At 47.8% G+C, this 547140-nt stretch overlaps 16 protein-coding genes, 1 long non-coding RNA gene and 1 other non-coding gene across 25 annotated transcripts; 11 read left to right on the forward strand and 7 right to left on the reverse strand.

Moving 5' to 3' along the window:
- Positions 1–42907: 42907 nt before the first annotated feature.
- CACNA1I (calcium voltage-gated channel subunit alpha1 I) lies at positions 42908–216203 on the reverse strand. Its single transcript, XM_050324168.1, is given in 38 exon segments — positions 42908–52813; positions 54616–54803; positions 55654–55822; positions 56205–56321; positions 60490–60636; positions 61263–61601; positions 62354–62475; positions 63024–63102; positions 66680–66750; positions 67494–67627; positions 68234–68343; positions 69968–70119; positions 71231–71423; positions 71869–71958; positions 72420–72545; positions 73651–73777; positions 74097–74281; positions 74954–75022; positions 75869–75992; positions 76996–77096; positions 78023–78439; positions 79668–79870; positions 81761–81851; positions 82290–82445; positions 82917–83034; positions 83731–83916; positions 84516–84667; positions 92036–92331; positions 92334–92435; positions 93823–94129; positions 99449–99541; positions 100226–100541; positions 102742–102901; positions 118442–118539; positions 135563–135696; positions 136675–136786; positions 202803–203104; positions 215523–216203. Coding segments are annotated over 37 exon segments (6567 nt in total). The 5' UTR covers positions 203084–203104; positions 215523–216203; the 3' UTR covers positions 42908–52111.
- Positions 116991–380869, forward strand: RPL3 (ribosomal protein L3). Its single transcript, XM_050324174.1, has 10 exons — positions 116991–116995; positions 374778–374970; positions 375553–375721; positions 376590–376725; positions 377942–378128; positions 378489–378649; positions 378827–378928; positions 379411–379506; positions 379965–380084; positions 380760–380869. The coding sequence occupies exons 1-10, from the start codon at positions 116993–116995 to the stop codon at positions 380802–380804; spliced, it is 1212 nt and encodes a 403-aa protein (XP_050180131.1). The 5' UTR covers positions 116991–116992; the 3' UTR covers positions 380805–380869.
- RPS19BP1 (ribosomal protein S19 binding protein 1) lies at positions 249144–251572 on the forward strand. The gene is made up of 4 exons (XM_050324182.1): positions 249144–249211; positions 249303–249443; positions 249708–249805; positions 250893–251572. The coding sequence occupies exons 1-4, from the start codon at positions 249163–249165 to the stop codon at positions 251025–251027; spliced, it is 423 nt and encodes a 140-aa protein (XP_050180139.1). The 5' UTR covers positions 249144–249162; the 3' UTR covers positions 251028–251572.
- On the reverse strand, positions 259588–262632 carry ATF4 (activating transcription factor 4). Its single transcript, XM_050324176.1, has 3 exons — positions 262229–262632; positions 261055–261369; positions 259588–260530 (listed from the first exon to the last, which is right to left on the reverse strand). Exons 2-3 carry the CDS (start codon positions 261269–261271, stop codon positions 259674–259676), a joined length of 1074 nt encoding a protein of 357 aa, XP_050180133.1. The 5' UTR covers positions 261272–261369; positions 262229–262632; the 3' UTR covers positions 259588–259673.
- On the forward strand, positions 264422–272374 carry LOC126644629 (uncharacterized). Of its 2 annotated transcripts, XR_007629973.1 has the most exons (4): positions 264425–265873; positions 267570–267645; positions 269252–269507; positions 270274–272374. It is a non-coding gene; the product is annotated as an uncharacterized LOC126644629 (long non-coding RNA). The 2 variants fall into 2 exon arrangements; XR_007629972.1 differs by lacking the exon at positions 270274–272374 and having other exon boundaries at positions 264422–265873; positions 269252–270266.
- On the reverse strand, positions 272456–282113 carry LOC126644621 (mitochondrial dynamics protein MID51). The gene is made up of 5 exons (XM_050324171.1): positions 281935–282113; positions 280421–280569; positions 280088–280268; positions 277820–278082; positions 272456–276730 (listed from the first exon to the last, which is right to left on the reverse strand). Exons 2-5 carry the CDS (start codon positions 280562–280564, stop codon positions 275924–275926), a joined length of 1395 nt encoding a protein of 464 aa, XP_050180128.1. The 5' UTR covers positions 280565–280569; positions 281935–282113; the 3' UTR covers positions 272456–275923.
- Positions 282129–282435, reverse strand: LOC126644628 (MIEF1 upstream open reading frame protein-like). Its single transcript, XM_050324183.1, has one exon. It carries the CDS (start codon positions 282339–282341, stop codon positions 282129–282131), a length of 213 nt encoding a protein of 70 aa, XP_050180140.1. The 5' UTR covers positions 282342–282435.
- Positions 289686–313198, reverse strand: MGAT3 (beta-1,4-mannosyl-glycoprotein 4-beta-N-acetylglucosaminyltransferase). Its single transcript, XM_050324169.1, has 2 exons — positions 313000–313198; positions 289686–296255 (listed from the first exon to the last, which is right to left on the reverse strand). Exon 2 carries the CDS (start codon positions 296252–296254, stop codon positions 294746–294748), a length of 1509 nt encoding a protein of 502 aa, XP_050180126.1. The 5' UTR covers position 296255; positions 313000–313198; the 3' UTR covers positions 289686–294745.
- Positions 334599–343681, reverse strand: TAB1 (TGF-beta activated kinase 1 (MAP3K7) binding protein 1). The gene is made up of 11 exons (XM_050324175.1): positions 343470–343681; positions 342530–342666; positions 342187–342340; positions 341483–341569; positions 340782–340920; positions 340199–340312; positions 337638–337749; positions 337383–337527; positions 336773–336995; positions 336315–336471; positions 334599–335298 (listed from the first exon to the last, which is right to left on the reverse strand). The coding sequence occupies exons 1-11, from the start codon at positions 343500–343502 to the stop codon at positions 335091–335093; spliced, it is 1509 nt and encodes a 502-aa protein (XP_050180132.1). The 5' UTR covers positions 343503–343681; the 3' UTR covers positions 334599–335090.
- Positions 348463–369374, reverse strand: SYNGR1 (synaptogyrin 1). 2 transcript variants are annotated; one of them, XM_050324179.1, is made up of 4 exons: positions 369164–369362; positions 357310–357547; positions 355762–355907; positions 348463–353248 (listed from the first exon to the last, which is right to left on the reverse strand). In XM_050324179.1, exons 1-4 carry the CDS (start codon positions 369260–369262, stop codon positions 353030–353032), a joined length of 702 nt encoding a protein of 233 aa, XP_050180136.1. In that variant the 5' UTR covers positions 369263–369362; the 3' UTR covers positions 348463–353029. The 2 variants fall into 2 exon arrangements, with proteins under 2 accessions (XP_050180136.1, XP_050180137.1); XM_050324180.1 differs by lacking the exon at positions 348463–353248 and adding an exon at positions 353255–354524 and having other exon boundaries at positions 369164–369374.
- On the forward strand, positions 378246–378338 carry LOC126645296 (small nucleolar RNA U83B). The gene has a single exon (XR_007630110.1). It is a non-coding gene; the product is annotated as a small nucleolar RNA U83B (small nucleolar RNA).
- Positions 380870–408518: 27649 nt separating the features above from the next.
- PDGFB (platelet derived growth factor subunit B) lies at positions 408519–428950 on the forward strand. Of its 2 annotated transcripts, XM_050324942.1 has the most exons (8): positions 408519–408547; positions 414133–414583; positions 421023–421119; positions 424348–424431; positions 424942–425147; positions 426837–426978; positions 427384–427553; positions 428765–428950. In XM_050324942.1, the coding sequence occupies exons 2-7, from the start codon at positions 414428–414430 to the stop codon at positions 427518–427520; spliced, it is 822 nt and encodes a 273-aa protein (XP_050180899.1). In that variant the 5' UTR covers positions 408519–408547; positions 414133–414427; the 3' UTR covers positions 427521–427553; positions 428765–428950. The 2 variants fall into 2 exon arrangements, with proteins under 2 accessions (XP_050180899.1, XP_050180898.1); XM_050324941.1 differs by lacking the exon at positions 408519–408547 and having other exon boundaries at positions 413223–414583; positions 427384–427549.
- A 23461-nt stretch (positions 428951–452411) lies between these two features.
- On the forward strand, positions 452412–468315 carry CBX7 (chromobox 7). 2 transcript variants are annotated; one of them, XM_050323521.1, is made up of 6 exons: positions 452412–452611; positions 453953–453996; positions 458001–458066; positions 458595–458661; positions 459248–459587; positions 461600–468315. In XM_050323521.1, the coding sequence occupies exons 1-6, from the start codon at positions 452543–452545 to the stop codon at positions 461743–461745; spliced, it is 732 nt and encodes a 243-aa protein (XP_050179478.1). In that variant the 5' UTR covers positions 452412–452542; the 3' UTR covers positions 461746–468315. The 2 variants fall into 2 exon arrangements, with proteins under 2 accessions (XP_050179478.1, XP_050179477.1); XM_050323520.1 differs by having other exon boundaries at positions 452413–452611; positions 461597–468315.
- Positions 468316–480800: 12485 nt separating this feature from the next.
- On the forward strand, positions 480801–498460 carry CBX6 (chromobox 6). Of its 2 annotated transcripts, none has more exons than XM_050323475.1 (5): positions 480801–480933; positions 481063–481106; positions 481265–481330; positions 481540–481606; positions 489690–498460. In XM_050323475.1, the coding sequence occupies exons 1-5, from the start codon at positions 480865–480867 to the stop codon at positions 490659–490661; spliced, it is 1218 nt and encodes a 405-aa protein (XP_050179432.1). In that variant the 5' UTR covers positions 480801–480864; the 3' UTR covers positions 490662–498460. The 2 variants fall into 2 exon arrangements, with proteins under 2 accessions (XP_050179432.1, XP_050179433.1); XM_050323476.1 differs by having other exon boundaries at positions 489744–498460.
- Positions 498461–502352: 3892 nt separating this feature from the next.
- NPTXR (neuronal pentraxin receptor) lies at positions 502353–512862 on the forward strand. Its single transcript, XM_050323477.1, has 5 exons — positions 502353–503123; positions 509687–509909; positions 510045–510289; positions 510581–510760; positions 511163–512862. The coding sequence occupies exons 1-5, from the start codon at positions 502545–502547 to the stop codon at positions 511385–511387; spliced, it is 1452 nt and encodes a 483-aa protein (XP_050179434.1). The 5' UTR covers positions 502353–502544; the 3' UTR covers positions 511388–512862.
- Positions 512863–519164: 6302 nt separating this feature from the next.
- Positions 519165–523430, forward strand: DNAL4 (dynein axonemal light chain 4). 2 transcript variants are annotated; one of them, XM_050324786.1, is made up of 4 exons: positions 519165–519216; positions 520249–520464; positions 521182–521265; positions 522250–523430. In XM_050324786.1, the coding sequence occupies exons 2-4, from the start codon at positions 520393–520395 to the stop codon at positions 522412–522414; spliced, it is 321 nt and encodes a 106-aa protein (XP_050180743.1). In that variant the 5' UTR covers positions 519165–519216; positions 520249–520392; the 3' UTR covers positions 522415–523430. The 2 variants fall into 2 exon arrangements, with proteins under 2 accessions (XP_050180743.1, XP_050180744.1); XM_050324787.1 differs by having other exon boundaries at positions 519181–519216; positions 520246–520464.
- A 125-nt stretch (positions 523431–523555) lies between these two features.
- On the forward strand, positions 523556–533937 carry LOC126644922 (extracellular serine/threonine protein kinase FAM20C-like). The gene is made up of 11 exons (XM_050324788.1): positions 523556–526067; positions 526799–528916; positions 530116–530291; positions 530379–530457; positions 530925–531017; positions 531195–531310; positions 531606–531786; positions 531904–532013; positions 532681–532762; positions 532874–532933; positions 533022–533937. Exons 2-11 carry the CDS (start codon positions 528438–528440, stop codon positions 533254–533256), a joined length of 1611 nt encoding a protein of 536 aa, XP_050180745.1. The 5' UTR covers positions 523556–526067; positions 526799–528437; the 3' UTR covers positions 533257–533937.
- A 1498-nt stretch (positions 533938–535435) lies between these two features.
- Positions 535436–543987, forward strand: SUN2 (Sad1 and UNC84 domain containing 2). Of its 2 annotated transcripts, none has more exons than XM_050324779.1 (18): positions 535436–535571; positions 535949–536107; positions 536684–536856; positions 536987–537121; positions 537309–537404; positions 537597–537690; positions 537883–537953; positions 538212–538336; positions 538708–538929; positions 539012–539089; positions 539172–539215; positions 540254–540419; positions 540505–540723; positions 541760–541844; positions 541937–542052; positions 542235–542402; positions 542825–542917; positions 543033–543987. In XM_050324779.1, exons 2-18 carry the CDS (start codon positions 535980–535982, stop codon positions 543144–543146), a joined length of 2127 nt encoding a protein of 708 aa, XP_050180736.1. In that variant the 5' UTR covers positions 535436–535571; positions 535949–535979; the 3' UTR covers positions 543147–543987. The 2 variants fall into 2 exon arrangements, with proteins under 2 accessions (XP_050180736.1, XP_050180737.1); XM_050324780.1 differs by having other exon boundaries at positions 535450–535571; positions 535975–536107.
- Positions 543988–547140: the final 3153 nt, after the last annotated feature.

A 547140-nucleotide genomic window follows, 5' to 3' on the forward strand; every position in this document is an offset into this window, starting at 1 on the left:
CCAGATATGTCTATCCCTTTCATAGCCTATTACACAATAGTGTCATACAGCTCATTTAATTTAATCCCTAAGTGCATTAACACAAAGGATATGATAAAATACAAAGCATTAATTAGAAACACTACCAACAGAAGTAAAACTGTCAACTGGATAAAAGACACCTTGTATTAAAACGTAGCTTTTCAATAACAGTTATTGAAATGCATTACAAATATTTAAGGATTTTTTTAGAATTAAGTTTTGTCCAAGCACGAAAGTTGTCCTTTAGTTGATTGACTCTACTAAATAGGTCCTCTACTTTGTTTTAAAAGTGATCAGAGTAACCTGTGAGTGCTCACTGAAGGGTAGTTTCTTCTTTTTCTAACAACACAAAGGAGGATCAGCTCTAGTTGCAATAGAAGCACTGGTGATATTACTGCCTGCTGCGGCAGAAATATTCTAGTCCTCCTGAGCCCTTGTTGCAGAGGAGAGAAAAAAAGTCAGGGTTCTTTTGTGTTAAATATCTGCTTCTAATCATCTGAATTTCTCCTGGTTACACGTGCAATCATCTACTATCTTGAGCATTTTAAAATCATTGGCACTTGGGCCAACTGGTTCATTACACACCAACACTAGTAAAACACATTGCAATTTGGAACCACCTTGCCCTTCTTCCTCCTCTTACAACTTAAAAGTAATGAAAAAAATATCCTCATAAGGATCAGAGTGACTTGTATATGAACATTCACTCTTTCATTTATCATTTCTGTATTTCTTTTCTTCATGACTTGATAAATGTTCAGTGAAGATGAACAGAAAGGCTCCACTACCACTACATCATCAAACTGTTTTGCCAGAAGCTTTGCAGATGAATGACCACTAGTGGCTAACAGTGCTGTCAATGATGCCTAGAGCAAATATGTGCTGTTGAAAATGTGCACAGCTTGAACAGGACGTATATCCTGGTTAACACAGGATCTTCAGCTTCCTGAAGTTTATCAAAATAAGTCTGTTTTGAAGCTTACTGATTAGTAAAGTATTAGTATAGATAGCAAAACAGGTCCTACCCCATATATTATGATAGTTATTTAAAATAATTAAAAAAGTGCCTCGTCTACATCAGCATTACATTACTGCATAAAGACCGCTTTGCTTGTTCATAGGCATCCAATTATCTTTACACTTTCCAGCCTCTCAGGTTCAAAAGCCTGTTGCTACATTACATAATACAAAATAGAGAACAATACACTGGAGTACCAAACTCAGCCTCTAGAGACATTCAGTACAGCAAGGGGGGAATTTTGCACAGATACTGAAGAGTGGTTTGGGCAGGATATGTAGCAGGGTAACTTTTTGAAGCAGACAGTTGTAGGGAGAGAAGAACACAGAACAGAAAAACAGAATCAAGGATCAGAGCCAGCGGACATGAAAGGGGATTTCAGGCCATGAAGCCTGAAAGGGAAATTCTTAAGTTTATTGAGGAAAAAAATATTGTTAATATTTTTAAGATCTATTCTGCATAATACTGGCGTAATGGAAGCACTCCCTGAAACTGAGTTTTCTGTATATGGGTTTCTAAACAGCTGACATGAGCTTAAAATATCTTTTTATGTAGGAGCAGTTCAACTTCCCCCCCCCACCCCAATATGTTCTATGCTTTTCTTCCTTCTATTTCACTGGGAAATCACTGGCTTCTTTGAGGACAGTCCACCTCTGCCTCCTGCTACCGTGTCTCCTGCACCTCCAAAGAGAGTCGTCTGTAACGTCATCATTGATGTCACTAGCAGACGGCTAAGATGATAAATAGAAGGCATGGGGTGAAAGAAGTATTTGTAGTGGGAACAAGTCAACTATCAAGAAACCAAGAGACTATTTTCATGGCAAAACGAATGCTTGTTTCCTTAGAGATGAAAAATGAGGAGGAGTCAAATGAAGGAAATCTCAGTGATTAGAAAGTAAATTGAGTTTAGATTTTTTTAATGTATTCAGGGAGATTTTAGTAACTCTTTGCATTCATGATGAAGACATGAAATTGAAGACTTAGCTTAGCTGTAAAATTGGTTTTAGGTATGCATATAGGAAATGTATACAGAAGAAAAATCCTATTGAATTTTATTCCTTTCCTTTAACTATAAAAACATAGGAGAATGTGTTACTATTAATTGTGCATATAAAGCAGGCTGTAAATTTCTTTCTAAAAAGCCTGTGAAAAACCTGTGGGTGGAGGTGGTGGTGCTGCAATGACAAGAAGGTTCATTTTTACTCCTGGTAATGCAATAGGTCACCACAAAAGCTGCTGCAGTAAGAACCAATTACAGGACTGAAAGAATGGAAAAAGCTAAACTATACATAGCACTGCAGTCCCCTTGCACTTATCCTGAAGAGAGAAATAATCTTTCTGTTGTATTAGAAAGCCTCAAATAAATTTGGGAGACTTGTACTCCTACGAGTATGGTATCCGTCCGACAAACCTTGGGATAATGGATACAAACATTTTAACATGGCCTTAACAAACCTTTTTGCTGAAATACAGTGAATTTCATGCAGGAAATTTCCACTCTGTTTTATAGATTGCTGCTTATGTCTGTTATTGTCAATTTGACTATCACATGCAGATTCTTGCTCTCACCACAGGTGAGAAAAGCATAGAATGGAATCTAACAGAGGAAAGAATTCAACATAAATAAATCTAACAAAATAATAAAAAAGCAAAGCAGTAACAGCTCCTCTGCATTAATTATACTCTCCTCATGCACCTCCTATACACCAAATTTTATATGTTGCCATCACTTGGTATTAATTGAAAACTGTATCATCAGTCTCGTATGCTACTGGTTATACTGTCAGCATTGGGAAAGCAAACAGCTCTGTATTCAACTGCTAGACACATATTCACTTGGCAATAATATCAATTAAATTAAGACATTATTCTCTCTAAACTGTTTGTTACTTTCTTTTTGGTGTAGATTATGACCTGTACATTTCCACCTTGCAAAACAAAACAAATTAGTACTTTTCACATGCGTCAGTGTGAAACCAGCTCATTAGCTTAAGTAGATGAGAGTGTTTTGAGACAATTTAGCTGACTTATGAATATCCACACTTGAAATGTGAAAAGGTGTTTTTGCGTTCCTGGGAATAGGGAGATTTAAAAATATTTAAAAATTATGATTATTCCTTTAAAGCTAAAACTTGTATTTTAGCAGGTTGTTATAAATTAGGCTATTGGTCTTGATTTTCTATCCTGAACTTCAGTAAACCTTTTTTCTGTACATTTTGCTCCTGATTACCACTACAGTAGGAGAGCAAGAACTCTAGCGAAAAAGCCAGTGATGAGGAAACACATTTATTTAAATAATTACTTGTGCTGTGGTAGCACCTAGAGACTCCTATGAGGTCTTATTTTGCTATGAGCCATGATTTAAAAATCAGTCTCTGAAGACGGTAATTTTGTTTTTTGAGAAGGCAACAGGCAAATCATGAGGGGAGGAAGGGAACAAGTGACACAATTTTGATTAGATTCATGAACAGCAGAATTGTCTGTGGCTGCCTGAACAGTTCCTGCCTGAGTTGCAGCTTACCGGCAAGTACCTAATTTCATTTCTAGGAATAAGAACACTACAAACAATAATACTTCTTTTTCAGTCGGGTTTTTACTGCTGGTAAAATGGTGGAAAACTAGCGGTGCCCCCAGTTAAAGTCATTCTAGCTTTGCACAAGCAGCCCCCAATACCACTCTTACTTGTGCAATCCAGTAAGTGCCACGTGTATTTCCTACCTACAAATTCAATTTCAGAGCTGCTCAGAACCTCAGCTATATCCCTTAAGAACAGAGAAAAGGTATAGTTCAATTTTTAATAAGCAGCAGCAACCTGAAATTGGTGCAAGCTGCTTAGCTCCAGATAAAGCTGCAACAGTTAAACCACAGTTAAAACCCTGAAGAGAGAATGGCTGAGAATCAGGAGTGCATCCAAAAAACCTGCAGATTTAATTGACTCTCCTGACACACTGTAAGCAAGGTATGACTACAGTCATATGAAACCTAAGTAACCTTTATTTTGTTTTCCAGACCGTCCTGTTCTTTGAAAACACAATTACTTTCGTTGTTCACGTTTCCCATGCTGGAGGCTGGGCTACCTGCAGTGCATTGCAGTAAAATTCGAGTCTGGCCTCTTTAACGAAACAGAAAACGGGTTATAAATGAAACTGTCTTATTTCCCAGTGGTAACTTCTGCAACGGATCTAGCAGTTTACTTTTGCCTTTCTCTGGCACCAGCTGCTGCCAAAAAGTCTCCAGAACACAGTTCCCCTGCCTTAAAATAGCCGTAGCAGAGCACTTGAGTTTTACTTTTTAACTGTCCTGCCCTTCAAAAAACCCCACCATGAGCACTGGAGACAGCCCTCAGACATGCTATAGATATAGCATTTTTTGATTGGTTATGTCTAAATAGGAGACTTTTCTGCCTCTAATTTTTTTTTTTCCTAGCATTTTCAGAGATTGCTCTGTAAAAATAGCCCTGAGTTTGCCAGTAGGCATCTCTTTGAAGAGAGGAATAGCCCTAAAGCATGGGCCTTGGAATAGAGCTGCAGTCATTCCCTCAGCTGCACTTGGAGGTGCAATATTTTTTTCACATACCAGTACACTAAAGAACTAATTCTGTGTTTGAATATCAGATTTCTACCCACTGCAAGTCAGAGCAAGTCAGATCTGGAGCCTTTCCTGTAATATTCTGCTCAGACTCCGCACAGATGAATTATGGTAGTCAGACCACTGGCCAGGTCTTCCAAGCTTTCTCCAAAACCAGCTAAGTTTGATGCTAAAGTGCTGCTTTTTTCAAGGTAGGCAGTGACAGTAATACTTTTTTCATCTTGGAGATGTCTAGAGCAACTTGACTTTTCTTTGGCTTAAACCAGATTAAGATACTCAAACTTGTAGTCTAAATAAACCCACTGTCCTAACATACCCCTTGGCCTGTTTCTACTATGGGTTTTTTGTTCCTTTAAAAGTTGTCATGGATTCTTTAAAAATTTTAAAAAATTTATTGGGACATGGGAAAGATTTTGAGCATACAATTCTTTCTTAATGCATTTTCCCAGCTCATGAGACATTAAGGGTGCTTGAAGATGGCAAGTATCAAGTTCATTGACCAATGTACCGAAACTGCTCACAGCTTTAGGAGAAAGAAAAAGACCTGTGAGACACTCAGGCTCTAACTAACAGGCTGTACTGCAGTAATGCAGCAATAAGAGAACTGCATAAAGCAAAATTATATTGCTTTTAGCTTCCCTATGTTTCCTTGCTGGCACCCAGCCCATTTCTAAGCTGTGTCAGAACAATTTCTATGACTTAGTTTTCCTTGATGTCAGAGTAGCAGCTGAGCAATTAATTCTTTTTTATTTCATTTTGGAAATAAAAAAAGGTGAGTAGCAAACCTTTCAACTACATTACAGGCAGTTTTTGCAAGCAAAGTAGTCAGATCTATTCCTGTTTAGATAAAAGAGAATATATTTCTTTTGAGGGAGAGCAATAAAAGCAGAAAATAAGTGATTTTTAAACATTAACTGCCTGACAGTGTAAATGTAATGAGCTGATCTGCAACTTGTACTAGGAAGCATTTAGAATAATTACCAGGTACCTTTGAAAGACAGAACTGAGAAGGACTTGTCTAAACTCCCAAATGCTTCCATCCTCAGTGTTGGGGCAAAAGATGCATTTTCAGATCACATCCACAGCACTGTGCTTCTCTGAGAAAGAGTCTCCTCAGATAAACCTTTTGGTAATCTCTCTTATTAAAAGAAAAAAAGTCTAGTATTACCACTGAGCAATATTTCACAGCCAGAGAGAGAGCCAAGCTTTCCTCTAGTGCTAACAGTTCTGTGAAATGCAGAAATCTGGTCTGCAGAGAGCATTCATTGGGCCTGCTGACTTCCTGTGAGTGTTTGGGGATTGCATCAGTGTGCAGTGCAGGGTGCCCTGAACTGCTGCCAGGGCAGGGTGAGTTCACCAGCCCAACATTGCACTGTGCAGATGAGCTAGTAAGAATCCAAAAACAGTAGTGTCACATCCACAAACAGCTGTCTCAGGGCTAAAGAGCCCAGCTCTTTCAGTGCAACCCTCCCATGCATAGCTCTGTCACTTCTGGGTATGAGCTGGACATGAGGAATCAATTAGAACAGTGCATAAAATCCAAATGTGAGATTTGTCTCTATAATCTCCATCCCTGAGTAGTGAATTCTTGCTCCACAAATGGCAGGCCACTGGAACAGGTCTGGCTCCTAAAATATATTCAAAGTCATGGATCATGCCAAGTCACCACTAGCTAAGGGTCTTACAGCCACGGAAGGTTTAGATCATGAATAAATCCTCTTCTCCTCTCCTTTCTTTCTCCCCAGTGGGTTGTTATTAGGGTTATGGGAACAATTTCCGCCAGCTGTTTCAGCATGCAAAACAAAAGAACTTTCCTTTTTCTGATCCAAGATAAGTTTTTTCAATTAAAAAAAATATTAAAGAAATTCAATTCAAACCAAAGTATTTTGTCCTTGTTTTAGGCATCTTTAACCAAAAATAAAACAAAGGAAGTGAACAACTGTGAAGCTTACCATACACATGTTTACTTAAGTGTTCTCGACTACACCACAGTTATTGCACTTCCAGATGAGTGCCAGGCAATTCATGCCCAGTTTTTGGCTCAGTGAATATTTCAATTGTCCCATGCAAGTAAGAAAAGTCAAAAGAAGAAATTTCTGAAGCATATGCTGATCTCATAGAGCCTCTTCCTCACATCTAGGATTTCCTCGTGAATCTGATACAGAGAAAGAGTTGATTTAGGTCTTCTTGGGTAACAAAAGGATTTTTCTTTTTGTGGATGATCTTAGGCAAAAATGGAAAAAAACTAATTCCTTCGAATTCTCTCCCCAGCAAATTCAATGTTAATTCTTGAGTCATTTGGAAAAGACAAAAAACGAATTACTGAACAAAAAGTGAGCAAACCTTTATCTCTTGTACTTACTAGACAACAAAAAAGTCACCAAATCGCAAAAGTATCTGGGAACTAACATTTGTAGTGTATGTTGTCAGTAAGATTAATTTCATTACCTGTAGGAAAAACAGTAATTTATGCCAGCAGACATCCAGCTTTGTGTTCAAATAGTAAGACTATTGTAAGGAGTAATTTTTATTCCTGATCACAGATAGGTAAATTGTGGCAGGCTCCTCTTGTCAGTCACACCTTGTTGTTAGTTTTAGCTATTGCTCCTCTGTCTTGCTCTTGTGGATCATGGTCACTGACTTCTACTTTATTTGAACACATGGACATTAATTTTTTTTTGCACCTGTGACATGCACACCACCAGTCTTGAATGTTAACCACGCTGTTACGAAAACTGTGCTTCTGTTCGGCTCAAAGAGGTGTGAACAACTAATTTATCACTTATTACCTCAGAACTGCAGCCTCTTTATTATAGTTTCTAACTCTCTGACCATTAGACAGCTTTTCACAGTCAGGTGGCTCTTTTGGATGGGTAATTGGGGTAGAGAGCTACTTAGTTCAGCAGTCTAGAGAGTCTTGCCTTCCCCCCTTATTTGTGAGTAAAGACAAATTGACAATGACTATGACCTTTTTGTTAACACTAAACATATCACCAAAGAACTTCACTACATTTCAGTGTGGAAGGTTTACGTTTTTGTTTGTTCAGTCCCAGGCAGCTGACTCTGAACACTTCAGAGGCTGCCAGGAGTCTCTGCTGAAGCCTCAGTAGTACCTGCAACAACTCCAAGGCTGCTCGAACACGGGGCCTGCCTTCGAGGCCCACGCGGGAGCAACACTAAAGCAGGAGGTGATGGCAACATAGCAGTTCAAGGGAAGGAGGCAACACTGGTGAGGTCTCTGCCCAGAGAAGGGAGTGCCCTGCGTGGGCAAGATGGCAGAGTGCTATTTACAAGCACTTTCACACTTCCAGCCTAAGATAAACAAACGAACCTGTGTTTCTTGCAAGCTGGGAGCATGTGAACGTACTTGAAAATAGCATCTGAGGCTTCACGTGCAGCAGGAGGCTGACAGCAACTATCCCAAAGCCTGCCAAAAGCCCTTGATAAGGCTCTGTACCCCTTCTGTTCACACTCCCATGAGCTGCACAACTCACAGAGCAGCAGGTCTACCCAGCTCCTCCTGAAGCCTCTGGCTTAAGAGAACACCTTTTCTACTGAGAGACAAAAAATGCTTCTTCAGTGAGAGCTCTTGCATCCCTTTGAAATAACTTCATATTCTCCTTGTTATTTGCTTGTTGTTCTCAAAAGAGGATATTGCTTGAATACCTCCAGGTGATTTAGATATTTTTCCCCAATACTACAAAATACACCATTCTTTTGCTTTGTTACATATCCCACATTTTGTTAAAATGGGTATACTCACTACTAGAAACAAATTGGTTTTTGTTTTCACTGCCTACAGTTGTTTTCCAACACCCCACTTTGTTGGCTTGTGCTCCTGCCTTTAACTGAAATGGAACACACTTCCTTTTGATAGCCCACTAATCTTCCACTGCAGCACTGTTTACCGAGTCCCAACGAGATAATAGCACTTCTTGTGTTTTTTGTTTATGCTGAGTACACTTTGCCAAAATTAAATTCCTGCCAAACCACGGAATTTTTAAGAACCACCATTATTCTTCTAAAGGCAAGGGATCCTTTTGGTTTTTTTTTTTTGGTGTTTGTTTTTCACAATGTAAATAGTTTTATATATTGAGGGTTTTTCTGTGTGGGCTCTGCCTTTTCCATTCTCTCCAACACCTTTTCTTACAGCACTTTGAACTTTCTTGAGAAGGAATGCACAACCTTTTCTTAGCAATTAGACATTAAGACTAAATGTGGTGCACACATAAAAAGTGTAACAGACCAGGCTTTGCTCCACAGATGTACGTTTGAGATTGTCTGGGTCCCTCTCTCAGACCACATAAAATCAACAACTCAAGTACATGGTCTGTTATACGGACTACCAAACTTCTGTTTGGCAAATTCTCCTCTTTCTAACTGTTAGTTTTGGTTGTCTGATGGCTGTCTTTTCCTTGGCTTTGAAACTTTATTACTGCCTGATTTTTCAATAAGAACATCAAGAGACAGTAAAAAGTATGTGAAAACATGGATTGCCTCAAACCATTTGCAACTCGCCCTCGGATCTCCAAAACTTTCCATCTTTGTACAAATGTAATACCTTTCAAATTTCTGGTACATGGTTTCATAACTGAGCTTTACTGTTTGAGTAGAAACTATCTAATATATCCAGTGCTTCAAACCCATCTATTGTTAGAAAATAAAGATCTGTTCTGATTGCCTTCCATTTCTGGCACCCATTCCTTGCAGCAACAAAGTTCTGTTTAAATCCTTTCCAGCTGTCTTCCATGATTCCAGAAAAAAAGAATAATCATCTCAGATGAGGCTTTTAATGGTGCCATTTTTCCATTTGGTATATTTTTAAATTTCACTTAACTCCTAGTACTATTGTCACTCAGCTGTCATTTAATGTCTAATACCAGATCTGCTTCACTGCGTCTCTGATTAGAATTCCATACCCCCGGCTGCTGCAGAAGAAAAGTGACCTAATTGTTTCAGGTAGCTGGGCCAGAACTTCTTAACCCACTACAAAATCAGGGTTAGAGGGCAGCAGAAAGAATGGCAGAACACTCTGCCATTCCACCCACTACTGTCCACATTTTGAATCACCCAAATCAAATGCACCAAGCCCTAATACTTCCGGCTTTGTACACTGATCAAAACATTTTGTTCCTTTGAGAAGATTTGCAGAAAAACAAAATGATTAGTGGTTAAACTCCTCCAAGCACCCCTCCCCCCTACAAACCCATGCCATGGAAGCCTAAAACTAGATGCCCAAGTGTTTACACAAAACCAGGAATAAATGGACCATGACTTTTCAAGAGAGGTTGGCAGCCATTGGCTCACCCAGGCGCAGTGTGCGTGCCAGGGTCACCTCTGCAGTGCAGGTCTCAGGCTGCGTCCCAGCGGTGAGGATGGTACCACCTGTAGTGTCCTGCACAACCTAATCCCTCAGATGTCTAGACAGGCTCCTTCCCTGCCTGGGCATACAAAAGGGTTCTAGTTCTCATCTAAACATGCAACAGGAGTCTGAGTACACAAGCTACACTGTGGAGCCCACCTGCCTCAGCTTCGACAAAAAGCACTGCCAGCACTCTTGAAAGACCCACAGTCTCCTGAAAATCCACAGAAGAATTTAGCATCCCAACTTTCAAGCATTTAGTCTTTAATAACCTTGATATTTGCATGGTAGGTCTGTTCCTCTGCTTGTAGGTGACAACTGGCACCTCTTTTTGAAGGCAAAGTTCGGGAGGGTCCCACACAGAAGCCATAACCAGAATTTCACACACAATCTGTTTTTTATTTCAGGAGGTTTATAGAGCTTCATGGAATGGCAGAAGCTTGGCTGATGGCACATTTGTCTGTGTAACTGTCTCTGTCATTTTCTAGTATCAAAGGAAATGAGTTTTGGGGGAGGGATGAGGAAGAAGATGGAGGAGGAGAAAGGAAGGAGACAAGTTAAATGAAGGTGAATAATAAAAGCAGAAGTTTCTGGTATTAGATGTTCTGTAGGAAAGTTTTGGGTGGGTAGGTCAGCATGCACATTACAAAGTACTACCATGAGAACTAGAGTCCAGTGAAGAATGAGAGCCACCCAAATGACAGGACGTGAAAAGGATTGGCACCTATGACATTTCTTGGACAAAACTCTGCTTTACATAGGTTATACTCATCCACTTCACAGCAGATTCCAATGTGAGAAAACCAGAAGGAATCAGCTAGTGTATATGTATTGTTATCTAAGTGGAAGACTTTTGGATGGGTTTTTTGCTGAGACTGGAACATGAGGGTCCTGAGTGCAAACATCTACCCAAATTTAGGTGCTTAAAACTTTTTCAGAATGTGTAGATTCATACAGTCATTTCATGTCTTTCCATTAGTGGAGAGATATTATTGCTTCTTCTTTGTACAAGTGACAGAAGACAGAGAAAAAGGGAATTAAAAGCCTGTCTCAGATAGGGTGTCTGGTGGAACATTTGCAGTCATTGTTAAAGGACACAACATATCTACCTTTAAATCAGTTCATTAAGCAATTCAAATTTCCCACTGTATCAACTGTTTAGTACTACAAGCAATTACTACACTGGCCTTTCTATTATCTCTGAGCTCTGTTTCTTTCAGCAACGTAATTATTGAAGGCAAGATTTTCTTCACTTGCACATTCTCAAATCAAGATATAAACTTAACCTTTTTTTTTTTTTTTTCTTTTTAAATCCCTAGTCATACTTGCTGGCTCTGTTTTGTAATCTTTAATGGGATATGGCATATCAGGCTACTGGAGAAATTGCTTGCAGAGACAATCTCTGAAAAAAAATCTAGCGTTCTGAAAGAAAGCTCTGGTTAGCAGTGCATGAAGACCAAGACAGTATATTCCTACAATGAGAAGCTAAAGTAAATCAGCAATCAAGAGGAAACAGTAGTACAGGTCTGTCTAAACCGCAGGTGCAGGGACTCACATGGCATCAGCTCGTGCAGCCCAGAATTACACTGCAGCTACCAGAAGAAACTCCACAGGATCACTTGTCATCTCTTGTGTAACAAATTAAGCTATCTCCCCATACAGAACTTTCTCATAATGCTAAAGTGACCTTAATTTGACTGTAGCTCTGAGTTACGTACAAATCTACGCTTTGTACTTCTGCAGCCAGAGTGCCCCATGGACACAACCAAACTGTACCACAGAAGATGCAGTTCTGCTATTGCGGTGGTGCATAATCTAACAGAGGATATTCCATGTTTGGAGCTGTCATTGGAAGGTCTGAGAAACTCCTTGCATTGAGGCCTTCTGCACATCAGTCATGACGAGGTTGTACCTACAGCCTGTACCTCTTAGGATAGCTGTGTTTCAGAACTGACATGAAAAAGTGACTGAGAGAAACCAGTAAGGGAGAGGAGCCACACTAACAGACTTCCTACCATTTAAAGAAAAGAAGGAAAAAATACTACCATATGCTACGTGGCTCTTGGATTTCTGCAGATGGTACCTTCTGTTGCACAGTTGAGAAAAAAATGGATTTTACTCAGTTTTTACACGGGTCCTACAAAATTCGCGCACATCTTTTGTATGCCAAGTCAGTGTGTTTGCTCCTATTTTTAACTTACTGTGCTTTCTCTGCATGCCTACCAGCTGCACATTGTGTTTTATATTCTATGACAGTGAGACAGCACAATGCTGTGGGGCAGCCTCTGGATTTATATATGGCTCTTTAGTATTTTTATGCAAGCAGCTTCCAATGATTTTTGCTTTGGGAGAGTTTTCTGTGCAGGCTGGAAATCTCTCTCTACCTTTCCTTCTCCACATGGCTCTGAGTTTGCTAATGATCGTATTTAAGACCATTTGCTGCCAGCAGCTAACTCTTAGGGCTGCTCAGTGAGTATGCTGTATCAATGTGGGATGAGTGGGTGGAATGTTTTCTACTGTTTTACTTTTTAGGGGAAAATAGAACTAATCTGGTGGTTTTAACAGTTGTGCTGTCACTGGTACGGACACAGTGATGATGAATAAATTGTTCAGCCTTGACAAGATCTTCATCAGCAAGATTGCTCATTAGATTTCACAGCATACACACTTCAGCTACTTCTGTGCATCTGTGGTACTGCCAACTGATTAGGATATTTTTTATATATATGTATATACACACACACATCTTCTTTGACTTCAAGCTTTGATGTTTGTGGCTTAGTTTATAAACAAGCAGGAACCTGAATCTCAACATTTCACTTCATTGCTAAGGCATAATATTCTGTACTCTGACTGGGACTTAGTGTGTTGATAAGAGTTGCTCCATTAAGAACCACAATAGCACCATCAGAATAACTTCTTTGCAAGAGGCTGTGTAAAATCAATTTTACTGGTTGATTTTAGTTCATTGTTTTCAAACTAAGATGGGTATTTGTTTTCGTGCCAAATATTTTTGTAAATCACCCATATTTATGATGTATGAAAGCATTTACAGTTTGATAGTCGAAATTAAAAGGAGCCAGATAACTAACAAACAGATTCCATGTCACTCAACAGTGCATTACATTAATTAGTGAAAAAACATATTGTGCCTTTTCAGTAATAACAGGTCTGTTAAGACTATGAGAAACTTTTCTTATTAATTCTAGGTGTTCTTCCTCCAAAATTCACTTATCACAAACAATGATAGCCAGCGTTCAGTGCTTACTGTGGATGGACAAAGAAACATGCCATTTTACAAATGCTTTCAGTGAGGGCCTTTGAAATGCCTTCTCAAAGGATAGAACAAACATGTGAGACATACCATCTTCCTCTCATGTCATGAATCAGAACTTAACATTAAATATTTTCTCAAAAAAGTTCCGAAGCTATTGTCTAGAGGAACAGCAGAAAATATTTTCTCCAGGAAATAATATAAAGCATATTCTGTAATCCCATGGGTGCATACAAATATTAGAATGAATGTTTTCAGGAGAAAGAACCCAGCTCTGAATGACTTTCACGTCCTGGGATTCAACTGACCTGATGTCTTCAAGCCACTTACCAACACACGGTATAAATGCCACTAAACTTTACAAGAGAGTTATTTTTCCTGAAGTTTCTGGACAGGTTCATTGCTCTCTTTCTGATATAAAAAAGAATGGAATCAGCTCTCATCCCTGTTGTCTGACCAAGACTAACACACTTGTTTGTTTCATAAGATCACAGGATGATGAATCATTAAGAGATGAGAGGCCTGTGTTTAGAAGCTGCAGATTAATTTGCAATAATTTGATCATTTCAGCTCACTTCCTAGAGCACTGACCATAAAATCCCGAAGTACTGACATCATGCAAATACTTATTTTTCTCACACTGAAATACATGAGCAAAACCTTTTTCAGCAATTCAGGTGCTATATTTGAACACCATAATGGCAACCCTGGTTCAACTGCTAATGAAAAATAAGGCAACATGATTCATAAGGGGGTTTTGTTCTACAGATACTAGGTTGCAGCCCTGTGGAAAGTATCTATTCTGTTGCCAAATTGGGTTAGGGTTTTACATTTTTTTGCCAGATGCTATTGCAAAAAAACTTTTTCATAGTTTTGGTGGGTAGAAACTTTAAGCATCAAACCATCTTCCAATCCTATAAAAAAAGATTGTCTGAGAACATCTTAATCCATTGTGAATGGATAAAGAGTTTTCCTTATCTTGACAGTGGCATACTGATGCTGGATAATAAAAATCAACTGTTATGAAGTGTTTTTAAAAAGTGTCCTAATTATAAAACAATGCAGTTTTCAGAAGCATTCTACCACTCTTGTTTTGTAGTTGTGTTTGATTGATTTCCTACTGTTCTCACCGAGCTACTTAGAGTTAAATAAAATTGCTAAGAGATTCCTATCTTCTAAACTGTATTTACGATTTTCCCATGACAAAGAGACCTTTGTTGCCCTCCTGCACATAAACTTTGCACAGTTCTGTCCTAGCTCAAATGTAATGAAGCCATCAGGGTCTTCCTGACTGTAACTAAGTTACAAGAAGAGAAGTCTCCATTCTCTATAAACACAGTCAATTTAGCAGGAGAATAAGACATTCTAATCCATGACAATTTAGTTATCTTAAATACAGCTGTTTTATCATGTTTTTTAAATTCAGTAATAAAAGAAAATCTCAGGGAGTGCTAAGCTATTCTCAACTTCATCAGAATTCACTAAAAAGAGCCTTTTTTCCTTGTTTCAGAAGGAACCAAGAGTGCTGGCTTGATAAACTGCTCCTATTGCCTCCATGTCACTTGCACTTAATTTTTCCAAATTTATTTGTCTTGAGAAACTGTAACAATTACCTGAACACAATGTTTCCCATATTGTTATGGATCACCAAGGCAGGTTGGAAAGTGATGTGTCCCACAGCTGCACTATTTTAATTTTTTTTTCCTTTTATTTGCCTCTTCCATCAACATTACTATTTGTAGCTAACTTTTTGGCAGCAGGGCTCTTTAGACCGTACAGCAGCCTGAATACATTTCAAGCCTTTCTAACTTTGTTGAACAGTACCAAAACTGACAAGACTTACATAATTTCATTTATTAGGAAAGGAGATGGGTTTCAAGTAATTTATCTAGCCAAGCCAGAAGACACAGTGTCCTAAATTTCTGAACGTGTGGAAGGTTATTGCAATATTCCTTTCATATGTCAGTCAATAGCACCCATTCACCTTACTATTTTTAACAAAATTGCACAAAATTCTCTATTGATAGCACTGAAGTAAGAGCAAGTCATTAATATATATGGAATAATTGTTCATTTTCATCTCATTTAATATATTTTATTTTTTCCCTGTGGTGTCAGTGTCTCTCTGGCTGTCAGTCTGTCTTGCAGTTTTATTCCAGTCACACATTTCACACCACGTAAATATCTAAGTGATCTTAATATGCATCACTGGAGAAGACCAAGAAGGAGAGTTGGGTCATTCACAATGCCACCTGGGTTCACTTAGTATTAAGAAATGAGTCCTTAATAGTCACTGTGTGTGTAGAAGGAAGGGAGTGACATCATTAAAATGTCACTTAACATTTGTTAATGTTAATTAACAAATTAATTATATAATTAATTTGTTATTATACAATACCATATGGTTTATCAGCAGATCAAGCTTTATCCACTGGTCCTGCTGTTCATGATTCAACAACACATTTCTTTTTATTTCAGAATGATCAGCAAGGAAATGAGACTCTTCCAAGTTTAATTTCTTAGAATACAGAGCCCATTCTGAATGCATAGAATAAGCATAAAATTAGGATTATAGCCATGTAAACTCCATATTCCTGACCAGTTAAGATAGTTTAGCAGTTAATATTTATAGATGACCCACCTTCACTCCCCATGTAAGTACATCAGAAGGACTGTCCTATGAACTGCAATATCAAATCTCATTTTTGTTGGCTAATCCAGCACCAGACTAACAAACCAGAAACTTTCTTTTTGATTCTTGATGTTCTATTAATAGCAAATAAACCCAGATATAGCAACTTATGTGCAATTTGCTATAGTGATTGCAAATTGCTATTCATCACAGTTTCCCTTAAATTATTCTGAAGTTCTTCCCCAGTTGTGGCGTGGCACAGCTGCAGCACTCTCTGTGGGAATCTCAAGTTTTCCTTCTCTATAAATACAAAGGAATTCAACAAGATCTTCAACTAAGGTTGTTGAAGAAAGTAACCTGCCATGGCATAACAGTCCTCAAATGATATCATGTAACAGGTAGAAGAAAAAGGGGTTTTGGAGTAGAAGGTGGTCACCAAAAATGTCCCTTTGGAACCTGCACTGGGATATGTCCTGTTCAATGTATACCGAAATGATCTAGAAAAGAACCTATCACATCACAACAGACTTTGCTGAGAAGCTTAAATTAGTCAGGTTATTAAAGGCTGACCACGAAGAGTTGCCAAAATACTGAACAGAAGTGTTAGAAAAAGGCAGAAGGGGTACAGTGTAAGTAAAGAACTACCCATGGGGAAACCCAGCAAATTACACAGACTGTGGGTGTTTTTAAGATGACAATCAACCCTTTGAAGCAAGGGCTTAGCATCATAAGAGAACTGTGAAAATGTCAGTTCATTGCCCATCAGTGGTCAGAAAGCAAATGTAATGGCATGACCAATTAGGAAAGGAATAGAGGCCAAAGGGAATCATAATTATGCAACTTTAGATACATTTGTGGTGTGCCCACATTTACAAGACTGCGTTGTCTTCTGATGTGTCATTCCCCCAACCCCAAACTATCCCCAGAATTATGTAACAGGATTGTGAAAGCTAGAGATAGACATCAGACCCCTGAAAATCACAAGTAAAATTATAAGAGAGTGGATAGGGGATGACTTGAATACAGAAGCAAACAAAGAAAGTTGACAGATTGAAAAAAGTCCCAAATGGTAGTCCTTTCATTAAGGCAAGATGAACTGTGGAACTCCTTGCCAAACTATGTTACGAAGACAAGAAATTTACCTACATGCAAGAAGTGACTGAACACATTCACGAGAAATAGTTTGTTCAGTATCACTGTATCTAAAAGCAACACCTCTATCTGAGAAAGTCTCTGAGCAATAATGAGACTGGTCTTTGGTTTGTCAGTTCAGATGCTGTCCTGGCACAACCCCATTTGCAGACTACATCGAAATGCACGATCATTCTTATGCTGAGCCATTTACACTCTGACCCACATAATTAAAACACCCTTCACCCCCCATCTGCGATACATACCCTTTCTGTGACATTATTTTCATTTGTTGCCTTGCAGGTGTTGCTTCCTGCCTTTCAGAGACAAACCAAACTACTTCTCAAGCAGGGGGCTTAAGCAGGAAAGGAGATAATATTACCTCAAACCCAACTTCCTGAAATCTCCTTCCAAGAAACAGTTAGCAAGCAAAAGAAAGACACAAACCCCATCTTCCTTGATCCCTGATTGTCAATGCCAAAAGATGTCACAAATTTCCATCAAAACCCAGAATCATCTTTTTCCACACAGCAGAAAAGCTTCTGTGAAGACCATCCACCTTACTTCATTCAATGCCTCTCAATCTCTGGGAAACACTATAGTGTGCAATGCAATTGTAAAGCCAATACCTTGTTCTTGGGACAGCGTGCAGGCATCTGGCAAGTCTCCCTATCCATCTCCAGGGCAAGAGAAGTTTACACAGTAAACGTTATGTGGATTTCTTAATTCTCTCCACTCCCAGTCTGCTTCCTGGTGCTTGTGGGATGAACGTGCTCTGATAGCTCAGCTAAGCACATTAGCCCTTCACAGTTTAGTGTCTGTTATCAGCTTTTGTACTGCAATTCTTATTGTCACACCAGGTGAGCATAATATTGAATATGCCACATTGCTTCAATGGAGTTCAGGCTGTCCAGGGTTTAAGTAATCATTATAATTTAAATCATCATTATTCAACAGTAGGTCTTCTTAGTAAAGGCTAAAACCTAATAATGAAAATGAGTAACAATCATCTTTAACAGAGCATTTCAAAATCAGGCAACACTTTTGTGTGCATTCACTTAGATGGTTTTAACTCCAGGCAGATGCTCTGGCTTACCAATCACAAACTCAAACCTGTTCAGTTATTGATGCTAAATGAGCAGCTTCATCAGGGACACGACAAGCCTTTCCTCGTACCAGTCCCCTCTGTCCTTGAGGGAATTCAAACCTTACAGTTATTTCTAGACATTAAACAAGTGCCAAATTAAGAACTATCATTTTAAACATTTTCATAGTCAGTGAGATGTCCTTAGATCCACATGAAAACAAAAATACCTTTGTTAGCTGAGCTAAAGGAGTGACTCTTGCTTTTGCCTTCCACACCATAGCATCATCCACCACTGGGGAACAGCAGTGGCATTCAGAGCACTTGTGCTGCTGAAGGAGATGGCACTCTGCCAGGTAAGTTTTTGCGTCCTCCAAATAGCTGTTCTGAAGGATGTAAAAAATCATTTCAGAGCATCCTAGGGTGAGTGGCCACTCTGAAGATGCTGAAAGATGCACTTTATTCCAATAGAGAGACGTTACTGCCAACAAGAAAATATTGAACATACCCAGAATAAAATAGAAGCTGCTACCATAGAAGTAAAGAGCAGAGAAGCTTTTCTCTCAAATAGACTGTTTAAAAAAAAAAAAGCATCCTGCATCATTACTGGCACTTGGAAGTACACAGTCAGAAAGCCATTATTGCTTGTTGCAAAAAGCTCATGTGCAACTGTTTAAATTCACATATCCCTAAAATATTTTTGATATCGATTCCTATTTATTTAAAGTATGGATGCTATTTTCATAGGCATGGTATAACTTAAAAATGCTAAATGTAATCTCAAAAAATTATTCCATCTTATCTGCTTTCTCCTGCTAGTCAGACTGCTGCCTAGTTATGCACTGGTATCTCGCATCAGCATGTTACAGGTGACAGTGTGACAGGTAAAGGGCAGATCGTTGCCCACAAGGACTTTTTGTCATGTCTCCTAGTGAAAAGGAGCCATAAAACTTTTCTGAAAGAGACATCATTGCATTCCTCTGAAGACAGGGATTTACACTGGTTCCAGATGCACTCCTGCATGCCAAAGAAGAAATACACTGAACGGTAATAAATGACTGAAGGGTTATTTCGAAAGAGCATAATTAATTAGCTCAGAGGCTGAACACATCCCCAGCTGGCCCTAGGAAGCAGAGGAAGGATATAAAGGTGGTGTTCCCACTTGCACAGTTAGTCCTCAGTGTAATCTTGTCACTGGGTTGCAAGGCAGTGCTCACAGGAATGGTGTAGAAGGTAAAACTCCCAGGTGGAGAGGGAGAGGAAAGCACATGTGACTCTTAAAACCTGCAGCTGCTCTGCCTGTAAATCTGCAGCTAGATATGCTACTGTTTAGTATGCTGTGGGCTGGGTAAGGGCTTTCTGTTACATGGATGAGGCCAACATCAAGCTTGGGACTGTGCCAAGGACAGCATGGCACACTGAGACACATAAGACTGTTGTGCTTGGACTTTTTGAGGATTTTTTTTTTTTTTTTTGGTTGTTGTTCCTGTAGGTGAATGGTTGTTCTGGGAAACAGAAACAAAATCCTCCTTAAATCTGTAGCAGTTTTACTGACATCATCCCCCATTTAACTCTCAAACCTCTTTCCCTATTCAGATACCCTCAGGCGTCCCTTAAGAGATGGATGTTTCATTGCTCTCCAGTGACAGGCCCTCAATCCCACAGCTGTCACCAGTTGGTGGAGCAGCTCCACCTCTGTCAAATTGCATACTCCACCCTGGAGGTTACAAAAATCCATCTGAAGGAGCCTGTGAATTGCAGAGCTCCCTCCTTCCACCCAGAGGAACACAGAGAAGGTTTTTGCTGTGGCTGCTTCTGGAGAGTTGTCTGAAGTTTTTTGCATTTATAAGATATGACCCCAATGGAAGGTTTGCCTGATGAGAATTTGGTCTCAGCCCCTCCCTAACCATAAAGGTTCCTGAAATAATTCAAAGTAACCCTCATCAAAAGGGCAGGACATGGCGATTGGATGATGTATAAATGATGAAGAGCAAACATGCACAAAGAAAATTACCCCCATAATAAGCCAGACATGGTTGTGCAAAAAAACCCCACAGCTAGCAGCCTGTTCCTCTGCAGCATATACAGTTTTCCCCTTCTCATGTAAAACTATTGGCAAATATTTTTGTTCAACATTAATCTTTCTCCATGACCCAATTTCTACCTCCTCCACAATTTAGGATATTTTGGCAGATGCCTGTAATTTTTATGAATTAAAGTAAATGTCAGAAGGAAAGCTGCTCCTCCCATTCCTCTCAAAGAGCTGGAAATAAAACCCCATGTCTAAGGTTATAAAACTCAATGTTCTGTTTTTGAAAATTGCTAGAACAAGTCCACTTAGCAGCTCCACATTAAAAAATGTTTCCCAAAGAGTTTTTCAATTCCCTCAAACCAAATCAAAGAACAACACAAGCTATATCCCAATATCATTTTTACAAATGCATTTCCCACAACAGCTTCAGTCTGCACACTCATTTTAACACCAGTACCTTAATATTTTATACATTTTCAGATAGATTTGTAACTGTAGAAGTCTTGAAACAGAATTTTAAAAGTCAAACTGGTTGCAAGCTGAACAAACTGTACTGCATCGATCCTAAACCTCAAGACTGGATAAGAAAAGAAAACTATTTCATAGTTGGAGGTGCAAAGCTACACAAACAGGTGCAATTTCGTACCCATCCTTAGGAGTCTCGTGGGGTAGAGATGGACTCCCTCTCATCAACCCCACTTTTTTTCTTTTTTGAGTTTCTCTTCCAAGCCAGTTACTGCTCCACAAAATGCAACAATGGCTTTCCCCAACTGGACAAGAGCCTTGTACACCTTAACCGTTTGCACCTGTTACAGGCATCAGTTTTCTCACTTATGTACTTTCTGAGATCCATAGCAATCCACTTCTGATGCCTGCAAATGGTTCAGATGGTCTGACTTCGGCTCCTTTTTATTGTGAGAGATTAAAGACTTAACAATGGCGAAAAGAGGAAAAAGTTAAAAGACCGAAATGTTTCCCCAGACAGTGTGATGGGACAGGAGGGCACACACCCAACCAAGGATTACAGCTCTGCAACCTGTCTGGGGGCGTTTCTTCCTTTCTGTCCCTTAACATAGTAAACCTTATATGCAGCCCTTGATATAAAGCTCCCAGACGAGATAACCACTTTGGGATCCCTCAAGACGTTATAGTGGGACAAATTACTAGAGCAATGACATATTACCATTTTTTCTACATAACTGTGGCTTCTAAATGCTTTCAAAGAACAGGGATAACATTTTAAAATAAAGCATGTATTTTGAAATTCTCATTTAATAGTCTTGGGCTACAACTTCTGAAAAACCCACTGAGTCTGCAATACCAGATGAGTATTTCTAGTCTCAAGATTAATTATGTTAATGGTCTAAGCAAAACTAATCTCTCCTAACCCAGACAAATTAGTGTTTCTGTGCGGCTCATTAATCCCCGCTTTTTATCTGAAGAGGCCGTGTTGCATAGTACCACTATGTGCAAAAGAAAAGCATGCCAGGAAAAGCTCAGGTTGGAAGTGCTGAAAACAGTAGAAGCATTACCTGATTTGATCTAGACATCTCTAGATGTCCTCTTTCCTCTCTCTGCCTTTCATTTATCTGCCCGCCCCTGCTTTAAGGAAGCCTGGATTATACCACCAAATGCTGTCATCTGCAGTTCCACTGAGACTAGAAACTGAAATTTAAGAAGCAGCCCTGTACTGCACATTTCATCAGACAAACCTTCTGCCACCATGACAAGGGAGGAAGGAACCAGCATCTGTAAATATAATGAACTTGCCACCAACATTCGTTAATAATAGTTAAGGATCATCTTGCTGATGGACCTGCACATATTGTTTCAGTAAAGGAGACAACAGAAGAAACTTCTTCCCAACCCTTTCAGTCCTTCTTCATAGGCTAGATTGTCCTGTCCCTGCCAGCTCATCCAGGTACCACCCTTTGAGTGAGGAGCAGCCCGGCATCAAGCTCAGGCTCACCTCCAACCAACTTCTGCCTATGTTGTACCTCTGTACACTGAGAACGTGCCAAAGTTATAATCCTCAGCTGTCAGTACCAATGCAAGCAGTAAGCATGGGACCACTCCAGGTGCTGCCTGGGATGGTGCCAAATTTACAGTATAATTAAGTTACACTTGTGATAATTCCTGATTTGAAATGACTTTACTGTTCTCTCAAGGTATTTGATCCCTGAGGCCTGAAATCCCCAGTGTGGGTGCCACTGCTTGCAAATCACTTGTTCCTGTCACATATGATATTGATTCCTGTGGCGCAGTGTCCACAAGCAGCAGATGCAAAAATGCCAGTTTCAATTACTAAGCAAACCAGAAGATTTATTTGTGATTAGATGATAAAGGGGAAGAAAAGAAAAGAAAAATCCGGCGCCCTTACTTTGCAAATGATGCAGAAATTGACACAGATACTAGATATGTCCAGCTACATTGTTTCTTTTCCCACATTGTTGAAGTAATTGACAAATATATGTATAAATACATAAAAAATATAATATATTTACAAAGTTAAGCCATAACATAACCCTCTGAATGTAGTTCAGACTAAAGAGAAAAGTGTAACAAGGTGATTTTCAAGTGCATTCCCTGGAACTCTCCTGTACTACACAAATTTTGATGAATTTTAATCATGTTCTTTTAATGCCCTTCATAATCTCTGTGCCATCACTGGCATCATTGAATTTAACCTGACAAAACACTTCCACATGGGAAGTGTACCTCACTGTAAACCTGGGGAGATGAGTTTACCTGAAATAACAGGTTCAAGAACAAGATGGTCGGGTGTCCCTTTGGCAAGGAGAAGAACCATGTCTAAATTGTCAGTCCCCTGATGTCACCCTCTCTCAAAGAGCAACCCACTCTAGAAGAACCACATCATCTCTTGGCAAAGAAATGAAGAACAATTTCTTTTCTTTTCCATGTTTTGACCACTTCTCCCACTGATATTTTTTTCAGCCCTAGCTGTGCCAACAATGATGACCTTCCCTTCGGAGCCCTGTTTCCCAGAGTCTGGGCTCGAAGGACTGTGTTCCACCATGCAACACTCCAAGTGCTGCAATGAGATAGCAGCAGTCAGCCAACCCTGTGGTGACAGTGCCATCCCCAGAAAAGGGGACAGCAGCAGTACAGACGAGAATGAAACCTCTCTGCCTTTGGCCCAGCCAACACTCTTTTCACTGACATCTGCAGATGTTGTGCAGAGTTGTTCGCCTCCCTATTCCTCTGTGTCTGCCTGACCTGCAGCTGGAGGTGTGACTACAGCCCACGTGGGCTGGCTCCCAGAGGTAACTGTTGTGGGCAGGAAGGCACCCAGACACTGTCAAGTGCGGCCAGCTGACGGTACGAGACGTGGAGATGACGGTGCCTCCGTGTTCTCATCGCAGACGCTTCCTATCTGTGGTTTGATCTAGATAGCATACGTTTGTACAGGGTGCAGCTTGACTTCCTCACACTGCACAGAGAAATCTCAGCTAAGTTACAGTGAGCAAATTGACGTGCTGAGAGGCGAGTGACTTGCTGACCACAGGGCACCAACCACTTTCACCAGCAGCAACGTGTTGGGCAAGAAGCGTTAAGCGCAAATACTGTCAGTGGGGATGTCCTCTTGGTTCTTGAACTGGTGACATCTGCAGTCCCTGTCTTTGGCTCACATGTCATACCACAAGCTTTTTCTATCATCCCCTATTTCTTGGGGGAGACTGTTGCTGCATCTAAACGCTAGAACTGGGATGTGAGTGGGCAAAACAGCAAGATCCAAGGAAGGCTGCAGGGCATTATTCAGGGAAGCAGACCCACTCAATTTCATATTTTCTCTTCTGTTGGAAGGGGGGGAGGTAGGGAAAGCAAGAGAAAAGCAGGTTACATATGCTTCAGCTCTTATTAAGAGAAACAGTACTCCAGGCTGCTTTCATACAGCTTCTGATTCAGCTCAGAGCACAGCTGTAGGGGATGCAATGCAGCACTGTGAAGGGCAACATCTGAGGCACAAGAGATAGAGAATACAATCTGTACACTCTCATACTTTCCCTTCCTCTACACTCCCCTAACCCTCTTTCCCCAGTTTAGTCAATATATTCCTGGCTAGAAGCTGGTACATGGGAAGAAAAGGAGATTTTTTTTTTTTTCCTCTGCAATATGGTTGTTTTTAAAAATAACATTGCTTTTTTGGTTTAGCAACATCAACAAGGTACACTGTCAATAACACATAGGAAAAGACACAATTTTCATGCCATTGCAGACCCTTATGCTGGTCCTTGCACTGCAACATGAGTTGAAGTTATTTCTGAAACTGGTAAAGCACAAGGAGTATTTCCCTGAATCCACTTTGCAGAAAAATTATGTGCAGAACACTAGTTTAGAGATCTAGAGAGATCAGCACTTAGACATTCATTTTTCCTTTGAAGACATCATTGCTATTAATTAAGACAATCTTTTGTGCAGAAGAGATGTCATTTGCAATTGGAACAGGCCAGATGCTGTTTCCAGTGACATCATCAAAAACAGTCCAGCTCGAGCTTTGGCACAATGGACATTTTTTGAGTCACTCCCACAGGTCCACCTCTACAAGGGATTAACTGATCTTGCTTTTAGAAGCGTAATTCCCACTTTTCCATAGCTTGAAGTGACTTCAGTGGGGATGGGGGAATGGGGGGGAGGAAAGAGTTAAGTTGCATTTGCTTGTTTTATTTTACTGTATAAGAGTGTCACATTCCCAGATTAGCTGTCAACATTGCAAAGATGCACAGAGCAGGTTAAGAAGGGGTGCAATCTCTTCTCAGAGGGTCCAGATCCATGGTTCATGGAGTGTGACAGACAAGTCCCCATGGACTTCAAGTGGCTTTTACTCAGGCCCAAGGGTCAAGCCCTGGGTCAGATTTCAGCTAAGTAACATCCTGGTGGGACCCCATGTCATCATCAATGCTCTTCTTCTGCATCCCTGTGAAAACTGAAGCTTGTAACTAATTTTACTGAGAAGAAAGGGGAAGTTGAGTTTGCCTTTCTGGAATTACTTGTACCTCAGACCTCAAAGAACACTTAATGCCTTCAGATCAGAATATCCAAGCCAAGCAGTCTAACAGAGAAGAAAGTAGGCTCCTTGATTTTGCAGAAATCAGTAAAAGAAGCCCCAGCTGTTGCCCGAGTGAGTAGTTCTAACTTCTGTAAGCCAATAAGTGAGTTCTATGAAGTGCCTAAAATAGGCACCAGAAGTTAAAGAAATTCCATAGCAAAAGCTATGAGTCTGAAATATAACTGTCAAGATATATAATGAATGTAAAACTTGACTAAGGTTGTTTGCCAACTCCACTTGCTTCTTGGGCACAGTGCAGAAGTCCCCTGTCAAGGTGGAAGGGCTCAGCCTGAGCTCACCAAATTTACAGGCAGTCCTAAGAGAACATATAACCAGTTTGACACGAGTGGTTCAGCTAGTGGAGTTTAACAATAATTATCCGGAATAGTGAAAATTGAACAACTACCAGCTCTCTTAACCAAGAGGCAGGGCTTATGCAGTCTGGGAACCTCAGTCCCTCTTCCACAGCCCAGCACCACCAGCCTAGTGTACACTTTTGGATAGGGTTCAAGGAGGCCTTGCTGTTTTCCAGCCTTTGCCCTGTGGAGATCCAAGCCAGGTATGGATCAGAAAAGTTAAATAAGTGCTGGATGTTCTAGAAAACTCTATCTTTACAGGCTGCAGCCAGTGAGTACTGTATTTCCTAAGTTGATCTGAAGTTATGCTTTATGTCAGCATATTGTCAAGGATTCTTGCAAAACAGAGCTTCTAGGCCAAGTCACTTTTAAGATACAGCCTGAGAAAGAAGCATTTGCAAAAAGCAAACAGCACAGTTAATATTAGGATTTCCTTTCATCAAAACAGCTTTTGATTGCCAGAAATATGGTTTATTGGCCACATATCACACAAATAAACAATCAAGAGAATGGACTTTGTTACTGAAGGGATTTAGAAGGCTTCAAAATTGGATGCAAAGCTAGTTAAAATCATTACCACATAGGCATTGCCAATTCTCCATGCTGTATGCACATGCACACCAGTTTTGTAGTCATAAGGGCTAACTGGCTGAAAGAAGGTATAAGACAGTGTTCCACTTCCGCAGAATTGTTTACTTCAGAGGCACAATATGTTCTCCTGACATGGAGGGATTATACTACAAATGATTAGGAGTCTCTCATTACACCAAAATTTGGATATTGCAGCTCTTATAAAAATTGGTCTCTGACAACACCCAAGTTGTTTAATACCACTTGGCATATTAGTAGCACACACAGTATTAGCAGGAGTGTAACAGTCATTGCTAAATAATCTGTGTAGCTTTATCAGTGAACAAACACTGCAGATGCACAGCAGCAAAATCTTTATCCAATGTGCTTCACATGTGTGAGTGTGAATAATATTTTCAAATCCTCTTTCTCTTAGCTGTGACAACTCCTTGGAAGATGGACGTGCCTAATATTGGTGGAAAATGCTTTTGCTAAGGGAAAAGGCTCCTTTACTGATAAGCTTGACTTTTAACAGAGTGAGCAGTCCTCTTTCAAAGCATGGTCTGCATTTGTCTCCGTCTATATGAGTTTAACAATTAGACATTAAGCAGTATGTTTTAAGGGGCTCCTACTTTCAAGGTCATGGCTTCAAGCAAAGTCCATTAGGGAGCCGTTTGCAAGGCTGAGTGAATCAGGATTCTTGCCTAAAGAACTGCTCAATATCTGTTTGACATACATGCTTTGGTAGGTTCAAGAAATACAAGATATAAAGGCAATGTAGTCCACTTTTCGCTTTCCGAATATCACCAGGAAACGCTCCATTTAGCAAGACTTGAACCTATTTCCTTTAGCCTAAGGACAGCCTGAAGCCTGCATTTACCCTAAAAGATGAGGATTTATTTTTTTGGACCACATAGCAAGTATCCCCAGTTCACAGAGTCTTCCTTGTGATGACCAGACTTGCTGTAGACTGTAGCACTTAATATTGAAAAAATTGATGTCTGCATTAGGAACCTTCAAGAAATGCTAACAAGCAAGTCTACCCACCTGACCTACAGCCAGCCAAAAATTAAAATACAGTGAAAGGATGTGAACACAATACCATTCAGTGAAAGATGCAGCTTTTCAACAGAAAGGCTCACTCAGTAATAACACTTCTTGGGTGAATATCACAGATTGGAGTTCAAACTGGATAAAGAAGATATATTTGATTTTTTTTTTATTTATCTTTTTTAAACTTAAAACATTACAGAGATGACTCAGAGCATTCTGGAATGGGTTAAGAGATGCCCTAGTCTGAGCTTTGCAACCTGCCAATTGACTAAACTGCATCAAAACAGAGTCGTAGTATTTTCGAACTGAAGCTCTCAGTGGTTGTTTCACAGCACCAGCTATCTGATGGTGAGCTGCCCTTGGATCATCACAGCAGATGTACTGGCACATCACTGGCCTAGACAAGGGTACCTTAAGGTACACCAAAGGTTTATACCTGATCTCCCTGGGCAAGTCAGCCTTATATAGAAGATAATAGCCCTTGGACACGTGACTTTGCACACTGGAAGACAAACTGATATTATTGTGTGCAGTCAAATGAGTTCGTTAAGGGCTGAAGGAAAAACTTTCACCCTGATGGTTGGGTGTGTGCCTGAGCCCACTCCTACCAAGCCGGGCTGGGAGCCCCAGCACTGTTCTCCCTGGTGCTACCAGCGAACTCCTATTCTACTTCAGACCCCCAGACTGTAAGGAAAGATGGTGCCTGTTCAAGTCCAGACAGTGAAACACTTCTGTACTTGCGGGAATAATTATCCACATGAAAAACAACCTGCCTACCAGGTGACAGAGCACTGCCTGTGCAGTGTCACAGGAGCAAGGGCAACAGTGTGTTCCTCTCCACATCCACCAGCTGAGCAGCACTATGGCCCTTGCATTCAGAAGCTCCAGTCCCAGGGGCATATTGAATGCTATCCTACCAGTAAGAGTCCTCTAAGTGAAATGAAAAATCCAGTGTCTCCTTTACCTTGCCCTGCTGGCCTTCTCCCTCCCTCCCTCAGTAATGTGACAGGACACTGTTTGAAGGCCAGGTGCTCCTTGACAGCCAGTGACACGATTTACATTTCCATGGCACATTTCACACTAATGGATACCAAAGGACACTTCAAACGGTCTTTCATAGAGAAAGTCTTATACCTGAATTATGATAAAACACTGCAGCACTAAGTATCACAAAGTAGCCTTATGACAAGCAACAGAGATGAGTATTAAGGGTAGCTCCAAAGGGAATTTTTTTCAGTGAATGCAGTTTCTCACAATGGTTCTGGCCAGAACATTAGAACCAATGTTATCCCCATCCTTACGAAGGGTGGCACAGAAGTCTCCATAGCTACAAGATTTTCTGTCTCACAAGATAATATGTCCTGAGACAAAAATCATACAGAGAAACTGGAATTAGTAATAAATCAAAAATGAATGAGTTCCATTTACTGGGTCAGTCTTCACCACAACCTATCATAACCCTATGTCTTCCCTTCAGTACTCTCTCATCAGGTTCGTAATGACTTGTGATGAGATCCCAGCCCAGCTCAAGGCAACATGTCTGGATGCAGAGGGCTAATCCTCTGCCGATGTACACTGACTAGATGTCACTGAAGCTGATGAAGTGGTAGCAATTTGCAGCAGCTGAGAATATGTCACATAAGGTAATCAGACCTAAAAGAAATGTGATGGCAAGGGTCCTAAACATTTTCAAAACACTGCTGTCAGAACAAATCTCAGCATACAAAACCCTTCTTTGAGAAGTTGTTAGAGACCCAGATGGGCTACTAGCTTATTTTATCCTCCCTGAAAGGAAGTCAATGCCCTGTGCTCCTTTCCAGTCATTATTATTCCTGTACCCTACACCCCGAGGAGTCTCTGGTATCACGTCAGCCCCAAAACTGAGCTTAAAATCAGCCAGATATTTTGCTGATCCTTTTTTCCCTCCCTGCCTTGGTGGTTAGAACTGTAGCTTAAAGCACTTATTTTTCATTAAGTCTGTGAAACAACGAGTTTCTAAACACATCAAAAAGCAACCCATAAAAGGCAATTAATAAAATATGCCAGTGGTCCCCAAAATGTTCAGAACACTTAATTCAACAATGCATTAAGAAAGAACAGCAGCAAAGCTACTAAATAGCATGTGGCAAAGCAAAACCCAGGAAAAAGCAAAATAATAACTTGGATTTCTTACCATCTTTTATCCAAAGTGCTTTGCAGACACATATGCATATTATGTAGGATCATTCATCTAACTAAGATATAGCTGGCTTCACACTGGAACTAAGTTGTATAACAGCACATAATAAAACTATATAACAGAGTCAGAGAGAGGAAAATTAAGAGTAACTGTTCTAGTTGAATTATAGAACAAACGCCAAGTCAGCAGAATACTACTTTCTCTAGGTGAAATTTAGAGGAACATTGAGGATTGCACTCAAATTTCTGTGGGAGACATTGCAGCATCTCTAACAACACAGCATTTGGGTTTGCCTCTAAATGAAAATATAGTACCTCTGGCAGCAAAATGTGTCTACTAGTGTTAGAGAGGGCCCAAGTGATACCCAGTGAGTGATCAACATTCTTTTCTGAATCACCTGCATTTCCTCAAAGGTCTCCCAGCTGAGCATCAATCACTGAAGCCTGGTGAAGATTAATATTTCTCAAGAGCCAGTAGAAACATAACCCTAGCACAAAACTGCTTCCAACACTTATCTTCGGCCAGGAGCACTCAGTGGGGTTTCAGAGAGACCAGTCAGGCTACAGGAGATGGTTGCTTTTACTCTAAATACCGTGGTTACCAGGATGATGAGAATGAAGTCCCTCATGTACCAGTGAGATTGCATGGGAAGTTAGGACTATATTTTGAGCGGTGGATCACATTAGCTAGTTAAGGTGCGTTATCCCCCCTAGCTACTGGAGCTTGGAGATCTGCACAAAGGTTGCTGACAGGCCACTGCACTCATGTAAAATTACAACGTTAATTGTTGTTATTCATATAGAAACTTGTTGTTGTATTCTTCATTACAAAATGCATGTCACAGGCAGGAGCCTTGCTCTTAGGTGGCTCTTCATTTTCCTCATGGCCTGCAAGTGCCCAGCTCTTACATGTCTGCATCATAACAAATTTCACATATTCAAGTAATCAGAATTTTATTCCAGAATCACTAATGATGGATATCTGTGTGAATCAGCTCTGCTCAAAAGCCTTAATTCTGGTAATTTGCCCTATCAAGCCTCAAAGTGCATTGAGTTGTAACTGATTCCCCCTTAGAGGTTTTCCTTTGCAAATAAAGGCAGAACCTAATACTGCAGAACCTAAAGATACTTCACAGATTAAGAGTAGTAGCCCTGCATTGGGGATTTCCTTTCTTTGCTTTACAATTCACAGCAGTTCTCAGTGGCCTGTGACAGCACTGGACCCAGAACTCCTCTTATAGGTAGACCCATGCCTCTTTACACTTCCAACAGGCTCAAAAGATTGCAGAAGCGTAGGACAGTAGAAACACAAACTATAATCCATCCTTCCTGCCAACCAGAGGAAGGCAGGCAAAGCAGTCTGCACATCTTTTTCCCAGAGAAAGTTGCATATTTGGTGGTGGGAAGTGAATGGGATATCTGGACTGGTGTTTCATCACCACACTCCTGCCTCTGGAGTCACTTCTTCTGACTCACAGTGAGGTGCATCCCCCGCTGAAGCAATATCACTTTTTGCCACCTTCATCCCTGTCCTTGCCTCCTCCAAATTCACAGCACAATTACAAGATGGTAGTAGGTATACTTGCCCTCTTTTCTTTACAGTCTGTTTCTCTTCCTCATTTGCAGATATATCAATAAAGTGACTGTTTTCTGTGGTTAAAATTATATCCCCAGACATTTTAGACCTGTAGTCAAAGTAGATTTGACTAGTCTAAATTCACCTTTGAAGAATAAATAGGAACATGGAAGAGTGCTGGAATCAAAGCTATAGCAATCAAAGACTGGAGATCTCCAGCTATGTCTTGAGAGACTTGCTCTGGATAGAAAATAGCCCTTCCAATTTAAGAAAGAGCAACTACTGTGTGACTCTTTTACCTCCAAGTCCTCATATAATTTCTCATCTCCATGTAGCTTTTTTTGTTCCTAAGAGCTATCCCTTTCCAAGCTATGGCATACCAACCTGAACACAGAAAATGCTTCCCCAAACCAGGGAGCTCACTGGGACAGACAAGTCAGTCAGCATCAACTGATAAGAAATAATTCAATACAGTCTATTCTGCAGTCTCTGGCCCTGGGACACTAATCCAGAGGCTAATAAAGCAGTAATCCCTTGTTGATCCGCAGGCTGTTTTCCACGTTTAGCCCCACATCATTACTCCAGGTTATATCTGCTCTCACCACCCTCAATCTCCTTCCCTCCCTTCTCCCCCCACATTTTACATCCTCACTGGTGTCAGATCATTACAGACACCTTTCAGGACCCCCCCTAATGAGCCATTGATATTTAGCTATTTCAGCCTTCCGTCCTGAATTGTTACTATCCCAAAGGACAGGCTATTTTGTTTACTTTTTGAGCTGGAGGGGCAAGATAGCCTAAGAAATGTCCCTGGTGCCCTAGCATGGAAGCTGTTTTCTGGTTTCCAGGGAGCTGCTGAGAGTCAGTATGGAGAACACCACCACCTCTGAAAAGGGTTCCACAGTTCCCCAGGCTCTCTGACCTGCCCCAGAGGGGGAGATGTACAAACTTGCCATCAGGAGGTCCGAGGTTACAACTTCCCAATCTCTGTTTACTCTGTCAGCTGCTCACTCATCTGTAACGTGAAGCTCTGAGTCATGTAGTGGATCAGCCAACCCTCCAGTTCACTTAATCTGCCTGTAAACATCACTAGCAGGCACAAGTAAGGAGGGAGGAAGGAAAAGAGTCGTGCAACTCCCTGGCAAAGTGTGGGGCTACAGTCCCAGGTCAAGCCCTTTATACAGTTTGGTCTCCCTGATGCCACTTGCAGATGGTACAGAAAAGGTAAGTGATGCAGAAGCATCGATCTTCTGTGTTAGCCTCATCATACTTCTAATAAGTAGAATTGCCCAAGGAACTGAGGCACAGGCTTTAGTGTAAATCAGTAAATATTATTTATTCTGAGACCTCTGCATTTTCTCAGTCAGCTCTCACATGTCCAGCACAAATGGATCTTTCAGAGATCTTGCTTTCAGTGGTGCGCTGGGACAGGGAGTTAGCTTTACAGCATGCTTTTACTTAGCAGTGATCTGGAGCTTAGTTCCAAGCTTGCAATCTTTTAATTTAATCAGATGTCCTTTGAATAAGATGCTGTATTTTATGCATGCCAAAGAGGCTGATACAGGGAGAGCTGAAGTGCTGTTCCTTACTCACCTTCAGGAAACCTCACCACTAGAGTTTATCCTGAGACAAAAGAACCAAAGAGCAAAGAAAAAAGGACCTTTAAAAGGATACAGGAAACCAGATTCCAAATGCTCCCAACACCCAATAACAAATAAGCTTAACAAATAAGCACAAATTATTTGCAGCAAATAATTTCAGTCTCAGAATGTCAAACACTTTTACTAGCAGCAAGTATAAGGGTTGGAGGGTACATTACTGAGTAGGCTGTTGTGAGCTCTCTCCCTTGATTTTGGAGATAAGAAAGGCTCCCCATCTTTCATGTAGCTTTAACTTTACTCCACTGTTTAAAAACACAGCAGCATTTAAAGTGATCTGCGTGCTTCCAATCACAAACAAATTCATGAAACACAATAGAGCCACAGCAGTTGCTGGTTGGTAAAGTATTATTTAAAGAGAATTGAAGCTAACTACATTTTCCATCTATCTCTCCTGCATCCCTATCTTCTTCCACACTCTCCAGATGACAAGGAAAATGGATACACTATAAAAATCAACAAGTTGAGGTGTTGCAGCTGCTTGTTTCCTGCCAAGTAAGAAGGAATAGAAATTCAAAAGCAAGTACACAAGTCATCAGCAACAGGACTGTCTTAAAGATGTGCAAGATGTCTCTTATACCACATCCACAATAGCTATGTATAAAAATGACCTATGTAACAATAAGATCTCATGTCTGAAGGGCCTCCATCCCTTGGTGAAGCTTTTCAGAGCTACCCATTAGAAGTCACCATCACCCAGCCACAGCAGGAGCCCCTGCAGATGAAATCCCTAGCAACAGACCTGCAGCCAAAAAGCTTTACCTGCAATCAAAAAGGAGAACTACACAGAAAACACAAAGTCTTCTTCACCCTATTGTATGTGAAAAGAAAACCTTAGTGGGAAAAACTGAGGTTAGGAAAATAGGTGCATATGACTTTGCCATGGGTTTGAGGGAGGGTGCCTCTGGACCCCACCAGCTACAGAGATGAGCAAACTTTCCCTTGTGGTGTTCAGAGCAACCTCATCCAGCACTCTTGGCAGCAAGTTCAGAGAAGTCATGACTTCTTGGACAAAGGCAAAGATTTAGACAGGCAAGCTATGCCCTAGGTATTAAAACTGCCAGGCCATTCTGGGTTTGATTTCAGCTGCCAAGAGTCAAACTGCAGAAGACCAGCAGACTGCCAGCCAGGACATGGGAACTCGGTACTGCCTCTTCCCCAGTGGAGAGCCATGTCCCTGCTGTGTCCCCCTGCCCTCCATCCCTCCCATGCACAAGGGAGCACAGCCTGTCAGGAGAGACTACCCATGCTGTGACAGTGAGATACAATGCAGCAGCATCTCTGTCCTTCCTGAGAACACACTGCATCTCTCAACCTACACCAATCCCCCACCATCCCATGGGGATGTAAGGACACAACATATCCCAGATAGCCCAGAGCTGAGTTTAAGAGAAAGCTTGGTGACCTGGGACAACCTGGGAGCACAGGCAAAGGGAGATCACATCATCTCATGGCTCCTGAGATAAACAGAATAAAAATGTCAAAATGTCCCCACACCCCAAGTTGTGACCTATTTGATAGGCTCTGTGGCTAACAACCTGCCTATAAACACTGCAGTTACGTTGGACCCCAAAGCAGGTGGGCAGTTCATCAGCCAGCTGCATCCCTCCCACAGGCCACTGTTTTCTGTCCTGCAATGAGGAGAATTTTCCACTTTTCTCATTTCTCTGCCAAGCACACAGGACCCTCATGGCTCCATCCACAGAGCTCCTGGCTACCTGTTGGCCCTCAATGTGACATGCCTGTAGTTAATGGCACTCTTAGGACTGAACACAAGGACTGTGATGCTGCTGCATCAATGTCTGAAGATGTAAAAGTCAGGCTGAAACCTCTTCTGATCCCACTGCGCACTCCTCCCTCTTAGAGACCAAATCTGATGGCAATCCTTCCCCACGAACAGCTTACATCAGTCCAACTGCTCCTACCCTGGTAGTAGCTCGTCCTTAAGCACCTGACTAGCTCATTTGAGATTACAGGCACAGCATATGTTTGCAGTGTCCCTGACTATAAGCTCTTTATGAACTCCCAGCAGCATGGAGGTAGAAGGGGGCCAGAGAGAGGGGAAAGATATTTGAGTGCTGACTAGGCTGTCCTCCTGACAAAGGACAGTGACAACTCAGGATTCATCCTCTGCAGCTGCTTCCTTCTAACTGCTTATGATGAATATTTACAGAAGGGGAGGAGGGGTGAAGGGTGGAATATGAAAGATCTGTTGGGATTTTTTTTTTTTCCAGCAGGTTTTCTTCCAGAGAAGAGGCCAGCCTGACAGCACTCAGGCTGCCTCCAGCCAGCTGGCAGAGGCACTGAAAATTCGTGTGTACACACACATCTAACCACCTCAGTACTGACCTGCTGAAGGCTAAGGGAGGAGGTCAGAAAAGTCAGGGGCTGATGAAGACACCTCTTAATACTGTATTGATTTTTCTTGCCTGGCACTGGCAGATCTAACCTGAAGCCCAAAGCTTTTAGACCACTCCCAAATCTCATCCTGGTATTTGTGACTTGTTATACTGCTGACCTGGACTGGACCCAGAGCATAAGGAAGCCTGAGAGGCTTAATGCCTCCCCTCTAAGGATTGCTATCATCTGACATGCCGCTCCTAGAAGGCAACCTGATTCATTAACCAGAATCCCCAGGGGTCATAAAATAAATTTGCCTTTACTGGGCATTCACCTTCACCTCAGGCACTGGCTGCCAGAGGACCATGGCTTGGCAAGCTTCATATTATAGGTGAGATCACAGAATCAATTAGGTTGGAGAAGACTTCTAAGATCATCAAATCCAACCATTAACCCAGCACTACCAAGTCCATTACTAAGCTACATCCCCAAGTGCCACGTCAACATGTATTTTACAAACCTGCAGGGATGGTGATTCCACCACTTCTTTGGGCACGCCTGTTCCAATGATTGACAACCCTTTTGGTGAAGAAATTTTTCCTAAGAGCTGATCTACATGTCCCCTGGCACAACTTGAGACCATGTCCCTCTTGTCCTGTTGCTTGTTACATGGGAGAAGAGACTGCTTCCCACTTTGCTACAGCCTCCTTTCACATAGCTGTAGAGAGCTATTACTCTTCTCAGGACTCTCCTGAGCCTCCTTTTCTTCAGTTTGTCCAGATCCCTCTGTAGAGCCCTTCTTCCCTCAAGCAGATCAACACTCCTGTCCAACTTGGTGTTATCTGCAGACTTAATGAGGGAACACTCAATCTCCACATCCAGACTATTGAAGAAGGTTTTAAACAGGACTGGCCCCAGCTGAATTCACCACCACTCTTTGGGATTGGCCATCCAGCAAGTTTTTTTACCCAGCAAAACATACACTTATCCAAGCCATGAGCAGCCAGCTGATTGGCTTCTGGGCTTTCCACCCGATTCTACCCACAAACACCCAGCCCTATTGTTACCATCTTTAAGATGGTTTAAATCTCTTTCAGTGAGTCTAGTTAACTCCTGTACAAAGATCTTTTTTCCTCCCTTTAAGCCAGGTGTACCATGTCTGTGACCAGCAAGCCTGATGTCATGTAAACTGATCCATGATCAAACCCCCAAATTCTGCCAGCAACAGAAGGCTTGGAGACGAATATTGATCTGCTGGCTTTTCTTGTTTCTCCCCTCATCATTCCCTGCAACTAGAAGGATAGACAAGAACACTACTTGTGCTCCTGATCCCTTAACCAGTCATCCCAAGGCCCCAAAGTCTCTCTTGATTGCCCATGGACTTGTAACTTCAACACTGTCTACCTGAAAAATCAAGAGTGAATGATCATCTGACGACCATATTAAGGTAGGAAGCTTTCTCTTCACAGCTTTAACCTGGGCCCCACAAAGGCAGCAGACTTCCCTAAGAAGTGGGTCCAATATTCATGTGGGACCTTCTTTTCCCCCTAGAAAGGAGTCTTCTGTAACAGTAACCAAGGCTTTGTTTCCTATGGAAACACTTTTGATGCAGGGTATAGACTGACTAAACCTCACCAACACCTCCTAACTAGATGAACCATAATCCCTCACTATTGCTCGGTTCCACTTCCAGAGGCTCATCCCTATTGTGCAAGGGCATCTCGAGATATAGCACAGCTGAAGCAGGACTTAACCAGGAATTCCCAGGAGAAACAGCTGGGTCTTTTCCTACCTTTCTGCTTTCCCCACCTCAGGAAGGGAAGTCAAAAATGTGAGAGAGCTTGTTTTGCTCCTTCTTCTCTGTCTTAGCTGCACATCCCCTTGTACAGATCTTTATTCTTCCTTGCTGTTTCAGATTTTGCGCACATAAGCGTGTTCTTGATCTCCAGGCTACATTTAACAACACTTTGAAACAGTCCTCAAGGGGAAAGCTGGGCAGCCTGCTCTGCTGAGCCCTGTGGTTTGGAGAAGATGCGAGTTTATTTTGCTGAGCAGTCCCGCGGGAGCAGCGGGAAGCAGCCCACAGGTTTGTTCTGCCCTCAGCACCTGCCATGATATTTGGGGTTTGGAAGGAAGACAACACTCCTGCTGGAAGAGCACAATAAGCAGCTTCTCCCCGACGTCTGAGCTAGAAAAGCCTTAGCCCCGTGAGAGGGTGGCAACAATTCTCCAACAGGCTGAAATACAGCTCCTTCAAGCTCCTACTCTTGCCTTGAGACTGCCAAGCATTCCCCCTGCTCTCTAAGCACCACTGAACATTGCCCATCAGATTTTTCCACCTTCTCTCCCAACTGTGGAGTCCTCTGTGAGCATGAGCATTTTGTGCAGCCACTGATGGATGCTGATGGTTGTGGGTGGGTGACTGAGCACAAAGAGAACCCCTTCTCAGAGGTTCAGTGGCTTGGAAGAGTTTTCCTCAAGGGAAGAGAACAGTACAAGCAAAGGATTGTCTCTGTCAGATGGCTCGTTTTCCTTACTCCTGTCCAAGTGAGCAGGAGAGTGTTGTCTGCTTGCATTATAGTGGTTGCATTGTTGATAAGTTGCAAACAGGCAAAGAGTTCACTTGAGGGAAAATGCAAAGCATAGCAGGAAAGAAGAGACTTGTTTTAAAACACTGTTGTCTTTTTTTTAATCACAGTTATAAAACCTCTGGTGGAAAATCTATACCTAATTAAAAGCTTAGCAAGCCCAAAGAGATATTCAGGGCTACTGAAACCAATTGGTGGGAGCCTGAGACTTACTCACTAGCCCTTAATATGTTAATTCACAATGTACCTGAGAGAAGAACATGACCCACAGTTTCACTGAGTAACAAAAGCATTGCTGCTGGCACGATCAGATAAAAAGTTTTTAAGTTGTTGGTGGTAGCAGTCATTGTTCTCTCAGGAGGAAAGAGAGAAAAAAGCTATTTTAGAATAGAAAATTGCAAAAAAAAGTCTGCCTGAATCACTTGCAATCACCAAGGCTGGTCAGCCCGAGTTTCTGTGGTAAGCGTTTCCACCGGGAGCTTAAAGCAAATGTTGAGAGCAGTTTTGACAGAGGGGTGAAGAGAAAGATGGGGCAGCAGGTTGGGAGAGGCAGGTAGGAAGCCACCACACACAGGGCAAGATAAGGGAGAGCTATGGCTGCAGAATGCAGGCTAGAAGAGATACTTGGAGTTTTGGACAGCTGTGCTCAGGGCAATATGACTTTGTGTATGTCCCTTCTCAATAAAGAAAGCTGCACAGAGGAGAGATTACCCACTGTCAATTTCTTATTAAAACAACATTTGCACTCTTGAGCCTGTTGCTCAGGTCTGGAGGTGGCACTGGCTCCTGAAAGGGTTTCGAGGGATGCTGCCTCTTCTGCAGCAAGCACCATCAAGCAAACCCCAGCAGAAGGGCTGATAATGTAACTCAAGGTACAGGGGAGACAGAGGTGCCACTCAGAGCCATAGAATCACTTGGGTTGGAAACGACCTTTAAGAGCATTGAGTCCAACTATTAACCCAGCACTGCCAAGTCCACCACAGCTACACATCTTTTAAATATGTTCAGCATCTCCAGTTCCAAGCCCAGGGTACACAGGATCACAAATGCAGGTCAACAAATACATAAGAGTAGTCAGAAGGTTTAACTCTGGGCCCCACTAGCCCAGACATTCCCAGCTCTAAGCCTCTTTAGGGCCATTGGTAGAGGTGCACACAGGTGAGCGGCTCCTCCCACCCCACTAAAAAACCAGTCCCAGCACAGCAATCCCGTAGCCTGGTCATGCACATATACTGTTGGGGAAAGCACCCCAAACTCAGTACTGCTGCTTGAGCACCCATCCCTGAGTTACTGAGGAAATACCATAGCCTGTGCAGTAGTGCTTTTCAGTCCTAGCAATAGCAGGAGGCAGACAGAGCACGGGGGAAGGAGACTGCCGGCCCCCTCCCCTGCCACCCCCACAGCAGAAGCAGACATACAAACTTACCTTTCACTTCTTCCTTCACTAACTGTCTTATCACCATAGCAACTGTAATCCTAGGTCATGCAGCTAGGAAAAAAAGAATAAATATAGCACAAATGAAGATATACACTATCGCCAAACACAGCCTCAGTGGTAGAATCTAATTTTCATTAGAGGCATAACAGTGGTTTTGCATAATTATACATATATTAATGCCAAACATGCCCATCTTCAGTTAAAATTCATTAATTCAGTTCTAAATAAAAAGGATTGCTCATTGCAGGTTAATATCTTTTTTATTATTATTATTTTAAAGCAGAAAATATTTCTAAAAGCTCAAGTCATACTTCCACAGCTTTTTCTTAATCCTGAGATTAACAGGAAAAGGAAAATGCAAAGATTAAGACAGCTCTCAAGTAGAAATGTGGCATAAAATTTAATGGGAAACTTTGCTGCTTTTGCAATGTGAGGAGGGAGAACGAGCAATAAAAAATTTGGCCAGATGCTGCACTGTACCTGGAATTGAGTCCCAAAGGAAAAGCATCTCACAGCCTTTGGCGCTTGTGGTGAAAGCAATACAGCAGCATCATACTGAGAAGGAACATACTGCTGCAAGTGACTGAGCGCAGGTTTGGCTGGCACCAGAATTCACTACACAGCTTGAGGTCAGACTTTACAAGAGGAGGCTTGTTTACTCTGACGGCACAGATGCAAGACACCAGCACCAAGGGACAGCCCCAGCCAAGAACATATCCTGTAGAGTAAAGAAACCTTTCCTCTGCATCCTTCCTTCTTTTAAGTTGCTCCTACTACCTTCAGGTTCCTTCATTACCCACTAAATACAAACACCCTGAGAATGGCACCCTACACCCCTCTTTATTACTGTTTTCAGGTGGGCCTCATCCGAGTGATGGGGAGCCCTTGGTGCTGATCAGACCCCGCCTTCCTTTGTTCAGTGCATTGGGCAGCGCCTGGAGACTGCTTATTGTGGTTATTCAGGTGGCAGGTACCTGGGTGTGCAGGTGCTCTTTGCAGTATAATGAGTTCTTGCATTTCAAGCATTCATGTGGCCCTAAGGAAGCTTCCAAACCCCGACCTGCTGTACGCTGGACTTGATATAAAAGTAAATGCAGCAACTTTAGGAGGTGTCTCTTCTTTAACTGCATCGATATCCTATTCAGGAAATCAAGGGAGAAGCTTCTACCTGGGTTTGTCTCCACAGAGGCTTATTTAATTCCTCACTTACTGAAAAGGCAAGGAGAATGAGGACAAAAGGGAGAGGAGGATTGGGCTTGAGGAAAGGATTTGCAGGTGGATGAAGGGCAAAGAGAGAGATGGCAAAACAAATGGAAAGACAAAAGAAGTGATGGAGAGAGGTCCGTCCTAAACAGCGACAGAAATCTCCCATGGCTGTCAATCTCTAGTGCCTCTCCTCCTTGTGTTGTCTTTATTGCACAGTGGGAGGAATAGAGGCTGAGCTCCAAGCTCTGCCAGTGAGAAGGAGAAATCTCCCTTCTCACCCATGCCTCTGAAGGAGGGAGATGGATCTCACTGCTTATCTGTCCAAACCTGTGTCTGCCCCAGCCAGGGTCTTGCTCCCCCTCTGCAGCAGGGAGCCCTTGCTGACACGGACTTATTGAGATGTGCAATGGATCCAAATGTGGCCCCTTCACCCTGTGAGCATCTCCTGCCCCTGCCCACATATCTGAACCCTGGAAGCACACCTGTCCATAATGAAAAGAGAATTAACAGCTTGCTTCAGATGCTGCTTGTCACAAACATAATTGTGGGGTTTTTTTTAATAAATAAAGAACATACACCTCTGGCACAGTTATGCTTACTCTGTCTGTCCTCCTTTCTTGAGTGCCATCCCAGACAGAAGAGGTGTTTTTTAGGGAGGTCAGATAGGGCCTGACAGAGGGTTCTGCTGGGCACGAGCTGTGAGCTCAATGGAGTGAAGAACTCACCTCCTTTCTAATTATTTTATCCTCCACATTGTCCTTCAGGCTGGCCCATATCTGGGAAGTAGAAGGTCATAAAGGTGTGTATGTGTATCTTGTAGCCCACTGCTGGGCAAAGCCTGCTCTTCTGTAACCATGCTGTACAGGTGTCCTGCACACACAAGGCAACTCTGAGCTGCCCAGACTACGTGTGCCGTGCTGGAGGTGTGTGTGGGCTGTTTGCTCTGGTCTGCCCATGCCTACCAAGGTTACCCAGCCTCCTGCCTGACCAGAGAGCAGTGGCACTGCTAAAGCCTCCAGAAAAAACAGGATAAGTGTTCAAATGCCTGAGACATAATTCACTGGTAGGAACAGGACAGGCATTGAGATATGGTGGCTAATCTAGCTACAAGATTCAAAATCTTCTCTAATCTGGTGAAGCGAACCAAACCAGCTGCTCCTGATTTTTGTGTTGTCTGTAATTACCTCTGACTGCCACGAAAAGTGGGTGGGCCATGAAACAGGAAAACGAGATAGACAGGGACTTGCCCAATCCCTGGAAGTGTTCAAGGCCATGTTGGATGTGGCTTTCAGCAACCTGGTCTAAGTGGAATGTTCCATGGCGGGGGGGCTGGAACTAGGTGATCTTAAGGGTCCCTTCCAAACCAGGCCATTCTATGATTCTATTAAATGATCAGATGGAGAAATGGGGAGTCAAGGAGTAAGACAGATATGAGGCATGTCTCTGTGGTCTCCAGCATAGAACTGCAGCAAGTGAAGTCATCCCAGGCTAGTTTTTTTCATACCAGCCTGGGAAAATGGAGCAGGGAAACCACACTGGCACAGACCTATGTGGTCCCATGTCCCACATGCAGATGGTGAGCTCATGCTCAAGCCTTCTCCTTCCACTCTTTCACAATTAAGTGCCCAGACCACCTGTGTCAAAGCAACCTTAGGTTTGTCTTCACAATCCCCTGTGGCCCACAGTCCTGTGGGCTGAGTGCATCCCTTCCTGACAGCTGGCACTACATCCTCACCCTGTATCCCTGACCCTGGACACTGGTGTGCCCTGAGTTTGGCATGCCCTGTGTCTGGTTCCTGGGTGTGCACCACACATCCAGCATAGGTTAGCTAACTTCTCCCTTCCCAGCTCTCAGAGGCAGCATGGACAGGTTTCCCTCTAGGGACAGTTGCAAGGAATGCTCAGAACTACTGGGAGTAGTTGGTGTGTTTTTTCACACACCCCTTCCTGCCTTTTAGCACTTGCTGCGTGAGATGGGCTATGAGGGGACATAGGATCCTTCCTATGGGTGGGACAGCATTGGGACCCTGAAAATGACTGAAGGGCACATGCATCAGTCCCTTTGACAGAGGATGTAGCAGAAGTGATGCTGAAAGCTGGGGGAGGGAATGGAGGAATTGGCTCAGCATAGACATTCATCTCGAGCATGGAGCATTAACACAGTGGTGACTCCTAAACTTGAAAGGGGCCTAAAAAGCATGATTGCCCATGCTGCACAAGCAGCCCCCACATCAGATGACTGGAACCGAATACCTGAACCTAGGAGAGAAAGGGATGAAAAGAGGAGAAGGGAGAATAGGAAGGATTTGGGGTACATTCAAGGAGGAGCTGAAATGATGACCTAGGAAGCTTGTCATCTGCCCCAGAAATATTGTTACCTCCTGCTTCCCTGGCAGGAGGCTCCTGCAGTTTTGACACGAGTTTGATCTCTCTCTAGATGTTCCTTTCCTGAAGATGCCCCTGCCCATAGAAATCCCTTGACATGGGGCACAACATGACAGGGAAACCTAGCTGTCAGTGGGCTTTTGCCCATGTCAGCTGCTGTGACTCCTCTAGTGCTGTGGCAGCAGCAGGGAGATGTATAGCTCTGCTGGGGAATCCAGCAGAGTGATCCCCTCCCCACCAAACATGCTCACTGAGCCACACGGAGGGAAAGCAAAGCAGCAAGGATTCAAGTGTCACAGCCTGTGCTTCCATTTGGAGGGATGTTTAAGCCACCTGGACAGGCAGAGAGGATCTGTGAGCACATCCAGCAGCGCAAGCTTTATGATTTAGGCAAACAGTGTAAATGCTTAAGTACTTACACGGTAATATCTTTCCTGGCACTTTTACAAATAGACTCTCCTGCCCACCTGTGCAGAGCAACCTCAGATGCTGTCTCACAGCAGGGACCTTCTGCCTATAGGCACACCTGGGAATCTTATTGGTGCAGTGTGGCCCTCTCCCTCTGCCCTGCCTCCCCACTGGAGGGAACAGGCAAGTGATGTTCAGCCTGTCTCGCAATCAGCTGGAGACCTCGATGGCGTGCACGGCACCTTTGAGAGTGGTATCGTGGGGTATAAACATGAGGCAGGGGAGCAGGTGATTTGTTCCAATGTTTTGCTGAAGTCGTACAGCAATTCCTGACCAAGTGGAAAAGTGGAAGATGTGGCAAACCTGCACTCTCCAGTCCAGTGCTGGAGCTGATGTAGCCGCGTACCAGGGAAGAGGCTCTCCTACCCGTCATGGTCTCTCACATGTTCCCACAGTAACAGCAAGGCAATCACATTCCTCCTCTCCCGTGCACACCGATTAAAATCATGCTCATCACAAGTGCATCAGCTCGAGCACCCAGCCCTTTAATTGCTGCAATGAAGGATACGAATGTAGGCGATTCTGAGGCCAGCAAAGCAGAAAATTAGCATTTAGTGTGAAAATGACACCACTGCATCATCACCAGTCCAGAGCAAACAACACAACCTGCCAGGCTGCCTCTTTTCCTCCCTACGTACATGCTTGGACTTGTCCAAGTGCTGCAACAGCCCCATAGCTTGCTGCACACATGGGGCCTGTCCCTCTGAGACTGCCACCAGGAGATCCCAGACAGGCAGGGTCTGCAAGCTGGCATCTGCTTTTTAGCTCTGGTCTTTTGATGAAGCAGATTTATACACTCACTTCTAAGATAATCCTCCCTCAAATGTCAAAAGTGCCACATTATCTACTGCATTGACTCCTGAGGTATTTACAGAGCAGAAGAATGCAGCAGCAAGCGAGGATGAGGCTGATGAGAAGAAATCTGCACCCTCAGGGTGTCCCTCAAGGTGAATCATCTGTCTCAAGTTTTGAGCCAGCAGTCAGTTCTCCTCCTCCAGGTACCCTTAACTATCTTTCTCCATCCTTAGGGCAAGTTCCTCTCAGGCCTTCTTACCTCTTTGTTACCTAGGCTGCTTGGACACAACTAAACATTAAAATGCTGTGTCTGTACAAGCCCAAAAGGAAAGGTTGTTGGTTTACCAGTCAGGTTGGGAAGGAGTCAGTGCCCACAGCCCCAGGGCTTAGCCTGCCACTGGTCCCATCAGATTAGGGTGTTTGAGTTAGCTGGGATGGAGGTGAATGGCTCTGCCTCTGTAGTGGTTACTGAGTAGAAGTATGGATGAGCCCCAGGGGGATCACTCTGGAGCAGCACTCTGCGTTTGACTCCAGTCACAGAACCAGCAGTTGCACAGGCACTCTTGCTTTGCTATGAGATTTTGGGCTGTTCAGACATGCCCACCTTGCAAAAATGGGATCAGTGCAGGTGTGACTGCCATGTTTGCCCACCCCAGCCAGGGCCCTGCATGCTGGTGGTTTCTACTGCAGAGAGAGCTGAGTGTTTCCCTGGCCTCCCTCACGTAGGTGCCAGAACATCCTTGCCCAAAAGGAAGAGTGTTTCAACGTGTTTTGATATGGACCTATGACCTCTTCGGGTTCCTGAGCAAATCTGTTGATGCTGAAGTGCCACAGTTCGAATTCTGAAATGCAGATGGAGTAGCAATTTACATGGTGTGAGGAGGGTCCCAGTGATCCCCAAGAATGCAAGTACATGCACATATGCACACTTGTGGTGGTTCCAACAGCCCCAGGTCCCTGCGTGCCCCACTGTGTGATCTGCTCCAGCTCCCCACCAGCCCCAACACCCTTATTTCCCCTGCCCACGGACACTGGTTCCCTGAGTGATGACTCACATGGGTTGCAGCTAAGCTGTACCCCTCAGGCTGCAGCACTTTGAGGTTGCCCCTTGCTCCAGGTCTGTGGTGCATGGCTGGATCGGGCTTACCACCCTGGGGCAAGAACAGACCTCTTCAGCTTGTTACAGACAGTGTTGCCCAGACATTGCCTGTATCGATGCTGTGGGGACGGCTGGTGAGCAGTGTCCCATGTCAGCAGTTTGGGCTGTTTACTGCTTTAATATATTCTTGAAAAAAGAGACCAGTGGGAGGTCTGATTATAAGCCACAGGCACCCTGAAACAGGTATACGCCTACGCCCACACACAGAGAGAAAGCATCAGTGACTATGGAAGCACAAGAATAAATATTGAGCAGACACTGAGGGATTTTCAGAATAGTCTTTTTTTTTTTTTTTTAATTTAATGCCATGTTGTTTGTTGTAAGTTTCCTTTTTTTTCCCTTCTTTTTTTTTCTTCCTGATTTATTTCCTATGCCTGGGTTTACAATAACAGCAGAAACTAATCAGTGGCCAATGATGATTAACAGTCTCTCATGTGTTATTAACTCTACATTCAATGGAAGATAATCTCAAAAATTTGTGCTAGGAAATATAAACATACGGGGGGAGGGGGCAGTTGCATGTATATAGAGGGACTATACACACAAAAGCAGATATTTTATCCACATCACCCCATTTACATTGCACTCAGCTTTTTTCTTAGAAATATCTAGTTTTATCTAGAATGTGTGTAGTATTTCTGTGCGTAGAACAAACCTTGAAACAAACCCTTAATACAGATCAGATAAGGAGGTTGGAGAAGTGTGTGAGAACATAAATTAACTGTGTTGGTGAAGTTGTAATTGAAAGGGGAAATGGGGTCATCTGCTTTCATCCTTATCAGCCCAGCAATTATTAGATGCAGCTAAGGGTGATGGTGCTAGTTTTAGAGGAAAGCTTACCTGCTACCCCATTTGTCCCTTTTTTTGGAGATAAGGAGCATTTAGGGGACTCCTCTGATACTTCATCTCCAAAGGTGTGATAGTTTGATAGCAAGGCTTATGTCAAGAACTTGCAGGGTAATAGAAATACCTGCCTGTGCATGGACCACATACCTTGGGTTCTTGAATGACACTTCTCATGCTTGTGTGTGGGTGATTCTCTCCCTAAGAAGGCACTTTTCAATGTAAGAACAAAAGCTTAGATTAAAGATGTTTCACTGAAAAATATTTTCTCTTCAGATTGCCATCCTCAACATCCCATGGTATCGCTGACATTTTGTTTTGAAGCAGCATCTTAGCCCATACGTGTGTTTCTGACTGAAGGAGGGAGGGCTGCCCTGCTTGCTTGTGCTGGGTGGTTGCTAGCCCTCTTTTTGGAGATACTCTGACAGTCTCTGACAGACTCCAGTGGAGGAACATTCAGTGCTATTCCCTTAGCAGCAGTCATAAGAAAGCAAAGAAGAGAAAGAAAGTGGTCGCAGCAGGGCAATGACAAATCCCACTGCACTGTGGTCAGCACAAGCAGGTAGCTTGCAGTGCAAAAATTTCATCCAGGATGAGTAAGCTGGAAGAAAGAGAGGGGAAGAGCTGCAGGAGGAGCTTATTTGTTTAGCATGGTGCAATGTGTGCACCAACATTGCTGCAGCAACCAGAAACAAAAAAAAACCTCAAAAAACCAAAATAAAGCTACAGCACCTTTCAAAGTTTTCCAAACTAATACAGATAATTAAAGCAGCATAAGACAGAGGGTTAAAGTGCTCTGATCTCCAGGAAAATGTCTTGGAAAAGCAGTGCCTCTCTCACTGCTATCATTCTGCTCTGTGGACCATGAGATGAAGGGAGAGCTGTATCTTCTGACTTTGGCGACTACAGACAACACTGCTAAGGAAAGATTTGTATTCCTCTGTGCCCACAGCGTTGAAAAGCAAAGAGGGAGTGTGAGCTGGAGCCTGCTGTGCTTTGCATGGCAACAGCCCAGCTGTTCACTGGAGCAACTTCAAGAGGTGCTGAGTCCCCCCTACTCTTATTAATGTCATGAGCCTGAGAGATGTTCAGCAGCTGTGCTGACATACAAAGAGAGAATGATCTCATCATAGGGTTCATCTGTGCAATCCCATCGCTGACATAAGGGGAAGGGCAGAGCCCTTATTGCCGCAGCTGATGTTGGAGCAAAAGCAGAGACATGCTGCTAAACAGGGTCTGGTATGCTGGTTCTGGTGGGGGTGAGTGCTCCCTACTTGCAAAATTGAGCACATCTGCTCTAAAAGTGGCCGGGAGGCATAAATATTGAATAGCAGATTGCCAGCTCCTGCTCAAAGTGTGGCAGGATCTTAGTGGATGCAAACAGGGGGCTTGGAAATACGCAGAAGAAGGAAAACGTGCTAGAGAAGAAATATATATGTTTAAATGAGAATAAATATATATGTTCAAAGATACGGAGGTAGTGAGTTCCTACTGGAAACCAGTCTCTAGCAAGGAACAAAAATAACAAGGAAAGCAAGGAAAAAAAATAAAAAAAGAGAGAAGTAAGGCAGATGATCAGGGAAGGGGATATTTGGAAGTCAGGTCAAATTGGGTGGCACACACCCAGGTGCCTGACTTTGCAAAGTACCAAGCTCTTCCTACAAGTGTTTTATGTCTTGGCTAGTTAAAAAATCAGTGGGGTTTAGTTTTTCTCTTCTCTGTGAAATTCTTATGATAAAAACAAGTGAACCAAAGCTGCTTACCTCCTTATCTTCCATAATAAATGCTGAGTTTTTATTTACATTGGCTAAAACTAAGTCTCTGCTCCTGAGCTGGCCTTACAAAGACTTTTGCCCTCATTGCATGGTGTACGTGCAGGGCACATCTCCTGCAGACACCTCACTGCCTGGGGAGCAATCTTCCATGCCCTGTGGGTGGATGGCTGGCCTGGTGTCTCAAGGATTCAGTCACCACACCCCGAACAGAACACAATACCTCTGTGATGCCCTGTGTGAGCATTACGGACATGAGAACCGTTTTGGTGGAAATCCTTTCATTCTCAGCAAAAAGGAAAAGTAAAAAATTCAATTCCTTGAACACTTCAAGGATTTCTGCTGTATGTTTCTTCTGTCTGAAAAATTATTTTCCCGGTCAGTAACATTTTCAAATTCTGCCCTCCCCCAGTCCTGCTCAATTCATTAATTTCAAGAGGGTTGGTGGTATTCAGTCCTTTACAGGACCTGGCCTCACAAAAATCCCCAAAATGAAACAAAAAAGCCCCAGAAACCCAAATGCACCACATTGCCAACTTTCCATGAAAGAAAACAGTGGTCACACTGGCAATTGATTCCTATATACCTAATTTCATAAGGAACTTCTGGTAGTAGTAAGGAAGACAGATGAAGATTGAGAAGCCATGAGAAGCACACCTAGTGGTATACTTCACTTGTTTGGCTGTGCTGAGTCAGAGTCTCTGGGAGCAGAAGAAATACTAGATACTGTTGTGTTTTCCATGGGCAGGTTGAAGCAGTTGTTGATTCCATGTGCAAGAGAAGGTGGGAAGCACTAGGGATGGGCTCTGCTCTGCAGCTGCAATAAACAGCCCTAACAGGCCCAGAGGTCATGGTGGGCGAGGAAAATTTACAGGAAGGGTTTAGAAAAAAAGACTCAGAAAAACACCTGGTGAGCCAAGATGAAAAGAGCAGCAGCAGTGGGAGCAGGACACGGCAGAGATGTGCGAGCTCAAGGAGGAGCTCAGCATCGAGCAGGGAGAGGGACTGCTTTCAGTGGCAGACGTGGGGGAGAGCTGGGCATAAGGGAAGTGTGGCAGCTGGACAAAACACAGTGATATCAGGCTGATGACAGCAAAGAGAGTCCTGGCACGAACTGCCTGCGATAGTCCCCAGTAGGAAGTGGGGAGTACAGGAGGCTGAAAAGATGCCGGGGCAAATCCTGGGCTACCCTCAGGTGTTGTCTGGGAGGTGGGTGGGTGATGACAGAGGTTTTTGTGTGTGCCAACAGCCAGGCATAGCTGGGAAAGGCAGCTCTTGCCAGGAGAAACTGTACAACCTGCCCCGCCACAGAAATCCCCAGCAAAAAACCAAACTGTTTGATGGGGTTCAGTATTCTTCTTCCTCTTCAGAAAGGATAGATGTTTCTTCCTTCTTCTTCAAACAGTTAGTAAATAATTAAAAGAGAGAGACAAAATATTCTCTAAAGATAACCTACTCTTCTGTTTCCATGGCAACCTCCTTTCCTAAGCCAGAAGCCTTTTGCTCAAGTTATACGGCAGAGGGTGAAAGCCCTTTTGCAGGGAGGTGGGAGAGCTGGCATGACCCTGATGGGAGGCAAAGGGGAGACAACCCTCAGAGCAAAATGACTGCCATGAACCCCAAACCACATTCAAAACATTTCCACGGACAACCAAGAATAAGCTGAGAGAGCATCCATCCTAGGGGTTGGAGTCACCCTGTGAGGCCACCACTACCATCTTCCCCACCGTCTTTCGATACTTCTTCCCTCCCAGCCATCCCAAGTGCAGGCCATGTTTGTCTCATGATCAAATATTGGGGTATTTTCTATCTCTCACCTTTCTCCCATTCCTCTGCTGAAACATTTCATGGCCCACACAACTGCCAGGACAGCTCGGAGTCTCAAGTCCATTTTCCTTATGGCCATCTTCCAGGAAACACTCTGCCTTGAATTGTACTCAGTTTGGATAGGTTTCTACTGTTCGGGGCTTTTTTTTAAGCCCTACCTCTGGCTTCAAAGCAGCTCTGGGTTTGGGTCTAAGCCTTGTGCAACCCAAGATCATTGCTCAGCCATTTGGGGAGTAACTTCCCTCCTTCCCTGAGGATGTGAAACCATGTCTCTCGTCCCTCCTCAGGACAGAAAGCATGGGCAACTCACCCAAAGAACCACCAGTGCAAAAAAAGCATTTAAAGACCCTTATTATTGCTTTAATAAAACTAGATTTGTATCCTTTCTGCAAGGACAAGGACCCAGGCTCTCCTGTTATCTCCTTACAGGTCTGACCTCCCTGCAGTCAGTATGCACACTTGCAACACAGCAAACACTCCTTCCAGCAAATAAATTAAGTTCACACAGTAATTATCCTTTTCCTGGCTGTTGGTCCCATTTGTTGTGCTCACTGTTCACAGCCCCAATTTGTAAGATGCAGCAGCTGCTTTAAAGTCAGACAGGTCACAATATTATCAGAACATCTGTTCTGTGCTGCCCACTTTACAATGCTTTCATATGCCAACTGGGAGACCTCTGTGAGGGCTGCAGGGGCCTTCTTGTTCCAGTGGAAAAAATGGGACAGGAGGCCCTGAGGGAGCCCCGCTCCTTCTCAGTGCACCAGCCTCCAAACTTCCACATCTCCATTGCACCGCTGTCTTCTCCCCGCTGCCCTTCCCACTCCATCTTCTCTGACACAGCTTAGTAGAACTTCCCTGGGGTGGCAGGGGATGTCTGAAATTCCTTGTCCCCCTCAAGTGGGTGGTTTTCCTACCCACCTGCAAATCTGCAAAGGGTACAACACCTTGACGTTGCTGCAGGAGGAGATCCAGGTTGGCCCTGCCAGGAAGGAGATTTGTGCAGTTATACCTCTGGAAAATGAAGGAGGGATGCACCCTCTGGAGGCCTTGCTCCAACCACGCTGGGAGAGGATTGTGTTCACTGGATTGCATCCTGGATCCCGAGGCAGGTCATGGTAAGAGGAGCTGATCTGCCCTCACCCTCCACATTGGAGGCCTCTCCACTCACACTGCTCTGCAAGGCAGAGACAAGGAGAGATGCAGTTCTCCTTGTCCCTCTCACCCGTCTCTCCAGCTCACTCAGTGAGCCAGTCAGCCTTGACACAACATATATAAACACCCTTACAATTTTATGCGCGCGCACACACACACACACACGTATTCCCTGCTCTCCATGTCCACAGTTGGCAGTAAACAGGACTCTGGTCCCCACTACACTGATGCAAATCAGGAAAACTCCAAAGGATGATGCTGGGGAGGAGGCAGAGTCACGACTGAGCTGAGACTGCCCTTGTTGGGTCTTCCCACTAGAACTTGGAATAGGGTTAGCTCTCAGCCAGGGAACTGACTGAGTTTTGTATTGTTGAAGCCCCCTTTGCTTTTATGTATTTTTTAATATTCTAGTTTGCTTTTAATATATATAGCTATAGATACAAAAATAACAGATAGGTTTTTCTAGGGTTGATTTTTGCACCTTTGGGCTTCTAAAAAAGAAAAATCACAATTACTGTAAATGAAAGGAGGAAAAGTTCAATTTGCTCTCCCCTTTTTACCTCCCGCCTTCCTTCTATCCTGCCTCTCCCACTTCAAATTTCTTCATGAGTCTTGTAATTTTTTCCCTTAGTAGTTTTCCTTCTTTGGAAAATGAAAAACACAAACCCAACAAAACAGCAACAAAAATATGCCATGCAGCCTCCATCCCCTCTTTCCATGATCACGCCTGATGTGTTCACACATTCCTTTCGAAGTGAGGCTTTTCACCTCAAAATGTTTCCTGTGCTCCATGGCTGTTTGCTTTTCCCTGCTGCTGGGGCCAGATTTTCACCTGCTGTAAATCAGCGTGAATCCACCTTGAGCCAGAGCTCTGCTGCTTTACACCAACAGCACACAATCGTGTTTTGCCAATTTACACTTGCCATGAAGATCTGGCCCACAATTTTTAATGTTTGAAATGGAAGCATGGACAATAAGGAAGTTCCCAGAAACAGGCAAGGCAAGCTCTTCCCTTGCTGCTCACGCTGCTTCCCTTCCCTTCGCCCCCACCCTGCCTGTTTGGTGTTGCAGCTCCTTCGGCCCCCCTTCGCTTGTTCCTCCTTAGTACTTTCTGAAATTCACAATCTCTTGGTAAAAAAAATAAATAAATCGATCTCTCTATATATGTATATGTATATAACTAAACAGCTGCCATGTGGCAGTCACCTGGCTGGAGGGGCCTGTCCCTACAAGCCCCATGGCCTCTTCTTGTCACTATAGTCTCTGTGGTGATGGTCCAGGTCTTGCCTTAGGCAGGACCATTCCCGTATTGCTTGCACTCTCCCATGCCTCTGAGGTACGGTACCAGAGTATTTATTTTATATATATATATATATATAAAATATATATATATATTTACGTATATATATATTTATAAATTTTTGTTTGCCTGTTTTGTTTTCTTGCAAATCCTTTGGAATTGCTGCTGGGGAGAAGCTAGTGAAACATGCTCCCCATGCCAGCGGCCGAATGCTCCCTCCCTGAACCTCAGGGACCCTCATCTGTTTCTCTTGCTGACACCGTCGCCCAGCTCCAGCTCAGAAGGGAGCGGGGAGCTGCGGCCCCCTGTCCCCAGTCTGCCGGGACCGTCTATCTCCTCTCCTTCCCTGGGCGAGGGGGTGTCCTTGCAGAAGTCCGTCACCCAGGACGGCATCGAGAGGAAGCCCCGGGGGTCAACGGTGTAGAAGGGCTTGGCGTGGTGGGTGGTGGGGCGGCGGGGCGAGGGGCTGGCGTGGAGGCTGCTGGTGCTGCTGCACTTCTTCACCACGGTCAGCCCTGGTGGTGGGGGCGAGAAGAGGGAGGTCAGCGAGAGGCTGCTGAGGGTCTCCGAGGGCTCGCTGTTGTTGCCACCCCCCCGCAGGCTGCTGCCCGCCCCCTCCTCATCAGAGGGGTCCATGGAGTCATGGTGAGTGCAGCCAGGACTGGTGCTCCCACCGCTGCTGTGGCTGCGCTGATGACGACACATACTTCGCAGGTTGAAGAGCCCCCGGCCCCGCAGGCTCCGGCGGCGGGAGGCAGGGGAGATGGGGCCTGCCAGGGGTCTTTGGCTGCCCGCAGCTGGCATGGGACACAGGGCCACCGGGAGGTCCAGGGTGCACTGGGGAGAGTCGCTGAGATTGAGGCTGTCCTCCAGCGTGGTCTGCAGGCTGCCTGCCGAGCTGCTGCTCCGGCTGTCCAGCGACGTATCACTGTCAGGCGGCTGGGGAGCAGGAATGTGAAAACACAGTTCTCAGGAAGTAGATGGGCAGTGGGCAAGAGACTTTGCCTTATTTGTTTTAGGAGTACTTTGGGGTGTGAAAATAAACCACAAGAAAAGGGAAAAACTCTGATTCCTCTCTCACTCTCCTCTGCCGGGAAGGGCAGCTATAAACCACATACGCAATGCTACAAAGCACCAGCTCTGCAGCTTGCCCAAGGGATTTCCTTCTGGGTAAGGAGGAGGAAAGGTTTCAATATTTTAAACTGATTTAATTCTACTCTAGGATGAGTCTAGGCCTCCCATGTGAAGTGCTCCACCAAAGGGAAGGGAAGCTGGGGAGTTGTGAGCTCTGCAGCCCCTGCCACTAGGCTCTCCCTGAGCACTGATGGTCCAGGGGAGCAGCGGAGCAGAGGTTCCCTGTGGGTCCTCACTCTTGGCTTTCCTATAAACCTGCCATATAGGCTATGAACACATCAAAACTATCAGCTGGACAGGAATTAGGGGACTTTTGTATATATACACCTCTGCTCATTAAAAAAAATCAGTCATATTTGGGGAGAGAAAAGAGTCCTCATGGTTCTTCTGACCAGCACTAATGGTAATGATGGTATTTAGGGCAGAAAGGTGGGGTCCCTTTCCAGCAGGAAGAGGAAACAGCTTTAATTTCCTTGTGTCAGGTCTCAGCTAGTTAAGCAGCATTTCAGTTGTTTCTAGGAAATTGGTCTGTGCTAAGAGATCATCATTGGGACACTGCACTGGAAATGATACATGTAGGATTGGAAGCAGTTTCCTGGACCAGTTATTCAACACAGTCTGCATCACATAATCAGAAGTTTACCAATTTCTCCTTTACAATAATTCAGTACTTTTGTCCCAGTGGTATGCCAGATCCAGAGCTCTTCCTCTTTGTATCTTAACTTATACCAAAAGTTTCAACACTGCAACAACTCAGTGGTCTCACATGAAGGCTTAATTTATCCTTGGTGAATTTACACATATTTGTATTGTACCAACAGTGTCTGTCACATGTAGCTGGATAACATCTGATTTTATTTTTTAGTTTGTCTGGAATAGAGTCTCCCTGTTCCTGGAGTATCTTCCAAGAACAGTAACAGGGATCTCTACTGGGCTTTCATCTCTGCCTCCTCTGCTCTTCAGAGACACTTGATCTTCCCCCAGTGCTTTTATTTTTCTCTTTCACTAGTGAGAAATGGCTGCTTTTTCAGAAAGAGATAGCACCTTCCTGGGATGTGAGAGCTAAGTGGGCAGGGGAAAACAGTGAGCTTAGGGACACAGCGTGTGGATGTGGCACTAAGGGCTGTGGAGGATGTAGGTGGGTCGAAGCCTGGTCCAACCAAGGTGTGTGATCTGGAGTCACGGTGCTAAGAGAACCCAAGGAGGCTGTAAAGCTGTCATCTCCCTGGCTCACACTGTGGCTGCTGTGCATGCAGGTGTCTGCAGCACACTCAGTGCCAGGGACCCAGGGGTGAGCTACAAAGTGATGTGATTTCATCTTCATGGGGGGCTCACTGCAGCTGTCAAACTATTTGTTGATCCAAAGGAGCAGAATATGTGACTTGATGGGGTGAAAGCTATACAGCACCCCTTTGCTGTGCCACCCTCTCTTCTCCCCAGCCCCCCTGCATTCTGCTCCTCCACTGTGCTCCTCCAACAGATCCAGGTTACCCAGCCCATGTTCACAGCTGCTTCTGTCTTTCCTTTGCCCTCGTCCTCGTTCAGCCCCCTCACCCATTTAGATGTGATGTGAGTTCTCCTAGCAGAGGGAAGAAGAGTTTCCTCACCTGTTGAAGAAGTGAACAGTTCACGCTTGGAGATCTCAGTGATGCCCATGAGCCTTGCAGAGAGATCTTAGGAAGGTTGTGTGGACTTGAGACCTTCTCAGGCCCTGTCTGGGTGGCTGGGTGGAAAAATTCTGCTGGTACAGGTAACAGAGGGCAAGATGCACCTGGAGAGAAGGGGCTGGGAGGGACTGACAGAGCACCAAAAAAGGGGAAGAGAATAGAAATAGAAGGAAAAGAAAGTTTAAGAGCCCTCTGATTTGATTTGGTGCCTTTGCTGCTGTTACACTGAGGGTCCTCAAGTCCAGTGTACAAAGGATATTCAGTGACATGCACTCCTGGCCAAGAAGCCTCAGTCTGGTGTTCAGACCAGTCTAGTGTAACATGCCCATGACCATTTGCACAAAAACCTGCACCAGACCCACAAGACCTAACACGACTCAGAGTCATAAAGTGACAGCCCAGCTTGCCCCTGCTGTTGCTCTCCAAAGTATGTACCACTGCCATAGGATTTTCATCCCAGATCCTGCAAGGCAAGGGTTGAAGGGAGATAAATAAAGTGGTGGTTTGGGAATGTGGGGACCACAGGAGACCAAGAGCATGCTCTAGAGTAGAACTGGAGCACTTCCACCAAGGACAGACATGTGTTACATGTTCTCTGAAACTGTACCTGGTGGCAGGGGGCAGCAGTGGTTTTTTTACCATGCTGAGTAAGCACAATTCATCCAGCTGGCATGTCAAGGGAATCTGTCCCTACTCGTCTCTGACCATGCATGGGCACACTACTGTGAATGGGGATCAGCTCTTTTACGATACTTCTCACAGTCATGTCTGAGGTAAGATACAATATCTAGCAGCTAAAGAAGGAACTGCTCCTCACACGATTCCTGAAGATCAGCAAACTGAAAGCTAATTCCTGGTTAGGAATTCCTCGCGTCACATTAACTCCATTCCTGGTAGAGGGGAAGCAGGGGAAAGACAGAAGAGCTGAACCAACCCACACTTTCAGCAGACTTGGAGAACGATGAGAACTGTGCTCACCTTTGGTAGTTTCATGCTTTAGCCAAGACTGGACTGAGTTTAAAGGAGTATTCTCCATTTCACATAGGTAACTGTCCGGGTTTGTAGAGCCATTCTCACTGGATGCTGGGAGCAGGCATTCCCCAAGATTTTCTGCCCCACTGAAGTCAGGGCTGTCCTGGCCATCCTGCTGGAAGAAAATTAGTGAGGGCAAAGCCTTGTGAAATTTAATGGCAGATGGTAGAGCAGACTTGTCAAAGCCTCAAAAAGAGGTGATTCTGATAATACCTTCAAACTAGTTAAGAGATGCTCAGTTTTCCCACCCAAGTCCCCTAAATTTAGACTCATTCAGAGGAAGTTATTAACAGTAGTGAAGAGAACTTTCAAAAATATATATCCTTTTGTTCTCCTCAAATCCTTCTCCATGGTATGTCTCTATGGAGAAGCTCTCGAAAAATGACCAGAATTATATTCCTCAGCAGGGACACCTGGATGAATACAGAGCACTTGAAATGAGCAGGGGCATAAATACAGTGCATGGTGTAACATGCCCATGACCACCTGGGGCTGACCTTGATCTGCTTAGGACTCAGCTGAGAAGTGTTTCGATTGTCTGACTCATCTCCTAGAAGGATGGAAGAGGACTTGTCTGAGTTGAGGGATAATGCTTCCATTTCAGCCAGCTGGACCTGCAGGAAGGGAAAGGAGCTATCACAGGTCATGCCTGGCATTCACATTTCAAGCAGCCACACTGTTTATGGTGGATAAGTGAGAGCCTGTGGACCCAAGATCAATTTTAGGTTATACTCCCTTGGATACATCAGGAACTGCCTAACCCAGACCTGGGCTGGGCAGGAGAAATCACTTTTTAAAGAAAGTTGAAAATATGATGATCTGCAAGCAGCCCACCACCAGTCCATGCTCCTCTAGTGCCAGAATTGGAAGAAAAGTCCTGAATCTGTCACAGCAATACAGTTGGCCCAGGGCCCTGCAAGTAAAGCCAGGCAGGCAGAGGGTTCCCTCAGGCCAGTGACAAGGCAGCCTGCTCTGCTGAGGGATGAGGAGTGAACCCCTCTCTCTGAAGGCACCGCAGACAGCCCTGCTTAAACATGAAAGTGCTTTCATTCCAGGGATAGTCATGCCTCTTGCAGTTCATGCCAGTATCATGCGTTTCATTTTCTCTTACCTTCATTACTGAAACCCTGTTTCCCTCCAGCTGTCCTAGGTCTTCCCTATCCCCTCCCCTCTAACCTACCCAAGACTTCACCTAACACTATCTCCCATCTTGCTCTTTATCCCTAAACTCACCCCTCCCGCCCACTCATACCTGCGCTCTCTTGCAAGTCTGACCACTGCATCTTTCTTATCCTTGTGCCTCTCCTCCAGTCCCATGCCTGACCTTGCTTAATCTTTTGGCCTGTTTCATACCATATGTGACCCTCTACTATCCTCTTTCCTCCAAGCTTTCAAATCCCCTCTGCCTGACAACTGTTTCTCACAATGCCTGAAAAGCAACTGCAGTTGCTTTGTCCCTCCTGTGCTTGGATTTCTGTCACTGATCTCTAGAGTCCCACCAGTTCACACCGACAGCAGCTAACTCTTGAGAGCTATATTCTGGGTTGTCTTGTCTCAATGAGGGCAGCTTGCTTCCTGGCCATGTATCTTTCTGGCCATGTGGTTGTGTTTGCAAGAGGCAGGTACAGCTTTTGTGCCATGACAGCAGGTGAAACATTTGGAGAGAAGATTCTTTTGAGCTGGAAGTTTAGTGGCTTGTGCCAATGCCAGAGAGTGGAAGAGGTCTCCATTTGAGGAATAATGCACTTTAAACAAATGGGATGGAAAACCAGAGATGGATTTAGACAAAGGGCACAAATGACATCCTTATTTGAGAGATCCTGACACAGGAACATGGTGCCATTCCACCATGAAGAGAGCACAAAACCAACAACTGCTCCTCAGAGCACCAACACACAGAGAGCCCACAGTGAATTTATATCAAGCATGCTACACAACCACCAGTCAGCAACTACTTGTGTGGAGAAACACAGTCTTCCTTCAGTCCCACTTAATGTGTGCACTTATCTATTACTCGCCTAAGAGGTTGTTACACCAAAACAGCCTTACAGCTGTGCTTGTAGAGACACGAGCGTGAAACGTGGTAACATCTGTGACTACCTTCTCCATCCGTAAAAAAAGGATTTCAACAAAAGCCAGAATAGTCTGTTTGTCACTGCTTGAAAATTCACCTGGGATCTACACAAAAAACATCATCAACAAAGTCATGAACAGATAAACTGCAGGTGGGGAAACACATTTCACTAGCGTTCACTGACAAACTCCTACCAGCAGTTAAACACACTTCAACCACCAATACACAAATGTCTGTCAACCATCCCAAGAATGGAAGGATAGCAATGACAAGAGAAGAGGTTAGCACCATGAAAAAAGGAGGTTTTGTTCTTATTGCTTCACTTACTGTAGAATATTTTAAAATTTGCTGACTAAAGATGAGGAACAAAAAAGTTTTAAAAATTGCAGTGGGAGGAGGAGGAGCTAGTCACTAGATCATAATCCATGAAAACTGCCAGGAACACCAACCTGAGACACTGAACCATGCACATATATCCCTCAGAAAATAACTATTTATAGGTATAAGTTTAAAAATAAACCTGTGATTACAAAAATTCTTAATCGAACAAATAATTGCTTTGAAAATGAAGTGTCAGAGCATAACTGGGAAAGGTGCTGGGCTCAATGCTACAAAAAAATTAGAATATATTAACAAGTTTGAGCATATGTTTAAATGTTGTGTCTATCCACTGTGCTCAGCATCTTGGTTAATTAATCTACCAGTGAAATCCGAGTGAACATTTTTGGCTAATAAGTGATTTTTGTCACAAGGGCAGAGTTAAGGGTGATATGGTGGACAGCAAGCATACTGGTTTTTTTGAATTCACATGTATTGAAGAAGACAAGATAAAAACTGTTTTGCCTATGTAACTTGCTGTCAATTGCTTCTGAGACCATACAGTTCTGTCTCTGTGTGTACAATACCTATTTGAATATGTTGATGTAGCAGAGTAAACTCTAATTCAATGACTGTCCATTTCTGATGTTAGCTACATATCCATAAAGTGATTTCCTGTTGAAAAAAATTTCCTCAATGTTTTTTTACTATGGAACATGAAGAGAAGGTCATGATCAGTTATGACTTAAAATCCTGAGCTGTAGTTTTGATCCATATCATCAGACATAAAATACTTACATTTTATTACTAAAGTTATTCTTGCATATATAGATAATTTCTTTTCAAATCCACATTTTAGATGTACTGAAATGTCAACTTTGAAAAATAATTTATGGGTCTATAACAACCATTAAAAAATACGATCTAAGAATAATTCTTCAGTTGTGACTATTATATCAAACTCTGCTGTGGCTGTGGGTTGCACTTGAAGATTTTGCTACCTAGTTTTCTTGATGGAAAGGTAAAATACCGTGTGGTTGTCTTCATTCCTAAGTGGACTACCGAAGACTGGAAGGTTTTAAAATGTAGCAAAGTAGCTGCAAATAACTTAATTTTGGGGTAATCATTCTGGAATGCCTTAGGAGATCTCATTTGCTGAGAAAGCTGAGCACCAATTGCTGAACATAAGGACTTAAGTAAAGCAGTGGAAATCGCAGTTAATTGAAAACTAGTTATTTGGTTGCGCTAATGAAGCATCCATTTGTGAAGTGTTGCAATAATAATAAACTACAGCGATGTTTGCATTTTGGTACTTTCAAAGGGAAGTTATGGGGATGGGCAGATAGCTGAAAAATTGAGAAAAAATTAGAACATCGGAACTAGGCATCTGAAGCCAAACAAAATAATGCTTTCTTCAAACATGGATAGAGTAATTTGCCAATAAGAGCTTATTTCCCAAGTTTCCTTGTTTCTTTAAAAGCGATAGCAACATATCAAGTTAGTTATGGGGAAGGAGACAATGCAGATTGCCACTGATGTACCAACTTACTGTTAGATAAGCCACACTACTGCCACAAGTCTGACCACACAAAATTGGAGCACTTAAATCCAATAAAATTATTTCAGAAATAAAATTAATTCTACTCCTCCCAGACTACTTTGTTCCTAAGTTTCACAACCTGAAAAGACGAATATCTTAGGAAGTAGTTCTCCAAAGCATGTACCAACTTTAGAAGCTCAAATCTAAGCCATTTGGTGTCCTGGTCTTAACAACAACCCATTAGTCAGCTAACAAACTTTCTCAGTGGGCCCATTTTTGTTTAGGTTTTGCTCAAACTAATTAACTGGTTTTCACCACAAACCAATCCTTGCTCACAGAGGGTGACTCTACTCAACAAGGCATTTAAACATGTGCTTAATTCATCGACCTCAACAGGGAATAAACAAGCACGTGTTTAAAACAAGGACAAAACACATGCTTAAATCTCCCACTGAACTGCTTCTGAGTGCTGTCACTGGGGTGAGATCCTTTGAGTCCTCCATACAACATGAGCTTGGACCTAGCCTTTTCTTGCAGAATTGAACACTACAAGAGCTGCCAGGATGCCTTCATAATCATTTCTCTATAGGTCATTCAGTCCCTCCTGACCTGTGTCCGATCACGTCTCACTTGTCCACCACCTCAAACATCCACCTGTGGCTGAACAGGGCAGGCCTGTACTAGAGGCAGTATTAGCACTTCACAACAAATAACAAACACAGGTCAACAAGGTCTACTGTCTACACAGTCTACAGTCAGGAGCACACATCGGACGGCCTGTAGGCATGTGGGTGTGGGTGTGCAGGCCCTGGGGGGAGGGTCCCCTCACACATCCTCGTACGCAGGTTACCTCTTGCTTGTCATGGTTACACTTCTCGCACATGGCCGGCGAGGAGTAATGGTGGAAGACGGAGCCCGATAGGTTATCGATGATCATTAACTCCCCGTCGAAGGAGTCCTTAATAATTAAAGAGACACTGTCCAGCCATAAGTTCTCCTAGGGGACAAGAAAGGGGGGAGGACGGGAGAGATCATTTTAAGAATGTCGAGTTTTTTGCTTTTAAGTTTCATGTGAATTTGGGTATGGGTTCTCCACCCTGACTCATCTGGAGCAGCATCTTGTTCTGCAGGTACTTGCACAGGGTCACTGGGGGAACACTTGCTCCATAGGTTGTGTAAAGGTGCCAGAGTTCAATGCAAAAAAAAGAAAATAAAAAATGAGGGACAGTCTTCACTCACTTTCAGTGCATCCCGGCACTGCTCACACCTCCCTTTCAGCATTTCTGGAGTTCCTCGCTCTGCATATGCCATTTCCCCTGCACTCATCTCCTGAGCTCCCATCTCAAATTTGCTCCTGTCACACCTTTAGCTGATCTGCTCCATCCCTCCTCTGCTGGCCCTTAGGTTCCTACACCATGATGACAATAAACAGGACACACTGCTGTCACAGCCTTGTCCCTGCGTGACACTACCAACTCAAAAGCCTACTGCTGAAAGCAAACCTCTCACCCTGAGGTGGAAGACTCTGTCTGCTACTGCTAAGCCCTCAGTCATCTAGGCTGCCCAGCTTCTACCCACAGCTACTTGCTGCAGCTTGGTTAGTAAGCTCAAAGGTGTACTCACCTGGGCTGGAGAGTAACATCTCATGCACAGATGTCCTTCAGGATCTGTTCGACCACCATCTCCTCCTGTTCCTGCTCCTTTTCCCTGTCCTGAATTTGGAGAGCCTGACTTGCGGGAGCACAGCCCATGAGAAATTTCCAGCTCAAGTTCAGCATCCATCTCTGCATCCTCCTGGGCCTCCTTGTTGCTGTCATCGAGATGTTTCATGAGCACGGCTACCACCACGTTGATGAGGACAAACTGGGCTGTGAGCACAAAGCTGACAAAGTACAGTGGGGAGATGAACTGCAGGTTGCTGAGGCAGCTCCGGTCATCGTGGCTGCAGTCACGTAAAGTATCCTTGAGGGGAAGTTGGGTTTGAGAGGGAACGATGGAAGGAAGAAAAAACTGAAGTAAGAATAAAATACTGGTTTCTCTTCCTGCCAAAAATCACTGATGCCAATGGAAATAACAAGGCAAACACTTCTATCATGCCATACCCATTGGGATAATGAGGTCCCCAAAGAATCTGGTACACTATCTCTGCATATGCTATCTGCTTCAGAGGAAAAACATCCAAAGGCATATGGAGAAAACTACTTTCAGACCATTACATGTTGCTGCCACTGTAGCCCCACTCATGTGAGCAAGACCAAAAATGAGCAGTCTGGTACTCTCTTCTCCCCTCCAGATTCAAAAGCACCAAATGTGATCGAAAAACTTTTCTTTCTCTGTGTCCTCTGCAGGAAGGAAGTATTTATTTTGGATTTTTCTGGTAGCTCTGCAGATGGATGCCATATCCAACACACATGTCCTATGCTCAGCTTTGATGACAGACCTTACTACAGTGAATATTTCCTCTTAGCCTGGACAGCCGTCTTGTTCCTCCCAAGGAAAATTGGCACTTTCTCAATCAGGTGCCTCTAGGACTAGATGAGCCCAAGGTTTGAGTTACCACAGTGGGGAGAGAGACTCTAGACCAAGCAGGGACCTTATCTATCAACCCAGCTTCTGTGCTCCTTTCCTTTGCAAGCCCAAGCAGTGCTGAACAGAGCATACATCAGAACTTCTCCTCCCCATAAGTAGGAGATTCTTGCCCCAAAGGTAGTTACCTTCATGATCCCATTCCAGTTGTCGCCTGTGGACACCTGGAAAAGCGTGAGGAAGGCCATCCCGAAGTTCTCGAAGGTGGCATGGCGGCTCATGCCCTCACAGGGGTTCTCATCATTGCATACTGAAAAAAAGGGGATTGCAGCACTCAGTGGAGGATACGTTACCAGCCCTGAGATCAACAACACAAACTCACAGCCTGAAGACTTCAGGTAATGGGTGTCAGCACCCTGCCCAACAGTTGGCTGTTGGCCATCAATACAGAAAAATCCCTGATGGCCTAGCCCTGGGATATCATGCGGTGTACTCGGTTGCTCAGAAGCATCCTCCGAATATGTCATTGTGCTGCCTTTCTTCTTGATCAATGCTCCATGGCAAGAGATGTAAACAAACTTTCCCTAACGTTTTCTTGTAATCTTAAAGGCAACATCAAGGAATACAGCGCAGGAAAGTAAATGTTTAAGAATATAAGAGAAATTAGAGGCTGCTTTTATTTTGTTAGACTGTCTGGACAACAAGAATTTAGAGGAAATTCCTCTTATATCAATTATGCATACAAGAGAATAAAGTCCATCAAATAATTCAGTCCCTTTATTAAAGAGTACTGATTTTGAGAAACCTCAACCAGCAGGTCTATAGCTCACACTGGAGCATGGTCTGCTTGAGACTTACCCAGTTTTCCAAAGAGCTCCACTCCCAGAGCAGCGTAGATGAAAAAGAGGAGCATGAAAAGAAGTCCAAGGTTTCCCACCTGAAAGCAAAGGGCATGGTCAGCCTATCCCAAAACTCATTTCAGCTGTACAGGCAAGTGTTTCTGCCTTTCAGAGCCTGAAGAGAACAGCAGTGAATTCACGGTGTACAAATGCAACCAAACAATTGCTCAACGCTAGGGAAATCATCGGTCGTGGCTCCAGTTGCAGCTGGACTCTTTATTCAGTTGCCTTCACTCCAGCACAAGATCTGGCCAGAGCTGACTGAAGTGTGCAGTTTCTGGGACAGTTGGAGACAAGCACATTGGAGCAGGAGCTCAGAAAGTGAAGCCAGTTTGGTTGGGTGAAGGACAAGCTGTGAGTCAGAGCATGGAGACATGCCCTGCAGTGCTACAGGCCCCACCAAACTGCCTAAATCCCTTGAAGTTATGATCATGTGAATAGTGCAAGAACAATGCTCCGAGGAGACAGGGACACAGGTACACCAGCACCAGCTACAAGTGCAGGTTACATCAAGGCTTGTGGGAGGAGTAGGCAGGTGGGAAGGAAGAAGAGTAAAGACGTACTTTTAAGATGTGTGTTGAGAAGGAGGAGAAGAGCGGGGACTATGAAGGAGCCAAGAGAGAAAGCAGAGCTACTTATGCATCTCATGAATAATAGGTCAAAGCCTGACTTCTGGACCTTCAGTGGCTGCTGTTGGGAAACCTGCCCTTGAGAGGATTGCTTCTTCATTGTGCAAAAATGCAGCAGCAATATGGGCACTGCCACCCAGCTCTCACTCTCCCAAATCACAGTTTGCCTCTGAATCTCCTCCCTCCCCGCATGTGGGGCAGTCAGATTACATGTCTGGAGTGGGTTTTGGAAGAAGTAGGTTGATCAGTAGCAGAAAATTATAGTAATAGTTAGCACAGTGTTGGTGGAACAAGAGAAGTCATGGAAAAATTAGGTACCTAACTGGCATACAGGTGTTTTTGAAGAACAGAAAAGTTTCTAGTCTGAATGAGTGTGGTCACTGGGCCTTTGTTAGGATCATGCACTTCAGAAGTCTAATTTAGTCATTGCAACTGCTGTGCCATCCAAATTAAGGAGAGAAATAAATGATTCAGCCCACCCCTCCCCCGGGCTGCCAGATCCTGGCTCCCTACATACTCAGTGGAAGAAATTATTTCTGATGACTAAATTGGACACCATAGTCAATGCTGTGAACACACACCACTAGGTCTGTGTCTACAGGGCATTAAGAAAAAGAAGTTCATAAAACTTAGCTAAGGACTACATTTCCAAAGGGCTCTTTAAAATTAAAGCTCTATTCACTATTAAGAATTGTTGCAGTATAACAAAGACAGGAAGGGAGTTGAAACGGGACAATTGGAGATGCCTTGTATGCCATTAGCAAGCCAAAATCCCTGATGTGAGTCTGTGCTCTAGGAACAAAAAGAGAAAGGTCAAGAAGAGGAAAAAGCGCAAGGGAAAGGACAGCTTATTTTAAACTGCTTCTTTTGGCAAAGTCAATAAATCTAGGAGAATAATATTACAGATAATGCAATTGTCCTCCGAAGACCCAGTGCATAAAATATGGAGACTAAATTTATTCTTTTAACAGTGAAACTGGTGGATTTTAGCCCTTAAAGTGTGGATTTTTACACAGCTATGGAGTTATTTTTTATTCCTGTTACACAACTTTATTAAACAAAGGCAACCTGCTACAGGAGGAAATAAAAGCCAGTCAATAGGAAGTGCATTGATCACAGGCTTTGATGTTGGAGAGATTAAGTGCTGCTTGTTACTACCACCCAGGAAATACCTAGAGGCCAAACCTTCTGACATCTGCTTGTTTTGTGGCAGATATTAATGACCTCCAAAAGATCTGACCTACCAACTTGGTTAGCAAAGGAGCTGTAGGTAAATTGGAGAGAGAAAAGTCAGAATTTACAAAGTATGGAAGAATATGTTTGTGGCTAGGACTAGAAGCAGGGACTCACAGGTCCCACCCGTGTTCTTTGCAAAACACTTTACTCTCTGATGACTCAGTTTCTCCATCTACGTGACAGGGATATGAATATTTCCTGCTCTCTTATTTATTCTCTATAGTTTGGGGATAGACATTGAGTCTCATTATTTAAGTGCAAATATATTGCAGAGTCCTCTTACCAAAGGTTTATGAATGCTATTTCATCCAGCTCTGTGTGCATCTGTGTGCATTTATCTGGGTTGAAGAATAAACATGCCACAGACATGTAGATGCTGGATCTGAAGACCTGCTCTGCTCCATTCCAGACCCTTGCCTGAGAAAAATCATCTCTTGTGGCTCCTGGAATGGAAAAGAGCAAGGTGCAAAGAAGCTTCAATGAGCCAGCCTGGAGCAGCAGAACCAGAACTACAAATGTTACTGGTCCAAATCTGCCTGCTATAAGAACATCCTTAATCTCCCGTTCCTTCCATTGTCCAGTGTATCTCAGCCCACAAGTATCCTAAATTATGATATTATATATCCTACATATGAATTATTATTATTGTGTTATTGTTACTACTATTATTAACCACAAATAATTGTTTAATAAAGAGCATGGGAGATCAGACAGAGCTCAAGATCCATAAAAGATCACAGAGTTCCCCCCTCACTTTTGTGCAATCAGATTTCTCTTTTTCAGATTGACATTTGTTGTCACCAACATCAGAAGTAAATTCCTTGGGTAACTACTCATGCTGTTTTCAGACTAAATCTCAGCTCATCATCACTCACCAGCACTGCCACATTAGCTGATAAATCAACTGACAAATGCCTGTGCATTTTGATATCATGCAATATAGTTGCCTTCTCAGGGCCTGCCAGGGGAATGGCGTGATGTATGATCAGCAGAGCCACTTGGTGCCATTACTTCTTACATAACAATTCTCTCTTAACAATCCAAAGGGAAGGGGCCCAGACTCCCTGGCTGCTCATCCATCATGGAGGATGCTCACAGTGGGTTTGAAGCCTGTGTAAAGCACTGTGTCAGCATCTCATTCGGGAACAGCTGCCGCTCACAGCTCATGAAATCCTTCTGTCTAGCTGTCTTGCAGTAGACACTTAACTGCCGGCTGCGTGAGCCACAACAGAGCATGTCACTGCTTCTCATATATGAGAGGCTCAGAAACACAATGGGATCCAGGAGGAGAAAAGAAGAAAAAGAAGGAAGGGGGAGGCAGTTGCTAAGAAAAGAAGTGACGAGAGTGCGAATGAAAGAGAAGGGAGAAAAGGGAGCACATGCAGGGAAGGGTGAGGGGGCAGTGACACAAAGACTTCCTTTCCTCCTGAAATGGCTGCCAGTTACTCTTCCCTGCTTATGGAGAGGAAAGAAAGGAGCTGAGGACTAACCGCAAGCAGTTAGACAGTAGCTAGACGTGATTGGAAGAAATCTGCCCTTATCCAGGAGTCGAGCCTTATTTCATTCACCCGCTGGAGAACAGAGATGTGAGGTGAGCTGTACCCCCTTGAATGACATGAAAATTTGGACATGGCCTTCAGCCAGTTGCCTGCACAACACAGTAGGCACTATCTTTGAGACTACACAAGAATCAGCCCTTTGGAAAAAAAGGGACAGCAGAGGAGTCTTTTGGGAAGCTGGTCTGTTTTACCTGTGGCAGGGCTTGAACAACGGTATCCAGCAGCGCTCGCATTCCTGTGGCCATCTTCAGTAGCTTCAGGACTGCCACAACAAGCACAAGAGAAGTGTGATTCAGACTGAGCTCAGAAGGTCTGTCCGTTGTGTGACTTACTAATGACAATAGCACAAGACAGATGTCCTGTCTCCCCTTACCCTAGAAAAACTGGATGTTTCCCCTCACCCTCCTTTTCCCTTTTGACTGTACAACCCTAGTTGTTCCTTTTACTGCAGTCCATATCCTTTTTACTAAATACTCTGCTTCTGCCACCCATGCCTGTTGGACTTCTGGTTCACCCAGGCACTACAACCAAGTCCTCCTTTTCTCAGTAATGTGTACCCCAGTTGTCCCTCTGCTTGGATTTTTTCCTTCCATCAGTTTCTCTTCCTCCAGCTACCACTGTTAATCCAGCTCAGCACACCTAGGCCACCAGTAGGAAGATTCAGGCCCCTGCCTGTTCAAACTTCAACCTGCTTTGTGGCCTCTTCTTTATATACCATTGCCATGCTTGCCCCATAAACAAGAAACAGAAAAAGTTCAGCTCTCACATTATCCGCCCACCCTCCTAGTCCTTCACCACTAAGTCACCAGAAAGCCTTATCCTCCAGGGCATTCTTCATCACATCCCAGAAGAATCCCTTCTGGGTTGTGACAAAGAACACCCCAGAGGCTCCTCCAGGGCAGGGGGCAGGGTTAGCCTATGACTCTACAGCCACTGCTCAGTGAGTCATGGCACCAAGTCCCAGTTCCGTGGCCACATGTACCCTGCCTTTGGTCAGTGTCTCACCCCGGGCAATACGCAGCACCCTCATGATCCGGATGATAGTGGGGTTAATTGGGAGAGCAGCATTGATTTCAATCTCTTCCAACGTGATGCCCATGACAGACAGTAGCACAATGGCCAGATCTAGTTGGTTCCACCTTAAGAAGAAAAATTGAAGACAATAAAGAAAGATAGAGTTTTTTCCATTTCCCAGAAAAACCAAGTGAATTGTTTCCACTTCAACCTAAACATTTCTTTATGTATGAGTTCAAAGCCCCACTCTGAGTCAGCCTCCATGGGCTTTTGCAGACAAACAGAGATTCACTTTGCACACACCCTGAGCAGCCAGAGGCAAGGCAGCCTGATTTGGAAGCATGGAGCTGTGTTACTGTGGCGCTATGCATTGACTAATGGGCTCAACTTTTTATGGCCTTAGTACCTCGAATCAACTTTGTTATATATGTTCTGCTTCAGCATGCTCACAGTTTGCCTCGAGGGCAGGAAAAAGAATGTCTCTCTCTAACCTCATCTCCTTTGCTTTCTAGCCTAACCAGCAGATGCCAACCAAGAAGCAGTTTTTGGACAACTCTCACTATTGTCTAGGCATTGTAGCTCATGCAGACTGAGGTGGGGTCCATGCTGTGCAGAACTGGGAGGCAGTCAGGGCACTCTGCCACCACCTCACACTAGATAGGGAACTGTCCTCAAAACCTCCACCCCAGACCCAGCTGTTCTACAGCCATGGTTGATAACCCCCTGCTCACCTGTCTTTGAAGAATCGTCGCAGACCAAATGCCACCAGCTTGAGGACTGCCTCAAACACAAAGACGGTGGTGAACAAGTAGTTGCAGTACTTGAGGGCGGTCTCCAGGGACTTCCAGCAGAAAAAGAGGATAAAGAATTTAGGCAAAAGCAACATCAAGCACAAACCTCTTCTGCACAGGGACTCTCCTAAGTGCCAGGTATTCACTGTGAGGTGGGGAAGCTATCCCATGCTTCCTACCTACTTGAATGTGGAGGCTGCCTACTAAGAGCAATCACCAGCTGGCCCCTCTTCCCCATGTTCTTATCAGGATCCTTTCTCCTGTACTGTTCAGCATAATGGGGAGGAGGGGGCTACTGCAAGAAGAATCCACAAAATACCATCAGCCTTCTCTTCTGCCAGTAGCCTGTGCCACCTGGATGACACCTTGTTAGTGGCACTGGCATAGCTGTCAACCAGGAGTGAAGAATAAAGGTTACTCCAGTTGTGGATACAGGTCATCTCTGACTGGAGGAAACCCTGCTGAGCCTTGTCTGGAGCCAGCATATGTCACACCTCTGAGCTGACTGGCTTTCGGTTCTTTTACATGCTGCCCCTTCTCCACCATCAGTGTGAGTGGTGGGCAACATTCAGTGGCATTTTGTACTGGAAGGGTTTGAAGAGCTTTAAGAACATTGTTTAACAGAGCCTGACAACAGGCTGGCGTGGCTAGACCTGTGTTCCAGGGAAAGAAGTTGAGGAGTAAGGAAGAGGAGTGACTTGTTCAGGAACAAAGGCCTAATGTGAGGATGCCAACAGATAAAAGTTGAGGGTTCCTGCAAGGTAAAACTGGGCACCATCAAGGGCAAGATAAAAGCTGGGCAGCTGGGCAAGATAGGTAAGAAACAGAGGAGCCTGGTGGTAGATTTGAATGAGGACAGACAGATTCAGCTCCTGCTCAAAGACTGAGCTACCTCGGACAACCTGTTCAGACACCAGAGCTGTCAGCCTAAACCAAACTGAAATACCACTGGGTTGATGTCATGATGAATGCTTTTTCTACATATGGAGGCAGAAGGCTCCTTTGATATGTGCAGCATACATTGTTTCCATCAAAGGTATCTAGAGCTTTGCCAGGAACACTGAGAGGTACATGGTCTTCCCCAGTCAAAGGGTAAAACTTATTTGGCCTCCAAGGTGCTGTATTGGAAATCATCCTCTGCAGCTGAGAGAGACTCTACTCAGCACTTTGGCCCTGCAGCTTCTCTTACTAAAAAAAGGTGGCTTGGTAAAGACATCCCATCCCATGACGCACAACCAGCCACTCTAGTTTTTTCAGCTCAGGCCATATGGCAGGGGAATTGGACTGATATTTGGAAATGTGATGCAAAGCCTGAAGCTCCGAGGACACTGCTGCTTCACTACTCCTATTAGGATCCAGGGGAACATAAAAAGCAGAGCAGGGAGCTAAATTTGGGTGACCCACATATCCACTTACTAATATAAAGCACAGAGACTTAATTGCACCATGCTTTCTAGGGGCCTGACTCCTGCTTAGATGCCTTCCCTCTATTGATTTTAATGGATAACAAGTGTCTGAGTAGGAACCCAACTTTGACTACTACAGTAAATCTTACAAAATTTTAACAGGAGCTTTTAGAGCCACTCAAGTGTTGTACTTATGCTGGTCATCAGAGAGTTGTAGCAAAGTAACATAATGTCTAGAGGCAGGGCTTATCTCCATGATCTCACTCACCACAGGTTGGTTGTAGTGCTCCAAGGACATGGTGACCACGTTGAGGCAGATGATGAAAGTGATGAAGATGTCCAGATAGTGGCTGGTGCAGACCGAATGAATAAGGAGGCGTATGGGGCAGTAGGTAGCATAGTACGGCAAACGCTGCGCCTCTTCAGTGGAAAGAGGGATATGGGCAGAGTTAGGAAGAAATTGGAAGAAAGAAAGAAATGGGTAAGAAACACTGAGAAGGGAGAAGGCATAAGACTAGTGACAGGTGTTGAAAGAAAAGGGAATGAAGGTGGGAGAGAAAAAAACCAGAAAAGGATAGGTAAAAGGGACATAGGAAGGAGTGGGGGGAGATGTGAAAAAAAAATAAAAAAAGAGGAAAGAAGAAGTGGGGAAAAAATAAGTAGAAAAACGATAAGGAAAGGAATGCTAGAAAGGAAATCTGTTAGTCTATGTTTGTGGGGATGGTGCTAAATCAGCATTTCATATCCTGACAAATTAAGATCACTTCTGATAAAAGGGAGCAGATGGTTCAAGAAGAGGCCCTGGGGTGTCACGGGAGAGAGGGGAAAAACTGGAGCAGAGGAAGGGAAAGCACGCCCACAGGCTGTGAATGTAAGAAAACCATCAGTCTGGGTAGTAGGGATGATTTCCAGGGGCAAGTACACTTTTGCAATTTTTGTCTAAAGGTAACACAGAAGAGGACAGAAACACCAGGAAAAGAAGGTTTCCTTCACCACAGAGGATTTGGGATCCCAAGGAGTGACACTGCAACACTGATGGTAAAAAAACAGGAACAAAACACAGTGGTCTTCCTCTTTTTTTTTTTCCCCCTCCTTCTTCTTTAAATTTGGGGTTAAACACAAAGGATAGTCTGTCCAGGTCTTCCTTCAATCACCAGCTGAGTTGCAGGAAGCCCAGGTAGGACTATCCCAAGCCCAGGAGGTGTATTGATGTGTGCATGCTCTGTATCAACAGTGCTCACCATCATGTGTACAGGGGTATTTTTGGTACATTATCTCCTGAGGAGCAGGGTGCTAAAGCCCCAGTGGCTTTCCTGGAGCCCTAGCAGATTTCATCAGCCACCCCTCTTCCACAGACTGCCCTAGTGAGGTGTGTAGTGGCATGGCAGTGGTGCAGGGAGGAAGGCTGAGAGCACGCCCATGAGCCCTGTATTTTGGAGACCAGTCCATCAGGAAAGAAAAAGAAGAGGAAAAGGTTTTTCTCAGAAAACCTTGGCCTACAAACCAACCAAACACTTAGGCTGTGCCTTACTCCTTCGCTTCTTCTCCAAGCGTCGCAGGCGCTTCTCCTCCCGCCGGCGCGCCTCCTCAGCCTCCTGGTGCTGCCGGCACTTGTGGAAGTTCTCCACCACCACCCCCACGAACATGTTGAGCACAAAGAAGCTGACAATGAGGAGGAAGGAGATGAAGTAGAGCAGCATCCAGGGGTTGTTGTTGGTCACCGGCTGGAGGAAGGGGGAACACAGAGCTGGTCATGGTCTTAGCAGTAAAGGAATAGGGATGCAGTGGGCAGCAGCCCAACAGCTCCTGCCTTATAAGGCATTAAAATAGCCATCTGTGGGCCAGGAGGGAGCCTGTGTGCTCAGAAAAGCACAGGGCATTGTCGCTCCATCATTACAAATAGATAAAGGACTGCTGTAAGATCTAAACTGAGTAGAAGGTAAGAATTACTACAGACGCCTACTAAACAGGCACAGCTGCACCTCCCTGCATGAACTAGGCAAGTTCATGGACCTGACCTCTTGTAGATAGGTGAGCAAAGGATTCAGAAGGGCCCTGGAAGGGACTCTTGCTTTGAGAGAGGTATCTGAAGCAGGATGTTAAAGTATACATCTGCCTTACTAGCCCAAGGAAAGTGAAAAAGGTCCTTTCACAAGGAAATCTTTGTACCTGCTGGTCAACAGCCACAGCATCTAGTCCATTGTACATAATATTGACCCAGCCATCCTTGGAAGCCAGAACAAAGAGGGACATCAGAGCCTGCAACATACAAAGCAAAGCAGATGTGGAGCAGGTGCATCTGGCAGGCAGGGAGAAAAAACCCATGCGTTTATGGTCTAACACACACAGCACTGAAATACTCTTCCTGCCTGTGTCTCTGCACACATCAAAACCTGCTCCTTCCCATGTGGAGAACAGGGAGGAGGTAACAGGAAGCCATGTGCAGCCAGACTCAGCAGAGGAGAGAGGTTGTTAAAACCATCTGCTTCGTGGCAGGAGAAAAGAGAAAATCAAGCTCTCTGCTGCTACAACTTTTCTTTCCCCTACAAACTTGCAAACATCATCTTGATACCAACCCACTAGTGACACAGCTTCTGCATGGATACCCATGCCAAATAATTGCTCCTTCTGGGATCAGGCTTTCCAGGCACTGTATCTGTGCCCTGGGGAGGAGTCTATGTATAGGAAGAGACAGAGGCAGGGGCTGTGGGCATACTCACCTGCCCCAGATTGTCGAAGTTATACTTGTGGTGTACCCACTTGTAGTTGGCAGCCATGCAGTCAGACCGGTTGGTGATGTTCCTGATGTCGACTCCCAGGCAGTGGTAGAACTTGCCCTTGAAGAGCTGCAGGAGGGGAATGACCTCATCAGCCCCTTTCCCCACAGGGTTCCCCATGCTCCCTGGGATGTGCAAAAGCTTCCCAAGATGCTGGGTGGTTGCAAGACCACAAGCCATGTGGAGCACAACAGGGACACCATCACCACAATGTAGAGCACAGGCTCAAACATTGCTAAGGAGCCAGGACCACCCTTGTAAACTCACATCTGGCTTTTCAGCCTCCTTGACTTCCCCAAGTCAGTGGTGATTTTAAGTCCTTACCATCCAACAGCCCTTAGGGAAGTCTTTCTGGGTACAAAGAGAAAAATATCTTCTAAACAGTCCCCTAGAGTAATCTTCCCTCCCTGCTTCCCAGTTACAGAGAGTGCTGATGGGAAAAGATCTCATCTGAGGGTAAAGAACCAGAAAAATCATCCTCTTCTTCTCATTTACCTCCTCCTTTTTTTTTTTTTTTTTTTTTTTGACAAGACTGCACTGCACTGCTGTGGCTCTCCTGCCCAGGGCTCCTTTCCCCATATGGAAGGTCCTGGATTGTGCATTTGTACAGATGCATCAGAGCAGACTAAGTATAGCACATTCCCTGAGATGGAAGTAACGCCCACACCCTTGCTCCTCTGCAATGCAACTGCCAAAAATAAAGAGGATTAAATAAAAAATTAAAAGAAGGTTGTGGGTGGATTTAGGGTTCAGAGTGAGGGGGAGAAACAGAGCTAACTGGAGGCAGGGTTCGTGCAAGCAGGCACTGAACTGCTTGGCTTTGTGGGCTGACACAGATGTGCCCAGTGAGACCTGTGCTGTGCCAGCCCTGGGCTCTCCCTATAATGCTGACCCAAACCCTGAGCCAGCTCCTGCCAGATATGAGTGTCTACTTCTTTCTCTCACATCCAACAATGTCTGCACTTGCTGAGCACCTGTCTGCCCTTGCCAAAGGCTATGGGTTCATTATGTGGGAGACAGCTTGTGGGGAAAAGCTGGTGCAGAAAATTTCCTGGCTTGCCCATCCCTCCTATTCTGCTTGGTTCCCATGTCTGTTGTAGGACCTGGGGGTACAGGTGCCCATGGTAGTAGGGGTGGGGATACAAGGGCTGTTTGATGGACAGTAACAACTTACCTGCACACCCAGGATGCCAAAGATGATGAAGAAAGCACAGCAGATGAGGACAATGTTTCCTATGGGTTTGAGGGAAGAAATGAGTGTCTCCACCACCAGCTTCAGGCCAGGGGCTCGACTGATGACTCTAGAAGGGAAGGAAGGGGAAGAGTGATAAAGGGGTAGGGCAGGGATATTTGGCCTAAGCTAAGCATTTTCAGCAGCAGCAGGCCCCTGTTCTCCTTATGCAGTGACACATCAGTAGAGATGATACTCTTGTAACCAAAAAGCCTTTTCTTTCCCATGGGTTTGTTGTCTGATGAGGTACCTCTAGCATCAGACCCATATGGCTAAGGGGGACCTCCTTGTGTCTACTTTGCCTGGCACAGATGGATCTGACTCTGGCACCCTTCCTGGGGAGAACCAGTGGGAAGAGGGGGCTGAGCAGGGCTCGGTGGGATTCTGACCGGAGGGGACGTAAGGTGCGCAGCAGCCGGAGAACTCGTAGCACCCCCAGGATTTTGGCACCACCAGCAGAGGCCACTGAGACCACAATGTCAATGAGAGAAACGAAGACCAAGAAGCCATCCAAGACGTTCCAACTGCTGCGGAGATAAGCCTGGTCCCCAAAATACAGGCCTAGAGAGACCACCTGCAAGAGAGGGGAAAGGGAAGGGCGTGAAAATCGTTCCTCCATGTTACCCAGTAGAGGGCAACTATGGAGCAAGTTGGAAGATGGGGAATAGTTATCAGCTTCTCATGTCACTGGAGTGTCATCTCATAATGTTTTCCTTTCACCTGGATGTCTATGAAGGAAAATGTCTTTGGGGAAAGTGGTGGCACATAACTCCAGAAATAACAGGGCCATGGTATCTTCTCACCATTTTTCTGTTTCCCTGAGTAACAGGGAACATGCAGGAAACCTTTCCCTGCCATACCACAGACCTGGCGCAAGTGTCCCTGTTCAAAGATCACCTGGGAGGTAAAGTTAGGCACCAAAATCCACACTTTGGCTCTAAGGAGTAGCTTTTTTTGTCAGTAGTTCCCAAAAACAGCAGGTTCTACTGAAATTTCTGGCCATGGAGAAAGCTTAACACCCTGAAAATAATGGCCAAAATTCAGGTATGAATTTTAGGGGTTTAACTTCAGGCACACACTTTTAGGGCTCTTTCCCATTCACAAGAAGGAAATAACAAGGTTTCCTGATTGTTGCAAAGTTCTTAGACACCTACAGAATAATTATCTCATTTAAAAAAATGTTATAAATATAAACCTTGTTTGACACTGAAAAAAGGCCCTGAGCTGCCCATCTCCAGTAACTTACCTTCAGTGTCATCTCAGCTACAAAAATTGCTGTGAAAATGTAGTTGGACACAGTGAGAAAGATCCTCTCCTAGAAAAAAAACAAAACAACAAAACAAAAAAACAGATAAAGACCTTAAATGTATCTTGACTTCTTCTTGTTACTCTGGTAGGCCCCTCTGATAATATCTTTTGCAATCCTGTGAAAGACCTGAAAGATGGGGAAATAAGGGAGGTGCTCTTGGCTGAGGTCAGTGCTAGGCAGCTTTCAGCTGATACACCTTGGCTCAGCCTTGTGCCACAGCTGGGACAGGATCCTGTGCATCTCTGCAAGAGCATAGTGGATGGGATTTGCAATGCATCTGCAAATCTGGTTTCAAGGCACTCTCTGCCCTGTTCTACCAGTGCTGCTCAGTCCTGACCTGCTGCACTGACCTAGGACTTCTTCCCAAAGGGCTGCTGAGCACTGACCACAGATTGTATCCAAGTGCAGTGGAATCTGGAAGTCAGCTAAGGCAGACAAGCAGAAAAAGTAATTTCACTTGCCAGCTTGAGCCATCTCCAAAATAGCTCAAGAGTACCATACATGAATGATGGCATGCCATTTGTACAGGATGGAAGCCACTTCTATCTTTCAGTTCCCAGTCCTTGTCCCTTTTGCCATTCAACTCTTCTATGCAGGTTCCTGAAGAACTCTTTTACTTTCCAACACAGAAGGAACTAGGATTTCTGTATTATAAAGTAGGTTGCCCCATTATAAGACCCTGCAGGGAAAGCACACGCTATATTAATTACTAATACTTGGGTATTTGAATAAATGAGTGGGAGCTGGTGTTTAATGATGAAGTTCCTCCAGAGGTCATACCAATGTCGGGAACGCTTAAGAACTACTCTTAGAGGTTATGCTAAAAAAGAGGTGGCAGGTAATTGTGCTTACCGTGCTTCTGTGCTCAATCTGCGGTCTCTCCAGGGCAATTGTGATGCAGTTCAGGAAGATGAAGGCCAGCACGACATGATCGAAGAGCTTGTGAGCAATGATGGTTTGGCAGAGGAGGCGAAACCTGTAAAAGAGTTCCAGTAGGCACCGGTGCCTTGGGCAGAGCAAGTTTAGGAGCTATGAGGACAGAGAATTAAGAGTTCTGGCCAAAACTGGACTCTGACACAGCAGCTTTTCTATCACTAATTCTGATGTCTGTTGACATGGCAATATCCCAGGATGGTCCATGGTCACACAGGGAGTCTGGAACAGTGCAAGGGCATCCTAACCATTATGACCGTGCTCCTATCTTGCCTTGTAAAGAAGAGGCTATGTTTCAGTTTTCCTCCCAAACTTACACTTTATACCTCCCCATGGCAAAGACGCCACATGTTGAAAGCCGAGGAGTGGCAGGTAGGTTGTCGGTCATGGGGACCACATTTCTGTCCACTCTGAAAGACACTGTGCACATTAACATAGGTGTCAGAGCAAAAATCTCTCCCTCATGACCTACAGTGAAAGCCCTTTCTTTTCAAGGGGCGATGCATATGGTGAGAATACTGTTCTCCAGGGTACATGGACATTTTCTCTTGGTGGGAAGACCTCTTTAGCAGGAAGAATTTAACCAAATTTTCATTTTTTAGGCAAGAAGAATACTATCTTTACCCTAAAAGGTGCGGTATGACTGCTGATAAATTGGTGCCGGGACTGTAAATGAAATGGAGAGACTGTTCTGGTACCAGGGGAGGAAATATCAGTATCATGGAGTCATTAATAATACATTCTTTATCCTTTTTGGGTTAACATTAATATTCCCCTCCTTGCTTTGCTATAAATATTTATTACACAAAATAAAATTAGGATGCTCCAAAGGGAGGGAAGATCATAATAGCTATTTAGAATGCTCAACCTTCGTTTCATCTCCAGAATCTAGGAAAAGTTGTTTGGCTGTAGAACCAACAGTGGCAGAGAAAACACTTCCCAGCTGGTAAGTTTGAAGTCACAACCTAACATCAGAGGATGTGGCCAGCACAGCAAGAGAATCTGCCCCATCTTTTCAACCTTCTCATGGCAAAAACTGCACAAACCTGTTTTGTGGAGAGAAGAGATATATGGACCAGTCTTCCCGTAACTCACACCAGTCTGGCTTATAGACTTCTATCATCTTCCGGATGCGAAAGCACAGGCTCTGTAGGGGTGCAAAAGAAGCAAGTGCCTCTGGTTACGTTCTCATTTACCTGAGAGAGACACTCTTCCTTTTGCATCTTACCCAGAAACATCACTACCTGCAGTCTGCCAGGTGTACTACCTGCCTTTAAGCCCCTGAATGAGGAAATCAACTCAAAGGCAACAAGTCATGGAAAAGAAGGTAGAAGCTGCTTTGCTAGGGCCTATTTACCCCTTGGTGTCTGGTTTCTCCCCTTTCTCCCCCAGATCATGACAAATAAAACTGCTGGCGTCCCTTCTAGATCAGGATGTTGTCCAAGACACCTTCTCAGAGTTCTTGGAGATTCTTTGTTACATGAGGACAATGTTACCTCCCTACCTCAGCTAAATGAGAAGCCAGGACAAAAAGGCCTTATTTTGGCACCTGGGCTTGGAATTTCATACAGCATATACATCTGTCCAAAATTTCTACTGACCCTGGCTCCACTTTTTCCACCCTTTGATCTGCTGACACATTGAGTGTTGCTGTCTCCCACACTGGCATTGCAAAAATCCCTTGCCTTGTCTCTGGTGCCTGTGCTTCCTGCTCTGGTCTGCTGATGCTCCCCATGCAAAGCTCCCCCTGCTCACACAACCTGATTTCTCCTATCCTGTAGAAATCACTGGCTGCAATCAAATAACAGTCCCGAAATGACCACGTGCATGTCTCACATCTGCCTTCCTCCCACCATCCACCTGTACAGTTGCCTTGCAGGCAGCCTGACAATGTGCTTTGAGCTCGTCTGTGACAAGAAGGTCCCATCTGCACTCAGCGCCATCCTCCAGCTCTCCTAAAGCATCTTGGCAAGCTCTCTCATCCACACATGAGGAGACTGAAACTTGAGGATGGATTTGGAGTTTCCCACAGTGCTGTGGTGTAACCCCATGTTCCCTCCATGAAATACTCACATAATCTATCTCTTCATCATCCTCTCCCCGCTCCTTGCGATTGTTCATATTTGGGAAGATCTCCTTGACAATACTGGGCATTTTGCCATTGCAGTCCTGATGCTCACTGGCCCCAGGCGGTGCTCCCAGCTTATGGGTCACTCTATGGCCAGATGGGACCGAGGCCAACTCCAGCAGGTCACAGGAGCCTTTATTATCCAGAGAGAGTGTCCGGCGGTGATGCAACACCCTTCCTGTCCCATCCGTCTCCCCATCTGCTGCCCTGTGAGTTTCCCCAGGCAGGAGGGACTCATGCTCGGCTGAGGGATGTTTGTGTTTCAGGCTGTGTCCCCGGGCCAGGCTGTTCCAGCTGGAGCGACGGCTCCCCCAGGCTCCGCTGCGGCTCCAGGCACCATAGTGGGAGCTGCGGGAACTGGACTGTAAGAGTGGGATGGAGACACAGTGACTGTGGGCACAAGGAGAGAGTATGTGATGCTGTTTCAGATCACAGACTTCTCCCTGGGCCCCTAAGCCAGAAGGTTGCCATTTATCAGATGTTGAGCAAGTTGCATGGTGGGAATTTAGCAGCAATCTCTGTAAATCTGACAATAAATTGATAATGAATTAGCAATGGTTTTGGCTGTGATTACTTTATAGCACCATCTGTGTGCAAAGCACTTTTGGGGAAGGTAAGTAATAAAGCCAAAGGCCAGGTGCCTGATGTTGTTGCTTACACCAGCACAGAGCAAGAATAAAGCTCTCAAAAAATCTGATTGGCAGCTTTTTACACTGCCCTGGGGTAAAGAATAACACAAGGTACTGGGTGATGGATAATCTGACACACTGTCTTTTGAGTACAGTCTTAGTAAAAGGAAGAAATGAGAGAAACAGGCTTGTTGGTTACAGTCTAGTCCAACCACATAAGTAACTTATCATGTAGTACGTGGCTGCTCGCTCTTCCTGTTTAGAAATAACAGGGGTATGAAGCACTGATGCACCCCCTAGAGCTGTTGTACATCAGCGGGTAGAGAGCCCAGAAGCTAATGTGACAAGGTGGACAGGTCTGAGATGCACTGGTTACAAAGCCTGCAGTGTTTGGGGAAGTGCCATGGGGCAGCAGGATCTGCTATGGGGAGCTCCAAATCAAGGTTTTTCTTTTCATTGTTAGAAGTTCACAGAAAACCCACCTGTAATGGGACTAGGTGTTACCTAGATAATTTCTATGCTCTTAACTCACTCAAGGCATCATTTTGTGTCCTGCACTAGAGGAAAACAAAGAAAGGGGAAGGGGACAGAAGGTGTTCCACTCTAAGAGGGAGATTGTCTTCTTGGTGTTTTCCCTTTCTCACACTCAGTGGAATATAGATATATATGTCTATAGATACTGAAAGAGAGAGAGCAAGAGAGAGGGGGAAAGATAGAGAGAATGGAATCCCACACTCAATGGAATACAAGTAAGTAACCTGGAAACAGACTTCAAAAATCTGGAAATTTAGATAAGTAATGTGAACTGATCTGGATTCTAAAGACAGGCAATTAACCTGTGTTAGAAGCCTGCAGTAGCAGTGACATCCTTCACAGCAATCTCCAGATGATGACAGAAAGATAACAAAGTGCTTGGCCTTCAAAAGAAGGGCACGACACACATTTATACTCACTCACTCACCAAGGACCGCTGGTCATAGGTCATTCTCCCCAGGGACATCACACTGCTCTTCCGGGATCCAACAGCAACGAGGATCTGGTCAAGTTGTAGGGAGTTGCGTGAAGAATTGGTGACCCCTCCAGCAGCCACTGGTGGGTTGGAAGAGGGCAAGGATGGGTCCAAGTGTCCATTAGGTGTTACAGGAATTGCACAGAGCTTGGGATCTGAGTGGAAAGATACAGAAAGAAGAATGAGAAAAGAAAAAGGTGGGTTCCTCACTATGCAATGACTGCTTTGATGTCTAAGCGGTTTACCATGTTAACAGCAGCTAACAGAATATTAGCTCTTTAGCATCAATCAGCAACAATTGCCCTGATTTAGGATGTTGTGACAAAAGCAGTGCAAGCTGGGAAGACTTTAAAGTAATCTCCTCGGTCTCCAAAACAGACTGCAAGCTCTCCCTGGGGACAGACAGACCAGCAGAGTGGTGGTCAGGCAGCCTCAGGCTAACAGACAGAGCAAGAAGTTGAATCCTGGCAACAAGAGGACAAGGGTGTCTTGCATGCCAAGATGAGGCAACAGCATCTTCACAGTGTGAACAAATACCACCAACTGTCAGGCTGGCTACTTAAAGCAGTTAGGCTGAAACACTGAGAACAAGACTAAGATGTAGGGATAGCCCCAGCCATCCATGTACTGGAGTCACCTTAAAATTCCTGCAATCATACTGCACACAAAAACTGCAACCCAGTCTATCCTACTACACTGTGCTTCTTCAAGTGACTGATTATTGACCTTGAAGATCCAAGACATTTTGAGGGATATGGTAGGTGCTGTAGATGACCATCAGCATTCGTTGTGCTGCATGGAGAGGACAGGGTTTGAATTTTAATGCCTGAAAGGACTGGAAAAATAATTTTTGCTTGACTATTGTATAATGAAGGTCACCTATCCATATCTGCATCACAGCCATGACTGCACCAACACCTCTGTAACCTCTTCTATCTCAGGGGTTTTTACTGCCTACATTCAACACAAGCTCTGATATGGTGCAGCCATGTAACTCAGGACTGGACTGCCTTGAAAAGAGCTAAGTTGCAGGAAAAAAAGCTGGGACAAGTCAATACTGCAGCCACTGGTCCCTGTTGTGGGAGCTGCATTTAAGCTCAGACATGAGCCTGTGGCACATGTCTGGGTTATGCTGTGAGTATGTTTGTGCCTGCTCTTTGCCTCTTTCTGATCCTGATCTTGCCTTACTGACTGGACTTCTTGGTTTGATCTCAGACCTGCCTCACCACTGTGGATTTGCCTGGTAATCACTGATCCATTGGTTGACCCTTGCTAGTGTCAGACCAGCTCTGCTCACCTTGTTGGTGGGGTCCCTGCCCTCCTGCCTGGCTCTCTATCCCCTTCAGCTCCTGGCTCACCACCCATTGCAGAGCAAGCTGTTCCCTGCCACCAAGTCCTGTCTGAAGTATAATACCTCTTGTGGAAAGACTTTGAGGGATGAAGACCTTACTAGGCAGTTTGTAGGCAGACTGTTCCAACTGTTAATTATCTTTCCTTGCAAATATGCAGGTTTTTTCAGCCTGAATTTGTCTAGCTTAAGCTTCCAACCTTTACAATCTCATTATGCTTTTTTCTGCTCAATTAAAGAGCTATCTACCATCAGAAATCTCTCCTTATGGTCTACAATTACAGAGCGAGTGATCAAGTCACTTCTCTGGTTTCTCTAAGCTTCATTACTCTCTTGCTGAGGCAAGACTTCCAGACTCACCTGAGTCCTTTTTAATGTCTAGGTATCCCCTCTGCAAATGTGGGTCCCATATTAGGACACTGTGTTCCTGAAATAATGACCTTGAAGCTAAGCAGAGACAGTCTCACTTCTGACTTCCACTTGCCATTCTGGAGGTCATTCAAGAACTACTCCACTTAGCTCCCACATTCCTCAGGATGCCAACATGTCTCTAGTTTTTCCACAGAGAGCAACACAATTTACCATAAAATTCAAAATGAAAACTGGCAAGTTCTTGGAGAGTGAATTTTCTGCAGAATCTGTTTTTTAGATTTCTCACCAAACAGCAAGATGATATAAGCAAGTAAGACTTTTGTACCTGGGCCTTCCTGGACCTCTTGAAACCGATCAAACTCGTCCATGTTTGATGAACTCTGGTCTTCATCTGAGTATGACCGGTTGGCATCACCCTGTAACACACAAATTTAGAATTTGGGAACTCAAACAGAAAAGACCATTTGTTTTTGTCTTTCATTGCTGGAACAACTGCAAAATTGTCCCTGGCAGTCAGGCATCCAGCGTGATCACTGGAAAGAATCTTGTGTGATTTGGGGTGGCTGATGTACTGCATTCTTGGTTATGGAGGGGTAAAAGACTTGCTATAGGGTAGGGGCTGTTGCAGTACACAGGATAGAAACTGTGAATTCCCTTTCAGAGAGTTTTTTTTCTTTTCTTTCTTTCTTTTCTTTTTTTTTTTTTTTCATTAAAGAGCACCCTAACTTCAGGAGTGAAATGACAGAGGTGTGATACTTTGGAAGTCATCCAGTCCAGTATCCTCAAAATGTCCCAAAGTTTACCTTTTTAGCACCTCTATTCCTCCTCCTGATGAGGCCTTGGTGGCAACTTACCTCAGCTTGGAACCCCTCCACAAGAATGGCCACCAGCAGATTGAAAAGTACATAATTGCCAAATGTCATGAGAGCCACAAAGTAGAGGGAAGCCCAGGGCGAGGTGGAGGCCATGCCGTTATAGAGTACAACATTCCAGTCCTCCTGGGTTAGGATCTGCAACCAGAAGAGAGGTTGGATAAACGTGAAGGAAGACCACGAAGGGGGTTCCCAGAAAAGGACAGTGAAGGCACATCAGGAACACATCAGGCCTCTTAACTTCCCCATAACCACACACCCACTCTCATCATCCAGCTGTGGTTCTGTGCCAAAAACATTAGCTGAGCAAGAGGAAATGAGAACCATTAGGGCAGTGCTGAGATGATAGCGTTAAACTCGGAAGTTGCCACAACAGGAGTGACCTTTGCAGACTGTCCCCTGCGAACGAAAGAGCTCCCCTGTAAGAGATATACACCAGTTGTTTGGCTTCAATATGCAATTGTTCTTGCTTCAAATATCACGACAGTCTCTTTTATGCAGCTTTTTGTGCTGTCAGGAGTGACTGCAGTGCTCTGCAATGAAGAAAAAGCATCTCCTGATCCTCTTCGCTTTGCCCTGGCCCACCCATAGAAAGCAAAGTGGGCTCACCTGGAAGACAGTGACGATGGCCCAAAGTAAGGAGTCAAAATTCTTTCTGTCAGGAACTGTATCTCCTGTGTCTGTCCTGAGGCTGAACTTGCAACCAAAGATGTGCATTCCCAGGATGCTTTCGGACAAGAAGTGGAGATGGTGTCAAATATAAATATCTCTGCTACTACAATGAGCTCATCAGAGTAATTCTCTTTTTTCTCATGAAAATCTAATGTAACATCACAGCAGCAAGGAGTACGACAACACAGTCAGACTACTAGGATCTACCTGTGAAGAAGGAACTGCATATTGCACCCTTGTAGCTCACCAAAAAATTTGATTTCCACCTGTGCTCGCTCAGAGTTCACATATTACCCCCAACCTGTCATTCAGATCTGTTCTCTCTATTGTTTTTGTTTGCCATCATATTTCTTCATCTTGTTATCAGTGCATCAATGGGATGCACAGACAAACTTTCTTGGTTGCTTCCTGCTGCCCTTCTGCTAAAGTCAGCCTCCAGACTGAACTGTTCTCTGTAGCCAGTGTTGGTTACCTAGAGACTTGACCTATCCTGCAAAGGGACATTATGGTCAACATCCACATTTGGTGACACTATTTTGACACCCTATCCAGGCCAAAATCTTCAGCTACTGAACCCAGTTTAGTGCAGGAGTAAGTTCAGCCCTTATGGACAAACAAATGGTTGTCAGTGCTGCCTTAGCCTACAGAGCAACAGGCCAGATGAGTTACACAGTCACGCTCTGAAGCTCCATCCCCATGAGCCATGCAGTGCCACCCTGAAACACTATGAACCAACTAATTGCCTCCTCACCTGAATATAAAGATGAAGAGCATGAGGAGCATGCAGAAGGTGGCTACGTTGTCCATAGTCTTCATCAGCACCACAAGCTGGCGGCGTAGAGCAGGCATGAAACGCACCAGCTTCAGGACCCGAAGGAGGCGGAAAGTCCTCAGCACAGAGAGGCCCCCATCTGACTGGCCAATGATCTCCCAAATGCTGTGGTCCGGAGAGGCACAGGGGGCATGAGGGACAAAATGAAAGACAAGTGAACAAACAGAAAAGAGTGAGGAGTAACAATGTTGTTTTCACATCTGCACTGGCAGTATAAAGAGGTGAGAGAGAAAATCTGTCTGAGCAAGACAGAAATATATGGTATAGGTTTTTACTTATGCATATAAAGCTGCATTTATGCCTTAAGAACATGAATGAGGCACTGCATCTTGCAGGAATGAGGAAGGGATTTCAGCTTTTAATTCCAGCAAGACAAGTTCTTCTATCGTACATTAAACCTTTGTAGCTTCCTCTGTTTGTGCATTTTAAAAATATTTCACAGCTCATATTTGTTGTGGACTTAACAAGGTAGCTGCAGTTGTCTCCATTCTAGAGAGGAGAGAACTGAGGGACAGAAATGCTCTGTAGCTTGTGTTGCACCAACATCGAGTGTTGGGAAAAGACAGCTTGGTCTCCCAGTCCTTGGTCTTGGGCTCAGCTCAGATCCTCCTAGAATAGCTGCTAAATCCTTTTTTGAAAAGTGTCCAAGCTCTGTGGTATGCTTTTCTATGTCTATTTCAGTTGATCCCCAAGGCCCTGGTCACCTGATGATGACGATGATACTGTCGAAGATGTTGTAGGGGTTGCGAAGGTAATCAAAGAGACCAAAAGCAGCGAGTTTCAGGATCATCTCCAGAGCAAACATGCTCGTAAAGACCACATTGCTGATCTCCAAGATGTTGGTCAGTTCCTCTGGCTGGAGAGAACACAAATTCAGAGAGTCAGAACTGAAAGAGTCCAAAATTATAGGAAACAAAATGCTCCCCTTTCCAGAATACAGGGTTTGTGGGAAGCTGCAAAGCTTCCATTGGTGAGATTGAAGTGGAGCTGAATAGAGCCACTTGCACTCCAGTTCCTTTGAACTTTTACTACCTTCAACATGGATTATGTCCCTAAAAAATTTCTTTACTAGAGGTGGTCAGGAGCCCCACAGCCATTCACACAGACAAGGCTGACCAAGCATCTCCCACATTCCCCTTCATATCCCATTAAACCAGTTAAAGTTGCTTTATTTTTTGCAAAGAACTTGAGTATTTTTGAAGCAGGGCAAAAGTGGCTGATTTGCCATCAACCTCTTCCTTCAAGAATTTTGTACTCTCAGGTTTCTGTAGGAAGTTGGCACATTTTTTTGCAGATTCTGAAAATGTTTGAATAACAGGAAAACAATTCCCCGTCTTCCTCCAAATCTCACTTATTTGGTCCTATCCCCTCTATTTTTTCACTTCCCCATTTTTCTCTCCCCACCAAATCCCTGGTACGCATTAGTTTCATGATCTTGTTCCATCAGTCTTTTCTGATGCCTCTATCCTCAGAGTGGCCTCAATAATTACCTAAGTGAATAGTGAACTAAATGAGTAACACAACAGCGAGGAGGGGCACACTGATAAAAACATACCTGCAAGGGACAGGAAGAGGAGGACAGGATGAAGAAAAGAGAAAAAATGGACAGCAAGAGGAGAAAGACACGTGCACAAGGTGAAAAATTCCAAGGATGACACAAGTTGACTGTTGAAAGAAAAAAAAAAGCAATCCGACCCTGAGTTGGGAATTTTTTTCTGTTAAATCTCTGATAAAACTTTCATTCTCTGTCTTCCCCAGCAGAGATAGGTGTGTTTTTGTGTATGAGAGAAAGTGTTTTAATGATTCCATCAGTGGAACAAGTCTGAACAAATTAAATTACTCCTCCTTTTGTTTTCCGAATTAATGGCCTTTTCTTCAGTGTGTGTGCAGCCTTGGAAACTTCTCTTACAAGGTCAGGAAAGGGTCTAGACCATTTCCTCAGGAATGATGAAACGTGGGAGGTAGAGGCTGTGCTAATATCATTGACAAGGGATGCCAGGGACCTGCCATCCCCTGTGAAATGGAGGCATCTCCTGCACTGATTTTGGGATGGACTTATTGGCTCAAAGCACCTCTCACCCAGGGACTAAGACTGCACCAGGCAAAACAGCAAGGGCTGAGGTCTCACACAAGACCAGATGCATGAGGGGTGAGACGTGCAAGTCTGCCCACGTGTGCACATACTCAGACACACACATACATAGCCCAGAAGACTACCACAACAACGGCAAGGTACAAAATATTGCCAGAGTAAGAAAGAAATTCCTCCCAGGGTAAAAGGTTGGATCTTGGGGCCAGGCTAGACAACCCATAGCCTTCAGACTGCATAAGACTGCTAGGGCGGTCAGTTCTGGTTCTGACCCTCTGCCTGAAGCTGGGGGCTGCTTTAAGTCCTGCTCTGAGGCTCCCATGGGCCCAGATCCTCCCAGGTGAGCAAATGAACTAGAATCTGCTCCTCACATTTATGGTTTCCCATGCCCTTTGCTAATTTCTTGCACTCCTCGTTGCAGCTTCTTAGTCCACCTCTTTAAAATGAAAAAAGGGGAGATGGCTCCATTTCCATCCATAATTACATCTGAATAACAAAATCATCCTAAAAATTACATGGAAAGGAGGGGAGACGAGTGAAGAGAGAAAGAATGAGCAAGTGCACGTGGGAAGGGAGAGATGAAGATTACTGCACGGAGACTCAGGCAGTAAATGACACTTGCCGAGAACATGAGGTGTATATGCTAAACAGAGATGCCAATTTCAGTCTGAATCAAATGATTATGTCAGTGAAAATGAGCAATGTAAAAAAGCAACGGGTTATGATGGTTGATTTACCCACCACACTTGGAGTGTCACTTGAATAAAACTGTGTGAGCTGAATATTGGGGTGAGGAGGGTGGCTTGAAGGGGAGAGAGACCCCAGAGGCAAAGCATGCCCAGAGCTCAGGTTATGATGGTGGATTTTCCTCCTCTCTGCTTTCCATACATTCTCTCCTGTGCTTTGTAGTGAGTAACTGATGTTTGAAAAGCCATGCTTGCATTTGCCTGTGGAAAAGGTCACCTGTTCCTCTGTCACTCCTTCCCTCCTTAACATCTGTTTCTTTAGTCAAGCCTCATCTGCAATCTGTTTCTAATGGGCCATCAATCAGCCTCAGAAAAGCATCCTTCCTAGAGAAAGGGACAGGAAAAACTGGGCAGAGAAGGAAAGAAGAGATAGGCAGAGAGAAAATCAGCAAAAGAGAAATCAGAAAACAAGGCTAAAAAAATAAACTCACTGGCACCCACAATAAGTAGAGAAGAAAAGATATGTTTTAAATGGAGTAGGAAAGAAATAAAGGCTGAGGAAGGAAGAGCAACACAAAAGAAATGAACTCAGGAAAAAAAGAGGAGATAAAGAGAGGAGCCAGCTGGAGAAGCACTGTCTAAGGGCAGATCCAGCACTGCAGTTGTTTCTGGAGATACAGTAATTTGACAGAGTGTAAAGAGCCATCAGCTGGGAGCCAGTGCTGCAGGGTGGGGGCCACCAGGGGTTGTGTCCTGTGTGGGGATGCCCTTGTTCCTGGGTCAGTGTGGCTGTGAGAGACAATGGATGAGGTGGGTGGCTGGAACACTGCTGGTCCAGAGGACTCTTCTCTGGCCAGAGAAGTGCAAACTTGATGAAGAGACAAATGAACAAGGAAAAAGTGCTTCTCTCCTTTTCTTCCTACTGACATACAGTATCTCCAACACAGTGGATGTGTCACCTCACAGTTGTGAGGGCTCCCCAAGCTCCCACACACAACACTGAGGCATTTGTCATCAAAACCCTTAGCAAGCCTTCCTCCTCCCAGGTTTACCTAGGAACTGTAAATTGAAGCGTCCACAAGGAGAGGCCTGAACTCAAGGCTATTTTAGTCCAAGAAAAAACAAAGAACACCAGAAATCTCCCCACAAGCAGTCTGTTCGTATTACCAAGACAGTATAGATTGATTAACTCATCATACTTAAAGTGTTGGGAACAAAGCAGTGGGAGCTGAGTATTGAGGTAAGGAGGGTGGCTTGAAGCAGAGAGAGATCCCAGAGACAAAGGATGCCCAGAGCCAGTGTTTGAACCAGAATGGTTCACTTACTCTGTGTACAGATCTCTTTCCCCATCCATGAAACTATCCAATTCACATCTTCAGGCCATGAATTCTTTCATCTCTAACAATGTAGATCAAATACTGAGAGTGAAATATTTGATTCAGATTTACTTCAGAATACTTGTCCAGTTATCAGAAACTAGAACTGGGGCAATAGAGGGCAGCAGCTCAGCTTTTTCCTCTTTTTCAGCTTCTTACTAACTTTGGAGTTCTTTTGTCAGATCAGGCTGAAAATGTAATGAGTCCATTATCTGACAACAGCCAGAAAGTCCTGCACCACAGGAAAGGTTAAGAAGATGTAGATCACCAGGAAGCCCCTGCAGGAAAAGTTTATCCTAACCAGGAGTACATTTGCATCTGTCTAGAAACTGAATAGTAATTGATGTGATCTATGCAGACCAACCCTACCAAACAGCACCTGCACACCACTGCCTCTGAGAACACCAGAAAAAGATATTCCATAAAGGGGTCTCTCCAGCCTATTTTTACTCACAATTTCTAAGTCACTAGACAATAATTAGAAGAGCCATAGAGATCAGCCATGGAACATACCAACCAGCTTTTACGTAGTTTGAACACCACCCCACAACCAATGCAGGATTTCATGATGGCCTGTTACGCCCTAGTTTTACAAGACTGAATTAATGTGGTTTCATCTACTACCCTGGGAGACTGTTCTATCATTTACTAAATGTCAGTATGATGAGCTGGCTTGGACATTTGCTGAATGTTTCTGACAAGCAGCAAATAGTAAAAAGAGAAGCAATAACTGTAAAATATGAACTAGTGAATGCAATAAATGCTGGTATAAAGGGAAATCACACAAGCTAAAGGATATGAAAATACTGATCCACAGTGCAGGTCTAGTTAGGAAACAAGGGATCATCATCTGATCCACACAGACGGACCTCATAAAGTATTGATCTGATGTATGAAGGAAAACTGTTAGTAGACACTGGAGAAGACAAACCAAGTTACTCAGCAATTGTCTAAAATGGCTGCTAATGGCAAAGAGGTTTGAGTCCAACAGGCCATTCAAGAAAGACATGATGTGGAAGGCAGCCTGGGACATTCAGCTGGGACCAGCCTTTCATCCTCATGGTGAATAAGGGAGAAAAGTGGGCAGCACCAGCTCCACTGTGAATATTTAAAAAAAGTAAGCCTCTTAAAAGGATCCTTCTGGACAGCCACAAGAACCTAATATTTTCTACACTGGATTTTAAAAATAGACCCTTCCAAATAGAAGCAGATCTGAAGAACTGCAAAAACTATTTCAAGCAGGATGAGGCTTGAAATGATGGGTTTAGGCAATGTCTCAGCAATATCTGAAGGCCTAATACTGTGAATATTACATGGTATATTGCACACTGATGGATTTGAATAAACTTACCTATTTACAAGTGATAACTTATGATAAGCTCATGGATTAAAAATGACTCATAGCAATGCAGTTTCTCTCAAAATTAGTTGATTTCCCTCACAAGAAATATATAAGGAGGTGGGAGGCTGCCTTGGCCACACAATCAGGACAGGAAAAATGATTAGATGAATAAGATAAACAAAGCCTAATTCCAAAGTGATCTGAATCTATGTAAAGTTGTTTGAGTTGTCAAGTCTCCTTGAAGAAAAACACTGTGAATATTAAGTCCCTGGACTGTAACAAACAAATAGTTTTAATTAATGTTTTTCTGTCTGGTGGTCAAGACTTGGGAATTGAAGGTGAGACTCACACATGGGCTCTGTCACTCGGGTTCCTGTGTTTCTGAGCCTGAACCTCGTGCCTCACTCCTGCAGTCCCTCTCACCCCTTGACCTGTGCTTTGGTCAGCTCACCTGTGAACAGGCCATGAAAAAGTGGAGCATCAAGGAGCTGATGCACATGCCATGAGCTGCTCCCATGTCTGCTCCAACCTGTGATACCTTCACACATCCTGCCCAGCCAGATATGACCCCAGAGGGTGGCTGGGGTTGTGATCTCCCAGCATCAGAAAATAAAAGCTCAAGAGGTCTCTATATGCCTTAGCTCTGGGCCAGAAGACATTCATATGAATGCTGAGGCAACGAAGTACCAGCCTGAGATGTACTCATAGCACGGTTTGAGAAAAACTGAAAGAGAGCAAAGAGAAGGAGAAACGTCTGTGTGCTTCTGAGCTAACTGCTGACTGAAAAGGACCTGAAATTCATGGTATGGTCTCAATATTCTTGTGCCAGGGAAACAGAATTCAGTACACACGTTTTAAATAAACAGACTGCACCATATTTTTCAGTTATGATCAGTTTGACTGACATCTCTTCTAGTAGAAACAGCATGCAGGGTCACAAGCTTTTCCTAGCTACTTATGGATAAAAAGTGATAGCATAATTTTAAGGACGTGTCATTAAAAACCTGCTACTAGAAACCCCAAGGCTGTAGAGGCAGATCCCACTCTGCTGCAGGCTGTACAAACACAGCAGAGGCATCCTAGAAGGGCTTAAATCTGCACATACAATAGCCAGAAGATGAGAGTGAATTCTCTACCTCCAGCTCTAATATTCTTCTGTTAAACTGTTAATTCACGCTGTCTCCAATAAATCAGAATGAACAATGCTTAGTGTTCACATCTTTAAAACACTAGTGGGCAGTTTTCAAGTTGTCCTGGGCTCCAGCCCTTAGTCATCTCTCTGCTACGTGATAAATACATTGCTCTTTTTTATCTATTTCCATGAGTCAACCCCTCCAGCCTCTTCTTCATTCTCCTTTCTTCTGAGCTCCTGCCAGTATTTTTCTGTTACTGAAGCATCCAGCACAATTTTGCGTTCTGGGATCAAATTAAGGTTTCCCATCCTTGTATCAGAAACTAGCTGGGCTTTGAAAAATGGTCTAAAGCTTGGTACGTGGGTGGGATCCAGACATCTGAGGCTTCAAATACTGGCTTACACACCGTGTTGCCTCAAACAGGGAATTTAAGAGACACCGAGTCTCAAGATATCTCCATCCTGATACAGCACAGGACAAATCTGGGTGCCTTGCTTGAACCAGGCACACTGTGTGTCTCTGCTGTGTAAGACTGTGTTTGGGACTAGACTTCACCCTGGCTGCAAAGTTTCAATACAGTCAGCATCTCAATAGTGCAGCGATCTCTTATTTTTGTGTTTTGGGCAAACACATGGAGCAAACCATGGTTGCATTCAGACTGGCAGCATAGATCTAAGACATGGATGTACAGCATGGACTCTTTTAATGCAAAATGCGGCAGAGTTACCCAATAGCAATGCAGATCCAAGGTCATGGACACATTTAACACCCTCTGAAGTTGGCTCTGCACACCACAAAGTAGACACACTTTCTGTTTCCCAGCTATAAAGTAAGGGCACACAATTTTTCTCCATCTCACAAACCTGTCATTAGGATAAAGTGCATGACTGATTCAGAGCTGCCTACAAACGACTGGCGTGAAAATCAAACCTGTGCCCACACCTGCTGTTTGTGCCTGACCTACCTATCGCTTCTTACTCACAGGGCAAAGGAAAGGCTCAAGCTGCCTGCACCCCCAACATAACTGAAGACGGGAGGTGGTGCCTTTCCTAGCTTTCTTGTACAGATAGAATATGCTCAGGCACCTCTTAATTAAGTTGGGAAGGCTAGCAAGCTGATGGATTTGAATTGAGATGCTGGTGAAGTGTCTGTGACATCCCTAGAGGGCACATTAAATTAACCAAATAGACTAAGGATTCAGTAAGCTCATGAAGAGAAAAATGAGTGAGAGAAATGGGGAAGATGGAAGAGATGAGGGTGAAGGAGAGAGATGCAGATGGAAAGAGAAGATAGAACAAAAAAAGAAAAACAGAGGGATGAGTGAGCAGAGAGAAGGAAAAGAGAGGGATCGAAAAGAGGTGAGAAGAAAATACACGGAGACAGTGAAAGTGATTAAGTGTAGGAATAAGGAAGTGAGAGACCCTGTAAGATCCTGAGGCTTTCTCCAAAGCCATGCTGGGACCATCTGTGCTGCAGTCTGGGGTCCAAATTGCTCAATCTCTGCCTCCACCGAGTTGCATCAGCTGCTTAGCAAGGCCATAACCCCCAGCAGGACTCACCAGTCCACATTTCCCACTTTGTGCCCTGAGGTGCCTTACCTGTTCATGGTGCTCGATGCCCATGCTGATAGTGTTCACTAGGATTGCAATCATGATCCCACGGTTGAAATACTTGCTGTCCACAATCACTCGGAGCTTGACCCTCACTTCTCGCCACATGTCACTGCAGAGCTTCAGCCGCCCTCCTTCTTCCACCTCGTCCTCTTTCTCCAGTGTCGAGGCACTCTGGTCCTCTCTGCTGCCCTCTCCTTCCCCTTCACTGGTTCCTCCATCCTCCTGGTCTGAATAAGTACTATCCAGGACAGAGGGCCTTCTGGATGCTTCATGTTCCCCCTATGGCATCGTGGGCAGTTGGTGGGATCTGAGGTTGCTGTCACAGCAATGGGCTGGACCAAGCCCGGAGGAGGACAGCCAAGAGAGTTGTGCTGCTGGCAAAGCCCTGGGAAGAGAAATGGTTATGCTTAAAGGAGAAGGTTTTGAAAAGACATTGAAAGTGGACATGTGTTTGGATTTTGGGTATTTAGACAGGATAGCTGGGCTTTTTAGCACTAAGAATGATTAAACACTGACAGATCATCTCAAGGGCAGTAATAAAAGCCATTGCTGTTGGAGGTTTTACACTGATGGGCTGTGTTTCCAAAAGGCATGGTACCGTTCAGCTTGCCAGTGATTAGGCTCAACAGGGGTTCATGTCCATCAGAGAAAGAATTGTCTAATGCAGAAATTGCAGCTTGAGACTCAGTAGCTTGTGTTAAGTGAGAGCTGTGGGGAAAAATGGTCACAAGAGCTGATTTTGTCCTGAACTGCTACAAGTGGGGCCCAAGAACACCCAGGCTGAGCTGAACTCTCTCAATTAGAGAAACTACATTAGCAAATCATCTCAAAAAGCCAGAAGAGGTAGTACACTTACTCCTGATAGTCTGCGTTCTGAATCAGAACAGATCTCTTGACTTCAGTGTTCAAGGAACACAAACTAAATTTGTGTTCCTTGATCCTCCATTTGGACCTAGAAGGTCAAATGGACACTGGGGGAATGAAGCAATTAATTCATTAACATCGTGCATAAAGCCTGTAGAAACTTTTCTCCCAGCAAGTAAAGAAAATTAAATTCTGAGTATGCAAGACCAGATGAAGGAAAATCTGCGTTCTGCTTGTTAATGGGAGCACAATTTAGGAAGGGAATCAGCAGCCACTTTCACAGTGACTTTTCTGGCAAGGAATCCAATTTAAATGATATCTCGTGATATTTTGCATAACAGCATGTGCTCCTGTCAAAAGAAATTATCTCCACTGCCCTTGCATATCAAACAGACTTCTTCAGCATTGTTCCCTAGGTTCAGGGGACACCCTACTGCAATTCTACTCTCTTTGCCTCTCTCCTGAGGTCCCACAGCAACTCAGTTTGGGAGGATAGCTCTGGGGGACCTGCTGTGTCACCAAGTCCAATTCTTTGTCCTACTTTGTCATATCCCCCTAAGTCTTCTCTCTCCCAAACTGCTATCATCACCTGGTTATACCAGACATGTAACCCTTTACAAGCCTCAGATGGTGCCTTTAACTTTATTTCTTTGTTGCCTCCGGATTTCAGACCTGGATCACCCACGTTCCCTGCTGGTTCCCCCTGTTTCATTCCCATTCTTGGCTGGTCATCTCCACCTTGCTGGTCTGGTGTGTTTGGCCATGGTGTCATGCTCAATAGCCAGTGCTAATTCTAATTCTGTGCTTTGTAGCCACAGGTCCTTTGGCAATCTGGCACATGAAGATGCTCCCAGTTACTCTCACATTTACACTATGGGGATTTCCAGCTTTACCCGTACAATCCTTACTGTAATGCCTCTGTCTTTTCCTGTTCACGCCAGGTTTGGCATCGCTCGTCTCCACGTTGCCCTGGCGCCAGCTCTGGATGCTGTTGTACAGCCCGAGGGTGCGGCGCTTGGCTTTGCGCACGATGTGGCAGACGTATTGGAAGATCTCCTCGTAGCAGTCTCCCGGCTCCATGTAGCTGGCGACAGTGCTGGAGGAGAGGTACCGGGCCCTCTGCTCCTGCATCAGCTGGTGCTCCCGCTGCTTGGTCTCCGAGAACTGTGTGGCGATGACCACCAGGCACAGGTTAATCATGAAGAAAGAGCCCACCTAATAGCAAAGGAGAAGAAGGGACGGTCAATGTCAGCATGAGGAAGAACATGTGGGAGGGGGAATGTAAGAGGAGAAATTCACTGGAGGCAGAGGAATGGGAACGAGTTTGCATATGGAGAAGGGGTTTCAGAGAAAGCCGGGAATGCGTGAGCTTGGTTTGGAGACCTCACTAGACATCATTTCCATGCAGAACTCAGAGCTATGAACTGAAATTCAAGAAATACAGGTTCAACTTCTGGTCCTTTTGGTATGCTTTGGGACCTTTTTTGAAGTTGCATACAAAGGGTTTAATGAAAACTGGACTTTTTCTTTTCCTCTCCTTTGTGTTAAACAGATGGTGGGAAATTGAGAACCAGCTTAGAAGTTTTATTGCTTTCTCCTCTGCTTATTCATTTACTATCAGAAAAAACATGCACTGCCATTTATGATCTTCAGCTCTTGGAGGACATGTTAGTATTCTCAGATCATTTTAAGGATCCATCAGTATACCTGGAGCATATTATTAACTTCTACATTTACACCTTATTTCACCGTACAGGGCAGTGGCATTCAGAAATGAATGACCTCTTGAAATCCAAGAGGAGTTTACAAAAACTAATGACTCTGAGGACACTGAGTGGTCTGGAAAAACCATGCTTCCTAGTTCATTTTCTAGTCTTCTGATACAAGACCTATTATACTAGCTCTTATTTCACTTGTCCATCAGCCTAGGTAGGCTTTCCATTTCAAACATGAAAAACCTACACAACTCACTCCCCCAGTTTCTTAGGAACAAAACCAAATAAAATGTCCAAGTTGTACTTATTCCATACAGAAGCCAAAATGTCTACCAAGCTTATTTTACAACTTTGCATGTTCCCTTTAAGTCTCAGTTTTTCTACCTATAAAACGGATTTCTTGATGCTGAGAAATCTGGGGGTAAAATTATCTCACTTTGTGTTATATATTATAAAATAAGAAATTAAACTCCACTAGTAGATTTATCCACAGGTAGAGAGATTTAGGATAAAACCTGGACTTCAATATGATGAGAATGTCACACATAAATGGGCTGTTAACACATGCAAAATCATTTTCAAGAGCTATAATGCCTTGATTGGTGCCTACTCCCCATAGAGCTGTAAGTGCCAATAGGGCATTGATAAAATGCAGAGTCTGAACTCTGAACTACTGCCTACTCTGAAATAGACTCTGTGGGACGGTCCCTAGGAGGAGACAAGGCACCAGGTCAAGATTTCTGCTTTCCCTGGACCAGTGAGTATCCCTGCTAAGGAACATCTTCGCACCATGTTTCTCATGTATGAACCCACACAGGACCCAGTCTCACCTCACTCTCTCCCCTTTACAAGCAAACAGCCCAGACAGAGAGCTGGATTCAGTCCTCCCCCCTATAACCTCTCCAGTAAATGGGAGAGAGCAAGCAAAGGTGGTGGTAACCTGATCCCAGCCCTTGTACATGGAAAAGATTTTTTTTTTTCAGCAATGACTCCAGCTTGTTTTACCTATCCAAACAGCCTTCCCCTCAGCTTATAGCCCTTGCCATCCCCTCACAAGCTTGCTCCCCTGGAAGCCCCTTTCTCTTGCACAGAGATGCCCAGCAGCTCTGTCCAGAGGCTCAACTGTGGCTGTTGGTATTTCAAAGGGAGGAGTCCCTGGTAGCATCTCAGTAACTCTTCGAAACATGAAGCTCTTTCTGATCAGATTCAACTTAAGGACAATAAACTATCTTAAAATAAAGGGTTTCCCCACCCCCCTCCCTGCCCCCTTCAAAGTTGTTCTAATTTGGTTTCCCTTCATCCCTGAACCCTTCTCTCTCCTTTCCCCCATATTTCAGCCTATTTTCCCTTCAGCTTCTAAATGTGGCCTTCAAAATTACGAAAAAACCCACAAAACTCATTCAGATTCCTTCACTTTCACCCAAGATTTTCCCCAGTCCATGATGTCATACATGTTCTAACTGATGAGAGTATGACTGGGAATCCAAATTCTCTGATGGACACTCCTCAGCAACACATGACACTCACATAGGCTTTCCCTTTCAATTATCTCCCTCTGCTTACACTGAGTGAGGCAGTACTGGGAGCTGGACACCACCTGCATGAGCATTGCTGGAACACTACTTGTTACACTTCCCTGTACTTTGCAACTTCCTACAGTTCCACAAACAACAATTCAGAGCCCCAACACAGGAGTCCCATTCAGTCCTGAGACTGAGCTCTGCTTTGGTTAAGCAGATCCTGGCCTCATTCAGCCCAAAGTTCAATCCCTATCTCTGTAGTATCTAATAAAATCTGACTAGTGCTGCAGATGCTGACTTGTCAATTATTTTTATTGCTTATGCCTGGATATCCAGCTTGTCTTCTTGTGTAAGCACAGAGCACTTCAAGGAGGCCTCTGAGTGCTGCACTGCACTGCACAATTCTCAGAGACAGTCTGAGAATTCAGAAGAGCTTGCTCTAGTCCAGGAGCCATAGTAGTGGCCAAGTAGCTGGAGAGGTGACAAAGAGATAGCTGGACCTCAAGCAGGAAGACTGAAATGAAACACTGACCTGAGAGCAGAAAGCAGTCCTTCATGTCACCTCCTTGATCTCTGGTCAAGGGGGCAGCTATTTAAAATCAGCTGAATACATAAAATTCTTTTACCAGGTTGTTCTACAAGACCACTCTGAGCGCCAGGGTCAGCCAGCGCTCTTCCCCTCAGAGAAGCACATCTGTGCAGGATTTCTAACTGTGCTGAGAACATATCCAGGTGGTGGAGCCTTCTTCCTGACATATGAGCAAGTAGTAGGTAATGCCCTTATGTAGGAGTTTGAAAATATCATTTTGAGGGAAGAAGTCATGGATGAAAGCACAGCTCTAAAGAGCAGCTGCAGAGATCCAGGTCCAGAAGTGAAAGTCTGAGCCAAGGCTAGAATGTATGTGGAAAAGCAAAGAGTCAGGGCTTAAAGTATGACTGTCAGAGCACTCCTGCTTAGAAACCTCAGCCTTTCAACCATGGAGAAGGAGGGAAGGATAAAGGCTGGAAGGACTGTACTTCATGAGACTTAAAGAGGGAGTGTCATTTCTATAAGAAGACTCAGACAGAAAATGCAACCAAGTGATAGCAACAGTGCAAACTGTGCTATGTGCTACAAAAGATGCATCACACATGCCAAGAAGGTAACAGAAAGGCTAAATACTTTCTTGGTGCAACTCCAAAAAAGGTAAAGGAACTATCCCACCTAGCATATGGCTCCTCTGTTCTGAGCAGTCCCCAAAGTAACTTGAGATTCCTATTCTCCTGTGTTTTATGGAAATAAACCTATACGGCTTCTGCAAATGAGGAGGGAGTGTCTAGAAATGTCAATGACACTCTGCAGTAAAATCTCAGGTGGAGTGTTTAATTGAGGGTTTTCAGTGCCTGGAAATTCAGAGAAAAAGTTTGAATCACTGTGAAACCACATGAGGTGAGCCAGTACTAGAAGGATGCTTAGAAACCAAAAATATGCTGACAGGATTTATGTAATTTGAAATAGCGGGTGAGGGGCAGTTTTTAGAGCTGGTCTGCAACAGACTGGGCATGCCTGCTCCAATGGTTAAATGCTGATTCTGCACAGTCCTTCCTGGCTCTGAGAGAAACTGTGGCTCTGGGACAAGGAATAACTTCTGTATGGAACTACATATTCTACAAATCTGGGTATCCTCATCATGCTGCTCAAGGTGAAAATGCAAGTGGGTACTAAGTATCTATTGCATTGTGGGATATAGGAACAAACTTCATGGGAAATAAGTATTTTCTGAACTCATAAAAAGCAGGGGATGTTCAGTTTGCCTTTGAGAACAGAGCACATGGGAACTCCACCCGCCGCCACCCCATCCTGTGCAATCACATCTCTGCACTGTCTCTCTGGGACTCTCCAGGCTCAAAGTAAAAGTAACATTCCTTAAGGTGTATTTCACCTCTGCTGTCCAGGCTCAGAAACACAGGGACACAGCCCACAAAGAGTAGATCATCCTTCTGTTTTTCTCTCCTTGTCTTTCCCTTGCAATGGTAAAAAGCCATAAGGCAGGGTGAAATCAAGGATATAATAAGTTTTTCTTAAGTTCTCTGAACTGAATGGGATTGTTTTTTGTGCCACTCTCCATATGCACATGTTGCAGAATTTCCCACAAAAACTGGATTAAAATTTGCTTTCTCTTAAGTCATTACATGTCAACTTGAATTTTTAAACTATATGCTGTACTAGGTAGGTCTGTTAATGTTACTGGGTGACTGTTTCTAGAGATCCTGTCTGTAGGAGAGCATAGCCCCCCAGGACAAGTACTAGGTGAAGATCAGAGTCTTAGGCAGATCCATTTGTCAGCCCATCCAAGTGCGTGTAGGCCTTGAAGATACACACTGACGGTCTTACTGACTAAGTAACCTAGAACTACATTGCATCTACCCTGAAAAGATTTTATACTTCCCATAATTCATCCTACATATCTCCCTTCTATTCTTCACTTTGATCCCCCTATGAGAAAAGTGTAAGAGTCTTCATAAAAACAAAATCCTTCCTTGTCAGAAACAGGATATTCACTTGAAGAAAATGCAATTAGTGAGGAGGTTTGAGGAATGGAGAGGTAACGGCACCATGTTTCTCATCTTTCTTCCCAGGTACAGACAGTGAACACCCTTACAGAAAACCAACCTTCAGCTTCATTTGTATAAATCCACAGGGCTTATAAACTGGTTATTAAGTTCTCATCATGGACACACTTCTCTTTTTCCATCTCCACCATCCACAAGGGATCTCACACAGCCAGTTTATTTTGGACTGCTGACACTTTTGGAGCAGTAGCTCGTTTTTGTTCATGGTGAGGAAGTAATTCAGCGTGACAGACTCTGAATCTAACAAAATGTGAATCTGAGACTCTGAACCTGAGAAATCCAGGTGCTGCCAGAAACTGCTGGCTCAACATGGCTCAGAAATTACTGAAGAGCTTAAAATGTACAAAGAGACCAAGTAGAAGGGCAGATAAAGAAATTGTTTTCTGTTCTTTTGAGCCAACTGGTTTGGGGAACTTTCTTTGCAAGAAGATCTGCAATGAGAACATTATCCTACCCTGGGTATGTAGAACTTCAGAAATCAATCCTAAGTATATTTTTGGAGTAAAAAATAATAATTTGGCTGACAACTATGTTTGTGATTCTGCCACAGACTCTTGGTGAAAATCAACTAGTTGGATTTCCGAGATTCCTAGAGGTTTGCTTCCCCAGTATGTATGTTGATCTACGACCTGTTATTTGTAGGCTCTTAGCTTGCATTGCTGACATTCATCAAGTCTTATACTTACGATTATCAACAAGATAAAGTAGATAAAATTGTAGAAGGAATGTGCATCCATCACATAGTACATGATCTCCACCCACCCTTCCAGTGTGATCACCTACAAAGACAAACAACAAGAGAAACAGGAGGGAAGTGGGCTTCCAGAGCTCATTTCTCATTGTATACAGACAGACACTGGCAGAGCTGTTGCAACCCAAGAAAGGTGAGAAACAACAATTCATTTCAACAAAGCCAAATTTCCATTTCATGAAATCAGCATGGTACTGCTTGGTGACACTGGCATACTGTCAAAGCCTGTGAGATCATTCTAGTCCACAGCAGGAATATTTCATTAAAATAGTTCATTTCCCTGGATCGCAGCAGGGGAAAACCCGCAGCAGGTTTCTGTGCCCCTTGGACTGGACACTGCGTACAGCCGGAGGAAAAGTAAAAAGGCATGGATTTTTAGCTCCCATCTGCAACGCGTGCTGGGAATTAAAAAAAAAAAAAAAAAAGGTCTCCTTTACTATAGCAGTCTGCATTGAAGGGGAAACTTGTACAAGTCAGCCTGAAGAGTGCACCTTTTTTCAGCAAGGGTCTGTAATTGCTCTATGTCCCTCCCCATCTTCAGGAACACCATTCATGGTGTGCAGGTTGTTTCCCTTGCTAGGGTTTTTACAGGGCCCTTTAATCTCTGCATCTGTGTCACAGGCTGCAGAAACTACCACTGGAGCCCAGAAAGATTGAATTTGAAAAAAAGAAAAATAGCCTGAGCCTTGTTAGAAGGCTAACTCGGACTTACCTGAAATATCACAATCCAGGCATACCCAATGTTGTCAAAGTTGATGGCGCCCTTGTGTGGGTTGGCGTTGCCGGTACGGCACACATTGTAGTACTGGTTCCAGTTGACACACATGCCACTGATATTGAACTCTTGCCGCACTGAATTGTAGTAATAATAATCATCCTTGTCCAAACAACACTCATGACCTCGCTCCTTCAGTGGGGGTATTTCATGACAGCCCATAATTCCATTGTCTCCTGACAGTGAGCAGATAAAGGGCATCTCATCATCTTCCTCTGGTTGGTAATAAGGGGGCAAGACAATGTCACCTTGTCTGCAAGAGTAAAAACACCCACTGTCATAAATCTCCTGTGACAGACAGTTTCCCATCAGCGACACTGGTGAAGCTCGGAGCTCCCATTCTGACACAGAGACTGCACTGGGTAAGGGATTTCCAGGTTTATTGCCTCAGGAGAAGGGAAAGGAAGACAAGGCTCCTGAAAAACATGAAATTTCCAGGGTGAGTCCCCAGTTTTCAGAGTTTTGTCTTCCACCAGATCATCCCAAGCCAAATTACACAAAGTGCTTCAATGGAGATGAAGAAAAGCTGGAATGCAGAAATTTGCAGTCTGATCACTCTCTCCATTAGCATCAAGCAAAATCAGATGCAATGATATTAAGGTAGTTCATCAGGCTTTATGGTGATGTGCTCATATATGTAACTGTTGATAGACACATTTTGTAACATTTGGCGATGTTCTGTACTTCTAGGAAACGAAAAAATCCAATTCGTGCATAATTGCACAGATAAGCCCTAAAATCTGGAAATGCAAAGTTAAAATTGACTTCACTTTGACTCCGCCTTGGCATTTGGCATTATGGGTGCAATGTTTCATGACAATGTTTCACGTGCTTTTTTCCAAATAATGCAAGCACCTTCCAAATGCATGAACAATTAAAATAATCTATGCTTGCCTAGCTACAGATGAGCTAATGATCAGGAAAATGAAAGGTGGAGATTAAAAATTTTTGACTAAACTTTATTTGGTATATTCCTTGCAGTGCTACAATATACAACTTTCACACTGTGAGAACATAGACTTTTGCACTAAATGTCACTGGAAGAGGACAGCTGCTGATGAAAAAGGAGAGACAGAAAGTCTTTGATTCTAAACTAAGCAGGACTAAACCACAAAGAATATGTCGTAACTCATCCTCATAATTGGTGAATTAGGTACCTTCAGAAGTGATTTCTCTAGTAATGGTCAGCCAAAGATTTTCTAATATCTGTCACTTTGAACACTGTGGCACCAATTCACTTCTCAGTTACATTAACTCTGCACGGATGTAATTACACTCATTAAAGTAGTACTACTCCTGATTTACATAAAGGACAATCATCCTAAACATTAGTTTTTCCCCAAGGAATAAATAAATACAGGAAATGCCTGCTTTAAGCAGCTCCTACTATCTAATTCCACTCTATTCAATGGATTGTATTTTCACACTTTTTTCCCCCCCAAGCTTCAGAACTGTTTAATCAGTCTAAACTGGTCTACAGCTTTAGCCTTTTTTAAAGTAGTCTAAACTACTTTAGTGATAGCACACCTGGGATTAGCATAGGGTTTTAAGAAAACATTTTAAAGCCTGAGATCTGCTATAGCCAGAAAGTCAACAGGAGGAGCTGTACCCTGAAACTTGGTAATTCGAAAATTCATGGCAGGCAGGAGCTTTACTACCCCACTGCCTGTGGGGAGGAGTAAAGTTGTGTGGTGCAGAACTTACCCTGAAAATCCCAGATACCTGTAACTGATCCCTGTGTGGCTTCAGGCTCTGCCCAAATTGTGCCCACATTTCCCCATGAGTATTTTGTCCCATTGAAACAGCCGTTCTTTGCATTCAGATGTTCTCACTTTTGCTAACCCAGCTGTGGGATACCTCTTCCCCCAGCCCTCCATCCCCTCCACATGGCACCACTCACATGCACTTCTACTCCTGAAGTTTTCCAATAATTTCCTAGTGTCCCTCCAAAGTCTCCAAAGGTAATGTACTACTGTTCAAACAGTGACCTCAGCTCCATCTTGGAGGTGCCAAAGATGACCCTGGAAGCATCAGGCAGCGCTATGGCTTTCTGTAAGATTCCTCTGGGTGTTGTTTTCTGAAGAGGGAGCAAATTCAGAAGAAAGACAGCATGGCTGGTGTTTCAGAATTTCAATTTTTTTCTGGGTGTAGGAGCAGCATGTTGTATCATTGGGTGTGGCTGGAAGAGGCAGCCATGCTAACCTGTGCCTTGATCCAATCCAAATGAGCCCAGCCTTGTTCTTCTGTGAACCGTGAAGACAGATGAAAACCAGCTGTCTTTGCCTGCCCTCCCTTACCACTGCAAGACATGACCAACACTCTGCACGCTATCACCCTACAGCTGTTTGGAGCAAGTGAAACACAGAGAGCCAGGCAGCAGAAGACGAGCAGGGAAGGGGAAAGAGAAACATTCCTGGAAGAAAGGAAGGAGATATGGTCTCCCAGTCACTCACATTGTGAAGTTCTCCTCCATGAAGCAGCGGTTGCGGAGCAGCCCAGCCCACAGCTGCACCCCGATGATGCCGAAGATGAAGAAGACAAAGAAGCAGAGGAGAAGGACGTTCCCCAGCATGGGCAAGGTGTCCAGGAGCAAGTTCACAAGGATGCGCATGCCTGCAAGGGGAGAAGAGAGCCAGAAGGAGCAAGTGTGGGACAGAGAAAGAGAAAGGGAGAGAGGAAGGGAAGAAGAAGAAAAGGAAAGAAGTTTACAGAAAAAAAAAAAAAAGCCACATGAAGATAAAAGCATAGTGTCAGAAATTAGCTACTGTCCAAACCAGGCTAGATTTATGGTTATTGCCCTTTCTTGTCCTAACCTTTACTGACAGGCAGCCAGCAGAGCTGCTGTGATGCTGTGATCTCTTAACCCTAGGCCTCCATCTGCAGCAGAGAAAGGAAAGGGGAATGAGACTTCTGGTGTCATCAGCTATCTGACTGACATCCCCTGCTTCTCCTTTCCCTGCAGAAAAGGAACAGTGATGACTGTCCCATCCTCAGTCTCGGACTGAAAGACATCCCAGTTCAACAACTGCATGTTGCAACCTGTGAGAATTGTAATGACAGACCAAGGCCAGCCTGCCAGTGGGAGGAACCTCTTCAGCACGTATAAACTAGCATATATTGGTTTTCTTAGTGACAGTATTATCAAGAGACAGTTCCCCTGCCTAGTCCTCCTGCCTCAACAGGACTGGATCACAAAAGTTGCAGGCACAGCCCAAAACGCTGCCAGCACAGAACCTCTGCCCAATGCAAATGTTTCCAAAAAGCAGGGGTTTTTAAATTTCTAATTACCTAATGAATTATTTCTGTGGTTTTATTTTCCCCTGTCTCATCAGCTCACACAGCTCCAAGTAGGGGTAAAGATAGGCTCATTTCTCCATGGAGCTAATGACTTTTCCTCTGCTCTCTGGGGATGGTGAAAGTCTGGAAATTCTTCTGAGCATCACCGTACTGCCTTTACCCTGCACACACCTCAGGAGGTCGTCTCGCCTCCATGGAGGTCCCTCCACCAGGTGCCCAGGGAGTTCCTTCACTGAAGATGTTCCATATAGGCCAGCAAATAATTAGCTAATTAGGTATTTATAACCAGTTCATTACTTCAGATGGCAGAAGAAGGGGAAAGATAAGATTAGGATTCTCTGACAGCCCTTTGAGGCACAAGATAATCCCCCTTGTGTGCCCAACATCAAGTAATTAGCCACATGATGCTACACATTATGTTCCATGTCTGTTCCCTGGACTGCTTATGCCACAGAGAAGGGAGGAAGTGGTGCCTAGAGTGGGGATGCACACACACCGAAGGGAGAGGGAGAAGCGTGCCAGATGTGGGATATCAGACTGGTTTACATTAGCAGAGAACAGATAGGGGACAGATAGGTGTGGAATAGACAGGAGCTGTAGGCGATGTGCAGGAAGAAGATTTTTAATGATGGCTACACAGGATAATGAAGGACAAGGAACAGTGGCATTGGTTCTAAGGTCAGGGAGTGGAGCAGTAGTTAAGCCCTGCTGCATGACTGCCCAGCTGCATCACTGGTCACCACATAAGGCAGCTTCCAGACAAGTACATCAGTAACTCGGCAGTGCAGGGGCACAGCTCAGTCACTCGCTGGGGATCATGGACATGCCATGAGTCACTGACAGCTGTCTGATCTCTCATCACACAAAGCCCAACAGCAGAGTCACAGCACTCTGCTGCCGGTCGCTGTGACCTGTCAGGTCCTGGAGAAACACTTTGGATAGCACTTTGACTTCAGGACCATGTACCCTCACTGCAGTGCAGCATGTTCCCAGCATTAACACTGCTTCACAGCATGAGCTCTGTAGTTCTCATAAACTGTCCTGGACAGAACATTAGGGAGAGCCAAGTGACACGGAAAGCTGTGCCAGCAGCACTGCAAGAGGGGGTGATGTTTTTCAGATCAATTGATACTAGCTCCATTTCAGAGCTAAATAATGACAAGAAGGAGACTGTCCTTATGCTGAAATGCAGAACAGATAAAATAGACACTGTCACCAGAATTTTACAGACAACACACTTGTTGGGTCATAATTTGCAAATATTGATTTTGTCTGTGTTCCAAGAGAAGACAAGTGACTCGAGAAACTTGTCTGCCTTTCTCTTGGAAACATCCCTGCCTACCCATACGTTCTCCATCCTGACCCTCAGAGAGATTACTGATGGTACAAGATTATGCTAACCACAGTGCCAAGACCATAGCTATTGCCCTCATGGTAGGCACTCTGGGTACCTGGGGCCATGACCCAAGAACTGGCAAGTGGACCCATCACTTGGCATCTTTTCTACATCACAAAGACTTTCAGCATTGAGAGGTTCCACTTCTAAGTCTAAATGAAACTAAATTTCTATTTATTTAAAATCTCCCTATTTAACAAATTCATCTTTCTCTTCCCATTTATGCTGACTGTGGATATGAGACTGGCTTCTCCAAAAGCAGGAACGCTGAAGCTACATCCAAACATCAACTGCAATTCTCCTATGGACCAAGTATCTCTAAAACAAATCCATCACTTCACTTCATGCAAAACCTCTTTTGCTTTCTGCCCTAAACTACAAAGCAACTGCTCTGACAATCCGTTTCTCACCAGATGCATCAGTTTGGTCCATCAAATGGACCTCCTTGGCTGAGTTCACCCAGTTACTGGCAGTACTTCAGCTATTACTTCTATATAGACGAAAGGCACAGTGTAAATACAAGCTCAGTACGTTTGTTTACTTCCTTGTTAGCCTCCCCTGCTGCTTGCAATACTCAGGCCAGAGTCCCTGAGCCCTGTCCTCTGCTATGGCATTCTGGTGGTGTGTCTGTATGCCACCATGGGAACTCTGAGTGGAAGGTTCCTCAGCCTCCCTATTCCCTCCTAAGCTAGAAGCCCAGTCTGTGGCTGGTTCTTTGCAGTCCTCCATCCCCCAGGAAGGAAAGGACTGGCCTAACAGAAAAGACAGGGCATCTGCTGCAGTTTTCCAAGGAAATGCCCTCACTGCCAGGTGTCTGAACACTTTCATGGGCAGGAGGGAATGCACCCCACTCAAGCAGGACTCACAGTGTTTCAGGGTCTACACAGCCTGACTGGAAGCAAACAGTTGCAAACAATGGAAAAGAGGGAGAAAGGCTGAACAGCCTAAGGGTAATAGGGGAGGATGTACTGTAGAGCTTGGTGGCCAAAATAACAAGCTCTATAAAGCAAGTACTGGGCTACAGAAATGGGCAGAAGGCATATTTGTCAGTGCAGCTGTGGGAGAATTCTGTTTTGGGGAACTGGGATGCCTCCCTTTTCCAAAGGTCCTTCGCCGGACAAACTGCCACCCACAGCAACGCCAGTGCATCATGCATAACAAATTCTGTAAGGTGCTGGAAAACCAGTTCTTCAGCAAAATCTTTCTGCTGCCTCTGCCACTTTACTTTTCTCTTGCTGTGCCTACTACTCCTCTCTGTCTCTGTGCTGCTCCTCAGCTCACCTAGTGCTGCCTTTCCCCACATCCCCATTTATCCTTTACCATTGGCAGAGCAGAAGCCATGCTGGCTCACAGCAAGGAGGGGATATGAAAGGGACAGTGACCTTTTCTGAAGCATGCTTTGAAATAAAGAAGACACTGCTCGAGGAAAGAAAGGAAGAAGGGCTGGGCAGTCTGGAGGAAAAGCAGGGAGAGAGAGCATTGATGAAGTAACATTCAGCAACCAAACAGCCTTCCAGGGCATCAAATATGAAAAGGTTTTGCTCTTCAAGAGAAAAAAAAAAAAAAGGCAAGAAACATGAAATATTCATGAGTGCCAGGTGTGGGCTCTGAAAGGTCTTTTCTCCACTCACCCTCACGAGGAGACCAAGGGAAAGGAAGAAACAAAATAGCCTCAGCTGTCGGCATCCAAGGAAGGACCTCCATGAAACAATGCCACATAATGCTTCCCTGCTGCTTACCCATGCCCTTGGGTGAGGGTTAGAGAAGGGTGCTCGACTGTACCGTGCTGGCAGGGCTAATCCTCCCAGGATATCCCGCAGGAACAAAGCCACCACTCAAACACAGCAGTAGCCGGGGCAAGGCATGTTACAGGGATAAGAAACGGTGGGAGGGTGAGAGGAGTGCCAGGAAGTGAGCTGAGCAGGAGGAAGCACAGGGCTAAGCTAAGCCTTTGAGCTCCCTCCTGGGTTCGTAAAAAAGGAATTCGACTGTTTCACCCCGGTAGCATGCAGGGGCCCTTCGTGACAAACGCTTTAGTGACCGTCGCTCCCTCCAGACATTTTCCATCAGCCCTGGTTAGCGCGGCCGTCACGGCCGAGCAGACTGGTCCGGCACGTGGCAGCCCCGGGGCAGCGCGCCCGGCGGGGTCGAGCGGAGCGGCCGGGGCAGGGATGGCGAGGAGGCTCCGGGCAGCCAGAGCCAGCCGTGCAGTGCAGGTGTGCCCCTGCCCCTGCTCAGCATCGCTCCGTCACTTCGCCTTCTTTCCGCCTGCCTCTTTCCCAGAGTGAGTGCCGATAGCTGAGCTGACTCACTCCCTAGCGCTAATCACCCTGTGATCTGAATGGGGGACTGGTTCAGGAGAGGGTGAGAAATCCTGTTTCTGGTTTCTTATATCTCACTCACCTCTGAGGCTTTCAAATCCTTCCCAGCTATAGAGTGAGGGACAAAGCTAGTGCATGTGAAGTCAAAAGGAAATAGCTGTTTGAGGCATCATTCCCGTGTTTACTCTAAACAAGATGGAAGAGAACATAATTCTCAGCACCCATCTCATCTGCATCGTGAACCAAGCCACCCATTATCATTTTAACTGGAGCAAAAGCAAATCTCCTTCTCCTCAGCACTTGTGAGCAGAGCTGGTAGGACATTTTGCAGAATGCAGAGAGTCAAGTGTCATTATGTTCCTCAGCCAGGCTGCTTGTCCAAGCGTGCCTTCTTTCCTTCCTCCCCTGCCCCAGGACACATGGCAGTCCATCCCGCTAGCATGTGGTTGGCAGGATTTTCCTGTGCATGCTCTGTTATGGAAATTTTCAGAATGAGGAACCATTCCAGCAGACTGATGGTGCAGAAAGTACACTGAAAGAGATACACTTTTTTTTTTTTAGCCAACCCCTGTAGTTAAAATAATTTCACTTTTTGTGCACAGTGCAAGCTAGTGCTTCAACTTGTGGCCCTTCTCATTGATCTCTTGCTGATCTGAGGTTTAGCTGTCATATCACACATTGCATTCCTGAACATCAGATAAAGTGTGGAGCCAAACTGCTGCAAAGAGACACCAGTCAGCTGTGTGTCCAACAGTAGGCACACTGCCAAGCTCACTGATACTGTAACTCACAGCTTTCCTCGCCACACACATCTTTTCCCTTTGCTGCATTCCTCCTAACTGAGGCCTCTCCTGCAAACAACAAGTGTAAGTGAAATGAGCTCAGCTGAAACAGCTGGTGTACAGCTCCAGATACCCTATCCTCAAGCTGCAAATCCAGCCTCATTCGCATTGCAGACCATCACCAATGCAAGAGAGAGCATGTCCAGATGGATGGCCAGACCCCAATTATATGAACTCTGTGGAAAGGCAGGTCCAGTTGATGGTATGAGGCAGGGAGAGACCTTAAGCCACTTCTGCTGCTATGGAAAAACTGCCCCAGACACACTGGCCTCATTCAGAGACAAGCAAAGTCTTCCCACTGATCTCTTTGTCAGGTTCCTGGTGTTTGCTGTCTCCCTTGCTATGTAACCTTATAGGATATATTTAGAGCTGGGGGTTTTGCACTTGCAGATGTTCAGCATGATCCGTAGTTCAGGAGCACTCCTTAAGTTCCTCAGCGATTCCTCACTTTTGCCTTACTGACAAGCAAAGCCTTCTAGCACCTCTGACTGGCTCAGACACCTCATCCTGTACAGTCTGTTCATGACATAACCTCAAATTATTTTAATCTTTGTCACTCCTTGGTGTGACCACAGAAAATATCAAAACATGACATTTCCAGCACTTATAAAGCCTCAGCCAGTACAAAGAGCTGTTGTTCATTTTCTGAGTAGCATGGGCACAACAAGCCTCATCTTGGTACAGTGACTACTTCCCTTGGAATACTGAATCAAGTTCAAGAATTAAGTGTCCTTAGTCCTTACCTTTAAAGTATTCCTCAACTTAAGCCTGAAGAAAAAGAGAGACTAAAACTCCACAAAAAAACTGTTGGCCAGAGCTTCCCCCTGCTGGGACTACAGAGCTTTCCAGAGTATATTTAGGGTGTACTCATAAAAGAGAAAGAACTCTCTTAAGCTTTCTCCAAGGCTGTAGAAACAATTCCCTTGTGATCCAGGGACTAACACAGACTTCACCTCTTTTCAGTTGGAGAGCAAGGCATAGATCAGATCAGATCAGGTCAACGTAAGCATCAAAAAGGAAAGTAAGAGGGGAGAAAAAATACACCACTTAGAACACCTCCCAACAAACATTCTGCTAAAACAATCGCCAAAAAGAGAGTGCATATTAAACCAGAGATAAGCAGTTGTCCTTGAGGCAGGGGGAAGATGAGCAAATAAACACATGGGCACTGCATAGCCACAGTGCTCAGCAGACTGCCAAAGGGGGCTCGGATGGAGTTGCCAGATGCTGTGAAGAAGCAAGCTCAGAAGTGAAGCCTCCTAATTGCAGACCTGACCCCAGGGTTACAGTGGCCTCAAGAAAGAGGGCAAAATCCAGTGAATTTGTCTTGACACCTAAATGCTGACATCTCTGGAAAAAGACTGGCCCCAGTCCAGGCTTTTCTGTCATCCACAAAGGAGACATCCAAGCTCTGCAGCAGGCTGCACCTTATTATGGGTGCTATGAGCCCAGCTGAGGTTTCATGGATAACGACAGAAAGCTCCTCCACCACAAGCATTCACACTCAGTATGTGCCACCATAGCATGGTTGGTAGCCACGTAATCCCTGACATGAGCAGAAACAAATGCAGGCAAAGGTCTCAGTCAGCAGCCCTTTCTTCACTGTCTCTCCATTATCACCTTGCAAGCTTTGGACTGTTAAGCAACCTTGTCTTGGAGAGTGATGACAGGTGTCAGATTAATTCTTAGAGAGGTGTCTCTCTGGGGGATTGCTGTCGTTCTGTTCTTTTTTGTAATACTGAACATCTAATAAGCAACACCTACTACCACCTGCTACAGTAGTTCATTCACTGATAATCTCATTTTTTCCCCATTTATCACTGCAATGATGACTGCATTCACTTTCAGTGAAGAGTCTATTAAAAACATACAGTGCCAGCTTTTCTTTCACAATTGCTGGGGTCACCCAACACCAGGCAAGGTGACTCCAGTGCTGTGGCTGTGAGCCACCTGCCTCCATTCTGTAAATATCCTCAAGTTCTTTACCCATCTCTAATGCTGTGTAAGTGGGACAGAATAATGCAAAATATTATGTAAAACAGTGTTAATGTAACTTCTGGTTCAGATTTAAGGGAGCTAATTTCCTCTTGCTGTCACTGGCATGAATCATGTTTCTTTCTACTGCAGGCAGTGACATGATGTTAGGTGAAATGAGTGTGAACAGGAGAATGAGGCCCAAAATACACAAAGATAGAGAAATCTAAGGTTATGGTTGTAAATTGCCCTGCCCACACACACAAAGTGTAATTTGCATTAGTGTAATATGACATTATCTTTCACCCCATAATACACTGTCATTATTGCTCACATTTCCATGGTATCCATTTCTTGATAGGTCCCATGGGACAGATTTTGCAAAACAGCTCAGCTCCCATTTAGGCAGCAAAATACACGGCTGGGCTTTCATGAGTGCTGTGTACACTGGAGGCTGAGCTTGTTTGAACAGGCAGCAGAATTGTCACAATGGGAGCGGTGAGGCAGTGAGCGTTTTTTAAAATTCTGACTGTGTGGGTTCTCCTACAGGAGAAGGAAGAAAGAAAAAAAGATTCCAACAAAGGTCTTTTTATGACTATTTTTTGTTTTGTTTTTTTTTCCAGGTTTGCTTTACACAAACTCCAAGATGCTGTTACTGACTATTGTGATTTTTTCTGTGAATCTTGGGATGCATGGCAGAAACCTTTAGGTGTGAAATATTGTCATGACTTGACAATCCCAGGTTACAGCAAAAAAAAGAAGCTTCTATTCCCCACTACTATGAGGGGAAAAAAAAGAGGACTAAAAGATCTGAGTCACAGGTTTAAGGGTCTGAAAGCCATGGGAAAGATAAATATAATCTGTGATTGGTTTTCCTTTTGCTTTTTCAAATCTTACAGCTTTAAACCCACCTTAAAACCTACAAGCACACAATTTGTGACTTTTGAATACTTGCTAATAATTGAGTGGACTACTTCAGAGCAGGAAAGATTACTTTCTCCCATGATTACCTGGTAATATATTGCACACTGGGAATCCACATGAAAAACAGCACTGAGATCAGACAACAAGTAAATAAAATTGCAACCTTTCTTTGGTGAGTGGAGGCTTAAATTAGATACAGGAAAAAAATCTTTACTGTGAGAGTTGTAAAGCACTGGAACATCCAGAGAAGTTCTGGATGCCCCATTCCTGGAAGTGTTCAAGGCCAGGCTGGACAGAGCTTTTAGCAACCTGGTCTACTTGAAGGTGTTCATGCCTGTGCAGGGGGGTTGGAACTAGATGGTCTTTAAGGTCCCTTCCAGCCTAAACCATCCTCTAATTCCATGAAGACTTCCTCCATTACTACTATATGTGGGCCTCTGATAGACCAATTTTAAAAAGCTCCAGAGAAGCATTGATTTGCAAACCCATCCAGCATATTTATCTGAAAGTCAATAGATTTTCTTTATACTAATCCGTGACTGTGTTTGGATTTTGGTTTCCTCCCCTTCCCTCCCTCCCCCACACACTGTCTGTGCATTATCCTACATACAGAGGTGCATCACACCTTCACATGCTGTGCCCAGCAAACCCCCCTATTTGCCTCCTGTGCATTTCTCTTTCCAGCCCAACTCCTTCTCTGCTCTCACCTCTATTGATCCTCATTCTGCTCTGCTCCCCTTTGCACTGCTCCCTGTATCCTGAGCATACCTAAGCATTTAGGGCCTGACTAACTTGATAGAGAGTTGCACATACAGGATACTGCAGCTCTGAATACGTTTCCATCTCTGATCTGTCCCCTTCTTGGATGAAAGGCATCCTTTAATGACCTGCTCCAGGCATAAATCACATTGCTCTATTCAGTGCTTTGCTCCATTTGGCTAGGAGATTGCACTGGGAAGGGAGGACACAGACGAACTTGACCCCATCGGTCAAGTCCATTCCCTGTCAGCTTTTCTCCATCCTTTCACTGCCCACCTGTCTGGGACAGAGCCTACAGAAAGCTGCCAGTGTCGCCTTTCAGTACGTTTGTGTCACACAGCCTGACCAGGGAATAGAAAATGCTTTGTGACATCTTTTGTGTATGGGTACAGTGAGAGAACATCACTCCTGTACCTGTACTGACCTGCCCAGGACTTTGGCTGCATGTGGATAAATCTGTGTGTATACACATATGCACAAAGTTGTAAGTGTCGTTTGTCACTGAGATGTGATAACAAATATTTACAGAACAGCTTCTACAAAGAAAGGAGTAAGTCTAAATATTTGGAGAATATAACAGTATCTGAGTTTCAGTTATTACTTCACAAATGAAGCTGAGAGGGGAAAAACGTACTTCCAAAAGAATGAAATAGAAGAGGACAGTTTTGAAAGGGAGTCAGCGTTGGAAGAGAACAAGGAAGTGACAGTCCACTTGCAAAAAGATGGGAGCATCTGAAGCAAAGACCCTGGGGGGGGAGGGATTTAGAAGAGGAATCTCATAATCCCTTTGCATTTCCAACTGCTAGGGCAGGACTGTGCCTGTCAAATGTGCTTGTTTTTTGTCTGATCTAGCTTTAAAAGAGATTGTTTTACAGCCTAATATATCTCAGTCAGAAGCTAATTTCACACACACTCATCAGTGAAATTAGTTCTTCAAAAACACATTTAGAGAAGTAAACCTCATCACTTTTCCCCCATGCCAAGTGCAGGGTTCATAGCCAGATTGCTCTATCTTAGGCACTGATACAGCACCAAGCACAGGTAGCTTGGTGTGGAATACAGATTGAAGGCAGGTATATAAATGGAAAATATCTGATTTTCCTTTTCAAGGGTTCATGTGCTTTAGACTATTTTAATATTAGCGCTTTGGCCTAGTGAGATGAATACAGAGTTAAGAGTTAGGAGATGTCAACTGTATTCCCAAGTCTGCTGATGACAATCACTGGGGTCTCATTCACCTGGTCTGAAACATGAGAAAGACTGAAATAAAAATTCTTGGTTTATGTCTTTGAGATCTGTAGAAGAAAAGTAGAAAAATCTAGTCTATTTGGACCCATGGAGCTACTATAATTACAATCATTAATAAAGAAAAATGGAACTAGACCAAGATATTCCTACACGTCACTTTTACCAGCAAAAAATACTATTTCACTGAAATAAAAATGATGCAATAGTTATTAAAAGATTTAGTAAAAAGGAGGACAAGAGGAGAGAAAATAATTTTTATACTAGAATGGCATGATTGAGGATTTTTGATTTTTAAACTTCTTTGTCATGACTAAGTATAGGAAAAAAAATCAAAAAACAAAACACACCACCTAAAATTAGGCACCATAAGGCCATGTTAAAACGGATGGGAAAAGATTATTTTTGTTGTGCTAAAAATAAATCACATTTAGGAAAAGCGGAACTTCCCACAAATCTGAAATTCTATTTCCTGCACAGCTAGTAATAAGGATATGACAATATATTTCTAATGCTTATAACTCCACATACATATTACTGCACTTACACACCGAGTATTAGCACATGTATACCCTTTCTACTCAATAAAGTTGCTATGCAACACTGCAACAGACTCGTTCACTTCCGTACAGTGTGCTCAGCTGAAATAATCTGCTTCCAAATGATGAATCAGTTACTAAATTATAAGTGGAAACTGGAAGACATCAAACATAAAGCAAGGGCTCTTCTTTGCATAAGGCCAATGCAACAAGGAAGAATAAACTGAAGAAACGTTTTCTGCTCCAATGTCAAAAAAACTTAATAAGAGAAGTGCAAGAAATTCAAATTATCAGAAATGACTACTGACTGACTCCCAGCTCAAAAGCAGGCAGAAATAAAACAAAACCAGCCTCCCCCTCCAGATCTTGTGCCTTGCCATGAGAAAAAACAATGAAAGAGCTAGTGCAAACAGCAATGCTTCACCTAGCAACCTGACACACAATCAGGAAATGACAATAACAACAAATAGATGTGGAATTTCACCCCAAGACTAGGACACAGACATTCCCAGAGCAGAAAGCAACTACCCCTGACAAGATCTGGAGGGTATTTTTTATCTCTTTACACTTCTTCTGTGACTTGCGGGGCTTGTCACACCAACTCACTGCCATGGAATCAAATCACATGGTAATAGGACCAGAACTATCTCTAATTACACACACACGCACATTTTCAAAAAAAAAACCAAACTCAAAATGCAGAGTTCCTGGGGTTGTAATCAAGAATACAAGAAATAAGAAGGAATATGAATGAAGGTGTGATACATATTACAAAACTAGGGCTCCTCAGGTTTTCTCTAGTACACTTTAAAGATGACATGAGAATGGAAATGACATGATCAAGTGGGGCAGAACCCCAGGCTTCTTCATTCAGAAGGGAAATCTGTCAATGGTCAGTAGCACATCCTGCTGGGGATTGCAAAAAAGGCAATCAGTTGCTTATAACCAGTAGCTAAAGGTCAGCTCTAACCCTGACATAAGGAGGTTTGAAATCTGGAAGAGTCTCCATGTGAGCTCTCATAGAATCATAGAATGGTTTGGGTTGGAAGGGACCTTGAAAATCATCTAGTTCCAGCCCCCCTGCCATGGACAAGAACAACTTCCACTAGTACCTCAAAGCCCCATCCAACCTGGCATTGAACACTTTCAGGGATGGGACTTCCCCCAGAAAATCCCATTTTGCTTCCTTTACTTACACAGTGCATCTGAGTTGATTTGAGACTGGAAGGACTCCCAAAGGCAGCAAGTTTTACAGCCTAATTATGAACTGGGTGGAGAACATCATTCTTAATGGACATTTACCACCTTTTGGTTACACTGGATGCCCTTTTCTTCTACTGTGATGATTCAGAGAGTCTATGCATCCTTTACAGCATAGGTAATGAGTATGGCACACACAAATAGCATTTGTCAGCTCCTTGTGCAATGTTGTTTCAAAGCCTCAGAAGTCTGACTGTAAGGAAGAACTTCCAGTAACATGTTAAGAAATGAGCATGGGTAAGCAGTATTTAGACATATCCAATTTGGACATTTAAATTTCAGCCTTGCCCACATGCCAGGAGTTTAGGATAAGTTTATTTAACTTATTTAATAGATTACACTTTTTCCTATACCATGTTTGCTACTGTTTCCTTAGAAATTCCTTCTGAATTTCCTCTCTTCTAATTTTCTGACATTGCTATTTTTTTTCTGTCATGTAGTATGAAATTTCTCTCAAATTTCTCCAGAAATTTCTCACTTGATTGAGAAAAGACTTTTCAAACACTGGCTGATTGGTAGAGTGCTACTATTCTTTGGGTGCTAAATAATCTACCCTTACAAACACTTGAGCATTCTTCCACTCATACTGTAATCAGTCAGGTTCCTAATAACTTTGTCCATTCTCCTAATAATAATCTGGCATAATTCAGTCCACACAGCCAGACTTCTCTGTGAAAATCGGTCCCTACTCGTGTGCCCACATGGAAGCCTTTGAAATGGCCACTGGTGAACACTGGGCCACACTGTCCTATCACAGCCTTTTGGACATGGCTGAATATCTGCCTTTGGGATTAACCCCTCTGGCCCTCTCTCCAGATATCTCACACTCACAACCATGACCTCAATCTCCCTCTACCTCCTCATGTCTGATTTCCTGCTTTCGTTGTTGGCACCTGCAACACTTCCAGCTAGGTATCATCAGTACATCTCACTAATAGACTTTCCTCTTCCTTCAGATCCATAAAGAAGAACTTTAAAAGGCATTAAAAAAAGATTTGTGGCCAAAGGTCCCATTAATTATGTTTGCTGTAGCCCACTAGGCACCTTCTTCTAACGCAGTTCCATTTATCACCAGCATTTGTTTACAGCCTCTTTGCCAGTTTTCAGCCCTCAAGTCAATGCTTCCTCTCCCAGGGAATCCAGTTTCTTTCTTTTTTTTTCTTTTTTAATTAATGACATGCTGTCTGTCTTCCGAAACATTCTCTGCATATAACCAGAGATTCATGTAGCAAGAAAAACACACAAATGTTTAACCACAAAGTGGAAATTAAAACAGCATCAATTTCATACAGGTAAAGTTTTATACTGATAAAAGGAGCAGACAGGTAGTGTCATGGCAGGGACAGCCAGGGGAAATTCAATGGCCTGTGCTCTGCAAAGGTCAGGAGAGATGATGGAAAGCATCTCTGGTGGGTCAGTTCTGACAGGGCTCACACTACTCCTCCCTGGGGCAGCTCCAGCTGTTCCAAGAGATAAACAGAAATAAAAGAAGACCTCAACTTTCTGTCAGTCAGGTTTTGCTCCTGACCACCAGTGTCCATCAATTTAAATGGCAGACACCTGTAGGAGTTAATTGGATGTCATTCAGGATGTTTCCACTCTCTACCAAGGTTAAGTTTATGCTGTAATTGGGATCAGTCTCAAAGTATTCTTTGAGCACAAACTCACGAGACTCCTCATGAAGCAGGAAGGAAAGGAGACTGCATAACATGAGGATGGTGTTGCTCTCACATAGCTGGCCATACACTTTCTGGAAGGGGCCAGCCTGCCATGCACAACCTCCAGCCCACCCCCTCACAGAAAGGGTGTCCCCTGACACTACAGTGCATACCCACTACCAGGACTGGCTCCCAGTCCTCTCCCCCCTCTGAAGAAGGGCCGGAGAGATGGAGACAGGCTGGGGGAATTGTTTTGCTGACAGTCAATAGCCAAAAGCTTGTCTTCACTCCCATCCCTATCACCCCATGATGGACTTGTTACATTCCTGGGTGCATTCTCAGTGCCCCAACTAGCTGCTCTTCTAACTGACATCCTTCTGCCACGTTGGGCACAGAGGACTGTGCCTCACTTTCTCCATCACATCTTTCAGCACCCTCTTTTCATAGTTGTTGCTCAGAGACAAAAGTATACCTAGGAAGAGGGACAAGATGGTTCTAGAAAGGCTTTGCATGGAATCAGAGACCATCAAATCCACCTACACAACACGGTCAGGAAAGAGGGGTCATCACGGAAGTGACTTCAGCACAAGGAAAAGCATATGATGCAGACTGGGTCAATTGTGCAAACTCCCTCAAAACTGGAAGAGAAAAAGGAACATCTGAGCTTGAGAGAAGGATTAGGAGAGCTTTGGCAAGGTCTTAGACACTGCATACAACCTGATCGGGAGATTGTGGGGAAGAGCAAAGACACTTCCTACCATTTTGTAAGACTGAAGAAATGCCTCAAGTCTCATGAGGCTGCATCTGGGAGCTGCTGCCTTTGCACAGGGAACAGCCAGAAACATCAATGACACAGCAGGCTGAGTTCAGTGCTCTTGCAACCCCCTGATCCCAGCGGCATGCAACCTGTCTACCAGTTCACTTCCATACACCTGGATACAACCACTGCAAAACCTGAGCCACCTGCATATTTCCTGCAGTTCAATAACAACAGCAATGCTTGCTTATTTGCTTCAGGGTTGCAAGGAGAGCAACATTGATGAGAAAAAGAAAAAAAAAGGAGAGGCAAAGGAAGGGAAGGTGAGGGAAGAAGTTCAACACCACCAAAAACTTCAAAGCATGGTGAAGAGGGTGGTCTTGTCCCCATCCCCTGGGAAGGGAAGATGCAAGGGTTATGGAGGTACCATCTCCACTGTGGGTGCAGTGCACATGCATGGCACATGCCCTGGGGCTGTAGCACCTCTCTGGTTTAGATGCAGACCTGAACTGAAGGCTGTGTGTCAGACCAGGATGGTGCTGGTGAGCATTAATTTGGCTGCTGACACATCCAGGCTCAGGCACAGCCCTGAGTGCTCCCCATTCCCAGTAGTGCTCAGCCTGGCTCATACACACACCAGCTCACAGCGGGGATAGTTGGCACAAAAGAGGGAGTGCAAAGCACAAGGTGAGGAGGAAAGAAAAAACAGTCAGTACTACACGACCCTAAGCTGTAATGGCATGAAAATTTTTCAGAGGAGAGGATCTGGAAAACCATGTGAAAGCTTGAGCAAACCAATTCTTCCTGCTTCGCCAAGCTCATCCCTCTTCAGACCTTTCACACAGCCCTTTTTGAGGCTGAAGACATTATCAAACCTGCAATGCCCTTCAGTAAAGGGAAGAAAAAACACCTTCCTTTACTGCACATCAGTTCCTGTGCCATCAAAACGGCTGTGCACAGAATACCCATGACCAGTTATGCTGGGAAACTCTTGTTTTCCTGCCCATCCAATGACACCTCTTGGCCCTGTGATGGGTATAAAAGCCTGCACACACCCTGCAGAAACCTCCACTCAGTTTGTACCTGAACCCTGCCTGGAGAACACCACCACAGGCAGCCTTATTGGTCATGTACTCCCTAAAAGCTGAGCTGAGCAGATGTGACAGGGAAGCACGACTTACTAGGCACACGGTTGATAGCTTTCAGGGGTCTCAGGACACGGACAGTGCGGATTGCAGACAAGTTAATGTTTTGGAGATCCAGGGAGTACTCCACCATCCTGCAGAAGAGGAAAGAAAGAGAAAGAGAGAGAAAGAGAAAGAGAGAAAAAGAAAGTTTAAAAGAATCCAGAACTTTGGCTTAAGCCACAAATTTATCATTTCTTCATTGAAGAGTTTCTGGAAGCCATGGGGATGAGGTCTTAGTTTTTGGAAGAAAAACTGGAGTGTCTGTGAGCCCTCTGGGAACAAGACCAGAGCCCACAGTTCCTCTGGCAGAAAACACAGTGAGCAGTGAGAGCGTGCATGATGTAGGCCAGGAGATGTGATAACGCGTACCTGCTGTGACCATCAGGAGGGGAAGGAGCTGCGTGAAGATGCACGGACAAGAAGAATGTGCTGCTGGTGAGGGCACGCACGTGGAGTGGCCATTTCACACAAGGCCAGGAGAAGAGGGCTGCGCAGCCAGTTTTGTTGAGTGTTACCTGCAGCACATTGGGGTGCTCCCCATGTTCTCCTTATCTCACACTGCAGGATACGGTCCCTGGAGGCAGCTTCAGATAACCTGTTTTATCTTGCCTATTGAATAACTCTCTTACTTACAGTGGTAACTGCTTTGACTAGGTGAAGAGGCTTCCCCCATAGCTGTGAATCACTCCTTTCTGACACCAACCAAAAGGGGAAAAGCCTAATTTTAGGATATATGCTAGACCTCAGCTTCCCTAATCCAACAACATGCTGTCCAAATAACCTCAAAGTGCTAATAGGTGTGACTAAAGCATTGGCTTTGCTGCAAGAGCTGCAGGTGCAGGTGGCAAGAAGTGACCTGGCCCAGCATCCCTTAGCCCAGCACTACCCTCCTTACCAGTAGGGCAAATATCCTGCCTCTTTGAAAGCACGGCGAGAAACCATTACACTAACCATTTACCCTGGCCAGCAGTTTCCACTTGGGGAATTTTAAATGTTTTTGTCAACATAGGTGCATGAGGCCTCCAAGATGACATGGGCTGTTGTCACCAGCTTCCCATGGGTGACTTTAATGTGCAGATGGGATCAAGCGGGTAACAGAGTTGGCAGGTGAAATAGCAGCAGAGTCAGGACAAGGACTGCTTCCACGGAATCTCTTCTCAGGCATGAATAATGAAGCTACAAAACCTCCCTTTTCCTTGGTCTTTTAACGAGGCTCAAGAGACAGAGAGGGACTGGGGACACAGCCTTTTGTTACTGCACCCCTTCTCAGAACAAACACGTTATAATTTATACCAAAAGACCCACAAGTCCACCTAACATTGACCCAGATCTGTCTGCCCAGGAACCACTTAAAAGTGAATGAGAGAGCCAAAGTGAGACATTAAGACGCAAATGGGGTACATCCAGTCTGTAAAAAATATCAGGGAGATGCATTTAGTGAAATAGACCAGTGCACTGATCATTCTATTGATTACCCTCCACTCAAGAGGACCTTGAAGAGCTAATGCCTGGTTATCTGTCTACACCTTGCACAAAGGGGACTTGTCAGAGTGATAGATTTTCAAACACGATAGGATAAACCTGTCGAAGTGTTGTGATTATTCTCTCTCATGCTCTCTTTCTTTCTCTCTCTCATTCCTTTCACTCTGTTCTCTCATGCACTTTTAGGGTAATTGCACGAAATAATTTTTCCTCTGAAATGCAGTGGCATTCATTTACCTCCCTGGAGCTGTCAGTTCCACATATGCCAAGGAGAGACATATGCAGAAGGAGAGACAAGGGATTTCATGCAGATAATCAAAATATTCACATCCCAAAAAAATGTAACCCAAAAAAACCCCACCTCAAATCAAGCAGCAACGTTCAACTAGCCTGCAGATAGCATTAGTGATAGACAGAGGCTTAGGATCCAGTCAGATCAAAGTGGGAATGAAAAGAGGAATTCACACAAATATAAATGCATAGACATGACTACAGGACATCATAAAAAGGGCATACCTGTGTGGTTCAAAGAACCAAGGGCCTTGAGTAAACACTGACCAACTTTACTCCAAAAGCAGAAAGCAAGATTGCCTCATCAACATATTGTTAATCCAGAATTAGACAGACCTGCTGAAACTTTGGAACTACAGTTATGGACAAAACACCCTATAGACATAGGTGTATTGCTCCTAGGACATGAGCTAGGAGCTCTTCACAGCACAGAGACGTGATATGTGGAGGTAGCTTCATGGCTGAAGGAGTCCCTACGCTGCAGTCTGTTACAGGAGGTTGGTGTATGCACAGAAACGTAAAGGTCTCCAAGCTTGGTGAAGTCCCACAGAACTTTCCTGAAAAAAAAGCATCCACTAGAGCACTGGTTTGAGATCCAGCCTCTGAAGGCAAAAAAAAATTCTTTTGAGAAGTAGCAGAACAACCTGAAACAGAGTCAAATGCCAAGTAAGCAAATAGCCCAAAATACATTTAACTCCAAAAAGTGGTCTTTTCTGAACTAGAAGGAACCAAATGAGAAGTCCTGAAGAACATGGTGACCCACACAGAAACTAAACGCAGGGGAAAAGCACAGGCTGACAGGAAATCAGTGGACAGAGGTGACATCTTTCCTTAGCCTTAACCATGCAAAATAATTTTAAAATAGAACCTCTGTTTACAAACCATTTGAGTCTTATCCTCTTGTGGCTACAGCCATGCTGCTAGCATTACAATGGGAGTAACCTTAACCAGGTGCACATCATTGCCCTCTCCTAGCTGGAATGAGTTTGCCATCTATGTGGTACAGTCCATGTGTTACTAGAAAATTAATAATCATCAGAGTAGTGACTGTGGGTCCTTTCAGTGCCAGACAAATGCTGCCTTAGCTGCAACTGTGTGGTTCAGACAGCAGCAAGCCAGCCTCCTGCAGCCCTCGGTGGCCACAGATTTGCTGTGATTACATTCCAGTGTAGCCAGACAAAAAAAGCTGCACAGACAATCACACTGCCAGTGAAAACACCAGGCTGTTCCCTCAGATGGGTTAGAAAAGGGCAACTGCTAAATTTTTCAGAGAGCTCTTCTAACAAAAATGAACTCAGCCCTAGGAGGCCCCAGGGCTTCAGCTCGATGAACAGACCCCTTCTGCCTACAGTTCTTCCTGAGACCTCCTGGTCTTGGCTGTAATAACAGAGAACATCCAGGATGCTTGAATCCCCACGGATGAGTTATGTCTGTTGTAGTCACGCAAATTGTAACCAAAACAACTCCAATGCAATTCCAATGTATTTTTGTGTTAGAGCGTCTTGTTCTTGCCTTTTCATTCCTAGTGACAGACTTAAAATCAGCTACCTTCACACTTCTCTTTGTGCAAGGATAGCATACCCATACTATGCAGATGACCAAGATGAAATGAAACTCCACTGATTAAGAAAAAAATCAAAACATTTTATGTAAAACTGATAAATTCAAATGTTGCCTCCTTCCTCTAATGAAATGGGATTTCTAAGCGACTCTACTGGAGTCTCCAGGCATCTGCAGCATTTCAGGGATTGTTAGCCCAGTTTTTTTTGTTATCATCATTCTCCAGCCAGCCCTGCTCCCCTCTGCCTGGACACCCTAGACACATAACCTCCTCTGGGTTTGGGCTGCACCCGATCTCCTGCTGCCATATATGGAGTCAGAAACTAGCAGCACATTTATGTCAGGAGGTTCACATTTGCTGTGTCTGTGTCTAAAGATCTTGCAATGGTGGGTCAGGTGTACTGTGCTTATTTGGAATCTCAGGCAGGCACTCAGCCCTCAGTGCTCGAAACCTTATCACATCAGCAACCCTGCAGAACCCTGTGTTTGCTCAGTGTTTGTAAACCAAGAGCAAGAGATCATTACAGTTAGTACAAAATGGTTGTCATTTATTGAACTCCAGGAGATTTCCAGGTTCCTTGTTCTTGCTTTGTAGCAGCCATGGGCAAGGGTAGCCCCCATGTCCTGACTATCCTTCATCTAGTTCTCCCTTCTTTCTTGGCTGCTTAAAGCATGTCTTGTTTGTAAACACCTTAGCTTCTTTAACATCCAGAGGCAGTCAGACAAAGTCTAGGATGTGGGGGAAAGAAAAAAAAAAACCCACTGGTGATGCTGGTTGTGAGTCCTTTCCCTTTATCAAGAGGGAGCAGAGTGGAATGCATCTCTTCTGAGGGAAATGACACCTCATTTCTGGCACCACTAAAGTATTTTGCAGTCTCTGGTGTGGGTGGGCGAGTGGAAGGACAGGTTCAGAAGCTTAAACTATGCTAAATCAGACAAACTCCTGATCTGTGATGGAATTTGAGCGGTGAGCTGTCAAGATAATTGAATATATACAATAATTTACTTCTTCCTTTGCTACAGATTTTCTTCTTTGAAACTCTCCATATGAAACCCTTCTGGAAGGAGAGGGGATTGACACGTGCACTGTCTCCACATCACACAGCTCAATACTGATGCATGTTGGGAATGCTGTCACGGTAAGAAATGGGATAGAGGCACCAGCTGCATGTGTGGGGTTCACCCTGCAGGGGGTGAAGCAGGGGGATGCCTGGCAGGGAACACCTCTCCACTCGAGCTCTGCCTCCCTCCCTACTCTCAAGGTATCCCACCTGTTTCCCTACCCCCTCTCTCTCTCTACATCACTCTGACTCATGCTTGCCTGCAACATTTCCACTTGGCAATTTAATCTTTCTTCTTAATTTACAGTTTTGCTGTTTGTCCCTTGACTTTCCTTCATATTTTCCTGCTTTTCCTCATATACTTCAATTCCCTTCCCGATCCCTTCTTTCCTTTTTCATCTTCATCTTTATTCCTTTTGTCCTTTTCCCTACCAAGCATCTTTCTGCTTTCTCCTCCAGCTTAGTCTCTACCTTGCTAATAAACATTAGCCTGTGTCCAGATACCTCTGCTCAGCTGAGCACACAAGAGACCTCAGGTTAAACAGAGATGAGACCAAGCTAGCACAGGGAACAAGTGAGCAATTTGTTAGCACATTGACCCTGTCCAGAAAGTGTCTGGTCTCCTGTACCTCTACCCCATGCCAAGCCACTGAAGCAGACAGGGATGAGGGGGCATGCAAACCCTTGGCACATAAACCTTCAATGCTCATGAGGCTTCCACAACAGCAGAATAGCTTCATTAGCTGCAGCTTGGAACTGACTTTGCTCCTCTGTACCTGTGAGCTCGAGAGTGGGCTTGGGTCTGTCTTGGCACTCAAGAAGAGTAGCGCTCAGTGTCCAATAGCAGAAATGCATGGCCAGAGTGGCTCTGTGCCAGACACAGGAGAGCAGACTGACCAGCAGCATGGAGGAATAAAAACTAAGGCTATTTAAAACAGAGATTCCGAGAAACATGTAAGGAGTCCAGAAAATTCAGACTTTATCTTGCTGCTCATAAAACTCAAGATAATGTACTTATGCAATGCCTGGCTACCTGCTACCTCACAATTACATTCAATGAAATCCATTATTAAAACAGTTCAAACATTACCATTTACCTCTTCATATTTACATCTCCTTACACCTTTATTAAACACTCATTAACTTTCCTAATCTTAGCTTCTGAACTTCTATTTGCTAAAAATTCAAAGCCAAGAAACAGTATTTAAAATGTATTCTGGAAGCATTCATGAAAAATACCAAGACAGTATTTTTCCTATGACACAAAGTCAATATGTTTTTGTCAAATTCAAAAGCTGCCTAATTCCCCTTCTCTGATAGAAGTTTTCAATTGAAATCTAATTAACTGCAGTCTAATCAATTCATATTTCTTTGTCAAATAAATTTGGGGTTGGCACTGAAGCCAAAAACTTCGTGGCTGTGACTTTCCTAGCTGTAATTTTGGACTTGCTATGAGTGTCTGTGGGAAGTGAAGCTTTTCTGCCTGGGAACTTTTATTTGGTCCTTGCATCTATGAATACCTGATATGAACAAGGCAGAAGACTTTAATTGCTCTCTGCTCTGAATTCCTTCAGCTATGTCAGGGGTTTAAGACTGACATGCACCTATGCCATGAGTAGATGGGATTTAATAGATGTCTTCTGTGTACAAGAATATGCCTTTCTATCCTTGGCTCCTTGATTCAGCCATCAAATTTTACAAACTGGAATTTCTACCACTTCAAAAAACACAGGGTGCATGGGAAAAACAGAAGACTAAGTCTGCCAGTTTTCCCTGTCTGAATTTTTTATTCAGATAACTCTGCCAAAAGTTGGAGCTGACATCTCTGCATTTACCAAAATGTACACCCCCTTGATATATGAGCCATCCCACAGCTTAAATCTCCCACATGGAGTTTGTGGGGTGGTGGGAAGACTGATTTTCCCCTAAATACTCCCACTTTTGTCATACACATCAGGATGAGAAGCAGGTCTCACTACCTTTGTTCTAGCTTCAAAGACTGTGGCTACAACAAAAAGAAGGAGCAATGCCTGTACTCCCAATGGTCCTGTATCTCCACTTATATTACTGAGCCATTCTGATGAAAGGAAATTAAAAAGCACATGCATTGCTAGATCCACACAGTCCTGGGTCCTCTGTGGCTGGAGGTGTAGCAATGTGCAGGGAACGTGGAGAACAAGGCTGGCTAGGCTCCCACAGAAACTCTATTAGCTGAATCTGTGGTGTTCCAAGGGATGGCAGGCAGCAAAATCTGCTTTCTGGTGTCCACAACTACCTGGATAGTGGGACTGTCTGCATTGGAGCAACAGCAAGGAGGCAGGAGGAAGAGCACACAGCTGAAGGGGTAGAGCATGAGGCACCTGTGGCATTCAAGACACTTCCTGTCATCTCTTGCTAAGGTTGGCTATGCCTGAGCTTGTACACAAGGAGAGCAGGGCATGAATCCAATCTCTTGTAAACCCAGTTGGACATATTAAAAGCAGAGCCAGGAGATTTTGATGAGGTCTGCCCAGATGCTGGGCAAGAGGAGGGCTACTGCTTCCACTCAGAGTCTGCAGGTATGGGATGCACATGTATTAGTGGATGCAAACAGGTTACTTGCCAGTCCAACAGGACCTATTTTTTTAAGATTGCTGCACCATGCCTGCCCTTATGCTGTCCAGTTGGAGCCACATCCTCACTTTCCTTAAAGGTCCTGGGGGCTATGGCAAAAGTTAGACTATTTCTAGGTGTCCCTTTTCCCCTGCTCAGAGTTTTGAGTTGTGGCCCATGCTCCCATTGCCTTTACTTACTCGCAGCTGCAAGAAGGCACAACATGAATTGATGCATTGGGAATGGGCAGGGGCAAGACTGCATGGACTGTGCTAAGCACATGAAACCCCCAAGCCACATCAGGGCTGCAGTCATTCCTGGATGAATCCTTAAAAGTGATGTCTTCGTGGATGCTCTGGCTCCCAACTAATGGGTTATTTGGACCCGATCTTTTGCTATATGGACATTGGTTGCTCCATGGTGCAAGGAGGCAGAGGGCTGCCAGGTAGTCCTCAGTACTGACCCTGCTATCAGCTCACCTGATATGAACTTAAAGAGCAAACTGTGCATTTGCACCCATTTTGCACAGCTTGGTGCCTCTGGGGCCAAGCTTCAAAATCCACCCTAAACAGCTGATTTGAACTCCTTTCAACACCTACTGTAGAAAGAACAGAATAACATCATATGGGGTGCGACCAGACATTACACAGTAGGCCTCCAAATTGCTCTGCAAACCACAGTGTACTAAGCTAAGTAGTCCAGCTTATCTCTTTTAAATTTAGAGCTCATTACGCTGCAAAATGACAACTCTGTGCTGACATAAAAGCTGAAAGATTAGTGAAAAAAAAAATCCCTTGCTAGTAAAACAAGGACTGCAAAAATTATATCCTTTTTTCCCCCTTTATAAAAAATAATAATAATAAAGAGAGTGTAATTCTGTTAGTAAAAAGACATTTCCTCGGGGAGTGTTAGATCAATTGCTAATTATACAGTCAGCTCCAGAGCTGTGATGCTTTGTGTTCTTAAAAAAATAATCTGCAATAGTGCCCCCTCCTCCAGTGCAAAACACATTTTTTTTTACCTTTTTTTTTTTATTGCTGTGCAAGCAAAAGCTGCTGAAAGCTTCCAGAGCCTGTGAGCCTGGTCCCTTGTTGCCTGGAATGTGATTATTTCACACCCTGGAACACTCAGATTTCTCTCCAAACTGTGTACTAAGAGAAAATGTCAGAGTTTCTTAATAGTTTCAGAGACATGATACGAAAAGACATAAGCAGGTTTTCACACTGTGATAAGAAAGCCAGAAGGAGTCGCCGAGCTCAGATGACTGAATACGAATGGTGGGGCCTCACTTTTAAAAACCAAGAGTCAGAACACAGGCTCTGAGGTCTGTATTTCATTGCTTAGGGAGGAGGGCGGGGGGAAGAAAAATGAAAAAGAAAAAAGAGTGTCTCCATTTGATCCTGTGAGCCTGCTGGTTTTGTTTTGTTTTTCTGGGTTTTAGGGGTTTGGGGTTTTTTGTGTGTGTTTTGTTTTTTTAAAATAAACCTAACATTCACGGAGCAGGGAATTAGCTTTTAGGAAGGCAAAAAAATCAGAGGCAATAATTGAGAACTACACATTACACAGAGAGGGTACCACTGCCTCCTTCTCTGGTGTGATTCATTTCATTTTGATGACTGCTTTCATTTCAATATGTTGCACATCTAGCAATAGTTTTACTAGGAGAAAGCAAATGAAATAATTAGTATCATTAGGAGGGAAAAATGAGTGCGTGTTGGAGGGGAGGGCTGTTCTGCTGGTATTTCTACCTTTGGTTAAGATGTTATTTAGCCTGCTGCTTGCTGATTTCATCTTTATCTCATCCCTACTTGAAACACCTAATTGCTATATTTATTACAGTTTTCTTTAACTTGCCATAATTTTATAGAAACTTTTATTTGGCAAAGAGCATTAGCTAACTAGGATTTTCTGAGCATTCTGCTGTTTACACTGCTGCTAATAAGTATTTAATGATCTGAGATTCTGAAGTCATAACTATGCAAATTCTGGCCAGGTCCCTGAAGAACCATAGTTAATTAAAAGCAAAGAAAAAGCAGAAGATTGGCAACACACTTCCCCATTTTGTGAGATTAAGGCCAATCAGTGTGTTTCAGGCTAAGCAGCACCTTCCCGGCATGGAAGGGCACCACGCAGAGACAATTTTGTTTCCTGGGAACAGGTGGGCATTGAAGGCTTGGGGGCTGGTACCTCACATCCTTCAGAGAGCTCCCTTTCCTGGACTGAAATGTGGAGGATGAACTTGGAGCCATAAGTGCTTTCCATGAAAGGGCAGAGTTAGCTTTCAGAGATACACACAGTGATGCTGCACAGGTTTGAAAAGAGCCTGGATGGGTGAATTTAGGAAGCATCATCACTGCAAGTTTATGGAAAGGATGCACTATCTAAGGAATTATGGGAAGCAGAAATCAAGGACAGTAGATAACTATCAGAAAGAGAAGGTAAAAATAATACCTCAGTTAATACCAATACTTTCCAGGCTAACAGTGTGGAAGCTGCATAAAGCACTCCTGAAGAAGCAACTAGCCAAAGGCACAGGGAGTGAGAAGAAATGTTCTGCTCAATCTAGGGGACTATCAGGTTTGCCCGAGATCTTCAGTTTTAAGGTGTCAGACAATCCTCTCCAAAGGCTGCATAACTACTCAGAAAGGATGCTTGGAAAAGATATCAGGAGAGCTGTGCTGACACGCTGTAAGTGATATGAAATTTAAAAAAACAAATTTAGGAAGGTTTTTCAGACCAGAAGGACAGTATTTACCCATAATGACGTGTTTTGAAACTAATTGTCTTTCTTATCATGACAGATATACCACATATTATAGACTTAGATTTATGTCCATTTCTGAAGAAGATGGAACAAGATATTCAGCTGAGCTCCTTAGTGGCACATTCTGGCCAACAGGTAAAAAAGGTGATGGAGGAATCTGGTAATAAACTGCTGGCTTGGCCAGCCACATAGAGCATGAGACTTGCAAAGCACTGGGCTAATCCTGTGCAGAAATATTAACCAGCATTTCATTAGAAGAATAATTAGGTTTTGGAGAACTGAGAGACACCAGTCAGGAGATTGTTAAATGAAAGAACAAAGGGGAAAGCGATGAAATTAGGAAAAAAGTTAATTCTGCAGAACCTTCATATCAAGAACAAAACTAATCAAGGCACTAAAAGATGTAAAGAGGGGAAAAATAATATCATCTATACACCAGTGCCAGGGGCCTGAGTAATAAAGAGAATAAGAATTGTCCATTTTATGAGCATAAACAGCCTAAATGGCATTAGAAAAGCCTGCTGGGAAAATCTACATGAAAGGAATATTAAAATCAAGGATTTTAACCTAGCTAGGGAGGCTCAAGTGGACAGAAAGGGAGGGGGAGCAACATACTCTGTCAAAAATGACATTTTCTAGTACAGAATCAGTGAAAATTTGGAAATGAGTACTTATGGATTAATTTTCTGCCAAATAAAGTACAGGATTCCTCCTGGCTGGAGAAATGGAGCTTCATAAAACTCAAGAGATGAAAGCAAGGTCCTGCATCTGTGCTGGACTGACCTGCTGGCCAAGGACTGATGGATAGTGGTGCTGCTGAAAAGGACCTGTTAGTCCTGGGGGACAGCAGGCAACACACAGTCCGTGCAAGGGATGCTGATGACACACTAAGCTGCACCAATTGGAGTGCAGCTGGTAGGTGAGGGAGGGACTATCCCCTTTACTTCATGCTTGGTAGACCACATCTAGAGTAGCACACTCACTTTTGGCCCTCCAGCAAAAGAAAGGTGTTGATAAACTGGAGCAAGTTCAGCCAAGGGTCACCAAGGTGCTCAAGGGTTGGAGCCTTTGCCCGGTGAGGAGAGGCTGAAGGATGGGGGCTTGTTCAACTTGGAGAGGAGATGATTTTGGTGGGACTTAGCAGCAGTTCCTTGATACTTGTTAGTCAGTCACTAAGGAGATTAAACCAGAATCTTCACAGTGTTACACGGCAGGAGAACAAGACACGATGGACATAAATCCAAAGAGGGAAAGAAGGTTCAGACTAGTTACAGAGATACATCAGCAGTGGGGCTGGGGTGAGGAAAGATGGGGCAATCACCACCTGTGGTGGTTGTCAAGACTTGACTGGACAACTCTGAGCAACAACTTGAGTTTGCTGTTGACCCTCCTTTGAACAAGAAGGTTGGACTCAAGACTCCACAAGGTCCTTTCCAACCCTGATTACCTATGATCCTCTGAATGTGATCAGGTACGTCCAGATCACACTGAAAAACAGGCTGACTAGCTTCCCATGATATTTGTCTATAAATCATAGAGGAAAAGCATTTTCTTCATCTATCTCCAAGAGCTGAATTCGGGCAATGCACTGGGGATATCTAAATCTCGTTGCAAGTTCCCAGCCTTACAACTCACAGAGAACTGCGTTTAAGGATGGAAGATGGAGAGGTTGTCTTTTAAGTGCTTTCTTTTAAAGAAAAAATTTATTGAAGAACTTAAACACTTGATTACATATGTTATGTACAAATCAAGTAAGATCATCAAAATACTGGATATATTTTGTGGATTAGAGATCATATTCATGAAATTGAAACAACACAGAATCATTTAGCTTGGTAAAGAACTTTAAGATCCTCGAGTCCAACCATTAATCCAACACTCCAAGTCCACCACTACATCATGAGCCTGTCACATCTACACATCTTTTAAACACCTCCAGGTATCAAACCGGACTTCAATTCAAGACATGCCCACGACTGTCAAGCAGTCTTTAGGAATATTTGTCAGGTATCCAAGAAGCTTCAATAGAGGCAAGAAAGGTGAACAGGCTAAAAAGACAGTGCAACATAAGGGAAAGCAAAAGCAGCAACATAATGGCAGGAGAAGGGAAGTTAATACCAATGAATATAAACTAGGAGATGGAAATTGTAGAAAAATTGTAATAGAACTGAATAAGCACATAAAACTGTACAAGTTAATCCCTGGAACAAGAAAACAGAATTGTCATGAACAAGTGCAAAAGCAGAAAATGTCAATTAAAAAAAGTTCTGTGAGGAAGGTCAGATGAAATATGTACACCAGAGATCATGATGAGCTAATTTCAGCTCCAGCTGTGATCAAGTATTTTAGGCTGTGCCTAAATAGAGAATATTGTAAGATAAGCAAGCCTGGACAATTTGTATGGGAAAGTTTTTTTAAAAAGGCCAGAAAAGATCTGGACCAGTACTGATGATTTTTGATTAGACTCAGAAAACTGGGAAAGCATCCAAGGGTCGAAGGAATTCTAATGTTGCACCAGTACACAGTGATCTCAATAGGCTGACTGGACTAATGCTCATCACAATACAGTAATAAAATTGCCAATATGCTGCTTTGATAGATTATGGATTCAAGGTGGATAATAAAATTAACCATAATCAACACAAGTTTAGGGAAAAATAGACATCATCAAACTAACATGCTATAATTTTTTACAAGATTAGAAGTCTGGTTCACACAAGTAATTATATTGATATGGTTGGAATGATACAAAATCATCATAACATACATTAGCTGGAGAAAAAAACCTGGCTATGTAATGAACCTTACATGCAACACTAAATGGGAACTCATTTGTGTGCAGATTCACTTCTGTAATGCACAATTCTTGCCACTTTGTTCTTTATTTATTTATCACAACCTGATAGAAAACTAAAAAAAGTCACTGATGGATTTTGCAGCTGAAGCATATTTTTGGGAGAAGAGAAAAGAAATTAAGAGGACAAGTCAGTGATAGAACAGCATGAACTGCTTTGGAAATGCAGATAATATGTATTCCAGTAATCCAGTGTGAACAAATGAAACTAACATATATCTGGGGACAAAGTTTCCTGTTCTTACTATTAGGAAGGTTTTTTCTCTCTTCTGAAGAGAAGACAGGGGAAAAAAAAAAGCCCAGCAAATAAAGCTTGTGCCAATGAAGAAAGCAGCTGAATTAATGGATAGGAATGACTGGGTGGGATACTACAATACTTGGCTGTAGGAACCAGGAATTTTCAGGCTGGATTAGAGAGACGATATTACCACCAAAGGCACTGGAGCAGCTACACAGAGCACTGTGCCTTGTTCTGGTGTCTACCACTTTTAAAAGCTGTTTAAGAACACTGAAATAATATCTCAAAATGCCAGGATATCCAACATACCATTCCTCTCATCAAAGGCAAGGTCAGGTTGGGATTTGACCACAGCAGGAGATGTACATGGCAAACACCGCAGCAAAATGGAAAGAGGTAAAGACAGGGCATTCTCTGAAAGGTAGACCAGCCTCTCCTCAGCCATTGGACTCTAAGCAACAAGTAGTTAAGGAAAGATTTTGGTCATCTTTTGGGGACACACTTGTAATCACAGTCATCCCCTCTAGCAATGTAGTGAAGTCTTCTCCCCCTTAACCTATGTACCTACCTACTTACTTACACAGGTAAATTGTATACCAGGACATCTCCCAGGAATGCCACAGAAGAGGGCAAAGATATACAAAATTCCCACCACAGACGGTTTAATTATAGCACTTGGCTCATGAGAGGCAGAACAATCACTCCATCTGTGGAATTCATGCCCTCAAGGCCAGGGGGACACTTGGGCCAGTGACATGAAGGGATGATGTCTCCCTTCCTAGAGGAACAGTGGCATCATCTCCAATCACACTGGAACACAACTGTCTCACAGAAGGGTGAGTAGGAGAAATTGCTCACTCTTTTATTGCTGGAGAACTGCCTGGTTTGAAAAGTTGATGAGTATGAGCCCAGGAATAAGTGACTCTTCCCCTAAATTCACACACATACAGACTCTGGCATTTCCAATGTGATTAGTGTTCACATTATCTCAACTTTCAACACATAGCAGGCTCTCAACTTTAGGAAACTGCCCTCTGAAGTTGCCTCAGGTCAAGCTCTTCAAATGCATCCATCGCTGTGGGAAACAAATGATGACAGACAAGACCTAATCACAAACACAGGGGAAGAGGGACTCCCACCAGGACAGCTGGTGACAAGCACAGTCTGCTTGAAACGTCTGGGAACTTGCAACCTCCTGTCACCAGCAAGCAGTTGGAACTGGAGTATTGACAAGCTGAATCTGCAGCCCTGGTTGTTTATGCATACAAGGGCATTGGCATTCTTCAAACCAAGTTGCCTTGCATGGTTTTAGGAACTGTGAGAGGAACAATGAGGTAGAGCATTGATTTACAACTGTTGTTTTGGGTTTTTTTCTAATCCTTTCATTAAAAAATGTGTTGAAGGTTTTTGGGGGAAGGAGTGTTTGAGAATGGAGAAAGTTCTGGTGATGTCAGCTCCTATTGCCATGGAAACTGAACAATTTTAGTGACAACAGAGTCTTCCTCCTTGAGCTGCTGGGTTGCGTGGGGAGCAGGGGCAAGCAGGGCAGGGGCACATGAGGGAATTCAGTTAACTAAAACTATAGCTTTTGGCTTCACAAGGAAGTGAGGAAAAAACTACAAATGATTGCCTGAATACATTGCTTATGTAACCAAAACACCATCTTGGGCAATAGCAGCAAATTGTTGTCATGCTCTTTGATAAAGCGTGCTGTTGTGCAGCAAGCCAGAGGGAGATACCTCAGCTGCCTGAGAATGGCCGGCAGAATGGTCCCTTGCCTGCGCTTCACTTTGCCATGCTACAGTTTATTCTTCCAACCTTTGCTGCCTTGGTGTTTATTTGGAAAGGGAGAAGGGAAAAGAAAGGTCTGGGAAGTACAGTCCTTGTTCTTGAAACTGAGAGAAGCCGTGTGTATTCTAGGGTGGGCATTACTTCCCAACACCATGGACATTTTCTTAAGAGAGAAGTTTATCACCTCCCTTGCAGAAAATGAGCATCTAGGACCATGAAAAGGAGAAGGCTCTTAGAGAAAACTGATTAGCCTCTGATCAAGATCTAACTCATTGTCATGGAGAAAACATGTAAGACCTAATGCAGGCTGTCCTCTCTGAGTCAAAAGGCTAAGGCAGTATCTGGACCAGAATAAGCTGAAGCCGTGGTCCAGGTGTGGAATCAATAAGGATAAAGCTTGGGGCTTACATTTCAGGTTAAATAAAAGCCTACAGTATGTAAGGGCAAGTTTAAGCCTCAGATTTGATTTAAACAGTGCAGACAATTTTAATGAATTTCAAAGAATAATGAATTAATAACCACAAGCTTTTATAACTCGAAATACATTATATAGTCATTAGTTCTATATAACTAAATGGAAAAATCTTTCTTTAGCAGAAGTCTTTTGAGATCAGATATTCTAATGAGATTACTATCATTTCAGCCTGACACCTCACGAGGACAATTGCATAGATATCAGGAAACAAATTTCTTTCAGTTTTGGACTTGAAATGAAAAATCCTCCCCACTGATTATTTTATATCTAAGGAGTTGATACTAAGTCTCCTTGGCACTGAAAGTTCAGATATTAGCTTTTTTTTCTAGTACTGCTATCAGGTGCACAAAAGAGTCTCTCCTCAAAATTCTGCCAGCAGTGGTGACAGAAGGAAATATGTAAATCAAGTATTCTCCTTTCTTGTCTAGGTATTGTGGATTTCACTTATTTTCTGCATGGAGTACTTGAGTTCACCCTCTTTCATTTAGCACTGCCCCACTGATTTCATCATCTCTTCAGATAGCATCACTCACATACCTTGCTTGCAGAGACACCAGACAGAGCAAGATCTTGAGCTCCCAAACCTTTTACCTCATATGCTGGTGCTCCTGTGTCCACTAGAGCAGAGTCTTTCTCCCAGCACACTGCAGCATATCACCCACACTGAGGAGCATCATGGGCTCCAATGTCCCATTTTCAAGCATAGCAGTTCTTCCCTTTCTTCCTCAAAGGCTGCTCTGCTAGGGTCGTGCTTTCACTGCATCCAGTTTCCAGCAGTTTTGCCACCAGAAGTTAAGACTAGGACATACTATGATCTGGCTTTTCTCATCACCTTGTGTCAGGGGCTTTAACTTTAGCTCAAACTCCTCATGTCAGGCCATTTAAAATCAGGTGTTCATCACAGCAGGCTCAGCTACAAGAAAGGTCTTCCTGTCTCACACATATTGTGTTAATTCAGAAAAGCCTACAGCTTTCATCTACCTGTCCTCCTTTCATGCACTACCTGGCCCTTCAAACTTTTACAACTGCACTGAGTTTGAAACTCTCTGCTCCTCCCAGAAGCAAACAATTATACACCCCTCCAGAGGGAATGACTTTCAAGCCTTGCTGTAGAAGAACTGTATCAAAAGCAAATATAAAGACAGTGCTGCTCCACACCACAGGGGAAAACTCTGCAAAGTGAGCTCAAAATCACTGCTGGCTCAGTCAGTAATACATGCACTTCCAGACAACAGTGGATGCTAGTAATTCCTTGCTGGGAGGAAGAGAAAAGTGAGGGTTTCTCTCTGAAAAGATATGCATTTTTTTTTACAGTGAGAACAGCAAGATTACATATTTATTTCTGACCTTTTTTATTATTATTATTATTATACCACAAGGCATTCTAATTGAAAATTAGAATTCCAAAAAAAGCACATCCCAGTGGTATCAGAAATGGACATTTTGCTGTGATTCAAAAGGCAAATCCTGTTAGACTTTCCACTTCATATGTGCAGAGGGGAAAATCAGAGCTTCACCATAGCAACTTTGTTGTAAAAAACACTCAAATGTCAGCTTGTCCTGATAGTACTGTGGATAACCCTGGTGCAATATTAAGGCAAAAAGCCCTGAGTAACAATAATTACATTCCTACCTTTGAAACACTGCTGCTGGAAACAGTGTTAGCTTTAGTTTGGTTCTGGTAGAGGTTGCACCTCTGCTACTCAGACATTTTGAAAACAAAACAAAAAACCCCAGAAAAGTTTCTGGGTTAGCTCTTCAGCTGGTACAAATTAACACCCTCTGCTGAAGTTGTGCTAGACAGATGGCTGCACATCAGCTGGGGAGATAAGCTACCTTGTCTACTGTTTCTTCCATAGGCTGCAAACCCCAGCACGTCTGATTCCAGTTTGGCAGATGTACTGGAGTAGCACCAGAGTAGAAACTTCCCCCTCGGTTACATCATTTCTGTTCTATGCAAGACTCTAGTAAACACAGAACAAATAAGCCCAGAAACTATCCACCTACCCAGCCATGACAATGAAGAAATCCAGGCGGTTCCAGGTATCTCCAAGGTAACACTTCTTGCCGAAGATCCCCAGGGCAACCATCTTTAAGACCATTTCCATGGCAAAGAAGATGAAGATGAAATCATCAAATACCTGCCAAACAGAAACCCAAGAGCACATCTGATAAGCGTTCCCAGCCTTTGACTTTAAAACCCAGAATGTGACATAAATACAAATTTAAGTACTTCTGAAAATGAGTTAGAAGGGCTGAAAAAGCTTCTTCCATGCAGCCCTGGCACCATAGCTTCCTGCTGCTCGATTTCACAGAAGGTTTCTGTAGCTTCTTTTTCCCCCTATAGGTGAAATAATTGATGCAGACTCAGAGACTCCTTAAACAGACTCGAAAGGAGGTGTTGGCTCAGCACCAGCAGGTCCAAACCCAGCCAGGAAAACACTGTTCTTCCAAGGTCCCCCAGGAGGGACTCCTCATCACCCTGCTGCAAATGGCTGAGCTGAGGATGATGTAGTGTAGCTTCATGCAGAGTTTGAGCAGCACATACCAGCCACAGATAAAAGCTTCAGATATCTGAAGGTCTAAGCCACAACAATACAACGGATGACACCCTTTGCTGTCACCTTCTCTTTGGGGAAGCAGCAAGCACAGCTAGCTGGATGTACTCATGGCCCGTCTGAGCGTTCCTTTTATTTCCTCTCCCTTTGGGCATCCTGAATGCCACAGTACCTGTTGAATCAGTAACACTCTTGGCTCCTCAGCTGAGCAGTGAGTGCACTGGGGGCTGCCGTTCTCTCCTGCCTGCCTCTCCCTGGCTGAACTCTGAGCTATATATTTAGCACTGTCTACATTAGGAAACTCCTGCTTACATGCAGGATCTGGAGGATTAGCAGCTGTTCTGTATTGCACGGTCACAAGTAGACTTCATTCATTCTCTTTCTCACCCCACTCCTCTCCTCAAAGCTAGCTTTTGTCATTTTACAACAGGATAGCTTACTGCCAGGGACAACCTTGCCAGCTTCTCTGGGAAGGTATTGCCCACACGCTGAAGGAAAGCATGCGTGAAAATTTGTGACTTGGACTGAAGCACCATCACAACAAGAAGGAAGACCGCTTACCTGCAAGATTTTACACCTGTCAGAAAGGCAGTCCATATCCTCACATGGCTGGTACATTCCCAGGGTAACACAGTTTAGCAAAATCACCATCATGCTGACACACTCGAACCAGGTGGAAAAGAGTCAAGGAAAGCTTCTGTGAAAGCATCATGACTGAGATAAACTTGCTTTAGGCTTGAAGTAACAAAATGGAAGATTAAGGGAAAGAAGTGCTGGAAGGCTGATTTGTTACATTCTTACATTCCCCCCCACCCCGGTTCATCCCTACTCCACACCTTGATTAAGCCAAAACTCCTTTAAAAAAGAGATAGTAGAGGTAGCACAAAAGGCCTAAGGCATTTATATGAGTCAAATTATTGCTATGGTTAAACAGGTGCTTGCTCCTCTCCAGTTGGTTTGCTGAGCCTCTCCTCTCATTGGTTTAGTGAATCTTCCAAATACATGGAAAAGACTTTCCATGCTGACCTGCACAAAAATGCATCAGAGACCTTTAAGATCTAGGGATCTAAATCAAAATGGATAAACTGATGTTTATTTAATCCCAGTGATTATTACCCTTCTGGGAAGGGGGTACAACACAAGACTAGAAGTCTCTCTCTTCCTTTCTAAGAAGAACTTGGGGGTAAGGAGTTTCCAATGCTCTATCTGGTTATTCTGCTTCCAGCAGTAATCCACCATGGATAAAACTCCACAATGTGCCTGAGTTACGTAGTAACTATGGGGAGAAATTGCTCTTCTGACCCCAGCTGATGATCTGTTTATGGCCTAAGGCATGAGGATTGATAGTCCTTATAATTGTTTTCTCAGCTACACTTGTGTCCCTGCAGATGCTTTGCTTATTCATTTGAATCTTTTGTTGATAATCGTGCTAAAATATCTGCTTTGATAATAGTTGGCAGCCCTGAGCTATACTGGCTAATTATACTTTACATTAAAAATTGTTCTCTCCTATTTATTTTTAATTTGTTGCCTTTTAATTTCATCAAGTGCCACTTCATTTATGTATTAGAGAAGAAGATAAAAATGGTGTATTTGTCTGACCTTTTCTGTGCTTTCCACACCCTCTACCTGCCCTCTCTTCACCATCCCTCCTCCTTAAGACTGAAGGGGTCTTAAGGCCTGATAGACACTTATCCAAGAACTCATTTACAGCATTTTAGCTCTGACAGTGGGCACGTTTCTGTGATACTTTCCCAGTGTTGCCATTGTAAAGTGGTGATGTAGAGCTAATGAGAGTAGACCTCCAGCCTCTGGCAGAACCATCATTCTTGGGTCTTTTATACACCTCACAGCAACATGCCTGCCCAGTTTCCACTGTCAGACAACTTTATTCTATCTTTTTTCAATAACAAAATCCTTGAAATTGTCCACTTAAAATACAATCGTCTGAGTGCCTCCTTTTTCAGTCCTTGCAGTACTGCATCTAAAAACAGTGGCCTGTATCTCTGATCACTGCTGAAAGACACTCAACAACTATGGTTTGTTCTGAGCAAGTCTTCCATGCTCATTCTCTGACAGTGATTTATGACTAACCTGCACAATCTGATCTAGAAGATTATTAATTCTTTCTCCTCTCCCCCAGCTGTTTTTCAGTGAGCTACATTCAGTTGCAAAATCAGACAAGAGCAGGGCACTAGTTCTACTGTGCCAATTATGCTATAAGGTGATTTCAAGAATGTGTTATCACTATACCTCCCAAAGTTTATCCCAAGTGCTGTACAAAATAATGCACAAGGAGGCCACCCTTGATGTAGGCTGGCTTCAAAACCAGAGACCTTTTCTGAGAGGACTGTGCCAAAAGGGGGGCAAAAATGAAGTCTTTGCCCTCAGGAGTCTGTACAACACAGCTTTAGCTTTCCACCTTCCTCTCTCTGATCCAAAGCCCAGGAAAGCAATTTGAGAGGTTTCCATTAGCTCACACAGGCTTTTCAGATAAGACTGCAATTCTCCTCTGCACTTTTCAAAATCTATTTGGCATCATCATTCACAGAATCACAGAACCACATAATGGTTGATGTTGGAAGGGCCTCTGGAGGTTATCTGGTCCAACTCCCCTGCTCAAAGTAGCATCAACTACGGCAGATTGCTCAAGGTCACATATAGTTGGCTTTTGAATATCTTCAAGTACGGAAGCACCGGAACCTCTCTGTGCAATCTGCTCCAGCATTTGACTATTTACACATAGAGAAAGTGTTTTCTTATGTTTAAATAGGACATCCCACTATTCAGGCTGTGCCCATTGCTTCTTACTGTGTCACTGGGCACAACTGAGCAGTCTGTGTCCTTTACTCCTTCTATCAGGTATTGATACACATGGATAAGGTCTCCCTGATCCTTCTATCCTCCAGGCTGAGCAGTTGCAGCTCTATCAGTCTCTCCCTTTTTCAGGAGGTGCTTTGACAGCTCTCAAAGTTTGCCAGCATTTTCTATGCTTCCCTAGGATGGTGCTGGATTGCTGGCCATTCCCAGGCTCTCAAAGTGATATTAGGAAAAGCCACAGCCTCACTGCTTTCCTTTCGGAGCAGTTGGGAACCCTGTAAAAGCACATCCAACCTGCAGCAGAAAGGAAGAAAGTACGAGGAGAAAACCAGAGCATCTCCAGCCCCAAGTCAAGGGGGGTTGCTGCCTGCTTGGGTTGGTTGAGGGGGTAATTAGAAGTACCTGGTGCCTTCAATCTATGACTGCTCTCAACCATAGCTACTGCCTCCTGTCACCACAGCAACAGCCTGCAGCCAGGTTTATCATGTTTCTCTTGGTGATGCCTCCCCTTTCCCACATCCCTCACCCCCCTCCTTTTCCCCGTGCCTGAGCCTGTAATTAATTGCAGCTGCTGACAAAGCCAGTCTTCATAATCTGCATCATTCAGTCAGAAGTTTCATTATTAATTAACTTCTTTCAAAGTTTAAATCTCCTAATTACAAGCGAACCCATGCACATGTTCTCCCACACCCCAGCCCTTCCTCACTGCTGTTCTCCCTTCCCACAGCCTCAGTCCCAGCACCTTTCCCTGTGAGATTTGAGGCCTCTGGCAGGTTTTAAAAATTAAAAGAAGACACACTAAATTTCTGCCCATTCTGGTCAGCATCTCTACTTAGCCACCAGAAGGTGTCTCAGAAGAAGGTACCAGAAAACCTGCAGCAATCTGCTATAATTTGCCCTTAAAGGGAGTGTTTTCCTCTAACAGTGACAGATTACAGTTGATTCAAACCCTTTCAGGCAAAAGGGTCATGGCCCTCATTTGAAAAGCAGAAAAACAATAAAAAGTATTTCCTTACTCCTTTAATCATGGACTATTCTCATTGTGCACATAAATATCTCTGCCTTGTAAAAGTCCTGTTAAGCTCTTGGTTTCAGTACTGTCTTGTGACATCAAGATCCATATCTAGGGTAACTATATTTTGACTAAAACAGTTGTACTGGTTCTGTAGCTGATGCCTGTCTGTGGCAACAACAACAACACGTTTCTTTGCTGCTGGGTGCCATCCGTGTCCTTCTGCAGCCTGAACAGGACCTTGCCTGAGCAGCTGCTGGCCAGACCATGATGCCTTCCAATGGACAGGGCAAATCTGGGATAGGGAGAGACTCAAGAGGGATATCTGTCACCAGCACACACCAGGAGAGACCCTTAGTCCACCCCCAACCATCTGGCACATGCCAAAAACCACAAGTTGCAAGACAGTTAAGGAGATATGCAGGTGTTTCTGGGAGCTGGACGTACTGTGGTAGTGCTTGATAACATGACTATACATAATGAAAGATGATGTTAGATGATGGGAGACAGGCAAAGCTTTTGGGCTCAATTCCTGAATGACAAATAGCAGAAGCAACGTCTGCTATGTTGGAGCTGTAAATAGGTTGCACCTAAAAAACTGAGTACAACAATGTTCTCGGGATTTGCCTTAATCTCTGTTTTCTATCATTGACAAAAATACAGCAGAGCAAAATAAAACAGTACTTTTGGATCACCTTTCCTCTTCCTCCATCATTACCTGAACAATAAGAGTACAACCAGGCACAAAGAGCTCCCTACTGGCTGGCAATCCTAAAACCACAGAAAATATATAAGCTTTACAAGAAAGACAATACCTCAGTCTTTGCTGTTGCTGTCCACAAACCATTCCTAGGCTGTGTCTTGTGCTAATTAAGGTCCTGAATATCTCAGACCTGTTTAACCTGCAGTAAAAATGCCTGAGTAGAACGTGTTTACAGCAGGGTGGAAAAGCCAGCCCTGTGGCATAACTAATCATGGTAGAACCCATTCCTGCCCCAAAATGGAAAGAGCAGTTCAGTGACTGCAGTGGAAACATGAAGCCCCATGCAATGCATCCCAAACACCAGCCACCCATGCATACAACTCCTTGTGGCCTCCCACCTCTGAGCTGGTGCCAGGCAGGCTCAGCTGAGGGCAATGGGCAGGTGAAATGTCACATCTCCAGCAGTTCTCTCCACCTACCACTCATCGTACCATCCTTTCCACCAGCTAAATGGCTTCACCCTGCCATTCCAGTCTGCAGTGATTACATTTTCTTTCCCTCCTTTTTGAAATGAGCTAAGGACACAGTTGTGTTCCTTCCCGACTTTCCTCATCTGTTTTGTGACTGTCCTGCAAGAAGCCAGGAGGATGCTGTACCTGCAGCAAGACAGTTGATGTTTCATTTAGAGTGGGAGGAGTGACTTGTTGTGAAGATCAGAGAAACAAGTAGCTCCAAGGAAGGAAGTGCTCATTTTCTCTACCTCATTGCTGTTGTTTTTTACAAATGCTCTCACAGGCAAGTTCCATTTTTTTGCCCCCTCCTACCTTTTCTTATCCCCACTTAGCTTTTGTGGAGTTTTTTTCTTTCTATGCTGATACATAGGAGTTTTATTGTCTTTTTCTACAAAATAAGCTGACAGAATCAACAGGGTTGTTTCTCTTCAGCCTCAATCTGCTAAGCTAACTCACTAGAAAAAGTTGAATGTAACACTTAATGTTCACTCAAAGAAAAATACCTCTCAAAATGTGTTTGTGTTCAAATAGATCAAAACAATCAAAACATTTCTCAGAACAAAAAGCTTTAAAAATCCTATTTTGGAAAGACTGAAGCACTTCTTCTTTGTCTTTTTTAGAGCAAAGCATTACAGAAAAAAAGGTTGTGGTTTTTTGACCTACATAGAAGACTGGTTTTGAGTTCTGAGTCCATAGGGAATGAAATGCCAACACCCAGCATTGCAGTGCTGGGGGATTTCTTTGTAGCCAAGCCACAAGGGGCAATTTATGAAGCCTTTTTGCAAGCACTTGAGGTAGACATGCTCTGGGTGTTCCCATGTCGTGTAATCTTGTACATGTTTGCTTTCATCACATCATCGTTTACACACTCTTCTCATGAAAGAGCACCTGAACTGTAGACACCTGACAGATGCATCACTAAGGTCTTCAAGTCTTCAATAATACTGATGCCAAAGAAAGGACTTTAATGCTGCCAACCACAGCAAGACTTATATGTTGATTTGAGAGGCACTAGGGAAGGCTTAAGTAACTTACTGGGAGGCAGTATGGAGATTTTAAGTTTTTGGCAATGCTTCTATGTTTCTGCCATTTGGAAGAGACTCTTTCAAGAAGAGATTCATTAGAAAAGACGAAGACTGTTGTATCCATGTTAAATCAGATAAACCCCAACAAAACAAAGCACCATAGATCAGCATCTCTGATCTAACTTCCAAGGACTGCTCAGAAAGTGAGGCTGTAGAGGTTTTTGGCTGCATAGCTCAGTTTTCATTAGGATCTAATTTTAATTTGAATTAAAGTCAGTTGTTTCTTATGCACCACATCATATTGCCCTGCAGAGTTAGGCAAGGATTGAAGATGGCCTTTAAAAGTTTTGTTAGAATTTTTTTTAATTATTATTAGAGAAACAAAATGAAGCAAATCTCTCCTCTCTTAAAACTCTTTACATAATGACTTACTCAGGTCTTCTAACTGCATCCATTAAACTCTCAAGTCCAGTAAAACCAAAACTAGAAAAAAAAATTCTGTCAGGAAAAGCATACAGTGAAGATTAAGAAGCTCAGAAAGAATCTGAAGAACAAATAAACGGATGTATTAACACAATGAGACAAGTCATCAGATATTCCAGAAACAGGAAGGCAATGGGAGATCTCTGACCTAGTGTAGGGCCACAACAGTGCACAGAAGGCCCCTAATCAAGTGGGAGGCTGTGGGGAGAAAGCAAGGCTTCTTTAAGATGCTCTCCACCACAGCGACCCCAGGACTCACTGGTGCTAAAACCAGCACAAGTTACACCAAGATTTCTGCCATGGCACCTGGATGGATATACCTTGGTCTTCTAAAGCAACCTGGTGTTTTCCTCAGAAGAATTATGCAGATTCACTGCTAATTATTCAAATATCTCACAAATACCATGCATCTTCATCAGTGCTGCTACACAGTCCTGCTATTAATGATTACCTCCTGCCTGTAGCAGCTGAGCCCCAGAGCTTCTTGACTGATAATGACCCACCTCCAAATTGCATTTAGCTTTCAGAGTGCAACAGAGCATCTGTTTAACAGTGTGTATCATTCCTTCAGAGCTGTTTACTATAGGAAGCATGGAAAAAATATAGTACCTAGAAATAAAAAACCACCCGAGAATCTTTTTTAGGTCAGAAGAAAGTAGTTACCCAAATTTAAACTTAAGCAGGGTATTAGAGGTAATGACTGTTCCTGGAGAAAGAGCTTTTTAATATCCTCAGATGGCTGGGATTGCGGGTGCCTGTCTTTCTTGCCAGGAAAGCAATACTCCACCATGCTGTGGAACCAGTTCAAGACTGACTTGAGGAATCACACCTCCCGCTGACTCCCAAATGGTGCCTCCTGCAGCATTCTGGCTCTGCCTTGGAGACTGCCATCCAAAACCTGACCCAGCTTCACATTAGGAGTTTCAACAAGGTCACAGTATGAGGCAATAGGACTGCAGCTTGGAACATTATTGTGCTATATGACAAATGAAAGAATTTTGCTCCACACTCTCCTGCTCTAAGTGGCAGTTTTAGCAGTTGCACCTTGCTGCAGATGGAGCTGTAGGGGTAATAGACACCAGAGAAGGACCAGCTGAGGAAACCCTCTGAACCACAAAACCAGGGTCCAAGCTTTAAAGTCCTTATGGCTTACTGATATTTCACTTATCAGAGGCAATTCCCTACTGGCATCAGTGGCAAAATAGAGACCTTCGAAGAGTTAGTCTTTGATTTTGGACTCAGCTGGACCTCTGCTCTAGAGAAGAGCTGGAGCTGGCAGGCCAAAACAGGAAGGAATTTGCAGTCCAGGAGTGATTTGAATTACTAGTGTGCTCCAGAGAGACAAAATCTGAATTTGAACAGTGCAGCTAAATGCTCCGCTACATATATATGCCCCATCCTATATGACCCTGGGAAGTGACATGATCAGAGAGACTGGTGGGATTACCTTTCTCAAACCAGAGCCTGAGCCATGGAAGTTGGGATGAGTGTTGGCTTTTTATCAGATTTAATGTGGATGTGGTCAAGCTTACTTGGTGGAAATTTCCTTCCAAAACGTAAAAACAGTGTTTTGAAAAAAAAAAAGGTCAAAATATCTCCCAATCCTCCCTCTGCTTCTGTGCTTCATTGCCCTGCCTCCCAGCAACCTCGTCCAAAGTTGTGTAAGTCTTCCTTAGCATTTGTCAAACTAAAGCAACAGTCCTGACATGTTTGGTAGTACTGAAGTCCCTTCTTGTGCCTTCGTGTCATGATAGGTTTGAAGGGGGTCCTTATCTTGGCTGGGCCCACTAATCATAACCACTAAGTAAATACAGCCCCATAATAGCAGTGTTTGTGTGACCCAAGTTCAAGAAAGGGAGAGGAAAGAACTAGTGATGATGGATTTGGGAGGGCAAGGAAGAGAGTGAAAAAGGAAAGCCTTGTTTTATCCCTCCCTACTGTTCCTAATATTTTCTGCTTTGTCTGGGTTTTTTTATTCTGCCTTGGCATCTCTCTTTTACTTTCCAAAACTCTTTCCCCACTCTACCAAAAAAAAAAACCAAAAAACATTTAAATATTTGCAGTGAAACAGCATAAAGAGGGGAATGAGTGTTTCTTCAGGAACGAGGACCAGAGGCCCAGGTTTTGGAAGACACGTAGGTCCTTAAGAATGCACAGGAACATTCTGGGAACATTTTACAACATACCGATCCCTGCCTCCCCACTGATACTGGCAAGACCACATTGTGCCCCTCAAACCTACAAGATGAGCTCTGTGGTAGCTCACAAACTCAAACAGGTGAAAAGAGGACACACATGAAACAAGGACAGTTGGCTGTAAAGCACTCTGCGGTCTAAAGCAAGATCAGTTCCTTCCATTTCCAGCACAACTCTCACCTTCCCAGTAAAAGGTAATCTTCTCGTCTTACTTTTTGATGCTTTATAGGTGCAGGATTTGGTCTCTTGTTGTGGGTTTAAGGCTTAGTTGGCCCTGAGAAATAGTCTGTGATGCATGAAGATATTCCAAAGAACCTCCTGAAACAGGTGCTGTTATGCAGCTGCCTCTCAACTGCCCAGGTTTAGAGGACTGATAGGCACCTCCTCAAGACTAGAGGGACAGACATGTGGAGGGCAGAGAGATGTGGGTCCTGGATACTGAACTTTATTGCAAATACAAAGGAATAATGGAAACATTTGTCTCAATAAGAAGCTGTTTCCATAGAAAGGGAATAGAGTAGCAGAAGCCTCAGCAGCACTGAGGTCTAAAGCCCACCTAACACTCCTTGTGTTCCTATTCCTTTTTCTTGCACTGGTCTCTCTGTTCATAATTGCTATCTTTCTAGTCCATACTAGTTTTCACATGTTAAAGATCGCTTTTTCCGCTCTTTGCAACTTCCCACCTATCCCTGTCAAATGTCACACGAGTTCAAGCTGAGCTTACAGGGACGTACAACTCAAATATGTCTGAAGGGAGTACAGAGCACCTTTAATAAAAGGCCATCTTGCCTTACAGGAATGTGAAGATGACAATGAAAGTACAAAGGACGGGTTATGGATCTTCTCACAGTTTTAAGAGGTGTGCATGCTCTTCTACACAAAGGCTCTGCTCTCTGCCAGTGTCAGGGCAGTACCCTGTACCCCAGCACATCACTCGGTGAAGGATGTGGAAATGAACACCTTGCTCCTCTAGACAGCCAATTTCCAAGGCTAAATTATCCTAGAAGGTACTCTGACTCCCTTAGCAGTACTGCATTAGAGGGACAGAAAGACAGGATAAAGCCACTTTGCCTTTCTCCCTTCTCCCGAGCTAGGTGACTCTTTCAGTGGTTACAGCATCACTAAATCCTATGCTTGGTGCTTAGCTTAGCAGGCTTTTCTGACGAGTGCTTCAGTACAGAAAAGAAAGTCATGTGATGACAAAGCTTTGCAGCAAAGTAAATAAAGATTAATTCAGTAGTGTAGGGAGTGCTCGGTAAGGTCACTCAGAAGAAATTGCATACAGTCTAAGCAAAACACAGGGCAATAACAGAAAGAGCTGGGTATGAGCTCCTGTTGGTTTTTTCATTATTGGCTGTAATTTAAACAATTTGCAGAGTTTAAGTTGCTACCACCCCATATTTTGAATGCACATTTTTCCCCTGACAGTTTTTAATTTTTGAAGGCTTGTAGCTGGCCCCTGTACCACGGTTCCCAGAATATGCTGCAAGCATTGGCACTGATGGCCTGTGGGACACGTGCCTGGAGAAAAGACTGATTGCAAATGACTGAGCCAATCTGTCTCAGCAGATAACTGGAAACTAGGAGCTTCAGCCAGCACACAGGATCATAGCAGCTGCTGGAACCTCCTTGAGGACACAAATGGGCTATGGATGGACTCCTGAAAAGGAAGGTCCTGTTGTATCTGTGTGACAGAGGTACCTGCAAACGGTAGGAATGATTTTCATTATTTTAGCTTCTCATCTGAGGAGGAAAAGGGAACCTGTGGTGGATGAGCAGATGTGTCAGCACCCCTTGTACATCTGGTCTCTTTCTCTTCCATCCCTCTTCTTTCATCCTGCAACAAAGAGCAGTCAGTGAAAATGAGATTATATGAATTGTATAGTGCTTTCCTTCCAAACACTGTAAACTTTCATTAAATTTGCTAAATTAGCACATCTACCCCTTGAGGTACATAAATACCTCTGTTACTGATAAGAAGGCAAGCAGGAGAGTAGCAGGTTTTTTAAAAGTGTCCCCTGGTTTGGGTTTTCCAGTGCACGAGCTTCATAGAGACTGGTTTTCAGCAGTGTACAATACTTGTAATTTCTAGTACAACCAACAGGATTTCTGAAGCTCCAGGTCCCTGGCTCTCAACATCTCGAGTCAGATGGCAAAAATCAGAGTTCACTTTAAAAAAAGCAAACAAAAAGCACTACCCAGCAATGGTAAGTCACTGCCTGGGACTGCATTAAGATTCAGGTGTTCCTGACACCCAGTACATGTTCAGTGAAGACCTCAGATTTCTGGCTAGTTGACAGATTGCACCGTGCCAGGGAAAGGAGCCAGTGTGACTCATGCTCAATCACTGTGATGTCGACAGTATTGAGTGCTGTTTTAGGGGGAGGTTAAATGCTGTGAATGTGCTAAGCATTATCAATATTAAAATATTATTAGTATTATTTATGAGGTATCTGCACATGTCCTAGATGATGGTAGCCAAGATCCAATTATGCAAAATGTTACATAAACATGCGGTAAAGCATGCTGCCTGCTCCAAAGACTTTTTAATCTAACTGAACAGGACAGGCTAACGATGCATTATGATCCCTGCTTTGCACACAAGAAGCAAGAGCACAGCGAAATGAGCGTGTTTACCCAAGGGCAGACAGGAGACTTGGGGCACAGCTGGGAACTGAGCAAGAGTCTCCAAAATTTTTCTCCAGCATCCTTGACCTAAGATCATTCTCTATCTCAACTGCAACTGCATTTGATGAGGACAGTGCTCACAGGGACAACGGCTCTCCCATACATCTTTCCTGAGAACATTGGGAAAAGTGTCCAAATTCCACTTTGTAGAGGCAAGTAATTACTGTATATAGATTACCATAAAGGTAGGATCCCCTAGCAACCAGAGAGGTCTCTGACTTTTCAGGTGTGCAGTGGATGGACAGGCAAGAGCCAGAAGACATAAGCTCTCTACCTCTATCTTCCATAGATACCTTCACTGGGACCTCAAGATAAAATTCAGCCCATAAATAGTTATGATAGTGTAACACTAAAGCCAGTCTAAAACTGACACATCTTTCTCTTTTCCCATCTGCCAAAGAATTTGCTACCTCCCAAGGGCACTCCAGGTTTCTTTAATAAAAGCATGCTGTATCATGCTGTATAAGCACAAGTTATCAACATGTTGACTGCAGAATGGCCATCTCTGAAAAAGGCAGCTCCTACACAGCATGTTGCTAATAGCACAGGCTGCCTAGAGTCTCCATCATCAGTATGGCAGAGTTCTGCTGCCTCTTTGATGTCTTTCTGCCTGTCGTATTCATCACCTCTCTTCAGATTTAGGACTGGTACCACATTTTGTATTCCTCCGACCTATTTGTTTTCATATAGATTCAACTTCACACTCTATTCTACAGTTTTTGACAGCCTCTGGAAAGACATGCTTCTTCCTCTTATTTACAGTCTAAATTATTTTTCTCTGCTGTTTCCAGTCACAAACTATGGATGTGCATTAAACCCATTTTATTTTGGACATACCAGTTGCAGCTTAGCCCGTTACCCCATCCTTTCCAGCCATGCCAAGTATTTCCCTTTCTCTCTTCAGAGTCTCTTATAAGCCTATTAGTTTTGTTTTAACAACCATCCCCAATTCTGTGTGATTCTACAGAATCTGCTCCCTTGCTGGATTACTCCTCACTTCTCACAGACACCAATCTTCTGTCATGTTAATTACTGAGCACCAAAGGATCATATGCATTTTCATTGTGCCCTGCAGGTTCCATTACCTTCCCTAGTCAGCTATCCTCAGATTCCTGCCTCCTCTCCATAGTACATAGTGATTCAATACTGCCCACTACAAGGTATCCCCTGCCCACAGCAGGCAGGTTGAAACCAAATGATCTTTAAGGCCCCTTCCAACCTGAACCATTCTATGATTCTATTAGGGGTGGTGAGGCACTGGAACTGGTTGTCCACAGAAGGACTCCCTTCCCTGGATGTCTTCAAGGTCAAGTTGGATGAAGCTCTGAGCAACCTCATCTAGAGAAAGGTGTCCCTGCCTATGGCAGAGGTGTTGGAACAAGATGAGCTGTGATGTCCCTTTCAACTCAAACTATTCTGTGATAATTAACTATGTCATTTCCAGCAGAACGCTTCCCTTTCACTTACAGCAATAAAGAGACTTTGCCATGAAGATGGAATAAAGATGATTGTTTTGCTAGGGCATAGCTAGGACAAAATGCTGGTGAGCAGAGCACAAAACCCAGTCATCTCAAGTAGGGTCTCAGCAGCCTGAAAAGGTCTACTGCAGGGAAGGCTGCATCATGATGCAGACATTTCAGCCCCTAGATCAGTAGATCACCAAGGTAGAGACAACAAATTGCTCATAACCTGCCCAGCTGAGCAAGATGAGACATTGTCAATGGGGAGAAGCAGGGACCAGATATACATGATAAATTCATTCTTTGTAGATTAGGATGGCTGATTCATGCCCAGTGCAGCCCTGTCAAAGGGCCCATCAGGAGCAATAGCTTCATGTGCTACTCTCCAAGACAACACACCAGCTACTACTAGACTCAGGATACCTGCATCTGGCAGACCCATCAACTTCTGCAAATTTATTCTCCAAACCCTTACACGCATATCCTTTTTCAAACAGATTTAGCAGTGACTTAATAAAGCTCATCTTCTCTACACAGTCTTTTTTTTCAGCTAATAATGGCTCTTCCTGTCCAGATACAATCAGACATGGAGCCAGAGGTGTACGTAGAAAAGACTATCATAGAAGATTTAGCTTTATGTTTTCTTGCTAATAATCTACCCTTATATTTCAAGACTTACTTCCTACAGATTCTTATATGCCTGACAATAAGCTATACCATAACCACAGCATCCTTCATAGCTGTCTCTAATGTACTCATATACCTTGTGTGATTTGACACCCTTGTATCCAGAAGGCAAATCCCTTTACACATCTTATGGACAGCACACATCCAGCTGTCTGCATGGAAGACAACAGAATTATCTCCTCCCCCCATAACCTGTTTGCACACCACACTTGCTCAGCTTACACAGCCAATATAGTGACTATCAAAGGCAAACCAGAGGCTGTCTGCACTCCTGAAAGCCAACATCTCTTAAACTCAGAATTTCACCTGACTGGGAAAGCAACACAAACAGAAACTGACAGTAGCAAGTTTATCCTCGTCATCACAATCTGCAAGGATGGGTGTTCTGGAGAGGAAAGTTGGGAGTTGGAGGGAAGAAGTCCCTTCCTCTAGTTGCATGTCTAATAACTCTGCTGACCACATGTGCTTCTCCAAGCAGAAGTAGACCTTGGCCTGTCTCACTTCAGCTTATCTGGAAATGACAACTCAGCAATGACAGGACTTGACAAGGAACGTGAAAAAAAAAAAAAAAGCAGAAGAGTTTTTTTGGGGAGTCAGGATGCAGATAGAGGCCTGAGGGGTGAGAAGTCATTTATGGGACCTGTGCCCCAAGCACCCACCAATTTTGCTGCCAGAACACACACTGCTTCCCGTGCCCATTCCCATGGGATGCTGTGCTGTGTAGGAATGATGTCTATTTTGGTCTGAGTCAGGGTCAAAAACATTTTCCCTCAGATAGCTGCAGTTACCATTTATCAGTAAGGAGAAAAAAGGATGGTCCCACCATAACACCTCTTTTAAAGGAGAAAACTCCTCTGCATCATCCTTTTTTTCTGGAAGAGAAGTTTCCATACCTGTTCCTACGGCAGGAGGCTGAAGCAGGAGGCATCTGCGCCTCCACAACATATAAAGCACAGCCTCCTCTCAGGCACGCTTCGAGCGCCCACTTAGCTTCACCACATTTAAAAAGCTCTCATATTTATGACAGTGAGTGGAAGGAAAAGAAAAACCAGAGCGTAGGTCAGGATAGTGAAAACAGACTTGGCATGCCTGGAGGAGACAGCCACTGTGGACCCACAGTAAATCTCAAAAAGAACTGCAGAAGAGGAAGAGCTCCCATCACTTTCCCAGAAAGAACAGCCTGTCCCTAAAGCCAGTTCTATGCCCAACCCCTCTGCCATCAGGGAGGATGACAAATCATCAGCCAATAGCAAAATAGCTGAGGTCTTGTGGTCCCATGGGGTGAGGACTCTTGCCAGGGAGTGATGGGGGCCAGGGCAGCCACAGCATGCCAGGTCAGGAGCCAGCCACGCACTCAAACCCCTGCATGCTGCACCAGGCTGATAAAGCAATTTTCCCCACAATACTCTCCCTCACTCTGCACCCTTCCCACCCACCTGCCACTAAAATTGGGGATGAGGGTACAAAGGAAAATCAAATTTGTGCTAATATTTTGTGCATGGTGACCCCTATTAGAGTTTTTTTTGTTTAAATCTAGCTTCATTTCTCCAGGATAATTAGTGCTAGCAACTCTTCAAAAAAATTTTTCAGCCTCACAGAGCCATAAATTTTCAAGTGACAATTGTCACGTCAGGCTGCACTGTCACATACAAAGCTTTTACTGGTCCTATCTATCTCACTGTGCTTTAAGACCATTTCCATGAAGACTCCACATACACACTTGATCCTTTCCTCCCCTGTTAGCAGTCGCACTTCTCTCACACTCCTCCTTTCAGGTTCCCAGATGCTGCCTGACAGGGTTTTGTTTTAAAGTGCGTTAGAAAAAAAGTCATGGACTGACAGCCCATTACAGGCTGCTGCATTACAGCTTTTCAAACGTAGCACGCCCAGGCATGTGCAACATATGCAAGGATAGAGACCACGTACATAGGACAGTCATAAGCTGATAGAGCTCTTTCACTGGGGAGTCACGTACATTCAGATGATTCAATGGTCTATCAAGCGTTCTGTTTCTTCACCTAGAAAGCCCAGGCGTTTTGATGGTACATTCGAATTGCCAAAATCCTCAGTTTTAAACCACTCATACCTATTTGGAAACAATCTCTTGAGAAGGCCTTTTCTTCCGACGTTTGAGAATTCCCCTATGTTTTCCAATTAACCCTAGTTCAAAAGAAACAGAGAAATAAGAAATCATTATTCCCTCTCCTCATTGCACTGAAACCCTGTGCTCTGCATCAGGAGCTGCTGTGATCCTTTAGCACCTTTTCCTGTAACTACCACCATCCAGGTCCAAAACAAAGCCACTGAAGCCAGCAAAACCCTCCACACTGCACAGGCAGGGTCCTGAGTAAAGCAACCATCTGTCAGCCCGCAGCACAGAGAATTTCTCCAAACGCAGATTAGACCTTGACATCTTGAATTAGGGTTAGACAGGCATTTCCAGCTCCCCTTCCCAGATTTCATCAAATCTTAGCTACCACACCTCTACTTTCAATAGCACGTAAATTTGGAGATTCATATTTCTTTTGTTAAGTAATACATAAAGAGGCACCAGCATAGACATGCATATTAATGTTTGTCTGCTTGTTTGGGGCAAGAGTAGAACATATTCCCTTTCCTCAAAACACTGTGACCACTCTGGGTCAGGTTTTTGCTTCTTGTTTCTCCTCCCAGAGCACTGTCCCCACTGACAGTTCTACCGGACAGGCTGATGAGATACAGTGCAAAACCTGGATAAAGTGATCAGGGCAGAGGAGAACAGGAATCCATGAAACACATAATTCCTATGGAAATGCAACCATTTTTGTTCCTGATCCAGGGGAATCACCTTTCCATAGAAAGGAGCCTCCCACATTCTAGCAATTCTCCTCCTTCCTTTCTAGTTTTGAAATGGCTCAAAAAAAAAGTAAAAAAAGGCAGTTTAGTATTCGAGAAAGTTATCATGGGCTATCTTTTAGGAACAGAGATGGTTCTTTCTGGCCCCAGCAGATGGAAGCTGACAGCATATTACACACCTGACCCTGGCAGGGACAGAAAAACAGCTGGTGGAGAACAGATCTGAATTCCCCAAGCCCTTCATAATGCAGGCGCTTTTTAATGTACTTTAGAGCATGTGGTGGTGTGATGGAGAGGTTTTATTAACACAGAACCTGCATAATTCAATTGTAAGTTTTAATCCATTCCAAATCACGTCAATAAAGCCTATCTGCCTAATCCCCATTCTACAGCTGGAATAGCAGAGGATGGTGGCTCAGCTGAAGGAAATAGAAACTGGGACAATCCCAATGTTTACCACTCAGTGGTTTTCCAGACAGGTCCTATCATTTGTACATGGGCAGGAATTGTCTGTGACTCCATCAGTGGAGCTCTACATCCATTTACCTATCAACATAGCATCATATCTTAGTTGACTGTTTGGGTTGGAAGTGACCTTAAAGATCATGTAAGTTCCAACCCTCCTGCCACGGGCAGGGATACCACCCACTTGATTGGTTTGCTCAGGGCCTCATCCAATCCAGCCTTAAACCAGGGGAACAGAAGATGAACTGAAAATGCTTCAGTCTTTCAAGTGTAATCCAATGCTACATGTGGGACAAGACCACACAATTACAGTCAAAAGCAGGGCTCAAATTTGTTATAGTTGATTTATTAGACCGCTTTCACATACATAATCACATTTTCTGCAATGCAGAGATAACGTTGGACAATCAACCTGGTTTTGAGACACACGCTAAAAACTGCACAGAAAACGACCTCATAGCAAGGCTGGGATAAAGATATCTCACCCGTGGGAGCTGGGCTCCTCAGGAAGGTTTAAATGGAAGTAGAGAAACACCCAGCACACATTGTCTAGTTAGGAAAGCCAGCTGGTAAGCCTGGAAGACCTGTCTCAAGTCCAACATGGAAGATAGTGAGACACAGGGGTTTTATCAGTTACTACAGTAAAAGATGGACGAATTTGGTGCTTGTGACAGAATGATGAAGAGAGGAGCTGAAATCCAGGGCAGGGCTTGCACGACCAAATTCCATCACTCAGCTCTGTCACTTCTGATTTCAGAGTAAAACTTCCACCTCTTGCTATAGCAGCACCTCCAGCTCGCCTAGACCTATGCGCAGGCTGGTGAAACATTTAGCTATGGTTATAGGAGCAAGCCTTGGAGAAAGCTCTCCATGCTGCCAGGCTTATTTTGCTGCTGTCCTGTGGACAGGGTCTCTGTTCAAGCATTTCTACTCTTTTTCTTTGCAATGAGGTTACTCTGTTTCTAGACTACACAATTATATCATCATTCTCAGCAGCAGAATCATTTATTATTAGATGATCAAATCTAGAGAAAAAAGAGAAATGCAGATCCCTGTCATGTTGCTGGATGTGTAGGAAGGGAAGAACTGTTTATTTTTCACTGACCCTTTAAAACAAATATTTTCCTGTCTGGATTAGAAAACATGCCATGTCTGAGTAAAATTTAGCTCAAATCTCCTTTCTGTTTTTCTGTTGCTCTTCAAACAGGGAATTTCAGAGACTGCTTCACTGATGAGAAAAAAATGGATTTGGTTTATTTCAGGAGTGGAGGTTGTGCCTTAGTTCTCTCAGATATATGAAACATCCCTTGATTGTGCAAATGCATCCTGATGGTGTCTTTGTGTTCTTGTCACTCTTGATTTATGGGGGCCTTTTCTCTACTCAGAAAAAGAATTTGCATTTCAATTTCCATTACTTGTACATCTCCCCGCAGCACTCCAGCTCTGGCAGGGAGCTTGTACTCTGTTTCCCCCCCACTGCCCCACATTGCTGTGGCATGGGGGAGGATATGGGAGTAGGGATGGTACAGGCTCTGTTCTGCAGGAACAAGCTCATGCTGCCATGATATCTGGTGAGATATACCTTTGCTTATGCCCAGCAAGGATAACTGACATGTTTGGTCCTATATCTCACCCCTTCCTCCATGCTGTGATGGAGAGGGAAGGCAGCAGTCCTGTCTCCTACCCAGTATCCAATACAGGCCCTTGCTTGCTCACCTGTCCTGAGAAACAACAGTCAACAAAAGAGCAAGGAGGACTAGGAATGCTCACCCCTCTGCCTTCTCCCTTCTTGCAGAGATGGCAGGAGGACAAGCAGGAAGCTCTCCCTTAGGCACTCATCCCTTCCTTGTTTCCTGCAGGGTTGTCCCAGTTCTAACATGAGTTTGCAAGCAGATTACTATCCAAAACCAACTGAAAATAGAGCAAATGTCTTGGACAGGTGGGTTGAACAGGAATCCAAAAGCCACTATCCCTCCTAGGTTTCATCCTTAACCCCTGTGCAAAGCCCAGTGCCCACAGTAAGTTTCTGTGCCAGCCTGAGCACTGCACTCTCAGCCCTGCACTGCCTCTTCTCATTTGTGCAGTCTGGATGGGCTGTCACAGGCATCCTGAGCACAGCACAAACCCTCCAAGCCTGCACAGGGGGTGGGCTCAGAGCCAGAGACATGTGGAAAACCACATGGGCTGCACTGCAGACCCCACTGTCCACCTCGCAGCTAAATGTGTACTTCGACAGATGTAGTGAAACAATACAAGCTTTGAAAGAAAAATTATAAAAGATAGCTTCAAGAAACAGAGGAGTTGCCAGGACACATCAAACTTTAAAGATAGGAGTTGCAGAAATGCATTAAGGCTCGTTCTTCAGAGCTGTCAGCCCCACAGCCACTATCAAAATATTAAAAATAAGAGAAACAAACTGAATGTTATAGAGGTTTTTTGGACGTTAAGGCTACAGATTCCTAATAGGCTGTTGGAAGCCAAATGTCATGCCATGTGCTGTAAGCCTGTGTCGTCTTAATTTGCAATGACCAAAACAAAATATGCAAAAATACATTTTGCTTTGACTTGTTTGAAGTACATTGTTTTGACCTAAGGGTTTTGACTATCACCATGTTGACTTTTACATTAGCATATAAAGCCAAAGGAAACACACTGAGCTGATTAAAACATGCACATAGTTTCCAGGGGGTAGAAGGGTCATAGTAAATTAATGCTGATTTCACTGAATCAGCAATTTCCAACTGAAACCAGTTCCAGGGCAAAGTTCTCCAGAGCATCAGTGGGAACTCATACGCTGTCCACCGTGTTCATCTGAGACACTACACACATCTGGACAGATTCAAACATTCAACTTTGGCCCCTTTTTCTCCGCTGAGTTTCTTTTTTTTTTGGCTTTCAGATGTTTGCACAGAGTGCTGAAAGTCATTATGTTCAGCAGTATCTGCTCTATTTATCCAGCTCCCAGCTGGCTGCAGAGTAACTTTCGTCAGTGGGTCTGCACTCACAAATGCTGACACAGATTATCTGCCCTGTGAAGAATGGTTTAACTGGATTAATCTGTGGGAGATCCCCTCAGTCCCTTCCCTGCAGAGCCCCATAGGGAAGGATCAGCATCATCTCACAGCCTATGCTGTGTGCCCCCCATCCAAGAGGAAGCTACCCCATTCCCCAGGATGCCCAATCCTGTTTTCCAAACCAGGCTTGGCCCCTTTGCAGTGCCTGCCTTCACCTTCAGGGAAGGGCCAAGCCAGAAGGATGTGGGGGACCTGCAATGGTATAGGGCAGGAGATTGCACTCATTCTTCACACCCTGCTCCCAGCACATTGTATCATGCTAGTGGGGACAGAGAACCAAGCCCCATAGCCCTCAGTCCCCTAAACCTATCAGGTTTATACAGCAGAGTGAAGTAAGGGAATTACTGACAGTCCTTTCTCACCTGCTGACTCGAATTTGCTTGCTTTCATTGCAGCAGATAAAAAAACCAAACCAGTTAATCAGTAAATGGAAGGCCAGAAATCACATTCCCTCAGCAACTCACACAGTTTCAGCAGAGACAAACAGGAAAGACAGATCAAGTAACATCTTACACAGGCCTAAATAAGGGAGGAAGGTTTAACATTAGCATTTCTACTACTGCCTCATTTTTGTTCTTTTACTCCCCTCTCTTCCCCTTCAACTTTAACTTTAAACATCTCAAAATGGGCTGATTTTAAGGAGAACAAGAAATCCTGGCAATGGATGATGACTAATACACTATCAATGACAGAAACTTGGTGGAACACTACAAGGCAAATGTGATATTATAATACCTGGCTGCAAGTTATATAGAAAAGTGCATTTAAGCCAAAGGGTTGGAGGAAAAATGCAGTCTTTTCAATACCTCCATGGAGTTAACTGAGAAACCTTAAAACTTGAGGAGGAAAACTACATGCAGAAGATCATACCATCAACTCTGCGTGAATTCACGACCCCAGGAGTTGCAATACATTTATAATTCCATGTTGCACATCTATCATTAAGGCTCTGGCTAAAGACAACTGGGTGTACAGTTTTGAAAGAAACATACAATTTGAATAAAATGAAGATGAGGAAATTCACCTGTAAACTGACACAAAGGACACAGCAGCTCCTCAGCGCTTTAAACAACTGCTGCTTGGAACAGCTAATTCGAGCACCCACAAGCAAAAGCAGCTATTCCTGACTTAATTTTCAGCAGCATGCAGGAGCTAATTCAAGTGACAATATCTGAGCCCTTAAGTAATAGGGTTCACAATGTAATTAAGTACAATATCCTAGGAGGAGGTAGTGAATGAAGAGATAAACGAATGACACTAAATTTTAGAAGACGGTTTGGAGCACAGAAGGAGTCATTCAGAAGGACATTAGTTCAGAGTAAAAGAAGCAAGTGCTGTGCAGATGGTTTGAATAATATATAAGCGATGTGGGAAGAGAGCTCTTGATTGGGTCACAGTCTGCAGAGGATACAGGTTATTTTGGGTAGTTCAAAATAGCCTCTCAAGACCAGAGAGGAGTCTGGGGTGTTGGACTGAGACTTAACCAAAGTGAGGCAGATGGCCAATACAATAGTAAGTGACTGTCAATAAAAACAAACCCACATTCTGGCTGCTAGAAGTCAACTCATGGGATTTTGAGCAGCAACAGCCTATGCACAGGAGTGGGGTCCCTGTAACCAACTCAGCACTCCTCAGCCAAGCACAGTGCCATCAGGCAAGGTCTCCAGCTACAGAAGGACAGAAAAGAGGAAAGCCACAGGTAGCAGTAGTCAGGACTGGTCATCTCAGGTTGCAAGCTTTTGCAGGACCTGGGGGGGGTGGGGGTGGTGTTCAGAGAAAAGCAACAGAAGCAACAGCCTAGGAACACTGTTGTCTCCAAGGAGGGGAAACTTTAGGTTGGTTTCCGGTCCCTTTTACCAAGTAAATCCTCTTTTCCACTACAAGCACCAATTACATTAGCAATACACCCTGGATTCCTGCCAGGCAGGGCTGCCACCACAGTATATTACTGTCTAAGATTTTTGATCTGCTAGTAGATTGGTCCTACATCTGCTGTAAAGTACACAAAAATATTTCATAGCCTCTGACATATGAGAGTATGTTTTTGGCAGCTCATCCTGGACTTAACAGCACAGTGGCTTATGATTGCAGTGTGCTTGGTAAGACAACTCCAGTCATCCTTTTTGGTCCTGAGCTCATTCTGTCTCCCCAGAGCAGGGCCAAGAGGATGCACAGTGTCACTAGAAGATAGCAAATCCAAAGCTGGCAGATAGAAATATTGCTCTGCTCCTCCCCCTATCCTTCCCCACCACCAATTTCAATATATGATTAAACAGCAGAACTCACTGCCACAGAATGTATCAAGACCAAGAACCCCACATGATTCAATACAAACCCAAGTAATCCACAGAAAGATAAAACCATATGCAGAATTATCATTCCTAGAGAGACTCAAAACCCCAGTACTTAAACCAATTTCTAACTCATACACATGGGATAAATCCACACTTGTCTGCATCAAGGTCTGGACACTTTCTTGTGAGGTGCTCCCTGCTGTGCTTAATCACCAGCAGTTATGTACTGGACCAGCCCCAGCTCAGCCATTCCTCTTTCATCTAAGCTGGAAGACATTTATAATCAAGGCAATCAAATTTACTACTTGATTTTTTGAAGTGCCTAAGCATATTGGAGTCGTAGGCAGACAAGCAACAGGTCTCCAGATTGGAGCAAGTGAGGGGCAGCTGTGAGTCGCACCAGATGAGTGGGCATCAGCATTAACTTCTGTGATGAGCAAGTGGGGTTTTTTCCCCTTCCAGGATCAGTTTGCTCTCATCATTTTGAGTCAATCATTCACAGATCAGACCAAGCAAACCCTCCTCAACACCCCATTTTCAATTTATAAAAACAACTGTTTGCATTAGTACAAGCTGCTATGATTCATGCTAGTTAACAGCCCAGAAGGTAGAGACACCTTTCAGGAAGCTGTCACCTTCCCCACTATTCATTGTCAGAGAAAAGCCAGACCAACATATCAGACTTCGCCCAGAACCAGAGATGCTCAACATCCTTATCCTCTTCACAGCTGCTTCTATAAGGTAAACAGGCAGAGGAAAGTCTGCTTAACTCAGTGTCCAGGGAAAATACATTTACAAGATGGTACTGCACTGACAAATGCTGAAGAGATACCAACCAGTTTCAGAATAAGTAGTTTGGTTTGCCAGCCAATTTTTTTTTTGCAATGCTTTATCTAGCTCAGTTAGCCTGACTGCCAAATGCCCAAGCCTTCTCTGTGCTCCAAGCTCCTTTTCAGCTGTGGCACTTGACAATCTTTTCTTTATGTATTGCCAGACAATCTGGACAGTGCTCCCAATTCCTAATTAATTTGCTACTCATTACCTTATCGCTGAAAAAGTGTATCTATGCAGGATTGCAGTTTACACACATGTATTAGGAGCAGCTAGAGCATGTAATTTCACTTCAATGTAAGGAATGGTCTAAGTCTCGATAATGTTGTTCCCTGCTGCTGCTGCTTTTTACTGCTCCCAGGATATTATTTATTCCTTCTCACATCACTCAGGGTATTCCTCATCTCTTGTTCCTTTTGCACCACTTCCTACTCCTTTCACCCCCTCCCACTTCCCTGACCCAATGTAACAATTCCAAGTTTCTTCTCCTCCATGACTCTCCTGCCACCTTGCTAGATGTCACTACATATATTCCCTCCACAATTCCACCTTTGCCCTGACATATTCTCACTTTGCAGCCTCCTTCTTCTCAGGGAAGCAGAGAGAGGGGGAAACGCCACTTTCATTTTTATACACAGCATCAATCCAGCCTGTTTTTAGATCAGGCTCTGACAGTCAGAGCACTGGAACTGCCTGGGATAGCTAATGATCTCATCTTTTGCAAACCATGAGATTTTCTTTGCTTCGTTCTCTTTGACCTTAGCACAGCCATAAATGTTGAGCTGCTCCATCCTTCTGGAATTCAGCATTGACATCTCTTGTTCCTCCCCAGCTTCTCCTCATACAGCTGCTCTCTCTCTTACTGTGGGTAACTCTTTTTCTGTAGAGCTATCTTCTTGCCTGCTGTGGCCTTCTGATCCCCTTTTTTAAAAGGAAACTATAAATGGTCCCTCCTGGACTGCAGCAATACCTAGGAACTACTGCCATTGTGGATAGGGGTGCTCCCAGCCTTTATCACTCCTGATAAAACAGTGAAACCTAGGACACTCTTAAGACCTCTAGGGTTTGGCTAGAGTAAGCAGAACAGTGATAGGGCTTCCAGTCTGATTGATTAATAATTGCCATGTTCCTTCTTAATTTTGTGCTTGAGCTGATGTTTCTCTCCATGGAAATATGCAAGTCAGCAGTGACAGTCACATGCAGCAGCCAGGCCTTTTCTCTGGGCTCTGACTTGAAAGATCCTAGCAAGACAACATTTGAGCTGGGTTGCAAGTGTCACAAGCCATGGGGCATTCATCAGCTTAACACCTTCACAGGCACAAAGCTCTTTTGAACATTCAAAATATTTTGTCTCTTTCCTCTACCGTAAGCCTGCAGCATTTGTACAGCCTTAAAGTAAATCCTCTCCATTCCATCCCTGGGACAGAAACTTTTCCCATTGTTCTAAGTTCCTTCCCAGTTTGCCTTTGACTTGTTGCTAAGTCGAACAACCAACAAGTGGAACTTTCAATCTATCCTGACTGGAAAAAAAACAAAAACAAAACCAAAACATAAACACCACACCAAACTAAAAAAACAAACAAAAACAAAAGAAAAAACAAACAAGCAAAAAAACCCACGAAAACCAAACAGCAATCCTTCCAGATCCTTTGGCATTTTCCTTGTTTTCCCTGTCACTGCTCTTCTCATTTTCCTTTTTTCAAAATCTCCCCAGAACCCAGAGTACTCAATGTGTAATGATCCCAGTCACACACGAGAAAGGAGGACTACATGCCAGGTCTACAGTATGATGTCTTACTGTACACATAAACAAACTCTTTAGAGCAGGGACCATTTTCTCTTCCAATGTTTATGCACGATTTACTACGACCAGTTCCTGATCCTACTAGGATCCTAGTGAGAGCAAGGTGCTCTGAGCTGCAGAATTTAAGCTTCTTTTGTGATTTATGTCTTATCCCTCCAAAAGTCCCCTCTTCTGGAACAAGTCTCTTCCCCAGTGCTTCAGGGGGTGACCTTTCTTACTGCAGGGAGAGTGGGTTTCAAGGTATGAGATACAAACATGAGGCATCATGAGTTCTCCTGCTCACAAAACTACTTCCTGCATCATCTTTGGATTTGCCCACCTTCCAACACATCTCAGGTCAACTTCTCATACAACTCTATGCACTCTGCATCACACCACAGTGTTTCACTTTCTCCCAGTGTTCCCAACATCTCCTCAACAGTTTGCCACCATGCCTAGGTGCATTCCTTGTTCCCACCAGTGCAACCTACTCAGCACAGCATGCCGTGCCAGCAGAGCAAGTGGCAGCAGCCATACAGTTTTCAAACCTCCTTTCACAGCAACCTTGATCCACACTTTCATTTCTTATCCCGACCCATTTCCCTATTTTGCCTCAAGTCCCACTTCACTTGACCGTGCCCCCAACATCACTCTCTTACTCTTCATGTTGTACAAGGAAAAACTATCATCTTTCCTGCACTTGAATAGCTTCATTAATCTCCATTTCATTTAGAAGAAACTAGTTTCCCATTACCCCATAAAAAAAATTCTGGGCTCTTTTCCGTCCTTTTCTGCACTAAAAGGGAAACAATACCTGTGAAGACTGAGGGGTCAGGAGGAGAAGCAACTCAGAAAGAAACCAATATGGTAAAATGCAAAAAGCTTCTACTCCCAAATATTACACTAATGATCTCTAAATGACTTGCAGCATGCAGGAACTCCATCACTTAAAAATTCAATAACAAACAAAAATTGTAGAATTAGCAGGTCACACTTCACAGTTGGAAAGCGTCTCACAAGTCAGTCCAGAAATTGTTATACAAGGAATTAGTCAAGTAAGGTCCAGCAATTGGAATAAAATAACCTTCAAAAGCATAATATCTAAACATCTGGAAGAATATACCATAACAAATTCTATGCTTTTTTTTTTATACACACACTAAAGAAAATTGTGTCTTGCCACCCCTTGAATATTTCAAACATGACAAGCTGGTGAATGAATAAAATCAGTCAATGTATATACCCCAGTGTTTAAATCCTTACTATGGCAGTGAATTTTGTGATGGATAAAGATTCATTTCTAGGTTGTGTCACATTTTACTTAAACACAGTTAGCTGGAAATGAGGGCACGCAGTGAGTGACAAAATTGCAGACAACACCGAATTATGTGAGGCAGCCAAGACCAGAAGGAAGAGGGAAGAACCTGAGTGAAACCTAAGCAAAGAGACAATGTGATAATAAGTTATATTCAATGTTGTTAAATGCAAATAATACCTCTGAAAAGGAGAAAACTGTACATTATTCACACATCTTTCAAATTTATGAAATAACTGTCTTACTAAAGGAAGGAACCGAGATGGCAGTAGGAACAGCTGAATGCTGAGCTCAGCTTACTGTGCAGCTGTGGCACAAAAAAAAAGCAAAAAAAAAAAAGCAATAACAAAACAAAACCAACAAATCCAAAAAAATCAACACAACTCATGTCAGAACACAAGTGGAACAGGATGAATCTATACAAAGACTGTGCTGAGCCCTCTATAATTCAGGGCTGAGATCACACTGGGATTATTATATGCAGTGTTGGTCAACCTTTAAAGGGAAAAAAAAGGTAAAACCCCCTAAAATGGGGAGGATGGGCAAAACAAAGCCGTGACCCTGATCACACTACAAATTTAGGAAGAGATACACTGACAGCTCTTGTAGATAGAGTACACATCTAGCTTAAGGCCATTCCACATGTCCCTACCTTCTGCACTGCATTTCAGGCAAAACAGTCACCTGGATTTCCCCCCATGTCACTCTCTACCAAAGTGTCTCCCTTTTTTCAGGACTGGTCCACAAAAATCTATCTTGCATTGAATTTAAGCCCTGTGAATATTAAAGCTCATAGCTGGAAACATCTCTCTCATTTTTTCAGTGGTTGATTTCTCCCTTCCCTCTGCTGTTGCTATTATTGAATTCCCTACTTCTGTTATGTAAAGTAATTTGTGCTATTGTGTTCGGAGAATACAGCTAGCACAGTAGATAGTTCACAAAATAAGATGATACTGTATCACTTATCTGAAAATCTGTGCTTACAGCAGAGGAGAAAGGAGAAGAGAGGGCACCTACAGGAACAGCAGGTGGGGGGTCTGTGAAGGTACTTGGACTAGAGCAACAAGGTGGGCACTGCACGTGCCGCTCAGCAGCAAGCAGCCCAAATGAGATGGCATACATGTATCACAGACCCTCAGTTCCCACCATCCGAGGCTATGCTCGCCATGGAACAGAGCAGCAAAAGTGATCATCCACCCCTCCCTTCCTGTGCCAAGGAAACAGCCTGCAGCAGCACAAGCTCCTGGCAGCTTTGGGGGTTGCCCAGCTACTGGGTCCTGTTTTGTGTCTGAAAGAGGAGCTGTGGCAGAAACGATAACACTCTCCCCCTTTTGGAGGAAGGAAAGGATTTTGTGGCATATGGGTTTGCTTTGGCTAATTAAAAGCATGAGGCCATGCAAAGAAAGCAGCACTTTAATAGCTGAAAATAGCTGGAATTAAAACTAATCACGAGCATTTAGCAAGCCACAGATAAAGATGTTCAAACGTGTTTCAGCCAGGGGCCTGTGGGCTGGCTTTGGATAGCTACAGGAAAAAAGGTACAGAGTCCCCTCTTGATGCAGCCTATCTGCTTCACCTACATCTTTCTCTATATATATTTTACCCCCTTCCTTGGGGATTTCAGGGCCCTACCAGGAGGGCACAGAGAATACCAGGGCTCTACTCCTTGAGCAGCAAAGTTCAGCTCCCATCATGACACAAACTGACCTCAATCCTGGATAAGGGAGTCTCTCCAGACTCTGTGTCAATAGGACATGGAGCAGGAGATGCCCAAAGGCAGAGTAAATCACAGCACCCATTTCCTGCTGCAGATCATTACTCCCTGAAGTCATGGCTCTGCCTCCAAGATCTTCCACTCTTTACACTCAGTGGTGGTGCACTGGGGCTCTCTGGTCTACAAGGTGCTACCAAAATGGCTCCAGTAACAAAAATCCATTAGTCAACCTTAAAACATTCTGTAAAGCAGAGTCCATCACAGTCCTGAACTATCTAGTGCATGTTTTCCTTTGCAGCATGGAGACGGACAACCTCTAAGCTCCTAAGTCAACCAACCTCATCAAACAACCAAGAGCCACCATGTACCTCTCTTTCTGATGGAGGGTGTCCAGAAGCTATCCCATCATCCAAACCCTGATGTAGACCCCAAGTGGGAAATCACTTGAAGCACGAGAACATTCATACAGTTCATGGGCCACCAGTTGGACTAATTGATTTATTACTGAGGCCTTTTCTGCTACAATACTAAATCCTTGGCTCCATTGGAGAGTCCTCCAAATGTGGACAGAGCACATGCTTGAAGCAAAGTTTTTATTAATTTCAGGTTACATCAGGACACTGCACTCTTCTTAGTTTCCCAGAAGTTTCCTACATCTCCATTTTCTAGCACCCTCCTACAGACCCTAATCATGAATGATTTATAACCAAATTCAAAAGAAAGGAGACTCAGCTTACAGTTTTGAATGGCTTCTTCTTAAAAATTATCTGTTACTCCTTTTGATGATTGTCTACTGTATTACTGAATATTCAAATTGCTTAGGAAATTCCCTGTAATTCATTAATATTATATTTCAGCTATTTAGATGCAAAGATGTACAAGTGAATAATTCTAACCCATAACCACATGGTCATATAAAACCAGCACTGGAAGCAAAACAGCTTTTGAACATCTACTGCAGGTTATATTTTCATGAACCAATAGTTCAGTGGTCACATCAAACCACGCAGGTGAGGACACTGCATTAACACATTAGACACTTTTCTTCATGCAAGCAGGTAACCAGTAGATTAAGGAAAGTGTTTATTTCCCTTCATTCTTGCTAGACCATACATGGATACTTGTCTCAGCTTTGGATCTCTTAGAAAGATGTTGATAAACTGGATCGGGTTCAGCATGGGGCCACCAAGATGCTCAAGGGTCTGAAGGACCTGCCCTGCAAGGAGAGGCCGAGAGACAAGGGCATGTTCAGCCTAGAGAGAAGGTCTGAGGGACCTAATAGCCCTATATCCAGTACACTAAAGGAGAGGCAGCCAGGCTCTTTACTGCAATACATAACAGGAGAAAAAGAAACAAGAGTCTTCAAATCAAACAGAAGCAAAGAGTTTTCCATATGTAGGTAGTGCAGCTATAGTAGTCATTGCCCAGAGGGGTGGTGCAGACTCTGTACTTTCAGGTTTTCAGAATCCAACTGGACAATGCCCTGAGCAGCCTGGCCCAAGTTCAATGCTGGCCTTGCTTTGAGCAGATTGGGCTCCTGAGGGACCTCCCAAGGACCCTTCCTGAAGGATGAAATAATTTTTTTTTTTTGCCCCTCAAAACTACAGCACCATTTTCCTCAACATTCCAATCCTATTCCTGACATTCAAGTACAAAGGACATCTCAACAGCTGAATAAAGTGGGACAGCTTTGAAAAATTAAACCTGTTCCTTAATCACACACACAAAATCAATAGAGATATCTGAGGGAATCTTCCCTACCTTCACCCTTCACACAGCAATGTCCCTCTGTCCTCCACACAGAGCATCCTTTCCTGAGGACAGATGTTCCATTTGATCTTTCACTCTTGTTTATTAGGTTACAGCTCTACCGCTCCCCTTACTCTAGGATTTGACAGCCTTGTTTTCTTGCCAGAGAAGGAAGAAATTTCTCTGCTATGACATGAAGAGATGTCACTTTTGTATTCCTGTAGTTTTCCCCAGATGCACGTCACTCTTCCAGTCTCCAAGGGAATGTGCATATTCATACAAAGTTGGAAACGAATATGCCTGGATCAGCCCCCAGACCAGGCATGCATACACAGCCTTGTGCTAACACACCCACCCACTCAAAGATTAACTAAATTTTGACCTGATTGCATCCAATTAACCTGAATTTCTCACTTTCTTGCAAAGCAGTTTCCTTAGCGAGCCCATTGGCCTTTACCTTGTGGCTATATTATAAGTGTGATGCCCTAGAAAAATGCAATGCAATGAGAGAAAAACAAAGCAACAGAGAGCATTAATGGGAAGAAAAAGAGACAGAAGAAGCAGGAAGATGTGCAAAAAGAACAAAGAGGGGGAAAAAGGGAAAAGAAAGTGAAGAGAAATTAAAGCTAAACAAGACACAGGAAAAAAAAAAAAGAGTACTTAGGGCTGGTGAAAAGTCATGGGGATGCAGTGGATGGAAGAAAAGTTATTGAGATATATTTGGACCAAGAAAAAAAGACTCCAGTCTGGGTTAATTAAAAGACAAATTAAAGAAAGCTACAAGCTTAGTCAACACAGATTGAGTTCCTGCAGCCCACACCCCACAGTGCTCCCCAGACAGAGTCACCGGTCTCCTTCACTGCACATGCATCTTTGGCACAGCAGATCCAGCCTCAGCTGGGGACATCATGTCCCAGTATGCTTCCCAAAAGTGGTTATGGTGATATAGCAGAGAGAATGCGAGCAGACGAAAATGAGAGTAAACCAGAAATGGGATTAAATGAGACCAAGCCCATTTATCAAATTAAGCAGGAAAGAAATGGAAACTTATTTTTAGATAGTGCTTCTGAAGTGAGTAACCCTGCCCCCTCTCTGCTTGGTCTTGTAGCCCACCTCCCTCCCTCAGTTCACTGCTCTATTTTGGGTTTAATTATACACTGTGCACAGGGACTGAACACACCAAGATCTTCCCTGGTGCAGAATTTAAACTCTTCTGTTTTACCTTTTCCTCTTTTCGTTTCACACAGACTTATTAAAAGAAGAAAAAAGAAATAATTTTGTTTTTCAGATGATCAGGAACAGCATTTGTTTTTCCCCCCTTCAGTCAGGCTCATCCTCTGTGCCTTTGTCAAAGCAGCTCTGTCAATTATGAGCAAAGGTTTTACAAGGTCAGGTTTTTTAACTCCTTTCAAAAAGAGGAGACAGTCTGAAAGGGGAAAAATGCAAACAACTGTGAAGCAAAAAAAAGCGGGGAGTAAAAAAAGAGAAGAAGGGAGAGGACATGTTTTCTGTAAGAAAGCAAATGGTCTCACCCGGATATTTTAAACCATTTTGGCTGCTCTGGGCAGGTCTCCGCAGTACCACTGGATGCCATCAGGTAGTCACATGGTGCAATGGCAATGTGTGCCAGGTCTGGTACATATCCTTACTCAGTGACATGGGAGGTGGAAGCAGGGAGAGACCTGCAGCCAGTGACAGGCCAGCAGTGAGGTCTAGGCAGAGGTGATGTGAGGCTAGAGGAGCCCATTCCATATGGAGACCATCTGGCATCAAGAGACCAGCACCCTCCCTACAGCCCTGGGCTTGCTCTGCAACAGCTGCAGACCTAATTTGGAGACACCTTGACACAAGGAAGGGAGAGCACCAGTTTTGGGGACAGCAAAGACTATGAGCAGGCTGAAACAAATTAGTTCCTCCTATGCCACAGGTCAGAAGTGCCAAGAGCCTGCACAAAGTTAAAAGAAAACTGATAGCATCACAAAATCTGTGCTGATGGTACTCGGGGTGGACTCGCAGTTTCTAGATACTTCTTGTCACAAAAAGCTTTCCTCTGCCCAGCCAGCTGGCTCCAACATGTTCCTCTGTTGGCTCAGGGCTTGCAATTGATGCTACTGATTGTTTGCACAACTGCAGTGGTTCCATGCCCCAGTCTAGTCAGGGCCTATATGCCAGGTGCTGCACAGACAAAGGAAAGAGACAGCAAGACAGTATCCTCGCTACACCACAAACCCCGAAGGGAATCACAGCAGACATGGCATTTCAGGGAGCAATATGAAATTGGGATGGAGGCAGTGGCTCTTTCTCTGCAGCCTTTAAGGGCAAGGAATGCAATTTCTCCTTGCATCAGGCTCCAAGCATAGCAGGCACACATCCCCTTTTGATGAAGGGGAGGATGGCAGAAAACAAAGCACAGGGCACAGACAGATGCCAAGGCAAGGAACCTCTTCTGTGCAAGAGAGTTACTGGTGTAGAACCTTCCTCCTTTAATCTTCGCCAATGGAAAGATGAATCAGTAGACGCATATGACAGACTTCAAGCTTAAATAGATCTGTTTGAGGAAATATGGTTCTTTAGTGAAAAGATTAGGCTCATACACAGAATACAAAAGGACTGAGCAAGCAGACTCATGTGAAAAGCTGATTTAACCTTAACCCAAGCCAGAGAGATTTTTCAGATTCTGTGAAATGCAAATTAATTTTACAATTAAATGCAAATTTAGACTTGAGACAGCAGAAGCAGCTATTCCAGGTGACATCACTGGAAAAAAAGACAGAAATCCCCAGGGCTGAGAGATGCAGAAAACTAAAGCAATAATCACAGATCCTCAGACCAGAAGTACAAAGAGCCAACTCCACACCTCATCACTGCCAAGAAAGATCCTCTGATGCCTCTGCTGCAGCTATAACAAGCCTTACATAAACAAGAAAATAAAAGCCAGAAAACACTTCACATTTAGTCAATTATGTCATCAGCACTTGCACACAAGAAATGCTTTTTCAAAGTTACATCACAGCTAAAGACAAAGCCTCCTGCGTGCTTCAGCAACACTGGGACAATGATCTACATCTTTTGTTAACTGCAGTGATCAGCACAAACTGTTTCAGGAGTTGGACTTGGATGATCCTTGTGGGTCCCTTCCAACTCATGATATTCTATGATTTTATGATTGCAGCTGTAGCTGAAAAGAGACAGAGCTCTATCTTGTTATGCCAGGTGCTGGTGTTCTGGGCAGGATTAATCCTAGAAAATAAATAGCATAGCTAAGGAAAATGCACAAAAATCTAAGGCAAGCTATGCTGATAATTCAGGACTTGAAATACAAGAGCAAATAACTATTTCCACCCTGCTCTAAAAGAAAAAAGAAATAAAAAACAACAGTGGCACTTAGTGACAGCTCTCCATACAGTGCACACAGATTAATATATTGTAGCTGAAGGCCTGCCTCACTGCAATGCCACACACAGGGAGATAGGCTGCAAGTGTCTTCTGGTATAGCATGGCTGTATTCAAGGCCCTACAGAGAAAAACAGAGCTCCTCTGTCAAGTTGCTCTCCCATCATGATCTGCATTAAGATGGAGAATAATCACTGGTGAGTCATTCAGATGGGACAGGAAAATAAACTCCAAGCAGGAGGAAGAGGAGGCAGAAGCAACCTTCAGGTTGGATGTCAGCTGTCAGAACCATTTCAGAGGCAGAGCACTCAGGAAAAATAGTTTTAAAAAATAAACTGGAAGAAAATCTCATCTCCACTGTGGCCAAATATTCATCTTCCAAGGTGCATGGGCAACTGAGGAGTGAGGATTTCTGTCTGTTGACAGGACTCAACATGAATCCAGACAAGTAGCAAATTCCCAATGCACAGGCAGGGGCCCTACGGGGAGCGGGGTCTCCCTTGAATGCACGTGTTAAGGCTGAACAGCCACGTGGAATCCCTGATATTTGATAAACAGTGAGTGCACACAGCAGGATTTCTGCTGCAGAGGCCTTTGTATGGTCTTTTAAGTCTACATGGCCTCCCTGTAATAGCTTTGCTTTGAGACCTCTGCTCCTCTGTCAAAAGGAGGTTCAAGAGTTCAAGAGACAGATGGTGCAAACACCCAGACACTTTCCTTAAGGAGAAGAGGTAAAATCTGGATTTAACCCAATATGCAAAAACCATAGTAGTCTGGAGATTTGTATAAAAAGTAAAGTTTCCTATAAAACCAGAGCCTATGGCTGTTACTGAAAGGCCACGTTAAGAATGGTTATCCAGTGATACATGGGATTTATATAAAGCCACAAACTATGAACATTGCCTGAGAAAACCCACTGCTGAAGAGAAAAGCCAGGTTTGTAAAAGACACAGGAGATTATATATGCAGGTACATACAAGCATTTTGGCAAAAAGGAAGGATTAAGCTTAAATTAACTACGGTGTGCGTGTTCAGATGTTGTGGAAGAGCTCTCTACCTGGTTTCAAATCTCCTCTTCAGGTCTTGCAAAGACTAACTACTTAGATCATTACAGAATTACAAATTAGTGCATTTTAATTATTAAGTAATGCATTTCTAATTAGGGTAATCCATTAAAGGAACAATTAGAGAACACGGTCTAATTCTCCCCATGTTATTCCATTTCTGCTAGATTCTGCCATGAGCAACGTGACATAACAAGTGGTGAAGAGCACTCTACAGACAAGCTTTGCTGCAAATACACATGCATTAACTAGTAAATGTATTAAAAGCACTATAATAATAGAAAAAAGCATCTGCACTTCAACGTTGAGAATCCTGGGATGAAGCAGCTTTCAGCAAGCCACCCCACAGCACAAGTCCAAACCATATCACAGGTTTCCAAAGACAGCTTTCCTGAGTGACCTTTCTAAGGTCTCTCAAACCCACCCTTTCAGATAAAGGTCACACACAAAGTATTCTGCTACAGTAACAAATCTCAGCGGCTTTAGCTTAGCATACTTCACTTATCACTTATCCATTTATCTTCAAACTACAGAGGGATGAACTTTTCTGGTCCCAAGAGGTCTTGAACCTTCACTTGTGGGGGAGAGGATTGTTGGGAAAAACAGGATAAAAACTCACGTGCGTCACTAAATGCAGAGAACCTCAGCATACCTGCATGTGCTTTTGTGCTGCAGTAGTCACATACAGGTTTTAAGTCTTGCCTTGTGTTCAACTCAAGTAACCCACATGTCAAATCTTAAGCTATGGGCTGATCACAGCTGTGCTAATGCATGCAAAAAAACTAAGTGAAGAAATGCATATTTCACATGATATATTTGTGTACAATGCGCATGTATAAATGAAAGCAGTCCTATTTCATGGTCACATGCACAGAAAAACTAATACGAATGGACAAATATTTGTATGTAAAGCTTTAAGCATACATTTCACATCTGCCAGAGATTACAGATACATCACTATCTTGGTTCAGAAAACAATATGGACATTTGTTAGTGTTGTTCTCTGCAGGGCAAACAGTTCATCTCTGCACATAAATGACAATTCATCTTCATTTCAAGAGCCCAGCTAAGGACAAACTTGCACGCGCATAAGCTCTTGATGAAATACAGGCAAATACTACAGAGGATTTTTTACCTATGTCTATCTAGAAGCCAAGCAACTGCCAAGCCCTGGATCATCCCCCTTTTGTAGAGAATTTGACTTGTAGTGGCATTAAAAAAAAAAAAAAAAAGAAACAACCAAAAAAACCAACAACCAATTAACAAATAAAAGCTACGGGGAAACAGCCATAATAATAACATAACAACCTAAATGTATCCACAAAGATTTGTAAGTGTGATACAGATTTAATGAAAAACAATGCAAATCTGCTATTAAGCAGTAAAACCACTTCAGGAAAGTGCCGGAACATTGCTTGCCTCCAGCAGCTGTTTTGGGGGGCGTAGAACAGTTAAACACACTGAACAACAGGCCAACTGTAAACTGTAATTTAAATAAGTCAGCTGCAATGCCAGCAATTCCCCTTCTGCCCCCCCCCCCCAAAAAAAAGGTTCAGAAGGCATTTTGCCCCCTCAAGAGCAGCCAGTTACACTTAGATTGCAATCTCTACACAGAGCCAACAGAAGCTACATCCAGGTGTTTTGTAATCTTGCTTTCAAACATGGTATTATATAGAAGAGAGAGAGAAAGCTTTAACTAGACGAAAACCTTTTGAAAGGCTGTATGCCCTTTAGCTTGGTTTATTTTATGCCTACCTTTTAATAAAGAATAATAAATTCCCTGATCTAAAATTACAAATCTCATAAATATCAAACAGATGGCTGTGAGCTCCTCTTAAGAGCATGCTTTGGAGCAGCACCTAGACTACAATATACAATGCCAAAGCTGAAAAGATGATGGAGTTTGTTTCACCATCAAATCCACTTTGCTTTTCTAAAAATGACTATGTAGTCATGCACGGGAGGTAGCAAAAAGTTTCCCCTTATTTCCAGGTAGAATACAAACTGGGAAAACTCAGGTTGAGGAAACAGATTTTCCTCCTCTACTCTGCTCTCATAAGACCCCACCTGGAGTTCTGTGTTCAGCTCTGGGGTCCCCAACATAAGAACATAGACCTGATGGAGTGAGTCCAGAGGAGGGGCACAAAGATGATCAGGGGGCTGGAGCACCTCTCCTGTGAAGACAGACTGGAAGATCTGGGGTTGTTCAGCCTAGAAAAGAGAAGGCTCTGAGGAGATCTTATTGTAGCCTTTCAGTATGCAAAAGGGGGTTTTGAAGAAAGCTGGGGAGGGACTTTTTACAACGGTATGTAGTGATCGAACAAGAGGGAGTGGCTTTACACTGGAAAAGGATAGATTTAGATTAGATATTAGGAAGAAAATCTGTACTATCAGGGTGTTGAGACACTGGAATAGGTTGTCCAGAGAAGTGGTGAATACCCCATCCCTAAAAGTGTTGAAGGTCAGGTTGGGCAGGACTCTGAGTAACCTGGCCTACTGCAAGGTGTTTCTGCACATGACAAGGGTGTTGGAACTAGATGAGCTTCAAGGAAGGTCCCTTCCAAGCCAAAGCATTCTGTGATTTTAGAAAGAACTGAGCACACCATGCCAGCATTGCTCCACAGTGACATCCTTCAATATGCAGGTCACAGCAGATCAACTTCTCCCACAGAAGGAGCGAGAACACTTTCACAGCAATGCTTGGACTTGCAGTTCTCATCCAAGTGTTACAACCGGCCATCTCTGCTTTTATTAGAAAACTTGCTATCTGAAAGGAAGTTTCTCCTCCAAGCAACTTCAGTGAAAAGTCTTGAAAACCAGCACCATTAAAACCAAGGAACAAAAGTTGCACCTGCCTTCTCCAAAGCATAAGGTGGATTTTAGGGTTTGTTACTTGTACACGTGTTACATTTCTCAGAACCAACAGCACTTGCAGAAGCCTGTTTTCACAGCTTTGTGAGGACCAAAACCTCTCCTAGTCTTGTTCTTGCTCAACTCTTGAGAAGTTTCATACAGATGTGATGCTCACACCATGCCTGGCAAGCAGTGCAGACCCCACACTTGTGGCCAGAACCAGCAGGAAGCTGTGACCACACCGGCATGGCACTGAACCCAGCATAGCGCTCAACATGCTTTATGGCTTTATTTCAGTGCCACATGTAAGGCCAGTTCAAAGTGCAGTCAAACAGAATTTGTGGCTACATCCAAAAGATGGCAAAGTCACAGCCTTAGGAAAATAGTTGTCTCTCCACATCCAGATGTGCAGCCTTTCAAGTTGAATGACAAAGAGAACCCTTGTTTCATATAAGCAGCAATTAGCAGTTTCCCAAAGATGGCTTGCAGCAGAAGCAAATTGGGATGGCATTTGCCACTGAGGGAAGAAATCAGTGAGGGGAATGTTCTCTTAACAAGACCAATTACTCCAGCAACACTAAGAAAGATGACACTTGCTCAAATTTGGTGTGGTCACTACTGCCTTGGGAAAAAAAAATGCAGGTAACAATGGTTTAATTTTGCAATGGGAAGAAAAGCACAAATAGCACAATAGATAGTTTTCTGCAAATGCAAACACAGGAGCGCAATTCTCGATTGTGAAGTTTTAGAATTACACTAAAACACTCATTTCACCCTTATACCTCTTCATCAAGATGCTCACAGAGAACCAGACATCCCACTGCACAGCAAATATACATGACTAAAAGAAGTTAAAATTGACAATAAAGACCTATGCCCATCTCTGCTGGATCCTAGAAAGACACCAATGGAAAGATTAGATTTCCTATCACAGATGCCAACAAGGAGAAAAACAAGTACATTTATCCCCCACAAGACATCAGTTATCCAAATCTAAGCAAAAACCAAATGTGCAAGTGCAGCTGGGAGAGAGGCAAAATAAACCAAAATTTTACTATAGTATATATAACCATCATTTAGACAATCAGCCAGTATGGCTAAGATGAAACAATTACAGTTGGAAGTCACAAAGTAAAGCTGCTAGCCCTGCAAGAGCTATGCAATTACATACTGCAGAGGACAGCAGGTCAGAAAAACATTTCCCCACCTCCTCACAGAAAAATCTGTACTTTTGGCATTAAATTAAAATACCGATTACAGAAAAAAAGATAATCTGTTTGAAGTTTGAAATGTTGCCCTGTGGGGCTCTTATCCACTTGCTTAGCATTCAAACTTTACTCTCTACATTGGACTCCCGGTTCATACCCCTTTTGTAAAGCAGGGCAGCTATTTTGGCAACCAGAAGCAGCAAATTTTGACAGCCAGGCATCATAAGAACAGGTGTCTGGCTGCTGTCATACTTTACAGTTGACCTACTCTGTTATAATAAGGCAGAACGTACTGCAGTAACTGGATACTCAGGGCTTAGAGCAAGCATCGCAGGCCTGGTGGTGTTAGGCTTGTTGCCCCAAGTAATCCTTCTATGTGAAAATGAGACACTTTCCACGGCAAAGCTTCCATGAAATTGAGAAAACAACTTTCTATTGAAGGACAGTTTTGATGAGAAGCTCTCTGAAAGATCAAAATACAAAGGTACAAAAGAGTAAATAACTAATATTTATCTGAAATACCCAAGACAAAGTAGTAAGAAAGTCAAACATGTAGCTAGACAAAAATGAGGTTCCCTCAGAGGAACCATTTCTCCCATGGGAAACTTACCATATCAGAACATTCTCATATTTCCCAAGTACTTCCCATAGGGGAAAATCAGGGTCCATATTTCCCTGCTTACAAAACTGGCAAGAGTTTAACACAGTTTAACAAGAGTTAAAACCACCTGAAAGGAGGGTCTGGCCAGGCAGGGGTCAGTCTCTTCTTTCAGGCAACCAGTGACAGGACAAAGGAAAATGGCCTCAAGGTGAACCAGAGGAGGTTCAAGTTGGACATCAGGAAGAATTTTTTTCACTGCAAGGGTGATTAAGCATTAGGATGGGCTGCCAAGAGAAGTGGTGGAGCCACCATCTCTGCAAGTGTTTGAGAAGTAACTGGACATAGCACTTAGTGCTATAGTGTAGATGACATGGTACTGTTCAGTCAGAAGTTGGACTTGATGACCTTGGAGGTCTCTTCCAACCTTAATGATTCTATGATTCTAAAATAAGTCACTTTAGCACGTGGCCACTACTTCTGTTATTTTCATTATGCACTGCAGACCAGAAATCCCAAGTCCAGCTTGTCAGACGGATGTCTGACAACCCATTTCTGCATCTGAAGACTCAACACCTTGAACACAGCAAGTGCTACACTCCACAGACTCTGAAAATACTTAGTCCCATGTATCTCTAATTAGGATTTCAAAATTACTGATTTCAGCTGTGACCATTGCCATCCCCTCTCTGTAAAAGCAGGGAGCCAAGAAAAGCTCTTTCTTCCCAGGAGTGTTGTAAAGATAAATTAACGTTTGTGAACCACTTGGGTTCTATAGTGATGAGCAGTCAGATACTACTGTGATTAAAAAAAAAAAAAAAAAAAAAAAAAGACTATGAGGAAATCAATAATCCCACCTTCAGAGCAGGACAAACAGTATGTTGTCAATAAGGACCAGAGCCACGCATTGAACAAACACAGGAAAACAAAGTGTTATCTGGCTGCTCATTAAGGGAACACCATCCTTTAAGCACCTGACAGAAGCAAGAGACTGATGGGAAAAAATACAGTTTGTGAACAGGTGAGAAAAGACACTGACCAACTTAATTCTACACTTGTGAACAGTGGAAGACTTGGTTCTGCAACTGTTTCTCATATTTCCATCCTCCCCTTTGTCTCAGCTTCTTCCCCAGGTGGTGACGCACAATCTTCCTTATTTTCAAATGAGCAAGAAGTACAGAGAAGACCAGAAGCAGGAGGTTTACCTCAGGGGAAAGTAAGGGAAGAATTTGGATGATTTTAGCCTTAAACTTTCACTGCAGGACAGCTGTCCTTTGTTTTGGCTGGAATAGAGTTAATTTTCTTCCTAGTAGATGGTACAGTGCTGTTTTGGATTTAGCATGAGAATCGCGTTGATAACACAGATGTTGAAGCTGTTGCTAGGTGGTGTCTTAGGGAAAAGTCCTTGACTTAGGGTTTCTCTTGCTCTGCCAGTGAGAAGCTTCACAAGACACCAGGAGGGAACATGGCCAGGATAACTGACCGACTGGCCAAAGGGACATTCCATACCACAGAAGATCATGCCCAACATATAAACTGCAGGGAGTTGGTCAGGAGCTGGTCAGGGACAGGCTGGGCATCCATCAGCAGGTGGTGAGCTGTAGTATTGTACATCGCTTGCTTCTTTCAGGTGTTAATCCTCTCTCTCCTTCTCATTACAATTATTGTTACTATGATAATTAATAATATTAGTATTATTATCATATTTTACTTTCTCAACCCGCAGATTCTACCTCTCTCCTCCCTGATTGTCCTCCCCATCACTCTGGGTTGGTGGGGGAGAGGGAGCAAGCAGCTGCCTGGTACTTAGTTGCCAGCTGGGGTTAAACCACAACAACAGCTCATGCACTAGTCGGATCCTTGACTGAAAGACCATGCTTGTGCATAGAAAAGCTGTAATGATGATGCTTTCTGCATCCTGATTTAGGCAAAAACAAAGAAATGTTGAAACATTAATACTGACATATTCTAGTAAGTCATAAGAGAATGAACAGCTGAGCACCAGTAGTTGTTTTCTTTCTCTGGAAAACCATCTTCATGGCATTTTAAAGTGGCATTTCCAGACAAAACCGAGTCCATAGGTCCAATATTCAAATCCAGTGGACCCAGAATTTAGCACTGCAACCCTTGCCTGAGTTGAATGGGCAAACCTTGAAAGTCTTGCTCCACAAAAAGTAAAAGCAGTACACAAAGAGTAGTCCAGGTTTTGCTGGGCTGCTATTGCTTCAGACAGAGTTATTTTTTATATCGTGAATAAAAGTAGGAGGATAAAACAAAGCAAAAAAGGAAAGGACATTTTCCTTGATCCTAGAGTTAAGGAGTAAATACTCTCAATAGGGATAAAGTAGAGTGAGTCTGTATGTGCCATGAGATAGCTATTCACCACGGAGAACAGCAAATTAGAAGGAAAGTGCCAACAGCCACCATGCCTTGGATTAATGACAAGAAACAACATCTTTATGTAATAAGATCCAGTGCGTCTAGCACTGTAAACTGCAAGGAAAAATTGAAACGTGTACAAAAAAGCTGAAACACTTCCAATTTTTCTTGCATTTTTTCAAGCCTTGAGCATACTGGGACACCTCTTCCTGCCAAGGCAAAGAATAGAGAGGATCTGGGGAGTGAAGGCAGAGAAAAGGCAGCAGCAGAAAGAGCTCAGGAGTCAGAGTTCCTCACATCCCTATGCCTGAGGAGCAGCCATGTGTTCACACATGCTACTCTGCTGACAGCCCCACCACCTAATAGAAACCAACACCAGGGAACAAAGCACCCAGATGCCAGTGCTCAAAATGCCAGTCTCATCCCTGATGAGAGCACCCCATGAGGACAGGATACCATTGCTGATGTGCACAGGGGGATGCAATATGACTGTTTGCAGTTCAGGAGAGCAGAGCTGCCTGCTGCAAAGCAGGATAACAGCCAAATGATACACGTTCAGCACAGATAATGGCAGATAGCTCCCACACACACACTGATTCAGATTCCCCTCATGTCCCTTCAGCCACTAGACAGGGAGGCCCACAAGAAGGTAGGGATGCAGTTTGAGTTGCTAAATCAGTCTCCCTTTCTAATCATTGATGCGGTACAGGCACCTCCATGGGCCATCCAACTCACATGCCTTGGATATCAGCAACTAGACAGCTCACGGAACAGATTTATTTCCTTAGCTTGACTCCACATCTCTCCCCCCATGACAGGCCTGTCTGAATTTGAGAAATCAACTTTCAGCCAAATAAACCTGTTCCCAGGGGATCAGGCTGTCTGAAGTGACTCGGGTCTACCAGCACAGTGCTCACCCGAGCTCACAAGCCATTGTAATGGCAGGGTGCTGAGGGCACACACAGTATCAAGTCTGTAGATGTTCCACAGTGAGGTTGGAGCCAACCACAAGCCCTTTTCTATACAAGCAGTTCTTGTTAGCAGTTCTCCTGATGGGTGCCCACGCAGAAGAAGTCTGTTGAGGCTGGAGACATCTAGGGCTCTCTGACTGCTCTCTGCCTCTGAGGTGAGGCTCTCTGCTCAGACAAGCCAACCCTGCTGAAGGTGGATAGCAAACCATTTTACAGAGCAACACCATCATCAGCTGCCCTCCTGCCAGCTTCATATTCCTCTGGTCAGTTCCTGGTCACTCCACTTAGGAAACATGGATCTGTCCCCAGGCTCAAGAAAGCTTTAACCTCTGCTGATTCCAGGTTGCCTTGACTTCTGCTCTCATCATCAAGCCCTCTCTCTGTTGGACTTATAGTGTTTCCTTGTCCCTTGGCTGCCACTCAAACTATTCTTGTGCACCAGCACCTGGAAGAGGAGATGCCTAGGGACAGCTAGTGCAGGAGCAAAAGGGTCACTACTGCAACACTTCTGGGCATCACCTGCCCCTTTGTGGGAAGCTTTTTACTCACATAAATTCCTTCCTTGCATGAACACAGACTGGAGGTTTTCATGTCTGTTTTGTCTATGCCACCAAAGGTCAGAGCTGACTTCAGTTACACTGGAAGCCTGGAGGGGTCAGTTCCCAACCCAGGACATACCAGATGTCCAGCTCCCCAGGGTACTACAGCTGCACACTGTATACTTTGAAGTATATTCCTTTCCAGTACCCAAACAGTCCTTCCTCACCACTGCTCCAAGGGAAAGCAGAAATGTCAACTGAGGTTGCAGTGCATCAGTGAGGGGTGGGAAAAAAATACCATCAGGTAAAGGATTCACTGAGAACAGTAAGAGACAAAGGAGAGAGCACCCTGGGGAGGTGATATGAAGAGATTAGAGAGATAGAAGCAGACATACTTAATAAGGTAAGAGCTATCAAGATGATAAAACATTAGATAAGAACCAAGGTGCCTAAAACATAGAACAGATGGAGAGAGTGATTTGGGAAGAAGGCAAATACATTTATATTCTACTATGAGAGACTTCAAGGTAATGTTGCACATACACCTGAGTGCTCTGCCTACAAACCTCCCTCCGAGGAACAGAGTATCCATCCTTCCTCCTCTTCTAATCAGGGCTCTCTCATACAGTCAACTTACCTTCTGCCCAGACAGGAATACCCACAAGGGAGAGCTCAGACAGATGCTAAATACATAAGTCAACAGTACCCCTACCCCACTGCCCATCAGGCTGCGCCACCCACTGGCAAGTGAACCACCTCCCGAACTCCCTCAGTGTTCTCAACATCTGCTGAACAGTCGTTTTAACCTTCTGAAATTTAGCCCAGCGCTAGAGAGAATTTTTACAAACTGTCATTTTCTTTAAATAACCTTTTAGGAAAATTAGGCATTTTTAACCAACTCTAATCAATCTCTCCCTTCAACATCTGTCCTGCCTCCACCCACCCTAAATTCCTCCAAAACTGCTAACATCAGCTGTTTCCAAACACTTTCTCATTTTCCCTTTCTACCTATTTAGATGCACAGGGTGCTTTTATTAAGAAGTTGGGGTGGGTCCACTGACGATCCACTCCTCCAAAGCCTTGATCATCTTTGTTTCCATTAGCATTAGGCTGTGTTACTATCATTATAACACCTGTGAACATGGACCATCCTCCAGAGGTTGAAAGCAGACTGTACCCAGGCAAATAATATTTTCTCACACTTTTCATTAAGAAGTTAAACTACCACTCTTGCATGATCCTCTGTCCTTTACAAGGTTGTTTCTTGGATGCCCACCGAAGCTTGTGTTCATTCATTCCTGTGCTTTCCTTCCAGACTACTTCATTCTTTCAGTAACTTACTTGGTGTAGTCTCAGAAATTAAGCATGGCTTTAGAAAAATTGCTTACTAGGTCTTAAAACCACATACTATACTGAGTCTAAAGAAACAGGCATGGGAACAGCCCCCTCAGCTAAGCCTTTATAAAAGAAACATAGGGCTGTCAGGGCAGGAGGAGTATTTAATATAAAATAACACTTAACTAAGTTTGAATTTATATATATTATAAGATTTTAAAAGAAGTGAGAAATAAAAAGTGTTTTTCTCACACCAATACCCAGTCAATAGCAGAAACAAAACCAGTTCCTTTTAAATCACCTGCACCTCTTGCTGACAAATACTAGTGTTATGACTAAATCTGAACTTCAACCTGTGGGAGCTTGAGCTGTTGTGAAAGTGCAGAAAACAGTGCAGATTTGGTTTGAAGCCACAAACGGGAAACACAAGAGTAATGCAATAGGTCTGAGCCTTTGTGCAGTGAAATGAAAACTTCTGCCCAGCCAGTGCATCCTTCTGCAGCCTCAGGCTGTTGAATTGCCTGTGTACTTGACTGCTGTACTACAGGTTTGTCCTCAAATGAACTTCAAGACATGTCTGAACCTCCAACTAGTCAGTAAGTTGGTCTAGATCTTTCTTTGTAACCAAGGACTGTCATTATCACGGCCTGGAAGGAAAAGGTCATTGTAATTAAATTTTTACACCAAAGGCTCATACACACAGAAGGAGGAGAGGGGGAAGATGAACATAAAGCAAACCATGAAGTAGAATCGAGCGTGTCCAGGTTAACCAGAGCCAGGCTAACCTGTCCAACCAAGGGAGGTAATCTCCCCCTAGGGATGCATCCCATCCTATCAAAGCAAACAGCTCATCTCTGTGTTGCATCTGTTTTCACAGAAGTGGAGAGTCAGAACCCGTATTCACCTCTCTCCTCTGGGGGAGCTGTTACTCCTGATCTGCTTTTAGCAGGAAAGAGAGAGAAAGGGACACTACAGGGTCTGGGCAGGGACATTTTGCGAGCCTGCTCCTTCAGTGCTCTAGTCAGCAGGTAAACCTGGAGACGGTGTTCACCAGCAGGCGCTGAGACAGTAGACTCCAACCCCACCCCAACAATTACGGATCGTCAGAAATCCCCACCAAAAGGTGTTGAGTAGAGTAGCTCCTGTTCCCTCCAGAGCTGGATATCCCATGCCCCCGCTAAAAGGGAACACCCATCAAAAGGGTAAGTACCTTGAAAGAAAGAGGAAGGCAATAAGGATTAAACAGAAAGGATATTTAAAAAAAAAAAAAAAAAAAAAGTCAGAGGAATAGAACAAATAGAAATGAGCATCTCAAGTTGGACCAAACATCTGTCCAGACTGGGCTACAACACAGCTGCCCAGTGAAGTGTGTAAAAATGGGATGAGCAGACACAATACTTCCCTTAAGCACTCTTCCAGCTGCCAATCGCTCTCAGCTTGAGGTCTTCCTGAGCCAAATCAGGTTTCTTTATTTTTCACTCCTCCTTCATGGATTCCTCCAAATGAGGGAGGAATGAGAACAGTCAGAGAACAACAACACTTGAGGAGAGCTAAGGTAATGCTTGATCTCAATCTTGATACAAGATTATAGAAAGACAGTATCAACATGCAGGCTTCCCATGCGTAATCTACTCAGATGTGAACTGCCATATTGTTCTTGTAAATGCAGATCCATGTTTCACATCATTGGAAGAAATTGGATGACATGCTGCTCTCTTGTACTGTGGATGTTTTATCAATAGCCTTAACCACACTTTTCAGTACCTGGCATCCATTATAAAAATGATGGGGAAAGAAACTCAAAAGGTTTTCTGAGCATTTTCTATCTGTGAATACCAAAGGGTGGAAAAGAACAGCTCAGGCTTACTGGATGCCATCAATCCTAGGGAGGGATGCTAGTTCATTATGAAAGCCTGTTATTTTGTCATCTGAGATAACATTTGCTTTTTGTTCATTCCTTCACTTTCATTAACTCACGCTGGTATAACCCTGTAGCACATTCTGCTTTTACATACAGTAATATTTGTCTGTGTCTTGTGATATTTTCTGATGCCAGACAGAGAGGAATCAAGAAAACCTGGACACCACTCCCAAGCTCACTTGCTTCGTGAACCATGTCAAACGTACTTCTTATCCTTCCTTCCATTCTTGCCCCCCTCAAAAAAACCCCCAACCTGCACTTGCTATCCTGGCAACTGCAGACCTCAGTTGGGTCAGCAGGAAGAACAGACAATACCTTAGAAACATTATCTTAGAAAATATCAAGCATGGTTCACCGGGAAGGGGAGGCAGCAAACAGTCAGCAGGGCACACACAGGAAGACCACAAAAGAATGTCACCTCTGAATGAGGTTTCCAGAGCTAAAAGATTCAGAATTAAGTCCTGATTTCTTTTCTACATTTAAAAACAGTAGTTGCTACAGGTGTTGAGAATTTTAATGTAAATTTACTTAGTAATTTAGATCAGGCTTTGGTTAACAGTGGATTGGGCAGTGGGAAAGAACTGGTGAGGGAGTATGGTTACCTATTGTATTTGTTAACTTAATAGGCATGGTTTTCTCTCCCTTCTAGAATTAGTTCCCAAACTAGGTCATGGTGATTACACATATCCAGTCTGAAGGCAATGCCTCTCTGCTGCTCGCGTGGAGGGAAGCAAGAGAAGCAAAGGGTTGTGGTATTGCACGTGAGAGTGGTATCCATATCTAGGCAGATATGGCATTCATATCTAGGTTAGTACACATTGGTCCAACACTCACTGAGCTGAGACAGTTGAACTTTCTGACTTCTCCTGGGCTCTGCTATTGCCTGGATCCTTAGACACTCAGTGACATCCATTACACTTCAAGAGCTTTGCCGCTGCCAGTCAACGTGGGACAAGGGCAGATCTTGTAGATCAATCCTTGTAGATTCTGCTCCTGCATCACCTCAACTGAGCTCAAAGTTTCACTGAACTGGACACAGGTCAAGTCATCCCACTCCTGAGAGCAGATGTCAAAGGGACCAGGCACTGACTGGGGGAAGAAAAGGGCCTGAGAGGTGACACCCCACCTGGTGTTCCCAGCTTCAGCAAAGCAATGTGGAGGAAGAAGACACATTTGTGCCTAAAGGGGACAGGGCTGCATCCTACCCCAGCAGTAGGAAGAGGGGAGCAAGACCCAACTAGTCTGAAACTGGTTACTGACTGACAGATGCTGTTAGTTTGGGGAATGGGGAAAAGAGGAAGAAAGTGAGGAAATAAAAAGCAAAAGCAAAATAAAGCTTTAGAGGTTGAAGAAAGCTGTCCTTATGTCCGGCATAACTATACAGTATCTCACCTCTGGAGAAACTAAGATCATAGAATGACTTGAGATGGAAAGGACCTTAAAGATCACCTAGTTCCAGCCCCCTTCCCTCCTCTGCCTGCATGATTGCTGCTCACTACATCACATTGCCTAGGGCCCCAGAAATAAGAGGAGAGATGTAAAGAAAACAGCTGCATGTTGTCAGAACATAGTTTTTTTATTTCTTATTAATCAGCCTAATTTTTCTTGTCCTCTCCCACCCAACATCTTACCACAACTGAGAAGTTGTTGATGGAGCATCTTAAATATTTCATGCAGCCTTCATACTGCAATCTCAGCAGGCCCACAGTAGAGTGCCTAGATGAGGGTTCCTTTGACCCTCCTTCCTCTCAACTCACCTCTGTCCTCTCTTACTTATTAAGCCTCTCATTTTCCCTTCTCTCTACTCTGCCTCCAGAGAAATCAAGCCCCAAAGTGCATTTCTTCCTCACAGTCCTGCTTCTTCCTCACAATTCCCTTTTCTTTGGTTTTAAGCCTCTTCATTTCCTCTTCTATAAATTTTCAGTTTTATTTTTCTTCTTAATGAGACATTGCCTGAGGTTAGGATTAATAACCCCCACTTCAGACACCCATTAATCCATCAGTAGTCAAGTGTGAGCACAAGAAGCCTGGTAGCCCTCTTGGAAGTAGGGTGACCCATTGGCAAAGCTGCATGGAGGCCTGAGGACACCACAGAGCTGAAAGGGGGACAGAGGTCAAAGACAGCCTGGGGCAAAATGGTAGCAGGGCTCACCAAAGAGGGCTCCACTGGAGGATGTCAATTTAACAAGACTCGAGTCCAGATTTTACCAAGCAAAAGTGTCACTGAGCCCTGACAGTACAAAGGTGAAAGGTCTCTTTTCACTGAAAGTGCCTTTGGCTAAAACAGAAGTATTTTTGGTTAACGTGAAAGGGGACCTGGCATGGACAGGGAACCTCTCCATGAAAAAGCAACAGCTTATTAAATCAATGAGAGACTCAACATGCTGTACTCTGAGAAACATGGTTGTTTCTTCACCAATTTGGAGCTGCTTCCTGCTAGAGCAGGGGTTGGGCTCATTCAGGTGCCCCTGAGGTAGCTCCATGCTACTGAAGGGAACCCACCTCACCTGAACTGCTCATGAACCACAGGATGGTCACTCCCATGCAGAGGAACAGCAGCAGCTTCTTCCTCTATCACCACTGTTTCTTCCTTAGAAATTACTGTCTCTCCCCCAGCTGATACTGAGAAAATAGTGACCCAATGGTCTCCCCATCAAAACAAGGGGAGTGAAAGAAGGAAGCGCTTTTGCACATGGAGGATGAGAGCAGGCACAGGCAAATAAGGGCCATTCTGGCACAGGGAGTCCTGCACCACAGCAACTCAGAGACAAAAAGACCATGGCACATAGTAGGGTGAGACACTGGGCCTCAATCAGAGGGACTAGAATGAACAAAATGTTGAAAGGCAAGGGGTGAAGGCAGTGAGATTTGATGGGGCTGGTTGCCAGCACTCTGCAATGGAAGACAACGTGACTTACCCAGCTGAGGGTCCGAGGCAGGGACAGCAAAGACACCAGCAGATAGGAGGTCACAAAGCAATGTGAGGTGGATGATGGTGAGAAAAGCTTATAGAGGAGAAACAGAGCTAAGCAAGATGGACAAGGTTAAGGTGGCATCCTGTGTCTTTTCCTTGCTACCAATCTCTCTATGCCATGTTACCTATAATATATTGTAGTCAAGGATCTTTTGACGTTTCCACTACAGGACCATTGACATAATCAGTAACAAATGAAGAGGGAACTAAGTAATACCAGACCTCCACCAACACAGTTCTGCTCCTGTTTACCTTAGCGGGAGTATTGGCATTAGTTCTGCTGCCTCCAGTGTTGCACCCACACTCCTGGCTTCCCAGAAAGGTCCCTTCTCACTCTGCTTTGTTGTTTATGGATAAGTTGTGGCAGATGTTCTCCCAGGTTCCCAAAGCATGGGAAAGCAATATATTTGCCTAGGGCAGCAGGTACCAGGGAAGTTGTTTGACCCAATCCATGTGGGATAGTGAGCTGTAGAGAACCCGAGGTGGTGGAGAGTGCAGAAGCCAAGGAGGACACACTGCAGTAGAAGATAGAGTGCCTTTGCTCTGCATTGTTTTTAATCTCCTCACCATTCTTCTTTGCCTGAATGGAATTAAAGAAGCAACAAGGGAGCTTCATTGCCAAGCACACCATGGCAACACATCAGCTTTGCAGACATACCAGCTCCTAGGAGCACTAACACACTTCTTCCTCCCATCCCCCAGGTCCTCTTTCCCACACTGTCTCCATGCTCCAGCCTGCCTGGCCATCCCAGGAGGTCTTCCCTAGCAGTTCTCCCTCAGATAGACAGATACACAGAGGACCAGTGAAGTACCCTAACTGAAAATCTTCACAACACTCGGACTTGCTATCTCCTCCTCTCATGCACCCTCCTCCTCTTTCCCTCCAGCAAGACCTGCTGCATGAGCATCCCCACAGAGCAACATCCCACCAATGCACAGGGAGCAGCGAGGCACAGGCTCCTCTGGGAGCTCATCTCCCCGCCTGCCAGAGGAGAAGGCAGATGATGTTCTGCTTTGTCTCCTCTTCCCACTGGGCCTTCATGAAAGAGAGAGAAACGACAACCCAACAGCTGCCTCCCTGTCTGGGGGATGGAGTGGGAGGTATGAGCGTTTGGGGGAAAGGAGAATTAATCTGAACAAAGCACAAGCCAAGTGAAGCCAAAATTCAAACTCAACTTTCCAGCTTACATTTCATCTTCTTTCAGTAAGCGTCTGGTTCAAACAGAAGCACAAAAACATTAAAAAGGTTGGTTTTTTATAGTATGTTCTGCCTGACCTAAACAAGGAAGGTGGCCAGAGTCTTGCAAGAGAGAGCTTGTTCTCTCTTCTAAAATTTACACTCTGCTTTGAGAAACCCAAGAGGCCCTGAACTTGGGTTAACAAACAGAACTCAGTGGAGTGGTGCCAGTTTATTAACCACAGCACATGAGTCAAACACTTGAGCATTTGCCTACAATGACACCAGCATCTTTGAAGACTTAATCCACCTTGCATGCAGCCAGCAGGTAGGGGCAGCCTCATGCCCACCTCTGTCAAAACGAGGCTCTCATTATCAGCCCCTTTCCTGGGTATGAACTTCAGTCCAGGTAATGCATCTAATTTTTCAACCAAATCATATCTCCCAACTCTCACTGGTTGCCTGGATATGTCAGCCCACAGGCAGGTGCCTAATAAAGAGCCAGGAGGTGATTTACACTGGAATTCCAACACACTTGAATGACATTTGGGAGCTCATTGATTTTAACTGTCTGATTCATTTCAGGCATTACTCTCCCCATGCCTCAAAATACAGCAGCCCTCTAGATTTCCTCCACCATGACCTCTTGTCTCATCCACTCTTCCCTCTACAACTTGAACAGTAACAACAAGTTTAAAACATCAGCTTCCTGTCAAAAGCTTTTCAGTCCCCTCAGCATTTTAAACACTAGTGAAAGGGGTCCCTCATTTCCCTATATCCCTCTGGCATGACCCAGACAGATGCACAGGGGAAGGTACAAGTCTCTCCCAGGAATAGTTGTAGTGGAACTCACCAGTAGGTCAAATATTTATTTAAGTCTCATCAATGCAAATGTCTTCTAATCCTCCTGTATCTTTCAGGGATGGCAAAGGAATGGTGAGTACACCTCTGATTTATACAGATGCATATAAATTAATTTGAGTAATAAAGAACTCAGATGATTTATTATGTAGTAACTGTATCACTATTAGTCAAATATCTTTATAGTGTATGTATATCAGTATAAGACTTAATAGTATAAAAGCAATACATACATTGCAGTAAGAATTCCTGTACTTTTCTCTGCCCAGTTCTCAGTGCACTTTGATGATCTTACTGCTGCTTGCACACAGTTCTGCTGAGAGCCACACGGTCTCCATGAGAGTTGGAGATGCATCTCAGCGTGCACAGGTTGTGGGTGAGGGGGAAAGACTAAGACCTAACAATCTTCTGACAGTGCATGAGGCATGCAAACAGTTTCCAAGCACAAGTATGTAGCTAAGTGCCCGAGGGCACCAAACATAAGCAGCATAGTTGGTAGGGAAGAGGTGCAGAGATAAGCCTATAAATACAAAGCTTCAGTGCTGTTAGGGGGAAGCAGCAGGGTCTCAGAAGAGGTCATTCAGTGAGGATGAAATAATCCCAGGTGTAGCTACTAAATCCATTAAGTAAAGACTTTGCATCAGATTGTCTATTGGGAATGTCTCCTTATGTTCCTAAAAAGCTACCCGAGACCCATGAAAATGTTAATCACCAGAAAAGAATAATCCTTCATCCAGTGGGGAGAGGTGTCACAGCAATGGATGAGGAAATCCTTCAAGCACACAAACAAGAATGGGAAATACCATAGGTACAAGACAAAGCCTCAAGTGCATGACATTAATCAACTTAATCGCACTCGAGTAGTACCCAGAGAAGTCAAGTGGCTGGCAAAGGAAACAATCACTTTTGTGCTCTCCTGCTAGAACTGTCTAACCTGTCACCTTTGCTTCCACTGATGGGATCACAGGCATCCTCAGTCCTGTGGAGGACATCCCAGGTCATTCAGCCACCAATCCCCTCACCTCCACGCAGAAGCTGACATCTTTATTTCAAGTGATGTCCAGCACCTTCCTGTTTTCCCCTCTCAAGGCCCTCAGTGACAGCTTCCCCCAGGGCTATGCTCCTCAGTCTCTAAGAGACTGCCCAGAAATGCCTTGACAGCAGCATGCCTGTGCCCACACATACCAGCAGTGAGGACACTCTGGCTGCTACCACAGCCAAATAAGCCTTGGGCACTTTTATTGCACAGAAAATGAGGAGTGTATCTCCCAGGTTGAGCGCAAGAGGGGTGGGCCAAGTGCCACAGGCAATCTTTTAAAATGTAAAGCTGGAAGAAACACTCTTCTGTCCCAACAGGACAAAATAGGGACTGCTGATGCATCTAACTACTCTTCAAGAGACACCTGGTATTTATCCCCACTACATCTGTCTCAGCAAAGGGGAGATGTTGGCAGAGGCATTAGTTGCAGGAGCTTGCAGCAGTTCCTCTGCTTGACTCCATCCCCTGCCTCTCTTCTGATGTTGCAGGGGAAATAACAGAGGGGCCTGCCTCAAGCACAGTGCTCCATCTGGAAACAGGAGAAAGAAAATACAGGGATATGATCCACCATTGCACAAAGAAAAGGGGACAAAAAGCTGCATTCCAACAGGGTAGAGTAGAAGAGGACTCAAAACAGAGATCAGGCCCCTGCAAACACATATTTTTTGGCCAATGCAGAGATGACATGTTCCCTTCTGTCTGTCCCTAAACCACAACCAAGCAATGGTAGCCTTACACATCTAAAATGACTGCAGCCCTGGCATTTATGACTCCTCCCTAGGAGTCACATCCAGCAACACACAACCCTGAAGTACTAGCTCAGGAACCTGGGTCACAAGTGTCAGGAGTTCCTTGAAGCTTTGAGTAACCTCAAAACTGCCACCTTCTTCCTCCTCACAGAGGAAGATCCAAGTACACACTTAATGCTATTTCTGTATCTCCAGAGCATGCTGCAAAGTCCCATGGATCAGGATATCCTAGAGCAGACCTCCCTGGCCTGGTTTCCCCCTTTGCAGTCCTCAGAGGATGTTCTTCCATGGGAAGTTCCCCTTTACCCAGGGAAGGCAGCACATCTTGCCTTGTGCAGTCTACGTATGATCTGGATTCATGTCTCACACCCAGACAGAGAATCCCTAATGTGACAGCTCAGGAAAATCAAATGAAGTGTCAACCCTCTTTCATTTTGCAGTAAAATAACCCCCATATGGGAGAAAACACAGTTTCCCCAGACATCTGCCACACATTCCAGAAAAATGCATTACAGACATGCCACTAAGTGTGAAATAGATTTTTAAAAGTTAAAAAGCTATTGGATATTTAAAGGATGTGTGACATATCACAATATGCTGTAAATGCATTTTAAAGAAATAACAGCACCTCAAAGATACTGTGGAGGGATACAATTAATTCTGTGACTTGAAAAAAATCCTGTGTTATGGTTCTCTGGGGAAGGAATGTTTTTTCAAAGTACCTACATTAAGAGTTAATTATTGCACTGTAGGGGAAACTTGAGGCTTCAGCTGAGAACTGACCTATATGGTGGAAAGCTGCATGCAGCTACACTGATAACACTAATTTTAATTAATCCTACCACAAACTCTACTTCCTTTCAACAACTAGTCTCATTTGCTTAGAGCTTCATCTGACTGGCAGTTTGAGCTGAACCTCACAGAGCAGGTATGACTGCTATGGTGAAAAACTAAGTTGAAGTTCAACAGTTGCAAAAACCAAACCAAAACAAAACAAAAAACAAACAAACCAAAACAAAACAACCTTCGTCTGTGCGTAAGTATTCAAGAGTTGGTTTTTTTGGGTAGCACTTATTGCTGGATGCTCTAAACACTGCTTTCACACTGGGCAGCAGGGTAACCCTAGGCCTCTTTCACTCATCCTCTAACAACCCATCCAAATGGAGATAAATTAGCAGCTGCTATGGGAGAAAGAAAACTGCTTTGAATATGCTCAGTAGGGACTTTGATACGACTCAATCCAAGAAATAAGGACAGAATTAAGGATGAATGTGGAATCTCAGTTTCTCCCTCCCAACACAACCTTGCATTGCATGCTCATGTGATCAGGTTTTGGGTGGTTTTTTCCACAGAATCCCTGCACCCACAGGGAAGGATGGTATTCAGCGAAGACAGTGATGTGACACCTATTTAGCCAGTGGGCCTTACAGGAGTTTGCTGACAGCAGGGAAACAGAAATAGGCAGCAATGCAAAGCATGCAGGCTCCAGGTGGGAACATGACTTCACCCCACTACATGAGATGCTTCCATCTCACTCCTCCTCACTGCAAACCGAGCCTTCCAGCCCTGCCAGCCTGCCTCCACTCAGGCTCACTACCCCAGCCTTTGCCTTCTTAGCTAGTTTCTTCCCATCCAAACTCTCACCTCCCATACCCTGATTACCTGCCCTTCCATTAGCCTCACCCAGCCTACTCTCCAGGTTGCTCTCTCATGCCATCCCTCCACTCTGAAGGTTCTTGAAAGCTGGCTTCAACTTTTCCCATTGTAATAATCTTCTTATCCCTCAATGAAACTCTAATTCGAGGTCTGGGGGACAGAGACAAGACAAAAATCTGGGGAAGGGTACTGGAATGAGAGACTGAATTGAGTCGTAACAAAGTCCCTACTGAGCATATTCAAAGCAGTTTTCTTTCTCCCATAGCAGCTGCTAATTTATCTCCATTTGGATGGGTATGTAACCATGCTACCACCGCATGTAGCAGTGGAAACCACGTCTTCCATTTCTTTGGTTCTGTTTGTTTGTGTGGCCCTCATATGAACTGTGCAACTTCAGAAATCCCAATGGGCAGGAAAGGAAGGAAAGACATTACCCAGTACCCAGCAAAGAAGAAAACATATATTATAAGGAGTCTGTCCATGTAGGGAAAGACAGCAGGGTCAACCTATGAAAAAAGTGGAAATGGAGAGGTTGTAGCATGGAATGAACAAAATGCTACAAGAAAACAGTGAGAAGACTGCTGTCTCCAAAAGCATTTCCTGCATAAATCAAGTGGGCTACTATCTAGGGCCTCCTCTACTCACTAAAATCCTACTTCCAGAGAGGGCTCTAGATGGGAAGATAAGATCAGTTGCTAGCACAGAGGCTGCTTAACAATGGGTCAACAAGTACAGATAAGAGAGGAGCAAACTCCAAAGCCAGGAAGGACTCCATGCCACCTAGGAAATTAATCAGAAAGGAGCCACAGGGAAATAAAAAAGCAAGTAAAAAATTGCCTTGAGGGGAAAAAACATTCCTCATTAAGAAATATCACACTTGGCCAGTGGCACTGAACATCAGGTGGTACCAAAGGCAATATATTATTACTGGTGCATTCCTATAAGCCTGTCTTTTTTAGCGTAATTCACTTACGACAAACACTTTCAAGGCCTGGCCTGAATCTCAAACATGGACAAAGCAGAGCCTGCCAGAATCACCCACAAAACCAGGAGACTTACTCAGAGCGAAAATTACATCACAAGCTCATAAACATGTGAACAAGAACAATTACATACAAACTGTAATACATCACAAAGCATACTTTTCTCAAATATGTTTTAGCTTGATTATTGTTAACAATTCCTGTGAACAACATCTTCTAGTTGGTTGGCAAATGATCTGTAGTGCATTTTGTAGAAAATAAGGACATTATATTCGCAGGGGGACTTACTGCCACACTAGAGTGCAGAGTTCTTGGCTGAGAAGCCAAATGCAGGATACAGGCAAAGCAGAAAGCATCTTTTTGAGGTGTGTGAACAATGGAGCAAGGCAGTTTTGCCAAGTACACCTTTCATGATGTTTCAGTATGCTTCCAAATAATAAGCAGGGCTTAGAAGACAAGCGGATATTTTTGATCTTTGTCTCGAGAGACTATCAACCTCTGTGTGGAAGAAAATATTTCTCCACCCTCAAATATTCAGCTCCTGCATCTTCCATGCCATGAGAAACAGAACAGCTGCTGTTTGTTATGAACTGCCTGTTTCAATAGGGAGGCTAATATTTTAACATGCGTTTTCTTTCCCTCCTTCCCCTCTTGCCTGTTGAGGCAAATCTCGTAGTTAGCGTTATAAGCACTGGATTCAGCATCTTTCTCCTGGGTGAATTTGTACCGATGTTAGCCCTTTCCATCCGTGACTCTTTAAGAGGAGAAATCCCCCAAGAGGTACATTTGGTTCACTCTGCCTCTCATGACATCCAGTTACTTCAAGCTACAAGCAACCTGAAAGCCCTTGTGGTATTTCAGCATTTTTTGCTACTCTGAGGAGGTAGCGACAAACAATACCAAGTTAAAGTAAAGATGAAACAGCTCTCACAAAAGGTTTGGGGTCGGGAACAAGGCTGAGCCAGCGGTGTTGGTTTAACTTTTGCAAGCAAACCCTTGAACACCTTGCCCAGCTTTCAAGCTGGGGCACAGGGCCAGATCATTGCAGACACACAGCTCCCAGCCAGCATGCTGGGCTCACATCTGTCTGCATCTGCTGGCAAGAGCCCTCTGTGGTGAGCGGGGATTAGCCGAGAGCCAGCTACACCAAAAGAGAAGGCCAGGGCCAGCTGATCCAGCAGCAAGTTTCACCCAAGCTGGCTCAGGGGATGCGCACCTACCAGCTCCCTGCTCCCAGGGTAGGTGCATCCCTCAGACTCTGCCACCCAGAGATAAGCACAGTGCTCCTGCACGCTGACAGCTCAGGATGGGGATGTCAGGAGTGCCACTTGCATGTTAGAGGGCACAGGACAATAGTGGCTGACCTGGTCTTGGAATAAAATGCTTTACACGGGGATAAAAGCAACTGTGACTACAAGGAAGCAGCAATCCCACCCTACCACGTAGCAATCCCATCCACAGATGGGGAAATCTGTGGTTTTCACAGATAAGCTCTGACATCTCTGCAGAGCCCTGGCCTTTTTCCTCATTCTAATTATGCCAGGGCATGATGTCTTCTATTGAAATTGTACCTCCAGATCTTCCCCATAACCCCTGACCTTTCAGGAAGCCTGACCCTAGGAAGCCTGTTGTCCACAATGCTGGCCAAGAGATGCACTTTGCAGAAAGAGCCAACTCAAGGGCAGAAGCAATCAAAGCAGACAGGCTGTTGGCAGCAAAACCCAGGAATGACTGCAAGGGAAATAAAAAAAAAAAAAAAAAAAAAAAAAAAAAAAAAAAAAAAAGAGAGGAAAAATGACAGACGGCCACAGACAGAGAGGAGAGGGGAGAGACAGGGTGGCTAGTCACAGTGGAGTCTGCTAGAGGAATTACAGGGACTCAGAAGCTCCAAATCGCACTTGAGGAGGAGGAGCAATGGCTTCTTTTATAGACTCAAGCACAGTAGGTGATGACAAGGAGAGAAAACTAAAGGAAGAAAGGATAAACAAAGAGTGTGGTGTTGTATCATTAGAGAGGATAGATTTATACTTCCTCTTGGATGAATTTGCAGTATGTAAGTGTAAATGGCACCATTGTCTCAGGGGACAGATGGTCCCTACATCACAACTCTGTGCATCCCCCGTCCCGCCTGAGGGAGTTACTCCCTTCCCTGATCTGCCCTGATGCAATGGACATGGAGAAAGCTCGAGAAGGGAAAGGCAGGGATGGACATCTTTCAGGCAGGAAGTCCAAGCTAAGCTTTCCATCTCCATCCCCACCAGCTGACTTTGTGGTCAGGTTTGGGCATGTGAAATCTTTTCCAGCCACAGCACTACACTCAAACTCCAGCCCCCAGACCAGTCAATCGATCCAAACACTTACTCAGGTCTTCTAGCAGAAGACTTACACTGCCATCACACCATCTTCTTATTTCACCAGCCCTTGATGGCAGTCAAAGATCAAGCACTCATGTTGATTGTCTCAGATATATTAGCTGCCTTTGATACCACTGATTGCAAGGATTTGTTGAGGTGCCTGCCAAACTCAGCAGGGCTTTGCATCATCTGTTCCCAACCTAAATATCCCCCACTAATAACCCCCATCAGTTTGTCTTACGTCTTCATCATCACACTTCATCTCTTCTTTTACAAGTCCAGCTGCACTCTCATCTGCCTTCCTTGCTCATCTCAGCCTCCTGCCCTGGCTGCTGGTCTCAATTCTGATGTCTTCTCCAGATGGAATAAATAAACCCATCCCCATTCACCAGCCTGTCCCCTCCAAAGCTTTTACAGAGATGATTTCTACTCATTTCCACAGCAGACCCCAGTGTACCCCTCCAGGGAGGGAAGGCAGATAGGGCAGCAAGGCCAGCAGCAGTCCCTTCCTGATGGAGGAGCACAGCTGACAGGAGGAAGCACAGCGCAAATTCATAGCCCAAGGAGCAACAACAACCAAGAGCAAGGCAAGCCTAATCAACCTTTGGATCTGTCCTTTAAAACAGCCAGCCTAGGCTGGTAGACCTTCCCACTGTTTAGCCCTCATCCCTTTGCCCCTGCAAGAGGTTGCAAACCCCATTTCAGAGAAGCACGTGTCAAACAGGACCTCCTTCAGCCCTGTCCCTCAGAGACAGTGAGGCACAGGAGAGGCAGCAGCAGAGATGTACGAGGCACTCCAGGAAGGGCTGACCAAGGTGTCCTGGGCCAAGCAGAATCAGCAAGCAAAGCAAGCACAGGACAGAGGTGGATACAAGCTTGAGCCTGATCCATCTTACACCAGACAAGAGCCTTCTCCCACTGTCATCCAAAGACACTGTCTCTCTAGGACTATAAAGAGCTTTCCAGTTTAGAGGCTGTAATGGGCCAAGTTTTTCATACTCTCTCCTCTTAACCATCCCAGGACCAGCTGCAGGCCATTTGCTGCAGAAAAGCTGCAGCTCTGTTAACTATTCCTCACCTGAAGCAGCTCCTGTCAACTATTATGCTCACAGACCAAAGCTCCAGGCCCCTTTCCCATGGTCTGGGGTGGGAAGAGTGTTAAGTCCTCAAATAGGCAGCTGGTTGATTTGTTAGTGGTTAATTGCATTAATTCACGTTATTATAACAGGACATGCAATTAGAGGTCTGGTCAGAGTATTTTATAGGTCTTGAACTCAAAACAAGTACTTTTATTGCCCTTTTTATTCCTACAAGAGCCCCTCTGGCTCTCTCAAACACTCTGCTGCAGTGTTCACAAAGGCTGAAAAAGGCAAACTGACCATTTTTCAAAGAATAAATGGGTCTCATCTCCAAGGCAAAATATATTCCAGTGAATAAACACAATATGCTCCAGAAAGGTTTTTCAGCATTTTCTTCACTTCAGCAGTGCACTTTGCAGAGGGATGGGGAGGTCCCCCAGAGCAGGCACTGCTACCATCCCTGCATTCGGCTGAGTACATCATCCTCCTCTTCTTGTCTAGCACTACCAGATACCCCCAGGCTGCCACAAACCACGCTGTCTGCGCTGGATAACATGTTGCTATATGACAAGACCAACCTCCCCAACCTTGCCTGAAGAGAGACTGAAGACACTGGTGCAAAGAGATGTTTTCACTAGGTATAGCAGAACAACACTGAGTTACACCAGAAAAAGCTATGACTTTCATCCTCTCCTCTCTCTCACCTGCTTCCCTGCACCTTTCACATTCATTGACCATAAATCCAGGAACTGTATTAAGACACCCCATCAAAAGCAAGTCCTAGTCCCACTTTCCTGAAGCATCAGGGCATGGAGGTCTAGAAGGTCTTTTATTGGTTTTGAAACATACTGGGGAAACAGGGCAGTAAAACAAACACACAGCAGAAATACTCGCCTCCTAAACCACAGGCTCCTCTCAGTATTTTGTGGTTAGCTCTTCCTCCAACAGCAGGAATCTATCCTTCAGTAACATGAAAAATGCTCAGAGCTTTGAATGAAGACAGTAAGGATGCATCACAAATTTTCAGCCTTATTTCCAATTTTGTTAGACCTCGTGGACGTTAAATCTTCAGAGAGTCAAAGCCCTGGTTTTGTTTGTGCTGTTGTCCTGCTTCATTTCCAAACCGTGGTCTTTGACTTCTCACTATAAAAAAAGCCTTCAGGGAATAAGCTAAAGGGATGGAAGGCAGGGATTTATCCTATTTCAGCATTTGTGCTTAGATGCACAGGGCCAGCTTGCAAGATAGCCAAATTTAGACCTCATCCCTCTATATCTGCCCACTTCCCTGGAACTGCATACATCTCACATACACACAACCCAGCCAGTTTCTTACAGATCTCAAGCATGCAAATCCCTTTCAAACGTATCCATCCCTTGTGTGCCACTAATGACAATTCATGAGTTTAAATTCCATTTACACCACATCTGATTGTGCAAATGATTCCTCTAAATTTCCCATTGTAAATTTGCACATCAAATTACCCACACCTATGGCACTTCCTTGTCACTAGCTTTGCAGAGACAACTTCCTTCCAAACTACTTATGTGGGTCCTGAGCACTATCCTGATCCTCCTGCCAACCAATTATAATCAGGAAACAGGGTTACTATCCTCCAAAAAGCTAGAATTTACAGAATTACTTTTTCCCAGTCCAGAGTCCAGGTGGATAGTGTGTCTTTCCTCCCGCAAAAATGCGATTGCCCAGTATTTCTTTACAAAAACACTAAAAGGTTCAGACTGCATGATTTCCAAAACTAAACCTGCTCCCTACTTTTCCATTTGCATTCATCCAGAGCATCTGGGAAACCAAACGGCATAACAACCCTAAATGCAGCCCAGGATGCTAGCCAGCAACCCCTCCAGCCTGCTATCCAGAAACTCCTTCTTTGCTAAGGAAGGAAGAATAGCCACTTTCTGAGAGCTCCTTTGCCCTCTGAACAGAGAAGTTAAATTAAACACGCTGAATTTCTTGCTACAATGGCAGTCGGTCAAGTGTATCTGGAGAAAGTCTGGATGGCTGATTTTCAGACAGGTAGAGTTAGAGGGGGTGAAGCCCAATCAGCTTTCCAAGAGGAGAATTTACAGGGAAATTAAGAGTCAGTTCACAAGCACAGGAAATGTCTCCTTTAAGGCACATTGTTAACATAAAATAGGAGGAGAGTAGCTGATGATAGATTGCTCCTGGGAAGATGACCACATTCGTCCACTGCATACAGTGCCTTCAAACATGAATCAAAATAATGGACAATTGACTTATTAGAAGTCACCTTTATTTGCTAATAGCAAACTTCATTCCATCAGCAGGGAGAGTGGTAGAAAACCCAGTAGGACCTAAATCAGTCTTGCTCCCTTCCACTGGAGAGCTCTGGACCAGCTCAGTTTCCCATGCAACAGGAACAACTTCAAAGTTGATTTAACATGTTGTGGAGTCCAGAGGGGTTAGATAATCTCTTACGGTGTGAGGGGGGCGGGGGGAAATCATCTCATGCTTGGTGGATCTTGGGTTTATCTCCCTTGGCTGGAAGGAGGTCTACAGAGTTGCATGATCAGCAGAAATCAGTAAGTTACTAAGGGCACAACAACAACATCTGCCTGATTACCTAGAATGACACAAAGCTGTCACAAGTCCTCAAATAAGTGCCAGACTCTTCATGTGTCTTCTGAGACAGATTTTCTAAGAGAGAGAGGAGAGCTCTGCCTTTAAAATAGAGACACAAGAATAACATATATTTTACTGTTTTTCAGGTATGCACATAAAAGCTGATACTGATGAACCCAAGAGCAGAAAGCCATGATCCCTAGGTTCTCAAGATTGATGAATGTTGCTTAGAATCCATAAGCCACTCAATTTTTGATGTATTATTATACCTTCTGATCCCATTTTCAAACTTATCTCTACCTACTAGATATGCAGGAACCATTATTTTTATTTATACACACACACAAATAAATATATACATGTGAAAAAGAAATTAAAGACTCAGAGGATTACAGGAGCTCAAATCTTAAGGCAGTTATCAACTACTACAAGACTTGCAATAAAGTTCCACATCATGTTTGCTTATTAAATAACTACGTCCAGTTGTTATGAAAACCATGTCCAGGATATAACAGTACACAAGGCAACAGCTTAAGGCAGAAATAAGTACAACATACTAGAGAATATGCACATAAAATTCCACTTGGACAAAAATAAATTACACAAACTGGTATTTCACCAGGGCATAGTACACAACACACTTATTCACCCCAAGCTTATTAATGAGCCAAAGATTTGTTGGCCCCTCAACCACATGACACTTGAAAAGCAGTGGTTTGGGCAGCCCACAGTCCCTATGCACCATGGCACCACCTGCCCAGTGTCACCAAGAGAAGTATCAATTACCAATCCACACACACATCATTTCTTTTACTCCTCCAACATTTGATTCTCCACTCAGCTCTCATAGGGGAGTGCCAGCATGAAACCACCACCATCAGCAGCCATCCTATCCTCCATTGACTCATACATAAATGATGCCTGTGGCACCAGGCAGGGGGGAGGTGGGGAATACATCTGGGGGCTTTCTCGGTTCTCCGTTAAAATGCCCTAGGCCAGTCCTGTTTCCTCATGCACCAAGCACATAATCCAAGCTGATAATGCCACCAGTAAAAGCTGTAGGGAAGGTATCTCCAGAGGCAGGTATGATGCCAAAGCCCCTATTTAGTGAATCTTTACAGCTAATGAGCTGCAGGGCAGCTCCTCAGTACACACCGTCATACCAATATTAAGAAGTCACCCTGCTCAAATATTCTATAAAACACAGCTCCCAGCACTAAAACTTAAGTGCATATATAAGCTTTTCCATGACTGGGACCTGACCTGCTGCTCCTACACCTCTGAAATCAACTGGAAATGCAACACTTCACTGCCTGAGAGCAAAACAGAAGCCCAAATGGCCAACACACTTCGCCAAGGGGTTGGTATATAACAAAAAGCAAGAAAATGACAGAGTGGTGAAGTGCAGAGCCTATCTCATTACTGCTACAGTTTTAGCATTGATTTTTTTTTTTAATGGCACACTTCACTCCAGCTCTCACTGTCACATCAATATTATAGATACAAGAGCAAAGGGAGGTCTGGGTCTCCTGAGAAGAGTTTCTTTTAAAGAAAGGCTCAAAGGACAACCCAAATCCATTGCATTTGACCCTGGGGATGGATGAAGTGTAAAGTCTTTATGGAACTCCAAGGAGTCAAACAGCATTGAACACATCCAGGCCTCTCTGTCAATCTCCTCATCATTTGCAAAGTGCATGAGGATCCATTTGTAAGGTGCCACATGGCATACGCATTATTTAATCCCAAATGCTTTATAAATTCATATATGAATGCTATGCAGTTGTTTTGGAACCATTTTTACACTTTTCACCCTGTTCCCCATCCTAGCTTGATTTCAAATCCTATTTGACAGATTTTAGGGTTTATATGAGGAAAAAAAGTAAATCTTACAGCCATCCTCCTAACCATATCTCAGATACTGACTGTATTAACATTGTAGCTGAAACAACCCCATGGTCTGCAACTCAGAGTGGTCCAGGCTTCAGTTCATCAAAACACAAGTCAACCTAAGCAAAGCAGTTGGCAGGTTGCTCACATGCTGCATCACACCAGCTCCTTTCCGACAGACACACTGCTCAGCAGACAAGCCAGACTCCAGGTGTGCATTGCACTGCATAACCAGCTGATTACACAGCACTTACCTGTATCTAACAAAAATCTGCTCCCCAATAAACTAAGGCGACTCAAGCATTCATTCCCACCGTATGTAAAGTCAACTCAGAAACTCACAGTCACCAAACTTCAAAGCATCAGGCTCCTTTTCACCACACACCACAATAGCAAAAGGCACAGTAAATACTCCTCGTGGGGACAACCCTCCCAAGTTTCACATGGAACATAGTCCCTGCCTTAAAAGGGAGTTAGGATCTACAATTTTTGCAGTGACAGTATTACACATTTATACGCTAATATGTTTCCAGAAACAATTTTAAAGCACAGAAGTGGTTCTTTCTCCTCTTACTGCACTGCAGCAAAGCAATATGGCAGCTGTTTAACAGCACATAACAAAATTGCAGGACTGTTCATGAAAGAAAAAATAATCTTCAGGGGAGGGAGATTTAAGTAGGTAGAATACAATTACCTAAATTGAAATTTGCTGGTTAATAACCTTGTGCTTGGAAAAATTGCTAAATAGCCCTTAACTATCAGAGCATCCATTTTAAGTCTCATTGACAGCACTTCCGTGACAGTGATCACGAAGCTCTAGCCTAGTAAAAAGTCAATGAGAAGATTAATAGGCATTTAATTAATGCCCTATCTTTTGCTGAATCTTCAGGAAATGGCAGGGGTTAACCTATGACAGTGACTCAGCCTGCCCCTGCTTAGCTTAAGCACATTGGAGACCCAATAGCTCAGTATAACAAGAATTAAAGACTTCAGACAAGGAAAAAGCAGGCAATCATATCAATCCTTAGAAGACACAATTTGACTTTCACAGAAGCATCTTTTATAAAGGGTCTCATTCCTAGCCAGGGATGAGGCCACAGCAAGAGATCTGCCACCAGGCCATGAAAAAGTATCCTTTCTCTGGTGCTGTTAAAAAAAAAAAAAATAAAAAAAAATAAAAAAAAAACACCAAAACAAACAAACAAAAAAAAACAAAAAAAAAAAACAAAGAAACACAAACAACCAAAAAAAAACCACAAACCAGAAAAAAAGTGTGATGCCAAGAACATATGATAACCTGCAAGAAGCCTTCAGGGTGCAGAAATAAACCCACATCTTAGAAAAAAGTAAATTTATGGGAACTACTTATTGCATGATTCATCTCCAAATGAGGACTACAAGGGGTTAAGGGGAAATCAAAGGAAGACCTGAATCCCCTCCTCTCAGTCTCCATTTGTCATACAATCTCCTAACTTCATGCAGCTGAGCTGAAATCTCAGGTCTAAAACTACCTTTTCAAATGGTTTCCAGCATCCCCACCACTGACCTTCACCTCCTGGTACCACAGGTAGCCAGGTGTAACATCATCAACAGGTGATCAAATGTGGCTTTTCCCTTCTTGCTATAGTTCATAATAGGAAAAACTCCTTTTCTGAGTTAAAGAGCACACATGTCTGAGGATTAGAACAGAAGCAACATTTAAACACTAAAATGGCTATATAATGTCCAACTCCTTGAATAACATCTCCAACAACTTAAAATCAAACTCCTTGCAAAATATAAAACTGGAGGGAATATTCTGACTGACTTTTTAGCTAGAAATAGGGACAGGCTCCTCTCATCTTCCCATATAACCTCCTTCCCCCACTCAAGGTTAAATCTTCATCCCAAACCCAAGTTACTACTTGTCTTTGATTTCCCAAACCTAATCTTTTTGTTCAGACACAAATGTCTTGTGCTTTACTCTGAGCCCATCGCATACTGAGACAAGATTCCCAGGACATAATAACTAGCACAGACACACAGTGAGACAGACAGTGATAGAAAAGCAATGCATAATTCAGTACAAAATTTTAAAGTTTTATGGAGCAGCCAGTAGAAAGGAAAGCAGAAAATTTAAATCTCCAATGTGTTCTCAGCCATAACCTGGTTTTGAGATTGAAACACCTCTTTAAGGACTTTTGAACTTTAAGACAACAGCTTTGAGCTCAAATACAAACCTTGACCTACACTTGAAATCAAAACAAATCTCCAGATTCATCAGCCATCTAAGGTCATCTGTTACTGCTGACACCTCAAGACTTCAGCCAAGGTTCAGCTCTTGAAGTTGAAAATACTCTTAGAATTTTACTAGTCTCTGCTTTGTGCCCAGACACTCAGATTTCATCTAGAAGCCAGTGCATCAAAACCAGAACAAGCAACCTTATCAATAACACCCACCTAACCAGGACCTAAGAAACTTCCAGGTAGAAAACACCATCGCTTGAGATTTCTGACCAGAAAAAAGGTCACGTAAAACTTCAGACCAACCTCTCTGACGACTCATCTTCTCCACTTTCTCCCCATCATGAATGGTTCCACAGTCCAAAGAATAGCAAATGCTCTCCACCTGGTCTTCATATGGCATCAGGCTGAGGAGCCACAGAGGCCATTGCCCTCTCAGCAGGCTCAGGGCTAATGAACCATGCAGGTGGCCAGCATTTGTAGTGATGAGTTGCAAGGGGCCTCCCTGCAATCAAGGCACTGAGTATGAATGGCGGCACATGTATGTGACTGCTGACCCACGGAAAGGGAGGATGTGCTTATGTCCTAGGGATCTCTCACAGGGTGTATGGAGCTCAGCATCAAATTCTGAATAGATTCTCCCGTTTGTTCCTGGCCAGACATTACAACAAGACGCTGGCAGGACAGTGATGTGCTAGATGGAAAGGCAAAGGGTTGCCTAGGTATCCCTCCAGTCGAGGTACAGGAGGAAGGGTGGTTCCCTCACCAAGGGCAAGATGATCTCTCACTAAAGCCTGTACACTCAGACACCTCTGCCATTCATGGCAGTCTTTGACAAGCTCCAGGGCTAGCAATTCCTGCTCTGTCCCTGGCAAAAAGGGAGCTGTAAAGGGAGAGAACAGGCCTTTCCAATATTCCTCTCTTCACGTCTCCATTCTCCTCTCACCCTGTCCCCTGTGCCTGGGACTGTCAGCAGCTCTCTTTAAAGTCCCTTCTTTCGTAATGAGTTTCTTTTGATCACACACTAAACCAGCAGACATTCTGCTTAAATGCAACTGATGAATGAACAAAAAAGGCCATTAAATATGTAGGAAATGTCATTCCTTACCTGCCAGGTGCCCTGGAAGGGCAGTGTGAAGATAGGATGGGGCAGGAGGGAGCCAGAGGTGGGGAGGGAGAAGGGACAGCTCAGAAAGGATATGGGTTGCACACCATTTTGATGCACCAGCTCCGTGGGCTGGTGGTCTGTTTCAAGCAGAAGAAAACAACTGGGGCCAAATCAGGGTAGGGGACATCAGGATCCGGCGGGGAGGTGACTTCTTCATCCTCACCCAGCTCTGGGGAGGATGGTGGTTGCTCCGGTGGTGTTTGTTGTTCCGAGATCCCCAGATCCACAGGCTCCAGTGGGCAGATGGCAGAAGTGTGAGGGGGCTGTGGGCCTGCAGGCCAGGTGGAAGGAGGCTGGGGAACGCACTCTGCCATGCCCGCCACAAGTGAGAACTCCTGGAAAGAAGGAGAGGAAGGGAAATTAAATCCCATGAGGAATCAACAGCAAAAGCACAGCACATCCATGCCCTGTTAGAGAGTCTAGAGCAGGGAAGAGCTGAAGGACTGACAGCTCTGACAAATGATAAAACACATTTGCACGTTGTGCTGAAGCAATTTTAAGTGAAACCCTTTTCTGCCAGTTGCTCTCTCCATCAAGATTCTTCTGGCTAGTGCTCTCCATCACTACCTATTTAAACCATCCCTGTAGTCCCTAAGACACCTTGTCATGCTGCTGCACCATCTCATAGGATGGTGCCAGCTCTTTTGGAGACAGCCTGAGCACCTTAATGGAGCACTGTGTTTTGAGTGGCATTGCCCCATCCTGACACAACAGAGCCACCCTGCCTTCACAGTCCCGCACGTGGTCCTACCAAGCCCGGGTTCAGCTTTGCTGCCCCAGCTCTCCCATCCAAGAGCACACTGGGTTGGCCCTGTGTCACACCATTGCACAGGCTCTTTCAGACTGACACTGACAAATGCATGCCAAACCCACACACAACAGTCACCCACTCAAACAGGGTAATGTAAGCCAGAAGTGGGACTACATTTAAGCACCCTTCTCCAGAGTTTGTTGAGCTCTCCAGCGCTGGGGCAGTGGAAACACCATGAACACACGAAACCATGGCAAAAGTTGTTCTACTAAATGGAATGGTCAGAGGTGCTCTGGGAGGCCACAGGAAGAGCAGGTCTCAGACTCAGTGGCACCCTGTGCTGGCTTTGGCTGGGGTAGAGTTAATTTTCTTCTTAGTAGCTAGTGTGGTGCTGTGTTTCAGATTTGTGCCAGAAACAGTGTTGATCAAGGCCTTTTCTTTTTCTCATATCACCGTGCCACCTGGTAGGCCAGCGGTGCACAAGAAGATAGGAAGGGATGTATCCAGGAGAGCTGGTCCTAAATGACCCAGGAGATATTCCATACAAAATGACATCATGATCAGCATATAAAGTTGGGGGAAGAAGAAGGAAAGGGAGGAGCATTCAGAGTGATAGGAGTTTGTATTCCCAAATCAGTGTTAAGCATGATGGAGCCCTGCTTTCCTGAAGATGACTGAACACCAGCCTGCCCAAGTGAAGTGATGAATGAATTCCTTGTTTTGCTTTAATTGAGTGCACGACTTTTGCTTTATCTCATTTTTCTGCCCTTTTCTCTTTTACTCTTTTGATTCTCCCCTATTCCATCCGGGGGTAGTGAGGAAGCAGTTGTGTGTGGCTTAGCTGTCAACTGGGGTTAAACCACAACACACCTGAGCACTGCAGAGCACCATGCTTTTGCTAAAGAACGTCTCTTTGCTGCCTGGGTGCACTTAACAGCAGCCTTGTTCTGGGAAAACACAAAGCCAAATGTTCCCAATTAAAGTACGGAGTGGAAGTTGCTTGTTGAAATGAGGGGAGTAAAATAAACTCCAAGGCCTGAATTTGGAAGGGTGTTACAGTGACAGTCTAAGGAAAGAGTGCTTGGCCAAGGACTGCCCACTTTCTTCCCTTCACCCTGTTGATTCAATCATCTGGAGTGCCCTTGCTACAAATACATGTTTAAAAGCAACACAACAGCCCTCAGACACACTGCAGTTCAGAAAGGGATGATCAGCAGCAGAAAAGAAAGTGTCTGTCCATGGCACAGACCTCATCTCCTTGCATACTGGCTGTACCAGAACCCAGACACTTGCCTCAGTTCTCTTCCCTTTAGGATCACAAAGCCTACACACACTGCTGTTGACATTGCTTTGCCTTGGAATGGCTGCACCCTTGACATTTCAGCTCGAGATGCTTTTGATGCCCACACTGCTGGATCCACGATCTCCACGGCTCTCTATAGCACACATTTGTCAGGCGCTCGCCAGCCTTCCCACTTTGGGTTGCAGTGCATTGTCATTCCCAGCTAAGACCCCGAAAACTCTACCTATCCATCCTGTTCTCTCAACCTCCTGCTTACAACATACACTTTGATCCAAAGCTTTGCTTGTTCTTCGAGGCTTGGTATTTGTCAGAAGAAAGAGCAGCAAGCACGGGGGGTTTAAAAAGCAGACATAGTGTCCCTTGGGGGATAGCGGAGAGACTCTTTGAATTCATTATCTCAAAGGCCAGAAGCTATTGGAAAGAAACAAGTAGTATGTCTCCTGACTGGCTTTTGGATGCTCTTCTTAATTTTTTAAGCCCTGTGAAAAAGTGGCCAGTGTATCCTTCTCACCACCCAGTGCCTCTGTTTTCTCTTTCACCAGGTTTTTGACTCTGGGCACCCAGAGAGCTACCTGTACCACCTTTTCCATTCCCTGTTCCCACCAGCTCCCCATTGCCTGCTCTGAGCTGCTCCCTTGCTGGCTCCCAGGCTATTAACATGCAGTGGCTGAGCCCAGCTTCCCTCCCATAACAGCACAGAGGAGAAAGATTAGCAGGACAGCCAGGAGGAATTACTTACTACAGTGCTCAGAGCATGCACACTGACTAAGGCATGGCAATTCCAAACTGCGACCGACAAAGATTCATAATTAACAGTACAACTGAGCAAAGGAATGGGAAAAACAACCTCGTCAGCATTTCCCTGCTTTCCCTTCAAGCAAGCATCCAGGGCCTCTTCTCCATCTTATCACTGCCAGATGCAGCTGGGACTTTGGGATGCTACTCTGCCCATGTCAAACACATATGCTCAAAGTGGGTAGTGGCTGCATCACCGACAGTTCATCACTCCAATTTGGGCAGCTCAAATTGACTCATTAGGAGTTGTAAGGACACAGAGCCAGGTGAATCCCTTTGGAAGTCCTGAAACTAAATACTGTCCTTGAATGACAGCTGCCCCACTGGAGATGTGAGTAATACCCCTTACATTCCTCAGATTAAATCCCCTTCTGCCTCCCAAAGCAGCCCCAAGGCTGTGATCACGATGTATTTCCTACATTAAGCAGGATTAATATTCTGTGTCAAAAGAGAGAGAGGGGAAAATCAAGCAGTGGGGTACTTCTGAGCTCTTTATGCAGTCAGCCCTCCTGTCTCAGTTTCAAAGAAGAATAGAGTGGTTTTACTGCCAGAGACAGGCGCAGGGTCCTCACCGCTACCATCTCAGATATGGAGGTTGGAATGAGCTATTTCCCCTATTTTGGTCAGGCAATGCTGCTATTTTCTCTGGAATTGCAATCACTGGCCTTCCCATGCTGTAGCATTGCTGTGTAACTTGATTAGAGTCAGCCTGCTACAATATTTCAACCTAGGGAAGCCCTGTTTAAACCAAAATCACCAAGAGGAAAGAGTTTGGCACACGCACACAGCTGCATACACAGAAAAACGTGCATCAGTGGAGAGGGTTCCTACTCAGGTAAAAGACAGTAATAGTGAGACCAGAGAAAATTAAAAATCTCCAGAACTTGCCTTTGGGATGCCTCTAACCTTCCCCTTGTGCAAGTGCACCTTACCGCGATGAGGGCAACACAAGAGGACAATTATATGTTTCTGGGGTGGCCAAAACCAGATTCGTCTCTCTCACTCTTTTGCTCAAACAAACCTAACTCCAGCTGGTTGGTGGCAGGCCAGACCCATCAGTGAAAATCAAATCCTCTCCACCTCAGATTTTCTGGCCAAATGCCCCCCAAATACACAAAAACATTCCCCTGCAAGTCACATACCACTGGAGGAGTGATGCTACACCAGCTGCAACTCCCTCCCAGGGGAAAGGAAGTTATTTGTGGGCTGGCAGCTCCTGCTTCTCTCTCTCTGCATAGCCTGTGCCAAAACCTTCTGTGGAGCCAGGTCTCAAGTCTGCACCCCCTCCTCCCACCTCAGTCCATCTCCAAGGACCATCTAAAACCATCACCGTTCCAGGCTGAGCACCCACTGGTCCTGCATACGGCACACACACCTGCCCTGGACACGTGTGCTGGCAGGGAGCTCAGTGACTTGGCAAGCACAGAAGAAGCTGACAGCCTCTGGCTCAGCCTTTCCCCAAAAGCACCTGGTCCTGCCAGACTCTGCTGAGGAGAAAGGGAAAAGGATGCTCTAAAATAACAAGGGAAATAATGGACTTAGCAAACAGTGGAAACTGGTTAGGAAAAAAAAGAGAAGATGTCACAATTCAAGAGAAGTGCTACAGATGAGGGGTGTCTGTCCCCAAAGGTCAATGTCACCTCCTGGTGTGCACTGCTCAGAGAGGTCCCTACCTAGACATGCTCTCCTCCAGAGCTGCAACTGGCATCCCAAGCCTGTTAATGCCATGACCTGCCATGAGCAAGCCAGCCCAAGGTGTCCTGCAGGCATTACATCCCAGCTAAAGCTTTCTGGCTCCTCGCTACTGCTTCTCAGCAGGGCTTTGGTCAGAGAGGGGACAACAAGGGCCATGGGTGAGGGAGGGCTGATGGGACCTTTACAGTGCTCATGCAGACCTTTCTGGACTATTGCTTCCTGACAGTGAAAGAGCCTTTTGCAGCCAGCCAGGAGAGGGAAATACCAGAGAGAGGTCCCCAGAGTACCATTCCAGTGCTGGAGGCAATCCACTCAGGGTCCACTGGGATGATGACTCCTGTCCCATGTGGGAGCATCCTCAGAGATCATCTTCCTCAGCACCATCCCTAACCCTGTATCCCTCGCCAGCCTACATTGCCCTGGAGCAGTCCCTTCCTCCCTGCACACTGTTCACAGAGGTAACACTGGAGTCCACATTGGAAATGAAAGTGCAGAGTGTAGTTCCTTTACGAGCAGACCTACGTACATATAGCACCTCCATCCTGAGGGCACACAAATTCTTTACAGACCATCCGTCACCATCAGTCACCCGCTACTCAGAAGCAGCAGGAAGCACAGCAGCCAGGCTGGACTGCTAACACCCTTGCAGAAGAGGGACAAAAATGACAAACTCCAGCTGGCATCACAGGGGAGGGCAAGACAGCCCCGTCAATCAGAGCAGCACCTGAGGCACACGTATTTATTTATCATCTCCAAACATCCATCCAAAAGCCCACAAGCATCTTGCGGCACGGCTCTTGCGGCCAACTTCGTACAGACCCAAACTTATTTAAGGAGGTCTCTGACTGCGTGGCATATTGATGAATGCATGTGGGTGACCCCGTTTGGTGGCTGGCTGTGCCCATGTGCCTCCCAGGGTGGTCTGCTGTACACGGCTGGGAGCCCCCACTTGTTTGTTGCTATAAATGGCAAGCGTTAGCTTTGATGCATGTGTCTGGCTGTGGGGATGTGTTAGTCATACAGGTTTCACATTCTGAGCGTTTGTCGTGGTACAGTATAATTAGTGGTACATGGCTCCCTCTGTGTTTGTGTTCATCTGGAATCGGCATGTTTCTCTGCCTGTTCATGTGAGGCAGCTCCTGTTCTCATCTTCTTGTGTGTGCGGAGTTGTACAAGTGCCAGTAAGGAACAGGGTCACTTTTAGTAGCAGATGATTTGCAAGACCATCTTTTACATCTCCGTCATCTCGGCACCTCCAAATGCAAAGGGACATGGCAGAAACAAAGCTGATGGTGTTTCAAATAGTGCCCAAATCCACTGCTCAAAGGTGCTGGTGTGCCACCATCCATGGCCTGCACCAGAACCAGGGTCTCCCAGCTGCCCTGCCCTGGTCAAATGCCCTGTTGCCTTTCAGCTGCATGCTGGTTGGTTGTTGTGCCTTGTCTCTACATATGCTTTAACCTCTGCCAGATTTGCTCAAAAGCTTCACAGCCTCACCTTTTTCACCCTGGTGATTTTGTATCCCTCCTCCTGCTCAGGTCAGTGAGCAGAAAAATTCCTGCATCCCACTGAGCAGGGGAAGGAGCAGTCCAGCCAGCATGGGACAAAATAAGCAAACTATCTGTCCTGAAGCTTTGGCAATACCCTGCCTTCAACCTGTACTGCAGACAGCACTCCGCAACTTCAGGAAGAGTAATCCCAGATCTCCTGAAGACTCCCATCCTCATCATCACAGCCAGTGTCCACTCTATCACTTCCCTTTCATGTGGCTGGGATACCCCCATCCTATCCATACCTCTGGTCCTTACCCCTGGCACAGCAAAGCAGGAATCTGCTTATGTTGCTGAGAAGCCTTTGGTCAAGCCTGAAGGAGATGTTGTGGGGACCAGTAAAGATGCTGCTGGAGAGATGGAGAAAAGGTAATGACAGAAGAAAAAGAATAGGAGAAATATGGTCACTTTGGGTGTAGGAGGTACACCCAAGAGGAGAAGGAATTTTCCCACCTGTCCTTAACTATGTGGGGCGCTTGAGATCCAGAGGTGAGTCCTACTGAAGACCTTAGCCTTATCCCATTGCTCCTCAGAGAATGTGCTTACTTGTTTTCAACAAAACATTTCTGGTGTCTCAAATAGACACAGACAAAAAACATCCTTTTGGGGGTGACTCCACACTCTAACAGACCCATCTATGTGGAGATTCTGCCCTAGAGTCAGTGTTTTCCCTTTCAAATCTGCCCCACTCACTCCCTGTGATCCTCTTCCATCTGCACTGCTCAGAGTGATGCTTCCTCCTCAGGCACACGGACACCTTTCACTTAAGTGGATTCCTGTCATGTCCTCTCACTTAAACCACCGCTTAGCTAAACTACACATCTTTAGCACTTAATCCTTGCTCATAAATTAATCTCCCCAGCCTCTTGGTCCCTTCGTGCAGATCCGCATTGAAAGCCGCCTCTCGCCTACCAGTGCTCCGCCGATAATGATGTGCCAAGTGCCGCCTTCCCCCAGGGCTGGCTCCTGGGCCGGCCGCAGAGGCGAGCTGCCATCGTGATGTCTCTGTTGCTGGCCCTGTCACGCTGCGACTCCAAGTCTGATATGCCATCTACCGTCACACCTCGGCTTTGTGGCCCGTGCTGCCCCTTCCTTACCCCTCAGCAGAGGAGCCCCTTCCTCACTCCTCAGACCCCGTGTTTCAGCCTACATTGCCTCTAGATACACTAGCTTGCATTCTTCCTAAGATTAATCTCATGAAGCTATTTTCTGCCTGTCTCTCTGACCTCACTAGTTCCCTTTGTGTTATTTGCTGCATCCCCACTGGTAGGCAAAAACCCAGTTTATCTTCATCCAGGAAAGTCATTAATGTGCTGTTTACCGCTCCCCCAGATCAGCAATGGAGATGACAACTAGGATGGGTCAGATGAGGATGATGAAGAGAAAGATAGTCGTGTTGTAGACTACTAGCAATGATGGCTTTGGGGCTGTCCTCACACCCTTAGACCTTGAGCCAGAATATGAAGTGCTTGCAGGAAAGGCAAAATATGCAAATACCTCAACTGTGCCTCCCAGAGAAGCCCACACTGGGGGAACAGAGCTTTTGGGAGCATCAAGAGTTATATCTAGCACCTCTCCTCTCCCTGTAATTTTCTGCTCTCCCCTCCATCCCTCCAAATGAGACAATCTGCATAAACCCAGCTACACATTTGGAGCAAACTAACTCTTAGCAAAAATGAAAACAGGAGAGGTGATGTGGAGTGTGATGATGCCCCAGGCTCTGCCTCTAGAAAGGAGAGGGAATATGGGAAAGAAGTGTAGCTATGAAGATGGGAATCATCTAGAAGCAGAGAGGAGATAATTTTCCTAGCTCTGCTGCAAAGGCCTACAGGCTCTTCAATCTCAGGTCAATAGATAGACCAGGACCTTGTAGTGGCTCCCTGCATCCCACCTGATTTGACTACTGACACTGCTACTCATTTATGTAAGTCCTCTTCTCTCCCTTCTGCCACCAGGAAAAGAAATCAAAGCCTGGACAGTTGTTTGAATAGAGATCATTGAAAAGCAGCAAAGACACCAATGCAAGTGTATCTGACCACAGACCTGAAATGAACTCCTATAGTTCAAGCCAAATCCTTGCAACCTGGCACAAAAGCTCAGTTTGAAGGAGTCCATAAACAGTTACCCTACCCCCCATTTCCCACCATCCCCACGGGCAAACTCATAGTAAGTTCTGAAGGCAAAATAGAGGGAAAAAATTCAAGGAAGACAAACAATTGAAAACATCACTGCTGCTGAAGTTACTGCTCTGGGACCAGGTGTAAGAAGATGCTGGGCACACATGCATACGCTTGCACACACACATACAGCAGCAGAAACCGGATTCCATCCATTTCTGACAGCTTGATCTGTAGAAAAATCCATTCCTAACCTCTGTCCTGGAAAGCAGCTTAATTGAGCCTGTCAGCCAGACACACTAACCCAACACCTGAGAAATGTTTAACACCACTAACCCCACCTGTGCTTTCCCTACAGCGCTGTTCTTCTAGCCACAGCCAAACTCTGACACTTCAGAGAAAGGAAATAAAAACCTTCTCCCCTCTGCCCCACCCCTCAATGATCATACCAGACAAATACTTCCAGCAGTCACATCACAGCAGAAAAATCCCTGCACTTGCCATTTCACCAGCTACCAGCAGCAAAGGTCAGCAGCTCCTCTCCATCATGTTCAACTCCACTGCCATAAGTCCCACTCCAGTGGATTCACATGGACATGCCCCTTGCTATCCCTCCCAGGATGTCCCTGTGGAGCTTTACATCAAGGCACAATGGAGCAGGATGTGTTGCCTGTGCTGCAGACAATGGTTATGTCAGAAGCAGAGACCAGCTGCTCTTGGTTTGGGTTTTTTTTTTAATACACACCCATACCAGCTAAGAGGGGAACAACCTTTCCTTTTGGAAGCACCCTTCTGATCTTGCCTTGGTCACACGGAAATAGAGCTTCTGTACTGCTCTGTGGGTGCTGGGAAGCATAAGCTACTGCAGAAAACACCAACAAGCAGCATTTCACACCAAGACCCTGCAGTGTGTCCAATTACCTACAGGCTGCAAGGACTGGTACTGACCTGAGAAGGCCCTGATGACTGAGCCTAGCTTAGCCAAGAAACCACTTCCCTCCTGCACCACCACAGCAGCACACACCTCCAGTTCAAGGCAAGTGATAAGGCATTTTCTGAGATCTCATTGCAATTACTCCCTGATACACCGGGCTGATTGCTCTTCAGGGCACACTGCGGTGCTTCAAACACAGGCGCCTGACAAGTACCGGGAGAGTGAGGAGTTTATTACCAAGTTAGTGGGTTGATTTATGCCGTCTCAGTTATGATTAGAGGGCTTAAATAAATTTTGTATCAGTATAAGACATTTTTCAAACCTCTGTGATTTCTCAGAGCTTCAAGGTATGCACTTCAGAGACAGACGAATAAACTAAATAAGCGGCCTATATTAGGTCATAATAAACAGTGATGTACCCCTGCATAACGGGGAAGAAACCTCTACTTTCCAGTAGAATTTAGGGGTTTGTAGATCCTGAACACTCTCAGAATCAGCCCTACGTTATCCCATCTAATTGATTTTTTGAAACAGCTAGGAAATGGTACTGCATGATCTTGCAGATCCACCTGTACCACTTGATTTCTGAACCTATCCATGGACACAGCAGTTTTAGTAAGGCTCTGGGCAACTGCAGACCTTCATCTGTTTGTTTGAATTGCAGGATTAGGACTTTGATTTTAAATCAGTACCCTGCTTTTTTAAAGATTCCTAACACTGTGTGTGCTTTTCATGAGTTTACAGCTGTAGATACTTGTTCTCTCTGAGAAAAAAAAAAAAAAAACAACCAAACTTGGTTTCAACGTTTTTCTTTTCCCTAGGAAAAAAGCTGACCAAGCATATGGCTTCTTTGCAGCACAGCCCAGAATTGCAGGCTTTTCCCAAAATCAAAGTGACCAGGGCTCAGCATAGGCCACCCTGGTCTGGAACACCCTCTTGGTGTGTCCTGCTTTGGGTGGGATAGGGCAGGGCTCTAACATTAAGTAGGGCTGTAGGTTGGGACCGTGTCACACTGGGCATGGACACATGTGTTCTCCAAAACCACATCAGGCAGCAGTAATGCAGCCAGGTGTGAAGTGGGTTGGTGGAAGGAATGAAGGAAGGAAGGACTCAAGAGATCCCAGGACCAGCAGAGATGCCAGAGCTGCAGCCTGGGATACAAGTGCGTTATTGGCACTTTGAGGATGCTCAGGATTGGACCAGCAAGGAAGGTGCCACTCTTGGTGGGAACAAGAGTGGGGACACAGGAAAGCTCACCCAGCATGGTAGGTGCACTCTGATAGATCCCAAGGAGCCCTTCAGGTCTCCTCATGTCACAACTAAGGCCACTGTACTTACCCAGAAACACCACAAGCAAGCAGTGAGCTCTTCTGAATCAGCATCCCCCTCCCATAATGCTTCCCCTTGCCCTCTTGACTGCTGTGGCCGCACTGGCCCTGCTTCGGCCAGGTCCACTGCCTGAAAACTCTCCTGAGGCAGCAACAAAAGGAGATTTTGAAATATAAAACAGGTTGGCATAACCCCCCTTTATAATAGGCACTGTCAGATTGATTCAGGCTTCACAAGGCAAACCCCTTAGATGTGGCAGATCAAAGCTCCTTCCTTGTCCCCCTGACTCTCATCTGAGATATTCACTACCAGATCTCCTGGCAAGGCAGTGTGCGTCTGCTGGTGCATCGAGGTGGCCAGTGCTTAGACACATGCTTTCCAGTAAGATCTGCAGAAAAACTGCTTTTCCCCACCTTCCTGCTGCAGCCAGGGCCAAGCTTTTGCCAAACAGGTACTGCACCCTCACCCACCCAGCCTGATGCATACACCCTGCCAGTCAACACGGAATCCAGTGTGATGCCCAGATTCCACCCCTGCCTCCATCCCAGCTCTCCTGGGAGAGGATCGTGGCACTAGACCTTCACTGACAAGCATGCACTGCTGCCCTTATGAGGAAGTTGACATCCAATGCCAACGCCATGAAACTATTATGTTATTTAACAGAGAGAGGAGTAAATGCTCTCAGTCCCTTGCAGGCAGCAGGGAGCTGCCTCCTGACTGAGGCTGTGCACCTGCCCAGACCTCAGGGATGGGGCAGTGCTGGCTGGGGGAGAGGTGCTCAGAAGATACCCTTAAAATATAAAGGGGGGTGGCAGAAATATGGCTCTTGGATTCCCTTCCCGGTGCTCTGAATTAAAAGTTTCTTTGCATATAGGGCATTCAGAAGATAATGTGCTTGCAGATTTTTTTCCACTGATAAAGAAGTTTATGTGTCAGAGTTAAACTGAGAGGTGAGGGGAGTGGAGAGACAGCAAACCCCTTCCTTCTTTGAGACAATAAATCCTTCAAATTTAAGCCCAAATTTAAGACCAAGAGCTCTGCAATAGCACAGAGAAACAACTGACAATTAACATAGCAGTCTTCTAAGCGACAGAGAACCACTAGCAACCCCCAGATGAATGAGAAAAATTCTTCCTGTTAGCGAGAGAAAATGCAGAACAAGTTCTGCTTTTTGATGTTTATCATTTTTCTCTGCAATAATTTACAGGGAATTGACACTTTTTTTTTCTTTCTGGCTTTTTATTTTTTAAAGGCCCTGTTACTTTTCACACAGCTGCTGTTACAGAAGCAAAATATATCCATCAAGAGTGTTACGAAAACCAATATTGGCAGAAAAAATGCCAGATAACTGCTGGTTAAAAATGTCTAATACTATTCCTGTTTCTCTCTCTTTTTTTTTTTTTTTTAAGTTCTTCTGTTTCTCCCCCCACCACCACCCCCTGACTCCAGCTAACAGCTTCCAGTGATGTACAGAAGATGATGCATTTGCTATATTAAAGTACCTCCTATTCCCTGTCCCTTTTCAGACACTTCGGATGTTGCATATGCAGTTGAAATGCAATAATAGCTATAAACAAAACGAGAAAAGACAATTTATGAAATCTGAATCCAAGACCCTAGTCTTGCTTTGCAAAGCAAAAAAATACCCCAAACCCAAGAAATCCTTAAACAGTGATAAGGTTTAAAGAAAAGTTACATATTTACAAGTCTCAGACAGTTACCTCTCCAGGAAGGAGATTCTGTAACCCTTCCTCTTTCCCACCACTCTTCCCCACCATAACAGAACAAACTAGCCAGGGCTAAATTTGAAATTCCTGGGATTATTCACACTCCCTGTATCATTTATAGTCGTGTATAAAGAGCTGCTCATTATCTGTGAGACACACATTCCCTGCTGCAATCGCTCATGGACATGAACTGCTGGACATACAGTTGTTCCCTCTCCACCACCACTGCTGCCCAAAACACGCACCAAAATCAATTATTGCTACTTGTTGGATAAACAGAAGCAGTCACATATATAGGCACTGCACATGGACATACAGGTACCTCTGAACATGCACAGAGAAATAACTTTCCTCTCTGGAAAGACAGAATTATTAACATTACAGACATGTCTACCCTCAGCTTTTACTTCTGCCAGAGAGGAAACAGGTATGAAACAAAACAGGAATGATGCAGGTACATGGGTGGGCGCAAGTTTTCTATTAAAAGGACAGCAAAACCAAGCAAAACGAGACAGACACAAGGTTAGCCAGGTGTGCGTACGTCTCACCTACCTTTGCATGGAAAAGCAGTCTCCAAGAGAGAAGTGTCCAAGTCAGAGAATCAAAATAAAATAATAATGAAGATGCTTTGAAAAAAATCGCCCCACCAAGAAAAAAAAAAAGCCCCCCCGCTCCCCCCTTGCACACAGGCACACTCACACACAGATACACACACCTCAGTGCCCGGGGAGGGGGGGATAGGAAAAAAAAGGATGAGGATCAGCTGAGTGATGGGGAGCAAAGAACCTGCCGGCGAGAAGCGGGGAGTTGTGTTAGATCCGTGCCTGCAAGGACTGAGCGTGTGCAGGAAGGAGATGGTTTAAAAGGGGAATACATGGTAAGAAATTGTGGCTGCTCAGGCTGGAGTCTGAAGCTCTGGGGTCAGAGCAAATGAAAAGAGGTTAAAAAAAGGACCTCTTCCTTTTCAGGAGGGTTGGGGGGGCTTTGTCTGTGTGTTTTTCCAGGCAGGTGGTGTTAAGAAGTGACTGAAGATTCCTGCCAAAAAGACTAGAGAGGGTCAAAATATTTGTGGGATGCTGAGAGGTGATGGAGGTGTGGGTGAGGGCAAGGTTAGCTATTCCATGATGGGAAAGTGAGGAGGACGGGCTGGTGTGTGGTTTCTGTCTGTCTCTCTCTCTCTCTCCCTGTGTCTCATGGTATGTTCACCAACGGCTTATGGAGAGAACTGCACAGTGAGAGAGAGAGAATAACGGCACAGGCAGAGGGAGAGTGAAACGCCGTCCTTACAGTGACACCAAATGTCTTTTGGGGAAACCTACAATTAGAGGCAGAGAAAGCAGGAATTCTAACAACACGGGGGGAAAGGAAGAAATCTCCTTGTACACCATCACGCACTCACATCCATGGTGGGGTCTCAGGACAGCTGATTTGTCCTTGCCTTCAGCCCACTCATCATTCCTTTTCTGATGGACACTGGTTTTCAGCATGCCTGCTTTTCCCTGAACTTGTAAACATATGTCCCTTCACAAGTCACAGATCAAGCAAGTTAGAGAATTATCCTTTGAGTTGAGTTAAAAAAATAAACTAACAATCCCCCCCTAAAAGTCCTTCGCTCAAAACCAGTCCCTTCTCTACCCCTATCCTACTACCAGATCTATTATGGGAACTCAGGGGGTGGGAACAACTCCCTGCAAATTAGTTTCCTGTGGCATTTTGTGAAGTCAGGGGGAAATGAGGGGGATGGACAACATGCAGGGATCCCACCCTCCAGTGCCTAAACAGAGTACTGCTGACCTGAGCCTCATCCAATGGGTAGTCAACCCAGCATTTCCTCCACTGGTCCCATTCCACGGCTGAGCAGCCCTGCTCTGTGTTAGCACAGGCCCCTAATTCTTGCAGCATTTTCCTGCTGGGGATCCCCAAGTCAGCTCTGGGAAAGAGATGAAGCCATCACAGTCCTCAAGGCTTTTCATGGGTTTTGCCTGTTCAGACAAAACCCCAGTTGTTATGAGAGAGAGACATTTTTGCTTCTGCTGTGGGCATATACTGTAAATAAGGAGCTAAACAATTGCCAAGTTACCAGTTAGGGTATGGTACAACATATACGACAGCCCCAAAACACCTTGACTTCCTTGCAGGAATACACAAAACCTCTCCAAACCTTCCTTGCCACGATGATATCTGCACCGATTGTCGCAGCTTTGCGTGCATGGCTAGAATAGCTGGGTCAGGGTAATTAACACATCTAAACTAAAAATGGCTGGGAAACTAAGTACTTTAATCATACTGTGAAACAGGCCCTCAGATGTTAATTCTCTGTGGGAAGTCAGTGAAGCAAGCCCATCTTCTGGTAAAGTCAGAACCACCCTCGTTTTAGCTCAAGGTAGCTCACATGCATTCACCACTGAGGGTGAAAAACACCCAGTAGATATCCTGTCCTCTGCCATTCAAGTCTGTGTGGCTTGGCTTTGACATGCCAGGGATGTGAAGCAGATGTCAAGGAGCCTCTAGCCATTTACATCACATCAGCCAAGCTCCTTGGAGCCTTGGAGCAAGGTGGTTGGCATGTCACTGTCTCTCATGAGGCCCTTAAAAGTCTTTTGAACAAAGACGATGGCTGCTGTCCGCTTTTAGCATGACACTTCTGTGCTTAATAAAGTGTCTAATCTTGTTACCTCTCCTGAAAGGAAAACTCAGCCCTCGGAGGATCCTCAGGCTACACCAGGAGTGATAAAAACAAAAAAAAAAAAAAATAGCAATGTTGTAAACAATGGGAATGTTGTGAGCATCAAAAGTTACCTGATTAAAGCTCTTATGAAAAACAGCTCTTCTTCACACAAGTACAGCCATTCTTTTTCCACATCTTCTGACCAGGGCTGCAGTTCCATGGTGAACTTATGCATCTTCCACAAGATGGAAAGAGATTTTTTTTCTAGGACAATAATTTTTTTGTGGTGGTCAGACATCTTCCCACAATGGGTCAGAGTCTGTTTGTATTGAAGCTGTGCAGGACCTACCTCTGATCACCTTTGGCCCCTGGGTTCAATGTCCTGCATGAGCTGGAAAGCTCCCATGTTGGAGCAGGGAGACAGCAAGGTCCCATTCACATCAGGAAGCCCCTCAAAGTGCAGGATGGGCGTGATTTTGTGACAACAACCTCAGCTTCTCAGTGCAGTGGAGAAGTGCTGCTGGGCACAGAGTAGAGTTTGGGGTGATAACAGAGCCATGTAAGTGTCCCAAGTGTCAGCTGAGGCGGATGCCAAGACAGATCTCTAGACAATGGCTCTAAATACCCTGGTGCAAGGCTGCTGACACCCCACTGAGACAGCTTCTGCCTCAACCAATTCTGGGCAGCCCCCTAAGAGATGTTACTCATCCCTAAGCGCACCACTAGCACCACATGTAGCAAACATGCCAGAAACCGTAGTCACTCACACTCCATATGCACGCACCTATGTGTGCCTCACACCAGAGGGGCTGGCTGACCTTCTAGTCCCCTCTGCTAGCAAGTTCACCCTGTGCTGCCGAAGTCAATTCCCTTGGCTTCTTCCTCACCAACCACAAGACACTCGCCACTCCCTCTCTTCATGAAAAGCATCTGTTATTCCTTCCTGAGAAATAGAAGGGCTTCAATTCTGTCCCCAAAATGATGAATCTGAGCGTTGTATGATTTCAGATGCCAGCAATTCACCAACATGCCCCTTCAGGGGGAACAGGGAAAAATGCAATTGAATTTATTCATGCATGAATATCAAATGAGAAAAAGAGAATGAGGAGGAGGGCAGGAGAGAGAGGGAGAGGGTGAGGCAGGATGGAGAAACATAGCAGCAAGGAGAGGCAAAAAAACTGAAATGGTAAAGGAAGATGAAGAGTACATGCAGAGGGCACAGGAGGACAGAGGCACACAAATACACATCCAGGATAATCTGTGGGTCATCACTCATGTCTACATCCCAGGATCATGTCTGTTTGCCTTCCAGCGTGCCCACACATGGGGATAACAAGACATTTGAACTCTCACTCAGACAAACCATCCAAATCAATAAAGACATGCAACAAGCCTGAAAGGAGGGGAGAGGGAAAGGGGGCATGTGGGGAAATGGAGCCATGCCACTCATCACTTCACAGATTTGAAGCTGGTGAGAAGAGCAAGCCCAGGGCAGCTCGTGCTCCAGAGCAGAGCCCCTGTCATCTCCACACCTTTCCCATATGTACATACTGGGAAGGATTTCCATGGGCTTGCTGGTACCTACACCACAGGCATCCCCCACAGAAGCCATTTCAAACCTTGGGCTGGGAAGCCCTTGCCCTCCCTGAACAAAACCCTCCTCTCCACCATCTACAAGGGAAGAGACTGAAGATGAAGGTCTTCTTGTCTTGCAGCTCACAGGAGTCACAGGGCTCCATCTTCAATCTCCAAGGCACTTTCAAAGAGCTTTGTCATCTGCACTGAGTGATGCAGGTGGGCTCTCTAAGGAGCGATCTGGGGGGTAGATCACACCAGAGGTTAGCATGGCACGAGCTGGTCCTACAGATGCATCCAGAGCACTTCCAAGGGTCCCTCACTGTCCTCTCTGTGGTTTTTGAGAGGAACAGGAAAGTCCATGTTGTCCCTGTCACCACCTGAGCCAGCAGCACTGGCTGATGGGTTAGTAGGGAAAGTGTGTGATTCACTGCAGCTGTTTCAGAGGGTAGACAGAGAAAGGGAACAAGCAGGAAAGGGGGAGCTGTATCAAAGCATAAAGGCTGTAGTAATAGCTTGGGGAGATGCAGCCCTCTCTTCTGCAGGTTTGCAGGTGGCTGTGGGCTGAGCTCACCAGGCAGCAACCTACACTGGATTTAAAGGCAGCCTCTAACCGAGTCTCACAAGCATCATCCTGCCTCCTGCCGGGTGACCAAGCCCAGTCCTTCTTGCCAGCCCTGATGGCAAACCCTGCTCTCCTGAATAGCATATGGGAGCCAAACACTGACCACTGCTGAGAATCATGGTGCTGTTGCCCCCAGGAATGACTGTGCAGCCCCTCCCACTCTCTGGCTCATCTACACAGTTCACAGACCCCTGAGAGCTCAGTCCACTGCATGCCCAGGTTAGTCATGGCTGCATGTTGGCTGAGCTCATCCCCAGGCATGCAGCAAGGAAGAGGAGCAGCCAGACAGAAATCAGCCTTTGTCACAGTGCTCCCAGGTAGGGCATCAGGTCTGGCATCTGTTGCTGATGTGGGTTTATATTTGCTCCTTCCAGGAGATGGTGCTCAGCTTTTCCCACACCCTTCAAAATAGAAAGAGAAAAATAAAACGAGAGAGTGCAAGCTCTGACGTGAACCTAAGTTTAGATCCAAGGGCTGATGACTCACTCCACTGGGGGAGAAGTGGCTGAGCTGGCTGTAGGTTTCTGTTTATATACCTCACTGAGCTAAATATATAGACTGAGAAGTTCTTCTGTTCTGGCCCAACAACTTCAATCTGCATTTTATCCCTCTAAATCTTAATGTTCCCTTCCCTTCTAAATCTTCCTCTCTTTTCCCCCAGCATTGCCTTCCTAATCCCCTTTATGCTTGCTTTGTTGTAGGAAATTGAAGAAACACATGTCCCCACCTTCCACTCTCCCCGGTGTTTATGGTTTAGACTGACAGGGGATTTCTGGGAAGTGATTCAGTGTTGTGGCTCTTAAGCACAGCTCCTCTCACAGATCTGCCAATGCATTTCAGACCTGGCCTAGTGCTCCCAACAACCATTCCATGCTGGCAACCAGATCCCATGCTGCCTCCTAATCCACTGATCCTGATGGTTACACGGCTCTCAAGATGGACATTTCCCCCACTCCTCCCCAGAGGTCCCTTGTCCCGTTGTTTCAGCATGAAGGTTCTCTCTGGAGCCCAGCCATGTGTCCCAGGGTTAGCAGAGTGCATCCCTGCCTTCTCCAAGCCACTGCGCCAGAGCACGACACCATTTTGCTGATGTGCCTCAGGACCTGCTTGTCACAGTTGGGCATCAGGTGCTCAACGAGGAAGAGCTGACAGCCACTGCCAGCTGTTCTCCTCTTTTGCGACCAGAAAAAGGACTTTGTCATCAGCAGAAGGCTTCAGGATGAGACCTTCACAATCCTTTTCACCTGTGATCTGCCAGAGCTAGGGACTCACACAGGGGACCCATGTGACTGGCACCCCACAGCAGCCTCCCTCAAACCCGCGCCTGGGGCTTGCACACTGATGGCACGATGGTGCCATGGTTGCTTTCCCATTTGTCAATCATCATGTTTCAAACATGGGCTGCGACCTGTCCATCAGCTGCACAGGAGGTCCAAGGGCCCACAGAGAGGGGTCCCACACATCCATTCCTCCTCACTGCCTGGCGCTACCTTCCTTCCATACCACCTGATAAACACAGCATCACCTCACACATAGGAAAAGAAGCCCCTCTAAAGGTTTAACACTGGAGATAGAGAGCACACATGTACATGAGGCTGCAGGACATGCACAAACCTGTCTGGGCTTCCCAAAATTACACGTCCAGGGTGGTGTAGCAGAGCTGAAATAGATGGTTGAGCACACAAGGACCATTTCTGGTTACACTGAATGCCACCTTGGATCTGTCATATCTGCAAGCTGTGAGATTCCCTTAGTTCCTCCCTGCTCATCCAAAACAGTGGAGAAGGAGATGGTAAAAAGAGCTCAGCAAGAGGCAAGAGGGAAAATATAAATTAATCCCTACAGCAGAGGAGAGAAACAAAGAGAGTGCAAGAGAAAAAGGAATCTCTGCCCCCAAAGGGCACCTCTGAGCTACGGTGGCAAACTTCCTAGACGGGAGACAAAGACCATTTACAAAAAGGTGGTTTGCTATGAAAAACAACAGTAGAAAAGAAAAGCATAATGAGAGGGTGTGCCTTTAAGGGAGAGGTCTCCAAGGGATGGAATTTAATTTAACCCAGCAGCTCAGTCTAGGAAAGGAAGATAACCTTTGCAGTTTGCTAAGCTGCTGCTGGGAAGGGGAACATTGTCTTCAAAAGTCCTGTGTGAATTTTCTCTAGATATAGGTCTGTGAGATCCAATGGTGAAACCTGAATCTGAGGTTTCCCAAGGCATCCCTTGGGTTTGGACCTAGACTGAGGTACACCCATTTCTAAGGGACTGTCTCATACACTACTTGTATGTTATCTCACTCAGAACCTTCTCATCTTCACTCAAAATATTAGTGAGCTGGTTTCCCAGTTGGTGGGCAAACAGCAAAGTTGAGCCATCCTGACTTGCTTCACCACCCCTGATCATCCAAAGGACAACATGGAGAGCCTGCATACAGCAGCCTGATCATCCCCTAAGCAAGAAGGACCAGCACTTCATTTGGAGAGCATAAGCAAGCTAACTTCAAGTGTGTAAGCGCTTGCAAAAATACCTGTTGCAGAAGGACAGGCTTTGTCTAGGCTGAGGTCAGCAGTCTCCAAGAGATCTATTACCCTCTTGGCACAGTTGTGCTCCCTGGCTCCTTCAGGCAGCCCCTGCCTACCCTCACACAGTTGGAGAGAGGCCAGAGCAGGCAAGAGGCATCCTCCAAGTAAGGGTTATAGAGCATCCCAGAGTAGACTGGTGTCTCCTGTCAGGCTTGTTCACCGCTCCTTAAGAAAAAGAGAGCACACCTGGACCTCAAATAACAGACAGTCCTTCTCATCACCCATCCATCACTTTGACCTTAACTCTATGAGGCTCTGTGCCATGTTCTGAACACCTGCTTTATCTCACCTGGCTTTGGATCCAGGGGAGCCTCCAGGAAGACCAGACAAATGTCTGCAGTCAGCTGCAAGGCATGGAGCAGCAACAGGTTGAAAAACAAGAGGACAACTGGGGCTAGTAAGAGAAGAGGAGGGAGACTGACAAAGATAAAATAATAAGAAAGGCGATCTTGTGGTGCCACCTCTTGATGGGTTTGCACAGCATAGCCTGGGCCAAGAAGTCCTGGGACCAGGGGCAGAAGTGGAAAAGTACCGAAATGAAAGTCTATATGCAGTAAGATCGACAAAAAGATGAGACACATTCGTGTTTGCTATGGCTCAGGAAAAAACATCACTTTGACTGAGACACTGCTTTTCCTGAGAGCATCACAAACCCAGGAAAGGCAGTAGATAACTCCCAACTCAAATGATAGAGGACACCTAAAATGTGGATGGATTCAACCTTTTCCCATCACAGTGTACCCTCTGGCAGGGAAGCTTGTGGGCTAAAGGCACAAAACAATATGGGAATGAAAAGGAAAATGTGTTTTTTATTGTAGGATTCACCACTGCAGTAGAGGGGTGGCTGCGATGCTGCCTTTTTCCGAATCAAAAGCATAAACTAGCACAACATGAAAGGTTTGAGATTCACCTGCCTTCTAACATAACTGAAAATTTATTTCATCCAACAATCCTTATTCTGGGCTCTGGAGCAAGATGAAACAAGATCAAATCCCCAGGATATAAGCTGAGAGGAATCTTTCCCATTGGGGTGATTATCTCCCCAACAGTATCTCTTCCCAGTTCTATCTGAAGCATGGTGCATACTGACTTACCCCTCATCAGGGGGAATATTCCCTTCCATGTACTTGATGCTACCAGTGAGGAATTTTCCAGGTCTAGGGACAGCTGAGGTACTTTCTCTTCTGTTGTACAAAACAAGGTATCTCCTTCAGCATTTTTCGGCTGGAGAGATGTTACATAAGCACTTGATGAAAAGGAACATCTTATTAGTTCTCATTCTAGAGACAAGAAAACTGAGGTCCAGAGAAAGAAAGTGATCCATCCAAGATCACCCTGCAGAGTGGATGCAAATTGAGATCTGCCCAGTCCCAGCTCAGCATGACCACACAGTGGGTCATCCTGTACCAGCATCCATCTGGGAGATCTCCTGGATACCAAATATCATCAAATGGAAAACCAGTCTGACACTTTCAGGTGTGCACTGCCTTGGGGAGAGTAAGGAAGGCGTTTTTCATCAAACCTCCCATTGCACAGCTGTATTTTTCACTGGGATAGGCAGTTTAATTTTTCCATGAAGGTGGAGTAAAGGCAGAAATTAAGGTCTTGGAACAGATCAACTGATCTAATGTGGCACACACTGTGCTCCTAACTCTTCCTAAGTCCCACAGTCCTCTGAGTATATTTTCCAAATAAGAAAGAAAATAGAAGAGACAGAAAGATATAAATATTGGAGGCTAAATTTGAGCTACAGCAGTGCCTGAGGGAGAATAAAAGAAAAAAGAAACACAAAAATAATAAAAAAAAAAGAAGAATCAGAGAACAGTTTATCAGATGCAAGGTTAGGAAGGGACGGGGGTTATGGTTAATAATAAGCCAATTTGTTGTTCTGCTCCCAGGCTGCAGCCCAGTCTCTCACTCCCCTCCCCCAGCTCCTTCATCACTCTCAATCCTGCCTCCCGCCCTCCCTGTCGCTCACTCTTTCTGCTCCATCACTTCGAGTCAGGCTGGGAATTTGATGCAGGGCGCCTGCCTCTTCCCATGGCTTCCCACCACTGACCCGGCCGTCAGCATGGGTGCACCTGCTCCCCAGGCTCCCCTGCCAGACCTCTGCCAGAGGGTGGGAAGGGAGTGCTTGGAGCACACCAAAATTGCAGGGGAAGAGTTCTCCATTTGCTGAGGATGGAGCAAGGAGAATGGTCTGTCTGAGCACTCAGGGCCGCACAGTACAGCCGGAGCTGAAGGAGATCCATGGAGCCACCACACTTGGCCAAACCAATCTGTCCTGCTGACACAGCCACTCCAGTGCTGGTAACCAGCTAGTATCTGCACGGCACTGCAGTGTGCCTTATGCATCCCCAAGGGCTGCTCGGGAGGCGTGGGCTAGAAGAGTAGGGTTTATCACAAGCTTGCAGCACAAGCAGGCTCCATGTCTCCTTATCCTACCCTCTCTGCTGCACAGGCTTTGAGGGGAAAAGCCTTCTCCTTCTCCTACTCTGCATGCAGCCCACTGGGACACACAGGGCAGGACCCAGTAATGTTCAGAGCAAGCAGGTGCTAGTGGGTTGGACAGGGAGGACAGGACTCCAGCATTAGCAAATGGGAGATGAAGAGGAGGAAGAGTCCTATGTGGAACAGCTCCTGACAACAGCACAGCAAGAAGAGACCCATAAAATACTCTGTGTATGTACAAGGGCGGAAAAGACATGTGGCTTCTTGTCGCCATCAGTACTCCAGAGCCACCAAATGGAGCTACCTTGATGTCAACCAGGAAGCAGGACTCAGGTGAAGGCCCCAAATGGGCCATGAGCATTTCAGAAAGGCTCCCTCTCTCTCATCTGCAATTCAGGCCAGCACAACACCAACCCTACCAAAAGGGCTGCCACACAAAACTCCTGGGGGAAGACTGTTTGTCTAAGACATGTGGCTGTTAAGTGGGCTGGCTGCCAAGCTAACCTGGGCACTCTGGGCCCAACAACTCTCAGGAACCAGCGCTGAGCTGGAATAGAGCCATCATTAGCCAGCAAGCTGCTGTGACATAGCAGTCACACGTCCTGCCTCCCAGTAACTCCCAGACTCTGAGCTGGATGAGCCCCTGGTGACCACCTGCATCCCCCTTCCCTGGCCACCACAGGAGTGTGAAAAGTAGTCAGACAGAAAGCCCAGCTGCTGGGGAAGGCACTAGGGCCAGGAGGCTGTCTGTGCCCAGAAAAGCCCTCCAGCACTCAAACATTTGCCTACATGTGTGCACAAGCCCTCACAGCCCAAACAAGGTCAGCCTGTGCCCACACATCTGCATCTTCACATGCATGTACATCACCTGTGGGGGGGCGTCTCTCAGGCAAACACATCCAGAGACAGGCAGGACTGCCTATCTAAGTAAGGAGAAGCATCAGGCAGGGATTAGGCTGCCTGCACTTTACCCCAGCTTGGGCAGAGGCAGGCTGGGCATCCCTGTGTGAGTCACCTTGCCCCTCTGCACAGGGAGGGTAGTATCTCCATTATTTTGCTGAAGTGTATTGAAGCCCAAGGCTGAAATGCAGCCTGTAGGAGCCAAGTGCTTATTATATGTCTTGAGCACACGCTCACTGCTTCTGCATGCGTCATTGCATGCGAGTTGAACTTTTGGTAGAGTGGGAAACGAGGGAGGGAGGGAGGGGGGGCATGGGAGGAAGGGAGGAATAGAGGACAGGTGACATTTCAGCTGCATTCAGCAGGAGTGGGAGTGCTGAAGAGGTAAAGGCAGGTGGCTCCCAAAACATGGGTGCCAGTTAGGGCTCTTTCAACCCCTGAAGTGAAATCGCAAGGAAGCAAAGCGGCAAAAGCAAAAGCAAGCAGGGAACATTTTTAAAGCTGAGAGAGTGAATAGGAACTACAGCAGCCAGGAGGAGATGAGGCCGAGGCTGGGGAGAAGACTTCAACCAAGGAAGATAGGCAGAGCCTGCAGCCATAAGTATCGGAATATTGTGTTCAGCCCTGAGGCCCCCAGCATAAAAAAGACAAAAACTCACTCAAGCAGGTCCAAAGGAAGGCCACAAAGATGATCCAAAGGCTGGAGCACTCCCTTATAGAGAAAGGCTGAGAGAGTTAGGGTTGTTCAGCCTAGAGAAGAGAAGGTTCTGGGGAGAACTTGCATCAGCCTTCCATGACTTAAAGGGGTCCTACAGAAAAGGTGGGGAGGGACTCTTTATCAGGGAATGTAGTTGTAGGACAAAGGGGATGGCTTCAAACAGAAAGAGGATAGATTTAGATGAGATATTAGGAAGAAATTCTTCACTGTGAAGGTGTGAGGCACTGGAACAGGGTTGTTAAGAGCAGTTGTGAATGCCCCATCCCTGTGAGTGTTCAAGGTCAAGCTGGGTGGGGCTCACAGCTGTGTAGTCTACTAGAAGGACACCCTGCCCATGGAACTAGACAATCTTTAAGGGTCCTTCCAATACAAACCATTCTATAATTTTATGATTCTATAGGTGGGTGGAAAAAAGATGAAGACAAGGTGACAGGTGCTGGAAGAAAATGAGAAATCAGAGGAGAAGGAGCTTCTGATAATCCATAGGCAAGACAGACCTCCTGATGCTGTAGGAGATAAAAAAAATGGGGAAAAGTGAGAAAGGTAGAATTTTGCTATAATAATTTTCATGAACTGTTTGCACCCTGGATGGAGGAAACAAAATCACAACCTCCCAGGTGTGTTGTCTGAGGGGACCTGAAGGTTGATTTCAAGGGCAGCCATCCAGGGAAAAAGCATCTGCTTACAGACTGCGAAACTCCCTAAGCAGTAAAGTGGTTTTCCACTGCTGAGATGGTTTTCCAAGAAGCATGGGAGCTACAAGGAATGAATTGAAAGGTTCTCCGCCCCTTAGATCAGCACTACAGAGACTTTTGAAAGGCGACACACTCACACATAAAATCAGTCTACCTTTAGACACTTTTTGGCTCACATCTAAGCACAGATTTAGCTAGAATTAATTGCCTTAGTGAACAACAATGCACTCTAATCCAAGCCTTGTGAGGAAAATCTGATGAATGACTTCAGTTGTCTTGGAAAATGACATGCACTCAAAGTCATACTTGAGGAGTGAAGGATAGTATGCCTCTCCATAAGGACTTACAGTTCCTCGAGTGATGGACAGTTTTTCTTCCATCAGCTTCAGAGTGATGGGGGAGGAGAGCACATCACTCCTCCAAATATCTAGGAGAATCATGCCAGCGTGATCAGAGATGCAGAAAGCATGACCCACCAGTACTGAGCAAAATGAAGCTGTTTAGACTACAGAAGATTGAGAAGGGGTACAATAACAGTCTTCAAATACTTACAAGTTTGCTATGAAAGGAGAATAGTTCTCAGTTCTTAGTGTCCACAGTGGACAGAAGCAATAAGAGGCTTACATTGCAGTACAGGGCACACAGTGATAAGGAAGACAAGGCGTACAATGCACAGACTGCTTGAAGATGGGGAGGGACGTCCTGCACTTCGGGGTTTGGAAACCAGGCCAGCCAAACCTCATGGGAATAATGCATACATTGATCATCCTGACATGCATATGAAATCAGTGACATCCTGAGGATACTGCCAGGCCTGTCTTCTGTGGCTGTCTAATCCCAAATGCCTGTGGCCACCGCCACAATCAAGCGTTGCTATTGTGGTGCTTTTCGGGGAGAAACAGCAGCTGTCTCTCCCCTGGCCATTTCTTCCTCAGCAATGCCCATTTATTTTGTCTTCCTGAGAGTCTCACAGAGCCCAGTATGTGTTTGCAACACTTTGTGAATAATAACACTCATATGTCTCCAGCAAACGAAAAAACTGGGTCAGCTAAGGCACATGCCTGTGTACATCAGGAGCAGCCAATGCATCTGGCAATGAACCCTACAGTGCTGCAAAATCCAACCCACCAGGCCCACAGGGGTTATAAGGCAGTGTAAGTCCATGGGGGAAAGAGGGGAGAGTTTACCTGTAACTGGGAAAACACAACCATTTTGGTGACATTTAGCAGGTGAAACCATGAATAAAACAGGACCTGAGAGAGAGTTCTAACAAACTGCTCACGCTACTCCCGGCCACTGGAAGAGAGGGAGTGAATGTGCAATTACCCCAGCTCCAGAAGCTGCCTCCAGTGCCCCTGATCTTTGTGCATACTTATTATAAAGGGATGGAGGCAAATAAAGCCAGAAACACATACTTAACTGTAGTATGGAGGAGGGTGGCTGAGGAAGGACATTCAGAAGGAAGAAGTGAGTCAGGAATGTTGGGGAAGAGCAGAGACAAGACAGAAGCACAGCACATAGCAAAACGTGTACTCTTTTAACTGGGGTGAGTTTAGAAAGAAACGTGTCCTGTCTCACAAGCTGGAACAGGCTCCACACAGCTGGTCAGAAGGTCTCAGGCCCCTGAACCCATAGACTCTCAACTGGCTGCAGCCTGTGTATATAGATGCCAAAGTAACCATACTGCATGTGGAGAAGCTAAGCTTGGGATCTTGTCCAAGAGACCAAGATGAGGGTTGTTTGATCTGTCCCTCACCAGTGAGCAGGACCTTGAGCCACCTGATGTATGCTCAAGTGCATGTGCACATCCGTCCCTGCAGGGCCAAAATCCAGAATGAAAATCAGACCCTCTGTCAGAGACAAAGCTCTTTGCTGCAGCAAGGCAGCCAAAAGGGAGAGAGAAAAAAACCTCAGCAGTGGGATGCACAGGTAGGAGCTGCTGAGCTGTTTCGTTCTGGTCATTTCTCTTCCCATATTTTACAAAGCCCTGGTGACCACCGGTGAGTTCCCTGAAAATGCTGTGCTATGTCATCTCAGCATGGCCTTGCATTCTGCCCATTAAGTTACAGCCCCCCAAAGACAGAAAGATGTCTGATGTAACCCATCACCCCTCAATCATCCCTGATCACCTTGGTGAAATGGGCTTAGGCCAGTCCCTCCGCCAAGAAGTGGATGGGAGAAGTGGATGGGAGACAGGAGAGAGCAATTACTAATTTTAATGCATCCAGTGATAATCAGGCTGGCAAGGATGTACAGAGCACAAAATCAGGCAGCAGGAGCACACAGGCAGGGAGCCGGAAATAATTACCATGATACTCTAACCAGAAAACACAAGGCCAAGCTATTTACCATACTAATTAGTGTTTATCCTTGTTTATGGCTCCACATGGCAGTGGGACTAGAGGCCTGATTGGAGGTGTAAATGCTTGAAGGAACAAGCTCGGGATATTAGAATTAAACACCAGGTCAATGGGAAGCTTCTGATTAGCTGAGAACAGGGAGAGCTAAGCCATGCATCCCTCTCTTCCTCTACCAGAGATTTGGAATTGCTGAAAGGAAGACCCAGATCATCCTTCCAAGGCACAGTTATGGGGGAGTGCCCAGAGCCTGCTACATGCTATTTATCAGCTAATACATCTCCATATCTTCATCTCCCTCAGGTCTTTTTCTCCTACACTGTTTCTCTTGGATGCTGCTACCAGATTAAAGATTTCCCTAAAGTCTTGCTTAATGTTCCTCCTCTAAACTGAGTCTGTTTCAACAAAATAAGTTACAATTTGTCCTATATTACACCAGAGTTATTTTTCCAAGGCAGTTTTCCCACATCTTCCCTCCTTTGACATCTTTTTCTTTTTTATTTCTGAACAGATTTAGAGTAGAGGCAAACTGCCTGGCTGCCACAGGCAAAGGTGAGCATTAAGGTGAAGATTCAGGAGCTCATAGCAGGAGCACCTGCTCCAAACCCTGGCCCACTACTCCTTTCTGCGTGATCTCCCGCTGGGAAGTTCTGCCCAGCAGCAGCCAGCCAGTCTCTGCTGCCCATCCTCACCACTGCCTGCTACAAAGCTTCCTTGACAACAGCAAGAGGTAGCTGAAATGCTTCCCTAATCATTTTTTAATTTATTTTAATACTGTAGGCTGTGTCACAGGGAAATAAGTCTCTGGAGGTGCTGCTCATCCTAAGGAAAATTCTGAGTGTCCAGGCACTGGGCACTGCTGATCTATCCAGACCTGAGTCTGTCACCCCTTCCTGCAGGGGCTGATTCATCCTTCCTTTGCATTGCTCATCGCTCACAGTCTCTCCCCTAGAAACCCTGCAGCTGGTCTTGTCTCTGCCCCTTGTGCTTTATTCTTCAGCTCAGGGATTAAAACAGTGCCTGCCTCTCATGAAGCTCTCTCCCAAAATAAAATCAAAAAGCGGTATTGGCCCCAATCTGTCCCTGTATTTTCACTCCATGCTACATTACCAGATGCTCTCAAGGAGCTGGGTATGTCCTATTTGCTTCCATCGAGGATGTGATATCTGAAAACCCCTGGGAGACAATGGCTTTTCAATCTGGAGAATTTGCCTCCCCCACTGCATCAGATGTGTCAGAGCAGCATTTCATTTACCTTTTCCAGTGATTTTTATCTGTCTGGTTATTAATGAGGAAGTTTAACCCACTCCTGGGCAAATGCCTGAAAGTCAAACAAGTTACAGTGAAGGAGAACCAGTCTGTGAGGAAAACTGTCATAAAGTGAGACAGATTCCAAGCAGGCACTGACCCTTCAGTGTATGAAGAATGATCCCCCTTCAGCTGATTCTGTCCCCTGCAAAGGCCTGCCTGCCAGCAGCATGGGATGCTGAGCATTAACCATGTCGCTCTCCCCTGCTCTCCCAGCATCAAGCATCCTTAGAAGGCATGCCAGCCACAACCACCTCAACACAGTTTCCAAACACAGCCATGACCATCAGCCTATCAGGAAAGGCATTTAATTTCCTTCAGACAAAAATTAACTCATAAAATCCATTTGAGTCTGTTCTTCTGATGACTTGCTTCTCTCTTCTATCCTGTTCCTCCGGGATAATGTCCATATTTGCCCAGCACCCTGACTTTCACCCCTCTAACTCATATTGCCCCCGCCACCACCACCACACAGAGGGATGCCACCATATGCCCTTCAGAATCCAGACACCTGAGAAATTGCCATCATGAAAGTAAAATAAACTTCTCAAGGGGAAAAAGAGGCTACACCAAAACCTCACTCTCATCCTTCTTTCCCTTCAAAGGGTGCTGCTCTAAGCTGTACAAATTCCAACATTTCTAAATCTCCCTTCCACCATGTGATAGACACAGCCATATCCATGGTGCTTCTTCTATCCCACTGTCCTTCCAAAACCACTGCTTCCATAATGCCAGAAGATACCACAAGTGCATCTGCATTTACATTTTGGCCACAGGTGAGGGGAACCCGGAGCTGCTCACACAGTGTTTATGCTGGAGATGGACTTACTTTGTTTCTTGTACAGTTGCATGAGGGGGCCAGGTATCTCCTCCATTCCCATCGGTCTGCACATAACACATACTGACACAAAGCAGCTGTTGGCCCCACGGGCCATATCAGAAATTTGCATGCTCATGTGTTGGCAGCTCAAGCAGTACAGACTCATACCTTGGCCTGCATGATGCAAAGGGCAGCTCATCAAAAAGTTAAGGGTGATCACACCTCTTGTCTATGTGCTCTCCCAGCACACACATGGTCTCTGGCAGATGCTGCTCCTGGAGATTCCTAATGTCTTACTGCTGCAAAAGGGGCAAGTGCTCAGTGTCATTTGTTCCTAGTGCCTGTGTGCATCTCGCAACCTTGGCACAGTTGGTTTAATAGCCAATCTCTTCTGGGAGGCAGCTTAGGGAGGAGAGGCAAAGAGAGAATCGAAGGGGAAAGCAAGCAAAAGAAAAAGAGAGTGAGGTGAGCAGGAGCCTGTAGAATAGAGAAAAACACTGCCAGGCAGAACAGCAGCTGAATTGGCTGTGACAGACAGACCCTCTCTGCACCTGGGATTCAAACATAAGCTTATTTTTCTGGTTTCTTCAAGGGACAGTGAGTCCTGACTACCTGTCAGCGTGCACCCAGGAGATATCACCAGCAGAAAAGAGGTCCCAGGTGCTCCTGACCCACGTGGCTGATGCAGTTATGATGGCTGAAGGAACAGGTTACATTTCCCAGAGATGACTGGTAAGGAGCATAGTGGAAAAAGAAGAAAAACTGACCAACAGTGGAAACCAGAGATCCAAAGCGATGCTCTTGCCAGGACTCCTGGTGTTCCCAGAGGATTCGGTCCAGCTTTGCCTCCTGCACACCTCCTGTTCTGCTCATCTGAGAGGCCAGGGAGCAGTCAAACAGTGTGTCTTCTTCCCCAGGTCCCAGCAGATGCACAAGGGAAGACATTCACTGTCTTTCCTCAGCTCGCCAGCTTGTTACAGGGCCATGAAGGACATAGTCCCAGAGAGGAAAGGTCAGACTGAGCCAGCTCTCCTAACAAGCAAGCTACACGCTCAGCAGCCCATCAGAACAAGGGTATCAAAACCCGGTATTCATGCTCAACCACAAGGGACTCAGAGTGGATCACTTGAAGACTTTCACCCTACAGCATGACCCCCTTCACCAGGACTGGTAGCTCATGGACAACCCCAAAAGAAGGGGCCACTAGTTTATATTTTTGGTCTCCCTTCTTGGGAAGTAGCAGAGCAGGTCACGTCACGTCTCCTGGTGAGACATCCAGCCAGGAACCCACTCCTGTGCCCTCCAACGTGTCCACACAAAGGTGCCACCTGTGACTCAGCACCTTCCCCTGCCTGCTCCACATCATCACCAAACCACCTGCACACTCTTCACTGCTGCAACAGGCCAAGTAGCTGCTTCCAATTAAAAGCTGCTGTTCTCACTGTTTTTTTAATAAGAAAATAGTAATTGAAATTTAATTTAGTCAATGACCGAGTGACAGGGTGTGAAAATGAGCCAGCATTGGCTTAGGTTCCATTAGGAAAGAGCCTGAATAAGAGCTGTGGGAGGGGACGGGGGCGTTGCCTGGGTTAGCTGAGGGGGATCTGTACAAGAGGTTTTGAATCAGGGTCTCTCAGATCACTACACCTCCCAGCCAGATTCCTCCTGTAGCCCATCTGCAGCACTACATGTAAAGCCCCCTGGCACTCTCTTTCAATAATGCACATACTCCAGTGAAAACCTCTCTTCCCATCCCATTCCTGAAGCCTGCAAGGAGAAGGATACCTCTTTCCTGCCCTTTTCCCCTCTGCTGCCAGCACTGCTGTGACCACAGCCCTGTCAGAGCTGGCAGCCACCGGCCCGTCAGCACAAACCACTGTCAGAGGGAAAGGGAGAGAAGCAGAGGAATCTTGAGGGCCCTAGAACAAGACAGGACTCATGAGTCATCCCCTCTGCAAGCGCATACCCACAGCCCCCGCTGGCTACTGCTGAGCTCCAGGAAGATGCTGAATATTCGATGAAGGGGTTTTTTTTAGATCTGCTGAAAATGGTAAGGGAAACTCCACTGTTGATTATAAAAAAAAAAAAAAGGAAAGAGAAAGATCACAATCTCATCGCCATAGCTGGTCTTACACCTTCCCCGAGGATATGTTAGAACAGCCAAGGGTGTGAGAGGAAAGCAGCCCATGGGGATCTGTTTCTGCCAGGCTGAGGGAAGGGAGGACGAGGGAATGACTGTGAGAGAGCGCATGTGTTGCCATCCCCAACAGTCTGCATGGGTGTGGCTGCACAGGCAGCCTGGGTTTGGAGGTGAAGGGTCAGAGCACATGCCACGCTGAAGGAAAGCATTACCTGGCTCTGACGCCTCTGCTAGAGGTCTCAGCATCTCTGCCATGGTTTCCACTAGAAGACCTCAGTAGGAAAAGGCAAGCTTAAATATGACATTTTGCAGTGCCAACCTGTCCAGCAAGGACAAGGCTCACTGGCTGTTTCCACGCAGTATCACGTGAAATCACTACAGAAGCGTGGGATGACAAGGGATTACATAGGGTCAGTGCATCTGTCTGCTCTTCCTCCAAGTCAGTGAGACAAAAATCATCTTTTGCTAATGTTAGCAAAGTAGGTATTTACCTCTGATTTGGAAAGCCCTTCATATCAGCTGACACAGGGTTAAATCTTCCCAGTCAGTAAAACCTCAGCCCAGTATGAGAGGAAGCCTCTGTTGCACCTGGGTATGCCTTTCAGGAGATGTGGCACGAGCTCTCTGTTCTACAGCAGAGTGCCTGGCTGGGGAGGTGGAGGGGAGAGTAGAAGTCTGGAATTGCAGGCAGGGATGTGGGGTAGAGATCAGGAATTGCAGAGGTTCTGGGCTGAAACCCCTCAGCTCATCCTCAGAGGAAACAAGAGTGCCACCAGGGTGGTGCAGGGGGAATTCAAGTATCTCAGCACAGCTGAGGAAAGGGAGGGTACTTGTGTGTGTGAAGGAACAGCGAGAAAGCAGGATGGAGAGATTTACAGAAATTTTAGACATTTTCTTTTCTCCCACTCTCCTCCACCCTCTCATTTTCTCTTCTCCACTTTCTCTTCTGGTCTCTGTCTCACCTTCTGTCTTTCCCTCTGTAAGCACTTATTGGCAAGCCCTCTCCAGAACAGTTATTTTAAATTTGTGTTCCTCTACATCCCCTACAATATTTGCTCTCTCATTCTCAGTATCTTCCTTGTTGGTGAAGCTGATCAGCTTAATGATGATAATATTGAACATGGTGAAATGGCTTCTTTCACACCAAAACCAGTTATTCATTGCTCTACTTTCAGGTACCAGCCACTTTCATGCCTTTCCATGTCACATCAGATGCAGAAACTCAAATATCATCTTTTTTTTTTCCCCTACCATCTCTTCCACTTGGAAGAGAAGGACATTCTCCATCATATATTTTTAATCTGCTCTTTGAGAAAGCCCGAGATGCAAAATGGACTATTTTAGTCCTATTCCTCGTTCCCAGTCAGATGTCACTCTTGGGGAAGCCAATCTCCTCAACTTAGTGACTTGTCTAGCGTGGAAGTAGCAAGTGTTATATTCCTTGTCCTGACGGCATCTAGATCTCTGCCCAGCCCCCATCCCCATCACTTCTGTGCTCAGTGCACAGACATAACTCCCCCAAAACAGAAGCTGAGGGTCTGCGGTAGGGTCATGTTTTTTACAGCAAAAGAAGCCAACAGATCACTTCTGCTGTGATTCATCCTAGAGCAGATAACTCCCCATTGGGCTCCCCATTTCACTGTGCATCACAGAGCCTGCCCCCAGTGGGAGCCCACAGAAGGACTGGTGTTGAAAGGTGTCTCTGGAGGCCTCCAGTCCAAATCTCTGTTCAAAGCAGGGTTAACTTCAAAGCCATAGCAGGGTGCTCAGTGCCTTGTCTGCTTGAGTTTTGAGTATCTCAAAGGAGGCAGACTCCAAAACGCCTTTGAGTCACCATCTCACATCTGATCCACCCTCATGATTATGTTTTTACTTTATACGGAATTGGAATTTCCCTAGCTGCAACCTGTCTCTACTGCCTATTGCCCTTGGTGCACACATCTGGGAAAAATCCAGTCTATTTTCTCTGTACACATCCCCCATTATCTTATCAGTCAGATCCCCCTTAAATTGCACTCCTTCAGGCTAAACAAAGTCAGCATCTTTATGACCCTCCACTAAACTCACTCTAGTTCCCCACTCTCTGTCTTGGGTAGGGAGGCAGCACAGGGCAGTGCCTGACTCTGCCTCTCCTTGCTTGGAATATCCCTAGGCTGAACTAAAGCCTGCTCTGAAGGTTTCCTCCCTATTTCACTGTTAAATGGATGGTAACCAGGCTCCAGGCAATTCAAGTCAATTATTCTCAACAGAAACTGCAGTTTGCATCACCAGGTTCATGAGACTGTATCTAGATTTTACTATCAGCAAATCAGATTCTCAGTACACAAGAAAAAATAGTCCCCTGACAAAACCAGGATGAGGTATCAGATGATTTTGTAAACCTCTTAACAGGGATGGGGAACCAGCAAACAGACTTAGTGTTGTCTTTCCTGCCCAGCTGTCACTGTGGTTTGGGAATTAAATCATCATGCTTTATTTATCATCAAAATTTTCAGTCAACAGCCAAAACAGAGAGGCACATTTTTCCCCTGTAAAATGTGCTCAACCATATCCCAATCTCCCTTAGCATTCACTTCAAACCAGCATCCTAAAACCCCTTCACTTGGTTCTTAAACAGGAAGTCAACAAGCTTCAGGTGTCCTAGCTGTGCTTGGTAAAGGGAGGAAGAAGATACAGTCACAACATCTTGCCATACAAAACAAGCAGAGAAAGGAGCTGGACCTCAAGACAGTGGCACAGAGAAAATCTACTCACCCTGACTGACCAGGGGAACTCACTGCTGAAGGATGTTACTAGCACAGACAGCTTGACTGGGTGTTTAAGTGAGGGTGAGTGGGTTTAAAAGCATAGACGGCACTTACATAGTCCAATAACTGCGGCACTACCTAAGGGCTTCCAGGTTAACATCACTGAAGTCATCAGGGATTTATTCTCCCTCCTCCTCCACCAGACACCTCAAAGGAAGCATTACAAGAGGAGTCAAACAGTAAGGATTCACTTCCTTCTGAAAGACCTGTGCAGTGGCTCTTCCACTTTGGTGGAAGTTAGCTGGTGACCTACACACGTGGTGGGTTGCCCTGTTATCACAACCCCAAGGAGAACTTCAGTGAGGCCCCAAATTAACTAGTGGGAAAGTACCACAGTTCCTGGGGAAGGGCACTGTGATTTCAATTACCTGGAGGTATTTGAGAGGGATTTCAAGAGATGCACAGTCCCACCTATTCCAATTCCCCTCCCTCAAGCTCCTGTTGCCATGGCAATGGTACTGACAATTTCAATGCATAAACCCAAATTTGCATTTTAATGGATCATAATTAGAATGCTGAGATAAACGATTCTTTCCCGCTAAAAGGTAACATAAACGCCACATCTCACAAATATGCTCTGCCAGCAAGTATTGTACATACACACACACACACACACAGAGTCTATACATTGCTGGGCTGTGGGAGCTGGGAAGTTGCTTTCAGTTCCTTTTTGCCTAGCTGGGAAGTTTTATATCTGCCACACAAATACACAATTTCCAGAATAAAACATTACATTTACCAGATGTCTGCTGCAAGCTGACCATATCATCTCCTGGCTGCTATCCTCCCGTGCCATGCTTCCCCTCCCAGGTCCAAGCAGGGTCAGGCCTGTTGTCCCAACACTGAACCCTGAATTGCTCTCTGCAGCACTGCTGACAGTTCTAAGGAGCTCACTAGGAGGGATGGTGTCTCAGAGACAATGAAAAACCTGTCCCTCTCCAACTGTCCTAATATTTATTTTCCTTTTGTTTTTAGCTAAATCTGTAGTGAGATGTGCTCTCACTTAGTTATCTGCAATATGCCCAAGAGTTTATTCTCCAGCTCTTGGATCAGGAAAGGAGTACTGTGTTAGCACCTGTCCCACGCTGTCAGCAGAGAGGCCAAGTAGCTACAAAAGGGCAGAAGGAGATTTTAAAAAGGAAATGTTTCCAAGACATCTCTCTGTACTTCAGCAAAAGTCAGGGAAGGGGAATAGGGGGTGGGGGAAGAAGCTATTCTGCACTGAATAGGAAAGCAGAAAATTAATTTCATCTGCCCTTGAAACAAACTAAACCCATAGCAGGCAGCTGGCAGCAGTGAATAGAGACAGAAGAGAGAAAGGAAAGAAATTTTAAAATAAAAAAAAGAAGAGAACAGGAGAAAAGCAAACAAGTGAATCATAAAAGCTGCAAACTGCCTGGAAATTTCATTTTGGCTTTTCAACTGGGAAGTGACATGATGCATACTTGGGAAGGGACAATCACATCTGGGAGAGGCTTAAAGTAGCTGCAGCCCAGACCAGCTTCTCCTGACCCCACTGAACCCCCCTGAGCCACCCAGCCCTCAGGAGACTTCAGGCAGCTCTGTGAAGAAGGGGAGGGCACAGAATTCACCTCTGCCATGAGGCAGAGTCCATCTGCCTCATCCCACCTGCCCGGGATGTGGAAGCAAAGGTGCATGTCCTGCAGAGCAGCACCGACAGAACAGCACCAATGGGCTGCTATCTTCCAATGCATCAAGTAAATGACACAGAAGTTGCTCCTCAGAACTCTCTGGCCAAGATCTGCTTATTTATTCCCTGTGGGGAGCTTTCCAAGGGATCTGTTTCAAGTCCTACACATTCTATCAGCACTAGCTGAACAGACATGTCCACTCCAGTGTGTGAAAAGGGCCCAGAGGGTTCAAGCAACTTCCTGCTCCTCCTCCATCATCCCACACAGTGGTCAGCCTGGTGGAATCTGGATTCCTCCTCCAAGAAGGTCTTTTAGTCCTGCTCCTCTGGGCTGCACTAAAAAGAGCATGCCTCTCCACTCCCACCATCACAGCTAACAACCCCATTTAATCTCTCTGCCCTCCTTCATTTGTCAGAATCAAATGTTAATTGTGCTGCACTGTGATAGAGTGAATGTTAATGTGCCTTAGCATGTGAACAAGTGGAGCTGGATTCAGCCTCCAGTGCAGCATGCAGCTGGAAGAGCGTGGCAAGGTGAAACTAGTGGAGGAGTCTTTGGGGCTCCCCACCACTTTGGCCAGCCCCAAAGACTGCAGGTCCTGATAGTTTGCATCCAGTTACTTTCAAATCTTCTTTAGCACTGATGCATGTGCATATGTAAATGCACTTAGCCAGGTTGCACACAAAACCACACATTTACCTGCAGCCATCCAAACCAGACACAGTGAACTGGCTGTATTAAATCAGCATGGATGCAAGCTGAGGAGTTCACATGCTGTGCAGGCCATGGCACTGTTTCCATTCACGTAAGTACACCCAGGTAGAAACTCACAATGGATGTTAAAATGTATACGGGGTGTGCTCTTACACCAATGTAAGTCATGGTGTACCCGGTAAGATAGGAGGCCATATACGTACACACAACCAGATCAAAACACTTTCCTGGAGTTGATGGCTTTCCACATAATACTTGTTCCCTTGTTTCTGGGTTGCAGCTGATTAACTTAAAGATAAAACAACCTAACTCTCCTTAGGAACATCTGTGCCACAGATCTGATGGTTCATGGGGCGTTTATTAGTCAGTTTCTCTCCCTTAGGATACAGTTTACAGGTTTTGCACAGTATGGACCCCTCAGAGGTTGGAGGAATGATCCAATTCCCAATACAAAGTTTTAGGAACAAAGAGCGGAGTAAGTAAGGAAAATAAGGAAGAAAAGAGCTGGTGGTGTAATTTAGAGGAATTCAAATACTGGGAGTCAAGATCAAGAGATAAAAGGTCAGGTAAAACTGTCATCCTCCCAGAAATTGCTGAGCCTAGTTGGAGAAGCAAGGGCAAGAAGGAGAAAGAGAGGACAAAGAGAGGAAAAGAGGCAATGCAAGTGAAAAGACAGCTATCAAAAGAGAAAGGGTGTGAAGAATGCAAAGAAAAATGTAAGAAGGAAAGAGCAAAAAAATTAAACAAGTAAAAGAAATTATAAAAGCATCTGCCACCATGCAGAATGTGCATGCCAACTGTGGGGCAGAAGGTCTCCTCGCTCACTGTACAGGGAGGTGTCACACAAGCCACTCGACAGTGACAGAGTCTGCCAGCTCCCACCCTGCACTCATGCCCCACATCTTCAGTAACAGGGACCACGTGGCTGGTTTGTCACTTGGCTTCCTTTGCAAGAGAAAAGGCCAGCCCCTGGAAAGCCTCCCTTCACCACTCACCCCCTCAGCTTTGGGGGCTACCACAATCTGTTCCCAAGGGCTCTCTCCAAACTATCCCTGTCAGAGAGACAATGCTATGGCCACTTAGGTGTGCTGCGGCCAGGGCCACGGATGGGTCATGGCACATGGGGACAGTGAGCAGTGATACAGGGCTGAACATTAATTAGCAAGAGACTTGCTGCCAAACTGACACCACAATAAGCAGATGGGCACGACTCAGACCAAAGCCACTGTGGCTGATTCCCCCTAAGGCCCTGATGACTATCAAATACAGGCTGGAGTGTTCAGAGGCAGTGGTATGGAGTTGCACCCCAAACCCTTCCTGCATCTTCCTGGTTCTGTTCCCAAAATGTGCCAGGAATGGGTAAAACCTACAGCAACTCTACGTTTATCCTGCAAACCTCTTCCATGCCCTCCTCTGCTTCTGGCAGTGCCTTCCTGGAACTCAACACCCATCTCAACAGCCGTCTCTCCTGGCTGCTGTGCTTGTGGCAGGTGAAACCCAGCCTCACAGTGACATCTAGTGAGAAGAGCCCTAGTGGCACTAGGCACCCGTGCTAGTAATGGCAGCCTGGCTTCCTCTCCTGCTAACATTTGTTTTCCAGACTTCAGGAGACAGGGCAAAGCAGGAGATGTGGCCCTGAAGGAGAAGGCAGCCTGGCCCGTGGTGGGTGTCATGTAATGAATGTATGGGTGCCTGGTACCCAGCACCTCCAGGGCTGTCCCTGCACCCCAAGAGGGTGGGGTCTCCCAAATACATGTCAGTGGATTTTCAGTGTTGTCTCAGAGTGTTTTCTACACTGTGCTGAGGAGAGATAGATGGAAAGGGAGAGAAAGGGAGAGAAAGGAAAGGCAGAGAAAGGGAAAGAAAGAGAAGGGAGAAAAAGAGAGCCAAACATATAATTCAGAGAGACTCAACTGCTCAGATTCAAGAAAAAATGGTAAAAGGTCAGGTTGAACCGTCACCCTCCCACAGCTTCAGAAATTACAGATCCTTGTTGGAGAAGGAAGTGCTGCAGAAAGAGACAGCAGTCAAGCAAACAGGGAATAAGACAAGGGAAGACAAAATACAGCTAGTAGGGAGAGAGGGAGCAAAGGAAGGAAAGGAAAATGAAGGGAGGGAGAAAAAATTACAAAAGCAGAGTGCAGAGAGGGAGGTCTGGCACTACACTAACAAATGCAACATGCCAGCCACAGGACAGAATATCTCTGTGATCTGGGAAGCCTCACATGTTATTCTTTGCAGTTCTGAGCAATTTTGAAAAAAAAATCCCACAAATTAAAAACCACAAAATGTGTGTTGTGGCAATAAGCATCCAGCCTGCCTGCTGCTTGCAGCATCCATGATGCCACCTTGCTCTCAATTCCCACATCAGAAACAAGTGGGGAGGGGATCAGCTAATGTGACTCACTCCTTTCTAATGCATACTGGCGACCTGACCGTCCCATCCCCTGCAACTCCTTCAGGATCCTGTCCCCCTTCTGCTCCCCCTGTTTTCCAACTGTCTCCAAATGGCTCCCCTCCAAGTCTGAAGGGACTAGGGAACTGGAGGGGACACGTTACACCTTTAGCAGCTGAAGCACAGGCATGACACACCTTTAGCCATGGGAAGATTGCATCGGTGCCAACACAGTTCAGAGCAGGCAGGAGCTGCAGCAGCAGCAGGAATGCTGCCCCCAGCTCCACCGGCTCTGCTCTGCACTGAGCAGCACAGACATCCACTAACAAGGCCTGCCTAAGGCAGGAAACCCATGACGGCCCCAGCCCAGCTCCTGTCTGTCTCCAAACCCTTAATGGCTGGTGACAAGCATAACTAGCTAAACTTTGCTGCACTCTGAGCCAGCTCTGGGGCTTATAAACATTTTAAGGGGCAGAGAGGCTGGGAACAAAACATAAAGCCTTCCACCTCATTGTTCCTGCTTTGAAAGCAGCCATGTTCAACAGCCACTGACATTCCCCAATTTCACATCTACACAGCATAGGGACACTTAAGCTCTCAGCTCTGATGCACCCTCTTCTCTGTGTATTTCCAAGCTCTTTACATGAGAAATCATTAATTGCATCGTAACCAGGATAAAATACATCTTTCCTGGAAGAAACAAGGCTTTATTTCATCAAAGGCCACAATACTTTCAGAATTGAGAAACACCACTGCCTTTTTATAAATCCCTCTAGTGAAAAAATATTATGCACCAAACCTTGTCTCAAAATCCTGGTTTCAAGTTTTGTTCGTTTCCTGTGTATTCAGCAGGCTAATATTTTTCAGGGTGAATTTCTCAGATTCTGACATGGAATATCTATATTTCTGACTTGAACTCAAAAGAAAGCAACAAAGAGCAAACCAAACAATGTAAGGAAGGAATAAAGAGTAACTTGAACGCCAAAAATGAAATACAAGAAGGTCAAATGTCAAGAGAGGGAGCTCAATGTGCAATTGAAAAAGGAAAGAGTAATTCTAGAAGCACAAAAGGACAAAAAAAAGATAGGCTGAAATACAGAGGCAAGAAAAGAAAAAAACTAAAGTCAACAGGTAACAGTCCACCTGCTTGAAGCTGATTTAAAAGGAAAACAAAAGTCCTGGTAAGGTTGGAGGCTCAGATGCTGGTAACTGAAGTGTAAGTCTCATCAAGCTCATCACTAGCTGTAAACTTCCAAAATAACACAAGAAGATGTCCTGGAAGAGTCTTCAAAGGCTTCTACCAACCAATTCATAACTTTTGGAAGTTGTGCTGATCTAGCACTGCCAGTGACCAAACCACCGAAAAAGCTCCACCCAAAAAAAAAAAAAAAAAACAAGCCACAAAACAAACAAAATCAAAACCCAAAACAAAAACAAAAATAATCCAACACCCACACACATCATACAAACAAACAAACAAAAAACCACCACAACAACAACAAAACCCCAAACAACAAAACAACAAACAACAAAATCCCCTAAAAAACAAGATAGGGGCCCAAAGCTCTCAAGTTATTCCATAACCCCCAGTATGCACATATGGCAGTAGGTGTTGTCCATGCTTTCCCCACCTTTCTATAATGCATAGCATTCAGCCTGGTAATCCCTAAGGCAAACTTCTATTCACTTCAAGCCCTTCCTGTGCCACTTGCCCTTGTCCACCATCTGTTACATCCATTTTCCAGCATTTAGCAGTTCCTGGTCCACAGCTCCCCTACCTTTTGTTCACTGAGTCCCACCCCTGCTCCACCAAAGGATCTTTATCCTCTTTTCTCAGTTTTTTAGGGAAAAGGAAAAGCAACTACAGAAGGATAGCTTTTGACCTTCTAGACCGAGGGAAACAGTGGCAGTAAGGACTGTCACTTTCTCCATGAGCCTGTCCTGTAGGAATGAAGTAGGTAGGGAGATCAGGAGGAAGACTCATGTCTATGGCCCACAGAAGGAACAGGGAAAAGTCAATCACTCTGAGCCCTGAGATCCTTCTAGTACTTATTCCTTTGGACATTTAAGGATAGTGGTGGGAAACAGAGAGGGAAATAGTTCCCCTCCAGCTGCAGACCCATTTTGCCTGCTCCACTTTAGGAGGTATACAAGACCAGTAGATGCCCTTCTTAAAATAATATTCCCTTCAGGGAACAATAGAAAGCATGAGGACACTGGATATTCAGGCATTTTTGTGAGTCTGGATGCCTGTTTTTCTGACCACAAAAACCTTGTGACACCAACTCCGTATTATATGCAAAAATACTACTAGCAAAGTGCTTTCTTCTGGTATTCCAAGCCCTAAAGAAGGACTTGTTTGTTGGTTTTTTTCCAAATAAAACATTTATGTTCTTAAAAACATTACCTCTGTCTATGAAGTGGGCTCCTAGAGCATCAGCAGAGCTATTGATGCTTGTTCTCTTCCCATTTGGAGCAAAAAAAAAACAGATGGAGAACAAGTATATGTTGAGAGTTGCTTAATCTTTGTGAGTCCTTATCTCATCTGTGTAGGAGGATACTAACTCTTGTCTCATTCAGGGACAGAGTTCATTTCTTACTGCAGCATTTAGTGTGGTGGGAAGCTGATTCAATCTTAACCTGCACCAACATTATCTGCAGAAGCTGTGTAAGGCCGAGCCAAACTCTTGGTGATCTGGAACAGGTCACTAAAAAGTGAATGAAAGAGGATTAAAAAAAAATCAGAGTAAAAGACTTTCTGTCCATCTAAAGTAACTAGACACTTATCCATGCAAGAGTATGAATCAAAGCACCGCCCAGCCCTTGTTCAAATTCAGTTGGATGGAAAGTCAAATTGCTTTTCAAAGGCATGTCACACAGTTAAAGGACAAAGGTTCCTATGCACTCGATGTACAGGGCAGGCAGTGATCCATGGCTCTTTGTAGGAATGGTGACCACAACACAAACTGCTTCAAGTCAGCAAACACAGCTAAATATTAATGGCAGCAGCTTTAGATATTGCTGTTCAAGAGAAAATACAGAATGTGGGAACTGGTAAAATTGGACAGCTGCTTAAAGCTTATAAATCATCTCGAAAATTGGTCTGATTCATTTTGGAAGAGAATATACAGATATATGTGTCAGTGTGGACAACACCAAGTGTTCAAACATCAGGATCCCATTTCCCCAAATCATAAGATTGCTTTTTTAAAAAGCCTTTAACTAAATAATTGCTTGTGATTGTTATATTTTACTTCTAATGCTGCCCTCAGTTTCTGTTTTCTCACATTCTTCACAGTGCTCCTTCAGACCGAGCCTCCTGTGTAACCTCCTGAATCCGGAAGCTGGAACATAAAGAGCAAACAAACAGCTGTTATGAACTGCCACTGACAGCAATATGATTAGACATGAACATCAGTTACATCTTTATTAGCGTACAGTACAGAATAAGAAGGTGGAACAAACCAATCAGACATCTCCCAAAGCCAAGAATAACAGGGAGGTCACTCCAAGATGAACCAGAAACTCTATCAACATATTCAAACAGGAAAAATTCCCATTTTCTGACAGTGTAAGAAAACAAGCAGAAAGTGAACTGATAATATTCACGTATGGAAGTTACTTAAAACTCCAGCTAATCTGTACGCTGGGTTATTTGTAATTGAAAAGCCAGCTACCCGCTGAGCTGTGAGATTTAAAGAAAGCTATAAAACATGGACATTAGTGTCAGAAAGCTTTCTAAGACAGCTTAACTCTCATAAGGAAAGACATTCTCAGTCTGAAATGCAGTACCTGTGGATTTTGCCATCCAAACTCAGATTATTCAGGCTCTAAGATGGTGATTTATTTGGATATTTTACATTGAAATGAATACCATTTGACATTCATTCTGTCCCCAAAGCACTTCAAAGAGCTAACTGAACTGATTTTTGAGGAATTACAAAGTGATGAAATTTTAATTTTATTCATCTTGAATGAAATTTTAATTTGAGTAGAGGTCTTAAAACAGTATCACTAAATCCTTTTTTTTTTTCTTTTTTTTTTTTTTTTTTACAGACATAGGCACAAAGTCTCCTAACATTAAATTTTTAATAGCACATACTAGCCTGGAAAAAGCTATTTGCAGGGTCTGCTCAACTGCTTTCAACAGTGACTCAGTAAAAGAAAGGGATAGTTAAAACATAAGGAACATATCATAACTGAGAGAGTGATAAAGCCATGGAAGGTCCTGCAAAGAGAAATACACCATTTACTATGCTGTTTTCAGCATAAAGCAGATTTATCAAATACAGGCAGTTGACTTATTCTAAGGTCAGCAGAGGATATTTTACAGTTTATGACATATAGAAGAGACTACGTGATCCAAATGCCTAAATTCTACATATATACAGACTTAAAGTAACATATAATGCACAGGTAAAGTCGGTTCATATCAAGAAACAATTATACATTCCTAATATAAATCGATAAAATTATCTTTTTAGCAGTGTAGGGAAAAGATGTGAGCATAATTCTGTATTGAAGTCGAAGAGCAAGGGAAGATTCTGTGCCTCTGCCTGAAGGAGCGTGACAGGTCTTGGCTGTACCAAAGTCACATGGACAGAGACATGACAGATGTTACAATCACCCTGTCTGGCAGGGCCAAGCACAGCTGCAGCCAGAACGCGGTTAGAAGAAACATCCAATGATCAGGCCCGGGGAAAAGCTGCCAGATCCTGTTAAAAGGAGCTGAAGAAATATAATGTATTAATAATAGCTACATGATTTCACAAAGTGTTAAAAAAACCCATAGCCTATGTTAGACCATGATCTTTGGTAACAGATTCAAACCTGGGGAATGCGTCACACCACAAAGCACGCACACATTTAACTGCTTGGTGAACTAACCAGCTCCAAGAACCTGACCAGATTCTGAGGCAGGAGTCTGTGAATATAGTTAAAGAAAGTGCCTTTCCCGCCCTCCTCAGCAAAGTGACCCCTGTGTGCTCATTAAACTTTATTCTGCAGGTAATTGCTGACTAAAATCACTGCAAGTCTGCTGGTCAAAGGAGGCATTGCCTGTATTACAATTCCTTCCTACTGACAGTATTTAATAAGAAGGGAGTCAGATTTTCTGAGAGACCTGTATAACCGAGAGCTTTATTAATTGGTACAACAGAAATGGAAATGAGGTTTGGTAATGGTTTACTTTTGAGGTAGAAAAGGGTATATATTTTCCATCAACAGAATAATAAATCAGTGCAGCTTCTACCACACTAATCTGTTAAACATGTTTTGCAGTGTTGGTAACAAAGATATTTTTGCATCAGGTGCCTGCATAAGGCATTTATGAGATTGCACCATTCTGGCACAAAGCATGTGTAAAAATGTATTAGGTAATCCTAATAAATGATACAAACTTAGTATTTAATCGATAGAATAAGCTATCTTGAATATCCTATGCAATACGTAACCATGAACAGCTACAAAGAACCTATAAATTGTATTTTAGGGCCTAAAAGAAAGCATTTAACTGAGGAGGTATTTTTGAAAATGATTTTTCCATGGTAAGATCATTGGCAGCTATCATTGATCTCACTCTGACCAAAATAAAGATAATCTGAGTATACAAGCAATAACAACTTTTCTGCTGACTAGAATACTCTCTATTGCTTTCTTCAATTTCACCAATAGGCTATTAACTCAAGGCTTGTTCAGCTTCTCCTTTGCAAAACTGCAATAACCTCTTTGTGAGCTTTCACAAAACTAGAAGGACAAACCTGTCAGGGAGTAAGAGCTGAGCAAGCTCTATGTTCCACTAGCTATAAAACAAACAAACAAACAAACAAACAAACAGGAAAATGGAGGAGTGCTCTGCTTTACATACCCGGTGACTGGCCCTCCAAATCAATTAAAAAAAGAAAAAGAAAAAGAAAAAGAAAAAGAAAAAGAAAAAGAAAAAGAAAAAGAAAAAGAAAAAGAAAAAGAAAAAGAAAAAGAAAAAGAAAAAGAAAAAGAAAGCTCAGCTTACTGTAAAAGGAAAATTAGGAGTGAAAAGCGACAAGCTGAACAAGCAGTTAATGTTCTCCAGTCTTGAAGCCAGGAATAAACACCAAGTCCTGCCTAGAAAAATGGATTAGCACCATCAGCAGAAACTGCCACAGGATGCCAGGACCCATCCAGGGAGGGATTCAGAAGAGAATGAACAACAAAAGACAGGCATCGAGGTGACATCTTCAGGGGCTGGAGACCAATTTCCAGAGAATGACTGTCTTTTAATAAACTGAGGTTTAACTGTTATCAGTGCCTGTTAGAAATCATTACTATGAGAAACAATGAGAGCCATTTGTATCACTTTCTCCCTGCAGGACATGTCTGAGGGAGAAGAAACCTCTCTCCTCCAGCGTCAGCTTGTTATTGCCAGCACTGGCTATAATTGAATAAGCTTTATTCAAATGATAGCTAAATTTAGCAGACATTAGCATCAAGTCTCTAGAGGGTTGAAAACTGGAGAAGGAAGCATTAAACAAATAGACTAAAGTAAGCCTGAATAGTAGATGCAATTTATGGCAGAGCATACGTCTCTGCCTGATGAGTCTAGAACAAAGTTAAATCTGGATTTTGGGACCTCACTGAGACAAAACATGACACCATTCCCTTTCCTTCTGGCCTTTTATTATTCCTGTGATGGCAGTTGCCCCTCGTGGTGTCCACAAAATAGGATTTGTTACCTGGTGTGCAACAAGCACATTTCAGAGTTACACAAGCCTGGGTGCTCAGTGCTTGATTCCGCAAATCAAGCACACCCACTGGACTATCCACACCACTTTTAATACACAGAAGTTCAGAGTTAGTAACTTTACATGTACAAACTCTCTGCTATGATGGGTCAGTAATTTCCATACAAGTTACATAAGCCCAGATAACTTCTACGCATGCTCAAGGGAAGGGCTTTCACTTGAGCAGAGGTTTTTTTGACCTGTAGGCGTGATTTTTAGTATCATAATGAACATACTTGAGTTGCACTTGAGCATTTTGCCGAGTTAGCAATGTGTACATAGACATACCTCAATATCTTGATTTACTACAGCCTTAAAGCTTGTTAATTACAGGATGTCCTTGAGTAAGGGATGCTAATTGTTATCTGTTCTACTGACATACAACAACATTGTAATTTACTGCTCCTTAAAGGTTTTCATTTCCAGGGCCTTCCTGACTAAAGGATGCTCACTGCCGCCTTTTCCACTGATTAGGTCTCCTTTCTTATTGATTAGGCTTGAAAGCACACAAAGATATTACATCGGAGAACACCCTGACTTGAGATAATCTTGATGTATTCACAGAATCACAGAATATCATTAGAGTTGGAAGGGACCTCTGGAGATCATGTAGCCCAACCGCCCTGCCAAGGCAGCGTCACCTCAAACAGGTGACACAGGAACACATCCAGGGGGTTTGGATTGTCTCCAGAGAGGGGCACTCCACGGCCTCCCCAGAAGCCTCTTCCACTACTCTGCCACCCTCAACGTAACGAAATTCTCCCTCATGTTGAGGTGAAAGTTCTCGTGCTTTAGTTTATGGCCATTGATCATCGTCGTGTCTCTGGGCACCACCGAAAGGAGCCTAACACCGTTCTGTGGGCACCTATTTTTGCCAAGTTAGCCACGTTGTACATGGACATCCGTGGACAGCGAGATTTACTGCATCGCTGGAGCTTGTTATGTCCCTCCGGGCGGGAGCGGGGCGCTGTGAGGTGCCGGGCGGGAGCGGGGCGCTGTGAGGGCCGGGCGGAAGCGCGGCCGAGGCGCGGCCATGTCGGCGGCGCTGCTGCGGCGGGGCCTGGAGCTGCTGGAGCCGCAGGGTGAGCCGCGGGGGCCGGGGGCTGTGCGGGCGGGCAGCGGGTGGTTCCTGGCTTACGGCGGGACTAACTCCGTCCCTATTCCCGCTTCAAGGGCAGGGAAAGGCGCCTCCGGAAGCCCAGCGGGCTCGGGATGGCCCCAGGGCGGTGGGCGCTGCGAGGCGGAGGAAGAGGGCCCCTGAGCCCGGCAGGAACAAGGCCACGGTCAAGGGGAGAGTCGTGAAGTCGGCGATAGGTGAGTCCCGGCCTCTCCACAGCCCTCGCACCGGGTGCCCTTGGGGCGTCCCGCAGCCACCCTGCCGGTCGCTGTATCCCATCCCTTCCCCTCCTCCCGGATGCCCTTTTGGTGTCACTTAAACACAGCCTGATTTGTGGGCGCACCCCTACCCCCGAGCTGTAGCCGTGGCTTTATCCCGGTGCCTCGCTGTGCCTGTGTGTCTCCTTGTGAGCTGCCTGGATGAGCAGCTGATGTGTTTTATCCCACTCTGCTTTGTCCCAGAGGAGTATCATAAGAAGAAGCCTGTGAATCACTTGAGAGAAAACCTGAAGTACATGTTGAAGGGACGACTTGTTGCAGACAAAGCCATCACAGAAAAAGTAAGACTAACTTCTGTTTGGGAATCTCTTTCCACTGAGGAACACACATGAATGGGACTCATCCCCGGATCTTACAGCTTTTATACTTTGTGCAAGGGAGTCAAGTTAAGTTTCTGTTTACAAGTTGCCTTGAGGAATTTCTGCGTGCACTGGCAAAATAACTTAGTAAGCTTTAAACTCTTGTTGATGTGTTGTCCCCTGTTTTGTTCTCTGATACTAGTTCAGATCATAGAATGATTTGGGTTGTAAGGGACCTTAAAGATCATCCAGTTCCAACTGCACCACCACGAACAGGGATGCCACCTGCTAGATCAGGTTCCTCAAATGTACTGACAACTGTTGGCTTTTCTTAATTAACAAAGATTTCGTAGCTTCATCTGGCAAAGAAGCCCTGGTTCAGACCTTCTCCTTACTGTCAATCAAACTGGCCTTCTCTGTAGCTGGAGGCTTTTTGATGAGGAACCAGGTATGCTGCTGGTTCATGTAATAGGAATTTTGTAGTGTCTTGAATGATGTTTTTCATAACTTGAGAATTTAGCCAGTGGTTTTTCCCAAAAGGTAGTCTCATGCCAGGAGTTGAAGAGGATACCTGACACTGCTAGAGTGTTGGGCTATTTTTATGAGATACAGGCTGTTAACTTACATAAACAAACCAAATGGTTTAGGCCAGTGTTTCTCAGGCTGGAGATTCTGAAAGAAGGTGACAATGTATTAGAAAATGCTGAGGGAATTCCACCACCTTGTTCAGTTTTCCAGTTGTCTCGTGGAGAGAGATGATAAAAGAAGGTCATAGTTTCAGAAAGATCTGAATTGAAATCAATATTTCTATCTCTGTGACTGTTACTACAGAGAGAAGTTTCCATCTTTGACTCCAAACACCAAATTGGTATGTACTGTTGTCCCAGTGACCTGCTCGGGGTAACATTGGTGGTGATTGCTTCTCACTTCTCCTTGGAGGCACTCCAGGATATAGCAGGGTACTTGTAGAATAGCAGGGATGCTGCAGGTGAGCTTGAAAATTGCTGTTTTGTAGTTTGGTCTGGATAATAACGACTGCTGGTTTTTTTCATTTTTGTATTGTCTGAAGGTTCTTGCTCAGAACAGAGGCAGGAAGTCCAAAGATCAGCCTCCAGAGAAGGTAGAAAAGAAGAAGCCTGAAGGCACTGTCTTCACTGAGGAAGATTTCCGTAAATTTGAGAGAGAATACTTTGGGATACCATGAACAACGTGACAGGGATTCTTGCAGCTCCAGTCTTTCTGCAGCTGAGCACTCAGCACACAGAACTGGACATTTCCTCAGCATGTTTGAGATGGGACATCAGAGATGCTCTTCTGCCAGCAAGGGCTTCAGTGTCAGACTTGCAGGGCAGCTCTGCATCTGTGCAGAGCTTGTTACTGGCCAGCTAAAGGCATGGAGGTTCTCTTGGCTCTGAGATGTGTTGTCCTTGTAATTTTCTTCCTGCAGCCAGCAAGTCTTGCATTCTTAAGGCTGAAGGGTGGACCAAGCCAAATACAAATCTTGTTCCCCTTCCTCAGGATGTAAGGTTTCTGCTATCTGTGTTATTTGGCAGGGAGTATATAAAGTACTGTATCTGAATGGAGAAGTGTTTGGACCAGCACTAATAAATCCCTGGAAGGGTAGGATGCTTTGAAAGACTGTTAAACCTGAGAAACCCTGCAGTTTCAGTTCTTATTGCAACCCCTGTCAGGTCTTTCAATCATTGTTAAAACTTTTTATATGTCATTTGATTAAATAATTGTTGCAGACACTGTCTCTCTTTGCCTTTGTAATAGTGATTATTATGACAGGCTACAATTGATGAAGACAAACTGTGTCACTGTTCTGATCCAAGCATTCCTTCCTTTAGGATGACTCAGTTGTGTGAATGGCCCTCTCTGATTCATGTTGACACATCTCTCTGACATGCTGAGGCCTTCAGAGAGCGCAGGTTGGAATGGAGGTGACTTATCCATTTTGCCTATTTACAGTCTCCCCTCTCTCCAAGGAAGAGCTCTCAGACAGAGAAAGTTGTCCTTTGGATTCTTACACCTCAGCATCCCACTGAGATTTAGCCATGCCAGGAGAGCTGCCCTGCTGAATGTTGCCAGAGCTTGTAGCCAGGAGGGCTTGTGACTGAAACGTTAGTCTCAGCATCAAGTTAAAATCTGAACCTGAGGCTGTGGTGCTGGGTTGAAGGGAAGTTGTATTCTCTCAAACTACTGCCAAATTCCCAGCTGTAACAAACAAGGCCCAGCAGGTGGGAGTGTTGTTCCAGAAACTTCCTCACTAAACCACTCTAAATGTGCTTTCTGGGGAGTTCTTGCCACTGCCCTTTGCTGCCCCTTACCTAAGAAGATGGGAAGTGTGTTTTCTTCAGAAAAAAACAGGTAAGGAGAAGGACCAATGCCAAGTTTTACAAGGGGCTTGGCTGACCTGAGCAGCAGCAGCTGCTTGATGTCAGCACTGTGAAGAATTCCCTTCCCTGCCCTCTGATTTCTGGTACTGTCTTCTTGTGTCTGTGCCTCCTCTGTTGAGTTCTTTCCCACATGTCTGCATGGGAGGGAAGGTCACTCAGATGTATGAGGTCCAGACAGGGGAAAGAGTGAATATACTGAAGTGGGTGTACTGGAAATTGTGTAATAGCACATGGGAGGGGATTTCTGGTAATAGGATCAAGTTCAACTATCTGCAGCCAAAAGTGGTAAATATAGAACAGTTCAAAGGCCAATTCCATTTTTTTCAGTTTGTTCTTCCTCCCAAAATTTAGAAAGTGTAAAAAAGAAAAGAAAAAAAAAGAACTACAGCTTCTTAAAAGAATGGAAATGCTATTACTTGAAAAAGTAGTTGAGCAAAATGTGAATTCAGCACACGTCTCTTTAAAACTTCTGCACTCTGTGTCTGCTACAGTGTATGTGAGCTGGCCTAACACAAGCAGCTCAGTGTGGAGCTGTCATGGAGATAATTCACTGTGTGAAAAAGCTGACTGTGCCACAACTTGATTGAAAGAGATAGATTTCTGGGGTATTGTTTTGTTTCAAGCCTTCATCTTCAGTATTTAACATTTCCTATGGCCTTACTGAAGTCCTTCATGTCACCTCCTGCACCTCCTCTACCAGTTCCTCCTACACACCCTTGTTTCTATGGTTGTTTGGCTCCTGGGCCCTTCTGCAGGCTGAGGAAAGCAAAACCATCCTTGCTCCAGAAAAGAGCAGGAGGCTAATGAAGTTCATTCTTTGTACAAAACCCAGCTTGTTTATTTGCAAACATAAACAAACAGGAAAGCTATCCTTTCAAAGTTAATGAGGAACTTTAAAGTGAGGCCCAGAGCAGTTCTCCATGAGGATAATAACACCCAGATCAGTGAAGTTTTAAAGTTGGATGGTAGCTATCATTACTGGCTGGAAAGACTATTAGGGCCAACACAAGTGATCAGCATACTTCTTGAGGCTTGTGCGTCAGGCATTATGTTGTCGAGGAGGGTGAAGCTACCTGACAGACTGAATTTTGCCATTTGAAACCAAACTTGGTTGTACAGCCAACAGTATCCTCCAGTAAATGAAACTTTATTTAGTAGGAGGAAGGAAGAGCAAGCAGAAGTGAATGGGTGGCTCTTGATCTGCAAGGGCAAATATCAAACATATTCCAGCCTTGACTTTCCTCCTGTCTGGCAGGGCATGAGCTCCTAGGAAAGAAGAGCAGTGCCATCTGCATACTGGGTAGATAAGGACAGGTGTTGGCCCCTGAGGGGAATGTCTTCAAGTGAGAGGGGAGAACATGCTTGGTGATGAGCTAAAGCTGAGCACCTTGTACTCCCAGCTGTCTGTGTGATGGTCTAGCCACGCCTAGTGCATGCCAACTAACTCCCTTGCTGTGCTGGAACCCCAGGAGGTGGCTACTTTGGAGCAACATACTCATCCCTGGCAGTGTTCAAGGCCAGGCTGGATGGGGCTCTGAGCAACCTGGTCTAGTAGAAGGTGTCCCTGTCCACGGCAGTGGGATTGGAAAGAGATGACCTTTAAGGTCCCTTCCAACGCAGACCATTCTACGATTCTGTGATCTATCAGTTCTTTGCAGCCAGACTTTTCTGCCGAATGGAAGAGAGAAGAGGAGGTTAGGGAAGGAGCAGCTTTTTCTGGTTGTCCTCCAGCCTCAGTTTCCCACACTGGAAGCTGACAGGCTGCAGCCCATAACCTTTGGACCTGCCGGACAGCGTTTCATTCCCACGCATCTGCAAACAGCAGCGCAGGGACGTATCCCACTGCTGCAGGGCGAGGGCCGCGTGCTGGCTGAGCTCATCAGGCTGCTGGCGCTCTTCCCAGCTCTGCGACATCAGCTGAGCATCCTGCAGTAGAAACAGAGGTAGCTGAGCTAGGGAAGAAGGAGGAGGGTGCCATCTTACAGTGCATCTCCACCCACACGCAGCAGGGAGTCAGAATGGGAGGCGGCAGCGGTAGCTTTAATATAAATGCAGATAAAAGCTCTCGAGTGTTATTAATGTGGTAGAACCTTTCCAGGGAAACTGTTCAGAGGAAGCAGAATAGTTCCCAGATGCTCAGTCTTGAGCTAGCTTAGTGTGAATAAGATTCATCGAGCCTGTTAATGGCCTATTGCTCCCTCGTTATGTGAATGGAAAGCAAAAAAGGAAATTTGTTCCAACGGGTACAAGCTAATGTAAGACTTCAGTTCCTTACCATAGAAAGCAACAACAGATACTACCAATGCTATATGTGTATTGGGAGGGGGAACGACAGCAAATGTAAACAAGAAAACATGTTTGCTCAGGGCACTAACCGATTTCTTGCCTCTGAAATGACAAAGCGGTAAGAAACCTGGCTGCCAATGAACAAAGACAGACAGTAAAACTTGCTCAGGCAAACGAGCTTTAAAACGCTGAAAAAGCTGTGGTGGAAAACCAAGGGGGGGGAAGGGTCCTAAAAACCTTTGGAAATCTCACCCTCTGGTTTCTTTTCTGTGACTACCTTCCATTTCAGTCTTGCTGAGGATCAACACAGCACCAGCCCCTGCAGCACAGACAGGCTCCTGAACACCTCAGGTAAGGGACTGGTTATTGCAGAAAGGGTTCACAGCAGCAGGATCCTAAATAACTCAGAAAATACAAGTTACAACACAGGAAGTTTCTTATTTTGAGACACAACGACCCATCGATTCAACTAAAAATGAAAGAAGGCAGGCTGCCTAATGTCTGCTTGCAGCTCAAAATGTGGAACTCCAGCCAAGGCAGGCTGAAGGGTTAGTAGGTTTGAGACAGCTTAAAGGTTTGCATGTCTATCCATAGTTACGTTAAGTAGGATTAACAGTGCCAGCCACTATCCGGTGGGGGCAGGGGACATAAAAAGCATGAAGGTTGCTCTGCAGCTGTCTACAGAGTTACATGCACCTTTTTCTGAAGGAATAAGCTGTTGGCAGGGCTAACCAGTGATCCAGCCAAGCTGGTCTGTCCTGAGCTGCACTGCTTGCGTGCCAGCAAGATCATTTATCTCCTTTAATGGGAGGCAATGACTAGGGCTCTTTCTCCGCCTGCCTGCACACTGCAATGGAGATGCAGAGGAGTTACAGAACTAGGAGACTCTCTGCCCTATATAAATTAGGCTGACGTGCCTGCTGTGCCTGGCAACTCGCTCCCTGCCATTTCTTAACAGGGTGTGTACGTGTAAAAGGGAGAAAAAGAGCAGCTGAAGGAGAAATGAGAGGCAGCTAGGCACTGCTTGGAGAACATGCACCTCTGTAATAGGGAAATTGGAGCCTGTGGGTAGAGCTAGCCTCATTCGGTGGCTTGTGACACTGCATGAGTGCACCAAAAATAATGCAAAGGCAGCATACCTGGGATACCTGAGGAGCCAAAATAGCGTTGCCTAGGTCAAGGGACCAAACTCCTCTGTTAATTCACAGGGCCTAAAGCATTTCAATGGGAGAGTCAGCAAAAGTGAGCATTTCTGGCCCAGAAAGGGACGGTCGTGGTAAGACCCCAAGACTGCCTTTGCACTAGAAATGAAGTGTAACAGGAGTTTATGTGCTGGATTGCACATCAAGGCTGTGAACATAGGAGGAGGACAGAGGAAGGTGGGGTATCCTCCAGACACTACTTGAACCATACTAAAAAAAATTAGTATGCACAAGATGGAATTTATGCCTATAGGAAGAACAATATAGATCCTCTTTTTTTCCTGAAGGCCTAAGTCTATAGAAAGATAAAGAAAACTGGTATTCTTCTGGCCAAAAATGTATAGATATCTCACCCCCACAAAAAGGCTATGAATGGACTACCACTGTGTGAAATTGTTTCAATCAGTATAACCCACATTTTCTTTCTATAGTCCAGCTTGGGAGCACTGGAGGAGCATTCATTTCCCAAAGGACAGGCTGTCCTTGCAGCTATTTCTGGGCCTTCTGCCAGAGCAAAAGCTATTTGGAAGATTTTATCATCATTCTTTCTTCATTTTCCAACACTGCAGCTGTGGATTTATTTCCATAAGCGTGCTGCAAAGGTGCATCTGACCCTCCACACAGGCATGTGAAGATGTTGTCAGCAGTGATGACTTCCTCTTTTCGTTCTGAAAGAGAAGTGCAAGCGCCTGGGTCTCTCTAAAGGTAGGGCAAAGAGGAAGGTGGTTATAAATATCGTGACAACAGCAGAAACCACCTCCTGAGAAGGGGCTGTAGGTTGTCTGAGCAGCTCTGTGAGCAGTGAATGGCCAGGGCTTGTTTGGTTATGTGGGGGAATACTGGACTCCTATTTACCATGAAGTACAAAATTTGCTAAGGGATCGGGAGCCTGAGGGTCACACATGCTGTGTGTGTGAAGTATACTTCACTGCCCTTAATTTAGAGGAAAAATAACTGAGACAGAAATCTCATCAGCTGTGCCAACTCCAGATTCAAATAGCTTTTATATAACGTAGATTGGGGGAATTCCGTTGTTTTCAAGGATGTAGAAGAACTGGCCTCCTCCGGGGATAGGTAAAGCCTGAATTTCATGCACTACAATCTATTTCTGGACATAGTATCATGCTGTATGCAAGCCACAAGGATTCAATTTAGGCACATTTGTTCTGTGAGGCTGTGAGAGGAAGGAGACGGCTCCCGGAGTTTGCAAAATGTAAAATCAGTCACCAGGCAGGAGGCTATCAGAATTTTTATCCTGAGGGCTGGAGTTTATGTGACAGTGTCCTCGGTGTTCCTTGGCTCCTGCTGCAGGCTGGATAAGCTGCTGGGCTGCAGAGCCCAGTGGCGTGATGCCGGCTGTGCCTAACGCAAGCCTGGAAGAAAAGTCTAGATAAAAAACACAGAGGAAGAGTCAGCTTTAATCTCTAGCCCATGCAAAATCTTAACTAAGTTTCTAAGTATGGAAACACGGCATCATTTCAGCAGGCATTGCATAAGGTTGCCATATTGGCTGCATCTGCAAAGCCACGAGCTCGGAGGCTTGGCAAGCAGGGATGATGCTGACTGCTCTTCAAGGGCAGGTTCCTGATTCTCCTACAAGGAGTTCTATAAAACACACACACGGCTACAGAGAGCAAAGCAGCGTGGATGTGTCACGCATTCCTACTTTTCTCTTCCAGCTCTGATCTTCCTTCCCTGGAGTGAATGTAATTTGGCAAATTGGAGCTACATACTCTCTGGTGGGCAGTAGAAAGCAGAATCGTGTATTTACTGGCCAGCACAGACACTCCCTCATCTGCCTGCAGAGCATGGACTCAAAGAAAAATTGATTTTAGCCGGGGGGGCTCACAGACAGCACTGCCTATCCCTACACCGTGTTGTAGGGATAAGTGAGCTATCTTTCTAGGCTTTGGAAGAACTGAGTAAGGGCTGCAGAACACACCCACTGCCCCTGCAGCCCTGGCTGTTGCCAAGTTTAAGCAGGTGTTGCTATGGCTCTAAGGGAAGTAAGTGGTCGCCCTGTGGTGGGAAAGGGGGATCGGTATAGAGAGGTTTTCCATGCACTCATACCAGTTACCATGTTTTCTGTGGCTCAGTTGAGACTAAGTACATTGTCACCTCAGTTGCAGATTTGACTCATCAAGGGAAAGCCTATCCTGCTTATTGGGCTTTTCTGCCTCTAATTATCCCCATTCCCAGGCTGGCAAGTCCAGCTGATCTGAAGGAAACCTATTACGTTTGTCTTCCTCCCAAAAGACAACAGTCCCTTGTCCCTGCACACAATCTCCAGTAAGCTCTGGAGAACAAAGCAGCACTTAAAGCAGGACCTTGGCATGCCTACCAGTTTGCAGTGCATCCCATACAGCACATGGCAGTTAGTGCCCTCACCCAGGTGGTGAGAGACTACTCAAACACGGGGAACTCGTCCCATTAAACCCAAGGGGAGGGTCTTCGTTACCCACACCACTTTCAGTGTGGCATGAGCCCTAACTCTTGACAGGGAACCTTCTCGCTTTAAATGGCATCCACGTCACCTGGGCACCTGCTATGAGTATGGACAGGTCAAGACACCACAGAGGGCCTGGCTCATTCAGCCCTCGTGCTGCCAGCAGTTACCTGCCTCACCTGCCTGCTGGAGGAGCCCTTGCACAGAAGGTCCCTGGGCACATGGCTGTTGTCCCACGATCAGCTAATGGCTTGGACAAGGAGGGCTGGAGGACTTGCAGCCCAACTCGAGGATAGAAGGAGCTCAAGTGTCAGAAACCATGACCCCCACCAAGCTGCACCTGGACAAAGCATTTTCTAACACCTTTTAAGGCCTTTTCCCTCCCCACTCCAGCATCGGCTGGAACCCTGTGTGCATGTGCCAGCCAGGCTGGGATGTCCAGGTGCCCAAGCTGGGTAGCTCACTGAGCCATGGCAGTGCAAGTGAGAAGGAATCAGCTCCTCAGGAACAGGCATACACGTCCACATGCCAATTAGGTGCTGTTAAATGGGGATATCAGTGGCCAAAAAAAGCCCTTAACACACAAAATAGTTGAAAACAGCACATCCCAAATCTGAAGCAACTCTGCCACCTCCACAGACAGATGCTGCTCCAGCACACCAGCACCTTCACCACAGCAGCTTAGTCAGGACTAGAGCTGCAATCAAGTTGCAGCCTTGGTAGGAATCAAATTTATGTTTACACCTTAAAATTTGACTTGTCAGTGGGTGGCTGAAGAAACATCCAGATCTTTACTTTGGTAGACAAGTGTCTTCCATCAGTAAGAGTGCTACAGTAACCCTGCCCATTTGGCCCACCTCACACACACAGTGTGAGGGCAGCCCCCACCCTAACTCCATCAGCTAGGGCAAGGAAACACCTCCTGCCATTTGAGGCAGAGACCCATAGAGACATGACAAATCAAAGTGCATTTGAACCCTGCCACTACTTGTCTCCCAGCAAGCTGCATGTTTCTTAGAAACGTCTGCAATTTTTTTTGGACACTGAACTATTCTTCTAAGACAACGTTCAAGTCCAAAAACAACGCCCTCCCCCATGCAACATCACTGACCTTGTGTCTTGTATTTTCCAGTGACTCTCCCAAATCAATTCTTTAAATGGGCTTATATATCTACTGCTGAAAAATCCAAGGTACCCCTGTATGACCCATTTTAGTATATATGGAAACTAGAGGGAGGCAGTTCAACTGAGACACTTTATTAAGCACTCAAACCACTTTGTGCACTTGCACTGCATCCACTGCCCAGCAGAACAAGCAGCAGGGGTGCCATTCCACCTTCACTGCTAGACACCCAAGAGATGACTGTGCTTGTACTTGCACCCAGGTGTGGCGCAAATCTTGTTTTACATGTACCCATTAATCTCACATAATTGCACATTTACTACAAAATTATTTATTAGACAGCAATACACAGCTTTAGCATTAAGCTTATATACATGCACATCAACACTGCTGACTACTCAGGGACCCTACCTCTTTTGCCCTTGGCCTTGCGGACCTCTTCTATCAGATCTTTCAAGTACTGAATTTCCTTACTAAGGGAATCTGCTTTCTCCTTCAGAGCCTGGTTCTTCTGCTCCAACTCTCTGCACTCCCCAGACAGTGCCTCCTGTTCTGCCCTCTTTTTCTGCCGGTAACGTGTGGCAGCAGTCTTATTCTGCTCCATCTTTTTCAGTTTCTTATCTATTTTCTTTTCTCCTTTCACCTTTGCTGACACTACCTTCTCTGAAGGATGATCGTAAGGTTTGGACCGCACAGAGCCACAGCTGGCATCTGTAGGCAACTGGTTGCCATTGGGGGATCTGACTGAATCGGTGGGGCTATGTTGGGGGGTTCCCAGGTAGGAGTCTGGGCTCATGCATATTCCACTATCATCAGAATGGTTCTCCTCCTCTTTCTCAGACTTGGTGATCACTACCACAACAGCAGGGCACTCCTGCTTTCTTTCTCCTTCCAGAACATCCACTTCACTCCCTAGTTCTAAACTAAATGAGTGGTCTGGAGTGGAAGTCAGAGACCCTGGGGAGAGGGGAAAAGACCAAAGGGAAGCAGAAGCCAATGGGGCCATTGGATCTGCTGCAATTGGAGATTCGGGGACATGGTTGATTAGGTCGTTTATCAGTGGAAGTTCTTTGTTGCGAAATTCCTGGATGGTAGCATTAAATAGGAGATCACACGTGTCTTCCAACGTGGCAATCAGCTCGTCTGGTGAGACGGTGGCTTCCAGATGTTCCATACCTAACAGGGCATCGAAATCAAATTCCTTCAGATCCATCTTCTCCACCATCCACTCCATGCCAGAGAAGGCATCCTCTGCACAACGGAACAATAACCACGTCAAGTAAACCATCAACCAACACAACTCAAGCTTTTGAAAATCATCTAGCAGCTCATAATTATTTAGCATCTTCTCTTATATTGGTATGAGAAGAATACACCATCAGAGAAAATACCCTGCCACTGAGCAGTCAAAGACTGCAGGGTACAATGTAAGAAGTCAGCTGTTGCGACATTCCAACCTTCTTACTCAAAGACCAGAAGAATTCAGGGACGTCTGAAACACACAACCATGCTTTTTTCTTGTGACCTCTGCCAGGAAACAGTACCATTAGCAACTGGTATGTTACTAAAAAGGCAACACAAGTGTCACTTCACCATAACCAGCAATTCTATATTGTGTAAGAAGCACAGTGCACACACTTTTCAAGCGGAGGTAATGCATGTGAGGTTGCCTTCACATTTATGAAAACCTAGCAACTTATTTTTAACGTGAACGTTATTAAACTATTATATACCACTATAACTGATGCACTTTGTGCAAGTAAATAATAACTTACCCTGGCTGCTATCTATGGTGTTGCCTAAACTGTCCACAGCAAGCCAATTGGAGGAGACTGCCTTAGCCTTGTCGCTGGAGAACCCATGCGAACCGAGGGGCTCGGCCACCTCCAGGTAGTCATCTAGGAGTCCCAGACTTTCCTCAGCCACCGAACACGGCTGGCTGAAGGGGGATATTGAATCCCCCAACAGCATCTCGTTGTTCAAGAAGCTCATCTTCGTCAGTTTTTAATGCTTTGACGTCAAAGGATGTGGTCAAGTAGAGGGTCTTTTCGTCGACTACAGCAATGCTGCTGTGCGATGCCGTGAAAAACCTGCCAACAGAACTTAAACTCATCAGTACCGGGTTTGACCAACATAGTAGCCCTTTAAATCTGTGACACTTGGGATACACGGTGGTACTTCCCGTGCCGCAGACCGAATAAAGCCGGGCAAGGGCTCCAGCTGCGCGTCCCCCGCCTCCCTCATGCCCGGACAGGGACGGGCCCCGCCCACCCGCCGCCATTTCGCGAGCTCGCCGCCATTTTGTGCCGTGCCACGTTTCCACCGCGGTTCCGGCACCGACCGCAGCCAGCCGCCCACCCTTCACAGGGCTCATTCGCGCCCAGGGCAGGCTCAAGGCTACAGTACTTCGTTATTTTATATTAGCACTGCTGCCAGCTTGGTAACAGCCCTCGTTTATCTACTCCTGACTATAAACCAGAGCGGTACTGGTATTCAAAACCCCAGTACCTCCAGTGGCCCATTTTCCACTACGTACAGCATTTCCCCTTGCAGGCGAGAAGAAAACTGCTTTTGTTTGGTTTTTTTCCACGAAGCGCCCATGAATAAAAATAAGTTAAGCATTTTGGAATCGAGGTTTCTTGAACGAAAGGAGATACGGACGTTCCTCGTAACTTATTCCGAAGTGGCATTTCCTGCCATTTCTGACACCCGCCGCCCTCGGGATGTTGAGCCCCACAAAGATCCCTTCTCCCCGTACCCATTTTGGTATACACAAGTGTTTTATATATTATTTTGGTATAACTAGGTTATCTCCCCCCGCCCCCCGTGAGATACCACCGATTACCACAGAGATAATAAACCCGCCCCAGAAGCCCACTTAAAGGGGGTAAGAAGGTGACTATGAACACAGAGGAGAGGGAGCAGCCATCCCTCACACACAATACTCACGCCATGGTTGCAGATGCCGGGGATGTGCTGGGGCCGCCGCCGCTGCTGCTGCGCCTGCTGCACTGGCCGATGCCGCCGCTGGCCCTGCCGCCTTAAAGAGCCATGGCGGCGAGGGGAGGGGGGCTGCTCGGGTCCGCGCCGCGCGGGGAGGCGTTCCGCACACGCACTGCGACACAACCTCAATTCTCGGCGTCAGGCACACAATGAGGTAGCACCACCTGCGCGCAGCCCTTATATACGAGCCGCCTTGAGGCAGACCAGATGCGTTAGCGAGGTGTCCTTCCGCCAAGCGTCACCTGCCTCTCTCCAGCGCCTATCGGCCTGTGACCTGTCTTTCTAGGCTTCTCTCCTGTCGTTCTGCTACGGGTTAAACGCAGGAGCCGCCGACATAAAACCACGGCTCCAGGACAGAGCAGCCACGGAGGGACTCTATGGTGCACAGCTACGGAGGGACTATATGGTGTACATCCGCCGCGGCCGCCCCTCCGGCGGGCGCGGCCACCCCACGTGACCGGAGCGGCTCAGGACGCTCCCCCCCCCCGCGGGGAGCGTTGCGGAAGGTTTCACCCGCCAACAAGGACGCGGCGCTCGCGAGGGCGGTGTCACGCGCCTGTCCACGTGGGAAGGGCGGCGCTCATTGGCTTCGGGCGACTCGTTCACCGGCACCGTGAGCTGTCATTGGCCAGGGCACGGAGGAGACCAACGCTGAGGGGAGGGGGGAGGAGAAGGGGCAGCTGGGCAGAGGAATGGCGGCGGGCCGGGCCGGGCGGGGAGGGGAGCGGGATTGAAATGGGGCGGGAAGGAGCAGTTGGGCAGGGAAGTGGTTTTGTCCTCACAGCCGTGCGTCTTCTCTGACATGCCCCTTTCGAAGCAGCGTGTGCTCCCCACCTGCATTTCCAACGGCTCCTTTTGTTCTCTCCACAGAGCCCCGCCGAGGTCAGGCGGGCGCTGGCGGCGGTGGCAATGGCGTGCAGAACGCGCTGAGGCGGCGGCAGTCCGCCGTGGCCTTCTGCTCCTTCAGATAACGCGTCAGCCCAGGGCCGCGCTGCCTTCTCTCCCTCCCTGCCTGCCTGCCTGCCTGCCTGCCCGCCCGCCCCACACATGCAGTGCCTAGATTACAGCTGCTCCAGCGCTGTGTGTGGGGGGGAGTCTGCTCGCGGCCTGCCGTCCTTACCGCGGCCATGGCGCCGCACCGACCCACAGAGGTTCTTGGCTGGAGAGCCGGGCAGCCGAGACCACCAGTCTAATTAGTGCCTTCAACCCATGCAAGGGCTGAAAATGGAGTTGTTATTCCCCAGCTGAGAAATGAGAACGTCCTCTCCCACCATGCAGTTTCATGCTGATGCAGTAGATTCTCTGTTCTCTGTGCAGATGTTACTCTGAGTGGTGTGAGCATTTAATGGATCACCCACAGAGCCTCGCAGCTGCAAAGGGCAGTGTCACCTTGGATAGTTTTTAAAGTGCAGTTTCATGTTATGTTTTATCTGATCCAAATCAACTTACTGCTAGGAAAGGAAGTCAGATCTCTTCCCACACCCTATTCCTGCTTAAGGGTTCCACCAGCTGGCTTGGCCCTCTCTGAGAAAGCTCACAGCCAGCAAGGAAACTCACAGGAGTCAATACTTTTCCACTGGTTTCAGTTCCTCCATCATCATTTCACTCTGGTCAGACAAGCATTGGCCAGCTCTGGTGAGCTGGGAGGTTCTTTGTCCTTCCTGTCACAGTTATCCGGCTTCAAAAGGTTGGTTTTCCACATTGCCAGCTTCACAGCACCATTAGCTCTGGTGGGTCCTCATTTGTTCAGACATCATTGTCCTGTGGGTCAGTTTGCTCTCAGCTACTTCTACAAAAGGCTCCACTATTTTCTAGTTACGGCCTCCATAGTATTTGTGTAAAGCCATAGCCCCATTTGCTCAGATCTAGCTGCCTGGAACCTCTTAAACAGCTTGACTGATAATTGGCGAGGATGTGATGTGACACAGTTTCTACTTTTAGCAGTCTGATGTTACCATCATTGCTACAAACAGAGTATGTCACTCCACATCTGTAAAGTGAACGCTAGCTGATGAACGAAAAAAAATCAGTTTTCCCTTCATGTTGGTTTGTTACTATTTTATTTGGGGGGGGTGGGGCGGGAGTTTTGGGGGGTTTGGTTTTTTTTCTTTCTATTTTTTCTGAGTTGTGTGTGTGTGTTAGTGTGTGTGTGTAGAAGCAAGCACGTATTTTGTAATGACTCATTAAAATGGAGGAGGCAAAGAAAAATTGTATTTTTCAAAAATATAATTTTCAAAAAACCACCACAGTAGCAATCGACTGATCTAAGATGACTGCTCTGATAAATACACTACAGAGGAGGCAGATCTTGCTTCAAAGCAAAATTGAGAGGATTCGTCAGCTTTTAAAGAAGCCAGGTGGGTGATTAGCTCGGTGGACAGCACCTCTGTGCCCTCACTGGCTAAGGGAGAACTCTCAGATCCCCTCCTGTGCCTGTTTTCCCCTCCTTTAAGCGAAAAGGGTGATTGTATGACCATAATCGTAGCTAAATAAACAGAACTGCTATACACACCCAATCCTTCATCATGAAAAGATAATTATAGATTTCTCTGAAAGGACTCTGGGTATGTGTGCGCAAGAATCACGTAAGCAAAAATAAAATATGCAATGAGGTACTTAGCCCAGATCTGCCTGTTGCCTAGCTCTATTTTGTGTGTGAAATAATGTTGAAATTTGACTGCATTACTGGTTCTAGACAGATCCTTTGTAACAATGCCCAATCCAGAAAGTGAAATCAAGTAATAAGAAGCCAGACATTTAGAGAAAAGCATATTTTTCCTGCAAGACTGCAGAATTACTGTTGTTACATAATTTCATGAGCTACATCCCCAATTCCTTTACAAATTATGTTTGTGCTTTTGCACATATTGTGCCAGAGATGTCTCCACTCTGGCTAGAGTTTTTGACCGAGGTAAATTGTGAATTTCTGCACAAAAAAAAATTACAAGTATTTTTGAAGCAGAGAACTACTAGCTCAAAAATATCTAACAAGAGTTCCATTCCAGTATGACAGAATATATTTGTGGCTCAGAGACAGAGGAGAGAAGTCTGGCAGCTCTGAAGAAAATTTAATTTACAGCACAAAAAGGTGGCGTCTGAAGGAAGATCAATTTGTGTGAGGGTGAGTGAACTCCTGCTGTCACGTTGACAGCTTCAGCACCATGGATGTTATTTTGCTGCCCTGGATACCGTACCACGGCAAGGAGAGCTCCTGTGATAAGCGAGATCCATCCTGACCCAGAAGCAGGGGGCCAGCTGCAGGGGAAAGGAGCTGCTCGTGCAGAGCTCACTGCAGGAGAGAGGCCAAAGACCTGGCTGGGAGGTGATGAACTGCCCTGATAAATACAGCACGGCAGAGAGCCACCTCCGGCCAAACAGCATCACCAGGAGGTGGAAAACTAATACTCCTCCATTCTTCCTCCTCCATTAAGATGGAAGGTCAATGTATGTTCTTAAATTATTTCTTTCCTTTTTTTTTTTTTTTTTAAGTAAACATTGCAAAGGAAAAGAGGCTTTCTTCCTCCACCAGCAAGTATACAGGAGACAAACATTCTGAATGCTGTTAGCAAGTACAGCAAAGACCGGGAGGACGTAAATGTTTCCATAGTAACATCCACTTGCACAGTCTGCATAGGATGCTCTCAGGGAGTGGCAGTGGCAGGGGAACAGGCCTCTGCAGCAGGGGTAGCAAGGAAGGTGGGGAGCAGTGGGTATTGCTGGGGCCAGGAGGGGAACCAGCAAAAGTAACTGAAACAGAGAAGTTTGCTGTTCCCTGGAATGCTGGGAAAGCTGCAGCCAGGGAGAAGGGCTGGCTGACACTGCATCAGGAGGGTGTGTGACCCCCATGGTGGCACTGGGCAGGCAGCTTTGGGCCCCCACTGAGCCTCAGTGCCCCAGAGAAGGGGCAGATGGGCTTCCTGCTGGCCCTGCGTGCTGCTGGGGTGGTTGGGGAGGAGAGTGAGTGGGAGTGCAAGTCCCCAAGGGGAATTCTTGTGAGTGGTAACTTGAATCCTTTGAACCTCTCATCAGAAGGGACAGGAAGCCTTTTCCCACACTTCAATGAACAAAGCATTTCCAGAGACCAGCAGGAATCCTTCCGGGAGGCAGGAGTGGTGAGCGAAACAAGGAAGGAATGAGGCAAAGCAGATAGGCATTTTGAGCCATTTTGAGGGAGAATTACCTACAACCTCTACAACCTCTATGGCACAGGCAAATTTGCAGTGCTCAGTTGCTTCTGTCCTCAAGTGGCACAAACAGATATCTGAAGGATCTTTCCTGCCAGATTCTCATTGTAAGCTCTTTAGGGATTCCTTTATAGACATTCCATTTTGAAACTAGATTGAAAAGCAAATATATGTGATTAAAGATCAGGCTGGGAGATATTAGCGTCCATCTTTTATTACATACAAACAGAAAACAAGTTATCCGTATACTCTGCCTCCTTTGTTTTGGACTAGTACAACAAATGGAATCCCTAATAAATCATCCATTACCTACCCACCCACCCCCTCACTTTCCATCCTGTAATGTAAATATCCCTGACATTAGAAATGAGACTAATAAAAAAGAGGATTAAATCTGCAATTTACATTTGCAACTTACAGTTCAATTATTTTAGACAGATACGGAAACAATCCTGGTTGTCCACCTACATTTTTCTTACTGAACAAACATGGGCATGCCAAACACATGCCAATAGCTCACAAAATATGTCTCTCCAGAGGTTTAGTTACTCAGAATCAGCCAGGCTGTGGCCAGCTGCCACAAGTAAAAACATTGTGTAAATCTGGTAAGAGTGAGGTGAGTTTTTTCTTGTAACTTGCCCAAGCATGAATTTCCTGAGCAAAGCCACAACTGGTTGAAAATTATGTTTAGCAAAAAATATGTGTGAAGGAGGGGGAGGAGGGGATGCTGGCTTTTGTTGAGACCATCAGGGGATATTTTTGGTTTTCTCATTGTCCAGCCTTGTGTTATTATGATGAATGGATTTGGGGGTCAAGAATAATCCCTTGTGTATTAGCACATGTGGGCTCAGTTTAGCACAGACACAAAAGCCTTCCAGTTATCCAAGCAATAAAAGAATAGAAACATATTTTATGGCAACTATTGTTCTTCATGGGTCTGTAGTTGATGTGAGATCCCTGCAAACTGTGTGCTCAGTGCATATCAGAATGTATGTATCTGTAAGTTACCAACACCTGCTGGAGTCACATGTGTCAGGTGTCTTGTGCCATTTTGTGCAAAAGGATGAAGAGGAGAGTGACAATGCACGATGATTCTTTTCTAGCAGTGTGAAGCTAGCAAGAGCTGAGGCCTGACAAGCAGGTTTGGACTGTGAGACTGCCAGCCACAGGCACCAGTGGGTGAGTTAACAGCCCATCATCACTTCAGTGGGTTTCTCTTTCACTGTGTCAATGCCCCTTAGACTTGACAGCATGAGGACTCCTTTTTGTATCAGCCCAATGGCAGTTGCACTCCTGAACCTGGCCTCTAAACTGGCAGCTTCATCTGTAAAAGTTATTTGAGCTATTTCATCCTCTATGTTCAGTGAGGGGGAGCCACACAATCAAAGGCTGATAATACCAGACTATGCTCTGTGTGGCCCATCTGGGCATTTGTTTTTAACTTCACGTCACTTCAGAGTGTTTTGATGAGGCCAGGAAGAGAGACTGTGAGTGGGTATACTCTATCAGTGAAGTAAGACAGAGTTCTGGGGATCTTTGGGGTGTGCATGAGGTCTCTTTTATTCTGATGCTGGCAGGCAGCTTCAGCAAGAAATTTGATAAACTAGATAGTTCAGATGAAGCTCTGAAACTCTTTTGGGGATAAATCACTGTTGAGGCTGTAGCTGCCAAAGTCCCTGGGGATGAACACTGCAACCATTATTCAGTAATAATTTTCCACTCTTCATAGGCAACAGCTGCTCAGTGATTTACCAGAAGACTTTGTTCTGGTTTAATATATACTTGTTTACAAAGGGGGAGAGACAAATTCATGGCGGATCTTGACACAGTTGTGACACCGTTGAGTTTATAGCTTTTTCCTGAAGGAATGTAATTTTTCCTCCTAAGCTCTCTGTGTTAGAGGATTTGGCAAACATTGGCAGAAGGAATATTCTTTCAGAAGACTCTGAGACTGTTCTCCTCCCTGCACTCATACGTGGGTTTGTGGGTGGCCTCAGTTGAGCATCCTCAGATGCAGTACATGGCAGCTGGCCATGGGCAAGCTGGATAATGGTCCCCAAAGGGACTTTGCAGCCAAAGTATCATATTGAGTAGGTGCTGTGGCTTCTTAACCCACTGGCCCTCTTACTGCTGTTACTGTGGTGCTTGGTGAGGGAGGTTTGCAGCTCCATGACAGGAGGAGGTTTCTGTGCTTGACTACTGAGAGAACTGGTTTGAGACTAACCCCAGATCTGTCTGATCTGTCTGAGGAACCATCCACAGTAAATGAGCTCTGCTGGATAAGGGCTGGTACTGCTGGCCTGCTCTTTCGGCACTCACAGGGTGGGACTTTGTTGAGGCCTTGTCCTGGCATTGCAGCGATGGGACACATCTCCTCTGGCTCTGAGGCAATGCAGGTGCTATTCAGGAAGGTAACGTTTGAGCCATTCACCTTAGTCACAGAGTTTTGGTGAGGCTGATTTGGATGCACTTATCAGAAACACAGGTCTCAGATAGGCTCTGTCTGACCACAAAAGGGTAGGTCTGTCCCAGGACACAAAGCTTGGAAGCCACCAGTCTGCTGGTGACACCAAGTACCCTCCTTTGCAGTGCAAAGTGATGGAGATCACACTTTATTAATTTTTTTTTAACATAAGAAAGAAACTACAAAATTAAATATATATTAAAAAATAATTAAAAAAAAAAAAAAGAGAGAGGAGAAATATTTCTAACCCAAAACACTAGCCCATTGTTCAAGAAAAGACACTGGACTAGATGCTTTCTACTGTCTCTCTCATGACCACAGGCAGAGATTTGGAAAAGAAGTCTGTGCCTTACTGGCACTCTTACTTCAGAAAAAACCACCCTCCCTGAGAATGCCAGAGAGCTGGGCCCCTGCCAGCCTGCTCTCTAACAAGCAACGTGGGAGAGGCAGCTCTGCAGCCTGTGGGACTACTGTGTCTTGTACTACCTTTGCTTCAGTGTATCTCAGACGCTCTGACAGTGTATCACTGCTGCTGTAAACAATCAGCAGCTGAACGTGACTCACATTATATTATCAGGTAAGTGGCAGTAGTTATTGTCTCCAAGGCCATACATAACAATACTCTGTGCTAAATAAATTCAAGACTTTGAAGGCAAAAATGTCTTTCTGCCATACTGCTTCCAGGAATGATTGCTTCTTGCCTTTCAAAGGGGGTAAGGAGCCCGCCAGGGCATTATGGGTTTTGAAGTAACGTCTGTCATGGGACAGGTAAAGAGCCTACACAGTCCATCATTTGCAATCTACGCCCTCATGTCTGTTGTGTGTTAGTCCTGTCCTTTGTAATGCTGAGTGGAGAGGAGAGTCTTACAGAACTGGGATCATTGTAGTGGGATGTCTTATGGGGCACTATATCACCCCATGCTTCTGTGGAACAGTGACAATTCTACCACAGTGAGAGGCAGGGGAAGGGGTGGACTTGCACTGAACTGAAGCAACTGTTACCTAAAAAAATAAAATCTGAAACAAAACCAAAAACACAAGCAAGCAACTTTTGCCCATTATTTGTATGGAGAAGGCTTTTCATGAAGAATGTGTATATATTTCCCCTGAGAAGCTTAGCACTGAGTGTTAATAGACAGATCAAAAGAGCTACTTAGCCACAGGAGCCAGGGAAATTGAACCGGGGAAGCAAAATAAAAATCAATCTGGCTTTTAGTGTGTTTAATGTGATTTTGTTTAGAACTGAATTCTGCGTAAGGACTTAGGAGAGCTTGAGATCATGAGAAGTTTGTCTCCCACTCTCCTGCTCTTTGTAAAATGACAAGAAGGCTTTCTATCTACAGAATGATTTCAGATATTCCCTGCCTTTGGTCTCATCGTCCTCTTTTGCCTTATCTATTTGCAAGATTATTCCATTGGATCACATACTGTAAAGGTATGAATAGCCTGCTCACCACCACATTTCTGCCTCTGTGACTTGTGAATAATGCTCTCCTTCTCAGAGTATGCTAGTAAAAATTTTAGACTGTGCTATCCCTGACTGTGTAGGGGACACACTTGTTAAATGACAGCTATTTTAAGAAGGTGTTGTATCTAAAAAAAAAGAAAAAACTGAGAGGGAGGACATTTCTTGAATCCCTTAGATCATAAATTCAGATCATAACTGAGCCTGACAAGGATAAAGAAGACAAAATCCAGATACCTCAAACAGCTCCCCAAGTGTCTAGACTTCAGCAGTTCTCCTAGGGCTGGAAGCCAATACTGGGTTTCACTGAAAGGAGGGAGAATTTCCCATTTCTTGCTTGCTTCATCTGTGGGCAAAGCCCAGCATTTCAAAATCCAGTCCCAGATTCAGTGAGCCACGCTGGAGCCACTGAATCATACCTAGTGCAGGTAGCGGGCAAACATATTTTATCTTATCTGAAAGAGAAACTCCTCATTTAGGAGAGGCTCTTCTTTTTTTCCATGAGACTAAATTTAAAAAACAGCAGCTGTCTGCAGCTTTTCTGGAGTTTAAAATCTTAAAATAAAGCTTAAAAAGACATGGATGCGATTAAGTATTTAGGAAAAAAAAAGAGAGACATTCATCATACAGTTCAACAGTTTAGCAGGATAATCTCAAATTTGAGGTTCAGTCATCCTTTCCTCCCCAGCTTACGATTAGCTACAAAATAGGCAGGCTGGAATTTATTTATTTATTTTTAAAATTAAGAGATGCAAAAATAAATACGTAAAATGTAAGCTCAGCTTCATTAATATCCAGGACAGGACTGTGTTTATATAACAAAGCAGGAAAAATATTTTGCTTTTTCCAAAATTCACTTTCCTCCTCAACCCTTTGTTCCTTAGGCTAAGAACAAAAGAGATTCCGAGTCTTTGCAGCCTGGAGTTCTGTTTATGCTCTTCTTCTTTGTGGCAACTTTTTCCATACTTGAAGTAATCATCATCACTCCCCTCAATTATTTCTCTTCTCCATCAATCAAACACTTATCTTTTGATCTTTCCTCCCTATTCATGCCAGGACAGCTTGTATGCAAAGATGCAAACTGCTGCATATATTAGGCATGTATTGTAGGCTCTAGGCATTCCAGGGGCTTTGACTTGAGGGGCTAATACCTATCACAGATTCCACAGGCAGCTGATTTTAGATGTTCCTGTAAGAGACTGTATGGCATGAAATGTGCTTGATCTCACCTGATCTGTTTCTACAACAGGACAGATTAAAGAAAAAAAAACAAAACAACACAAGCAAGGGGTATCAGGAAAAAAAAGAACTGTAGGTTCCCTTTGTATCATAAAATATCTTCCGGAGTAGTTAAATTTTAATTAGAGTCCTCATTAAAACAAGTCTCACAGGACAATGTTGTCACTGTAGCTTATCTGCCCAGAATTAAGGAGCCTGGGACCCATTAAAAGCAGCGTCACTTCATGCTTTATTTGATGTCCAACATTTCTGCCACACCTTCCCAAGCAGGCACTGAGTTTTACTGCAAAGAGCTTCAATACACCAGACACAGGCCCCTGGCAAAGAGGTTTCCTCACTGCCTCAAGGCTGATGCCTGGATAAAAGAGGAGTGCACTTGGCAGGACAGAGGACTGGCACATAAAAAACAAGGTGTGACTTCAACAAGGGCGGGGGAGTCTGCACAGGAAAGTTTAATATTACAGAGGCACGGAAGCCTCTGAAGTCTGGGCAGCCACATGAAAAGCAGGTGCCTGCCTGGGCACGCGGGCTATCAGGGAAAGGATGGGAGGCGCAGCGCCGTAATTGCACATCATCTTGTGACTGGTGCGAACGCTGCCAGGAGCCAGGATGCTGCAGTACCGAGCTGATTGCTCCCTCAGGACAAGCTGCAAAGCGCTGAATGCCCAGAGCTGCAAAGGGAAAGCAAGTGAATTGGCAAGGGGCATGTCAGTCCCCAAGCACCGGTGAGGTGCAGAATCATATCAGCATGAAGGTGATGCGCAGAGATGAAAGCAGAGAGAGATGCTCCTTTGTTTATAAACACACCAGAGACAATCAGGTTACTGTGGAAAGTCATTTTATTTCAGAATTCCACACACTCTGTCAGAGACCATGCACTTGAACTTTCCCCTTTGCAAATCCACAGCCTCCAGGCCTGGGAGAGATGGGGCATCATCTCTTCATTTCTCACTGCAAGTTGCCCACACACTAAGAGTGAGGGCCCTGATGGTACCTCTCCAGAAGGGCAGAAAGCAGCCTCCTGTTTCCATAATTGCTTTTAAACAGGGGAAAATAAATCCATTTGACTTGAAGGATTAGCAGTGGAGCTCAGCAACAGTGAAACCCCACAGCTGAGCAAGTTGGTCCTCATCCTGTGGTTACAGGGAATAAGACGACAATCTCACAGGAAGCTTGTGTGAGCTAAGCTATAGCAGAACACACCAAGACATTCTTGGAGCCCAGGCAGCAACCAGCCCAACACATGCCCTGAGTCTCTTACAATCAGTCTGTCTCTGAGCCACTCTGCCAGGAAGGTGGCCTGGAGCTGCCCTTTTTACATTCAGCTTTAGGTTCTCCTGCTCTGTGCTACAGATTTGACTAGGAAGGAGCCTACTTATAGATAAGACAGTCCCCCCAGGCTGTACATAAACACATGCACTGCATTAATACTGAAAGGTGCCAGTTAGACTCTGCAACATTCTGTTTGACCCACAGGCTGGGTACAGCATTACTGTAAATTTCCTGCATTCTTACCCTACATGTTCTGCCCCGCCCCTTACTGCCTGACCCTGCTTTTAAAAGATTCCTAGTTGCAGTGTCCCTGTGACCCATCACGTCTTTGGCCTTTGTTGAGACTGTCACTGCCAAGGCAGCTCTTGCCTGCTGTGGTGGCTGCGTGTGGGGAAGGGAGCGTTTGCCTCCTGAGAACAGGCTTGTGGATAGCTCAGAGGAGGGCAAAATGAAGGGAAGAATGATGGAAGTAATTGAATTCAAGTGAAGTTGAGTAGAGTCTACAGAAAAGGCAAAAAGGCAGCTTCAGTCTCGATTTGATACACAAATTGAGCTCAATAGCAGCAAAAAATGGCCATAAAATATTAATTCATTAGGTTGCCAGGAAGAAGTAATAGCTTTCATGTAAAAAGTTCTATGTACAGATATGTATGTGAGAACTGTTCTCAAGCCAGCTCAGACATGGTGTCCTCCTGTTTATATCTGACTTTTTTTTTTTTTATCTAGAGTTTTGATCATTTCCAACCACACTGCTGCTCAATTCTGTGTGAAGACTATGGTTATGGAATCAGCACCAAGTGAGCAGTGACATCATGCTGAAGAAATGAACTTTGGGGGAACTCCTGACAACCCAGATATTTTAATATTTTTGTCGACCTTCAAGTAATTAAAAAAGGGGAATTTCCCCCAATAGCCTATAAGCTCCAAGTCTCATCTGTCTGCTTTTAGGGTAGGAAGGCTGACATCAGAAAGGCAGTGGAGGGCAAGGAAAGGAAGAGGGAAAAAATCTGGGAACCAGAGTGAAGAGCAATCAACAGTTGACCAACACTGACTGCTGCAAAACTTACAAAACACATAGTCATACAAATGGAATTTCTGTTAACCTTTGATAGACTATAGACTTTATATACACACACAAACTTCAAAGTACACATCTGGCAGTCTAGAAAATACCAGTACCCTAAGGATTAAATAATTTAAAATGCAATGTTGTGTTATCACTGTTTACAGAATAGTATCTCACACATTGGCTAAAATGGACGGATTGTCCGAGAAAGATGCTCCCTCCCTCCTCTCACCAGCACTGCCTCTAAAAAAAAAAAAATAAAACAACAAGGGCAAAAGACTTCCCTCTGTGGTTCAGCTCCTGAAATTCACCTTGAAACTTCTCTGTCATAGAAGGGGGGAAGTCCTGAGAAGAAGGGAGGAGAAAAGGATAAAGGGATTCCTGCTCCCTCCAAGCCCTAATGTTGCAGTAGCCCTCTCCATTGGCTAAGGAGGCTGGACAGCAAGGGGGGAAAAAAGCTGATAAAGTTGGGAAAAGGCAAGTATGTTTCTGTAACAATAGCTATGCTGGTCTTTTGAGACACACACAGGGCCCCAGACTCGGGGGGACACCCTCTCTCCCCCTTTTTGCAGACAGCAGGCCGGATGGCTTAAAGCAGAGTATACAGAGTCTACGGCCTGACAGCAGCCATAAACAGGAGTGGGCAGAAGGTGTGCCCTCACCAGCTTTCTAAGAGTATTTGTGAATTGGGAGCACTGGTAAGTCAGCACATGGGAATGAGGAAGGGGATGGACAGCCACTGTTCTGGGGAGGAGTCTAAAACACACACAGAGCAGAGGGCAAAGCTAATACATCTCTAAGTGCCAGCTCTGTATATATACCCTAGTACCAGTGTAAGGGACAAAACCTTGCTGATGACATCAGTTCAGTTCTATCACCTTCACAGACTTACGGCTGGTGAGAATCTGGCTTGTGTGTGCTTATCACAAAGCCCTTTGAGGCATGCAGTCTTGTTTCCACCTCCTGTAAACCAGAACAGCCACAAGCTCCTGAGGAAAAGATGAAAAAACCCAATCCCCATTCCCATGTGTCTCTCCCACCTCTCTGCCAAAACCCACCCTCTCTTCCTCTACGTCAGAGACAACTAAGGAGCTGCCTTGTTCTCCACTCCCGAGGCCATTACCAGCAGATCAGGCTAGGCAGGAATGGCAAGTCCTGCTCCTTTGGCCTCATCACACAGCCAGACCACAAAGGTTTCTTCCTCCCCTATGACAGCTTTGATGAGAATTGCCCATACTGGAGGTTGTGTTGCAGCAGACTGGACAAGCCTTGGCCCTTAATCCTGAACCCACCTTGCAAAGGATGAGAAGGCTCGCTAGGAGCAGGAGCTGTGGGAATTCTGTTCCAAGCTCTACAGCCCTAAATACTGCCAGTTTAATTATTATCCACTCAGAAATACAAAACACAACCCTATCCAAACATCTCACTCAGTCTGCCCTGCATAACTGGGTCAAAGGGACAAAAAAGAAAGGAAAGTGAGGCAGTGTGGGATAGCAGAGAAAAAGAAAGATGGGGCAAAGTCACACTGGAGGAAATTGAATGACCTCAATGCAAGACTGCTAAAATTGTCATTGGATTTACCAGCCCAGTTCCACCTTCTTCAGACCAAAATGGACTCGCTGCAGTAAGTGTACTACAGAAGAAAGAAGTGCATAGTTTGGTTTATTTTTTGGTAGACACTTCAGCAGAATTTACGTGAGGATCTTATAGCTGCAGTTTTAGCCTTTTTCCTAGCCAATGGGTACCTGTTGGGGCAGAGATGGTGGAAATGGACCAGTAGCACCAAGAAATTCAGTGGGAGCACCAACTCCACAGCAGGAATTACTAATGAACCAAAAGGAGGGAGCGGTGGAGAGAAAGGAAGATAGGGAGAAGTGGAGGAGACATAATTTGCAGTAATCAAAGTCTGCATTGGCTAAACCCTATCAACACTTCCCTAGGTAAGGCCCCATTACGTCTGCAGCAAGACCTCTGGCTCTGACAGAGAGCTGTAGAGGGTGTAGCCCAACTCATCCACTTCTTCAGGGGTGAGCTCTGAAAACAAGTTCACCTTGGGGTTCAGAGCACTGGGGAGGACACCTGCCTCCAAGTAGCGGATCAACCCCTTCAGTGCCTGCAAGAAGCGATCAGCCAGCATGTCCTGGGACCAGTCAGACTCCTCCTGGGATAGGTGCAGGATGACATTGGTGAGCTGGCTGGCAGTGAGGTGACCCAGAGCTGGGTTTAACTTGCATACTGCTTTGAAGATCTTCAGGCACAAGCAACGGCAACCAGAATCCCCCTGGTCCAGGGCCCGGAGGCGAGCCGTTTCTGCTGGCCGCAGGCTCAGTCGCCACAAATTGTCATTCTGGGCCAATCGGTGAGGTTTGGCAACAAGGACGATGTCACCCAGCGTCAGGGATGGTAGAAAGTCAATGAAAAGATGACGATCTGGATCATATTGAACTTCCAGTGTCAAATCTGCTGGGGGAGCTGCTGGACGGATCACATAGTCCAAGAGACTCCCAATTGCTGGCCAGTTGATGGAGCCAGCTACAACTTTCTCAAAGGTGTCTGCTACAGTTTTGGGGGAAAGGTAACCTCCTACCACACAGCGGTCCCAGTAGCTGCTCCCACGGGGAAAGTACTCTGGGTTTTCTCGACGCACCAAGTAGAAGCCAGGAATGTTCATGATGGTGTCCTCCCCAGGGATACACGACCACAGGTTCTGCTCCAGCATCAGAGGCACAATGAGCTGGATGTGGTCAGCTGTCACTACCTTTCACAAGACAGAAAAGTCGGTAAGAACAAGCTTTCTCTCTCCACACTCATTTTATACACCGTGTTTTGGTAGCCTTCTGTCTGAAGGCTACCCAATAAGGATTCGGCTGTCTCATTCTCCTCTCTGTGTGGGATTCACATCCTCCCTTTGTTAAAAGGCATTCTGAAGGACTATTTTGGACTATCAGTGGGATAATATAATAATATAACCCAAGCTAGTGCTTACGTGGTATGTACTATTTAAAAACCTGACTTGGACTGCATTAAGATGAATCATTTTGCCTCATATGCTGCCTAAGTCAGCTCCTTGGATGTGAGATGCAGCTGGCCTAGGGCACAGCAACGCTACATGACAATTTAAAACAGAAGGCATTAAGTTTCTAGGCAAGCTTAGGTTGTCATGGTTTAATGATGCCATGCTACAACTAGGTACACTGCCCTCACCTGGTGTGCCACATTGTTTGGAAAAAGGTCATTAAAGATCCCTTTTCACCAGTGTGATTAAGATCCCAGATTTAAGTTTCACTGGCCACTTGACACTCCATTCCAGAGCTCTGACTCATACAAGGAAGTGTGCCTCTAAATCACTCACTATAGCTACAGGCATCTTGCCATCAGGGAGACATTGCAGGAGGGACTGCTGGCCAGTACAGTCTGTCATGCATTTAAAAAAAAAAAAAAAGATTAGGGAAGAACTACATGATAACAGAGGAGTTCTAAGGGAATATCATGTATTTGGGCAGATACAGAAGGGACAGAGAGAAAACAGAGATCTACCAGAGAAACAGGAAGAAAAACACAGCTAAAAGGATAGGTAGAAGACAAGGAAAGAAGTGGTGAGAAATAAAACAGCAAAACCAGCAAAGAGCAAAGGCTTTGCAGACAACACCAGAGCAGCCTGGTCATGCTGGTTCAAACAACACCGCAGAAATCAACGCCCGGCTCCACAGCGGGAAAGGCGACCTTATTCTGGGGCCTTATTACTGAGAAATGCTATGCTGAGCCAGCACTGCCAACTGGGAAGCCTGAAACGCTCCTGCTTAGTCAGCCTTCTGAATAAGGACCCAGCACAGGGCCCAGGAATTACCTGCAGGTCATCGTAGAGGCTGCCACTGAGGTACATGTCCCGCAGGGGCATGTCTGGCAGCTTGGCACGGAGGAAGCTGCGCAGCTCTGCACAGATATCCACGGCTGCCTGCTTGGCCCGGGCTTGCTCATCCGCTGGGATAGCCACCTTCCTCCGGTAATAGGCGAAGAGCTTTTCTTGCAGAGACAGACGAAGCCGGGCCTTTTTCAGCTCCACTTGACTCCTCCTGGCAGATGGCTTGGGCTTTGTAGGTTGAAAGAAGTCTGTAAGACAGAAGGAAAACTGTTGATCATCTGCAGTATTTCACCGTGAAGCGATCCGCAGAGGGAAATCTGCAGCGTGGAAGTGCAGCCTCCTAGGCCTCAAAAAGCTCTCAGAAGACATTTTGCATGCTTTACACAGGTACCAGTCAAAAGGGAGGTGCTGAGAAACATCAAAAGCTAGTACTACAAGCATCAAAACAGATAAAACAAATCACTAGATTTAGAATTTAACCAGAATAAGACTAATATTGTGTACAAGGAAGTAATTTTAATGGCCATGTGGGCAGTATCTCAGCTCAATTTCATAAAAAATTCAGTGCTGCTACCAGTTCAGAAGCTTTTAATATGATGCCAGACCAGTGGACAAAACACTCCTGAACAACCATCACGATCTCATTGAGTTTTTAACACTGTAAGAGACTATTACAAATTACCCGCAAAAGCCAGTCCTGATAAGGTATCAGATCAGAGAAGATCGTGCCACCTGGAAATTAAATATTTGTTGGGAGTCTGATCAGCAGTTATCAGGATGATGAGCTGACAGATCTCGGGGCCATCCTAGCTCAGGCAATCATAGCTCCAGTGAAAACCCCCCTCAAACCTTCACTGACTGAAGAACCAAGAGCCCACTCTGAGGCAGAGTACAGCTACACGAGGCTTTACGCTGCCGTCTGCGTTATTAAGCAACGTCCGACCCGCACAGAGGTTCTAAGACCCTTTTCTTCTGACTAGTTTCCCAGAGAAATAAGACAATGCTTCCCATCTGTCTTGTAGATTTCTATTAGTATGGACCAAGAGTTTCAGAAGTTAATCATGAGAGTTAAGGAGGAGTTGCAGATCTAAGAGGTTTTTGGAAGGGCTGTGGTACTTAAAGGGTGCAGAAGAAAACCCCCAAGTCAGTGGCCCCATTAAGACAACCAGCTGTTGCAGATTCGTTTGGCAGTGGGTGTTTGGCCACACATCACATGTGGAATGCTGACCAAGCTGAACACAGACCCATCTCGCCCAACCTCAGCAGCTGCTGCCTCTTGTCCCACTGGGTCCTGTTGGACAGATCTGAGCTTTCCTGTGAAAAGGAAACAGCCCACAAAACCATAGGGAAATGAATTTCATTGCCTGTTCATGAAAAAAATTATTTTTCCATGAGGAATTTTACTTTACTTTTAATTTAAGAATGCAAGACATCACCATCAATGTTTTTATTTTTCAATGCTTATCTTTGGGGACTCCAATGAAATTTTCTAGGCCTCATTTAACACTTATTTAATGTGTCCTCAGCAGAAAATCTGTTGCTATCCCGAAGCTGACTTGCTCACAGAGAATCTGAAAATTAAGCTAAAAGCTAGATTCTGATTTTTAGTTTAAATCTCCAAGTGTAAATCTCTTGAAGTGACCAGGGATAGAAAGTAAAACCAACCAAATATATAACAAACACTGCTGGACTCTAAATTTCTTATTATCCCACTCAGAAAGGAGACTGCAGGACACTTTCTATAGCCTGATGAAGACCAACTCAGTGATGAGCAGCAGTAAACAGGAAAATGCTATTACAAAAATTATTTGGAAAATGGTAGAAATAATATAGGAAATGCTCTTATAAATTGCTAGTACATTCACAGTGGGAGTATTTCCCCCTTAAAAAGAAACAAACAAACTGGAATAACCCAAAGAAAGGCAACAAAGAGCTTGAAAGGAATGGAATGGCTTTTTATCAGGAAAGGTTGCACAGAAAAGTATTCAGATTGAAAAATTAAAAACCAGAGAGAGAGCAAAGCTTAACAACACAAAGTCACGAGAGAAATGAAGAATGCAAATAGATGATTATTATTCACTAGTTCCTAGTGTGACTTCTCATTCTTGGAAGTTACCAGAGGAGCTGCTTAAAAGAAAAGTGTCAAAATCCTGGGACAGACAGAGTATTTTCTTTCCTGTATTCCTTTAAACAAATACAGGATTTACGGGCCTGGATGGTTCTGTACCACAGGAGTATGACTGTACTCCTTACCTGCTTCAGCAGCTGAAGGATCAGTGGGAAGAGTCTGCAGGGAGCGGCTGAGGCTGGTCTTCATGTCCTGGGTCAGCAAGCGCGAGGAGGAGCCCAGCCAGTTTGGCTCTTCCCAGCTTCTCTTTCCCGACTGGCTCAAGCGAGTGGGGCTGCTGGGAGCACTGATTGCCCGGTCGTACATCTAAACCAACATCACCAGGAATAGTTTTGAGTCTCTAAGGGCCCAACGCTTGCACTTTACCCAGTACCATGTCTTTGCATTCCCCACTCCTTCCTCGCAGTGCCCTGTGCTCCGTCCCCAGCGCGCTGCCCTGCCCTGCCCTGCCCGCTCACCCGCTTGACGGCCAGTGTGGCGATGCCCAGCATGGCTGCTCCGCCCACGCCCAGCACCAGCCGGGCGTTGGACAGCACGAAGTCGATGGCCGTGCCGATCCCGTTGTCATCCTTTTTCCCTTTGCGCTGCCCAGCGCCTGCCATCTTACCTGCAGGGAGCAGGAACATTAAACAGAGGGGTCAAAACATGCAACCCTGACAGTTCGCTCTTTTCTCCCCCACCTCACACCCACGGCTCTTGGGGTCTCCGCACAGAGCCACAGGAAGGGACCACCTAACCCCGCACCCTCTTTAATTATGTTCCCCCAAGGAGCTGCTTGTTCCCAGCCACGCCAGGACAGTAGTGACCAAGCTCGGCAATGACAGCATTTCTTTGCTTCCAGCAACATTCATCACCTGAAGGAAAACATCCAAATTTGATCTGGGGTTTCTAATCATTGAAGCGGGTTTAATAAAAGCAAGTAGGGCTCACTTTTGCAATATTCTGTAATATAATCCTGCATATTATGCAGAACTCTATGACCATTCAGATATTTTCCTTCTAGTTTGGGCTTCTCAAGCAAGGCATGGCCAATTTGTTTTCTAATTTTCTGAGTGAAATTTTGCCCACACACAGGGAGATACAGGGATGGTCACCTGCTTGTCTGCAACAAATCAGAATCTTCCTAAGAGCTGACAGGTGGTCTCAGATTGATTTCTGGGCAATGGCTGATCCCAGATACTTCGAAAACACCCAAGAAACAACAGCGGAGACCATAACGCACCATAAAGGGAACAACTCCCTTGCTTTCATGGGACATTTATTCCTGCCATTAAGGCTGGTGGGTTTGACTCTCAGACAAGTAATGTGTAACATTAACACTAATATTTTCTTACATGTGTACCTTTGTGTTCTTTGAATCCCCTTTCACCTAACCTTGAGATTGAAATTTAAGGAGTCTCTCTGGCCAACACAGCCTCAAGCTGCAGCAAGCAAGGTTCAGGCTGGACATCAGGATAAATTTCTGGGTGATCAGGAAGGGTGATCAGACATATGGAATGGGCTGCCCAGGGAGGCGGCAGGCTCACCATCCCTGGAGGTGTTTAAGGAAGGACTGGATGTGGCACTGAGTGCCATGGTCTAGTTGATGTAGTGGTGTGCAGTCACGGGTTGGACTTCATGGTCTCAGAGGTCTTTTCCAGCCTAACTGACTCTGTAAAACCCACCTTGGCACTACTGCACCTGTAGGTGGATTCCCAGTGAACCTACGTGAAAACACCAGGAAGCTCTTCCAACATGACTTGAGGTCTGAGTCAGTTCCAAAGGTTCTCAGCCTGCCTGCTTGCCTGACTTGGCTGGTTTAAAACTGCCCCTTTCATAACTCCAAGCTACAGTCTCAGGAGGAATGTTCCTGCCTGGATGAACCAGGAATACAGTCACTCGTGATCCCCAGGCAGAAAAGATAACGCACCTCCACAAAGCTCGCTGTAACAGCAGCATGAAGAACACAGTGACACCATTGCAAATGACCTACCTGTGACCTAATGCATTTGTGAAGAGGACAGGAGAGCCCTCCCGGTGCACCCGTGGAAGCACCTTCCAGACTTCTTCAGGACAGCAGCGTGCAGTGAACGCTAAGCATCTCTTCTGCTCGGCGAGGTTGTTTTGAAAGGAAGGGGGAAGCAAAAGGAAGCGGGGTCAGCAGTGGGAGCTGCTACAGGGGAGTCTCTAAACCAGGCCGCCGAGCCCGCTCCGCAGGAACGCCTGCCCTTTCTCCAGCTGCCTCTCCTTGTCCTCCGGGCGCCGCAGCCCCTGGTTTCGGCGGAACTCCCGGCGGACGGCCGCCAGGTAGAAGTCGCGGTCGGTGTAGCGCAGGGCGCGGCCGCGGCGCAGCAGGGCCCGGTACAGCGCCAGCACCGCCCCGCGGGACCACGCGGCCATCGGGGCAACCGTGCGGCGCGGGCGGGCGACCTGCGGCGGAGGGGGACGGTCCCAATCAGCTCTTCCCTTCCCGCCGGGGGACGCACCGACCGCCGCCCGCCGCCGTGCCGGGCCCCGGGAAGGGCCGGGACCGCCTCTCTAACGGAGGGCGCCGCGGCCAAGCCTTCCGCTTCCCGGGGCCGCGGCCCCCGCGCAGCGCCAATCGCAGCCCGAAGCCCCGCGGGGGCCGGGCCGCCCGTGCTGCGCGGCGCTGCCTCCCCCTGGCGGCGGGGAGGGAACCGAGGGCGGGCGGCACCGGCGCCCAGCCCTGCCCGGCGCCCAGCCCTGCCCAGCGCCCAGCCCTGCCCGATGGGCAGGGCTGGGCGCTGGGCAGGGCTTGGCGCCGGGCAGGGCTGGGCGAGGGCTGCCAGGTGAGGAGAGCGGAGCCTTTACCCCTCCTTTGTCTGGGTGCAAATACGCCAGATACGACAGTGACGGAACTGAGCGGGAAGATAAAACCAGAAGCTCTGCACTGGCTCCCTCTGTGCCAGTCTGCTCTTGTTCATTTCCTTCCCGAGGTGAACAACCCCAATCGTTTTGATCTCCCTTTGTGAGCGAAAATTGGCCGTGCCCTTAATCAGCCCTTTCTGAGAAAGGCTTACTTGAGCTGCAGACAGTATTCCCAGAGAGGCCGTGCTAGTGATTTGCATAATAGCATTATCATATTTTCCATATTATTCTCCCCTTCTTCCTTCTGCATGCTAATATTTTATGTGTGCTTTCTTTTTTTTTTTTTTTAACCTGCAGCTACTCACAGAATCAGGGTTTGTGTGGCATCCAGATTCTTTCTTGAGTTGCTGGAGAACATCTGGAGCTTTGTAATTCTTATACCCAGTTCGTTTTCTGACTTTGCACGTGCCCAGTTAAACCTTGGCAAATGTGTGGTGCTGCCCGTTTGCCACACTTGCATTTTACTCAGTCCCTTCTGATCTCCTCAAGGGTCAATAGCTTTGAGTCATTCTTCAAAAATGTTTGGTATAATGCTCATCTTTTTTTCCAGATCATCAGTTCATATACTGGGCATCCCAGGACCTCAGAGGCAGCATTCATATTCCCCACCCTTAACTTGCTGCCAGAATGAAAATCAATCTTTGAACCTTCCTCCCGGCTTCCTGCTTCCTCCTTGGGTCGTTAATCCACAGAAATACTTCACTCAGCACAACAGAGCTCTGTCACCTCTGGGCAGGTGTGCTGAGGAGCCTAGTCTCCAAAACTCTCAAGTATGGATCAAAATTGGAGCAGCTCCACGTGGCAACCCCCTAATGTATGACAAATGGGATCTCTTGGATCAGGCTGCTCAATGATAGACCTTCCTTGCTCCCCTCCTTGCTGCCCTGCAGCCAAGGGCCTCCATAAGTGCCCCCTCCACAGCCTGGCCCCCTTGGGTTGTGCTTATTTTGGTGCTTCTCTCCATTCTTTTCCCCCTCAGGCTGGCTGCCAGCTCCTGGGCCCCTTGCCAGCAGCTGTACGTGCGCGTTGTGAACTCCTCCACCCACACCAAACTGCCCCAGCCCCTCCACAGAGTCACTCTCTGTGCCCACTGCCCAATGTGGACTCCCCATGCCTACACTGAACGAGTGTTCAACCTTCTGCCTTGCATGGAGGAGGGTGAGAGCACCAGCAGAGCAGCACATGACCATCGCCATCCCAGCTGCCCTCAGAGCGCCAGTCCTCTGGTGACACCGTGGGTGTTGTAAGCTTGAACTATGCCTTGAGACAATGAAGCAACATCCCCACTCTCTTTAGTGTTTCCCAACCCAGTCAGCTCCTCTGCTGACACGCAGCTGCACCAGGCGGTGACACACCCAGCACCCCCAAAACTTGTGCTGCCCTGATGGGATACTGGCCCTAGCGCCCCATTGCCTTCAGAACCCTGTTGCCTGGTGGCTTCTTTGCCCATGGACCCACAGGGAATGGAGTTCCCTCTGTGATTCCAGGCTGTGTCCCTGTAAGAAAGGGAATTTACTTGCTCTGCGGGAGCAAGGTGCAGGCAGAGAGGGGGGAGCACACCTCAGCTGTGCTCCTGGAGAACAGTAACAACCTTTGTTTCTCCAAATGACTGAGCGAGTTTGTGAACTATCAAAGGCAGCATGTGTGACAGGGCACAATAACCCATGCTGGTACCCAGGATAAGGTTGAGACATTCCTCCAGACCTTGCCTCCTTGGGAGTCTCCAGAGTTACCATTCCTCTGACGGTCTTCTCGTGATTGCAGCCAGTCCTGCCACTCAAGCAGCCACTGCCACAGGCTTTAATGGCCACCAAAAGCAGCAAATGGCTGGCTCTGAGCCTGGCTTGCAGCCTCTGCTTCTGGGAGTCAAGTGCTATGCTCAGGGCTTCCCATCACTCATTTTGCAATGGCAGGACCATTACCAGTTAGGGAGACAGGAGGGAGGTGAATGTGACCCTCAGAGACGCAAATGGCATCTTGGAGGGGCTCTGTAGGGACGGAAAACAAATTGTGCTTGGAAATAGAAGGCTGGCCTCCTAGAGGAGACAGAAAACAGTTCTAAAATGCAAGAGGGAAGATGGGTAGTGACCCACCAATGCCATCTGAGCTTGGGCTTAATAACCTTAATATCTTTTAGTAAATGGACCTTGCAGGAGGCCTTTTGGCAGTCTCACCCTGTTCAACAGTTTTCTCTTTCATTGCAGCCCTATTTCTCCACTTTTCTCAAGAAATCGCAAGGATTAATGGCATTTGGGCTCCTGCTCTCCAGCTGCAACAAGCCAGGAGGGGCAGAGGGCCAAGGGTGGCCGCATGGCTTCATTCCCTGAACCCCCAGCAGCTTTGATGCTGAGTGCATGTGGAAAGGAAGATGGATGGTGAGGGAGGAGAGACCGCTGGTACGCAGCCACCTTTCAAGGAGCATTCCTGATTTACAGCCAAGACCCAGATTTTAGTACAGATGGTAACTATCCACCCTGGGGAGCCATGCTCAGGGTATGTTTTAGACAGAGTGAAGAAGGGAGAAGTCCCAGCCTTCTGCAGCTGAAGTGGGTCTTTTCAGTTCCCCAGATTCCAGCCCTGCAGCCCAAGGTGCTCAAACACTGCCAGCAGTGAGTGGTCTGTGCGATGCAGAGCTACTGCCCCTGCAAGGGGCTGCACAAAGTCACTGAGGAGGCTCAGTATTATTACCTAACAAATTGAAATTGCTGCTGTAGTATTTTTACTATTGGTCTGTGCCCACCTTCATTCTCAGCACAACTCAGTTTCTTGAGCCAAATTTTCCCGTGGCTGGGTTTGTTGGGGATTTTTCTTGTTACCCTGACTAATAAAATCCCAACCCTATTTTTCACTTTGCACCAGCTGCATGCTGCAGGAGATTTACAGAGCCGTTTAGAGACCCTACTTTTGTGAGTGCTATTATCCTTGCAATTCTGCATCACTCTGACAGCCTCATGGGCAGTGTGTTTGCAGATATCAGAGGGCTTGCAGCTGGTGGTACCACCTCAGGTTTTCTTGTGCTCCTTCACATGCTGCAGTGAGGTTCTCCCAGTAGGAACATGGGACTTTGGTTTGTGTAAGGGGTTATCTGGACTCCCAGTGTCATGTGGGGTTTGGTCCCGTTTCACAGATTAGTCTGAGTTGGAAGGGATCTGCATCCAACTCTTAAGGGAATGGCCTGTACAGGCATTGAACACATGACCTTGGTGTTATCGGCACCTCACTCTAACAAGCTGAGCTAATCTCAGCTAGCAAAGAAGGGGGCACCTGGCTTTGAGCAGGGGACCTCTTGATCTCCATCAAATGCTCTACCACTGAGCTACACCCTCCCCATGTACAGACCTGCAACCTGAGAAGGGCACAGCTACTATATCCTGCTGCTTCTCTTCTTTTTCCAGGTAAAGGCACCTATTGCACATCTTGTCTCATTAAGTCACGGGTCCTCTGATTTATTTCTGCCCCATTTTGGAAAATCTGCCTGGTTTTGCAGGAGTCTGACGTTTCACTTTTGGGTAACAGTTTGAGTCAAATGCTTTAAAAACACTGCGAAGCAAACAGAAGTGGGTAGATGTTTTCTACATTCTTTTACTTTTGTGTGTGTGCCTGGTTCTTAGTAAGTGTCTGAGGGGAAAAAAAAAGAAAGATATGACTGATGATTTGTTGCTCTCTCTTTGGAAAAGGTCCAGACTATGAAACAGGACTAAAATGCCACGAAAGAGTTTGCTGCATAGAGGCAGGCTTATATTATTTGATTTTATACATTCCCTGGGTAACGTATTTTCTTTAATTTGAGATCCTGGAGAAGTCATTTTAGATCTTTATTCAACACAGCTTATTTGCTCTTCTTCTCAGTTTTCCTTATTTTTAGAAAGGTGAAGCATGTTCCCAAATTAAATCATTTCTGGGATGGACCTCAGCCAAGAGGATCCATGGTTCAAGCCGTAAGGCACAGGAAACGTAAAACAATGGAGTTTTATATTGTGTTTCATTTGGCAGGGTGAGGAGAGATATGGCCTTGAAAGATTTGCATTCTTACATAGCTATACTATATTTCAAAAGACAGTAAGGACTATTTTCACTTCTCACTTTGCTTAAAAAAAATAAGCACACCCAGAAATGCTGGAAATGTGGGATTGCCAGATTCTCCTTAGTTCCAAGAAAAAGTTTGTGTTTGGGGATCTCGGAGATGCTTACAGTAACATCCCAAATATTAGCTGAAGTGGGCTGATCCTCTACCCTTTTGCTGATGTGCTTGTCCCTGCTGCAGCTACCAAGGCAGAGCTTGCAGCGGCCTGGCCCCAAGCCAGACTCCTCTCCCTAGCGTCCACGGATTATATTCCTTATGTCAGTCTCTCATTTCAGTGACCCAGAGATCCTTCTCCAGATGGGACAGTTTTGCACAGCTCCTCTGAGGTTGTTTTGCAGTGACAGAGCAAAGCCCTGCGAGGCTCACTCCCAGGTGAAAAGTTTGACACGGTGTCTGTGAGCCACAAGAAGAAGTGCCCCTGCCAGGGAGCAAGAACGTGCCTCCCTTCTACCATGGCTGTGGCCAAATCCCCTCTGTCAGAGTGGTCTGGAAAGCAGGGCAGCCAGTGCCTGCAGCTGCGGGCATGTGAGCATGAAGCCATTTGCTGGTGATGCTCTCTGGGGCTGGGACGACTCTCCCTGGCTGCTCCACGGGCTGCCTGCCAGCCAGCTGAGACCTCACTGCTCCCCCCAGCTGAGCCACTAAAGCAGCGAGATTTAAAAACATAATATAAAATTGGACTAATAATTAAAAATTAACTGTCCCTGCTAAACAGCATATTAAAATGTATCCTTACACAGGGAACAAATGTCTCCGAGCAACAAAAGCAAACAACCAGCAAGCCAGGGTCTGGTATCTCCTTTCCAGCTTTCTGAAAGGGTAAGTTTATATTAAAGTCCCTTTTTTTCCAAGCACCCTGGTGTTTGGAAACAGCGTGTCAATTCCCTTGCCAGCTAACCTGCTGAAGGCATCGATTCAGAATCAGCTGGTGCCAGACCCTCCAGGAGCCAGGGATGGAGAGTCCGCCACAGCCTCGGTCCCCATCACGCAGTGTCACACGATCCCCATGATGAGCACCACAAATCTCTGAACAACAAGCAAGAGCTTCAGGGAAACAACCTTTTTCCAAGGCAGGTCACGCCAGAGCTCCTCCATGATCCATCGCCCCATCTGACATCTGTTGGGGCACCAAAATTCTGCAAAACACACAGGATATACTTAGCGTTGGATGGTTTGCGTGCTCCTGGTTCAGTCTGGCACTTAAGGTTCCGTATCTGTATCTTGGATGCATCTAATCCTCTTTTGGTATGTTGAAGGACCCTCTGAGAATGGTATATAGGGCTTGTGGTGGAGCCATGTGCTCCCTGCACTTGGCTGACCGTCAGCACTGCTCCTGCAAATGAGGGTCTCCACAGCAGGCTGCTTGCCCAAGAGTCAACCCCTCCCTCAAAGACTGACTTCAAGCTCCTGCAGCAGAAGCTTGTGCTTTCTGGGGAAAAAGTCCTGGGTTCAGTCAATGCCTTCTTTTAAAACCTTGCAAGAAATTAAAGAAATGCCATTTAGGTTACTTCTTAAAATAATATAAATGTCAGTGAAAATTTTGTGTTGGAGGCAATAAAAATAACGTGGGAGAGCCTTTGACCTAGTCAAGTCTCATTTCTTAAACTGCCTCACTAAACTGATATTGGTCTAAGCTTATATACTTATGCTTTCCCTCTTGAAAAACTGAAATTTCAGGCACACTGGTCATTATCTATTTTTAGATTATCCCCTGTTCAGGCACAAAAATACAGTGATTGCTGCAACTGCTAAAAATTCTTAATAGAAAATTTTGTTAATTTTGGGTGGCATGTTTATTTTGGGCCCTTTCAGCAATGCTCAACACAAGCCTCTAGTTTGATAAGACATCCTTCCACAAGAGGAGAACTGAAAACAGTAGGCTGAAATGGAAGGCAGAACGAAGAGGGGAATGCACTGGAGCTGATGTTTATGAGGAAACTAACCTATGATGTTTACAGTCACTGTCTTAGAACCTGAAGTCTAAGACACTTAAAAAGGTAAGAAATGAAATAGCAGTAGATGGAACATGAGCTTACAAAAGGTCCTTGCCAAAGGCACTGTAGAAGCCAGATGTTTAGAAGGATTCAGAGCAGGACTAGGCTTTGATACCAAGTAATGGGAACAGCCAAAACTACGTTAGACAGGTTTAAAAATAAACTAAAACAAGGAGGTCATGTGCCAGAGAGGCATTTCTGCAATGGGGAGGTTTAATTTGGGGCTTCAGGATTTCCAGTGCTTTACTTGGAAAAATGGATGCATGCAAGGGAGCTAAGATGGTGTCAAAATTCCATTTCATGAGCAGGTGACATTGGTTCCCCCATCCACTAGCTCTTCTGAGAGCCACTTAGCAGCCATTCTTCCCCACTCTTGTGCCTTTACATGTTTACACTCACTTAACACGCAAAAGATTAGGTCTGAAGTGGTCCACAAAATCAGCAATCAGTCCCCAGACCAGCTGGGCTCCCCCTCAATCTCCCTTCTTGGGAACAGTGTCCTGACAAGACTGGGAAGCTCCCTCACTCCATTTTCCAGCAGCCCCTCCACGAGGCAATCAGAAATAAAAGGTGTCACACACATCCTTTCATACTTTGTAAATTTTTTTATTTTTATTATTATCTCCTCCTTTTAAGCATCCCTTTAAGGGTGAAATGAAATCCAACCATTTACAGAGAAAATGATTTCAGAATGTACATTTGATTTATCCTTACAAAAAGTTCATTATTACTTGCTGTTTATAAATTACAGAGTGGAAAGGAGATTTGCAGATGCTCTTATTTTTTCTTTTCTTTTTTTTTTTTCTTTTTTTTTTTTTTTTTGGCAAGTCCACGCATTCTTTTTCCAAAGCAGGGTGTTCTGGAGCCACTGCAGGGGCAACACCACCAGTAGGTCCAGGTGGACCCCAGGCTCAGAAGTGCTGCTGGACCACCTCCAGGATGATACTGCATCATCGTCCTCACAGGAAGGAAAAACCAGTGGTTCAAATTCTTAGTCTGAGAGTATTTCAGATCCCTTCTTAATCCAATATATGTAGTCCCCAAAGCTTTAAAATGACAGTGTATTGCATTAGAAACAGCTCTTCTTTCTTGGTGCTGGATCTGAGCTTCTCCTGTCACTCCCTTACCCTCCAGCTCCCCTTCTCTTTCCATAACATGAGTGAGTTTGTCCAATGTCTCAGAAATCAGAAAGGAGGGGCTTGGGGAGGGTAGGGAGAACACAATAACGGAGGGATACAGGATCCATTCTCCCACTCACTTCCCTCCTTTCTCACCAAGATTAGAGACCAGTGAAGCCAGAATGAGTCACCCCTTCCCTCTTCACCACCAGTGTTCACTAATCGAACCAGGAGTGACCCTGGACACGTGTCTTCACAGTGCAGAGGCATAGCAGCCATGGAGATTGCTGGCAGGAGCTGGGAGACAGGGAGAGAGCCTTGGGGATATTGAAGAGGGGAAGAGACACTACCAGCCCATAAGGACACACCAAGGTGGGTGAAGGGGAATGAATACCCTCCCTCCATCACAACTCGTGTTACCTGGAGGCCACAAAGTTTCCTTGTTCACCTGTCACAGAGACACAAAGAACAGGCTGGCCTGAGCAGCACAACAGTAAACACCTCAGCAGGACACAGGGATCAGAGAAAGCAACAGCAAGAGTGGGCTTGAGCGTGTCATCCTTCATACCAACCACACAGGCACAAAGTCACCCTTTCTTCTCTGTCTGTCACTTGGGCATGGCATTACACACAAAGGGGCAAAGATGTCTAACCTGCCCTACTCCCTCTGCTTTAGCAAGCTCAGCTGCTGCAGGTGCACCAAAGCCCACGTCCTTCCCTTCACTCAGGGCACAGGAGGAAGATGGGTTCTCCAGACTAAAGCCATGCATGGGTACACAATCCCTTTTTCAGGTGGGAAGCAGTAAGAAAGACAACAGAAGACAGGCAGACAGAAAGAATGCAAAGCCACCCACTACTTCACCTACTACCTGGCCTTCCTTTGCGCCAGTCTGAAGGTAGAAACATTTTGGGAAAGAAAAAGCACAAGGCTGAAGAGGGCTGCAGGGAAAGGCTGGCGATGCATTCCCTCCTTCCACCAGAGAGTTTGCTCCCAGAGAGACAGCAGGCTTCACTGCTCATGGCTGCAACAACCCACAGACGTCAGGCTCTGGTAATTTTACCCCAGCTCCAGCCCAGAGGTAGGACAGGGTTATTGGTCCTTCTCAAACCTCACTACCTGGTTCAGACAAGATGAAGGAGTCTCAATACTCACCTCAGAGTTCAGCACTGGGAAATGAGGATCTAATAGAAAAAAACCTGCCTCTTGCTTTGCCTTTCTCCCACCTCACACATCCACATGCTTTTGGGTTCCCTCTTGTGGTGGTTGTCTGGGGGGTGGCTGTGCCCTCCATGCACTGGTTGCAGAGGTCCCAGCACAGCAGTACAGGCAAGGCTGAACAGAGGGCAAGCCACTACCTTGGAAAATTACTGAGCAAAAGTCAGCTTGCTGGTGTCTGTTCCTCCAGGGACAAGAAGGAAGATTTTTAATGACAAGCATTCTAGCTCCCTAAGGATAATAAACACAGGGCTAGCCAGACAAATTAGACAGAAACATTGACTAGTTTGGCCTTAAATCAAAAAAATGTTTAAACAATTCTTGAGAAAGAGAAACAAAAAAGAATGCATTTCATCTGTAAAGCCCCTTCCTTCCACCACAACAGAAGTCTGGTTTAAATTTAATTTCCTAAGAGTAAGGAAGTAAGTCCAGAAGGCAGGCAGGGCCAGAGTCCTACAGAAGAACCTCAGCATTGCTATTCCAGTAGGACCTTCTCCTCCAGCCCAAGGGGGCAGAAGGGAGAGACAAATCAGAGGAATAAGAGGAGAATGACAGAGCAAATAATGAAGACAACGGGCTGTACTTCAGGAGTAGGAGTTGCAGATACTGCAGCTGTAGACTTATCTGAAACTCCCAAGAGATAAGGGCCATAACAGTGAAAACATGACTTGCAGTGCACCAAAAGTCCCCAAGGATGGCCATGCATGAGAAGGGCTGGTTTTAGAAGAGAAGCTGCTCCCACTGTGGAAGATAATGAGGCGCAGTCCCAGCATACAGGCACTTCAGCCCCTGTTTCACAGGGTTCCAGAGATGCCAAAGCACCCATGCAAAGACTGGCTTGTCTTTCTCTTCTATCTCCAGCAGAGCCTGGCACTGGCCTTGTGCTACCATCACTGAGACAAGGCAAAGCCAAAGGTCCAAGAGCAGATCTTAGGCTCCCTCCTGTGAGTAAAAATGAGAAATTACTTCTTCCTGCTATACTTTTCAGCTGCTAAATCCCACAAGCTAACACACCTGCTCTCCTCCTACTGTCCATGGGGAATGCACATTCCTCTTATGCTACAGCCTCAGTGGTACAGCTTTCATCTTGCTCAACACAGGCTCCTTCTTTCTCAGCTGGGTCCCCATTTCTCTATAATCTTTCTGTACTCAAGACCTCCACACAGTCACTTGGCACCAGGACTGTGACAAGAGTCCCTCCTGCTGCATCTACAAGTCTGGACTTAGAAAAGCCACAACTTCACTTTGGGGGAAGAGCATTCTGCCTAGCAAAGCTTCTTTCTCCACCCAGTTCCCAAATGGGCTTTCTGCCTGAGGGGAAGACACAACAAAAGTGAGAATAGTGATTTAAAAAGACAAAAAACCCCCAATAACAAGAAAAGAGGTTCCTTCAGTTCTTCTAAGCAGGCATTATGGGACACCAGATGCAGTAGGAGCTAAGATGAACTGCATCTCAATTTGATCAGAAAAAGACGTTCATCTTCATTCTGTTCCAGTCTCAGCCTTATTAGGCAACCAAATTACTTCTGTTGACATTTTCCCCTTCTCTGGAGAGGGATTAGGAGAGAAAAAGAGAGTCGTAGATAGGAATGAAGCACAAGGGTGGCACACGCTGGACAACACAAGAACACAGAGCCCTGGTGGAGTTAATGACAAAGGAAACACCCCTGCTTTAGAACAGCTGGCCAGAAGGGTCACACTTATTTATGCCAACATTTTCTTCTTCCTCCTCCTCCATATGATCTCTGCTTGGAACACGAGTCAGTCTTTCCACTGCAAGGCTAAGAGAGCAAGTTCATCATGTTTTTCACCCTCTACCCACTATGACCCAGGGTCCGGGCACCCTGTCAAGCCATCTGCTAAGGAAGGGTGGAAACATGAATCTTCCTCTTCAATGAACCGAATCAATCCAATACAACAACAGGTCAGATCCTCACTACCCATCCCAGGCAAACTGAGCAGACACCAGCCCAAAGAGCTGCAACTAGTGTCCTCCTAGATTCTCTCCCCTCTGCATGGTCTTGCCTGCATGGCCCAGGCTGCAGATGTGGGCTGCACATACTCTCTGGTCTGCATGGTGGTCCAAAAACAGTCTCTTGGCCCCAGGAGAATCTGCCCATGGCCTGTTTCTTCATGAGCTCACTCACACCCTGCAAGCAGACAGATGGATCCTGTGCCTTGACCAGCTTCATTTCCTGACAACAGACATTGGTGACTCAGAACTTTGCCCTTCATCTTCTCCCTTGTACTACCCCAAGGTAAGTAGGAATAGCCAGCATGTGTAAGCAGCAACTCTGCAGCAGGCACAGCCTGTGGGGTTGCAGAAGCAGCCAGAGAGGCATGCAACAGTCCCACACGATATAGCACTGCTATGCAAAGCCAATGCTATCCGTGGTCCTCTTGTATGACTTCCTCAAGAAGTCATCCATGCCAAGACTGAGATTGCAGCTTCTGGATCCCACCATTTCCCAAAAGCAAACGCAGCCAAACCCAGCTATGCCCCCTTCCCCCCCGACACTGGTAACGAACGCCCACGTGCACATCAAATCCATGCATGTTAGCACTCATGCACATAGGAAACCATGCACTTGCAAACACACACTCCCACCATCTGGTTGAGTGCCCTGCAGCTTATCCCAGCCCCAGAAGAAGCACATACTGCAGGGGAAAACACTTCAGCTTCTGTGGGACAAGCCAGTGCAGTGTCATGGGGGCAGGGTGGAAAATGAGTAAGGAAAAGAAAAAAAAAAAACAAACAAACCAACAAAAACTGGCTTTCTCCTCTACTTCCCATCTGCCTGCTCCAGGATTGGTGGAGCATTGGGACAACATACAGGCCAGGACAGATGCATTAAACCTGTGGAGGGGGCTGCATTTTGGGGAGGACACCTTAGAAGCAAAGGATTTCCCTTCCCCAAAATACAGAGGTATACAACAAAACAAAAAAGCATACTGAGATGCTTCTGCACATTCACTCATCCAAACAATGCTAGTGACACACATCAGACATGGCCACTCGCATCAGTTTGTGTCTGCTGACTCACACGCTCACTGAATAGCCCAGGCTTGCATCTGTGCTTGCTCCAATCCACAAAGGATGAGGGTGGATGGGAACAGCTGCCCACTCTCCCCATGGTACCCTCCCAGCCTCTCCCGGAGGAAAATCTGCCAGCTGGCTGCTGAGATTCTCTCCAGGTGGCAGGAGAGGTTCAGAAGATGCAGTAAGTCTTTAAGATACTATCAGAGCAGGTCCCCAACATCTCTCCTCCTCCTGCCCAAGCCTCCCTTCGTGTGACTGAGGAATTCAGGTTCCCAGGCATCACCCTGGGATGAAGGGAAAAAGAAGAGGGAGGGAGGGAGGCAGGGCAGAGACCCCAGAGAAATGGCACACCCTGCCCACAAACAAAAGAAACAAAAGAAAGAAAAGGAACAGACGAAAACACCTGACTCTTTCCCTTTGTAGTGAAGTTCTGCTTTCCCACATGAGCCTGAGCCTCGTGGCCTCACCGAGCACCCTCCGCTTTTTGGTAGGGGTTCTCCAACAGGTAGCGGAACCGCTGGTAGTTCTTGAGCAGGTACTTGGGAGCGTACATCTGCTCCTTGGGGTCAGCAGGGGGATACTCCTGCGTAGTACCATCAAACCAGCCACCAGTCCGGATCAACTCCCGGATATAATTGAGGTCTCGTTTATCCTCATAGTCACCCCAGCGGGGGAAGTCCCCATTCTGGGCTGACACCAGTTTGAAGTAGATACCCTCGGGGGTGAAACACCAGGAGCAGTGCCAGCCAGCAAAGTGGAGGGGGCTGCCGAGCGACCACTGCACCAGGATGTGTCCCGTGCTGTTCTCATACTGCCGAAAACCAGGCATGGTGTAGTACTCACGGCGTCGCAAACGTATCCCGTCAGTAGCATAGACAGCCTGGAGCATCCCCATGGTGCAGCCGGAGACCACCTCCAAGGTGCCCGGCTGCTTCCAGAAGAAGCCGTAGAGTGACTTGCGCATGTGGAAGGCGAAGGGCTCTGTCCAGCCATCGTAGAGCTTGAGGAAGAGCACGCCATCACGGGCCGGGATCTCATCAGCATCATCAATGATGAAGACGTCGTCCGGGCGCAGGTTGTGGAGGCGAGAGACGCCATCCCGGGTGAGAAAGGTACGTAGGTAGTCGTCAGCAATCCAGCCGTCCTGGCGGCCGCCGGGGGGAAAGTGGTCCAGAAAGACATAGAGCACCTTGTGGCGGATGTAGTCAAAGGAGCCGTTGAGGAGCATCTCGCGGAACTTGAGGGGCCGCGGCTCTCCATAGGCTGTGAAGTTTGACTCGCACACCACGAAAGCATCCACCACGTCCCCCAGCTCGTGGAAGCGGACGTCCAGCAGGTCAAACTCGTGGTTGACGTTGATAGCGTTGATGACCCGCCGGGGGATCTCCCGTGGCACGAGGCGGTCCTTGGTGGGCAGGTTGGAGTACTGGACCACAGTGGGGACGCCGCAGCTGGGGCCGTGCCAGCCCGGCAAGCACACGCACTCCACCCACTTGCGCCGCTTGGCCGCGCTGGCGCTCAGTGGCTTGCGAACCGGCCGCCCCGAGGCCGCGCCCTCCGCTCGCTCCTCCGGCCGACCTCCCACGGGTGGCTTCTCCAACACCTTGGTGCCCGGTTTAAAGCAAACACCACCAGCTTTGGTACGGACAAAGTATTCTGTTGTGTCTTCTGGCAGCACGAACTTGACTTTGTGCAGCTCTTCGCTGGCTCTGCTGGGAGACAGGGGCTGGAGCAAGGGGGAGTGAGAGTACAAGGGTGTGCGGAGGAACTCTGCACCCCCCGGCTCAGGGCTGACCTGAGGTGTGACGGGGGCATTGTTCCAGAAGAAGCTGGAGACGAGGTTGGGACTAAGTGAAGCCAGCTCCCTGGGGAAGGTGACATAGGAAAGGGCCTTGAGGAAGTGCAAGAAGGAGATGAGGCAGAGACCAGCCATGCAGAGAGTCAGAAAGAGCTTATGGCGTCTCATCTTCATCCTGTGGAAGAGCCATGAAAAGGAAAGTCACATTCAATAGTTACTGAAGTGCAAAAAGTTTACCATCGTTAGAAAAACAGGTTGGGGATGGCAGAAAGCTGGTCCAAACTCAGCATGCATCTTCAGATACTTGAATCCAGGAACTTGAATCCCCCCCACCCCCTGCCCTCTTCAGTGGGCCTTTTGCCTCAGCTGGATTACACTAAACTGAACCTCTGCTAGATCAGTCACAATCTCATAAATCCACTAAGACAAGAAAGGCACTGGCAACGGGGTAGAAAGACGGGAAATCCAGAATAACAGGAATTCACGATCCAGTGAACTCACCACACTTGACAGATTTGTCCCCTATTCAAAGATGGAAACAAAACGAACGTAGACCTCCTCAGACTGTGCATCACCAGAGGGTTGGGGGGAAATGGAGAGAGAGGAGGAAGGGTGAGGGGGGGCCATGTTTGAAACACAACCGGTATAAGAGAGGCAGTTCTAAAGGACCGAGACCATTAAGTCAGACTGCCAGAGGCAGCCTACGCTCCCCAGATCTTCTCAGTGTTTGCTCAACACGCCCTAAAAAAAAAACACGCTAGTTCCTAGGAAATGGTACTCAAGTTCACATGGGGAACTGGGAAACAAAAAATAAGTTTAAGATCCTGTCACATTAACTCTTCTACCATCCTTCTCAAGTCCACTGTACCTCCAAATGCCGCTCTTTGCTTTTCATTTTCTGTGGACCATATGCTGAGGGGTTTTTTGCATCTGGATTCAAGGTGACTAAAACAAACCCTTCACTGTCTTTGCTGGTAATACTATGCCATCATGATGGATCCGTGTCAGGCCAGGAAGAAGCCAGCAGTGCAGAGTCCTTCCCTCCAAACACCATAAAATATTGCCTTCAACCTTCCTTACACCACCTCCCCATCTCCAGCCCAGGCAAGAAACGCAGAGCTGCTGTCAGACAGAGAAGTGATTGAAGACTATAATCCAGAAAAAGGACAAAAATAATTTAAAAAAAAAAAAAAAAAAAAAAAAGGCACTAACCTCACACAATGTACCACCAAGGAAAAGGAGAAAAGAAGCTCACCATCTGCTGTTTAAGGAAAGGAAAGCTGGGGCAAAGCTAGGCATGGGAACAAGACCATCCAAGAGCCCTTCACAATCCACAGGCTGTCCTTTGCTCCCTGGTGCACGAAACCCTCCATGCAGTGACAGGCAGAAATCCCCGTGCACTCAACATGTACCACTTTGCTCCCTCCACAGCATGCTCCTCCCTATGGTGGCTCTTTGCCCCAGCACAGTCTCCCTTTCCGGGGCCAAAGTTCCTGAGAGGCACTACACCTGTAAAGCTTGGTACACATGGCACACAATGATGCCAGCAATGCCTTCACAGGAGGTAGTCCCTGCTTCTGGGGGCCACAGGGGAGCTGCCCCACATCCCCAGCCCCACAGAGTTGTCTTGCTCCCCTGCCCAAGGGCTCCTCAAGGCTGGCACATGGGCAGGTTGTGGGAGCAGAAGGAAGAAGCACCTACCCCGCTCCCACCGCTTCAGAGGGTATTAAATAAGACACAAAGCATGTTTACTGATTAACCTGAGGGGAATTTAATACTATCGTAAAAAGCATTTAGACAAACAGCAACCACCCAAATAAAGACATATCTGGCCCTCCACAGATGGCTCTAACAGAGACTTTGGTAGAGGGGTTGTCCACAGTTGTACCTCACAGCTCAGCAACAAGCATTTCTGGACACTTTGCAGTCATGTTTTTAGTGAGAGCCACCATCCACTGACATTGTCCCAGCGCTCGGGTGGCAGGGCAAGGAGTGCCACATCGAGCTCTGACAGAAGGACTGCAAACCTGAAGCTGGTGGTAAAGTTACAGCATGGTCATGGGAGGGGAAAAAATGAAAAGAAAAATAAACAAGAAAAAATGAGCTTAATTCTATTGTTTCATGTTTAGTACCGGGTTTGATAGACACAGCACAGGTCAGTGGCAGGGCAGGGTGATGGCTCAGTGCACCCCTGGGAGACCATCTTGTCAGACAGGTGGGTAGGGAGGAAATGGTGGCTCTCCTCAGGGGGCTGCACCAGGGCAGGACCCCACCTCTGGCACCCACCCACCACAGCTCCACAGCCTGACCTCACACACCTGGTCATGGCCCGGCTGGTGGGAGCTCAGCCATATGGTGACCCAGCCATGAAGGGGCTGGATATTCTCCAGTTAAAAGCCATAAAGAATCACCTTGGGGCTTGCTGTCAAACTTCATGGGAGAAAAATAAGGGGCTGCAGAAAACCCAAGAGCATCTCATCATATCCAGGATTGGTTTGGTTTTTTTTCCCCTAAGTCTCTTAATGTCTTGCAGAAGCAGCAAGATCACTTGCAAGGTAGAGGAGTATTCAGTGCCTTTTCCTTGCATGTCACCAGTTTTTGCTCTGTGTGTTGAAGTGTGGGGAAGAGAAGGGCACTAGAAGCTGAAAACACTAAATTAGCCGTGACTGGCTGTCAGGAGAAAGTGTCCACCACTGGTAAATGAGTACAGCTTTCTCCAGTCAGGTGTCCTGTGCCTTCTCCAAGGCATTACATCCAGACATCAGGTTGCTCTCTCAGACGCTGAAACCTAGGCGAGATAAATGGCTGACCTGCTCCAATATGGTAATCCCAACAGCTGCCAGGTAACGCTGGTTTCGCTCCAGTTCCTACAGGACACACAAATGCAGGGCAGCCAGCTTCCTCTGGGCCAGCCCAAGACTGAGGGCAGGTGCTGAAGGAATTGCACAAGGCACATCATTTTCTCAGATGGCTGTAATGCTCTGCATGCCACAATAAACTCCCAGACAAAAAGCCGTAACTCTTGACATCCAACAAACTGCTCCACTTTCTGAGATGTAGTGCACCGTGTCAACATAGCAGGACGCACGGTTTTAGGAAGCAAAGCATGTTTTCCTCACTTGACATTTGCATACATCAGTATCTGTCAGGCTCAGCACACGGCTCTGCAGCTCTTCATCCAGCAGCACAAGGAGCCCTGGGCACAGCTGTGCTCCCTCCCCCGGTATTGCCGCCTGTGCCTGCGAGAGCCAGGCTGGTGTGCACAGCCCCTGCAGCTCTGCCAAAGCAAGCTGACCCTGCAGTACCCTCTGCTGTTCCACTGCTGACACGTCCCAGGACGTAATTTCCACTGCTTTGTTAGGGAGTGGGAGCATGAATGTATTTCCTAAAAGGGGGGAAGCAAAGAAGCAAGGTGTGTCCTCTTCAAAATCTCTTCCCTGGGAACCACCTTCATTCTCACATGCCAGGGATTCCTCTGCCAGGGAGTGGAGAACACTCACGAACCCTTAAGTGAGTCAAGACACTAAATACCATCAGTCATGTATCCCTTCCCATATCCTCTGATCAGCCATGCAATGAAAGATGTGTCTGAGCAGTAGCTAGTTGGAGACAAAGGCCAGCAGAGAAGCTGTTATAACCTCCCCCCCCTACACACACCAAAACATTTATATGTGGTGGAAATGAGAAAGGAGGTACGAGTCAAGAGAGACATCTCAGTTTGTCATAAAAGAGCCCAGCTGCTCTAACACAAAGCAGCCATTAGTTACCAGGAACACAGAAAAACAGCAAGAAGAGACATTTCCCTTCAGACAGTTTTGAGTGAGGAGGGGTAAAAAAGTCAACTTGATCTCCAGGAGAGTGATCAAGTTGCTGTCAGGTTAAGAACAGTAGTATAAGAAAAGCTTTAATGTTCACATAGAAGAAAAAAGCCAGGAGTATGGACAGTCAGCTCTATTAAGACAAAGCTCTTTAGGAAACACCAACTGCTTCAGCAACACTCACTCCTTGCAAGACAAGCTGAAAGCTTCTTTTTGTAAGGGATCCCTTTGATATTTCTGTGCTTAAAGTTCTGTGTCTACCATGCAGGCGATGGGCTTTCACAGAAGGAGGAAAGCTAGAGGTGGTATGCACATGAGTTATCCCCAGGCACCTGTTAGCATTTTACTTTGCCATTATATCAAGCGATCAGTTGATTTATACCACCCTGAAATCATACACTTATTTTTCAGGAAGCCAGAGAGAAAGATATGCACCGGTAAGTACTGGCAGTTCACCAGTCCTAATGCTCTCTTCTGGAGAACACTGGCAAGAGGCCACTAACAAGCCGCTGGATGCATGCTATCCCACACTCCATCCCACTAGGGCATGGAACACAAGACTCCTTAGACTTCTCCCATGGTTACAGGAGAAGAGCTCCTGTGGAGAACAAGTCAGAGCAGAAGCTTCTGTTTTTCCCCCAATACCAAAATGCTCATCTCCTCAGCCTAAAGTTATCCCATAACACCCATGCAGTAACATATTTGCCCATCATTCAGACACTTCAAAACAAAGCAACAATTCAAATTAGAATTGCTTTCACGTGGCAGATTGAAACCCAGTATGACTTCCTTCCTCCACTCCACATCGAGGGCTCAACTCACTCTCTGCTCCAGCCAGAGACAAATGGGACAGGCTCCACATTTCTAAAGCACTAGATCTACCTGCCATCCCCAGGGAACATAAATCACAACAGGCATCAGAGCCACAGTACCTCTAAACACACTTAAAATATCAAGTTGCTTTTGTTCTGCAAATACTCACCGAAGGAGAAACTATAAAACTTGTATTTGTCTATAACCAAAACAAGCTCAGGGACAGCAGGACTGTGCTTTGCCTAATGGTAGGAAGAGAAGATTATCATACAATGCTGGACAGCAGAAAAAGTGCAGAGGAGCAGGATGTACCAGAAGGTAGCTAGGGCTCAGCATTTCTCCCTCGTGAAGGATGCCATGAAGTTTTCAGGGACAGCAAGCTATGAGGACGTCAGCAAGACGTTCTGGCAGAGTCACAGCACAAGGTGGTTTGAATGTAAGCAGGTCCATATCGGCTTCCCTTCACGTTTCAAGGACGGGATACAACATTCTCCCGCGACCTTCATCCAGAGCTGCTGCCCACAGCACTAATGCAAAACAGCGATACCTCACACTCTGTGTTTCCTTTGCAGCTCTGAGGCAACAGACCACAAGGTGCCACTGACTTGCTGGCAGCCCAAACAGCTGGAGCAAGCCATCCAACACAGCCTGACCTTACTTGGATATCAGCTAAGGGAGAGTGAGGCTCTGTCCCAAGCACCTTCCCTCCTTTTTCACAGGGAGGTGAGCAGAGATATAAGGTGACCACTCAACAGGGTGCCATCATAATTCCCAGAGCTGCCATCCACACACCATTAGCAGGTCTCATGAAACCAGAAAGAAAACTAGATTGAAGATGGGGAAAAAAAAAAAAAAAAAAAAAGACAGCTAAAGGGTGCATCTACATAAGACTAAGGTGAGGCTGGCCAGGGAAGGGTGATAACACAGCACAAACGAAGGCATTGCCTTCCCTTCCCAGGGAAGGCGGACACATTATATACAAGTCAACCACAAGCCTCCAGATTGTGTGCAAGACCTTGCTAGACCTCAACAGACCAGAAGCACCTAGGGTCAAAAAAACAAACAATTCAGATGTCTCTTCTACATGTTCTTCTAGGAAACTCAACTGCTCCACACCACTTGCTACCATCTGCTGCATACAGAAACTAAGATGGATGCAACACAAAGCCTCCAGCCTGTGGCTGCTCACTTCTTCAACTCTAGAAGCACAGAACCTTTGGACTCCACACTTTCCATGGGCTTTCATTGTTTCAACTGTTCTCTCAAGTGTCTTGTCCTGATATTTAGTGGACTAAGCCTTGGTTATTTTAGATGCCACATCTCCAGTCACAGCAAGACAGCTGCACACTGTGGGACAAAGCAGCTCTTAACCCTCCCCACAGAATACACAGGACCTGGAGATAATGTGGTCTTTATTTGCCAGGACTTTGGCTCAAGACTGATCTTCCAGAAGTCAGCAGAAGAGACCAGCATCTGAATATCTTCAGAGTCCATTATAAAACCCTCCACTCAGATTGTTCTTACTGTAGCCACCATAATACTAATAGCAGTATAATTATATAACTCTCCAACCCCCAGTCTAAAAGAAGATCTTTTCAGAGAAGACTAGAAAACACTAGTGAAATCCAGTAATGGCCTACAAGACACCAATTTAATTTTACCCAAGAAGTACTTGGACATCACAAGGGTGCAGTACTGCATACTAAGGAAAACTAAGCTGGATTTCCAACTCCACTGGAATCTATCAAATATTCTTCTCAATATCCTTCAGTTATACTGGGCTCCCTTGTAGCTAATCCCCTCTCTCCAACTAAATCCAGTCTCACCATAGGAATTTTCATGGCTTCAGAGATGCCTCTGCACACTCTAATCCTTCATATACTCTCAGAAGCCAGTTTTCATTTCTTAGCACCACTAGTCTAAGTGCTCTTTCTGCTAAAGGAGAAGCAGCACCTCTCTCCTTCACTTGGTGCTTGATATCCTGGAAGGACTCTTCCTCAACCCTGCTTATTGCCTCCTCAAAACATCTGGTTCCACAGAGTCTGCTGTGATGGCCCTGGAGATTGCATCACCACTTGGCTCCATGGTTGGGTCTCTCAGGACATCAGAGGGTGAGCTGAGGCTTTGCTCATTGCACTCAGCAGTGCACACACGCACCAAGGATGTGAGGCCCTTCTCCCGGCCAAACACGGTATTGCTGCTGCTCCCTGCTTACAGAGCACAGCGGTCACAGCAGTGCAAAACCCAATTGGCTAGATTTTTCTGCTTATTAATTGTGGTATCTTACAGGGAAGGAATACTCCATCATGAAGAAAATGAAAGAAAAAAGGGACAGAACCACACACAAAAGCAACTTATGTCCTCAGACAGGCCATGGGGTAACCAAAGAAGTACGTGAGACCTCCCAGCTAGTCTTGGTGCCTTGCAGAGATGGACAGGACAAAACCACGTAGTCCCAGAATAAAAGAAAATCATGCTTTCAGAGACCGCAAGTGAGGCATGTGGCAACACAGGATGTTTTTTCAGAGGCTCTCTCCCCTCACTCACCACCTTCACAGCTCACCCATCCCTCAGTTGTCAGTTGTATGAATCCAAGTCGTCAATCATATGGAAGTCTGCTTTTACAGACAAATCAGCAGCAGATCTAACTGGGTTAAAAATAAACTTCAAGAAAACGCCTAGGCATGGGAACAAGCAGTTGACCAGCATAAACTTTCTAAATTATTTCACCAGTTCACTTCTCATAAAAACCGTGGTGTCATGTAGATACATCCTCAGACAGTCAAAATTACAGAACTTTAGACGCTGTTCATCTAACCAGATCTCCAGCAAGGCCCCCATTCAAACACCATGAGCTCACTAACTCCTCGCAGCAGCATCAGGGAAGGAGCACATCTCAAGGAGGGAACTGGAGAAGAGCCAGCAGCAGGTAACTGCTTTCAATGCAGATCCTGGCAGGCACTCCATGCATGCCAAGCAAGTGGAGTACAAGTCACAAATCCCAAGAACAGCTCCAAGATGAACAGTCCAGATTGCCCTCAGAGCTGAGGGTTCATGGATGAAGAGCATGTGGCAGACACGCCAGGGAGTGTCAGATCAACCCCATGCAAAAGAAAGCAGGAGGGTCCCTGGGGACTGTGTAACAGCCCAAGCAACAGGGCTTGGGTTGAACAGACCAGCAGAAGGTGAGGTGGGTGCCCTGTGGGCCCAGAGCAAGGCAACTGAAGGAGGAAGGAGACAAGAAGCCCTTGATGCCAAGGTGATGGGTAAAGTGCACAGACCCACACAGGCAGGCAGAAACTACGTTGCCTCCAGCTATTTTTGAAGCGGGTGGCAGTTGTTTGTGCACTCCCGGATAAAAGCTCTCCAAGACAGATCAAAACCCCAGAAGACAATAAATAAAGAGAGGCCATGGAATAGTAGCAAGACCTTACTGGCCACAGAGAAGAGCTGGCCCTCCATCCCCACCCTCTTTCCTCCCCCATCCATCACCAACTACTTGGGGTTTGGCAGTGTGCTCACTTTCCCACAGTAGCCGATCTATTACTGTTTGGAAGAGCATTCTCAGCCTCTTCCTTCCCCTCCTCCCCTCCTTTCAGGCCACAGGGGTCCCACTTGGCAGCCCTCGGATCCCCCTCTTCTCTGAATGTCTGGTGACCAGCCAATCCCATGCAAAGAGCATTAACCCCTCTTCACCAGGAGCAGCCGGAGAAACCTGACGCCATGCTGAGAGGTTTCTCTAGGGTGTCTCTCCCTCCTTCTCCTTTTCCCCAACCCCCCTCCTCATTCTCTTGCCTTTTTTGCCCCCTTTCATTTCTAAAAAACTAACTCCAGCCCAGGGAGTGTCCCATCTTCCCGAGAATGTTACACAAGCCCATGGGAATTTTTCTTGGACCATGAACAGACCCTTATTTATTTGTCTCTTCTGCCTTTGTTCTTCATTTCCTCTTTCAAGACTTAGGCAAGACCTCGACACAGTGCTGCCTGGATCCCCTGCTGACACTTCACTTTGTTATTATTTTGGTAAAGAAAGTGTTGATAGGCAGAGAGCTCTTCAATGCCTGGCCCCAAGGCAGGAGTAAGTCAGCCCAGACTCCCACCTCTGGGGTGGACAAAGGGCATAAAGCTCAGGGGCTCTGCTGAGCACCTCAGGCTCTGGCTTGCAGAGGTAACCCCCTGCTTATGCTATCCTTCCGACTGCAGCATCACAGCCCCTCGGATTAAATCTGCACAAACAATTCTGCAGTAACAGCTCTGTGCCGGTAACAGGCATATGGCACTACGGAAAGGGGCAGTTTCCCAGAATGAAATCAAAAGCCTCCTAATGCACTTAACTCAGGGTCACATAAATCTCTCTTCTGCCTCCCACAGACGACTGGATCTTGTTTACAGGCAGTGCAGCAGGCCTGGGTCTCAACAATATGTTTACTACTTCTGCACAAACATTCCCTTTCACTAAGCAAAGCAGTGCCCTGATCTCCAGATTAAATCAAGCAGAAAGAACTGGGAGCAGGTCTACAGGGAAAGAGGGAGAAAGCTAGTCTTGATCATTGAAATCAAATGGCATCTGGGACACTACACAGATTCGGGGACCATTTGTCTTCACATTCTTCCCTTAGATTGCCTTATTTCTTGAGAAGGATTTTGCATTTAGCCAGTTGCCAATGTCCCTGACAAGAGGTAAAACATTCAATGAAAGAATGGGCTTTGTTTCATGCTGAAGAATCTGAGAACCAGGACAGGGCAGCTTGTCCAGGGAACATCTCGTGTTTGGCTGGCCAGCTCTTCCCCAAATGCAGAAGCCACAAACACACTGTGCAGTTAAAAACAGGGAAGCTGTACATTTCTGTTCAACTGTACAGCAGACAGAGCAGTTTACTGCCACAATCACTTGATTACAGGCCAAGTTTCTTTCCTTCTCCACCCTCAGCCATTTTCCTCCCCTTTCAGGTCTTTAGTAACACAAACATTTATATTGAACTGTGTTTCTGAGAAGTCAGCTGCCACAGACAGGTCAAAAAGGAAGGAGAGGAGAAAAACAAAAATAATGTGTAAGCACACCATGAAAATCAGTAACGAACAAGAAAGATGTCCGGTGCAGGTAGGGGAGCCGTGGTCATGTTGAAATCGACAGGACAAGCAGGGCAGGAGTGGGACAGCCCATCTGCATGGTACAGCAACCTGCCAGGGTGAGGCAGAGGGACAAAGAGCATTAAGCTCATACATAGCTGGGGTGGGTGCTCAGCCTACCCAGCTCATCTTCATGATGCTCTGCTGCTGCAAGAGCCTTAACAAACTGCCCCAGTCTCCCTCTGTCCTCAGTTGGTTTCTCTTCAGGGTTTAATCACTGAGAAGTGATGGGAACTGCAGCTGCACAGTTTGCTGCTCAACCACCTGATCTATCAAATGCTCAGGTCCTGATGATCTCCTGTAAAGTTCAACGGACCATGGCAAACCAAATCTAAAAAAACACTTTGGAAAGACAAGATAGGCCTTCAAAAGAAAAAAAAAAATGCTTTCAAGCATCTGAATATTTCAGAGAACAGTCCCGAAGATCCCTGCCCCAGATCCACAGCACAGTACAGTAATTGAGTCAGGGACTAAATCCAAGCACAAGATTCATTGTCTCCAGCTCGACACGGTCTCTTTGCTGCAAAGATGAGGCTCTGAACTCAGGAACCTCTCGCACAGTCCCAAGCCATGGAGATGCTCAGCAGTAACACACACCTGAGTGATGCAGAAACCAGAATGGCATTTTCAGGGCAGTTCAGCTGCGCAGAGGCATGTGTGAAAGAAACATGGCAGAAAGGAAACCCACAGCACTTCCTCATCACTAAGTGATAGACTCTGGATGCCTGACAAACTCCCCTTCCCTCCCCCCCAGGCACTCACGGGAAGCGAGAAGACTCTGTTCCAGAGCACAACTGCACTATAAATAATTCAAGAGACTGCTAAATTATGCAAAAGCAATCCCATCGTCCCCCTGGCCAAGCTGAATGCAGGTGTGGTCAGCCCTTTCCTCCAAAAGTTGCTGCTAGATGGGGATTCTGAGGCCACAGAGGCTCTGTGCCAATATCCGAGAGCACAACGGCCACTTGCTCACAGGCAGACCTGCACCGAACAACAGCACGACAGAAGGTATTTGGGGACACAGGGCTGACGGGGAAACGGCAATTCCTTTAATCCACCTCCTCTCCAGAGGCCTCACACGGCCCCAGAAGGAAACACAGAAAATGACATCCCTTTCAAGGAAGGCTCCTCGGTCAGTCTTGCCTCCATCCATTGGGTTAGCTGGCCAGCACTGGCAGAGCAAGGTGGGGAGGATAGGACTGGTGGGGCAGGTGAGAAGGGGAAAAGGGAATCAAGACCACTCTGGAGGCAGTAAAGAAGGAACTGTTTTGCCAGCACAATGTATGGCGAAGGCTGAGCTGAAAGCAGAGATAATCAAGGCTGTTTTTCTGCCCCACTCCTCTGCTTTCTGGAGATATTGCCTCCCTGAATATCAGGGCTACTGAGGTTTGCCTTGGAAATGGGGTCATTAAGCAACAGTGGGCAGCTCACGCTGATCACTCCAGGGCACCGCTCTCCTCGCTTACCCTGCCCTTTGCTCTGCCTCAGAGCCAGCCCTTACACTACAAGCTCCATAAAAACACGACTTCCTCACACAGCAAGCACAATCCACTCTCAGCCCCTACACAGGCTTTCTTCCAAAACCCTACCTTTCCTGGCTGCTGCAGCCTCCGTGATCTGTCCATGCCCAACATGCTCATTCTGCACAGGCCTCCATCCTCTTCTTTTTCCCTGCTGTCCAGTTAGAGGCATTTGGGCCAGAGAAAACAGGAACTGAAAGCACTACTGTAGCCCTCTTTTCAGCCTCAGCACAACCAGCTTAAAAATCTCAGGGCTCTAGCTTACCTTCCTCTTCTTTCTTAAAGGGCTCAGCATCTAGGAGAGAGACTCCCTTTCACGTCTCTTTGCCATGCTGTCTCTCTCGCTTTCCTCTCAGTTCCAGTATCTGTATGCCGAAACAGGGGATCCTAACACAGATAAAGTCAGCCCAGCAGATACCTGTGCTTAGATCACGGGTTTCACAGTTGCGAAGCCGCTATGCAGCAGGTCTGATCTGCATTAGTGTTTCGGGTGTGCTTGAAATCTGCTTGCTGCAGCTTTGCTATCGTGCAAGACACATGCAGCAACAACCTAAGATAAAAATTATCCCAAAGCTTAGAGAGATCATGGACTTTGATTCTGCTCACTAGCCCTAGCCTAACCTGTATGGATTTACACACAGAGGGGAAAACGACACTCCGAGGGAAAGGCAGCAGGTAACTGGGATTATAGATTAGGCAGCAGATCAAGGAGGAGGTGATATCTATGGTGAAAAGGGCTGCAGGATCCAAGCAGTGACTAGAAAGTTAATCGATAACCCCTAGCTCAGCACACACACCTGGCTGTTCTCCAGGGTTCCCAAGACAGGCAACAGCAAAGCAAGTTGGGGAAGCATTGCACTCCAGTTGCTGCTCTCCTGACGAGCCCTTGCATTTACCACTGGGCATGGCACAGCCTCGCTCCATGCCTCAGTTTCCCTGTATGGAAAATAGGAGACACTTTTCTACTCCAAGACCTTGCCTAATTAAAAGCAGCTTACTGGGTTTCCTCGAGGTTCTTGGAGAAAAACCCTGTCATAAAACATGAGATGCGGATGATTCTCCAAAAGAGGAAATGCCCCCGTTGCCTTTCTTCCTCTGGTCAGCCACATCCACCTCTCCTCACCTCTCCTGCTGCTTACAGCTTGTGCATTATGGGCTGAGAAAGACTGCTGGCAGAGCTCTGTTTGGTCATATCCCACAGCCATGGCCAATCTTTCAAAAAAGCCTGTTTAGGCACAGACCTGAGCACTCCCCTAGCTGGGGAAACAGAGAACCTTAACTGAGCTCATCAAGCTGCCTATTCAGCCATGGGGGGTTATCTCTGTATGAGAGACCAAGGCCCCCACAAACGGGGGAGCATCTCCCACAAACGTGAGCGAGCAGCTCACATAACTTTTGCTCTCCTACTGCAGGGAATAAACACTTTCTAAACCCCAGCTCTAGAACAAGCTCTTGCTGTTTGTAAGACAGCCAGTTCCCTTCATGCTGCTTCTTCCCTCCGCCTGCCTGATGAAAGCTTGAAGTGCAGTGCTGCACTCTCTTTCACCTATCACCTCTACCAGACAAGTTTCTGAGTACAAAAGTACACCCACCCTGCTACAGGTGTTCAAAGGTTTGAAGAGCAGGAAGTACCTGTTGTGATTCAGGAGGAGCTTGGGGGGAAGTAAAGGGTCTGCACTGCAAGGAACATGAAGAAGTCAGAAAAAGAAGGTAAAGAAATCATGTTTCTGCCTTTCCAAGAGCTTCAGAGTTCATTTCACACAGATGCAGGCACGGAATGCTCTTCTGCATCCTAATCTCTCTTCACGTCCCCCAGGAGAAGGGGGAACTCACTAGCAGTGTGACTGCAACTCTGCCTTGACCCCTGGGACAAGCAGCTGGTCCTGGCATCTCACACAGCACTGCTACAGTAGCACAGCCCTGACCTGCACAGCCCAGTCCTTGCAACCCACTCATCTGACTATCAAAGCCCCCCAAACCTGACCCAGAGCTGCCCACAATTCTGGGCTTGGTCCATCTATGCAGCTCTGTCACAGTTCCTCAAGGCCAGCCTGCATCACTGACCCGACAGCACAGTCCACACGTGCACTGCAGATATATCACCACCTTTCCAAGAACATCCAGGATGGGGAACAGCAAGCATTCCTCAGACACCCCTCCACGTCCCCTTGCATCGCACTGTTCCATGCACGACAATCCACCTTCCCCAAATTTCAGATTCCACTTTAATACTTCATTGTAGTGTCCTGATGACATGATGGCATTTTGTGCCAAGTGCAGTGCAGCCTGACCTTTTGTGCAGAACTGATGGGTGACAGTGACAATTGGGAAAAACAGGCGGGGACAACCACCCACACTCTTCTGCTTCTATACTCAGGGCTGATAACACGAACCAGCCCCTTGAGACACCTTTCACTGACCTAAAGACATGAAGACATCTCTTGTGCCAGTCAGTACACCCTCCGCCTTCCTCTCTGCCAGAGTTACTGTCAGCTGTACCAGTGTTTGTTAGCACCACCTCCTCCAGCTACATCCCACTGATTGGGTCACAGATTCCAACAATGTACAAAGGGCTCATTTTAGAGCAACTAACCCCACCTAAAACCTAATCAGCCTTTAGGAATGAATGTTGGACCAGCTTGCCCTATCATTCAATTACAAAATTCCCCCATTTCAGTCCTCCACTTTTATGATCTGATGCAGGGGCTGGGGTGTGTGGGGGTGTCAATTTACGACAGCAGGTGCACCTTAAAGATGCTATTCTCAAGCTCAGGCACACCAAGCTGAAAACTCAGCTATAAACCCTGCCATGAGACAGTTTCTCTCTCGTTGCTGACAGGTCAAAATAAGGGAGGGACAGCAAAGAGCAACTTGTCTGTTCTAAGGTGCCCTTCACATACTGAGTATGCACGACATCTACATGCACTGTCCTGAACAACTGCCATGCCCACAATTGCTTACGTGCTCCACACTTTCTGCGGCATAAACTCTACAAGAGTGCAGGTGTTCCATGGTAAATGCACCCGGCAGGACCTCTGTGCATTGCTATATGCACCCAGCAAACAGCCACCCACGTTTGTCACACGACCATCCCTTAAAATCATGCCATAAGCGTGTTACACCAAGCTGGCAGGCCACAGTGTCACACTGCACTTAACCAGTTGCGCGTGGGAGGAGGAGGAGAAAGGTAAACATAAGGCACATACACGAGCACACAAACCCCATAGGTATGCTCCTCAGGCAAGTAAACAGAGTGTACCTGTGCCTGCCATGCACCCAGCAAAAGTTAAACAGGCTCTGTGATCACATCACAGTCCCAGCAACCCTCCAGACCAGCTATCCCCATCTCATGTTAGGCACAAGTACTCCAGGTATGTTTACAGTTGTGAGCATCCACCGAAGCCAACATCCATGCAAATACCCACACTATTTTCCACACCTCTTCTTGACCTCCTTGCTAAGACAACCCCTGTGTGCCACACAGGCAACTCTCTTTTCGCAACCTTACCAGCACTTGCAGGGAGGGAGGGAGGGAGGGAGGGAGGTGGGTGGCAGCTCAGCCCCCGAACCCAGTTTGGAAACAGTCCCTCACTTTCTGGGCCCGTGTGATGGAGATGAGCCTCAGCAGCACATACAGCCAAAGGTATGCTAACCAAAAGACAGCAGCTGGGACATCAAATTAGAAACTGAGCAAGAAAACACAGTTGCAGCTAGCCAGAATCCTTCCCCTCTCCTAAGGATATAATTGCCATATCCAGGGCATTAATAAACAAGCTACACAGGTATAGCAGAGTCCTCACAGGGAGAGAATGTTATACCTTGCAGTGGATTTTTTACCACTACTGCAAAGTTACCTGAGGGCACAGAGAAGCTATAAATCTTCGAGGGACTTTTATGACATGCAGTAGAAGAGTCACAGCTTCACTTCTTTTCCACAGTATGCAACGCTTTCATTCAATGCTTGTTTTATAATGGTGCAGGGAGGCTAGAGGTTCCCCAGGAATAGCTCAAAGGACTGCTCTTCTCCCACTCCAGCTTGGAAGACACATTCCTAGCACTACCACCGAGGCTGAATCGCAAGCACAGGTGCTACAGCTCTGTTTAGGGGGCCTCTGGAAACTGGAAGTTAGCTGCAAGGTAGGGACACCCATAGTTCTCCCTCCCCTCTGAGATGGCTCTATGCTCTCTGAGGGTCCTGCTTGATTTCAGCTCTTCCCTTGAGCAGCTGACAGCAACCAGGCTGCAGCAACAGGGACTTGCAAGTGCTCCCAAAATCACAGGCTCCAGCTGGACTCAACACCACTTCTGCAGATGGGATCCACAGAGAGCAAGAGACACTGTCTGGGGAAGGGACCTGAAAAGTTCCTGCTGATTTGTACCTTGCTACGGTGAGGGATACATGAGCAGCAGCAGGCAGGAATTTGAAATTGTTTGCACAGGGACTGGGGGTTCCTAGTGACTCAAGTCATATTTGTTAGCAGTGGTGCCACCAAGTGTTTCCATGGGCTTGAACTTCCCACTCAAGGGGAGGGATTTGGAGTTAACTGGAGGGCCATTCTATGGGAGGGGAGGTACTCAGCATCCACACTGTGTGCTGGAGACAAGGCAGGCTAGCTCCTGACCCAAGCTCTGCCCTAGGGTGGAAGGGAGAGGTGCAAGACCACAGCTTCAGTTCTGGGAAACAGGCATGGTTCCCGCACGATCCAGGCATGGCTCACAGAAACGCAGTCTGTGGAAATCCCCACAGGAAAACCACGGGCTGAGGCACTCCATCCCGCACCACACTCCCTCCCTTGCTGAGCTCTCTGAGGAAGTCTAGAGCTGCAGCAGATGCCGTGCTCCCCATCAACCTTGTCACACTCACCCAGGGGGCACAAAACTCTCACAAGGACTGAGCTATGCCAGCTTGTGTCACTCCAGCAGGACATACAGCTCTTTCCAGCCCGCAGACAACCCGAGAGCCCCGCACCAGCGTGGAGAACTTGGGTGCCCGCGTCCCTTTGCAGCCAGTCCCTAACAGGGGGAAGGACTGTAGCCATCTGACATGGAGAGAGAGCAGGGCAGAGGGGACGTATGGTGATGATGATACACATAAATTCGTATGGATGTTTTCCCTCCCACGCACGCACTCCTGTTACTCCTTCTCGCTTGCTGCAGGCTTGGCACGCATCCCCAGCCCGTGCCCTCCTCGCAAGTCGAGCCCGGGCAGCAGATGGGCCTTCGCTGCAGTGCCCCGGCCGGAGGGAGGGTGCCTCCACCCTCGGCGAGCCCTCCGCGGCGGGCAGGGGGCTGGCAGCATCACCTCCCTCCTCCCCACAGCCGATGCTCCCTAGCAGGGGATGCCGGGATTATGGGGGGGCGTGGGGAGGGGGAAGAGAATAAAAACCCAGCACTAATATAAATAAATAAGGAGCGGGAAGGTGGGGGCTCAGCCGGGAAGCCTCTCCGGCAGCGCTCGCAAGGATGACGCCGCACCCCGGGCCGAGGCACAACTTGCAGGTGGCGGCAGCAGCGGCGAGGGGACGGACCGATGGGGGTCCCGCCGCCGCTGCCCTCAGCGCCCGCCGCCGCGGGGGGGGGTGCGCGCTGTCCCCGCCGCCGCCCCCGCTCCGCCGCCCCCGCTCGCTCACTCACTCACCCCCGGCCGGCGCAGTGTCGGTGCCCGCCGGGCCCCCGGCGGGGCGAGGCTGCCGCTCGCCCCCGGCCCACCCGCCGCCCCCCGGCATGGCTCGGCGCCGGCCGCGGCGAGGCGAGAGGCGAGCCCGGAGCCCGCAGCCCCCGCCGCCTTCCTCCGCCTTCTCCTTCTCCGCCGCGGAGCGGCCCGGCACCTCCTCCCGGCCGCGGGAAAGGATGCGCTGCGCTGCAGAGCCGCGGCGAGCAAAGCCCCGCCGGCAGCAGCGGGCAGGGCTGCAGCAGCCCCTTTGTGCCGCCCTCCCCGCCTGTCTCCTCCCCGGCGCGCCCGCCCGCCCCCGGGCCGCCGCCGCGGGCCGCCCGCCCCCGGGGCACGGCCCTGCCGCCCCCCGCCTCCCGCACAAAGGAGTTCCTTGGATGGCGGGGGGGATTTGGGCGTACGCGGCAAGGCCGAGGATGGTTTATTGAGCGGGCTGCGGTAGCGAGTGCCGGGCCAGTCGGTGCACCCCAAGGATGCTGCGGGGCCGAGGCAGAGCCGCCGTGCCGCCCGCAGCCCCACGGCAGAGCCGCCACGGCCGCATCCCTGTCCGCGTCCCGGTGGGCGAGCGAGGGCAGGAGCACTCGTTGTTTGGCGGGAGGGAGGCAAGGCAAGGTGGAGATGGGTGAGCTGCCTTGCCCAGCGACATCAGGAAGTTTTGCTGTGGTGCCAGAAATAGAACCTGCGTCTGCTGACTCCCGATCGTGCGCCCCAACCGCAAAAGCTGCCTTTTCTTAATTCAACTTTTCCCTGCCTTCTTCCACACTGGGCCCATGTTTGGAAAAGAAAACAAAGCCAAGCCAAACCAAAACATCACCACCACCACCCCTTCGCCACACCCCCTCCCACCCCCCACGCCCCCCGGCTGAACGGCACCGCTACAAACAAGCTGGAACACAAGCGTGGGATCTCACCCCTTGCGGCCAAGAGCGAGCGAAAGGTCAAAAGGAAGCAGAAACAGGGTACACCCTTCCTCGACATTTGATGGGAATTTAGAGAAACAGCACATTAAAAACAAAGCATTGGTGCCAACGCCTTTCCAACCTGCCATTTATCAGATGGGCGAGCTGGGCGGTTTGCTGGTGAGAAGGTGAGAAGCGGCTCTGCCGCTGCCTGTTCTCTTGAGCAGCACTTGCGGCAACCCAATGGGAATGCACAAGACTCTGCCCTACGGACTGATCTTCTGCCTGGCCAGCACCAGAGAGGGTTTCCTTGGAAAAAGGCTGTTCTAATTTGTAGTTTTAAGGCCAAGATGGAGATCGCACAGTCAGGGCTCGGGCAAAGAGATAGCGTAATTGAAGGGGAATTTTCCCCTCTGCAAACTCAGCTAGAAGGATGAGTGAAGACAGCCAGAGGTCAGCTGGATTCAGAAGTGCCTCAAGAGTATTGTAGAAATACTGAGGGAAAGGAATGAGGACGGAGGAGGAAGACAACTATACAGCGAGGGTAGTTCTCACAGTATGAGGGAGGTTGTTTTGTGGCAGACACAATACCACACCAGCTCAAGTCCTTGATGATGCTGAAAGGCTCCATCTCAATGACAACAATAGCATATTGGTGGGAACACGCTGGTAAGACAACAACATTCCCATCTCTATGGGTCCAGGATGAAGTTGCTCACCAAGACTATGCTCTTGAAGACAGTCGTGGGTCCCCAGGAGAAAACTGGGCTTGAAGGGAACCCTCAGCTCGTACATCCCCATGGAGAATTTGGCAGCTGTGATTCAACTTGCATTGAATCCATGACTGCTTTGTTTGTTTGTTGTTTGTTGTTTTTTGAGAGGGCTGGGAGGTGGTGGCATTAGCCTTGCATATCTGGGTGATTTCAGCTCTGAGAGTATAAATCCTATTAGGGATGGGCAGCAATCACCAATTCATTTCCCCAAGCCAGGCAAACACCCATCACAGAAGGGATGGTTTGTACTAACAGGAAGAAACCGTTGCTATTTCGGACCTCCTTTACTTATAAAACATTATCCCTTTGCTTCAAATACTATCCTTGGGGTGATTTGGAGACAGCCAACACTTTTCCATGTTAATGTGATAAAACTAAAGGCTTACGGGCTCGCCTAGCATGTGCAAATGTTCAAGAACATCAGACCACAAGTCTAGAGGCAGCATAACATCCTGCGCACGGAGAGGCAGCTGCAATACCACAGCTCCCCGGTCCTGTGACAAACAGTGTTTGCCACGCTGAGCACTCCTAACTAGAGAGACAGGCTCCTGCAGCCTCCCCAGAGGTGTTTACCCCTCTGTTACTGTGCAAGGATGTGGAGGAGGGGTGGGATTTTAGCTTTGCCTTCCAATCTTGGAGTGAGGAAAGACAAGACTTTGCTCTTCTTTCCCGAGCTAAACCCAGAGCAGAATGATGCAGAAGGCTGTTGTTTCAGCGTACGCTGGTACGTTGCTGAATGCAATATCATGCTGGTACCTCCTTCACCCCAGCGCAGCTGCATCTATACCTCCTCCCAAGTGGGACCTCGTTTCCAAAGACATGTAGTTCTGGGTTTGTGGGTCCAGACACAGAAATTGGGGGTTTAAAATTTTTTTATTAGTGGTGTTACATGCTTTGATGGCACCAGAGTGAGGCTGTAGTCTTGCATGTGGTATCCAAGCACCTCATGATTTCTAATTTACTCAGTCATCATCCTCTCTCCTAAAGGTAAAAGCCCCAAACCTTTTGCTCTGTTTTGTGTAAAAGAAACAGAGGATTAGAAAAGTTGTGTGATTTGCTGGAGGCCAAACAGAGAGGCTGTGGTAGGATAGAAACCTGACTGTGGATCTCAAATTAGCACCCTAACCATGGCTGTCTGTGTAGTGTTTTCTCCCTGCTTTGCATACTTCAGTTTGAGACATGCTGGACAAGCTCCCTTGGGATAAGGAGTCATTTTTAGCCCGATTCCTTACAGAAATGAAGCTCTCACAATCATGTTGTCTATCTGCCTGTCTATCAAGCCACCCACAGCACAGTTTGAATTCACCGGCCAATTTCAACCAAACCCAGCAGCAAGCAAGGGATTTTAGAGCAGAACAATCCAGATCAGCTCCATGATAAGCAGAAAGTGGGGAGGGAAGAGAGGGAGAAAGAGAGTGCCCATATGTGCCTGCAGGCTGCACAGTGTCCAAACACCACTTCTGGCATGGCATATGATGCTTCCAGCCCCTCTCCGGGGCAAGAGAGAGGGATTGAGCTCAGGTAGATGTGTGGGGCTGGTGAGGCCAGAAAGGTGCTGAGCACACTGCAGGGATGTCCTTGGTGGGCAGCAACCCCAGACTTGAATGTGGCAGCGATGTTCATCCTGCCGCTGGCAGAGCAACTTCTGCTCTTCATGCTCCCTAACCCCCGCTGGCTGCTCCTCCAGGAAAACAACCGATTAACATATTGCAGTGAGTTAACCTTAAATGGTCCAAAAATCCAAACCTCTGCATACAAATGAATTCTGATGGAAGAAGCAAGATAAAACACCACCCAGCCACAACCGAGCCTGTTTGCTAACCAAGACACTTCTGTGTTTGCAGCTGAAGCCATGGTGGTGCTCTCAGTCCTGTGATGATTTGCACCTCCCCACCCCATGCTACTGCCTTGCCAGGTGCAACATTTTGAAGCAAAATATTGTTCTGTGGGGGTTTTTTTGGTGGTTTTTTTTGGTGGCCAGGATCTGTAACATGACCTATTTTCTTCCTCTTGGCCAGTGCCAAAAGTGGGTAGTGTGGGCAAGAGCCTCCAAAGCAGGGTGTCAGGCATGTGCTGGGCATTACAAACCCTGGTGGAGCTGGTAGCTCCAACCTGCCAGCCAAAGGCAGGGGATGGAAAGGCCCTTCTCCATCACTTCTGGGTAAACCCAGCTCTCATCCAAGGGGCTGTGCTCAGTTGCTGTTAGGTAACTTTTTTTTCACCGTGTGGCCAATGCTGATAACTGATTCTTGGTCCCTCTGTGTGCATGTCACTGACATTTGGTTAACTCCTTCGCACTGAGCTGTAGAGCAGAGTTAATGGTGGCAGAGCCAAACTTTCACTGTCACTTTCTCTCCAGAAGATCACCAAAAGGTCACTGCTTCCCCCCACTTCGGGATTAGAGTCTTTTTAATGCCCTTTGGAGCTAGACTCTGCAAACAAAGTCCTCCTTTGAGCCAACCAGTCTTGAAATCCGATGCCCTTGTTCATTTTGCACTGCTGGTGGCAGGGAGGGAAACAACAAAGTGACATTTCTATCGGTCACAAGGCAAACGGCATAAGACAATGATATTTATCTCCTCCTTGAGTGTTCTGAGACCCTGTATCTGAAGAAAATTACAGTAACTGGCAATCACCTTTCCAGCAATCAGACTGTAGTTGAACAAGTGGGAAGATGAACAAGTGCTGGTACAAATGCTCAGAGACTAACCCTAATAGCAGGATCCACCCAGAAAGATGCCTTGTGTGCAACAGAAACAAACAAATGCCTTTAAACTTGTACTGGTATTAAGTAATGTAAAACTTTGCCAGATAAGGATTGTTTGCTCTCACTTACGGGTTTCTGGCAGCCTCGCTCCTTGTATTATTTGCTGAAATGCATTCGTCTTTTTTTTCAGTTTGTGATCTTAAAGGCAAAGAGATCGAGTTTCATCTTCATCTCCTACTACAGAATGATTCTGGGCAGCATGAAAAATCCAGTCTTTCTGCAGCTGGGAGGGCAAAGGAGGGCAGTGGACATGGAGGCAAGGGTGTCTGCTGCCAGCAGCATCCTGACTAGTCCAGTTCACACTGGTACCTGCTAACACTGTGCCTCTCCAAATTCTTTAGTGTGGAGCTATATTTTGTGGTACGGTTTTAGACCAACTGATATATCAGAGTCTCGAACACTGCCTCTAAGAACAACGGAAATACAAGTAATAGCAAGTCAGGGGTGGCTTCTCAGAAGGGTGAATGAAAAATTCAGCAAAAAATTGGCCTGGCAGCAACTGAGTATGTTTCAACATAAGTTTGATTAAAAACTCCACCGTACAGTCAACAAAAAACATAAGGAGAAGTGTCTTCAGAAGCTCTGCAGCTAGGCAGAGGAGGTTTTTAACAGCAGTCACCTATAAGCAGCACAGGGCACTGAGGATCCTGAAAGCACTGCGTGCGCCTGTTCTGAATCACCTGTTCTGAGTATGACAGCAAACCCTTCTTGCGGAAGAAATGCTACCTGGCTGGGTGTTGTCTGGTGTCTTCCCCTCAGGAACAACAGTAAACAGAAAAGGAGAATGTTGTCTGCCCTCATTTCTCTAGCTCTTGTCACTGCATGAGCTAAGGTCAGCCTGCACCCTCCAGAGTGCAGGGGGCCGGTACCTGCCAGCTGTCCCAGTGACGGATGCACGAACCAATAAGTAATCCCCATTTGGCCTTGGAAACCAAGTAAGCCAGAGGTTTGTTTGTTGTTGTTGGGTTTTTTGGTTTTTTTTTTCTCCAGTGTTCAGAATTGGACAAAACAAAGATAAAGGTGAAGTCAAAAGGAAGGCATGTGCATGAATGATGCAACAACAGGGGTGGAAGGACTCTGGGAATATGCTGGTAGCTCTATATACCCCCAAGGGATGCCCAGGTGCAGCAGCCTTCACTTGGGGATACACAGAGCTGTTGCTGTGGTCAAGGAGAAGCAGATGACCTCCTGGAGGGAGGCAGTTTGCTCCTTCCCCTGGCTAAGTTTTGCTCTTCACACTTAAGAGCGTTAATTCACTTCTGCAAACATAATTATCACAACATGAGGGGAGAAAAGCCTCGAGAGAAGTGAACCACACTTTCTCTCCTCTTCACACACAGCATCCCCAGCTATCACCTATCACCCCTCTCCAGTCCCCACTTCGCAATGTTGCAGACAGCTACACTGTGTGTATTTCTCCTCATTTAACCAGACTCAGGTTAAGCAGATCCACCTCCCTGCTTCTCTGAGCCTGCTGCCTGCCCATCTCGTGTGCTCCTATCTCTGCTTGTTGCAGTTCTGAGCTTGAGGGAGAACTGAGAAGCACCATGGGGAAAGCAGGGGTAGCACAGTGCAGCAAAGGGCTTTTCACATTTGCCACTTGAGCATAGTTTCCAAATCCCCTAAAATGGAGCTGTGTCATCAGAGAAGGAATGGGGATGCTGAGGGGGAAGACAAGACCATTGCAGGCCCTCCCCAGCCTTGTCACCCTTCCAGACCTGAATTCTATATGTCTGTATGTCAAGTTACTCACCAGTCACAGTGTCTCCATGAACACCGTTCCCTCCCAGCATTGTCCCAGGCAGTAACTACAGCCAAAACAAAGATATATTGAGAAACATCTTCTTCTTTCAAAGGCCCACTCAGCGCAGCAGCAGCCGTGTGCTTGGGCATACTGAGATGTGTCCTAGAGTCACTTTACCGGCACAGGAAGGAAGGAAAATGGTGTGTTTTGTGGTAACTGTAATCTGGAGGTGTTTTACTTTGCTGTTTGCATTCACTCCAGATGAATCTTGACCTCCATAAGCTTCTGTGGTGCCCCCCGATGTGTTTGATGCTGCCCACATCCATCCACAGAGAAGGAAAAGCCCTGGTGCCACAGCACTGTAGTTCCATGTGCCTCTGACCCAGAGCCTGGTGCTCTCAGCTTGTGGTGAAGGGAGGGACGGCACAGAGGAAGCTCTCTGTGGGTGCGGTGAAGCAGCAGTTAACTCCTTGGTGCACGCTGTGGGGGCCTAAAGTGTTCATCAGCAGCACAGGAGGCAGGAGAGATTTACCTTGGGGCATCCAGGAAGATATGCTGGGCACGTTCTGTGGGAGTTGGGGCTGTTAGCCTGGACCAGGTAGGCTCACCTCAACTGGTGGACTTTCTCTGGCTGCCTATTGCTTGGGGATGGCCCCAACGCCTCTGAATTGTGGCTTTTGCTCCCACAAGTCAAAGGTGGGAGAGACACATTAAACCACAGCCACCCCCCTCCACTTGCAGAATCGCTCCTGGGACGGTGTTTTCCAGAGTTTGCTTTGAAATGTTCCTCATGGTGTGGTTTCCACTGCAGCCTCCCTGAAAGCGTGTCCTTGCCTTGATTGTCTCAGGTGAGGCACCAGTCCAGTTATCCCTTTTACTTTCCTCTGCCCTCACCTCTTAGCTCTTGATGCTGATCTGAGACTTCTTTGATTTGGCATCTTTTTCAGCATCTTTTCTTGTCTTGGTGGGAATACATCTATCAAAGAGCCACAGTCTGGACTTTAACCCACCCGGCGATGCAGAGACACAGCAAGTAGATTTGAGGAGGGGATGAAGGTAAGGTCAGAAGCCCTGCGGCCCCCAAATAAACACAACCCCATGCAAGGTGAGGCTGGTTCACATTGTAGCTGACCTCCTCTGGGAGCACAGCAGGTGCTGTTCCCTCATCCATCCTCCAACACAGGCAAAGGCACAAGGGGATTTGCAGCCGAACGAGTTAAAAATGCTGCTGCGTGAATGCGCTTTGACTGGGGCCAGATCGATTTCCCTGGCCCCTGTGACTGATACAAGCATGTCCAGCCAAGGAATTGTAAAGAAAACAGGTCTGAAACCAATTTCATTGCAACCAGCACCAGCTGCATGTGTTGATAAGGCCTTTGATAACATTGTGGAGAGGTGTTATAGATGCTGGACAGGAAGGTACAGCTCCTTCACTGCTGGCAGACGGGAGCTTACAGCACCCAAAAAACATCCCTTGCAAGTAGTGAGCAGCCAGGGCAGCCCCATGCCCTATGGCTGGGGCAATGATCAGGACAAGGAGGGAGACCTCTGCCTGTCTCACACTGTGCTGGCAAGCTGCTTTCTCCTCCCTTGGGCATATTAACGCACATCTCTTCCACCCTTGGAGGAGATGGGGACTTGGAGCAGAGCAACATCCTGGAAGTACAATAGGTGCCTGTCCCTTCAAAGGGGCCCCCAAGGAGGGCCCTGTTGTCTACATGTGGAAACTGTCAACTACAACACATGGCCCATTTGCTCTCCCCTTCTGTGCCTGTCCTGTCAGCCTCTCATCTTATTTTATTGCTCTTTTCTGAAGTACTTGTGAGATACGGAGGCTTATCAAAGCATCCCAGAGAGAAACATTTAAACTGTCTTGGGATTGGTGACGGGTGCAGGCAGGAAAGCCAGCGGGGTCACCGTCAGCAGGACTGCCCTGGCCCTGCAGCCTTTTATTTGGCAAAATTTGGCTGCATTGGCTTAACTGTGGTGCTCACCTGGACTGCAGTGAATGAACCACGTCTGAGGCGTGAACCAGCTCGGCTCTTCCAGGCTCATTAATCTAGCTAAACTATTAAGCCCTTCTTGGGGTGATGGTTTATTGCAGGGCTAATGTGGTTATGCTGCAGCGAGCTGCTTGCTCTGCCCAGCCTGGCACGCTCCTGTGGAGACCCACAGTTCGTGCCTGCATGGGGGCTCACAGCCCACCCGAGCCCTCAATGGAGATTTACCCCTCTTTGAAGCCAGGACAGAATCCCAATAGCCCAGAAATACAAAATTACGAAAACATACTGAAAGCAAAACGAGACCTGGAAAGGTCTGATTGCATCTGAGCTACCTGCAGCTGAGCAGGGTTAAAAGGTAACTGAGCTTCACTAGCTGTCACCACAAGCTTCCTCGCTAGCAGGCTTGGCCTCCCAAGCGCTTTCAAAATTACTGGGTCAGCCTCTCCATAACCCTTTTTGCCAAAGTGGCTCAGGTTAACCACGACCACTTCATGGCCAGCCTTCGCTCACCCAGATCGTGTCGCCTGTGCCAGTGCAAGCAGGGCTTCACATGGGGTGGTTGGCCAAGGGCAGCGGAGAGGGAGGAAGCACTGGCTTTATGTCAGGGTGCAGCTGCCAACAGATGTACCCTGTGGGTCAGTTAGGGTTGCAGAGGAGGCTTCAGTAGGTATGCGTGCTCCAAAGTGCTATCCAGGTCTCGCTCCATCTCACCTTCTAGATGCAGTGCCAGAAATAAATGTTGTGCTTGGGGAACCTCTATGGGAAGAACACCAAAGAGGGTGCTGCATGTTACCCCTCAGAGGGTAGTTCCTGTGGGAGCTGCCAGGTCCCCAGCCAGTTCCCTGGTGGGGTTGAGCTGGGGATCAGGACAACAGAAAGCACTTCATCCAACTTGCCCTCCAGGTGCAACATGCACTGGCACTGCTAGGCTGCCACAGGGCCTGGAGTACATATGGAGGCACTTTCCAGGCTCTAGGTCTAGTCACCAAAAAAGCTCATGAGTTTGCAGAGGGCTGTGTGCTCCTGTTCGTGGTGTTCCTGCACTCCCTTAGGAGAGCTTTAAGGCTCGAGGAGAGCATGGTGACAGCACCACAGAGGCACATGCAGGGGGAGCGGGTTGGGTGCCCTGACCGGGTGTCAGAGCAGAAGAGAGGGCTGGTGTCATCTCCGGATGCAGAGTCGGGTAACTTTAGCTCCAGACCATTCCTATTTGTCTTTGCTTCTTGCATGTTGTGAATAGATATTAGCTTAAGCTCAATGGGCTTCACGCAGGTCTTGGAACCAGATGATTCAAGCTGGGATTTGTTCCATATCTCGGGTTTCACATGTTTTCTTTAGCTGCATTTTAATTGTGGGGTTTTCCTTTTTGTTTGGTGAGGTGTTCGAGCCAGGTACCGTCCTTTGCAGCTGTAAATATCCCAAATAAATCCCACTCCTGGATTATGTGAGGGTGAAGAGGAAGTGCCCTACAACATAATAGGTTAGGTTTTTATCACAGTTCTTCATCTGGAAAACCACTGGGAACGTGTCCACAGAAAATGTTTGGCGCTAGTCCGGAAAACAACGTACAATGTCATCAGAGCCCTAGAGAAAGGACTGTAACATGGTTAAACAAAGCCTGGATTGAGTTTAGCTCACCTTTATTTCCATCTTCAACCAACATACCTTTTCTGAATGCAGCTGAGCTCAGGTCCTGCTGGTGCTGGGAAACAAAATTCCTCTTGTTTTTGTAGCTGCCCCATTTTTTCGGATCACTCCTGCTGCATTAACCCATGGGCTATTTCATACATCCTGAGCCATGAGGGCCCAGAAAGAGGCTGGTGGACAAAAATGAGATGGTCTGGTCCTATGTGGACTTTGTCAAGCCTCATACAATGAATTCCCATGTCCTGCTGCTTCCTGCCCCAACAGACTATTTGTTCCCACCAGTTGCAGCAGTTCTGTTGGGGTCATGGAGCAGGAGAGGGGCTAAAAGGTACCTCCAAAGGGGGTCCTCTATTTGAAGGACCCACCCCTCAAAGGCAGCACCTTTTCTATCTGTGGCTTGGTGTTGGGAGCCCTCCTACTTTGCGAGGGGTCTTGCACCTGAGGGACAAGGATGCTCAGAAGAGCCACTGACTTATTCCATCAGCTGTTGTCCCATGCCAGGGCCAAAACTGCTCTGCCCCTGCTTACCACAGAGTGGAAAAAACAGTAATACAAGCTGTGTGTGCTCTCTCTAAGGAGACAGCAGCATGTTTGGACCATCAGCCTGAGCTTTGCATTGCTGCATGGGGTCTACATCCCATCCTGGAGCCTGCTGACGACTTGTCCAGGCACATACAGGTGTTTAAGAGGTACTGGTTTGACAGGCTGCTCCTGCCTTTTGCAAATTCCTGTTCCCAAACTACTTTGGGCAACTTGCCACGGGCTGCCCCATCTTGCTTGTACCCCAGTGCTGGGTTTCCCTGGTGTGCTTACACAGTGCCAGCCAAAGGCCAAACCGCTGGGCTGTTTTAACACCATCTGACGTGGTGTCAGAAGTGTCACAGCCTGGGGGAGTGACGGGTGGCCCCATCCCCACGAGTGTCCCCAGCACAGCCCGTGCAATGGCCTCTGACTTGGGAAATCAGGGATGGAGTAGAGGGCAGTGTATTTCTGGGGTGCTGGAGGGTAAACTGTGCCCTGCTTTATCTACCCTTGCTGCTGTGACCACCGCATACCAGAAATCCTTCCCGAAGAAGGCGGGGAGTGAGGAGGGCTCTGCATCCCCCCTGCAAGTCCCCTCCCCCCTCCCCTGTGCCTGAGGTTCCCTTGTCAGCCCACTGGGTCCTGGCTGATGGATAGCTGCAGGCAGCAAATTTGAGCAGCATCTCCATGCCAATTTAAATAAATAAATGAGTCTGAATGCTTCGCCTTGCAGAATGGCATCTCATTCAGCCTTTCAAGCATCAAATACCACCGGGATTCTTTGGGTCTCAATTTGCAGAACTATTTCCCTTTCAAGTGCTCTTTTATTTTTCTTTTTACTTATTTAAACCTGTTTTTCCTGTAGTGAACAATCCTTGCAGGTGAAAGCAGACAGCTTTTGGATATTGGTGGAGCTTTCTTTCAAGGTGAAGAGGGATCACTGGGCTCTATTTAAAAACGTCTTCCCCAGCCTCTGCTTCCCTGGCTGCAGCTGATGGGGATGCAGAGCGCTGTTCCATGGTTCACTTTTAGTTGGAATTCCCCACGGCTGCCACATCACTCACGTGAAGCCCGTTACTCACAGCAAAGGCTGAGCAGATGTGCTGGTGCCAAGGTGAAGCTCTTGCCCTGCCAGGGCCGAGTACCAGCTGTGGGAGCTACTGCCAGCCCCCTCCCAAGTGCCTTAGGTGGGTCACGGGAACTGGAGGGTGGGAGGAACATACATCTGTCCAAAAATACCACAGATGCCTTGAGGACAGAACAAGCTCAGGCCTGGTGAAGTTGCAGTTAGCGTCAGTGGGATGGGGAAAATTGATGAGCTGGGGAGAAAGGTGAGGAGGTGATGTCCCTTGGCTGCATCCCCCCTGCTGAGACCCTTTAGCTTTTCTGGGAGCTCTGGGCCATGGATGTTGCAAAGAACCAGCTGGAGAAGCTACCTGAAACACCTCAGAGGCTGAAAAAGCAGAACATAGATGGAAAGGAGCTGGTACTACTTTTTTCTTATTTTAAGCCAAACGCAAGAATTTAAGTGTTCTGATTCATGGTGTTTGAACACCTGGGCGTGATACACAGAAGAGCCTTCTCAGAAGCATGAGAATTTCCCTGTGTATGATCTAAAACAAACATCTTCCTAGCCAATCTCTAATCAAGGCCTTATGGATTAGTGAATAAATATAGGGGCTTAGTAAAGTTAGCAAGATTCATGTTACTGCTGGTGGTGGTGGTGATGTTTTTTGACTACTTCGTTCCATCCACATACCCCCTTACACTGATCATCCTCTCCTGCCTTCAGGTGATCTGCTCAGCGCATTGGCCAGGCCTGGCGCTTCACAGGTATTTGGGAATAAGCAGCGATGTTTTGGAGCAGGACACACGTACAGGCTCAAGCTCCTGCGAAATGGCTGAGAGTTTCCTTCTGCTGATGCTTACATCCTCGTGCCGCTGCGCCATGCTTTTGTGTGCAGCAGTGCTGCTCTTGTAGGGCTGTGGTGGCCTTTTGCAGCAGTGTAGGAGCGTTGTGGGAAGCAGAGGGTTTGCGCTGATGGCTTCTCTGAGGGTATCTGGTCTCTCTCTAGCAGCAGCCACTGTGATCAAAATGCTGCGCATCAGCCAGACCATAAATAAATGGCTTGGCCTCATGGTTTAGGCACGATTAGTAAATGCAGTGCAAATTCTGCTGCATCTCTTCAGCTCCATCTTCCTGCCAGCTCCCCGCAAGCCCCGGCTGCCTTCCCTGTGCTTTGGGTAATGGAGAATTGACTGTTGCTGATCCCCCCTGGGAGCTGTGGGAAGGATACACTCCCCACGGGGCCACTCTCCCCTGGTCTCTCTCCTTTCCAACCAGCCTGTGTGCTCAGTGTAGCTGGAACAAGGGGAGTGGAAGTGTCTCTCTGACATGCCTCGGTTAGCCAATGATGGTGCTTGCTCCCTTGTGGGAATGCCACTGCTGCTGGAGTAATAAACTGGAGGTATTTGGGGATTTGAGAGGAGAGCAAGGGAACCAGAGATGAGCTCGTTGTACATCTCTTGAAACAGACACCACCACTTCATGGAGCTAAGTTCAGGAGACTTGGGAGCCCTGTCCCTGGCTCTGCAGAAACAGGGGTTTCTGCCACTGATGGGGTGGTTTGCAAATCTTTCCTTGAATCTCAGCCAGTAGGAGGGGACTAAATCCATTTTATAGTCCTCAACCTTCCAAGCCTACGCTAGCATGCTACAGCCCTTCCTGGCTGATGGGCACGAGCCAGCTCTCAGAGCCATTTGATGGCAGGAAGCTCAGGGCACCCTGGCCTACACTACAAGTGTCCAGGACCAGGAAAAGAAGCACAGGCAGTCACTCTGTCCCTCATCTAATTTCTGCACCTGCCCTGTCCCTCTCTACCCTCCTTCCTTCAGCCCTTTCCTACTCTTAGGGTAGCAAAATCCAGTTTTGCCCACATCACCACCCTGCTACCACCTGCACTGGCTCCTCTCCAGTTTCTCCAGTTCTCAGGGAGGTGTATCTCGCTCTGCCCCTTCCTGTCAGTGGTCCCTGTGAGGTACCAGCTCAGTAAGGCTGAGCAGAGTTTTTTGCATCTTGTTCATGCTTCCCAGGCCTCCATGCACTTTTCCAGACTGCTGTCCACACTACAACCCCCACGGTGGGAATGACTCCAAAGCCGAGTGCCACAAGCAGCTTGGCTGCACGTGAGTCCATTTACCAAGCCTAGCTGGGGCAACTGCTCTGGTTGAAATAATCCTCTTTTTAATTTTTTTTCCCCTGGGTTATTTTTTAATCCAAATCAGTTCCTCTACCTGGTTTCCTCTGATTCCTCCAAAAGAGCCAAAGGGTAGCCTGGGGTTAAGCGGGAGGATGGAGACACTTCAGAGTTCAGTCCACCAGCAACAGAGCTGCAATGTCAGGAGTCCAAGGTGAGTTCAAACACTAAACTCTGGAGCTACTTCCTTATCCTCTTCCCCACAGATCAGGAGTGACATCTTCCCACAGAATATCCGGTGCCCATAGAGCATGGCCACTGCTCTCAGTTAGCAGGAGCTGGCTGTGAACAGAGATTCCTTCTCCTCTGTTGCTGAAGCCCTTTGAAATGTGTTTACATACCAAGCGGGAATAAAAAGTCAGAATTCATTCTGATTTGAAAACACTTGTGTCACTTGGTTTTTTTGATTGAGCTAGCAAAAATAAATGGAGGCGCTGAAACAAGCACGGAGAAATCAGCAGATCAGTATGCTTGGACATCCCAGCTCCATAGGGCTTTCTCACTGGAGGTTGTCCAACGTGGGGCATCACACCAAACCCTTTTGGTTTTAATGCCCATTATATTTTCCTAATGTCTCAGTGGTTTGTGCCCACCAAGTCTACGTGCCATAGCCCACTTTTGTGCTACCTCCTGGCCATGTGCCTACCCTAGATGGTCTGCTTAACATGGCTTAGTGAACATACCTTCTAATGAGGCCGTCACGACCCCAGCATTGCTGCCTGGGAGAATTTCTGCGGTGACACTGCTGCAGCTCATGTTTCTCAGAGCCACTTTCCAGCATGGGGACTTCATAAGTTGGGAGCCTAGAGCAGCTCCCTTTGCCATCCTCCTTTGAACTCATTAGTGAAGATGCCAAGGCTTGACTAGATATTTAGTTCGCTGGCACTTCCTTAGGCCTCTGTGCCCTAAATAGCACTCAGCAGTCATTTATCATCGCAGTTCAGGTTCTCCAGGCAGCATGCTTTCACATAGCTGTATTTATAGCCTTGTCAATTTTCATTCTCTTTCTTGGAGACAGAAATGCTTATATTCTCTGCTGAAATTTCCTGTCGAAGCTGCCACCCACCTGTGGTTCAATAAACATCAGCCACCTGGTGTTGGTTGTGACAACATAATCTTCTCTCGTCCCTTGAACTCCTCCAGCCATGGCTGCTTGTCCTCTGGAAACTGCCCTCATTTCTCTGCTGCTGGGCATGAAGTTGGCTTTCCCAGTGAATGCAGTACCTTGCCAACACTTGGACCTCACATCTCTCCCCTGTCATAGAGTGGTAGAATTGCTTAGGTTGCAAAATATCTCTAAGACCATAAAGTCCAACCATTAACCCAGCACTGCCCTGTTCACCACATTTTGGTTTGTGTCATGGGGCTTGGCTGCCCTGAGGACACCAAAACCAGCACGCACCCGTCTGGTTGTGAGGTGTGGGAGAGGCTGTGGCAAAAGGCTCGGTGCAGCAGCATGCTTCCCAGCTTCCCTGCATGGTGGGTCCTGCTAAGTCCAAGGCCATGGCGGGTTTGGTGAACAGCCTGCGGGGCCGTCCATTTCTCCAGGAATCGCAGCCCTGCTCCAGTGCCCCGGTTCAAGAAATTGGTCTAATTAGAGAAGAGTGAAATGCGTCTCCTGCTTGGAGAGCCTCGGGTCCCCAGCCTACTTAAAGCTCCACATAAGACCATTAGCACGACGCGTCTCCCCAGAACTACACATTTGCTCGCACGCTTGGCAGGCGGCCGACCAGATGTAGCCAGGCTGTCTGAAGGTGCCAAGCATAACAATTAACAGCGGCTTTGTGGTGGGATCGGCAATGGCAGCTGCAAATTGCAGGCACGTTCGGCCGCCCACCTTGCTGCCAGGCACAGCACAGTCCTCTTGCACCCCTCCAAGAGGCAATGCTGGGGTTCAAGGAGGTCACAGAGAGGGTCCCTTGGTGCCCAACGGCTTCAGGACCTCAGTGACTTAGCGAGAATGAAGTCCCGTGGTGAAGAGCACCAGCTAATATGCACCTCAGCTAAATCGTTGGGCATTGTATCTTATTTCTGTCAAAGTGCTGCATCTGTTTGGGTTTTTTCATGCTGACTCAAGCTGCAGTTCTGCAAACACAGAGTAACTTCATCCAGGTGAACAGCCCTGTGGAGTTTGGGAGGGATGCTGCCACGTTCCTTGCTTGCAGCAGCAGGCACAAGCTGCTTTATTAGACCTTAATTACATCCTTGCTATCCAAAATTCTTAAATTTGCCACTAAAGGCAGATAGAAATAAAAATGTTGCGCTTTTGCAGCTCAGATATTTGCAGCCATGAATAATACACTCACACACTCATTTACTAATGGATACACTTTTCCTCTAATTTCTTTCCCCCTCCAGACATTTGCAAAAGCTCTTTTCATTCCCATCACACCTTTAGTGAGTAGCAAGCCATTCTGTGTTTTGTTGCTCTTATCTCTTTTCTGAAAGCTTTTATTGACTGCATGTTGGTTCTGTTTCCTCACCTTTTCCATTTCCCATATAGCCTTTTTTTCCCCTCCCTTTTTAAATTTTTTTATTTTGCTGTTGTTATTTCAAGCCTTCAGATCACCAAGAAGTCCCTTGTGGAGCTGTTTTGGATATTTCACTGCAGCAGCTGAGAACTCCTGGAAGAGCTAATGACAGAAACAATAAGGAAAAGCAGAGTTGGCTCCAGAATACATTTGGATTAGGGGGTGGGGAGTTCAGTAAATTATTGAACTACCTAGATGAAGAATTCATATTAAAACCTATTTTACCTCAGTGCCTGACTCATTTGTATTTAAGAGCTGTGAGTGCTTTAGGGATGAGCTCTGAAGCTGCTCCTCTGTATGTTTCTTGCTTCAAACAGAGGAATGACCCTCCTCCCTCTTCATGCAGCAAGGGGGTGCAGGTAAAAATTGCTGTGGGTCACAGGAGGGTCGGCTGGGGCCAGTCTCCATGCTGAACCAATGAGCAGTGCCCAGCCAGCCCATTCAGAGATGAGTTTCTGTTTCTGCTCTCACACCCACCCTGCAGTGGCACCCACAGCAAACCTCTAGCCAAGGCTAAACTTCGTGACCCAGCCCGTTTGCTCTGCTTTGCCTAAAACTAGGCCCAGAAGCCTCCCTTTCCGGATGTGGGTGACTGGTGCCCCTCGCACAGGGATTGCATGGTGGGTCTCTGGTGGAGATCTGGTCGAGACAAGGCACTGGGGCTCTCCCCTCGTCCCATATGGTACCGTCCTCCTGGCTGAGCGGGACCCTGTCCACCTTCCTTGGAGGTGATGGGTGCACCAGGTTTTTGGCCATTTTGCTGAGTAGGTTTGCAGTCAAGACAGCGTTTGAGAGGCTCTGGCACTGACAAGGGCAGGAGGAGCCCAGAGCACACAGGCAAAGGAGAGGGGCTACCTGTTTTGCTTCAACTGCCAGTTGCTGTTGGCTGGAGCGAGGGACTTTCCAAACCGCTGAGGCATGAAACCACTAATAGCTCGGCTTTGATCCCCCTACTTTGAAAGGAGTCCTGAATTTTCCAAAGCAACCAACTCTCATCAGAGGTGGGAGGCAGCTGCTTTTGCCCATTTTCAGTTTGGCTGGGAGCTCTGCACCTTGTAGCTGGAAAAGCCCAACTAAATGTAGGAACTTCAATTTTGGATGACTTTGGGCTTTTGGCTGCTTTTGGCAACAAACCACAGTGGCTTCCCAATATATTTTGGTGGCTGCTGGCCACCTTAGTCCACAGTAACTGTAAGGGCTTTCTGCAGAAGAATTTCTGTAGCTTCTGCACTGGGAGGTGAAGTGTTGGCTGCCCTTCCAGAGCCTCTAGCTCTCCAAGCCTTGCCTTTTCTTGTTACCAGTTCTTTGGTAAAGGACTTTAAAGTAGCTGGTTTGCTGAGATCCTTGCCCCACAGAAAGGGGCTGCTGTTGCTCCCTGCCATCACTTGATGTTTTTAAGGCAGAGAAAAGCTCTTTGCCCAGCTCAGGCAAAACCACCAGAAGAAATGCAGAGTTTCTAGGTCACACTGTTCTTGAGAGATGAGGCAAAAAGCAAAGACAGGTTAGAAGACTCTTGAAACATGTAGCAGTGAGAGGACCAATGCCCAGGCATTGCACAGCCCAGAAGACTGAATCCTCTTTTACATGGCTTGGAAACATCTCATCCAACCTGCCTTCTGACATGGCAGATCCCTTCTCACAGGGCTCTTGCTGTTCGCAGCCAGTGAGCCCATGGCTAAGCTGATGCTTGTTTGGGGGAAGCGTAGAAGGAAAGATTCTCCTCCAAGCAAGAAGCCATAACGCTGAATCCATCCTATCTGCCCGGCCTCTCCTGAGCATTTCCAGGCTTTTTCTTTCCATGCTCCACTGGAGACTAATCCTGCATACAGAAAATTCCTCATGCATTTTGCTCTTATTCCTTCAGGGCATCTGTATTCTCTTTCATTCTGTCTGGCTGTTCAACAGCCTGAACTCAGTTACTCTAATCCCTCCATCTTCAGTGATGTTCTCAGCTCCACATAATAAATATTAACAGCTTACACGTATCTCGGGGTTCTTATGCAAGGACTCCAAATAGCTTTATGGTTCATACGCACATGGGGCTCACTTCATTTGCCAGCAAAATGCAGCCACCGATGAGACAGCAGTTGTTTAGCAACCTACAGCGACAACACACAATAGTTAAGACAGGAAGTGAAGATAAATATCGTATCCATTTGAAACTCCAGGAGGGGATTGGAGTTGGCAGAATACAAGTACTCATGCTGAATTTTAGCCAAAATGCTCTGAATAGCATTCCTGTGCTTGCAGAAAGAGCTATAGGATTTAAAACACCTAACCCATCCCTGCTGGTTTATTTACAATTCATGTTAGTGGCATGGATGTTTTAGGATGCCAACAATGCTCTTCACCCGAGAAAGGCGTCACCTGAATAATGAACTACACAGGATTACTCTAAAGCCCTTCCTTACACATTCTAAGGAAGGAAAAATCAGACTATTTTGTATAAACAGTTATCTATTAGCTATCAAATTAAATGATAAATCTTTTAGGCAGATTCACCCTTTAGCTATGGCTTTCTCCACCCTGCAACAACAGAAGGCCAACAGTGGCATTTTTTCAGTGGTGCCACAAACCCTTCTGCTATCTCCTACCACTGTCAGAACCTTAATGTGATGGAAAAAAACAAGGGGAACACATTCCTCCCTCTTCAGAGCATGGCAGCTGAGGGACCAGAGACTGTAGCTGAGGATGCTGCATTACCCTTGCGTGGTGCAGGGATCATTGGTGGCACTGACATGACCTCCTCTCTCAGACAGCTCTTTCTGAAGATCCTTACAGGCGCTGGGGAGTTTATAAAGCCCTTTCCAGTCTTTGCTGGGTTTTCTTCACACTCCTAGTGCGTAGCGAGGTGCATATAGCTTTGGTCCTCCCCAAGAGCATCTCAAGGCTTTGCATCATCTTCATCGCTGCCAAATCCTCCGCATGCCACTTCAGCCTGGCTGCCTGCTCACCTCACTGCCTGCCCACAAGCACTGGGACCAGGACCTTCTCCCAGCCTGTCCCACTGGCCTGAGTACCTTTAATGACCCTCAGCCAATGCCCATAGCTCAGGGACACGCAGAGCATTCCCGCTGCTCATGTTCCAGGGATAGGGTTTCTCTTTTCTACCCTTGTCTTTCAGGGGGATAGCTCTCCAAAAATAAGATTAGCTGCCTTTACAGTAGACTTATTGGGCATAGTCAGATTTTAATTTGCCAGCTCCTCTCCAGCAGTCCTGCAGAGCATAGCTGCACTGTTTTTCTCTCTCTCTGTCTAGGACTTTACATTTCTAGTGGTTTTGAATTTCACTACACTGCAAAAAGGCCCCTGCTCTTGTTTCCCCAGATCACTCTGTCCTATTCCATTCACTCCTTCATTTTAAAGGGGCAGGGGAAAGAAGGTTTTTCCACTGTTTTTACTGCCTGCATCTTCCCATCGCTCCCTGAGGACGATATTAAATACCGATATTCGCTCATGAGCCGCCTTCCCCTGTACAGAGTGTTCAGTTTGTTTCTTTGACCCAGACTCCTAAGCCATGGCTTACATAGCATGTACAGAAAAACCATTTTCCTCAACTTTTTCTCAGTGGTTGTACAGACACAGCTTAGTGTGATCCACCCGCTCCTACCCACTTTATTTTTTTGTACTTCCTAAATTGGTAATGATGCCAAAGGATCAGTTTGTTTTGCATGATCTGCTTTATATAAGCGCGTTTGGCAATTCTTAAACTTTTATCTGGAGCATCCACTTGCTGGAATATTTCCCATTGGAACTGTTCTCGGTATAAGTTCGCAAATACCATAGATAAATGGGATGGGGGAATAAGCAAGAGAAACTTGTTTGTACAACTATTGAAATCTGTGCCAGGCTAGGGAACACAGAATAGGATAAAACCTTTTCAACTCCATTTTAGTCCATACCAGGATCATGCTGTCCTATTAAACAGCCACACAACAATCTGGAGTATAGGATCCCCAGGTCGAAGGACATTTCGGAGTAGCTCTGCACAGCAAGGCCAGGCTGAGCTCAGATACCTGAACTCCCTGCTCCTCACAGGGCGGAAGGAAGGGCAGAGGACAGGTTTGAGGGACTGCCATTCCCTGCCTTGTTCAGCCTTGGGGACAAGGCACCAAACCTCACACAACTCTGCTGGCTTTGCCCCTATACCGCTGAACGCCACCTCCCTGGCAGGGCTGGAAGGGTCTCAACTGGAAGTGTCTGTGCTGGCACATCCAACACCCAGACTTCCTGGGAACTACGGAGGGGCAGGGAAGCACAAGCTTCTGCAGGCAGCCCAGCAGCATCCAAAACCCCACAGGGCAAACCGTGCCAGTGGTACGTGGAAGGGGCAGTGGCAGAGAGCCACCCACCTACATGCAAGGGATTCCTGTTGTGCCTTCCGAAGAAACAGGCATTTCTCACCGCTCTGATCCTGCCCACGTATTTCTCAGTGAACTCAGGTCTTGCCTCAGGGCGCTCAGTGCTATTTGATTTATCCAAAGGGATGAATCCTCTTCTTCTCCTTTCCAAGCTGGCATGCCACAAGTGCCTTGAACCTGCACACATCAGGGTTTGGCTACACAGTGGCCTTGACTGTACCATCCATCCCCTGCTACATCCTGTTCCCCTCCCATTCCCCTTCTTCCTAAGGTGACAAGCCTGAAATCAAAAATACATCCAGGAAGGAACCCAGGCCAGTTCTTTCACTTGCCCCTTCTCCTCCAATTCCCTCTAGCCCTCTCGTGTCTTTGCCCGGTGCCTCATCACAACTCCCCACAGAGGAACCAGGTGCTGCGGCACAGCGGTGACCCTCAAGGCCTCCCGTGTTTGCTGGGGAAAGGCAGGGAGGGAGGCGGGCTGAAGGGGACGGCTGGAGGGAGGGAAGAGCCTCGTTTGCCGCCTGCCGTCAGAAAGCTGAACTGAAGAGGAAGAGCGCGGTGATCCCGACACCTCCACCAGCTAGTCCAGGCCTCGGCTCACCTGCTGCGCAGCCAGGAGACCAGCAGCGCCCCTCCTCTCCTCCCTGCACACCTCCTCGCTCTGACACGAGGGTGCAGATCTGCATCTTCAAGGCATCACGACAGGGTTGCCTTCCAGCTGTGCACTACCAGGTGCCTGTACGGGAGAACTGCATTACAAACTCTACCTTCCCTGTACAACTTTCCAGATGGCCTGCATTAAGGGAAACAATGTGCATTTTACCTATAAAAAACAATAACCTGAATTTATAGTTTAACTCCAAGCCATAATCCAGTGCCAAAGCTCAGCAAAAAGTAAGCAAAGAGCTTACGCTTTTAAGTCACCAGCGAGGGCTCAGGCCACTTCACAGCAGAAGCTTGCCTGCTGCAAGGTGCAACCCTTCTTTCTGGAGGAATAAAGGGTTTCACCGGGAGGAGTTGTCACACCCACACACGACATTATAAGGAAGAGAGCAAGCCAGATAGGTGCCAATGACTGTAGCTATAAGTTATTTATTCTGCAAAATAGAGGTATCTTCTATGGAGTTGAACACTGGAATCACAGCATTATGAATTGAGTTGTGGAAACTTTATGACAGCACACACGCACACACGCAGGCACACGTGTACACCTACACACACACACATGCAGCCTTTGTACAGGCCTTGACTCTTGCAGTATCCAGAAGGAGCCCTCTCTGCACCTTTATTTGCAAAAACCTGCAGCGAGGGTTGCATTCAAGACCCCTTCCCCTGTTCACAGGGCTTCCAAGGGAATGAGGCTGCTCAGGATTGGGAGCATGGCACAGGCAACACGTGTGTAGTGCACAAGCTCCTCTGCCCAGTGTCCAGCACATCCTGGGTAGGAGTCAGCTCTGGGCATAACACAGCCCTCCGTGGAGCACTGTCACTCTTTGCCTCAGTCTTTGCTCTCACAGCCGAGCTTCGGGTGTCTGCAGGAGGCAGATCACCACGTTAGGACACAGTCAGTGCTCCCTGCTCGCCATGGTCCATGTTCCAAAGCCGGTAAAACTCTGCAAAATCCACATAGGGCTCCACACGCCCATCCTCATCTGGCTGGAGTGAGTGGGTGGGTCGGGAGCGGAAGAGACCTCCATCTGAACTTGAGCTGCTGCTCTGTGTGTGAGTATTAGTTGACTGGAGCGTCACAGTTGGGCTTTGGCTACGGAGAGAAACAGAGAGAGAACACAAGCACCTTTATATTTCCCCATCTGATGCATTAGACAAGGAAAGTACGAGAACAAGCACCAGGTTCTTCACAGAGCAAGCTATCTTAGAAAACAGGTAAGAAGTAAGAGAGTCACTTGCTCTACGAGAACACTAGTAAAGTTGAGAACTGATTGGAATTAACAAATATCAAAGATATCTGATACACATTAACTTGAAGGCCTTAAACACAATCACGCATTTGAAGAACAGAGGAGAGGCAGCAGAAAAAAAAATAATAAAAAAAAAAGGCATGCGCTCTGCTGGCCTCCCCATACCCATAACAGTGCAAGCTTTATGGGAAGAGTCAGGCAGCAAGGAAAGCTATTCTTGCATGACCTGTGCTGCAGGCAAAGCAGCTCTGGTGCGTCAGCCTCATTGTTTCTGGAGCTACAGAACACAGTACCCACAACACTTCTTCGCTTTGCAGTGCGTACATGTACCATCCTGTGACAGAGGCTCAACCTAAACCAAAGCCACTAACTAGTATGATCCTGCAAAGTGGATCCAAATAGGACCCAGTTCTAAGCTTTATACAAGTTTTTCCTGGCCCCTGAGGCAGTGCAGCCTCTCCAGGAGCCTTACAGGTGGCCTGCATAGTCTCTCTTCCTCACTAAAATGAAGGGCACCCACACTCCCTCTGTGCACAGTACCCAACACACTTGGCACACAAGACCCAAAGAGAAGGGCTGCTCACTGCCAGAGTGCCCTCCACAAACAGCAGCAGATGCTGCTCCCAAGGCACGTTGCCAGAGTTGGCTTCAGAGCTGCTCACTTCACTCATTCCCACTCCTCACACAATCGCTTTCCAGCTAACACATTTATGCTGGCTGTCAATACTGCAGTTGGGGAGGCCACGCTCCAGATAAGGGAATGACTGACAGGTAACTGACAAGTGTCTCTGCTTTTCAACCACTTTACACCGTGTGAGGTGCAGGAAAAACTGTGGGTAGCAAGAGAGCAGGACTTTACTTAGTGAGGGTAGGGGTGGCTTCATCCAGAGTTGAGCTGCTGTGGGCACCATTGACCATCTGGCCTTGGGAAGGCATTACAAGAGACAGCGTGACACTTGTCTTGCTTGTGCTTTGGGAGCTGGAATATGGCACAGAGACTGGGTAGACACGGCCTCCTGAGAAGGGAGAAAACAGAAGTTATAAAATGCAGTTGAGACATGAGCAACTGAGGGTGCAATACAGCAGCAAAGAGAGCCCAAAGAACCTAAGTATTTATATGAAAGTGCCTTTCTTAGATGCTGTACTGTATTCTGTAAAATTGTCACAGATTCCACATCTCAAAAGCCAATAATCCGTCTAATAAGAAAATTCCTTCTACCCCAAGTACCTCCTCTCTTGATGTGAGGCCGGTGCTGGATCAATCGAGATCTTATCTTCCCCCCCCCTCCATTTTGTCCCATTCTCCCCCCAACACACCTTGTGTTGGTGTCAGCGTGGGCTGGCTCATCTCGCCCAGGGGGTACCCAAAATTCCTCACAAGCAGTGTCATGTCTTCATGACGGGGACAGAACTTGGACCGCTCTCCACCACTGGCAAAAGTGTCACAGTGGATCCGCTTAACCCGGTCCACTACTGCCTGTGCCACAGCATCCAGAGATGTCTGCTTGGCAAACTCTGTGGCTATCATGGCTGCAATTTCCTGAGCAGAGAAGGAAAAAAAAACCATCAGAGAAAGGATGTTTAGGAGATTTTGAAGGAAACCTTTTCCTGCCACCCAATTTAAGAGTTTTTATGGCAACTCATCTGACTGTGAAGCTTGCCCATCTCACCTGCTGATATGTGCCCTTGTGGCTTGAATCATCCCACTCCCTTTTAATGGGCTACTCCTAAGGGATAGGCAGCTGCCTAGAAGAACTGGCTTGGCAAAGCAGCTCTCATACTATTACAGACTGGAACGTGGTGGCACAGGCATTCAACCTGGCCAGCACTGACAGGACAGATGAGGAGGACAGTCTATCCGGGAGCAGCTGACACGGCTGAAGTGAGTCAATAGCCCAGGGAACATTTCCTATGTGAGCCGGCTCACCTGGTTGGCCTGCCCAGGCCCATGAGCTGCCTCCAGTGCTTTGTAGAGCCCTTCAGACATGAGCACCAAGAAGCCAGTCACCCCATCCAGCGAGTGCCCTCCGTGGATTTCAGGCTCTGCTATGATGGGCTTAGATTTAGCAGCACTGGAAAGAGATGGTGTTATTTAGCATTTAATGGTGACATATGGAGTGATGGTGTGAATGGAGTGATCATGAAGAAAAGGAGGGCTTTGAAGCCCTTGTGTTTTTCTGACCTGAGCAGTTCAATGTCAGTATAGCCGTATTTGACTTTGTAATCTCCAATGCGTCGAGTGCTTTCCTGCCCACGAATAGTTCCCACTTGTTTTATTTTCCCTGCATCCAAGCCTGCCAGATTGAAAAACAAAAATGTTTAATTAACTTTGTGAAACTTGAAGAACTTCCTCTGAGAAAAGGAAGTATCTACAGCTAAATAGAACTGTAATACAAAACAAGATGCCAAAGATTCATCAGGAGCCATACAAGGAAAAAAGGAATAGCGGTTTGCTGTGTTCCAAGGGACACCTTTTCATTAGTTGTGATCTGGGAAGGAGAGAAAAGGAGGGAGACACGTGCAGCCCAACAGGCACACTGAATGCAACAGTTGGTCCCAAGACAAAGCCCACATCCTGGACCAAAGCCACCAGCAGCAGCTGGCCTGGGCGCACAGGCATTTGCCGAAAAGCCAGGGGAACATCTGTGCCTGTCAGCTCTGGGCTGTGTGATGGGAGGAGAAGGCAGGAAAGAGGGAAACATATGTGAAGGATTCTGCTTCTTCTTCCGTCTATTATTGATCCCTGTTCTTAAACTCCATATGACAATTTCCCTACTACACTAGACTGCAGAGAGAGGTTGCAGAGTCTCCCTCACTGGAGATATTTAAGAGCCATCTGGATGCACAACTGTGCAACATGCTCTGGGATGGCCCTGCTTGAGCAGGGAGGCTGGACCAGATGACCCACTGTGGTCCCTTCCAACCTTACCCAGGTTGTGATTCTGAGATTCTGAGAAAAGGAGAACCGTCTAGAAGAGACACTGAATTTGCTCAAGTGCTCAGATTGATGTGGGCTACTCCTAAGATAAGAACAATAACCAAACAAGTATTTATAACTTTAATGGGATATACCCCTGGCAGGGGCTAGGAAGTAATCCCAGCTTGAAAAAGGTTCTAACAGAGACCATCTGAGTGCAGCTACTATTTGAGGCAGGACTCAGACCAGATGAGCCACTTACCTGGCAACCCCCCTTTCCTGGTTATACCTAGAGCTAACAGCCAGAAAACACTGAGATTTTATCGAGGGACGACTGCCCTAAGCACAAGGTGAAGGCAGGGGTCCAACTGAAATGCTCCCTTTGAGTCAAACCGAGCCTCGCTGCACAGATGGCTCCGCACCTACCCCAGCAGTAGGACACAACTCCTCCATCTGCTGCAGACCACAGCTGACTCATCAACACGGCCTGGCTCATTTGCCAGCTCCTGGCAGGGGGGTACATGCCACTGACAGACACAAACACAGGGAGGCTCAGAGCACACTGGAGAGGTTGTGTCTAAATCACTCTCCCAGAGCACCAAACAAGTTGTGATGTGCTGGGTGAAGAGCCACAAAGGCACAAGACCTCTCCCTCCCTTCACCCAGGAGAGGGGTGACACAGGGACCATCGTGACAAATGCTATCCCCGCTACCTCTTACCACTGTGCTTCAACCTAGCCCTACAACAACCTCCTCTGGGCCCCCAAAACAGCCTGTGCACACTGTCCTGTTCCACAGGCTCTTCCTTCTCCTGGGACTGCAGGCAGGAGCACCACTGCTGTGCCAAATTGAGGCCAGTATATCTAACAGATCCCTGTTCTCCTATGGACTGCAGCTAAATTCTGCGTTTTTGGCAGTCAAAAGGTCTCTTTTCTGGGATTCTTGCATTCAGTCTTCTGTTTCACAGCACATATCCCTAGTGCAGGAGTAGGAGTAAAAGAGGAAATTACAGAGAAATAGAATAAAACAAGACCCAGCAGCAGAAATGATCACATCAACAGCCTCACCAGCTAAGAATGTATCTGCCAGGTGAACCCAATGAAGAATGCCACCTTAGATCTACCTAAATAAAAGCATAGAACCTAAGTATCTCAATAAGAAGAATTTGGTACTAGCAATCACACAAGTGGTCTGGGTTAGCCCTACACCAAGAAAGAAAACATGTCAAACACTGTAAAGGAAAAGGGAAATTGCCTAAAGCAAAATGTCAGCATCAAGAGTTCAATAGTTACTGATGTGAGAGCGGTAAATGCCGGTGCCTGGCCTGCCTCTCTCTGAAGTGAAGCTGCTTTTTTGCAGCAGCAGCTTGTACAAAGGCATATTGAAACGTATCATCCTGAGGGTGCAGCATCACACAGAACTTAACCCAGCTTAACTGCGGTTTGCCTCCACAGGAGCCCTCATATATTGTCCACCTCGCTTCTACCCTCTGGCTGTGTGCTTCCACTCCTGCCTTCCTATCGACTCCAGCAATCACACAGCTGGAGGGCAAATCAATGCCAGTTTGGCAGCGGGACACAAAACTACCACTCAAAACTTGAATCAAAAGGATAGTTTTCTACTAGGTCAGTGAGCTGAGCTTACTCACTCTGGAGCCTCAGAATGGATAGAAAGGCACAAAAAGAAGGCACTGAACTTGTCATCTGAAAACACAGTAAGCTTCTTTTTGTGGTCATTTATTATTTCCAGTGGCTTGAGTCATTCTTGGTGCCCCAGATAAACAGCCACATGATGTTCTCCCCTAAGAACATGAAACTCAAACTCACCCAGCTGAGAGAAGCGAAAAAGTTCATCCTCATTCTCTGTTGTATGGTCCACGTTGAGCTGAGTCACTTGCAGCCCATCCACCGTGGACTTGCATAGCAGTGCCCGATTGGTACCTGCAGTGGGAGCAGCGAGATGAGGCACCAGATAGCTCTGCCGTTAAGAGGGAGAACATATCCCAGTGGAAAAAGAACAGACAGGGGAATAAAGACAGAAAAGAAGAGAAAGGCTCATGTACTGTCTCATCATGATCTCCAAAAAGTAGCCTTGCTAGCAGCAGAGTAGGCCTGCTGGGCAGCTCTTCATCCAGACCTGAGCCAGTACCTCACAAAGAAGTCCTCTATTTCTCAGTGAACCTGCACTACTACTCTCAACCCACTTTCCCTCTGTTCTTTGGTCATATAGCCTACATCTGCAGGGATAAAGAGCCAGGATGATTTCAAGTGCTCCTATAAGTAACAAGAAGATCACTGCTTGGCCACAGACCAAAGAAACTGTCCCCCATCTTCAAATTTCTTTTGCTTCCTACAACAGCTGCCATCCTCAGGAATGCTGAGAGTGAGCCACTGACAAAAACCAACTCACCCACATTGGCGATGTAGAGCTTGTTGTTGAGAACGACAGCCACAATAGCCATGGCTCCTCCAGAGATCTCCTGCTCTACAGCCTTCAATCTCTCCACAATCTTCTGGTACTGAGAAGGGAGCTGGTGGTGAGGGACACCCTGGAACCCAAAATGAGGGAGAAGCTTGAACACACAGTCCACAACACAGAAATCACAGCCGAAATAAAAATTCTGTAGGGAGGGGACTCGACGTGTCTTAGCCTCGGGTCAAGCTTGCGCAAGACTTAAAATTTTTTGTTCAATCCTAGCAAATGACACAACTTCAATAAGGTTATGGAGCAGGCAGCCCAGTACACCCGAAGAACAGAACCCACATTTGCCCAGATGCCACGCAAATTTGAGGCCTTGCCTCTCATCTGCATTGTATGGTTTTGTCCTGGAAGAGCCACATGTACAGCCTGAACTCCTCTCCATGACACACTCAGTTCCTTACTCAGATTACCAATGACAGGTATAAGTAGTGCCAGTATGAACAGTGGGAACTCTGGGAAATGGACCAAAGTGCTCGCTTCACTTCATGCAAGCTCCCAGAAGGTAACTACAGAGAAGTAATTTTCACTTAAAACCTCCCTTGACCAAACTGACTAATATGCCCAAACCTTATCCAGCAATCTGGAGCATGTGACCTCTTTATCAATCTCCGCTCTTAAGGTTACATTACCTCTGGTAGCTGGGACTGCAGGCTGGCCTTCTCTGCCAAGGCATCATCAATGGACTCCAGGAAACTTCTTTCCACCACATCAAAAGCCTAAAAAAAGGCCATAAAGAAGAACTAAGCTCTTATCCAATGCCTACAGACCTTTGAGGCTACCCATCCTCATCTATCTCAGACTGGCTGGTAAGGGTGGATGATCACTGTACGTACAGACATTCAAGGATCACTACATCACATTGAAACACAATTGTTTCAGTGCAACTAGTTAACAGCTTGTAAGAACAGCCTGCAACAACTCAAAACCATAAAAATTACATTCACAGCAATGTCAGAGACCTATCTGATCTTGTGTGTTGATTTTAAGAACTTGCCTGTCACTCAAGAAAGCGCACTCACAAATCCATCTCCCTGCACATTAGCTTCTCCCTTTCACTCATTATCATCTCCCTCACAGGCTGACTTGTTCCTACATGTCCAAGGAAGAGTAGCTGCAGCATCCTGGAGAGCTCTCAGCACTGTGCTGACGGAGCCAGAGGGACAGATGGGTACGAGGCGGGAGTGAAACAAAGCACTACAGATGCTCGCCCTGAGTGCAATTGCAACCACCGGCAGATGTTTCCAACCCACACAGAAACCAGATGCTGCTCCCCTGACGGCAAAAAGAGGAGGTGGGTAGTGTGAAAAGCAGCAGCCACTCAAAGCTTCTTTACCTGCAGCAGAACTCGACGCACGTCAGCATCGCTGTGATCTGCGTGTAGCTGGCCCAGCAGCAGTTCTGCAGAGAGCCTCTGACCCACGAAGTTGGTGACTCGGTTGCCATCATAGCCATTGAAGACACCATAGAGGTAGCAGTTGTTCTCACTCCTGCCAAGAGGGCAGAAGCAAAGAAGTCACAGATGTCTGTAAGACACAGACACAAGCAACAAGTTCCTCCAGGCACCTCCTGCAAGCTCAGGCCCAACACTCTTCTTCCGAGCCCTGTGTGACAAACTAAATACCACTTTTACCTGCCCTTGTGCATGCAGGAGTCTTTCCCAAGGGCAACCCCCTTACCTGAATTTTAACCAGTTATCCTCCAAGGGGTGACCCTCTGTCCCCTTGCCATCTGCACTGTAGGAACGGTTCGGAGCAGAGCCCACCCCGGAGAGATGACAGGATGGCAAGTCATCTGTCCAGCTGGGCTGCTGTTCCTGGGAGACAGGAAGAAGAAAGAGACCATGTAAAACCCAAGCAGCTTGAAGCGAGGATCCTGGTCCAGTACAGGTTACAAGTCCATGCCTACCCTCTTCTCAACCCTTTTCCCTTTGCAAACAGGACAGCACACCATCCCCGCCAATAACTTCACACTCCTGTGCTGCAGAACAGGACCACTTATCACCTCCCTTCCCTCTGAGGCTGAACTCTGGCTGCACTTCGTCTCTTGCTAACAAGAAACCTTAAGTTAAATCTGCATGGGAGTTTTACGCTTGATAGAGCACTGCTCTAGCTTAGCTATTCCTGCGGTGAATCAGACCCTCACGCATCCCTGGCACGGGAGTACGGGGAAGGCTCTGGATCCCCGCTGGAGTGCTCACCTAGGACAAGGGGACAGGGGCCTGGTGCTGCAGCCAGCTCTTAGGGAGACAGCCCTGGGGCCGCCATCTCCCTCACGGCCTGCAGTGGCCAGCTGCCCCCTCACACAGCGGGGCACCCCGAAGCCCGCAGCACAGGCACGGCTCACCCCCCCCTCAGCGACCCGCGGCCCCCCCAGCGCTGCAGAGCGGCAGGTCAGCCCAAGGTGCGGATCGCTGACCCCGCAGGGCCCCCCGCCAGCCGGAACCCCCTGCCCGCAGGCGGCACAGGGGGCGGCAGGGCAGCAACCCACCACCCCGCTGAGGGCGCACCTCCCCCTTCCCACACGGCAGCGCGGGGGCGGGTGAGGAGGAGGCCCGGAGACACCCTCGCACCCACCTGGGGGGTGCGTGTGCGCGGAGGGGGGGAAGGTGCCACTCACACTCTGCAGCAGACTCCTCCTCTGCGCCGCCATCTTGCAGCAGGAGCGGCCGCCTCCCGCCCGCCCCGCGCCGCCCCAGCGCCCGCTCCGCTGGGCTCCGCCTGCCGCGCTGAGGCGGCGCCGGGCAGAGCCGGGGGGAGGTCCCGCAGAACCGGAGTGCCTCGAAATTTCACTGTCTTTACACCTTCCTTCTGGTGGAGGGGGAATGTAGACATCTTCGTTTGTTACCCATGGCCGCCAGTTGTGTGAGAAAGCTCGCGTGTGTTCGCTTGTGTGTGTGTGTGTGTGTGTGTGTGTGGAGGGGGAGGGTTGTGAGGATCATGGAATCAAGGTTGGAAGAGACCTTTAAGATGATCCAGTCCAACCATCAACCCAGCACTGCCACTGTAACTAACCCCTACACCACTAAACCATACAACCCATTGCCAGCTCCAGACACTTCCTAAACACCTCCAGGGATGGTGGCTCCACAGTCTCCCTGGGAAAAATATTCCAATGCCTGACCACCATAACAGTGAAAAAAAAAAAGTTCTAATATCTAATCTGAATCTCCCCTGTCTCAGCTCAAGGCTATTTCCTCTAGTCCTCTCACTGCAGACATGGTAGGAGAGATTGGCCAGCACCTCACTGCAGCCTCCTTTCAGGTAGTTGTAGAGAGGGATGAGGTTCCCCCTGAGCCTCCTCAAGACTAAATAAATCCAGCTCTCTCAGCCATTCCTTGTAAGACATGTTTTCTAGACCTTTCAGGAGCCTTGCTGCCCTTCACTAGACATCCTGCAGCACCTCAATGTCTTTTTTGAAGTGAGGGACCCAAAACTGAACTCAGTACTCAAGGTGCAATCTGTACTATGAATCCTGAATCCTGTGAAATGGGGTCACCTTGGGTGCCAGAGAGCCCTGAGGGAGCCTGGTGTTGAAATGGCTTTCTTAGCAGTGCATTATGTTCTGAGTAACCTCTAGGGAAGACCCAGCCCAGGTACAATTCTTAGCTGCATCCTGCTCCATAGATGCCACATGAGGCATCCACGTCTCAGCTTTGAGTCCATCTCCTGCCCTTTCTCACTCTCTTTTGCAGGCCATAACAAGGACATAGTTGGACCATGTCCTCAGGGCAACAATGGGAAGGTGTCTAGAACAGCTGACAGGTGGTTCTCAATATCCACCGCATTTTGGAGCAGTTCTTGGTGGTCTCAAGTCAGGCACAATAGTAAAATCACTTGCGTGCCTGCCTGAACAATACAGACAAAACCAGCCATCACTGATTTTGATCTTCTTTAAAATTCTTTCTAGGCAGACGCAGGCTTTTTCCATTGAATCAGTTCATCTGGAGCAGGAGGGAAGACATGAGATTCATTCTCAACACTTTCTTAACATTCTAAGTTAGCAGAAGAGCCCTCCAGGAGTGTGAGTAGCTTTGGCTGGCAGTCAGGCTGGGCAGAGGGGGGCTTGGGGAAGAACGTGTTTCCCTGTGGGAATCGTGGCTGAAGGGGCTCCAACATGAGAGACGTGCAGTTTCAGTCATGGGTAGCAGCAGTGCAGTTGTGGTGAGCGTGGGAGTGTTAAGTAGTCTTGACTTCCAGCAGTAGCTTGATACTCTTTTAATGACATCTTTGTGGCAGATATATTTGATTCAGATGCACTTCAGAAATAATTGCCAGTTAATTAACCTCATTCTATGGAACGATGGTTTTTGCTGCAGGGAATTCTGCCGGAGATTTCGAGCTTCCTTTCCTGTAAATCCTCTGTCTATTGTTTTGTTACATTTCTTTTTTCTGAATATACAAAGATTACAGATCCTTTGCCTTCACACAAGGCTTACAATTACACAACCAATCAAGCAGACTTAGGTATACAGGCAGAATTACTTTTTTTAAAGGTTATATTGGGCAAAGATAGATGAAAATGCTAAATTTAGAACCTCGGTCTACAAACAAGTTTCCTCGTAGTTAGGCTTCTGTATAAGCTTGGTCTCACTGATGTCATTCGGAGTATTCCTGTGGATAAAGCTGTGAATAGGTACAAATAATTAAAAGAACGGGTCTCAAATCTGTATTAAAAGTAGGATGGACAGATTTCGTACTGACAAAGATTTGTTTTCTTACCAGTATCAAGAATTCTCAGTGCTGCAGAAAAATGCAGAGCACAGCATTGTCCGTGTCATTAAAAATCTACAGGCAAATGTCTTTGCTTTCAAACGCGATGACACTTTTTCAGCATTGCAGCAGCAGCTTATGGTTATTTAATGCCATTGAAGGCTGCAGTCATGCACCTTGATGAGCACAGTCAGACCCTGTCCTTGCTCAGAGCGCCACTGAAATCAGCAAGGCTTTGGGTGTGCTCAGAACTGCCAGCATGTATTGCACTGCAGGACTGTGAATTTAGGAGTCAGTTCTGTCTTTTTCTATCCATAAGTGAGTGCTTTTGAGACCAAAAAAAGCAAGAGTCTGTGTGAGGGTGCGATAAGGCAGAATGTGAACTCAATGAGAGAGCAAAACAACTTCCCTAAAGATACAAGATAGAAAAGCTGCCGCTTTCCTTGTTTGTACAATGGCTTGTCACATCTTGCAGTTAAAAATGTGCCCTCTTCCTAATTTAAATATCTGGCTTCAGCTCGTAGTCACTAATCTTTGTCATTCTGGTTTATTTTTTTTCTGCCAGTTTGGGCTGGAACATAGACCTGGTGCAAAGCATTTTTTTCTTGGTGAAAATATTTGTGCCAGATTCTGCCTGGATATTTCTGTAGTTCTGTCACTGAGCTTCTGCCCTGACTTTGAGCGAGACAATTAGCTACTTGGCCTGGAAAAAAAGTGAATGGTAAGATTTAGCAAACAAGGCCATTTGCAGTGTTAAATGCACATTTGTCCAGCATTTCACAGTCCTCCAAAGGAGAGTGCTAACGAAGCTGGTGTGCTGTTCTGTGAATGTCTGCTCACACAGACCAAAAGCTTTGTGCAGCACTTGGAAGATGAAATACTGCACCAACTGAGTTTTTGTTGGCTGTACTGATCAAGTTTATTTTATCTTTCTCTTACGCTTCTTACTTTCTGTAAATCCTCTCAGAAATTATCATGCTTTATTTCCATGCAGCCAAAATCTCACCAGGAATGCAGGACACTGGTCACTGAACCTCACCATCCATGCACAAGTAAATAAATTATATGATTCAGTGACTACCAGATATACGGCTCTCTCTGTCATGTTAAACTCCCACATTTCTTGTTCCTCTCTCTCTCTCCCTCTCTCTCCTTTTGTAATTACTCTCATATTTTCTCTGTCCCCAGTGCTAGGGATTATACACATGATATTTCTGGTGCCAAGCTGTACCGCTGCCTTCCTGTTTTTACCAAGGTTTTCTCTGCAGGAAAGGAAGAAGCATGGTCACTGCTTGGCTGCTGGATGAAAGGTGAACAGCATGACTGAACAACATTCCATGGGGAGCAGGGAGCTTGAGGCAGCCTCGGTGCAGTGCTCCTGTAGACACTTGGAAACCGTACACAATGGGAAACATTTGTAAGATCACCAGCAGAAGCCATCACATCACATTTAGTTTCTCTCAACCGATCATGTGTGAGATACATTCAGGGAGATTTTTTCTGCCTTGTTTTAATGATAACGGAGGCTGGGGATGGAAAGGAAAGTCATGATTTTTGGCAAGGCTTGCAGGAGGTAATATGGAAAAAAAGAAGGGTCTCTCTGACCAGAGCCTGCTTGCTGCACTGGCTCTGCTCCTACGGCAGACAGAAGGGTGGTGGAGAGGGTGGTGGTGTGAGCCCTCACGCAGCTGCACCCGGAGGTCTCCCCATCTACCTCTACCACCTTCAGCCTGACGCTTCCCACAGGTACAGGTGCCCTAATGCTGCTCCTCACTTTTCTGCAGGCCACTGTTTCCAGGCATGCTGGAATGGCAAAGAAACAAGATGGGGCAAATAGCACCCCCCAGAGAGCTGGAGAGCCAGTGTGGAGAGCTACTGACAGAGGAAGGGCTAATGACGAGAGAGTGCTGATCCCTGCAAGACAGAGCCAAATATCACTGCAAAACAGTTTGTACAGAGCTTTAGGCCAGCTGGATCTTTGAGGGAGGGAAATGGAGTTGTTTCAGTTGTGCCAAAATGTATAATTTTATTGAATTCCTTGATACACTAAACAAAGTCTCATCTCTTTGAGTCCTGGGATTATGTGACCTTTTTTTAAAAAAACCCAGCTTTATAATAGAATTATGCTTCTGGATGTCATGGCTTCAGGGAGAAGCTTCAAAACATGACTCATAAGCACTTGAAATACCAGAAAACAAAATTAAAGAGATTTCAAAGTATTAGAAAACACAAACTAGTAATGTTAGAGTCTTATTCATCTGAAATGCTTGCTTTTGGCAACATCTTGTCTCACCAGTTTTTAATTCCACCTATTGCCAATACAGACATTTGCCTTTCTGTGGGCACAGTATCTCCACAACACATCCACCCCAAAAGCTTTGACTGTAGGAAGGGTCTTGTCCAAACAAAGATTAATCACGAAACGGATGGGTTGGTCCATCAACGCTTTTGCATATAATTTGATGTGCAGTTCCAATGTGTGCTCAGTTGTGTCCCTGAGAGGGGAGACAGTTTGGAGGACTAGATAGAGCCTGCTCACCATCATGTGCCTCTGCTTACTGCCCTCAAACCCCACAGGGGTTGGGAAATGTGATACTCAGGTATGTGGGTGACAGACTCATTACAAAAGGATGAGAAGGAAGCTTTACCTAAGCATTAGTGTGGGATGGGATTTGGAGTTTCATTTTTATTGCAGAGACCATTGAAACAAGATCCTTTTTAGTGGTGGGCTACCAATCACTGACACCCACTGTCAGCAGTGTCTTGACAGCTTGTTTCCCAGAATTTGATTATGTTTTGAAAACTTGACGCACTACACCAGACGCCCGAGCAATGGTCAACACATAGATGAACAGAGGTAAAGACACAACAAGGGATAAACAAATCTGCTTCCCCAGGTGTGGAAATACAGTTATGTGTTTTCATATAGGTTTGTATCCTATATTCCTCCACGTCCCCTTCCTCATACCTCCTATTGCCATATCCGTTTCACAGTGAGAGCCCACTTCTAACGTGGCATGTCAAGTTCCTCATCTTCTCCTACTGATTAGGTAGGAGACACTTGATGGTGTGTAATTTGAAACTCAGGCCAAGTAAAACAAGTAACCATTAGCTCCCTCTGAAACATCTCAGTCAGGGCAGTTCTTTAGGTCTCTTTCCTCTGTTCAAGCCACTGATTGTCAGTAAACTTGCCAGCTTGGCCATGGAGGAGCACGGGAGCCAATGCTCCCTAGCAAACCAAGCTGAAAAAAACCCCATCCCTCCCCAGAGAAGAAAATCCAGACCACTTTTTTTTTACATATAGTTTGGTTATTTTGAACATCATAACTTTATTGAGACACCAGTAGTTACCACCTTCACTTTGTTAACCACAAATATATAGGACATTGTAAACACAGGTGCCGAGGTGGCGGGGTTCGCTGTAGTTGGATTTCGGAACGGACAGGGGCAGGGGGACAGGGAGGAGGGGTGAAGGGACACTCGGGCTTAGACAAGACCACTCAAGAGGATCCTGTATGCAGCAGGCCATCCATGAGTCATCATATATACGTATATATGTATAGCTTTATATTATACATCTCTTTAAATATATATATATAATATATATACTATACACAGGCAGTAATGTGGCAGGGGAAGGGGCAGGGCAGCCCAGGTGGTGTTACAAATGCCACGCAGGCAGCAGGGAGTTGTCTGGATTGATGGTTTGAACTTGCTGCATGAGGTGGCCTCACTGGGCTCCTTGCCTTGTACCTGCTCTGGGGACCGGAGCTGAGACTCCTGTGGGAACCACCCTGCAATGCTGTCTTCCCAGGTCCTCCCAAGTGCTTGCGAGGGAGCAGGGACAAAGACACCTCCTCCCCTGAGGGAACTGCCAGGAATATGCAGAGAGGAAGGGTGTGTGTGATGAGGTGATGAATAGGGTGGTGGTGAGGATACGGGTGAGCCAGGGATGGGGACAGGTCAGGAGGCTGAAGTCACAGATAGAACTGGGGTAAAGTTTCCTCATCCCTTTGCCCTTCAGAACCTCTGCTTCCATGAGACACTCCCTTACAAGGGGACTTCCTAAGATAAGAAGACGTCAAGGGGACATTGTTCCCAATGGGGGATGGTAATCCTCTATAATCTGGACAAATGGCAGAGGGGGAAGAAAGCTGCCTTATGGTTTTGCTTATACAGCCTTCCCTCTGATCTCCTAATCTGTACAGTGGGGCTGATATCACCCACATTTAGAATATAATAGGGACATGTTCTAGCCAGCTGTTCAGGTCTTGCCTATGATAACCAGAAACAGGCAGCACCTTATCAGAAGCGCCTAAGATAAGATAACCAGCCCTTTGGGTAGGTCTGTATGTTTCATCAGCTGCAGAACAAGCCAAATGCCAATGGAAATTGCATTTTGCATTTTACAGAGCTACATGCAAACAAGGAGACTCCCACCCCCAGGTCTGTCACCACCAACCCTCCACTGCAAAGGCTGAAAGCACATCAACCCAAGGAGCTGTATGTCTTCTGCCATGAGCAAAAGCAAGAAGTTGTCTGAGTATCTACTGTTATAGTGTCCTCTGCCACACCAATGCCTTTCCTACAATGCAAAGCAAGGAGGAGAGGGACAGAGAGAGGGGCAATAACCCAGGATGAAGCCACCTGGCTCCTGTCTCACTGAAGTGCTGGCTCTGAGGGGGAAGCTCATACCTGCCTCAAGCCCATCTGAGACCATCAGCTGGTTACATGAGGGACATAAGCCAAAGAGGATAAAGAAAACCTTGCTCATTAGTCAGCCCCAAACGGTGTTTAGTCATCTACGTAACTGATGGGAAAAGGGTATGTAAGGTGCTCCTGCACTACACCCCAAAGCAGAGCCTCAGGAAGACCCCCACATATTTTCTATACCTCTCCCTATGCACCTGGTCCCTCACTGAGGAGAGGGACCGGTGCTGGGCAGTTCCATCCAAAAGGAAAACACATTTTTGTGCTGAGGGCTGGTTATTTATAGCATCCTCCTCCTCTCGGTTCCCTCCCCACACCCCATATGAAAGCATGAAGGATGACACAGATGAGTCTGGGTGAGTACAACTAATTTCTCTCCTCCTCCACCTCATCATTTGTTCATTCTTCTCCCCCAGGGGGAGACGGACTGCAGGGAGCTCCCCCCACAGCCACAGTCATAACAAACCCCTCTCAAAAAAGTAAACCCATCCCAAGCCTAAATATTAGGCTGAACCCACAGAAAATAAAGCTCAGGGGCCTTCCTTCCAAAAAACACCCCTCCTATTTACAGTATTGCGTTCACTCACAGCTCCAGAGCAAGGGATGTGTGCCCAGTCATTCCTGCTGTGTCTGAGGGGCTGGCTGGTTCCCCTCTCCTGTCTTCACCACTGGGTAACTACCAGCACAGTGGGGCAAGCCATGGGACGGACAAGCCATGGTGACAGCCACCAGCAGCACAAGTCTGCTGGTAGGAGCAGGCAGAAACCGTGTCTATATACAGCAGAGAACACCGCCCCACTTCCCTCTTTGGGAGCCTGCTGCTCTACAGTTCCTACCCCATTCCGATCACTGTGGGGGAGCTGGGAAGGAGTCATGCTGGGAGGAGGGAAGGACTGGTATCTCTTCCTCCAGAAGAGGTGTTCACACAGCCACAGGGCAGACCTGTGTCCCATCCTCCTGACTCCTAAGGATGCTACAAGGAACAGGCTGGATGCTCACTGGGGGCATCTACAGATTTTGGATTTGCTCCCCATCTCTGCTACGGGGACCAGTGTTGCGTCAAGCAGGGTGGCTGCCTGGGCAATGGAGCTCCTCACTGCTGCAAGGTCAACCCTGCATCTTGTGCTCTGAGAGATGTCTGTGCCAGGGACGATTGTCCAGGTAGCTACTGCTGAATTATTTCCCTTCAGGGGAAATCTGGGAACCTGTCTTCACACACAGACCTTGCTTCTATCCTAGAACAGAGAGTGGGCTTCCACAGCTGTGTCTTTACTTGAAGAAAATAATAAGGAGTAATAAGGAGTGTGGAATGATATCAAAATGAGCTCTATTGAAGAGTCACTGCTGCCACCTAGGTGAGGCTTTAAAGTCAGCCAGGATCTGAGATGCTGCAGAAGAGCACTAAGGTATGGTCTATGGCAAGTACAGAAAGACCAGTCCTCAGAGAGCTCAGTCTGGCCCCCAATTCTCTGCACACCAAGACCTCCTCCCCATCTGAGTGGGAGGCAAAGTGCGGCTGTGCAGGGCAGGATCCTTCCCCGCTTGGTTGCACCCCTGTGCAAGAGCCAGATGCATGCTGGCCATTCCAGCAGCATTTCTTTCCAATTAGAGTCCTGCTCCATTCCTGTGTGCTACAAGGATGGCATCAGCAAGAGGCTTTGCAATGTTATAGCAGAGGAACAGAGGAACAAAGGTAAGGACCTGAGGAGCAAAACTGTCTTTCTCCTCCTTCTCCTCCTTTCTCCTCCTTCTCTGCCCAGGATGAAAGGACAGCTCCCCTCTCCCCCTCAAACTGACCCAGCTGGGGTCGAGGACTCTCAGGGGCCCCAGAAGTCCACATCCTCCATCCTTCCTCCCAGGGGCACTGTATCTGGGCCCAGGGACTGGGCATGGCTCCCCTCCTGCCTCATCGAAAACTGGTGTTGAGAAGAGCAGTGAGCAGGATGTACAGCTGAGGGGAACCACCTCCACCTCAGTCCAAGGGGGCTGGATCTCATGGCACTGCCCCTCTGCTCTGCTCAGTCTCTTGCTATAACCTAGCCTGTGATTCCTGATTGTACCTGCAGATCTTCCTCTTTCCCTTCCCATTTTTTCCTCTTTGTGCTCCCACCACTCCAATACCACTTCTTCCCAAGCCCTCTAAAAATAAAGCACCTCTCCCTCACTAGCATGTGGTAGAGAAAAGCCCTCATCTTTACTGTTCCTGCTGCCCTCCAGGCCCCATCCTCACACTTGTGCACACTGACTCCAACACCACTCCCCTCCTCGAGCCACCAGGTACTCCAGACCAATTTGGATGCTCATACATCTACTCCAGCCTTTAGCAACACCATCTCCTCTAGGAAGATCCCCGGTTCCTCTGATTTCTTCCCTTCTGCCTTCAACACCCTCTCCTTTACCCTGTTGGTACCACAGCCCCTCTCCTGCCCACCAGACACACTCTGCCATCTGCAGCAAAGCAGGAGGGAGAGAAGGAAAGGGGGGACCTTCCTGTCACAATGCAGATTTGGAGAAAATTTGGTTCTGGCAGGTAGCTTGAGGGGAGAGGAGAAGGAAAAGGTGATGGGGAAACCTTTTTTTCTTTTTTTTTTCCTTTTTTAAAAACAATAAATAAAAACAGATGACCCAGAAGGCTGGAGCATAGCTGAGAGCCACCTCTAGTACCACTATGCACGTGTCTGGTTTGTGCCTCGGCTTTCTGCCGGCAGTGGGAAAGGGGGCAGAAGGGAAAGGGGAAGGGAAAGGGGCATCGGTGGCTCAGTAGTTCTGCGTTTGGTACCCCTGTGTCTCGGTGTCGAAAGCATCTGCTGGAGGGGGCTGCTGGTATGTCCCCACCGCATCTGTAGCATCCTCCTCGTTCGTGTAGGGAGCATAAGGCATGCCGGAGTCCTGGCTTGGGTCCATGTAGTCCTGGGAGAAGAGGGCCGAATCGGCACCCAGCTGGAAACGCTGATATGCCAGGAATGCCTGGCCCACCTTTAAGGGAGGAGGTGGAGGGAAGAAATGGGAAGCAGAGAGGGGAGGGAAGAGGAGAAAAAGAGGGGGAACGTACCGAAAAAGAGAAACAAACAAAAGTGGGGTTAGTAGTGGTTACGGATTAGTGCGTGAGGCCCGCCTGGCGGAGCACTGGTGAAAGACCCCAAGAGCATGGAAGTCCAGGCTGTCCCACAGAAAGCACGAGCTCAAGAGGAGAGAGGAGGGCTGGGCAGGGATGGCTGCAAGTGCAGCTGGCTGTGTGCAGCCTGCCAGGGCTCCCTGCTCTCTCTGGGATGTGATGGGCACCTCCTGCCTGGCAATGGGGTTTCACCAACATGGCACAGATCGCAGAGGCTCAGTTGGCACGTGTTTATTCCATTCTACCCCTCCTGCCTGTGGGAAGGCAATATCTGCCTCAGCAAAACCACAGCGGGTTCAGCTGCTAGGCTGGATTTACGCTGCCATTTGGCTTGGAGAGGCCAGGAAGGAGAGCAGGATTTGACACAAAGTAGTGAGGTAGAGGTCACCCCCTGTAACCCCTTCACCAGTCAACATCCACACGGTGCAGCACAGACCTTGGGAAGGAGCAGCAGCAGGCAAGGTGGCTGCTTCCCAGACCAGGGGTTGGTCAGCAAACAAACTGCTGCCTCCTGCCCCAGGCACTGCAGGCAGGACACCTTTTGGTGGATTGAGAGAGCCCTGGGCACAGGGTTCAGCACTGTGGACCCCAGCAGGCATGGTTTGTTGTCCCAGAGCATCCATGATCGAGGTGAGCAGTCTAGCAGGTGATGGGGGAAAAGGTTTTTGGAGAGTGAGGTCTGGAAAGAATTGGAAGAGATAAAGTGGTGGGGGCAGAGGGCATCTCCTGGCTGAAGTATTAGGTCTGAGCAGTCATCTAAAGGAAGGCACAGTGGTGTTACAGAGCATTAGTTAGGGTACGGGTGAGGGAGAGAAGGAAGCAGAGGAGGAGGAGAAATTGCCGGTTCCAACTCTCCAGAGGGAGATCCCCCATTCAGTGGATAACCCCACTCCAGTTCAATGGCCCATGTCTTCCCATCCCATGCCCTGTAGTGACCACACCCCCAAGGTCAGGGCACTGGAACCGGCTCTGCTCAGTGACCTCCTCCAGCTGCATCCCTTCACCCCTTCCCCCAAATTCTCCCATCAGCAAGGGGCACTAAGGCAGCAAGGATGGGGAGTTAGGGAACAGGGTATTGTATTCCTCCTGAAAATTAATGTCTCTGAGTCTCCGGAAAGCCAGAAATGCGAGGCTGCCCTGTGAGGAGAGAGAGTGGTGTAGGAAGGAAAATCAGTAAGGAACCAGGTGAAGAAGATGCCTGTTTAGTCACTCACAAGCCCGTGAACTGGGGAGGACCACTGCAGGTGATGGCACCTTGCAACAGCCTTGCTCCTTGTCAAACTTTCTGCTGGAGCTTGTAAGGGGATTTTGGCAGCACTCAGTGCAGGACACAGCTCATGAAGGGAACACACACACTGCTGTTCCTTGATCCTGCTTGGTGTGACCTTCCTCTCCAAGAGCTCTGTGGTCTTATAGCACCCTTCCTATTTGGACCCTGCCCCACGTTACGGCCTGTAGGAAGGGGAGAAGACAAAACCACAAGCACTTATGCATGGAGACAGGGCTAAAATGCTTTCATGCTTGGCACTATCCTGTCACTTCAGAAAAAATCACTTGTGCTTGGTGCTTTCAGAGGCAGGAGGAAATCATCAAGGATATTTATATTTGCACACGACAGTTTTTCGAGGGAACTAGCAATAAAGAACTGCTGGGGAAAGGGTAATCTTAAGACAGCACCATCACCTTCCTAAGAGACGACCCAGTGAGGCAGTGCTGCAGACAGGCAGCCCAGAGGGACGCTCATTGCAGCCTCTTGTGGCCAGTGGTAACAGCTCATATGACAGGAGCACAGCAGGAAGGGACATGGGTATAACCCCTGCCCTGGAGCTCCCTTCTCTATTTAGTGTCTGTGAGGTGAAAATGCTGCTGAAGTCCCCTGATGCACAGGGGAAACAGGTTAACAGGTTTAACAGAGAGGTGATGGATGCCCTATCCCTGGAAACCTTCAAGGTCAGGTTGAACTGGGCTCTGAGCAACCTGATCTAGTTGAAGGCATCCCTGCTTATTGCAGGGGAGTTGGACTAGATGGCTCTTAAAGGTCCCTTCTAACCCAAACTATTGTATAATTCTGTGATAATGGTGCCTGGGGAGCAGGCTTGTCCATGGTCATACTGGAAGTCTGTCAAGGACACTGCTTAATAGGATATGGGACTCTCTTTCCCATTGAGCTTGTAAATGCTCTAAAACCTTCTTTCACGTAAGTTTTTGAGTCCTTGTTTCCCAAGTTTATCTCCCAACCTGCTTTTCCTTCTCGGAGGCCATGTGAACTGAGATCCCAGAGGGAACCAACCACTCTTAGCCAGTCACCTTCCATTCCCCACAAGATAATACAGTACACAGGACATTTGATCCAACATCAGGACTCTGTACTCACCCAGGTGAAGATGGAGAAGAACGAGAATGTGATGGCTGCTCGGGCTGCATCCCCTCCCTCATTCAGTGGGTTGTCCTCTTCTTTTGAAGCTTGCCACTGGTTGGTTAGAAAGCAGAAGCCAACGAACCAGAGGAATGCCCAAAATGCTGGGATGGACCACCACGGACATGCCAGAGGGGAAGGACAGAAGATATGTGTGAGCAGAACATATACATATCAAATTTTTCTGGAGATTTCAGCCCTCTGAGACCCACTAGTATGTTGCAGACTGGGCCAAACTGACTGCAGAGCCAGTCTAAGCCCAAGTGAACTGGTAAAGCTCACTGATGGCTACACTGTCAAGGTGACAAAAGGTGTCTGCAGAAAGTACCCCTGGAGAGTTCATTTGCTTGTGTTTGGTTTGATCACAGGACTTGCATTTGGCCTTGGGAGGGAGCCTGAAGGGCTTCCAGTACCAGAGCAATCACCTGGGCTGTCTGAAACAGCCACTGCTTTACAATCTCGTCCTGCAAGGACAAGCAAAGAACAATTCCTTCCATGGGAGCTCCAGAGGAGTGGGAAGTAGCTGGCCTGCAGTTGCACAGAGACTGGCTTTTGTCAGGACAGCACAGCCCAAGGACTCGCATCAAGGAAAGGTGATGAAGGATCATTAACATGCTGAGCCCCCAGCACAGGGTGAAGGTAAAGGGTAGCCTCAAGGGGGAATTTAATCTCTTTGCCAGGTGCAGGCAGATACCCAGCAGTGGGGGAAATGGACATTCCTAAGCAGCACCAAAACAGGGCTCAGTTACTCCCCTTCTCTTGTCAGTTGTACAAGGGACTGCCGGGCAAAGGGATAACTGTGGACAAACCTGCAAGCCCAATGTCCTTAGCAAGTTCTGATGTTTCATCTGATCCGGCCCTCACTCCACTTATGGCCCCTCTGGCATACTCTGAGGAGGGCCTGATGTTGACCAGTTTGCCTGAATGGCTGGAACAAGCCAGGAGAGTGACTGAGGATGACAGCACGAGAGCAAAGCACCTCCTCGTGATCCTGCTGACTGGCCTTACACACACACTGTCACTCTGTCTGTCACTGTAACACACTGCTGGGGATGGAGAGATCTGATGATAAGTTAGAATAAGTGTCAGGGATGGATGAGGTCCTGAACAGTTATTCATACAGAGAATGCCAGGTAACTTAGGAGGACTAGTTAAGTCAGCCTGCATTAATCCCTCAACTTTTTTTCATCACCTGGAGCTGGAAAAGGAGGAAGTACCTTCTCCAGAGGCATACACACTTGGTCTTAAGCACAAGGATGCAGGGAGCCAAGACCTGCTGATCCTAAAGGGCTCCCTGAGCTACACCTACGGAGAAAAGCTGAGAGGCATGAGCCAGACTGTCTGAGAGGAAGAGAAAGGTAAAGAGAGACAGAAAACCTGAGAGAGCAAGGAACCTAAAGACCTCCTTGCAAGCAAGGACCTGACCTGAAGGGCAGCAGAAGCTCCCTGTCTCTCCCTTGCCAGCAGAGGGGAGAGGCACTACGGCCAACCAACCAGGAAGCTCACCCGAGACTCCGATATCCGAGAGCACTGCCTTCTTGCGGTCCTTGACGCTGCTGATCTGCGGGAAGTAGGCATCCAGAGCCAGGTAAAGAAGGCAGCTGAGGAAGGCGAGGACACCCACGGTAATGCCATAGTTGCATGCATTGTGATTGCGGTTGAAAATGCAGTGCTCTTCTGACTCGTCCAGGCGGTTCACGTACCCTTCATTGACAATGGAGCCAAACACCACGATGGAGAATATCTGGTGGGGAGGGAGGCAAGAGACATGTCAGGGCAAGCCCCATCTCTCCAGACCAGCACATAGGAGTAGGGGACAGACACTCTTTGCAAGCACATCTCTGCTCTGCTGAGCTCCCATCCCACTGTCTTGCCTGGGCTGTAGCCACAGGGAATTTACTGATAGTCTCATTTTATTTCTGAGGATTAACTTAAAATAGGACATTTTTAGATTGAACCTTTTTATCCATCTGACCTAAAGCGATGCAAAGCAGTTGCAATCTGGAGTAAGGGTGGCTTCCCATAGACACACAGGGAGGCAACACAGAGTGTAAATTGGGATATGGTTTTGGTGCGGGTTCCTGCATACAATGGCTTTCAAGTAGAGGAAATCCTCTTAGTCTGCACTTATTCTCCCACTCACTCCTTTCCCTTCAAGGCATTAATTGTTTCTACCATGCATTTGTTCACTGATTTTATCCATCAAGCTACTGTGCTCTTTTCCCCATCCACCCTCCCACAATCCACAGCCCTGCTTGCTCTGCAGCTCCATTCTGCTGGGCTCCCATTCTCCCCATCTCCCCACACATCGTAGACCTCTCTCCACCAGTCTTCCATCAGCTCAGTCTGTGACACCACCTATCCTTCTGCCCACTCACCTGTATGCCAACACCCTACAAGCTTCCCCACAGATTTTAAGGGCCAAACATCCTTCCTCCAGGTCTGCCTGTCAAGGCCACTGTGAGTCCTCCCTACCCATCGCCACCACTGCCACTGCATGTTATTTTAAATCAAGTAGAATTAAGGATGAGTCCAGGTAGAAATGCCCTAATCCGCAGTTGCTGGTCTAATCTTTGCTCACAGGCTTAGCCTTCGTCTCCTGCCACAAGGCTGTCCCTCTTTGACACAGCAGGTTCACCAAAGCAGAGAGCTATTTACAGCACCCCTGGACCTGCATCTCAAATAAACAGCTTCCCCTTGCAGCTACAGGAAGATCAAGGCAGCATGTACAGATTTTTCTTTGCAGGGCATCTGGAGACTTTCAGTAGGAACAGCCCATCTGCAGGCTGCCTGCGAGACCCTCAGGAGACAGGAAATGGGACCTCAGGCATGGGTTGAACTTACATCTAACTAGGACATCACCAGGGCACTATGCCAGCCCAGGAGATGTCTGCACAAGAAGATCTGGCACCCTTGGAACCGCCACCCAGTCCCCAAGGAGAAGCAGAACACAAGAACGTGAAGAGGCCAAGTCTCCTGCAGGGAGTGGAGCTAAGTCTGAGTGTTTGCTAGGTCAGAAGGACTCCAGTACCACTTAACCCAATCAAGCACCAGAAGACAACCCAGAAAGCAGAAAAGTAGCTTTGTGAGTTCAGGAAAAATTGTTGATTAATGACAACCCAACACACCACTTATCATTGGCGGGGTTGGATGCCTGAGATCCACGGCACAGATCTCTGCTGTTTGGCCTGAGGCTTCAAGAACGAGAGGAAAAACCTTACTCACAGTCCCCAACAGCCCTTGGGCAGATACTCAACACCAACAGTGTTTCACCTGCCAAACTCCAAAAAGTAGCCACTGACACAGATATTATTTTTTCACCCCAAGACTCACAATTGGGTCACACTTGGGTTGCTGAAATTGGGTGCATTGCACTAGAGCAAACTAAAAATAAGTCGGGAGCTGGTGTTCTGAAGTTCAGAGACTGTATGGGTTCTCTGAAAATTCATGAGAGCTTTTTAAGCGTAGAAGTAAAACAACTGATTTGTCTTCCTCCTTCCTGAAAATTGAGATTGATCATATTTTGCAGAAATTGCCTGTGAAAATTAAATAAGAATCTCTTCTGCCAGAAGCAAAGGGTTGGTCTTCAAAATTTCAGCCTGAATGGGATGTCTCACACACCTTCACAACAGGCTGGGCTGACAGGTCTGCCTGGAACCATTGACAGTAACATCCTGTTCCTCTGGCCTGAGGGAGAGCCAACAGACTCCTGAAGTGACATCCCAACATGGGGCTGTGACCACCACCGATGCTGACACCTGAAGTACCAACCTCCATATATTGTGATTGCAAAGTGGGTGTCCTGTTTTCTGCAGCACTAGACAGAAAGTTTATCTTCTGTTTCAAAGATAAGGAACAGCCTCAAAAGTAGCATAGTCTGGTGTTCAGTTTTGGTTTAGGGCTCAAAAGTGGTAAAATGTTGATTCCCTGAGTCAGATCAACCCTTGCAACAAGCTGTATTGTGAGTCTCTGCTTACTCATTCGAGATGAATGAACTTCTGTAATGGCCTCTCCCCAGAGACACCTCTGTTTACTCTGCTCATCTCCTGATACACATCTTCCCTCTGCTCTTATCTTTGGATTTACTGCTTGGCCTGGAAGAACTCTCATTTGTGAGTGAAAGAAGCAAAATAATTCCTTTTTGCATTTTCTATTTCATACCTTTTTATGCTGGCACGTCATAAAGGCCCAGCTCAGAGTCACAAGACCAAAGGAACATCTCTCTCTCCCTAATTTTCAAGCAGAGGTGGCATTCCTAACTTCCTTTCTCCATCTTCAGTCAGCCAAGACACTGCAGCTTCTCTCCTATGAAGAGAAACCTGTTTCATAGCCTGGAGGTGCCCAAGGTATGATTTACAGGCAAACATCAGATTTCAGATGATCTTTCTGAGTTTTCTGGGGAGATTCCACTAAGTGTGTTCTCACCTGTGAGCAGAACAAGACACTGCAGATGCTTATCTTCTGTGTCCTGAAACAGCTACCCCAAAGTACTCTCTGTCCTTAGGGAAGCTTTCAATGGACCAAAGCACAGTAGCTTAAGGGATATCTCCTTCTATCTGTGTTTTCCTCACCATTGGCATCAGCTCTGGTCCATGCTCCACTTCCCAGCACTGCAGAGAGGGGGCTTGCTTCCTTTGCCAGCCTGTCATCACCCTGACAGCGCAGCAAAATGCTGTGAGGACCCACTGAGCACAGAATCCTTGAGCTGGGCTGGATAACACCAACTGGGCAAGAATGGGCAGGCTCAACCAGAGGTTCCAGACTGACAGGCAGAGCTGGACAGCAGAAGAGGCAATTGCTGCTGCTGCTAACAGGTAACATTGACTGTTTTATTCCTGTGATGTCTACACCCAGAAACTATTCTGAGGAACAATTATCGTAATTATGAGAGCTCAGATCTTGCAGCCCTAAAGGAGAAATTGTTGCACACTTCATCCATGGCAGCTACTCCTTGTTGGTAAGGAAGCAGGTGGGTGGAAGCTCATTGACGTGGCAAGTCATCTTTGAAAGAGCAAATATTTTTTATTTCCTTGATTTCACAATCCATGCCCTGCAAAGATGATCCAAGCCACAAGTGCAGCATGAATGACTGCCTGGATTATAAACAAAGAACCAAGTTTTCAAGAATGAAGCATTTATGTTCCCATTCCCATCACATCTGTAGCACTTCTGAAGAAATGTCAGCAACCAGCAGCACTGGCACAAGACTCTTACCGCCCTGCATTATCACTGCTTGTTTCTTCTCCCCCCATTTGGCATAGCCAATCTTCGCTGCACAGAGTCTTGCCTACGGCCACTGATGAAATGGTCCAAAATACGCATCCAGCTGCAAAGATGAGGTGAGGAGAAGATGGCAGGAGTCTTCTTCTGATTGAGCATCGAGATGCAGGTAAGTGGCTTGTCCACAGGCTGACAGGAGGCATCCCGAGACTCCCATCATTTCACTCTGCTGAGGGAGGTATTAGCCACTTTCCTGTGCTTGGTGAGAAAAAACAGCCAGCCATCCCCAGCTTTGGGCACCTGAGCGGCCTCATTTCTTCAGCGAGGCTGCTTAAGTCAGCTAACAGGGCTTGAAGCAACTAGATTTTTTGGTTGAGATTTTTAGGTTTCTTTAAGCCTCCAAGAGCAATGTTATTTGGGCAGGTGTGCAGACTGTCTGGAGGTACACATTTAATGACAGTAATATATTACACTCAAAAAAGGGACAGAAAACAGCACTTGGAGAAGATCTGACCAACTCAGCCCTGCTCCTGAGACCCAGCTTTTCTCCGCTTCACCTCTCCTTAAACATTACACCCACACAGGTTGTTGCAATCATTTTCCTTGACTCCTGTTTTCATCCAAGAGCTCCAAAGACACCAAGTGAAGCCCAGAGCCAGGTGCACTGCAAAGCTGACAGAGATAGAGCAACTTGCCAAAAGACGCAGCAAAATGAACTTAATGCTTAGCGCTGCGGGGAGGAGATGGGGAGAAGCTGAGAGGTTTCCTCTCCTCGTTTCTCACGGGGCTCATGCTGGCCATTACAGGCATGTAAGGGCTTACTACAGTGAGAAAAGTGCAGAACAGGCAAAATTCTGCTCCTACCAAAAAATACCTTTTTTTTCCCTCTTGCTAAACTTGCTTATCTTGCCAAAGCCAAAGGTGAGAGGTGAGCCCTCAGAAGAGAGGTTTCCAGTCCCTCCCCACTGCAGGCTCAGCCCTGCAGGGAGCTGGGCAAAACCTCCTGAGCATCATGTGAGGCTTTCCACCACACTGCCCATCCCCAGCCGTGCATCAGATGCTCCTGAGCATCATGTGATGGATGCAAACCACAGCCAGCCTCCGGCAGTGCACTAGGATTTTCCTGCTCCTCATCCCAGGAGTTTGTCATGCTGCCTCCTGACTTCATCCCCAAGATCCCCAGGATGGCTGTGGTGCGGATGAGGCTGAAGAGGGTTTCTGCTGAGCTGCCTGTCTGGGCTCACTGCAATGCCCTCTGGCCACAGCCTCTGTCGCACTGCATGCTGCCTCTCCCTCTTCCCCACCCCCTTTTTATCTTGTTATAGAAAGGAAATAGTTTGGTGACATAATATTCCTTGTGGGACTTCAAATCAAATCCCCCTCGGGAAGAATGAAGCAATAACCTCTTCTGAGTCTGATCTGGTAATGACCAGGAATAAATCTGTTTAGAAAGAAAGCAAGAGCAGGGGAGACCGCAAAGGATAAACTGGCAGAGATGATCAGTCTTTCATTTTCATTCAGCCACTTGCAAATGGAGTCTCTGGAAAGCTTTGGAGTGCCCTGCACAGACATGGATTATTATTACTGTCATTAAATCTACTTGTATTTAGTTCATTTCGAAGAAAACATATGCAGGTTTTGAGACGCATGGGACTGGCAGCTTGGAAACAGGCGGCCTCTATTTATTCCCTCCAGCCGGCACCACACAGGCAGCAAAATCTCCTGCCCACGGTCTCGACAGCGTGTCTGAGCCCTGTGCGGGTGCTGGAGGGGGCCAGTCTCCCCATACACAATTCCCCTGAACATGGGACAGGGGAAGAGCATGGCTATGCCAGCACTTCCCTCCCAGCTCACCCTCTCTGGCCATCAGCCACATGGCACCAGCTCCCAGCTCACCAGCTGAGGCTGAGCTGGAGCAGGTGACTGAAGGGAGAAAGGCTCCGAATCCCTAATTCCTGCCACGGGATCTGGGACAGGCTTTCCTGGCCAGCCAGCTTTTTTTTTTTCACACATGGTTTGGCAGCTGACAGGCCAGCCATTAACCCTTCTGCCTCCCACCAGACCTGTGCCCAGGATGATCTTCCCCGACACAACATCCCAAGCCCCGGGTGATGATGGAGCAGCCATGTCTGCAACCCTGGGTAGGAAGGAAGAACTCTGCCATTGGAAGATGCCCATGGTGTAACAGGAGGCTGAGCCCAAGAGGGCAACTTCAGGAAACTCCGTCCAGTCCCATAGGTCTCATGTTCTTCCCCTGGTGAAAGACCATCTTCTGTCCCATCACGACTCCTGGCAACTCCCCATGACCACACCTCCATGGTGGTATCCATGTCTTGTGTAGTCCCAACATTGCTACGTTGCATCTTTTTCCATAAGGAAGAGTTCAGTTTTCTTCCTAGCAACACATCTCTCCCTCCTTGGCTTGGCTGTGCCAACCTAGGCAGAGAACTGCACCCACTGCCACCTGCACCTGCTCCTCTTGCAGCCTCATGAGTCCTCTCTGCTGCCTCGTCCTGCCACAGCTGTTTGCCTTGTCCCATCACCGTGCAGTTTCTCTGCTTCTCACCTGTGCGCCTCTCATGTTTTGAAACAGCAGATTACATATGATTCTCTTATCATTTGTTCATGTTTCTGACTGTCTTTGATTCCAATGTGCTGCTTCTCAGATCTTTATCTGCCGATGCCATTAATGAGAGATTTGTTCCTGCTCTAAGATTCTTCCTGGAAATGCCATGCGGGGAACAACACAACCTGCTGTATCCAACCTGAATCACCGCGCAATTGTGCACACTTATTATTCATCCTCTAACATGATCTCTCACCTAATCCCAATGACAACAAACTCCCAAAAACCCTTTTGAAGCAAACCTAGGGATGGGCACTCCCTTAAAGAACTGTACCTAAGGCTTGACTGAAAGAACATGCTTTGAACCTCTGTGTTTCTTTCATCATTCACCAATGTATCTCACAAACACACTGCAAAAATCAGGTGGAGGAGCAGAGGCAGAGAGCATGAGCTATGGTCCAGGAACATGGGAAATATCTCAGCTAAATTTACCTAGGACAGAAAGAAGGTGGGAGCCCAGTTGCAGCTGGTTTCAGACTAATGAGGCCCCCAAACTCTATAATATAATGGCCAGTCTTCGCAAGCGAAGATCCGGGGAAGGTCTTTACACCTTCCAGCCTGCGCATTGGATTTTTTAGGTGAGACACAGTGTGCGCGGAACTGAGCCCACCCTTTAATCCTAAGGTTCATCTGCCGGGGCCAAGCGAGCTTGGACGGTGGCAGCGAGGTCCTTAGGACGTAGGTGGGTTGCCTTTTAAGTGGCAGCGAGGTCCTTAGGACGTAGGTGGGTTGCCTTTAAGGGCTAACGAGCCCCACCTGCCCGGGAGTGGCCCTGACCGGGAATCGAACCCGGGTCTCCGCGGTGATAGCGCGGCGCCTTTACCCCTAGACCACCAGGGGCTCCTAACTCTAAGGCTCAGTTTAACTGCCATCACAAGCCCACATTGGGTGTCCTTGAGAAGAGGTAACTGGTGTCATAAGCCAGGCACAAGCATGGCAAGCCAGGCTGGCAAGGGAGGAGATGGGGCTCTCTGCCATGCTGTGACTTGTGCCCATCCTCCAGCTTGCCCATCCTCCAGCCTGTTGTGGAGCCATGGATGTGGTTCTTGTCCTTCACTGCCTTCACTGCCTTTTCTGCTCAGCCAGAGCTGTTTGGGATGTACCATGCCTGTAGACACAGAGGACAGCACTTCCTGTCCCAGTTCGAAAGTCTGCAAACTCCTACCAGCCAGGGGACACAGTGGCAACAGCAGCAGGTAATGGAGAAGATGGAGAGCAGGCAGCACCTCTCCTTACCAAACCTCCCTTTGGAGGGGCAGTGACCTTGGCATCAGAAGGGGCTCAGGACCTCATTTGTGTGACAAGTTTTAATGGGCTGCTTTGTCTGTGCAACTGTGGTTGGAAATACTCTTACTCAAGCCCACATCCAAGCAAGCTGGGCCTGCTTCCAAAAAGCGAGTTACTTTTGCCTTGTTAGGCTTTTACACCGAGCAGTGCATCAGTTTCTCCAGCAAGCAGGTTTCCAAGCAGACAGGAGCACCTGGAACAACCTGTTTCAATTAGCTTTTTACTTATTTATGGCACCAGCGCTACATCCAACGCCTGCGGGTTGCAAAGGAGCCATCCAGCTCCCATGCGCCAGCTGCGGAGAGCACTGCGGGTCCGGGCGCAACGGGACTCGGCAGGGGTGTGCTCACACTCACCTGCTTCATTTCAAGAACAATCCTGGAGCTGTGCAGCTCCAGCTTGGTGTAGGTCACCCAGCTCCACAAGCTCCAGCGGTAGCACCAGTAGCTCCAGCTGCTGGGTCACCTAAACAGGCTGAAGGCAAGTCAATATACCAAAGCGGTGCAAAACCAACCCATGCACCCACGTCTTGTCTGCTGTGGGGCACCAGAGCCACAGAGTATTTTGAGTAGGAAGGGACCCACAAGGATCACTGATTCCAGCTGGGGGATGGACCCCATGACTTTGGCATCGTTAGCACCATGCTCTTACCAGCTGAGCTAAACAGCTGTGAGATGCAGCTCAGCTCTGAGCACGTCTCTGTGCTGCAGCTGGCAGCAAGTGAAGTGGCATGGCGTGGAGCACTGCCTTGAAAGACCAGGACTGCGAGTAAACTGCAGTGGCAACATTGCAACAGAGTAAGTTGCTTGACTTCTCTTCACTGCCGCCACTGGGAATAGGGAGAAAGTTGTTCTGCTCTTCCCTACAGAGAGGTTAGGAAGCCTCTGGGATCTTCCAGCAACACACTGCTTTTGTCAGCAAGCCTCAGTTCAGCTAAATTGGACAAATCCCTTCCCTGCAAGATCCAGATGCTGTTGGAAGCACCTTTAGAAGAGATGCTCAGGAGGGATTGCTCCATAGGGCTGTTTCCTTGCTCTGCAAGGCACTATTTCATCCAGGCAAGCACATCTGGGAAAGGCAGCAGCAGAGAAACGGCTTGAGCTGAGGCTGAACATCCAAACCTGACACACGTGCCCTGCAGGTCCACCACTGCTCACCAGCACCCATAGCAGGCAACCTTTCTATAGGGAGATGCATACTTATTCCACCATGCCCAACCTTCAAAGCATCCACGAAACCTGAGCTGCCTCACAACACAGTCATGGTGAACTGATGCTCCAGAATTGCTAACCTCCTTCCATAGTTCAGCATTCTCCTTGTCAAATTTATCTTGTCTCCTCTTCAGCAAGGAGCAACATAAATAATCTTCGGTCATCTCATCTGCTCCTGATCCTACAATTCTCTCGAGAGATTTGCCACCACCTGAGTTGGGCTGCGAACTCCCTGGGCAGGAGCCAGTTTTGGTTTCTGCTGGTAAAAAGCCATATGCACCTTCGTGCCATCATGAAGTCTGCTAAAAGGCTGCATGACCTGAGCACAAGGTCACTGCCTGAGGAAGCGATCACGAGAATTTCTGCTCTCAGTGAAAGCTCATCACATGAAACAGGCCAAAATGAGCCTCCAGCTTGCCCTGGGGAGACAATGGACCAGTCACAACATGAGCAGGATAAAAGCAAATCAGATTTCAGGAGATGGCGGGCAAAGTACTTCCAGTGTGTGCAAGAGCAGGTGAAAGGAAGGACTCTCATAGAGACCACAGGGAGGGAGAGCCCTTTGCCACCAAAGAAGTTTGGCTCACAGAGCCTGGCAATAGAAAAGCTAAGTACAGATGCTATCACGATCTATAAATACACTCAGGGGAAAACACCATTTAAACTGAAGGACACAAGATCACAAAAGCAAATGGATAAAACCCCAGCCATGAATAGATTTATGGTGGAAGGCCCTGACCATTGGAGCCACTGAGCACTCTCCCAGACAGAGTGAGAAGGACAAAAAAAACAATGAACTAGTCTTTTTTTCAGCAAAGTTCAACCAAGTTATGGAAAGGGCCATAAAGGGTATGATGCTTGTGACAGCCTGAGAGAAGACTTCACTACCCACAAGGACCCGTCTCGGTCTCAAGTTAAAAAAAAGACCAAAACTACAACTAAATATTTGGGGTGAGCTTGTGGCTTCCCTGTTTTGTGAAAGGAGAGAGGCTTGGGAGGCCAAACAAGACCAAGCCAGTGGAAAAGCAGGAGGAGGAATGCATAGACTTGCACCATAATGGCCATGCCAGCCTCCCTCGTTGGACCACTGACCTGGAGCACCTCCAGCTCCTGCAAAAGGACTTCAATTTCCATGGCCAAGTGAAGTGCCTGGGGTAAATCCCATCCTGTCCTCTGTCAAGGTCAGATGAGCAGGGGGAAACAGCGCAGGGTCCCAAGGAGATGCCAGTCCCTGAGAAGTGCTTCTTGCCTGGGGAGACCTTGCAGGGCACAAACCTGAGCTCAGCAAGCAAGCTAAGAGTGTACTCTGAAGCAGACTAGGTGCCTAATTAAACAACAAACATATTTCTTGTTCTCTCTCCCTCACTGGCGCCTCTGGGAAGCCAAAATCCTGCAGTGTTTGGATGAAGGGGAAAAAAACCCACCAGACAGAGTGGCAGAGAGAAAAAGAGGAAATTCTGCCACAGAGATTAGCAGTGGGAGAGCCTTTGTAGGTCACATCACGTCCATCATCCCTGGGCATGCAGGCTGGCTCCACGCCAGCTACCCAGGAGCGGGGGCACGCATACCCCCTCGCCTGGCCCCCAGCCACAGCCAGCCCGCTCCCAGCGTGATGTGCTGTAGTGTAAACAAGCTCAGGCACATGGACAGACAGACAGAATGCCCGCATTAATCACGTCCTTAGCTGTCTTGGGGCTCTAGAGCCGCTCTCCAAGTCACGTCACCCGGAGGGGACATCACCCACCCACTCGGCTGGAAGGAAAAGGGCTGCCTCCCCACCACCAACAGGGAGCCAGGCCAGCCACCTTCCTTTTTCCTCCTCATTTCCCCCACCTGGCACTGCTTTTATTTTCCCAAAGCCAGCCTGCCACCTTTCCTCTCAGCTTCCATGCGCATGTGTCTCCTCCACTCTCTCTCCCTGCCCTCCCTTCGCCGCTACCGGCCGAGACCTCAATCTCTCCCCCGCCAGCTCAGTGCTGCAGTTCTCGCTGCCTTAATCCCAATGACCTTCTTGCACATATGCGCCGGCCCCACGGGCAGCCATGAGATCCATGAGATCGGCATCACGGGAAGAGGAAGAGACCTTCTTCTGACACCCCCATAAGACCCCCCTTTCCCTCTGCCCCCTTCTTCACAAATTATGGAGATGAAAACATTACAGGGAAGGGAGGTTTGGGGGGGTGAAAGGATTAGGGTAAAACACATAGGGACATTCAGCTCCCATAGCCACCCCAACTCACCTCAGCACAGCCTGAGCCCAGCACCCCCTGACCCACAGGGGAGCCATCCCAGGACTGCAGCATTCTCCCCTATCCCAGGTTCCCCCTGTCACCCCACATCCTCCCGGCATGTGCCAAAACCCCACAGGCATGGGAGGGTGAGAAGACACCCCGCCTCAAGCCCAGACCAGCACGGAGATGGGGTCATGGTCATTCATCCCTTCTCCCCTAGGGAAGAAATCCCCAACCAAACTGCTCTCGCCCCATAGGGCCCTATATCCACACATCTAGATACGTAGCTGTACATTTTTGTGCACACATATATGTAGCTATATATGGAGTTTTATACATACGTATATACAAACCCAGAGATAGATCCATATATCCAAACATACCTACACACAGATAGATATATATAGATATAGATATATAGATATATATACATATAACAGAGATAGAGCTAAAAACAGTTATGGAAGTATACCTCCACATCTGTGTGTGTGATGATCTAGGATGTGTGGACACATATTGACATACGGATACACATGCATATATAAAGCATATAATAGTAAATATATAATACATAACAGCATATTATTATAGTATATAATGGTATGTAACATACGGCATAACAATTTTATATATATATATATATGTGTGTGTGTGTATAGAGGCAGGTGTGTAGGAAGGTCGGGGTTGGGGTCGATGGGGGGAGCCCCGCGCCCCTGCAGCCCGGCGGGACGCCCCCCGCCCCGGTGCCGGTGCCAGTGCCCTCCCCGGGGGCGGCGGGGCCTTACCCAGGAGACGAACCGCAGGAGGGTCTGCGGCTGCCGGATGAAGGCCTGCGGGTCGAAGGCGCCGCCGGCTTTCCCCGCTCCGAAGGCGCCCCCGTCCATGGCGGCGCGGGGGTGGGCGGGAGGCAGGCGGGGGGCTCGGCGGGCGGTGCCGGGCTGCGCCGAGCCGAGCCGGGCTGCGCCGAGCCGCGCCGAGCCGAGCCGTGCCTGGCAGCCCGGCGGCGACGAGCCGCGCGCTCCCGCCCACGGGGACGCGCCGCGCCGGGAGCGCGCACCCACCTCTTCCACAGCAGCACCCCCCTTCGCCCCGTCAACGCTGCCGCCCGCGGCACATCGCGGCGGTCCGGGGCAGCTCTGGGGGCAAGGCGGCGGCGTCCGTGGGGCTGGAGTGTGCGGGGGGTGCTGGGGGCGCGGGCACTGCGGGTTGCAGCATGGGGGTCTGCGGAGGGAGGGGCGAACACCTCCCGCTACAAGGTCAGCCCACCCCAGCGCCCCTGGGAGAAGATGCAGGGGTGATACCACGCTTTGCTTTGGTAGGGCCTAGCAGAAGCGCGGGGCCAGCCCCCCAGCCGCTCACACTCTCAACTTGGCCCTAGTGGGGCCACATCTGGAGTGCTGTGTCCAGTTCTGGGCTCCTCAGTGTACTGACTGAGAGGGAGTCAAGAAGCTACTGGAGAGGGTCCAGTGGAGGGCAGTGAAGATGCTGAAGGGTCTGGAGCATCTCACGAGGAGACACTGCAGGAGCTGGGCCTGTTTGGTGTAGAGAAGACTGAGGGGGGGGGTCTCATGAGTGCATATAAATATCTCAAAGGCAGGTGCCAAAAGGATAATGCCGGACTCCTTTCCGTGATGCCCAGTGACTGGACAAGGAGCAATGGCTGCAGACTAAAACACAAGAAGTTCTACCTCAACATGAGGGAGAACCTTTTTACATTGAGGGTGGCAGACCAGTGGAACAGGCTGCCCAGGGAGGAGACATTCAAAACCCACCTGGCCACATTCCTGTGTCACCTGCTCAAGGTGATGCTGCCTTGGCAGGGGGCTTGGACTAAATGATCTCCAGAGGTCCCTTCCAACCCTAAATAATTCCGTGATTCTGTGATGCTACCCCATAGAGGCTCCCACAGAGGGGTAAGGTTGGGCCCTTGGATGTGGCCCGTTATCCCAGAGGTGTGGTCAGTGCTGCTGCCCCACTGGACACCTGCCCCCAGGCAGAGGTGCCTGATGGGCCTCAAAATCACACTGCAGTGAAGTCTGGGGCTGTCGTTTTCAACATCCCTCACCCTGCCCAGACACACCCCTGGGAGGGGCAGCAGGAAAAGGCCCTTTGTGAACATGGCAAATCCAGATTTTGGGGAGACCCCCCCAACTCTGGGAGGCAGAGACTGCAAGATACACACCTTGCACTCCTGAGGCTGCAGCCTTGGGAGTCACCTGGACTTCTCTGGCACCCACAATACCACCAAGGTCACTGGCACAGCCAGGAAGGGATGTGTGAGGACAAGCTATCCAGCCTTAGGGGCAGTTCAAGCAAATTGACCCATGCCTTTAGCACAGAATAGCTGCACCCCAGTGGTCTACTGACTGCTGCAGAGTCCCTGATGATCTGTATTAAATGGACTGAACTGGAAAGCAAGCCCTTGGATTGTAACATGGGTCCCTAAACTCAGCAGCGAAAGCCAAATCCATGCAAGAGCTAGAGGCAAATGTATGGGGGAGACAAAAGAGCATTTAAAGCTGGCCCATAGTCACCCATTTGGAGTTGCACCCCAAAAAGTGAGCAGCCATTCTGCATCTTTTGTGTGGCTCCTTTTGAGGGGCAGGCTGGAGGTAGAGGATGGACACTGCTCCATCACATCCAGCCATAGAATCCTAGAACAGCTTGGGTTGAAAGGGACCTTAAAGGCCATCTAGTCCAAACACCCTGCAAAGAGCAGGGGCACAATCCCCCTTTCTAGGGAACCAGTCTGCCAAGTTAGAGCAGGCAATGAAATGTCCTCCAAACACAGTACATCTTGGTCTGTATGGGCTTTTTCATGCAGGTTTGCACAGAGTCCCTCCAGCAAAGCCTCCAGCCTTGGATTTTACTTAACCTGCAGGGATGGGAATGGGAGGGTAGAAGGTCTCTGGGAGTTGAATAAGCATGTTTAACACCTGGATATGCCCTCCTTAATTATTTCACACTAGGCGGGTAACCAGCCTCTCCGCGCTGAATGGCCTGGCCGTGTTACACCTGTGCAGCTGGCAGTGGGATCTGGCTCTATAGGTTGGTGTTGTTTAATTGATGTTTGCAGTAACTTGATATAACCGTAACACGCAGCACTACATCGCATGTCACAGGTCAGCATCCCCACGGTGGGAATTCCGATGGCTGTGGTGCCGCGGTCCCTGCCAGGGAGGGAGGAGGCAGGACAGGAGTCATCCCTGGGAGAACCAGTCTCCCCATGGTGTTGTGTTTGTCAAACACATCCTCATCTGTAAACTCCAGGAGACAGTGGGGGCAAACTTTGGGTGCCCCATGTGTGGGCAGCTCCAAACCACCCAGCTCTGGGTTCCACCGCTGTGCGCACCCCCTTTCATAAAACAGGCTGTGGTGGATTAAGGCCCGTGTTTCTTATAATAACACAAATTTATCTATTGATCCCAATTTATTCAGCCTCTGGACATCATGGGGCAGGATCTTACTATTCAGCAGTTTGATTATTTTCCACAGATAGCCTCGTGGGTGCATCTAATACCATCTCAACCACCCAGCATCGGCTTCCTTGCTTTGCTCGTGTTCTGCATCCTCCCCCAGTGAGGGGCTGCAGGTAGCAGGATGTGGCCATCAGCTGAGCTGGCCAGGCTCTGAGGTTTACTAGCCACCTGGATGCCTGATGCCATGCCTGTTATCTGAAGCCTGGGTTCAGCCCACCTTACCTGAGCTGAGGCTCTCAGGCTGACCCAGAGGCAATGTGACACCCTGACAGAGTGAGCGGCCAGGAATTGTTCCTCCAAAGGCATGACTCCTCTTCTCTTTTCCCTTCTCTCCCAGCTGACAGGTGCATGTCCTGCATCTCCAGTGATGTGAAAAGTTGGATAAGCACATTGTATGGCCTATGCTAACCCGTGGTGGTCCTTGAAGGGACCACGTCTCATAGCATCATTTTCGTGATACCTCTTCACCTGGTCTTGAGCCAGCCCAGCCCAGCCCAGCTGGGCAGGCAGCTGGGCAAAGTGGGCAGCTCTGCTCAGCCTTGTTACCCTCTCCTGCCCCTCAGATATGGGTCCACTCCAGACCATTTAGGGTGGTCCTCCTTACTCTCCTCGGCTGAGAGATGCAAGATTTCTGGCTGAAGACCAGAGCTGCTTCAGGAGATGTTTCAGCCAGAGCTGTGCAGCACATCAGTTATCCCATAAGGGTGCTGTGCAGTTCCCAATCCAGAGAAGTCTGAGAGAGCTTCTTCAGCCAGGTCTTGTCTGATTTCCCAGTGTTGATGAAGGGAGAGTGAATAATTTATCTCCTGTCTCTCAGCTCCTTCCCTGTTCAGGTTTCACCTCAACTTTGCTTCACTCCTGCCCAGAAGGTATGCAGCACCAGTTCTCATGCTGGCAAGTTTCTGATGTGGCCCAAGCTATCCAAAATCTCCCAGAGACACAGCTGGTCCTCACGGTGCTCATCCATGTGCCAGAGCAGCAGTAAATGGAGCAAGAAAAATAACAGCATGAATAGCAACTGGTCCAGGCAGGTTCCACTGAGAGCCTTATTTTCAGTTCCTCTCTGACAGCACAACTTCAGCACGTACATTGGTTTTATTGTTTACTATTAATTCAGCTGCGGCACACAGAGGCCCTGATTGAGTTTGGAGCTGTGCTGTACCAAGCACCGTGGGACTACACAGCAGGACACGGCCCCTGAAGAACACACAATCATGTCCCTGCATGAAGGAAGAGAAGTTCTTTGATTCCTTTTTCTATTTTGAGATACATGCAAAAATTGTGGGACGGCGATGCTGGCAGTGAAGCCTATTTTATCTAATTCATTTTTTTTTCTCTCTTTTTACTGTGTTCCTTCCCATTACCTAACGTCGTCTTCAAGCTGCGGTGTAGATTTGCCAGGTGCCTTTTGCTCAGGGTTCCATTAGACCCTCACACGACTGTAGAGCTATTTGGTAAAACCAGTCAAACACTGCATTGGGACACCCCATCCAGGCAGGCACTCGCTCCCAGCTTGGAACCAGCCTATTGTTTTTGTGGAAAGGAAACCCTTGGCCTGTTCGGGGGGGAGCCTGCGGTGGGACACACTGTCTGGTATCACATACACCTGAAGGATGACACGAGGATGTCATGGGGCTGCATAACACCATAAAGAACCACAGCCAAACATTTACGTGAAGGGCTGCACGTGGTTCCTCCCTTGTCTTGCGCTCTTTTAAACCTCAGTGCCACGTTATCCGTCCCGACCCGTGAGCGTGGGCACTGAAGCTCTCGACAAGGCCCAACAGATGCGTCCATATTTGTCTTTCCGCGCACCGCCGCCCGCGATTCTTTCTGACTCCGCTCGCTGCCCGTAGCAGTGCGCGCGCACCAACCGGCCTCTCGCGAGGCCTGGCGCGGGGCGCTTATAAAGGCGGCGCGCGGGCTGCGCGGCCCTTCCGGCGGCGCGGGGACAAGATGGTGGGTGTGAGCGCACGGCCGCGCCATCCCGCGCCATCCCCCTCCATCCCCCTCCATCCCTCGGCATCGCGGCCATCCCGGCTCCGCCGCCGCACCTGGGCCCTGCGCGGCGCTCTCCGGGGCTCATTTCGGGGCGCGGGCGAGGTGTTGCCGCGAGGAGGGAGGCACGGGGGGCGCGGGCGGCCTAGGGGAGCGCTTGGTGCCTGTTTTCCTTGGAAGGGGGGGCTGGTGGTTCTCTGGAGAGCTCCCGCAGTAATGTTTTTGGGGCTGTAAGCTTCGCTGGGCGTAACGCGTGTCGAGCATTTTTTTTTTTTTTTAAATTAAGACATGCTTTGTGTTAACTCCGTGGTCAGTTGTGCAATATTTACCTTAAATTTGGATGTGGGACTGGATGCGTAGTTCTCTTTTTGGGCTGAGAGTTCTCCAGGTAAAACCCAGCCTCACACGGCGGTGAGGTTGCAGAGAGAGGCTGGGGGGTGGGACTCAAGGGGAAAGCCTTTGGAAAAAATACTGCACTTCCATCCAAAATTACTGACTCGAAGGAGGATGTTAAAATGCTGGTTTACTGAAGTTTTTCAAACTGGAATTGTTTCTGTAATGCTTACTTTGTTGTTGATTAGCTGAAAGATACTGTAAAGCGTTCTGTGCTCCATTTTCTAGACTTGTGGGGTGGACTGAAGTTATGGTGGCCTGCTGTGGCCAAACTGCAGCTTCTGTGGGGCTTAAAATAGGCTTGCAAGGAAAGCGATGTTAAATGTGGGAAGGACGTAGTTGAGACATGAGGATTACATTCTTATAACATAATGGAATTTAGGAACCACACAGCTGAAAGTGAGAAGAATTTCTATAATGCTAGTCTGGTGTGTACGTTATATCTGTGTTTTCAGGCACAGAGAGAATTGACCCTTGGGTGGGTGTAAGCAAATCCGTGTAACAAGCACTGTTTGTTTTCTCTCCACAGTCTCACCGCAAGTTCTCGGCTCCCAGGCACGGCTCCCTGGGGTTTCTGCCCCGCAAGCGCAGCAGCAGGCACAGGGGCAAGGTCAAGAGCTTCCCCAAGGATGACCCCAGCAAGCCTGTGCACCTCACTGCCTTCCTGGGGTACAAGGCTGGCATGACCCACATCGTCCGGGAGGTCGACAGGCCTGGGTCCAGTACGTATTAGTGCTCCTCCTAAGGGAGGAGGGACGCGTGTTAATGGAGGGTGACAGGTGGCCTGTTCAGGAGCAGCTCTGGGTTTTAGCCCTGGCTCCCATGCCCTTGAGTATGAAGCACCTAAACCCCTCCCACTTCCATGTGAGTGTTGTCCCAGCAGCAAGACTTCCATGTCTGGCAGGCTGTGGTTAATGGTTCCATTCCTGGTCTGAGCAGGGACCTGATTTGGTTTAGCTGTAGGATAACAGGCTGCTTAGGATGACTCTGCTTGATAGAGGGACATCAGTCAAATGCCTTGGGTGTTTTTTTTACTGATTGTCCAGTCCTGAATGTGGTTCTGTTACTCACTTCTATCTGTTTTGCCTGTTGGGATTTGTTGTCCCTTGTACTGAGCCAGCCGCTAATTTTTGCGAGGCGTTACATTACCATTTAGAGTTGGTCACTTTACCATGTATCATCTCAGTGAAGAGAACTTGAACCATTTTAACCTTTCACGTGAAGGGCTTGGGAGTGAGAAAAAACAGGTGATGTCTAGCAGCTGATGCTGGTGTTAATTGTGCTGAATGTCTGTCTTCCTTCAGAGGTGAACAAGAAGGAGGTGGTGGAGGCAGTCACTATAATAGAGACCCCTCCCATGGTCATTGTGGGCGTCGTGGGGTACGTGCAGACTCCCCGTGGTCTCCGCAGCTTCAAGACCATCTTCGCTGAGCACATCAGCGATGAGTGTAAGCGTCGCTTCTACAAGAACTGGTAAGAGAGCAAGGCCTTGGCTCGTTGCTGTCATTTCGTGCCATGGTTTATATTTTTTCTGCTGGCTTAACAGCTTTTTGAGGAGGCTTTTCAGCAATTAGTGTTTGGCCTTGATGAACTTGATGGGGTAGACTGCAGGGATTTCTCTGTGAGGGTGAGCATGATGTTAGTTCATGCCCTTCTTGGCATGGGGGTGACAGTTTTGGTTTTTGCCTGAGATGTCCTTAACAGGCTACATGTGATGATACTTCGACGGGCGGACATAAAGAAATCGCCTCTGGCGCTTGTTGTTGAGTGTCGAGTCCTGACTGTAGCCCTGTTTTCTCAGGAAAGGGGAAGACAAGTGTTACTTCTGATTGCTGTTCCAGGCACTGTTGTTGTGATTAGAAGTATGTGCATTTGCCTGAGTGCGGCTCCAGCGTGTCTAGAGCTCGCAGCCTGTTTACGAACTTGGCAGCCTGAAAAGACGTCAGAGTTGAGCAATAAAGATCTCAAGGGTGTTTCAGTAACGACCTTGCTGTCGGGCACGCAAGGGGGGGAAATTGTGGTATTTTGAAGCAGATGGCAGTCACCTCACAATTGCTTTAAAGGTCTGGTTTTTTTCTGTTATTGTTCGACATCTCTCTACAGTCTTTTGTCTTCTGTACTCTGAATGTTAATCTGCTTTGGAATTCATGGCAGCTCCGCTCAGCTTTGGCAATTTTGCCACTGTCTGATGAGCTCCAGGCTCCTCTTGCCAGTGGAAAAGTCATTAGAAGCTGGCAATGAGCCAAAACCAGCTAAGGTGGCAGCTCCTTCCGCTCGTCCCCACTTGCCTGGGGATTGATGAAGGGTTTAGCCAAACCTTGTCTCTGCTCTGCTCCTGAAGGCACAAGTCCAAGAAGAAGGCCTTCACCAAGTACTGCAAGAAATGGCAAGATGAGGAGGGCAAAAAGCAGTTGGAGAAAGATTTCAATAGCATGAAGAAGTACTGCCAGGTTATTAGAGTCATGGCTCACACTCAGGTAAGTGCCTACAGGACTCAGGTATGCTGGAAACAGCTGAGAGAGCAAGAATAAAACTTGATCCATCTCTAGGGAGATTTCTGTCCTTCCCTGCAGCTTGATGCTGACTGTTCAGCACAACACAAATTCATTCTGTTCAGAACTGTGCTCACAGGATGCTTGAACAGCCTTGAGGGCAACCTCTGGCAGTCTTCTGAAGGAGTGTCCAAAAGAAACTGAACTGCACTAGGAACTTCTTGGGCTCAGTCCTTCTCTGATGCCACATAGAGCCAGACTTCCTTAATTCCACCTACAAATAAAACCAGGCTGAACACTAAACAATGGGATTTGTGTGCTCAGCATTGTTTCAGGCTGCATTCTGTCTAAACTGCAAGCACTCAGAGACATCTGGTGGCTCCTCTTGCTCAGCTGGAGGAGGTTTACTGCTGAGTGGTGTGGTAGTGTCTCCCCACCTGTCAGTACTCTGCCAGGCTTTCTTGGGAGATGCAGTTAAATCTTTTGCTGTAAGTGCAATAAGATGTGTAGTTATGACATGGCTGATTGTACTAGAATTAGTTTTTTGTATTAAACAGCAAAGGTGGTATTGCAGCTGCTGTTGATACTCTCACCAGTTCTTCTGTACTAAATATGATAGAAGTAACTGTAAATGTGACCCTACCCAAAGTGGCCTTCAGTGTGGCAGACTTTATCACAGAATGGTTTGGGTTGGAAGAGACCTTAAAGATCATCTCCTTTCAGCCTTCCTGCCATGGGCAGGGACACCTTCCACTAGGAAGGGTTGCTCAGGGCACTGTCAAAAATGTCTGAACTCTTTAAGGGAAGGTGCATCCACAACTCTCTGGGCAATCTGTGCCACTGACTCACCACCCTCAAAATAATTCGCTCTTGGATCCAGTCTAAATCCATCCTGTTTCAGTTTAAAACTGTCCCTTGTTGTCTCCTTTGCTTCCTTGGTGGAGTTTGGTTGATGGCTGTGGGGTTAGAGAACTCTTTGGTCCTATGGGTGGCGTATAACTTCAAGATACAGTGAATTGCCATTTCAGTCACAGCCTTTGCCCTTAGTGTAGGGCCTTGTTGAAGTCTTCTGTATTGGAAAAGGATATATATATATAGTAAGAAAAACTAATTAGGCCAGGACTAGAAGGATACTTGACTTATTAATATAAGGTCCATCATGTAAGAGCAGGATCTGAATTACCTGCTTTCTGTTTTCTAGATGCGTTTGCTTCCCCTGAGACAGAAGAAGTCTCACCTGATGGAGATCCAGGTGAATGGTGGCACTGTTGCTGAGAAAGTGGATTGGGCCCGGGAGAAGCTGGAACAGCAGGTGCCTGTGTCAACAGTCTTCGGCCAGGATGAGATGATAGATGTCATTGGAGTCACCAAGGGCAAGGGATATAAAGGTAAACACGTAGAAGTTCTTCTCTTTGTGATAGGATACAGTTTTTAATGAAATCCTGGCCCTGAGTTTTCACAAGCACGTGTGCCAAGGGCTGGGGAGGGAAATCCATATTGCTGTCACAGTTCAATGATGAGACCATGGAATGAGCGCTGGGCACAGCGCCTGACATCTGTGAGGAGTCATTCCATGCTGCCTTCCTTCTGAGAACACAACCCAGGGACAGCTGGGGGAGCTTTACCAGGAAATTAATTCCTGGGAAGCTAGGTTGGGGCTTCCTTTTGGTTGTGGGGACTGCAGCTTGAAAGGTGGTTTAAACTCTGGTTTGGTGACAGCTCAACAACACAGCTCTGGTTCGTTGCAGGCGTGACCAGCCGCTGGCACACCAAGAAGCTGCCGCGCAAGACTCACAGGGGCCTGCGCAAAGTGGCCTGCATCGGCGCCTGGCACCCCGCACGGGTGGCCTTCTCCGTGGCCCGGGCTGGGCAGAAGGGCTACCACCATCGCACCGAAATCAACAAGAAGGTTTGTGTCTCTGAACTGCTGGGAGGAAAGAAGAGCTGGCTGATGGGACTCGCTCCGTGACAGTGAACAGAGTGGAGAGATTCGCTTCGGATGTTGTGCTCTGTTAGAATGTCATCCTGGGGACAGTAACCACAGTCTGTTGTGTTGACTAACCATAAAATTCTTGTACATTTTTAGATCTACAAGATTGGCCAAGGTTACCAAATCAAGGATGGAAAGCTGATCAAAAACAATGCATCAACTGATTATGACTTGTCTGACAAGAGCATTAACCCTCTGGTGAGTTGCTGCACCTCTGTGCTGAGAGTCTGCTTATGGCTGCAATTCTGAGGGGCAAATGGGCCTGGTATAAGTTGCAAAATGACTGAGTGAAGAGCTGTTGAGATAAAACTCTGCTATGGGAGGTGTTGTTCCTTAGTCTCAATATTGACTTGCATAACTTGCAAATTGAATTTGTGGCAATAGTACAGAGATGTTACAAACCTAGGAATTGTACTTGTAAATTTACAAGAAATTAACTCAGCAAGCAGAACAGCTTTTGCTGTTCTGTCAGCTTCTGCTATTCTTAACAAAAGTCTTACAGCAGCAAATAAATTGCTGTATCAAGAAATTTGACCAGCGAAAGGCAGTACTGGAAACAGCATTTCAGTAAACGTGGGAATGGCCAAGGTCCAGAAATGGGACAAGAACATCAAACTGTATGCAGATGTGATTGCTGGTCCTGTTTTGTACAAGGCACTAACCGTTCTCTCCTTGCTCAGGGAGGCTTTGTCCACTACGGTGAAGTGACCAACGATTTCATCATGGTGAAGGGCTGTGTTGTGGGGACCAAGAAGAGGGTCCTAACCCTGCGCAAGGTGAGTAGTGCAGCCTGCTGTCACATGGCCTGGAACAGCTTAAGTGAGCTGTGCTGCCTCTGATGCAGGTGTGTTTGCAGCTGTTGGGAGTCATACAGCCTGCTGGAAAGAAAAGCCCCATGTGCACAAACCCACCTCATAGTAATGACCTCAGGAGTGGCATGAAGTCCTTTCTTTCCCTGCGTAATTAAGTCCAGAGTTATTTAGTCTTGAGAATTTTTATGTACCATAAAGACACTGGCAGCCTGACTGGGGCTCACCTGCTGCAAGCTGACCAGCCTTGGAGGCCAAGGGTGCAGGATAGGATAGTTAATTGTCAAGTGCTCCTTGCACATTGTGACAGCTGAAGTCTGAGACTGACTGAGGAGGTGTTAGACATGGAGGTGACAAGAAGTAGCCAGCGTACTGGCAGTCTGAAAGGGTGCTGCTGCATACTCACCAGGCATCTCTCTTTGTAGTCCCTGCTTGTGCAGACCAAGCGCCGGGCCCTGGAGAAGATTGACTTGAAGTTCATTGACACAACCTCTAAATTCGGTCATGGCCGTTTCCAGACAGCTGAGGAGAAGAAGGCTTTCATGGTAAGGGCACTTTATTGTAACTCTGTGTTGTGTATCGCCATACTGTCTCTAATGGCAGCTGATAGCTTGACCTTTGGCCTGTTACATGGCCAAAATTTCTGTGAAACAAAGTGTGTGTAGCTTCAGTCGAGAGGCCTCCTGTCAACTTGGTCGTAACTGCAGCAGGCCTGGGGTCTCACCCTCCCCTGTGACAGTGCTTGGTGTCTGAGGGGTGTTGCCGTATTTGGGCACAAGCTGTTCCTTGGTGAAGCGTGGAACGAGCACTGCTCCAGTTCCTATAAGAACAGCTCAGGAGGATGGTGCTCGCAGTGGGTGGTGTTCCCAGTTTGTCACTTGCTGGAGGAAGCATCTGGGAGTAAGGCCCTTGTCAGGTTGGAGCAGTGCCGTGCTCGGGCCTGCGCAGGAGCTTCCCCACCAGGTGGCACCAGCGTTGCTGCTGTGGCGCATCCGAAGTCATCCCATCGGTGCGGCTCCGGTTCCAGCTCTCCCTGAAACCTGCCCATGGAGAGGGGGCTTAGGGTTCCCAATGGGTTGCAACATGGAGGGCTTTTTTTTTTTGTTTGCCTTTATTTCTTTGCAGCAAGAGGAAGAGAAATTATGTCATTGTAATTGGGATGTGATGTCTTCGGTGCAGACTGCTGTTTACATAGTTTGGGTTTTGTGTTCTTTTTTCAGGGACCACTCAAGAAGGATCGTATCGCAAAAGAGGAGGCAGCTTAATTGGGTGGAATGGTCCTGTGGCCTGTGTGCTCTCAGATCAAAAAATAAATATTTTAAACAAGCTACCTTTGGCTCTTGGTTTATACATTGCTATGTCAAGTCTGGTACTCACTGCAGGTTCTACCTGTGGGACCAACCAAACCAAAGAAGGGAGTAAAGCTCAAGTTCATGAATATCCACCTTGTAGCAGGGTTCCTCTAATAAGAATGAAGCTACTATTGATGGTTTTGGAGAGCAGATATTCTGGGGCAGAGCAAAGCTGCTCTGGTCATGTGAAATTGTAAAGCAGCAGGAGCCCTAAATCTGTTTGCACTTACTGAGGTGTTAATCTTCTGCTGGATGGCTGGAGAGCTTCATGTAAGATGAGTTCTTAAATAAACTACTCCAGACAGTTGAAACCACTAAATTTTAGTGAGGTGACTGGCCCTTGTTGCCATGGAAACCTTCCAGTTTCAATATGATGAGGGCTGTAACCTGCAGGTTTTGCAGATATAGTTAGTTGCTGTTCCCAAGAACAGCAAAAAGCAGCAGGTACTGTGACAAATTGGCAGCTTGGCTGTTCCTGAATCCATATCCTTTACCTGCTGAATGGTGACAGGAAGCAGACCAGCCTGGGTGGGGAGAAGGATGACTTTTGCATCCCACCCTCTGCGAAGGGGGGAGAGCAGTGAGTGCCACTAGTATTGTTACTGCCTGAGTCAAAATAATGAGATGGTTTGGTTTATCCTTCACTGCCCATAATTGGAGATGTGGCCGCAGTTGAGGCAGTGACTCCAGACCTTCCCACCGAAGTGTAGTGCGGTCCTGAAACAGACCTGGCTTTGTGCTATTTGCTCTTCACTGAAGTGGGGAAAGGTGGGATGTAGAGATTTATTTCCTGTGGAGATGCTTAAGAGCCTTCCAAGAGTTAAAAGGTGGCAAGAAGGAGGAAAAACATTTACCTTGTTTCCCTAGAAACCAGACTGGGTGACTGCGCAAGCTGGCTGTCTCTCTGTCAGCCTCATTTAACACATGAACCTGCTGGCTGATTTCAGCCATGTGAAATAAGAGGTCTCACCTGCTAATTTTTTTCCCTCTCACAAATCTCAAATCAGCAGGTACATAGAGAATAACCTTGAATTAGTATTGCCCTGATGCTGAAAAGTGGACTTCCCAGCCTCTCCTATCCTGAGGCTGCAGATTTATGGGCAGCTCAGGAATGAGGTCTCTTCCCCCACCTGTTAGTGAGCTTTAGGTGGGCTCTTTAGTTTTTAAAGCTGGTATGTGCTAGGAACAGCATGGCTCTAAGCCAACCCTGTCTGCCACTGCTCCTTCCATCACACCAGTCGGATGCATCCAAGGGAACTGGGATTATCAGAATAAATGGATGCGTTGGGGATGAGCATCCATGACACACTATGCACTCCTGTGATGAAAATCTGTAAAAGCACCTAATGTTACCGAACAACGCCTTGTGGCAGGAGCTCTGGGGAGGATGAGGAGGTGCTGATTATATTTTGAAGTTACAGAGGAGGGAATTTTTAGTCAAATTCGCATCTAAGTAGAGGGAAGCAGTTCTGAAGAAAAGTCCTTGTTGAAGGTGCTCGGCATGTCTGGCAGGAGGAGTTGGTTTGTCTTGGACCCCAGTGCCAGACTAGGGTTTGTTTATTCTTGAAGCGATTGTTGCTGACTGATAAAACACCGGATGGGGGGGGAAAAAACCCCACAAAAGTGGTTTCCTGGAATCCTGGGGACATCCAGCGTCAGGAGGTGGCGCTCCTCCCTCTGTAGATGGCATGCGAGACACTTGTCCCCGAGGGCTTGCTGGTGGGACTGGCCTGGGGAGAAACCCTGCTTAGCCGAGGCCGGGTCATCCGGGCTATGTGAGCCCTCTCGGGCCCTCTGAGGGCTCTCTGAAGCCCCACGATAACACCCGGGCACTTTGCTGGGGAGCTCCTGGGATCCTGGCTTGGGATCCTGCCAAGCCACGTGGGTGGGGAGCAAAGCCAAGGTGGCTTTGGCAAAGCCTTGTGCTCCTAAAACATCGGTCCACCCTGCAGCCCTTGTCCCCCAGCCTTCCTGCTCCTCTGTTTTGGGGACAGTCCCCAGTTCAATAGGCAGCAATTGTTGCAGGTCACACATTGGTGCAGAAGCTCCTGAGAGCTAAGAAATGGTTTTAGGATGACTAACGGGTTTTTTTTTTAAATGACCTTGAGCTCTTACTCTTCAGCACTGTCATCTCATTCCCCACAGCTCCACAAATGTCTCGGTGGTGCTGCTTGAGCACATCTTCCCTGCTTCAAAATGTCCAACAACATTGCAGCCTGGTCAGAAAAGAATCTTCACCCTGGTGAGACTCAGACCAACCGGAGAGCCGCAAGAGGACAGGGACAGCCCTGACCCTGCCAAAATAACACTGGGTGCCGTGGGAACGTGCCCTGTCCCAGCTGGTGGTGGGAGGGCTGCGGCTGGGAAGCGGGAGTGGGTTTCACCCCCAGCACCCGGTGCTCCCCAGCTGCCAGCAGCTCAGGGGCTGGGACCCAGGGCTCCTGGATGGGGGCTGCTTTTCCAGCAGCATCTGGCTCCAGCACTGCCTCTTTCCCTTGCTGGAGATGAAACAAGATGCAGCTGGGATGCTGGAGCGGAGACCTTAGAAGTGTGTTAGGATGCCTGGGGGGGGGGGGAAAAAACTGGGTTCAAGTTGGAGGTCTTGGCTCCCACAGTCAGCTTCACAAGTGGCCCAGCTGACACCCTGCCTCCCACCCCAGCCCCTGCCTTTGATCCCAGTGACAGGCAGGGAGCTTCAAGTATGCTTGATGGGGGAGAGTGGCTGACAAAGGTGCCCTGGGGGAGCCGTAGCCGGGTTCATGCACTGCAGCAGCTTTTCTGCCAGAGCAGCTCTGCTGGGCTTTTTGAGGGCGGTGTGCGTTTGATTTGCAACCCCCCCTGGCCTGAGGACTTCTTTTGTACCTGACAACTTGCTGGCTTCTCACCAACCCTTAGATGTGCCTGTGGGACATGGGGGAAGGGATGTGGTGGGGTGGTGGGTCCCCACAGAGGCACTCTCTGCATGAGGCAAGGGGGTGGCAGGCAGCCCTGCTCCAGGATCACAGCCCCGTGGGCACCCAACCTCCCTGTGCCGAGGCAAAGCCAGAGCTGAGGCTTCCCCATTCCCGTGGCCATCAGGACCTCCTCAACACGGGGATATCAGTGGTCCCGGTGCAGTGCTGCTCCGGGCTGGGTATGGGACTTATGGGAGCCCACGTGAGTTTTGGGAAGTCTTTTCACCCTCCTCCCCAGTGTGGTGCTGGGGAATCACGTGTTTCTGTGGTGACCGACGGGCGCAGTGGGGAAGACTAAATTTATCTGTTACAGTCTCCCAACTTCCCCAAGAAACAGTGCAGGGCTGTCTTCCCATCCCAGCAGGGACAGCCCCTGTGTCAGGGTCCCCTGGATGCCCACGTGCCACCCAGCCCCCCGCAAGCCCCGAAGCACTCCAGTGTCAAGTGGCACTCTTGGTAGCATGTGTGGTTCCGAATTCAAACCCAAGCATTGAATCAGGAAAAGGCACAGGCGCGGATCAGGCCTGATGACCTAAAGGATGCAGGAACACCTCTTCAAGGCTGTCCACCTCTTCAAGGCTCAGGCATTATGTCACACCCAACTGCCCCATCACAGGGCTTTTTAAGCATATATTTTTTAATTTCTTTATTCACACCAGTGGCAGCAGAGACTGAATTAAGCCAACAGGGGCTGTTTCTTCTGGGCACAGCCATGCAGCGAGAGGCTGTGCCCACATACATCATTCCACAGGGATAATTCCCTCCCCAGCTTTGTGGCTGGAGCTATCTGCTATGTGCTCTGCTCCTATCTGCCACCATGTTTGAGGGGTGGATGGAAACCAAAGTTCATTTTTCCCCTTGGGAATCAGCCAGCAACTGAGGCTCTGGCAGACCAGGTCGGAGAGGAGCTCTTGGTGGCGGGAGGTATTTATAATCTTTGTTTGGTTCCAGCAAGGCTGAACGCCCACTCCCGCTTCCCTCCATACAATAAGATCAAACAGCTCCGGGACATTTCCTTGCTCCTTGCAGATGAAATTCTTGCATCTGCCGACCTGCTCCGCCCTGCCTGGGGCTGCAGCCTCTTCCTTCGCTTGAAGACCTGGAGGGTTGCTGCTGCTGTTTCTTCTGCCGCTAAATAGGGAAATTTTCTCATTTTTCCCACCTCACCCCCCTCCATTTTCAGAGCTCTTGGGTGAGGGGTACAGGACTGGGACTGCGGCACCTTCTCCACCTCACCTTCATCCCCTTTCCCACTTCTGAGGGTCCTCAGCCATGTCTGATGGCTCATGTGCAGGCTCTGCACTCTGGATGTCAGTGCAGTCCAGTGGCGGGCAAGAAAGCAGGAGTGTGCTTGCTCATGGCAAGGGCAAGGTGCTCAGCAGGAATTTCTTTCAGTCCCACGCGTCCATCCTCTTCCTTGATGCCTGGCCCTGGTGACAAGCAGAGCTAAGGAGAGGGTGAGGCCCTAGGAGTGCAGTACAGCTGCACTGGACAGGTTGTCTGCATCCCTAGTGATGTGGAGGCAGGATGTACATCCTTGTTGTTGGAATCTGCTGCTGCTGGCCCCATCCCAGCCAAGGGCCCTCGCCATGCAGCCATGTTGGGGATCTCCCCAGACTCTTCCCCCAAAGGCCGTTTTGCTCTGGGAACCCCTCCCAGGAGACCAGCACCACCGCTGCCAGAGATGCAGAAGCGACAGCACTCTGCATTCCTGCGGAGGCACTGAGCACTGGCAAAGGCCATCTCTCCCCCAGACTCTGCTTGGGGCAGAGCGGAATCATCCCCTGGCACCCAGCCACTGGCAATCAAAGGGGATGGTGAGTGAATTCCAGCCCAGCTTCACTCTCCTCCCCTCCAAGAAGGGCTTTCCTGTGGCGCAGGAGCAGGCTCTAAAGATACCCGCTGTGCTCTCCTGTCCAACTCCCAAGTAGGGATCCACTGCCCTCTCCCAGCAGGAGCCTTCCCAGGTGTCCCCAGTGTCAAGGGGCTTCTGGTGTGGCAGGGGGGCCTGGCTGTGGGCAGGGCATGCAGCTGCTTTTCATGTCTCTCCTCATGGCGTGGCTCACACTATCTTTCAGCAGGTCCCTGTGGTCTAGAGGTAATTATGGGTGCCAGGTTTGGGGCATCCAAGAGGCAGTTTTAGCGGTGGGAAGGTGGCAGGGAACAGCATGGGGGCAGTGAGTGACTGCAGAAGGACAGAGCAGGGTGGTTGCTAGCCGGATTTTGGCACCTTCACAGCATCTCTTCCTGAAGCATGCTGGGGTTACAGGCTTGGAGGGACAAAATGTACACATCACCCCAACTTCCAGCCTTTGGCATCCCTTCTTCTTCAAACCAAGCCTTCATCCCGAAAGGAAACCCTAGGTAATATCCCACATGCCTTCCTGCTCCTCCACTTTGCCCCAGGTTACTGAGCCAGGTCTCTCTGCTGTGGAGGCATGGGATGTGTACCAGAGGAAACAGGGGAGACAGCGGCAGGGCAGGGACCCAGGTGCAAACCCACACAGGTAGCAGGGCTGTGACTCAGCCATCCGAGAGAAAGCGCCGTGGTGCCCCAGCCGTCAGCATGGCCATGGCCAGGAGGGCTCCGGCAGGGAAACCAGACAAGCCACCGGCCTCACTGCTCACAGGTGTTTTGCTCCAGCAGCCGTGCTTGCCTGCCCCCAGGGCTCTTGGGGTGCAGGAGCACTGAGCTTCTAAATTTAGCTCATTTCATCTCCATGGGAAAAAGCACCTCTTTCCTCTGGAGACCCAAGAGATGTGTACCCCAAAGCTTTTCCACCCCTCTGTCCAGCCTGATGTCAGAGTCTGATGGGGACCAAGCATGGAGACCCTTGTTGCTTGCAAGAAGCTTCCCTCTTCCTCCCCTTTCTCTGCAAAGAGTTAAATCTCTCTCCAGTTCAGCACTTTTCCCCTCCCTCCTGCCCCCGGGATAATATTTAACCGAGCTCATTGCTAATTAAATATCGATGACCTCAGGCAGGTTTTGTTATCGTCTGGAAACACCTGATGCATGTGTCACCAGAAAGAGTTTTTCTCATCTCAAGTACACCGGCAACCCTTGAACTCACGCTGGCTTTTCCCTTCCCACCCTGCTGCCGGCCGCCCCTGCTCGCGGGCACCGAGGCTTTGCTGGCTGCCGAGGGACTCGTGTGGGCTTGTTGTCGCCACTCCTAATTGCAGGGGACAAACACAATGGGAAGGAAAGGTTTATTCCTCCTTTTTTTCCCCTGAAACATGGCCATTGCTGCCTACCATCTGCAGCTGAGCAGGCTCGGCTTGAACTGGGTGGACTTTCTTCTTCTGGGTTGAACCTGTTCTTTCCCACCTCCTGTGAGCATGGGGATGGCCCAGCTGGGAGCCTGGCTCTCCAAAATACCTCCTGGGCTTTCCCAGGGAGGCAGCAAAGTCCCACAAGGAGAACTCCTCATCCCCTCTTCCCCTGTCCCCCAAGGCATACCTGAAGCAACACCATTAGGCCAAGCAGGCTGGAGCTGAAAGCCTTAAAGGCTGCAATGGTGAATGGGATAGAAAAAAAGGGCACAAAAGAGAAAGACAGTGAGAAAGGAGAGGTTGTGAAGGGGTTGGAGATGTTCTGGAAGGGGGTCACGAGTTCATTTTAGGCAAGATGGACTTTCACAGGGGCAGAGCCATATCCTAGATGGGTTTGGGACAACTGTTGCCCTGAGCTGTGTGCGTGAAACTAGAGGGGACTCCTCAGGAACTGCATGGCAGCTGGGGTTTCCTGACACCTCCACCAGCCTTGTGAACAGCCTCTGAGCCATGCTGCTCAAGGAGGTCTCTGCAAAAATTCTTGGGGCAGCTTTTCTTTGTGGTGAAGAGCAGAGGCTTTGCTGACATCATTTTCACACTCTGTGGTATAAATAGCCAACCTGAAAAACAAAGGAAAACTCCCCATGAAGACCATGTAAGGCAGAGCTACAGTTGCACCATTTATTTATTCGCTCACCGTAGCTATTTCCTGCCTCTGTTGGTCAGAGACCTCCTGTGTTGGCCAAAAGTCAGCTTTTCCTCCCTCAACGGGAATTTATGGATCAGCAGCACTGCTGTTAACCGGGGGATTACAACCTCCTGGCCCTGGCAGGACAAACTCGCACCTACATTTGGCCTCACTCCCACAGCTACTCCAAGGTCAGGTACATCTGCTGGGCATCTGTAGGGCAGTGGTCATCTCCCACTGGACCAACAAGGTCAGGGCTAAGGCTGGAGGAATCAGTAAGGCTGGAGTAATCAGTAAGGCTGGAGACAGCATCCTGCTCCAGCTTTGCTCTACAAGGCTGGTGTTCACTAGGTATTGCAGCAGGCAGGACTTCTTCCTCCATCTCTAGGACATCTCTTGTATTGTACCACCTCCAAGACACTGCCAGCCCCAGATGCCCTGTTAGAGTGGGGCACAGTGGCATGGTTTCCAGGCCGTAAAGCTGGGGGATGACACTCGAGCACACCCAGACCGAGTTTTTGCTGCCCCTCAATCTGCAGGTCCCTGCCATGCAAGGCAAAGGGAGCACAGTGTTAGGGATGAGCCCAGCACCTGCGAGGGGGAAGGTGGTGCAGCCACTCACACGTGCACAGGGCCAGCTTGTTCAGCAAGCTGGAGTGAGGCTACAGATGCATCTTCTTCAGGCTCCAGCTGCGCTCCTGCTCTGCAGCCCCTTCCCAGCACTTGTCGCCTCCAATTCTGCCAGCAGATCAGTCTGAGCCTGTGCTTCCTAGCTGGCTTCAGGAGGCCATCAGCCAGGCTCACTCAGGTCCCTTCTCCCTTGGCTCAGCTGTGCTGGCCAGCTTTCCATGGAATGAAGCGGGCGATGCTTCCCCCATGGCTCCACCAGCATGCTGGGAGGGCAGCAGCTCCTTAGCAGGAAGCGATGGCCAGCAGCTGGGGGTGGGACCTCCTTCAGAAGATCTAGACAAACATTTTGGGCCACAGGTGAGGGTTCTCTGAATTTCATATCTCCATCTGGGATGGTAAGCAATCCCAGCTTTCCCTCAGGCTTGCCTGAGGTGGAGGAATGGACACACAGGTCCAGGGCTACTGCTGCATGGGAGCATATCTCCAGGCATTAGATCCCTCAGTCCTGCCTGTAAGCCAGATCTGCCTTCAGTTCTGCTCACGGATGAAGCCATATTGCAACTACCCTTTCCTGCTCTCTGAAAAGCTGGGAAATGGAGCTGGGCTGCCAAGGGAGAGCATGGTGTGGTACCTGCTGCTCTGCCAACTGCTGATGGGGACAGGAGTAGCTGTGGGGACAGTGTCAGAGCTGCTTTGCCCTGCCACCATGGCCAAGGTGTGGGGATGGAAGAACCTGCTGGCAGGGAGCATTTTCTCTTTCTGAGTCATTCCCCTGCCTGAAATCCCCTCTGTGCACCAGCAGCCCTAGGGAACAGGGAAGAGGGGGTGACAAAGGTTGGTATAAGCTGTTCGGAGGCCCCACTCAGTCTCGCTCCAGGGAGGGTCCCGTCCAGCGGACTGTCTCCTTGGTCATTGTTATCAGGATAATTCTCCAGCAGCTTGAATCCTGTTTTTGTGTTGGTGTTGCCTGGCTCTACGGGAGTGAGGGGGGAGAGAGAAACACAGGAAACGGCAGCGACGGAAGCAGAATCATCTCCTGGAGGGAGCGAAGAGCTGCTGACGCCACTGAAGGAACAAAGACTAAGATTCAGAAGGACTTACACATGAGCTTGTGCTGGAGACAGCCCAGACAAGTAGTATCAGTCCCAGTCCCGCCCCTCCAGCACGCCGCACCTCCATCTCCCCCAGCCCAAGTCCCTCACACTGAGCTCTGGGGTGCAAGGAGACCTTGGAGGTCCCCGGCTGGGGAGAGGAGGCAGCTGTAAGCTAACACCAATGTTCTTGGCATGGAATCCCTGGGGAGGGTGACCTGGGGGATGTCTTCTGCTCTACCCCAGCGGCTGCAAAAGCGTTGGCTGGCATGGCAGAGCGAGGGCAGCCATGGGAACAGCACAACACACGGTGGCAGCGTGGGCGCCAGCCTCGCCGCTGTCTCAAAGCTGTCCCCTCCACCACTCCTGAATGCCGGGGGGGCTGTCCCTGCCCCTTGCATGCACAACAGGCCCTCTGTCCTGCATCACAAATGGAAACTTTGAGTAAAAAGGTCAGAGGGCCTGGCTATCTGTGTCACCCAGGGCCAGGAGGAGCGTGCAAGCCCCTGCCTGGCAGAGTCACAAACTGCCCCTCTCCTCATCCCCATCCATGGCACCTTTCAGGTCCTGAGGAAGCCCCCAGTTGCCAAGGGATTTTCTGCATGGCTCTGGGGCAGGAAATCCACTTACCCAGCATGTGGCAAAGCCCTTGAGTCTCCCAGCTCCTGGCCCTGTGTGATGCAGGTGTCCCAGCCAGGCTGGGCTGGGGAGCTCAGGAAGTCCTGGCCTTGTGCATGGCAGTGGAGAGCGATGACAGTGGACATAGCCTTCTCCACAACACACTTGTGCCAAGGAAATTCCCCCCATACAGTCCCCATATGCCTAATTCTAAGAAAAGGATGTGTACCACAGCTGCAAGTAATAAAGACCCTATTTTTCTGTTACAAGGGGCAGCATTCACATCTCAGACCCTTCTGTGGCTGACGAGTAAGAGCCTATCCCAGCCCCATCAGATACGGACCCCCTTGGTCCACAACCCTGTCCCCATGGCACCGTGCACTGCCTACTCCTGACCAAGGGAGGAGGATTTCCCCCATCAGCTATGCCACGAGGCTGAGTGATGCTGTGGGGCACTGCTGACACTTAGGAGAGCACTGGGACCATGGAGTAATTTTGGGTGGCACTGCTGTGGGGGAGCTTACAGCACCCCTTACCCTGCTGCCTGCAGGAAGGGCAGCACAGTCAGGATGCTGCTGCTGCCAGGAGTGCTGCTAATTCCCAGAACCTGCCTTCGTGGCTGTGTTTGTGGCTGGAACATAAGCACCAAAATGTCATCAGTCCCTTATCTGCAAAGTATCTGGGTCCTGTTGGTACCCACACAGGCTCCAAAAATAGCCCAGCAGAGGAAAAGAATACATCCCTAAAATAGCACAGCCACTTGGGCTCTCCAGCACTGGAGCTGACACCTGGTTAAATGCCCACTGCGGCTTTGCAGGGAGATTTCAGGTCTATTCTTCCGTGCTTTCCCAGCCTAAAATAGCAGCCACACCTCACCACACCGGGAGGCTGGCATGTGCTTTCCAACTTTTTCCCAAAGCAGTGCCAGCTGCTGCCCAGCTGCCCTGTGCCACCCTGGGGCACCACTGGCAGTTGCCCTGTGTGAGTCCCAGGCAGGACCCCTGTGCCCACTCTGCCCATGGTGCCTGTGATAGGGCAGGGAAGCGAAGCCCTGGAGCTCAGCAAGGGCCAGTGGAATCATCCCTAAGGATACAGTGAGAGATGCAGGAGGAGCGGGCCGGCTGGCTGCTTGTCCTGAAAAGGAGAGCTGCCGAGGAGGAGGAAGCTGGGAGGAAGGAAGGCCTTGTTTGTCTGTTCCCAGAGCGGTGCAGGAACTGCTATATGAGGAATTACCTGACCTCACATCTCCAGATGCTTTTCACCAGCTTCCTCATGTGAGCCTCCCCCAGCAATCTTGCCCTACATCATGTTGCTGCTGCTGCCTCTCCTGAGCTACCCAGCACTGGCAGCTGGCTTCCTCCAGGCTGCAATTCCTTTTCTGTCTCCTTATGCTCCAAATTTATCTACACCTGCTATTCCTCCTGTATGGTCCACATTCACTCTCCATATGTAGATCCAGGAGCCAGGCTCTGCTGCTCAGGCACGGCTTGGCCACAGGGCTCTGCACACCTGGGAAGGCAGGGAAAGCCATGGTGAGTGGGTGGTTCGCAAGCTTCCAGTCACAGAGAGGATGCTGCAGGTGGAGGGTGTCCTGTGGGATGCTCTGTGGGACCCAGATGGGAAAGTGGGGAACTCAGGAAGAAGGAAATTGAGGTTCTGCATCTATCACTGACACGTGTTGTCCTTTGGAGGCACATTCTGATTCTACGTATCTCATGTTGCTCCCTGTGCAGCCCCTGCCTCATGCAGTGTCGCACGGCTGGACTTCTCGGCATCCGTGAAGGATGAGGGCATAAGACCATGACGCAAAGGTTTCATGCTCTTTGTAGACTATTGCTTCCTCTCTTGCCCAGCCCTTTAGAAGGTCTGGGCAAAGATGTTTATGCAGAATACAAAAGGTTTAAGGATGTGTGCTGGATACTGGAGGATGTAGCCTGACATGAGATAAATGCCAATCTGGAAGCAGGATCCAGCACTGCTGCTCTTCATACTGAACAGCGTTTCCTGGGGCAAGTGATGGAGGAGGGGTGAGGCTGTCAAGTTCAGGAGGGCTGGGAATCATGAAGATAAGGTGCTCCCAAGGAGTTGGATATAGTCAGGGCCTGGTCTGTCTCAGAGCAGGGATGGAGGCATATTTTGCTGCCAAACAGACCTAGGACTGTCATGCGTGTCCAGGAGCAGGGCTGGAAAAGGAAGCATGGAAGAGTGTGCAGAGGAAGGGGAGATCCACAATGGTGTGTGCTGAATGGTGGCTAGAACAGGGATGGTTTTGGGTCAGGGAAGACTTCTCTTTCAGGGACTGTGCTGGGAAGGCAGTAGATGCTCAAAGTACCTCCAGAGACAGAGGTCCCCCCAAAAGCAAGCTTGAGGGATAGAGGCCAATGGAAATGGCTTGCTGAGGTACACAAGGGAGAGCTGGGAAGGCAGGGAGTGGCAAAACTTCCCCACCATGTGAAAAGCTTTGTTTTCCTCCAGGAAAGTTCTGTTCAACTGGAGACTCCCCAGCTTTTTGCAACCTCATAGCACCATCAGCCATCAACCGTCAACCCATGGTCAAATTAGGGGCTGAGACCTTTCAGGCTGGGGTCAAAAGGGGGGATATGAGTCAAAACAACAAAACCAGCACTCTTGAGGAGGCCAATCTAAAGATCGGGAAGGATCTTCTAAAATAACAGGTTATTTCTAGTCTTAGGAAATGAACCAAGTAACCCACTGGCCCAGAAGGGACCATTGGGAGGCCTCATATCTCTGAATTCAACAACCTGCTGTGCGAGCTGAGATCACTGGTCATTACAGAGGACAGGAACTCAGGGAGAGGAAGAGGAGACCGGATGCTTGGCCAAAATACCTTAAGAAGTAATGTTAAGGATATCCCCTCTCCTCCAGAGCCAAGATGTGACAGTACCTCCCCAGGGCTCAGTGGAGAGCAGTGGTGAGGGGGTTGCTTGCAACAGGTGTTCCCAGGAGTGGGTTGCCCCACATGTCTTCCCAGTTCCATCATTTTTCCCAGCCTTCCTCTGACTATAGTGCTTAGTTCTCCCTGCTCCCCTTTTTTTCATTTTGACATGAGAAGCAGCAAGCAAACTCTTCCAAGCCCAAGGATAAACATGAGTCAAGGACTGAGCAGGGAGTGGTGTAGTGGCAGAGGCACAAGACTGATCACCTGGGAGGTTTGGAAGAGACAACAGGCTTGTGCTGCCATGGCAGAAGAAACAAAAGGCCATCTTGAATGTCATGTTGAACATCATGAGAAGGGCAGACCCTTCTCATCTTTGAGGGCCTTACAAGCATATTAGCCTGTCCAATTCCATTCGAGTGGAAGTTTGTCATTGCTCAAGTCAACTGTGAACCCCAGCAGTGCTTTCCCAGGGAGGTGTGGGGAAGTCCTGCCAGCATGGGGACCATAAGACCCGAGGGGCCATGTCCATGCTTCTTGGCCTTCCTCTGTCTAGCAGAAAAGTCATGGCTGAAGGACTCATTTACCTCACGCAGGGAAGCCCCTTAGAGTCCCTCTGGTCCCATGATGAACAAAGGTGACTGTTTGAACCTTAAAATCCTCAGTGGACCCCTGTGAAATGCCGATGATTATCCAGAGACAGTGGGCTGTGTTCATGAGTGAGAATGTGTCAGAACATGAGAAGAGATGCACAGCTTTCCTGGTTCCTGGGAAAGGAAGCCACCATCTGTTAACAGAAAGAGGAATCCTGATGGAAGAGCAATTTAATTAGATAATCTCTCTAATTAAGACAGGTGACAGGCTGCAAATTTCCCTCCTGGAGAGACCTCTGGAGAGACCTCAAGCAAGGATGCTCCTGACCTTGTCCGTTCAGTCAAGGCCAAGTGCCAGAGTGAGAAGAGAAGCTGCAAGTCTGCAGCACCCTCCTTGCTGCTCCCCAGTACTTGAACCCCTCTGGGGCCAGGTGGGACTGCTCTGCAGGCCTGGCTGGTCATCAGCCCCTGGGGATGCCGGGAACCAGACCAAAACAAAGTACCCCGTATCTAGGACAGAGAGATTCTACAGTACCAGGCCAGGCTATGTGCAAACCTGCTTTGCCTTGCAAGTCAACATCTGCTGAAGGCCCTCACTCAGGCTGCACTTAATCCTGGCAGCTGCGTCATTCTTCCCTTCTCCCCAACCCCCTTTTTCCCCTGCAGAAATTTTTTTAATGGGCATTGTCTGTTTGATCCCTAGTTCCTATCCAGGCCAAACAAGGCATGCATCTTACTGGAGACAGGATAGAGGACTCTTGGAGTTAATAGTTTTCTCCATTGTCTTTCAAATGTGTGCTGAGATGTCCGTAGCTGGGGGACCTATTGTGCTGCCTTCCTGCTTGTTTTTCCAACAGTCTCCAGTGAATAAAAGCAATGCAGAGCTTGTAATACACTTTCCATGACCTCTAATCTTGCTGTGCAATCTATCTCAATTGCCAGGTCAAATACAGTATTCATTAGCAGCGGTTCCACCTCCATCTCATCTACTTCTCCAAAATTCAGCCCCAAGCTATCCCTGGCTCGCTCCAGCTTTCCTTTGCCTGCACCACCACCTCTACAGCCCTCATCCATACCTTCTTCTGCCTCCCTTCTTGCTGCTCTCCCAAGCCCTGTGTCTTAGCTCCTTCCCCATAGCATTGGTCTCTGGAGGTGTTGGCACAGGGGTGTGCTGTGGGAGGGAGGTGACTGATCCTGCTGAAGGTATGCCTGCACCTTCGAGAACACGCTTGCTGAGGACCATCCTACCTCCTTCTCCCACCACGAGTGGGTCAGGGCAATGCCACATAGGAGTTACCAGCGTTGGCAACACAACAGGAGCCAAAGCAATGGCTGGAGGGCACTTCAGGGTGGACAAAGCCTGTGAGTTTGCCTTCCTACCCTGGCTATGAGCTCACTCTGCTGCGTGGGCTTGATGAGATTCCCAGATGCTCAGGCACAATGCAGCAGGGAAACCCTGTTCTACTGCAGTTATTTTGCATGGCTTTTCTGGGAATGTTTGCCCTTCCTACAGCTTTCCTGTGATGCCGGAAGCCTTCAGGTGTCCCTCAGCTAGGACTGCCACCTGGGCTTTAAGGATGAGTCACCCCCTCTTCCCATGCTTTCCTCAATCTTCCCTTTGGCAAGGACTGGCAACAAACAGCAGGAATGAATCAGAGACCAGGACGGCTGAGGGACCAGAAGCCCATCACTGGGCATCCCAGGATATGTGTCGCAGCCACAGCACCATGGGGGACTGGGCATTGCCCCTCACTGAGTGACAAGAACTGGTGACCCCAGGGGACAGAGAAACCTCTGAGTCATCTCACTGGAAGCTCTGCTTAAAACATTCCTTCCCAAAAGGGCTGAATTCCAGCTGGGGTCTTTTCCAGCACCAAAGGGACATTCCTAAAGCTTCCTCTGGACAGAGCAAGAATCCCTTCCTGCACCAAGGACTTGTGCCCAGGCCAAGGATAAAACACCAGCTCCATGCTTTGGCCTTCTTGTTCCATCCACCATCCAGCCTTTTCTCCTTGTTTTTTTTTCTCTCATTTGCTTCTTCACACCAATGTGTAGATGGATGGATGTCTGTGCCTGGATGTCTGTGCCCACCTTGAAGAGTTGGCAGGTTATTCCTCTTGAACTGCCAGAGTAAATGGCCAATCTCCCTGCTGTTGTCAAGGGGGTGTAGGCAGAAAGGTGTGGAGCTGGGGCACCACCACAGCCCAAATCTCCAGCCAAACTCTTCATCAGTCACATCTGCTGAGGAGGCAAGTGCTGTCTTGCTCTGGGATTCCCAAGCGCTATGCAGCTGAGTCTCTTCAGAAAATTGGACTGGGCTGAGCCTTACTGGGTCCGACTGCTTGCAACTCTTCTGACTTCTTCCCACTTCCCAGAGAGCCCATAACATGCTTGTATCCCCCTGTACCACACTGCTAGGATTGGTCACTGGAGGCATCACAGCCAAAAAATGTGGGCTGGGGAAAAAGTTTACCTAGCAAGAGTTTTTTGAACTGTGTCATGCAGGGGACAAGAGGATTGGACTAAGCCATCCCAGTGGTTGTCTTTGCATTCAGAAAAGGCAGCTGGAAATCAGCCTCTCCTTCTGGAGATTGTTCAGATAGTTCCAGAAGGTACTTGTGGTTTGGTAGTGCTGTTCCTCTGTGCCTCTTTTCTCAGAGCTCTGCTCATTTCAAACCCATCATGTAGTAATGCTCATTTCAGACCCATCACATAGTAATATTCATCATCATCACATCTGTGGAGGCAGGAGATGGACTCAGGGCCTCTGAGAATTAAGAACATGGCCTGGCTTTGCAAAGCCTGCACAGCCCAGGCCGCAGACAGCATGGGCAGGAGTTCAGATGCTTCCTGCCCTCTCTCAGGAAGGTAGTGCTGCAGTGAAACACTACCCAAATATTCTGCCATCTTTATCAGCCTTGGCTTTACCACCCATAATCTCACTCCCCTTTTCCGAATTGCTCCTCAGGTTACAGCTACTGATGTTAATCGGTGGGTTGTCATGCAAGAGGACCCGAGGACACAGGTCAGGTGGTGGGGAAGGAGAGGGGGCCATGGCTGGGCTGCTCCTGTGGGAGCCCACCAGAGATGGTGGCAGGTGTGGGCACATGCCCAGGGGGATGGGCTCAGGCGTGGCTGTGGCTGACCCTTCTGCAGGCAGCTCAACATCCCGGTAAGGTGCCCAAGACTCACATTATCTCTGATGAAAGGCAAACAGAAAGGGGAAAGTGAGAAGGAATTCCTCACCTGAGAGGGTTCTTATCACCTTTCCGCTTCCCTTGCCCTGGAGAGATAGGGCAGCAGCTCAAAGCTCTGTTGTTCCTCAGCGGGGCCTCTCCTCCCCTACCCCCATCCACATGGGGATGTGATGGGGGCTCCTGCCCCCACAGCTCACCAGGCACCCCTAAGCACATACTCCTTGCTATGTCTGAACCTCTGCCCTTACCCACGTGTCCACCACAGCACCTTTGGGTTCTGCAACTCTCATCAAGCACACTGGCAATCCCCAAGGGAATTGACAGCCTTTTGCTTTGCTTTGGGAGTACCGCAGTTTTGTGCTGGTCCCAGCACACGTGCAGCTGGGTAGCCAGCACGGACAATGCATGCTGACCCCAGCCACATTACGGCGATACACCTCACCGCAACCTTGACCAGCAACACATAAATGAGGCTGAGAAATAAAACTCAGGCTCTTAGCAGTCCTGCAGTGAGTCGCAGTGTACTTGCACAGTGACCAAAAGCAGTTAAACCTTTGATAAAGGCAGGATGGGTCAAGCTTGCTGGCTGAGCATGGGAGGAGGCAGCCGCAGGTGGATCATTGCCCCTAAAGCAGTGAGGTCCTCAGGGCAGGCAAAAGAGCTGAAATAGTCTGTGACATAGTGTGAGGGAGAGGCAGAGATGAGGGAGACCCATGCTCCCTTCTGGCAGCAGCAGGAAAAAAATGGTGGTCAATATCATCGTGAAATCTCAGGGCTTCTTCCACCTATCCCTGTAAGAAGAGCACTTGGGAAAGATTTTTTGCAGCACGCCAGCTGCCAGAAATGGCGAAGCTATTGATCATCAGGTTACAGAGCTATGGCATAAAATCATGTGAATCCAAGGAGTGAACAGATGGCCAGCCTGAGCAGGGATGGAATTATTTTGTAGCAGATCTGACAAGCAGTTCGATTCAGTGTTAGTTTAAGAACCGGATTTGATTTGGCAGAGAAGACAGGGTGCTTGCAAGGCTTGGTAGTGCCACATTTATTCAGCTCTCAGATTTTTATTCATCCTGAGGTTCTTATACTCGAGTTGGGGTTGCACTCACAACTCGCTCAGCTGTGGTTCAGTGCAGTTCCCAAATATTAGTATCCAGTTTCATTTTAGATGCACTAGTGTATCCTGCCTGGCCTCCAGCTGCTACTCCAGACGGGTCTTGGTCTCCAATACTTTCTGTGGCAGATCTGCTAGCCCTCCTCATGTGTCTCAGATACCCTAAAACATCTCAAATGGCTCTAAACCACTTAATTTTGGCAACAGGATCCCAGGATTATGTATTCATTGAAGAAAGTACTTAATTTTGCTTAACTTTCGTCCTTTTCTGATACCATTTTAGGGATTTTAGGTAGCGCAAGAAAACCTCTGAAGAAGCGGTCATAAAGCAATCAAATAAAAGGGTCTGTTCAGCACGGGGATGGAGGACAAAACATGGATGGAGCCAAAGTCAAAGAAAGTGCAAATATTTCCACTCAGTTTTGTCACGTTGGAGGTTGCAAGGACCCTTTTCTTGGTCACTGAGGTCTTTCACAGAAACATGTCTCTGAAGGTCTTGAGAGTTCAGAAATGCCTGCGGTTGATGTGCTGATTTGGAACAAAACTGATCAGAAATCACAGCTGGAGCCTGAAGAGGAAATCAGCCAAAGAGAGGAACTCTGACCCAAAGAACAGCCACTGAGGCTCCTTGCAGAGTCAAGCCCTGTGAAGGTAGAGGGATATTTGCAGCTGAGAACAGCCTGTTTTCAGAGCTGTCTCATTCTGGTACCGCTAAAGGAGAATGCCTGGGAAAGTCCCCTTATTTTTTCGTTGCAGAGGAGACGGTGCCAATGCACAGAAGCCTGGCAAAGCACAAGGGCAGGTTCAAGCAGGTTCAGTCAGGGGAAGTTGGGCTCTGGAGGCTTTACCAGCTCTGTACAAGCAGAGAGCTCTGCTCTCCTGGGGTCTCCTGCTGGCAGTGTGCTTTGGTGGACCTCCTTCTGAAGGCAGAGTCTGGAAGAGTAGGTCTGCCTTACCCCCTCATTCCTTATTCCCCTGGCTCACAGAGGAAGGATATGGAGAATGTCGGGAGGCGATAGATTTTGTAGAAGGATCTCAAAACAGAGGAGCCTCCTGGAGATTTGCAGACATATCCAGGGGCACAGCAAGGTTCCACAGGGTCTGGGGCAAAACCCAGGTCTGTGATCTTTCCTAAATGAGGATGTCTCATAATTTAATGATCCAGGCCTCTCTCAGGAGGCACCCAGGGGCAAACTGCTCTCACTTTTCTTTCTCCCCTGCTGCCCTGCCCACCCTCCAGCTCATCCTGGGCATGTTAAATGAATTAAAATTAAATGAATCTCTAATTTATCTCTTTTCTATTCTCCCTGGAGAATGGTTGTCCCAGAGTGATCTCTCAGATAATGAGAACTGCTTTGGAAAATTAAAAAATACTTGTTACAGAAACCCCAAAACCAAATGCCCTGAGATTAACAAGGAGGCTAAAAAAACCCAGTGAATGCAAATATGTAGAGATTAGCAGCTGTTCAAATGCAAGATGATCACCCAATGGCATATGCTTCCAGAGCGTTGACTAAAGCCCTACAGAACCATGAACAGATTAGGAAAAAATGCTGGCAATTCCTTGACTTTGTGAGTGGTTTCATGGATATCCTTGCAGACACCCACCCTGGGCTGGTGAACCCTGTGCTACAGAAACCAGGGTGGGACTCGAGACCCAGACATCTGATCATGAAACTGGAGGAATATTTGTTACTGAAATTCCAGTGTGTTTTCCAGAGAGCAGGGATGAGGGGAACGGAAATGATTGCCAGAATGGCTCCAGCCCCACTTCTTTGTGAAGCTTCAATAAGAGGCACAAATGACCCAGTGTTAACAGGCCAGGGAGCGAAGGTCTTGATCAACAGGCGTAAAAATCCTTGGCACTGTGAAAGTAGCACCTCATTGGGATGATAAAGGCGATGGGATCTTGCGCAGAGGACATTCCTTCACCATGTGGCACAGCAGGAGGTCAGACATAGTAAATCACAGCACTTGTCTGGGGACTGGGACGTGTAAGAGGAGACTAGGTGATGTCTGCTGTAGGTGTGGTGCTAAAGTCATTAAAACTTGCAAGTGCTGCTGCATTCAAGATGGGAAGAAGAGAGAAGAGCAGCCAGTTATGGGAAAAGCAGATTGCGTAGGAAAGCCTTGAGCTTTCTGGTGTTAGATATTTCCCTACAAGGGTCCAGGTGCTGCCCACACAAACGCAAGCTTAACCCTGTGGAAATTGGCCAATGCCTCACTGCTTACAGACACAAAACCTCCCCCAAGCAGGAGGCAACCCAGACCTTCTCCATCATCCTTGCCCCTTCTATCCCCTCATCCCCCTCTGCCCTCTGCTCCCTCTTCCCTTCCCCATGCTCAGTTGTTCCAGCAGCAGCCTCCACGCTCGCTGCAGCCTGCGTGCCTGGCTTGGGTGACCTTTCCCTGGGACAATGGCTGCTATTGACTCCATGCAGGCATGGCCAGCAACGACACGGAGCTGCAGACGCAACGGTCCCATCACTGCAAAGAGGGTGCTGCCCAGCACAGCTGGGAGCGGGGGAGGCTGGCCTGGGAAAAAGGCTTTAGCCACGAGACTGCCTCTCACTGCACTCGGTGGCTCGTGCGTCACACGGATGGCTCCGTGGTTAGATACGCTTCTTAGTCCACTTAGTCCCACTGTGAGGTGCCAGAACCTCAGCACCAGAAATTAAAGCCCATAACAGGGCTTTAGGAGCTGGCAGTGGGGGTGAATACCTTCCCATGTGCCCACGCACCGTAACAGCTTTGTTAGGGAAAAAGCCCATCTGAAATAGCTTCGGAGAGATGGATACTTTGATTCACCAAGTCCTTTGTAGCTGGGGTACCATGACAGGGTAGTTGTCTTTTGGTAGGCTTTTTCCACACAGAGTCTTGTGGATGTGGAACAAGGAGGCAGGGGCCGGTTTATCAACAAAACCCCACTACTGACCCTCTCTGCAGAGCTTGGGGTGTCTGCTTCCCCACATCTGCCATGGGCTAACAATTCCTCCCTGTCTCATCAGGGAAAATAAGTGAGTCAGTGCACATACGGAAATTTCAAGATGGAAATTGATATCTGAATGCTGTGGTGATGATGAATATTGCTATTGTTGCTACTATTGCTAGGGCCAGACAGGACCAAAGGATCTGTTCTGTATAACTTACAGTCCCTCCCCCAAGCCCCTTCCAGCTTGCCCGTGTTTTTACAGGAACATCAGTCTGAGTTTGGCATTTCTATCCAGCACTACCTCTTGGCAAAAGTCACAGGTCTTTATTATTCAGAACCTATTGCTCTACCCCTGCCTGACCTAAAACAGGACCAGAGAACACCTCGCTGCCACCAGCTCCTGACAAGCCCCTTCCCTCAGCAGGAGGTCAGCATCACTCCAGATCTGAGCTGCAGCAAAGGTGCAAATGAAGGGAAGCCTACTCCTTCAGATTGCTAGCTTGAACATCAAAGGCAGAGGGAAAGACTCTTGTAGTCCCACATAAACTGAAACCTCTCAATCCAGAAGAAGAGGCAGGAAAACAAATACGTAATATTAATATACCAAAGTCTTTAGATTGGTAATTTCCATCAGTGCTAAAGGCAATGTCTCTGGAAACGTGTGGAGTCAGGCAGGAACCTCAGGGCAAACCTCGAATAAGGAAAGGCACCACATTAGAGAAATGTACTGATTAGTCCTTCATTGCAGGTTTTAAAAAGTACTCTGCTGGCAGTTGGAGTGCCCCTGCACCAGCTCTGTTCCTGGGTAGAAAAGCTCCAGAAGGAAAGGAGCATCCTCTCTCCAAATCCAAGCCAGTCAGCCAGATCACCCTTCAGACCACCGGCGAACCAGCCTGTCTGGGGCCAGCAAACACCTTGCTGGCAATGTCTGAAAGCTCTCACTGCCCCGTTATCTGCTGCTGCCCCGGGGGATTGCTGTCTGTTGAATGAAGGAATCCCAGTTACACAACACTACCTCTCCCTCCCCCTTTTCCTACCATTCTCGGTGAGAGTGGCAACTGACCCTGTGCATATATGTGCAGTGGGGTTTAAAGGTCCAGATCAACCGGTCCTTGACCCGCAAGCCGCTCCAGCCTGAGTTCCCACACATGTCCTTGGGAATGTACCTCCCTCAGAGCGGAGAACAGATACCTGGGATTTGCTTTGCCTGCTGGGACAGTTTCCCTGAAGAGGTGGGGAAAAAAGGGGATTAATTCAGGGTTTCATTAACCTAACAGTTGATTGCAATGGAAACTTGTTCTATATGGGAATTGTGTAAGGAAACAGGCTGGGGAGGGAGAAGGCAGTGGGTTATTGCAACCCTGATGCTTCTTCCAGACGTGCTTCCTTCCCTCAGCTGAGTCCCAGAAGAATGGAGCAGCTCGTGTGCATTTGACTCCCCATTCCAGGCTCATCTAACTCCATGTGGGCAAGGAAAAGGCAAAGGTGTGCATCACTGCCTCACATAAGAAACACAGATGATCCCACAGGCATGGACATGAGTCCATAGAGAACCTCCAGGACATATGCACGGCATTTATTCCCGTGCAAGAAATTATATGGCAAAAATCTCCTGCACATACTTATGTGGCCTTCTGGAGAGGTGTGGAACATCTCTTGCTTAGAGACAGAGCTATAGATACATGTGTCCCATGTAGCTGTAAAAATACTCCCCAGCATGAAGGGATTGGGAGTGAGTGGTTTTAGGTTTGGTTTCCACTGGTCTTAGCTTCTGCTATCAGCAAAAGGGCTGGTGCCTCCAACCCAGCCACGCCTTCTCCAGCTTCCTATGTCAGAAAGACTGAACAGGCAGCAGAGTGGCAAGTTGGAGCTGATCAGGCTGAAAGCAACCGCAGTAAAATGAATGAACTAGAGAAAAAAGAAGAAAAAAAGGAGAATGCTCAGCTGGAGAGAGAGGGGAGAAGGCGAGAGAGCTGCTTTCTGCAAAGCTTTTTTTCCAAGTGACTCGCGCCAATTTTGAAACCACACCCTCAGTCACAGACAGAGATGTAAATACGTCTGTTCCCAAGCAGAGCGGTGTCGTGGGGACACCCCTCCTCCCCAGAAGCACCCCCTTGGCTGGCCTGCATGGCTGAGGCCAGCCATGCCGGGGGAGGAGGGCGGGAGAGAGGTTTTGCTCCAGAGCTTGTGGAAAGCCCTGGGAACAACTTTGGGAACATGTGAGAGCTGCAGAGGTGGAAGGAAGAATGGGGGAAGGAAGGAGGAATGAGGGAAGAAAGGAAAGAGTTATTGCCATCAGAGAGGGCTTTGTGTGTCCTTAGGCTCACCCGGGACCACTACTGTGGCCCTGGCAGCCCTGCAGAGAATCCAGGAGGGAGCAAGCAAGGGGGAAGGAGAAGGAGAGGCCAGACAGGTTGACAAGAGGGTCTGCACCATTCCTAAATCTGTGTTTTCTTGAGATAAGTCTGACCTATTTGCAGTCACTCAGAAGGAGCAGCAGGAGCTGGCCTTTACGTCTGACTTGACCTTCTATTGTGACTCAGACATTAAAGGAGATTAAGGCAGTGATCAAACAACTCCCAAACTTTGAGGCAAAACCAGTATGGGGCCACAGCGATGCAGAGAAGCCCAGACTTGCCGAACACTGCCAGGTCCAAAACAGCCTGTCTGGCAGGTCCTGTTCTGGACCTATGCCAAGCAGATGGACTTGGGAGTCTGGGGTGTTTGAAGGGGTCTAACTCGCAGCATATGCGTCTAGTCACTGTTCATTCCAAAATCCTGCAGGACACTTCTCAAAGCAAGAGCCAACCACCATCAATGGCTTGAAGTCAAGTCCAGGTCACTGTGGCAGCTGAGCATGCCAGAAGCATCCAGCATGCTATTATTTTCTGCTTAGTTAAGACAAGTCCAGATTCAGGCCATAAATAATTGTGGAAAGAGGAGAGAATGAGAAAGATGGCAGAAAGATACCAAAATCTATGTTTCATGTATCCTTGGTTGGCTGCTTCAGTGGAAAGGACAAGATCTTGTTGAACCTCAGAGCACAAGCCCCTTCTCAAATTGGGGAGCACTGGGTCTACAGTATGTGTGTGAGATGAATTCTGTCTCCCACTGCTCACACAAATACCTGGGCAGATTGGTAAGGGCGGAAAAAAGAGGATGTGTGCTCCTTCATTACTTCTGGACTTTAGGGACCAGGGCAGTCAGTCCTGGCAGGCAGGAATTTCCTCAGAAAAGGGGACAGGAGAAGAAAAGCAATGCCTCCAGGGAATCTCTTCAGGGGAAACACGGAGAAAACACAACGTTTTACATGTTTCAATAGATCAGAGGTGTGAACAAAAGACTGTGTCCCCTTGCCATTCCTCAGGTGGGTGAATACTCGCACTGTGTTAGACAATCCTAATGCGGCAACCGTGGTTCTCTGCCAGCATTGCCAGCACTGCTCCCACTGGGGTGTGTGAGGGGTGCAGGCAGCCCTGTCCGGACAGTGCAAGGCCACGGGGAGCTCCCAGGCCCCATTCCTCCTGCGCGAGGTCAGGAGAGTTGCCCTGGGCAGTGCACGGGGAAAGGCTAGTATTTGGGTGCAGAAGGTAAAGACCTGCAGGTTGGGCTTTACTTCAAGTCCAGCCAGAACTTGTTTTTTTTAACAGCAAGAAAGCATCTTTGAATCCCAGCTGGGTCCAAGGGCCTGTGAGACGTGAGGGTATATCTGTACCACACTCCTTTATCGCGATTTTTCCATTCTCTGAGGTATCTCAACCCTCCGTCTGCCCAAGATAATGGAGAGGCAGCCAAAATGGCATTTTAAACTCTTGGCTCCCTCTACCAACAATTGGACAAAGCAAAGAGGCAGGATGGGAGAAACTGGCTTTCTGGAAACTTCTGTTAGATGGCAAGGGGTCACACCCCTTCAATAGAGATTGGAGTCGGGGGTCATTTTACATCTGCCTTTAATGAAGAATGGTGGGAAGGGAAATTTAGCTCCGATGAGCTAATTAAATATATATATATTTCCACTCTGTTAGCAAGGAAAAAAAAGCCTTGGAGCAGCTGCTAGGTCATTGTTTGTGAATTTAAAAATAAAAGTTCCTTGGCATAGATTTCAGAGATGGAGGCAGTGTCTTGCGTTGTCATTCCAGAGGGTAAGGGAGAGCAAGTAAAAGAAGGATGAGGCCAGGCAAGGATAGTTCAGCTTGGCTACGTGTTCCTCAGGTGTGTCTTGGCTTTTGAGCCTCCTTTCCCTCTGGCTGGTTTAGGTAATCAACATCCTGCCCAGATGGTGAGCCTCACCAGGGACACATTTACAGGCCCCACACCCTAAAGAGCTGGAATATCCTGCCACGGGGATGGCTAATGCTTGTCAGTGCCCTGAGTACCTTGGTGGGGCTAAATGGCCCCAGCTAGGCTCACCTGGGATTACCACCTAATTTAGGCTCCATTTAAACTCAGGTCTGGGTACCTGCTCCTGGTCCGAGCTATGTGTATGTGTATCTGTGCCTAGCCTTGCCCGCAGCTGTCCTGGTTTTCTGACTGGTTGTTCCAAGTGGATTCCAGTCCTCAGCTGGTGGTAGCTTTGTCTCCAGGATGCACCTCAGACCTGTGCTGCAGCCTTATCTCCAGCCCAGTCTCCTGCTGCTCCTGACTGGATCTTGCCTTGTCTAAGGCTGTGACTGGAACCTGTCCCTGTCATGCCTGGGCTGGGGTCACTCCTGGCTTGTCCTCCCCTGTGGAGCAGCCCTGTTCTTGCTGCTTCCTCACACTGGTCACAAGCCAGACTATGGTAGGAGGCCTCATCTCCAGTGGCCTTGATGCTGGTTTTTCCCTTCCCACCCTGCTGTATCCATTAGTCTGATGCTTTCTGGCAGCAGCTGCACATGGAACGGGAGACCTGAACTTTTCCATTCCCAAGCCTCCAGTGCTGCCAATCCCTCTGAGTTGGGAATGGGCATTAAACTCGCTCTCCACCAGCAAATAGGTCCTGGCTCTCCCCCTCATTTCTTGAGCACCATGTGCGTTTCACCCTTTCTGAGAGGGAAGGAAGGGGATCTTTCCCCTGTGCCCCAGCAGGTCCAGCCCTGCTCGGCTTCTCTGCTGACCTACACTGTGTTGGCTGTGGCTGCTCTCCCCCTCCCTGTGACCACCTAGTGCTGCTCCTTCCCCTCTCCTGTCCCACCAATGGCTCTGGCATACTTGGTGTTTTGCCATTCTAAAGAGCCTGCTCCCAAATTCTTGGCAATAGGGAAATTAATAACAATAGTAATAAAAAGATTTATAATCCCCCCAGACAGATTATGCAGCCAGGGAAAGAGAGCAAAGCGTGGGGGGCCAAGCTAGCCTTAAAGCCCTGTTCCACCTGCTCACCAACTCAGAGACCAAGCTGGGCAGGGTCAGAGGAGACTCTAGGGAGACACTGTTCAAAGGCAAAGGAGGGTGGGAAAAGTTTTCCCTGCTTTTGAGTCAATCCCCATCTCATCTGCCTGGATTCCACTATTGGAAAGGACCACTGCACCTCCAGACACCCCGCAGATACTTTGGCAAGCTTGAGTTAGCTCCTGGTGTCCGTCCTTGTGCAGAAAATGCTGCTGGCCTGTGCTCCCCTTTCCACTGACACTGAGCAATGTGGTCAGTCTGCACAGTCTAGGCTCTTTTCCTCTCCAGGAGCAAGAGAGAAAGGCTTCCTGTGCATGCACTTAAGACATGTCTGTTCGTCAAGAGGTGTTGGCTCCCTCCTCACTTTGGTTATGGAAAGGCCTTTTTGTTTAAAGAGGAAAACAAACGAATAGATTCCCCTGACACCCAGACTTATCAGGCACGAACCCAAGGGAGTCCCTTGTTTAAACATTGGGAGTACATTGCTGGATAACACCCCTCCTATTCCTCCCCTCTTGGCTTTTTTTCAGTTTTGTTAGGCATTTCTCTATTTGTTCTTTCTGAGCTTCTTGCTTCTGTCCAGACCTGCTTGGGGAAAGTGGGAGGGCAGTGAGGGTCCTACAGCCAGAGCTTCTGGGCTGGAACAGCACAGGGGCAGTGCTGCTCCAAGGACTTACTATGGCAGAGCTGTCAAAGAGGATGCCATGAGCAGATTGAAACAAATGGACAGTGTTTGGGGCATGTCAGGGTCAGGACATGAAGAGGCTGAAGTGAGAGAGAAAGTTTCCTCTCTCATGATCTCAGGTTTCCCTCTCTTCTCTGCACATCTAAGCTGGTGAGGAAAAAAACGGTGTGCTCTCCTCCTCCCTGCCCTGCAAAAACAGAGTCTAGAGTCAAACTTGGAATTCCCCTCTGTCTCATCACTGGGGAGACAGGGTCTTGGTGGTGATCTCACCCCATCAGAAATCTTTCTGTGCACAACGTTAAGCAAGCAATGAAGAGGGAGGCCGGGGAGGAGGAGGGGAGTTATGGCAGGAAACCAAGAACACATCAGACACTCTAAATTTAGATCTTTTTATTCAGCTTGGACAATATTCCTTGATTTCTCATTGTTCAGGAGAGGGCAGAGGGCAGGGGATCTATTGAAAGGCTTTGTCCTGAGAGATGCCACTTAGTCTGGGTATACAGGGGGTGGAGGAGCCACAGATGGTGTTGGTCTGGCATGGGCCAGAGCTGCGTGTCCTACAGTTCCAAATGGCCTTGGGATGGTGTGGTGGGTGGGCACCTCTGAGCAGACCTGGGACCTGTGAGGCAAAGCTCAGGGCTCCCCTCAACCCTGCACACCTCATGCCATTCAGTCACAGGCAGGGCAGTGTAAGGACCGGCACGAGGCCCCTCAGCGAGCACCCGTGACCGGAGAGCGGTGCCTTTGCTTTGGGGCAGGTCCCCGTGCCAGCGGGGCGTCAGGCACAGGGCGTGTAGGATAAATACACACCCGCTCTATACGTCTCACTGCCTTTCCGGCACTGCAACTCAAAGTCTATTTTTAAACTCCCTCCTTTATTACACAGGCCAGCAGATAGCGGCGGCCTGCCTCCTGCCATGCCAGGCGTGCTGCTCTCCCACGCACCCCGCGGAGCAGGGTGTCCTCCACACCGCTCGGGGGGCACCCTGCCCGGTGATGGGGATGGGCCACAGGGTGGGCTATGGGTGGGCATGAGCTCCCTCATCTCACCACTCACAGGCTCAAGCCACGGCGGGTGCCCAGCTGCCTTTGTGCTGCTGGTACAAGGGGTGCCACAGAGTATGTCCTCCCACTGTGCCGGTGGGATGTCAGTTTTGCTCAAAGCCCATGGCTCGGGAGAGATAAAAGAGCTGAGGGCTGGGTGCAGCATCATCAAATCAAAGCCAGTGTTGGCATAACCAGGCGGGTGCAGGTAAGAGTACCAGCTCTCACAGGTACAAAAGGTCTTCACAGGTGCAAAGATCTCCGCAGGTGGAAAGCACACAAGGCTCTCCACCTTGGCCAATGCCCTGATGCCCAGTGAGGAGCATTTTGAGTGGGTTTTGCTCTGTGATGTGAGCAGCAATAGCAGGTGGTAGGGTATGGGGAGGGGAGAGCTGCTTGCTTTTGGTTTTCGACCCTCATCTTCATTTCACATCATGAGTCATGTTACGTTCTGAGCTGAGTAACTGCTGGGGCTATTTTTATTTCAGCTCAGCGAGCTTCCTTCTCGCTGCTGCCACTGCCACCGCCACCGCCACTCGCTGCAGACCCAGGGGCAAAGGATGGGGAGATGGTGAGTGGCAGAGGGCGAGGGCAGGGGAAGCAGTGTTTGGGGTGGTGTCAGTGGAAAGGGGGACCGCTGCCCACCTAATCAATTTGGAAACAAAAATAGTATATGCCTTTTGAAAAACAACAGATGACCTGTGATGTGTGGTGTATTCACACACACACACATACGTATATATTTATTATACTGGGAGAGGGGAAGGGGGGAGGGAGAGAAATTCCTTTCGAGTGCTATTCACCAGTCTGGAAAAATAAAGAAGGAAAGCAGAACATTTTTTCCTTTCATCAAAACAGGAAAGAGAGGGGGAATGGGGTGGGGAGCATATCCATAGACATAATGGATGGTTGCCAGTGTAAGGAAATTGTTCCCTTCTACCCTAAACTTGGGGGTTGGGGAGGGGGAGAAATAGATGGTAATATGATCAGTGAAGGCTGCATCCCTTCCTCCCCACTTGATGGAGGAACGTGTATGCACACAGGAAAGTGCTGAGAAATCAGTGCCCCCAGCTTTGCCTTCTCTCTTTGAATCCTGCTCGAGCTGCACATCCGCAGAGATGTGAAATGCCTTTGCCTTCTCCTTCACCTCAAAGCGTGGGGCAGCACGGCACGGCCGGCACGGCCCCGCTCCCTGTCTGCCTTTGTCAGGGACTGTGCTCTGCCCTCTGCATGCGTCTGCGCGCTCTCCCCATCCTCTCCTCTCTGCCAGGTTTCTGCCAGGAATGGGTGAGATGAAGGAGGTGGTGAGGGGCTGGGGGAATCCCTCTGAACAGGGAGAAACAGGCAGAGGGGGGTGGTTCCCAGAGTAAGCCTGGCAGGTCCCATCAAACTCCTGCTCCCCAGGTGACACCTTCCCTTTCCCCTGGAGCCGCTGGCTCTGTCAGGGTTTTACTCATCCTTGGAAAGCATTTTCCCTGCCACGGGCGGGAAGGCAAATTATGCAAGCCCTGGGTACCCTGAGGCTCTGTCTTTCTTCACCACAAAATACAAACCCCAGGCTCCCTGCCTGTCTCTGTCTCCTTCCTTTGGTCTTTCTTCTCCTTTCCTCCTTTTTCCTTTATTAGACTGAACTCAGTCATTAGGAAGTCAGGGCAGCTCCCATGTCAGCAGCCTCTGGGGCAAATGGTGTAAGCCACATCATAAGCTACGTATGAGAGCTCTGTTCCGATCACTTGGCTCAGGACAAACCTCACACAACGGGGCATTGTGGTGTAAAACCGGTGCGCCATAGAACAGGTCTCCTGGTGAAAAGTAGGTGTAAAACTTACTCTAAGTGCTTCATTTCAGTGTCAGGGCTGGTCTGTTCCCCTCCACTGAGGGCTATGGCAGCCCCACGGTGTAGGTGTAGGGATTGCTCATCGCTCTCCTGAACTCAGAGACCAGAGCAGGAGCAACACCTAAGTTAGATACCTTGAGTGGGCGGGCTGAATACGCGTCGGCTTTCAACACCTACTAATTTATTTCCATTGATTGTTTTTCAAAATAGGACTCATCATGGAGAGGCTGAGACATCTCAGCTGTTCAGACTGAGTCTTGCTTTCCATTGTAAGCCCTGTTTTTCTTCCTGTTGTTTCACAACTCTCTCCCTTCTCTAAAAAAAAATGCAATAAATAAACTTAAAAAAAAACCAAACAAATTTCACCCCTCACATCGTGCCTCTGTGGATGGTGGCTAATAGATAATTTTTTCCACCAGATGAGGGGAGAGCAGCCTTGCAGTAAGGAACTGCCTATTGTCCTCAGACAAGTGTTGCTCTCCTGCCTAGTGATAAGAAAATAACTGAGGAGATGAGTTCAGCTGTTCACAAGTTTGAGAGCTCTAGTGGTGGTGAAAGTATTTTAATAAGAAACCCTGCTACAGGCTCTTAGGAAATTTGTTTTTGTTGTGGTTTGCCTGTGGGGCCGTTGCCAGCTAGCACAGCTGTGACCAGACCTTGACAAGCTGTGATGCTCTAATGGGACATTTTCATGGTCCAGCTACTTCAGGTAGCCTTGAAACATCTTCCCAATGTATGCAGTGTTGGTTTCAAACTCTTGTCCTGTGACATCTGGGACACCAATAACCCTGCAGGCCTCCACAACCCTCCCACAGGCCAGGTGAGGGGAAGATTCAGTCATCCCCATTAGTTTTAGGGGTTTGTGGGACAAATGTCAAGCTAATTTCACAGAAGTAAGAGAATCAAAGGAGAACCCGCCCGGCTCGAGACACAGCATTTTTAAGGACATGCATCCCTGTTGAACACTATACCAGTGAGACTGGCCCAGCCTTTAGGGAGTCTCAAGACCTCACCAGGGATAAATCTGTCTCTGTCTTAAAAACAGAAGGAATAAGGAAAAGCGACTGAAGCCCGAGTGGCTTGAATATCTCTTTGCTCTATTTCCAGGCAGGGTCATAGGTAGATGATTAGTCAAATTCCAAACATCCTCTTCCTTGCTGTCTGGAGGTTCAGCAGGGATTAGCTTTTTGTTTCTGAAGTCAAGCTTCTAAAAACTGCCCAGCATCATCCACATGAAAATAAATAACTCTATTTCTATCCCAGCTAAGATGTAACGTAGCCAGTTACTAAAAAAAAAAACAACACCAAACCCCACACCATACATATTCCCCCCCAAAATCAGGCCCTGCAGCAGCTCTTGTTGCTACTGAGCAAGACACAAGCAGCAGTCCCTGCTAGCTTTCTGCTGAGTCCTTCTTCTCTCCGACGGCAATATCTCTCCCTGCTGAGGAGTTTGATCAGTCCTCCCACACACAGGCTGTTCTGTCCTGGCCAGGCAGCCACTACAGCGTGGGGGACCCCCTACACAGCTTGAACCAGGTGGCATGAAGGTGGTGGAGCCACACTAGCTTATTTGAGGGCAGAAATCCTCAAAATGCACCTTAGCCTCCACTGACCCCTTATGAACCTTGAACACATAACGGGGTCATGGGCATTCACGACCTAGCTGCTCCCAGCTCCCTCTACCCAGATAGAAGGGCTTCCAGAAGTTGGTTTGGCCATCTCAGATCCTCAGCTTTCCCCCTGCTGAACACCAAGGAACCCCGGGCTACAGTGTTTCTTTGGCCGGTGCCACCTGGAGTGAGGTGAGATGGACCCAGACCCTTTTAAAACCTTTCTTTTGAAGCCTCCTACAGATTTCAGAAGGAGTTGCAGCACCCAGATAGACATTAGGGTAGCAACTCCACCCTGCTGGGTGGTTAGAGAAAATTATCATCACTTGAAATGGCTGGTACGCTTGCTGTCGGGACAGGATGGAGAATGAGGGGAATTCTAAGAGCGTCCTGAGGAATTTGGGGTGGGACAGGGCTAACGTGGCTGGAGCATCTAAGATAAAGACTTATTAAGATCTCCAGCGGTAGAAATGAACAAAGGTATGCCTTGCATTTCCACTTCCTCCCCCTTGAGCTCCAAAATTGAGAGCAAGCCATTTTAGACTTGGTTTGAGGGACTCCCAGGACACTCCTTATCTCTGCACTCATGCACCTCAGACAGCCCAGGCGTCGGAGCTGACATGGCTCTGACCAACTCCCCACCTGTAGGGAAATCTGCCCCCTGTTCTTCTGGGTTAGGGTGAAGGGAGGTGATCCCTTGTGACTCAAGAGCACCTTGACACGCTGCCCTAATGCAGGACCTTCTATTTTGTGTCTACATGACCTGTCTCTGTGATGGGAGGAGCAGAGCAGCTAGGCTATTTTAAGATAGTTATGAGGGAACCCCCAGTCTTCCTTGTGTTTCTGTGCTTCCTGACCAACACCCACATCCATGAGACCAAAGTGAGGTTCGGGGGTGTAGCTAGCCAACCTGGGAGGTGTTGGCAGGTGCCTACTACAGAGGAGCATTTGGTGGGCTGCCGGCTGCTCAGTTCTGGTAGCTGCTCCTCATACCCGGGCACTTGGGATGGTGCATATGCGAGTGCTGGTGTGAGACCATGTGCTTTAGAGAGGGTTTGGCTGCATGAAACTCACAGGCACCTAGATAGTCTAAGGGAGCATGTGTGATACTGCAAGATGAGGCCACTGGTATGCCAGTGGGTGTATGTATGTGAGAAAGGAAGAGAGAGGGCGAGAGTGAAGGAGAACACATGGATGCCCAGGGATGTGTGAATGAGACAAAATTTGCACGTAGCTGTGCATGCGAGCGGCTCGAATAGAAGCGTGTGCGTAGCATAGAAAAAGCAGGGAAGATGCTTGGGATTCAGAGTGAATGCCTGCCGAGTGCCTGCGGTGCATGACAGTGCAGGAATGTATCGGTGGATACGAGCCTGCACAAAGATGGTGCAGAAACCCCTCCTGGTCGTGCCTGAAGTGTGGGCTTTGCGAGTGTGCAACCCCACGCCGGGAGATCACTCGTATGCACATGAGAGGGCGTGCGTATGGGTGTTTTTTCAATAGGATATGACTCCTTCTTGAACTCACCTGTTAGCAGCCTTCCCCTCCCCATCCCTCTCCCCCCACAGCAAATATCTGCTTGCTTAATTTCCCTTCAGATGTTTATTACATCGTGGAGATAATCATGCAGCAAAATACCTCCGGGTGCCACGAGCAACACCAGACTGTCTTATAGGAACGTGTAAATTTCTCTGGCTTCTTTTTTTTCCCCTGCACACAAAGAGATGGAAGATATTAAAGCCGCCTCTCTCCCTGGAGCTAGTGCTGTAGCAGGGCAAGGAAGGCGGCGAGTGGAGCTCAGAGAAATGGGCTCCAGACTGAAACAGTGAGAACCTGGGGCCAAAAAAAATAACAAACTACTGTGCCGGGAACTCCTCTCTTCTTATCTCTTGCCGAGGAGGCAGGAATTTCTGTCCCCATTCCTCACGCGATATTAAAGCCACATTATACAGGTTACTGCAGCATTAGTCATTTTTAATTAATTTATCATTTAAATTAACACACTTTTTATTTTGTCAGCAATGGACTGCTACTCCCTCGCTAGATTTTTCGCTTGATACCCAGCCAAGAGGAGGGTGGCAAGTTATGCTCCACCCATCTCCTCTCCTTCATAAAAGGAGCAGCCCCAAGTGCCAGCTTAGTCTCTCTTGCAGCTCGCAGACTAAAATAAAGCTCCGTCAGCTCACTCGTCTCTCCTGCAATTTACCTTTTCTGCATTTTTTTTGGTTTTCCTTTTTTGTTGCAACAGAGTGCAGGAGGCAGCATCAGCGGCTCTACTCTGAGGCTTGTCAAGGCTCAGCGCCCGCACACACACACGCATGCACGCACGCAACCCAGAGAGAAAACATTTGCTCTCACCTGTCTCCAAATCCAAAGCAAACCTCCTGCCCAAGCAAACTGCCAACATTTGGAACGAGAAGGCACCTGAGCCAGAATCTAATGTAAGGCGAAAAAATTCAATGTACACTAGCAACTTTTTGCTAAAAAGCAAGAGGGAATAAGGAAGGAAAGGAGCATTTTAAGAAAAGGACACCTTAAGGAAGATTTCATTTTTTGGATTTCGCATCAAACTTTGGAAAAGTTTTTTTCTGATTTTTTTTTTTTTTTTTTTAGTTATTATTCTTTTATTACCATCTTTTTCTAAGAACATTGGGACATTGTTACCTGCATGTAGAAGCTTTTACATATATATATTATTTTTTTAAAAAGGAAGAATACCAAGAGGAAGAATAGCATGTGGACCACCTAGCCAAAGGCACCACTGAAGCATCCCTTGCGGCGAGGGGGACATAGACTCTGGATGTGTATAAATAATTCCGAGGGACTGCATTTTTTTCCCACCGGGCTTATGAGATAGCACAGAGGCAGGCGAGTCACCGAGAATTACTTCTGTCTCCCCTTACCACCACCACTACCAACACCTCCACGTCCTCTTCCAGAGGGCTCCTGCGATTCTCCCACCGCAGCCCGGCTTGGAGGGACATGGGAACGCGCGGCGCCCTCGATGCCTGAGGCTGGGCGGCCGCGGGGCTGTCTGCGGGAAGCGCTTCCCTGCCGGGGCTCGCCGTCCATGTGCCCGCAGCCGGCGGGGCCTGGAGTCGGGATGAATTTCGGCGTGGTCTTCGCGTTCATTCTCTCCCTGCCCCTGGCCCGCATGGAGGTGAGTTTCCGCCGCTGGCAGCGGGCGGTGCTGCCGAGCTGCCAGCCCCGGGATGGGGGGAGAGCCGGCGGCGGCCGCTCCCGCCCCGCAGGTGCGGCGGGGGAAGCCCGGGGGCGGCCGGGCGGGAGCGGAGGGCGCGGAGGGGGCGAGGGGCCCGGGCGGGCGGGCGATTCCCGGCCCCTCTCCGAGGGAGGGACTGCGGCGGGTGCGCCAGCGGCGGGCAGCGACCGCTGGAGCGGGCACCCCGCTAGAGCGGGCGCTCCCCTCGGGACGGGGCCGCCGGAGGCGCTTCGCCTGGGAATACGTGTCCCCCACCCCGTCTGCAGGGACAGGGAGCATACCAGGCCGAAGCGGCCCCTGGCTAATGTGGGAGAAAGTGCGCTGCTGGGGAGCTGCGGGGACCCCGCAGCTTCCCACTCTGCCTCACCCAGGGCTGTCACCCCGGGGCAGATGCCGGCTCCATCGAGCCTTTCACCCCATCCAGCGATTTTGGCATCGCTGCAGCGTCAGTGCGGCAGGGAACAAGGCCCATTTGGCACCTCTGGAATAACACAGTGTGAAACCCACCCTTGCATCACCAAGGGACTGGTGGAGAAAGGGCGTGGGGGTTTGGAGGTGGCAAGGAAGGGGCTGGCATGGGTAGAGGCACCAACACCGAATGGCACAGTTGTACAGCAAGGCGTGCCCACAGCTGGGGTGATGGGAAGAGGCAGGAGGTGTCTGCTGTGCTTCCACATCACACAAGGATCTTGTCGTGCAATCCTGAACACTCTGCTAAGGAGGAAGCTGGGCAGAGGGTGGGGGCCAGGTGATGAATTTGAACGAACATCCCAGCCCTCTTCAGTTTCCCCTGAAGCCTCATCCCAAGCCATGGCTGAGGAAAAGGAGCCCCAAGCCCCCAAATCCTTTGACCTCTGCCACCATGTTTCGTCATCTGATGGCATGCAGATTGAGGGGACCAGAAAGCCCCTAACATTCCTACACAGTGTTAGGTTCTCACTTCAGCTCATGGTAAAACTCTGGGTTGGATCCGCAACTTGGTTGTCAGGGGCAGGACATATCCTTCCACCAAAACTTTCCTCCCTTTGCATAATTTCTCTCTTTTCCTTCCTCATTTTTGGTCAGGGGAGTGGGACACCCCTTGTGGGGTGTCACGGAAGAGGTTGGGTGCAAAGCATCACGTTATCTCCCTATGGGCCCGTTTTGCCCTTGCCCAAGCCACAAAAGGAAGCAGTTAAAGCTGTGGGCTGCCCAGTGGTTATGTTTGTTTTGGGCAGAGGATGGTATTTCCTCTGTGGATGGCTCAGATCTCTTTCTCCCATGCAGCATGAAACGTCAGCTATGGTTGGTGCTGGGGAAGGGCGAAGGTGGAAAGTGTCTGATCCCAGGGGGCTGTTATTCAGTGCTGCTGTAATCACACTGAAATACTGCACAGCTCTGTGATAGCCTAGTAGGGTTAAAGTTTGGGAATTCTGGCCCTAGGTTTCATAGGAGGAATTGTGCTATTTGTCATTGTATGGCCAGAGAACCGAGAATATTTCTGCTTGGGTGGATGCTTCTGCCTGCAGCCAGTCCCCACATCTACTTTGAGGGCAGTGTGTTTGTTGCACCCTCTGCACCAAGCACACACAGCACAGTTCCCACCAGACTGCTGAACCGTAATTGTCCTCTGAACAGAGCTTGCACTTCTTCCCAGCCCTGACAGAGAAAGTGCATGAGGAACAGTAGCTCCCCAGATCAGTAGAGGCCTGAAGGAGGAGACGGAGCCTTCTTAGTCCCTCTCCCTCTTCGATCACACCCACCTGGAGCTGGAGGGCCCTGGAGCTCTTCCAGCCAGAGGGAGTACAAGCCTCAGCGGGAAGGTATTTGCCAGTTGGGAAGCGAGGATGCTAAGCCTATTTGCATTTGCCCTGCAGGCTGTAATAGTTGCCTTGCAACATTTACAGAGATGGGCTGAGCCCATCGTGGTTGTGCTGGGGTGAAGCCCCACTGGCAGGCTTTCTGGAATTCCCAAGGAATGAGGTGTGGCTGGGCGCTTGCTTATAACCTCGGCCCAGGTCCCCATTGCATTTTCCTGCTGCCCAGCTTCAGCGTTCTTCCGTAGTCTTCCTAGCATGAGGCAGTGACAAGGACAAAGCAGTGGAAGCTGGGATGGATGACACGTCTGGGGTGAGCTCGTGGAAGGAGCCAGGCGAGTCGTCCCTGCCTCCCTCTCACCATCAGCTGATGTGAAGCAGCAGGAGAGAATGACAGGGTTCCTGTGCTGTTTGCAGTGCTGCCGGTACACAGCCAGCTCCGGGGGTGGAAATGCTTCCAGCCCTTGCCGGGGAGGTGTGGGGGGAGCACGGAGGAGCGGTGGAGTCACCCTTGAAATGGGAAAAGGGTGGGTAGGTCTGGCTGTATTTTAGGAACGTGGGCTAGATCAAACATTGTTTGATTATTTTAAAGAGGGAAAACATAACCCTCCATCCCACATGGAAGGGGCTAATCTGATGAGGGTTGTGCCTGCTGTGGGGTCCTCTGGCAGGCAGATGTCAGAGTCCCCCCTGTAGCCTGGAATGGTGCTAGAAGGGTGTAAGCCCTGTGCCAGGGGAGGGCTGGTGGCAGGTGCTGCTGGTCTTGCTCTCTGCCAGGGAATGCGGTGGAGTCTCCCCTCAGGGTCCTCACATCAGCTTCAGAGGGAATTAAAAAATGCTGTTTGTTTGGGTTTTTTTGCCTAGCTGATCATTCGAGACCCTGCTGCTAAGATTCCTTGCCATGGTCAGTGTGGAGGTACTCAGAAAGTTCTCATCTCCTGGGCAGAGGACCGGATAGCTGGGTGCTTCCCCGCCATTCCCAAACTGGTACTGCTGCTACCTTTCTGTCCTTCTGTGGAGTCACACGTGGGTGTGTGTACGCACACTAACACAGAAAAGGGAACGGGAGGAGTCCTCACCTTGGGAGTACCCTTGACTGGTTTCTTTGAGCCCTGAGGGTCCGCCTTCCCTGCTGGTTGCACAGTCTTTGCTCCCTCCTCTGTACCTGCTGTGCTAACAAGAGACTCACCTCCAGGCAAGACTCTGAAACCCTTTACCAAGGGAGGACTGGAGCACAGTCCTGCACATTTCCTGCACTACCTTGACAGCAGGTGATGGTGAGGGGACCTTTCAGCATCCCTCGTGATCAAAAGCTTATGTTGGCAGAAAACTCCAGAGGCGAGAGGTGGTGGGGTTAGGGAGGAGGCAGGTTTTGGGGGAGCGCATGTGTGGGGAGCAGGGCAGGAGAATGTCTTGTTTGCAGGGCATTGCTGCATCTGTGTTGGTTTGCAGTGGCCAAACAGCGCTGCTGGATGTCTGGGAGGAGGGAGGCAAAGCCAAGAGGCCCCGGTGTCACAGCCACAGCACAGGGCGGCTGCAGGGCAGGCAGGGCCCCTGCCCAGGTGCTCTGCTGGCTTCTGTCAGATGTGCTGTGGTGTGCCCTTCATGCACCAGCACCAGCACCCCGCTCAAGAAGGGGAGTGGATGTCCCTGTCAAGGGACTGGCAGATTGGGGGGTGCCCCTGCCGCTCAGGGAAGAGTCAGGAACTGGGGGGCAGAGGGAGGGAGGGAAGAACAAACTTACTTTCTTCTAAGAATTCAGGGCCTCGCAGGAATACGAGGCCAGGCCTTGGGGCACTTGACAGCCAGCCAAGAGTCCATTGAGACAAAAGTCTTCTTTGATCTGCCGCACAGTTAAAAAAGGAGATTGTTAACCTGTGTTAGACAAATAAACTCCAGAGGAGCTGCTAAGCAGGAAAAGCACCAGCTGCTTGGGCTAGTCTGTCAGGGATCCCACATCTTGCAATACTCCTCCACCTTCTGACTGCATGGGATCAGGTGGACATGGCTGATGGACCTCTGCTTCCCTGTGTCACATCCCCACGGGTGCCCCAAGCCTGGGTGTGTGTGGTGCCCTGCTCTCAGAGGCTCTCAGACATAGGGCTGGGGGGCCAGAGACACGGCTGTTCCCAGTGACAGACCCCAAAGGGAGCAAGGACAAGGCGTGGCAGCTCAGGTTGTGTAGCTGTTCTTAGGCCAGCCTTGGACTTGGTTCTGCACTACAAGGGTAAAGGAAGGAGCTTCACAGGCTTGCAGTTGTCACTAGCAGAGTTGCCTTACAAAAATGGGGGAGGAGGACAGGATTATGAGCCATGTGGGCTGGTGTTACACCATAGCCATGCTGGTAGTATCTGCATCAAGAAAAAATTGGCATCTAAAACTGCTGCTGTGAGCAGGGAGTGGAGCTTATTGCTGCAGGCAGTCCCCAGAAATCCTGAGGGCCTGCATTTGCAATCCCTGATTCATATCTGTTTCCCCTGCTCAGATAGCAAGGTGACACCTCCCAGCTCGCTTCCAAAGTCCCCGAGTCTCGTAACACCTGCCCACGCTCTCCCCCAGTGAGTGCTGGAGTTTAAAATAAAGTTTCATTTCCTACACGTATTAAGTGTCAGGAAGGACCAGGGGCGTCCGTGCAGAGCAGCATTCGTACACAAATGCATTTAGCTGACAGGTGCAAACATTAAAAGCCTGCAATTTCACTACCCAGCGCTGAGCTCTGACTGCAAGTACCGGGAATTGCAAATGATCCCTTTTCCAGTAAAGGTGTGTGGCACAAGGCAGGGAAGTGCTGCAGAACCTCTCTGGCACTGGGCTGTTGGTCTCCCTCTTCCTCACGCAGCAGGAGTTGTCAGAAGGCATCTTCATTTCACAGCTATTCAGTGATCCCTGAATTATACAAGTCTCTCTCTTGCTGTGCATTCATCACTGATGCTGCTTCCCTCTCCCTCAGAGACTGAAGAAGTAATGCCTGGGGATGTAAAGTCTGCTTTTTGCTGCAGGCGGAGAGCCAGATCTGTGGTGAGATGTGACAGTGACAGGGATGGACCGGGGCAGGGAGGCTCGATCTGGCTCAAGCTCTCTGAGGGATCTGGCTGCCCAGGTTTAGGACACTAGTGTTGTCTGCTCTGCAGCTCTCCCACGAGGTTTCTGCCCCATGACTTGGGCTGCAGCAGCCTTCACGCCACCGTGTCCTAGTTTAGTATTACAGGGTGGTCTGACAGGGCTGAGGAGGGACCACTCCTGTTGCCCTGCTATAGAAGTGAACAGCGGGTGTCCAAGGGACAGGCACATGCGAGAGAGTGCCAGGCTCAGTCAGCCATGCAAAAGTCCTCAAGCTTTAAAGCCAACGTTTAGCCACCTGCCTGGTGGTTTTTCTCAACTTTAATCGGAAGGGAAGTGTTCTGCACTGAACACAGGCAGGGAGAGAATAGCTGCACACTGGAGGACCACACACATGCCACCATAAAAACCCACAAGAAAATCTCTGTGTTTCACAAGCACACGAGCCAAGTTCTCCTCTCAGTTACAGGGGCATGTGTAGGGCTGTGGCTCAGACACCATCCAGCACCCAGCTGAAAGAGCAGCTTTTCCGCTTGAGTAGCCCTGAATGAAGAGAGCTGGGAGCAAAGCAAACACTTTGGCCAGTACTTTCCTCCATCTCTTTTTCTAGTCTTTCGGAAGTATGTATTAATCAGCACTTGCTTTCCCACACCGCTCCTTTGTAGTCTTATTAAGTGCTGTCACTGGGACCCACTCAGAATAAAATTCCCAAGATGCTGATGGCATTGCACCTGCCTGCACAAACTCTGAATTTGGTCCATTGTCTGATGTTACTAAACCTGCTAATTTAAGTTTTTTTGGTGCTGGTATGCAGTGACATCCCAACTCCAATATGTTTCTTACTCCAAATCAGCTCCTCAGCCCACCACCTCCCTGCAGTCTTTGTGGTTTCACTGTGGGCTCATGCCAGAGCAGCCTCAGCTGTGAAGGTCAGTCTTCCTCTCCACCCCTCGTCTTTTTTTTTCCTTAAAAAAGAGTATGCAAATGATGTATATTATTGGGCCTCTGTGGTTTGAAAACACGCGCACGCACACGCACATACACACGATAACTGACAAAGCCCGTGAGGGAGTTTCATAACAGAGGGAAATATTGGGAAGGTTTTATCTGATAGTGTAAGGGAAGTCTGTTAAAACGCCTTTACTGCAGGCAGCAGGAATGAGAAGCCACCTGGAGAACTCATACAGCATCGGAGAAGGAAGCCTTGTTGGCTGCTCGCATAGTGTTTGGGGCTCTGCTGCACAGCCTGGGTGTTTTTTGGCTTTTTTAGTCTCCAGACAACTTTGTGAGAGACAGAAAGAGAGGCTCTCTTGCTTTTGTTTAGGTTTCAGGCTCATGCCTTCTTGAGGCACAAAGCCCTCAAGGTTTAAAAGCCAGTGCAAGACAACGCGTATCTGCATTTTGCTGGTTGTGTCTCCTGCGTGCTTGATTCCCCCCATCCCACTCCATGACCCAGTCAGTATTTGCAGACCACGTCTCTAATGCTTGTTTCTCCCTTTCTTTTTTTTTTTTTCATCTGGCAGGGGGACCCCATACCTGAAGACATTTACGAGATTTTGGGTGGCAGCTCAGTGCGCTCCATCAGTGACCTCCAGCGTGCCCTGCGGATAGACTCCGTAGGTAAATCTCTTCACCAAAAACTCCTCTATTTTTTCTTAAGTCTTTGGGGGGTTGGGCAGGGATATTCCATTTTCCAGCAGGCACACTATCAACAGACCTCACTGTAAATATAGGAACCATTTAGGAGCCAAGACCTGGTTATTTACACACCTAGTCCCCTTGAAACTTGTGGGAGTTAAAGGCAACTAGATGCCTTTTTAGATCTCCTACTAACTATCTGGTCTAATGAGGGTCACTGGCTTCCAAAAATAATAGGAGCTGGGCAAGGTGAGTCCAAAAAACTGAGGTCAGCACTTTTCACCCAGGCAGGAGGGCTTAAACTGGGCACGGATCAGTTCTAGGAGGTGGCAAAATGGGAGGTGGAAATAGGGTGACAGAGGAGGGAAGGGCTGAGTGGGTTTTCAGGTTTAGCATCCACAAAAGGCCATGGGCTCCCAGAGGCTCTTAGGATAAGCGCTGCAGAGCACGTGTCCAGGGGTGAGATACGGGACAGGGGCTAAGTCAGGGTACCATTGCTTCACCTTCTGCCCGTAGATAAGAGCTCCAGGGGCTGCAGTGCCGTGGGGTCACTTGGCCAGGGCTGAGTGCAGTGAGCAGCAGGAGCAGCGAAGCGTGGAGGGGTCGGCACGTGTGGGAACTGGAGCACGCGCCACGGCGGCTGGGCTGGCCCAGGAATTTATTTATAAACGGTCTCTTCAGAGCAAATTCCTTTCTATTCTAACCCTGCTCCCGCCCGTCGTCCCCCAGCCCCCCCAGCTCGCCTTCTCTCTCGTGTTTTGTCTGTTTGGAGCTTTGTAATCCTTGCCGAGACACTATCTACGGGGGAACAGAATTTCCTGCTTTTGTTTCCTATGCCAGTCCAACCACTGGCGCAGTCTCAAAAGCATTCCCGCTGCCTTTCAAAACGGCCCTGGAGGGGCAGGGGGGGAAAGCGAGGGGGAGGGCACCAGCTGCGTTCAGCTATTGTTTGTCTTAGAAAGAGGCGACGAGGCTCCCCACCACTGCCAGGGCCACTCCCTGCCCTCACCAGTTCCCTCCTCCTTGTCCACCAGCCACACAATGGGGCAACTTCCAAAATTAGCTGTGGTGGATTGTCCCAGGCTGGTCCCCCCATCCCAACTGTCTTCAGTGCTGACCTGGGGTGTAGAAGGACAACCTGGAGGAGGGAGGGAAATGGGTTTCAATAGGAGATTCCTTTCCAGTCAACAGTTGTTGCTATTTTTCCCCTCCATTTCTGTCCTCTCATCAACTCAACCTGTGCTCAAAAGACAGCATGTGTGTGTGTGTGTCCCCCTCCCCATTTGATGAAGTGCCAGGCAGCAGAGGATGAAGGGGTGGGGCAGGAGTGGCTGAGATGTGTGCAGTCTGTCATGGCCTGGTGTCCAGGGAACAGATACATCTCTATCACAGTTACTAACCACCCTCATGGCTAAGAAATAAAATGGGCTTCTCTTGTTGTCTCGAGAAGCCCAGAGGTATGGGAGAAGTCTGTGGAGCTTTCAGTCACTGGTTTCACTTCAGGTCCCCTATGGGAAAGACTGGTGTGGGAAACAGAAAGTGGTGCTGTGAAGCAGTTTCTTTGTTGCACTCCGTGGCTCTCATCTGCTCCTAGATACTGTCTGAGGGGCATTGACATTTGCTTGCCCTGTGTGGAATTAGAGTATTTGCTAATTAGTATGTTATCAAAATAATACCAAAGTGTCTGGAGCTATTCCCTGTGCTATCCGTGCACCCTGTATGTGTCACAGCTGCTTCTCTCCACCAACTGCACAAGCAGCCAGAATGAGGCAGCTCCAGGAGGCAGATGAGCTGAGATAGTGCTCTCCTGACCTTACACACTACTGTAGACCCCACAACAGAGGTGTGTAGAATGGGAGTCATCTCCCTTAGCTGTGGCTGCCTGCAAAGTAGGTGTGTCATCTAAGCCAGTCATCCAGGCATCTTCTCTAGCCCCAGGAGAACTACAGGCCCTTCTTCAGTGTGATCCACCAGTTCTCCTTCTGGGCATCTGCCTCAGGGAGAGACAAATGGCAGCTAGAATTGATCACACCTCTCCAGCTGCTTTAAAGGGTGTCTGTCTGTCTCTCCACCTCAGGTGTAGATGTTGACTACTCAGGCATATATGATTCCTGCCTCTGTGCACCTATCCCAAATCCTTCAGCAGCTGCTGCAGAGCTGAGCAGAGAGCAAAGTCTCTGCTGCCCCTTATAAGAGGGCTGCACTAGGGTAGGGCTGAGGAAGGGGAATGGGACATGATAGGTAAGGGAAGTCCGCTCCACCACGCATCTGATAAACAGAGATCTTCCACTGGTCCCAAATTCCCTTTAAGAAAATTGCTCCCTTGATGCTGACGTCCATTCAGTTTCCTTCAGCTGCTAAAGCAGGTCAGAGAAGGAAAGAGCTGTGGCTGGGTGGGAGCTATCTTCGAGTGCAGCCATTGTCCGGAGCTCAGGAGGGGCTGCATGTTGGAGTGCTCCGTGGGGATTATGGGCATTTCTCTATTCAGCACTTCCTATGGGAAAAAGCAGTGGGGTGGGAGGGAACCGCTCAGGGCTGGCCTGAATGCTATCAGTCTTCCTCTCCCATCGCTGACTGAACCACCTCCAGATCCTGCCACTTACCTAAGAGCAGTATAGAGGAAAAGTAATTTTAACTCTATTTTTCTGTTATTCTGTCACAAAACTGCTCTAACCTAGAGCAGCTGAGGTGTGGTGGGAGAGAGAAAGCAAGCATTCCGCCTATCACACATCACCTCCTTCACCTGCCCTCCCACCTCCCAGATCTCCCAGTCCCAAGCCACCCCTGCAAGGCACCTCAGTGTTATATACCAAATGTTCTGCTGATTCCATTTGGTCTTTGATCCTCCTTGCTGTATCTTGGTCTCAGCTGGCCAATCTGAATCCCTCTGCTACTCCTCTCTGATACCAAAAAGCCCTGGCATGGGCCTTATTGTTCTTGAGCTGGAGTTTTCCTCCCCCAGACCTGACTGGGACCCTTCTTTCATGGATAAGCTTGTTGCTTTGAGCTGCCCAGTCTGAGCCAAGGGCAAATCTAGAGTGTGCTCCAGCACGGCTGTGACCTTGCTGGTGGGTTTACACCTAGTGTGATGTTCTGGGGCTGTGGCTTGTGCCATGTCCCTCCACTTTGCCTGATGATCTGAGCATAAGTGCCTGCTGTCTTCTCCTGCTTGTACCTGGTGCTATAAGGTCATGCCTTTTCCCTTTGCAGAGCAGGATAGCTCAAGCCTGAGCCTGAATGCAACTCAGCCTGGTCAAAACCCTGTGGCTCTGTCTCGAGAGCGACGAAGCCTAGGTGAGTCAGGGGTCTTGCACCTCGTGATTGTTGGAGCACTTACCTCAGCAGCCATGGGTGGGTGCAGATGCATGTCTGAGACACAGATGTAGGGGTAGAGGTTGCAGTGAGCGTGTATGTGTACACAGATGAGAATGAGGGTCTGGGCCTTGAGTAGGAGCTGGGTGTTACACCCCAGGAGGGCAGGAGAGGGAGTCTGGAGCTCTTCAAGCTGCTCTACTTTAAATCCTGCCGGTCTTGGTTTGCTCTAAAGAAGTGTCATCTCCTGCCTAGGACTGTGCTGCTGCAGTGAGAAGCATCATTCTACTGGGACCTCCTCCACAGGGCATGGCTCTGTACAGGGAGAGAGCTGGAGGGGTGGGAGAAGGAGAAAGAACATGTGTGTGTGTGTGTGTGTGTGTGTGTGTGAGAGCCATGCAGGGCCTTTCTCTTCCAGCAGAGGTGGCTGCAGTGGGTTGGTAACAGCTGCAAAGCCCATTTCATCCCCCGTTATTCTCTTGGCTCTCACAGACGCCCTGGCAGCAGCAGAGACAGCTGTCCTTGCGGAGTGCAAGACGCGGGAGGTGGTCTTTGAAATCTCCCGCAACATGGTGGACAGCACCAATGCCAACTTTGTGGTGTGGCCGCCCTGTGTGGAGGTGCAGCGCTGCTCCGGGTGCTGCAACAACCGCAACGTGCAGTGTCGCCCCACACAGATCCGTGTCCGGCACGTCCAGGTAGGGGAGACACCTCCCACTGCTCCCTCCTCCTGCCGCCCACTGCCATCCCAATGCCCCAAAACCAAGCCCACAGCTGCCTGCCTTGCACCCCGTCTGTGGTCACAACCTCTGCGCTGGCCATGCAGCGCTGCAGCCACTGGCGCCGGTCACGTCCATGCCAGCTGCTGGGAGGGCTGGTGCTGTCCAGCAGCTGGGGACTGTCACCATGCAGAGCTACAGGGCATAATCCCCAGCTGCAGCTCCATGCCACGGGTCTTTCTATGGCTCGAGGCAGCCTTGTCTGCTATGTTAGAGCAGAAGAAATGGGGCGCTTTCATCACGGTAACTGTTTTTGTTGCAAAAAGAGGAGGGCTTGCAGCGTCAGTCTCCTTCCCCCCACTGCTGCTGCAGCTTCTTTCCAAGACACGCACTGAAGCAGCTTCTCCTTCTCAGCCCACAGTTACCTCCTGACCTGCTCCAGCAGCCAGCAGGCACCTGATGGCTAACCTCTTGCTCTGATCCTCCCCTCACAGCTACCAGTGATCTCCTCACAGCTTCCTCCCAGACAGCTTGTTTAAAAATAATATTCATCCCGTACTAATCCTCTGCCTGAGCTGTAAGAGACTCCCCCGGGCAGGCAGCAGAGGTTGGCTGGGAGAGATTGTATTCACGCAGCCCTTTTCATCAGGAAATTCCTTTCTCAGAAAAGCCAGGCTGAATGAGGGAAAAATAGGGGGGAGCAGGAGTTGTTTTTCTGGAAAAAAACAAGTGAGAGGTCAAAAGCCAGCCTGAAAAAGTGACCTGGAAATGGTTTCTTTGAGGACAGAGGTCTCTCTATTGTTTGGCTGGAAGTGTTTGTCTAGTGAGCAGCGTGTGGTCTGAAGTGTGTGGAGTGGGCTTTCAAGGAAAGATAAACAGCCTGGCTGCTTCAGCACTGGCTGAGGGATGCTGCTGGGGGCAGTGGGTTTAGAGGAATTCCATCCCAGACACACAGCACAGTGAGTATTTATAGCTTGTGGAGCTCTTCAGGGACCGCAGACTTGTTAGATAAGCTGAGTGGGGTCAGGCCCGGCTGCTGCTGGAGTGGGAGGACCCCCTAGAAAGCTTGTGCCCTGTGGTGGGATGTGGAGCAATGTGTCTTCCCTCTGACTCAGCACTGGTGGAGAGTCCGGGGGAATTTCCAGAGCACCGCCTTTCCCATGAAACACAGAGCTGAGGGCTTCAGCCCTGCGAGTTATTAAAGAGCTTGAGACAAATTCAGACAGGCCTCAGCAAAGCTGGTGAAGCTATGTTAGCTTGCATTGGGCCTGAGTTTTCCTCCTTTTGCTCTTCCTGTAATTTGCTGTGGGAGTTCGTTCTGGTTGCCCCCAGGTCTCCACCATCACATCTGTCAGAAACAGGATAGCAAGTTCTCCATGCTCCTTGTTTCTGCCTGTGATCAGCCAGTCATCCTGCTTGAGCAGCAGCAATAGTTAGGAACAGGGGAGCCAACCAGAGACATCCAAACTTGTCTGGTCTGGGTCTGCTCTGCTGGTATGTTCAGAATTATTTGCCATGCACAACACCCCAACTTGAACCATGCTTCCTAAGCTGCCTTCTGACCCTTTAGGAAGAAAACCAGTACTGAAGAGCACTGACAGTGATTATTTTTACAGAGTGGGAGCCGCAGCTGTATTAATCTTTTGCTTGCTTCTCTCTTCCAAACAGGTGAACAAGATCGAATTTGTCCAGAGGAAGCCAATATTCAAAAAAGTTGTTGTGCCTTTGGAGGACCATGTGCAGTGTCGGTGTGAAGCTGTGTTCCGACCTCCTCCCAGGAACATCCGTCCAGGGCCACGTGAACAGAGACGTAAGGATCTTGGCATTAGTAGAATGGAGGCAGGCATGAGAGGGGAGGCTGGGGAGAGAGGGAAGAGCCCTCCACTGGTTTCAATCTACTTAGCTACAGTGAATCCCACAGGCCTTCGCTGGTTTATACCAGCTGAGGGACCTTTCCCAGGATGTCTGCCTGCCAGCAAGGGGCTGAAACCAAGGGAAGTGAAGGAGGGGAAGGTGAGAGGTGAGGGGAAGGGCATGGTGGGAAAAGGGAGAGGGCAGAGACTGCAGAGAACAGAGGACAAGGGACATAAGAACAGAAAGAGGCCTTGTGGCCCTCCTGTTGCAGAGCTCTTTGTTGACAGTGTGTGGAGAAAGATATTTCAACATGAGCCGGCTGCACCTCGCTGTACAGACACTCTCCCCTCTGTTTTGGCAGGCCTGTCACCATCGTTCACCACAGCCGCTGTCTCTCAGAGGCAGCGAGTACGCCGGCCGCCGGCACAGAAGAGGAAACATAAGAAGTACAAGCATGTCAACGATAAGAAAGTGCTGAAAGAAATCCTCATAGCATAGAAGTGCTGGCAGGGGAGACAGAGCACAAGGCAGGTAACAGCAAGCTACTCTTCCAGTTGGGAGAGATGTCCTCCTGGGACATGGAATCTTGGACCCTTCCCACAGCACTGGCCACTTATTCAGCGTGGGGCTACTGCAGGATCAAACCTGGGCTGAAGAAGGGGGAAGGACTAGGTTGGGTGCCAACATATGCATCCTATTTATGCCTATAAGTTGGAAGGATCAGGCCATCCTTGCTCCAGCCATCCTTGCTCTTGGGCCCTGCCCTCTCCCTTCCCTGCCTTCCTTACAGACAGAAAACAAGCCTGACTTCTCTCTATACCTAAATTCCCTCAGGGTCCATGTAATTCATCTCTTCTGTGGAGCAATTCCCATCCTCCTTTCTCTATTGATTCTCCATCAAAAGCAGAGAATTAATGTTGCTCTGGGGATCCCTTTTCCTTTTATTTCATTAGTTGAGTTGGCAGAAAGACTGAAAAGGAGCAACACTTTCAGTTCATCATTCTCCTAGCGGGAAACCTATGTGCATAAGAAAGGTCATAGCAGGGAAAAGGAGAACTGGAATCTCTGGCAAGAGATCTGGACTTCATCAGGCCAGGGTCTGATTTTTCTCTCCATGACTTGTGTAAACAGGAGTAATTCCCTCATCATCAGAAGAATTTCACTGGTACAAGGGAAAGGAGAATAAGCCCTGCTTCCCTATGAGAGAGAAAGGTACAGAAAAGAGAGAAAGAGTAGTCAGGGCACAGATCAGGGGGAGCTGAATTTAGAGAGAGGCAACACAGCTTAACAGGGAGAGCCCTGACCCATGGCTCAGTGGTTCCAGCTCTGCCGCAGCCCCTTGAATGAGCCCAGGACACTCACTTCACATTCACTTCCCCTCACCTGGGAGAGGAGATGGCAGGCTTCCATCCGTGGCATTTCAGGCGCTGGGGGAAAGGGGCACCTGGCAGTGTCTTGGGCTTAGGATTCCCATGCTTAGTGCTATGAGGGCTCAAATTATCCCAGGATTCTGCTGGTTGGCCTAAAGTTCCCAGGGTAGAAAATGATGCAAACCCATGCAAATCTCAGCTCTGGCTCAAGCTGCTCAGGGTAAAAAACAGAGAAGGTCAAAAGTCCTTCCAGCCTTCTAATCTGGCATTTTGACACAAACATTTCCAGAGGAGAAAAGGGAATAGAAGAGTAGTTGCAGTGGGAAAGAGTTACATATTCTAATGCTGTGTTTGGTTTTGTTTCACTTCCAGGTTTATTTAATATATTTGCTGTATTGCCCCCATGGGGTCGTTGGAGTGATAACTTTTCCTCTTTGTCCATCTGCCTCGACGTCTGATTCAGACGGCAACTGGTGCTTCCCTTTCCATCAGTGGACCTTCTCCCCCCAGAGCCTCCCTTCTTTCATTTATTAGCATAATTTTAAAGTTTTACACACACACACACACACACAAAAGGACAAAGATGACCTTATATATATATATATATATATGAGAAAAGAACAAAGTACAGATAAAACCACGAATGCCAACAGCCACAACTTGTGACGAGGACAGGACAATGCCTTCCCTGCTACAGAGGACAGGATGGAAAATGTGAAAAGGAAAGTGGGTCCAATTTCTTCTAAGGGAAGGAGAAGACCACATGGACAGAGGGCAGAAGGGGAACATTCTCCCTTTTCCTCATGCTTCTGGTAAGGCTGGGGGGCCCGGCTGAGATCTGCACTTGCACTGGACCTACATTTTGGAAACAGGCACGTCTCAGATTGCAAGCGGCGACCAATGATGGAAAATGCACTAAGGACTTTTATCAGCCTACCTGGACAGATATATATTTTTAATGTGCGTGTGTATATTTTATTTTAAAAGAGAAAAACCAAAACCACTAAGATACACAACATCTCGGGGAACAGAACAAGCAAGCAAAGAAACAAAACAAATACAAAACAAAGAAGCCAAATGCATTCCCCCCCCCTCCCCTTCCCCTCCTGCTCCTGGTGCTGACTGGAAGGTGTTTGGATCGTGGGGAAGGAGCACATGGCGGCAGAATCGTCTCCACGCCCCCGGCCCCTGCCAAGAGGAGCCATCTTTGCACATACTTGTGGAGAATTCAACTTTCCAGGCTTGGACTCAAATTATTTTTTAAAGTTGCTCTGTATGTGTGCGCGTGTATATGTGTGTGTGTGTGTGTATATCTATATACGTGTGCGTGTGTGTGTGTATGTGTATTTATACATGCATATATAAATATATATATATAAATATGTTCTTAAATGGGTTTCATTCCCCAGTGGCAGGAAGCTCAGAGGCACGTGCATGCATTGGCTTCACTGGTCTGGCAGAAAAGCACACTGTTACTGCAACGTGCCTGCGAGGCCCAGGATGAGGCAGGCAGAGGCATCATCTGATCTCTCTCTCTCTTTTGTTGCCCTTTTCTCTCACTCTGCACCATCCCCCCAGCACAACTTCCTTGCAGGAGGCAAAGTGGCACCACAACAAGACCAAGGACAGCCAAACTTAGAAGCATGACTTAATCTCAGTGAGCTGTCCTTGCCTGCTCTGTGGTCCTGAAAGCAGAATCATGTTATTCCCATGAGATTTTTAACCCCTTCTTGGGTGTCATGCATGCCATGCCGCCCCTGATCTCTCCCTGCCAATGTCTCTACATTTTCCATTCTTTTCCTCTCATTTTTCTCAAATTCCTTCTTGGTCTCTTTGCCCATTAGATGATCCTAAGTCACCTAGGTTGGAAGTTGATCCATGATGTGGGCAGCTCTGTGTAGCTATAGAGAAAGAAATGAGGGTGGTCTTTGCAGTTGGCAGCAGCCATCTGAAACAGAAATGAGCTCTTCTAAGTGAGGAGGACTTGGAGAACAACTTGGAGGGTCAATTGTAGAGTCCCTCCTGGGCCAGTGCCTATCTCCAAGGAGGGAGGAGGACTGTGTGGGCAAGGGCTGTTTCTGCACACTTAATACTCAGTCACCATTAGCAGAAAGGTTACATACAGTGGAAATTCCCAGCTTCACCTTGGAGTCATGGTCTCAGATGGTGCCATGCTGGGTACTGCAGTTACTCATGAAGAAAACACTTGCCAAGAGTGATTGCAGCAGTCCCCCTGCCCCTCCTGCCTCCAGCCACTTCTCCCATCACATGCACACACCCCTATTGCAGGGCAAAGCCCTGGAGGGAGACTGGGGAAGAAGCCAAAGCCACAACCTGGGAGCTGTTACAAGTTGTGGAGGAACCCAGTCCTCACCTCCTGCAAGCCCAGAGCACTTCTTGTACCACTGCCAAGGTGGCACATTTCTCCCTCCCTCTATCCCCAAGCCCTCAAGTCTTAAGATACTTTGTTTTGCTGTTCCAAAGTCATTTCTTTTGGTTTGTAAAGATGTTTTATTTTAATGTTTTTGCCTTTTCTTTTTTTAAATGTAAGATTAATTTATACTCAGTACTGTATTTAAAGTTGTAAAAAAAAAAAAAAAGGAAAAAAAAAGAAAAAAGAAAACCACCTCTCAAACAGCATTTTCTCTTTCTTTTGTGAGCTAAATGAAAAGCAGAGGCCAAACCAGCTCACCGCAGAGCACAGCAGGATTCCCAGGCCCTCCAGTTTCCTTTTCAGGACACTTGTTCTGAGATAGCAGAGAGAAGCAACCAAAGCTGGGAAAGTCCTGAGAGCCCATGCACAGCCCTGCCCACGGCCGGCTGTGCTGCGCTCCTCCTTCCTCACTTGGGCTGGTTTGAAATGACTCAGGTGCTGGGGATTTTGTCTCAAAGAGGTCCCCTTCTCTTTAGCTGCTCTGCTTGGACACCCGGCCAGAATTTCCCTGTGCTTTCATCCTATCTCCGGATTCCTCTGCTTTGAAGGGCTTGGGACAGTCGGCACTGTTTACACTCCCCAAAGCTGTACAAACAGTCAGCCCCTTCCCTCCTTAGTCACCTCGTCTAGACAACAGCAGTCCTTCCCTCGGTCGGAAAGGCCGCTTTGTTTCCCTTTCCTCCCAGCAAAGGAGGTATCACATATCTGGCACTTGGATGCGAGGCTGTGAGGACTGAAGGCAGCTGCTGCCCTGTGCCTCAATATTGGGGTCCCCTCAGCACCCCTAGTCCATGGCTCAGCTATGAGGAACGTAGACCCGAGTGGGGACTTGTGCTGAAAAAGGTGAACCCAGGGACCTCAGTGTGTAGGAGTGTTCCAGGCTGTCCTTAAAGGGCATGCCTGGCACTCCCAGGTGTGCACCCTGCTGGACATGGACCATTTTGGGCTGATGAGATGTTTTCCCTGATCCTCCAAAGGGAGTTGGAGTGGGGGTGAGCTTTATCTGCTCCCAAGGATGGAAAGCACAGGCAAAATCACAATTAGGATAGTAATCACATTCCCACTTAGGATAATCTGGTGAAAAAAGAGAGTTTTGGCGTGAGACTTCTTTGTGCTTGAGGGTCTGCTCAGTAGGGAATTTGGGAAGCAAAGGGTGCAAAGAAGGGTATAAGGGACAGAAAGCATGGGTCCATCATCCTACACCAGGAGTGGAAGAAAGGAGTTGGCATCCCAAGGGTCCAGCACACCAAGGCAGCCCCTGTGCAACCCCATCTGCGAGCTCACATCTCTGCTTTTAACAGCTCGAAATTAATCAGTGCTGAAATACTCCATGGGCCCGGGTGCCTGGAGCCAACACCTCCACGGCACATGGAGCCACACGATCAGCTGCTCCCTCAGGTGCAAGGTTGGACGCCGTTTGCTTTCCACACAGGCCAGCACAGGGTGTGGGAAGGAGGGCACCTGTGCCACTGCTCAAGGCTGGAGCCAGTGGTTTGCGTCCACCCTGCAAAGCCAAGCTCAGGAAATAAATCCTGGGAGGGCTGCAGCACACTGCCGGAAAGCATCTCGGTGCGGGGATGCCAGCTTGGTGCACTCGGTGCTTCAGAGGAGCCGGGGAGTTTTGGCAGCTGTCCTTGATTTAATTGCTCAACTGCTACTTCACCTAAAGGCCCATTCTCGGGATATGTCATTCAACAGGAGGTTCATCTTTTGATGGAGGAAACGCATCCAGCCTTCCAGGCAGTGGAGAGAGGCTTTGGCAAGAGATGCTCCTGTGATAGCATGGCTCCCAAAAGCAGCAGTCAGGGGGAGAGCGAGGCTGTTCAGGTGCAAAGAGCAAATCCCTCTGAGTTCTAAAGGAAGACTTTGAGGTTTTTACCATCAACAGTTTGCAACACTAAAGCTGTTGCATGGCTAAATGCAGTGAAAAATCAGTTTGCAAGTTTCCTCACCAGGCCCGGGAAAACCTTTGACTGCCTATTTTATTGGTGTCCAGGAATACAAACTGCTTAATCTCATCCCCAGGCCTGGCTGTGGCTCCAAGGAAGAGCCTTCTCCAGCCCAGCCACGTGAAATGAAGCCCACACAGGCATTCTCCTCCCTGTGCTCAGCTTGTGCCTCCTCTGCATAAGCTGTGCCCCCTTCTCGATGGCCACCCTGTCCTGCTGCCCAACCTGCCCACACTCTCAACATGGCTGGAGGGGGCTTGGTGGAAACCACTGACATCCCCCTTTATCCCAGGGTGGAACAGGGATGTGTTGAGGGTGGCTCCATCTCACTGTCCCTGCACCAGTATCTGGTGGGCCCTGGGGGCGGAGAAGCCAGCTGTGCCAAGGGAAAAGCAGGTACAAAGAAGGAGGAAAATACGAATCATTAAAAGCTATTTAGGAAAAAAAAGAAAAACCACAATAAAAACCCGTTTCCAGAGCATGCAGCTGTTCCCCACTCTCCTTCACACAGCCCGTGACCAAATGGTGCTGCCCCTCCCTAAACTCTGATCTGCCCGTGACCAAGTGAACTTGTTGCAGGCTTGGGAATTTCCCATCTTAAAAGACATTGTGAGGAAGCCAGGCAGCTTCAGCTGTTTGTGGATTTTTTTCACAAGGTTAAAGGAGCAATAGAGCCTCCCAAACATTAAGTGCTGAGAGTGTGTGAACTGAAGGGAACCCCAAATGCTGGGGTGTGCCTGCAGGTAGTGCAGACGCCGGGGTAACGCAAGGAATTAAAAGTCACAATAGTGGATCCACGGAGCTCTTGGCAGAAGAGCCAGGAGGGCAAAGATCTGAAAATATAAAATGATGGCAGGGCTCACCTACCATTTTTCCTACCCCAGCCAGGCAGAGACCAAATGAGATTCTCTGGCATGATGGATTGCCTTGGATTCACAGAAAGGGCTGGAGTAAAGGCAGCCCCAAGGGAAGCAATCTTGCCTTTTTTATTACTTTTTTATTACTATCTCAATAAAGCTGTTTGCAAGGGATTAAGCAGCAACCCAAACACAGCAGGGACCTGGGCAGCAGGGAGGCTTGTGGTTTGACAGTCAAAGCACATTTCGAAATGTTTGCTGTGAATTTTTTTTTGCACATGCTGCAAAAATTCAATGGATGCTGCAGAAATGCCAGGCAAGCAGCTCGGCCATAGGTCTTGCCCCAGCAGCTTTGGAAACTCCCAAGTTCCCAAATGCCCGAACCTTTGCCCCTGGCCACCGCTGACTGATGCAGTGGGTGAAGGCGAGCTCTGGCCCCCAAACCCAGGCCCTGCTTGGCTGTTTTCTTCATGAAGAGAAACTATTTTTCAGTAGGAATCTCGGCACAGACCCAGGGAACAGCAGAGGAGATGGTGTCAGCTACTGTTGGTCTCTTCAGCGCAGAGCTGGCTGTGAGCGATGACATCAGAGTCAAAAGTAAATGAGGTCAGCAGAAGAAAAGTGCTGACAACTTTTCAAGTTGTCAACAAGCAATATGTGTTCCCAGAAAGAAGCTCCCACACTTGCATGCCCAGTGGCAGCCCATGGCACCCAGAAGGTGGCTGGCCAGAGGGCTCTGGATGTCCCACAATTGATCTTTTCCCACAGCAATGTCGGATGTTGCCCCATGAGGGCCTGGCACACAGACAGCCCAGTTCACATGCATGGGGCCACATATGAATCACACCACACACCCACATGAGCGCTTTGGTTGCCCAAATTAGGCAGGGAGCTGTAAGGAGGTGCTCTGCAGCATGTATGGTAGGCAGGATGTTCTCTTTCTCCTCCAGTGGGCAGGGATCAGGGACCCCTGAGGGCAGGCAGGGCTGCAGGGGGGCAGTGCAGCTCAGCCAGGTGCATGCAGACAGGTGCAGAGGAAGACCTGGGATAGCCATCTCCATGGAGGGGATTTCAGTGCTCCCCAGGCTTTGGCTGGGGATGTCAGCAGGCTCCGTGGATATTGGCAGATTGGGAAGGTGCTCAGGAGAGCTGACATTTGGGAATGCTGTAGTGTTAGTTGATCACACAAAGAAAGGTGGGGGGGGGGGGCGGGTTGCCGTGACCCTGCACACAGTGGCTTGATGTCTGTGAAAAAAATCTGGAAGTGCCTGCATTTCTACGGGGTGCTTACAATGCCTGGACAATGCTTCCTGGGTATCTCTCATGGTGGGGAGGGAGCGGGCTGTGCAAAGGGTCCTGCACCTTTAAAATCTGCGGAGGTATTATTTAGGTGGAAAAAATGTTTCACCATGACCATGGATATTGTTTGTATTTCAGTAACTGACCTACGAGAGACACACACACACACAGAGAGAGAGAGAGAGAGAGAGAGAGAAAAGACCTTCCTTCCCTCTGACAGGTTCAGGAATTTTTTCCATTAATTAAGAAGAAAAACAATATGCTTGCAGTGGGAGAGGGATGGGAGGAAAAGGGGGTCTCCCTGGTGTCCCATCAACCTGGTAGCCATGGACAAAACACTGCAATCACAGCATAGCCTTGCCCTGGAAAGTTTGAGGCACTGCTGGCCAGTGGAGTGAAGCAGGAGCAAACCTCTCGCTCACAGAGGACCTTGCTTTGGAGCATCCCAGGCTGGGTGACGGGCAGCTCACTTCCAGAAGGAAATCCAGATGAAGCTCTCGATCTGTGACAGGCAGGACCAGTGCCTCCTGCAGCAAGGTGAAAGCCAGTGATGCAGGTTTGTCCCTTGGGAGGAGTGGGGGATGCTTTACACATCAGAGCATCCCACTGGCTGCGTCAGATGGTTGCAAAAGGATTGAAATGGGCATTTTTTGCATTCAGGTTTGGCTGGGATGAGGCTCTCCTGGCTCCACTGAGGCAGGTATGAACAACCCAGTAATTGAATAAAGTATTTTCCCAGCATGGCCGCCTTCAAGTGCATTACATGAAACAGAAAGGAGCAGCTGAACAGGATTTGCAGTTTTTTCCCCATGCTACGTATTTTCCCTTTTCCATGGATAGTCCCACTGGGTACGCTGTGACCTATTGTTGTACTTATTTATTTACTCAGGTCTTGTAGATAGTTTCAAAGCTCATGGCCAGGAAGGAGCAGACAGATGCTGCTACCATGTGGGACAGAAAATCTGCTCTAGTTTCCTAATTTGAACACAGATGCAGAGCCAGGTGCAACCCCTAAACCCAAGGCTGAACCCTGTTCCCTTCTGTCCCTGCTCTAACCTAGAAAGTGGGATATTTCATTGCAAGTTCATTTTGTGTGTTTTTTTCCAAGCAAGATGTTAGCTGGTTGGAGTGGTTTGGGTTAAGGAGCTACTTCTCCTTTTGGGGAGAGAGCTGGTTTGGGGTGGATGGGTGTAGGAGAATCACTGGGAGCTTGGAGACTTCCTGCTGCCTTACACCTCCAATCCCTGAGGAAGGACAGCCAGCAACAGGGGATTTTTTTTCCTAGCTGGAAAACATGAATATTTATGAGCTTGGATTAAAAAGTCCTCTACAGAATCTGGGTGCATTGAACACCCATCCAAGAAGTGGAGGCCCTCGGGCAGTAAATGCTGGGAGCTGGCACGGTGCTGCTGTGCCCACTGAGGCGCAGCTGGGGAAGGATGTCATCGCTGCCGGCAGAGTCCCTGGCATTTGGGGCACTGATGGCCACAAAGCCACAGTGTCACAAGTGTGAGCTGCGGGTAAGGCAGGTGGATCCTCTACCTCAAATGTGATGAGTCCTTACTGAATTGGAGTGGAGGGAAACAAGAGCCTTGTGAGAGCCGGATGACTGCTTGGCTGGAGCAGGTACCACCTGGGACTTCTGTGGACTAAAGGAGGTGGTCACTGCAGTCCCTGAATTTGGGAGAGCAAACTCTGCTGCTCCTTAGTACTGGTAAGGCCTGGCTCCCTGTGGTATGTATGTGGATGGGAGAGGTCACAGTGCCAGGTTTTGGCAATCTAGCAGAGGTGCTTGAATATGGGCATCTGCATCTCAGGTCTCCGTTGCTCGTATGGGGACAGTAGTTCCCATCCACAGGTTTGAAAAAGGACCTGAGAAGTTTGTGAGGAGCTGCCAGAACCAGTTACTAAGAGACAAAGGGAACTTGTAAAGGATTAGGAGGGTGAAGGTAAGCCCAAAGGAAGGATTTGCTTTTTGGGAACTTTTTCTTTCACTCCTTTCCACCCCTCACCCAAAGACCCCTCCTGCTTGCCAGGAAACTTGGTCGGGGCAAGCATTTTGCCACCTGGCTTATGCACGCACCAGTCAAGGAAACAATTCTGCAATTGAAAGAGGAAATCTCCGTCCTGGCTATTTCCAACCTCTATTGTTTGTTGCCCAACTCATGCATTACACAGACCAGCAGGCAAGGCAGAAAGATTGCAACACTATGCATGTGCTTTCAGACACTTAATTTTAGCACTGCATCCTCTGAATTGTGGTACTAAAACCCAGTTCTAAGGAAAGAGGAAACCTGTGATTCTGACACTTGATTTTGACCATAAAAGGAAGCAGATCATTTGAGTGACCTAATAGGTTTAGTCATTTAGGCTGTAAACCTCTGGGAGTCCAGTGAATCCCTGATGGGGTTTTCCCATTCCCAAGGTTGCTTGGGAGCCCTGGGCAGAGCTGAAGTCCTTGAGCAACTGGAACTTTATGTGTCAGACTGAACTCCTGATCTTTGAACCTTTTCTTTGGGCAGTGCAGACTCATGCACACCCCTTCCCAAGCAATCTTGGGATGGGACAGGCTTTGCCAGCTATTGTCAGACCTTGACAACTTTTCTCCTACAGACCCAGATGTGTTTGTAAGGCACTTGTCCAGGTGTTATCCAAACCCCCCTCCATGCAGAGCCAAGGCAGTTTAGCTGGTGCTGACTGTAGTCCTACAGACACCTTGACCTGGTCTTGTGGGATTCCCCCAGCGGCAATACAGCAAAGCAACACACAGATCCACCAAAATCTCAATGTCTTGTGGCCACCCCCCAGCCAAGCAACAAGCAAATCCCAAACCTCACCATATCCTCACCCCGTCATTGCCAGGGCAAAGGCAACAGGAGCTAGGATGAAGCTGAGATCTCTCCTGCACACCCAGTCATGGATGGAAACTGCATCCAGCACGCCCAAATTTTCTCCCCAAGGCTACAGGGAGGTCTGTCACCAGGATTCCTGTGAGAGCTTCCCACAAGCCTGCCCAGGCCTCAGCATGGCTGCACTGGCCGCTTCCTAAAATGCAGAAGCATCCTTGGATGGGCTTTTTTTGCAATCTTGCAGACATAACATGCTTTCAATTCCTCAAAAATAGCATTTTGCATGTGACCAGAGGCACTATCTTCTTTCGTCCTGGTTCCTTCCCCTTCCAACGACACGTGTGTGCAGCTGTTGATGGGAGCCAGGGAGTCTCCTTTCCTTCTTTTTAAGCTGTCACTGGGGCTATGACATGTGCCTATTTCATTGAGAAAGTTACCAAGTCACAGAAGGCTGGGAAAGGGTAAAGTGGGAAGCTGGAGAAGGTGGAACAGGGGTGTGCTTTAAAGGAAGAAAGAAATCTTTATTTTTTCCAAGTACCTGGTTGTGCAAGACCTGAAGATTGTGACTTGACTGTGAGAAAAAATCATCATGACATAGCTTTGGCCAAGGGTCAGCACTGTCCCTGTTTGGTTTGGTGTGTCAGTGAAAAAAAAATTTAAAAAAAAAAATCACTGCATCTCTTGAAATATCTGGGTTGCAGATCCTTGCTCACCTCTGCAAGGGTGGAGGAGCTGGGAGCAGGTTCAAGCAGCCAGCTGAGTGGCCCCCTCTGTGCTTTCTTTGGAAGTAAAGCAGGGCTGTAGGTATTTTCTTGCACACCCAAGAGCTGAAGCAATGCTGAGATAAGGAGAGTGTCCTGTGGAGTCCTCTATCACCCTGCTGGTTCCCAACAGCTGCTTGGAACCGGGGGAAATGTCAAGCATCCTTCACTTGTCTGGACCCAGCAAAAGCCCAGTCTGGCTGACAGGTCCAGGACTTTGGAAGAGGAAAGAGCAGCAGAAACAAGCTTATTGTGAGCTGAATTCAGACCAGGGTAACTTCTACTCCTGTATATCCCTGTCCTCCCCATGCACACACCCCAGAAGGAAAGGGAGTGGGGCTTTCTCATCCAGTGAAATCCCAGACTGTGAGACCTGAGCACAAAGTCCTCACAGAGGTTGGCCAGGGTAGCCGAGGGCAGGACACAGGGACTCCACGAGGCTGTGCAGCCTTTCATCCCACAGCAGGTGCCCCCGACCTCCCAGTGCAGGTTCACGCCAGCGTGCCCTGCTGCAGGGCTAGAGCATGGGGGCTGTGCCAGAAAAGACACTCTCAGAACACTGCCAGGAAGGTCAATCTGAGGGACAGGTGCCGGAAAAGTGGCCAAGACCATCAGAGAGAGAGGAGACAGAGTGGGCCAGGTTGCTTCCATCTGGGGACCTGGTGGCTGCAGAGGGGTGGTGCAGGCTGACTCCTTGCCCTGACACCATAGTCGTGGTCACCATGGAGGCAGCGACGGAGGCAAAGCATGAGCGTGCAATTGGCCAGGGTAGCCATCCGTGGATGCTCTGTCCTCCCTGCCGAGCTGTTTTGCAGTCACAGGCCAAGACAGGAATGCCAGGAATGCGAAATTCCGGAGCACTGCCCTGTGTCCCGTCCCAGTCCATCCCCCATCCCCCGCCAGCTGCCCCCCGCTTCTCCGGCCGTCGCAAGAACAGGATATTCAGCCGAGCGACATACACTCACACACGTCTTGTTATCAGGAAAAAACACTCAGTCAGCGTCTGGAATGGGCTCTAATTAACCATGTGGCCACCGGGACTTCCTCGTGGCACTGCAGGGAAAGCACCCGTTCAAGACAGGGTATGAGCAGGTGGGCAGCAGTGGGTTGGAGCTTCCAGGGCCACCAGCACGGAGAGGCTGGAGGTGAGCACTGAGTGCTACCACAGCCCTGCCATTGCCCAGTGGTCCCTTGCCTCCAGCACTCCCTCCTGGCAGAGCCACAGGGCAGTGGGGAGAGCCTCTACAGAGCAGAGTATCCAGCCCCATTGCAAAGTTTTGCCCCCTCCTTGCTACAATGAAGTCAGGGCCCTCGGGCTGAGAGGTGTCCCCAGCCCCATCTCCCTGCCTTGACCACTCTGAGTCATGTCAACATGTCCCCGCTTCCAGCACGGGCTCTGCAAAGACGTCCTGTCTCAGGTAAACAGGATCTCGCCGCACTGTGTGACCTTGTTTACCTCCGTGAAAGAATTTGGCTGGAATTTTTTTTCATTATTTTTTTTCTTCCTAAGGGTTGGTGAGTCACCCTGCAGAAATGTGTGCTGCTTTTCCACACTGACTCACCTCGCTGCCCGAACTCCTGCCTCTCCCTCCTGCCCCCCAGCTCTGGGGCAGTCAAGAAGCCCCCACTCCCCTAGTGATGCAACCCATGCACCAGTGCTGGTGCCGGTGGTGGCCATGGCAGTGGCATCTCTGCCACAGGAAGGACGGCCAAGTGTCTGGGCAGTCCCTGTGCCAAAACACAGGAAAAGCACCGAGAAATTACCCGGTGCATTGTCAACTCTGAAAACACCAAAGAAAACAAAACAAAGCAAAAAACAACCAAAAAAAATTGGCCTCGCTAGAACAATTGCCCAGAAGAATAGAAAAGAGAAAAAAAAAAAAAAAAAAGAGGCCAATGGACCTGGCCAAGCGCCAGGACCCTTGTTTTCCTTTCCCAACACAATGCACGTTAAATAATACTTCCTTCTCACAACAAGGCCCTCCTGGGCTGGTTTTTGTTTTTCTCCCCCGTTGTGTGGGGGTCGGTCAGTGCAGTTGGCTCCCGGGAGCATCGGCACTTCAGGGCTGCTGCTCTTCTCCTCTGCCATGGATTGCCTGTTCCCAGCGCCGTGGAGGAGCGAGTGCCCTGTGGTCGGGCTGCCCACCATCCCCCAACCTTCATCTGGGAAGCTGGGGGCTCTTCAGTGCTTCTCCCGACCTCTCCCACCCACCGGCATGATCCAGGGTTAGCCGCTTTGCAGGATAACATCTCTTCAAGGTAAGAGAGGTAGCTGTCCCAAGCCACTGCCATAGTGTAGCCATACTCAAGCTATGAAAGCATCCACACAAACTAATCACAGCAGCCACATCATATATGTCGATTTATTGCCATATTAAATGTAACAGAATAAGAAAACAATATATAATACATGTGGGATGAACCATTTCATGACATTTCTGGCCAGCCTTACAGACGGGGTAAGGGGAACCCCTGTTATTTGCACCTTGGCTCTTCAGTTCCCATTTGGCTTGTGCTCACTTTTTTTTCCTTCAGGATTTCTCTTCCCAGTGCCAGTGTCACTGGCACCCAACTGACTGTATTTAAATGTCTGTGTTGCAGAGAAATCCAAGTAAAACTGGTTTTGTTTATTGTAACTTCTTTCCTGAGAAATTCAACATCTGAGATACCACGCCTCTCATTTGTTGGTAGTGTCAATCAACAGTCTCCAAGGGGCTGATCAGATCCATCTCTCTTTATCTGAGAATTACTGGGATTTCTGGTTAAATAGCAGGTGCAAGAAAGAAAGGAGTTGTCCTTTAAACCAAACTGAGGCGTCTGTACACAAAATGACATCAGTTCAGCTGTGTACATGTCTCCCCAGATTTCTGCTTTCTTACATGAGGACACAGGCTGCTGGGAAAAATGGACCTAGTGGTTCTTGGGTGCTCACAGACAGGGCAGGTCTCTGTTTCTAACAAGGCTCAGTGTTCAGTCACTAGGTCACACAACTGGCCAGCCTTGTCCTGGTACAAGGGAAGAGGGACAGACGCCTGCAGTGGAGCAGCAGACAGCAGGTCTAAGTAGGCATTTGGCGTACTTGTCCACTGAAGCCCGAAGTTGAGCAAACTCATTTGTTTCAAGGATTGACTTTGCACACTGGCATTCCTGAGGCAATCCAGAAAAGACAGATCCAAAGTCCCACCTACCTGCATTGTCTGAGCTCAAACATCAGTTCCTGCCTTGGGGTGATGGATTTGTGTGCTGGGTAATAATAAATGCCTTGTGAAACTGAGATCTTCTTGGCACTGTTTTGGTCTGTTCTTGTCCCAGCCAGAAGATGAGCCTGTCCCCTGCTACAGGTTGTATGTGTTCAGTCACATTAGCAGTCAGAGTAACCTCTTGATCAGTGAAAGATGGTTTCTGAGCAAAGTTACCCATGTAAAATTGGTGCTGGAGATGGATTAGAGGGAGATTAGGAAGAAAATTAGGGCAGAGTTGGAACATGGCACACCCTGCAGAAGGCTGAGTGTTTGTATTGCTTCTGTGTTTGTTGTGTCCTCCATGCATTCCCAAACCTGTTCATGTGTGGTGGACAGCGGTGGGATTCACCCCACAACAGATGTCCAAACATTGGCTCGGAAATCTCAGCCAGATGTCTCATTTGTCTCAACAGTTGACAGAACAAAATGGGCATGTCCAGGGAAGAACTCGGTGCCCTGGATTAATTTTTTTAAGTTTGGGATGAATCATGCTGTGGCAGTGCTCAACACTCTCTTTTGTCTAGAGAAGGAGACAAGGGCTGATAGTGTTTGACTGCTTCATTTTCAGTCAGCTCAATTTAAGGTTCCTTAATTTTTAGCTGGCAAACACCAAGAACAGTGAATCCCACCTCAGGAGAACAATGTACCAGTGTATGACAAGCAGCAGCAAGTCCAGGAACACAGGTCCTCTCTTGATTTAACAGCTACAGTTAGTGCTTGAACTTGATTATGGGAACCACTGTCTCAGCAAAATCCACCTTGCTTAACATGCAACGGTATGCCTTGTCCTCCAACACTGCTATCAAAGAGTATGTCCCTCAGGGACCTTGAAACACATAGGAAAGAATTGCTGGAGCTAGCAACTTGCTTCTGAGTGTGGGGCTTTCCCTGGATCTGGCATGGCACTTGTTTTTATCAGCGCCAAGCCTTTGGCAATTCACCAGCTCCTGATAACACAAGTAAAAACCTGGAAAAGATGAACCCAAACACTGAGCCCGAATTGCTGTGTATAGGTGTCCTCATGCCTGGTGAGAGCAACCAGGTTGCCCGTATTTGCCTCTATGTCCAGGTCAGCTCCTGGACACCCGATCTCGGTGATAAAGAGCAGCGCTGCTGGCAGATCTCCCTCCTGCCAGTGAGAACTTGGTGGAAACTTTGATCCAGGAAAATGTCTGTTGCTTGGCCTCCCCTTGTAAGGGAGCAGATGCTGGAGGTTGTTTGTCTAGTTGATGAAACAACTCCTAGTGTCTTCTGCCAGGTGAAGACCAGCTGAAGTCAAGCCTTTTCAGCTGCCTCGTCCCTACAGGACCATTGAGCAGCAGTGTTCAGCAGCTCAGTTACTGCTGAATATTCAGGTTTGAGGCACAGACCGTCATTCTGGCCATAGCCCTAATGAAAACCTTGAGTTCACCTTTGAAATGGCTCTTGAAAACACCAGACAACTGCAATAAAAAAAGGGAATATTCAGGTCAGGCTGTGAATGTGCTCTTCAAACCATTATTAGTGTTCCTCAAGACTTAAGCTTGCGGTCTGTGTAGATAAGTGGTAGGCTTGGCTGGTCGTGGGATACCTCTCTTTTGAGCCTCTTAAAGGTTGTATCAGTGCCATGCCAACTCACCAAACTGAGGTATTTTCAAAGTAACTATCAGAATGATCACTTCCCACAGCAACCTGTCAGAGGCAAGGTGCTATTTCGACTGGGAAAGTCCATTTCCAGCTCTATTTTCTCCCCCACTTGCACCAGGTACACATCTGGGATGCGTGATGAAAACCTGCCAAGCTGATCTGTATCACAGAAAGTGGGAGGCAATGGTGGTGACATCAGCCATGGCTGAGTGATGAGAAGTCATGTGAACATTTTTAAAAGGCGATGTAAGACACTACCCCACTTGTTTGGTATCTCCCAGCTCCCTTCACTCAGGTATAAACCTCCTGTAGAGGATGCCAACCCCACTGGTTCAATGATCTACCAATGCATGACCCATTGCTGCTCTGACCTATGAAGAACAAAGTGTTACTGGAGATACATTACTACTTAATGTTTTCATTACCATTTCTTTTGTATGTTCCTTTGCAGCAAACTACTCATGACCAGCACCAAAAGAGGATCGATTTAGATTAGGTATAAGAACTTTTTTACAGTGAGGTTGGTGAAACACTGGCACAGGTTGGCTAGAAAGGTGGAAAATGCCCTATCCCTGGAAAAATTAAAGGTCTGGTTGGACAGTTATCTGAGCAGCCTGATCTAGCTGAAAATTCCCCTGCTCATTGTGGGGGGTATTGGACTAGATGATCTTTAAAGGTCCCTTCCAACCCAAACCATTCTAGGATTCTATGGAATCCACTGGCCATGGTCATGCAGAGCTACAGCAGTCTGCTTTGGGATGAGACACATCCATAGTGACAGCATTATGGTGGCATCTATAATGATGGTTGTCTATTTTTTCTTTATTTTTTTACAAGTTTATTCTACAAAATGATTCTACTTATTGGTAACTTTCTTGACATGAACTTCCAGGTGTTATGATGACTCTACATAGTCCTACATCTTTTAAGGGGGTTCGATTATCCATTTGGCCAAATTGTACCAAGAACCATCTTTCTGTTGGGTTTTGCAAGTAGATAGTGGTGTACCTGTCAGTCATGCTGAAACAACAGTTTTCCTCAGCAACAGCAACAAATCTAACTACACTGCAATTTCAGCTTCTTCCTAAGAATTTTTTTCTGAAATGCAGTATAAGGCTGTATGACTTCATATGGGAAGTGTAACTGCCTACTGAGAAAAACGGGAACATACGCTCCATTTTAAGCCCATTACAGAAAGGAATTAGAGAGTCACGGGGATGCAAAGCTAATATCATTCTCTACATAGTAACTGCTGCATCTAGTACTGCTCAGCAATGTACACAAATAGAAGTAGACAAAAATCCATCCAGACAAAAGCCAGGATTTTTTTTTTTCCTTTGTCATTTGGGTGCACAGACTGAGTTCCTGAGCTTTTGGAGCTGTGAACATCCCATTGGCCTGACTGTCCCAGCAGTCCCTCCTTGCCCCCATTCTCCCAGACACCTGCAGTTTTCTTTGAAGCAGGGACACGGCAAGCGTTTCCAAGAAACATGTCAGGACTCAGAGGGAAAAGCAGAGAGATGGATTCTATCTGTCAAGTCACGATGAAATACAGTGACATCCCCCCCCAGTCCCAAAAGAGAGCTCAATTTTTTCTAGTTAAAAAAAGTGTTTGGCTCAATCCCTAGACCAGCTGCTTCCTACATAAGTAAGAGGCATGCACAGTGTAAAGAAAAGAATATTTGACATTCCTAATCAATTAGATAAGGGGAAAAAGCAGTCCATTTTCCTGTTCAAAATAAAATTATCTTGGTTACTTCAGATTTCAAGGGCATTTATCTTTCAGCTTCAGACAGAGGGGCACTGAGTAGACTGCAGGTTACTGACCCAGGGCTGGAGAATGACTAAGCTGCTGGCTGGAATGGAGGAGCCCAGGCTCAGCTCCAGTGGAGCACTGGGATGGGAATAGCTGTGTCAGCTGTCAGCCAAGTCAGGTGTGCCTTAGCAGAGCCAAGACTATGCCAGGCCAGGAATAACTGGCAGCATGGGAGGAGGGAGTTAAAACACCTCAAACCAAATCATTTAAGGGAAGCACTCCCACATCTTGCCTGCACACTCCCTGGCTTTGAAAACTTGTGTAAACATTTAACCAGGGACATGGTTTCCATGTGCCAAGGAAATCAAGGTGAGGAAGAAGGTGGCTGGAGGGCTGTAAGAGAACACAAGTATTTTCCCAACTCCAGTTCATCTCAGGATGTTTCAGTGGAAGAGGCACAACCTGAGATGTGTTGGGTATCTTCTACTCAAAAGCACAGGAGGCTGCAGGACCCAGGGCAAGTGCCAGGCACCACTGCCAGCCCTGCAGCAGAGGCAGAAGGCATAGGCACAGTGGCACGGTGCCCTCTCCTTGAAGAGCTCATGTCTGTGGATCACTAGCAGCCTTTGAGGCCTCTCCACAGGCCACTGGAGAAAGGATAAGGTCTTTGAGAGGACTGGTTTGCTGTCTCCCAGTTCAGGGGAAAGCAGCAGCCCCTTTGCACTGCCTTGGTGCAACAAGGGCAAACAGATGGGCTGCAGGTCCTTGGTATGGGATTTACCCCAAGCAACTCCTGTGCAGTTCCTGGAGACTTCAATCCTAGGCAGCTCTATTGAAAGTCTCAATTGCTGTTGCTTTGCATTTGCAATCCCAAGTCTGTGTTCTTCCAGCGTTTGTCAAGACAGAAGGTTTCCCCAAGGAAAAATATATGCAAATAGGGCAATGAAGCGTCCGAGCCTACAAAGCCCTGCCCAGACACAGGGGAGCCCTCTGGAGACCGAACTCGCCCGTGTAATCCTGGGCCTGTAGTGCCACCTAATGAGCCCACATGGATGCTGCTGCGTGCAGGGAAACCAGGCGAAGATGTTGCGGAGGCTTCCTTAAGGCACTTCGTTACTGTAATGCCTTTAGTCCCTCTCCCCGTGCTTCAGACATGACTTATTTGATCCTTGCAACCCAGCTGTTAGGTAGCAGGTAATACTAACAGTGTTCTGTGGACAAGTTGTGGAGGCATCCCAAAGGACAAACTATCACCCAGGGCAGGGAGCTGCCTTGAGGCAACAGGAAGAAAACGTGGCAGAGCTCAACCCCTCCCTGGAGCTTAAGAGTTAGGGCTGTGCATTCCTCCTTCTCCATTTACTTTCTTCATCATCAGTGTCTCAGGTCGGGCACCCACCAGAGCAGAGCCCTCCTGCAAAGGTGCTGTCGCAGAGAGCAGCATATGGCAGCATATGGCAGCCGTGCAGTCAGAGCCCTTCCCCAGAAAGCAGAGGGTCTAAGCTAAGTGTTCTCTTCAGCCTGGAGGGACTGTAACACACTCTTTCCACCAGCCCAGTCTGCTCTACCCCACACGGAATGGCATGGCAGGACATAGTTTAATATGGTAGGTCTGTAATAAGTGTGGAGAGCACCTCCCAGGTTCTGCGTCCCAAGGGCATAACCCAGACGTGTCCTGGCACGAAGGCTGGGAGCCTGCTTGTGGCACCAAGGCAGGAGATCTGATCACAAATGCCAGTCATGTCACGACTGCACAGATGCTGAACACTCAGCTAAGTGTGAAACAGGCTCTGGCCCCCCACCTGGTTTTTAAGTCTTTCAAAATTTTCAGAGTGCTGCAGGGGTGAAAGAAGTGAGCACTGACACTCTGGCCTCTTCACAACAGAAGGAACAGGGGACAGACACTGTCTCACGTGCAAATAGTCCTCTGTGGAAAGAAATCTCTTTAGGGCTGGATGCTCTAGAGGCAGGCAGTGCCAGGAGAGGATCATATATGAGAGTGGGAGTCTTTGGAAGTTTTAAGCAATGAACAGCTGAAGAAGTTTCCATAGAGCATGTGGGAGCCAAAGCTTTTCAAAGACATATCATATGTCCACAGATGGGCAGGCTTTCACTAAAACAACAAAACTCAAATTAATTGAAACAACACAACTCAATTTCATTGAAACCACAAAAATATTTTTAAAGAAAACAAACCACAAAACCACTTATTTTCTCTTGCCCACCCACACTTCTAGTCTAGGCTTCAGAGCAATGAAAATCCTACTACAGCTTCCTGTAGAGGAATTTATCTCAAATGTGTGTTCTGTGTACCAAACCAGCACAGTTCACTATTGCTATGACAGTCAAAGTGGCCCAGAGAGAAGGAAGACTGATCTTTAGCTAAGTGTTTATCTTGGAAAGCAGAGATCAATGTTTCAGCACCTTCACTAGGACACATTTAGGTATTTTGCATGAGTCAGGCACTGGATGACATGTACACATAGCCAAGGGTTGTCATCGGGACACCAATCTCCTCTTGCCCGGGAAAAGGACCATGTCATAGTTGCTCCACGGCTCAGTGAATTCTGAATTTGTCTTACACCAAGAGAGACAACTTCAGTGGGTGAATGTGTACTCCCCTTGCTCTTGAAAAAGAGAATAATCTGGTGTTTGGGCGGGTCTCCCAGAAGATGGGATTTTATGGCCCTGAAGACAGAGGAGGGACTGGACTCTCATCACCAACACTGCTGGGTTTGTACATTAACTGTCCAGCTATCATTTAACAGGTAAGAAAACAACAAGCCCACTTTCAGGGGCATTTGCAAAGGAAGATGGTAGCTGCTATTTGCTGCACTGATCCTGCTCTGGGAAGTAGCTGAGCTCTTCAAGGAAGCCTGGGAAGAAACATTTACCTGGCAATTCCCTGTTCCCACCTGGTTGTGAGCACCAAGGTGCATAGGAAAACAACTGCCCCCAAGTTGAGCTGACACTAAAGGACCAGTGCCATTGTGTGGCATTGAGAGGATCACAGTACAGGATTCTGTGCTTACCATTCCACTAAGATGGTACTCCAGGTGGTTAAGATCTGAACCCAAAGCATGGTCACAATGAAAGAGAAATGCTGGGTCAACCAGAGCTCTCAGGGGGTCCTATGCTTGGGCCAGATGATCTTTCCTCTACCCTCTAGGACCAGGTCCTTTGGCCAAGGCTGGGGGACTTCCACATTTATTTTCCATGTGTTTGTTGCGTAACAATGGGAGACAGAGCACTACTTAGGCTGAGGCTCACTGGCCATCCAGCGTCGGGAAATCCCTGTGGTGGGAGCAGATCAGAGCCAGGTGAGGAACACACAGCAGAAGCACAGCTTTAAACACGTTGTTTGCTAGCTGCTGGTGCCAAGAGCTCCGGGTAAACCGCGGAGCTGCCAACTGGCAGCAGGGGGCAGCTGCATTCCTCCCGTGGGTTTTAAGAAACTAACCTTACAAGTACTAATTGATGTGAGCATACCGACAGGGTAGTTATTCTGGTGCCTTTGGGCTTAAGTGCACTGATACTCCGTGCATCCTGCCTGTGCCTTCCCGTGCTTCCACCCATCTCAGGGGGTGAGGGTCTTCTCCCCCGGGGCAGCACTGACTGTGCCCGTTAACTGCTCTTTATTTCTGTGCCGTGACATGGGGCTGCCAGCCGAAACCACAGCCTGCGTACGAACTGGACCTGCGCTTGCAAAGCAGCGCGGTGAGTGCCATCTACTGATAATTAACCACGCAGCAGCGCAGCGGGAGAGGCCGGCTCAGGCAGCGACTCTGCGATAACATCGCAGCCGGCACGGACGGCACTGCTCTGCATGGCTGCCAGCTCCGTGACATTACGGAGTCGTGGCAGCACCCTACTCGCAGGCTGCCAGGGCTGGCTTCTGCTGCAAGGTCGTGTCTTGAAGCTTCATCAAGCATCATTTCTTCAGAGACGTGCTGGGTGTTTTTGAAGCTGTGCTGATCTTTGCTGCAGTCTTCTGGGAAAATAAAAAATCTTTGGCAGGATTAGGCTTTACAGAATATAAATGACCATTAATAAATTTTTAGTGTTAATGTAAGTGCTTGTATCAACTGGAAGCTGAATCGTTTAATCAGGCTAGCAGCAATTAAAATGGTAATTTTTTTCTGTACTAGATTCTGCTTGCAATTTTTACTCAAGTAAAACTCTTTGAAGTTAATTGGAATTTTGATTAAAGCCTCCTGGATCTGGGTCTCTGAATTTGTACTAAGGAAGGTTCAATATTTGCTTTGGTTTTCTGCACATGGAGTTCACTGCTATATATTAGTGTGACTGTACAATTAGTGGTAACAAGAACAACTCCAATAAAGATTTCTGTAATCTAGTTCTTGATATACTTCAGAAAAAGTCTTTTATCACAGAATAGCTTTTAAAGTACTGCTAAAACAGGCTGTAAGATCTGAAAAACTTGATTGATTAAACTGTTTGTCTTAATTATTTCCCATGAATGGCTTAGTAACATTCACTTAATGGTATTTCAGAACTTGGAATGGGGTGGGAGGAACGGAGATGTTCTTGCTCTTCGCCTTCAGGGTTCAGGTTTTTGTTGCCAAAGCAAAAGAAAAAAATCTACTTAAATTACATTATAACTATTAGTAAAATGATAAGTAACTGTGGTGTAATAGCTTTAAAAAATAACGTTTTTGTCCAAAATATTGCCAAAAAAACCCAAACCAAATACTCTGCCAAAAATTAAAAAAAAAAAAAATCCAAACAAAACCCTCACAAAACCCTGACCAGATTGGCATGAGGCATTTTGTGAAAAGTACAAACCCCAAACAGCGTGTTCTGGTACTAAAGACACTCGAAGGGCCAGGGGAGTGTGGTCACCATAGCAGTCGTGACTCACGCTGGTTTCACTGCAGCCAGTACAGCCACTTGGGAGAATAAGGCCTCCGTGAAGGAGGAAGACTTGAATGGAAAAACTCCCCAGCAAACAAGGAATACTTATTTTTGTTGTGTTATGGGATTTGCCTGGAAGTTTGCTGCACGCTGACGTAATTTTGTGGACACATTTCATCCCTTATCCTTCCACACACAGGAGTGCTTTTCTGAAAGCTGCGACATAACTGGTGCAAATATTGCTTAAACTTCACTTAGGTCGGTTGCTGGTGTGGCAAAAGCAGAAAGAAAGAAGGGAATAATCAGGTGGAAATTGTACTGATAACACCAAGCATGTGGGTTCTTATTGTGTATCTCTGTTTATAATATATATATTATATTATGACTTGTGATCAAAATGCAGGACAATCTGTTTTGAGAATTCCTTTGGTAACTATTAATAAATGTTCTTAAATATATATGTATATATATACACATATATTCTTGATCTTAAAGAGACATATATTAAAAAATGAGTTGTAAATATCCTAGACTAAGAAGTGCAACAGTTTATCACTAATTTAAATAATAATAACTCTGAAAATTTGTTGTGACTGTGGTTTTTATTTGTTTATTTTATTTCATTCTAATGTGGTCATTGGAGCACAGTTTCTTCCATTTTCCAGTTTTACGTTGCAGCAGGCGGATTCACGTGTGAGGAAAACAAATAAAAACAGATCCTTGCAATTCAGAGAAATGTTCTGATTTTCTTTTGTCTCTACTTTTTCTGAAGATCTTAATTTTGAGAAACAAAGAAAATTTTAAGTATTTTTCTCTATTTCCTCTAAAACACAAGTAATATGAGAAAGGAAGGATTAAAAAGAAGATCAAAGATTTTATTATTAATTTTGCAAAACAGTATAAAATTCTTGAATATTCAACAGCTATGCTATTACAGTACCAAAACCATGTTATAAACTGCTAGTTCTGCTTAACGGTTATCCCAAGGGTCGTGATTTCCTCACGGTGGATTTTGAGTTCTTAAATGGCTGCAGCAAGTATAAGCACCCTACCAGTTACTCCATCCACACCTGTGGACACAGTATGTTGTGCGAAAACGAACACTTTCAAACTAAATGACTAAAATTAACACACTTACTATATAATATTTGCCATTTGTACAGTCAGGTTCACCCCATCTCAGACTTTGCATAGGAACAGCACCCAGTGGTACGCAGTCACAGTGGAGGAGCAAGTGAGCACACTCCTGGGAGAATGGTAGCTACTTATGTAGAAATAAGTCCCTGCTCTGATGTAGAAAATGTCCTAGGAGACTTTAAAAAAACCCATCTATTGTTTAAAGCAGTGATTGGGAAGCAAATGCACATTTCTGCATAGCAGATTCATGCACAAGAAAGCCTGAACACCTAACGGGTGTGAATGTCTGCTCATGATATCCCTGTTTTCATGTGCCCTACCCAAGATAGCCTTGGCCACCTTGAAGAGGTGGCCTGAGGTCCTGCTCATGCCATGAAACTAAAAGGTAAGGTATAACACATATAGAGCCCCTCAGCATTTGTAGAGGTCCACAGGCACCCCCAGGACTCTGGGCGTGTCATCAGCTGGACCGATGCAGCTGGATCAACACTGAAACCAGGACTGGTGATTTTTCTCTTTTCTTTCTCTTTATTCTCTTTCTTTCTCCCTCTTCTCTTTTGTTCTCTCTCTTCTTTTTCTTTCTCTCTTCTCTCTTTCCTTCTTTCTATTCCTTTTCTTTGCTGCCTTCCTTCTTTCACTCTCCCCCCTCTTTAATTCGTCTCTTCTCTCTTCCTTTCCCTCTTACCCTTTTATCCATAACCCACTGCCGTGTGCTTACACAGTAGGTCAGGGGACTAACGTAATGATTTCCAAGTGTGTAATTTAACAATAAAACTTTCCGATTGCTGGCGGGCCCTCCGGCTCTCGCCGTCCCTTTCGGCCGCGAGCACTTATGAACCTTGGGGGCTCCCCCCTTCCCCTTCGGGGTGGGCCGTCCAGGCACCTCGCGGCGAAGCACCTGCAGCGGGTGCCGGGGCAGGGGAGCCCCGCCGTGTTCCTGCCTTAGCGCTGCTCCCGCCCCGCACTCTGCCAGCCACCGCTCCCCGACCCGCCGGCACGCGACCGCCGGTGCCCGTGTTCCTGTGGAAAACGCCCGCAAATGCCACCGCTCCGCCGCGGCGGCGGAGGGCAGCCCTCCCTCACGGCGCTCCCCGGGGCCGGAGGAGGAGAAGGAGGAGGAGGAGGAGGGGGGCGGGAACGGCGCCTCAGGCGCTTCCCGCCGCGGCCTCGCGCACCGCCTCCCTCCCTGCCCCCCGCTCCCGCCCCCTCGCGCGCGCGCCGCGGAAAACGTTGCGCAGGTTCTAAAGCGGCGGCGGGGGCGCGGCCGCGCGCGAGGGGGCGTGTGAGGGGGAGCGGCGGGGAACGGCCGCCGCCGCCGCCGCCGCAGACACAGCCGCAGGCACAGCCCGCCGCCGTCCCTCCCGCCGCATGGAGCTGTCGGCCATCGGCGAGCAGGTGTTCGCGGTGGAGAGCATCCGCAAGAAGCGCGTGCGGAAGGTGGGCAGCGGCGGGGCGGGGCGGGGGGAGCGCACCGGGACATACCCCCCGCCCCTCCCGCCGCGCACCGGGAGGGGGGCGTGGTGGGCGCGCGCGCGGCCGGCTGGTCCCCGTCCCTGTCCCCGCCACGTTCCCCACCCCCGCCGCGGGGACACCGGCACCTGCCCGGGGACACCGGCACCTGCCCGGGGACACCGGCACCTGCCCGGGGCCGGCCAGCGGGGGACACACGTGTTGGCTCGGGGGTCTCCGGGGCGGAGGGGGAGCTGCCCCTGCGGGGGGTGCAGCCTCTCCGGGATGAGCGCTGCCGACACCAGACGGAAGAGCCCGAACCGGGGGGCGTTTGGGAAGGCTCCCGTGACTCCGTTTTCCCGGCCGTGGAAGCCCTCCCGGTCCGGCAGGGTGTTGCAAGGATGAACCTGTAGGCATGCAGTGTGTAGAGATCTTCCGGTGGAAAGTTCCTTATAGGGCAGTGTTTTCCAGTCTTGGGAGGCTGATGAACGAACCCCCCCCACGAGGAGAACGAAACCGGTTCTTTGGGTCAAGTACCCGAGCGCTTTCTTTGCTGTGCTCTCCTATAAAGGTGTCTGCAGCTGCAGCAGTGCCTCTTGGAGAGTGGTCGTCCTGCACGCACCAAGGCCTTTGCCATGCTTTGGGAAGTGCTTAACAAACCACTCAGCGTAACATTAAACATTCTGATAGTTGTACACGTTGCTCACTGAGCCCTTGAGCACGGTTTCCAATCACTGCAGGTTTTTTTACTTTTTGTTTTTAAATCTTGTGCTTAGAGTGAGCAAGTAAATGGATAACTCTGAACTTCAGCTGTGAGCTAGGGTCGAAAAGATGAGTGCCTGCGATGGATGGAACAGGGTTTGAGTAGAGCGTGTAGCAAATGGAAAGAAACATGCCAGAGATGCTTCATAGGTTCTGAAATACTGTGTTTCTCCTCTGTGCTTAAAAAAAATTCATCTGACACTTGCTTCTGGCATACATCTGCCTCTTGCATTTATGCCTGCTGACTTCTTGTAGGATTGCCTGTAAATGTGGGAACGGTTCTGTCTTACTCTCTGGCTGACTTTTAGTGTTCTGCCTGCAAGACTTCTGCAAAGCTGTGCTCCAAGCTGATGGGAGTGCAAGCATGCTTAAACACCGCCGCGTTCTGGGGAAGAAGGTATAGCAAGTGTAGTTGAATGAGGAAGTGTCTTTGTTTTGAAAGTAAAGCGATGGGAAATGAGCTTTTTGGTTGCAGAATTCAGTCCCATTGATTGGTTGCATTTCATACTGTAGCCTGTATTTTGTTGCAGAGTTCATCTGTTTTCTTCTTCCTTTTTCCACCCTCAGGGGAAAGTAGAATACTTGGTGAAGTGGAAAGGATGGCCCCCAAAGTAAGTTGTGTTTGTCTTTTTTGTCTTTAATATTCGGCAATAGCTTGCACTGTGTCTCTGCAATTGAGCATCTCATTCATGATGGGTAATTGCTTGTGCCTCATTTCAACACCAATAAACAGAACGAAAGAGCCACAAACCAAACCCAAATCTGTTTGTGAATTGGCAGCTAAGGAATACAAACTGCATGCCAGTCTATTCAGACTGGTTTTTGCCACCACTGAAATATTTCATTGAGATACTTTCTAGATACAAATGTTTTTAAATTCATTATGAGTTCAACAAAGAACCCAGATTCTTCTGAACTTGGAATGGCTCCTGCTTTTCTGAGTCAGCACCAAGAGGACCCCACTTTATTTTTAGAGCTGTCTGAAGTCTTTTAAAATAGAATACATGTTGATGGTCTTGTCTTGTTGTCCTACTGCTTCCCTTCTGCAGTTCACCAACGGAAAGGGGCAATGTTTCAAATTTATTGATTGTAGCCAAATGCAGGTGATCTTTGCCCCTTGAAAATTACCACCGTGCCTTCATTTCCTTGTCTGAAACCTTCTGTTTTTATGAGTGCCTTTTCTGCTTTTACTTTGGTTGCTGCATTGCAAAAAGGGGGGAAAAAAGGCATTTTTTACAGCATTGCTGTGCACTGTTTACAGATACTTCTCTTATTCAAACGCAGCTGCCTCTGAAGAAGAGTGATTGGTCTGTGCTTAAACAGTCTGTAAAATGCTTTGAGATTAGAAAGATTAAGTAACTGGAGAATATTACTATGTCAGCTAGCAGTCTAGTGGAAAAGCCTCCTGGCCAACCCATATGGGGCCCTGTTTTTGCTTTTCTGTTTGTGACTGTGTTTGTACATACACAGCGTGGGTGGGTACAACAGCGTTACACATGCAGTTGCTCTGTGTGTTGCTAAGCAAAGGGGGCCGCTTGTTACGGGTTCATCCTCACAGCTGCAAAGCGGGGCCCACTAGGACGGTTCTGACAAGTTGTACCTGGTGTCCAAGAAGCTGAAACATGTTCCTACATGCCCAGTCCATGTGCCTAATCCTTATGCTTATAGGGCACATGTCAATACAAGCAACTTCCCCTCTCTGGTGGTGGTGGGAGAGGGTGACTTTATTCTTGACTCTAAGTCCTGCTGTCCAAGTAACCTTGTGCACTTGTTGAGCACCAGCTGCCATGTAGCGCGGGTCACTTCTTGGACTGCTTCAGCCTTAAGGAGCCAAGTCTTATTTAATTGCTGATAGAGGGTGGGACATGTATTTGGAGCCTGTGAGGCCCCATTCCCTTCTGGCCAGAATACTGATGTTTATCCCATTCTCCTTTGAACAAACGTATTGAGGTCCTTCTCTCGTAAAGTCCCTTGCCAAGAAGGTGGGCTGAGGCATGGTGTAATGTTTCCTTGGACAGAGCAGCCTTTATTCTTAACTGCTGCCTTTCCTTGTCGTGCATCTTGGAACCCTGGGGGACACAGAAACTCTTCTGGGAATTTCAAGCACAGCTCCTCAAGGAGCAAAGTGATGTCAGGGTTCCCTACTTTTGATACTGTTACATGCCCTAGCACCTTCCCACTTTTCCCAGACTCCAAATCTGAAGAGCACTGACTTTTATTCTTTCCCCCTGTCCCCTCCATTTTAACTATTCACTCAATGGTTTGAGTTATTAAAACCAAGATTCTCAGAGCACTGAAGTCACTTTCATCCCACTAGCAGTCTCTGTTCCTTGTTTCTAAACTTACATATGCCCGGCATAGCATGCAGCACCACAAGCTGTTTGCACCTTTTTGTCTGTTTGCTCATCCCACGTCCTGTTTCTCTTCGTTCCCCTCCCTAACCTTGTTGCATTGCTCTTTGTAATCTCTCTACCTATTATCCCATCATTCCCATTGGAAGCATCATACAGGGAAATAAGGATAAGTCAGTAGTTTACTGCTTTCTCATGTAATTCATATTTCACTTTTTTCCCTCTCTTTTTAATAAAAAATTCTTGTTCATGCCCTGCACCTCAGATTTCTGGATTGCACTGTTGGAGTGAGGGAATGGAGGAGTGACAACCTGATTCTAGCTACAAGCTTGTTTACAACTTGTCTTGGAGTTAAGAGGGGAGGGGGAAGAGGAGGAGTAGAAGGAGGGGGAAGGAAGATCATATGATCTATGTTTTCCAGAGTGCCTGCTCTCTGCAGTTTGCTGCAGCCTGGGCTGTGTGTACCCATATATAAAGCTCTGTGTGCGCGCGCGCGTGGCAAATTCAACCATGTTTTTTTTTAAATGCAGTGTTTTGCTACTGCAGCGAAGCCAGAATCTGAACTGCAGAGAAAACGGCAACACCCACCAGGGGTTTTTTATAAGCAAATCCCCTTTCTTCTCCTGCCTGTGAAAAGCAATCTGATGACTTTTTTCCCCTCTCGTGCTGTTATTTTTCTTAAATTTGTAGGATGAGTGCCAGAATCCCTGCAGCTGGGAGGAAACCTTCCTCTTTTCAAACATCATCTTGGCTTTGACAGCTCACAGTCAGGTTGCTGCAGGAGGCATGAGCAAAGGAGGGAGGGAGGGAGAGAGAGATCAGCTGGTTATGAAGACATGTCTGCTCTTAACTCTCTGATGTTCAGTGCACTTTGGAATATCTGAATTTCATATTTTTGTTTCTCCCATTTGTAAAAGAATTGTATTTTCATTTCTAGACCCGTTCTCCAGGAATGCTCCTGTTTTTCAGTCCCATTCTTCTCTCTAATAGAGAGATGAAAGGGAAAAGCATTCCTAAACCACCTCCCCCGTGTACATTTGGGCATGTATCGTGTGCTCTCATGTGCAGCCTGTGCTTCATCCAGAAATGTAAACGTCCTGAAATACTTTCTCGCTTTCAAAGGCACTGATACAAATGCACCTTTGCACACCTGCGAGTGACCCCTCTCTGGTCCTCCTTCCCAGGGTCTGGGAGGGGCTCTGCCTCCAGGCCTGGACCTCACATTCCAGGAAAATTAGTGTTCTGAGGCATTTGGGGTTTCAGACTTGCCTTCTTGCCTTAGAGTTTGTACAGTAAAGACATGCCACCCACCTTTTCTGCACAAGCATGACGTCTTAGGAGCAAACATGCTACAAGGATCACCTTATGATCCTTTCAGCTTCCACAGTGGGAATTTTTGGCTGCCTCTCCCTGGTGTTAAGTGCAGGTGTGCTCTTTGGCAACCAGTTTTGGAGTTGCCTGCTGGATGGGTTGAGTCCTTTCCTGAGATCTGGCTCTTGTCACAGCTGTCTGGCTATCGAGGACGGAGCTGGGGCAGCGAGTGACGCTGTTCACAGGCTACTGTTTGGAGCAGTGCTGGTGGCCCTGCCCGCAGTGCAGATGGTTCCTCCTGCGCCGATGAGCTCTGTTCCATAGGAACAACCCGCAGGGGGAGCCGAGCGGAAGGAGGAGGCATTGGCAAGTGGCCATCAGCTTGCCCCAGGGGCCAGGTCTGAACGTGTTTGGGTGAACGGCATCAGTGGAGAAAAATTAAACTCTTAAATGAATACTTTCGGCCTCAGTGATTAGAGGTAATTAATAATGCAGGTGAGAAAGCGTACTTACTCTTTGAGCACTCTAAATTAAGAGAGACCTATTTTTCAGAAAGCTGTATCAGATCACGTCTCATTGTTCCATGGGATTTTTGGATTTGAGGGAGTGCTGTTGATGAGATCTTTTAGGCATGGACTTAAAATCAGTTTGCGAGTGTCTGCACAGGCTTTGTGAACAGTGTAGAGTGGACCCTGGGGAGAAAAGTCTTCCCTGTTTTCCTACAAAGAGCTGCTTGACGGTTGGCCCTGCCTGTTTTGGGAAGGGGAGGTGGTGTCTGTGGGAAGTTGGGGAGGGAATGGCTGAGATTCCTCAGAGCTCTCGCAATGTTGTGGCAGGCCCCACCGACCCTGGTGAAGACAGTATCCAGGGCTGCAGCACATTGGTAGCAGGCCTGTGGAGAGAATGTTTCATTTAAGTATTGTTTACTTTTTATTCCTTATGTTTTTCTTCAGATACAGCACATGGGAGCCAGAGGATCATATCTTGGACCCTCGCCTGGTAGTGGCTTATGAAGAAAAGTAAGGGCACGTGTTCTTTCTCTCCCTGAACACAGGAAAAGAAATACTGTCTTTATTTCATTATATGCATAAAGTGCCCTGTTGTCCCTGCTTAAGTCAAAGATGAGATGTATAGCAATGAATCCTGCTTGATTTCGGTACCCTGGTGTTGGTTGAAACAGACAAGACAAGGTTAAAGCAGCTTTGACTGGCACTGTTCAGGAAATGAGGCCAAGAACTGGCAGCATTGAGCCAAAGAACCATCAGTCTCAGGTTTTAATCAGGTTCAGAGCTGGACTGGAGTGATGTGAGGTGATAAGTTTCTCTAACCCCATCCTTCATCAGCTGTGTCAGAGAAATTCCCCTATTGCAAGGCTTTCTTTCACTCCTACAGAAAGCAATTCTGGGATGTTTTCCAAGCCCACCCTGGTCACCATTGGGTTTTAGTGAAGTAAATTGAGGGAGATGTGCTGCAAAAGGTTGAAGTTCCAGCTAGGTTTTATGCTGTGGTATTTAGTATTTAGTTTGATTTATGTTCCTCTTTCACAGGGAAGAGAGAGACCGTGCATCAGGGTACAGGAAAAGAGGCCCCAAACCAAAGCGCCTCCTACTGCAGGTAGCCTCTTGCTCTTCTGTGTATTCCTAACTCTTAGCTGCTGTGCTGCTCCTCTGCTCTCAGGGAGGTGGGAATTGTCTGTTTGCAGTTGCATGGACAGAACTGGAGGTAACAAGCAAACACACCACCATGAAATCAGTGGTTAGGCAGATAGTTTTAACCTGTTAGCTGGAGAGCTAGCTAATCTGTCTTTAAAAGGGCAAAACAAAATAAAACAACAGCTCTTGCCCTCTGAACTGGAATTTTATAAATCAAGGGCCTGAGTGGTTGCAGGTTACTTGGTTTGTTTGTTCTTTTAATTTTATGCTGAGCTTGGATTTTCCATCAAGTTAAAGGTAGCCTCTGTTTGGAAGCAGAGTTTCAGCATGTTCCCAAGCAAAGCAGCCAGTCCTAGGAAGCAGGTATTAAGAAGAGCTGAGCTGGCAGTTGAAGAGTTGAGAGAAACGGCATTGTAGAAGCAGCACACCTTAGAAGCAGCTCATCTAGATGTTCAGGGGCTGAACAAAGAATAGTTCCCTGGCTCCCAGGGGGAGCCCTACCTGTATGATCAGGTGTCCACTCGGACGCTTTCTGTGTTTCTTGGCAGAGGCTGTATGGCATGGACTTGAGGAGTGCCCACAAGGGAAAGGAGAAGCTCTGTTTCTCTCTTGCACGGAGGTTTGGAGGAGGAGACAGTAGCCTGCCAGGGACCAAGACGGGTCAGGCAGAGTTCCCAGAGAAGACTGGGGGAGCAGTCCTGCCATTTTCTCTCCGGAAGCAACGCAAAAACCAGAAGTACCTGCGACTGTCAAGGAAGAAGTTTCCCCGCATGGCGAGCCTGGAGAACCGAAACTGCAGGCATGAGTTTTTCCTGAATGATGCAGTGGGCCTAGAGGCCAGGCAGGGCCCTGAAGACTGGGAGGCCATGCAGCACACCAGCAAAGAAGGTAAGGCCAGACCCCCCTTGGCTGTGAAGTTCTGGGGCGTGTGAAGGATAGTCTATGTCCTTTCTCCTTGGTTATCTCCTTCTGGGATTGTGGTTTAGGTCAGGTTCTCAGAGCAGCTCTCACTGGCTCATATTATGGCCCTCTTGTTTGCAAGGTTTCTTTCTTATTTGAAGAGCACAGATTAATCTGATTTTTTTGGTGCTGTTGCCTCTCTGTAGTCCTACATCCATGATGCCCTCCCAGTGTTAGAAAACGTGCAGACGATACCGCAAGTTTTTCCCTTCTTACAGTTTCCTCCCAGCAGAGGTGACACACAGGTGTGATAGTGATGAACTCTGCCTCTGTCCACATATCCACACATGCTCAGCCTGCTGCTTGGCAGCACTCCTCTCATAGTGGTTGTCTGAGAAGTGTACAGAAATGGCACTAGGGACTCATAATGCACTCCCCTGCCCCCTCCTTCCCTCTCCTCTCCACACCCCTCTAAAGCCTCTTGCTGTAGAGCTGTGTGAGGGGGGGATGAGAGAGGATGGTACCTCCTGCCTGATCCCACTGAGTAGGCAGCAGGAGTGTGGGCATGGGAGATGTCCAAGCACATTTGGCATTTTGGGGAGGGATACCAGCATCTTGTGCGGGAGGGCTGTGGGATGTGTGTGTTGCTCTCAGTTACCAGGGAAACTCTATCCTTGCATTATTAGAGCTTCTGAAGGCGTAGCTTTCCTGAGGAGTGGAAAAACGGGGCTTATGCTGCTTGTAGTAGCTGAGGGAATCCTGTTACTCCTTGCTAGGAGTAGCTGTTAGCCAGGCTGGATTAGGCAAGATTTTAGGGAGAGGGCTGTGTTCTGGGAATCAAAGCTATTCCTTCCTTTCTGAGAGGGACTGGAACAGTGCCCAGAATGCAGGGAGGCAGCAATGGGAGTAGCACAGAGGAGCCCAGTGTTACATCCTGGCAGTGGACAAGTGTATGGGGCTGTTCTCCCCTAGAAGCGTGGGGCTCTAAAACACTTGGGAATCCCAAGAGTGAGTGTCACTAGAGAATTGTGAAACTGTTTGTGTTCTCCCCTTGACATATGGCCTGCAGAGTATCCCAGTTATTGTTAGGGGGGATTGGACTCTTTCCGGGGTGAAGGTAGGCACCCCAGATGCTTGAGACAGAAGCCAGGAAATATACTCTTAATGGAACTTGTTCTTTGCCCAGGTTGGGATCACAAGGGATACAGTACAGGTAGAACGACAGGGAGAGGATGTGTTTTCCTTTCCCTCTCTCTACTTATGTGACAGTCTCCGGGGGCTGGGAGGAAGTGGGGCTTTAGGTGGCAGAAGACTGATAATTATTCATACAGTTAGAAAGTGCTAGGGTGCTTGGGTGTCCTGCATGGAGCTGTCTGGGAGCAAAGGAAGGGTATGAGAAAGGGGAAGCAGGCTTTCCACAGAGCGCTATTGGTGGATTTTTGAGAATCACACCCAGGCTGCATTGCAGGTGCACTATGAAGGCAAACCCTCCATTTTGGATCCTTTTGACTCCTATATGACTATCTGAAGAGGGTGTGTAAGAGTTTTTGATTTTTGACTTTTCAGCAGGGTAGGGCATTTAGAAGCAGGTGAGCTCACAGCGGGATGAGTGTGCTTTGGTGACACAAAACCGATTAGGGGTTGAGATGGGATGCGAGGTATCAGGGAATTGGTTAGATGAGCTGAGTGGTTTTGCCTGGTCTTTTGACCTTTTTGACCTTTTGGCTGCTCTGATGCCACTGTGTGTCTGGACACATTTGCTACTCTTTCCTTTTCCCATTATGTCCTGCAGTGATCCTCCATTTTCCCTTAGCCTCCGAGGGGAGGGTTTGCACATGCTTTTTCTTGCTTTGTACGTGCAGACTCAGGCTGATTTCACCTACTGTTTGTCAGAAAGGAGACCCTTTTTCCATCCTTCCCTTCCCTCTCTTCTTCCTCCCTCCTTCTCCCTCACCTTCCTCTCACTAACATGCTCTTATCTACCTTTCCTTCTGCAGCAGATGTGGATGCCAGTCTCCCTTGGATCCCCACTGTGCCCCCCAGTGAAGTGACAGTGACAGACATCACGGCAAACTCCATTACCGTCACTTTCAGAGAAGCACAAGTGGCTGAGGGCTTCTTTCGAGACCGGAGCGCACAGTTCTGAATCTCTTGTTTGCAGTGCTCCCCAAAAACAGTGCTTTTAGGGTGGGGCTAGGGAAGGGTTACGTTATCCCTTAAGAGAAAAAAAAATCCAAAATGTCTCCTCTTAAAATGTTTACAGAGACTTTTTTTTTTTTTCTCCTTTTTCCCCATTCAGATACGCAAAAAAGGGCAGTGTAGGGGGTGTGTGTTTGTCACTGCTTTGTCCAGCTGAAAAACTGACAGCCCTTTCCCTGGCAAAGACTCCCCTCCTTGATGTGAAAGCAGCAAGCTGAACAATTCGCCTTTTATCCCGTCAAGTGGCGGCAGCTGCATTTGTGGGGAGAGGGCATGTGGAGGTGGAAAGAGAGCTGGATCTCTAGCCTGCCGCCTTGTTCTGCAATTGATATCCCTTGGATAAAGATACATCTCTGTGCATTGCTCTTCCCACCTTCCTCCTCCCTCTCTTCCTGCAGCAGTGAGACGCAATGGATCCTACCTGTGTAGATAACTCCAGCCTGTTTAAGACTTTCTCTCCAGTGCTGTTTTCCCTGTGGCCTGCTGTCAGGACTTCAGAATCCTATTTGCCTGTCTGTGGTAAGTCAGTCTTTGCAGCACGGGTCTGTATAGACAGCAGAGGTTTCTCCCTTTGATTGTTGATCATGCGGAAAGACTGAAATGCATCTCTGAAATCTAAATTGGCAACGCAAATTCAATTTGCCCTCATTAAAAGCTCAGAAACCCAGCGTAGTCAAGACATACCATTCTGTATATGCTAAACAGGATTTCCAGGCTCGGCTCTGCTGTGTGAGGAATGTGTTATAAAAAGTGGGGTCTTCTTACCCTTTGCCAAATTCAGTATTAATAACAAATGCTGCCCTGGATCTGTGGTAATAAGTTAGTTGAAAACTGACTCCTCTCCCCTGGGAGGAGGGGCTAATAGGACAACTGAAGCATTGCCTGGCACTGCAAAGATATTCAAAAAACTGGCACAGGCCCAGGACACAGGAATTGGACAGAACTGAGCTAGAAATGGACCTTGATTAGCAGCAAATTCTGGTTTTGGATCCCATGGAGAGATCCAAGGTAAACAACATGTGGGGAAAGCATGTATTAGATTTGAAGAGGGGAAAAAAATTCTTAATTCTTAGCAATGAGAATTCTTGGATTGTACTGCCTGAGTGATATTCTTCCATGACTCCAGTCTCCTCACAGTATCTGTGATCCTATTTTACTGATAGGAACTTCCCCTTGGAAGGCTTAAAAATCTTTGCCAAGGAAAGCGGTCTGCATTTCAATAGACCCTGCCTAATCTTGCACTTAAAAATGCCTTGTGCTGGACTGCCTGTGACACTTTGAGGTTTTTGAAGAATTGCTGTATTTTGAGTTGGTAATTTAGCATAGCATCTGTTCTTGCACATGCATGTTCTCTTCCATTTTTAAAAGCAAATTTTATTTAAATAATTTTTAAATATAGACCTTTTCCTATGGAAAGCAAGAAAAGTAAGCTAGTCTGAAGTGGGAACTGCAGGACAGAGTCTGCAGGGTAACATTGGCTACTGTTGTGATTTCTGTACTCAAATCCTTTGTTTCCTCACCCCACCCCACTTGAAGCATCTCTTGTATGCTGTATTTATTCTAAATGAAGCTATGAGCCTTCTCAGCTGTGAGACCACCTGTGGAAATCCTCAGTGTGTTCCTGTGAGGGGCTTGGCTGCTGGCCTGCAGAATTTTGGAGCTCTGGGGCTTCTGGTCCTCCAAACATCTACTTTTTGCAAAGTTCTTGGACAGCCCCTATGGCTTTTATTAAAAGCAGGTTTTACCTCATATGGGACATGGCAGCTCAGTGTAAATTTAGGATTTGCCCTTCCATCTCAGAGCTGTTTGAGCAAGCCTTCCACTGCATCACAGCAGTTTCAGGACCTCTGGGAAGGTCTTGAATTTTTGGACTGATCTTTTGTCTCTCAAAAGAAGTAAGATGGGAGTTTTATTATGGAGAAATTTGAGAGGGTGAGAAGTGGAAGCTGGGGAGGGGGGTGGAATTACAAGGTAGGAGGAAGAGTGAGTGGGGGAAATAAGCTTACAGTAGCTAGCAAGGGCAACCTGATGAGGTAAGCATGCAGGCGCAGGATGTTTGTTGAATGTGGGTGTCCAGAGCGAGGCTTCTGTGTCTGGAGTTGTACCCTCTTTTGCAGGATGTTGGGTCAGACAGTGTTGTTATCATCACCCCCACACACACCCCCTCTTCCCAACACCTGCCAAATGTGCTGAATACCTGCATCTCTCGTGTGTTGTGGGCAGTGGACACACCAAATGGCTGAGTCCACTCTTATGGGTTGTAGCAGGTCAGGTAGTGATGGTTGCAGAAGCATAATACTTTAGCTCTTTTTAAAAAATGTTTTGAACTGCAGCTCACCCTGATAGATCTTTGTGGCATTTATAGGATCTGCCTTCTCTATTCTAATGCAGAAACTGATGCCTTTGTCATGTCTTCATCTAAGAGTACAAACACACCAAAAAAAGCTTCCTATTTACTAAGTTCCTGGCTTTGGCTGACATCGGAAGCAATATCAATCCTGCGGCAGGAAAGAGCTTGTCCTAATAAACTAGATTTCCATCTTCTGCTTTTCTTTCCACTCGCCAGCTGACACTTCTCAACACTCTGTTTTGGCATTTTTCTTTAAACATATTTTCTTCCTCTTGCAGTGGAGTTTTCAAAGACCTGTGGTGGTCTTTCAAAGACGATCCACCCACAGCTTCATATCTTAATCATTTTTTGGATCAGGCTAGCTTGTGTTCTGCTGGTGACTAATCATCTCGCTGCACAAAGTGTGGAACAAAGTACCTGGCTGCGATGCTGCTTTGTGTCAATGAGGAGTTAAGTATAATCGAGTTAAGACGCAACAAGCTGCGTGTGCGTGGGTTTGGGGGAGGGGGGTGTGAAGAGGAGTTTGTGGTAGGAAACTAAGCAGTTACTTCGTTGGCGTGGACTTTTTTTTTTTTGACATTCATGAATTCTTGTTTATCTTAAAGATCTTTTTGAGAAGATTTTTCTCCTGATCTTTTTAAAAAAACGTGGCTCTGTTCCACATTGTCTGGTGACATATTGTTGTAAATTTCCTTGCTAGAGCTGGTCTTCAGGGAGTTTAAAATTAGCTTTATTCCATCTCTGCAGGTGTAGAGATGTATGGGGGTTTTAGTAGGGATGGCAAGAGAAGTTGTCTGGGTTTGTCTTTTCTCCCCAATACTGTCCTTCTGCCAGTTCAACCCAAAACATGAAAATTGAATTGGGACCTCTTGTACTAACATATCGTGAAGATCAGATGCTGTGCTCGGAGCTTTGTTAAGCATTCCGTTTGATTAGAAGAGCCAGAATAGCATCCAGCTGAAGCTGAGTTTAATAATTCTATTTGAAGCACAAGCTGAGAATAGAAATGGGCTAACTCTCCCATACCTCATTTGGCTCCATGGCTGTAAACAAGAAAAACAAACTTCAGCCAGTGGAAATACTGAACTGTACACAAGAAACAACCTTCTCAGAGAAGAACGGTTCTAATAGTCATTCTTAGAACTGTTTCCATGTGAGAATTTACCAGCAGCGTTTGGGAAACAGAGGTTTTTATTTCATAAATCTCAAAGTGAACTCACTGTATATATGACAGAACTGAGGGGCTTCATGAGACTGGAAAGCCTTTATTGTTAACACTGTGTTTAAAAAAAAACATATGGAAAGTGAGGTATATATTCCTCTGTGGGGTATATTCCTCTGTTCCTGAATGGTTATAAACTAGATGTTATTCTCTGATATATAAGTGATGCCTTGGAACAGCAAGTTTTAACGCATAAATAGTGGCATTAAGTAGCCTCGTAGCTCCTGCATGCTCCTTATTGTCTCGCATTTGCTTGGGGGCCCTTCTGCTTGTGAAGTCAGACCAAGGTGATTTTTTTTTTCTTTTTTTTTCTCCTTTTTTTTTTTTTTTTTTTCCTAAGCAAGGCCAGGATATTTTTGTGAGAACACCCAAAAGCAGTTCCGTTTGCCAAAATAAGCCCAAATTTGTTAGTGAATTGACTCTTGTTTATGTCAGAGCCTCAGACGTAGAGAAGCTTATTGAGAAATGAATGGCTTTTTTTGTTATTAGTGTTGTGAAACTGTCCGGAATTGTTCTTCTGGTGTTTTGTGACTGAATGTATAAAATTGTTTGTTCACCTCACAGGGGGCCCTTGGCCCCAGTATTGTTTCCTGCTGTATGCCAGCTAGTGCTGCTTGATGGTTTCACTGGAATAGAGAAGGGAGGCCTCACACAGGTCAAAAAATAGGCAGGGTAGCTCATGCAGGACCCTCTGTGGTAGCCACAACAGAGGCCAGGGTGCGGAAGACAGCGGGGGCTGTCAGCCACATCTGTGTATTAAGCAAAGTCAAGTCTACCACCACCTCTCCACCCCTTCCTCTCCTCTCAAGCTTTAAGCTTTTGTCTTCTGAAGTAGGGAAAGTGCAAAAACCTCCTTTTATAAAGCTAGTTGGTATCTATCCATCTTCTCTTCCTCCCTGGCTTACCTGCAGCCTAGGAAGAAGAGGGCAGTGGGCCTTTCTGGGAAGATAGTAGGGATAGCTGCCAGTCAGGGAAGATATGGATAGAGTTGCTTCAGAGTTGCTCTCATTAGGTGACTGAGGACAGGCCTGGGTGAGCTGGTAGTTGAGAGAGAAGGTGTGTTAGAAACAAAGAACTTGTAGTGAAACTGATCCCTTGCATCTGCTGTTGTAGTTCTGCGAGGGCCTTGTGGACAGGAGGTGGTGATTGCTGCATTTATGTATCTGTCTTCTACCATTTGGGAAGGCAAGGGAGATGTGTACATTAACAGCTTGCATAGGGAATGCATAGCGTTGGCACATACAGGTAGAAGGCACATGTTGCTTTTGCCATGCCTGTCATAAGGGTTTTCCTGAAGGGTATAATAAACTTGTAGGAGATGCTGGGAGTTGCAGAGAGATGTGGAGCTCAGTGGGAGCACATAAGGGCTGACAGGGAGGGGATGGATTGCTACAAAGTCAGGTTGGGGTAGAAGCCTGGCTGCTGAGGTTGCCTCTGTCTGCTGTGGGCTGCCCTGCAAAGATGGTAGGGGTTCTTCTCCGAGAGTGCCAGTCAGATGTTGAAAGGGAGAGCTCCTACGACTGCTCCGAACCTCTGTCACAGGTTATTTCTTTACTGGGATAGCAGAGTTTTGGCTGGGAGGGGGATTTTGGAGGAGGAGGTGGAAAAACCTTTTTTTATTATTATTGCTTTTTTAACCAGAAAATGTAGTGTCAGCACGAAGAAGCTTTTTGCAAATCTGTCAAAATGTTAAGTAGCTTTTTTTTGCTTTTAAATCTGAAGTATGTTTTGAAGCACTTTGGAAATGCAAAGCACTAGGAGTGCTAAGTACTCCTTATCGTCTGTCTAAAAGTGGCATTTGAAAAGCAAAAGATGTATCTGTTTCAGGCTGCTGGCTGCTCCTTATCATTTTTCCAGAGCTGCCACCCAGCCCTTTGCCTCCCTCCCATGGCTGGAGGGGAGCGTGCTCTGCCATGCCAAGGAACGGAGGGCTCCCTGAGGGAGTGAGAGAGACCTGCTAAGTCCCTCACTTGCCTTCGGGGTGCAGGTTGGCTTCCTCCCTCCCCACCTCCTTTGACTGAAAGGGAAAAAAGAAGTTGAGTTTCAGTTGGTGTGGTCCTAGTCTGGAACTATGACCATATCTTCCAGCTCCAGAGACGTCTTCATAGAGTTTCCTGTCTGAAAAATTGCACCTTATTAGCTTAATTGAGGAACAGGGAGATGTCTGTCCTTTTGCAGGGAGTGGGGAGAGGAAGGGAGGGTGAACCAGGAGCTGTATTCAGGAGCTGCTGGAATTTTCCAGAAGCCGTTTCCTCACCTCATCTCCAACAGAATGGCAACAAAAGAGATAAAATAATTTAGGTGAAGCTTTTGTTCTGTGTATGTCAAGAACCTTTTGAGCAGACTAAGGGGAGAGTCCTTACCTAGCCAGCTCTACAGCGTGGGGGGACGACACCCCAGTTCTTTCACTGGGTTTTCAGCACCAACCTTTTCCTTTGGCGTACACACATCGTTCAGGCTCTTTTGCACACCGATTTGGTGTGCTCCCTTTCTGTTGGGGGGGGAAGATGGGAGATGACAGGGTCAGTTAGAGGGGAGGGTCCCTGATATTTTTGTTCCTGTCTCTTCAGTTGTTGCTGTTGTTCCTGTCAGCACGCTAGAGTATCGGAGTCTTTGCACACAGAAAGCTTCCTTTTGCACAGAATGAGCTTCTAGCTTTTGTACAGACTAATTGAATGTATTTGGGGAGGGGGGGAAATAGGGAGTAAACCAATTCCAAACAAACCAATCAGAGTATAATGCCTTTTCTGAGCAAGTATGTGGTGTAAAAGGAGGTCGTAATAGCAAAGGGAGGGCAAGCTCAAGTATAATTTGACACAAAGTGTGGTTTTATTTTTGTACTGATATGGATAAGAGACTGTACAGCATCTATTTATTTAGATGATTTATGTGGTAAATGTTGCAAACAAAATTATTAAAATATTAAATATGAGAACTGACATTTACCTCTTGGTCTGTTTGTGTGGTCATTTACCTCCCCTTGCTTTAATTCTACAGCTGAATTATTTTCCGCCAGTCACTTCTGTTGGTATAAACATGCAGTGCAGCTGGAAAAAGAATGGAAAATGTGCGTGCATGCATGAGAAAGATCAGTAAAAAAGGATCGATGAAGAATGGAGCCTGCAAAAGGCTGTTTCTGACATTACTCATTACTTTGGAGGAGGTCAGGTTTTTATTAATTTTTAACCCACTGGGTAAATTAGAGCTGTACAGAGGTGACCTGGGACGATTGGTCTTTGATGGATTATAATTTGAAGAGGAGAACGCCGATGTCAGGGTGACTGCTGCTCTGGGTTTAGGGAGTTCTGTGCATCCTTGCACAAGGCTGAGGAGCCAGGACAGTTCTGCCAGCATCAGGAGAGTGCTGGTGTGCCAGGTATCGTGTGTCTCTTGTGGAAATGGAGAAAGCCTGAGGCAAGGCCTGGGCTGCCAGGCACGCTCCACACTGGTTGCGAGCAGGGGAAGCAGCTTTCCTCCAAGCCAAAGCCTCCAGTAGGTTTTCCTGCAGGGCTTCCAGGGACCTCTTCAGGAGCAAAGCTTCTCCTCGGCAGAGTTTGGCCCCTGGTTCACCCCAGGTAAAGCAGGGCTTAGCCGAGGAGCCTGAGTACTGGAACTGCCGATACTCCTTGGAGAGAATCCCAAATGTCAGTTAGTCCACTTCAGTGTCTGACTTGCTCCCTCGAGACGTGTCCCTTTCCATCCTCTGTGGAGGGGGAGGATAAGCTGTTTATGGAGGTACCTCAGCAGGTGAATGGGGCTGTCTGAGATGCCTTTAATAGAGGTGAGGTGGGGGTGAGCCCTGCACCTGAGCACAGCTGTGACGTCAATCACAGAAACATGCAGAGCAAAAGCAGAGGGGGATGGGGTGCATTTCCTGAGTTGGTCATGGCTCGAGGCAGCGTGATTAGGTTTTGCCCATGTTACCAAAGCTCTGTCAGCATGCTCGCCTTGAGCCAGGGCGGCTGGAGCTGAGTGATGGCGTTAGAGCAGGACTCCAGCCAGCCACTTACTCTTTGGCAGCAGCAGCAGCAAGCGAGTCAGGTGAAGTTGGAAGAAACTGCAGTGCAGAGTTACGGGAAAGCCTACTCTGGAGGTTGTGTCTTCCTACCCCTGCCAATGCTGCAGAAGCTGCCTGGCAGTGGAAATTCACAACAGCTTGTCCTTTCGCATGCATGTGTTGGTTGGATTAAAGGTTAATCTGGGCAGAACTTCTATTTTTTAATAATCTGTTGCTATGCCACCCCTCCGATCCATGCAATGCAGCCAGCTTGCCTTGCCCAGCTCTCCTTTTTGGATGCCTGAGAACAAGGCCACTTGGTGAAAGGGGAACCACACGGTTTGGGCAGCTCAGTGTTCTCTGAGAAGCACAGGGTGAAATGCAGTGTGTGTGACCCCTGCAATGGTAGTCACTGCCTGTCCATTCAGTGCCACAGGTCTTCCCTGTTCTTGGTCCTTCTCTTTCCAGCGTTTTGCTCACCAAGCTACTGTTTTTGAATCAAGAACGCAATAAACGTGGGGGACTTGTGTAATGCAAACAGCAGCCTGGGCAGCTGGGCCTGCTTTTGGCCCAGGGATATCATAGCACCCCAGCAGTGTAAGCACAGCATAAACCCCATAGGCCTTGTCCTCTCTCTGCTACATCAAAAAGTTAGCGGGCTGGAGGGATGGTTCTGACCACTGTTTGGGTCATGCTGAGCCACCTGTACCCAGCGTGTGGGGAGATACTTGGTCAGCTCCGAGGAATCTGCCTTTGATTGTGTGTTCCAGAGTTGCAGCAGTGAAATCTCAGCCCATTTTGACCTGCACGACCATAGGGTGGCTGGGTGCGCGCAGCTGCGCCTGCTCCTGGGGTAGGTGAGGGAGTGACCATTTCCTTACCGAAATCTGCCGCTTCTGAGAGTGACCTCAGTGGAGCAAACAGCACTGGAGTCAGCTGATCGACCCTTGGAGCTGTTCTCGTGGAGGTAAGCACTACTATTCCTGACAAGTCCATAGAAAATTAGCCTGGAGGCAGCTACTGGCTTTGAGCAGGTGAGTTTCCCATTATCCAGTGCCATTTAAAAGATACATAAAAACATTCTTGCACCTGCTGCTCCGCGGGCAGTGGTTCTGGTGAGAAAAGTCTTATTGCTTCTCCAAAGCCTATTGGTTCCCAGTGCTAGCAAGAAGTGCTACGGTTTATCCTATGACACCAGAGTCTTGCAGACAGTGAGGTGACAGAAACATGTTTTACTCCAGTGTCTGTAGTGAACAATAGCTTTTCTGGAAGAGCCGTCTTCCCAAGTGGTTTTTTTTTTTTTTAAGCGTTTTACTGGAAATGTGAATGAAACAAAGGAAATGCCCAACAATGCCCTGAGCAGCTGGATATTCTGCTACTATTTTGCTTTGTGAGAGTAAAAATTAGATGAAAGTGTTAGGCAATACCTGTGCAATGGCAGCTTGCAGTGATTTGAGCAGTCGCTGAGGCTGGAAAGAAGGTTCTGCTGACAGGTAGAAGGAGAAAATAACTAGAAAGAACACATGGAACTCTCTGAAATGCTACTGCCCCTTCTGGTCCATGGATCAGGGGTGCCTTGTGCTCCTGCCCTGAGGCAAGGTGTGCTGTTCATGACCTATGTCTGTTGCTGGACAAGGCCACCAGTCTTGGTTGCTGCACATGTGTTTATGTAACAATGTAAGGACTTTTGCCCCTTTTGGGTTTAGGGGTGGCTGCTTTTTAGGGTGGATGATATTGTTGGTTGAAGGTTCAGTTGCTTGACACTCAGCTACAGGTGTCAAAGGAGTCTTTTAAACAAAGTGAACAGTAACAAATATGCTAATTTAAATGTGGATGGTGTTAATGAACACTTAATGTGCAAAGTTAAAAAAGCGAAAAGCAAAACACAATGGGTGTGATGAACTTGCTCTTTTGAAGTCACCTTCAAGCGTATGAAGAATTGGGATTAAGATAAGTGGCATCTGAGGAAACAAGGCGGTTCAGAAGAACTTCTCCCACTCTTAGGTGAGAGTCTCAGGTTTTAGTTCTTGCCTGGCCCATGAAGCCAAACACCTGAGAAAGGGCCTCTTACAGCCTATTCTGGAAGCGAGGGGTATGATCTAAATGCAGAATTATCAGTGGTGGAGCACGCTGTGGTTCAGTCCCTGACCACAGAAACACCTCAGTTCTCTGAATTGTTCGTATCTCGTGGACCAGGGTCTACGTGACTGTCCATTTGCTGTCTCTGTCAGTATTCAGCAATCTCTCTGTTCACCCCCCTTCAAATGGGGACACAGTGGTGGGGATTAGGTCCTCTCCTGAGTCACCTTTCCTCTAGGCAGGGAGCTTGTGGTGGCTGCAACATTTCAACTGCTAAGGTGAGAAAGAACAAAACACTGTGATGGATCTTGGCTGAATCGCAGGTAGTGAGGAAAGCATTCGTTTTCCTACCTGCCTGTCTTGACTTTGGGAATTCCATCCCTGCTAGTACTGATATTATAGCCATAATATAGCCGTTTCTGGAATATCCTCCTTCTGGGTGAAACCCCTGAGCCAGAGGTGGAAAGGGAAGATGAGTACAAGTAGAGAAAGGGTTAGTGAAGGCCACAGGGGCTGTGAGTGCTTTCTGGCAAGCCAGCTGAGGAACAGGTAGAAGAGGAATGCCAGTGCTCTGTAGGTACCTGCTGAGGTCACGGTGGGTTGAAAAAGAGCAGCAAAAGCAAGTTGGACATTGCCTATGGCCCTCATCACAGCTCCCACTTTTTCCAGAGGATATCTGAAATGCACCCTTTCCTCACCCAAAAAAGTGGTGAGAATTAAAGCAGGAGAACAGGCTGTGCCAGGTGGTACCTCCAGGTAAGGGAGGACCCTGAGCTCCACATGACAACAGCTGCAGGGCTGTAAGCTTCCATTTTGAGTCCCAGAGAATGATTTTTGACTGAGTTTTTTGTTTCGTTGTCTTTATAGTGTTGCAGTGTGGAGCATAGGCCTGAAAAGACCCCTGCCAGAAACAAGTCAGGGCATGTCAGAGCTAAGTTAGGTCTGCTTAGACATTAAGGCTGTGCTGACCTAAAAGGAACAATAGGTCAGGTAGAGCCGAGACAAGAAAAATTTGCAACTAGAGATAGGATGTAATCTGGTGGTGGGATTTAATTATACGATGTTTACAGTTAGGTAAATGGATTAATACTTGAATATAATCAAAGTGATATGCAAGTTTATGTTTAACTACTATGTCTCCTGTGAAATGTAAAACCAATCATGTAACCTTGCTTGGAAAATAGTATAAAAGATGCGTTCAAAATGTGGGTCTGTGGGTACCTGTCTTGGGACAGGAGTCCACAGGAACCCCGGGCCCTGAATAAAGCACCGCATAAACTGACACTCTGTGAGTTTGTGTTTGGATTACGGGCAGCAGTTTTGGCGACCACGAAGGGACCTCCGAGGGACGCTGGGGCGGATCCACGAGCTGATCGACTCCACGCCGGCGGCCAGGTAAATTCCTGGGGAGGACATCCACCCGTGACCGGCCCCGCGCCCGTCGGACAACCATACGCGGTAAGCCCGGAGGTGCTTTATTCTAATATCGGTGGTGAAAGCCTACCTGTTAGACGGGACTGTGTATACCCGCTGGGCTGGGCGAAAAAGAGGAATTTGGGGAAGCCTAGGCGCTAGCCAATAAGTTGCAAGCAGAAAGCTGCACTGAAGCTAGCACTTGTCGAAAGGGGAAAATCGGCAAGATTTGTTGTGGAAGTTTGCTAGCTGCAAAGCGCCGCAAAGCAGCGCAGAGCTAGCTCTTGTCGAAAGGGGAAAATCGGCAAGATTTGTTGTGGAAGTTTGCTAGCTGCAAAGCGCAGCAAAGCCGCGCAGAGCTAGCATCTTGTCGAAAGGGGGAAATCGGCAAGATTGATTGTGGAAAAGGTTGCTAGCGCCGAGCTAGCATTTGCCATAAACAGGGAAATTCGGCAGGAATTGATTGTAGTACCGTATCGTTAGAAGCGGCGAAAAGCGGCGCCGGGTGGAATTCGGTAGGAATTGATTGTGGTTAGTCGCGGCGAAAAGCGGCGCCGGGTGGAATTCGGCAGGAGTTAATTGTGGTAGCTAGTTCATTAGTCGCAGCGAAAAGCGGCGCTGAGCCAGCATTTTGCCGTAAGCGGCGGGGTCGGCCCGGGAAGGCCGGTGGAGGCCCGCGGCGAGCAGCGGGGCCGCCCAACAGGGCGGTCCGGGTGGCGCTGGGCACAGGCGGTGTGTGTGTGCCGGTCCGGGCAACGCTAGGCACAGACGTGTGTGTGTGTATGTGGTGCGCCGCTCCGGACAGCGTTGGACACAGGCGGTGTGTGTGTGCCGGTCCGGGCAACGCTAGGCACAGACGTGTGTGTGTGTGTGTTGCGCCGCTCTGGACAGCGCTGGCACAGGCGGCGTTTGTGTGCGCCCGGGGCGCTGACCCGGGTGGGATTGAACAACGGCTGGCGGAGCCGCTCCGAGCGGGTGCCGCAAGCGGCGGCGCCGGACGGAGGCTGGCGCGGGGTGGCTGGGCCGCGTGAGAGAGACGGCGGCGAGTGCCGCAGGCTGGGAAGAGCCAGGCGGCGGCCGCGGAGAGGGGGTTGGCGGCGGCCGGGGCTGGGGAGTCCGTGCGGCGTTGTGGGGAGCGGCCGGCGGCGGGAGCCCCGCCGAGACGGCCGGAGTGAGCGCGCGCGGCGAGTCCGGGCGCGGCGCTGGGCGGCGCGGACAGAGTGGCGGGGAGTTCCCGGCCATCTGAGGGACTTGTAAAAAAACAAATAAAAAACAAACAGAGGGAATCCCAGTCACGAAACACGGGAGCCCAGGAAACCTCAGTCACCTAACACAAAAGTTTTAAGTTCTTTCTCCCGACCAGCAACGGCGAGGAAAAGGAAAAAAAAAAAAAAAAAAAAAAAAGTCCCCCGAGCTAGAGGTGGCACGGGGGGGGGGGCATAGCCCTGCCGAAGTGGCGGGGGAAAGGGTCCCTTGCCTGAGCAGGAAGCAGGGCGGGGGTCCCCTGTGCAGGAGCGATAAAGCGTTAAGATAATGTAAACAACTGAGGAGCTCTCAGAAGCTTCCAAGATTTTTCAAGAACAATCAACACTTTTAAACAGTATATTTGTTGTATATGGTGTGTGTATAAATGTGTAAACCTCATGAAAATAACTTAAAAGTGAAATGCGTTGTTCAACTAGTAAGAAATGTGAACTAATTTACTAACAAATTATTTATTGAAATAATTGAAGTGTTAGAACCTCTCATTGTGTGCAAGAGGGGGGGGGAAGGGACCGGGAGAAACACCGGGAACAAAGGAGGGCTGTGTCACCCTCCCCTCCGAGGTTAATGGCTCCTTTGCGCAAAGCGGTTGGGGCAGGGAAGAACGCGAGTAATGGTAAAAGTTCCTTTTTTTCACCTAATGATTTGTTAATTTGGAAACAGTCAGCGGGAGCATACAGGGAAAACCCAGAATGGAATCCGAACGCGGCGGACGATTATCATAGGTTGAGATCTTATCAAGTCAAACAGAGGAAAAGGCATTCTTGCGTCCACTGGATATTAAATTTAGAGGAAAGCAATTAGATCATCAATTTCTTTACATGCCTAATAGCCCGGAATGTTTATTAGGGAGGGGTTTGTTGTCTTCCCTAAAAGCCACAATTGTGTTTAAAAAGGGTAGGGTCAAATTAGAGATTCCAGAACAAAATGCGGCACAGATATTTGCTGTAGAAACAGAAGCAATTCCTCATGAAATAGACCAAGCAGTAGTCCTTTGGGTATGGGAGACTGGGCCCCCAGATTGTCCAAAGCCGCAACCCCAGTAGTAATAGAGCTCAAAGAAGGAGCACAGCCAGTACAGGTAAAACAGTACTCAATCAGTTTAGAAGCAAGAAGGGGGGGTAGCACCTTTAATCAAACAGTTTCTAGTTCTTGGAATATTACAAGAATGTGAATCAGAATTTAACACACCTATTTTTCCAGTCAGAAAACCTAACGGAAAATACAGATTGGTACAAGATCTACGGGCGGTCAATTTGTTAACTATAGACATTTACCCTCTCGTAGCCAATCCCTATACCCTGTTAACATCTGTTTCTGAGAAATTCCAGTGGTTTTCAGTGATAGATCTGAAAGATGCCTTCTTCTGCATCCGATTGGCACCGGAAAGCTGGCACCTTTTTGCATTTGAGTGGCAAGATCCCGACTCTGGAAGGAAAAGACAACTCACCTGGACGCGGCTACCCCAAGGGTTCAAATCCTCGCCTACAATATTTGGTAATCAATTGGCAAAGGAACTCGAATATTGGAAGACAACTCAGGTAAAGGACTCTCCTTTCTCTTACATAATACTGCAATATGTTGATGACATTCTTCTGGGCACTGAACAACAAGAATTATGTTGCAATACCAGGCCCTGCTCAGAGAACAGGATGACATTGAATTAAAAGTCACTAACCATCTCAATCCAGCTGAGTTTCTCAGGTCCACACAGGAAGAGGGAGTCCTGGAACATGACTGCATGGAGACTATCGAGCATGTCTATGCAAGTCGGAAGGACTTGAAAGATGAACCGCTGGAAAATCCAGATTGGGAACTGTTCACAGACGGATCAAGTTTTGTGGAAAACGAAACCAGGTATGCTGGGTACGCGGTGGTTACTCCACAGGGGATTGTAAGAGCAAAACCACTGTCCCCAGGAACATCTGCACAGAAAGCTGAAATTTGGGCACTGGTGAGAGCCCTGAATCTGAGTCAAGGGAAAAGGGTGAACATATGGACTGACTCTAAATATGCCTTTGGAGTAGTCCATGTACATGGGGCACTGTGGAAGGAAAGAGGGCTACTTACTTCCCAAGGCTCAGCCATAAAGCACCGAGACGAAATACTACAACTCCTGGAAGTCATACATCAACCAGCAGCCGTAGCAATAATGCATGTGAAAGGACACCGGCCTGATTCAGGACCCGAGTCTCAAGGGAACAGACTGGCAGATCAGACAGCTCGGCGGGTAGCTACAGGAACTTGGACTCAAATGGCTTTGTTACCAACTCGTGATAATCCAGCAACAGTGCACATGGAAGAAAAACCCCATTATACACCAGAGGATGAGAAACTGGCCCAAATGATGGAAGCAAAGAAAAATGTGAAAAGATGGTATATTGCCCCTACTGGACAGGTAATACTGCCAATCAGAATAATGAAGACAGTACTTGAAGTTGAACATGGTAAGTGCCATTGGGGTGCAGAGGCTTTGGTAAAATTTCTAAAACATAAGATTTTCTCAAATCAGATGTTAACACTAGCAAAAAGGGTGAATGCAACCTGCCCGGCCTGCATTAAGAATAACCCTATAGTTAGGAAACAGGTACAAATGGGGAAACTTCAAATTGGGCAACTTCCAGGGGATTATTGGCAAGTAGATTTCTCAGAATTACCAAAAGCTCAAACATACAAGTACTTACTAGTGTACGTGTGTACTTTCTCAGGATGGCCAGAAGCTTTCCCATGTAGAACTAATCAGGCAAAAGAAGTAGTGAAAACCCTCCTAAAAGAAATCATTCCGAGGTTTGGAGTACCGTTAGGATTGTCCTCAGATAGAGGGCCACATTTCATTGCAGGAGTTGTACAGGATTTAGCCACAACATTAGGAATAATATGGAATCTCCACACTCCATGGAGACCACAATCTAGTGGACAGGTAGAGAAAATGAATCAGACCTTGAAAAATCAATTAAAGAAAATTTGTCAAGAAGCAAAAATCCAGTGGCCCCAAGCATTGCCGCTTGCTCTGTTAAGAATTAGAATTAAACCCAGAGAAAGAATCGGAGTGAGCCCATATGAGATCCTATATGGAAAACCATACCATGCAGCAACCTACCAGGGTGATCCTCATGTACTGGGAGACCAAATTGTATTTAACTATATTTTGTCTCTAAATAAGACCCTTGCAGCACTCCGGGGAGCCTTACAGTGGAATCGGCCCCTGCCTCTGGAAAATCCAGTGCATGACATCTCTCCAGGAGACCAGGTCTACCTGAAGAATTGGTCAGCAGAACCACTGAGAGAATCATGGGACGGGCCTCGCCAGGTGTTGATGACAACCTACACAGCAGTCAAGGTCGAAGGCATCGACAACTGGATTCACTACACGAGGGTCAAGAAGGTTCCCAAGCTGTGGTCTGTGGAGCCCATTGCACCGACCAAAATGGTGTTCCGGCCAGTCAAATAAAGACTGTAACACGAGCGATAATATTGTTGTTATTGATAAATACTACTGATGCATTTGTTAAAGTCAGTGTTTCTAATTCCTCTTTCTTAGTACCCGAAGGTACAGCCGTCAATCTGACCTGTTCCTTCTCTGACGACCAGGGAGCTGGATTAGAAGAAGTGAGTGCTAGATGGCGAAAGATGGATCAGGACCACATTATGATGAATGGTGTGACTACAGTATGGAATGTGACACAGCAAAAAGGCTATACCGTCCTGCAGGTACCCAATGTAACCTCTAATGCAAATGGTGTATATTCCTGCATAGTATGGATTCGAATGAGTTTTGATTATGGATATGTCAAAATACAAACACTTAATTTTACACACAATGAAAGCACTACAGTGCAATTACCATCCCCTCACATGCAGTCTGCCAGATGGAATGATCCTACCTCTATTTATGTAAAAACTGGGCGAGTGACCCGACAAACTCATGCATCACAAATCTCGCAGGTCCCACATAGAAAAATCACACAAGAAAATTTAGTAGTTGGATTAATTAGAGATTTTGGGAGAGTTCAAAATGTCTCCAAAATTACTGCATGCCTCCCGATGCCTCAATCAGCCGGAGATCCAATTCCATGGGGAGTAATACCAGTACCAGAAGTCCCTAAAATGTTTAGAAATACTACATGGAATTGTAAATTTGTGACAACTACTTCGACTGATCTAACACTTGCCTGTCTACTAACAAAAGTGAAAACTAAAAACCAATGTAAAGAAATGCCTGGTTTTTGGCAATGGCTAAACAACCCAATTGGTGATCAAATCAAAGGCAACTGTGTAGTGTCACCCTCGGCTGTTATCCTCAATACACCGTGTAAAGCGGTTAAAGTTCCTATCCTGCGAGAAAAACGTGAACAAGTGTGTCAAAATATTACTAGTTCCACTACAATGACAGAATGGCAAACAATTTGGGGGCCGAGCCTCTTAGAAGTTTATAGTTACATTGGACAGGTACAATGGTGCATCCACTGGGTAGGTACCACAAATCAGGATTACTCCTTTTTACATCCGAAACACAAACAGTGGCGAGAAATAGTCTCACCCACAGGACTGTGGAATTGCACTCGCATTTACACATGTGACACTCCCAATAATGACATTAGCTTAGTCCCTGTAAGAATGCTTTTACAATTAGGCTGTGAGTGTCGTGGGTATAATCACTCTATGACAGGTCACAACAATTTACGTGGTCTCGACTGCCTAACTACCACGGTGGCAAGTCCAGGAAATTTAGTCTGGGTAATGGGACATGGACAATGGACCACTCACATGCCCGTAGATGGACCGGCGACACAAATTACCTTGGGTGTTCCTACGCTTTGCCCATACTGGAAATCAGGAAAATTGACCACACTTGACATGCAACCTAGGCAAAAGAGAGATACAGAACAAGACTCCGAAAATTGGCATGACCCGTCAGATGCAGTTAAATTTGGGTGGGCAATGGAGTCTTTGTTCGCACCAATAGCATCATATCGCAATAGAGAAATGCTGTTTAAACTAATGCGACAAACTGAAAGATTAGCTGCAGTTACCAAGAAAGGTTTTCGTGATATGAATGTTCAATTACAAGCAACCACACGCATGACCATACAAAATCGAATGGCATTAGATTTAATTCTATTGAAACAACATGGGGTTTGCGGTTACCTACACGCACGGGATGAGCACTGCTGTGTCCACATCCCAAATGTCACACATGAAATTGAAAATGATATTTCTCAATTAGAACAAATTGAAGGAAACATGCATAAATTACAAAAAGAAGCAGAACATAATTGGATCGGCGAATTATTCAGCTCCCTCGGTCTTCATATGTCAGGATAGCTGTCTTCCATCATTCAATATGTTTTAATGTTTAGCATAATAATTCTTGTTGCTTTAATAATATATAAGTGTCTCTTAAGAATAATCGCAAAAGAAGGACAACACACTCGGCAAGTTATGATGGCGCTGATTCGTAAAGAAGTCCTTCTTCCGGACGGTGATTCTCCTCCCGAAGAATCATAAGCGACTACGGAAAGATTTGAGCATCCTTGCAATTGAAGATTGAAAAATGCTCAAAAGGGGGGAGTTGTTGCAGTGTGGAGCATAGGCCTGAAAAGACCCCTGCCAGAAACAAGTCAGGGCATGTCAGAGCTAAGTTAGGTCTGCTTAGACATTAAGGCTGTGCTGACCTAAAAGGAACAATAGGTCAGGTAGAGCCGAGACAAGAAAAATTTGCAACTAGAGATAGGATGTAATCTGGTGGTGGGATTTAATTATACGATGTTTACAGTTAGGTAAATGGATTAATACTTGAATATAATCAAAGTGATATGCAAGTTTATGTTTAACTACTATGTCTCCTGTGAAATGTAAAACCAATCATGTAACCTTGCTTGGAAAATAGTATAAAAGATGCGTTCAAAATGTAGGTCTTTGGGTACCTGTCTTGGGACAGGAGTCCACAGGAACCCCGGGCCCTGAATAAAGCACCGCATAAACTGACACTCTGTGAGTTTGTGTTTGGATTACGGGCAGCAATAGCACCTGCAAGAGAGTGTAAAGCACACTGCAAATTAATTAGGGTTTTGCAGAAGGAGGGCAGGAAATTCCTCTAAGTGACTTAACATTTTTCTGGGTTTTTTACAGGTTTTTGTAGCATGCTTGGCCCATTTACCTTGCAGTACCTTATACTGGCTCAAAAACTGGACCTTATACTGGCACAAAACCTGTATCTTATGCTGGCACACATGCACTCCGGCCAAACGGAGAAAAAGAAAAATAAAGATGACAAGGGTTTAAGCGCCCTTATTGCTGATTTTTGTCATTGGTAGATGCCTCTGGGCTGCCTGCTTCCCCGATGGCGGGTGACTGTGCATCTGCAGCGGGAGGAGAGGCGGCTGCCGCCATTGTTTTAAGTAAAAAAAAAAAGAAAAGGCCCCGTTCGGGCGGGAAGGGGCAACACCGCCGCCATGCCGGGGGTCTGCCCGGGCGGGATTCGCTCCCCTCCCCTCCGTTTCCTCCCCCGCCGCGCCGCCGTCCCGCGGGTGGGGGGCGCGGCCCCTTTAAGGGCCTCTCACCGCGGGCACTCGGGGGGGGTCACGCGCGGCCGCGGCGGGAGGGGGCGCGCGGGCGTGCGCGAGCCAGCGGCGGCGGCACGAGGAGGGCGGGGCCGGCGGGCAGGGGCGGGGCGGCGCGCGCGGGCGGGCGGGATTATTATGGGCTGTGGGCGCCGCCGCCGCTGAGGGGGAGCAGCAAGATGGAGCTGTCTGCAGTGGGGGAGCGCGTCTTCGCCGCCGAGTCCATCATCAAGCGCCGCATCCGAAAGGTGAGGGGCCGCCCCGAGTGGAGCCGCGGGATCCCCCGCCCCGCTCCTCCTGCTGGGCCGCGCCGCTGGCCCGCCCGCCGACCCCCGTCTCACAATCTCTACCCCCATTTTCTTCCCCGTGTGTTGCAGGGGCGCATCGAGTACCTGGTGAAATGGAAAGGCTGGGCCATCAAGTGAGTGCATCCCGCCCGGGCTGCGGGGGTGGGGGGCATTGGCTGGGGCAGAATGTGATGGGGGTGGGGGCGAAGATGTCCCTGTGTACGGCTCCGGAGGGATTTGGGCGCTAACCCCTTCGCTTGTCTCCCCCTTCCCGCTGCTCCCGCCCCGGCAGGTACAGCACCTGGGAACCCGAGGAGAACATCCTGGACTCCCGCCTCATCGCCGCCTTCGAGCAGAAGTGAGTGCTCATTCCCCACCCCAGGCTGGGGGGGCTGCAGCAGCAGGTTTGGCTTTGGGTGGGCGAGCGGGAAACAGTGTCCAGGCTCTCCTTGTTTCTTTTTCATCTTTTTTTTTCTTTTTTTTTTTCTTTTCTTAAATCAAACTTGTATGCTTCTGTTTCTCCTTTGGGAAAAGTTTTAACTTCTTGACAAATTTGACTCCCTAAAGGGAACGAGAGCGTGAGCTGTACGGGCCCAAGAAGAGAGGACCTAAACCTAAAACTTTTCTGCTGAAGGTAACTCTTATTTAAATAACTTGGGCCTAGCCAAATGTCTCTCAAACCTTTCCGGTGCATGCCCTTGGAAGGACTGGACTTTCAAGTGACTTGTGCCTCATGCCTGGCTCTGGGAGCGCGGGGAAAACCGACAGGAAAGGGGGAGGGTGGGCAGAGGCACAGAAGCGTGTGAGGGGAGAGCGAGTGTGCGTGCGACGGGTGCCTCAGCAGGACTGTCGGCACACGCAGATGTGCATGGTGAGGCTGCAATCTCTTTTTCCAATATCCTCTCCTTCTCACGGCCTTCTGTTGCCGCAGTGGAGAGCTAGCCAGCCCTGCTCCCTCTTCCTTCAGCAGCCTGTTCCATCCAGCCCGTGTCCTGCAACTTAGCAGCACGCTGAGCGGTCAGGCAGCTGAGGTGGGAATCCTGCTGCCACTTGTACTCCTCTGATTGTGTTTCAGGACGTAGGTGCTCCATGGGAGTTTCGTGAAGGGTTCATGTTTTGATCTGTAAACTGCGGGTGTGTTTTACTTTTGTGGGGGGCAAGGGGGGTGGGTGAAGAGGAGGAGGAGGAGTGTTTCACCTCTGCATAGGATGGCAGCTGAAATTTCCAGTTCTCCTGTGATAGACTCAGCATCTCTGCAAGAAGATGTTGTCATAGCATCTCCGCTTCCTTGCAGTGAGGAGCGAGGAAGATAGTTCCTAGTGCAGGCCCTCCCTGTATTTTTTACTTTCTCATTTTAAAAGCACCAGTAGCTACGTGACTGCTATGTGAGCTTCGTGCATTTATTAGTTTACAGACAAAACACCTTGCTCTATTCCCCCTATTTCCCTCTTCCCGCTTCTTCCTCTCCAACTGTCACAATCTCAGACTTCAAATGAGCATAGAAGGAACACAGCTTTGTACAATTCAGACAGATGAGCAAGTCCACAGCTTCCCTGGTTTTATTCTGCTATAAAGCCCTGGAACAGCCAGTGTGGACCCTGTGGTAAGGCATCGCTATCACCAAGTCATCCTGTGGCTTTGGGCAAGTCATTTAGCCTTTGTGTGTGTTTCCCCATCTGTGAAACAGGTTAATACTTTCCTTTGCCTGGCAGCAGTAGGAGCTTTACTCAAGTCAGCGCAGCACTTTTAACTGCATGAGCACTGGAAAGAGCAGTGAGGGGTAGAGTGTCACCTCTTTTCTGCTTTGAGAGGACATAACGAAGCACACAGAAGAAATGCAGGAACAGGCGTATTCTGATGCTCTTCATAAAACCCAGGGGACTGTGGTAATCCTCGGAAAGTCCTGCTGATGGAACTGTCCTTCCTCATTGCCTGTTTTTCTGCTATCAGTGTTACGTATCTGCAAACTGAGAATTACAAACATATCTGATATGTACTACCTCTCACGCTATATTCAGGGAAACCAGACTAGTTGGCTTTTCTCTTTCTGGCAGTCATGCATTAAATGTAACCCTTGTGTTTAGATTTCCAACAATGCAGGGGAACACTTAGAGGGAAACCACCAGCTTAAAATAGTTCTCTGCCTGAATTAAAAAATACTGGTATTTGTAACACCTGACACTGTTCAGAGCTGTAGAGAAGTGATTATGCTATGTGTAATCGGTTTCTTTTGGTTTTGATTCTGAATGTGATATGGCAAAATCCGTTACCATATTACTCATTTTTAAAAAAAGTCATTTTCACTCATCTAGAAAACCAAAACCAACCCCCAAACTCAAAACCTACTCATTGCTTCTCTTCTCCCCTTGCCCTTTAAAACCCCCCTAAACTTGGAACCTGAATTATTCAACAGCATCCTTTGAATCACGTCGGTGACACGTTTCTGTGGCACATCTTCCTTCTGCCAGCTCCTCAAACAGTAATGAAAACCTGTAGGTTTGTGGAGCTGGCTCACTACTTTGTAGAAGGTGGCTCATGATGGGGGAGCAAGATTAACTCTCGTGAAGGCTGGTGCCACATTGTGGGAGACGCTGGCAGGGCAGAGCGCTTCCACTGCCGCTTGGTTTGCACCTCTGGGAAACAGAGCTGGAGGAACTGTTAACGCTCTGACTTGCTGTTCCTCTGTGACTTCGGATCCTACCCTAAAAATAACACCCCAGGCCAGGCAACAAGAAGTAACTCTATCTCAGCCAGCGCTATCTGAACTTGTTTGCACTCCATTCAGGCAAACCGCAATCAACACAGCTGTGGGTAGAACTGTGGCAGAGACGCTGTGATGGCTGTGATGGTTTGCATCCCTCGTCAGTCCTTCTGACCCACTGAGGATGCACGTTTGACCTCTGCCAGCCCCACAGCACCGGTGCTGATATGGGAGGAGTGGGACTGCCTCACGCCTTGCTAACAGTGTTTTCAGTTCTCTCAGCTGCAGAATCTCTCACCAGTGAGAATTTCGGAAGCAAGGGAAGAAATTTGATTCTTGTATCCCAGAGGGCGTATTTGGAGTTGGCAGTTAGAACAATATTCTTTTTGATCTGTTAACTGAACAGATTAGATCTGGTTGCAATGATTTTTAAGCAGAAGTCTGGCCTAGGACTGCTTTGGTAGACTAATCTACCCTAAACTTGGTGGCTCGCTAGGATTTTTCGTGTGTATCAGTGCTTAAACTTAGGCTTCTGAGTCTCCAGGATGGCATCAAAATAAGTGCCCTGATACGCCGCTCAGTCCCTTGGGTTGTGTGGGTGTTTCAGCTTGCAGTTGAGGCTAGGTTTATCCTGGGATTAGTTCTCAAAAGTTGCAGATAGGCACCCAGAGGGATTTGCAGAAAGCATTCCAGCAGGTTAGTGGCCCACGCCTTTGGAAAAGCTTTGAAAAGCTGCATCTTTGGCCACCTGCTGCCTTTGTCAGCCAGGCTCCTGTTTCTAACACTTGCCCTTTCCGTCAGACTGCGGAGGCAAATTACAGTCCAGACTTTGTAAGATCACTGTCAAGATGGCCGATGTTGAAAGCGACCCCTGAAAACTTGAACTGTGAAGTTTTGGGCAGGAAATGGGTCTTTATCCTCTGCATACTAGGGGCAAACTTTCCCACAGCTGAGATCAAGCTTGGCGGGAGGTTGTAATTCTTGGGAGGCTGCTGGTATGCTGCAGCCTTGTGCTGAGCGGTGGGAAGTGGAGTCCTTGGTCTGAACCAAGCAGTGCTATACATAAAGCTCTTACCTTACACTTAGGTGTTTGGCAGAAGTCATCCTCGAGGCCAGGCCCTTAGACTGCGGGTCAGACTGGAAGCTGGTGTGAGGTTAGAAAGAGATACAGCATGTGCTGTAGTGATCTTCCTTTTATACTCCTGCTCGATTTGCTCTTTTTATTTTGCTTTTCCCTAGGCACTCTGCTGTGCGGAATGCAAAACTCACCAACTCATCTAATAAAGTTGAGCAAGTGCTGTTCAGAGACCAAGCCCGATCTGCAAGCTCAGTGGGTGGCTGGCAAAGACCCTTAGACAGGGTGGCCATAAATACTAAGGGGACAAGGGTGGAGAAGGTTAATGGGAAGGAAGAAGTAAGAGAGAACAGACTAAAGGGGATTCTTAGTGGGAGAGTGGGGGAAGAAGGGGCTGAGCAGCGTGGTGCTCTGTCGCTTCGCCCTTTCTTGAACTCTGAAGTTGGAATTGGGTTTCTTTTGATCTCCTCCCTGTTCGTAAATTATCCCCGAGTGGTTTGAAAACAGACTGTTCCCCTTTGTAGCATTTTGTTCCCCATCCGGAGGGAAACTTTAGTTTATGGCAGTGTTGCTTGGGAGAACTGTGCTATGAACTGGCTTGCTTTTGCCTTGTCACTTGGAAGACTGCAGAAGAAAGAGGGTGATAAAAAGGCAGAATGGCAGCCAAAAAGGGGAAAGAAGAGCTCTTGCGAATGCTGTTTGGAGCAAGGACTGTGGGAATGCAGGTGGAGAATAAAAGACAAAGCAGACCCAGTAATTTATGAGAGAGTTGTGCTGCTACGGTGCAGCAGCGCTACTGGAATTGGCTTGATTTTGAAATAATTAACGATAAATCCATTTTGCCTTACATGGTCTTTGGTTTTGGTTTTTTTTTTTTTTCTTCCAAATTGGAGAGATTTGATACAAATCAGGTAAGAGAGGCCTTTCTAAGCACGTGTCCGTGTATGTGCTTGTGTGCCTCAGTGTGTTAAGGGAATAAATGAACAAATATGCTTTCTGGGCCTCAAGGGACATTTATTCAGAAATAGTAGGGAAGGGGGGAGATACACTAGTTCCCAGGGGCAATGAGGGAGAGCTGTACAAGATAAATAAAGGTGATACGTATCCCAGAAAGGAAGAGGGGGAAGGGAAGCAATCCTAGCAATTGGCATGCTCTCGTGACAGAGCACTGCAGCAAGCCTCCAGAAGCTGCATCCTGATGTAGGCTGAGCTGTAAGCAGAAAGTGAATTACTTCGTATACATGCTGAGTACCTCTTCAGCAGTGAGCACATCCTGCGGGTGAAAACAGCAAAACCCAGAGAGGTAGCTTCCATTTGGAAAACTTGTGACCCAAGTAGAAAACTGCGGTGACACAGCTGAAAGGATTAAATGGGTTTGTTTTTTCAAAGACCTTATGCTCATATAGCTTGTGAGTGTGATCGAGAAATGGGTCCGTAGCAGGGAGAAGTGCGCTTCCAACAGATAAAACTGAATGCTGAGTCTTCTCCAAACCAGAGGTAGCGAGTTACTTAATGTAAAGTTGGAAGCAGGGCAAGGAGCGCCCAGAAAATGTGCTGTCCTCTGCAGTGAAGGGATGAGTTTGCATAGTTGATGTCTGAATAAACCTGATCCTGTGGTAGGAATACTGAGCTTTGCAAGTGAGAGGGCTCTGGGGGTTGGTCTTAGATAAAGCATCTGATACTATTTTTCTTGAAACCTTACCTGGAAAAACAATCTCAAGGTAAGCTGAATATTTGCATATTGCTCTTTGGAATTTGCATCGAAGCTTGTCCCTGGGGATAGTAGTGTAGCACCGGGGCAGGACTGTTGGGTCCCAACTTATCCTCTCTCTTAATATTATCTGGCTCAAAGTATTGATGCTGCTTGCAATCTACCTGGAGATTACTGAAACTGGAATTTAATAAACACAGACAGCTGAAACATGAGTTAGAAGCAGCTTCAGCCTTGAGGAAGTGCCCTAGAAGTAACTGGAAATGCAGACACATAAGTGAGTAAAGGAGACCTAGTGGTTCTGGCACAGGAAAGGTCCTAGCCCAGCACCAGGGCTCTGCACTAGCTGCTGTGCAAGGGCAAAACCAAGACAGGTCTCTCTGTCAAAACAGGACAAGAGCTGATTAATGTGCACAGGCAGAAAAAGTAAAATCAGCAGGACTGTGGAAGTGGCCAGGCAGTGACCATCCCAACATCATCATTTAATGTGATTGATGGGAAGCTTTGCTGAGGAGTTTTGGGGTGTACAAGGAAACTGAGGGTGTTTGTGACTGCTTCCCCCACCCTTGTGGGAAGCTGCCTTCTTTCCCATGGGTGATGGATGGCGGTACTGATGGAAGGTGGCAATTAGATTTGACTTGCAGCAGAATGGCACAGAGGGGGCAGAACTCACTCCAAGGCATGATTACAGGGTATGGAATTAATCTGAAAGATGTGCAGTGTTGGCAGCAGGAGAGGCCCTAAGGGATACCTGTGTCTTATCTGCTGAAGCTGTAGATGAAGGATTTTCACTAGTGCATCTGTCTGCACCCTCTGCCTGGCTTTCCTGTCCCACATTTTGGAATGGGACATTGTGTTGCACTTTGCTCTCGACTAAGCAGTGGTAAATTGGTGAGAAACCCAAAGCACAAGAGCAGCAATACTGGAAGGGCTAACTGTGATGGGGAAGGGGAGGGAAAAGAAGAATGTATTTGTTAATCCAGGCTGTGCTGATATATAATGTCAGAAAGCAAACTGTAGCTTGTCCCTGTGTCTGCCATCTGCTTCAGAGGGATGTGTGAGGAGAGGGAGCAAGCACAGCCTGTGCCTGTGACCTCCTGACAGGGTCTACAGTGTCTCCAAGTTATGTATTGATGAGATGGGAAGAGATAGTATGTGGCCCTGGGAGTTCATCTGCTGCTGCTGCTGTACTCCAGCCTGTAGGATGCCTGCAACAAGGAACTGTGTCAAATTATTTTCTCAACAGTTTGGGCCATGGAGCAACACACAGGGCTGAGCAAAGAGAAACTAGCTGGACACTTGGATGCTTCCTGCTACAGCAGGATGTGTTTGCATTTGTGTGTGCTGGGGACACTTCCCTCTAGCTAGGTGGAAACAACCCTGTTTGTTAATGTGGAGAGTGTCTGTGCCTGCCTTGGCGGTTGTGTCAACTTGTCCCTGTTTCTTTGTCAGTCAGCTAACACAGAATTCCTGGTCTGGATGAGCCTTCAGTCTGTATTTTCATGTACGGCTCGAGAAGGAGGACTAATTTTTGCAGCTGTTTTTAAGCCAGGATACAAGTAGTACTTGATCATCCATGATCATCCAGCATTAGCCAGAGAGGAACAAAATGTCTTCACGTCTCCATTCTCAGCTCGTTTGGGATCTTCTGCGGTTCCCATAGGGATCTCTCTGGGAGAAGTGGGGCACTGGGTAAGAGCAAAGCTCTGAGGCTGTGAGGCCAGGGCTTTGAGCTTTTTGTGCAGGGGCTGGCTGGGCCCCTTGCTTAGATCTGTTAGATCCCTGCCTTTACACGCACATTTTTTTCCCTGGGCGTTTCTCTGGTAGGAGGCACAGCCTGCAGGGTGACAAAGGAGATGGAGTTGAGTGCTAAGCTCTTAGCTGGCAAGAAGCCATCCCGATCTTGGCGTGTGCAAGGGGCAATGGGATGGAAAAGTTGGGGAGGAAAAGCAGCTGTCGTCTTCTAGCACTGCAGTTCTTGCTGTGTCCACGAGGTGGGGGAAGCTGCTCACTGGATGGGAAATCACAGGGGGGCTCTTCTGTCCCCTCCAGGCCCGTTTGACTTCTACCTGTCACCATTGCTGAGAGGGGGTTGATCTGGGCCAGTAGCAGGGTGCGGGTGGGAGGCTGAGCTCTACAAGCAACAGTGCTCTGGTGGGGTGTGATGTAAGAATACACTCTGGGTTTCCATGCCCACAGGGTCTTCAGGTCATACAGCACCAGCTTACCAATGAAACTGTTGTTCCTGCTGCCAGAAAATGTTCCTGTCTCTGGTGCATGGACCAGGGCAGGTTTTGGAACTATCTCCAAGCACCAGAAGAGCTTAAAAGTCTTGTTCCCCTGGCCTGGCTCTTGGGGAGGTCTGGCACAGCACAGCTGAACTAGTGCTGTTCCTGCTCTGGTCCAGTAGTAGATTTCAAACAAGTGTGGTGTTTAAAGGGACAAGGCAGTCTCTTCTTTGGAGGTGCAGTTAAAGCTTGACTTGAATTCCAGCTGGCCTAATCTCTGGCTTTAAACACTGGACCTTGCTCCCACAACACAGTAAGGATGAATGACTTGCTTGTGGCCCTAGTTAGAAATGAGCTTCAGATCTCTGCATTTCTTGTGTTTAGCTAAGACAACTCCATCAGACCACTCTCACCTGCCTCCATCTTTGTTCCTCAAGACCCCCTTCTACCATGCTTTGCAGAGATGATTCTGGCTGTGGGAGGAAAAGAGGAAACTGAACACATTACTCGTCCTCTCTTGTGTTGTACAAGATACAATCCCCAGTCTTGGGACTAGTATGTAATTTTGAGTGCTAACTCAGCACTAACAGCCCCAGTGTCTAGGAGGATGCTGCCTTGTTTGGCTGACAGTGTAGGGTTGTGTACATTTGCTGATGATGACCCGGGGGGCCTTGGAGACCACTAACTGTAACAGTGAAACATGCCTGGAAAAATTGGCGGTGTCTCCCTGGGGAAAGCATGTGTCAACAGGAGCACAGTTTAGGGAGACGTTAGCTGCCTGAAAAGGATATAGACACTGCCTCGTGCCTGTCTGGGGGCCGTGCCGTAGCTATCAGTAGCCCGTAGGTGTGTGCCCGTGCTTATCATTAATGTTGGGTATAAATGTGACACAGCACTGCTGGTGAGTGCTTGGCCACAGGTGAGCAATGCGTGGTTTGCGATTTGGCTGCACCTAGGCTGCCTCTCTGACCCTGTTTGTTTTCTTTCTCCCCACCACCGCAGGCTCGGGCCCAAGCGGAGGCCCTCCACATTGGGGATGTACACTTTTCTGTCAAGCCTGGTTCTAGTACCTCCTCTCCCAAGCTCCACTCCAGCGCCGCAGTGCACCGGCTCAAGAAAGACATCCGGCGATGCCACCGCATGTCCCGGCGCCCCCTGCCCCGTCCAGATCCCCAGAACAGCGGGAGCGTGGGTGGCGGTGCTGGCATTCGTCCTCCCGTCTCCCCCTTCTCGGAGACCGTCCGCATCATCAACCGTAAGGTGAAACCCCGCGAGCCCAAACGCAGCCGCATCATCCTCAACCTCAAAGTCATCGACAAAGGTGGGAAGCCAGCCAACGGGACCGGGGGCCTGGCTCGGCCCAAGATCCCGTCCCGAAACCGTGTCATTGGCAAGAGCAAAAAGTTCAGCGAGAGCGTCCTCCGCACCCAGATCCGCCACATGAAGTTTGGCTCCTTTTCCCTCTACAATAAGCCGTCTGCTGCGCCTACTCCCTCTTTGGAGGGCAAGGGGGAGGCAGAAGGCTCCCAGGCAGCCTCCTGTGGGCTCATTATGGGCTCCACCCCCTATGATGCTCCCAGCTCCAGCTCCTCTGGCTGCCCATCACCTGCTCCCCACTCCTCCTCTGACCCAGATGATTCCCCTCCTAAGCTGCTCCCCGAGACCCTCAGCCCAGCCATCCCCGACTGGCGTGAGTCAGAGGTCCTCGACCTCTCAATCCCACCCGAGTCGGCTGCCACCAGCAAGCGTTCTCCCTCAGGAGGGTGCAGCGGGGGGCAGACGCCCTCCTTGTCCCTCTCCTCTTCTGACCCAGAGCAGGAGGCCGGCGACTGGCGTCCTGAGATGTCCCCTTGCTCAAACGTGGTGGTCACGGATGTCACCAGCAACCTCCTCACCGTAACCATCAAGGAGTTCTGCAACGCAGAGGATTTTGAGAAGGTGGCAGCGGGTGGTGGTGGAGGAGGCAGCAAGTGAGCAGCCAGGTCCCCCCACTCCAGGGGCGTGGGGGGAACTCTACCTGCGAGAAGTCGTGGTATGAATGGCTGTCCTTAGTTCTCTCCTTCTCCCCTTGGCTGTCCCTCTGCCCTCACTGCCACCCTTCCTCCTCCTTTCCTCCTGCCCACTTCCTCTTGCCTGGAGGCTGGAAGCGTGTCACTGGGGGTGTGGGAGCACCCCCCGTTCCTGGGTGTTAGTGCCCCTGGGAGGAGGCAGGGAGGGTTGTGGTGGGGCTGGGGAGTGATTGTTTGTCCTTGAATGTGGTGTTGTCCAACAGGCGGTGGAGCCTTTGGGACTGAGGGATGGGTGAGCATGTGTCTGTGTACCTGTGCAGGTGGTGAGGAAGGTGCTGCCCTTCCATCTTTGACAAAAACTGAAGATGAGCTCCAGACCCTTGAGGGAAGGATGTAAGAGGATTGGAGCCCTTGCCCACATCCTCCAAACCTTCTCCCACAATGTGCATGCAGTCTCTTCCATTCCTATGTTTCCCCCTTGCCATGAGTACGACCCTGCCATCCTTTCCCCTCTTGGCCTGTGGCCTGGATCTGCCCTCTCCTCTACTGTCCTCATGGCAGTTGCTGATCCAGATGCCACCAGAGTAAGGGGAAGAAGGGCAGGTGAAGTGTCATGCCTGGAAGGTGCTTGAGACAACGCTGGGGTGATGGGGGTGCCCCATGCAGCATATGCCCCATACTGGCTTCCCCTTTCCTTTGACTATTGGTGCTACCTTGGCAGTTGTATGGGTGCTTTCAGGTGCCCTAGTCCCTCCCTTTCTCCTGCATCTTCCAACTTGCTCAGCTCTGCAGGAGAAAGGGAAGAAAAGAGGAGTCTGCTTCCGGCCCAGATCTTCCTCCTGATGTTCATCACTTGCACTTGCTCAGGGGAGAGGGCATGAAATGCCCTTCCCTGGTCTTTCTGTGGTGGAAGTGGGAGTGGGCTGTGCATCTACCCTTCAGTCTGGGGGAAGATGACGCCAACAGCATGACGCTGCCCCAGCCGGGTGAGGCTGGTCTCCTGCCTTGTGCGTAAGCTTCCCCTGACCCTCTTTGCTTCCTCTTGCTCCCTCCAAAGGAGGGAGGGGTGGATGCTAAGGCAGGTCATTTGCTCTTCCTGCTTACTTTTGCTTCTCCTGCTCTCCCCTCCCTGTGGTGGGTGGCCTGGAAGAGGTTTCCCCTCTTGTCTTTTCAGCATCTGAAACAGCCCTTACAACTGTCAACCAAAGGTGCTCATAAGAAATATCTGTCTCTCTCACACCATGTGCATGTGTGCTGGGATCTCCTCCCCCAAGCTCCTGTGAGCTGATCTAGAAATTCCTTCTCTTCACCCCTAGCAAGTAGGAGGGAGCAAGACCATAGCTTTGTGTTCTTTGCCTGAGCTCCCTTTTTCCCCGACCACCTTTGTTCACATCCAAAATAAGCTCTTTTTTGCCTGCCGTTTCTGGCTTGCTCCGTTTCTGTGTGAGTCCTGAGCTTCACGGTGAGATGCCGTTCCTTTGCTCTCTACTTCCTCTACTCTCACAGGACTCGGCCTGCAGGGGCAAGGAGAAGAGGTGCTGTTCAATCAGTGGGAGAACCTCACCCTTTCAGCCCTGTCCCTGGATGGGGCAGAGGGGTGTCACTTCTACATAACGTGCTGTAGAGGTGAAAAGGGTGGAAAAAATTCCCCATGCCAGAGCCCATTGCCCTGGGTGGGTAAACACAAGTGGAATTGGCCCCTCTGGTGCTTTCACACAAGGATGCTCAGGAGCTGCTGGCTTCGAGGAGTGCTCTCATGTGGAGTAGCGATTTTGTGGTTGCAGTGATCTGAGGGTAGAAGGGAGGCAATTTGTGGGAGGGAAGTAATATTTGTCTGCCCAAGGGACATCATCAGAGTGGTAGAGGGATGGACTGGCTTCTGACCTTAATTAGGGCTTCTGTGCCCAGAGCTTGTCTGTTCCCTTCCTCCAGTGCCTGGGTTGGTGTAATAAAATCTTTGCTGCCCTCCCTACAAACCTTGTCTCACAGCAGGTGGCATTTCAAGCTGTGGGTCACCATGATTTCACACCAGTTGCGGTAGGGTGTCTGTGCAGACAGCGCGAGGGGGATTCCAGGTGCTGTTAGCACCACCCTTTGTACACCTCTTTCTTTTTCTCTCCTTGATTAAAGAGCTTAGTGGACTCTTTGGGGATGTGCTTTCATTCATAGCTAAAGCTAGGGGCAGGGAGAAAGAGACTTCTCTGATCCATTCACCAAGCTAAGGCTTCCTATAACTTGTTGGACTTGTGTGCGTGTCTGTATTAATACCTGCTTGTATTTTTTGTGGGGGTTAGTTGTGGTTTTTGTTGGTTTTTTTGGTTTTTTTTTTAAGTTTGGGTTTTTTTGCATCTTTCCCGTGCCTGGCACACCCAAGGATCCCTTATTTTAGCATAGCCTATCCATTTGACTGCAGCTTCAAAGATGAGCAGTTTGTAGGCGTAGGGAAAACCTCTTTCTTAGGAAAATAGCGAGGAGATTCTTCTCTTTTTCCTCTCCCTTCTGAACAAGAACTAATCTGTGGCTGCAAGATAAGAGGAGCTGCTTTGTGGGGTGGATGCAAACCAGCCAGTCACTTTAGGTTGTTAAGTTACTGTTTGGTGTGTATGTGGTGATGTGTTTTGTTTCGTGGTATCGAGGTTCTGAAAAAAATATTGAAGCGTTTAAGTGGGAGATAAAAGGGAACTTTAATAGGAAACTCTTGATGTGTTTTGGCCAAGATGTGTTGCTTGGCAGAATTCTTTTCCCCAGTGTCTCTTGTATGGTGTTCTTTGGGGGCAAGGGGCAGGAATTGTTTAATTGAAGGGGTTTTGCCTTTCTCCAGAGTGACAAGCAAGGGAACTGTCTGTGAAGAGCAAAACAGTGGGTCATTGTAGGGATGCTCCGCAAGGACTTTCTTTGTGCAGTGAGGGAATAAGAGGACTTGTTGCAGCAGAGAACTCGTGCAGTAGATCCTCTGTGGAGGAAGAAGGGAGTATGATCCGGCTTGCAGACACAGCTCACCTGCTTGTGTGACAAATCCCTCCCTGAGTGGGTCACCAGGTGGGAACCAAACCCTGAACCTCTGGATCCGAAATGAGGATCCCGTGCTGTTTTGAGTTAGAGGTTTGCTAACTTGAATGCAGCAGCAGCCTCAAGTTCCTTCAGGTGGACAAGACGCTTGAGGCTGACTAACCTACCTTCGTATTCACGTGGGTGATGCTCCTCCTTCTGAATTTTTGCCCATGCTCCTTATAGGGGAGTTGGGAAAGAAGATTCATCTATGCCTTTTAAAAAGGGCATGGAATTGAGGGAGGAGTTTATTTGAAAGTATCCCCTTCCCTTTCCGATAACCCCTAGGAAAAAAACCCAACAAAAACAGGGAAATATTCTCTGTGTCTGTGCCATGTTTGTTCTCGTTGTCGTGTTTTTAGAGGAGATTTTATGATGGAGTGGAAAAAGTGAAATGATTAGTTTTGCATAAAAAAAGAAAAGTTTTAAAAAAAATTTCTACAGGGAGAGAGCGAGAGAGAGTTTAAAAATGAATAATAAATGCAGTGATTGCACAAACTGTAGTGGTATTAGATGGTCCTTAGAGAAAAGAGTATTTTGTAGTATCGAAGCATGTATGTCTGGGATGGTGTTTGGCTTGCTTGAACTGGAGGGAAAGGCATTCTAGGACTAAGCAGCGATCTCCGAGCTGAAAAGGCAAGTTGCATGTTGGAGGAACCCTGTCTACAAACCTTTCCCGTCCTTGCCTCCCAAGTGTTGGAGTGAGTTCCCTTCCCTCCCATACCTCTCCTGTGAGCTAAGGTGGAGTCTCCAAGTGGTTTTCTGGCCGAGCGGCCCTCAGAAATGGCCGGTCACGTTCTGCCAGAACATGGATCAGGCCATCAACATGGAAACAGTTGACTTACTTTGCATGCACAGCAAGCTGCTAAGATTTGGGGTTGGCATGTACTTTTCCTGCCAAGTTGCTGTCTCTTCTCTTTTCCGTCCCCTATATCCAAGCAGAATTAATCACGGTGGGCTTATTTCCTGGGAAGCAGATATGCCTCCCCTCTGTAGGGTCTCTTAGCTTCTTCCAGCATCAGGTGGGGAGTGGCTGTATAGTTTCTGTATAGGATTCACCACATCAGGACAGAGAACGGAGTCCCACTGGTATGTAGTCCAGTGTCTCTTCTCCAACAGTGGCTAGATCTTTAGAGGCAGATGAGAGAGCTGCCTTGTGTGCTCTGAAGGTGTTGCTGAGTGAGGTGAACCCTCTTCTTGAGGCCAACAAATGCTGCAAGTCTTCGGTATGGGAACGGGAGATGAACACCCTGATAGGACTCTGCTCAAGTAGGGCAGCCTTCTGCTTCAGCTTCCTGCAGGGTGGTGGGACAGAGTTCCTTCAGAGTGAGAGGGAACTCTGTTGTGCTGGCTTCCTCATCCAGGATGTCTGCTGAGTGTTCATCTGCTGTGTGGGAGTGCCTGGAGGAAGAGAGAAGCTACCAGATGTTGGTGTCTGAACAGAAGGTGGCAGGCAGGGATACTTGGACAGCTTTTCTTCTCTGGACTTCTCTGGTGCCCTTGGCTTTGCAGTGGCGGGTGACAGATGTCTTGATGCCTCCCATAGCCTGGGCTGCTCCTGGGAACTTCTTTTCTCCTTGCCTATTGAGCTCTGTCAGTGCTTCCCACAGCTTTTTACTTGGAGCAGCAGCCTCCTGTCTCGTGCCCTCTTCTCGCTGAGCAGAGTGGGACTGGGGAGGTGTGAAGCTAATGAGATACAAGCTCCTTTCGGGATGGAAAATAGAAACAGTGTGGTGAGCAGGCCCAGCTGTGGTGAGCCACTGCTTAATTTCTGTTTTCAAAAGAGAAAGAGAGCATTTCTCTGGGTCTCCTCTTACTGAAGTTCCCAGGGAGATTTTACGAAATAATAATTAAAAAAATATTTAAAAAAAAAAAAAAAAAAAAAAGAACCACAATCATGCTTTTTACCAGGTAGGAGCTGTCTCTGAGCTGAGTCTTCCTAGGGATTTCACTCCCTTCTCCAGCCCCTCTTTGTAGAGGAGGCTTCGGCAGCTCCCAGCGTTTGGAGATGATCGCCTTCCTGGGGACCTCCTGGCAGAAAGAGGTTGCCATGCTGAAGGATGGTGTCCTGAGTCCCCCACACTTGCCCATTCCAGGTCATGGCATTAGTGGGGCTGCTCAGGAGCCAGGTCCTTCTTCCCAGGGGGGTGTAACAAACCTGGAGTGCGTGTTTGGCTAAGTGCTTATTTTTCCCTTTGCCTCCTTCCCCACCTTCTGACAAGACTTTTTCCTCCTTGCCTGGTGCATCCTTTTACTCCAATGTCGCTTGCTTTTGCTGCATTTTTCAATTGCCCAATAATCACGCAAGAGCTGGGATCTTATTTACTTTTTATATATAAATATATGAATATAAAAGAAACCTCCCTCTCCCCTCTTTCTCCCCATCTCACCACCCCCACCCCGTGCGCAGCCTTCCTAATCTCCGCTCTTAAGGTGGTCTGCTGTAGAGGGTTGGTTTGGATTTGGGGATTTGGTGTCTCCTGGGTTCTGTTCCTTCTTGGCTCGCCATGGCCCTTCTCTCAGCTGTGTCACTGCCCTGTGCCTCTGTCTCCCTCATGGGAAGCAGATGGGAGTGGAAGGGACCATCCTGCTGAGAGTGCTGGCAGCCCAACTCTCGAGGCATTTGCACAGAAGATGGAGTGCTGAGCATTGCTTCAGAAATCCCCCACTCCTTGTCCGTGCTTCCTTCCCAGGAAACTCCAGGAAGTATCTTCATTTCACCAATGCTATGGGGTTGAGCAAATAAGTGACTTTATTTTCTTTTTTTACTTATATTTTTGATGTCCTTCCCCAGAGTGCAATGTGTATGATTTCTTTTTGGGGGTGTAGATGGGAGGAGATGTTGGAGTCTGTCTCCGTCCTCACCTTGGCCTTTCCGTCCTCTGCTCCTTTCCCATTTCAGCATTGCCCTCTGTCAGACTGATGTGCTCAGAGACATTTACACCCTTGTCTGTGCACTGTCAGCCTTGGCACCAGAAGCTTTGTGTGTGTTCTGCGTGGTGCATCTGAGATGCCCTGTGTTCCACCTGCCTCGCCTGTAAGGATGTGGCAGGGCCCTGAGTTCTTCTTTCTTCTTTTCTCTAAATTTGTCCTTCCAGGAATGAAGGGAGATATAGTCAGTTCCCCTTCCTGGGGTGGTGGGCTGCCTCTAGCAGCTCTTCTGTCCCTTCCAGCTTTTCTGTTGTGGGAAATTATATGTTTCTGGGACCATCCAAAAGCACAGTCCTTGGGGTGAGGGTCCTTCCACCCAGGTAAGTGTCGTGCTTTGAGCTGGCTCCCTTCAGACACTGGTAGATGGCACTGTGATGGAGGAGTGGAGATGCCCTCTGCACTCCTGGGCTGAGCAGAGCTGGGAAGGGGACAGCAAGCACCATGCTGTGGCACAGGGAAAAGTCAGATGACAGAAGAGCAGCAAGATGTGCAGTCAGGGTGATGCCAAATTCAGCAGTGGCTCCGAAAATGTATCTGGTGGGAGGGAAGGGGCATGGTTGGGACATGCAGACAAAGTGTTAATTCCCATTGCAGGGCCTTGGTTCTTCATTCCTTGCTCAGCTGAGTATTTAGAGCTCACACTAAACCTCTGGAATGCAGTTGGGTGGGTCAAAACACTTGGTAGGACTAGTGGGGCCCATCTGTGCTCCCGAGCAGCCCCTCAGGTGCTCTTCAGGTTGGTTGCTCTTCAGCTGTCTGGAAGGAGCCTGCTGCTTCTGACCCCCAGCTGCAAAGGGGGACAGAGTCTTAGGTCAAGTTCTCAAATGGAACAAAAAAATTAATTGTTGTGATGACTTTTTTCTAGAAAAGAGTTGTCATGCCTGCGCCTCCCCCAAGCAAATCAACTTGGCGTGCTGTCCTCCCTCTTCTTCTCTCCTCTGCCATTAAGCCTTGTATGCTCCCAAAGAATAGAGGAGACTCTCTATTTTGGGATTTTTTTTTCCCCTGTTTGTTTTCTTTTTGCATAGAAAGTTGTCTGCTGGTGGTGGAGGACAGGGGCCTGCCTCATCTGTTCCTTCCTTTCACCTTCCCCTGTGCCAAGCTTAGGCTCAAATCCTGCAGATTCCTGTAAACACTGAACTTGGAGTAGGCAAATGACCCCACTGAGCTCTGTGGTACTTGGGTGCTTCAGATTCTGCCTGTGCTTGAGCTTTGGCAGCATCAGAGCCCTATCCTTTCTCTTGGAGAAGGTCAGCCCTGACTCCTAAGAGTGCTGATAGTTCTGGTGCAACCCATTTGTCTCTTCATTTCCCCTCACTTGGCCTACAGAGTGAAGGTGGTAATTTTTTTTAATTTAAGATAAACCTAAATATGTATCTTGTATTTTTTTTTTTATTTTGAAAAAAATACATTTAAGGATTGTGCACGGATGAATTGTATATCTATATATTATTTTTTTGTCTTGCAATTTTCATTTTAAATATAGTGTTTGTTTGGTTTTGTTCTGTTTTGTTTTTTAATCCAGTTCCCAGCTGGCTAAACTCTGTCTAGAGCGGATGGGTGGGAGGCATAGCCATTGGAGAGGTGATTGAATCACCCCTTCCCTTGGTGCTTCCCACAAGAAAATGGTTTGCTCCAGGTTTGGGGGTGGGGGTTGTGCTAATTACTCTTGTATTCTTGTACATTTTGTTCTTTCTGCTGCTCTTGAATATTGTATCAATGCCAGAAATGGGGAGTTAAAAATTAAAACAAAAAATTAACCCCAATAAATTGTTACATTCCAAACCCTGTTATTGTTTCCTTGGGAGGGCTGTGACCTGTGGAGGGGGGAGCGGCGGTGCTGAAACAGCTGCCCTGAGCCAACAGAGATCAGCTCTGCAGTCAAACACACTTGGTACCTTCTTGGGCAGCGTGGGTCAAGTCGTGGTTGGAGTCTTTGGACCTTTCCGGACACAGAGAAGCTCTGACAAAAGATAAGGGAGAATTCTGGAATGTTAAGGCAATAGGGAACACTTCGCAAAGGCCGAGCTGTAGCAAGTGGAACCTGAACCCCTGCTTCTAAAGTGCTTTGGAGAATCTCCCATGGGTCTCCCACATCCTTTTCTTTTAAAAATGAAAGTAGATCTGAGTACTACCTAGCACTTGGCAGCTAAAAAATGCTTCAGGCTTTTCCCAACTCCAGACCATGTGCTTAAACACAATGTATGACATGCTAATCTAAGAAATATGGTGAAAAATAGTCCCTGTGTGTAATTGAAGCCCCACGTTCACTCCATTAGTCTCCCACCCACAGCAGCTGCATAAAAAGGCTACAGCAAACCTTCAGGCGGGGAAGTGCTGGTGGTGGAGATGCAAGAGGGCAAGCAGATGGGGTTGGGGCAGCAATGCTCTTCAGGCAGCTGGGAGAGAAGAGTAGGGAGGTAAGACTTCTGGGTGCTGGGAAAGGGCAGTGTTTGGGCTCAGCTGTGGGGTGTCACCAGCTGGTTCCAACCGAAATACCCTCAGGGCTGTCCTTCGGGATGGTGTGATCTGGAGGGGAGAGAGGGCTGAGCTGCAGCTTCCTGGGAGAGAGTTGCTTTAGGTGTCTCTGCAGTGTCTGAGGTTTGGAAAGCCACAGGAGAGCCTTCTCCAGTGGTGACGTGTCTTGGCTGGCTGGGAGCAGGGAACACTGCCCACCAAAGCCAAGCACAGCCAAGGTGTGCTATTTATGTCACACTAGCAGGCTCACCTTGCCTCTGCTGCGTGCCAAAACACCCGCGAGGCTGGCACTGCCTCCCTTGTCCCTGCACCCTGGTTTTGTTCAGAGGCCAGTGAGCTTTTGCTGGATTTGAGAACAGCCAATGAAGCCACCTCTGAGCCATACTTTCTGGAGCAGGAGGAAGGCTGGAGAGGCAGACGCCAGCCCGGCTGGACACGTCCAACAAGGTCCTGCACCAGCACACTGGTGCAGGCAGGCCATGTAACCAGGGCAAGGTGACGCAGGTCACATCTGCGGGGCTGAGAGACCTGGAAATGAGAGAAGCCAGATTTCCATGGTATATGGAGTCTGCAGATCCTCAGGCAAGACAGACTGAAGGCTCCTGGTCTAAGGAGGCTGGAGCTGAGTCCATAGAGTGGTAGCGACAGAGGAGCCCTTTTGTGTCGTTAGGGTGACCCTGGGGGGGAACCCCAGAGGCATGAGGTTACCCTGCTGTGGGAAAAGGCTCTCCTCACCCCCAGCACTCTGCTGGCCTGACCATCATGAATGGGCCAGGATTTCACTCTGGCCAGGATTTCACTGGGGCTGCCTTATTCCTGCAAGGAGAGTTGGATGGGGGCAGCCTTGAAGCAGCAGGTGTCCTTCCCCTTGTGTCAGCAGTCCATCCCAAATGTTCCTCTCACACAGGAGCCACAGCAGGGTGGCCCCTTGTTCTGCCTTGCCCTGTCTGCAGCCATTCCTTGGGGACAGCTGCCGGCCCCAGACTCTTTTAGATGGAACAAAATCCCTTAGAACCTTGCTCCCCATCCCTCCGGGCTGAATCCATGAGTTCTTGTTAAATCTAGCTTCTGTCACCAATCCTGTTCAAAACAGGACTCCCCAAAGTCCCGCATTTCCTTCCCCCCGCCTGTCACCTGCAGGAGAGCAGGGTTTCAGCAGCACTGTGTCCTTGCCCATCCAGCACCTCTGAATTGTTATTCATGGGGCAGGGAGGTTGCTCTGGCTACTCATCAGTCTGAGTCATCACCCGCTGTGAAAATCTATTTTTGCCACCTCTTTTGTCTCCGGGAAGAAGTTGTGGTCCCCGCTGAGGGAGAGGTCAGGACCCCAGGAGCACTGAGCCATGCCCTGCTGTGTACCAAACTCTTCCACCTCCCAGCATGGGTGAGTGGGTCAGGGCTGGTGCATGGGGGCTCACCCACCCCACTCACCACCAGAGCAGCATCTGACAGAGGTATGAACCTTGCCACCACAATCCTGCGGCCTTTGGCAATACAATTTGGATGTCCAGGACAGTGCAAAGTCCCCAGCACAGCAACACTTCCTCCAGCTGGGGTCACAAAAAGCTTTGTAGAAGTGTAACAGCATTTTTCTTCATAGGGATGCAGGTAAAGGTTGTCCCTCCCCCTGGATCTGCACACTCTGGGGTAGGGTGGGCTGGTCCAGCACTCACATGGGTTCCTTTCAAATCTGCTCCTGCCTGGTCGCTGCCAGGGGTGGGCATGCTGCAGGCAGGGGGTGACTCCCGGGGGTGCAATCACCTGCCACCACTAGGAAGGAGTGGGTTGCAGGCTGGTGGCCTCCCTTCATGCTGCAGGGTGCAGGCTTTTGTTTTCTTTGCATCCCACAGCAGTGCCCACTTGTCCCAGCACACCAAGCACTCACCCTTCCAAAGTGCTCACTGGCCCTGCTGCTGGGGCCAGATACGTGTTGCTTGGGCTTTCCTCACATCTGCCTGCTCAGCCTGTTCCGTGTCCACCTCCACCTTTCCTCCTCGTGATTACCTGATTCTCTTCCTTAACCTCCCCATCTGTCTTCCTCTCCTCCTCCTCACAGCCTCCCAACACCATGAGTAAGGCAGGTTTCTTGCTGGCTCCAGGGTGAGGATTTTGAGGGGCTGGGGTGCAATGTACTCTGTGGGGAGAAAGGGTGACTGTATCCTTCCAGCAGCATTCCCCTGCCTGCTCCCATGAAGTCAAATCTGAGGAGTCTTTGGAGCTCTGACTCCCTTGCTATCCACTCAAATATGCCCGGGGGAAAAGAAGATGTAATCTTTACTGGTGTTTCATATCCAGCACTGGAGCTGTTTTAAACACACATGCTGCCGATTCCCTGCTGGCTAAGAAGGATTTCCTGCCATTACTGAGCAGAGGTTGAAATCAATTTTGTTCACTTTCCCTCCTGTGCTCCTGGCTTGGCTGAGCTGCGTTGCCAAGGCCTTGCAGTGCCTGGGGAACAGGAGAGGGCATGGCACAGCTTGTGTCTCATAGGCAATTGTGGTGTCGGAGCAAGGAGAAAGTGGTTGTCTTGAAGTATCTCCTTTACGAGTGGTTTAGAACAGAGCAGTGGTGGGGGAGGATTAAACACGGGTATTTATTTCCCAAATGGATAGCACAGGTGTGCAGGTTGGAGGGGCAGGCATCCCATGACCATGCTCTTTGCAACAGTCCTATTTGAGGTGGGAGAGCAAGACAGCCGCTCTGTGCCCTCCCCGAGAGGCACTTCCAAGAGCTGGAAAGTTACTGGTTTAATTTTTAAGAGAAAGGTAAGAAGGGAGAGGCCCGAAAGACCCTCCCAGGGAATGCCTGATTAGGAGGCACTAACCCTCGGAGTATCGAGGGGTCCTTTATTTCCAGCCTAGGCATCTCGCAGGGGAAAATCCTCCCTTGGGCTGTCCCGGAGTAGCATCCTCTCGCCGAAAACTCCCGCCGGGCAGATTTCAGCGAGCCCGAGCCAGGGCTGGCCCCGTCCCCAGGTGCCCCCGGGGTGCCGCCCCTCCTCTCCCCGTCTCCAGCGCCCGTTGCCCGCTCGCCTCCCCTCGCCCGGACCCTCGCCCTTGCAGCCCGGCGAGGGATGCTCGGGGGCAAGGGGGGTCGCTGAGAGGGGCACGGCCGGGGCGGGGGCGGCGGCGGGGGCGGTGCGGTGCGGTGCGGGCGGCGCCGCCCGGCACATATAAGCGCGGCGCGGCGCGGTGGGGCCCCGGCGCCGGTGCTGCTGCCGGTACCGTCCTTCGCCGCCGGCTTCCTCCGGGCTGCCCGTCCATCTATCCACCCTCCGTCCGTCCTTTCCCCTCTCCATCCCCGCCCGCTTTGTTTTTCTCGCCGTCCGCGGGCTCGGGCCCCCCACGCCGCTGCCACCCTGAAGTTTCTGGCGGTGCTGCTGGCGGCGGGCATGCTGGCTTTCCTGGGGGCCATCATCTGCATCATCGCCAGCGTCCACCCGGCCGGCACCGCCGCGCCCGCCGCCGCCGCTGACAATGACTCGGCCGCCGCCGCCCTCCTGCCCGCCGCCGACAAGGGGCTGGGAGCGCTGCACGGCCCCGCCGAGGCTCTGGCCAGCGCCGGGCCGCGCCTGCCGGGGGGGCCGCCGCTCTTCAGCCGCTTCGTCTGCACCCCGCTGAGCACCGAGTGCCCCGCCACCGGCACCGGCCCCGCCGCCGGCACCGGCGCCGGCCCCGAGGAGCTGCTGGCGCTGCGGAGCGCGGCGGCCCAGCTGCGCCGCACGGCGCTGGAGCAGAAGGAGCGAATCCGCATGGACCAGGAGACCATCCGGGAGCTCACCGGCAAGCTCAGCCGCTGCGAGGGCGGCCTGCGGAGCCCTCCCGCCGCCGCCGCCGCGCCCCCCGCCGCTGCCGGGCTCCGCGCCGCCCCGCGCCCCGGCACCATGGGCCACCCCCCCGACGAGCCGCCCGCCGTGCGGGAGCTGGAGGAGGCTGTCCGCACCCTCCAGGACCGCATCGACCGGATAGAGGTGCGAGAGATGCTCCCGCGGGGTTGGGAGGGATGCTCCCAGGGGAAGATGCTCCTGGGGATTTGGGAGGGATGCTCCCAGGGGAAGATGCTCCTGGGGCCACGCTCCCACACGTGCCATTCTCCAGGCACGCAGCCACACACATCCCGAACCAGCTCGTCACCCTCACGAGGCTTCAGGAAGGTTGTCCTTGCCCCGCTCTTCCCTGAGGTTTCTATTCAGTGGCAAGGGGCTTGCCCTCAGCCCACGTCTCTTCCCTCTGTGCCGGGTAGTCCCAGGGGGCCAGGGTTGCCCTGCTTTCCCCCCGCCATCTGTACCCAGGTAGGGCACCTTGCTTGCCCCATAGCAGCTGCCAAGGACTCCTCCAGAACAGGTTGGCAGCTCAGGGCCAGACCCTGCCCTTTAGCAGAAAGGTAAATCCCATCCGATGCCATCGCAGTTACAAATGGGACTTGTCACAAAGTGGAGCGCAGTGCCGCTCACTGCGAGCCCAGAACCTCTTCCCCACATAGTCCATAGGAGCTGGAGAGAGAAGGGCGCAGCTGCAGTCACTCGCTGTGCCCATCCCTGCAGCGTTGGGCTGTTGGCATTTAGGATTCAGACCCCTGGTCCCCCCACTCTGTAGTGGCTGTGTGACGTGTGCCCGGCAGGCTCAGCCCTGGCCCGGCCACAAGCCAGTGGCACTTAAAGCTCTACCGTGACATCTGTCATGAGGCACATCATGGACTGCATAAGAGTGTTGATTTATTTGAGCTCAGCAGACCCCTGAGGTCTACCGGGTATCAGAGCCACCTGCAGGAAGCCTCCTGTGAGTCCTCAACCTTCTCATCCTCCTGTTCAGATCCCTGTTGCCCTCTCCAGTCCTCCCTGGACCGTGGAGCTGGGAGTGAGGCAGCACCCCGTGGGGTCCGTCTCCTCAGCTTTGCCCTTCTGCCTCTCTCACTACAGCCACACGGACACAGCAGCAGCAGGCAATGGGTGAGGAAATTTGGAGCCACTAAGGTCACAGGCTGAAAAATGAGGCTAGGAGAGATGGTTATTGTAATGGATGGAGATATGAACAGGCATAGAAAGACAGTGAAAGACAAGTAAACACACGCACACAAGATGGAAAAGAGCTGGAGACTAGAGGAAACACCTGTGAGCCAGGGTAATTCACACACAGGCACAGGAAGAAACACAGTCACACCAGGTATGTGCAAGGAGAGGGGGCTGTGCAGCCTGTCTGAGCGTGTTGCCCAGAGCCAAATGCAGCCAAAGAGGGGGACAGAGCCACCCTGTAAACTCCCCTGCAACCTCTAAAAAATTATCTCCCAAGAGTGGGATAGCACAGCAGGTGTGCTTACCCAGAAACAAAGGGGAGAAAAGTCCCTGCACACATATAACTGTGTGTTTCTGAGGACCAGACATGATGGGATGATACCCAGCACATCAGTTTGTATCTTGGGGACCATCAGACCTTTAGCTGTTCTCCAGCCATCCTCCCCCCCTTCTCCAAGGGGAAGCACCATCTGTGAGCTGCCTTGGTCCCTGTCCTGGGGTTCCTGATGATGGCAGGAGGGTCAGGGTGGAGGAGGGTGAGGCTCACAAGGGTCGGAGCAGGCTCTTCTTTCCCAGTGAAGCTGAAGCAATGCTGGGATGAGGTTCATGCATGCACTGATGAAGAAGCCAAGTGGCATGTAGCCAAAAATGTTCTTTTTTTGTGCCGCCAGGAGCCTGAGGGTCCTGAGCACACTTTGCAGGGGAGACACAGCACCCTGTGGTTCGGCAAGCCCTGCCAGATGAGGAAACAGGGCAGCGTGTCACAGATGGGCTGGACCTCGGATGCCCTGGCTCCTGCCTGGTATAACGTGCCACCTGTGCACATCACACCCCTGGGAGGGATGGCCACAGCCCAGCCAGCCGAGCCCTGGGGTCACACCTCAACCATCCAGAGATGGTTGCCTGTGCCTTTCCTCCCTAAATTGTTTCCCCCTGCCCAGGAGCAGACACCTAAAACTTCATGGTGTGGTACCTGCACCCCTCTGTCCTGCATGGCTCCAGCTGTCAGCCTGGAGAGCCTTCCTGGGGTACCCCATGACATGGGAGGCACCTCCAGCCCCCACCAGCTATCCTGGATTGTGGTGGTGATCATCCCAAAAGGTGACCTGGAGGGGGACAGTCCCAGGGTGGCTCCCAGTTGCCAGAGGCTCTGTGAAACCCCTCGGGAAGGGGAGGAAATGCTGCGAAGTCTGTGGTGGCTTAATCTCAGGAAAGGGATGACACAAAATGCCATGTGCTGCCCTGGGAAGGCTGCATCCCAAGGCATCTCCAGGCAGGCTTGCCAGCAGGGATTACTGCTGGAGGCTTTGGAGTTGGGACTGAGAGGAGGGGGCAGGTATAAGATTGCTGATCTAATCCGGTCACTCTCAGCCCCATCTGTAAGGCATAACAAGATTTATTCATGCACTGAAAAACCTATTAAGACGTTTGTTTCTTAATTTTGTCAGCATGGCAGGAGGATTTCCTAGGGGAGGATGCAGGGAGGCACTCCAGAGTCTCACTCTTTGCCCCCTGCCATTTCAGCAGGGACAGGCTTGCACTGTCACAACAGGGGAACTTCTTCCCTCACCTCTTCCCAACCCACCACAAGGTATCCTCATGCACAGCAGCCTAGTTAGGCTTTTTTTGTCTTGGTTTTGAGGGTCCCTTCCATCTCTCAGCACTTGCTCGTGTCTGTACACTTGAGTGCATCTTGAAATACAGAGCCAGGGGGCCCAGATGGTCCTTTTTCATGCTTCTAGTTATTGCCGCAAATGGAAACGGAGTACGGAGGGAATCACCTTGGCTTCCTGGGCTGTGCCGAGATGCAGATACCCCCTTTCTCCTCATCATCCCTTGCAGGAAAGTGGAGCAGGAGAGGGGACAGCCTGGTGGGCTCTGTGGAGGACCTGGCAGACCTGTAACAGTCTGTTTGCTCCTCAGCCAGCATGCGGCTGTGCCAGTGTGGCTGATGACCTGGCTGCTGGCAGGAAACCCTTGGCTATGAGAAGGGAATGGTAGTGACCTAGCTGCCTCCCTTCTGCCTCCATCTCCAGCAGTGTGGGGATGGAAATCCCCAAATTCTGATAGTCCCATGCCCTGAGCAAGGTTTTAGCAGGGCAGGTTCACTGGTGAGCTCTTCCCTTGTTAGGAGGAAGGAGAGGCTGATGCATCCCTACTTGTCTTCTACCCCATGCACTCCTTTTTAGGGTTTAATGACCCCCAAGGATTTGCCTTGGTCCAAAAAGGTGGCAGGGTCCGATAAACAGTGGTGCAGCAAGTGTGCCATCCTGCAGCAGTGAGCATCCCAGGGTGGCAGCCACAGAGGAGTTTTGTGCAGGCTGGAAGAATTCCTGGGCCCAAGGAACAGAATGGGGCTGCTGCGTGCGCGCACCCAGCTGAGCATCACCATCCCTGGGGTGGTCTGAGACATCATCCTGTGGTCCTGCCTGCCCTGTCCCAGCAGCTAAGGTGGGCACTTGTGTGCTGGCGGCCTAGGGGGAGCAGCAGATTTGCCAGTGCATTAGTAAATGAGGCTCTGATCTCCTTACGTAAATCAAAGTGAATTGCCGACTGAGGGCTACGACCCCAGCAAGCACACACCAACGTGGCTAACAAGGCCCCCTGCCCCCGCCTCCCCCTCCCCAGCCCCCGGCAGCCGCTGACATTTATCGTGATTAATAATACCTGGCATCTTTCAATCTTTTTTGCCCGTTCTAGTGGCCAAAAAGCATCGAACGAGCCTCCCCCGCACCCGCTGCCCACTCCCCTGCTGCCTGCGCAGCAGCAGATGGGGAGCCGGGTGCCTGCCGAACAGCCGGGGAGAAGGCGCTTCCCCCCTCTCCTACCCTCAAAGGTTACTGGTAAATAACAGCTGCACATCTACCATTAATAATTTTACAAATAATTTGGTTTGAGAGAAAGATGCTTGAGCGGCAGCTCGGAGATGAGGTGGGTGGCTAGGAGATGCAGACCATCTTTGCATCAGGGGGTCACCCGGCACATCCCAATTGCATGGGGTAGAATGGTCCAGTCTCTTGTCCAGCCATGGTCTGGCTGTGGGGATGGTGTCTGCTAGGATGGCCCTGAAACTCTGCCAGATGAGGCTACTGGCTACATTCCTTTCCAGAAGTAATAGGTGGTCAACAATGGTTCAGTCGGCTGTGTGGAGCTGTCTGTCCATGCACTGGCTGCCAGGCTGGAGGGGCCAGCAAAAGCTGGAGAGAGGGCTGGAAGGGGAAAAACTCAGGAAGAGAGAAGAAATTGAGCAAAAAGAGAGAGATAGCATGTGTGTGCACAGAGGGGAGCATCAAGAGGAGATGCTCCAAAGCCAGATAAATGAAAAAGCCATAGGGAGAAAAGTTATAGAGGGAAGAAAATAGCAGCAGGGAGAAAAGCAGGAGGAAGAGAGAGGTAAAAAAAGCACTCAGTCCCTACTGAATAATGTAGGGCAGGCTATCGGGGGCTAGTGAGAGTGACAAAAGCTCCCAGCCTTTTCTTTTTTCGTCATTAACAGATGGAGCCGTGCATGCAGCAGGGACGTAGGCTCCAAACCCGCAGCTCGAGCAGTCAATGCGTGCGGCAGACAGGAGCGTGCCAGCCTCCGCCGTAGCCGGGCAGCCCAAAAGGATGAGGAAAGCTCTTGGAGCCCATGGGATGCAGACACTGAGGCAAAGGCAACCCCATCCCACCTGTGCCAACCCAGCCGGCTCTGCTTGGGTACAAATGCGGGCGTCTACCAGTGGGAACTGTCCCTGCCAGGAGATGAGAATTAACCATTCCACTCACCTTTCCTTCCCTCCTGCCAGCCCTCCCCTGCCTTTCATCCAGCCTCACCAGCAGATCCCCAAGTCTTCTGCAAAAAAAGAAAAAAAAAAAAAGAGGTTAAAGACCTAAAGCCCCATCCCTTTCTGGTTTACAGACACCAAAGGTAGGATGCCCTTTGCTGGGCACCTTTCCCTTCCCAGAGAGGTTCTGCTCTCTGCAAGAGCATCCTTAGTGCTGCTGGAGCAAGCTGGCAGCAAGAGCTGGCATTTGGTCAGGGCTGACAGATGTCCCCTGCACAACCTCTCTTCCCTCGCTGGGATTTGTTTCTCTGGATTGGTTTTCCTCACAGAACCTGTGGGTTTGCCCCAACAGACCCTGCTGGCACCTCTTGCAGACCCTGGGACATCACAGCCTCCCTTTTATTTGTAGCCTGAGTACGTTGCTGCCCAGTGCAGGTACATTTGTGCTCGCACCAACACCGTGCTCTTGCTTTTCCTCCCCCTGCGGTTCCCATCCGCCAAGGCTGCATCCTGCCCAGCCAAACCTGGCTTTTCTCCATCCTCCCTCTTGCCTCAGTTGTTCATGATGGATAGCAAAGATTGAGGGTGAAATGGGCATGCGTCCCCTCTTCAGCTTTGTGTGCATTATCAAGTCCTGTCCAGTCTGGAAAAGCAGGATGTTGGGAAGAAGAAAAAGCTAGAAGCCATAACCACAGATGAGCGTGCTGACCTCCTCCAGGCCAGTTCTGAGACCACAGGGAGGCTGTTCATATCAACAGGAATGGCATGTTTCACCCCCCATGTCTCACCAGCGTAAGCCAAGCAGATATCCAGGATATCCATGGATATCCAAGCAGCCACAGCAGCTCCAGCACCTTTGTCAAGGTCTGGAAATACAGAATACATTTCTGAACCCATGGCAGAGAGACTAATGTCCCAAGGACATGGGGAAAGGAGAGGGCTACTATTTACAGAGAAACCCCAGGAGCATGGCAAAGGGTCACTTTCTCCGTTCCAGCCTGATTTTCTTCCAGCGGGGCTGGAATCTTCTGGTAAGGTGGGATCTGGGGTCTTTGCAGAGCGCAGCAGCAGCTGGCAGCATATTCACCAAATGCCATGTTAGAATTGCCATGGGAAGAGTTTTGGTCTGGGCATTAACCCTGATGAGACAAGACACGCTTGATGTCCCCAGGTGATGGGTCAAGTCTTGAGAACCAGACACACACAACAGCCTGGCCATTGGTCCCACTTCTCCACGGCATCCCCAAGGCCTGGGAGAGGCTGGCTTACAGAGAGCTACCTGCCCAGCCGGGCGCACGTGCACGCCCCCCTGCATGCCGGCTGAGCTGAGCTAAGAGGATTACAGACCCATTAAGTGATGTTAACGTGCTCGACATAGGTAAGCAGCCTCACCAGCAGCAGGGGTGGAAGCTCCAAGATCCTTCCCTCATCATGGGAGGCTGCTTGCAGGAGCAGAGCCAAGGGATGACCCAAATATCCCATCCTTGCTCTTTCTCTGAAGTGGCAGAAAGTCATTAAGAGCAGCCAAGCTTCATTTTGCAGTAATGAGCTCAATGGGGTCTCTGAGAGGGGAGCTACAAAGTCAGCTGGAGGCTCTTGGAGAAGACCCCAGTGCGGATATGGAACTGTCATCTCAGTACTCCCTGTAGTGCTGCAGGCTGGGTATGTCCTTATTTAACCTCTTACAGTGACACCTCCCTGAATTTTCTCTTTTCTCCCTCCTTTCCCCTCTGTTGTGGCTGCCGCCAAGTGCAGCAGGAGCTGCCAGCCCGCACCAATAGCTCAGCACCCACTGCCCCGGCACTTGCTCGCGATGCCCTGCACACCAAGATGGAGCAGTTGGAAGAACAGCTCCTCTCCAAGATCCTGACCCTGCAGAAGGAGCGCCAGGCTGCGAGCACTGACCGCAGCCAGCAGCAGCACAACATCGAGAAGGAGCTGAACTCCCTCCAGAACCGGGTGACAGAGCTGGAGCACGGTGAGTCCTGTCCAAAGGGGATGGAGGTGGGACAAGGGGGTCCCTAGCCAAAGGTGCATCACCAGGAGAACCCCAGGACAGGTCACCCTCTACAGGTGCTGACCTTTCTCTTTCCTTCCCATTCTTGGCATGCAGGACCGCTGGGTTACAGCCCTCCTGATGCCTTCAAGGTGACCATCCCGGTGCAGAACAACTACATGTACGCCCGCATGAAGAAGAGCCTGCCGGAGCTCTACGCCTTCACCATCTGCATGTGGCTGAAGTCCAAGGCCCTGGCAGGGCTCGGCACCCCTTTCTCCTACTCTGTCCCAAGCCAAGCCAATGAGATTGTGCTGCTGGAGTGGGGCACTAACCCCCTGGAGCTGCTCATCAATGACAAGGTCAGCTCAGTCACAGGAGGGAAGTCTCTGCCCTCGTGTTCCCTGTTTCAACCCGCACTGGTGTGGGGGAGCTGGGAGGAAGGAGCCCAGGCTTATGGGGAGAGGGAGGAGGGTGGGGCGGATGGCTCACTGGGGTGGGTTTTGAGAGGGAGAAGGAGCACAATGGGATGTCTGTAGATTTTGGATTGTCACCACCATGGGGATGCACCACTTGTTTTGCGAGGAGCTGGGGAGACACCAAGGTCCCCCAGCAGTCCCACTGAGCCCTGGGCTCTTGCTCTTCCCTGGAAGGTTGCCCAGCTGCCGCTGAGCCTGAAGGACAAGGCCTGGCACCACATCTGCGTGGCATGGACCACCCGGGATGGCAAGTGGTCGGCATACCAGGATGGTGAGCAGCGGGGTGCCGGCGAGAACCTGGCCTCCTGGCATTCCATCAAGCCCCAGGGCGTCATCATCCTGGGCCAGGAGCAGGTACGTACCAGCTCAACACCAAGAGCTGCCAGTTAGCATTGCTCTGCTGGGAAGCTGGCTGGGGGAAAAGCTCCCAAATAGGGCAAGGGCAGAGGGTGGTGTGGGCACGAGCACTCAACGTAGCATGTTCGCTCTCCTGCCTGCTCATCTGACCTCTAGCCTGGCCACGTGCACTCATTGTCTCCTCTTCCCTCTCCCTATTCCTCTGGGCTCCACTTGCTCCCTGCCTTGTCTTCTTTCATCTCCTCCACACATCCATCCCCTCCCCTCCTTGCCACGAAGCATCAAGCTTTGCTTCTCTCCAAACTTCTCCCTCTCCCTCTTGCCCTGTTTGCCCACTTTGGTGCATGTTCCTCCTCTTCTGCTCATCCGTGTCCGATCACTTCTCCTGCTCTTTCCCAGGACACTCTGGGGGGCCGCTTTGATGCCACACAGGCTTTCGTGGGGGAGCTGGCGCAGTTCAGCGTGTGGGACCACATGCTGGCACCAGTGGAGATCCTGGGCTTGGCCAACTGCACCTCTCACCTCCAAGGGAATGTGATTCAGTGGGACGACCAGGCGGTGGAGGTCTTTGGAGGTGCCAGCAAGGCGGGCTTTGCTGCCTGTGAGGAAGGGAGGAAGGCATGAGTGGCGCCGAGCCCTCTCCCCAGCACCAAGGAGCCCAGTGGCAGCCCCAAAGCAGGGAGCCCCTTTCTCCCCTCCCAGACCAGTAAGCCTTGCCAGGGCGATGCTTGAGCCCCCACACTGGTGTCCCAGGGGGGAGAGGGGACCTGGAAGCTTCCCTGTTGCCCCTGTGCTGGTGGTATGGCTTGTCCCCACCCCTGGCACAAACCTGCTCCTGGGTCTCATCTTGCCCTGCTTCTGTTTGGGTGGACCTTGCTGTACCTGCAGGTGTCCCTGGTACAGCGAGGGTCCTCACCTTGTCAGCCCCAACAGGGAGTGGGAAGGAGAACTCTGTCTATCCCGAGTGCAGTCAAGCCTCAGTGGGATGCCAGGGTGCAGGCACCCCCTGAATACACCCCCTATCCTTATTTATTTATAGCAACCCCACTGTCTGATTTTATGAACCCTCATTCCAGGATCTCCCCTCCAGTCCCATGCCTTCTTCTGCTGCCCTGGTTTTTCAAGCATCACCCCAGGGAAGCTGAGGGGGAATGGCATGGAGCAGTGGGGCAGTACTCACCCTTCTGCACCCCTTCCCCTGCCTCTGCTGCCTGTTCGGGCAGGGCTGCCCCAGGGGAGCCAGGCTTTTGGGGCAGTGGGAAGAGAGCACTCCCCACCCCGTTCCAGCTGGGCGGTCAGTCAGCCACCAAGGGGATGGGGGAAACGAGGCGAAGCATGTCCCCCAGCGCTGGCCGAGGGGGAAGGAGTGCAGCACTGCCATCAAAGGGAGTGAAAGCAAGAAAAAAGGAGATGGAGGATGGTGGTGGTCAGAGGAGCCCTGCCACCCATCCCTCAGTCTTTTGGTTACTGGATCAGGTTGCTGCCCTTGGTTCCACCCAGGTCCCTTCCTTTAGCTGCTCCTGGCCAGGAACAGGGCTGCCACTGGCCTTGGAACTGGGAGGGTGATGGGGCGGGCTGGTGTTTTCCCTGTGGAGTGCCTGAGAATATTCTGTTTCCATGCCGCGTGGTCACCGACATTTCGATACGTGCGTGTGTGTGTGCCCATGTGTGTGTGTCTGGGGTGGGGTGGGAGGGTTATTTTGGGGCTCTCATGGTTGCTCAGTGCTGTGTCCAGCTTCCAGTGCTCCCCCCTACCCCAAGTCCCACTTTGTGCTTTGGGAGACAGCCGCCCCTGCCCCTGGGGGAGGTGAAGCTGGCAGAAGGGACAGCCCTGTCACTCAGCATCCCCACGCAGGGTCTCTGCCAGCGCTGGGGTGGCTCAGCCTGCTGGGGGGGATGTGGCAGGGATGGGGTGCAGCCTTTGTGCCAAGTGGGAACACTGTGACCTTTGTGCACCCTGACGAGCTGCCCCTCTTCCTCGCTCGCTCGCGCGCTTTCTCTAATGCACGTTCGTGACAGGGGCCCCGACGCGCACCCGTGGTGGGACATTTCTTTTGTAAAGCTGGTCGTGAACAATAAACGTGATGTTTTCTGTTCGAGCCTCCCAAGGGGTGCGAGGTTGCTACGGGGACAGAGGGGACTGACCAGCCCAAGCCAAGGTGTCCCTCCCTGGGATCCTTAGGAGTTGCATCCCTGAAGGGAGATGGCCGGGCCCATTGCTGGCATTACAGAAATATAATCGCAAGGGTGTGGTATCATTGCCCCAGAGGGGCAGGAGATGGTGTCACAGAGCAGAGCAGCATGGGGTACAGGCTACTGCTGGTGTGGGAGGAGGGTTGGGGGAAGCACCTCTCCACAGAGGAGGAACCCACATCCTGACAACAGGAAGCAGAACAGTGAGAAATCATGGTCTCTAGGTCAGACCGTGGTGTCAAGGAGCTCATGTCAAGTATAAATCTAATTAAGTACTGGTAATGAGTTTCTGACCTAGCTAGGCACAAGATGGTTCAGGCACAGCTCTTGGAGGTCCTGTTGTAGAGCAGCTTGTGACTAGGTCTGAATGGTGCTTTTGCCCCTCAGTGGGTCCTGCCCCTCCTAGGAAAAGCATAACCTCACCTTTATTCTGGGAAGAAAGAGCACAAAGCCAGAGGACTCGTTTTTCCCTAAGGCCCCGAGCCAGAATTGACCCCACCAGCTCCCACTTTGGGACGGTATTTAATGCCATAAAATAAAGTCTGGTGCTCTCACCCTCACCACATCTCCACAAAGTTGAGGGTTTGTTTTGAAGAAAAAGCGTGTACTTCAGCTGGAGCATAGGCTCAAGGGCTTTGCTGAGCTGGAGGCTCATCCCCACATCACTAATAGGAGGGGGTTCAACAGGTGACAGACATCTGCTTGTGCTCCCAAATAACAGCAGCATAATTAGGAAGGGCAATACTTTTTAGAGGAGAAAATGTCAAAAAACGTTGCCAGGGTCACAAACTTAGAAGGTGAAATGGAGGGGAATGGTCTGGAAAACCTTCCTGTTAAAACTGTAGAAGCCCTGCCATAGGGTTGTTGGGGCTGCCAGCCAAGGCAGGAGAGATGCACGAGGACAAAAAGGGGTGGAAACAGCCTGGCCACTGATGTAGGCTATTGGCATAAATCTTGGCTCCTCCGGAGCCCGGAAACCCAGCCCAGGCTGAAACTGTGTGTAAACACCCTTCAGAAAAGCAGAAAAAAGGGGACACCAGGAGGTGCTTGAGCAGGGCCTTCCGTGCTGCCCTCTTTGTCCCTGCCAAGTGACGCTGGCATGATCCCAACCCCAGCCATGTACCTGGGAACGTGTGGATCTGTCACTTTTGTAACAGGAGAAATGGGGAGCCCGTCAGCACAGCTTCTGCAGGGAGACCTGCTCTCCCACAGAGGTTCACAGCCAGTTGGGCAGACCAGGGGGCACACAGGAAAACGTGATAGAATTTTCCCAGAGCTTTTAAAACCTTCCAGCAAATGCCTCTGCATAAGGCTCTTCAGGAAACAAAGGCATTATGGAGAGATTAGAAACTGGTTGGGAAACACAAAATCAAGCAGGAATAAATATTTGATTTCCATCCTGCCCTGGCTCTCTGCAGGAAGCAACGTCTGCTTCTCACCCATCTCTGGAGGAGGAGAGCAAGATGAGACCATTTCTTTTCAATAGGCTGAGCCTTGCAAGAGCAGCAAACCTGCAACAGGGCTTAAAAGGTAGAGGAGATGACAAATCAATGGTGTTGCTGGCTGGAAGAAGTCATTACAATGACTTACACATATTGCTTGCTTCTAAATTAACTGGGAGCACTCAGGAGAAGCCCCACATCTCTCTAAGGGCAGCTGGCTTGAAAACAATGCGTCGCACTCAGAAGAGATGAGGAACAACAAAATCACCCCTTGGGGGGCTAGGTAAAGAGGGGAATTTTTAACAACAGCGCGAAGAAGGTTTTGTGGTTGTGGTAAGTGCTTCAGCTTGGTTGCTGTGTTGTGTCTGGATATCCAGAATATGGGCGAAGAAGGTGGAGGGGACCCAAGAGGTGGGCAATGCCGAGGCCAGGGCACCGTTGGGCTGTGGCAGTTCAACAGGGGCTGTCACAAGAGGAGATGGTGTGGGAGACAGGTTGGTGAGATGGATACAACCTGTGTGCCCTCCTCTGTCTCCCTGCCCGAGGGCTGTTAACATGCTTCGAGGAGTGGAAACGGACTTCCATTTCCCTTCCCAATCTGAAGGACTCACAGCTTTCTGCAAGCCAAGGGCTTAACCAGACTCAAACATACCCCCCACGCATCCCCCAAGGGTCTTGTCCAGCAGCAAAGAAGACCAAGTCAAACGTGGCAATGGGAAACCTTGAGGCCTGATGGCTATTAATTATCAGGTTTGAAAACAAAGTTGTGAAATTCCTGTACCCCTCCAGCCCTTGCCCATATTTCCAGAGGGCATCACTGGCCATGCAGGCTCTGCCTTCCCAGGGACATGGACAGTCTTGGGACCTCCCTGCCTTGGAGTGGGCTTTGGGAAGCTCCTGTGCTCCCCAACACCTGCAGCCTCAGCTTTGGGTTCGCATGTCAGGGCTCCCTGCAGTGTGTCAGCCTCCTGGTCCCTCAAACAAGGTCAAGCCAGCTCATGCTTGTCCCCGGGAGGTGACTTCCGAAGTCCCCATTACCCGCTCTGCCCTAGCGATGGGGCGCTGCCTTAATTGCATCCTTGTGCTTCCCTGTCCTGCTGGGAGCCTCCTCTGCTCCCTCCCAGAGCCAGGAAGGCTCATTAAGACTCGTGCAGCACTTGCACAGGGAATGCGCCATGATTCCAGAGCATCTGGCACAGGAACAGCCCCCGCACGGCTGCTAGTGCTGAGGCAACAGACCTTACTAGCAGTAGCTGTCTTTACTAGAGGGAGTAGCTACGGGATCATACGAGAGGTACTGCATTTCCCAGCAGACCAAGAGATCCTGCTGTCCCAAAGCAGGTTGCTGCGTCCTCTGGAGCAGAGGGTTGAGCTGCTTTTGTCTGCCTCTGATTCCCGCTCACCAGCATCCCCATCTCTGCCTTCCCTCAGCTCAGTGCAACTTGCTGGGTCTCTGATCCCAGTGAAATGTGGCTTCAGCATCTCTGCAGAGCCTCCTGAGTGTTCCTCCTGCCTCCAGAGAGCTGCAACTATACCACCCCAGGACAGCTGCAGGGCAGACCTCAGTGTGTCCCAGGTCCCCAGCCTGGGCCCTCCGATACTACCCAAGGCGGTTCTGGAGCAGTGCCCAGTCCCTGGGCTGTGTCTGACAGGCTGGACAGCAATCTCCAGTCCCCTGCTTTATCACAGAGAGGAGACAGGGCACAGCAGGACCTGTGCCCATGGGGATGATAGGGAAGTCCCAAATCATGGCCTGCAGTAGGTAAAAAAAGAAAGAAAAGAAAAGAAAAGAAAAGAAAAGAAAAGAAAAGAAAAGAAAAGAAAAGAAAAGAAAAGAAAAGAAAAGAAAAGAAAAGAAAAGAAAAGAAAAGAAAAGAAAAGAAAAGAAAAGAAAAGAAAAGAAAAGAAAAGAAAAGAAAAGAAAAGAAAAGAAAAGAAAAGAAAAGAAAAGAAAAGAAAAGAAAAGAAAAGAAGAAAGAAGGAGAAATAGAAGAGAGGTGCCCTCCACCTGATGAAGAGTCAGCCTGCTGTCTGGTCAACAAAGATGGCTAAAAGAAAGCAGGATGGAGTATATATATTATATATATATGTGTATTTTGCAGCTGGTGCTGGCATTTCTGTGCTCAGCTAAGGAGTACAATGCACCCTCATGTCAGAAGGCAAACGGCACTTTGTTTTAATGCTTAATGCTTTCAGCAGCCACAGTGAAGTACAAACGGCTGAAAGAGTTTCCATCTGTGATTAGCGGTGAATAAGGAAGGACCAGCCAGAGCAGAGCAATGATTCCAGCTCCGTACAGATCCAGAGGGGTGAATTGGACCCTTGCCCTGGACTTGCTTTCACCTACAGAAGGGTTGCTTGATATGGAAACTAAAGACCAGTACCTGTTACCTGTGCTGGCCTAATAAGACTCTGACTGGCTTGCAGTGTTGTGTAGAGGCAGCCTGCACCTGAGGGTGCAGAAACCAATTGCTAACATTTTGCTAAGCCACAGTAGATGGAGACAGGCCAGCAGGATGCTCTCCTTCCTCAGAAGGTATCTCTATCTTGCAACCCCACCATATCACCCACCACAATCACAAAACCGAGATTGTTCCTATCTTTGAGTTCTGGGGTTGGCAATTTTCCCTCAGCTTCTCACCTAGGAGCTGCTGGTGAACAATCCTCACAACCAGTCCCAGCATTCCCTGAGGGAAACGCTCGCTGGGGTCACATTGACCAGAACCAAAGCACATTTAACTGAACCCAGGTGTGCGTGCTGCCCTCCTGCCCCACACACAGGGGCACAGGGGCATAGGCACACAAACACACCAGCTCGCACAGACTTGCTGCTTGGTAGTAAAAGTGGGTGAACTACGCAGGGATTAAAGCATTAAAAAAAAAAAAAAACCACAGCAAGAATACGGTGTTTGAAAGAGCCGTGTCCCTGGAGAGATTAGAGTAGCTGCCTGGAGATAAAGCAATGATGATGGAAAGATCGACTTCCTCGCAGAGATTCTACTCCTAATTATCTCGTCTGAAAAGAAAAAATTATGATCTCCCAGCTTTTATCTGTCTCTTGACAATTTTAGCTCTGTGCCTGCCTCGTTGCAAGAGGCCGATGCTTGCTGAAAGGAGGAATGGGAAGGAATCAGCCCAGGGGGCAGGAGTGGTAGGAGAATGAGGGGCACAGGAGGCAGCGCTTCATTTCTGTCACCACCTGCAGCGACGGCAAAGGGAAAGATGAATGATCACTGCAGCGTTGTCTTTCCAAGCCCAAAGGCATCTCTGCTGCCTCCAGCACTGGTCTGTCAGGCAAAGGATAAGCAGGAGGTTGGATTCACTGCTTCATGAGCAAAAGGGACCACAAGGCCATAGGGCATAGCTCAGTACTACAGTATGAGAACAAGACTCATGAGCTGGCAGGGGCAGAAGAGTGCCCAGCTTGTTCCTCCCCCGCTCCTTTCCTTCTCAGACAGCCAGAAAGCAATTCTTTCAGCAGACAGCCGGCAGTGAGGACATTTCAAGCAAACCAGCCAGAAGGACCACGTGAAAGATCAATCAGGCCCATGAGCCACTCTGCAAAACAAGGATGGGCACTGATGGAAGCCCAGGCATCACATCCAGCGTCGGAGGCTTTTCACAGGAGAAGTGTTTCCCCTCGGTATCATTCTGAGGCTTGCTGCTTCTCCACCTGTATTAATTTCAGATGAATTCAATGATAGACCCCCAGGAAATCTGTTTAAGCCCTGGCTTAGAGGTAATTGGTGTTTGGCTAACAGGGTGCACAGGCAACAGAGGTTTCCCAGGAAGCCGAGAGCCAAGGAAAACGTCAAAGCAAAGAGACATTACAAGCTCAAAGGCCACGGAGGGCAGGAGGGGGACTACTGTTATAGGAACGGTTTGAAAACTCACGATCCATCCTCGCAGCACCACTTTCTCCTTCTGTACAGTCATACTGAGATGCAAATGTGGGTGGTTGGCTCTCCCACACAATGAGAACTGTGTCCAGATCTGGGCTCCTCAGTTCTGGAAGGTGCTGGAACAGGTCCAGAAAAGAGCAACAGAGCTGGTGAAGGGTCTGGAGCACAAGTCTTATGAGGAGTGGCTGAGGGAGCTGAGGTTGTTTAGCCTAGAGAGGAGGGTTTTGGCCTCTTGGTCAGGTGGGTTTTGGCCTCTTGTCCCAGGCAACTAGGGACAGGACGAGAAGGAATAGCCAGGGGAGGTTCAGTTTGGGAAGAAATCCTTCACAGAAAGGCTGATTAGATATTGGAATGGGCTGCCCAGGGAAGTGGTGGAACCGCCGTCCCTGGAGGTGTTTAAGGCATGATTGAACGCAGCACTGAGTGCCACGGTCTAGTTGACGTGGTGGAATTTGGTCACAGGTTGGACTTGATGATTTCACAGGTCTTTTCCAACCTAACTGATTCTGTGATTAAAAAAAACAACAAACAAACAAACAAACAAACAACCCAAACCGAAACTCACGATTGCCTCAAATCGTTCCTTGTTCTTACATTTATCCTTGTTGTTTAAAAGAAAGAAAGAAAGAAAGAAGGAAAAAGCAGCACGTGTGCCCAGAGGGGTGTTTGCTCAGACCAACACTGCGCTGCCGGACCCCGGCTGCTGGGGCGGGACTCGGCTCAGGCGCCTCGCGGCCACCCCACAGCCCCTGCGCCCCGAGGCCCCTCGCGGCGCCCGCCCGCGCAGGCCACCAATCAGGCGCGCCGCACGTGCGCTCCGCCCAATGGCGGCCGAGGTGGGCGGGACTTCCCCCGCCGGTTGCCATGACAAGCGCGGCCCTTCCCTGGCAACGGCGCTGCGGCGGCGGCCGCGCAGGTGAGGCCGCGCTCGGAGCCCCCGCTCCCTTCCTGGCCCTGCTCAGCGCCGCCGACCGAGCTCGTCCGCCGCCGCGCCGAGGGCGGCCAGTCGGCGGGCAGGGTGGGGTGGGGCTACTTCGGGTGCGCGGCAGGCTCGGACCGCGTTCTGCCGCCCCGCACCTCTCGGGCTGTGGCCCCGGGCACGTCTCGGGCTGCGGATGGGTATGGAAGTGGCTCCCGGGGTTTGGGACTCCTCCGTGTGAGAGCTGTGCTGCTTGGCTTGGTGCTTCAGGCAGCGGCTCTCCGTGCGTGGCATAAATGCTTGGTCTGTCGCCTGACACCGTGTTTGTTTTGCTTTGCCTTTAATATGGGCTCGCCCCCCGCTGCCGCTGGGTAGGAGAGGAAGATGCTTTGTTCTGGGTGAGGGAACCAGAGGGAAGATCACGGTGAAATGCTCTGTGTCTGTCAGTCAGTGCTGTGCCTCTGTGCTGCCGGAGTCAGGTTGGTAATGAGGCCCAGAGGCACGGTCCAGAGCTTTCCCATATGGCCCTCCCCAGCTGACAAATGCTCAGAGATCTGAGGATCTCTGTGCGCAAACGAGACCAAGATGTTCCTGTTAAACGTTTTGTACAGACACGTACACAGATCCTGTGTCTAAAATACTCCTGCCCTTTGCTTGTCGAGTGCTGTTTGAAACTCTGGCAGATAATAGTGCCCTGGGAAAATCCTTTTGGAACTAATCAAGGGCTGTGGTGGCTGATTGTTCTCCCGTCTTCTGTCAAAAGCTGTAGCCTGGCACAGCTCTCCCCTCAACCTCCCTTGGTGCTTCTGGGAAGTGCTGTGCTCTTAAAGCCTCGCTTATGGAAAAGGATACATTTTTAAAAATTTGTTTCCATTAATGGTCTGTGAGATAACACTCTCAGTGCGTGGGGTGTGAAGGTGGCGTTGAGAAAATGGCGAGTGAGATAGCGTGATGTTCTCGTAATAGTTGTATTTGCCTCTCTCTTTAAAGCTTTCTATCTCTTCCCCGTGTTTGTTGCTGTTGAAGCAGTGTCCTCTGGGCCAAGAAGCATCTCCTCCTGCTGAAGCTGCTCGTGTTCACAGAGCTGAGTTCCTCTCAGCTGGCTGTGACACAACACTTTGCTGAGCTACAGGCAGCCCCTCTACCCCTTCCTGGGGTCCCTGTGGAAGGACCATGGAAGAGACCGAGGAGGAGAAAAAGGATGAGGCTGATTATAAAAGGCTTCACAGTTTTCCACTGATTAGGGTAAGAAGGGGGATGGATTGCGCATTTACCAGCGTCACAGATATGAAACTCTGCCTTCATTCTTACCAGCCTTCTCCCACTGAGTAGCTGCTGTGAGAACATGTGTACTGATGGTCCTGTGGAGAGATCCTGGTTGTCACTGCTGCTTTCTCCCTATCCTTGACCTCTGTCAGAGAAATCGGTATTGACACCGGTGTTCCCCATGTCAGCCAGAGGAAGTCTGGAGCAAAGTGATCCATCTAATAGATTGAGTGCACTGCCTTTAGAGCCCTCTCCTCTGTTCTGGGTGCAGCTTTCTTTTAGTCCTAAGAAAGCTGGAGCAAAAGGCCTTGCTCACCAGCCAGATAGCAGCAGCAGAAGAAAAGACTCTGTAATTTAGACTTCTTTGTTATGCTCATAGTAGTAATTAAGGACTGTGGTCCTAGCAGTATTAACATGCTTTCCATTTTCTGCTTATAGCAGAAAAACTGACAAATGCCTTGATCTCCTCCTTTAAGCTGTGCTTACTTCGTGCTGGTCTTCATGTAGGTAGACAAGAATTCCGTGTTGGCTGCAACAAGGAATGAGTGGATCAATTCTAATGCAATAAGCCATTTTCATATTTACTGTGTCTAAGCCCCAACTACAGCCAGTGCAAAAGTAAGACCTACTTTCTGTTGTTTTGTATCCAGCTCTTGTTTTGCTGCTTAGTTCCTCTTGTTTGTTTGCCCTTTCCAGCACTCGGACATGCCGGAGGAGATGCGTGTGGAGACCATGGAGCTGTGTGTCACGGCGTGTGAGAAATTTGCCACCAACAATGAGGTACTAGCCAGGTCCCAAAATGGCCAGCCTGCTGTTGTTGCATCTCAGGGGACCTGCAGGAGCAGGGCTAAGGGTGCAGGGCAGGGTGGAGACAGGTCCTGACATCCTATTACTCTCTTTCTGCACTGAGCAAGGCTAGAAGGAGGCAAAGAGCTTGCCTAGATCTCAGATTCAGTTCCCTTTGTCTGCAAGATCCATAAGAGCACTTTGTTTTCCTGCAGGAAGCAGAGATTAGTAGTGACCTTACCTCCTTCCTGATCCTACCTTCCTATGGCATGCTTCCACTCTGTTCATAAAATGCCCTGTGTCCTGAGGGCTTGGCTCAGAACTGTGTGGAGACTCCTGTTTTGGGGATGAGTACAGGAAAGTCTGCTAAGTATTCTCTCTTGGCTTTAGGACCAACGATGAAGGGAAAAAACACCTTGCTCCATAGGCAGAGCACTGTATGCCACTACAAAATCTTTCTCTCTCCTTTTTTGGATCAAGCAGGGTGTGATCTGGGAAAAGCAAGCCTTTTAAAAGTCAGCCTAGTTTCAGTGTTTTGGTAATTAGCTGGAGAAAAAAAATGGACTCCTGTAAAAATAGCCGCAGCTTAGTGACCTGAATCTCCTCTCGTGCTCGCCTCACCCAGCATAACTCCAGCAGCATCTAAAGCAGAGTTCTTGCTTCAGGCTGAGTGAACGACAGAAGGGATTGCTAGATGCAGTTCTTTAATTTCTCCTGGCTGCTGTGTTGGAGGCTGCTGAGACCTGTGTTATATATACATATATATGTATATATATATACCTGTGGTTATACATATATATGTATATACCTGTGGTATACCCTTGGGTGTACCTCTGGGCAGCTCCCCGTTCCTGCAGTGCAGCTGCTATACCTGTTGCCCATGGCTTGAGTAGTCTGTCAAGGGACAAGACTAGGGGCATGTTTGCCCTCACTGGTTGCTTTATCTCACCCTATGCTCTCTGCCTTAATGTTCTCCAGAGTGCTGCCAAGATGATCAAAGAGACGATGGACAAGAAGTTTGGGTCCTCCTGGCACGTGGTGATTGGGGAAGGTTTTGGCTTTGAGATCACTCACGAGGTGAAGAATCTGCTGTACATGTTCTTTGGTGGCAGCCTGGCCGTGTGCGTCTGGAAGTGCTCCTGACCCCTGTCTGTGTCCCAGATTTGCTGAATACAAGAGATTTGTCCTTCTCTTGACAGGTTTTGTACAATCTGGAGGTGGGGCTTTATTTTTAATAGTTAAATGTCAAGATATCTCTTTTTCATACTGACGTAACAGTTCCGTGGGATACATATAGTTGGTGCGTGTGTGTGTGTATAAACTTGCTAAGCTGTCCTGTCCTAGCTCGTGGGATTTCTCATCTGTCTGTGGCTCTTTCCTTGGTGTTTGAGCCAAAGCAGAAGGGAAGTGGGGGATAGTTAATCTCATGACATGCTGCAGAGCTGCACAGCAGCACTAGCAAGGGTAAGCAAAAGAGAAAAGGTGCTATCCAGCCCTACGGTTTTTATAACTCCCACTTGTTCCACATTGTGTCCTCTCTCTGCTGCTTTCCCCACTACCATGCAGTATAGCTCTGACCAGCACCTGTCTTTCCTCTCTCTGAATGCTGCTCATACATTCTTTCTCACTTCTAATATGTCCATGCAGACCTGGCAGCACTAAAGGTCTCCCTTCGGGCTGCCCGTGGAGGTGTGAGCCACAGGGAAGCAGTCCCGGCTTGCCCTCCCCCGCTGCTTTTGGGAGGGTGTAACAGCTGAGCTGCCTGGGTGTAGGAGGTTGCTATGCAAACTGCCCCCTCCTTTCTCACCCACAGCACACCGAGACAGCATGAAAACACAGGCGGCTGACGACGCCTGGGGAGTGGGTGAGAGCTCTTTTTAAGGCTCAAATGCCTCCCTGTCAGTTCCTGGGGGTGTTGCAAGTGCTGTGTACTTTCAGCATCTTGTTTGGGGCTGGCAGGGGAAGGAGGCTCCATGTGAAATATAACTTGGTCATCAGAAACCTAACGTCTTTTTGGACTTGCGTTCTTTTAGCCTGTTTCGTTTTTTAAAGCTGTCGGTGTTGGAGGATGGAATGAACGTAACTGTATGTTACGTCTGTGGCTTATTTATATAAATCTGGGGAACTGTGTTTTTACAATAAAATTTTAGCAAAATGTCTGTGTGTTTGTTTGTGTAGGAAAAGTAGTTCAAGAAACATGGAAATAAGTACGCAATGGTGTAGCACAGGCAGAGGACAGTGACAGATCTCCATCCTGCAAGTTTCCTGTGTGCCTCTCATCCTCCCTGTTCAGTTCCTTTTACCAGTGCAAACCACTATGCTGAGGAAGGTTGCCAGGCCCACAGCGCTGCTGGCCAAATCGCTCAGTCTACGCAGCTGTCTAAGCAGTAGCAGCAAGGGAGCATACCTGTGTCTGCTGATCAGCTAGTGTGCCTTGGCTCTAATCTTCAGAGTCTCATATTTGTGGCTTCCTTATTTTGAGATTTCCTCTCAGAATGTTGCCAGCTGGCACCTCTAGTGCATAGTTCAAGACGGAAGGATCTCTCTGCCTTAGTGCCTGCAGTGGATCAAGCTGGTGGAGGGTCTTTTACAATTCCTTTTGTTCCTTTTCTGAACCTCAGTGTTACACTAGAGATGTCCTTCTTCCATTTCGTGTCAGGAGCTCTTCTATAAGCCACAAATTGGAGTAATATGAAAACAGTTGGAAATTATTTCAAATTTGGACCATGTCCAAAGGACTAATGTCCTCTCATGTAATTCCTGGCTGATCAGGTGGCAGGGAGTTGTGAGGTGGGAGGGACACAAAGCTATTGTTATAAGGTAGTTAGTACTGTGATACCTGGCCTGTGATCGGGATTGCTGTGCTGTGTAGAAGAGCCCAAATCGTTTGAGCTGTCTCACGGTGTGCTTGCTCTGCCTCCCTCCAGCTGGCTACCATTACATGAAGACAGTGCTATTGACTGGCACTTTCTGCAGCTGGAAGGTGGAAAAGATTATACTCTCTTCCTCAACTCTCTATCTCCTCTAGATTCAGAGGAAAAGGTAAAGCCAGTGTCTTTGGAATGCCCAACGTTGGATCATGATGACACCATTAGCCGTACCACAATCGCTTTAATCGTGCCTCTTTCACACTAATGAATAATTAACTGCTGTGTGCATATGCACAGACATGCTGGTCATGGGCATCTCTGCAGGGTCATGGTGACCTGCGGATGACCACAGGGAGCTGTTTACTTCAGCACACAACCTCTTGGGCTCGCTGCCTGTTTGTTATCTCCTTGGCCACCAGCTGACCAAAACTAATGTCTCCATGACCTGCTTCGGCAACAGGGGAGCAGTGACTGCTCCCCAGCCTTCTCAAAGCTTGAGTGTGCAAACAGATTGAGGTGAGCAAGGTGTGAATGTGCAGCGAGGCAGCTCCTACACTGCCACTCCCACAAGGTAAGTGCAAGGAGAGCGGCAGGCTATTTTTGTTTCCAAGGGTAACAGCTTTCCCACAGAAAGTTACCATTGTTAGCCAGCCCTTGTTAGCTGGTTTCCAGGCCTGTCATTAGCTCTGTACATGAAAGCACAAGCCTTAGCCTTCCAAAATTCAGTTGTGTCTGTCAGAGCCCCTGCTCTGAGGTAAGTGTTCAATAAGATTGATTGTCATGCCTATTGCAAGTTGAGCCATGCTATGCTGGCCCCTGTGTGCCTGGCTTTTGCCCTCCTTTTGCTGTAGATGCACATTTTTGGGCACACCTGTAATTTTCAGGGGAGTAAAGTTTACGGATTAGAAATGGTCCCTTGTCCTGTGTTTTCCACAAGAGACCCCTCTGTGGCTGATGCATTTTGCTGGATCAGGACCAGAAGAGGCCACAAAGGTGAGTGGAGGGCTGGAGCACCTCTGTTATGAAGACAGGCTGAAAGGGCTGGAGTTGTTCAGCCTGAAGAAGAGAGGGCTCCAGAGAGATCACCTGCCAGTACCTGAAGGGTGCCTAGAGGAAAGCTGGAGAGGGACTTTTTGGCAGGGTGTAATTGTGATAAGAGGTAGAGGTTTTAAACTAAAAGAGGTTTGTTCAAGATTGGATATGGGGAAGAAGTCTTTTACAATGAGGGTGGTGAAACACTAGAACAAGTTGCTCAGAGATGTGGTGGATGCCCCATCCCTGGAAACATTCAAGGTCAGGTTGGACAGGGCTCTGAGCAACCTGATCTAGTTGAAGGTGTCCCTGCTCATTGCAGAGGGTTTGGACTAGAAGGCCTTTAAAGGCCCCTTCCAACTCAGACTATGATTTATGGTGGAGCCTCTGGGGCCTCTCTGCTTTTGACTATAAACCTGCAGTGTGTTGCTGGAGGATTTTACATCATGAATTTTCAGCAGAAAGCTAGGAAAGTTGGCAACAGTTGGCTTGCTATTGTGTTTCCCTCTCATTTCTTGCCCCCTGCATATTGCTACCATTACCCATCAAAGCATCAGGCTGAGTCAGATGTAGAAAATGAGATGAAAAACACAGGGTGATGCATGGGTGCCAGCCAAATGACTCTTTCTATCTCCCTGTCCCGTAAAGCTGCAATAGCAGCTCAGGGGGCTGTGCTTCATGACTTCATCCCTCCCTGCTGAGGGGAAATGGGCAACATCATTATCAGTCCTGACTTGGAGCCTGCAGTGAAAATGTCCTCGGATGTAGGACTCCTCCTCCGCCCCAAGGGTGTCTTGAACCTGCTGGGAAGATGGAGGAAGAGCTGGAGGGGGGAGATGAGAAGAAAGAAGTGCAAATTCTACCGCTTCTCTGTGATGATGTCATGGCAACAAGGTACATGGATGTGCTGTCAGGCGATTGGGGCAGGCTTTGAAGGTCTCCAGCTCTTCCCCGTTGCTGCAGGCTCGTGTCTGACTTGCTGAAAAATCTTTTGGTTAATATTTAATGCTTGAATTGAAGTGCTAAGGGTGGCAAGTGCCCCACCTAAGCCCCCTGCCTCTGCTTTCCAATGGGATGTTAAACTAGGAGGGGGGCGGGAAGGGGGTAGGACTGTAAGCTTCCCTGTCCTAGGGATGGCACTCACAGTCAGTAGGGTGGCTTCAGCCCATAGGGTCCCTGTGCCTGTCTGACTCTAGGACATAGGAAAGAGGTTTCTATCCCCTCCAGCCCTCTTTGGAGCTGGTTTGGGATACTGGAAGGAGTGGGGCTCCCTCTGTCCTCAGTCTCCCAGGGCTGGCTCTGGAATAAGGAAATCTCTGGCCCTGCTCCAGGAGCTGAGCCCAGCTCCTTTGATGCAATCAGTTAGTACATAGATTTTGGTGGGGGTTTTGTGGTTTGTGGGGTTTTTTTGTTTAGTTTGGTTTTTTGGTGTTGGTTTTTTGTTTGGTTTTTTTGTGTTTTTTTGTTTGTTTGGTTGGTTGGTTTTTTTGGTTGGTTGGTTGGTTGGTTTTGTTTTGTTTTGTTTGTGGTGGGGGTTTTTTGGGTTTGTTTGGTTTTTTGATGTTTGGGGTTTTTTTGTTTTTGTTTTTTTCCTAAGCAATTGACCTAATGATCCCATGTTCCAGCTACCAGCTACCACCCCTTCTAGGTGCCTTCTTTCCAAATCATCCATCCGGACTGGATCCAGCAAACTTCCCAGAGCAAGACGCCGTGTTCCCTTCCCCAAGGAAGCCATCTGCTTCCCTCCCCCCAGCTCCTTCTGTGGGGCTTCGGGCTCGCCAGCCGGGCTGGAAAGCTCTCCTCCTCCTCGCTTGCCCCGGCTCTCATCAGCCATCTTGTCGGCACAAGGCACGGGGAAGGGAATACGGAGCCGGCTGGATCTGGGGCGGCTGATGGTGTCAGCCGGAGGCGGTTTCCAGGCAACTGTCGCGCCGTGGGACACGCGAGCCAAGAACACCGGGAACACCGCGTTCTCGGCGCACCGCCTGGGAGGGGACCAAGCCTGACACGGCACAGGATGGTGTGGAGAGGGCAGCGTGAGCAAGAGGGTAGTGCAGGGATGGCAGCAGAGGAAGGGGTCTCCAGAATATCCCCCCCTTCCCAGTGATTATCATACCCTCCCTGGCTTGGAGTGAGGATTTCCAAGCTGGCTCCTGGTGTAACATACAGCAAGGAAGGTCCACATGATGTATGGGATTTCACGTGCCTTCTGCATCCTTTGGGAAATCAAAGAAAGAAGAAATATCATGCCATATGCTGTACCCAAGTTCCCAGACTTGTTGCAGGTGGCCTTGTCCTTCTCTGTCCTTTAACAAATCCAGAGTTCCCTCCCTACAAGTTATGAGCCATTTGTGAGCATGCAGCCCAGCTCTGCATCCCTGGGTGTCACTGAGAAAGGGAATTTCTTGTAAAGTCGGGCTGCCCTGCTCTTCCACAAGCTGCCAGTGCTCCCCACGCTTGGTGGGTCCCACTGCCCCTCTGCGCTGATGTCCAAGGCAGCATCCCCACTCCTGCCTGCCTGCCTGCCTCCCCCACCTGCTTCAGGGTTTCTGGGAGCATCCCTACCCATGAACCCACCCTGCCTGGTAACCCTTCCTTACACTGCCAGCCCAGCATTTCCCTTCCCAGCAATGCTGATACTCACATTCCCTTTGTTTTATGCCATTTGAGTGATTTTTGGTAGGTGCATTTAGTACAACGGATTTTGAATGGATGGAGGAGGCTGATAAAATTGCCTTGGCTGAGCAGCAGGAGTAAGATTCTCATGGATTCTGAGTGTGAGGCTACGATGAACATGGGGAATGGAGCTGCATAGTGCTTGGCAGGGTGGGTGCTGCAGAGGGGCAGAACTACTTTATTGCCGTGTATGCCAACAAATGTTCTGCAGCCCCATGTGGGTGACAGCACAGAAAGACAGGACAGTGAGGGGGTCAACTGCAGCCAGTGCTGCCCCTGGGCCAGCTTTGCAGCTATTGATTTGGAACTTGCCCCGTTCACCCTAACCTTGGCAGTGCCAGCTCGACCCTTATCAGCACTGATAAACCCCGCCACAACCTCCTGTCCCATCCTGGTGGTGTCACTCTGTGAGGTGCTGCACTGGCAGATCTGTCCTGCAACTTCACTCTTGCACCAGTTGCTCTCTTGCTGCGATGCTCTAAATCCAGGACACCTCTCTTTTATTTTTACACAGAGGCTGCATCCACACCAACTCTTTTAACCCTGGGTGGTTGCCCACCCCTTGCTGAGTGTTTTGGGCGAGGAAGGATGTGGCGCCGGCTGCAAACACTTTTCCAAAGGAAATTTAAAATCACCCTTCTCTTTCTTCTGCTCTTGGCCCTCCTCGTGCACCTGGTGATGGATTTTGCTCTCCCTGCAGCCCACAGGCCCTGCAGCTGCGATACAAAAGCACCAAAAGCCACAGGTGTCCCGCCAGGCAGCCCCGTGCTGTCCGGTCTCAAAAAGCTGAGCCTGCGAATTCTTCAGGATTTCAGTGGCAGCAACAGCTCCTTGGAAAAAACCTCCCAGCTACAGGGAGCGGGGCTGCACACAAGGGCTGGAGAGCTGTGGGTCCAGCACCAGCAAGAAGGCGGCAATGCGGGACGGACCAAGGGATCAAAGCTGGCAGCACTTTTTGAGCATCCTCTTTACAACATCCCAATCCCAGAGGTGACAGAAAAAGACAAGCTGTTTGTCGTCAACCCCATGGAGAAGTTCAGCCTGCGCAGCAGCGGGAGTGACGAATGGTGAGGAGCAAGCTCAACTCTAGCTTGCTTTTGGGGGATAAGTGGGTTTGAGGGACAAGCAGCGGGTACCAAACACGTAGTTTCCCTACGTAGAGCAGCATCCTACCCTGGAGGGACCCCCACTGCTGAGCACGCTCTTCTCACACCTCAAATCCTCTCTTAGCCCTGAATTTTTGGGCTGCTACTCATAAGCCTGTAGCACATGGCAAAGCCAAAGGAGATTCTTGAATTGTTCACTGTATTATGTGGGGTATCTATTATCGCCTCCTTCCCTTCCCCACTGCAGACTAGCCTTTGGTCTCTCTCTCTCTGTATATGGAGAAGTCTCCAGTCCAGATTTCTAACCAGTTTTATCCCCTCTCGCTGATATGTTGAAGATGCAAAGCCTGCAATGTGGGTTATCTCTAACAGTGAGATATCCGTCCCATCCTGCATTTCGCAGGATATCTTCTGACCTCTTTAGGCTCGGCTGTATGCTGAGCTCACTGCTGCCGGCTGCCTATTTTTATCACTGGACTACTAACCTCTAATTAGAAGTGAAGATATTAAAAGCTTTAACATCATAACACGTAACAGCTTCCTTATGGAAAGCACACCTTCCAAAAGTGATGCCTGCTAAATTTGGGAGAGAAGAAAAGCTGGTTTAAGAGCTGGTTTCCACAAATGGTATTTGCCTTGTTTCTGAGGACCACCTTGCCTATGGAATAACCTTGGGTCTGGTTTGATGAAATTGAGGCACAGTCTGTGTTTTCCTAGAGAGACATGGATTTGGGTTATAGATGTCCTGGGCTAACTGTCCCACTGCAGTGCCAGTGTGTGCTAGCACAGAGGTGGGGCAGATACTCCCACAAGCTCCTTTGAATGCCAGCTAACTGCCAATTTGCAAGATGCACAAACAGGGATAGTGCTAACCCAAACTTAACCCCCTGGGGAAACCAAGGGTGTGTGATAAACGCGTCGAAGGGGAGTGGGTTGTTGGGAGTGGGAGTTCAGGTCCATGCTGGGGTTGGCTGGGAAGCCCCTGCTCCAGTTTTGCCACCATGAAACGTGGAACCCACCCAGGGCTTGTGCTGGGCCTTCCCCATGGCTCACCTTCCACACACTGGCTCCTGGGAAGTGCCTGGGGACTGGGGACCGATCCCATTCCACTAAAAGCTGTTGTTGTTGTTGTTGGGGTGGTGGTGGCTGTCGGGCTTCAGGGTCAGCAGCAGTAAAGCCGAGACGCTGCTCCCGACAGGGAAGACTGCCTATGACACCTACCCCACCTGGCTCAAATTCCACGTTGGCATCAACCGCTACGAGCTGTACCCCCGCCAGGACCCCCTGTTGCCCAAACTCCTCCAGGACTTGGCCACACAGAGGATCATCAGCTCAGGTACCACCTCCCTGCCCACACCCCTGTCCACACCCCTGCCCCACTGCTTACTGCCTGTCTCTCTCATCCCTGCGTGCCTCCTTTCAGTCCAGAAGTCTGGCGGTACCCAGCTCAAGCTGATCATGACATTCCCAAATTATGGGCAGGCCCTCTTCAAGCCCATGAAGTGAGTAAAGTCTGGGACAACCCCTTACCTCACCACATGGTCCCATTAGGTAGCGAGGAGTGGCCAGAGGGGACTATGGAGGGAGAAATGGAGAAATGCTTTGTGCACTGCCTCGCTTCAGCACCTCCATCCCAAAATTGAGGCAAGCGGAATGGTCCCCTTTCCCTCGCCTTCCCTGGCTGCTTACGACAGCCTGGATGCAGCTTGTGATGGGGTAGTGACCTCCAGTGGTGGAAAGAAGAAGGTGGTCCGTGAGGACCATCCATGAGCCTCCAGTCCATGAGGCTTCCCAGCCCTTGTGTTGGAAGCAGGGAGTATGTGGGAGCCCAGATTGGGCGTTTGGAGTGACACCACCCATCAGGAAGTGACTGGAGGAGGCTGGGTCTTGCTGTGTCTCCAGTGTCACCAGGGGACACAAGGTGAGGTATGGTTTGGAACCATGCTCAGAGTGACCCCCACCCTCCCAGGCAGACCCGGGACCAGGAGACCCCCATAGATTTCTTCTACTTCTCAGACTTTGAGAGGCACAATGCAGAGATTGCAGCCTTCCACCTGGACAGGTGAGCATAAGCATTACATCCAACCCTCCCTTCCCATGCTGGCAGAGCAGCAGAGAAACTGCTCCTTCATCCCACCTCTCCCTCGTTTTTGTGAGGGATGCCTCATGGTGGGTTTAATAACTCGCTGTGAAAACCAGCCGAGGTCGATAAGAAGTGGTTCCAAGTTCTGTATTTCAGGATCCTGGATTTCCGGCGAATCCCCCCAGTTTCTGGCCGTTTGGTCAATATAACAAAGGAGATTCGTGACATCACCACGGACAAGAAACTGGCCAAGACTTTCTTCATCTCCCCAGGTGAGCTTTCATGTCGTCCATTCTCTCCTGTGGCCACCCACACGGAGCTCAGCTGGACCTGTCTTCTCCTGCCCTGGGGCAAAGGAACCGTTTGGGGACTGCTCCAGCTCCTGTGGGTCCCTTGCCATGGGGCTTTGCTCCTCACAGCCTTCCCTGCCGTTGCATTACCAGTGGTGCATGGCCACAGTGCATGGAGCGTTTTCCCCCGGCTGCCTGCTGGACCACCCTGCCTGGGGGTCACAGACTTTGTTGCCTTTCTGTTCTTCATCAACCTTTGCTTTGTCCCCATGGCCAGCGGGTAACGTCTGCTTCTACGGGGAGTGTTCCTACTACTGCTCCACCGAGCACGCCCTCTGTGGCAAGCCGGACCAGCTGGAGGGCTCCATGGCTGCCCTGCTCCCTGACAAGACCTTGGCCAAGCGCCGCTCCTGGCGCAGCCCCTGGCGCCGCTCCTACCACAAGAGCAAGAAAGCTGAGTGAGCCAGGGCACGGGGGGTATGGGGGGCATGGAGCAGCAGAGCTATGGGGTGGGAGGGGGCTGCTCCATGGCCACTCTCAGTGGCCCCTGTTCCCTCCCCGGCCTCTGCCAGCAGGTGGGAGCTGAACCCCAACTACTGTGCTCGGGTGCGAGAGACGCCGCCCTACGACAGGGGCCATCGCCTCCTTGACCTCATTGACATGACGATCCTCGATTTCCTTATGGGTGAGCCACTCCATTCTGGTGCTGAGGGCTGTGGAGCTCCCTTGGGACAGAGAAGTCCAAATGGCTCTATGTCCCGCAGCGCTGTGCCCTGCGAGGTTTGTTGGCCAAACCATTGTTCAGGCTGCAGCGAGCTGCACTCTTACCCAAAATGAGAGGATAGGGCTGTGCCATTAGGGCAGAAGTCAAAGGACAAGAGATGCTGGGGAGATCCCAGCTGAACACCCCAGGCACAGGAAGCACCTTCCAGCATACTCTCACGTGCAGCCCCTGGAAAGCCAGAGGCAGAGGTGATGCCTAGGGCTCTGGCTGCCTCTCCTGTCCCTCGGCTGCTTCTTCCTCCCTGTGCTGTCCCTTCACCATCATCTGACTTGGAGAGTTTCCCATCTCCTCGTTTCTGGCCACCCAGCCATGCTTTGGCCTTTACTTCTGCTCCATTTGCCACTGTTGTCCCTCTGTGGGGCTGATGGGATGAGAAGGGGCCTGGAGGCCAATAGGGTCTCTGCTCAGTTCCCCTCCATGGCCATGGCTGCCCGATGGGCACCTTAGAGGTGCCTCCAGAACTTTTCCCCAGGCTTTGGGTTTCAGTCTCACACCAGGAGAGTGCTCTGTATCCCTGCTCCCATCTCCCAGCCCACAACCTGATGGCAAATTTGTTGGCCCACCACAGGCAACATGGACCGGCACCACTACGAGACCTTTGAGAAGTTTGGGAATGACACTTTCCTGCTCCACCTGGACAATGGCCGTGGGTAAAGCTGGGGAGGGGAGGGGAGCAATCACTGCAAAGGGATGGGGGGAGACTGCCAATCTTGCCAAAATGCCACCCTGACACCCACTGGTGGGCTTTCCCCCCTTTCCAGCTTTGGCACACACTCGCGTGATGAACTGTCCATCCTGGCCCCCCTCCAGCAATGCTGCAGGTAGTAAAGGGCTCCCGCTGCCTGCCCTGGATCTGCTGTCAGGGAGAGGCTCCTGCTGTTGAGACATCTCCCTCCTCATCTTTGGCAGCATCAAGAAGTCAACCTACTTGCGTCTGCAGCTGCTGGCCACCCAGTCCTACCGCCTGAGTGACCTGCTGCGGGAGGCACTGGCCGCAGATCCACTTTCCCCTGTCCTGGCTGAGCCCCACCTGCAGGCGCTGGACCGTCGCCTGGGGAAGGTGCTGGTGGAGGTGGGACACTGCCTGGCCAGGGCAGCCCGCCCAGATGAGGTGCTGGTGGATGATGTGGGGTCATGGGTGTGAGGGGGGGCTGCGTATCTTGCTGGGTTGGGGCGTTTTTGGGTTCTGCCAAGGATGATGTGGGATCAGCATGCAGCTCTGACTTTGTGTAGCATTGGCCTTTTGGTGGTGCCAGAGCTGGTGGTGTGATGTACTAGGAAAGCAGGTTGTAAGGATAGCTGGGACAGGGAGGGAATTTAAATAAAAAGTGGAGATGACATGAGCTGAGATCTCCCGACCAAAGCTGCTTTCCCAGCCGTGACCTGTCCTCGCATGCCTGGACGTGTTGCTCCAGCCCTCAAAAGCCTTTTAGGAAAGGGCAGGGCTTTTTCCTGCCTTTTCCGAGCAAGAGCTGCCAAACTGGAGCAGTTGGCAAGCTCCTTCTGCCCCACTCCTGTCCCCAGCATGGTGATGCCCTGGTGACCCCCAAAAACAGAGCTGAGACTCCCCACTGCTGGTGTGGGGAAAATGAGGCATGAGCTCCCAGCCACTCACTACTTATCCCTGCCCTGCTCTTCCCGCATCCACCTGAAAACCCCCATGGCTCTGGCATCACCACCTCCTTTGCAGTGCCAGGGGTGCAGCAAGGGGGACAAGCCTCACTCCCCTTGGAACACCTTCTCAAATTCCCTGGGAACCACGGCCAATTTCCTTCCCACCCAAAAAAGTGGCTCCTGATAAAGGGACCGATTGACCCCGGGGCCATGCACCCTGTTTAGTGCCCGGTGGCTCAGCACCCAGCTTATCCCTTGAGCCTCCTGAGGGGTTAATCCGTGTGCAGGGTTACGTCAGCTGGAGCAGGTGCCATCACAAGGGCCACTGCCAGTGTCCCCAGGACGGGGCACAGGGTTGGCATCAGCATGGCCAGAGAAAAATGTGCTACCGGAGAGGGCAGATGTCCTCTGTCCTAGTCAGGCACCCACAAAGGGATGGGAAGCCACAGGAAAGGGTGAAAAAGGGCGGCTGGCACAGTGAGAGATGGAGCTGCCCTGGAAAAGCCAGGCAGAGATTTAGCCCAGAACAAAAAATGGGCTCAAAAGGAAGAAAAAAAAAAAAGAAAAGAGAGACAAAGAGGATCTGTCTGCGTTACACAACAGGGCCAGGGCACTGAATCAGGGTTTGTTGCAGTGTGCCCCCCCAATGCTGGCGGCACGTCCTCCTGCCACTGCCCTGGCTTGTGCCCCAAACCCCAGCAAAGGGAGGAAAAGGTTTTGGGGCTGTCTTGCAACAGATTCCTCCCCTTCTGCCAGCTTCATATTATTTAACATCTTCTATAAATATCTTTTTGGTCCATATGCAAAGCCGGGGGGGAAAAGGGCCATTCCTGCACCATGCCCCATGGATGTGGCCTAACAACTGTGTCCAGATACAGGCGACTGGTTCCCCCCACTCACAGAGCCCCCCCCCCCGGCAAATCTTTTTCCAAGGCACCGTGGGATTTAAAACACAGAGTGTGGGAGGGCGGCTGTTTCTTCAGCCTGGTGAGTTTCCACAAGGTCCCAGCTGTGCTGCTGAGGTTCAAGGTCCCGTGGGAGCAGCCTGGTTTGGCTCACACCCTCCTGCCAAGCCGGCCCAGCCACCCGTGGAGGAGAGCGACGGCAGCGGGCTGTCTGAGGCCACGGGTCTGGGGAACAGCAGAACATGCCTGCCCAGTCGAAGCGGTGGGGCACATGGGCGTTGAGCAGGGCTGCTCATGCCGCAGGGACAGGTTTGGTTGTGTCCTCGTGTTGAGTGGTGTATGGGGTGTGGGTATTTCCCACCTTACTGGGACTGGCAAACCAGCCACCCCAGCAAAACCCAGACGGGGGCTAGGGTGCAACCCTCGATCTGGGAGCTCCCATTTTGGGCTGCTATCACCTATGCCCTTGTTTGGCAGTGTGGGCTCACTGCTGCCTATGGTGGACTTGGCGAAGAGGAATCCAAGGGCTGAGGTGCTTGGTGACCAGGTCCTGGTGAGCACCAGAGAGTGGGGATGGGTCCTTGCCATCGGCCCCCCAAAACGGTTAAAATAAAATAAAGGAAAATAAAAATAATATGCCAACAGCGATGGCGATAACCATAATAATAATAATAAATAATGACGATGATGATAAAGAAAGGGACATCGAAGCGTTCCCCCGAGGCCGGGGGGGCGGTGGCTGCCCCCCTTTGCGGCGGCGGGCGGGGCGGGGCGGGGCGGTGGCGGCGGGGGCCCGCGGGGAGGGCGGGGAGGAGTGTGCCGCCTTCCCCGCAAAACAAAAGGGAGCGGCAGCCGCGGCGGCGGCGAGAGCGGCTGGGATCAGCTGGGATCAGCCGGGAGGGACGGCGGGGGCTCCTTCCCCGCTGCGCGTGATTCTCCGGTGGGTTTGCGTGGGGCGGCGCGGCGGGGCCGGGGCAGTGGGGGAAGGTTGCAGGCAGGCCGGCTCGGCCCGGGGCTCGGCCCGGGGCGGATGGCGGGCGGGGGGATGATGAGTCGGGCCGGGGGTGTTCGGAGGGAACCGGTGGGGCAGCGGCTCCACGCGTGGGTGGGACCTCGCATGGGTGGGAGGGGAGAGGAGAGGAAGGGGTTCATCGCCCTATAAGGGAAGGTGGCTCCATCCCGGGGCACCAGCTCGGAAGGGGGTGCGGTGTGTGCGGGACCCCCTGTCACAGGGGTGGGGTCCCCGCCAGTGAGTCCCTCCTGGGTCCCTCCTCCTGATGCTTCCCTCTCTTCTCCGACACCCCCGCCCGCCCCCAGGTGAGCCGTGCCCTCCCCCCCTGCAGGCGCCATGTCCCGCCGCAGCCAGCGCCTTGTCACCTCCCGCTATTACCCCGGGGACGACGATGCCACGACCAGCAGCAGCAGCACCTCTCTGCTGGGTGGGACACAGCTCCCCTTCAAGGAGACCACCGGCAGGTTAGTGGGTGCAGGGGTGAGGGGAGCCCCCCTCCCAAACCTGGCTGGGGCTGGGCACTGCATCCCGCACCAGGGACCGGGTATCCTCCCGGGTGGGGTGCCGGGATGGCTCGCAGGAGGGAGCGTGACGGGGAGCCCGGCGCACTCCGGCATGGCCGCCGGCAGCCTTGGCACTGGCGCTGCCCCTGCTCCAGCCACAGCCCCCTTCTCCCTGTCCGGCCACCTTCGCCCCGACACAGGAGCTGCCGTGGGTGGCTGGGTGCCTCCTCCCAGCTGCAGCTGCCTCCGACTGGATGGCGGGAGGCAGGGAGAGGCAGGGAGGGAGGGAGGTGCGCTGCAAGTGCCGGCCGGAAAACCGCAGCGGTGCGAGCGGAAGCGGTGCCCGGGGACGGGCGGGAAGGCCTTTTGCAAAGCAGAGGTTGCACCCTCCGAGACCTGCTGCCGTCTGGTGCAGAGGGGAAGTGATGCCGGTCGAGGGGTTGGGGTGAATTCCCCATTTCTCCCCCGTGGGTGCACTGTGATCCCCCACGCACCATTACCACACGTGTCTGATGAGCCTGTTCTCTCCTCTGGCAGGACGATCAGGAGGAAATCAAGCAGCACAAAGCGCCTCTCTCCCGCCCCCAGCACCCAGACCTCCTACTACAGCGAGTCCATGATGAGCGAGTCCTACCTGGGGGGCAGTCGGGGCCTTGCTGCCCTGGGCAATTCCATGCTGGATGATGACCTGGACAGCGGCATGTACTGGGGTGAGCCCTCCCACCCTCCTGTGGCACATAACGGGGTGTTAGGGCAGCCCCCCAGGGTGGCTGACTGTGTTGGTCCCTGTGGGAGTGGTGGTGGATGGTTTCTCAGTGGGACTCTGTGTTTTGGGAGCAGGTGGGGAGCTCTCTACCAGGAGGAGAAGAGGCACAGGGGACACAGAGTCCAGTAAGATCAACGGGCTGCTGGAGAGCAAGACGTACGACACCTATGCCTCTTCATCTGGGTACTCCTCCGAAGATGACTACGCTGGTAGGCATCACCAGCCTCTCTGTAGTGGCAGGGATGCAAGGGAGACGTTCCTGAGGGACCAGCCCAGGGCCTGGCTATACCCAGGGTGCTGCCAGTCATGCTGCATGCCACCTCCAGCGCAAAGCCTTTGCCCTGGGCAGTGCCCTGGGATACTGGCTCCGTTGATGACTTGTGTTTTCCTTTCCAGGTCATTTTTACTCAGGCCAAAGTAGCTCTGGGTCAGGTCTGAGGACTGCAGCCTCCCGGGTGGGCTCCTTCCTCTGGCAGGTGTTCACCTCCCCAGGTGAGTGCAGGGCTGGCAGGGGCATTTCCAGCAGCAGCATTCTTGTCTGTCAGTGTCTCTACTCCCTAAGTGCTGTGTGGGCTGTTTCTTGATCAGGTGGAGGGGTTTTATCCCCTTCTGGGACCATCCCTGGGGGATGGAGGGGACATCTCTAGCAGGACTCCTCCTGAGGCTTGTTTTTTCTGCTGGCAGCTCGGTTCATGACATGGCTGTTCTCAGGGCTGGTAGGTGCCTGGCACCGCCTCACGGGCACAGCTCCCCGCCTGGACAGTGTCCCCTTCTCCAGGTGAGTGTGGTGGTGGGACACCAGGAAGGGGGAAGTGTGGGGAAAACCTGCAGGACCCTGGAGCAGGAAGGCACACATGGGGGGGGTCTGTTCCAAAGCCCAGCTGGGCTTTACCTTCCCTCTGGCCCCCATCCAGAGGTAGTGGAAGGTGGCTGCAGTCCTACAGATGCCTCTTACTTCTCCATGCTCCAGGCGCTACCCACGACTGAAGAGGTTCCTGCTTCTGCTGCTGTTCCTCCTGCTCCTCGCTGCTGCTGCCTACGGTGAGCCAGCCTGACTCCACTTGTTGCCCTGAGGTCTGGGACAGTGCAGAGCATGCCACTGCCATACCTGGGGGATGGGATGGCCCCAGCTCAGTGCTCATGGCTCTTGGTAACATGGTCCATGTGCTCTCCCATGCTGGGACCTCCTGGTAATCCCAGAGGATGCTGATGGCTGAGTGTCTGCATGTCTACCCTATCCCCAGCTGTGGCTCATTACCAGCCTGTGGCTTTAATCATCTTATCCTTCTGCATGTCCAGGAGCTTGGTACTTCTACCCATATGGGCTATCGACCCTCAGCCTGCCTGCCTTCCCGTGGTGGGGAGCTGGGAAGTCTTCCTCCTCTGATGTGCCTGGGGCAGGAGACCTGACCATGCTGGACCAGGTAAGCTTCAGCAAAGGCATGGTGGTGACCCAGGTGGGATGGGTGCCTTGCAGGGAGAGCTGGAACGATGTGGTCCATGGCTGAAGGATTGCTTTCAGGAGATGGGGAATGGTGGAGAATGGGCAGATGGGGAAATTGCCCAGATTGTGACAGATTGTAGTGGAAATGGCTTCCTCAGCTTGCGGCCATCTCGCTCTTGGGCTGCCCCAAGAATGGAGCAGGGGCAAGTTCTGCCTTCTCCTGTGAAGCAGCAGATGAATAAGATGTTACTGACTCTGGGGAATAGGTGGTATGGGACCCCTTCCACAGAGGTGCTTTGGAGCAGGCACCTCCTGTGGGGGCTTCATCTCACCGTGTTTTGGTTACTGCAGGGAGGACACCGGCTCCTGGCTCGCTTCCAGTCCCTGGAGAAGCGCTTCGAGGCACTGGAGGCTGAGCTCTCACGGTGGCAGCTGCGTCGGGGGGCGGCAGCGGTGACAGCAGGAGGAGAACCACCCCCAGGGGACATCCTGGTGCTGCTGGAGGGGCTGGTGAACCGCCGGGATGTAGGGCTGAAGGAGCATCTCCACGCCGACATGACCAGCCACCTCCAGGTGAGGGATGCGAGTGGCACATGGGGAGATGGGGGTGTGCAGGACCAGGCTCTGATATTCCACCCTGTTCCTCATCCTGCAGGGTGAGCTGGATGCCTTCCGAGCCCAGGTGCAGAGGGATTTAGATGGGCGCCTGGGGAAGATGGCACAAGCCTCTCAGGTAAGGGAATGAGCATGTGGTGGTACTTGGGCAGGACCACCACCGGCATCACAGGTCTCACCCCTTCCCCTTTTCCTGGCAGGAGATGGAGGCACACTTGCTGGAGCTGAACTCGGAGTGGCAGAGGTAACACTGGCTGTCGGGCAGAGCCACTGCTTGGTTAGGGGCAGGCAGGCAGGTAGCGGAGTGAATTCCCTCCAGCGAGGCTTAGGAAGGGCTTCTAGATCTGGTTTACTTGGGACAGAAGGAGAGACTGAGAGGTGTTGTCTTCTGGGGAAGGAAGGGATGATGGTATTTCGGTGTGAGCCAGTAGGGGCCCTTGTGGCCAAGAAGGCAAATGGTATCCTGGGGTGCATTAGGAAGAGCATTGGCAGCAGGTTGCTAGAGGTGATCCTGCCCCTCTATTCAGCGCTGGGCTCCTCAGTACAAGTGACATGGAGCTCCTGGAGCAGGTCCAGCAGAGAGCAACAAAGATAAACAAGGGACTGGAGCTTCTTTTTTGTGAGGAAGAGCTGAGGGAACTGGGCCTGTTCAGCTTTGAGAAGAGACAACTGAGGGGGGACCTCATCAATGCCCATCAGTATCTGAAGGGAGGGTGCCAGGAGGATGGATCCAGGTTCTTCTCAGTGGTGCCAAGCAACAGGACAAGAGGCAATGGGCAGAAACTGATGCACAGGAAGTTTCACCTGAATATGAGGAAGAACTTCTTTACTGTGCGAGTGACCATGCACTGGAACAGATTGCCTCCAGTAAGGGAGACTCCACAGACTCTCTGGGCATTCAGGAATTGTCTGGACACCATCCTGTGCAATGTGCCCTAGGATGGCCCTGCTCAAGCAGGGAGGTTGGTGTAGGTGACCACTGTGGTCCCTTCCAACCTGACCCATTCTGTGATTCTTTGGCTGGCACTGGGACTCCAAGGGTGATTGCAGCAAATGACCTGTGCCGCTGTCATTTTGCATCACTGTGAGGAATGTGGCCCTTCAGCCAAGGGGTGAGCTGTGTGTGCTTTCCCACAGGGTGCAGTAGAAGATATCATTACCACAGGCATTGAAAGGGTTACGGTCTGGAGATGGGGTTGAGCATAGGCAATGCGGGATGAACCTCTTCCCTCAGTGTGCAGAGGGGAGCTGGGGCTATTGGCACGCCTTTCTCTCCACAAAGCTCAGCGCAGGAGAGCCTGCGAGGGACCTTCCAGCAGGAGGTGGGCAAGCTGGAGCAGGAGGTGGCAGCGCTGAGGAGGGAGCTGGCGGGCCTCAAATCAGACCAGGAGGTGATGGGGAAGCATGTGGAGGGGATGCTGGAGCAGCTGAAGACAGTGCGGGCTGATGTGAGTCCACGGTCCCCACCCTACTTGGCAGAGAGAAGAGCAAGGGTTCCTGCTCCTGGGCTAAGCTCTGTCCCCACCATTTCAGGTGGAAGCACAATTCCCAGTATGGATCAGTCGGTTCCTGTCACGGTCCCGGCAGGATGGTGCCGCTGGCCTCCTCCTCCAGCGGGAAGACTTGCAAACGGAGCTCCAGGCTCTGGAGCGCAAGATCCTTGCCAAAGTCTCGGAGGACCGGAGACTGTCGGCCCAAGATGGTAGTGGAGTGGCCCTGCAGCACGGGGGGACTGCAGGGGTGACAGAGGAGGTGAGTGCTGGCCTGAGCCCCTGGAACATGATGGTGACCACAGGTGTGAGACTGGGGACTGTGCATCATTGTGTGTGTGCAGAGGGGCTGGCACATGTGCCTGGCAGATGGCAGAGCCATTGGAACAGCCCCTACAGCTGGGATATTGATCCCAATCCACCAGGCAAGAGCATCCCTGAAGCTCTTTCTTGGGCTGTGCCTGCACTCTGGCCTGGAAGGGGTCCCAGGTGGTGATACTTGCATGCCTGCAAGGTTCCTGCTGTTTTAAAATCCAAGTTTCTGCTCAGGCATCCTTGACCCAGAAGGTAGGGCGGGTGCCAGCAAGGATTCCATGGGTGGAGCATCTTGCTTGTTCCCATTCTTCAGCAGCACTGCTGAGTTGTTTGGTGCAAAGCATTTCATCAGAGTGACACCAAGGGGAAAAAATGAGTCTGCTTGCTTTGGAAAGAGTTGTTGGCAATTCCCTGTGGAGGTAGTGGAGGGAGGGATCAAGTTGGGATTAGCAGTCCCCGCAGTCTGTCAAGCTTTATGCACTCTCTAAAGTTTAGACCTGCAGTGGTGCTGCAGTGTCCCAACTCCTTTAGCTGGGTTTGGCTCCAGAAGGATTCTCCAGCCAGCTCCCCCTTTCCTGGATGGGGAAAGCTCCCATCGATCCTGCAGGCAAGAGCAGAAGGGACCAGCAGATGATGCTGGGGAGGACTGGGTGGTCTGTCAAGTTGTATTTGGTACACTCTCCTCCTCCCCTGGGCACAGCCCCTCTTTTGGGGACAGGCGAGCCCAGCATGCCTGGGTGCTGTCCCTTCATTTCAGAGCTCCTCTCCTCTGGGGTATTTTTAGCAACCTCTAGCAAGGCTTCCCAGCCAAATGCGTGTCCGCTCATTTTTGCCGTGGTGATTCATCCCCCGGCTGTTCTGTCCCCTGGCTGTTTTGTGGAAAGGTCTTTGCGCCTCTCTGCCCCTGTGGGGTGGAGGTGGGTGGGGGGCAGGATGCCTGTCCTGGCCCTTCACCCCTCTTGTGCCCTCTGCTCCTCCTGCAGCAAGTGCATCTCATCGTGGGCCAGGCCCTGAAGCGCTACAGCGAGGACCGCGTGGGGATGGTTGACTACGCCCTCGAGTCGGCAGGTGGGTGGTGGGGGACGAGCCAACTGTGCTGGGGAGGGGACCATGGGGTGCTGGCACGCAGCTTACCTGCTGCCATCCCCTCTCTGTGCCAGGGGCCAGCGTCATCAACACCCGCTGCTCGGAGACCTACGAGACACGGACAGCGCTGCTGAGCTTGTTCGGCATCCCCCTGTGGTACCACTCACAGTCCCCCCGTGTCATCCTGCAGGTGGGCACCCTCGGGGCGAGACCTCACTGAGGGGGAGGACTGGCTGGGCTGGTTTTCACGTGGGTTTTATTGGGCTCTTGCTGTTGCTCCAAGCCAGCAGCTGGGCTGATGTTGTGGGGGGTGGGAGAAAAAAGGCACTGATGGTGATAACATTGCTTGTTGTCTCACTTCCATGCTCACAGCCAGATGTCAACCCTGGGAACTGCTGGGCATTTCGTGGCTCCCAGGGCTTTGCTGTCATCCGCCTCTCCAGCATCATCCGCCCCACAGCTGTGACACTGGAGCACATCCCAAAAGCCCTCTCACCCCAGGGGACCATCCCCAGTGCCCCCAAGGACTTCACTGTTTATGTGAGTACCCTTGTCCGTACCTGAGGGAGGAGGGGGGACATGGTGGGAGGGTGCAGAAAGGGAGGGCTGGCACAGCCCATATATGCCTGGCTATGAAGTGCTCTGGTGGGGATTGGTCTTACCCTGAAGAAGAGGAAGAAGCAGTACTGGTGGGGAGAGGGGGGCAGCACCAGGCTTCAGAAACAGTTTGGAGGGACACAAGGGAAGAGGGGGTTGAGTAGGTGTAACTTTTGGTCTTCCCTCCCCCATCCCTCCCCACTGGTCCCTGTCCCCATTTGTCTGTTTTGGCCTGGAAGAGCAGGAGCAGAGGCCAAGCATGCTTGCGTCTCACTCTCTCTTCTGCCCTGGGTGTGCTCATCACCTCTGGTCTCCCTCTCTGGTGACCCCTGCTTTTCCCTTTCTGCCTCCCTGCCCCTCCATAGGGCTTAAAGGAAGAAGGAGAGGAGGAGGGCCTTCTCCTTGGTCAGTTCACCTACAACCATGATGGCGACCCCATCCAAACATTTTACTTGGAGGTAAGTAAAATGGCCCTTGGAACACCTGACCCCAAGAAGGAAATGGGGCCTTTGGGGTCTCTGAGCCTTAGAGAGCTCTCAAGGGCTCAGGTATTTCTTTCCCCTCCTCCCCAAGGGTGACTCTGTGGGCACATACCAGCTGGTGGAGCTCCGGGTGCTGAGCAACTGGGGCCACCCCGAATACACCTGCATTTACCGCTTCCGCGTGCACGGGGAGCCGGCGCACTGACCCCCGGCTCCCAAGCAGGATGAGGATGCTGCCAGGCTGACAGCAGGAGCGGATTCGTCTGGTTCACTGCTTCGCACGTAGAAATCCTGGGATGTGCCAGCAGCTGCCCCAGGAAGCTGCTCCCCTGTGGGGAGAAGAGCTGGTGTTTAAGGGGTGAGGCTTTCACTCTTCCAAGAACTGGGGTGGTAAGGCAAGAGCATCCCATGTGGGTCCTAGCGCAGCCTGGCTTATTTTCTGTGCATATCGGACTTTTTAACTTTTTAAGCTAACTTTTTATCGGGTCTGCGCCGCCCCTCGTCCCTGTTGCCCCACTCCTTTCTGATGGTGTGTCTAGCATTGCCAGGACTTGGGAAAGGGGTGTGTAACTTTGCGATGTGCTTCATGCGGGCTTGGGTGCGATACGGTGTATGGGACTGTGGTGCCTGGCTCGGTTCTGCCGGAGTACGTGGGAGGCACCAGTCCACACAGTGGGGTCCCCTCCACACAGGGTCACTTCTCTTGCCTTGGTGTTGGGCTGGGTAAAGATCTCCAGCCCTCTGCTGCTGGGCTGGCAGAGAGGAAATGAGACAGTATTAACGAAGTATTAACACAGAGCTAACGGTTTGGGGCAGCAGGAGGAGAGAAATGTGGCAGTGTTGGTGGCAGAGCCCGCCCTGGTGCTGCCATCCATCTGCTCAAGCCCTCCTGCTGCCAGCGGCTGTGCTGGGTCTTGGTGGTGCTGTGGGCCTCCCAGGCTGGCTGCCTCCCCAGTGTTAAGCTTGATGATTCTATTGAAAATTCCTGTTGCCTGCTTCTCCTCTGGGGTTTGTTCCGGGTGGTTTGGTTTTTTTTGAGGGGTGGGGAGGGGGGTTATTTTACAGTTGGGGTGTTGGGGTTGGGTTTTTTTCTTTTTTTTTGTAGTAACAAAGGGAAAAAAGACTTTTTCCTTGCAATTTGTACTTAACCGGAGAATGTTACATGGTGCCACTTGGGCAAGTGGCTTAGATGTGGAGAGGGCTAGAGCTTTGTTTAGTAGGAGAATAGCGCACATAGTAGGATAAGCTAGAACAAGAGGAGCAGAGCTGTTTGAAATATGGGCCTCGTTGGTGGCTTGGTAGCTGGACCTGGGAGATGGGGTCCTCTGTTTACTGCTGCTGGTGGGGTGCTGGAGGCATTCCTTGCCCTCCTTGCTCTGGATGTCCTCTGAGACTGCAGTGGGTGGCTGTGGCCTTTTGCTCATGGCTGCAACTGTGTATACTTGACTGTTAGCAGCAAGCAGGAACTGCTGCCTCAGTGCTCTGCAGGTCTCTCGGGTGGGAGATGGGGCAGTCTCCGGGGCTTGCAGGTGCCAACGTGCTTCTGCTCATTGGGGAGCAGCAGAGCCACCCCCACCTGCAGTGCCCTGGACTGCCTCCATCAGCTCCCGGTCCCTGATGGCAGATGGCTGGTGCAGGCTTGACCTGCTTTCTCTTGGAAGGGCTGCCTTTCCCTCCTACCTCTTCTCACAGGCATTGCTCTGTTCTCTGAGCCCTGGCTGTGGAGGACAGTGCTGGAGCAGGATGGGGAGTTCTGACTGCAGTGGGCATGTAAATCCTGCCAGTGCTCATGTTGTGGATGGGGGGTAGCCACAGCAGGGGTTTGCAGAAAGGATGCACAGAGAGCTTCCCTGGGCTGAGGAGTGCCAGAGCCATCTGGCCCCTCCACCTCCTAGTTGCCTGCATCACATGTGGTTTGGCTTATGTTCTTTTGGTGTTTACAGACTCCACCTTTGTCTTGTGTTTTGTTGAAAGAAAAGCTAAAGGGCTCACATTTAGCATTTCATCCCTGTCTGATGCTGGTATCATTCTTCCCCTGGCACCATGAGAGCACTGTGTATTGATTCCCACTCTGGTGGTCTCTGCTTAAAGCACTGTAGGCATAGAGGAGGGAAAGGGGCTGAGGAAGTGTCTCCCTTCATCATGCCCTAATATGTTGATCATCGGGCAGAGATGCTGAGCCCTGCCCCGCTCCATGCCACCCTGAGGGGATTAGGATGGTGGCAGCACATCCCTTCTCGAGGGGTCCCCTTGCTCCAAGCAAGGGAAGCGAGCCCAGAGGGCATGGCCCCATCTCCAGAAGGTTAAAATTACCCTGTGGAGCCTCCTGCAGAGCTGGGAGGCCCTGCTGCGGGGAGAAAGCTGACCTGTAGCCAGATCCAGTGACTATAAATTCTCTCCTATATTGAGCATAGTCTTAATTCTTGGCATCCACAGCCAAAGTTATTTTAAACTCATCTACAGCTGCCTGCTTGCCTTGGAGTCATGTCCGTGAGTGCCCTGTGCACATGGAGCTGTGCTTTTATGAATGCCTAGACCTGTTCTGGGCTCAGCAGAGCAGCTCCTGTATTTATTTGAATGATAAAGAAAGAGCAGAGATGAAGTTCTCCCTTTGGCTGCTGGAGCAAATGCCATAACCATGAGGCTGGGAAAACCCCTTCTTTAATGTTTCTTCTGGCTCCCTGGTCTCTGGTTTGGACTATCAGGAGTCTTTGCCCAAGAAAAAATGGTTTTGTGGTAAATCATGCATGTTGGTAAGAGGTGGGAAAAGGGACCTCTTTCCCTGAGAATGGAGTTGTAGCAGGGTCTCTGCCCCTTCCAAGGGGGTGTTAACTGCTGGCTCTGGGTTAGGGAGCATTTGGCTTTAGAGGACAAGCTTGCCCTGTCCTTTGGAAATGAATGTCTCTGCTGTTCTGAGGTAAACCCCCCTGGAGACACCAGTGAGGGCTCATCCTGGGGCTTTATGCTCTTCTCTAGCTGGTTTTAGAGGCCTCACGGTGCTGCCTATGTGAGGATCCCCAGGAACATATGCTGAGGCTATATGTAGTTTTTCAGCCCCCACACTCAGCATCAGTGCTGGGCTGCAGCCTGAGTACCTGTACTGAGTGCCTGGGCAGCTGCCTTTCCAGCAGCAGCTTGCAGGATTTCTGCAACACTTCCCAGAGCTACAAAAAAAAAAAAAGAGGGCACATAAAACTGCTGCTTCAGCATGTACATCTCTGCCCAAGGGTATTTAATCCTAGAGCTGATGCAGAAGATGAGCCTGGTGAGGCAGGAGAAATGCAGAACAGCTGTGGGAGCAGATTTTCCTTATTTACTCCATTTCCCTCCTCTATTTTCCCTCCTTCTCAGTTTGCCCTACACACGTGTTACAAATTAACCCTGCAGAAACAGATGGTTATAGGCAGGAGTTTGTATTTGATGCTGTAGCCTGTTGCAAATGCTGCACTGTTTTGTTCATTTTATTTTTTAATCAACAGATTGTAATTTATGCCTATGCAAAAAAAAAAAAAAAAAGACCGAGACAAATAAATTATATCAAAATTGTCCTGTTTTGTAGATTTGGATATTCTGTAAGTGAATTTGCTGTTGGGAATGATGCACAGCTAGTAGGTGGACAAAGCTATTCTTGTAGCTATTCTTTGAAGTCTTAGGGCAAATCCATATTTTTCAGCCTGATGTACTCTAACTCTAGGGTCAGCGGTTGTCACCTTGTCATTGAGAAGGCTCTGGGAGGCAAAACTCAGATTCCTGGGGACTTCAGTGACTTCTACTAGACATAGGTCTGTGATGGACTGTGGCTGTGTCCATCCTGCAGTGACCTCCAGGCCCTCCCTGGGCATCATCGGTCCTTTGCCTTATCATTAGCGAAGCCTGGCTTGGCCCTGAGGAGCAGCAGGGAGAGAAAGCCTGACAAAGCACAATTAAGGGTGGCTGCAGGCTGCTCTTTTCCCTAACGTGGGTTGTAAATTACTGAGCAGGCACCTAAGAGCAAGTAGAAAGGAAATATTTAATTTTCCTCAGCATGAGAAAGTTAACCTAGAGCATAGAAGGTGGCTGCAAAAAAAGGGAAATTGAACTCGCTTGAGGAGGTTCTCAACCCTGTCTGCTTAACCAGGATGGGCTTGGAGGCAGGCTTGTGTTGAGGAGTAACATGCAGCTCCTCGCAGAAGGTCACCCTAGGGCCAGGCTTGCTCTGT

The sequence above is a fragment of the Myiozetetes cayanensis genome, unplaced genomic scaffold, assembly GCF_022539395.1.
Source record: "Myiozetetes cayanensis isolate MyiCay16 unplaced genomic scaffold, myiCay2020 scf3, whole genome shotgun sequence".
Lineage (NCBI taxonomy): Eukaryota > Metazoa > Chordata > Aves > Passeriformes > Tyrannidae > Myiozetetes > Myiozetetes cayanensis.

Excerpts from the sequence above, each read along its gene's own strand:
- CBX6 (XM_050323475.1), top strand. The coding sequence starts at position 480,865 with ATGGAGCTGTCTGCAGTGGGGGAGCGCGTCTTCGCCGCCGAGTCCATC. Across the intron at positions 480,934-481,062 it reads TCAAGCGCCGCATCCGAAAG|GGGCGCATCGAGTACCTGGT; the intron begins GTGAGGGGCCGC and ends CGTGTGTTGCAG. Across the intron at positions 481,607-489,689 it reads CTAAAACTTTTCTGCTGAAG|GCTCGGGCCCAAGCGGAGGC; the intron begins GTAACTCTTATT and ends CCACCACCGCAG.
- RPL3 (XM_050324174.1), top strand. Across the intron at positions 378,129-378,488 it reads CAAGGGCAAGGGATATAAAG|GCGTGACCAGCCGCTGGCAC; the intron begins GTAAACACGTAG and ends GGTTCGTTGCAG. Across the intron at positions 378,929-379,410 it reads ACAAGAGCATTAACCCTCTG|GGAGGCTTTGTCCACTACGG; the intron begins GTGAGTTGCTGC and ends CTCCTTGCTCAG.
- SUN2 (XM_050324779.1), top strand. The coding sequence starts at position 535,980 with ATGTCCCGCCGCAGCCAGCGCCTTGTCACCTCCCGCTATTACCCCGGG. Across the intron at positions 537,691-537,882 it reads GACAGTGTCCCCTTCTCCAG|GCGCTACCCACGACTGAAGA; the intron begins GTGAGTGTGGTG and ends TCCATGCTCCAG. Across the intron at positions 541,845-541,936 it reads CTACGCCCTCGAGTCGGCAG|GGGCCAGCGTCATCAACACC; the intron begins GTGGGTGGTGGG and ends TCTCTGTGCCAG.
- LOC126644628 (XM_050324183.1), bottom strand. The coding sequence starts at position 282,341 with ATGGCCGCGTGGTCCCGCGGGGCGGTGCTGGCGCTGTACCGGGCCCTG.
- TAB1 (XM_050324175.1), bottom strand. The coding sequence starts at position 343,502 with ATGGCGGCGCAGAGGAGGAGTCTGCTGCAGAGT. Across the intron at positions 341,570-342,186 it reads TGCGTCGAGTTCTGCTGCAG|GCTTTTGATGTGGTGGAAAG; the intron begins GTAAAGAAGCTT and ends GCCTTTTTTTAG. Across the intron at positions 337,750-340,198 it reads TTTTCGCTTCTCTCAGCTGG|GCTTGGATGCAGGGAAAATA; the intron begins GTGAGTTTGAGT and ends TCAATCTGGCAG.
- MGAT3 (XM_050324169.1), bottom strand. The coding sequence starts at position 296,254 with ATGAAGATGAGACGCCATAAGCTCTTTCTGACTCTCTGCATGGCTGGT.
- PDGFB (XM_050324942.1), top strand. The coding sequence starts at position 414,428 with ATGCCTGAGGCTGGGCGGCCGCGGGGCTGTCTGCGGGAAGCGCTTCCC. Across the intron at positions 424,432-424,941 it reads TCGAGAGCGACGAAGCCTAG|ACGCCCTGGCAGCAGCAGAG; the intron begins GTGAGTCAGGGG and ends TGGCTCTCACAG. Across the intron at positions 425,148-426,836 it reads TCCGTGTCCGGCACGTCCAG|GTGAACAAGATCGAATTTGT; the intron begins GTAGGGGAGACA and ends TCTTCCAAACAG.
- SYNGR1 (XM_050324179.1), bottom strand. The coding sequence starts at position 369,262 with ATGGACGGGGGCGCCTTCGGAGCGGGGAAAGCCGGCGGCGCCTTCGAC. Across the intron at positions 357,548-369,163 it reads TCCTGCGGTTCGTCTCCTGG|ATATTCTCCATCGTGGTGTT; the intron begins GTAAGGCCCCGC and ends CCTCCCCACCAG. Across the intron at positions 353,249-355,761 it reads TCTTCTCCATCTTCACCTGG|GTGGGCCAGGCATTCCTGGC; the intron begins GTGAGTACAGAG and ends CCTCCCTTAAAG.
- DNAL4 (XM_050324786.1), top strand. The coding sequence starts at position 520,393 with ATGGAAGAGACCGAGGAGGAGAAAAAGGATGAGGCTGATTATAAAAGG. Across the intron at positions 520,465-521,181 it reads ACAGTTTTCCACTGATTAGG|CACTCGGACATGCCGGAGGA; the intron begins GTAAGAAGGGGG and ends TGCCCTTTCCAG. Across the intron at positions 521,266-522,249 it reads AATTTGCCACCAACAATGAG|AGTGCTGCCAAGATGATCAA; the intron begins GTACTAGCCAGG and ends AATGTTCTCCAG.
- NPTXR (XM_050323477.1), top strand. The coding sequence starts at position 502,545 with ATGCTGGCTTTCCTGGGGGCCATCATCTGCATCATCGCCAGCGTCCAC. Across the intron at positions 509,910-510,044 it reads GGTGACAGAGCTGGAGCACG|GACCGCTGGGTTACAGCCCT; the intron begins GTGAGTCCTGTC and ends CTTGGCATGCAG. Across the intron at positions 510,761-511,162 it reads TCATCCTGGGCCAGGAGCAG|GACACTCTGGGGGGCCGCTT; the intron begins GTACGTACCAGC and ends GCTCTTTCCCAG.
- LOC126644621 (XM_050324171.1), bottom strand. The coding sequence starts at position 280,564 with ATGGCAGGCGCTGGGCAGCGCAAAGGGAAAAAGGATGACAACGGGATC. Across the intron at positions 280,269-280,420 it reads CCACACTGGCCGTCAAGCGG|ATGTACGACCGGGCAATCAG; the intron begins GTGAGCGGGCAG and ends ATGTTGGTTTAG. Across the intron at positions 276,731-277,819 it reads GCCTCTACGATGACCTGCAG|GTAGTGACAGCTGACCACAT; the intron begins GTAATTCCTGGG and ends GTCTTGTGAAAG.
- ATF4 (XM_050324176.1), bottom strand. The coding sequence starts at position 261,271 with ATGAGCTTCTTGAACAACGAGATGCTGTTGGGGGATTCAATATCCCCC. Across the intron at positions 260,531-261,054 it reads CACCATAGATAGCAGCCAGG|AGGATGCCTTCTCTGGCATG; the intron begins GTAAGTTATTAT and ends TCCGTTGTGCAG.
- CBX7 (XM_050323520.1), top strand. The coding sequence starts at position 452,543 with ATGGAGCTGTCGGCCATCGGCGAGCAGGTGTTCGCGGTGGAGAGCATC. Across the intron at positions 452,612-453,952 it reads GCAAGAAGCGCGTGCGGAAG|GGGAAAGTAGAATACTTGGT; the intron begins GTGGGCAGCGGC and ends TTCCACCCTCAG. Across the intron at positions 453,997-458,000 it reads TGGAAAGGATGGCCCCCAAA|ATACAGCACATGGGAGCCAG; the intron begins GTAAGTTGTGTT and ends GTTTTTCTTCAG.
- LOC126644922 (XM_050324788.1), top strand. The coding sequence starts at position 528,438 with ATGTGGCGCCGGCTGCAAACACTTTTCCAAAGGAAATTTAAAATCACC. Across the intron at positions 530,458-530,924 it reads GCCCTCTTCAAGCCCATGAA|GCAGACCCGGGACCAGGAGA; the intron begins GTGAGTAAAGTC and ends CCACCCTCCCAG. Across the intron at positions 531,787-531,903 it reads CACAAGAGCAAGAAAGCTGA|GTGGGAGCTGAACCCCAACT; the intron begins GTGAGCCAGGGC and ends CTCTGCCAGCAG.
- RPS19BP1 (XM_050324182.1), top strand. The coding sequence starts at position 249,163 with ATGTCGGCGGCGCTGCTGCGGCGGGGCCTGGAGCTGCTGGAGCCGCAG. Across the intron at positions 249,212-249,302 it reads GGAGCTGCTGGAGCCGCAGG|GGCAGGGAAAGGCGCCTCCG; the intron begins GTGAGCCGCGGG and ends TCCCGCTTCAAG. Across the intron at positions 249,806-250,892 it reads ACAAAGCCATCACAGAAAAA|GTTCTTGCTCAGAACAGAGG; the intron begins GTAAGACTAACT and ends TATTGTCTGAAG.